The sequence below is a fragment of the Falco rusticolus genome, chromosome 7 (assembly GCF_015220075.1).
Source record: "Falco rusticolus isolate bFalRus1 chromosome 7, bFalRus1.pri, whole genome shotgun sequence".
NCBI lineage: Eukaryota > Metazoa > Chordata > Aves > Falconiformes > Falconidae > Falco > Falco rusticolus.
In genome coordinates this window covers 51518911-52026093 of record NC_051193.1, presented here as the reverse complement: position 1 = coordinate 52026093, position 507183 = coordinate 51518911, and the positions used below count along the sequence as shown (strand labels likewise).

Below are 507183 nucleotides of genomic sequence, written 5' to 3'. Positions count from 1 at the left end.
AGTGTGGATTGTTAAAGATAGCTGTAGTCAGCGTACTTCATTATAGTGTGTGTGCACGTGTATGAGAGAACGTTGAGATGTGGATAAAGCATTTTTGTAGGCATTAGTCCTCTTCTGGAGGAAGAGGAGGGATTTTTGAGTTGGTGGGTGGGAGAATGGCAGCAGTGGTACCCTGAAGTTCTGCCTTCTAGTGTTGGCCTTACAGGGGCAGCAGCCCTCTGCAGTCCCAGTACTTCTCAAGCCTTTGCCCAAGTTACAAGAGAGAGCTTTAGAACTTAATTTAAAAATACAACATGTTTTCTTACAAAGTGCTTTACGAAGCTGCTCTAGTAATCCACTGAGACTTTTAAAAAGATCTTTGGAGCCTGGGCCAGGCTTTGGGTTAGGTGCAGGGAAATGCAAGGTGGGGCTGCTCGTGGTGGGCCTTGGGGAGGTTATTCATTTGGCGTCCGCAGGCCCTGCTGCACTTCTCTGCGCTGTTGCAGAGTTCTGTTCCAAGCTAAGGAATGAGAAGGAGCTTTTGTGCCTTGGGAGTCTGCCCGTTACAGTAGCACTGTCTCAAACAGCCACGCACTCCTGGGAGCTGGCGCCGAGAAGTGGTCAGACTGAGACAGCTAATGGGATTATTACCAGTCAGCTTTAGGGAGCGGGAGCCTTCGTCCTCAGAGGCTGGTAGTTCAGCTGCTGGGTCACGCTACGAGGTGTGGGAGAAGAGAGGTTTAACCTTCAGGGGTAAAGGCAGCATTGACACCGGGGTGTAAGGTTAGTTGCCTTATCTCAAGGAGGTTGATCCTACTTGAATGATTATGGGCATCTTTGTATAGGTGGGGCTTTGCTCCAGCTGGAACCCAGGTGGCTGAAGGCGCCCGGTGATTGAGCAGGGGGGGCGATTTTGGATGCTTCCCTCCCTCAAGCTAAATACGAAGCGCTACCTGCTCTATAAATAGTTCCATATTGTGTGTCAAGCACACGGCTTGCCCTGCGAGCAGCATGGATAGATGTCTGTGTTTTACTTGGGGAGCTGGCTGTTGTGAAAACAAATTTAGAGTTTAAAACAAACTTCCAGGCTTTGCGTTACGGAGGGTTATATTAATTTCTGGCCATAAATGATTGTGTGTTTATTAAATTACTGGTTTATTAAGAGGGTTCTTGGTACAAGCCTGTCTGTTCTTAGTTGAGATGGATTACCTTGGGTTACAGTGCTTACTTTGGTGTTAATGTCTGTGATGTCCTGTCTTCCCTCATACTCCTATTTGTAGCGTGACAATGGCTAGATGGTGTCCTAAACAGGTGGTGTGTTCAGTTCACCGACTTACAAGGCACGTTCGAGGCTCACCTGTTCTCAGAGGTATGGCTTGCTGGACCCCAGCTCGACCTACTAAGGCAGTTGGCATAGCTGTGTTGAGTTTGTGCGGTCTCTGCTGCGTGGAGAGCTGTGGTATGCCGACGCCGCGCTGTGCTCGGGTTTTGGAGAATGGGAGTGACCAGCAGTCCATGCGCTGCTTGGCTGTGACCTGGGTCTTGGTGGCTCCTGCAATGAGAAACCTTCACACCTCGTCTTGGGTCTTTGTTAGAGAAATAACATCAATCTTCAGCAATGTCTTCAGGAGCTGCCTCCAGCATGTGTCGGTGGGACAATTACAGGTAAGTGAAATTAAAAAAGGCAACTGATACGGGCAGTGATTTCCATACGGGCAAAACTGGGGGCAGTCGCTTGGGAGTGTGGCCATAAGCCTCTCCAAAGGGTTGTCACGATTCCTTGGAAGTCTCCCTTGTGGGCCTGCAGGGAGAGGCTTGGTCTGGAACAAGGTCTTTGGGAAGTAACGGTGAGGGTGCAGATAGCTCCGTGGTGATCCCTTTGGCCCAAAATGAGCATCTAGATAAGTCTCACACAGAACTGCTGGAGACCTGCAAGCTGGCTGCTGAAGGTGGAGCTGGGACAGGTTGCGACAGCAGCTGCTGCAGAATCTGTGCGTGGTGGTTTCCTGGTTTCCCACTGTTTCTCCAGGGTCTTGACACTGCTTTCATTTCTTGAGCACAATCTGTGTCCACACCTGCGCAGGTTGCTTTTGCTGCTTCTGAAAAAAAAATAATGCAGGTGAAAATAGGCAGTTCTGAAACCAGGTCATGGAAGGTTTGTGACACAGTTACATTGGTGTTGCTGGGTGATTTAAAACAAAAGGAAGGAACTTTGGAAGTCCTGCTGAAATACTTAAGTCATTTTGTTTCCAGTCATTTATGACTCGGTGCTGAGGAGAGGTTCTGCAAGGCAGGAACCTCTGCAGTGCAAAGCCATGCTCACTGCAGCACAGTGGTGTTGCTTTCAGGACCTGAGGTGCTCTGCACCGTGTTCCAGCCAGGGGTGCAGGCATCACCCAAAATCTCCAAGCAAGCCCCAATGGGCAGCTTTTACCCACCCCAGAGTGGTGCCTGCCTTGTGGTTTCAGTACAAGGCCGCACGGCATCACGTGCGCTCAGTGCTCTGGTGTGCAGGGAAACAGCTGGGCAGCTGGTGGCGGGGCAAGCAGAGGGACTAAACAGGTGCCCGGTGAAGGTTGTTCCTCCAGCTGCTGTAGAGGTGACCTCTGCTCATCGCTCCCCTGCTGCTCCCTGTCCCTGGCTGTAGAGGGGACGCACTTCCCTGTGTCTGCCATGCTGGGGAATGCCATGTTGCCTGCCTCATCGCCGGGTGCTGCACTCCCCGATCCCTCTGCAGGTTTTGCCTTCATTTAAGGCATTTATTGCCTTCAAATAGACCTGAGCCAACCCCTAGTTCTGGTGTGGGGACTCTAGAAACCATACAGAGCTGAAGATACTAAACTAGAGCAAAGTGAATGCCATTACCTTACATGTCTGTGGACGCGGCTCTAGGAGGCTTTAGTGAGATTACCCGCTGCTCCATCCCTTCCTGACCGAGCTCCACGAGCGACAGCACTTTTCAGTCCTTCTGCTTCAAGAAAGTCCTTCTCCCTTGGCAAAATCTTGTCCCCTGCTTGCAGAATATAAAGCCTGGGTCTAAAAGAGCCTTGCAGATAGGGAAGTTGTTATGACAGTTGTGTTGCAGGACTGGGGGAAGGATGTTAACCAGGGGAGGTTTGCTGCAATGTGGCTGAGCTCTAATCCCTTTGCTGAAGGGCGTTGTAATGCTGCAGTAGTGTGTCCATCGCTCCTGTTCATCTGGGAGCTCAGCAGGCTCAGCCTCTCCAGCCCCATTGCTCTGGGAATGTCGCTGGCAGCGGGCAGGAACGTCTGAGCCATTCTCCCTGTTCCTCCTCACTTGCTCTTGCTTGATTGGGAGCTTTGTTTTCCAGGCTGGCAGCCAGGCCAGGAAAGCACCGACAGCAGCTCTGGAGCCCGGCACAGGCATCCCCCGTGGCACGGGAGGAGCGGTGCCTGTAGCAGTGCGGGACTGAGCTATGCCGGCGGCTCCCTGTGGCTCCGCATATCCCCTCTGGCTTCTCCTACACCCTTGGAGCACTCCACCGCCGTGCCAGGGGACAAGGGCCCTTCCTGTAAATCACAGGTGGTGCTTGGGGACCTCTGTGTCGCTGTGGTGGCCTAGCCTTATTGCTGGGGCCCTGGCTAAGAAGCGGGAGGAGGTGGCCTGCAGTACTGCACACGTCCTGTTTTTCCTTAGGCACCTGCAAGACTTCCAGGCACAAGTAAGTGCTGGCCAAGTAGCACATGGGCAAGATCCATAGGAATTAGGGGAAAATGCAGGAGCAAAGCCCACAGCAATTCCTTCTTTCCTTCCATCTCTCCCTTTGGGTTTTTTCCTGCAGATCCCCAGCCTTTCTAAGGAAATGCTTGCTTTCATTGTGTTTGCCTTTTAACTGTTCACTGAATTTTGTCAGAAGATGCAAAAAGGGTCAGGTCAGGCAATTAAGTGGTTATAAAGCATCACTGCCTCGGTGGTGCTGAGGTGGCCCCTGCAAGCTCAGCGCAGCTCAGGGCTTTAAAAACGATTTTTAAAACAATGATGTTGTAACGCTCTCACCCTTTGTCTTTACAGGGCTGTAGTAAGAATGTTTCAGCGACCCCAATAATTAAAAAAATGCCTGCTCGTTGTTAGCTCTTCAAGCGTTCCCACTGGCTCCTGGTAGTTAACGCAGGAAACGCCACAGGAGCCAAGGGAGAGACTGGTTGAGAGAAGCAGAATAAATTAGGATCATTATTCCACCCTGATTCATGCTGGGACATCCAGTTGTTTTACATCAGCACTGGAGCTGGGCTTTTACATTCAGACATGGCCAAAGAGCCGCATCTCGGCTCTAAAGCTGCTGCTGCCTGCGGTGGGACCTGGGAGGTGGGACTGCCGAGGGGCACGGCTGGAGCGGGGAGCAGGATCCCACCCCGGGAGGGAGCAGGGCCCGGGTGGTGCATGGCCGTGCTGCTAGCAGCCCACCATGGTCTGCTGCTGGCCTGGTGGCCACATCATCTACCTCCGTTCAGAGGGGGCTTTGGCCTTGGAGAAGCTGCCCGTTAGGCAGGTGAGCCCCGAGTTTCATCCTTAGGCAGCGTGCCTTTTCCTTCCCTTGACTAATTCCCGGCTCAGTTCTTAAAAGGTAAATTCTAGATATTCTCTAAACGGTCTTCTTTTCCCTCACAGCTCAAACACACTCTGGCAGCTTGCCCACCATGCGAACGCCTTTGCTCCTGCCTGTGCCCCCCCGCTTCACAAAGCCGAGCAGCTTCGCGAAAGGTCCTGCACAGCTCGTGCCACGTGAGGGCAGTGGTTGCATGCCCGGAGCATCCTTGCGCTCTCAGGATGAAAGACCTAAAACAACAAAGTCCCACCGTAGGGTATCGTCGCTTAGATCGTTTTTATTAAGTCAGATACTTCAGAATTCAGAGATACCGTCTAGCACAACAGGCATCACAGGATGCTTAACAAACACGAGGCATTAAAGGAGATACTAAAAAAAAAAGTATACAAGCTTGCAGACTTTGTTGGAGCTCAAAATGAGCTGTGTTGTGGACAACTTTTTTTTTTCTTTTTTCTTTTTTTTTTTTTTTCCTGGAGTCGGTGCTTCATGCTTTCATAATGCAGTTTCATAAATTCACCTGATAAATATGAAATGGCTCACATGCCCCTTTCAGTGGTGGGGAGCTGCTGAGGTCTGGTTTTCAAGTTTGGAGTTGGCACTGTCATCTCTTCTGTGTTTTTACAGATTTTAATGTAACGAGCTCAGCCTAGTGGTTGCCCAAAGGCTGTACTTCAGCAGACGTGCCTGACAGGAGCAGTAGTGACTTGATTTGTGCCAGATTTCACCCTGTTGGCCCACAATCCAAGACATGACCTTGGCATCTGGTGCCCGTTTTTTTGCTCAGGTAAGGTTTTCTCACTGTATGGTTATGTGCTTGGCTAATCAATTTGCTCATTTCTGTGTGATTTTGAGGCAATTTGCCCACATGGTAGGCACTGTGCTGGAGCGGTTGTCAGGGGGCTGAAGAGGGACACCTTCTGCAGGGGCAATCACAACTTGTCATGACTTGTTCCAGCTGTGGCTCCCCCATGCCACTGTTCTGGTTCTATCCATGTTTCTTCAGGTCTGTCATGCAGCCCAGTTAAATGGCATGCCCTCCAATTAAAATCTAGGTCTGGTCTACCCACTCATGGGAAAAAGTTGTGTTTAGGGTGGTGGTTAGCTCTGCTTGGGTCTGAGCTCCCTGCAACAGGGTCAGAAACGAGAACCAATTGAATGGGCTTGTCTTGAGATGCAAACCGCTCACCACCTGGCGTGGAGCAGGCTGGACACAATCTGCCATGTACCACTGGCCAGGGCAGCTGTAGCTTGATGCTGTGGTGATGGTCACACTTCCCTCTCCTCACCCCCATGCTGGGTGCCATCATGTTGCCATGCCAGCTCCATGTTGGCGATGGCTACCTGGCACGTCACGGGGAAGGGGCACATCTGAAGCAGGATGGGGGGAGGGGGGGGTGCGGAGAGGCCTCCCCTGTCTCTGCACAGTGCTGCTGGCTCCCTGCAGCCAGGCTGAAAGCCCTGCCATGATACCAGCAGCCTGCCCCTGAGGCTTCCCACAGCCACTGGCATGTGCTGGAGATGGGCGGCAATGCCAACCACAGTTCACTGCCCAGCTGTATCTGCTGCAGCATCCTGGCACAGCTGGGTGCCTCGCAGCAGGGTGGTTGGGATCCCGCACCCCTGCCTTCCCGGTGGCAGCCGTGCCCTATCCCACATTGCTGGGTGTCTACTGGCTCCCTGCCCCAGCAGCACTACTCTCTTAGTGGTCCTGAGCACAGTCAGGAGTCAAAGTTGTTTTTATTTATTCAAATCCCATTTAGCATCCATCAGGCTTAAAAATCCCATGACTACCCTGCTATACAATTTTGTTTGATAGGAAAATAATTAATTTTGCAATTAAGCTGTACCCAGAACAGATGATGTAAGAGCACTCCGTATGGGCTGAATTAGCCCCTGCTGAGACACAGCGCCAGCATCTGTCTGGTTTACACTGGTGACACTTATTTTAAACAGCCAGAGAAGGGGACAGTGCACCCTCCTGTGATTTTACTGACGGCTTCATCTCAGCTGGAGACCCAGAGAGCACTCAGCACTGTCAGCTGGAGCACAGTCCAGTCGGTCTGCAATGAAAAACAAGCTTACTCTCATGTCTCTTCTCCATGTTAGGGAGGTTGTTTTAAATTTGAGTTTGCTGGCCAGGTGGGCATTGCTTATGCCTCAGGTAGTGTGGGGAGCTCTGGAGAAAGAAGTTGCTGCCAAAAGCATGAGGCATTTCAGCCACTGAGACTAATATTTCTACGAATTCAGTACATTGCCTCTTCCTCCAACTTTATAGAGCGAGTCTTTCCACCAGCACCGTGAAGTGCCAAAGGGCATTGGCAACCGGGAAGGGTCCTGCCCCATCCTTTCAGTGGTGTTACTACTCTAAGGGATTTTAAGTTACTCCAGACAGAGAGCTCTGCTTCTGGAGATGGGTGATTTTTATGGTTAGCCATAGATTTCTGGCCACTGTGATAGCTTCTCCATTTTCCTAAGGAGCCCGTAGCAGCCAGTGCAACATGGTGGTATGCAGGAATGGCTCTGTTTTGCCTTGGTGGGGAGCAGTCTGCAGGTCTGGGGCAGAAACCCCCCTGCTGACAGGTTGAGGGGAGCACTGGAGGCATCCCATGTTCCCCGATACAGAGGATGGCTCCAGTTTTGCTATCCCTGCCCACAGGAAGGGTGTCGACATGGAGCTGCAGCAGGTTCACCTCAACGGTGGATGTTTTTTTGGGGGAACTCCATAGAAGGAAGTGTGTTTGTGTCCGTGATGCTTATTTTCCCTGTGGGAAAGGAGATACTGTTTATTGTCTATTGTAGTCGCTTGTTTACTACGTAATTAGTGGGTCTAGTTAATCTTGACTGTTTCATTTCCTTAGGGGCCAGTTATCAAAGACAGCTTCATAAAAAATTGACAGCTTAAGTTCCTTTGAAACTTTGGTAAAACGCTGGCCAGCAGGACCTTCCTTAAGCCTGTGTCTGGTCTGTATAGCCTTGGCTATTGCTCTCAGTTTCGTGGGAGACATAAGCCTTGTCTGCTGTTCTTCTGACTTTTGCAGGGTGATAACTTCAGAAAATGCTGTGTTTTCTCTGGGTCACATGAGGACCCTCTTTGGCATGAGCTTGGGAGAGCTGATCTGGGCAGCAGAAGGTTCTCTAGTCCCTTGTCCAGGTTATAGCTGTGGATGTCATACCCTTGCGAAGGGCAACCACACCTTGAGCAGAGGCAACTGTGCTTCATTTTTATCAAAGCTTATATTTTGAATAATTGCATTGGGTTGATTATGCTTGAGTTCTAACTCTGTAGCTTTAAACTGCTCCATTAGTGACATAAGCTAGCCCCCCTTCCTACATGATGAACATGAAGATTTAATAAAGGAGATGGTTAGGAAAGTGGGAAGTAAGAAATAAGGTAGTCGGGAATAGCTAAGGATTAATGAAAGAGTCAAAGACCTTTACGCAAAGCCCAGGGGAGAACCAGGAGGTCTATGAGAAGGCAGACTCATCACCCAGTCTTTCCCCTCCTGTTGCTCCCCAAGCTCCCATCTGAAGGGCAGCCAAATTGCCTTCATAAGGGAGAGAAATTCCCATGTCAAGGAGGCATGGAAAATACCACCAGGGTTTAATCTTAGAAATGAGTCCCCAGGTGGCTGTGTGGGAGACTTCTAAAAAGAATGTAAGGGCCAGGCTACATAATGGGGATTAACTCCAAGAAGGTGCTCCTGCAGGCACAGAGCAGCAAGTGCTGCAGAGCCGCTCACCTCGGTGCCTGCATGTGAGGGCTCAGCGGGAGAGCCAGGGGTTCCCTTGCAGTGCCAGAGGACAGCATCTCATGCTCTTCAGTGCCTTAGCAGGTGTTGGTGAGATGCCAGCAAAGCCTAGGTCTTGACACAACTCTGGAGACAGCCCTTGAGCTGCTGAGATAATGCTCCAGCCAGCAACCAAGCAACTTGAGCCACCTGGCAACTTTTATCCTCACCTCCAAATTAATTTTGGTAAATTATCTGTCGACATGCTGTCCCCCATACCCTCCTGTCCCTCAGCTCTGTTCCCTCCCTCTGTCCCTCAACAGCCATCATCCTTCCCAGCACAAGGAAGAAAAATCTCTTTTTTGGAAAACAAAAAGAAAAAATAATTTAAGTGATGCAGTCCAAAACAGAGCTATGTTTGAGCGTGTAGCTGACCTTGTAGGACCAAGCTGACCCTTTGGAGTTAGAGGGCTAATAAGGAGGAAGGCAGTGCTGCCACAGTGGAGCCCATGGCTTTGCCTGGTTCTGGTCTGCTGCTTTGGCAACCCTTGCATCATCGACTACGGTGCCTGGGAGTGACCTTGTCTTTCTGCACTCTTACTCTTGTGGTTACTCGTGGACTTCTCAGGGAAGCTGTAGACTGTGCCTGTTAGAAGGTCAGACTTCTCTCTCCCATAGGCAGTGCAGAGCTCCCCGAGAGGCAGAAATGGCTGCAGCAGCCACACTGCGCTTGTGCATGAGGCTCAAGACCGAGAAAGTCATTGAGGGGATGGCTGAGGTTGCTCTAGATCTTGCCTCCTGCTTTATCTCTGCCTCCTGTGTGGGAAAAGCAGTGGGGAAAGCTCCTGAAGTGATCCAAGCTTAATAAGAGATGAACACAGCACATTCTCGTCACAGAAAGGTTTTCTTTTAAGCTTTGATTCTCGGCAGCCACGGAAAGGCTGGTGTGGAAGCCTGAGCGTGCCAGCCCGAGCGAGCACCCGGAGGAGCATGGGGGACAGCAGGCCTTCACAAGCAGCAGTGCAGCTGAGGTGGGGCACCTGAAACCATGGCCCAGGGGGTGTTTGAAGCCTGGCCGTCCCTGGGTCAGTCCTGGACTACTGGCCAAGGTCCCACATGATCCACAAACAGTCAGTGGAACAATCCTAAATAAATACCGGGGTGTACAGCAGTACTTGGATATGGTCACCTGTTTGTTTAAAGGGCAAGCCCCGTGACCGCTCAGTGATGTGGTTATGCCACTGCTTTTTAGTTTGGATTTGGGGGGGACATTTTTTTCTTACCTCATTTCCTTTTTCTTCAACTTGCACCCATTGCGACGGGACCCTGATTCAGCCTAGAGAGGCAGGACATGCAGAGGTTACGGTGCTGACTTGCCGGGGAAGAGAGCTGGACCTGTTTCCTTGCTGTAGGTCACAGGCAAGCAAGGAAACAGGTCCATTTGCCTCCCGTTGCCTCCTGCCTGAACTGAGACATTGGCCTTTCTGCGTGATGCATGTGGGCCACAAAAAGTTCAAGAGGGCTGTTAGAAAACCTTTGCTTTTTTGTGTAATTTACGCATCTGCCTTCACCTTTTGCAGCTCCGCAGGCCCACGTGTGGCTGAGCTCTGCCCAGAGCAGCACCTCTGGGCTGCTGGATCCCGGTCTGGGGAGCAAACGTATTCCTTGTCCTCCTGGATGTTTTGCTGAATTTCTGGGCTGGTGGAAAACTCATGGGTTTGAGTTCCACTGATGCACTAGGCACTGTTGTCTTTTGTTTATTGGCGTTCCTGTGGTCAGCCCCTGTGCTCAGGCTTGTCCAAGCACCCAGGCAATGGTGGGCCAAACCCAGCAGAGCAATGCTTTTGTCTTGCTTTAGAGTAGGACACAATTATTAGTGGCGCATTTTTATTTCCATTTGTTCATTCTGACAGCAACCAAAGGAAGCCATTTTCTCTACAAGAGGATGTTTCAGCAAGTGTTATGGTAAAGCTAACAGGATCAGTGCAAAAGAGAGTATCACGTTCTCTTAAGGGCAGCAATCGATAATCAGACTGTCACAAGCCAGATCCTTTCAAGAAGCAGGATAGCAAGTCTGCACTCAGATCAGCCTTTAATCTTGGAGGATCACTGAGCTCTTTACAGGCTGATACATTTTCCACTGTCTATCTGCCCCGTAACACAGGTATCCCTGTAAAGACATACAGCAATTCTTCCAGCGCTTTCAGAGATGAAGGAAGTAAGTTGGATAGCGCGCTCCTGCCCTTTTGGGCAACACATTTCTGTACGGATCAGGCTAAAGATGGAAGGTCAGGTCTGAGTTTGACCCTGGATAATGTTTCCCAACCTTCCCTGCTCCGTGAACAGTAGCGTCCCCGAGTACACAACATGCTCTTGGAAACTGCGTGTTCCTCTGGTTCCCTTAGCCTGGAACAGCAGCCTCAGTTTTAACTTTTCTGCAGCCCTTGGCTGCAAGCAACATTGTTCTCAGAGGCAAAATGTCACTGAAGACCTGCTCTTCATGCTGGAAAATAAAGTAATTAAGCAATGTGATGTTTGTTAAAACAACCAAGTATCTTCTAGACGTTTTTTGCACAACACTGGGAAAAAATGGTAAGAGGCATGTATACTGCAGGGTGTTCATTCTTGAGATCTCCAGTATTCCCTCTTCTCCTTATTTTAGTGTCAGTCTTTTGATCTTTGCTGTTTGCCCCAAAGCTGTGGGCATTAGGTGAGCTTCTTAACTTTATTTTGTAACAAAAAATGAAGAAGTTTGTAGCCCTCAGGGATGTGGAGAAAAGTTTGAAAATGAGGTCATAAAGTTCAAGAAACCAGAGTGCAATTAGGAAAAGCTCAAACATTTATAATTTTCTTCAAAAACCAGAACAAAACCCCTTGTCATTTTAAAGCCATGATTCTCTGGAGCCTGACGCATAAATTTTGAGTATGTGGGGTTAGCAGTGCTGGAAAGGATGATTTTTTCTGCCCAGATCATGCTTTTCTACTGGGAATTTTATTGACCAGCTACTTTAACTGTTTCTGCACATCTTTCTTGGCTGGCCTCTCCTGCAGCTGAGGAGCCCTTTCCATCTCTGGGGGCTTGGAAGGACATCTAGAGGTGGCGGTGGCTGGGATTGCCCCCATGGCAGAGGCCAGGCTGCCCAGCATGGGTGCGTCTGGCCACATGCTTCAGACCTGCCAGGCAGCAAAGCTTCTCCAAGGTCTTGGAGCCTGCTGTCCTGGCAGGGAAGGACCTAGGGAGCTCACCAAGGGCAGCAGCACTCCTTGTCCCCTGCTCAGTCGCAGCCGGGGGCTGTGGCTCCTCCTCTACAAACCAACAGCTTTGCTTGGAGGATTATCTCTAGCTTGCAAAGCTTGCTGGAGGGATGTGATCTCCCCTGAGGACTCATGAAGGGAAGGGGCTCTTTCCTTTAGAGGCTTGTTTGCATGGCATGGTGGCGTCTGCAAATGGGGCCCCCAGTGTGACCCTGGGCTTGGCAGGGCACAGAAAGGCATGGTACCTTCCCAAAAATCCCACAGGGATGCAGTGCCAACACTGGTCTCTTCCCTCTGCTTCTCCTGTCCTGAGCCACCCTCCCTCGGACGCTGTTCTTTCATATTTTTAGAAAGCACATTTTATGTTTTTCAGCGCTAGCTTTGCACGTCAGCAGCCACCGCACAATGAACTCTCAGGGGCCCGTTTATTTTGCAGGCAACGGTTGTACCCCGTGACAGTGTTTTCTGCCATGTCGTCAAGGCACCCTGGGTTCTAGCTGCTTCAAAATGGCAGCCTATTTTTCAGTGTCCCAAGCCCTGCCTTTAACCAGGTCCCCCATGAACCCATTTTAATAGCTCCTCTCAGTGATCTGTTTATCCCGCAGTGCTTTCAAGGGAAATGGGAAACGGCTTGTTCCTGATTTAGGGGCTGATGCAGCAACATGCTGCAAGCAGCCCCTTTCTCTGCCTCCCTTCCAGCTTTTTGGGGTAGTCCCAGTTTAATCCGGTATGAGTCCCTTGCAGAACTGAAGGGTTTGGGGGCTGGCCGGGCTCACTACACCAAGTTCTTCGCTGTGTGGGCGCAGCCTAGTGCATCCTGGGCAGAAAGATACCTGCAGTAGGGAAATGATGCTTTGGACTGCTCAATCAAATAGAGTTTTGAATTACAAAAAGTGAAATGTCAGCCCTCTGGATAGAGGAGGAGCAACAACGAGCAGGGCAGGATGACCATGGAGGCTGGGGGAGCCATTATCACTTTTTGCCAGAGAAGATGGAGAGTCCAGTAGAAAAGGCCAGAGGCTACAGCCTGGCTGGGCAAGGCTATGATCTCCCTCACTAGCCAGGATGACCTCCCTCACTGGCTGGGCTTGGAGACTGACAACTATCCTCAGGTATGACTTTGCTCCCCCTCCCACTGGCCCCGCTGTGTACGCCCACATTAACATCGTGTACCCATAATTTCCCACAAAAATAGCTTGTTAGAGCGAGTTGGTTTCTTCACTCCCTCTGTTGGAAACACCTGTGATTCGTGTGGCCACTGTGGAACACTCTTGGCTAACCTGAACCCTATCCAGCTAAGCTTTCAGGGCTTTGAATGTTTTCACATTTTCCTAGCCAGGCTGAGCACCCTTCCAAATCGTCAGCCTGACGCCACCCACAGTGATTTATGTTCCTTGAGAAATGCAATTGCAACTATTTCCATTAAGAGAGGCCTCAAAACCGTAAGTGGCTCCAAAGTTGTGAAGAATGCCCTGGTCTGGGACTGCGGTGCCCTGGGCTCCCTAAAAATTGCCTGTTACATTTTCCTGAATTTGGCTGTATCCAGTGCTTCAGCTAGAATGGTGTTTTTACTTCCAGCACGTGCGTGTGTGCAAGGCGCACTATCTGCTTACCCTGATGTGGTGCCCACACCTTCAGTCTCTACCAGAACTCCTTTCTCCCACTAAGGCTTCTCCCTAAGTAAGCATCTCTTTTCGTTTGCCCTGTTCCTTCCTGTATTTGCTCATCCACTTTGAAAATAAGCTTTCCCGAGCCCAGGATACTGTTGGTGTTTATTTTGGCCTTGTTCAGGGTTTTGCTAGCAAAGATGACACAATTCTGGCATGGTTCTTAGGACAACGCACTTTATTTCAGACACAAGCAAACCCTAGCTCGCACTTAGCATGTGCAAGCTGCTGTGCAGTGCTGCATTCACCTACCAAGGTATATAAGGGCTAATGATAATGTTGCCCAGAAGGCTAACACATCAAAGGCCAAGGAGCAGTTAAAATGTATTACGAGCTGTTGGCAGCAATTGTGAGGATATTCATGTGTTGCTGGTTTGGACAGCCTGAGTAAATGAAAACCCTCTGGATTAATTGGTACACACTAAAGAGATTTGCAGGAAAATGGAAGCTGATGGAAGATGACAAACAAGGGCAAATACAGATAGCTGGATGTGCTGACCTGCGGTGGGGCACTGCTGATTAACTTGTGGCTCCCTACTGTGCCCTGGGCAGCTGAGCAGAGCTGGGGGTGCCCCACCAGCAGCTTGCCTGGTGCTTTGGTGGGAGCGGGCTGAGCCCCACGGGCAGCATCTGCAGCGCTGCTATTCCAGCAAAGTGGAGCGGGTAGTTAGAGGTGAGACTTACCAGGTGTCTTGTGACACCTGGACACCACGGGAGAAGAGTTTAATTATTTTTAATGATGTGGGGGCTGGGAGGAGGGAGAAGAGGCTGTGTGGTGCATGTGGTGCCTGCTGTCACAGAGCAGCTGAAGCTGGGAACTTCAAGATCAATTTGCACAGAGACCACTGGCTGAATGGGATGACAACCAGCATGAGGAATGTTGAGTGATACAATTCCATCTTCTACTAGGACACCCATATTCAAACTACTGCTATGTGTTTTATTAATCATGCTTCAATTATACAAAAAAGGGCATCTAACCTAAGTGTCACAGTGACAGCCATACAAACACCAATCATACCAGCTTATTCACTTGCGAATTGACTAGCTGGAGCAGGACCACCACCTCTCACCGCAGCACAGCCACACCAGCTAAGTCATGCCCTTGCAGACCACCTGACTGGTGATCAGGGCAGGGTCCTGTGCTGATGACAGTGGGCAACTGGTGCTGTTTTTTCACCAGTCTGCATTGGGGCTGCAAGGGCAGAGGGTCCCTGTCTTCTCTCTGATCAGCAACTGGGTTCACCAATGGGTTTCCAAAAGAATTTCCCCAAAGCCAACCTTCCATGACCTGTGCTTGTATCAGTGATCTCTCATCTGGACATCACATGGGTCATCCCATCAGGTACTGCCTCAGTCCTTTTGCCATGATCTTACCTGGTGGTTGCTGAATCTGGTAGATTGCACTTTTCTGTGGTTAGTCTTAACCAGACCCTTCACAGTTTGGTTGGCTTCCTATTCTGTTGCACCGGTTCCCCTGCAGCACAGCAGTTGGCTTCATTCCTGTACCCAACATCTTAACTCCACGCTTCGCGTATTTCTCTCTCGCAGATTTGCAGAATCCTTGTTGTAGGAAGAAAAGCACAGAAGGTGGTGTGCTTTTGGTCACCTGGTGGTTTACAGGCCCTTTCTCCTCATGTTATCTGCCCAGTGCGTGGAAGAGGGGAAGGAAGAGGCTGCTCAAACTGGCAGGTTCTCCCATCCACGTGTCCTTCTGGCAGCTGTGTGGGTGTGGTGGGGATGGAAGGTAAAACAACATGGGATGGGGGCAAATTCCAGAGGGGCCTTTCTCTGTCCTTTTCTTGAATATGCTTAGGAGAAAACTATGTGAGTAAAGAGTTGGCAGAAAGACAGAGTAGGAAAGCCAATGCTGTATGCAGTGGTACCTGTGCAGGTAGGATCCTCATCTCCCTGAAAGCTTGACTCCTGCTGGCCCAAGTCTGACAGGCTCCCATCTTGTCTCCCAGCTCATTGTCACAGATGATTTAAAGCATGGCTCAGCTCTGCAGCCTCCGTCGCCGCCCGTCCCGCTGTCCTGCTGGCAATCTTCTACATTCCATAGGCATGGCAGGAAGGGCTTTTTCTGCTTGTGCCAGGGAGCATTGTAGCAGGGTGGGATAAGTGGCAGCTTCTACACTTTTTTCAAATAGCAAGTGTATAAGAATGAGCACCGCCAATGTATTTCTGACATGTTCCTGAAAAATTCCTTGCCTCTCCCATAAAACTGAGACATAGATAAAGAATCTGTTTTCAGTCTTAAAGCTAAAGACAAGAATCAATTTTTGAAGTCTGTTTTTAAAGCAAATTGCATGGTAATTTATACCTTTAAACTGAAGCTCTCATCCTTGAAAAAAAAGAGACCATTTCATTTTTGGTGACTAATGATGAAGTGTTTTCTAAAGGTGACTAAGCACAGCACAAAGACTCCTAAATATGTTTATTAGCTTATTAAACATAATTAATTGAATCTAGTTGCTAATATTAGCTATGCCTTTGCAAGTGAAAAGCACTTTTGGTTAGCTAGACAGTTTCTTATCAAAGAACAAAAATGCAACATTAAAACATATGCAGCTTACTGAATAATCATGTTATTTGTCAGACAAGCAGAAGAATCATCACTAAAGTGCTCTCAAAGTGCCAAATTGGGTAATATACATAATTAGGCCCCATTTGATTAGATATGTGCCCATGGTAACAGCCACACTCATGATCCACGTATTAGTACAGCCTTGAAATAATCTTCAAGGGGGATGGCAACAGAGCACATCTGAAGCTTCACTGGGGAGACTTTTGGAACATAACCTACATGCCAATTTCCTCTGATCCTGTGGTTATTCTTTATTTTATCTTATTATCTTTTATTTTTAAAACTGCGTGCCTGGTTCTCAAAGGTGATATACTGCTTCCACGAAATGTCACTACACTTTTACCCCTAAAAGGAAGAACTCTTGATCATCTGCATCACATTTTAAAGCCTAAAACCTTCCTATATTTAGGGACACATCCCAGCAATTGGCAAGGCTGCTGCAAGCTGTTCCTAGGAGGTGGGAACAATCATCACCTGGAAGCCAGCCCATCTCAGATCCACTCTCCTCTCACGGCCCAGGACAGCCCGGTGATGGATAAGGCCATCTGGATGTTCTTTATGCTTTTGCACGAGCCTCGTGAACAGACTGCAAGGTCTCAGAAAAAAGATTGATTTTGCACCAGATCCAAGCCTCTGAGAGAGCCTGCAAGCGCTGAGCTACTGCCAGCCCACAGGGAATGAGTCTGGAGGGTACTGTTTGGGTAACAGCGGAACCCAAGAGGGTTTGTTTAGCTGTAGATGCAATATGAATTGTTCCTGCAGTTTATTTTTACGTTTAGAGGGTGAATGAGTTTGGAAGAGTTGGAAAGAATCAGAGAATTAGCAGAATGAATTCTTATTAAGGCTTATTTATACAAAATGAGAGAAATATATCTCCTGGTGCAACAGTGTGTGTCCAGGCTGATGAGAGTTGCTGCTTTTGCAGTAACGCCTACTGGGAAATATTTAAAAGAAGCTTTTTCCCCCCAGTAAGGAAGGGACCAAGATATGGAAAAGTTCTCCCACATGAAGGCACTAGAGAAAGACTGGTCTGTAGCAGGGAAACCTAGGCAACGGGTGCTGAGGGTCTGGCAGGAGAGGAATGTGGGGCCCCAGTCCTGGCCAGTCTGGTCCAGAGAGCTAAAGTGTACATGGCTGGTCTGCTCATGTCACCTATCCCACCAGTGCAATGGAGCCATAGTGTATGCACGCGCAGATACCTCGCCCTGTAGAAACAGGATAGGACCTGGCGTAAAGGGACCCTGATTGGAGATATACAATTGAGAGCAAATCAACACTGAAAGGCTGTGAAAAGTAAATGCACAGGGATGATTTAGGATGCCTTTTAGCTTGTGGGAAGAAGAGGGCTATCCCAAGCATGTGGGAAACACAGAACAGCTAAAAAGCTTTGGCAGGGGAGAGCACAGGGGAAGACTTTATTCCCTGGTTTGGCTGTTACCTGGCACAGAGATGGGGAGCAGTTTCTCCAAGGGGCCAGTAACGCAACCAGCCATGTTTACAGCCTTCAGCTGCAGAGCAAGAGCACTGTAAGTCATGTCTGCACAAAGTCATCGAACTGTTACTAGATGCAGTGTTAGGATTGCGCCTACTGAGGTGAAAACAGACCTGTGGATTCACCTCGGGCATACAGCGCCCGATTAGGAGTGTGTCACCTTTCTCCATATTAGCGTGCTCTTAACTGCGCTGGGGGGGCATGATCCATAATCCTCAGCAATATAAATTAAGATCACTGCTCAAATTATACTGAAGTTGGGAAATTCCTACACCCTTCTGACTTCTCTTTCAGTAAGTGCTGTTTTTATCATTGCTCCCCAAAGCAGGAGATTATTCAAACCAGTTTCTCGCTGTTGACATTGGCACCAAACTGAGGTGTGAAATGGGTCAGAACAAACCCTGTGTCTGCCCTGGCTGAGAGTGGCAGGACTTTAAAGGGAACTGGGTTGTGTGTGAATCCTGCAGTGATGGTAGTGATGGCTGTGCCAGCATTAAATACCCTGGTTTTAAGGTTCCATGTGGACAGCCATCACTTATGTTTGACAGTGCACTTCTACTGTGTATGCTCAGGCACTTGAGACCTCCTGCAGACTGAAGGGCATTCTCTGGTCGTGGAGCTAGAGGTCTGGCAGCTGTATGGGTGGTGAAACCGTCCGGCGAGAGGCCTGGCGGTGCCACTGAAAGGCACAGTGGATGTACTGTGTGTGCGAGTGAGTGCTCACGCACACATGCATGTACAGCCAGTATTGGTCCCTCCTGTGATAAATGGTTCTAAGTAGAGCTATGTGAAATTTTGAATTTCTGCTTCTGTTTTACAGAACAGAACAAACTAGGGCAAAAAAATAGGAAAAAATTGTTTGCTGGAATTAAAATAGTCATGTTCATAAATGTCTCTGTGTTCTGTTTTGACATTTTTTGGATCAAAGTGAAGCATTTTGACGTTTCTGAGGTAGGAATGTTTTGTTTCAATTTGTTGAACTGACATGAAATGTTTCGTTTCAAGTCTGCTTAACATTAAAGTAGGCAGCGCCTTTCCTTGGGTTTGGGTCCCATTCTCTCCTCTGGGCTGTGCTCCCTGGGAGCTCTGCCCAGCTCCCATAAAGCTTGGGCAAGGTCCACGTTGTTCTCAGCAAATGCAGCTGAGCCGCAAGCCCCACACACAGGAAAGAAGAGAGGCCTTTTGGGGAAAGTTTGTTTCAATGCTGAACAAGACTAAAATGAAAAATTTGGGGGCAGCTGAAGCAAAGCACTCCGTTCCGGTTCACCTCCAACAAAACATTTCTTGTCAGCAGCATCCCTGTCTTCCCATAGGCACTTTTTGTGTTGCAGAAGCTGTTTTCTGATCAAAAGAAGATCTCCCAGTGAGTGCCTGCATGGGTATTGATGCGATCTATACCAACAAGCTCCCCAAGGGCTGCAGACTGGTCCCCTGGACTTAGTAGTGAAGCTGTCCTTCAGTGTTGGTCAAGCAAATTTCCCAAAAAGCTGAAGACCCCTGCTCGCCTCCTTTGGGGGCTGGCTGCAGCCAGGGCAGCCTCTCGCTCGACTGTCCCCAAGGGGGCCGAGTGGGCTGCAGTAAGAACAGGAGCTTCTCCTAGGACCTTGGCAGACTCTGCTCTTTTCTGGAAGTGGCTGTATGGTCTTCCTGGGATTTCTGATGAATTTTACCTAAAAGTCGATCCAAAAGTTGCTTTGGTTCATTTCCAATAGCTCTCAACAGGACTAGGCAGGTCCTACTACTTACTGTGGGGGATAACTGAACCCCTCCCCCTCCCCCTTTCCTGGGCAACAGCTTCAAAAGATCTCTGATTTTGCTCACCAATCAAGCAATCTCATTTGCAAAACAACTGCAAGGGCCCTGCAAAAGCAGAAGGAGAGCTCCTTTGTTAAATAGTCCCTTTTGGTGACACAAAGGAACCATAAAGGTGATGGAGTTGCAGCCTGGACAGCCACATTTCCTGGACTGTGCAGGCTGGCCTCTGCCCCTCACCCCCTCCCCCGCTGTAATTTCAGACCCCGAGCCTAAGGATTATGCAGGGCTTGAGCCCAAGGAGAACAAGGTGCATTGCAACTATTCTTAGCTCCAAAAATTATTCCTGGCTTTGCTTTGAAATCTGAACCAGGGTTAATTTCTCTCCCCCTTCCCCCAGTCTGTTTCCTCTCCTCTTTCATGTACCTATTTGCATAGACTGTCATCATAAGAATCTCCATTAAAATTGAAAGCCTCCTTCCTGCATGTCACCTCTCGCAGCCCCCTTCCGCTTGCCCTGCGTGACTTTTGGAGGGCTGGAGAGCAAAGGTCCCGAGCTAGCATCGCCTCCCTGAGCCCTGCATTCCCCCTGCCATCAGTCCTGCTCCTCCGTTGCTATAGGAACGTCTATCAACTTGGGAGTGCCAGAGAAAAAGAACAGAGAATTATCTTAATTATTTAATGATTGATTAATATATGTTTATAGAGCACTTAAAAACTGTGCATCCTTTTGTAAATTGTTTATTAACTAGGCAAGTGGTATGATTTGCTGAACATCCTCCACTTTCATTGGTTTCAGTGGGAGGCAGCTTGCAGATTCTGTGGTAATTATATTCCTAGCAGTACCAGTAGTTCTGCTTCAGGAAAATAATTTAAATATGACTTTTCACTTCAAGTTTTTGTAGGCAGGGCTGCTCCCAACACCTGCCACTGAGATTGCTCAAACACCTCCATTATAAACACCTGTTTTCAGCTGTTCTTTGGCAGATTTTACCCACCTGGGAAGAAGGGTCAGGCTTGCTTCTCCTTGAGGCTGGATAAAGAAAGGAGGCCTGGGAGAGTGCTTGCAGCTGGTAATGCAGCATGGCTGGCTGGTATGGGGAGGCTTTTGGCTCAGCTGCTCATCTCCTGCTGAGTGATAGTGGATTTTTGTCAGGGGGTCATGGAGGCTGTTGCTAAAATTTGTGTGCTCTGTGCCTGTAGTACCAGTTGGAAGGGCTGCACAAGCAGCCTGTGTTGGCTGGGTGAGGAAGTGTGGAAGCAGGAGCATGGTTCTGGTGCTGTGCCTGCTGTCTTGCCCCCACATCCAGTTGAGGATGCCAGCTAGACCTGTGTTTGCTGCCCGTGCTGGCTGTGAATCCTGGTCTCTGCCCAGCCTGACCCACGGGACCTGCTGACCGTGGACTGCCTCTGCTCCCTCCAGCCTCCAGGATCTTCTTCAGGTGCTGTGAACTGTGAGGGCACAGAATCACCTAGTGCTTGTGCTGTGCCCTTTCCTGATGCCTGGCCTCCCTCTGGCTTCCTTCTGCTCATAAGCTGCAGCTATCCCAAAGCGGGGTGCAGGTAAATGCAGACTGATGACCTGAAGAGCTCCGCTTCCAGTAAGCGTAAGAGAGTCTGGGACATGCAACACACTGCCCTGCATGCTTGAGAAATGAACCTTGCAGTCTGAACGGCTTTGGTGTGTGCTGTCGCGTGCATTGGAGATCCATAGGGCTGGTATGACCTTGGTGTCAAGCCTGACTGTCCTTGTAGGTGCAGGGGGTGAGATGGGCTGATGCAATAGGACACAGGCAGCTGCTGAAAGCTCGTGTTCCCTGTCTGACTCGGGCAGGCTTCTTGCCTGAGTTTAGACCTGTAGAACCATGGCTGCTGTGATGAAGGATGATGGGGAGGGAAATAACTATAGCTGGTGCTCTTGGAGGGCCTGCTTTCCCCAGGTACTGCTCTTTGTGAAGCACTAAAGACTTGTGATGCCATGGATGAGCGTCGATCAGGTGTGTGATGTGCACGGCTCCCTAGTTTGTAAGTGGAAGCACATAATGAATAAGATGACTTGCAAAACAAGACAGATTAGCCCTGGAGTCTCCTTTGTGTTAAGGAGGTATTAAAACCTTACTCATGTTAAGGACTCTCAGGTTCTCGGTCCCTGTGAATCTATCTGCTGTAGAGCAGTCATTCTGTAAGGATGCCTACACACGTGGCAGCCACCTTCCTCGTTTGTTTATGGGTTTTAATCACGGATTGCTGCCCAAAAGTCTATAGTCCAGCTGAAGAAAGCAGTAGCAGGATTGGGTTGTTATTCTGTAGTAGTTCAGCACTAGAGGGGGATGTAGCACGTGCTTTCCAGCACATTTCATGTGTGCATGTAACAATATTTTACAGCAGTATTTACGAGGAGGCTGTTTTCTTAATTGCCGACATGAAGATTTTTCTCTTGCAGGGGCAATTTTTTTGCACAGGATAAAAATCAGAGAGGCTGCTATTCTCCTAGTCTTAAAAGACTGTGCTTGTAGCCAATGAATTTTGTATGTTTAATGTGTGTCTTGCATATTGGGGCCTCAGAACTTAAGGCAATTCTCAGGTCTTTTTTGTTAGGTTTTTTTTGGTGTTTTTGTTTTTGTTTTTTTTTTTTCTTTTTTTCTCCATCTGACATGAGCAAACAGCAAATAAAGGCTGCTCTTTAGCTTGGCTGTAGCTCCAGTCCAGGGTGCTGGCTGGAGGGGTCTGAGCTCTGCCCTTCTTGCCATGGGGACACTGTGTGCTGTGCTGGGGGGCTGCAGCCCCATTGTGGTAGTTAGTGCTGTGAGCAGCTGAATGAAGGCATAAAGCCAAATCCGCCCAACTCCACTTGCTCAGCGAGCTACACATTTCTGTTCTCAGCAGAAATGTCTCTGACTTTTCAGACATCCTAGTAATAAAAACCAGTTTTCTACTTCACACAGGGGCAAAACACATTGCAAAAAATGCTGCTGCCTTGTGGAGGTTTTGCAAAAGCTGGTTAAATTCCTGTCCTTTGCTCTTGTTTTCCTCCTCCTTTCCAGTGAGCAGTTCTCATTCCATGTTTTACTCCACAGCTTAGGAGTGTGTCAGTGTGGGGAGGTGACCTGCTAGCCCACTGGCCCAGGGAATTTCTCCTGGTGCATTTGGGTATGGTATCTTGGGATGCAAGCAGTCTGGCTGGCGTATGCCACATATATGCACAAACACAGCTGTAGCAGAAGGTGAGAATGCCACTTGCTGATGAAAACCCAGATTCAGGCCAGCAAGTACAGACTCTCACAGATACGAATTTTGCTGGTTTGCCCTGTCTATGGGAGACCTTTGTGTGCAACTCTGTGCCCTCCTCTCCTCATACCCTGGACATGGCATGGGGCTGTGGTTCCCACCTTGCACTGAGGGCAACATTGGCTAGCCAGAAAAGATGTTCCCATTCACGTTTCCACATAGAAACTTTTCTTCCCCTACTTTTAGTGCCTGTAATTACCTCTTTACTCCAGTGCCAGCAACCTTCCATCAGGCATAGTTATTAACGGAGAGAAAAGAGGAGGGGAGGGAGGGAGAGAGCGAGCGAGCCACAAAACTTAATTTAATCGCAGCACCCCATGCTCAATTTAACAGACACAACAGCTCAGAATGGGGTCCCTGTGCAACGGGAGGGCAGGCAGTGGAGCGTCCCTGGAAAGAATTAATTGTGGATGACAATGTGTAAACAGTGCAGATGAATAGGGCACGCAGGTGTGAGGCACCGGGGCCATCCCGGGGACTTTTTCACACGAATTTCAGCTCCTTCACTGCTGACCTGCTCCCAAAAACGTGATTAGTGTCGGCGTTGGGAAACCATTCAGGGTGTCAGGATTTGGCACATATTAACTAGCCCTAGGGGAGAGGGGAGGGAGCGCATGGGGGCTATGAAAGGAGGAAGTCTGGCGGACAAGGGGATCGTTAAAGGGCCAGAAAATCCTCATTGCTCCGAGGTGCCCTTGCTGCTTGGAGGAAAATGGAAGGGAGCCGAAGCAGAATAGAACTCTGAGGCATCCTAGCTTTAACTGAGCTGTGTGGAAAACAAGGCATTGCATCGTGGAGTATTTTTCTCTGGGTGTCCATCACACATATTGATGTTGTTTACATTACTTACTTTTTCTTGGCTGTGGCTTTCATGGTTCTAGACAGTTCAGCTCAAGAGATAAACAGTCAAAACAAGCAGGAAAATTAATGACACAGCAGCACCAAGAACAGGAAATATCTCCTGGGTAGCATATGGATGTTATTCCAAATTCCCCTTCATCAATACACACTCTATATGTAAGGTGATACAGACAAGGGGGTGCATAACAAGCCCAATTTACTAAGCACCAGGCTAGACACTCTTAAATTATGTTCCCTGTGTCAGCCTGGCCCTCTGCACCCAAATGGAGGATTTAAGTGCAGAGAGCAGATGAAGTTACTGATGGTTTTTTCTCCTCTCAGGAGAACGATGCGAGGGGAAGGACAGAACTTGATGAGGACTACTGTGAATACCAGTGTCTCTACTGGACTCCATTAGGTGCTTTCTTCCTTGCTGGGAAGCCTTTCCCTGCCTGCCTCGTGGCTTGGGCAACATGGCAGCAGTGTCATGCAGATGCCTGCTGAGACTCCCAGCTTTGTACTCCCCAGACCACTGCAACCCAAAGGGTTGGGCATTGTGTAATATATCAATAATAGAAGTTCTAACTGCAATCACACCTGTGGATGTGAAGGTGAGGCTGGGTTCTTGCTGGCCTCGTGAAGAAAAAGGGTATTGCCATCAGTACTGGTTTGGCAGTGCGGACGGTGTTGTGGGAGGCGGGGTGGACTGGTCCCTTGCTAGGCACTGTTGGCTTGGAGAGATGAAGTAGGTGGTGAGGAGGGGGCATGAAATATCAGCACAGAAACCATAAAGGCCAGTATACCCAGTAGAAACCTCACCTTAAATTCAAATTAGTTTAATTTGAACTTAGTTATTTGCTGTTGGAAAATGAGCTGTTTATTTTGCTTAGTAACCTACACATACGACTAGTTCAGCACCCTTTTGAGAAAAGTCTGGTGGTGGCTATTGCTGCCTTCAGGGGTTGTTGTGGGGCTGAGGTCTCACAGGGAGCTACTGCGCTCTGGCAGTGGAAGTTTTGCCTTTGGATCTGATTGTGGCAATTGTAGATGATTTATCTGGTAAATCACAGCAATGGCTATGTGGGAAAGGTACTCCGCAAGTACTAATGTGATCTGGCAATGCTTGTATGCTCGGCTAAATTATTGGCAGAAGAGCAAAACTTGTTTGTTATTAAGTCCAGTGATACCCAGATGCATATGAAGCAAGGAATAATGACATAGGCTTTATCCAGTGTATATCTGGGGCAGTCTATTCCTGCAGCTCTTGAGATGGGACCCTTCCTGCGTAAAAAAACTTCCCAAAAGCTGGATACACGGCTGAAGCCATTCATCTTGATTCTCTCTGGGATTCTAAAGGGGGTAGCACCCAATTTACCCAGGTGCCCTCAGCAGGGACAAACAGTTGTTGCACTGCAACCTGCTTGACTGTTGTTTCCAGAATTGATGATCAGTGATACTATTATTTCTTTTGCCGCTCTGCCCCTTTTCAACTCTTCCTGCCTTCCCCCACCAGGATATCTGTCCTTTTGGAGTGCAGCTACCCTTGGGAAAGCTGATGCTGAAAGGACTTTCTTCCTATGAACTGTAAATGGTAATGCTTTTAAAAACCATCACAAAAAAAGTTAGTTCTGCAATGACTGTTCATGCCAAGGTGAATGTGATGTTTTCCAGAAGAGTGAGTTAGCCTCGTTACCCCTGACAAACTCCAAGACACTCACTTTCTGCAGTTTTGGGGGAAGTGTGTTGCATTTGCTGCAATATGGCTGTTTTCCAGCATCCTGCATTCCATGCAGTGGTGCCTGTGTTTGGCCGACTGCTGCACATGCTTTTAAAGACCTTTTTTTTTTTTGTTTGGGTTTTTGTTTATTTTTTGTTGGTTTGGTTTTCCCCATCATTTACATGGAGTCATTTTTTTGAGAGACATTTGCTCATCTTTCCAATTTTGCTTTTCATTGAGGAAGAGCAATTGCTAGAAATCTCACCAGTTGGACAGCTGGTAATTTACCCACTGGAAGGGGGAGAGCTGCAAGAGGCAAGAAGATCAGCTCCCTAGACACTTGACTCAGGGACTATAGCAGGAGATGAAGGACTCTCTCCAGGCAGGCTCTGTGTATCCTACAGTGTGAGCTAACTGGACCTTAACTGATACACCAACAAAGACTGGTTTCTCAGGAAGGCTTTAATACTTCATCAGCTAGAGGACCCAACAACTGTTCTTCATTTGTACTTACAGTTGGATCACTGGATCTTCACTTGTACTATATTTAAGGTTCTACCTTTTATCCATGCCCCTGCCATAACTCCCCGTGGGAAGCTTTCCTTGGGACCACCCAATCACGACAGTGCTAAAGCCCTAAGGCACTCTGGTTCAGAGCTTCCTGGATAGCAGGACTGTGCTGGTTTGTTCCTGGACCTTGGTCCTAGCTGAGGGACCTGCTCTGCTGACATTTACCTGCTGAGGATTGAGCTAAAATGCTGATTTGTCATGACTTTCTACGTTTTTTTATGCAAGATCTTGCTTTACAGCCACTAGCTGCCATAGAACCAAGGAAGGCTATGTTGAGTTGCTTTAGTTCAAGAGTAAAGGAGATGGGGATAATGGAAGGTTGATAATTTGCAGGTAGTGAGAATGGGACAGCTGAAGAAAGTGAGGATGTGTCTTCCCAACCAGTTGTGTTAAGAGCATAGCTCTGGCTTGAATTTTTGCAGAGTCCTCACACCACTCTGAACTGATATTGCATATGAAATACACTCCTGTGGTGACAAGTTGTCCATTCTTGTAGGGTCTCCAGTGCAGATGTTCTCAGGCTTGCTGAGAAATCAGTACGAGGAGGGACTTTGGGAAGTTCAGAAGTCATACATGGATGTACCTCTTCTCCAGCCAGCTTGACTGATGTCTCTGGTACCTAGCGTGGGATTGGAGCCTGGTCAGAGTGGTGGAGAAGGGGCTGGGCTGCTGGGCACTGTGACCTTTGTGAAGGTGCTGATAAAGTTGTGGTGCAGGTGGGAAGATCTGCTGCCCTCCCAGGTTGCAGAAACCCTTGCATACAAGCTTGTTGTGGCTGTGGATTGAGTGATGGATTGACCTACAAAAATCTGAACGTTTACATCAGAATTCCTGATGGTATTCCTAAATTATTGTGCAGTTCATGTTGCTTTCTTCTCACTACTTTTTCCTGACATCAGCTGCCTTTTTTTTCCAAGCCTATCAGCTTGTTGACAGAGCCTAAACCCAGATGCCTCCTGAGCCATGTCTTCAGATCCATCCCACTGGTTAATGAGGGGAAGAGCTCTGCTCTGGAAGCAGATGTGACTGAAAATGAATTTGTCTGCCTGACATTTGTTTTATGTGAGAAGGAAGCTTGATATGACAAAAGGAGAAAACTACCCTTCCCCCAAACCAAGGCAACAATATTGAAAAACCTCCATAACAGTGGGGGAAAAAAAACCCTGGGGTGGCCAAAAGGGATGTTGCTTACAATTAAATAGAAAGGCAACTGAATAAGTATGGAATTCTTCATGGTGCTTCCCTTTGCCAGCTGTACTAAAGGTCCCTAGCTTTCTCTTGCTTTCTCACAAACATTTCTGCAGTGGCTATTGGTTATCATATCTGATGAATTTGATGATGTACTGAGTTTGGCTTTGCATATGTTTCTGTTCTGCAAGAGAGCATTCAGCAAAATACTTGGCTGCTTTCAGCCCCCTGCCAGTGTCTTGGCAACACTGGAGTTTTCCAAAGTGCTCTTAGATACAGAATCTGAGCAACTTATTTTCCTTGTAGTGAGGCTGCCTTCAGAAGAGGTTACAGCCGAGGGCAAGAAACAGGAGCTCTGGAGTGAGACAGAGCAGTCTGCCCTAGGATAGAAGAGCTGAGGCTTTGGGTGCTGAGGGCTACTGGTTTCCCTACACAAGGTCTAAGCTAGGACAAAGTCTGGATCTGCCAGAGGAAGGAGACCTGGGGAAACGGAGGAAAGGCAGTAAAGGGAAATTCACTGTTCAATATTTAGGCCAAGGAGAGATGTCTCACAGCCTAGTCTCCAGGGGGGTCGTTCATCACCATAGCTTAGCTGGTCTGCTTGCAAGTTGTGCTGGTCTGGCTGCAACACAGAAACGTGGTATGGCAAGAAACAATAGGGAGGAATTATGAAAAGCAAAGTCTCTGTTAGTTAATACATGATTTGAGGGACAGTGAATGAAATGTTGCGGAGCTTAAAGTCAAAATGTGTTTCTTTTAAGTTGGAGATGGGTTGACTAATTCTGGTAAACTAAGACACTATCAAACTTTCAGCCAAAACTCAGATTAAGTAAAATCTAAGTAACTTGCTTTTTTCCTGACATGTTTTTGAAGTCTGTTTTTATAGCTTCAGCTGGAAGTGCTTGCAGAACTGCTAAGTATCATTTCAGAGACAGGCTCATTGCATATTTTGTATTTCCTAATCAGTGCCTGTACTAAGGCAGAGGAGAGGCAATATTGATTTCTCAGTGCAAATTGTTTTCCTGGAAGACACTTTTCTTGGGTGTAGACCATGAGTTTGAAGGTAGACAAGGCACCTTCTTTAGTCTCAAGACTTTGTCTGTATTAACTGAGACCCCCAAATCCCCTAAATCTTACCTGTTACACAGTGGTGGGCAACTGCTAATGCCATCTGACCTGGAACAGGCACCATCGTGGCGATGCTGGGATGCTCAATCTGTCCACCCAGGTATTTACTTGCCAGCAAGTGAAAGCACCTGCCCTGCCCTGCCAGCCCATGTCCTCTGCCTGGGGTGGAAGCAGGTCTCACTCTGCCGCCGTGGCCAGAAACAGAGGGTCTGGTTTATTGTCTGTCTCCAGCTGCGGTGATCAAGCATAGGGCTGCTTGACAAATGCCCTCAGCCATGTCCATTGCATACCATACTGTCAATTCCTGTGTTTCTTGACCTCTCTTTTTGCCACGCCTGCATCTCGCTTTCTCTTCCTCCATCGAGAGAAGACAACCTGCACCTAACTGCTTTTTCTTTATTAGCCCTAGTTTTGCCATATCCATACCTGAATCTCTTATTTCTAATACTGCTAGCCAGGTTATCTTGGCCTTACATGCTATTACGGGTGCGGTTACAAGGCACACTGGCCTGGCAAGGTCCTATTTCCCAGAACGTCTCCAGTGCTCCACTCCAGCTACCTGTGTGGTTTGAGTGTCGCTCGTGCACCCGAGGGATCCAGCCAGCCCTCACATCACTGTGTATAGCTGTTGCCAGCCTCTCACCATATTCCCTCTCACATCCAGCTCTCCGTGAGCCACATCCACTCTCACATCTGTTAGCTTCCACACCCTCTCCAGGTAGCTCAATCTCGGGCCAGGGCCCAGCTGACAGCCTGGTGCTCACAGTGCTATCCCCATCCCCTTCCTTGAGGCCGCAGCATTATTATTCATGTGCAAGTGATCTATAGGAAGGCTATTAATATATTTATTTGTCAGTGTAAATCTAGGCAGTTACTGAAAAGGCTTGCCTTTTTGAGGGTATATGATAAGAAATTGATGGCAGAGGTTGCTTCTGAGCCGTTGTACATTCAGCTTTCCAACTAATGCCAAAATCCATGGTTGCTTAATAACAAAGCAGACTCAAAGAAGGTGGTCGTGAAATGTTTGTGGATGTCCTTGCCTGTTCCTTGGCAAGTCTACGGTATCACCTCTAGTACCCCAAGGGTGGTGAAACGATTCAGCTTGGTTGTTTCTTTCACACCTTCAAGAATGTGTGAGGTGTCATTTTGGATCTGCTAAGCAATGCTGGATGTCTGCCCAAACCAAAATGCTGGCTGTGGGAACAGTTGAAGTCCTTATGAGAGAGACTTGGGAGAGAGGAGGTGAAAGCAGCTGGTGGCATAAGGGGGAGGCCCTCATGAGACGCGCCCTGTGTCCCCTGGCACTCCGGTTTTGCATCTCTACTGAGCCCCAGTGGAACTGGTTCCTTCTGGCCAGGGACATGTCTTTTCCACTCAGGGGTGCTAGTCAAGGTGAAGCCACCTGCAGCTGTGCTGCTTACTCCCAAGAGGGCCATGTTGCTGGCAGGGGAGGGAGCCGTGGCCGGTGTAAAGCTCTGCCCCAGGCTGCTGTGGTTCAGCAGCTGCTGCAGCTCTGCTCTCGCCCTCCTGCCACCCGCCTGCTCAGCTCCAGCTCCCGCTGGCAACAGTGACCGCTGCCTGGCACTGCTCCGCTCCGTGTCCTGGAGGCTGGCTCACAGGCGGAAAGACCCTTTACCAGACTGGCTCTCATGGGTCTTGGGCATTAACACTGCAAAAAAAATGGTAACAAGGCAAAGAACTTGTTGCGAAGCCAGAGGTGTGACAAATGAGTAGGTAACCCACTCCTGAGGGGAAGGGGTCTAGTTCAGGCTACTGTTTTCTACCTTGAGCACTAACTGAGGCTATCCCAGCTGTGAGTGCCCCTTGGATTTGTATCCATGCATAGGCTACAGATGGATCGCAACAGCATCACTGGTTAATCACCACGTTGCAGACCAATCCTCTGCTGGTTTAGGCCTACAGAATATGAGCTCTTTGGGCACAAATCATCTGTTTGTCCTCTGTCTGCATGGCAAGATCTTGGCTTGTGGGTATTTCCCTGATATGTTGGGCTACTGTGTATCCTAAGTAAGAATAATATAACTTATATCACCTACTTTAAAAAGGCTAGAGAAATGGGATTTTTTTTTTTTTCGGAGGCAGATTATAATTAGAGAGAGAGTGAGACACTGAAATATCTGAAAACACCTACTAACAGAAATACACAAACCCCTCTGTTTAACCACACCAAAGAGTCCCATTCTCTCCATATTTTGGGCACTTTAGCATATATGAAAGGTGAAGTATTTGGCTAGTTCCCAACTGAGATTACACACCCAGGACTTTACCCAGCTTCTCCACTCCAGTCGTGCACACACTTTTACCTGCTTTGCCAACACAGGCACTGGTGGGGCGTGCAGCCTTGGCTGGTGCTAATGCTTGGCCTCAAAAATGTGAGTGGTTAATTGCTGGTGGCCACACTCTGGGATGGCTGCAGAAAGTCTGGCTGAAAATGTTTTCTGAAAGATATATGAGGATCAGTCCTCTGACAGTACATACATGCATGCTGTTCTCTTCTGCTCTACCAACTAGCTCAGCTTACTGAAGAATTAACTTTTTCTTTCATGTATGACATGGTGCCTGACAATGTATCTCCATCTTTGGGTCATGTTCAGGAGACATTACTATTGCAGACAATTAAAGATGACATTTTACAGTGGGTCTGCTGGCTTACACAGGTATTCAGGGGCCAGACCAAGAGACCAGTGCCAGCATCTGACTCAGCTGGTGCTGCCAGACCTGAGACAGGCAAGGTACTCCCGCTATTGATGCCCTGTCTGTATTTTGGAGGCCAAAAGGGACTTCTAGGTTCATTCAGCCATCAGAGGGTCACCCCACCATTAGTAAAAAGCAATGTGTTGCATATATAAGTGGGGAATAGCTGTCTCTTGCTGAGCATGGTGGAGGACAGCAAGGAACCACTGTGCCAAGGAGCTAACACATGAACAAACTTTCTGTAGCCTGAAGGTGCAGAGAGGCCCGTGGTTCTAATATAATACCCGACCAAAAGCTTGTTTTAGCAAATGGGGAGTACTTGGGAAGCTTTGTTCCAGGCCTGAAGCAAAAAAGCTTATGCTCTGGGGAGCCCAGAGGCAATGGACGCTCTTCACAGGAGTGAGGCAGGTCCTGTGCTGCCAGTCAGTCCCTGCACCCACATGGCTCTTGTCACCATCACCGACTTGCCCTTTCTACAACAAGCACCTAAGTGGAAGGGAAGCCTCTCTGACTCTGCTGGAGTGGCATGGGAGTGTATTCCCCCTGCAGCCCAGGAGCCATACCGCACACCTTCACAGACTGCGTGGGTCAGGAAAAGGCTGTGTAATGAGCACATTTCAGGAGACCTGCAAGTTCTGAGGAGACCACAGAAATACCCCCAGGAGGTCTTATCTTTAAGTTAAATTGCACGTGCTATGAGGACTCTTGCTTTCTCAGAAGAGGTGGGAGCAGCCTTTGGCAGAGTTGTCATATGCATGGGGCCCTGGCATCCACCTGCAGTGCAGTTAAGGCAGGTCTGTATATTTAGGACACATCTCCACACACACAGGAACGGTGCTTGTATGCATATATATATATATATATATATATACACACACACACATAATGTGGCTGTATTTCTTTGAACTGATCCAGTGTCCCACTGAAGTGAATGGGAGGTGGGTAAAGCCTACAAGCCTGCTCGTGGGAGTACCAGTTTGCATGAGCATGTCCTTGTTTTTGAAGCAGGCTACTGTTCTCAGCAGACTGCAGCCTTTTTCCCATCTCCTTTTGTACTTTTCAGTATGAAAACACTGCATATGCTTTGCCTGTCTGAAGTCTTTCCTTGTGATGCAAAAAACATATCTCTGTTGGTTCTTTATACAGCCTCAGCACCTGAGGAAGCAAATGGCAAGCAGTGAGGACTGATGGTGCTCAGCACTGCGCTGGTAAGTCTTCTGGATCAGTCCTGTAAGCTGTGGTCTCTTTTCCTGCTCTCCGCTTCATCCCCAGTGTGTATTACACTTGCCCCAGCTTTGCAGAGATAATTTGCACTCTCCTAGTTCATTAGCTGCTACCCCCTCCTGTCCGTGGGCAAAAAAAAGCCCTTACTGTTCAAAAGAACACATGCAGCAATCATTAATGCTGACCCTAATTGTGCCAATTCAAACCACTCAATAGCTCTAATTAAAACCTCTCTTGTGCAGGGCACTGAACAGTAACAAAACTGTCACCCCAAACAATCAAATCATGGAGCTAAGATTTTTTTTTCCCCCTGTTGTGTTCAAATGTTGTTGCTGCTGTCGGAAGGGTCATCTGAAGGGATTAAGTATGGGCTTTTGTAGGCTGTAAAGGGTTGGGGGGTGGGAAATATCTAAACCCAACCAGTATCTTTTAGTCACAGTTTGAAATCAGAAGACCCCAACTCTTTTCCAGGTCTCCTTTCATCCACTTTACCCACCCCCATGCAGCAAGCAACACCTGCAAAGTAGACAGGCTCTTGGTTATGAGACACATGGACACCACAAGTCAAGTTAAACATCTGCAAAGGAGGGGGTGAGGGGGGAAACCCAGGCGTTCCTATCCCTACAACCTTGTTTCTCAGGGTCCCTGACTACACTTTCCTGTGCGCCATAAATAACTCTGCAATTAGATTAATTGGTTGCATATTTGTTGACACAGAGGTGGACGAGAGGAGGTTATGATGGGAAGATTTTTGCTTTCAGTGCAATTTTATACTACTTTTTTCAAATGTCCCTTAATCCCCACTCTCCCCTCCCCCCCTTATTTAGGATTCGCCTGTCTTCCAGAATAACTTTATAAGCTGGGGGGTGGGGGGGAGCATTAAAATTCATTTGATGGTACCCATGCACACACATCTGTTCTGCTGTGTTTCTCTAGCAAAGCCTATCAATCAAAAGAAAAAGGTTGATATGTATCACAGTGGGATATTTAAAAAAGCTGGTTGCAGGCAATCGTGTGCTGGAAGGTTTATTTCTGCACCGAGTTTCTGGTCAGGGGTCAGAAGAAGGAAGCATTATGCATGTATACCTATATTTTTTTGTACATTTACCATTTTTTAATAAGGTAGCGGACTTAAAAGAAGAGTAACGTTAAGGACCAAAATTCTAGTCTTGGTATCTTTTCCTCTGTTTAGTGTCAAACATATTCTGAGACCCAAATCTGGATCAAATGTAAGAGCCTGAAAAAGCTGCAAGCACTTTTGTATCTGTGGTTCTAGTTTAGATCATTACAGGCAGAAATGCTAGCTACCATACGTGGCTTTGTGTTCAAACCACCATCTCAGAGTATTTGGTATGGGGTACTTGACTGCGTCTTTCTTTCCAGTGTCTCCTTGGCTTGCTTGCTTTTGCTAGCAGTAATCAGAGTTCCAGGAAGAAAGTTCATGGCATGTTGTGTTTCATCTTCCCTCCTTTCATCTCTCCTGAGCTGCTGTCCCAGCTGAGGACTAGGGAGTAGGATGATACCCGTAGAGCCCTGGCAGTCTGCCTCTTCAAACACCCTGAGTGCTTTCTGTTAGAAACCACCTTCGTTGTTTCTTGTTCCGACTGCTGGGTTGTGCCGTGTGCCGTTACAACATTGCCTTGTCTCAGCAGTGAAGCAGTTTCATTTAGCGATGGGTAAAATAGCCCACATTTAGAGTACAGCTTGACTCAGCCTTCAAGTATTTAGCCTTGGTTAGCAACTAAGCACAAAATCTTGATACATAAACACACATTCTTTATGTATAGAAGCAACGGGACAAAACTTAAGACTTTTTTTAAAATGCTTTGAGGTGAACAGTGTCTTTTTGTACAAACTCGTAGCAAACTCAGCCACCTCAGCAGATATGTTCAGGATAAGGTTGATTTCCACCAATTTGCCTTGGACCCCGTGAATCCTAGCCTAGGGGTCAGCCAGCAGAAGCGCCCTACTCTTTTCTAAAAGTGGGGGTGCTGCACCATGATGTGTGACGGTGCTGACTTGCTCCTGTCTTTGTGTCACCACTGAGTGGTATTGCAACACTCTAGTTTTTGACAGCAATGTGCTTTTAAAATGGGATGAAGAGGAACAGGTGACACTATTATATGGCATTCAAACGAGTGCTTTTCAGAGCAAGGTCCCTTCAGCAGCACCGGAGAGAAGAAATCAGAGCTCTTTGACAGTTGTGCTGTCTGTTGGGGCTTGACACTTGCTCAAAAGGGGTAAATGAGGCACAGAGAGGTTTTTTGACTGGCTCCAGGTCCTTTTAGCAAGCCAACAACCAAGCTGAGAACAAACTCTGGGACCCCAGTATCACCTCTAGCCTTTGGAAAGCACCATCTCCTTTTCTGAGCTGCTTCTTGCCTGTCTTCATATGGGAAGCTCTGCATCTCTGTTGATCTGTGACCTGAGGGTAGGGGATTTCTGTAAAATATGCTCCGGTGTAGATTCCCATCGCTTTCTGTATAGATCTCCCACGGTCTCTGTCTGCCCTTCCGTCCTCATTTCTTGCCCCCATTTTCTAGGCAGCAATGCTGGAGCCTATCCTCTTGACTAAGCTGTTGCACTTTAATTTTCAACAGGCCCCTGTTGCTCTTGCACCTTGTGTGTGGTCTTTGAACGTTATGTGGCTCGGCAGCTGGGAATAGTGAGTGGGTGGGCAATTTAAAACAGAAAAGACTCTGTATCAGCACAGGGCTGAGGTTTGAACTCTGCTCAGCTTTGGATACGTGTAGCTGGTTCTCAGGGCTGTGATTTAAGTGCAGTTTTGCTGGTGTCAGTGTGAAGCCTGAATCAGTGCTAAGAAATTGTTAGTAAAGAAAAAACAAACTTTGCATGTCTGATAATGAATGTTACTCTTGACCCTGATGAAAAATTGGAGGATCAAGGCATCTTAGAATTTGTATCCTGCTGTTCTGTCACCATTTTGCCTCCCCAACTCGGAAGAAAATAACTGTCTAATATGATGCCAGAGCTTCTTTGCTAGAGTATGTTTCTGAGCTGCTTTCGTGTCATTTAGGACACAATCCTGATTCTGAGTTTTCTGAGGATAAGGACTGCTGATGGGGGGAGGCAGATGAGGGGGGTGCCAACCTGTGACACAAAAGACTTCATTAATCTAAGCATCTCTCTGAGACAAGGTAAATGTGCTCAAGCAACAGAAAATGATCCCAATGTCATTACTTGTTGAGCTCACAGGGCCTGATCCTCAGCTGTTTCCTCCTCCTTTTTGCTGTTTGTGCTGGTGGAGGATCACATGGAGGGGAGGTCAAGCAAGAGACCTTCTACGTGCCCTGGCATGATCCCCACCTCTGCCCCCCATTTTTTGCTTTTGATGGTGAGCTCACTCTGCGCCGGCAGAGAATGCTAATGTATGGGAGATTCACCACCTGCGCTCCCTTCCATTTGCAGTCCAGAGTACCCAGTCCTCAAAATTCCGGTATGGAGGTATTTCTTTCCTCACCCACTTTCCATCTATCCCACCCAGGTAGACAGGATGAGCAGAAAGAGTCCTTCCCTTGATAAGATTGATAAATGAGGTTGGAACAGAACTCCTCTCTTCTGGAGTCCATATGGAGTCCAACCCAACTTCAATCTCATAGCTGACTCAAAAAAAAATATTTGGCAAGTATCTATAAAGGTTAAAGATATGGTCGATTGGCATACTTTTTAGAGCCTGGAGTGATATTTTTTCTGGAGTGATTATATTTACTCCACAAAATTAAAAAAGGTGCACAATGAACCTTAGAAATCTGTTAGATTATTGTAACATTAATTTTATTTTTCAGTGCCACATAAATACCCATTGTTCACCCCTACTGCACTGGGCCTCATACTGATTCTCAATGCTATACCCTGGAATTTGCAAAACATAAGAGTAAAAAGGTCAAAAAGGATAATAGCCTTGTTTTCAGGGAGCTGGCAGATTACAGACTAACATCAGCCAGGTCATTGTAGAGGCTCCATCCTTAAAAATAGGTATGTGCTTCAGCACCATGAAAAAACATACTGAAGCTCAGATGAACTTTACTACCTCTTTACTACATCCTGCACTTCTTCACTGCATTCCTTTTTTGGGTTTTGTTTTGTTTTCATAATAATACTAGTGAGTAGCCAACAGCCTCTTCCTGTGGTGGAATAACAAAAGGGCATGAAGGTATGGCTGGGTAGCAGGATCAGGTGGATGGGCATTGGTGAGAGTTGAGGGTTTGGCAGTGATGGGGAACTAACCAGAACTACTAGCAACTATTTGGGAAATTAAAGTGGTGAAGCCAGGACCCATACAATTTAATATACTTTCTAGATAAAAGGTCTGCACAGAATTTCTGTGTGAAGTATGACAAATGAAGTGGTGGACTGTAGATGGATTTAATGGAAAAAAACTTGCAATCCTGTCATATTTTAAAAAAGCTTTTTGTTCAAGTGAACATTCTGCAAAGAGCTTCCAGGATGAAAAGCCCAATAGGACACTTACTATTACTAAGAGGGTTTCTGTTTCATGCAGGCATATATATATTTAGCTTTCATAAGAAGTTGAGACTCCTTTTTGTTGATATAATCCAGCAAGTACACCCCAAGACATGCTAATAGCCATGTGTCTCTACATCTTCACAAGTGTGAATATTTTGCCCACAGCAGCAACTGTGCTGACAGTGGAATGACACTGAAGAATTGCCATGTGCTGCGATATGAATCCTTTCAAACCCAATGACTTTTGATTTCCAGCCTCATAACCACTATGAGTCAAACTTACTCCTCCCCACTACCCCTCTATTCAAACCCATGTCTGGGAAACTGGGGAAATTATATTCTACCTCATTTAAGGGTGACTGCACAGACCCTCTCATCCTGTGGCTGCTATTCCAACCTGTGTAGGGATGTGAGTGTGCTCAGTTGCGGCTTTTCAGTCTTTATTCTGGGCTGCCCTGAACTCACCTTTGGTTGGGGACTTGGGCGTGTCAGTGTAGAAAAGGCTCATCCACTGCTGCAGGTTCTCAGCAATTAAGGCTTGGCAGCAACGGCTAATTCTCTGATTAGAATTACCCAAGTGATTCAATAGGCACGATATTAAAAAAAAAAAAAAAGCTCTGAATTCTTCATCGTTACAACTTGAAAACAGAAAATCCCCCATATTCTTCTTTATTCCTTTTGTGACAAAGTGAACTAAACCTAGACCTGCTGCAGGAGCAATTGTAGCATCCACTGACTTAAAAAAGAACCACTGACACTGGTCCCTAAAAGCAATTAGCGCATATTTGGAGGCAGTAGATTATTCTTTATTGAAAGTGTGAGTAATAATTTCTGCTAAATGTGTGCAAGAGGGGATACGTTACCTGATGCAAACTATGGCAGGCAGATCCCATGATGGTTCTGGTGTGGGTGCCAATACTGTTCAGAAGAGGACAGTATCTTCTGAAACTTGTCTGAGGACAAGACAAGTAGATGCAGAGGCAAATAAAGCAAACAGTTTTCCTTGAATGGTTGTCAAGATCACCAATATATATATCCTGTGCCATGGGATTGCACCAGTGCACATGATATGTATGCACCATAGCAACAAGATAATAATCATCAACACTTACCAACAGGCACACATTGGGTAAGTCTTCAGAGATGCAAGTTGTAGGCTGTATCTGGTACAGACAACAAGACCTAATGGTACCAGTTTCAGTGCTACCTCCAGCAGCATCGCATAGCTGAATTCATTACAGCTGGGCTTACACCTTTCTCGGAAGGATCTGAACATCAGACCTGGCATACGAATGCCTGGACATGAAGAACAACTTCTCTCCTAGTTCCGTGCCCCTCTCTTTGTAGTTTTCAGTTAAACACCCTGGGCAAGTTCTTTGCTGGTGAGACACCACTGACTGAAGTGGCATCGTGCCAACGTAGCGTTTGGCACTGCACCCTCAGTGTGATGGCAGGGATTTGCGAAAGAGCTCAAGTGAGAAGGTTAGGCACCCGATTCCTCTTGTGTTTGGACACTAGCTTCCCCTCGGCTCATCAGCATGCCTGCAATGCCACCGATGCCCAAGGAAGGCACTTCCTGCTTGCCAGCAACCTGGAGCGAAATATCAGACAATTTAGTGCCACAATACTTTCTGTTTCAGCAGTTTGTTTTATTTTCTAGATTCTTCTTTGAAGATTACACACCAGTAAAGTGCACCTATACCAGCTGGAGTAGCAGGCCCAGTACGCGGAAGAGTTAGGCATGCATTTTCAATAGTGAAGGTGAATCACCACTGGAACAAAGACATGTATTCTCTCTCTCGCTGGTGTCTTTAAACTGGAGCTGGATCTCTTCCATCCACCTGGAGAGTGCTTTGCTAAGGTTTATGGGCTCAGAACAGCTCAGTGAAATTTAATGGTTGGGATACATAGGCCAGGCTAAGGACTCTCTTCTGGTCTGGTTGTTACACCAAGGCAGTTATTATCTGCAAAGGAGATATATGTCCCTACAGAGAAACACCTGGCTGTGGGAATACTGGTCAAGGCTGGAAGTACATGCTGCAAGGTTATGAATGGCTTTGACCATAAAGGAGTCAAAGGGCTCAGTTATTGGGAATTTCTGACCCTCTCTGGAACTTTTACTTGGTGTTAAGATGCTGCTGGTGTCAGGGCCTTGTAGGCACTGGAAGGTAAGCTTCCAGTGTAGCTGGTACTCTCTGTCAGGGAATAGGAAAACAATCATTTTTTTCATGCTGGTAATGAGCATTTATATAGCAGAAAGATCCTGGTATCCATGGGTTTGTCAGTGGAAAATACACCAAAGACATTCATGTTTAAAATGCAAGTGATAAAGAACACATGAAGGCATCACACAAAATAGGTCAGATGCAAAAAAACTCCCTATGAAATTGGAGAGGGGAATGTAGGCAAGTGGGATATTGTTATCTGGACTGGAATTTTATCAAGACTTAACTATGAGTTGATGTGGTACTTCAGTGGTGGGATCACTGCCTCAGCAAAACTGTACTAGATTCTGCCTGTCTGTTCACAGATGTCAGGTGTGCACTGGTATAACTTGTCCAACCTCAACAGAGCTGATCCTGATGTACACAAGGACACATATTCAGGTTTCCCAGCTCTCCCTCTCCTCTTCCCCTCAAGGTCTCTCTGCTCATGTCATGTGGAATGGCAGAAGTTCAGGTGTGGATCAGAGAGACTTTGAAATGGAAAATCAGAGGATACCGCAGGCCACATTGAAGAAGATCTGGCAAAGCTTAGGGTGAGGATGGCAGAGTAGTGAGGGTTAGGACTAAGGTACCTCGGTAGGCTTGTATGGGGTGCCGGGTTTGGAGCTCCAGAGAGATCTGCAAGCCAAGAATAATGAATACTGGCAGAGCTCCGCATGAGTAACAAACGGCTTATCCTGTCTAGGCTAATGACAAAATGTTACGTACTGGCATTTTTTAAGTAAATACTTTTCTTAAAAAAAAAAAAAAAGATTAAAGCAACCACTATAGCTAAACACCCTACTTTGCTCTGATAAGATGCCAGAATTATATGACTTCTGCTGTGTAACAAGGTTCTTTGTGTAGGCGTAGCAGCCCCTCCCCATACCTAGTGGATATACTCTAGGGAATTTTTATGCGAGTATTGCCTCTTGTAAGGTCACTGAGTAAAGAAAGTTAAAAATGTGTGAAGAAATTGCATGTCTTGTGTGTTTCCACAAGAGCACCGCCAAACTGTCCCATGAAAAGGTTATCACTATTATGTGCACAGTAATGACCTCCCACGGACATTATTTTGCAAACTGTCTAGTCTCTGCCGTGCCATGCTCTCCATCAAACTCATGCTAGTAATTTAAAAATGAAGGACTTTATGTAAACGCAAGTCAGCCTGGTTCACAAGATACCTCTGTCACTCAACCAGCAGGCAGAGAGAGGCTTGGCATTGCTCTCTGCCTCCAGTGCTCAGGGTCTACAGTTTACTGCCATTGCACTGTCACGGTATTGCTCCCTCTTGAGCTCCTCCACCAGACAGAGATGCCTGCAGAGACTGGGCCCTGCTGGTTGATGCATGTGCATTTTTCCCCTGCTCCTGCTCCACAGCTGCATCCACTTGCCTGTTGTGTGACACAACTCTGCTTTCTACCCAAGCTTCCCATTATCAGCTGCCTGGTTATGCTTGGACATGCTGGGACCCACATGCACCCTAGAAGAGCTTGCTGTCTCAAGAGATGTCAAACTTGACCTGGGGATGGTAGAACTTGTTGTCTTAAAAGATATCAAACTTGATCTTGGGTTGGCTTTCCAGGTGCAAGGTAAGCGTTAAGACCCCAAGCCCATCACCTCCACAACATCTCCAGGCCTTGCTGGACAGTGCAGGGCAATGGGCTGTGAGGCTGTGGTGGGGCTACCTTTGCATTTGGGAAAGCAGGGGAAGATCTTCACGGATGGGTAGCCTCTGTGGTGGTGGGTCAGCCATGCTTTGAGTCCTGGTATGGAGGTGACAAGAGGACCTACGCTCCTGGAGACACGGACTTGCTCCCACAGTGGTCTTGGCCCAAGCCCGCCAAACCAAAGGAAAACGGTACGCAGACCGCGAGAGAATTCCCTGTGCCAAATTTACTTGCTCCTTGGCCCGACCCGACCGCGCGTCTCAGCTGTCACCGCCAGGGCCAGCGGCGGGGCTGGGGCCGAGGCTGCCCCGCCGGGGTTTGGGACGGTCGGCGGAGGCCGGCAGCCCCCCAGCGAGCGGCCTGGCGCCCGCGCACCCCGTCAGCCGCTGAGGGCGCGGCGGCCGCTCCAGGGGCCGCGGCACGGGAAAGGTGCCGGCCCCTCGCCCGGCCGCCGGCAGCACCGCGCCGCCCGGGGCCAACCTGCACCGCCCGCCTCGAGCCCCGGAGCGGCGGCGGGGCGGGGCGGAAGGCCCTGCCTCCCTGCTATTGGCTGCGACCGGCGGCGGCCACTCTGCGATAGGCGAGTTCCGCAGTCAGTGGCGCCCGGCCCCGCCCCGCCGCGGCTTTATAACGGGCATCCCCATGGCTGAGGCGGGTAACCTGCTGCGGCGGGAGGGGGCAGAGCCGGCCCGGGGCACCGCGCACCGCCCGCCGACGGACCCGCCGCCGCCGGGCTGAGGGGCGGCCGCCCGGGAGAGCCGCCTCCGGTGGCCGCAGAGCCCCGCCGTCCCGCCGCCGCCCCCTTCCCCCCGCCGCCCCCCCCCCCGAGGGACGATGGTGCCGCGGGCCTGGCGCGGCGCGGGGGCTCGCCCGTTCCTGCTGGCGCTGCTGCTGGTGCATCTGCCTCAGGGTCGCGGCCACCGAGCCACGGGGCCCCGGGTAAGTGAGCCGCCGCCCCGGCGGCGGGGCAGCCCTTCTCCCGCCCGGCCCGCCGCGGCAGGTTGCCCTGTCCCCGGCCCGCCGCCCCCGCGCCCTGTCAGCGCCGCAGGTGAAGCCCCGGCGGGGGCCGCCGGGCAGCCCCGGCCCCCCCCGCCCCGCGGCGGGCACGCAGCGCCTCCGGGCCCGGCTCCCCGCGGGCGCGGACCCTCGCCGGGGCCTCCCCGCTCGTTAAAAGCCGGGTACCGGCTGAATGCGCCAAGTATATGCATCGGTATTAACTTGTTGGTATTTATTGCAGACAAAAAAGTGGGGCGGGGGGGGAGGTTGGCAGGCTGTAGTTTTATATTGCTCGTCTTGCATTTAATGTAGCTCCTGTTCCCAGCACATAGCTTTAGGACTTTTTCTCTTTTTATGTTCCCAAGTAGGGAATAAATGAATCCCTGCAATAAAGCTAGATGCCTTCAGCCCAGACTTCTCCCTGTAGGAGTCTAGCTCTGTTTTTTTAATCTGACAATGTCTGACTCTTACTGGGGCTGTTAATTTCACTTACCAAACTATTACACTGCTCTGGGGGAGAACCCAACATCTTTTCTAAATATGGTCCTCCCAGTGAGCTAATGTTACCACTGCAGCACCGCTACGGAGTAGCATGAGAGCTTTCAATTATAAAGCTGCAAAACAGTAGCCGTTTTTCAGCCAATGCTGCAATAAAAGCATGGCTCTGGGTAAGTGGAAAAACTTGATCTCTCTGCAGGCGTGTTGGATGCATTGCCCATGTGTGTTCTTGACCCATCAGTCTGCAAGGCTATGAAATGTGGTACCTAATTAACTTATGCCAAGGTTAGGCAAGACCAGGAGTCTTTGGAATCGCTGCTTGGCCAAAGTATAACAATAAGGTGCTTTAGTGCAATGTTCTAGTCTTTTAATAGAAGTGCCGCTTGACCATGATGGCTATTAAATGCTTCTCAGAGCTATGGAAAGTGTACTGGCTGTACTGGTGTCCTTGTGTTGAGCAGTGCTGTGTAGTCTCTTTTATGGCCAGATGTGTAATAGCAGCTGTTAGAATGTGGCAGATCAGAACTAGTGTGTGCCATAAATTCTTGGAGACATGTTTTAAAAGATGGGGAAACATAGGGGTGCTTATGTTTGTATCTGTATTACCTGATATCAAGCGTAAACCTCAAAATTGGAGTGGTGCCAAATGGAGAAGAGCTTTGAGGTGATAAGTAAGAGTCTGACTGGATGACTAGGGCCCTTCTTCAGCACTGGTATCTGAATACTTTAATGAAAAGCAATTGAAACAAAGAACAAAATAAAAAATACTGATTGCAGTGCATAATTGCACAATGACCCTGTCTGTCAAACAGTTTCCATATATGCCATTTTTATGTACTGTACTTTACAAGGCAGTTTAATTGCTCCCTGTGCTGTGTCGTCTTTGGAATGGGAGCTACTTCAGGAGAGTGGAAAACAAAATACAAAGGACTACTGATGTACTTTTTGCTTCAAGTAAGTGAGCTGACTTTGTTTCTCTGACTTTGCTATTTCTCCCTTTGTGACTGGGGCAGAATGTCAGCTGTGCGCACCAATGTCTACTTGTGAGCTCTTAAAGGGAAGGCTGTGAACTTCCAGGATGTTTAACTTCTGAGGCCTGTCTTATTACACTTCTAATTGTCATGCTTAAGTGCATGTGAAGGTAGAGAGTTTAATTTGCTCATTTGCAACCATGTTGACTGATCCAAGTCCCTGAGATTCATCTCTTCTTGTGGTTAGACATTGCCACTAAGGTTGTCACAGTACAAAGGTGCCATACTTTGGATTCCAATGTACACAAGGAAATTTTTTATTAACCATTTTTTGATGATGATTACCATCTTACACCAGCGTGTCTCATGCTGAGTTGTGATCAAGAACATATTCCTGTCAGGAACCCTCTCTGGATGGGGGGATCAGTGTTGCAGTTCTAGGGTCTGATCTTGTAGGTGTTCAGTTGCTAGGTGTGATATTTACCCTTTCCCACTTTTTCTTTTCTGTATGGTAAGCACTAGAATGATAATATTTGCAAGATGAAGTGCTTTTAAAGGTAAACAGCAGTCTTTAATCCTACTCAATGAGTTTAAATGTGCAGCAATAATGCTTGAAACAAGTTCCTGATCTTTCTCCTTGCATTTCCCTCTTACTACTGTAGTATTGCTGCTAAGCTAGGCAGCCAGCACTGTCACTGAATACAAAGGCAGAAGAGTATGGCTTACTATTGCTTGCTGAAAATGATGAAAAACTAAGGGTATTGGAGAGCAATAGGTGTATCTACATCTCTTGTGCCAATAAGGGATTAAACTTCCAAATGAGGGTAGTTAAAGATGATTACTTGAATACCAAAATCAATTACAAGTGCAGCTAGTATCTGCTGGCCTGCTGAGGTACTCCTTGCTCTCAAAAGATGTACAAAGTTTGCTGTTTCCTGTTACAGTGAAAGTATGAGCAGTGACATGAATCCCTTAGACTTGGGAAGTGTTAGTGACCTGTAGGAAACATCTGGCTTTTGTACGTATGCTGTGGCCCACTAACAGTTAATAACAACTGTCCAATTGAAGCTCCATGGTAAGTCTAGTATCTTTGGTGTCCTAGAAATAACTTGGAAATCCAAGGCTTTTGTGTGACTTGTTTCCTCACTTGACAGACTCTAGAAAAGCTTCTGCTGTGTTACATAATTGCATGGTCAATTTTGCTTCTGTAGGTCTGAAGAGCCCTGTGGAAGTGATCAGCTGGCTGTACTTAGAAAATTTCTGTCTGAAGGATGTTGGCTTCTGGAAAAAGATAATCAGGCTTTACTTTCTATTCATATTTTCTTCCTGTGTGCCTCTCTTTCTCTGCTGGTATGAGATCTGGGGTTGTGTGACAAGCCAGGTCTAGCTGTTTCTCCTCCTTGACCCCAAAGTGATAGATGGGGAGTTTGACTGGGCTGGCTCTTGCATCTCCTACTGTGTGGTGCTTTTGAACAGTACTCTTTCATAGCACATTAGATTGTGCCACTCTGTTTTTTTCCCATCTGGACAATAAATGTTGACCTTTGTCTTTCTAGTTTAGAAAGATAGATCTATATAGGTCCCCTGCTTTTTGATTATAATGCCCTGACCGTTAAGAACTTGCTCCATTTATGGCAGGGAGCTGTTGATGGCAGTAATGACAAATACTAGCACAAGAAGATGGTGGGTGCTTGCAGAAGGAGCAGAACGCGACTGCAGCAGTCAAAAGCTGTCCTAGGGATGGGCTTGGATTTATGGAAGGCTGGGGTTCTGTACCTCCCAGTGACTGCAGAGGACTAAAAAATGGGAGGGGAGGGCAGGACAGTCACTATAACTTTCTTTCTAGTTTCATGCATGGAAACATGCCATATCCCTCCTTGAAAGGCATGCTAGCTGGAGATGTGGGGGGCCTTCCAGTTCAGTGCTGTTGTAAAGGGAAGGCAGTAGATAGTAAAATTATGAAGCTACACACAGATTCTAGTGCATAAACAGGAGTGCTATAGAGCAATGGGAATTCCCTGCTGCAGCTGGCTGTTAGCTAGAACCCCAAATAAGAACCTTGATAAAAAATGCTGGAAAGGCTCCTGCAGCTTTGCCATTCTGTCAGGAGGAGCAAGAAGCATCGCAGCTTGTGCCAAGGAGCCTGTGTTCTCACTGGAGCCCCACTGGGAGCGTTCCACAAAGCAGGTATCTTTGCACATGCTCTACTAAAATTAGGGGGACTGTGTTCTTCATGGTGGGAAGAAACTGGAAAAGGGCATACTATAAAAATACAGGGCAGAGGGCTCCATATGAAGGAGATCCAGAACAGAAGAGTGAAACTTAGGGTAGGTTTTCAGTGGCTGAATTTTGTTTTTTGGTTTGAGCTTAATCATCACTCTGCATTGCAAAGGTCTACACTGATAAGTTACAGCTGAAGCACTCTAATGTTTTAGATTTCCTTACTGTTGGAAAGACTCATTTTAATGAAGGAATAAGTATCCAAAGACAAGTCTTCACAAAAGCATCCCCTGACATGACAGACTTGTTGCTCTATGGCAAAGAGCTTTTTGTTACAGGTGCTCTGTTTCGGTTGGCTGAGAGATGTTCTTGCCTAAGTGAAAACTCTAATTGTATGTAGAGCTATACTAATTGTTTCTCCCTCTCCTTGTTCATGCTTAGACCTTTAATGTTAGACAGCTGAATTCCTTGATGTGTACCACAGAAACTGATCTGATTTGCTTTTTATTCATTATGCAACTGTTAAGGAACAGGATTAATTCTTGTGTGGAGAAGTATTAAAACATTATGTTCCCATATATTAGTGTTGGAACAGTGGGCCCTGTTCTAAATGGGGAAACACTGTAGGATCTAGCTTGCTCTGTGTGCTCTTAGAGCTGGGAGTTTAACTGCCTGAGCTTCTGAGTTGGCTATGAGAATATTTCACTCATGTTAATGACCTCTGCTGCTAATGAAAGACTTCTGGCCACCAAAAGACTTGATATAAACGATGAAACTGCTTGTGTATTTCTTCTGGTGGTGACAGCCAGCTCCTGTAGCTGGTAGAACACCTACAATGGTAACCTCTTGGACTAGTTTTCAAGTTTCTAGCACTAGTCATGTGTTAAGGTAATCTTCACTGACATCACTGCAGAGCAGATGCTGTCTTGGCTTCTTTAATTTCCAAATGGCCTGAAGCAATTGGTAAGATGACTGTAAACCTCATTTCAGTGGTAGAGTAGCTCTGAAATATTAACACTGCTGTTTAAGTATCTTAGATGTTCTTATCCTGCCATCTCAAACTAATTGCGACATAACTATGTCAAAAAACCCCAAACAAACAAAACTCCTTTTGTCTCCTACTTGGCTGTTGAATCCCTGCTTCTTCTGGGGCTGGCACATCTGACAGTGTAGTTAAGCATTACACAATAAACTTCATGCTCTTAACAAAACCCAAACACAGAGGCAATACAGGTGAAACTGAAGCTCATCCCTGAAGACTGCTGTGCTGTCACGCTTAGCCTCCTGTTCGACAGTGTGATGGCTTCTTCTCAGAGCGCCCCAGCAGCTGCCACAAGGTCTTTGGTACTGACGCAACACCCAGGGACTTTGTGGCACAGCAGACCTTGAGCCCTAAGCTTGGTGTGCGCTGGTGATAGTTTACTGCTTTGTCATCAAGTGAAATTCTAGCAGAGAAGTGGATGTTAAACTTGTGACTTGAGCTATGAAGCCTACTTTTTTTGTTGTTACAAGCTTAACTACTGTTGTTGCTTTTGTAGGACTCCAAGCTTCCTGTGTTTGTTTGTGAGAAGCTCTTCCATTTGTGAAGTTCTTGCCCCAGCACTGAAAACTATCATTGCTATGGGTGAATCGCTTCAGCACTGGAGCTTTCAGAGTAAGGTGTGAGGTCAGTGTGAGACGTTTGCTTACATAGAGAAACTACCAGGATGTGATGAATGTGGTATGTAACTGTCTCCCTCTTACGACTAGCTCACATGAGCAGTTAAGATTTGTGTTTAGCAGCTTACATGTGAGCCCTGCGAAGCTTTTTGTGGTGGCTTTACTGCCTGTAGGTACGAGGAGGGGGTATTCTGGCACCGAAACCCTTCTGGTGATGACCGAGAATGCTTGCTGCTTTTTTTTTTTTTTTTTATTAGGCATTGTAGCTGTAGGAGAGTAACAAGAAAGTGTAGCTAGTCACACCAGAGTGTAATGCTTGCACTCAGGGCAGTGAAAACAACCACCCACCATACAAAGGAGCTCTTTGTATGTGTACTTACATAGGCTATCGGCGGCTCCTCAGCCTGAGAGCAGACAGCTCCCTCAGGATGAGGCCTTACCTTGAAATCAGGCTCCTGGCTTCCTGACCTGGATGGCTTTTCTCCTTATCACAGTAGCCTCCTGGTGCAACTTAGGCTCCTGTGGGATGCTGCACTAACACTGTAGGTGGTGTTAGTGATATTCATAAGCATTAGAGAAGAATCATCTGCTTGTTTGGTGAGGAAAAGGTAGCCTTGTATAGCGGGCCTGCCCACTCACAAATGCTATTCCTTGCAAAACTGAAGAGACAAATATGGTTGTTATTCACCCCTAGAAGAATTACTTTTGAGGGAAGCCTGTGCTACCTGTGTATGCTGGAGGTGCAGCCCCTACAGTGTGGGGCGGGGGTGATGGAAAAAATGGAAGCTTTGGCTTTTGAAGGGATTAATTCTACTGTGTGACCCTTCCAGGGGAGCCTTAAGACTGGCCTGGGCCTGACAGGATGATGTTAAGGTGCCAGTGACAGCCTGGAGTAACAGCCTTGGTGGAAGGCTATCCTGCCAGATGTTTCTCATACGGGCTTCTCTGGGGCAGTTGTGCTTCTGTCCTCAGAGCAGTAGCCTAGAAGCCCCCATAAGTGTCCAACTGCTTGCACTGTCAAATTCTTCCCTGGTGTCTCCCAGCTGTAGCCTGCCAGGGAGGACATGCATGCATGCATGTTGGATTTGTGCATTTTTGCCCCCCACTGGCTTGTGGCTAAGCTAGCTGTTTTTGAGAGCCCACCGACAGGTGTTCTCATGTGGAGTGGCATGTGGCTGTGCAGTGAGGAAGTGAGTGGTAGGTGTGAAATGAGAGCCAACTTAGGTGCTCCCTTTCAAGGCCTGTGCCCAGAGATGGGGAAATCCAGGAACAGGGGCTGCATCATTAAAGGTTGGAGCAGGGTTTTGTCAAGTAGAGTCCTGCAGCAAAGCTTAGACAAGCTACCCACTGGTGCTGCTGGCAGACTCTTCCATGCAGATGAAGTGGTACAGAAACTGGTGCATGTAGACAGTTAACTTGCTCTGCTATGGGCACCCAGACTCCTCTCCTGGGCTGGAGCTGGAGTTCCTAAGTAGCAGCTACTGCCTCTGGGTGAAGAACACGAATGAATGTGAGCAGGACAGTAAGTAAACGTGCCACGGAGTACCACACTGCTCAGTACTTGAGTACAGACCCGAACCATGTGCTGTGGCTCTGTAAATGGGGTTGCTTTGCCCACTTTGACTTGGGGTGGCTAAGGGGGAAAGAAGCAGACTTTCTGCATGCAACATCTTTCTGTGCAAGGCATAGATTGAATCTATTTGAGACTGGCTTAATAGGCTACACAGCAGTCCTTGTTGGCCTAAAGTTAAATTTGATCCACTGCTGGAAGAGCATGGGCTTAACATTTTTCTCCTGTTCTGAGTCCTATGGCGAAGTGCAAGAATGTACCTTCACCCTTTTCAGAGTGCAAAAAGCCTGCTGTTCTGTGCCACTAAGACATTTGATTAAAGCTGCAGTTGAGGGGGTGGGAAAGGTGAGGGCTTTCTCATGGGCGGGCTTTTCATAGAATTATAGGAAGTGGAAGGGAAGGTGCACTGGAATAAGGAAGATGGAGAAGTAGGACAGATGAAATAACTTGCTTTTCTGAGGTTTTTCTTGGCCACTGGTCCAGTTAATGATAGTTGGAATCATATCCAGAGGGAAGTGCTGATCCTCAAATAGGGAGGAGAGGTTCCAAACACTTAGTGGGCAGATTCTGTTTCAGAGTTTTTTTTGGCTACCACTCTTCTGTTACCATTAGCTGGGTCACAGACCAAAAGGAATGTGAAAGAATGTTCTCCATCCCTGTTCTGTGACTAAGATCAATCACTTAAGTTGCATGGGGAAGCCAGACTCTTACCTTCTGATTAAGTCCACTAGCTTAACTGCTATACTTAGACTTGTGATGCATGGAATAGTGCTTGTTCTACACTCCTGTGGAGTTCCAGAATATTGGGTTAAGAACTTTTTCTTTGGTTATACAAAATCTAAAATATGAGATAATCTGATCCTTCAGTTGTAATTCTAATACTTAAGGTTTTGACACTCCAGCATATTAAAACAATCCAATACAGTCTTAATGTAAAGGTGAAAATATTATGTTCTGTGGCTACCATGAAACTGAGTGGACTCATGGCTGCTCCTTGTGTTGCAGAAGCAGTAGTGTGGCTACCTCTGGTATAGAGGGGGAGTGAACCAGGCATCAAATAGATAAGGAAGCATTCTCAGGTGAAAATACCTGGTAAAAGTAGTGTTACCCTTTAACGTACAACAGGGGCACATGCCTAGGAAAGGTGTCCAGATGTACGCTATCTCTAGATCATGCTTCTGTGTGTACCAGATACACACTAGACAGAAGCAGATAAGATGATAATCTTTTGTTGCAGCATAATGAAGATTAAAGAGCTTACTCTAGCTGGTACATCAAACCATTTCCCTTCCCATTTCTTTGAAGCAGATTTACATGCAGTCTACGCTTAGACTTAAACAGATACTTGGTGGAATGAGGTGCAAGTTAAGAACTAAAACTCAAGAAGCTCTTGTGTGTAATTTCCAGGTGGAGGATATTAAATGAGTTGGAGTTTGTGGATACTGGCCAGATAAAGGGGTTTCCATCTGAGCCAAGTAACTACTTCTGATTTGACTCTAGTTACCATATAGAATGGTGGTAACTCTCGTTGGCTTCTACTTGGAGTTTTGCATTTGGCTTATTCTTCTGCTCTTAAAAGTGAGCAGGCAAGTGTTGCAAAAGTAGATAACCCTTTTGACTTAATACCTCCAATCTACCTCCAGTGCTTTGGAGTTCTGTCAGGCGAGGCATCTGATGTAAGGCACTAATACAGCACTGCTGCTGTATCTTCCTGCTGTTGTAGTAAACCATAGCCAATTGGATTCTCAGTGCTGCTGGTGGTGGTGTTATTTGTCCTCAATTAGATACAATGCATCTGATATCTTGCATAATTTTCAGGCATATGTGGAAATCTGTCCTGCTAGAGCCTTAAAGTAGCTTCTGAAAGTGGTTGCCATGGAATAGGATAAGTGCACTGCACATGTGTACAACTCCATGGATTTACTCCTTGACTGTAAGAGAATTGTGCTTCTGGTTGCTGTACCTGAAGGCCTCGGGTTATTCTAGAGATACTGTCCTGGTAAAATCTGAAGTGGTGGCGAAGTGACTACTGCTTATATGAATAAGTAATACCTAATGGTGGAAGAAGGTATTTCAGTGGTGACTGTGCTACCTAATGAGTAGCTCATGCTTTCCATAAGGGGGTACATATTGAAGGAATTTGCTATGAATTTTTATCAGGGTTGCTACCAGCATTTGTCTGATGTTATCAGTGTCTGAGCTGTCTTTCCTTCTTTATTATTACACAGGTACAGCCAGTATTTTTAGGAGCAGGAATCATGGACTTGAGTGCAGGATTGAAGTCAAAGCTGTGTTCTGTAGGCTTTAGCTTGTTAGGTGTTCTGTGGAACCAGAGATGTTCTACTGCACTGAGGCAGCATGTTTGTTCTCTGTGGCAGTAACTGGTCTTGCACTCACTTTACTCTTCCTAGTTTGAGCCTGAACTGTAGGAGTAGTAGCTGCAACTTCTACAGGTAATTACAAAATGGACATACACTATCACTAGCAAAGTATGTATATATATGATGGTTAAACAGATTATCTGGAAGTATGGGGGATTGTCAGCCCAAACTTTCTTTTTGGATGCTCATCTTCAGGAACTTCCAGGAGGCTGAACATTCTCTTCTCAGTGAACTCTGAAAGTGCTTTATGCTCCAACTTGGTGGTGGTTTTATTTAAGTCGAGGACTCTTACACTGAAGCAGGCCACTTGGCTCCAAAGTAGTCTGGATGTTAGTGGATGTAGCTGTTGAAGACTTGAGTTTTTCCAAGGCTGCTGGGTTTTTTCCTCCCTTCAGTTTCCCTGAAGTAACAAGTGTGTTGGCAAAAAAAAAATATTTGTATTCTGCTGGACTTGAGCTGTCACTTAAGCTACTAACTTAAAAATCAGCAACTCTGCTGAACTTCACAGCTCACCTACCAGTTAGGCATACCCTGAAAATTGTGATTACATTTAAGGTGGCTGATGGAGCTTTAAATATCTAGCCTAGTTCAACTTCTGCCATGTCACTAGTATAGGTACCTCTTGAGGGTGAATAGGGTGGGGAGTGAGAAGCAATCAGTGTGAAACTAGGGCCGCTGATGCTTTTCTTGTTTTCATCCTTAGTTGTCCATGAGACAATCTAAATGTCCAGATTTTTACTGTGAACAATAGGTACCTGAAGGAGTTGCAAACTAGTTGGATTGGGAACAGAAAGAAGTTGATCTATTTTTCACCACAAAAGAAAAAGTGCTTCTTTGCTTGAAGCACTTTGGCAGCGTTATTGGAACTGAAGCTAGCTGTTGCTCATCAACATACTCCAGTGTTATGTCTTGCAGATTTCTGCTCTGGATGTAAAAGCACCCATAGGACAAATCAGCTCAGCTCATCTGCTCTGTTTTGTAAAATCTGTTGGTGTATAAACGGCTATAATGTGTAGCTATGTTAGCTCTTACCCTAGGAGGATGAAGCTATCCTGGTTCATATGCATGGTTCTTGCATGAAAGTAATTAGAGAGTCCCAACTTCCAAATTGAGTTTTGACTGTAGAGTTAACTTCAGAAAAACTCAGTATGTTTTCTAGAACACTAGGGTTTTTTGGTGATGAAATTAGAACTGCGTGGGAGGGAAAAAAATCTGCCATACTTGAGTAAATCTGAGCATTCTTAAAACCTGCCCTTCAGTACCTCTGGAATTGACCCAGTTGTATGACAAGTAAATTTTCAGCCCAAAGATTTGAGGCTCTGATCTAGCTTGAATAGCTAGTGCATGTCAGAAGTAAATGAAGTTTTTTTTAAAGTTCCTGCTGGAACTCTAATAATTTACCTACAAGTCTCCAAGATACGCTTCTAGTTCTGCTGGCATGAAGACAAACTCAAACCAAAAAGTCTCCCACAATTGCTTCACATAACCCAGGGACTTCCCCCCACTGCCCCAGAATAGATGGGAAGAGTTTAGCAGGAAAATCCCGTGCAATTTGCAAAGAGAAGGATTTGATTTTAGTTGAAACTTTAAAAACCACAAGTAACACTTTTACTTCTGAGTAAACAACAGCCCCAAATCAAAAGTCCAACTTCAGCTGTCAGCAGGTTTTTCTCAGTAGCAAAGAATACAGAGTTCCAAAGGAATATCTCTTTTTCTTTATGTTAAAAAACCATAGGTATCTTATCACAGTAACTGTTCTTCCTGTTAAACTTGGTACCTTGTCAGGTGTCCCATGCAACTCTTAGTTCACTGTTCCTTTTCTGTAAGAAAATGTCCACATCTGACCTTAAGTGGGGAGCCTCCACTATAACTACTTCCAAGTTAACCTGCTCACTAATATTGTCACCTTCGGAACAGCTGTAGATTAAAAGCTTCTGACTAGCTTTTTCCTTATGTCTGGATTCCTGTCAAACTCTGCTCCACACCCTCCAAGACTTGTACTCTCTGTGTGTACCTCTTCAGGCAAGGCAAGGAGAGTGGGAGAAAAGTTTGAACTTGGTAGTTCTTGCTGAAGCCTTCTTCCTGGCAAAGGTGAGTCCAACTTCAGAAATTCATGTTTTTCTTTGGAAATCACTGGGGCAAGTAAATAAAGTTAAACAGAATAAATTTTCTACCTGACATGCTTTCCTTCAGTTTGTTCAGCTTTAATAAAGTCTTCTCAGGTTTAGAGATGTAACCAGCCTTTCAGTGCAATGAATAAGTGCAGCGTGTCAGAGCAAAAGCTAAATATGATTTTCACTTTTCTGAAACCATGGAGAATACAAGCATTTACATTCAGGAAGTGCCAGAGGGCTGATGATAGACATGGTGCAGTCACCTCAGATTAAGAGGACAAAATAGGGTGTTATCTTTGGCTTGACTCGGGTTAATATTTACTAGAAAGCAAACCTAGGGATTACCACAAATAACCTAAAACAAGCATGTCTACTCTTCACTGTATGGCAGACTAATGTTCTTGCATATCCATGTGTTTCCTAAGGCAACCAATTAGGATAAAGTGAGAAGAGGTAATCTTGTTAAATCTCATGCCAGCGTTCAGATGAGTAGAACCATACTTACTTAAAATTGCCTTAGTGAGACTTGCTAGTGGCTTTTGTTTCACTAGCAGATGCTGATGTAAAAATACAAGACTCTTGGCATCTGTTGTTGTGAGGCAATTGACACCAGTGCTAGGCATTGTTTACACAAAGCATCTAAATGAAGTCACTAGTGGATTCAACAAGATACTAACTGAAGACAGCATTTATAAATGCTGACATTGATGAAGTTTGCTTAGTTAATGCCCAGTACTAAATTGCAATCAGGATTTGATGGCTCTGAATAGAGTAAACCTCTTAAAATAGGCAGGGGACAGGGTCTGAGGAAGAATTTCTTTCCCGAAGAGTAGAGAGTACTTTCTTCTTCCTCATTCCCCAGCTCTGTCCTTATTGTTGCTGACAAAGCAGTTCCTGGGTTGCAATATCACCTCTAACTGAAACTCTTGTCAAGCTGCTGTTGCGCTGCTTATTCATCTTGAGCACTTGGCTTGGAGCTCCAGATCGCTGAAGTGAAGGGAAAGCACTAGGAAGTTTTCCCCTTGGTTTAGGGAGAGACATGCCTCTGTTTTAGGTATTTTTCTGGGGAGAAAGCTGATGGTACCCAGGGTCATCTTGTTCTCAGCTGATGGCTAGAATGCATAACTCTCTTGGGAATCTTTCTAGATGTATTGTAGGGCAACATCTATATGTTAAATCTAGTGCTGTATGTAGAGGCTGCTCAGCTTGAACTGTTTTAGCTGGACCTACTGCTTTCAGACAGTGAGCTTGACTTTGTAGGAAGCTTCCCTTTAAGTGTGATTTTTTTCCCTTTGGGGGAAGTCTTTGGAAATTGAGTAAGATTATAAAGTCATCCCACTTTAAAACTCAAATGGCAGTGATTCAACAAACACTACAAGCTGCTAAAGCGGTTGAACGAATAACTGGCAAGTGTCTGTCTTAGTTGAAGCTTGGAATCCACTCTGGTAATTGCAATATAAGCTCTTAGGCAAGAAAAGAAAAAAGGCAGATGTTTCTTTATCAGCCTCAAAGGTCAACAGGTCTCCTGTAAAGATGGGCAGGCTCAGAACCTCTGACTTGGTGTCAGTCAATGTGACAAGATTAAACAGAACTGTAATTAATCACTTGAGTTCACTTAATTCTCCATTCTTTCCCTTGGTTGATTTATTTGCTGGTTTCTTCATATGTTCCAGGGAAAGTTTCCTTTCTAGGTTCCAAATTATCCCTGTATTTCTTAGGTCTGACTTATGCAACAGTCGCCTCTAATGACACTAATACCCACAGGACCATATGGCATGGACAGTTCTTAGCTGAAGTGTGAGCATGTTGCCTAGAATCTGCAAACTGGAAATGTTTCTGCTTTTTTCCTGGCTGGTGTGGTTGCTTGACCTTGCCCAGCTTCCAGACCCCTCCTCGCTTCTTACCCTGCTCCAACATGGGTTCGTTCCATGGGCTGCAATCTTCCAGGAAAAAAATCTGCTCCATCATGGGCTTGTGGGCTGCAGCTTCCTTCAGGAAATGTCCAGCTGCTCTGGCTTCTCCTCCCCCCTGCCCCATTGTGTGGCCTTTTGTCTTTTAAGTATGTTTTCAGAGGCACTGTCAGCTTGGCTGATGGGCTCACTTTTGGTCTGCAGTGGCTATGTTGTGGAACCAGCTGTGTCCAGCATGGGGCAGGCCCTGACTGCCTCTCACAGAGGCCACCTCAGCACCATGCTGCTACCGGGACGTTGCAGTGTAAACCCAACACAGCTGGTCAGACCAGGCTGAAGAAGGAATGCTGCTTTGGCCTGGAAAGACTCCAGCAGAGTCAGCAATGGGTGTGCCCGTGCTTCTGGAAGTACCACCAACATGGAGCTCACACCTCAGTCAAACAGTTTGTGCCCTGAAATAAACTGCTTCAGTCCTTTTCAAGGTGGTGTGAGTTTCTTACAGAGGTTGAATATGGTTTTGCTGTGAAAGGTGCCAGTGCACCTAAAATTCAGAGATCTAATCTAACATACATTCTACTCAGTGTTTGGTTTTGTTTTTTTTTTTTAAGATGTAGCCTCAAATTGACTGAGCACTTTCAGGTTCTGTTCCCATGTGAATGTAGTTTCAGTATTGATTGTTCTACTCTTCCCCTTCTTCAAACCTAGGGATTGGCTTTTCATCTTACCCTTCTGGAAGGGGAAGAGAACACAAATTTAATACTTATAAGTGCTATTACTGGTACTGAATAATTCTGCAAGAGGAGTGTCAGATATTGTAACTCCTGACAAACTTCAACCTGGGAAAATTACAGGAGTGTCTCTGTAACATCTGGATCTGGTGTTCTGCATCCTTGGGTGTGGACAAGCCCCCATGCTTCAATTCTCTGATGAAAGTGTGTTTGGCCCTTAACAGCAAAAAGCGTATTTAGAGTTATATTACCATTATCCATTGAGACATAGGATCATGACGAAACTTTACAGCACTTTTAACTTGTAATTTTCTTCTCTTGGAGTCCAAGTTGTAGGTGCTGAAACTTGACATATAACAATGCTAGTGCTCTGTGCTTGATAGTGGAGAGGAATACGAAATACTTGAACAGAAGTAGCATCAGAGAAGCTACTGCCCGAATACTAGGTTATCTACTTAAATATCCTGTATGTCAAAGACCAAAATTTCACTTCTTATCTCTTAACAAGTTTTTTTACTGTTACTTGAAGCTAAAACCTTTTTCTGATAGTTGTCTTTAAATACTCTTTTTTTTTTGCTGGACAGCAAAAGTAGTTTTGTCACAATCAGTCTCCAAACAGGATAGAAATAAACCTTTAAGTTTCCAGAATCTGTCAACTTCTCTAACATTTTAATTAGAGGTTTTAGGCCTTTACCAAATAGTTTCTCAAAGCCTTATGAAGCCTATGCCACTGCAGTAATTCACAAGTACTTACTGACCTTACACTTTAAAGCAGCAATAACTGTACTTCCTTTCTTGCATTGCTTACTGCCTTTTGGCAGGATTTTGTGGAAAGTACTAGCTTTAAGTAATGTAAAGCAATTTATGAAAAAAATAATGGTCTGTCCTAGCTGTAGAAGCACCGCTGCTTAAGATGATTAGCAATTAAGGGCAACAGACAACAAGCTTAGTTGGGTACTCCTGAGCTGTATCAGCTTGTGTTTCCAGTTATTTATGCTGTCTCCATACTGTTGGCTTGTGTCTTCCAAGCTCATGTCTGAGCATGTTTTCTGATTCCCCAGCTATGTGTTGAACTTGCTGCTTTGGCCTGCTGTGAGCTACAGCCAGACAACTCGCTCCTGTGGCAGGACTGATGCTAAAATTTTGCCTCACAGTTATATGGCTGAAGCTGGGTTTAGTCACTTGCCTTGGTGGTCAAGTCTGGATGAAGGACAGTTACTGAAGCCAGTCTAGACAGCTCTAGCCTCCTCGATGAAGCACTAACATATCTTGGAAGTAGAGTAGCTTTTAAACTACAGGAGCCCTTGTGATACTGCAGTTCCTGACAGCCAGCCTGTGCAGGAATGCTTTGCTGGTGTCCTGTGCTAGCAAAGCTTTCTACCTATGCTATACCTAGTGTAGGTATAATTGAACAGCAGAGTTGTCTGGGCTTGCTTTAAACATCCACGTTGGCTATCTACAAGAACTTACCTGCTAAAAGAAAACTATACCTCTCTCCAGCAGAGATCTGATAACTTATAATGCCAAGGTTGGGACATACAATTGATTTTATCCTACCACTTGTCTGGAAGCTTTCCCTGCATAGCTGGTATAGTGATGACGGGTAGATCAAAAGTACATGTAAACAACCTGGAACTCTGCAAGGGTGCCCACCTTTGCCAATGACTGTAGAAAACATGCCTATGGTCTGATAAGAGTAATGCCTGGATTTCATGGGGCTGGATGGATGACCTGGAGATACTTTAAACTGGCACGCTTTGTCATGTTGTACTTCTACTTACTGAACTACATGAGGGCAAGACGCAACCCCTGCAATAATGTGGTTGTATCACACTAGTTATGCTGCTGCTGCTGCGTGATGCCCTGGGCAAGCTGTTTTCACACTGGATGTGGAGCAGCACTTGAGGGGATGATGTGGCTCCTCAGAACCTGGAAGGGTTATCTGTAGTGCACTAGAAACTGAATTTTGAAGAGGTTTTTAGTGGATGGGTTTGGCCCTAAGTATACCCTGAGAAGGGCCTTTGTCTGAATAGGGGAAGGAAACTCTGAGCCCTGAGGTATGGGTGTGATGAACTAAATTTAGCCTAGCTAGGGCACACTACTCTCTTAGGCTTTTAATGGTATACTCTCTTTGCTATTAAGCCCCATGGCCAACCTGTGCAAGGTTCTTGACAGGTGCTTTTTATTCTCCATGGTAAAATATTTTAAGTACTTGCTTGAAATAGAACAGTGAGATGATTCAGCTGAGTGCAGGGCTTCTCTGCTTGTCTGTTGCTTGTTAAAACTGAATGCAGGATTGTCAGTTGCCTTCAGTTCCCTGTGTTTAGGTTTGCAGCACATAAAAGTGAAAATCTGTTATGGGTTTATGTAAACACAGTATGTATGTTAAAGTATTCACCCTGCAACTGTGAACAAGGCATTTGATGGGAATGAGGAAAGTAGGTCTGGAACATGTAACAATGTTGAACTTAGCCTAGAAGAAAAGAAGACTGCTGTTGACAGATGAGGAAGAGAATACTCAGGGATACTTTCTGCCTTCCAAATTACAAAAAATTTTAATGAGAGGGCAAAAACTTGACCAACGTACCTAGTGGTATGCCAGGGTTGGAAGATACAAATTACATCAACCCTTAGCTTGATGAGGTGAATTTGCTGAGATAAGCTAAAGGCTCAAATCTTGCATTAAGACAGTTGTTATAAACATGACACGTCTTTCATGTGGTTCTAGGCATGAATATGCAAGTGGTGATGTGATCCCTGTGAACAGAGGAATTTGAGTAGAGAAAGCCAGTACCAAAGTCTCTGACTCCCCTATAAAGCATAGGGCAAGGCCTGTCTTAGACTGAATCCTATTTTCAGAATAGATTTCAATGCCCTCTAGTGGCTTTAACTGTACAAGGAATGGTTGGCTTATCTAGAACACCAACCTTGGGTGTTTTACTCAGCAGGAAGAGGTAGCTGGAGGTGTGTGTGTTGGGGATGCAGCTATGCTGTGGTTGTGTGAGGAGAAACAATGGAAAACATCTAGGAAATACTTCCTAACTTGAATTATTTAAATATTACTGAATGCCAAGCATTCCAAAAGTGAGATCTGGGGGTACTTTTGCCTTTTTAGGCTAGGAATAAACCTTCTCTGAGAAGCCCACTGCAGAATCATAGAATCATTTAGGTTTAAAAAGACCTTTGAGATTATAAAGTCCAACTGTTAACCCAGAACTGCCAAGTCCATCGCTAAACCATGTCCCTATGCCTTTTTTAAACACCTCCAGGGATGGTGATTCTACCACATCCATGGGCAGCCTGTTCCAATGCTTGATCACCTTTTCAGTGAGGAAATTTTTCCTAATATCCAATCTATGGATATTAGGATCCTAAAATCCATTTTATCCAAATGGCTCAACATGAGGCCATTTCTTCTTGTCCTGTTGCTTGTTATATGGGAGAAGAGACTGACGCCACCTGGCCATAGCCTCCTTTCAGGTAGCTGTAGAGCGCAATAAGTCTGAGTCTCATTTTGCCCTTCTCTGGACACGCTCCAGCACCTCAATGTCCCTCTTGCCGTGAGGGGCCCAAAACTCAACACAGTGTTCAAGGTGCAGCCCCACCAGTGCCCAGTACAAGGGGATGATCACTCCCTTGTCCTGCTGGCCACGCTGCTTTGGACACAAGCCAGGATGCTGTTGGGTTCTTGGCCACCTGGGCACACTGCTGGCCCACGTTCAGCCGGCCGTCAGCCAGCACCCCCAGGCCCTTTTCCCCCAGGCACTTTCCAGCCGCTCTGCCCCCAGCCCGTAGCGCTGTGTGGGGCTGCTGTGACCCACGTGCGGGACCCGGCACTGAGCCTTGTTGAACCTGGTACAACCGGCCTCGGCCCACGGGTCCAGCCTGCCCGGATGCCCCTGCAGAGCCTGCCTGCCCTCCAGCAGCTCAACACTCCCCCCAGCTCGGTGTCGCCTGCAAACTGGCTGAGGGTGCACTCGATCCCCTCGTCCAGATCGTCGATAAAGATACTAAACAGAGCTGGCCCCAGTACTGAGCCCTGGGGAACACCACTTGTGACCGGGCACCAGCTGGGTGTAACTCCATCCACCACCACTCCTTGGGCCCGGCCGTCCAGCAGCTTTTAACCCAGCGCAGGGTGCACCCGTCCAAGCCGTGAGCAGCCAGTGTCTCCAGGGAAAGCTGTGGGAGATGGTGCCAAAGGCTTTCCTAAGGTCCAGGCAGACAACACCCACAGCCTTTCCCTCATCCACTGGGCAGGTCATCTTGTCACAGAAGGAGATCAGGTTTGTTGAGCAGGACCTGCCTTTCCTAAACCCAGAAGAATTTCAGTATTCCCTTCTGTAAGAGTCTGGGTTTTAAGAAAAGAATCGGATACTCTGACACTAAAATGGGGAGCTAGCCAAGTCAGACTTCCAGAATTGCACAGTGCAGAAGTGCATCAGCAGTTTGAGGTAAAACAGGTTTTACCTCATGCCATGTAGATAAAATGCACAACACTTTACCTACAGTGCAAGAACCGTGGAAGACTGTACAGGGTTGAGGACTCAGAAGTTGGAGGTCTGCATGGGCAAATCAGGTACAGGTGTTAGTTAACCTGTTAGGTTAATCTCCTAAAGTAACTGCTTAGCTTTGAACACTGTTGTCTGTGTGCTCTCTAACACTGTTTCTTGTTCTTTTGAGGAGTAAAGCATGGGATGTTCAGTGTTTGTGTGGCTATAGAAGGTAAAAAGGTGTTTGATGGCATAATTGGCTGTCTGCACTTGCTTACTACCAAGAAGGAAAACTGGAATATGCCTTAAGGAGTTTTCAAGATCAAAACTGCTTGCAAGACTCTTGCCTTTAAATCTGATCTTTAAATTTACTGTGGCTTCTAATAATGATGTTAGTAGTTCAACTTTAATTCAGTATGTTGTTGGTGAAAGTTAATTAGATGCTTTAATTCCACTTGAATAGTCTGCCTGACCAATGATATAATTAATTGGCCGTTTGTGCCATTTGGATGCATATGCATTGGTGTGCAGCATACTGATAAGATGTCTCAGAGATGGCTTTCTTGCATGCTTAGTACAAAGTGCTTTGAACTGGAAATTGACCAATTACCTCTGGAAGCAACTAATAAAAGCAGTGGAAGTTGTAGTTAGTAGATTGTACTGAATGAACAAAGATTGGGTTATGCATCTGGCTTTCGAAGACTTTGTCTCATCTGAGTGTGCTTGTGGATTGGAGAACCTCTGTTCTGGTAATTTGTTTAGGTTGTGTTTTAAGTTAGAGAACTCCTAAATAGCTTCAACATGGTAAAAAAATGAGCCTGAAATGCAGTAAGACTTGTCTTTTCTCTTTAGATTGTGTTCTTTGAAGCAGTGCTCCCGCAGTGTGTTAAGTCTCTGTCCCAAGAATTGAAGGATTTCATTTCAGTAGGCTTAGGATCTCGAGTAACTCTTCATTGAAGTAAATCACAGGCTTGTTAAGAACGTTGTTTTAAGAGTATTTTGTACTGTACTACTACGGTGAATATATAGCTGCCAAAATATTTCCTTGATCCTTCTTTATTCTGTTCAGTGGTTTGTTTTCTTCAGTAGGAAGAGAATAAAGTTTCTGAACAAGCTCAGTGTGGTGTCTCTTTTCACCATCATGCCTACTGCAGCCTTCTATTTCCTAGTTCTAAAGTATCTAAAGTCACCTTGCCATGTAGTGCTCCTGCACAGGCATGACTAGATCTCTGGGCGGTTAAGCAGATGCTAACTGCTGCCTCTGCCTGCACAATGTGCACTTCTCCAATGAGAAATGGTTGCAGATGGAAGCTTGTCAGGCTTCTGCTCATGTCCAGAGACAGAATCATTATTTGGCAGGTGAGGAAATCCTTTAAGGCTCTCAACTATTGTTCCAACAGATCTGTACTCCATTGTTTAAGCACTGAATTGGACTCTTCAGCTTCTGGTTTTATCATGGATACTATACTTGATTACAGTTGTGTTGCTGAGTTTATCCAGTCAATCCTGTTTGATACTGAACTTGGTGGGCATTCCTGTGCTGGACAGGCAGGAGCAATACTGAAATGGCAAAACAGTTGCTAAAGCTGGCATGCAACTTCTGTAGCCTCTTTGAGCAGTTAGCTTGGGTGCATCTGCCAAAGCAGATTACAGCTTTTTGTCTGTAAAGAAAGAGTTGTTGCTCTCCCACAAAGGTACGTGCCTTGGATCTGTTATTTTTAACTCTGAGCTTGTCAGCAGCTGAGTGGGTTTTTCTGTGAAAGGAAATGATGTTAACAGCAGTCCTACTTGATCTTCTCATATCATAAGTATTCTAATCTGGATTGTCAGCAGCATGTATATCCTGGAAGTTTTCAGGAAGAATCTATGAGTCACCTTAAGAATTAAATGCCACATCAGATTGACTACTTTTTGTGTCTCCTTTCTTGTCTGCTGCTTGTAAATTAATAATTTGAAGGGGGTCTCTGCTTTTTTGCATGTGCTGCCCCACTGCTTGTTTTAGGATATCTTACCCTTTTCCCATTCTTAGTTAGGTGCATGAGCAATTATTTTTTCTTTTATAAAGGAGCTGCCTTGTGTTTCTAGATTGGCAGCTGAGAGGAAGTGCCAGCACTGGAACAGAAAACAAACTCATCCTTCACTGCCTCTCCCAATGCTTTCTATCCCGCAGGCCAGTTAGGTGACGGGAAGGGACGGTGCCTGGACCTCCTGTGTTGTGCTAACCTCTGAGGGCACAGGGTACTCCTTTGAGATCCTAAATGGTACTTGGCTCTGCTGTAGTTGGGTTGGTGCCATGTTTACACTTAGCTTGCCCCAAAGGTGGGGCAAGGGAAGGGAGGAATGTCAAGTATCTTCAGCTAGCCACAGGATGTGATTAGGTAACTTAAGAGGATTTTCAAGTCTTTCAAACGACAAGTAAACATGTCAAATGTGATGGAAAGCTCCAGAGTCTTATATGGACAATCTAAGTCTCTCTGTCAAACTTGGAGCATCAGGTTAGTGTTGAATTTCTACTCTGTTTTGACCCCTGTCTTTTGAAGGAGAAGGTACCAGCTGTTGCAGGAGGGGAAGCAGGCCTTTGCAGGCCAATAAAGGAATAACTTGCCGCTTCGCTACTGAGAGTTAGTATCCGATGGTTTTGGGTAAGCTACTAACAAAGTTATAACAGAGTTTTATACGAAAAACTGTGGCATGTTACTTCTACAGCTGTATGGGTCTGAGTCTCAAATTCCACTTAACTCTTGGACTTCGATTCGTATACATGTAACTTCCTTAAAAGCCCAAATAGGTTAAGTAACTCCACAAAAGCATGCCATGTGTTCACTCAATGGGACTGACTCTAGCTTTTGTACTGCCTTTTGTGTATTTCTACCTAACCTTTCCTTGACAGGTGAAAAGTCTCAGATAATCCATAGTGGTGTTCTGTCTTGTCCCCGGTGCAATACTCACGCAGCAGTATAAAAAAAACAGTGATGAGTTCTTGCTTAACTCTTCCCTATTCAAGGATGTTCGCTGTACTGGTTAGGTTAAAGCAGTAGCGCTGCTTCGTTCCCTTCTGTTCGATGTTATTCATCAATTTCCTCTGCTTCCAGGCTACACCAGCAAGTACATCCCTGTAGTTCAAACACTGCATGTAAGTTGACTACATACTGCATCTGACTATAGTGATGCATTATTGTACACTTTTTTTTTTTCTTTTTCCTTGAACGTGCTTTTGGTGAGTAACTATGAATGTGGTCGGAGGCGGGGGGAGAATAGCTTTCCAGGCATTAAATGCCTGGAGAATGGTGGTAACTTGTGCTCTCTTTTATCTTTTCTACTGGCTTGTTTTGTGAACTTGAGTGAGTTACCATCTCTAAAGCTTTTCACCTAGAGTGCGATAATGCCTGCCTTACAGGTATATGGAGCCTTTTTCCTAGTAAATATGCTGTAGCTGACAGATAAAAGAAGCCTTAGAAGTGCAAAACCTCTGAAGCTGCACAGCATGCTTATAATATATCCCCATTAAACAGCTGTTTGGCAATGTCTAATGCAATTTCCAGTTAATGAGGGATGTTTTCAGGCCCTGCCAAGAGAACAGGTGATGCTTTAAACTGATATTTTTAATAAGTCATCTTTATTTCAGAAGAGGCAGCCAAGTGTGTATCCTGTTGCATTTGATGAGATCCTGGCCGTTCTTGTTCTTAAACAGGACCCCAAATTATTCCTGTTTGTGTTGTACAGCACCTAAGAGAGTCCTTGCTTTAAAGCTCAAACAAGAGCAAGGAATATCTGGGATACTTTTGTGTCTTTATCAGTTTAGGAACTGCAGAGAAGAAACTCTTCCAATATCATTCCTGCAATATGGTAAAACTTGGAGTAAGATACACTAGAGGGTCTGGTATGTCCTGACTTAAATTTAAGAGCATGAATGTGCTATAATGGAAAAACTGTTCCTCCAAACAGTTCTCCTTGTCACTCATGTGGCAAGTGCTTATCTCGTGCTTTCTAATGTCTGAAAAAAAAATGGGGGGGGGGGGAAGTAGAGGGTTGTCATGCCCATTTGATTTAGGATAAAAAGTGAGCTTGGAGTTTAAGGAACTTGATAAAGATGCTAATGTAAGTACAGTCCTTTGCCTGTAATTCAGGGGACAAATAAGGAGTTTGGACTGGACAGACTGGAAACACATGGTGGTGGGGTGAAGGCCAGTGTCTGGGAGAGTACTATCTAGTGAACCACTGGCCATTAGGAAATGGAGAAAGGATTGAGGGTGGGGAGAATGAGGAGGGGAGCATATCTGGTGCATAAGGCTTTGCCTGCAGACAGTCCCACCCTGGTGCCTCGAGACTGGTTTGCAGCCTCTGAAATAGCAATGCCTTGGGGTAGAAGTGTAGATGTGTTCCTCCCCTTTGCTTTTGGGGTACTGGAGCTGTTACTGGGAACACTGTTTCCATTGCATCAGTGTACAGCAGTGCTTTTTCACTAAGAGGTGCTGATTACTCAAGGGACAAGCTAATATGGTGGAACTTACCCTTCCACTCAACACTATGCTCCTGCAGTCCAGAGCCCCAGTGCAAACAGTAGCTTGCTGTGTGGCAAGAGATTACTCTTGATTGAAGAGATTGCTGTCTTGGGGGCTGGATGCTGCCTGTAGGCTACCAGCTGATAACTTGTCTGGACTCTTCTAGGAATGCCTGAGATGGCAGTAATCTCTCACTGTTTTTTGTAATCCTCAGTTATTTTGGGTTGCTTATTTATAGGCCATAAGTGTCTGAAACAGAATTCATGCTGTTTTGGTTTGCTGCAGAAGCACGTTTGCTGTGTAAGAGTTCTTATGGAGTGGGAGGGAGGTAGGAGGTAGAAGACTGATACTATCTGTGAGCTGCCTTGGCACTAGATATGCTGTCCTCACTACTTCTAAAACATCTCAGAAGGAAAAAGGCTGATTTTTGGCATTGTTTCTTCTTTATTGTAAAGCGCAAGGAGCTAAATATCACAGAAGATTGTGGACAAGAGACTTGGACTGAAAGTGAGATCATTCTTGATAAACTATATTTGGGTTGGCTAGAGATGAGAGTAATTAAAACAACCTTTGTGATGGACGTTGTTTTGAAAACCTCATGCAGTCTTAAGAAAGATCTTCACAGTTAAGTGATCTGTGACTTTTGTACTAGGCTTTCATTTGACCCTCTCCTCTGCCATTCTGCCTGCTGTCCTTTAAAGCTCTGCCAGTATCTTCTCCTGATGCTCAGTTTGGTTTTGCTGCAGGTTTTCTTTGCAGGTATATCACACTCTTTCCTTAAATTCTGAGTTGAATCTTCTTGCTGATGCTTAGCCTCTGAGGCTAGAATACCAAGCTGGTGGCACCTATTATCACCATTTAAGTCAGTCAAAAGCTACAGTATTTCTCTGGTGTTCCCAGTTTATTAACAATATCACTTCATTAAGGCTAAATAACTTGCTTTTCTCGGGCAACGTCGCTCTGCTCTTCTTGAGAAGGAGAACTTAAGCTTGGCAAGCTGAAGAGGCCAGTGGACTTGAGAATCCCAATTCCTGGTGGTTAGGACACATATCTTTCCAGCACTTGAACCCAGTGTAGACAGTTTAACATGCAAGGAGGAAGTCTAGAGGTCAGTGAATGGTTCTGCTAATGTTGACCATACAAAAAAGTCTTCCCACAAGCAAGCTGTTGGAAAAACCTCAAACTGCTTCCCTTGTTAAATTTTCTTATTGCTGTATGCCTTCTTTTGGGTATTGCTTTCCGTGCAGCTACCTACTTTCATTTTTTGGTAGAGTCATAAACCAGTAGTCAGAAAACAGTAACTGCTGTGTTTGGATAAACATCCTGTGCGTACATGGACATTGCGTAAGGGTAATACAAATACATACCTCAGTAGTCAGAACATCCGTGAAGAAAGTTATTGTAGGAGTTTATGATCAATTTCTAATTAGGTGTCCTGAAACAGACCTTTAGTGATACTTCTGCAGCGCAAGTGTGGTATGTATTTTTGTTGGGACAGATTGCTTGTGGCTCTTGTGTTCTGTATTCCAGTTAGGGAAACTGGACTGTCTTGAATAGGAAAAGCAGTGTGTTCAGGATTGTGGTACTGCTGCTTCTGATGGGCTGGTCCTGATCAAGGGGGTGGAGGAATTTCTTATTCTTGGTGCTTAAGGGGGACAAGGATGACTGCTGTAAATCTAAAAGTGGCAAATTTTATCAGAAAATGGTCATGCTGAGGGAATGGTAAGTAGAAAATGGAGTGAGATGGCCAGGGACAAGGTGACAAATAGAAAGTCAACAAGCCGGCTAGAGTGAACCTGTCAGGTGGGACCCTGCTATGCATTGCCTGCATTAATCCATCTTGGTACAATTGCCTTTGGGTAGCTATTACTATGGATGTTGACTCCTTTTTTAAAAGTCCTGGCTAAACAAGTACTGAGATGAAGATAAACAGTTCCAGTATCATCTAGTTGTGAATCTATTGTGTGGTACCACCAGCAGAAGTAGAGCTACTCCAAACCAGTAATGGTCTCTGTCTAAACTATTTAGTACTACATAGGAAGAATTTTATCTGAAAGTAATTTTTGTCATGGGCTTCTGCTGTTAAAGACTATTTCTGCTTAAGTAGGAAAAAAAGAAGAAAAACAGAATCATAGAATGGTTTGGGTTGGAAGGGTGTTTAAAGCTTGTCTAGTTCCAATTCCCCCCCTGCTGTGGGCAGGGACACCTTCCACTAGACCAGGTTGCTCAAAGCCCCGTCCAGCCTGGCCTTGAACACTGCCAGGGATGGGGCATCCACAGCTGCTCTGGGCAACCTGTGCCATGTCTTGCCACCCTCAGAGTAAAAAGTGCTTCCTTACATCTAATCTAAATCTACCTTCTTTTAGTTTAAAGTCACTCCCCCATGCCCTGTCACATGTAAAAGGTCCCTCTCCAGCTTTCTTGTATGCCCTCTTTAGGTACTGGAAGGCTGCTATGGGGTCTTCTCAGAGCCTTCTCTTCTCCAGGCTGAACAACCCCAACTCTCTCAGCCTCTCTTCATAGGAGAGGGCTCCTCTGATCATCTTCATGGCCTTCCTCAGGGCTTGCTCCAACAGGTCTGTGTCTTTTTAATACTGGGAGCCTCAGAGCTGGACGCGGTACTCAAGATGGGGTTTCACAAGAGCTGAGCAGAGAGGGAGAATCCCCTCCCTTGATCTGCTGGTCATGCTCCTTTTGATGGAGCCCAGGATACAGTTGGTCTTCTGGTCTGCAAGCACATGTTGCCAGGTCATGTAGAGCTTCTTGTCTACCCGCACCACCAGGTCTTTCTCATCAGGGCTGCCTTCAACCTGTTCTCTGTCCAACCTGTATTTGTGCTTGGGATTGCCCTGACCCACGTGCAGGACCTTGCACTTGGCCTTGCTGAACTTCACGAGGTTTGCACAGGCCCAACTGTCAAGCCTGTTGAGGTCCCTCTGGATGGCATCCCTTCCTTCCAGCATGTTGACCACACCACACAGCTTTGTATCATTGGCAAACTTGCCGAGGGTGCACTTAATGCCACTGTCCATGTTGCCAATGAAGATGTTAAACAGCTCTGGTCCCAGCACTGACCCCTGAGGGATCTCCACTCATCACCGATCTCCACAACAGGATTAACTAGTCAGTGTTTTGATGGTTTAGGTTTTTTTTTTTTTCTTCTAGATATTATGTACCTAATGAATTTGACCAATGAATTTGAGTTTATTGCTATTTGTTGAACAATATGGTCTAGCCTATAAAATGTTGCAAAGGCTAGGTACTGATTTTTGCATCCTCCTATAAAAGCAGTCTCTTGGTTTTGAGCTAAAAAGGAGTTTTTTAGATTCTTTTCCTTGCAGGCTGCGTTCTGGAGAAGGTACACTATTTCTGCCTCTTTGAGTCGACCTGAGTACTGGACAAGAGCTCATTTCTGCTTAGAAATATTAAAATAGGAGATGCCATCGTTTCACAGAGTGTGAATTTTCCTGGAAAAGCAACAGTAAGACAACCATCTTCTAACAAAAAAATCTCATCTCTGAATTCACACTGTACTGAGTTTCTGTGAGGTTGGTGTGTTTCCATTCCTTGGCTTGATCTCTTCCCAGTTCAAGCTGAGTCTTTTTTGTAAGTACTTAATCACCTGAAGCATTACACACCTTCCGAGCTTGCCAGTTCAGAGAACTCACTTGAATAAAAATGTTTGGGGTAAGTGTGACTAGCACATGGCAACCTGTGATTTGGGGAGACTAGGCACTCCAGCTCAGTTTCCTGCTCTTCAGCAGTTCATTCAGTGATGGGTTTTTAAGGATCCGTACTTACATTTTGGCACTTGTGTAGAAACTTTTTTTCCATGCTAGAGATATAGGCAGGTCCTGCTTCAAGGCTTTTTCATGTAAGTTACCACATAGAAATAGTCCATTTGTTGAGTACAAACCTGGGGTTCTTCTGATTTAGGGCACTTTAAATGACTCCATTTTAAGACCAGTGCTCAGCTGAAGATCTCTGCTCCAAGGCAGTCCTCACTTTCTGTAATAGAATCCACTTCTGGGTATGAACGTGGAGAACGATGAAATAAGCAAAGGATATAAATCTGTGTATCGGAGCCAAATACTGCTGTCAACCTCTTTGCGTGCAAACTTCAGACCTTCCCTCCCTTAAACCTTGCTCACAGGTGTTCAAAAATCTGGCTCTGGTTTTACCTGCTGAAACTTTCCCTCCCTTTTACCTAGGGATTAATGATGACTAAATTACCCTGCAAACTTTTAAAAGAAGTTTGTGTTGGGCTCTGCTTACAAATGAGGAAATTCCAGTGGTGGGGTGAGAGGGAAGAACGAAGCTCCTTGGCAGAGACTTCACAGTCAGACTTGGGAATTGCAGTGAGTCCTAGTCCTGTTTGAGCCCTAACATACCTGTACCCTTAGCAGGCTCTGGGCACCCAGGGGGAAGGTGGCTGGATCTAGAGATGGATTCTCTGCAGGACAGCTTAGTATTGGTTTCAGATGGTTTGCATTTTCTTAAGGATAGTTTGAGTCTGAATTTTTTTTCTTGCTCTTAAGTAATGCTTTCTTGGCACTGTCTTGATACCCAAATGTAACTGTGGTGTGGTGCTTCTAAAAGATCTTTGCAAGAAACTGAACTACTGCTTCACTGCCTGTGGCCAACAGCTATGTGATATCCAGAGGCTTGTTAGCAGTAGGAAACTAGGCTATGTCACGGAAAGAGAAGAGGAATAAAATCAGCTTTTAAGATTTAAAATTTGTCATCTGGCTTGATGGAGCAAAACCAGGGCAACATGGAACTGACTTTTTTCTTTGTAGTCTGGAGTCAGAAGTCCTGTGAAAACAAAGGAATAAGCTGGTACTTGAGCTGTGACCAGTAACAGAGGATTTGGGCTTGAAATAGCATCTGGTGGTAGAGCTGATTACTGAGTATGATTAGGGTTTTTGAGGGTCTGGTTAATAACTCTTTCTTTCTACTTGAATTCTAAATGAGAAATTGGCTTCTAAATGAGAAATTGGTTAACGAAGTTGTATGGGTTTGTAACTGGTACTGGGAAGAGAGAAAAGTTCTAGGTACCTGGGCAAGTTGAGAATGGGAGGGAAGGAGTTGGAATAGTGATGAGGAATGGGAATGAACCAGCAGCCTGGCATGTGAATAAACCTGGAGAGATGGTGCTTGGTGCATGAGCTGGTAACAATATTTGTATGTGTAAGATGTTAATTGCTAAAGGAAAAAAGTCTTTCAAAGTCAGTTACAGGAGTGGCCTTTCTGTGTGCAAGAGCTGACAGACTTCAGCTGGGAGTAGCAGAGATGACTCTTCTTGGCTGTAATGTGTTCTCAAAGGTTTCGGTATTTTCCAAGTAGGTACTGGAAGAGAGCTGATTAAATATGTAGGACCTCTCTGAATCTTGAGAGGATTAGAATTAAAAAGGAGCAAAGACAGAGTGAGCATGTAAATGAGAAACTGGGACTGTAACTGGGGTTACAAGGAGACTTGACTGGAGGAACATGTGGAGCAAACAGTCATGGCAAAATCGGGATTGACAAGGATAAGCAAGCTGATTCAGATAGAATTAGGCTGGAATCTTTACGGGTGGGTATATTTTTAATTTTTAAAGGTCCATGAAATCTTACAGCTAGGCTGGCTACACAGCCATTTCTCATGTACCTGCAAAACCAGTTTTAATGTGATTGTCGGCCCAATTTCTTAAATCAAACCAGGTACTCCCTCTTGGGTCACAGTTGACCTAAACTAACTTAATATTTGCCTGGAGCCCTATAAAACAACATAAAATCTGTTTTTTCTAACCCTTCCCTTCCTATTTGTCAGGCTGAACTTCCCTGGATTTATTAAACTTGATTCCCCTTCCAGTTACCTCTTGCCTGCTGGTATGGACTAAAAAGCTTGTAAGAAGTGGGATGATACATGATTCAGCATGTCAAGGTGTGTGGGTTTTTTTTGTGTGGGGTTTTTTTTTGGTTTGTTTTTTTTTTTTTTAGATGAAACTAGGACTTAGCAATGTTTGCTAAGACAACTAGTGCCTGGGATAACTCTTCAGCTTGAAGAGGTTGCTGAGCTCAGGGGAGGGGAGGGAAGGGTCTTCTGCCTCAGAACAGGCTCCTCTTCATCCAGAAGCCCCCTGAGAGCTGGTTGCCCAGGGTGCTGATGGCACTAGTCCTGCTAATATTTAGATAGCACTGAGCTGCTTTTTGGGGAGTAGATGCCAACCGCCACTGTCTAGGCCTTTATTGTTATTATCTACTTACTTTTAAGCAAACCTCAACTGGGATCTGCAGCATTTCATAGCTATAGTGACTAGAGCTCTCCTGAGGTTTATATTTGAGCAGGGTGAGGGAGTGTGATCTGCTAGTGTCTTCGTGTTTGAGGAGAAATGCATGCTGTAATTCCTACATGGGTGGCTGCAGGTGGATGGGGAGAAGCGATTACTAATACTTCATCTCCCTTGTTGTTCCCTGCCAATGCATTTACTTGCTTGCTATCCCCTCAAGCAGTATAGTATCACATGAGCAGTAGGCAGCCTACCCTTCAGTTGTGCTATTCAGTGATTAAGTCCTATGTCTGTGGGCAATATCCTCCAGTGAAAAGAGGAACCCTGATTATTTGCAACCCCCTTCACATGGGATAAGGCTCAGCCGTCCCTTAGGTTGTAGAAGGTACAAAGAAAGAAAACTACTCAACCTTGTGTGGAAGCTCACTGTAATCTTCCAGATGTGATGATGGTATGAGTACTACTTACTCTTATTCAGTGTGAAGTGGTCACAAAAACCTGTTTGTGGTAGTTGGAATCACAGCCTGCTTTGAGTCTGTCAACTAAAAATGTCAGTTTGGTCATTGTCCACTGTGAGAAGTCTGACCATTGAGCCTGAGTATGTGTTTGTACCGATGCCAGGGCTTAGACCAGATGGAAAGAGATCCAGAAAATCTGAGGAATCCAGATAAAGCCACAGCTGTTTTGCCACAGCTTTCTCAATAACATGCCCCAAAAAGGAAGATGAGAGACTGCAATAATCTTGCCAATTATCTGTGTCAAAAATTTATTGCGCAAAGGTCTTATATTTGCTTATATTAAGACTGATATCTTGCTCCCTTCAGGGAGGCAGACAGCAAAAGTAGACCAATATGGATATTAGCTTTTTTTTAGCTTCCATTAGACAAGCATACAGATTGCAACACAGCTGAGCCCTTCCAGAACCCCAGTGAATACAACTGGAGGAAAGTTAGCCTGGGGAGTGCTTTGTGAATTTGGAGTAGAGGTGGCTACTTGTACAGAAAGCTTGTCAGCCCTGGACCAAACAGCTCATGTATGAAGATACCCCACTGGCTTGGATGGCCTTTAACTGCAAGGGTCTTGGTTGTGTTTGAGGTGAAAAATACTGTGTAACTAGAAATGCTCTAAAACTTATTTCCACAGAAAATAAGGAAAGCATGTCTGCCTCTAGCAACAAGGAATCAGCATGAGTATTCTGCAGCTCCTCACTGAAAGTGTGAAAAATAGTTCATCATAGCTGGAATCACCCTTTCCCCAAGCTGAAAACAAACATACTAAAATAAACAGTTTTATAGTACAAAATGTTGTGGAAAAACTGTCAACTTGAGAGAGTGAACAGCTTGTATGAAGATCAGTCACTGAGGTCTTTCTGCTTGGATGTAGGGATTATGTGTATGTATAACATGGGGGGCAGGGGGAAGGGAAGTGCTTTGAATGGAAAGAAATCTTACGTCTTGCTGCGGGGAAGCAATCATACCAACAACCTGGGACAGAATCAAGATATTTGTAAATGTTTCTTCTTTTGAAGACACCTCTGTCCTTGCTTCCCTTTCTACATATTAAAAACTGTAGACTGTATTAAAAACTTACAGCAGCAACCCTGACAACTTAGTGATGTTTGCCCTCACTACACAAAAGATGTTGAGGTGCTGGAGCATCTTCAGAGAAGAGCAACAAAGCTGCTGAAGGGTCTAGAGAGCAAGTCCTGTGAGGAGTGGCTGAGGGTTGGTTAGCCTGGAGAAAAGGAGTCTCAGGGGAGACCTTATCAGTCTCTACAACTACCTGCAGGGAGGTTGGAGTGAGGTGAGTGTTGGTCTCCTCTGTCAAGTAACAAGCAATAGGATGAGAGGAAACGGCCTCAAGTTGCACCAAGGGAGGTTTAGATTGGATATTAGGAAAAAATGTCTTCACTGGGTTGTCCAGCATTGGAATGGGCTGCCCAGGGGAGTGGTTGAGTCACCGTTCCTGGAGGTATTTAGAAGATGTGTAGATGCAGTGCTTAGTGGTGGTGGACATGGCAGTGCTAGATTAACAGTTGGACTTAGATCTTAAAGGTCTTTTCCAACCTAAATGGTTCTGTGCTTTTGTTCTATGATTCCTTGTAGATCTCAGCAGGAGGAGTTCTGCTGGGAACATCATACAAACAGTGTCTTTCACTTCAGTATGGAAAATATTCCTGACCTGTATAAACAGATTTTCATGCTAGTGTAATAGTAATATTTTTGGGTAGTTCGACAGTAGTGATAAAATGCAACATCTTAACTCCCAAGCTATTGAAGGCATGTGAACTCTACCTGAATAGGCTAGAAAACCTTGCACACTAACAATCTGCCGGTTTGAAGTGGCATTGGCTAGTTGGACTCTGAAGTAAATGGCAGGGCTGTAGCAAATCTTGACCTGTTTTTTATGTTTTTTGTTGGTTTGTGTTTTATTTTTTCAAGTCCAGCAGTCTGAGCCCAGCAGCAGCTGAGTTACTGCTGCAACTTTGAAGAGAGACACAGGTAACTACCGTAAAGGAATCCTGTCTGCAGAAATCAGAAAATGTATTTACTTTTCAGTGTATGCAGTAACATTTTTCTGAACGTTGTCTGTCTCTGGCAGCAGATGATGACATTAAAAGTAACCGTAGTGCAGCTGACAAGGATTCTTCATTCTTGCCTCGCACGAACATTTCGTCTTAGAACAGTCTCTCTGTAGCTCTTCCGGCTCTTCCTGAAGCAACCAGTACATACATCTTGTCTGTTATGGAAAGGTTTTTATCACATATTTATATAGTCATATTAAGTGACTTTTTCTGAGGTGGGAACAGGGAGCAAAGAGTTAGTTTCATACCAGCAGAACTGAAGTTCATATCCTGAACCTTCTGTGCACAGCAGGTTCTTCCATTTGTGATCCAAAAAAACTTTAGTAGTAGAGAAAGCTGCTCTGCTACTGCCTGTGCTGTCCCAGAAAGCTTTGACTGCTTGACAGTCTGAGGAAGCATTGTTCAGCACTTAATTCATACAAAGGGCTAAACTCTGCGGGTGGTTATCCCTACAAAACTGAGGGAAGCATTTGGTTTAAATGTAAGTAGAAAGATGAGAATTATTGTAAACACTGTGAAATACAATGCAAACAGAACTGCAGAACAAAGTAATGAAAGAATGACTCTTTCCTTTAGGGAGTTAGGGGGAAAATTTTATTCTGACTTTTTACAGAAGTTTCAGTTCTGTTTTGTACATAATTTCCTGATTCTTTCCCTCTTGCTCTAAATTCCTGGCTGGCATATTTATTTTCTTGGTTCTGAATTTAAACCTTGCCTTAGACTTAATGTGTCTGTTTGGATTGCTGTAGAATCCACCAAGGTGGGTTTGGCATTTGAAGCAGTGAATGTCAAGCAGTTGCGCTTGGGATCCTTATGGTGACAAAAGCATCCTACTGGAGGGCTGTTCTGAAGAGTATCTTCTGGCCTGCAAGCGTTAAGGTTTCTAAATGGTGTCTTTAAATGTTATCATTTGACTTTATATAAAGTTGAGTCTCTGTGAAACTACCTGTCTGCAGATCAGACACATGCCATCTTAATGTCAAACACATGCATGTATTGGTAGGTGGACATCGCTGCTGCAGCGTTTTATAGGGGGAGCAAAGAGTACCTCCTAGCTATTAACTGAACAGTTAATACTTCAGCTAATGAGAATGTGTCTTTATTGTTGCCTCTTAATCCATAGGCTAAAGTCCACACAACCTCTATGATATTAGAAAAACCCTTTCTTTTTAAGAGCGCTGGAATAATGTTGGCCACAGATGTGAAAAACTTGCTGCTTTCACAACAGTGGCAACATGAGCTACCCTGTATTTAATAGGGGAGTGTGAATGTATGAAATTCCTGTCTTTTTATTCTTCAGTTTCACTGTCTTTGACACTTGAGAGGAGTTATAGTGAATAGGAGTAACCTCCTTTATTACTCTGTATAGCTGATGGGGCCAGAACCCAACTCTGAATGTATCTCTGGAGATGGCACGGTGGGCTTATGGAAGGAGACACAGCAAGCATAGTTATGTCCCCAGACAGAAGCAGTAATAGAGTTTCAGAAGCTTTGACGCTGAAGTGTTGATGATAGTACATGTAAAGTCAAATGAAGTGGGGAGAAGCCCCTGATGCAGCAGTCTTTCCCTGAGAGTTACCTTTGGTTAATCATTCTTTAGATCATTTAGAGGTAAGAATATAGTTAAGAAAACCAAACCCTTTAATGTTCACAGTACCCCACATCGTCTCCTTTTTTTTTTTTAATACCCTTCCTGTGCAATGGAATTTCAGTCTTGGCATTCAGTTAGTATACCTCTACTGATGGGCAGCCAGCCCTTGCTGGGTTTTTGAGCTAATGAGCTCAGCTATTTCTAATATCTACTTCTTGGTTCTGCTGTTGGCAGCAGTAACAACCACCATAATGAAGGCTGGATGCCAGCTTCAATTTGAATGCCTCTTTCAACGTTTTAGAAGAATTGATTTAAGAAGGACTGAAACTTGTAGAGCTATGGAGTTTTAATGGGTGGCATTTTCCATCCTGGAAGATTGACAAGAACGAAACATTTGTGGTCTAAGGAGTGCCTTTGTACAGTTGTATTTCCATTGGAGCTCAACTTTGAAGATACGGTTGCCAAACTGTTTGTAAACTGTTTAATCATCATGTCTCCTCATGGGGTGATCTCCTAGAAGAGCAGTTCCAGAGATGGTAGTGCTCTTCATGCACCTGCCTTGTTTACAGCAATATTGTCTGATACACATGGCTGTGACTGAAGTGAGACGCTGGCTGTGCTGTAGACTAGACAGTGGAAAAGTGGATCTGGCTTGATTGTAAGCTCAGTTGTATCTGTTTTGCTGTGCGTGTGTGTTGTGTGCATGATAGAGGGGATTGACAGACTTGCCTAGGAGACAGTGTTCAAGAGGTTTCAAAACTGTCTTTGGTAAGACTTGATATCTACTGTTTGCAGTGGATAGTCTCAGGCATGTACAGAAGGTTTAGTCTTATTGGAGAGAATGAGTGACAGGAGGAGCAACTGTGGTTTTTACCTTCTTGTCAGTTTGGGATGTTTAGAAAGCTTATCATCTGACTTGGCGACTTCACTTAAAGTAGGTGCCCTGCTCTTCAGCAATAACACTGGTGTAAGGAAAGGGCCAAGTACTTTGAGTTCTTGAGAGAAAGGCAGCATGAGATGGTGCTTAAGAGAAGGGAGTTGGGATGAGTTGATGTCAGGTGATGAAACCAAATTTGAAGGGCTTTGGATTTCAAGGGAAGCCCTTTATAGCTATCAAGCTGCTGATGGAAGCTCCTCAGAGAATTTTTACTTCATCAAATCGATTATTTATTTAAGAATGCTTCAAAACTTGGTTTTAATCAGACATGCTTGCAGTTAGTATGTATCCCCTCATTACATAGCAAAGACTCATGTGATAAGCTTATTTGACATCAAGACTTTCCTGCCCTTTGAAACAAGAAGTGTTAAACTGTTCATTACAGTGTAGTGAAAGGTATTACTGTAATGTTGGCAAACTTGCATTAATAGAAACTTTGAGACAAATTAAAGGGAAGAGTCTTACACTGTTGTTCTTGAGCAGTGATAGGCACCAGAAAGGTTCTAGTGGAATTATTAGGAAGGAACTAAATACAGATGGAGGGGAAGGTCACTGCGGATTACACAGCTGGATCTAATGAGGTAAACTTCCATATTCTAACACTTCAAGAGCTCAGAACTGATGGCCTCACAGCTTTCCCATTCCATCTGCAGTACTTCTCTAAATGGGGAAGAAGCTTTCCTAGGCTGACCGCATAGCTAGTCCTACTGAAGGTAGTACGAAGGGGAAAACAGGCTCAAGGAAGTATTGTTTCATAGCCGCTTTCTTCTGTGGCTAAACTTCCCTTGCAAGTGCACAGAACTCTACAAACCCTAGAACTGACTTTTAGTGGTTAATACGCTGGAGCATAAGAAAGCATGTACTTCAGTCTCCTCTGTGACTAGAGTCGGGGCCCAAGAGAGTTTGCTCAAGGTCATGAAGAACACATGCGATGGCTTAAAGCCTTCAACATGATAGCATTTCTGTAAGGGTAGGGATCACTCTTCCTGGAAATCTTGCTTGAGATACTTTTGTTAAAGTATACAGCTGACATTACTTCAACTCTTCTGCTTTCCATAGAGCTGCTTCTGAGGAGAACATACCCCATTACAATGGAATAGCTGACTTCACATAACTTCTAGTGACAGCACAAAGTTGTAATCCTCCTATATTTGCTAGGGGAGAAGAACGGCCTCAACTATCACTGTGACAAACTGAAGTAGGGGATATGGTTATCAAATGAAACTAACTTGGCATAAATTCTACAGAGGATATTTTGAGTTTGTTTTTGAGTTTATTCAGCATAAACAGAGGACTCCCCAAACCAGAAAGACTGGATGAGGTTATTAAACTATACAATTTACTAAAGACAAGATTCCACCTTTTATGTCAATGGAAGTTTTGCTGTCACTTTCTTTGAGACAAGAAGTTCATTGCCTGACTATGCAAACATCTGGATTTTCTATCTGGTTCAACATGTATAGTAGCAGAGCTAAAGAGAAGAAATAGTCCAAGTTAAACATGCCTTCTCTTGTCAATGTGTTTGACATATTAAATTTAATCTCAAGTTTGTTCTAGGCTTACATGTAATCTTGGCTGCAAGAATGATCTGAGTAGGAGAGTGAGCTTTGACAGAAGCTGAAGTAATGTTATTTCAAAGGAATTAAATCAGTGTCTACCTTAATATTGCCAGACTTACTAGAAAGGTTTAGAAGTTGCATGTTAGAAATGTGAGACTTGAGCTGAAATTTCTATTTTGTGCTTTAGTTTTGGTTTCCTCTTGTTTTTCAGTTGATCAGCACACTGATTTGTGGTACAACTTACGAGATGCTTAGACTTGATGTTTTTAAAATTGAAGTCACCTTTTTATGAAGGTGGTAGAGGAATGTCAAAAATTCTCTGGGAGAAGGGGTTATTTTAATATCTGAAATTAACTTCTTGTCCTTGATGTCTCTGGCATTTTCCTTCCCAGAAGTCAACTGTAGTTATGCACTTGTATAAACTTGCACCTCAAAAGCAAAAAGAGATGATTTTAAGAGTTCACTCCCTAGCTGCTATGGATTTTTCTTTTTCTGTTAAAAACAAAAACACAACAGAAAACCCAGTAGAGCTTCTGTGGGATGTGGCCAGATTCTAAGGGTTTCTCCTGAACCTTAGGTGGAGTTTTCAAATATGCTGTTAGACAACCTTTGGGTCTAGTACCTAATCTCAAAGCAGAGCACAGCTGCTGCATCATGTTTGGGAATCAGTTTGTGAAGAATACTAAAGTATCCCTAGCTACAAGTGTTCTAGCAGATGAAACACAATACTTAAGCTCTCTGCTTCATTGTAGTGTCTTATACAAAATAAAGGTTGAGATGGCATGGTTGGAGGAAGGGAGAATCATTGCAGAAAAGAGGCTTCTAGCCTGTAAGGGCAGAAAACTGTCTTGAATTCAGCTCATAAGAACAAATCTAGAGTTTGCTGGTTTTATTGTGTGATCCATATGTTTGCCTCGCCATCACCATCCTCAAGCACAGGCTGTGTGCTTTGCATTCTTGTTTGCACAGCTGGGGGCCTGGGGTTGAAACAGAAGTGGTACTTTAACTTAGACTAGAGTCTTCATTTTGCAGGGATGAGTCAAGGAATAAAAGTATTACAATATCCTTCTTTTAAGTCCCTTCTGTCTGGGGAAAGTACTGTGCCCTTCTAAAATTTGTTGGGGAAAGCCTGAAGTCTTGGTATAAAACTGTAGGTTGCTAGAAAACACCCACATGAGGACTTTGGGAAACTTGGGTTTAAAAACAACTTCTTAAACCAAAGTCATCCAGATAAAAGTGAAATACAAACTTTGATATTCCTAAAAAGGGAATATCAAAATAAATAAATGCCTTCTTCCCCCCCTGCCCCAAAACATGATACTTCCAAGGAAGCTTGCTTCAAAAGTCTTTTTTCACTAGATATGTTCTGAGGCTGCATGGGCACTTTCAGGACAGATACTGGACACCCTGGTCAGCTGTTGGGAGTTGTAGTGGCTCTGGCCGGTTGCTGCCTTTCTGCATGTGGAAGACTGCAAGCCCTGATCTCTGCCAGAGTTTCTAAGCCTTTCAAATCTTCTCTTTGTATTTTTAGAAGCCAGGCATTTTGAGTCTTTGGTTTAGAGCAGGATCTTTGATACCTTTGAGGCCTGCTAGGCTTCTGGTTCCATGGCAGGAAACTTGGCTGAAGTCCCAAAACTGTGGTTGAAGGTGAAGTCCTTATGCCCTGTAGGCAGTCTGCCATGGGGTTGGGAGTCTAGCTGTGATTAAAACTGAGACTTGGCTCCAGCTCTTCCTCCAGTACGGCTGGTTGCACCAGTTTGGAGCCTGAAACCAAGGCATAAATCTGTGAGGTTAAAACTAGGAAATGTGAAATGATGCTTTCCAACAGCAACAAAAATGTCCAGAAGTTTATAGTCTCCTCTAATGTATAAAAGGGTATGGTTTTCCTGGGGAATTCTCCCCAGGAAGGACTCGCTCATTTGTACTTAGGTCAGGCTAGTCTGAGTGCTTAGACAAATGGGTGGGTGATCTGTGCCATGTGAACATACCTAAATCGATCACTTTTTCCAAAGATGTATTCTAAGAGTATTCAAACTTTAAGTCTGCCAAAACAGGGGTAGGGCATTGCATGTGCAGTTTTCTCAATTTCTCTACTCCTCAGCTTAGTTAGGCAGCAGCCTGCGGTACTCATCAGAACTGAAGCTGCTAAACAGCAGAGGCACCTCTGTTTTGAGCTGTAGTGGACTCTTGTCTTGTGGATGTTTCTTAACAGACTTCTACTTTCTCGTGTTTGTGTCACTTATGTCCCTTGCTCCCTTTCCCCTGAAGCCCTGCTAAAGCATGTTACTCTGGTACAGCAATGCCTTGGCCATTTCTCATTACCTCCATCACAAAGGGCTGTGCTGTTCTGTTGTGCTTATAAGGTACCCAGATGGTAAATAGTATGAGTGACCACCAAGCTCATTTTCACTTGTGGGGTCAGACCTTTCTCTGCTAAATAACACAAGTGTTCCCAGCTGCTGTGCAGCTGCAGGGAGTCTGCTTTCCTTCACAGGCATTAAAACCCCTTTAATCAGTGTTTGTTGTTTGTCAGCAGTGGTGTTGAGGTGTGGAGAAAAAGAACAGATATGCTTTGTTGGCAAAGTTAACTTCATTCTGACCTCTTATCTTTCCTTTTTCTTTTCAAGTCTGAAGAAGCAGAAAGTAGTTTGGGAAGTGGTTTCTGCAAGCACCTGTGTAAATGTATTTGCAAAAGGAGGAGGTTTGTGTCCTTACACAAATACAGCATTTGACAGAAAAAGATGCTGTGAGAGCTTCATTGTACTGGAAGCTCTCTAGGACAGGGACTCAAACTGACTGGTGTAGGAGCTCTGCAGGCTTTCTTAATGTAAGCAAATGCTATGGAAATATGAATACTGTTGTCTAATGCTAGTATTACTTATGCTTGTCTTAGTATGGAGTCTGCATTCAAGGGATCCCATTTGTAACCTAGTCAATTTTAACATTTCCCTGGAAAATAAACTCACAAAAACTAGCAGGAACAATTTTTTTTTTTTGGGTGGAGTTTCATGTCTGCACGTTGAGTTTTGTTTTGTTTAGTTCTGCTTTTAGTTGTTCTCTCATGGAGGAAAAGTGAGGATAGAAAGGAACTGATAAGCCAGTGACACAGTCTTCAGCCCCATCATCCAGTTTTGGATGTAGTCTGAAATAAGTGGGAACACAGAGACCAAAAGGAGTCATTGAGAAATCTCAGAGTTAAGATAATTATTTCCCTCTTCTTTCTAGATGAAGCTTGGACACCTGCCGGTGCTGCACGTGTGTGCAGGGTTACTTTTTCCCTGAGTCCAGATCTGTTTGCACTGTGTGTCTATGTGTACAGCACCAAGCACTGCTCTGTGAGTGTTGATTCTGTTCTTTGCAAAGCCTGTTTGTGTGGGTGTCCTGAAGCTGTTAGGACATCAAGTTTTGATTTGGGCTTCAAAGGTCATGGTAGGATACTTGGTGTTAAAGGCAGAATACTTTATCTTGCTATTCTTTCTGTGAAGGGACCAGAGAATCATGCTGTTGCCTTGGCTGTGTCTGGGGAGGGTTGGTAGCCAGGCATCAGTGCATCCTGTGCGTGTTGCTTACAGCCCTCTGCTTGGCTCAGTGGTATTACCTGCAGTGACCAAAGTGAACTTTTGGAGCAGGGCTGTGCTCCTTGCCTGCTTGCTCGAAGTGGGAATGGACTAGGAGTGAGTAGCTCTTGAATTATAGTCCGAGCTATAGATCAATTAAAACGATCGATTAAAGTGCTCTCTCCATTGGCAGACACACATTTCAGCATTCATCTAGTATTTTGCTTCAAGTGGCTGAGGCTGCTTACAAAGGAGAGCAGTTGTGGTCTCAGACAGGCAAAATGCTAGAAAGAAAACTCTAAGCTGGGTAGGAGGGGATGGACGTTCAAAACAGCTAGTATGTTAAATGTCTGTGGGTGGTCTGTGTTGATCAGTTCTGTAGCATGAATGCTTACCAGCTAGAAACAGGACAAAGAACGACCATTTTTACTATCTGAAAGCTGGCAGGGCTGCTGAGCAAAGACAAGGGCTCCGAGCTACAGTGGCGCAAGTGTCCTGCTGTAAGGGGGTGTTTTTGAAGCCGTTCAGTAATATCTCTGGGAGATCCAGCCTTTCTGGCAGTGCTGTCTGATGACATGAGAAGAACCCTGATCAGACAGGTATGATCCTGGATCCTTCTGGAAATTAATGCAGACTTTTACAATTATAATCTAGCCAAACAAAACAAGCACCATCTTGTGCAAATACGTAAACCATAAACTTTTTGGCAAGGCAGGTGTGGCATCTTCAGTATCTGGAAAGCACCTAACATGCTGTGTGGGCTCCCTACTGTATTCCAAATTATAAATGCTAAAAAAGCTTTGATTTATTTTATTTATTTTTTTTATAATGTGGTTCTTGGCTTAATTTGGGTAGGCAAGAACTTCATAGACTGCATTGGGGTGCTCTGCATGTTTCCTCAGGCCCTCATAATTAATCAATGCTGAGCTGTTCCTCCCTATCCCTCTGGAGGAGGCACTAGAGAAAAGCTGTTCCATAGCTTGTTTGTCAGCTCTGAGAAGGACTGTCTAATCTTCAGAGATACCCTTTCTGGAAGGAGGGGTGTTCCTGGCCCACAAAGCCCTTCTGTACTGTGCTTTGGTACGGGCTGCAGAAGGCTTAGGTGAGATTTCATGATATAAGCTCAGTTTCCAATTAGTTTGTAATATGGTTTGCTGGGAACCAGTATTCAAGCTTTTTTTAGTGTACCTCTGGATAACTGATCTGCGGAACTCTGCTTCTGACACAAGGAATTTTCAAAACATTTCATGCCAGTAGCTCAGGCCCTCAAGCTTGTGATAAATGGCAGATGCATGCGTTCCTTCTAAACCAGAATGGCTTCTGTGTTTAACTGAATGCTTAATTGCTGTATCTGCACCATACTGTGCTATCAGGCAGCTCTGCTTTTCAAGCCTGTTTATACAGACAGCTGAAAAGCTGTGCAAGTCTTTCAGGGTCTCTGACATCACGCGCTGGGAGGAGGCTTCAGCATCTTCAGTCTGATGCTTTTTGCTGTATGTTTACAGTCACTGGTGATCTTTGCACCTCAGGGGCTACAGAAAGACATTACTGTAGCCAGAGCAGTTCCAAGCTCAGTTGTGATAGTCCTAGCCCTGACAAGAACTGGGTAAAAATCTGGTCCAGCTTTACAGTGTTTTTATAGTCTAGTCCAGGTCTCTATAAACCACTTAAATTTGCCTTCAGATTTAAATTTTCCTATTTCCCATTTGGAACAGGTGTTTCCAGGTTATAGAAAGTGTTGCAGAAAGGGAACAAAAACATTTTAAAACCTCTGTGCTGTTACAAATTTTGGCAAGTCTCTGACAGATGAGATTTTTTAAAAGTTTGCCCCACCAAAAGTAAAACAAGTGCAGACCTTGCTTACTTTTCCCCAGCTGTCATGTTTAAATAGGGTATTCAGTAACGTATGAGTCTTCAAAATATCCAGCAGTACAGAGCTAATATGTTTTTATATGAAAATATGTAACTTCTCAATTGTTTTTAATCTTATTTAATTGGGGAAAGAAAAGGGGTAAAGAATTTTATTTTAAATGTCAAAAAACAAATTTCAGAGATGCATGTTCTTGGAGTGGTTAAAAACCAACCCAAACTAGGCTTCAGGCAATGTTTTTTCAACAGCTTTAACCTCAAAGCACAGAGCAGACAGCTTTGTAGGCAACTGTAACAGCAAGGTGATTATGGCAATGACTCACACTTCCCTGTAAGGCATCCAGCTATCAACACACTTGGAGAGCCGTGGCTTTGTGCATGCAGGCAGGGTGTTAGTGCCACTTGCCAGCCAGCTCCGAACTGCCTGAGCTTATAACTGCTTTGACAGCGAGCTGGGATATTGGTGCATTAGAGAGTGGCTCTGGTTCCCCCAGGCTTGTGAGAGGCTGAAGAGATGGGAGCTTGGGAAAGGGAAGTGCAAGGCAGGTTTAACTTCCCATTGCTTTACTTAATCCTCATGGGACTTGTTTCAAGAGCCCTCTGAAATCTTCTGGGTTTGGGTAATTGTTAAAGGTCTGACTGACTACCCACCAAGTGGGGTAGCATGGGAAGTGAAAAGGGCTATCATGTCCTGCTGAAATTATGCCAATGGTTTTGGAATGAGGACTGGTAGCTGGGGTCTTCCTGAGGAGAGACCTGGGTGTCCCTGTAGGCAGCTCAGAGTACAGCTGAAGGTACAACAGTAAACTACTGCCAGATGTTAGGATTGCAGGGAACAAATGGACAGAAAATGGGGACTCATTCATATGCATTGTGGGTTTCCCATATTGAAAAGTTAAGGCAGAAACCAAGCTGTCTTCAGAGATGGGAAGCAGCAGTGATCATGGTACAGAGGAATTCTTCTGAGCGAGGAGTTGGGAATCTGGGGTTGTTCACTTTGAGTGACTGACAAGAAAGGAGTGCCACTTTTATGCACAACAGGCTGCATCCAAACTGAATGCTTGGGAAGAAGAGGTATTCAGAAAGACGTAAAATTCAAACTTCTGAAAGGAAATAGCTTCTCACATAGTGTGCAATTAGATTGTGGGATGTATGTAATGCAGTTGCCAGCTGGGCAAGATGTCATCAGTAAGGAACAAAATGTGGCTTTGGGAGTGTGCAGGTTTGCTATTGCAGGTGGTATCTGCAGATGATGTAATGCTTTAAAAAACCCAAATAACTAGTGATACAAAGCTGGCCACATCCATGGTTCAGCTACCAAGGCCAATCTTGATAGGTTATTTGGGTTCCTCTGTCCTCAATAAGTTTCTTGCACTCTGATTAAAATAGTCTAGTACCAGATACTGTTTGCAGCACGGTGCTGGGCAAGCTGGGCTGTTGTGACTCAGTATTGCCCTTCCCGTGTGGGTTGTGTTTGGCTTTGCCTCACCTCTGAAAACATAAGATGTGCAGAGTGACTAATGTTTCCGTTCTGTTAAAGAAAATGGAATGGCAAAGACCTTAAATTATTATTTTTTTTAAAGATGTACGTGTTTCATTTTAAGTTTCCTTCAGGCAAAATCAGCTTTGGTAAGCAGCTTAAACTGTATTATAGACCATATAGCTATTGTCATAAAACCAAAATACACCATGCTCTGTTTTGGGAAACTGAACAAAACCAATATTTTTTTTTTTCTCCTTCCCTCCTTTTTTTCACTTCCTTCAGTTTTTAATAAGTGACCGTGACAGAGACCCTCAGTGTAACCTGCATTGCTCCAGGTCCCAGTCCAAACCCCTCTGTGCCTCTGACGGCAGAACATATGAGTCAATGTGCGACTACCAGAGAGCCAAATGCCGGGAGTCAAGTCTGAGTGTGACACATCGTGGCCGGTGCAAAGGTAGGTGGATTTCAGATGCCTTTGAGGGGAGGAATGGGAGTCCTACCTCATAAGAAGCTTATGGATTCTTAGACCCTTGAGTTTAGTACCATGCTTTGTAAGTAGTTTGATTGAAATTGTGCATTCCTGTGAGCATGGGTATCAGAGTCTGAGTTTAGGTGGCAAGGGTAAAAACCAACTGAATTATCAGTGAAAGAAGGTAAAGGAGCCAGAGACATCACTGAAAAGGGGCTGAAATATGTGTCTGCAGATCAGGCGCTGGCCTCATGGAAACATAAAATAAAATCCTGGAAGAAGAGATCTTCCTTGCTACCTGTGCTAGTGAGGAACTGAGATACCTTTGAGTAATAGGAATGTGCAGTGAGGAAGAACGTGTGGTGCACATTGGTGTCTAGTGCCTTTTCAGACATACAGTCTTTCTGCGCTGAGCTAATTAAGAAGACAAAGCATGCAAGGCTTTTACATGGCCTCTTTTTTGCCTGTTTGCTGTTACACATCTACTTAAAAGTGAGCATATTGGTTCTGTCTCAATTCAGCTCTTCTTCAGCATAGTCTAAAGATGAGGTTGAAACTTTTTTAAGGAGTATTGGTGTCTTGTCACACAAATGGTTTGCTTTTGTAGTGAAGTGAAAAATCAAGTTGAGTGCATTTGCTGAGAGCACAAGTGACTCAGAGGGCAAATGGCACAGATGTTTTTAGCAATTGGTTAAAGTGACAGGAGAAACTCATTAAAATTGCTGTGGAAGGAGAAATGGGCATATGTTTAAGCCTGGCTTTTGTTTATGAAGGCTTTTTTACTATTATGAATATGTATCTTTGTCAGAATAACTTGTTCTAAAATGGAAATCCCTTTTCAATGTATTGACAGGCTTTATACTTTAGGTGAATTATGAGCATGACCTCTAATATTGCTTTCTTTTAAACAGTCTCTCATTGGGGAAAAAAGCTTACTTGTATGATTGATATTTTTTTTTTTTCTCCTTCTTTTTTGTCTTACCACTGCTGGGTTGCTTTATGGCAACTTTTCTCAACTTTTCTCTCATAGCATAGAAAAAGGCCTTTGAGTCATGCTGATTTCTGAGTACTGGAAACCCAGAAACTTTCTTCCCAGGGCCAAAGAAGCAGTTGGACTGCTCTTGCATGTGATGCATTTTTGAGTATCACAATAAGAAGTGGTAGGGTGGGAGTCCCACTTTTGCTTTCATCACTTGAGCAGAGTGGCTTAGATAAGCAACTCCATGGCTGATGTTGCCATATAAACTGGCACTGTTCGGTTACTTAAAACATGGCATCTGAAATGTGGTACATCTGTATGTGGAAGTGTCTGTTTCTGGAATTGGAGAAAATACTGATCACTAGACTACACAGCCTGCTGTATGTCGTGATTGAAAAGAGTCCAAAGACGTTTTTATCTTAAGCACAGGTGAAGTATACCTTCCTTTCTGCTCTCAGACATAACTGAAACATTTAGCTGAAATTACTTGTGTTCTCCTTTCCTTTTTTCTTTTACCCTGTGGTCCTATATAGCACCTAATAACCTGGGAGAGGCTGACAACTACAAGTCTTGCTTTTAACCCACTAACACTCCCGTGAATCCCTGGGAAGTAGGAATATTCTTTTGACTATCACATTCAAATCTAACCTTGCTGGTAATTTCCATGTGTGCTGCTGTTGAAAGGTATTTTGTTTTTCTAGTGCATTAGAAATACTACCTCTAGTTGTGCATGAAGGCTAGTGTTCTTTGCAAATACAGACAGTTGTGAGACAGGTGTGCCTAACTACAGGTGGTGAGCCAGGTCTGTATCTTGTACTCACACAAACAAAAGTATCACCAGCAGTGTTTGGGTACCTTCTGTTGCGGTAGGGCACCAGTTTACCCTGAATAGCCTCCATTCCCTCTGTGTGACAGAGATCGTCTACAGGGGAACTCCCATAGAACTGGAAGGGATCCTGTGGGCCATTGAGCCCAGTCACATGCAATTGTGGTAAATACTGTATCCAAGAACTTATCCTTATGAAATGGGCAATTTAAACTTGTGTTTCCTTCTCTGAGGGGGAAAAAAACCAGGTAACTGAAATAAGGAAAAAAAGGATATTGTGGACAGCAAGGCATAGTTCTTCCCCCCAAATTACCGTAGGTTTCCAATTTCATATGCTGATATCTTGTACTGTACTGTGCTTTTGCCAAGGCAAGCAGCATGGCTTCCATAGTGAGGACAGAACGTTTTTGATTCAGCTTAGCTCTCTGCTCTCTCTCAAGAAGCTAAGGACCTTTAAAGATGAAATCTTGCTAGCCTTTTGGGAACTATAACTCTTACTCAGCTCTTGTTCCTTGCTAGCTTCCTCACATGCTTTTAAATGAAATTCCTTTGGTGCTAAATTATCTGAACTCTCTCCGAACCCTTGCTCAGACATCACAAAGGGTTAAAAGTCAGGAGTAGCTTAAAATGATGAAACTATGGCATCCATGACAAATGGAGCCTCATTGATGAGATTCCAGGGAATAGTTCCAGATGGCATAGCTGTGCGTAAAACACATAGCTAAGCACTCCTACCTGGATCTTTTGTCAGCAGGCATCTTAAGATCTGATGTCCAACAAGAGTTCTGCCTCAAAACTTTGCAGGGATGAAGGACAAATAATTGTTAAATGACTCTTGGCAAGCTGTCAAGACTATGCAGTGACCGTTAGGGTGGATCGGATATCAGTGGCTTAAAGCCTGTTTAAGTTCTGTGTTAATTGGTTGGTTTCTAGGAACTTGTTTGGCCTATTTAATTAAAAAAAAAAAAGAGTGGGGGGATGGGAGTGCTCTACAAACTTCCCTTTAGGTTTATAATGGTTGGCTTTGAAAATCTACTGGTACAGAGTTTGTTCTTGGATCACAAGTCACCATGTAGAATAAACCTATCTGTAAGATACTGGTGGGAATTGTAACAGGAGTCTTCAGCTCATCTCCTGGGACACCTGGATGAACCCAACTTTTTGCTAATGTGCAGGAAAGGAAGGTCACCTTCTGACTAGTAATAAGTTGTTTGAAGGTAATATTTCTCCTCTACCTACTGTCTGGTTAAAAACAGAGGATGATATTTTGAAATAATTCTTTTTGGCTTTTTTTTAGTCCACTTGCTAGATCAGTTTTGTCTTAACTTTCACGTTCCTAGTCAAGTGAGAATAAAATGGGTCCCTCCTTGGCATCAATTAGTCAGTAAAATCTGAAATGACATTTTCATTCACTTAGAAAATTTAAGCATGTTTTTAGGTATGCTCCAAATAAGTTGGGGAACTCTGGAGTAGAAATGGTACATGGGTATCAGAAGGAGCAAAGCACGTCAGCATGAAAGAGAAGAAGCTGGAGGGTCCATGTGTAGGACTTGTCAAAAATGAAGCGGAAAACAGTGGGGAAAGTGAAGGATGATTGACACCCTGTGGGAGAGATGGGTATGTTTTTGTAGTTTGCTCAGGTTCCATTTTTGCCTGTTTTATGCGAAGACACAGATCATCAGCTGGAGTAAATGTGTATGGATCTGCTGACTTCTCTGTAGCTGGACTGCTTTGTGCCTGGAGGGGACCTGGCCTGTGTGTGAGACAGTTACCTAATGAAACTAGAAATAGCTCAAAAGCTGCTTGGATCAATTTTTGTCCTTTTAGCTTTTGGTAAAAACAAAGTAGAATTAAAATTAAATAGCTAGATTTTTGTGGTTGCATCGTAAAGATTTGCTGCTAGTGTAATATGGATGCCTTAGGTCTTTATACCCTGATGTTGTGTGCCATCAAAACTGCCTCTGCCTATTGAAGAGAGGATGCTGGAATTCTTGGGGCCTATTCAGGAGTGGATTGTGTATATTATGAAGGACATAGTGGTCTCATTTGAATAAGCTGTTCACGGATAAGATCAACTGTGATATTTAGCCAACCTCATTGCAAAATCTGAAATTATGTGCAATACATTCTGCAGATTAGGCCACAGATGTCAAAAACATCATTTGTAGTTCACAATCTCCTAAATGCCAGCTACCAGCCTGAGAACAAATTTTCTTTAAAAGGCAGCTTTTTAAGCTGCAGTAAATCTGTGCTAAGTTTGAAGATGTTTAATAATTTGGCTTTAAATACTTCTGCTTTTAAAAAACTCATTCTGTTCTGGTTTTTCACCTTATGTAAGGGAGGGGAGAAAGTCCTGTTTAGTCTGTCTGGACCATGAAACTGGAATGCATTAATGCCATTCTGTTTTATAAGCTTGGTGCTTGATACTCCAGTGAACATTTTTAAGAGGGAAAGAAAAATGCTGAAGTACTCAGGTAAGCAATCAAAATGCAGAATAGGATATATGAATCTGCATCAAAGCATCAGGCTTTAGTAAAATTCGTAATGCATCTTATTTGGGGTGAGCTATTTGGCAGCTACTTTTTAACACTTGGCACTTAATGTTTTACATTTTCTAATTAAGAAAGCAAAAATAGCAAGGTGAAGTCATTCCACTGAAATGACATGTTGATGCAAACGTTAAAAAAATACCAGCCTGTGGAGTGAGGAAGAGAAGGATTGACGGTCCTTTTAAAAATAGACTGATAAATGTTGATATTAAAGGCACTGTTTTTACTGGAACTGAACGGTGAAATGACAGACAAAAAAGATAGTGGTATACACATATCTCTCCAGCCAGTGTGGTATATAGATGGCTGTTCCAAGTCAAGGCTGTAAAAGGACTGGCATGACCTTTGGAAATCAATGAGGGAAGATGGGAGAAATGATCAGGGCTAAGTGTTCATGAACAGGAGGAAAAATTGTCTGTCTTCTCTGCACTTCAGCAGCAATTTGTGAAGACACACCACTTGAGCCAAGAGTTGAATTGCAAAAGAGGGTGCTGCAACAGCGATGAGCTCTTAAATGCTGCGGTGCATCAGTGTAGTCTACTGGGTGGTAGTAGAGAGTTCAGTCTCTAAAGGCCAGTTAAAATTGTCAGGGACAGTCACCTTAAGAGTAACATGTTTACATTGTCTTCCCCTTATAGTAAGGGCTTGATTGTGTATGTGTTTGGTTGCTTATTAGACAAATTGGACAAAGATCAGAGTTAGTTTCCCTGCTGCCTGGGCTCCTAGTGTATTTGTACTACAGGAGATAACACAAAATGTTTGTTCCTACTGGCTCTGTAGTGAAGCATCTAGTTTTCAGTCATGTATGTGTGCCAGCACCAAAGTAGGTGATACGTGAAAATGCTTTACATGTCTGTTTTATGCTCAGGAGAGGAACCAGATATGCCTGCCTGCAGTCCTGTATCCTCAGGTGGAGAGACTAGAAAACACACTTTCATTTGTGAATCTGTGCTTTGATTGATATGTGAGAAATTCATAGCGCTCCTGTTTTTTATGTTCCTTATACATGCAGATCTGCATAATCTGCTGATTTTTTTTCCTACTTAGTTGCCCCCTGTGAAGCTGAACTTGAAGGTGTTTTTAGTCAAACAGCTAGCTATAAAAGGTGCAGCCACGCCATCTGGTTTTGAAATGTCCTTTGTCATGGCAAGCAAGATTAGACTCAAGTTTGAACAGGAGATCTGCAGGTGATAGATGTTCCAGTTAACAACATTGCCAGTGCTTCCTTTTCAGCTGAAAGAACAAGCATGTGTTGGAAGGGTTAGTACTGCTGGCAGGATCTTCCTCTGTGGGGAGGTGTGCCAACAAAGTCTAATCATCTGGTCACTGTGGCAAGCAGAAGGAAAAGAGGAAATTCCAGCTTAGAGGTTATATCATGGCTAATTAGAAAAACAAATACTGCTTCTCAAAATTCAGTATAAATTTTATTCAAGTCTTTTCATTCTGTAACAGTCTTGTTCTTTATACAAGCTTATAACAGGTCTACCTGAGGTCAAAGCTCCATGTGCTAAAGGTGTGGTGCAAGCAACCCACAAACAAATGAAAGTGTGAAGATGAGTGCCATAGGATCAGAAGGGACACCAGGTCACAGGGAGGTGAGGTGACCAACCTGTAGTCACTCAGTGGGTCAGTGGCAGAGCTGATGTAGGCACTCTTGCTTTGTAACCCCATGCCTAAGCTTAGAGGCACCTGTGCTGAATACTATTGCTATGAATAATGACTTTTTCCAAAGATTTCCATAATTTCAGAAGACTTGTGGAATCCTTCTTGGGGAGTAATGTGGTATGTTTAAAATGTGTTGGCAAGCTGGCAACTTGCTATCTTGAGTCATCAGTTGTGTAAATACTCTGCTTGAAAGCTTTGGTCTGTGCCTTTTTATCATAACTATTCACAGCGTTGTCATTGACTTCTGCATCTATATATGCTTAGATGAAAATGGCTTCTGTCACTGTGCAATGTGAAGTCAGTTGACCTGAGAACCCAGACTGGCTTTCTAATTCAGTGCTGGTATTAGTGATTCTGTTGTTGAAGTTCATGTGACCTGTGAAGCAGATATGGGATCTTTAGTGGAATTTTTTTGTTACCCAGTGTTATTTTTGTGCCTGATATAATGTGGATTCAACCTTGATCACTCTCTACAGTGCTGCTGAAAGATTCTGATGACCAGGTTTTGCAGTTTCTGCACTGAAAATCTTTCCATCAGTGGATTCATGAGGAAAGGAAGAAGGTGCTAGTTCCTGTGTCAGAGTCCCATAGAAACAGATATTTGCCTTTTTTCTTCTAGGCTGAACAGAAGTACTGTTAGACATCATGTTTTTAAATGTAAGCACTGAGTCAACTTGTATCTCTGCAGGGCAGAACTCTCCTCTTAAGCCCAACACTGATGACTGATGGGTTTATCTGGGTCTACACTCTATAATAGTGAGCTGGACCTGGAAAGAGTTAGTCATGAGATCTTAACCCCTTCAAACTCTGCTCTGCTTGCAGAGCAGTGTTTTTTCTTGGCAGCAAAGTTAGTTACTGATATGAGAAAGTATAATGCACACGTGGCTGTGAGCGCTGGGACTAGAGTTAGAAGCTGGTGGGTGTGGGGTGTGGTGGGTTGACCTTGCCTGGATGCTGCGTGCCCACCAAGCCGCTCTATTATTCCCCTTAGCAGAAGGTGGGGGGTGGTGTGGGGAGGGGGTGGTTTGAGAAAAATAAAGATGAAAAAAAACCCACTTGTGGGTCAAAGTAAAGGCAGTTTAATGAAGCAGTAGCAAAAGTCATTTGCACAGAAGCGAAGGGGAAACAAAAGATGTTATTCTCTACTTCCCATCAGCAGGCGATGTTCGGCCGCTTCCTGGGAAGCAGGGCTTCAGTACGTGTAGCAGTTGCTCTGGAAGACAAATGTTGTAAATAACGAGTGCCGCCCCCTTCTTGCTCCTTTCTCTTAGCTTTTATATCTGAGCAGGTGTCATATGTTTATATGACCTGTTGGTCTGTTTGGGTCAGCTGTCCTGGCTCTGTCCCCTCCCAAGACCCTGCCCACCCCCAGCCTGCTGGTGATGGGGGGATGTTGGAGAGCCAGCCTTGGTGCTGTGCGAGCGCTGCTCAGCAGCAGCCAAACGCTGGTGTGTTAGCAGCACCCTTCTGGCTACCAGTACAAGCACAGCACTGGGAGGGCTGCTGTGGGGCTCAGCCAGAGCCAGTACGCTGGGTTTCAGGAACACACAGGCATATCTACCTTATCTGAACCACACAAAGGTGGAAGTTCAGATGGGTCACTGGTTATTTTAGCACCTTATTGGGAGAGTTGCTTAGAGAAGAAGCTTTGCTAGGGCCATCACTTCTTCCACACTGCTTACTTCTAGGCCTGAATTACTTGGGTTATGCTCAGCCATCCAGTTTCAGGCTGTTAATATTAACACAGACACAACTCCCTCTAGAAAGGCCTTTCACTGCATGGGCATTATGCTCCAGCATTTGTTAGAAGAAGCTTCCAGCGCCCATGGATGACCATAAAAAATATCGCCTGGGAAATGAGGCAGCTCTTCATTAACTGGCTCATAGTTTGATTGTCTAGGTGCATTTTTGACTTTGGGATCATGAGTGCTAACTCCATAGCTAATGTTAATGTTGTTTGGGGTTTTTTTCCTGCTGCAGCAGTGTGGTGCATCTGACAGCTTGTGAAGAGGCCAAATGGTGTTTGCAATCTAAGTAGGTTTTGCTTTTCTCCTTATAGATGCTGGCCAAAGTAAGTGTCGATTAGAGAGAACTCAAGCACTGGAACAGGCAAAGAAGCCCCAGGAAGCAGTCTTCATCCCAGAATGCAATGAGGATGGATCATTCACACAGGTAAAACTTCTGTTGTCTTCCTTCAGCCAGGCTGCCAGTGGCTGTGGGAGATTCACTGTTATGGCGTGAACCAAATGATGATAGCAGGATGGGTGCAGTCTCAGCTACTCAGGTGAAGGTCTTGAAAGCTGGGGACTTGTTTTAACCAACTGGAAGCTCTGATTTGATCACCATACCTTAAAAAACAAATACACATGTAATGACATCCACCTCCAGTGCAGCACAGAAACAAATGGCATCAACCTCTAGCACAGCACAGAAACAAAAACAAGTTTCAGGGGAGGTCAGTTTTTCCCTGAAGGTGACCTGCAAAGATAGCTGTGGCTCAGACAGAACAGGGTGGTCTAAGCTTCTTCAGCTGTTACCTGTGCTTCATCTATCCTAGCAAAAAAAGTGGTTTGTTGAGCCGTTTTCCTCTGTAGGGTACTTGTTAGTGACAGGCTTCTCTTTTCTGTTCTATGCCCTGTTGTGGTTTGGGGGGTCTGGCAGAGAGGTGGTGAAAGTGTTTTCCTTGAGGTTTTGATTCTTCACTGTTCCCTTGCTGGAACTAAATGCGTGCTTGTGCTGGTTTCATAATGCTGTTTCTTTTGAGAAGCAGTTCTCAGGCAGGGTAGCGGAGGAGGCTTATGGTTGTGTTGGCCTTTAGTATCTGTGAAAAATGAATAGTCAGGCCTGGTCCCTGAGCATCCTTCAGAAATAGTTGGACTAGGAGAGGTCCAAGAGAATTCCAGAGAAGTTGAAGTAGTTATGGCAAAAACAAAGCCCTCATGAAGGAGATTTTGAGAGGAAGAGTACTTTGCAGAGGCAGGTTAGAAATGAAGAGTGATACTTGGTTCTTTTACCACTAGTATATTGAGTAGTGTTCCAGTGCTAACTGAACTGGGTGTTAAAAATGGCTCATGTGCGGTTCCCTAACAGGTAGGAGGAGTATGCTGTCTGCTTAGTTTGGCTTGCATCTCAAAAGCTAAAATCCTGCAGCCCTGATGACATCTACTTTGTGAATTTAGGTAGATCACACAACTCTTTTTGCCTTAGCTTCCCTATGTCTAGCACTGCTCTAGAGATCTTGTGCCTCAGAGAAATTTTAGGATTCATTAGTTGTTTGCAAAGTCTTTTGAAGGTAATATTTTCCAAAATACAATCAATATTGGGTTCAAAAAGATGAGAAAGACAAAAAAGCCTTGGGGTTGGTTCAAACACTTCGTGATGCCTGGGGGAAGAGGAGAGGAAAGATTTTTTTTTTGTGATAACCCACCAAAAATTTTTATTCCCCGCCCCTCAACCTTACCCTCCCATTATCTGGTGTGTGGGAGTGTTTTTATTTTGTTTTTGTTTTTTAGTGGTGAAGTGGGAAAAGTTTATCCATCCTGCCAACTTTGCATACTTATTTGGAGCAGGCATCATCATATTTGTGTACAGTGTGGACCATCTTGGGAAGATGGTGGGGGTAAGAGAATGGCTGCAGTTTCTTGGAGTCAGACTACACTCTGAATTGTTGAAATTTGATTCTGTGTAGAGCTGCTTAGGTTATGTTGGCAGTAGAGGGAAATAATTACAAAATCTAGCACAGTGGGCCAACTAAGTGCTCCATGTTAAACCTTTATAGTTCAAGAAAAAAAGGGGAAGGAAAGCTGACTTTCCAATGTCTCTGTCATCTGTCCATCAGCCTCTTGGAGAGTGAAGTAGGAGGTGCAGGCAAAATTTTCATCCTAATAAGCTGGACTGAGTGCAGTTGACAAAGCTTTGTTTCAGACAGGTTTATTTGGAAGGTCTGTTCCTTTCCTGTCCTGGAACCCTGGCCACTGTGGGTTGCCAGTGGAGGGGCAACATGAAACTGCTTACAAAAATTGTGTGTTTTCAGCTGGCAGCCAAGTGGTATTTCACATTCTTCCTCTGTTCAGTCCTATCTGTGAACACTAAAATGCTTTTGTTTTACCTGGCATGATGAAGGAAGCTTCTGATCCCTTTGTAGCTGGAATTAAATGAAATTCGTATCATTCCTTGGATCGTAACAGTATCCCACGTTCCACATACCTCAGGAACCAGCTTCATCATTTATACTGCAGCATCTAAGGTCATTGTCCCTGCATAAGATGTGAATGAAAAACAATGTCAGAGGAAGCTAACTGGTTTCAGCCTGCATTTGAGACAAATATTTCCTTAGCTTCTGGCTCAAATCAGTTAAACTTTGGTTTTAGAAGGATGCATAAAAATTAGAATTTTGGTGAACAGTCTAAATAGGTTTTGCTTCCAGCAACTTATGAATAGATCTCATCTGGTGGAGATGGTTTGGATACTGCATCTCTTGTGCAGAGAATTGGCACCCCTAGGTCCTACTCTGTGTGGAAGCTGTGTAGACCAGTTCTTGAAGTCCCTGAGGCCTTGATGAAGTCAGCTCTGAACTGTTGTTAGTTTTTTCCGGTTCAGTGCCCAGACTGTTGCTCCATCGAACCTCCAAAATCTCAGTTGAGGAGTCCAGAACAGAGCAGCATCTCTCAATTTAAGTTTCTAGGAGAAATACCCGCCATGCTCTTCAGCCTTGAAGCCCCGTCCCAACAAGATGCACATGCTTCAGGGTATACCCTGTATGTAGAGTTGGCTAGGGGAATGTTTTTCAACAACTTTCTGCCTTCTGTGCAACTGTTATTGGAGGAATATTTTGAGTAGAAGAAAAATTCTGATCAGAGGGGAAACGAAGATGCATGCATATATTTAGAATGTCAAATGTCTTAATTGTTACAGTACTCACTGAAGATGTGGATGACTTGCTTTCAGGTCTTGAGCCGAGCCTCTTTTTTGTAGATGTGTACACAGTAGGTGTTCAGGCCCACATCATCCTTGCCATCAAACTTCAGAAGATCTAGGTTTTTGTCTAATTAATTGTTGGAAATACTTGAAAGTTTTGCAGGAGTGAAAAACAAACAGCGCAGGTTTGGGAGCTGCATTTGGTGGTAGTAACTTTATGTTCACAAAACCTGTTTAGTCTTAACCGGATTGAACTGTTGCTTTTGTGGTTTATCATCATCCTCTTGATTAGAAACTAAATTGCAATCACTATGGGTAAACACTAACAGTAGCACTAACTGAAGTTGTTCCTCTGAAAGCCACCCAAGTCTGCCCTTTCCAGCTCCTGGAATTACATTCAGTATGAAACTGTGTAGATTTGGGGCTGGATCCACTGCAAATTGGGTGGGCCTGTAGGGTGGTAAAAAGAACATAGCTACTCTGCTGTTTTGTGACTGGCAGTATGTGCTGCATGGGACAGTGGCTGCAGAGGGGAGACCATGCTTGCCTTATCTCCTCCTGCTTCCCTGCAGGGCTGCTGGCTCTGAGATCAGAATGTTAGATGTGGTAACAAGGGTGAAAGGGAGGAGGGCCTGAAGGCAAAGACCTTGATTTGGCTTGCATTTAAACTCCACATTAGAGAGACATCCTGTGTGTCTTAAGCACTTGTATAATATGCCTGTTTTTTCATTGTCTGTAAAATACAGACCAAAAAGAAGTGTGACTACCAATTCTGTTGTCTGGATGGCCAGTTTTCCTAGGCATGACTAGTTATAACGGGTTTTGAGTACTGCATGAAGAGGAGCAGGCACCTGTCAATTCACTGGTTTTCATAACTGTTTCTATGCACTGTGAGTGCTGCTTCCCGTAGTCTGGGAGTTTGTGTATAGCAAAGATCTTATCAAATCCCTTTTAAGCACTGCTTACACATCTAAAAATGTGGTATGGACTTGCAGCATGGAGGAGGTGGTGGTGCTGCAGGCATGATGGGATGACTGTAAATGGGGAAGGACCTGATGAATTACTCTGGAATTGTTATTTCTTTATATTTCAGTTTGTGTGGAATATTACTTCCTATAACAAAAGCTCTCTGCACTTAGCCCACAGTAATGTAAACATGCAGATAAAATTTGAGTTATTCACAACATAAGAATATGTGTTTGGTATGAGTAATTTGATTAATTGTATAAATCTGAGGTCATGTACTGTTGTGCAAAATTAAACATGACTAAAACCAGTTTCTGTTCCCAAGATTTGTGCTCTCCTTTTTTCTGTTATGCTGTATTTTGCATAAATGCCATTCCCTTTCCATGCTGCACTTAACCTGCTGTGATCTGTTCTTCATAAACAACAGGCTCTATTGGGTAATCTGTGCACTTTCTTTTGCTGCCTAGTGCCATTGGGCTTGTTGCCATGGGCTGAGAGACTTGCATTCTTCATAGTTTTCCCCCCAAGTAGCTTTTTAGAAAAGGTTGCTGAGGTTTTAAATGGGATCTGCTTCAGACAGATTAATATGAACATGAATAATGCTAACCCTGCTTTGGGGGTATAGTCTTGCGGGGCTTTTTGTGGTGTGTCTTGCTGTTTGCTGCCACCTTCCACTGTCTAGCTGTGGTTTCTTTTCCTTGTAAGTCTGCATACAAGTGGCTAAGAGCAAGTCTCCTTGGAGAGTTTCTTTTGAGTTTAGGGCTCTCACAACTGCAGCTGTTGGTGCAGTTACGATGCAGTGCTGAGATTTCTCTTAGAGCAAGTGCATCAGTGAAACCTGTTGTCTTATGATGGGATCAGTGAGTGGGCTGACTGTCAGAGCAGTTTGCCATTATCAGATAGCTTCCAGAGCACTCCTACATCTGGTAATACAAGTCTGTTTAGAAAAAGCAATCTGTATTACAGTCCGTAGCAATAGTTTTGTTCTGTGCTATGCTAATGCGTGTACAAAGTACTGCATTCTCCTAAGTCCTACAAACAGACCCCTTTCTAAAGATGTCGAGAACCCTCTCAGCATTCAGTGTGACTTTGTGATCCAAGTCTGTTCCTCTGTGTTGACTAGTGTAGCGTGATGCTGAGCAGAATTACAAACTCATTTCTTAATGCAGCATGGTGTTTGGGGCACTGTGTAGACATATCCCGCATTCCCTGGATGCTGTCTATTATTCCATTATTCAGTGTTTATGCTGTAGCAATACTAAGCTCTCAAGGATTTAACTTCTCCTTTCAGAAGAAAAGAACACAGTCTGTCTTGCTAGATTAAAGGAACTCTTTCTTAATAAAGAATCTGGGCTTTAATTAGTAGATGGTTCTAGCTTTTTCTGGTAAAAGACATTCCTTCTATAAAAGACTGTAGCTGGAGCTCTCTGTGACTATTGCTCTGCAGATTAGTCTGCTACTTATGTGCTTCTTTACTTCCTGCAACTCTTACTGTGTTTCTCATTTGTATATTGAGCTGAAGATACCCATGGATGGGTAAGGAGGTAGCAACTTTGGTTATATATGGCACTTCTTCAAAGAACCACCAGTCAAGAGAGCAAAGGAGCAAGTTCTTAAAGCAAGAGTGGATGTCCTTAAGGAAAGCAGCAATGTAAGGTCACTTTTAACTTTAAAGGATCATGTTCTGTGTCAGAAGCAGTGAGCCTCTCTTGAGGATCCCTCTCCTGAGCTAAAAGTGGTATCTCTGGCAGAGTGTTAGCAATGCCCTTGATGGTGGCTAAGATTTTTTTTTTCCTGCCAGAAATTATTTCTTTCCCTGGTTATATGAATAGTGAAATTCCTGTGGAGCAAGCATTTCTTGAACGGTGCATAGACTCAAGGGGGGTGGTTGCTGCATAAAGCCCTGGTGGGAATATTTGTCTACACAACATCATTTGGGAAGAATTAAATGTGAGCAGGGAGCAGAAAAAGTGACAAAAATGATTTAAGGGTTTGTAGACTCAAAGAAGCTCAAAGTTAAGATGCAGACTGATTCATAGCTTCCTAAAATTGTCTGTAAAGGCAAGGCAGCCTTCTGACTATAGTCTGCTGACTCTTAATCTGGCAGAAAGTATGGCAAGATCCAGGGTCTAAGCAATAGAAGACATTTAAACCAGAACAGAGACATCACTTAAGATAAACAGCCATCAGGCCAGTGTGCCAATTGTGTACCACCAACTTGGGTTCAGAGAACTTTCTAGATGAGTCTCAATGGCTTGAACAAAGGAAAGGCTTGATTGAAAATTGATGTGTGACACTGTGGCTTCTGCTCCGTGGGTCATACCAGATGACCTACTGGCTTGGAACAATTTAGCTGTTTTTAGAGCAAAGGAGCACCTGGGTGCAAACAGAGTTCGGAGCCTTGCCTTGTGCTGTGTGGGCAGTAGTAACTCTGCTGTCTGCCCCCGCCCTCAGCAGTGCTATTCAAAAACTGGATGTCTTTTTTCTTCTTCCCTAGAAGTATTGCTTTGAATGCAGAAGGAATGTTTTTCTTCTATTCTTCTCTCTGCCCTGCATTATGGAAGGAGCCAAGAAATGTTTGTCTGATCTGCGATGGGATAGAAATTGGTTACCAACCTCTTGATCTGGACAGTAGTGAAAGGCTGGTCTGAGTGTTTAATGTTCCTGTGCTTGGCCTAGTGCTTGTCTAAGGCACTCTCAAGCCTCTTTTAGCAAGCTTCTTCCTATAAGTCTGTAAAGACTGGTTTCAGCCATCACAGAATTACTGCTTTGTCCTTGTTCTTTCCCATTTCCAGTTTATCTTTTTGAAACAGCCACTTGATCCTCCTTTGTCAAATGGCTGTAAAGGGATGATACTGCTCGCTTGTTGCGAGAAGGTTTGGTCTACTTGGGAATCTGATTCTGGCATTGCCAGTAAGATAATGAAGAAACCCATACAGCAGCTCCTTTCTCCCTCAAGAAATTAAGATGCAGAGTCATCTGCCAGTGACTATAATGTTTTCATACTTCATTTCATAATGGACTTGATTGAGAGCAGGTGGCCATTCATGTGGCCAGTGGCTAGTATGTTAGCTACTGTTTGATTTCATGCATCACAATGGCAGGGGGGAACAGAGGAGCTACTGCTACAGTCTTTATTTGGGCAGTGGTGGCAGAGCATTTGTTTTTGGGTTTGTCCCTCATGCTTTTCATTCATCAGTTGAGACACGGTTGAGATGGCATATCTCTCACTTATGAAAAATAGGAATGGTGTCCTCCTGCACAATCAGGGATTTGGGTGCTTGCAGCAGTTGGATTTTTTTTTTTTTTAAAGTGTAGATGTTACTGGGGAATCTGTTGGAAGACCTCAAGCGATTTGCAGGTTTTATTTCTCTGGTTTCCTATTATGTAACTTAAAATGTTCTGCTGTTGGGTAGGTGTATATTTGATATGTCAGACTCTGTCATGTGTCTTTCAAGCAGTAATCATACAATTATTTAGACTGAGAAAAAACCTTTTAAAATAACAGAGTCCAATTGTTAATCTAGCACTGTCAAGTTCACCACTAAACCATGTCCCTAAGCACTGCATCTACACGTCTTTTAAATACCTCCAGGAACGGTGACTCAACCACTCCCCTGGGCAGCCTGTTCCAATGCTGGACAACCCAGTGAAGACATTTTTTCCTAATATCCAATCTAAACCTCCCTTGGTGCAACTTGAGGCCGTTTCCTCTCATCCTATTGCTTGTTACTTGACAGAGGAGACCAACACTCACCTCACTCCAACCTCCCTGCAGGTAGTTGTAGAGACTGATAAGGTCTCCCCTGAGACTCCTTTTCTCCAGGCTAACCAACCCTCAGCTGCTCCTCACAGGACTTGCTCTCTAGACCCTTCAGCAGCTTTGCTGCTCTTCTTTGAAGATGCTCCAGCACCTTAATGTCTTTCTTGTAGCGAGGGGCCCAAAACTGACACAGTATTTGAGGTGTGGCCTCACCAGTGCTGAGCATTATGTGTCTGCAGATTGGTTAGCAATCAAGGTTTTTTGTATATAAAATTGGTAATGTATTTTCTCTGACACAATGCTTAGCTTTAGAAGACTGAGCGCCAAAAAAAGGCAAACACACTTTTTCTAACATGTATTTTGGTGGAGCCCAAATTAACTCAGTAACTGAAGATTAGGTCTGTACAGTAAACGAGTGTCACTTTTACAGTTACTCTTCTGATTATAACAGTATTTAAAAATCTTGCTACTGTGGGAGTAGGATTAGAATGAGGTTGAATTTTGGGTAGAAGATTTAAATGAAATTAAGCAACAAAAACTCAAACCTGAGGTAATTGGAAACTCATAGGAAAAATTTAAAGTAAACCCCATGATTTTCAAGATTCTTTACTACAGGTGCTCTAGAATAGTTGACAGAACACAAACTTTACAGAGTTTGTGTTTACATGCGGAGTGTAGGAATAGTACTGGATCAGCTATTGCTTCTACATTTTTTTTTTTCAATGTCGTACCAGTGCTGTGTAAGTGATGAAAAGTATACTGGGGTTTTTTTTCTCAGCCTGGCAAGCTGCGAACTCTAGGCTGTAGACCACTGTTGCTATGACACCTAAATATGCTGAGACCTGGTCACATAAAATGATGAAAGGTAGCATCTCTCAACGCAAAGATGTCCAGGAATGCCAACTGCAGTTGTTTTTGAGGCTTCTGAAGTGTCCATTCTTCTTGGGTAGTTGTCTGGCCTTTAGGATAAGGGCTGAGATTTGATTGCTGCTGTTATGCATAGTAGGAAAGCCCTTTGGTGCTGCAGAACATGCGGGTGTTGTGAAAGTGCTGTCAATCTGAGACTTTATTTTTTTTTGCAGGGGTAAGAAAGGGTCATGGCCTACCAGTCTAAGGAAGACCAGCATTCCTTAGCTTAGTTATTTACAAAATTACTTTGCTTTTAAAGTGCTTGGCTTGCATAAATGAGTGTATGTAATTGGTAGGTCTCAACTGAGATGAGTTGCATAACGTGCTCCTAGTTAATGCATCTATCCTAAATTTATGTCACTGTGTTTTTTGGACTCCTCTGCCTTGTACTTTGTTATTTTCTGAAGGCTTGGCTGAAGGAATATCAAGTCACTAGTACTTGCATTTTCTTAAATGTTGGGTATGCTGGATTTTTTCTCTAATGTAACATGGAATGGTTTTGCCCTATGAATTCAAGACCCTATCCTGCAATTTGTCTCTATCTCTGGGTAGGATTTTTATAATTAATGTTTAGATGTAAAGACAGTTTCTTGTACTGTTGGGAATGCAATAATGTGTGTGTGATCAGCAAGGATAAATGCTAAACACAGAAACCCAAGCAGTTCCATCACACTCATTTTGAATGTGCAATTGATTATATTGAGCAATAAGAAATACTTGCAATTTTATTATTGCTAATTATATTCACAGTGGTTTTGAGTAATTTGCAATTAATTTTGTGATATATTGAGAGAATAAAGATGGAAATGTGCAGATAGCAGCAACAGTGACTTTAGTAACATGAGTACATGAGAGTATTGTTGATTTTGGCTGCTAAAAGTGAATTTGCTCAAGGCAAAATGATTGATTTGCACTTTAGTGAAACCAAAGATAAACACGTGGTACCGCGTTATAATTGCTCTTAGATCATGTTTTATGTGGTACTCAAAGCCTTTTAAAAAGACTGTCGTTAAGTCTCTGAACAAACTCTGCTACCTTAGGGAATCGAAGCCAGCTGTCAGCAAGGGAGAATGGCTGGTTTAGGTCTGAAGGATCCCTAATGAAGGGAATGGTGCAAACATCCCATCATTCTTCTGTGTGGAGAGGACCGGAATGGGAAATTGGCTCCAGTGAACTTCTTTGGAAAAAGAGAGAATGAGCAGAATTCAATCTAGAAGTAAAAGACAGGTTCTGAAGTAATCTCATTTCGTGGCTTGTTTTTCAGAAATTTGAAGGACCCATCTCTAGCATATAGTAACGTATGCATTTCTGTACCATTCCACAGTGGGGGATCGTTCACTTTTTTTCTCAAGGGAAGTCAAAGGCATCCCAAATTCCATCCAAATACTGACCACTCTGTGAAGCTGAGTAACCAGATCTGTTAAGCTGGATGAAACTATAGTGCCACTGAACTAATGTCTGCATAGATGTTACCAAGACCAGTTTGCTAGGTTGAGATTTTTCTGTTCTGCCTTTAGAGGTCTTCATCTGAACTAGTTCATTCTGGTATCCTTCCATGGTGAAGGAATTGGGCACCTCTAGAAGTCCAGGTCAGAAGTAGAGCTTTAAAGTTAAACAAGATGAATCTTACGCTGTGTACCTTTTGGCTCATTAGAGTCTCCATCAAATGTTCTTAAGACCTTGTCAATATATGAAGAGCAAGCATGTTGGATCTCGCTCCTACTGCCTAGGTTGACATAGTAACAGGAGAGAGCTTAAATCTATCTGGAGAAGGTTTGTTAACATAACAAGTCAGTGTTGCATTTTTTCCAGCCTGTTTTAGTGAACAAAATGCTCTTGAAATGCCCACAGATGCTGTTTTCAAGCAGTGGCTGTGGAATTGGGCCAGGGTGGCATTTTCACATCCCAGCTGGGATGAAGTGGGACAGCTATTTAGTGGTAAATAGTAAATGGGATTTAGCAGAGGGTGGAACGAGCTGACACTTAACTGTTGCTTCCCCAAACTAAAGCGTTCTCAGCTGACGACTAGTAATTCTTTTGCCTCCTGAATTGCAGCTAAAGGAGTTGGAGTAGGAGAAATAACCTTTATTTGGGGAGGGAGGTGAGGTGAGAAAGAAAAGATAATGGTATCAGACACTCCTCTGTGTGACATCCTCGCTCTGAAGCATGTGTTTGTGATGCACCTGGACTGGAACTTCCACTAAGATGCTGGATTATAATAAAAGTGGTGGGTGATAGTGAGAAATGAAATGCCTGCTCTTTGTTTTATTAAACAGGTGCAGTGCCATACCTACACTGGATACTGCTGGTGTGTGACACCTGATGGCAAGCCTATTAGCGGCTCTTCTGTACAGAACAAAACTCCTGTATGTTCAGGTACTGTGGGAGTGGCTTTAACAAATACTAATTTAATAACCCAAGAGGGCTGGGAAGAATGTGTCCTGTTGAGAGTGCTTAATCTTTTCAGGTGACTTGGCCCATTTACCTGACTTAACAACTGTAGTTGTGCTTCTGTCTCCCTGTGTTCTTGCTGGCATTTTGGAAGCTGCAAGGGAGCTTGGACTGTGGCATGCCCATCCTGCAGTTAGGGTACAGGCATTCCCTGCAAGGCTCACGGAGAAAAAACAGCTGAGTAACAGCTGTGGTAGCCAAGGCAAGAGTCATAATGTTGCTGTGTACACCAAAGCCAGAGAAACTTGTAACAGATGGGACAACTTTTTTTCCATGGTATTTTAAAGAAGTGGTTCTTGGGCTGTATTTAGTGGGCCATGGAGTCATTTTGCCTTCAGAGTGACTTCAGTTAAAAGTTTGATATGGTGGTTCTGTGAGAAGCTGGTAGTTGTTGACTGCTTGCCTCCAAATCTGGAGTCCTGCTGTTATAAGGAATTTGGGTCTTCTGATCGTGGTGTTCAGTTCTAGGATCCCCGTGTTTATTTCAAGGGGCTGGACAGCACTGGGCTTGCACCACAGCTCACAAGGAGGCCCAGAGCCAGGCTGTTACTCATGCATTTATTAAGTGATGTGCTTCTGTGCACTCAGCCTGATGCTGCTCTGTCGCCTGGTGGTTTACTGGGCCCAAACCCATACTTTTCTGTACTTAAAACAGAGTGATGCTGTTTGTTTTTTGTCCCCACCATTCAATATGGCAGCTCATGGCTCAAATGAGATGAGGGTGGGCTCTAGACTTTCGTACGGCCCTGATCACCTGTGAACAGTTGAGCCTGGTCAGCGGCGGTGAACAGAGCTGCTCTGGCAGCAGCACGCTAAGCCCAGGGAAGAGTGGGAAGCTGTTCCGTGCTGTTCGGGAGAATTCAGGGGAAACATATGAATTGTGCTGCCTCCCATGCTACCCACCATGCCGCCCCTCCCCCCCCCCCCCCCCAAATAATAAGTAAGAAAAGACAGCAAGCATAGGAGTTTGTTTCTGTTTCTGATGTGCTCAGTGATACTATATAGGCACTGCTGCTGTCTCTGGCTTCATGCTCTGCAACCTGCACCCCGTGGCTGTTTAATGTATTTCTTCCTTCACACCTAGCAGTGTTTGCTCTTTAGGTGGGAGCGTGACAGCAGTCAAACCTTTGGGCTTTTTTAATCCTTCTCACCTTATTCAGCGTACTCTTGGCTGTAAGGTTTTTGTAGTAATAACTTGCATGAGGGTTTGAGTTGAGTGGGAGAACTTTCTGAGAAGCAGTGAGTCAGTGTAGCTTGAGGGAATGCTTGGTGTTTCACAGGTACATGTAAAGAAAATGAGACTAATACCCTTTTTTAGTGTAAGATGAAATGCTATGGTAATTTGGCTTAAATCTTAGAATATGGCTTTCTTCCACAGTTCCCAGTATATGATTTTGGTAGGGCTTGGTTTAGAGTTTTGCTGATGTGTTTGTTTAGTCTTGAGCTGTTCATAAAATCATGTTACCAGGAAAGTAAAGTCATGGTGCATTGTAGGACACACAGATGTTAGGCCTATGATGACTAATATTGAGTATGTGCTTCTTACTTGTAATTCAGTAGTAGATCTGTGATGAACTGATCTGTGAGTGAAAGTGTCTGGACGATAGAGTTTGTTTAGGGTTTTCTTCACAAGACTCTTGAGCCTGTTGGAGCTGCCTCCTTTGGAGCTGACTTTTGATCCATGTTTCCTGGAAGGATCAGTAATCACTGGATCTGTTCAGTAATGGTGCACAGAAGAATCAGTTTCTTGTGAATAAAGCTTTTCTGGAAAAAAAAGGTGTCTTGTCATAGATTTTTTTTTTTTTAATATGCACCTTAGTAATGGACTTGTTAAAAAACCCTTTTATTATCAGTTCAAGTTTCAGTGGAAAACTGTGTGATGATGCTCTAAAGTGAACTGCAGAAAGTGTAGAATCATATATATTATGTTAAGATCTAAGTTATATTAAAAAACCCAGGATGTGTTCTATTCAAGTACATGCTGGATCTTGTCAGTGTCCCTTTTCAAACAGCTGGGGATGTTCAGGGGTTGGTTGAAATACATTTTCTGCAAGTTGTCCCACTTAATCCCTTTCCTTTAAAATACTGCCCTTGCATTCCCACCTGTTTTTGATTTGTTCTTCCTGACATTTGCAAACAAAAGTGACTCTTACTGATCTTTCCTTTTTGCCCTTGGATTTATTCCAGGTTTCTTACTAGCACACTGCTCTACTGAGCTCTTTCAAATTGCTAGATCCAGCTACTAAAGATTTCTTGTCTACCCTCATCCTGATTTAACATCTTAACACATAAAACTTCCTTATGCTGGTTGAAGCCACAGCCCCTCTGAATCCTAAACTGAGCTGTTGGGAAGTGAAACAGACACTTTGTGGGTTGAGATATGGCTGTATTAATGTGATGTTATGTGTTCTGTGTGATCATGCAGCATCTAAATAGATGTCTTTTTTTTTTTTTTTTTAATTTATTTTTCCTCCCCTTTAGGTTCTGTAACTGATAAGCCATCAAGCCAGGGTAATTCGGGAAGGAAAGGTGAGTGGAGTCCTGTGCTTCAGCAACGTCTTTTGTAATAGCAGCTGCCCAGCCAAGTCCCTTGAGATAACTCAAACCTGGGTTCTTAACCAGCTTGGTGTGCAGGAGGCTTATGTACCTTTGGACCTCCCCCTGCAGCAGGAGGAATAAGATGACAGTCTGTTCATGTACCACCCTGTGGAGTACAAAATGGTGTGCTCTGTGCTTATCAGCTAAGATGTCATATGTGAAAGCAGAGCTTCCCAGAGGGGCGGCTGGCACAGAATAACCTCTGCTTGTTCACCTTGAAGTTAACTACTGAGTGTTTCTCAGTAAAATCCCTAGAGATTAGGAAGGCTGTCAATATGACTAGTACACTGGATGTCAGGAGTGCCAATGTCGTGGTTGTGACTTTATATGCGTTGAAAGGTGGTATTTTTAACAGAGCATAAAACCCTCTGGCCAGCTGGAGCAGTGCTGGATTAAACCCTAGCCATGCTTGGAAACCTCACTGTTTTGTGCATTTGGTGTATGTCCTCCTTTACACTCCTTTCTTTGGTCCTTGTCTTTCCTGAGCAAGGCACTAGATGTGTTGTTGTTCTTCTCCTGTGTGTATTCCTTACCTGTGTCCTCTGATTTGCATTCATTGAAATAGTCTTGGGAGGGGTGACCGCTGAAGTATACATCGAGGAGTAGTCAAATTTGTCTTCAGACCTTCTCCACACCCTGATTTTCAGTCATGCTCCCCTCTACCCCCACCTCCGGAGTCAACTTTTGAGTTTGACTCCTTACTACAGCACTGAATGCATCCTCAATTCCTGCCGGTGAGGATGAAGGCTGTTTCCTAGGAGAAATTCCTGTTTTGATAATCTGATGCAGGATTTTTACTGCTCTCTAAACCAATTATTCCTGACACTTCAAAATACAGGAAAATGCCTACCTTGACACCAACATTTAATTTGAAGATCATCTTCCATGCTGGGACTGCCAATTCAGTCCTGAAAACACTTAACAGGAATTAGAGATTGCTGCGTTCCAAGCAGTGATGCATTTTGAGTATATCTGCTCTCCAGCCTATCGCTTGTGTACAGTAGCTTAGGAAAACAACGATGCAAAGAAAACTGCTTAGTTAAAACTGAATGCTGAAGCCTACTTCTTATTTTAGACAAGGTTATGTCTCTGTAAACCTGTAATTGTGTTAATGTGTAATCGGCATCTGTATGCATTGTTATCTTTCTCTTAATGCAGTCATCGCTAGTCTAGCCTGAAGTGCAAGCAACTCCAGTTGCTCTTGAAATCTGCATTATTTGTGAGTGGGGGTTGTATGTAGGCTTCCTACCTGACTAGTCCTGGTTTGTTCTAGAATTGGAAACAGCTGACACTGGATTTCATAAGAAACAGGAGCAAAAGGGGTAAACATCTGAACTTGTTTTTCCCACTTCACTCCCTTTATTAACTCTAAGGTTGGAACATGCAAAAAAGGGAACTGTAAATGGGATGAATTAATCTAAAACTTGTAATATAAATTGATTCTCCTTGGAGGCTGCCTGTTTCAAGAACAGCGTACACTTGGTCACATGGCTGCAGAAACATCTATGGAGTACCTGTCAAGAAAAGGGAAATGTTTCCCTTTGGGCCAGCATGCTTTGAACAATCATGTCAGCTTGCTGTCCCCTCCAATTCTGAATGTGTTCATATCTGTTGGAAGCCCCTGCACAAGCCACTTCGACCTTTGTCCATCATGTTAGAAAGATACTTGTGAGCAATTGTTAAAGTCGTCTTTCAAAATCAAGAGGGTTTTTAGAAGCTGAAATAATTTGGTTTAAAATTTGGTGGTTTGGCTAGTGATGAATGCCTAATCTAAAAATGAATTTGTCTTTCTTACCAGTGTTTTTTCTTGACTTAAGTTACCCTGATTCAGAACTCCAGTATCAGCTCTTGTAAGCAAGTTGGAACCAAGAACAGCCTGGCTGCCTTGCAGGAAGGTGGCTGTTGGAGGTCTGGCTTCTCTGAAGACTGGTGGCTAGCCAGTGTGCATGTAACCATCCATTCTAGCTGAGTGTTCAGACTTTTTGCAAAGATTGCCCTTTGCAAGAAGACAAAAAGGGCAGGATGAGGAGGGGTCCAGCAGGAACTGAGTCAGTGTTGACCTTTCTGTTATAGAGGCACAGCTTTGAAACTTCTGACATCACTCTGGGCAGCTGTCACCTGACTTGGGAGCTTTTGGCTTTTTCCCACTGCAAAGCAGAGTCCTCTTTCCATCCCTGAATTAGGGTCTCTGAGTGAAAGAGTATTATCTGGCATGGAATAGGCACTTTCGGGAAGAAAAGGAAAAACTAAGACTCTCAAAAGTGATTTCTTTTCTCCCATTCATACAGGAATGTAAAATATGGAGCTAATAAAAGGCACCAGCATCACACAAAGTTTAAAGTCTTCAGGGCAAAATAGTTTTTTGGATGGAGGCTGCTCTGCCTTAGAAACAGTGCAGATGGGTAGGCTTAAGCTTTTGGGTAATAAATGAAGGCTTTATTAGCACGTTAGCTCTCCTTTAGAAGAGATGAATTAATGCTGGTAAGAGAAGAAGACTGGTTATTGGTAATAACTCTCCTCCAAATGTTTCCATCCTGTTTAGCCCTAATTTCTGGGGGTCAATAGGTACGATGGAGTCACCAGAAGATGTGAGGTAACGTGATTCCACTCACAGGTTCTGTCACTACTGTGGAAAAGAAAATGTAATGGCTTTATGGTCACATGGCTTGGCATGTAGCTCCGTAAGTGGTTCTGTGGAGCTTTATGCAGAGAACAGGCAAGAGTGCTGGCAAGAAATCCTTTTTATTTTTGAATCCCGTGCTCTGGTTGCCCATGTTTACATTGCTGCTATTGCTGTATGATGCAATGCCAGTTACTCATATGATTTGCCCTGTAAGGTAATTTAAATCAAATTAAATTGGCACTAAATGTAGAATTTTGAAATAGCTATAATGATTTGTTCTGTGTCTGAGAAGTGCTCTGTTGCTGGAAGGCCCAGCGAGATGGAGGCGTGTTCATCTGAGGTGGAATGGAAACCCAGGCTGTCCAGGACATACTCAGTGTGTGGACTTTGCAGCTCAGACATTTACCACTGTCCTTTCTATGCCAAATTCATCCTGTAAGTGAAGAGCAAGTTTCCAGGACCTTTGTTAGAGTATGCAGTTACTCTTGGTTGGGATTAGGATATCCAGAACCTGCCAATCTCTGTTGCTGTCTGTTCCTTATTCTGACATGTTCCTTGTACTATCCTTTCTTGTAAGGAGCTTCTTGCCCTAATTTACTGCAGTTGCTGCTTCATTTGAAAGGCCAGAGAGACTTGGAAGATTCATACTGTCCCCTAGAGAGCTGGATCTCCCCCCTCTCTCATACTGTGAGGCTGTTAATGTTTTAAGAAGCAGTGAAAGGCATCCTTGGAGCCAACATGACTGGATTTCTTCCCTGCCTAAAGAATGCAGAATGTTCCTTCCTAGCCAAAGGGAAATTGCGCCACACATTTGAAACAAAACAAGCAAACATGAAACAAAACAAAACCTTATTTTCTTTATCTGAGGAATGCTGGGGCTTAGGAGCTCAAAGCTACAGATTTGGCATATTGCAGCTATGAGTAGTGTCTTTCACAGTCACCAAGCAGGTTTTAAAAAGTGGGCTCACTGGGAGACAGAGGAATGTAAAAAGCAGCCGTGTCACTGCTTATCTCCATAAAGTCACTTGGTCTTCCTTCTTAAAACTAGAAACTGAGTGAATTAGAAGTGGAGAGATTGGGAGAGTGAAGAGGGAAAAAAAATATCTGGGAATAGTGGTTTGTTAGTGGTGGTTAACTATTCTGGGCGTTGTGTGTGTTGTTGATACAATTTTTAAATCATCTGAATAAAGGAAATGGGAAAGGAAGCTTGGCTCTATAATCTGGGATTAAATAATGATGCAAGTATATGGGGTAAATATGGGCTGGATAAACTGTCAGTGTCAGTCATGAAGAGTCTTGAGTGGTATGAACTTTTTCTTTTATAAAGTCTCTTGCACTGCGTAAAGTTCAAGACCTGCTTTGACTTGCCTTTTTCCCCTATTGCAAAAGGTGGCAATAACATCTGCAATTCGCTGAACCTGGGGCGGGTACAGTAATGTTGCTGAAATGAAAGTTTTGATGGCCCCACAGAAGGCAAAGCCTGGGCTGAGTTTGTTTTACACTTACTATGTTACATGTAGACATGACTCTTGTATGGTGTTGCGAAAAGTTTGCCCAATGAGTTTGTAGCCTACAAGAAAACACTGAAGTAATTTGAGGAACCCAAGATGAACAATTTAAAATTCCTGTCAATTAAACATCTAGAATTGGGTTCCTTTTTGTGGGTTTAACTGTGAGAAACAGGCTTAAAGGCAGGCTTCGTTGCAGGGAAGTTCTCTGCTGCAATCATGGGCAACTTGGCCCATTCTGTGGTGCTCTTTCTGCTGTTTCCATGGGTCTTACCTCTAGAAAATGTTAATGCAGCCAGTAGACTAAGCAATTTGAATCAGTAATGAGCCATTAGTCTGAGTCAGTAATTACACTAAGCAGTAAAGGATGAATGTTCTCCTCGGGCAAACCCAAGTGGAGGATGGCTTGTGCTGATATAGATAAATGGAACCGTTTGTACATGGAGACCTGGAAGCTTTGTCTGCTGGTGGTAAGAAGTCAGGTGCAGCTGGCACTAATTCACCTGCTGTCAGCTTGCAGGGAGGGGAGCATGCTGCCTCCACAGGTGTTAGTACATTAGCCTATGTCTCAGAATACAGATAATATCTTGACAAAATCATCAAGTTGAAGTGTGACCAAAACCTGAGACTGGGACTTTGGTTTTTGTCTTCTCTAGTTCTTTCTGGAGTTAACCGGATACTGATCAAATCTGAAACAGAGCTGTACTGTTACACAAACCAAGCCTCAAGTGCCCAGTTTTTCCTGCCTCTCCAGCCTTATAAATACTGAGAAAAAGCTCTGTCATATTCTTAGCAGCTTGTGGAGGGTACAGGAAAGATAGAGAAATATTGTTTGGCCTTTGTCAGTAAGGTGTAAGAAATATAAATTTACTGGGGCAGTATGTCTTCAAGTGATGGTTCTAGCTGGTGAGCATCATTTTATGATGAATTTCTTGCAGAACGTTAGGAGGTACTAAGCCCACAGTGCTACCCAAAAAATTCTTCTGCATCTGTTATGTACTTATTTTAAAATAAGTAATATACTAGTTTATAAGTCTGGATGAGGGAGTATTTCCATGCAAAAATTACTTTCTGAACTGTTTAACTTTGTCACGTAGTATTCCTAGACTAGCGCTGACAACTGTCTGTCAGGTCTTTTCGTGTACATGTGTATATTTTACCCAGAAGTGTGCACATACTCTTTGATGCTTCTGGACAGAGCTGTGTGTATAGTGTTGCTATGTGGAAAGTCAGACTGTGCTATGCATATATAATAAGTCTGCTTCCTGAAAGCAGCAGATTTGCTGTGCTCCAAGTCCTCTGGGTGTGCAAAAGCTTCGTTGTCCCACCACATGCTGATGGTGACAGCTTCGCAGTCTGTCCTGATAAAATTTAACAGGGGGCAGGAAATCATCTCTGGGAGAAACATGATTGTGTGCTGCTTTTCATGAAACGGGGATAAAACCTCAGGTGACTGAGAAGTAACTGGGAGAGATTAATGCAACAAAACCACTGTCCTGCAAAAGCCTGAGTGGTCTGTGAATTAAAAAAAATGCTGTTGATGGGATTTGTAGCACGTAGGATTTTGGTTAGCTCATATTTATATTTCCAAGCAAACTTAGTGGTGGAATTGAAGTTTGCTTCTGTACTATAAAAATATCATTACTTCAAACTGGAGAACCTACTGATTATAGATATTCAGAACTCTGGTTCCTATTGCTAATCCTATACTGTACATAATCTACAAAATTGTTTATTAAATTCCAGTTAAATGTAACTGTAGGAAGAAAGTGATTTTCACAGGTATGGCGGATTGTAGTTTGCCATTATTTACAGATTTTGTAAGACAGAGAGAACCCAGCTTTTAGTCAGGACTTGTGATCATTTTTTGTGAGAACAGAGGAATGTAATTTTACAAAACTGCGTATACCGAGTCACTTTCCAGAGTAGTGCAGTATTGTAAGAAACACTTAGAGATAGTCATAAATCAAACAGATTTTAGAAATATTAAGGTCTAGAAGAAAAATTCAACCCCAAATTTGCTACATAAACAGTACAATTAAGACCAATCCTTTTGGGTCCCCTCATCACTGACTTGTCTGAAATTGTTTAGTTTTCATTAAGACGTTTTTTTTGTGGGCCTCAGAACATATGTATCAAATTTGAGACTGAAGAAAGTTTCATTGGCAAGTTTCAGCAGAAGGCAAATTCTGTTTTAAGGTATATTTTGTTTGATATAATGCAAGAATTCTGCTTTCATCTATAAAGCAACAGTTCTAATCGGTAGGTTAGTCTATATAATATGACTTAATAAAATTGTAGTTTACAAGTGTTATTATAGCAATCTACAGACTACTCATGTCTGTAATGACTTAAGGACAGCTGTAAAGGTTTTTAAATGATTAAGTCATAGTATTGAGCAGCCTGGTGAGTAAATCTAATAAGCAGGCTAACAATTGATTAAGCCACATCTGTTAAGGTATTATTAACTGTTTATGTGCTATACACAGATTTCTGGTGTCTGACCAATTACAGCGTGCAGAGAAATGGAATTGTTCTGGGGGTCTGTAGGTTGTTTTTGTCATTTAAATACTTTGTAGCTATGTGGCCTCAACACCTTTTCTTTTTTAAAGAGTTGTTAAAATTCTTCCCATGCTCTTTCAGTGTCTAGATCAGCATGCCAAGACGTTACACTATTACACTATGTATTTCTTTAGATCTTTAAAAACAGCATCATTATAACTTTGAAATTAATAGTCCTAGTAGACTTCCTGTCTTCTGTAGCTGTTTCTTAAAAATAAACCCGAGGATGAATTGGAGAAATTGCTGGGTTTGCAGTTAAGTGAAGCTAGAAGTTGTTTTCTTGTAGCAGCCTAACATGACCCTATTTTGTTTATTTGCATCCTGCAGAAGAATCTAGGCATCTTAATGTTTTTGTGTCATTTTCTTTCAAATCAGCATAATGCACCAGGAAACATACTTTGTCCTGGGTGCAGGGGTTCAGCTGAGGGATTGGAAGTACTTTCCTTTCAAGTCCTTTGCTCTGTGAGCTCTGCCAGGATTTCTCTGTAAGAGAGAAACTGTAAAATTGTGATGGCAAAGCTTGAACGCATACAGAGCATGTGTGCTGGTAAGTAAGGTAGGGGGGAAGCTGAAGAGGCAACCACGATGTTTGTTTGAGTTCCTGAGACCACACCTATGGGAATCAAAGCTACTTTAGAACAGATCTATCTGGAATAATGGCTTCCCTCCATACAGTCATCTGGGTTTTTGTTTTATGTTGACAGCAAGGGACATGTATTGCAGAATGCTTTGATGAATGCTAGGGACTGGAGAAGTTTTCCTGACAGACTGAATTACTGTGCGCTATGTCTGTCTTTTATTAGATGTCGCTGTGCTCAGATTCTGATGAGACTTTTAGTGCTGCAGCAAAGCAGTTTGCAAGTGTAAGGACTTGACAAGTTTCATCTTGACTATTCAGCTGCTCACAAATATGCCTTTAAATGATGATAGTTCTTAAGATCAATTGTCTTGGGCTCGTTTTGAACAGTCAATCTGTAGATGTCTGGCAGTCTATAAGGCATCTTTGAGGAATGACCTTCCTCCTTTTAAAATAAAAATACTTTTATTTTGAGAATGTGGTGTCACTAGTACATTGTATATAATTTTGAGACGTGCTTTGTTTTATACATACAGATTTCTTTCTGAAGCACATTAGATCCTTTGGAGGTCCTTCCAGCGCTACTCTGTTACCCTGCCTATTCCTTCATGTAGGAAAACTATTCTTCAATTTCATAATCAAATACAAAAAAATCCTTTAGACTAAATCCAGATCCTGGGGTGAACTAGCTGGGGCAATATAGTTAGAGAGCAGAGTTGTGCTCACTCACTAAAGCCCTGAACCTCTACTCTGATTTGGGGGGGGTGGGTGGTGTGGTGGTGGAACCTACAGAAACAAGCAGTGAAAAAAATACAGGTTTTTTTTCCCCTTTCCCTCATTTGCACACATGCACTACAGACGTAGCAGCGAGGTATCCATTCTCTTTGCCTGTGAGGAAATGAAAAGGCGTATTGTAAGCCCAGGACTAGTCTGGTTGTCAGCCAGGAATTAGTCCTCTAAAGGAGAAAGGGAGAGGGGCTGGTGAGAGAAGAGGCTGGGCAGGAGGAGGGGGGAGCTGGAAGGGGAAAGTACACTTTGAGGTAGGTTCAATGCACGTGGCTTGGGGTGGAAGGGGTCTTATGCTTCCTCAGCATGCAGGTGTCGTAAGAAAGGAAGGGAGCTTGTGTTCTTATACATGGCCATGTGTCTGGGGGAGCAGGGTCAAAAATTTAGACTATTTACTTAATCCCTTGGAATGGCTTTTTTCTCTTCTGTTTTCTTTTTGTGTTTAACAGACTGCTTTACAGGGGACACGTGTGGTAATTAACACATGCAGCTGTAGGGCTTCAGCCATATGTCTGAATTTCAAATGGCCATTGATCTGGGAAATTTGCTGCCGTCTCCACCCCCCACTTACAGGCCATACTCCTTGAAGATGTGGGGGAGTTTATAGAGTCTTTACCTTGAAGAGACCAGAGCTGGAAGGAGAGGAGTGAAAGGGAAAGTGTGTGATGTTGCGGAGACAGGGAAGAGAGATGGTGAAATTCCAATCACACCCTTCATGCCCCTTGCCCCAGGCCACCATATATTTCAGGTAGCTTCTAAAACATTCCCAAAGCTAGGGATCTGATCATTACTCATATGAAGCTTGCATAACATAACAATTGCTAATTTTTTTCCTTGTTCAGCAAAGCAGTCTAATATCAGAATCAAATAACCTTGTGGGATTTTTCAGATGTGCTCCCCTTTCTACAGCTGCAAGTATCTGGCCTTTTACACAGCCTAGAAGCAACAAGGTGGAGTTGATTGTGGACTCTGAGCAGCCTTTTGGGAGAGGTAGTCAAGGATGGTGTATGTGTGTTGAGGGGGAAACAGGGAATACTTCACATCAAAGCAGAGGCTTCTGGAAGAAGATGACGTGATATTGTAGGTAGAATCAAATGAGAGAGGCTAAACTAAACAGTCCTACGGTGGTTGTTGCTTTTGCCAGCAGTGATCAGGCAGCTGTTGACAATGCTATAGAACTTCCTGCAAACTTCTCTCCAAGTCTGGGATGATGTCAGGTGCCAAAATCTTGCTATGAGATATGGTGTCTTAAGTGAAATATTTCTTTTGCGGAAACTTTTTTGCTCCCTGTTTTATTTCAAATGTCACTCAAGGCAGTGAGCCAAATGGAAGATGGTTCAAAATTAAGATACTGTGGTTTAAAATCCTGCAGTATCTATCATACTTCTAGTGCTTACAGGGTAAGATAAAAATGTATGTTTCCACCAAGTAGGAAGCTATAAAAAAAATAAGGCTCTCTTCCTCCACTTCTCCTTCGATCTATTTTTAAGCTTTCTCAGTGCTGGCTATTGCCGATTCCTTGATCTCATCACTCCAGAGTCTAAGTAACACTGACACTTTGAAGTTTGTTTCTGCTCTGGAAAAAAACCCCCAACAAACATTCCTAATAATGTGAACCCCAACTCTTGCTGAAGGGGGACTGTGATTTACCCAGCCCTTATAATATTGCTGCTGTGTTTTCCTGTGTTCTGCCTGTCCTCTCCCCTGGCACTAAGCTTCACAGGGGAAGCGTTGTCTGGAGCAGCCACGTACCACACTGCCTCTTCTGACTTGCCTCCCTTTTCTCCCTTTTTTACTATGGGCTCTGCTTCTTCTTGGGACAAGATGGCCTAACATCCCTTCTGTGGATTTGCATGACCTTTTCCAAATAATTTCATTGTAACCAATATTGATATGCACTTTAGATACAACTTTTGTTACACAGATGCAGGGCCTAATTCTTCTTTATTCACTGTTTATTACAGCTGTTTTATTTCCTTTCAATTGCTTATCTCCCTGAAGAATAAGGTTATTCCTATTCTTCCTCTACTTTTCATTACCTTGATTCTTTCCTCTAGAGCAAAAGGGAAGTGCTGGATTTACAGCCATATAGTTGCTGGCTTGCATTTACCACAGCACGGCTTTTCTACACCAGTTGACCTGTGAAGGTATCTGCTGGTCAAAATGAGCCTTGGAGGCTCCGTGTTGAAACTGAGTGCCATGCCCACAGCCAGCTGCCATTGTCCACTAGGAAATATGTCATGATTTTTCAGCAAGCATCAAGTAGTCACAATTTTTGGTAACAGGTAGTTTTTGATGCTATGTGTTATGTCCAATCCCAAAAGTCCCATCCAGAACCCCTTGGTTCCTTTAGCTACCCTCTGTTTCAAATTGAGTATGCGTGTCTGTATCAGTAGGGGGATATTTGACTTTTGAAGGACAACTACGCATGCAGCTGAATGAAAAATATTCTCTACTTCTATAGGGAGCCTCCTTCTGCAACCTATATGAGTTTTTTAGGTTTGAAGGTATTCCAATAGCCTTCCAGTGTATCGTTGTAGCTGAGTTTTTTTATGCCACTGAAATTACTGCTAATACATAAGGAAAATAGCCATGCTCAGTGGTGGTCACAGGTTCTCATCTTTAACTGTGCAGAACATTGCTAGAAGCTGTGAAACATTAGTCTGCTACAATATGCAGGTGGTGATCCTGCCTGAAAACTACCAGATGACCAAAGCAGAGCCTGGAAACTGAGCTGGGGCTCTGAGCTTTGCTTCACTTCTCATTCTTCAACAAGTAGTTCAATGAGTGTTTTGGTTTTTTAACCATGTTTGTGTGGCTGGTGAGGATGGGCTCACAGCTTGTGTGCTGTAAAATACTGTGTTCTGAAATTATCTGCTGTGAAATAAACAGGTTTATGTGTAAATGTATGGCGTTTGTGTAGTGTTTCTAGGCAAGCTGTACAGTGGGGCCAATGGACTTCAGGCCAAAGAGGGATTTTAGTGTTGTCCCTGCTGCTATCTGAACGATACAAAGGAGGATGGACTCTGACACTGTGGAATCTGGAATACGCTCATTTTTCTAGATAAAAGTATTGCATAGTTTATACAGAAATGACTTTTTGATTATTATCTCAGCAGGGTGGCAAGAACAGCAGCAGGATAGAAAGGATGCAGCAATACTAGAGTAATACTACCTTATTCCGAAGAATGATGACACTTTATCTATGGGGGGGGGGAGAAACTCTGTTCAAAGGGAGAAATGGTCAAACCTGGTATAGTGGAAATGGTAGATTAACAAAAATGTGTGACTTGCCATCTTAGAAGCTCCCTCAAGAGTCTTTTAAAGGATGATAAGCAGGTTCTTATAAGCTTTTTCCCTTTTTCTTTCTTTCTTTCTTTCTGTCTGTCTGTCTGTCTGTCTGTCTGTCTGTCTGTCTGTCTGTCTGTCTGTCTGTCTGTCTGTCTGTCTGTCTGTCTGTCTGTCTGTCTGTCTGTCTGTCTGTCTGTCTGTCTGTCTGTCTGTCTGTCTGTCTGTCTGTCTGTCTGTCTGTCTGTCTGTCTGTCTGTCTGTCTGTCTGTCTGTCTGTCTGTCTGTCTGTCTGTCTGTCTGTCTGTCTGTCTGTCTGTCTGTCTGTCTGTCTGTCTGTCTGTCTGTCTGTCTGTCTGTCTGTCTGTCTGTCTGTCTGTCTGTCTGTCTGTCTGTCTGTCTGTCTGTCTGTCTGTCTGTCTGTCTGTCTGTCTGTCTGTCTGTCTGTCTGTCTGTCTGTCTGTCTGTCTGTCTGTCTGTCTGTCTGTCTGTCTGTCTGTCTGTCTGTCTGTCTGTCTGTCTGTCTGTCTGTCTGTCTTTCTGTCTGTCTTTCTGTCTGTCTGTCTTTCTGTCTTTCTTCTCCTGGCAATTTGAGCCACTCTGGGAGTGAATTGAAGGTTTTGACTTAAGACGAATAAAACCATTGTCAAGCTAGTTGCCATTCTCTTTGGGGTAGGGACATAACTAAAGTTAGGTCAGGACTGATGACAACAGCATGTATTTCTAAGTCATACAGCACCGTGTGATTTCTGTCTGGCTTCACGAATGAAACTGCGGTGGGGATTGTTTGGGGAAGGTGGGAATAACAAGCCTCTGAAGATGGGGTGGGGGGGGATGGGGAGCGGACATGACAATGCCCTCAGCTTGAGAGTGATTCCACTTTGATGAAAATAAAGCTTTTTGTGCAACTTTAAACTGCAGATGATCTCAAACTAACCTGACCTTTACTACCTGCTTCTCCTTTTTAGCAAATAAAGTTCAAATCTGGCCTTGGGCATTTATTTTCCTATTACTTCCACATCTTTGAAGAGACCCGTCTTGCCTTTTGGTTAGGAATTTAACTGTGGAGCCTGAAAACTGTAAAACTGCATAAGGCAAACCTATGCGTAGTTACGGGTCTTCTCCATCCAACATCTTCCTTGCAATAGAGATGCTCTATTAACCAAACTGAAATCAAATCATCTGCTTCTGTGCCCATCTCTTATGGAAAAATTGCTTTGATAAAAAAAGATGATCTTTGTGTTGGACTTCAGCCCAAAAATGAACTGAAAAGTCTAGTTGAGTTCAAAACAGCAGAACTGTGTGCAGGTTCCCTGTTTGGAATTACTGCTGTATCCGGGCTACTTGGGAGATACTGCTGTTTCTTGTCCAAAACTCCAAGCCTGCAAAATTGGTTAAGAGTGCAGTTTACTGTTCACAATTTAGAGAGAAACTGGCTGAAAACCAAGAAATGTTATTTCGCAGGTTTCAAGGTTTTGAACCTCTCATTTATTACTTGCTAGAACAAAAGAGAGTTCTCATAAACTTGTGGCTCCCTGCTGCCCTCCCAAATTAGTTGATAGCACTATAGTTGGGAACTTAGCTTAAGAAAGGGGAGAGCAAAGGGTGAGTCTCAAGTTTGAATTAGGCGAGTGCTTTAATTATTTTAAGGTTCTCACTTTGTCTTCTGTTTGGAAACATGCCTGTATACCTGAGGAAAAATACTTGAAATGCTAGATTTCTATGAGTGGGTGAAAGCAACAACTTTTAACAAGTACTCAAGCAAATTTTTCGTCACTGGACAGTTCACAACCAGCTTAGCTTAATTCTCTGAACCTTCGAGCTTCTACTTGTCCCTAGAATAACATCTATGTCTCTGCATTAGCACCAAAATCTGTAAGAGTTTTGCCATCGAGGTGGTAAATCATAATGGTTTAATTTTCAGATGCGTTTTCTTCCATACTGCAGTACTAGGAAGACTTTTTTTTTCTTTTTTTTTTTTTTCTCTTCTTTTTTTTTTCCTCCCACAGAACAGTTTGCATAACTTACAGAAGTGAGTCAGGTATTTAAGCGGTAATTACCATAGGGCTTGGTTCAACCTGCAAAGTTCAAATCTGAATCTGGATCTGAACTTTCCCAGAGGCAGGGGGTGTGTTTGGACATTGTGTGGGTTTGACCTATTATAGTTTGCGCTCTGAAATGCAGGCCCAGATGTGGACTGGGCTTCTGTATCTTCCCAAGTATGAGACATTCAGGGCCACTTGTTTTGTTTAAACTGCCTCTTTTCAAATGATACATAATTGAAATAATATAAAACTGGATCTCATTTTGGGGAAGGTGTCTACAGCATTGTGTCTGAAGGGTAATATCTTGCTGTGCCTTTATTTTTGAAAAGGAGCTGTTTGAAAGCTACGAGGAATGAAAAGTTAGAGGGTAGGTTTGTTTTGGCTAATTGCTGTAGAAGTACCTTGAGAATATAAGCAGTAAATGAGGACTTTGGATTTTAGAGACAGCCTATCTGAAGCTTGGGATTCAACAGTTTTAAACCGCCAAATCCCAGAGACGAGAGCATTGCTATTAATACAGAGTGCTGCTCCAGACCCCTTTTGACACATTTGCTTTTGAAGGACCAAGCCCAGGAAGAGGGAGCTCTTTGTTTTCGGTCAGAATAAACTCATTGTACACCCAGACAATTAACTCTTCAATTGACTTGCCAGCCTCTGTAAGGCACTCCAGTCCCCTCTCTGTCTATCTCCAGTTCTATTCAAACATTTAAGCACACCAATGTTTTTTGTTTATTATTCTGAAAAAGTCCTTCCCAAGAATAGTTGGAGCGGATCAACATTGTCCTCCCAACAGCATTTATCTCCGCCTGGCAGTGAATGTGTCAATCAGGAATCAAAAAGCCAAACAGAGGAGGCTTTGAATTGTGTCACAGGGGTCAGAGTTACTTCCAGCTGTCTATGCGTGGGATAGGCTTTCTTGCAGGGCAAAGAATTGTGCTGCCATACAAATGCGCTGACTACATTGGACCACAAAGTCCTCAGGGCTTGAGTGTTTTTTTTTCATGTTGATGCACCTGCAAGGAGGAAGCAGGGGGATCTAATGCCTTCCAGAAGGCACAGGGGAAGGGTCCTCATCGTATCTGGATGATGCTTGAAATGCAGTGTTGAAGTAAACACTGCCTGCATCTGTATGGCGTACAGAATAGTTGATGTAGGAAGGAAAAAAGTTACTGCAATGACAATATGAGTCAGCCTTTGCAGTTAAGAGCTCCTTAAGCCATACGGAGCCCTTTCATGTTCAGCACTTAGGAACATTTTCACCTTTTTAAGCACAACTTTTCTGTATTTTGGTCCATGTCCAGGTGTTTGTGGGTTGTTATATCCAAAGGGAGCACATTGTTGCTGTTTCTTAAAATGAAGGTTATAAAGAATAAGAACTTGCTTTTGCTGATTTAATTTAAAAAGTTGGTCTTTTTCTTAACAGCTGTGGGATCTCCATGCATAAAGTGTTTGGACTCAATGATCTTAAAGGTCTTTTCCAGCCTAAACAATTCTGTGATTCTACGGAAAGGGGTGTGAAAACTTGGCAGGGAAGTGTATCTGCACTGGTGCATTTCCATTTCAGCTGCTTGGCAAGAAATGATCTTGATTTGGCTAAATTGTAAGAATAGGGTTTTTTTTTTGGCATGAGTGCTAACTTTCTGCATTTATATTGGCGATATATGTCTCTGCATAAAAGTTGCATAGACTGTTAAATTAATTATGACTTGCTGAAACTGTTTCACTTGATACAGGGAAGGATTGTGATTAAGGCAACAATTTGCTCCACCCCTACAATACCAGAAGGGACATGTATTTTTGTGTAAGACACCATGCAGTGCAAATACAAGTTTTGTTGTCATCTTTTAATACTTAAAACACCTCCAAGCGGGGGGGTAATACATAGAAATGTTGAAGTTGTAAAATTATACCTTCAGGATTCAGGAACTGCACAGATACAGGGAGCTTGAGGTGACCTGGCAGGTCTTTGTTGCATCTGACCAGAGTTACTTAAACCACAGAAAGGTGTATGTATGACTTAAGTCCTTCAGGAGTGCGCAAGCCTAGGAAAGCTCTTCTCCCTTCCTGTTGGTTTGACAGACTCACTAAAGGTGGGCTTTGCTGCATCAAACAGGACACACTAAGAATTAGCTTGTCCTTGCTATCTGTGCTCTAAGTTGCCTGTTTAGCTTCGGCTATGCTCTGTAATGGCTCACTCAAAATGAGATGATGGTAAGTGAAGGAACCACTTGACACTGGAAAAAGGCTGCCTCCTCCCGTGGCAGAGCTATGCACTTAAAATTGTCATGCTCTTTTTCTCCCAGGCTGACTCAGAGACTGGGAACCATAACATTCAGGCTGTGGACTTAAAAAAGACCAGATTTTGTACAAGACCTGGATGTTTGACTCCATAAACGCTAGTGCTCTTTAAATGGTAGAAATGTTTACAGAGTGTCTCATGGATTCCAGTGAGAACACAGAAATGATGTACTGAAGGTTGAAGTTGCTTAGGAAGTATATAGATCTTGGTCTGCTAATATGGTGATACAAGTATTCAGTTGGCTTTTGTAGCTTTTCTGGGTAGGAGATGCAATATAGGAAGTTAATTCACCTAACATTTCCCCTTTCTCCAGGTTCCATTAGGTGGCTTGAAGCAAGACAGTGATTCACAGCAGCAGGCAGTTGCTTCACATTTTTCCATAGTAATTTATGCTTTTTCTGTGTCAGGGAGTTTACATTTCTCCTGACATAACTGGAGTTGTTCATGGCCTCAGTGCCTATCATTCAGAGTAAAAAGATCACTTTAACAGTTGTCTTTTGCATGAAGTGAATCTCTTTGTCCCTCAATCCCAGTGTACTCTGCAGTCATTCCAGATGTGGATGCTTGCTAGATATTCTGCAAGGATGAGGCTAAGGGAGGGGAGTCCTAGTGGAAGCATAAAGAGTTCTTGCCCATCACTAGCGGTAGATCTGGGCACGTGAGTAATTATCCATGTTTTGAATTATTGTCAGGCTAACACAACAAAAACTGTTCTTAAGCTTATGAGCTTATGACAGTAGTAGCAAGTGGACTTCTGCCTTATAGCCATGGTACCTTAATGTGAAAATGGCTTAGGGAGATCTGTTTGGATCTGCCTGTTTCATGCATACCAGGGATAAGATAAAAATACCATTTTTAAGTTGACACCAATTGAACCAGAAAAATCAGTTCAACTTCCGCAAGTGTACCGTAGGCAAGTTTTATGGCTTTACAACGGTGTGCCATTGGGAAGTATTCCATTGAGTGATGCTGTATGTATTCACTATGGTCTTGGAAAAAGAAAGTGGGTATTCATCTTGGGTTGTAAACATGGAAGAGAAGCATACCAATGCACTCTTCATCAAAGCTCTGAGAATATTCTGCAACCAAAGGAAATCCTCTTCAGTTCTGCAGAACGTGAGTTCCTGATCTGAATGCATTGCCATCTAGAGGGATTAGGAAGCACTTAACTTGGCCTCTGATCCCTCCTTGTGACATGCTCTACATGAGGAACCATTGCAGTTACATGCCTTCTTTGAAAGTGTGGAATTTAATAGTGTTTTGAAGAGAGGAATAGATTGTACCTGATGAACATACTTCATTACCTTTGGTTCCAAAGTAACAATATTCCGTACATCACAGGAGACTCCAGATCTCTGAAATCGCTTGATTTTTCTGTTCTTTGTTAAAATGCTTCTTTAAGGAATACAAAGTGTTTGTTCAAAATTTTGGGGTATGTAAAATAGAACTTACTCCTTTTTTACCAGGAGCAAACAGGCCAGTGGAACAAATGTTCAGTGTGATGAACAGTGTATTGAGTGAGAGGAAAAATCAAATGAGAGTAGACAAGTATTAGGGTGGTTGTTCTGCCCAAAGGGAATGGAAGTGAAGCTTTTTGCCATAAGCTACATTGAAACACTCAGACCTCCTGAGAATTCTCCAGTTTAAGAAGTAGATTTGGTAGTTTCAGAGCAAGAAGCTGGCATCTGGGAAGTGAGCATGGTGTCTTTTATGTGACTATTTCATGACCTTTAATGAAATAACCAGAAATATCTCTGGCTTTTGATTTTTGAAATATGGTGAATTTAATTACAGGGCTCTTGCCTATTGCATTTTTTTCTTGTATGTGTGATGAAAGAACTAGATTTGCTTGAACAACAGGGGAATAATTACACTTCCCTCTATTTGCAAAACCCTTAATATTGTAGTGGGTGCTGCTACAATGTGGACTTAGTGACAATTTGGCCTTAGTAACCCAGTGAGGAAACGACTGTGTGGATCACAGAGCCATTTTACTGAGATTATCTTAAACAAGCCCCTCAGTTCAAAGGTCACTTTGGTATTTTAGTCCATTTGCCGCATTTATTCTGTCACTGTTTAATAAACTCCAGTAGCCTGATTGCTAACTTCATACAAAAACTGCTACCAAATTATCTTTCTTTAAGAAGAATGTATTTACCAAATTGTAATTGCTGCTCTCTCTGTTCTTCAAACACCACACACACGAGCCTAAGACAAACCCCTTGAACCTGAAATGTCCCGAGTTCTGCCAAAGTTCACATAATGGTTTGGATAAAGTGCTGTGGCTCAGATCCACTTCTAATTTTTGTCCGTTGTTGGCTTCTGGTTTGCTGCTTTAAATCTGAAAAGCAGTCCTGTAGTTACTCGGTGCAGAAGCATTCATGAGAATAATAGGAATAAACTTACTATCATACTGGTATTTTTTTCAATGCTAGATGTCTTCCTGTTTTATATAATTTAAGAATTATTCACTTTTCCAGTTGTTCTACCAGCATCTTCTGCAGTTTTGGGTTGGTTTCCCAATCTGTAAAGCCAGTCATGCTGTTTACATGCTGCTTGCTGCTTTGTTACAGTGTAAATTGTCATTCTAAATAAATAACAAGTCATAATTGTGGTTTCTGGGATCTTGCAGAAGCAGAGCAGCATATTCTGACACAAAGTGAAGATAACCATTTACTTCTATCCAAAGATTTCTTTAAAGGGCAAAATCTTCCTTCTTGTAAATTAAGCAAAGTTCAGGGAATTTTCCCAAGAAATTAGTTGCTCAAGTTTTTAAAGAATAATGCTGCTTATCCATGTTACTGGTAATACCCAATAACAGGAAAACTCACAACAAAAGTTGACTGAGAAATGGTGAGTAATTTTTTCTTCCAAATATTTTTTGCTATGCTTGCGGTTAAGCATAAAACCAAGTACAATGATAAAGAGGGAAAATGACAACAAGGTCTCTCTTGCTTATTTCTGTCAGCCTCCTTTTACTTCAGCGGATCTCTGAGGTTGAAATGGCATTGCCAGCAGATTTTTGCTTTCTGTGAATTAGATTACTTTATGTGGAAATGCATCAAATTAATGATCTGTGGAAGAGGTGTTCAGGATTTTGCTTACTTTATAAAACTGCACATACAGATAGGGGTGGAAAAATAGTTTGCAAGCCTCTGTTTTCCATCTCTGTCCTTCCTTTCCCCTTCCAATGGTCTCTTACTTTTGCAATTGAAACTAATATAAGGGAAAGCTGAGGGCAGTTATTGCTGTCTCTAGGATGGGCTGTCCCATGCACTTTTCTTCCAAATGTTGTCTGCCCTGTGCATCTGGTAATCATGGAGGTGGTGTCAAGCCTGGCTTTTCTGGCCTCCCCTCAATGGGTTTTCACTGTGTAAACTTTACATTTTACATTACTGCCCACTTTGCTGATGCCTAGTGTCATCTTTGCCTATAACACATGCAAAAGATAGTCGTTACATAATGTAGATTTTAAGTCACTGTATTTAAAAAAAAAATGGGGAAAAAAGCAATTCTAGCCTAATCTCATCTTAGTTTACAACCCAGCAATACTCTAATTATGCAATGTAACAAAAGACTTTCGTCTGCGGTTTAGCTTAGCTTGCCCACACTGAGTTTTGCATCACTTAATGCTATGCCACTGTTCTAGTGCTGTGTAAAGATGCACCAAGCTGGGGCTTGAAATGCAGATCCCTCTGAGTGCTGAGGAATTATACGCAGCCTGAATCCAAGCTGGGCCTGCAGGTGTGATGGATAGGCATACCAAGCCAAACAGAGTGTAAACTGAACACTCCCCTCTGCGGTCTGTCTCTAAATATTGAGATTTATATTTCCTGGGGAATCTTTTTTGGTTGAAGCTTTTAATTATGAAAGACTTGCGGTCAGAAGACATGGAGTGTTCTTGCACATGAAAAACCTAATGTAAGAGAAGTTCTTTTCCCACAATTTTGCAATTAGAAGAACGTTGCCACAGTGTTGCAATTAGAGAACACCTTGATGCAGACATTGTAAGAAAAAAGATTTTCTATTGACCATCCCTTTCTAACAGCTCTGCAGCGAATGCTCGTGCCAGGTTCTGCACAGGTAAGTTTCAGAAGAGATTTTATTTTGAACAAAAGGAATAAGGAGAAAGACACAGTGGGACAGCAATCTTCAGACCTCTGCTGTGTCAGGAAGCGACCTATGTGGGATATGTAGCCACCTGAAACTGAAAAGGTGATTGCTTGATCAGTGCAACAAGGGGAGACTACCAGGTGATGCACACCGATGGTTTGTGGAGGGAGAGGGGAGTGAAGGGTGGAGGCTTCTTTCAAGTCTAAGGATAGTGCTTGATGCATGCTTGCTATGTAAAATGTTACTGCTGTTAGCGTAAACTGTTTTTGTTCTGTCTGTCTTCTCTCTTTTCTGGACTTGGCCGGGCCATGTACAAATCCCAATCATTCAACAGTACTGGAGAGTAGATAGTATTTACCTCAATAATGGTAGTTTCTTTTCGATTCTTTTTAACTCTCAATTCAGATGACGGTTCAAAGCCAACGCCTACCATGGAAACCCAGCCTATTTTCGATGGAGAAGGTAAGAGCATCCCTTAAAATAACAACAAAAAAAGATACTTCCCTCTCCCTTTTCCCTAGGATTTATGACTCAAATGCTTGCTTTATCCTGCAAAGCAGAAAAGCCAGTGAATCTCATAAGTTATCCAAATTTCACAGTGCCCTTGGGACCTCAGGCATTTTCTCTAATCCCTTTATATCCTCCCCTCTTCCCTGGAATCCAACAATAACACCAGTTGACCAGATTCCTGGGGTAACCTTGGAGGAAAAGGTGTCATGGCAAGAAAAAATGTGCATTGAGTCAGAAGTGGCAACTGTCCTTACCCCCTCGCTCACTCCACCCTTATTATACCAATGCTGGTAGTTTCATAACCTCTGCAACGTGTTACAGCTTCACGAAAGGGAGGGTAGTGCTAAACCACAGCTTGTGAATGTTGACTTGGAAGAAAATTGCTGGGAGGTTTCTTTATTTAGCAATTATTTTCATTGACGCACATACTATTTAAGCAAATGAAGTCAGTGTCCTGGGCCCACTTAATTCTGGCCCACCAAGGCAGTTTCCTTCTGAAATGGGCTAATCTTGTGACTATTATTTTGGAGAGGGAATATCAGACTTTAGTCTATTGGAAGCTTTGAAACTACAGTAAAATGGCTGTCATCACAGAGTATTCAAGCCTTTCGCACATACAAACAGAAATACCAGTGGGTATAGTGGTCCTCGGATTGTGAATGAGCCTGTTAGCAGCTGCTTGTATCTTACATATTGCTTAGTGGTGCATGTTTTCTACAGATTTAAACCCACAACCATTACAGTCAGACTATGAGCTCAAGTCCGAACCACTCTGTGACCCACCTGAAACTGTGGACCGTAAGGCAGTGAGGGAAAGCCCATGCGTTTTCATGCTGAACTGCTGTACTTGACGCTTTCTTTAAACTGCATCAAAGGCAGAAATGGAGACTGGAGAGCAAGAGTAGGTGGTGCTGTTGATACCTCCTGCCTTCTTGTAAGAACAGTTGATGGGGTGGGGGATTTTTGGTGCTAAAATAAGCTTATTTAATGGCAAGATGCTGTAGTCCTGTTACTTCCATTTAGTGATCCTAGGCTTTTAAGAATCTTCTTGTGAGCTTTAAGAAACAAAGCAAGGCCCTCAGAGCAAAAAGCATTCTCAGATAAACAAAGGAGACTGAAGCCATGCTATCTCTTGTTTATATCAAAAGAAAGTTCCTCCTGGCAGCAAGCTGATGTGGTATTAAATTCCTGTTTGTAATCACAAACTTCTGGCCTTTAAGTTTTCCCCTGAGAAAGGTGCCCACAGATATTCAAAGGAATGAATGCAGTAGTAAAATGCGGGAGTGAGCTGATCTAGTTAATGCAGCCTGTTCAGGAACTCCTTCTAGGAGATGCTTAACATTTTGGTCATTCAGAGAGAACTGGCAAAGTTCTGGAAAAATGGTGTACTGAACAGATCTTTTCTGGTCCTTCTTTTTTTGAGAAGTCCTTCTTTATTTGAAAGGTCCTTCCTTTTTGAAAAAAAATAATCTTATTCTATCTTCTGTGAAAAACATTTTCAATCAAAAATGTTCGCATTGATTTGTATGTGAAATCAAGTCTGATAAATGGGTTTGGACAATGATGAAAGATTGCCTCTCACAAATCTTGCAATATATTGTGCAAGACCTTATCTCCTAGACTCCTAGAGAGAATGACTAATGCAATGACTTCCTGTTGTATTAGCGGTGTTCCTTATGACTTGGGAGAAGAGAATATGACAGGCAGGTTAATCAAGCTATGCATCAATGAATAACCTCTGCTAAGTTTGTCACTCTGTATTTTTGTCATCTCTGTTAGTAAAATCAGACTAACTAGATTTCAGTGGTGTTTGGTAGCAATAAGCAGAAGAAAATCAATTCTGGGTCTGACCAACACTTTGTGTAATCCATTACCTTTGAGCGTACTGTATCCGACAGTGGCTTAAAGTGGGTACCTCAGGAAGAGAATAAGAAGCGTTTGGCCTAGAGAAGAGAAGACTTAAAGGTAACATAATAGATGCATTCCAGTACCTACAGGGAAGTTTATCAAGAAGATGAAACCAGGCTTTTCACAGTAATGCATGATGAGAGACAACAGTCATAAATTGAAACAAAATGTTTGGACTGGGTATAAGGAAAATCTTCATCACCATGAGGGACAATGAGGCTGTGGAACAGATTGCTCAGAGAGGTGGTATTTTGCCTTTCCTTTCTGAGCCAGTTGGATAAAGCCGTGAGCAACCTGGTCTGTTTTTACAGCTGGCCCTGTCTGGAGCACAAGATTGAACTAGATATCTCAGGATGTCATCCTCAACCCCTTGGTTCTATCTGAACAAACATGTCGTGATAATTCATTAGAGTGCTCTCCCAGTGTCTTGGGTAGGTTTTCCTGAGGAATGGCTTGTATTTGGTGTCTGACACCAATGTCAGATGACAGAAAAAAGCAAAACAGTTATCCATTCACCTGTCAATCTGGACTCTTCGTAGATATCCAAAGGAGTTAAAGTCCAAATTCCATTTAATTTCAGTGGGTTTGAGATTTGCTGGGCTCCTGAAAACCTGTGCATTCAAAGTCAGGCAACCAGGGTGGAGCTGATAGCAACATGAATGGACAATAAAAATGTGGAATTTCTTTTCGTGCACTCAACTGCCTCTGAAATGTGTGATACCTCTTGGACCTCAACTTCTCTAAGATGAAGCTTCACCTTTCTCATGTTTTCACCTACATTAGAGGATAATGAAAACTCACATTTCAGGCATAATAACTTCCCTTCCCACTCTCTAACATTCTCCCTGAGGGCATAACAGAATAGTGCCAGAGATAATGTAGATCAGATAACTTAAACTCTCTTGTCCAAGGTTTGAATCATAAAGAAGCCATCTGTTTAGAAATTATTTCACTTCATTACAGTGCAGATCTCAGTGAAGTTTGTAGTGAATATCCTCTTAGGACAAGATTGTCCTCTGCAGAAGAGTATATTATTAATGGTCATTGCTATAGTTTTAAATTTAAAACCGTTTTATTCCCTTCTACACTTCTAGGTTCTGTTTTCTTTGCATTCACCCACTATTTAGTTTCAATGTACAAGTTGTATTAATTTCCAAAAGAATAACTTCTTTAAACATCATCTTCTTATGTCTTACATCTTCATGTCTTAACTCAGTGAGCATCTACTCTTCCCACAGATTTGTTCAGAGGAGTCTGTGTGGCTTACTTGTATTCCAAAAAATGTCCAGGTTAACAGGATGGAAAGTACATTTTTATGGTAGATCCCAAAGGATTAATTTCCTTTTCTTTTCCTTTCTACTGTTTTCGCACATTTTCTTTTCCTGCACCTTTCAACCTCACAAAGATATGCACCCTTGTGTCTCTAAAGGCCCTGACCTCTCCTTCGGCACCTATTGATTTTGGTTGTCCCTCCTTTTTCAGCTGTAGACATACCCAGTCCATACAGTGCAGAGTCAGAGCTAAATTTCATCTCAGATTTATGAGTCTGGATCTAGCACTTTGGTTTATGGATGACTTCTACTTTTTGCTTCTTCTCTTCCTATCTCTCACCCAGCATTTAATTTGAAGGAGTTTGGCCTGAAGTATATAGGTATATATATATTTATAGGAGCACATCATGACTGAGTGATGATAAAACAGTGTAGTAAAACCTGCAGATAAGGCAATCTTTGTAAGCAGACTTTTACTACTGCTGGAATATCAGTGTTCAACCTGTACTTCCGTATGAAAAAATGCTCTGAACCGGATTACAGTAATGCCTACCATCAATGCAGCTGAAAACATTTAGGAAGGAAAAATTCCCTTTCATTTTTCCTTCATGCTCTTATAACTTATGAACAGTATCTCTTCTAGTCAGCCAGCTTCTCTCTTGCTGAGCAGATCCATGTAAATGTCAACAACAGAGCAGGAAAACTCTTGTAAAAATTTCTTAGAGGAACTCAAGATAAATTTCAGGATCTAGTATTTAAGGAATGCTGTTGCGGAAACTGAAAATTTTTCAGAAAATATCAGTTCTGAAAACGTCACTGTTGGAGCTTTAGCCCATGGTATCAAGTACTGCTTTGCTCAGTTCTAACCACATACTGATGTTATGTCATTTCTGTGGCTTAGGGCAGATTCTGCTGTGTTTTGAAATTGAGTATAACACCTCAGAGGAGGTGCTCTAAGCACTTTTTTCCCACAAATTTATGTTTACATGTCTTGGTTGTAGTGCATCAGACTACTTTTCTAATGTGTTTCTTGAACAGACTTCCTTTCCAAGTCTTTCCAGAAAAATCTTCATTTATTTGCCTATTTATTTCAAATTTTGTTGCTGCTTGTTTTAGGGAACTGACTGTGGTCAGCTCTTCTTGGGCCGTTAAAACAATATTTAAAGTCTGGATTGACCTTTTTTTTTATTCTGGATTTTATACATAATTTACTGGAAAACAACATATACTATAGGATACAACATCTTTGAGATGTTTTGAGATCTTTTAATCTTGAGGAGAAAGGCTTTAAACTTGAGAATTTGGGAAGTGGGGGTAGAGGGAGGAAAAAAATGTTTTGCCAGCAGGGAGGTACTCTCTGGAATGGGAAAATAATGAGATAACCTTGTGGAAGATTTACAAATGATGGTTTGTAAGAGGTGGAAGACCTCACCGGTGGATGACCTGATCTCTACAAAGATAGTGGATCAGTTAAGGCATGATTGTAGCCAACGTCTTGTCTCCTGTGTCTCCTTGAAGACAGGCTGAGAGAGGAGAAAATTGGGGTTGTTCAGCCTCGGGAAGAGAAGGCTCCAGGGAGACCTTATAGCAGCCTTCCAGTACCTAAAGAGGGCCTACAAGAAAGGTGGAGAGGGACTTTTTACAAGGGCATGTACTGATAGGACAAGGGGGAATGGCTTTAAACTAAAAAAGCGTAGATTTAGTTTAAAAGTAAGGAAGAAATTCTTTACTGCAAGGGTGGCCAGACACTGGAACAGGCTGCCCAGAGCAGCTGTGGATGCCCCATCCCTGGAAGTGTTCAAGGCCAGGCTGGATGATACTTTGAGCAACCTGGTCTAGTGGAAGGTGCTCCTGCTCATGGCAGGGGGGTTGGAACCCAACCCGTTCTGTGACTGTGTGAGTAACAACTGTATATATTCACTAGTTGCTGTAGTTTAAATTAGTTATTTTTTCTCTTTCAGAAATCACAGCACCCACCCTTTGGATTAAGCACTTGGTCATCAAAGATTCCAAACTGAACAGCTCCAGTATAAGGAATTCAGGTAATGTTCCATCTAAGAAACCAAAAAGGTTTCTTTTAACTGGGCTGCAGTCCCTCACTGTCTGTTCTTGTTTCATTCTTTATTTGTTGTACCTATCCTGCTCCTTTTCAGTGTTGATGGACTTGAAGTGCAGGCTATAAAATAATTTCAGATAACATTCTTTTTTGTGTCCAAAAGGCCACAGTCGATGTGTGATGAGGGATGTTGCTGTTTTCCCAAACCATAACTGCACAACCTCTAATTTCTTCATCTGTTAATTCATCCCTGCCAGCTACCATCTTTATTCTGTTTGCTGTTCAGCAGTCTTTCACAGATGTACAAACTGATGCATTTGGCTCTGAGATCTGGGCTGTAGGTTTGGTCTAAGTAGTTGAGAAAATACAGAAAAGGGCTTCTTTTCTAGCAACTTCAAGATCCTATTCTGCAGGGGATATTTTTGATAGACAAATGATTGGTTTATATTACAACTGAAAGTTGGTTACCTATGTCTGGGCCTAAGTAAACATTGAGATTGTTTTTGTGGATAGTAGAGTGGATGAGGGAAGACACCAGTGTAAAAAAACAGCAAGGAAAAGATCATAAACATGAGTGGGAAAAGGAGGAGCAGGAAGATCTGAAGTTAGGTTGTAGAACTTGAGATTGGAGATGAGGGTGAAACTGCATGTAGTCACTGAAATCACAAGAAACTGGAAGAATCTGAAGAGGAAAGTTGGGAATTTTCAGTAAGAATAGTTTCTGTCAGATCTATTTGAACTGAAGTGGGAGAAGGGAATGAAGTAAAGGGAATATCAAAAGAGGAAAATTGCCTTAAGAACCCTTAAGAAGGTTTTCTTTAAGGTTTAAATAGGAACTGCTACGCTGCTACTATTGCATGTGTTTTATGAAACTATATATGCCTAGAAAAGCTGTTGGGTATAACTCCAGTCCCCAAAACAGATGAACTGTGATAGCTTGAAGTACCTCATCACCTGGTATTTCTGGATTAGCCAGGGAGCATTCATGCACTCAGCAGTTCCCTCAACCTTCCTGTGCCACTTACCAACTACAGGGTGAAATCAATGCTAGATTAGGTGAGATTGCCTTACTGCAGAGTGGAGAAGAACTTAGCAGGAGGACATGCCCAGACCCCAGTTTTAGCAACAGTCTCCTGTGCTTCAGCTCCTGACTGTTTTTGTGGCAGGGTGATCTGTGTAGGAACTGCCAGTGGGAATCATCCAGAAGCTTCAGATAATGTAGGAGGGTATCAGCATTCTTTAAGGGTGTCTTTCATGGGAGGGCAAATGCAGCTTGTGTTTTGTGAACTGCTGGAACAACCAGCAGCTCACAGTGCAGTTGAAGGTGACAGTTCAATATTAAAATCCTCTGCAATGGGCCCTACCTATCTTGGAGACCAATAATGCAGCAAATCTGGTAGCTGCAATGGAAATAAGAGTCCTAGACCTAGGTTCTGGGAGGCTACAAAGGGACTTGGGAGCAGGAGGATCTTGTACTTGAGACCCTGTCTCCCACCCTTTCTTAGCCTGACAGAGCCGAAGTAGGCTTTCATGTTGTAAAGGCTATGGGTTCGTTCAGTTGTTTAGTCAGGAAGCTGCCTGATGTAAACCAGAGTGTTGTTCATGGAATAATTCCTTTTGTGAATTTACTTTTGTAAAAAACCCTTTTTTTTTTCCCCAGTTGGTTCTGATATAATTTCTGTTGTTCAAACAAGATTATTGTGGGTGCATGCTACAAATAGAAAATAAAAGATCTGGAAAATTCAAGACTTCTGTAGGAGGTGGTTTCTATAGCAAGCTAAAAGGAGATGTGTGGTTCATCTGGCTCAGCTTTACTGATTGCCCTGACAGACCCTCGTTTGCTGTAGGATCTCATTAAGTGACTGGGTTGCCAATTTTTAGGCCCAGATTTCCTCATTAGGCGTTATAAATATACAGCCATTTCTGTTTCTTACACTGAATTATTGATACCAAGAAATGCTGCCTCTTCAAAACAGGGCTATGGTTTAGCTAATATTAGGTGAGGGCTACTTTAGTCTGTTTCTTTCAGCCAGTGAAGCCTAGTCCCCTGGTTTGGTACCTTTCATCCCTTGTCATACATGTTAAAAGGCAATGTAGGGCAGGTGGGATTGAACAACAGAGCTGGAGTGTATAAGTATCAGTTAAAATCAGATTCTCCAAATGTCCAAAACTCTGCCTTGGCTGAAGATTATGAAATAGCTGTCATGAGATAGGCATGCAGAATTAGGGGATTTTTTAATTGCTTTTGGCTCTTGTCACCTTAAAATATTAATGCTCAGCACATTTGTGATTTTTCATTTATTTCTAAAGGGTTAAGGTAAGTTTTACTAGTGCAAGATTGGATTTTTCATTTTGGTGTTTGCCTAGTTTTCTCTCTGAGCTTGCACTTACTGTCTTGAAACAGATACAGCCTGGTATCCTCTTGCAGCAATTTAATGGGATCACTGAAATCAGAGGTGAGAACAGATCTAGTAGGTCATCTAATCTATGGCCCTAGGGCTAGTGAATGTGTGAAAAGCAGCATTTTTCTAGTGTAGCATAAATGCCTTAGGCAATAAAGATTTCGTTTCTTCCCACAGGTACCTGCTCTGCTGTCTGAACTCAGTCTTAGGATTTTACTTTTTGTGATACTCAGCCTAACTCTTCTTTTATTTCTGTTCTTCTTCATTGGTCTTGAGTTCTTGAAAGCCTGCCCTACTCCTTGGGGTACTGAAACACTTAACCCTGATAACTCTTCTCCCTGTGGTGGTTATGTAGCCCTGTCCTTGGCAGTGAAGTCCAGTAGATACTATTGTCTGAGGGCATGTGCTGCTCTCTAATCAGCACTGACGTTGGACACCTTGGACAGCTAGCACCATTGCTATATCAACCATGAGGAGAATTTAAGAATCGCTATATGGAGACATATTTGCTGTCATTGTCTCTGGTCAATACTAGACTTCAGAATGAACCGACCACCAGGTAGCTGAGCATTGCAGAGCTGGTGAACACCCTGTGTTGCAGCCTGTATCTAATAAGGCTGCATGTGAAATCTGAGTGTTCCACCTTCCATTTAGGGCTGACAAACAGGAGAGGTCCTCCTGAAACAGTCCTCTCTTTTGGAGCATTTACATTTTGCTTGGCATATGTAAATACTAAGAAAGCTAAGGATCAGAGAAAGCAGAGTGACTCTAGCCTGGTGATTAGAGCACTTGACCCAGGCATTTTGCCAGTGAATTTTTCTAGGCTAAGTAAAACAGCATTTCTATGAGGGTTTGCTAGCGCTGTTACCCTAGCCTGCCTTAAAGAATTAAATGATGACAAAATCTGTTTCTCAGTAGGGTGAGATGAAGGTTCAAATCTTCTTGGCCAGAGGCAGGAACCAAAGTATGAACATGCTCTAACATCTGGACTGTAGAGTAGCAGAGAAGTTACTGTTTTCTACACTTACAAACTAAGTCCTCTGCCTTTATGAATCTTAAAAGCCCAAAAGTAATTTTCTCTTTCTGGGGCGATTGAAAGGTCTAGATCAACACAGTATTTTATTTGTTATGGCAAGATGACAAAAACATTTTTGATGTTTGTTTTGAATTGATTTTCACCTTACCCAAAGATGCACACCCACGGGTGCACACAGATGGCTACCCCAAACTATTTAGCACTGCCTTCTGTGACATGTCATTTATTTTTAACACACAGAGCAGGAGGTGATACAGATGAGACCTTTGCAATGGCTATTCTCTAATCAGCATGGGTGGGAAACATCTTTTCATTCTACTTCTACTGTTTTAGCCTCCTACTTTCCTACCTTCTCCCCCCGGCCTCTTCCAGCCTGCAACAGTCCAAATGATTATTTTTTTACAGTTCTTAATCTAGAGAAACACTTGATAATGTGTTCCACTTCCAAGAAAATAGATCTGATGGCTGCCTGTTTGGGAGCACCCCATCTCCACTGAGGAATCCATGGTTGTTCCTCATTTCCAGAGCTGGGTTATCTCCAGCTCCAGTTGTGCTAGTTAGTGATTTGGTTTTAGTTAGCAAGAGATTCCAGCCTGTATCCATCTTACCCTGACAACTTTTAAGAAAACCACAGAGTGATGTAATGAGCTCATGCATGGAAAAATAAACAGCTCTAGAGAAACCAGCAGTAGCAGCCTCAAGTAAATATTCTGCAGTCACTGGGGTTTTGAACATGACGTTATTTGAAAGGAAGAATGAGTAATATATTAAGGTTAGCAGCTGAAGACAGGTTTGTGTGTGCATAGTTTAAAAAAAAAAAAAACCAACCATTTTGTTTATTTCAAAATTTTGCTTGTTGAATGGGGGCCAACTCCATGTGACCTATACTGTTCAGCTCTGGCGCCCAAGTATCATGCCAGCATCTCATATGACAGTTTTCCAGTGATAGAGCTTTCTGCTGTCAGGAGATCTTAGTGGACAGAGTATAACTGTAAATGAGTTTTGAATACAAGAATGGTGGTGGTCACAGTTCTTTTTGTTAATTGAAATCACTTGGGGCCCAAACTTTAGGGCTTCTCAAAGGGAGAAGGAGCTTGAAAGGTACATGTCTGTATATACTTTTGCAAGAAGCAGAAACACATCCTGTCGTCCACCCCAAAGGGAGTCTGTGTACTCTTGGGTGCAGTTTGACTCCAGAGATCTGAACAGTGGGGTGGGATGTGATTATATCAGATGTACTACCAGGACATGCATTCTCTGATTTGTCTGTGTTCCTTCTTTAACTTTTTTCCCGCTTGCAGAAAAAAAAAAAAAAAGGCAATAAAACCCACATGACACCCCAAAATAGCTTCTCCTTTCTAGTACTTTGCCTAGGCAGTGATACCATTTTGCTGCATGCCTTTCTTAAGGATCAGGGAATAGTGATTGCTCCTAGGGGGAATGTACTCATGACATGTTGCCTTAGCCATGTGGAGTCTTTCTAGGATCCTATACATTAACAAGGAGCATGCTTTTAAGCCACCTATATTGAGAATCAGTGTAGTTCCTCTTGAGTCAGATTGTAAGGGCAGGGCCTGCTGCTTTGCCCTTAAAAAGGATTATGGCAGTTTTGGTGGGATACACCAAAAATAGCTAAGGCTAGACAAAAGTTTGATTTGTTATTAGGATGTTCCTTTTTAGCAGTGAGGACTAACCCCCAAGGAGCTTGAACACCTGTATTATTTTCCAGAGTGAGGAGACAGTGCACTTATTTGCATTGAATATGTAGTTATTTGGAGTTGGAACAAATTTCTTTATGCCTTGGAGATGTGGAACGCTGCAGAGACTAGGGAGCTACAGGTACATTTAGATGAGGCTTTTGAAAAGCAAAGCACTTTTTTGAATGGGGACAGTTTCTCACCTGTCTTAATCCTGTCTTCTCAGCCTTATTCATCAGCTGTCTTGTCCTACCCTCAGCACACAGCGTTCCCTCCCTTGTTATTTAAAGATATGTGAAGCCATGGGCTTCTGCTACTTTTCTCCTGCTTTCTGTTACTACTAAACTAGTTGTGCTCGTTCCAAACTGACTGGCTGCCTCTCCATGCCAGTTGTGTTAATGTTCTGTCTAAATGTCTGTTACAGGCTGTTCTCCAAAATCTGTGGCTGGTTAGTGGTAGTCAGGACACCAAGTAGAGGAGATGGGTGGAAGCAAAAGTTGGTCTCACTTCAGCAGGAAAGCAGGTTGAGAAGGAAGGAGTGTCAGCCAGGTGCAATTGTGCTTTAGTGGCATCTAAATAAGATGTGATGGTGGCATTGGAATTGGAGAATTTTGGTGCCTGGGAATGACATCCTAATGCTGACTGCATCCTCTTTGGTGGACATTTTGATGCTTCCATCTCTTCTGGGCATAATACTTGGGAGTAGTGGTTTTTGAACTTCCCCGTAGCTGAAGCAGAAAAAAGAAGAGTCAGTGATGATGTCAGGAATAACAGTTCATGGGAGGGAACCAATGAGTCAGAAAGCTTTTGCCTTTCCTACTATCTTCTATTATTCTGTTCTTCTTGGCTCTTGTCCTACATCTTGAGTCAGTGCCTCCCAACACGGTGCTCCTCTGATCTGTCAAAACCATTGGGCTAAAGTATGTCACTTTATTGTCCCATCTGCCAGAAATATTTACCTTCAGACCTTTGTATTAGTCCTCCCACCTCTTCTTTTTTGTGAGGATTTGTTTTGGTTTGGTTTTGAGTTCATTTTAATTTAGGTTCTGTCTTGATATCAAATGAAGCAATCTCAGGAGAAGTGCCTGATGAGTATGATATGAAAACTTACTAATTACATTGCATTTTCACAGCAGATCTCTAGATTCTTGCCTGCTAAGTTCCTGCTTCCTTGCAAGCCAAAATGTGATGTTTCACCCTTATTTTCTCTCCCTTCTTTCCCTCTGGCTCTATGTGGTTCACTCACACGTTCCTCTCTTGGCTGCTGTTTAGGAGGCCTCTGTCTCTTTCTCCTCCTGAAGGTTTGGGGAAGGTACAATATATGTGATGCTCAAGTGTGATTCTCCCACAGTCTCAGTGTGTGTGACAGGTGTGGTGAAGAAGGGAGTACGTAGGGGAGAGCAGAAGCAGGGAGGATGGAAGAATCTAGGACCAGGACCCTTCCCAGACAGCCAGCAAACAAAGTAATAAATAACATGCCACTGGGGACTAGTTAATCTGCTCTATGAAAAGGTGCAAAGTATACAAGTGGGAAAAATAACATTGTATAATAATCGGCATGCAACCATAGGTGTTAAACCGTATGCAGCTAGGCAAATAAATGAAGCTCCCCCTGAGTGCTGTGTGATAAATCATTCCCAAAGAATTCAGTCACTCCCCCCTCCTTATGCCGCAAAGAAAGAAAACAAATTACTCCAGACATGGAGTCATAACTCTTACTCTACAGTTGCCAGTTAAGGTGAGTGGACAGGGGGCGGGAGGAGAGGGGCAAAGATATAAGAAGCTGGGGTAAAAGGGGAAGAAAAACAACCCTAAATTTAAAATGACTGAGGATTTGGAGGGGAAAGGAAATAAGCTCCAGCAACAGACATTACCTGGATATATAGGGACAAATGGAGAGTGGAGAGGTCAACTTGATGCAGTTTGTTTTGCTTCTTAGCAGAAGCTGGTTCATATTGGAGAGGTTGCATTGATTAGCTGAAGTAATTCCTTAGCAGCAAAGTGCTCCCTTGCTGTATGCAACAGCAGCCTTCAGCACAGGCTTGTATGTGGATCTGCACTTCAGACGTCCATCTGAACGTATGTTGATGCTTGCAGATAGACTACATGTATTGACTCACCTTCTCGCCTCTCTTAAAATTTCACAAGAAAGATTATAACAGTTCTAAGGTGCCATAAATAAGGAAGGGCTGTTTCAAAGTAATGGCTTGACCTGTGCTCCCAGATTCCCCCTGGAAAATGTTTAGACTTCAGCTTCTCCTGAAACCAAAAGCCCTGCTGGAGTTTGCAAGTGATTCTCAAGGAGACAACTGATGAAAAAAAGGGTTCAGTGGTACACAGGTCAGTGTTATCCCTAAGAGTGTTTGCTGCCCCCAGCATTGTCCAAGGACACAAGGCTGTGAGGCAGCAGAGTTACATTCTGCAGCTGCTGGAAAACCCTACTCCTTCCATGGAGGCTTGCTGCTTCTGATGCCAGGCTTAGGGTGAGGAGGTTCTCTGCTTTGGTGGGTCTTGGAGATGGAGTAGATGATAAGAAGGGAAATGTGTAGGGCCCTACACGAATGTACAGTTTGTGGAGCAGCAGCATGGGACATTTGAGGAAAATGTCATAGAATCATTTAGTTGGAAAAGACCCTTAAGATCATTGACTCCAATCATTAGCCTAACACTGCCAAGTCCACCACTAAACTATGTCCCTAAGCATGATGTCTACACATCTTTTAAATGCCTCCAGGAATGGTGACTCAACACTTCCCTGGGCAACCTGTTCCAATGCTTGACCACCCTTTCAGTGAAGATATCTTTCCTAATATCCAGTCTAAACTTTGCCTGGTGCAACTTGAGGCTATTTCCTCTCATCCTATCACTTGTTACTTGAAAGAAGAGACTGACATTCACCTTGCTACAACCTGCTTGTGTGTCAGCTGTGTCCTCTTTACTTTCAAACTGATGTCAACAGTGTTGTGAAAGTCCTGTGTATATTTTGGAGTCGTGGGGGCACGAGTAAAAGCTACCATCCTCATGTTCCGTTTCTCTTCATGGGCATCTCATTTTTTGTATTTTGCCAGACCACTGAAATAAGAAAGTGGTCAATGGGAACCAGTGAGTACATTTTGTGGTGCGGTTCAGGGGTGGCTTAACTGTGTGCTTTTCAGGCTGTTGAAATGGTTTGTAAGTAGCTGGAAAGACTTCTTGGTAGAAGGTCCCAAGGGTTGCCTCTGAATAGTCAGGAAAGAAGGCTGAACCCAGCCTCAGATCCCAACAGATGGGAGTATGTTTAAAAAAGCAAGGCAGCGTTCATTCTCCTGGAACGTGTTAGGGAGGTAGATGTGTTAAACTGGCTACTCTCACTCTGGGTGAGTGCACGGCATTTTTCTGGTTTCACCACTTCATAATGCAGGGAGGTCTGTGATTCTGCTGGTGCCATCAGTCTCCCACCTCATCTTAGGCTTATTGAACAGCCTCTGATAGCACAAAGCTATCATTCTGTCTGGAAATGGTACCCTCAGAATGCATGGGGTGCTATAGCTGGAGGGCCTGTTGCCTATGTAAGTTCTCTGCAATTCAGAGAAATTCTACTGGGAAGAACAGTAACCTCATCTATAGTGTCACTCTGGAGTCCTTCCTTTGCCTTTCAGCCCAGTTTGTGGAAGGAGGGCTACCTCCATCTCGTGACACTGATGGAACAGAATCAGTTTCTCTGTCCTGTGACTGATGTCTGAATTCCATATGTTACATCGTTGAACTTCCAAAGCCTGAACATTCTGCACAGACAGCTGGCTCAAGCTAAATGTCCAAGAGTGAGTGCTAGCACTCCTGTCAGAGGCAATTCCCTCTGCCTCCTCATAAAGTGCTAAATATTACAGGAAAAAGCTGATCTGCCATAAGATTCATCACACTATAAACCTGTTCCTCTTCCTCCCTTTTACTCACTAGCAATAGCATAAAAAAAGAATGTTACTGTAGTTAGGAAGACCAGTTTGAAATACTTTTTACCTCCCTGTGACAGTTTTCAAAAGCTTTCTGTTTGGTGTCTGTAACTATACACTTACAATCCTGTAAAAATAGTGTGCTCGTATATTCCAGCCAGCAGAGGTAGGCAAGTCCTCCAACAATTGCTATGCTACTTGTTCCAAGCACATTAAAAACAGGTGTGGAAGTGAAAATAGTTTCCCAATAATTTTAAGGCTCCAGTGGAAACACCTATGGCTTCTCATTTTATTGAATAGCATTCCTCAGTGTGGAAAGAGTGCAGTGAGAAAGGAGTACAGGGAAAATGAATGAATGTGTTCAGAGACAGGTGGCTTATCTCAGAGCTAGATATGCCACGAGCTAGCAGTGCTTAGAAACTATGTGAAATGGAAAAGAGGAGTTGGAGAAGAAAAAATGCAGACTCTGTGAAAGTTCCACTCAAAATCACAAAGATAGCATCTAATGTTGAAAGCTGTTCTACTGCTGAGGAGCTGTCCTGATGTGAAGAACTGATGTAAAGAGGGCTACGTTTTGGTGCCAAACTTTCTCTGCTCAGATTGTGCAAACTGTCATTGTAATGGTACTGCACAGCTACAGCTGTCATATAGAATATGGAAGCCTTAGGAAAATCAGACCTCAAAATCTGGAAACTTAAACGAGATGAAATATCTTCAGGATTTTAGACTGTGTTTGCAAAGAGGTTGCCTTAGTCATCTAGGATCTGCTGGAGCTTCTCAGTCTGTGTGAGGCGAGTGGAAAAGACCTGAAGAGATCACATAGGGGTTTTTTCCTCCCCAACTTAACTCAGGGTCATATCCAGTTTACAGCAGCTCTGATGCATGTAACCTGTTATAAATGCAGCGACAGGGATCCCACTGCCTCTTCCAATGAATGAACAGTTAATCACCAGGAGTTTTTTGTATCAAACCTAAATCTCCTTTCTCCAAGTAAACTGACTGCTACTTGAACTACCCATGGTGAAGAAAAAAAAAAGATGTATGACCATCCTTTTTTTTTTTTGTATAACAGCTTTTATGTCTCAGAAGACTGAATGTCATCCCTAGACTAAACAAATGGAATTTTTTCAGCCTTTTCTCATAGATCAAGTTTCCTAGACCTCTGCCTGTTCCCTTTGCGCTCTCCTGCACTTTTGCCAAATGGTCCACCTCTCCGTCAAAGTGTGGTGCCTAGAGCTGGACACAGGGCTCATTTAAAGGCTCACCAGCCCTTAGTGTGTGTTTCTTGTGTGAGGCCCCTGTCACTATGTCCCACAGCTAGATTTACCTGTTTTGATTTTTTTTGTTGAATGTCATGAAGTTGCAGACTTTTCGTGGTCTACCTAAGCTCCTGACCATTTTTTTCCAAGTCTTGCTGTCTCGCCAGTAATTTCCTCTCCATGCACTGGATTTCTCCTTGCTGGTTGTTATGGTTTGTACTTGTAAGTTGTGATCATGCTGATTTAAAACCATTTGTCAAGATGACTTTGAATTCTTTCCTGAATTTCAGTCTGTAAATTGCATGCTATGTTCCACTAGCCAAACTGGTCATTTAATTTGGTACAAGACACAAGTCTTACGATCACTTTCAATACTGAAGATCTGTTTCACAGAGAACTTTTGAGACATCTCCTCTTGGAGCGTGTTTTTCTTAACCTGCAGTGTTAGGCAACTATCTCATACTGTACGTAGTCTATATTTTCCTCATTTTCTTATAAAAATGACATGACTTATACTCTAATGAACCAGAATTTAATCAGAGCTCTGTTAATGTGTTGTGTACAAGCAGGGAAATATTTGCATTTTTTTCTTCAGAATGACGTACTGTAGCCATAAAAGAAGTATTGTTCTCTTTCTGCTATCCTTATAGCTAGTCTGGCTACAGCTCTAGGAGGGCTGGGACTGTGTGACTGACTCCTTGAGAGATGTGGTGGTAGAAAGAGTCCAAAAGCTGCCTGAAGGGCAGCTGTGTTAGAATTGCAGGTACAGGTAACTTTCAACTGGTGGGTTTCAAGATGCCCAGGCATGGAGCTTTATTCCTCTGTGGTTTGGAAACCCTGTGGAGCAGACTTCTTTCCTTGCTGGGTAGCACCCAATGTCTACAGGTTCTGCAAAGTGAGCACAAGTTGTCCATCAAAAAGGCCTTTGGCAAGTTCACTGTAATCCCTGGGACAGTGCTTCCTTCAGCCATTCCTCCTTATTCCAAGCTAGAGGGTGGATACTGAATAGGCTTCTTAGCACGTAACACCGGTGGGAGTACAGTGCAGCTCTATTGCTTTGAGCAGAAGGAAAATGGCAGGGGAAGGATGAGTTCCTGGATAGCTGAAGTTTAATGAGCCACTTGGAACAATGCATTTTTTAAAATTGTAAGCCACCTGTTAAATCTTTGCATTGTACTTGTTCAGCACTGGAACGTGTAGTAACCTCTGCTTCCTTTGTAGCCTATGCCTTGAGAAATGAAATTGAGTGAGTACCAAGGTAAAGCAAGGACTGCTCAACTGGTACAGTGTGGGAGCACCTGCAAGGTTTGTTTTTCTCTTTACCTTTACATTAGCCAGAATACCATGGAAAGACCACGGTCCCAGACACAACAGGGTGGAGCGGGTAGCAGCACTGATGACTAACAGAGGTGCGGAGAGATTTATGCTATCCCCATGAGCCGTATTTGCTCAGCTGTTATTGTGCTCCTAGTAAACACAGAAGGGGTTGTTTCCCTCATTCCACCCACATCTCTGCTCGGGGGATAGGCAGTTAGTGCCTATTCACCACATTGCTTTGCTAGTCCTGCCAGCCCTTGTGCATGTGCGTACCCAAGGCTTTTCAAATTCTTTTTCCACTCTGAGGTGGAAGGGATGCAGATTTGGGCTGCTAATAGACCTGTGCTGAACTTTCTCTGTGGAATGAGGTTGCACTTTCTGCCCACAGCTTTTGTAAGCTCCATACTGGGGTGAGACACCTGTTCTCCCAGAGTAGACCTGAGTCCTGTTCACATTAGAGCTCCCTTGTGCAACATAAAAGCAACTCTAAACCAGTGTACATGCTATGATAAAATAACCAGTTCAAGGCTCCTCTTCTCTGCCAGAGCAGTGTAGAGACAGGCTAAATAAAAATGAGAAATCAACCCTGTTCTTGAATTAAGCTTCCTTGGGAGACAAGCAAATAGTTTCACTGAGAGGAAGACTGAGGCACAAAGACACAGCCCTCACTTTTGGGTTGGCACAGGATGTCTGTAGGAACTTGGCACTAAATGTCCATACTGTTGCCTTTCATTTGGTGCTGCGTTGGTTCCTTACAGAGGGGAAAGCTGGGAGTTGAACAAAAAAAAAAATTGGGAGAGGCATGTGTTTGGTTTTTTTGAAATGGTATTTTGAAGTCAGGTCCCTGTTGCAGCACTAACAATAGGGATTGGTCAAGAATTCTTCAGTAAAAGACTTTTTCCTACCCTTCTGATGAATGTTTGTTCATTAAAACTGAAGCTTTTTGTGGGAACTCCAAGGGAAAAGTTTCCCCAGTCCAGATAGAATTTCTGGTCAAAAGAAATGAGAGCAGAAAAGAGAAGAAAATCTGGCCTGTCTTGCATAGCCTGTAGCTCTGGAGTTAGGCTATTCACATAGGTTCATTGGGGCTGGCAGAAGCAGAGGGAGGTCTCTCCGGGGTGTAGAGATCTTTCCAAGGTGGTTGGTTTTGGTCACAGTCTCTCCCTTCCTTTAATAAGAAAAAAATTGGATGCAGAAGAGCAATACTAAAAAAAACCCTATCTAATGTGGTTGGATGGCAGATCTTCTTAAGTCCCACCCTAATCATCTACAGCATCCTTGCAGCCCTGGTGATTGATGCTTGGTCCTTCGGCTCAAGTTAGCAGTAAGAGTTGTTACGTGTCAGGAGGCAGCTGGGGGAGGCTGCCTTGTCCCCAGAGCAGCACGCTGGCTGCATCTAGCTCTGCAAGCTGAGCATGAGAACGGTTAAGCACAAGCCTTTGGTTAGATGCTGCTAGATACCCTCTCTTCTCAGCTTTGTAAGGTAAACAAACACCCCATCTCTTTAATAACCATCTAATTTATTAGACAGTTGGATGAGTACCTTACCTCATCCATCACTTTTATTTTTATTGTGCAAGCACTAGATGTATGTTTGAATGTGTGTACATAAGGGACCAGGGATGAGAGACCTTTTTATGAATCTGACCATGTATTTCTCCGAAGGCCATTACTAGGGGAAAATTGCTGCGTAAATAATGTACAACTGCAGATGTCCAAGCCTTGTTTTCCTGCAATAGCTCATGGCTTCAGAGACACTACTTCTAAAAATGTTTTAAGGAGTGGTAGAAGCAGTCAAGAGTAAGAAAGAACGAACAGCATTTTAGAGCTGAGCAGTTAAGGTAAAATGGATATTTCTGCCAGTGATTCCCTCCTTTGTGTGTGTATGCATTCCCTGTCGTTTTTTTTTTTTTTTTTTCCTGTCATTGGATTTGCTGTAATCTAGATTTGCTGTCTCCCGAAGGTTTCACTCCCCAGCAACAGTGAATTAACAAGTTTTACTCAGCTTCTTTGCTGATGGTTGTCTTAAGTCAAAACAGAGATGGCAGAAAACAGGGGAATGTGACAGTGCCTTTAAGAGAGGAAAAAAGGGTGTAATATTATGGTTGGTCCTAGGAGGGCTGTTTGTGTCCCACTGACTTGGTGCCTTAAATGTTCTTCTCTCTCTAAATGTTTAATACAGGGAAAGAAGGAAGATTTTTTTCTTTATCTTTCTGTGCCTGCAACCCCCATTAACTCAAACAGGGAATATGCTTTTAAGTACCTTGCACATATAATAAATATATGCTTCTTTCTTAGATGACAGCTTAATTTCATAGCTGGCATTAAACCTTCTAGCTTGGCTATAGGATTTCACTATCCTCCATAAACCTGGCCTTGGCAACAACAGCAAAGTTTCCAGTAAGCAGTCTGACTGGAACAGGCTGACTTCAGTGTCCTGGAGCTGGGATAGCATTTGATGGTCCCTTCATTACCCATGAGACCATCTTTCAGGGTGACAGTGTATGCAGTTCATGCCAAGTCCGGTACTAGGGGAGCCGATGGTATGAATTTCCCAGCTGATTTTTCTGGCTGTTGAAATACACCCCAACTGTTAACATTCACATTTATTTTTTTAAGGGAATTAAGTGCTGTTAGAGTGGTAGCCTGGAGGGGAGAGCCTTTCTGGGGGCTAGTGCTAGTCAATATGCTCTGCTTAGTAGCCAGATGTTGCTGAAGGAACTTTCCACAAGGCAGGTGTGAGAGCCTCCCCTTAGTTTCAATGTGTTTGCTGTTCTGATCCCCTCTAGCTCAGGGAAGGTATGTATGGTGGATCCAGAAAGGGTTCAGAGAAAGAACTGGGGCAGGTGAGACTCTTCAGCATGTAGGAGAGACAAAGCAGGAGTCTGTAAAGCTGTGAGAGGCAGGGAGGGAGATGGCTAACTGTTCACTGTTTCATCCTCCAGAACAACTAGGGTCAGCAAACAAAACTAGTTGGAGCCAGGTTTAGATTAAACCAAAAGATGTGCTTTGTTCCACATGCAACACGTAGTCAAGCCACAGAAGTAGCTGCAGGATGTTGTAATCAATAAAAGTTTATGAGGGGAGACATGGCAAACTGATGGAAGAGAAAAAACATTGCTACTCGCTAAATGCAGACTTCATGTTTGTGTCCACAAATTTCTGATCCGCAACTGGTTGAGACATGAAATACATGGGGGAAAGAAGTACATGCTTCTCGTTCCTCTGTTCTCTAAGCTGCTGCTTCTGGCCACAGCTGGAGGTGACCCAGACAAGTTGGGCCTTTGGTTTGCCCCAGTATGTCTGTTTTATGTTCTTCAGGATGTAATGGGATAGATGAGACTTTCATAGTGGCTACTTCTAGATGTATGCTAGAAATGAGAAAAATCTGATCTCCCTGCTCTTTCAGTTGTACTGCTGTCGTTGCTAATGGTGGGCCACTAAATACCGGTGTCAATAGCAGATTTTGCATCATTGCATCTGTTTGATATCAACGGAACAAAACCTGTAAGATTGGTTTCACTCAGCCATTAAACACCCTTCAAACAGGAGTGACTACCAATTAGTTCTGTATTCTGGTAGTAAATGCTGTAACTATTCGAGTCTCACAAATTTCTGTTAATATGTGCAAAGTATGTTTTGCCATTTTTTATAGCACAGTACAAATGTGTAAGTATGTACGTTTATTCTGTGTAATTGCATACCTAACTGCAGATGTATGTAAAATAAGATATTAAGTCATTGAAATACGTTTATTCTTTTTCTCCTTCTTGATTTCAATAAAGTCACATATTTTTTTGTTCTGACACACAAAAAAAATACCACTTCATTTTTTTCAGAGTAATTTTTAGTGCTAGTTTTGCAAGACTCAAAGGACTTGAGAGATCTTGGCACTCAGGAAGCTTTGGGGGTTTAGATAGAAAAATTCCTGGAATGTAGTTGTCTTCAGCAGAAGGGGTTTTTTCTTTTGCTTATTATATACAATGATGGTAGGGAATTCTGCCCCTGTTCTTGCTTCCCCAAGCTGCATGAAGGATCCTCCTCACCTGAGGGCCAAGGTGTGAATTGCTGTCAGCAGATGGCGGTTAACTGGGGGCCCCTCATGATGTAAGTGGTTTGTTAAGGAGCCTGCAGGCCCCTGGCTCAATGACTTCTCTGTCCACATACAGCTTGGGAACGGTCACAGGGCCGTTTTTTTAAATGTGAAATCTGTCAGCAAAGTGAAGTCAGCTTAAATATCAGCTGAGGCTTGAGCTCCCTTTCAGTTTTTGTTGACTTTATCCCCTCCTGCTCCTTCCTGATCAAGTTTCTCCCTGCTTGAGTCAGACTTGCCGACACTTAAAAGTTTTTATTCTGTGTGTTGGCTGTGTGGGTTTGTGTGTGGCAAATTCAGGTGCCATTCATATTCCCAACCTCAACAGCAATCTGAAATGCTGAAGAGAGACAGACCATTATGGGGCTATGGGGCTCTTTAGCTGCTACAGTTCAATTAGAAACCAGTAAAAGTGCTTCTGGTACCCAAAGCATGCTGTACTTGGGTGACACTGTGCAGACCTACTGGAGTTTTTTTTGTGCTGTACCTGCTGCTACCAAGCTGAGGAATTCTAGCTGTCAATCAGCACCCCTTCTGTTCCCCAAACACGGAACAAAAATTACTCTCTGTAGCAGAATTTATCACCAAAATGTAAGATGTAACTGATGGGGTACAGGCAGGCAGGCAGGCAAAATACACAGAAACAGTGAGCGTGTGTTAGTTGTGTGCTGAGCCTGTCCTGAGGGCAGGATGCTGTGGTCATGCTGTGTCTGCTGGCTGACTGTGCAAACATCTGCAGGTTTGGGATGAACCTGTGGTGTCATTGCCTGTCAGTGCTAAAGCATTTTATGTATTGAAAGCTTGAGGGGATTCTTGGCCATGGCAAGGAATTTCAGATGTTGTGGCTTATTTATAAAAAGAAAAGAAAAACCACAGTAAACTGCAAAGGAAAGGAAACCTAGGCAAGGAGAGAACAACTGTTTCTGCTTCTGTTTTTTGTCACTCTCCCAAGGATAAAATTTAGGAGTTATATTGCTGTCTTTTTTTACCCTACACTTAGACATGTTTTAAGTCCTGTGCTGAGCTGCCTTGACTGCTTTCTGTCCTACATGCACAGGTTTGGTTTTTTTCTATGTAATACCTTCAGTAGTTTCCAAAATTGAAATAATTTTCCTACTCCTCAAAGGGTCAGAATGTTTGGAGACTTGTAATAGAGAACTGTTGAGCCAAATACATCTTAATGTCCTGTGGGTACTCTGTGCATCTCTTCCCCCTTTAATGGCTGGTCCATGTAAGAGGCAGCGGGTCAGCACCCATCTGCAGGCAGTGGTTGAAGAGGCAGTGTTAGGGCCAAAGGTGCCAGGCTGGCTGCAGAAGCCACTTCTGGGCTTCTTTCTGTTCTTTGGTGTGTGCCACCTGTGTACACTGTTCTCTGGTTGATGACATCTTGAGAAATAACCTTTTCTGTGTAATAAGCTATTAAGGGACAGGGTCCTACCTACCCTGCAGTGGGGAGCACTGTTGGGTGCCCTCTGTTTTCCAGGTGAGGACAACAGAGTGTGCTAGAGAAGTGAAGGCAGTGAGGGTAGAATGGGATATCTCATTCTGTTGCCTGCAGGTGTGTGCAAGGTGCTGTCTGCACTGCATAAGGGTGTTAAAACATAACCTTCTGCTCCTCTTGTGATCGTGTCAGAGAGATGCTATTGAGAGGGAGGAGTGCGTTGCTGTCTGGAGAAAGAGACGGTGGGACAGGGCAGGGTGTTTGCCTCCTTTGTTTAACTGGAAAATACAAGTCATAATTTAGGGTCTCTCAGTATGGGAAAACATGATCTGGGAAATGCTTACCCCATGGCTGCAGTAATAGTGAATTATTGTTATCTGATAGTTCTGTTCCAAAACCCAGATGAATGGGAACAGTTTTTCCTGCTGCTCCTGGCTTGCTGGGCACTTGGCAGTCAATGTCTATAATCCATTGTAGGAGGAAGCTCTCAACCTGGAAGTCCCTGAGTCCCTAGGGATGTAGACGTGCTGGTGTTTGCTGAAAAGGAAACAGACACAAAGTTCTCCTCATGTGAAGGATACCCATATCCTGCTGAGCTGAGGAAGGTGATCTTGATTTGACTTCTTTTTCTCCACCCTTTCCAACCTCCTTCCCATCTTCCAGAGAAAGTTCACTCCTGTGACCAGGAAAGGCAGAGCGCCCTGGAGGAGGCCAGGCAGAACCCCCGTGAAGGCATCGTCATCCCCGAGTGCGCTCCTGGAGGGCTCTACAAACCAGTGCAATGCCACCAATCGACTGGGTACTGCTGGTGTGTCCTGGTGGACACAGGACGCCCCCTGCCTGGTACTTCCACTCGGTAAGAGCTGTAGGCCTGGTGAGATACCTGCCTGGAGAAGATGAGATATAAAAAAATTCTGTTGCTGTATCAGATAAGTTCTTACTTCTAGAGCAGTCAGCTCTGTACTGCCTTCCTTTGAGCTAGCAATGCCTTATGTGATGTTCCCTATTGTATGTTACTACGCAGGTCCCTCTATGTAGGGGTTGATGCCTAGTGACTACTGCCCTTACTTTCCCCTGTGTTAAGTATTCATGCAAAATAACCTGGTTTTTCTCTGGCTTGCAGCTTTTGGGTGGCAGCAGGAACCAGGGCTTTGTTTCAGGAATACAGATCAGGGGCATAAGCAGTGAAAAGACAAGTAGCTTTGTTGCATTATCCTCTGCTTTATACTACCATGCTGTAGCCACTTGGATCCTGACCAGTATGGACATAGAAGACTGTTTGGATGTGTGGTGTTAGATTTTAAGCCAGTGATAGATTTTTCTTTAAGTTCCTCTGTAACTTAAAACTACCTGGGGAATCTTTTCTCACTTGGGGTTTGGAAACAAATTGTAGGTTCTAAAAACAGGCCAGTAGGAGTTGGGACCTAAACTCTGCTAGATACAGTGGTTCTGCAGAGCATGGACAGCTTTGAAAAAATGCTCAGCATGTGCCCACAAGAGCTGGAAGAGAGCCTTGTGCTGTTTGTGGGTTTGGGCTGGTAGCTAGTACTAGACTTCAGAGTACGCTCTTCTATCTCCCTCCACTTCTGTTGCTGACTGTCCATAAGCAGATAGATGCTTGAGAATAATATTTCCTCTGCAGGTTTATTGGTTTCCCCTGCAGTAAGCAGATAAGACATGACCCTTTAGCAACCACCTGATGACACTAAAGCTGTATCACATAGTTTAGCATCTGCTGTTCTCCTTTTTCAGCTATGAGACCCCAGTGTGTGAAAGCGATGCCAGATCGAAGAGCACAGAGATTGATGATCCATTCAAGGACAGAGAACTTCCAGGTCAGAGAGGAACAAGATCCTGTCTCTGCCTTCTTCCCTTGTCTCAACTTGGGACTCTTAAGAGGCCGAGAATATTGTTGAGGAGATGGGGGATTTCCCTCACCGTGCATGTTTTATCGTGGGTTTTATTCTGTGTTATTTTGGATCACCTCCAGTTTCAGCAGTGAACTGGAAAAGGCTGGGAGTGTCCTGGGGGCCAGTTTATTGCCTGTTTGCCCTTTGGAAACATGTCTGGGATCAGAATTTTCAGGAAAGAAACCTGGATGCCTGTAGGTTCCCTGGGGGAAGAATGGGCTCAGCGTTAAAAGTTCTTCAAAGCCTGGCCAGGACAGGATCCTTTCCATTTAGTAGGGCTTTTGAGCAGCTTGGTGCTCCCCGAGCAGTGAAAGAAGACACAGCTGTAATTGTCAAGTGCATCAGATGGCTCCTTGACACTGCATGGACCAGGCAGAGTGGCGTTCCTGATGAACTAAGGTCCCTTAACTAATGCTGGCTCCTCAGCTGGACTTTATCCCTCATTTTCTGCCTGGGACCTGCTTTATCTCCCATTGCTGCTTGGTTTATATTCTGCTTTCCCTTCTTAACAGAGTGAAAAGCCATAATTTACTGTTTGCCTACTTTGCTTCTGCCAGGAAGATATGCTGGGCATAGGTGTCTGTGCAGCTGTTAAAAATGCTATCCTACCTGCCTGGGAGCTGTTTTTTCCTTCCCGCTGCCTTTCTAAAGAGCAGAGTGAGGGGCCTTCACTTTAGAGGTCAACCATTGCTCTCCTGGGTAGGGGCTGACTGCTGGAAAACAGAAGCTACAGTGGGTCCGTCTCTACCTTGAGGGAGTGGTAGAGATGGAGAAGTCTGTAGAAAGAGCTGGTAGCTCTGGATCTACTCCATTTTCTCCTGGCCCTTTCTAGGGCTAGCATAAAGTGAATTGTCCCTGAGCAGGTTAGCAAAATAAATGAGATTTGTTCCAGGTTTGCCTTCTGCGTCTCATAACTCTCCTCCTGCCAGCTTCTGATGTTGGGCCCCGTAGCTTTCTGCTTAGCAACTCTGCCCTCAGCAGAGCTCTACTCTGCGTAGCTCCTTATTTTCACAAGTCACATAGAAATTTCCTATCTGCCTCCCTTTCACATTTGAATGAAATTGGCCAATTGGTTCAAGTATTACTTTGGGGGGTAGAGGGAGGGAAACCAGCTAAATGATTGCATTAAGGCTCATTTCTGTAGGAAATCACGCTAAAATAGAATAATCTTACTTCCTTTCTTTCCATCCCCTTCTCCTCTTCCTTTACTGCCTCTCCCTGTACTTCATGCCTGCCTCTGCAGAACTCCTCTGTGAAAACCCTTTGCTCTTGGGTTTTTTCTTTGAGACTCTCTTTCTGATCTCAGGATGATAGAATGGTTTTGTTTCCCTTCTCCTTTCCCTTCTGCACTGCAGCTGGACAAGGGGATGAGAACTGCTTGATGCAGAATAGGACACATGATGCTCTGTAGCATAGTGGCCTGCTCCTAGCATCATAATCCAGGAGAGTTCCCCTCTCAGCTCAAGCCACATTTGTGTGCCTGAGTAAACTTTCATCTCTGTGCTTGGCTGCATTGGCTAGCATAATGGTTCCTGTCACTGAAGATATCCTTGTCTATGGAGAGACTTTATCCTGGTTTACCTGCCATGGTAGGTGCTGTGCTGCATGATCTTTTGGTGCAGACTTGAGGTTAGTCTGATTAGCTACTCTTGTATGCAGAAGTTCACTGGTGAGCCAGAACTGCAGGGGGTGAGAGAGGATTTTATTTTTTCTGCTCTTCTTAGCACAACTGAATTTTAAGAAAAAAACCCTGCTTTAACTTGAGACTGATCATTTGCACTCAGTTCTGTAAGGGGGACCCCATATGTTATTCCTCTTCTAGAGGTTTGCCCATTCTGTGCTGAAGGCAGTATGCTTCTTGGCTGGTGTGAAGAGACCCTGGCAGAGGCTGAGGTGGGGGAGACATAAGTCCAGATCCTTGCACACCTACACATACCCTCTTCACAAACTGTGTCATGGCTGTGGCCAGAAGAAAGAAAGAAGGAAGGAAAGTGTTGCTTGCACATAGCAAATGGCAAGCTGCTAATTCCTGCAGACGGTGAGATGCTGAGGCCCCAGGGACATGACTTCTAGCAAATGGTTTTTCAACCTTCTCATTACTGCAACAAAAAGCTCCTTTAAGTGAGTGGTCTACTCTGGCTGCCATAGCAGCTTACCCGTTACAATGCTGACATTTTCTGGACCATGTGCCAAACGAGTGCTGAGGGGTGTGCGTGTGTGTAATGCACATAATATGGAGACAGGCAAGGGACTCTTGGTTAGCTATTGCAGAGAACAGAGCCTGTAGTACTCCAAAGGAGGGAGTTTTGTCAGATCAATTTGCAAGCTTCTTTCAGCCATCAAGGGATTACAGTAAGTTTCTGGTGCTCTGTTTGGGCTACACGTGCTTCCCTGGTTGTCTGAGAAAAGCAGGAAGTGTTGACACTGCTATATGCTCCTGGGGGAGGCTTTCTGATGTCTGCTGCCTTAATCAGCTGATTAATTGGTTGTACATGGTGGTTTGGGGCAAGAGAAGACGTGAGGGATGTAGTGATGGCTTCTCTATCACGTCAAGAGAAGACAATAGGATGTGAGATGATGGGTTGAAGTTAAGTATGCTCATTCTGTGGTACGCTAGAGCCTACAGGATTAATATGGTAGTAAATGAAGCATGATTTTTCTCCTTTAAGAAGCAAGGAAACAGCATAGATTACCTCATAATGGTGAGGAGATGGAGAATTTCGTCTCAGCTGTGTCATAACAGGCTGGCACCGTTAAGGACAGGAGGCTCTGTCAGTCTGTGGTTATGATGGTGGCAAACTAGACAGCCTCAGCACTAAGTAATGGAAATGGTTACCAAGCTCATCCTCAGCCCGCTTTGGCCTGCTTAAGGCAGCAGTGACTGAGGGTGATTACCACGGGTTGACTTAGACTGACGTATTTCCCGTGCAGTGTGATCATGCAAAGAACTGAATTATTGTGGTAGCTGCTGGCAGGCAATGCTCTCCGTGCCTGAAGAGGAGAGTGCAAGCAGCAGTCCTCGCTTTGACCCATGCTTTGGGAAGCTTTAAACTGTCAGTTAGGACCTCAGAATAGCCACATTTGCAGAGGAAGATGACCCAGGAGGTAATGAGCTGTTTTGTAAACTTCTCTGCAAGTGTCACCATGGGAACTCCTGTCTACAGGGCACTTCCAGCACATCCCTGTGGTTATGCTGATGGAGAACTGGGAGAGGTCATAAAGCTAACCACACGGTATTCCTGCCAGATATTGTTGGTGATCCTGTTTGTGCCTGGACAAAAGCTGCAGGACAAACTGCCACACAGAGAAGCCTACTGAGGGATTCTTCTGCCTTTCCTTAGGGACTGTGATGATGGCTGCCATGTAACAAACAAAGGAGGTTCTGGCTGATCCTTGCTGAACTGGGGTGGCAGACCAATCCTATGTGTACTTGCACTAAACCTGGTCTTTTCTTTCTGCAGGCTGCCCAGAAGGGAAGAAAGCTGAATTTATTACCAGCTTACTTGATGCTCTGACTACAGACATGGTACAGGCTATTAACTCAGCAGCACCTACTGGGGCTGGGAGGTGAGTCCAGAAAGCACTCAGGCTGAATGCTGCCAAGGTGGCTGCAGAGCTGGAGTGCTCCTGAGGTGGGGCAGCAGGGAAAAGCGTTGCTCTGGGCTGATTTGGGTTCCTCTGGGTTGCTGGAAGAGGAGCTGAAGCTGCATCTTCAGAAGCTGCTCTGTCCTGTCATCCTAGCCTTGCCTCCCTCCTGCCCCTCCTCCCTGGCAGCTGCTGCGCCATAAAGGTTAGTATAGCCCATTTGAAGTGTGAAATGAGAGCTCACTGGGAGGAAGTGGCTTGTTCTTTTGTCCCCTGGTGCATTAAAAGACCTAATAAAATGCAAATGGATTGAAGGAGACCGTGTGGCCTAGTGGCTACCACAGGGAGTGAAGAATGCAAACCCGAATTCTTGGCAGTACTAGCGCTGTGGTTTTGCTGTGGGGCTGCAGCCAGCCTGCCGAGGAGGAGAGGAGCAGTTTTTCACGGCCCTCCCCTCTGACCAGCTGCCTGTTCATCCCTCTTGGAAAGAGCAGCAGGTCAGGACTGTTGGAAGAGGTGGGCAGAAGTTTGTGTTTCTGGGGGACTGGAGCAAAGCTGAGGTCTTGTCTCCCCCTTCTGCTTGATAACAGCAAATCCCCTTTAGCACTGCAGCTGCAATGCTGGACAGGCAGGACAGGCCATTGAGAACAGACTGTGATGGGTTTAGAAGAAGCGCTGTATTGCCTTTGCTAGTCGAGGCTTCTATGGTTCTGGATTCCCCCGACTATAAAAGGAGTCAGTGCTAGTTTAGCACACAGGGGTGCCACAATGACTAATGTGCTCATGTTCATAGAGGTGCAGAGATGAAGGAGGTGCCTCTGTGCATGTGTTACTTCCATAGGTATTGCTCCAATATGAGAGTAATGCTGATCTCCTGCTTTCCTCTTTCAAAACGTAGAAGAAAGCAGTGCCATCTTTAACTACTCATGGCAAAAAACTTTCTGGGTGGCACCTCTGTGCCCCTTGGTTTCAGTATGGATTGCTTGTGAACCCATATGGTTTTAACTTTACATTTGGATCTGACAAATCAGGCCAGCGGCTGAGTGCCTGCACGCTGAATATTCTGTAACCCATCAAATTAGCAGTATATGCCTAGCATGTCTGTATTCATATAAACAGGATGAAAAACGCCCCAAGGATGGGAAATACATCGTTCTCTCCCAGCCATAAGCATTCCAATGTCAATTCTATCTAATTTGCATGGTTCGAATGCAATAGGTAGGGGTGGCAGGAAGCCCTGAAGAGTATTTGATATTTATTTGGCATCTTTGGCACTGGGACTGAAACCCAGCCAATGTAATCATCACTCTTAAAATAAAGCTTAATATAAACCAATGTTGTAGAGACCAGAGATGTATGCCCCCACTGCACTTCTATAAACCAGCAGGCTTGCTTCCTAATGTTCCCCAAGCTTTGTGTATTTCTCAGCTTTCAATAGATGCCTTTCTAGTAGAAGTTTTCACTGGCCAGCTCTTCACACAGTCGTCATGATGATTTATTTTCAGCTCCAGTGTCGGCAGCCCAGTTGCAAGGGGAAAAAGAAATCTTTTAGCAGGCTGTCCTTTGTAAGGTGAAAGACTGCTACCACCCAAATACTCTGTCTGCCCAGAGCCACGATTAAATTCAGGAAACTGCTCTGGCATAAACTTCCATGTGCATCAGCTAGACTAAGCACATACCCCCAAAACCAGGCATCAAGCTTTTCCATCCCACCATGCCATGATGGGACCATTTATTTTTTTGGGGGAAAAAAAAGAAGGCATTTTAAGGAGTTTCTGGTACTTACATAAAAATGTAATCAGTACAGCTTTCATTTCGTAAGAGTTTGCAGGGCAGCTGTCTCTGCAATGAGTCCTGCTTTCCAAGTTTCTCAAGGGGAGGAATGTCCTCAGTCCTCTCTTCAGGAATATCTGAAACTGTCTGGGTGACCTAACTTGACTTTGGCACTGAAAATGAAAGCTCTTTTCCAAGACAAAGGAATATTTTACCTACAGGGTTAATCATAGGGCTAATTGATTTCCAACCTCAACAACTAACAAAATACTGGATTTATGACAGTGCTTATCCTTGTATCTCCCTGGCCCAGGTTTGCTGAGAAGGTCAGATTGAATAGGAAAGCTAGAGATCTGGCTATCTGATTTTTCTTAATGTCAGTCATGTCAGTTTTAATGTCTTAATGTCAGTTTTCTTATTTGGGAGACAAGCTTCACTTACTGCAGGCTCTTCTCCATCTTTGCCATAACGATGGCAGAAGGGATTCTCTATTTAAATACGCAATGGTTCCCTCTGTAGCCTCTTCCTGTTCTTTACAGTGTTCAGTATTTCATCCTCCCTGGCCTTTTTTAGAATTTAAACAAATGCATCCAACGATCCAAGGTAAATCGTTAACATACCACCAGCAAAGCTTATGCCTGTTGCAGGGGGCAGGCCAGGCAAACAGCAAGCCATGTCACTTGGCCCCGTATATTGTCTCATGTATTTTAATCGACAGGAGAAGCAGCAAGCAGGAGTTCTAGGGAAGGGGGGGGATGTATGCTTGTTTCTCCATGGCAGCAGAGAGATGGTACTGGCATACAATGTCCTTTATTATAAATATTAAAATACAGGACCAAACACAGAGAAGAGCCTTTCTAAGGTGCCGAGGACTGAAAAAGCCTAACAATGGGAGTCTTAAGGAGCTCAGCCTTCCTTACGGTATTAAAAGAACCAAAAAAAAAAAGGTTGAAAGATGATTTTGTCTAATCTGAGTATCTCCACAGGGACAAAAGCTCTGCAGGCTCTTTAGTGTAGCAGGGAAGAACATGATTAGCTGAATATAAACAAACTAGTGATCAAAATTTCTTTAAAGCAAGGGTAATTCTAAGGCAGAATGAAGTCATGAGGGAGGTGGCAGATTCCCTCCCTCTAAGGCTTTCATCTTAGGCCTGATGCCTTTCAGAAAGGCTTGCTTTAGTCAAACCTGAGTTACGGTCCTAAGAGTAATTTGATTCACATTCTGTCAGTATGGTATATAGGAAATCAGATTAGATTACCCTGCTGCCTTCAGTCTGAATCTGGATATGCAAGTGAAAACTTTTTGCATTTGCTGTGTGTCTTCATTTTCAAGATTTTACCTATTTATGCTGCAAAACTATCTGTGGCTTTGCAATTGATGTCAAGATTAGCTTTTTTTTTTTTTTTTTTTTTTTTTTTGCGTGGGGGGGAAGGAGCATGAGGAGAAATGACAAAGATCTGCATTTAAAATACTACATAGAGCTATGCTAAATTGCACACTTTATACTTGGCACACACAGAAACAATCTAGTAGCAGCAAAGTGAGGCTGTACAACTTGGATTGCTGCAGGCCATGTAAGTAAAACCTGATAAGACTTTTCTTTTTTTATTGGGCATGCTTAAAACAACCTTGTAATCCCTTATAGGTCTTGTCTCGTTTAAGCAAGTTCAAAGCTATTGACTTTAATTGAGTTACTCTTGCTTTACAATAATGTAAATGAGATGAGAACTTCCCTTCCTCGTGGCCCTGGTTTATATTACAGCAAAATAACCAAGTAGACTTCATTTAGACTTTTGAAACAGAAAATCTCTGGTAAAATTCATTCTTAATTTTAAGTTTATGTAATAACTCCAAGGCACATCTTGTTACTGTATGTTTTCAAAGTAATTAAGAGAGAGCTTGTAGGAAATTGCTTTATTAAACCAGTGTTTGGTATCCTTTTTGAAAAAAGTTGAGAATGTTCATGTATAAATCCTGTATAATAGGAGCAGCACTTTTTAAATTTTAGACTTCACTTTAGTGCTTTTTAGTCCACTTTCTAATTTGGACATATTCATATCACACAGGGCCTAAACCAAAATAGACCAAAGGGGATCCTGGCCTGTGTTTCCCTGATCCAAGAAAATCTCTTTGGTCCCTGCCAATTCCAAAATGAATTTTAGTTTCCAAAATGTGTGCACTATGGCTTGTAATGTTATCGGCAAAAGTATTACTGCCCGATGGAATTTAGGGTTAAAAGGGCAGCTTACAACAGCCACCCTTATCATGTAACACAGCAGCTGTGTCCTTCATTTTAAGTTGCCAATTATTCCCCATGTAATAGCCCTAAAAAGTACTTCAGAAGATTGCCCCCGAGGTTCCCTTTCATGCTCTAGTTGAGCAGTTTGAAGCAGGCAAGCACAGCTCAGCACATCTCCAGGGTGTTCTGAAGCCAAGCCATGTTTTAATAAAGATTGACACTTCCAAACAGTTCAGGGAAGTTTATGCCCAACTCCTGTTGCATTTCAATTGAAGTTGGATACCAACTTCTCTTTGTGCTCCTATGGAAATTCTAGCCTAATTAACCATACGGGAGAGTTCATGTAAGAGGAGGATTTTTGAACAGTCAATGAGGAGTGAAGTGAGGTGATTTTTAAACCTTCTAAATTATTTATCCCACAATCTTCAGAAAAGTTGTGTTCAGAATACTGTTTCATATGCAACTTATCCAGAGGAGAAGAAGAAACTGGATCTGTAATGGGAACCTAAGTTTCAACTGTAGAGGAATTATGCATTCCCTGTAATGAATTTGGAGTCTGTAGTACCCTTTGGTTTAGTCTGAGCACAGCTTAGGTTTTCTGCTGACTTCTTGATTCTTTGGCTGCAGGAAAGGGAGAATAATAAAACAAATACAGGATCCTTTTGCAATTCCGTTAGATTAATCCTCTTTGATTCAAGCCATGTTCCACCATTACAGCCTTTAAAATAGACAACTGCAAATAACAGCGAAAGGAAAGTAAGAAGTGGAAGCAGAGCAAGAACAATTGTGAATTTTACCTCAGTTTGTTAAACTCGTCGCTTTCCACCACTCCCTGTAGCCACCTTGGTGGACATCATCAATGCTGTCATGGGTGTTGACTGTCACAGGGCCAGTCCTGTCATTTCTTCAGCTTTGCTCTCATCCATTCATTCGTCAACAGCACCAAGCAAGGTATATACATCGTTGCAAAATATTTTTCAAGTCATAGAAACTTACAACTTTAACTCCTGTAGACATCCTGACCACAAACATACCTTGTGTGTTAGAGGTGGAAGCTGGACTCATTTTTTTTTTTTCTACACTGTTGCTTCTGCTAGCAGCTTCTTGTCCATCGGTGTGCTTTTATCCTGGAATAGCTCCCTCTGCTTTATAGTCTCTGTTTGCAGTCCAGTTAGGTGATGTTAGGCTGGTCTTGCTCCCATGCTTCTGCCTTAGCTGCTATTGTTACTGCATAATGTTTGTATTACAAAAGAATGAGTTTTCCACAGGTCTTCAAACAGGTGGTCACCTGCTGGGTACTTCAGAGATTGCAGTCTTGCTTTCTGTCAAAGCAGTATTTTGTATTAGGATTTTCTGTCACTGGAACAGTACTGTGGGTCCATGCAGCCTGTGCAGTGGAATGCAACTGTTCAGGGAGCAAAGGATCAGCTTTGGTAGGAAGGGACTTCAGTTCACTTAGTAAAATTTAGTGAGGCATATTACACTTTGACAGCAGAGTTCTATGGACCGTAATGTGATTGCACACTGTACATGGTTCTGTATGTGAGTAATGTCTGACATTTTGCTGCTTTTGTATACTTTACCCTATATACCTCCCCTTCTTCCCTGCTTCTTCCCACTGAGTTAACGCCTCCTTTCTTGCAAGGGGCCTCAAGGGCTGGAGAGCATTACAGACTGCATGCAGAGTGCATATTCAAGCTTTCTATTGATATTTTGGCATATTTTTCTCTCTGTGCTCCAGAATTCAGTGCAGCTGCAAAAGTGCATTTCTATGATTTTTCATAGCCTATTTGCTTTCTGCTTGTACCCCAGTTGCACCAGATGATGTGAAGGTGTTCTGTGGAAGTGCATCTTGACTGGAAAATAGTATTGTTGAAAGTAACAGTACCTTAACCCACATATCTCCAAGCAGAAGCCACCTAAAAATAATTCTTTTCCTCTTGTGAGGGAGCTGATGCACATTATATAGGAGGAGGAGCAAAAGCCTACTTAGAGAAGACTATATACTTGATGCCAACAAATTCATAAGGAAGCTGAGAAAGCAGGTTCCCTGTCCCAGGCTGTTAATGACAGACCATGCTTCTCTTCAGTGTTGGACTGTGGGTGGGTTTATGCTGCATAATGGTGCTGAACTTGCTGGTTTATATATGGAAGCAATCCAGCATAGCAGGTTAGATTTGGAAAATCAGCTTGCACAGAGCTCTTTGCTTCCCCAGCAATCATTCTTTAGGACTGATTGTTTTGCCATAGAGTGCTGAAGAGGAACAATTAGGAAGAAAAGTAAGTACAGCTGTAATGTAGTCAACACCAGAAGACTGAGCAGGCTGTCTGCATTTTGGTAATGTCTGTCTTTACTCAGCCTTACAAAACTGCTATAGCACTTCAGTGAGAGAATGGAATTCAGTGGATTTTTGTGTGACTGGTGTTAGAGCAAAATGTAGAGGGCAGCTTTGTTCTCCTTTGTTTTTTCCGATTCCTTTATAGTCTGAATGAGTACAGAGGCAGCCCAACAAATGACGTTTGCATCTGAGGGCTGATTTGTTTCTCTTGCAACAGCAATGGAGAGGTAATAGAGGGAAATACCTCTGCAAAGTCTGTGCTTGCAGGACAGTTAGGGCCCCCAGATTTATTGCAGCTGACGCAGCAGGTATGGTTGCTGTCATGGCACATCGTCAAAGCTAGGTGGCTTAGCAGTGCTGTGAAGTTGCATCAGTTCATGTTTCATGGACAGTGCATAAGTGTCTTGCATGGGCAGCCGTCAGAGTCAAGGTAGTTGGATACAGTATGGTAACCTCAGCCTTCTTCTCTGCATCATGTAATTTTATGAGTCAGGGAGAGATGGCTGCACTGAGATGATGTGGATCCTTCCTGCACTGGGATGCTTGATGATCATCAGAAAGGGCAGGCAGCTAACTCAGAAACTGCAATCCTGCTAAGCCAGCCACCAGGAAGTGGTAGAAACTAAGGAATGGCTGTATCTTCACTCCTCCGACAATCACAGCAGTTAACCTAATTCCCTTTAGCTCCATTAGCATGCTGCAGTTCTCAGCATGAGCTCTCAGCATGTTTGGAATGGCAAAGATTGATGTATCACCACCTCATGAGTCAATGTATTTGTATTAGCCTGTGGATTTCCCTGATTTTCTTTATGGAATTGCTGGAAAGAGCTATATTGCCTCTCTTGGTAACTCATGAGAGCTCCTTCTCGGTGTGCCTCTGTAAAATGGCACTTTTAACTCCTGCTTTCTGAGTGCCTCTTCAGCAGGTAGAGAGAAGCTTGTTTTCCTGTTGTCTTTCTGCTGTTGGTTCTGAGATGCTCTGCTATTTTCTCCGTTTCTGCCTCTCCAGTTGTGGGCCTTTAGGAAACAAAGGGCAGGCCAAGGTGTGGACAAGGGGAATCTCACATGCAAAAGCTCAGGTTTTATTGCTTTATCTCAGCAAAAGCAGAATATTGTCCCTTCTAATACAGAACTTCCCTGTGGCTCTTGGAAACATGCTACTCTTCCAATTACAGCCAGATCATTTCCGAAAGGGAGAGAGGCCAATGGCTGTGTTCGTAAATGCCATAAAAACAAGCCACAGGATGTGTTTTTATTCTCTCATGTCATCCTGGTCTTTGCATAATTTCAAGGCTGTAAAAAGTCTGGGCACTCCTTTAGCTTCCTGCAATTTCTGCTTGTCCATAGGTGGCTCCAGGGGCTTGCCTTGTGTTTTGGCTCCCAAAACTAAGCCAGACTTACTCCTAACCTCTTCTTTCTCCCCAACAACGTTTATCCCACTGTACATTGACCAGATGCTGTGACTGAACACCAGGCTGCTTCCCAACTAAGAACTAAATGATGGAGCTAGTTTCAAGTAAGACCTTGGGAAAAATGTTGTGCAGTTTATTTGCATCTCCCTACCATGTGTGTTTACTTGCTGTGAGGATCCAGATGCCTCTGGATAGGAACTACCTTTCTAAATTGTATCCTTTGTATACATTGTGTGTTAAAGCTATGAGAGAAGGTTAATGGGGATCTCTGTTCTCCACCTAAGCTCCAGTGCTTGCTTTCGGCATGTTTCAGACTCCTTCACTAGTAATGTAAATTACCATGGCGATAGGGTGGGGGCTTTATTTTTCAGGCTCTGTAGCTTCATTTTAGAGGCAAAACTGGTTCTATCAGAAGGTCAAAAGAATTTTCTGTAGTTCCCAACAAAGAAATTTTCAGTGACGATTTAACTATATATCCTACAAGTTTCTGAAACAAGGTTGGTGAGTCTTAAAGTGCATTTTATAAGGTACCTGGGCTTATATTTCCTCATCAGCTAGAATGCCCCAAACTCACACCAGAATTGGGCTGCTTGCAGCATGCAACTGTCTCTCTCTCCTTGCTGGGGAAGAAATGTAGGCAGCTGGAGATGTCTGCTGGAATAAGTCAGAGCAGCCAGTGCCAGTGTAGCATGTCTGACTACCTATCCACTAATCTCCATGCACTGAAACGCTTTATTCTTGGGAGGAAAAAGGCTCAAGTCTCAGCCTCATTTCAGCATCATTTCAGCTTTCTCTGTTGGCACACTCATCACATGAAGAAAAGACGAACTAACTAAGTGCAATTTTTAAACAATTCTTCTTTAGAAGGAATTTCCTCCTTGGTTCTCAGTATTGCTGAGGAATAACCCCTTTACCGCTGCTGCAGAGCACCAGACACCGTTTAAATGGTGTGACATAACAGTGCCTGTTCAGTGATGACTTGGCATTTGAATGGCAGCATTCTCTGTTCATGGATCTTCAGCTGTTGCTTTTCCTCCTCCTCCTCTTCTCCTCCTCTCTGATACTGTTTGTTGTTGTCCACAGAAAGAATATGTGAGCCAAATATCGTCAAAGTTCAAATATCACAATGAGTAAGAAATGGAACAAACTGAAGTTGCCAGTTCTGTAGTATTGCTTTTAATGGAATTGCAGTGCTTGTCTGCTGTGGAATTCTTGTGTGTATATCATCCCTGTGAAAAAGCATTAAATATGATGAAAATACAGCACAGGAGTTCAGATCGTAAAAATAGATACAGCAAGAACGTTGCATCTTGCCAAGGACATTTTCAAATAACAAATGTGTCTTGCATTAAATGAATTTGTTCCCTTTCTGAAGTCTAGATGTTGCTATCAGAAGTTACCATGGCAGCTGACACTCACAGCTCTCCTGCTAGTAACTTGAATGGGAGTCCAAGGGTCAAAAGGACCATGGAGATTGCCTCTTGCCCTCTGAAGGGGATCCTTCTGGGACTGGGCAGAGTTTCAGCAACTGGTGTGAGGAGAACCAGAGCTACTGAGGGTATCAGTCCCCAGCAATCTCTTGGCACCACTTGTTAATGGTAAAGGACATTTTTAGAAGAAGTTCATCTCTCTCAAAAGAGACTAGCTAAAAGGAAGAGATTGTTAGACCTGTGTATTTTACCTGCTTTAAATATGGCATGGCATGGTTTTGACTCGGTCAGGAGCTCTGGCTTCTCAGAAAGTTCCTGACAGTGTTGATGAGAGCACCCACTTGTTGGGGGCCTGTGCTTCCTCTGTTCCAGGTTCTCTGAGCCAGACCCCAGCCACACACTGGAGGAGCGAGTGGTACACTGGTACTTCAGCCAGCTGGACAACAACAGCAGCAATGACATTAACAAGCGGGAGCTGAAGCCTTTCAAGCGTTACGTAAAGAAGAAAGCCAAGCCCAAGAAATGTGCCCGACGTTTCACTGACTACTGTGACCTCAACAAGGACAAGTCGATCTCGCTTCAGGAGCTGAAAGGGTGCTTGGGAGTCAGCAAGGAAGGAGGTGAGTACCTTTCCTTCCCTGATGCATGAGAATAAAAGACTGACAGGGAGTTTAGTTACAGCAAACTCGGGAATCTGTTTCTCCCAGGTGATTCAAAAGGGCCACAGTTTGTCTGAGAAAATGAGTGGGATTAATACTCTGCCATGCAAATGTAGTTTGTTATGGCGCTGTCTTACATCCCCTATCATGGACCTTTGTGCTAAGCACTATACAGAAACAGAGCAAAAAGATGAGCCTTGCCCAGAACTCTGCTTGTACTGTAGAAGTTCTTGGAAACTGTAGTTCAGGTCCCTTCTGAGTAATACACTGCGAACAATATTCTGTTGTCTCAGTCATGTAGGCTGGATGATATATGAGCCAGCACAAACCCAGTCCTTCTCTAGAGACCCTGTTGACTAACAGAAATAATATTTATTTTCATTGCTATATCCAGCGTGAAGGAAAGTGGATGATGCAGAAGGCACAACTCAGAAAGACAGTGCAGGGCTGTACTGTTGCCCTTCTTCAGAGTTAAATTACACTTTAAAACTGGGGGAGAAGTAGGGCATATGAAGAATGTATTTTGCTTTGTTTAGTGCCTGAGCAACCAACCCACCTTCCTTCTTTTTCTTCCTCTTTCATCTTCACCTCATCTTCTGTTGGGACCTCAACCAAACTGATATTTTTGGAAATTTTATGAATTGAAACTGTTCAACCCAAATTCAATAATTATCAGTCATTCTTGACTGTGGGCAGACTTGCTTGGCAGGAGAAGGCAAAGAGGGACATTCCAGGGGGCTAATTTCCTGTGCAGGTGTTTTGGCTGTGCGGGCAGCTCTTGTTATAACCATCATGCCAGTTGGGAAGGGTGAGTAGCTTTCTTTCTCCAGGCTTAACCTTTCCTTAGTTCTTTCCTCAAGTTTAGCATGAAGAGGAAAGGGGTCAGTACATTTGACTGTTGGGAAGTTGCCTTTTCTTGGTGCTTTACAAACATCTCAGTTATCATAACAAGCCTGTTGCATTACTCGTTCAGCTGTGAGAAGCATTCAGCTTCCCTTGCTCAATGGAAGTTTTTTTCTTAGTCATCAGAACCTTACTGAGGAATGACTTACCAAAATAGCAACCCTGTTCCTTAATTTTATTACCTTCCCAATAAGATGAACATGCCAAATGAGTTTTATTGCTATTTGGCCTGGAATAAGACTCTCCAGAATCTGCTGCCTTGGCCAACTGACTATTCAAAACATAGTTTATGGAAGAGGGGGGGAAAAAAGGAGAGAAGGAAGAAAACGTGAATCTTTGAGCCTGTGTGAAGGAGAAAGAAAGCAGTGAGACATTCTTGTGAGTGCCTGATTGGGCAACGATCTACTGAGAACACAGCCTTGACCTTTTACAGTTTCTTCCATGGACAAGATTGTGAGCAAAAAGGGGCTTTGACCTTGTTTCATCATACAGCTCTACATACCTACCAAAGGCCTGATAGGCCTTGAGGATCAAAGATAAATGGATAAGTTATGTGGAAGGAGGACCAAGGGGGGCTAAAGGATGGTAAGGGCTAAAAAGCAGCAGAAGGGGCAGCGCAGGGAGCAGGTACTAACTGTAGGAAAGAACTGAGGGAGAATACTCTAGAGGTGCAGTAAGCAAGTTTGTGGTGGATCTTTTTTAAGAAGTCATGAATTTGTGATGTGGTAGATTACGTTTGCTCTGCTTTCTACTCACAAGAACTTCTAAATTAAGAAATAAGCGGTAGCTTACCCCTCCTCCAACTTTCCCTTATCCTGATCATAGGTACATGCAGTCAATGAACTAGTCCATGCGTCGCTCTCTGTTTCTTTGTCTGTACCATGGCTTCCAAACATCTGCTAGGGTTGAGGTCACTGTGGGTCCAAGCCAAGAGCTAGTTGGGAACCTTTTTGATGATGTAGTTTCAGTTGTAAACTGCCAGTCAGATGAAACCAAAACTTTTCAATGGAAATGTTTCTGTTTCAACAAAAGCTTTGTTGGAAAGGTTTTTCTGGTCTGGATTGATGAGGAAGGGTTGGACTTCATTACAAATGAACTTGTCTCAGATGTTCCAAATCCTGCTTGGGTATCCATCAGCATAAGGACTAAAAGGAAGTGGGTTATCATTCCAGGGGAGTGTGCCTTCTGTTAGGCAAACTGAACACCTGTCATTATTTTGAAAATAAAACCTAATACAAATCCTATAGAGTTTGGGATGCTGAGGGAAACAAATGCTAAGGCTTCTGCATTTTTGTCATTGTTTTGCTTTTGGGTTGGTTTTTTATTATTTTTGTGTGTTTGTGTGTGGCTGGTTCTATCCAAACATAGAAATAGTGTTGCTTGAAGGAAGCACAGGGCACAGATAAATCAGCAGTGTTATATGCCTCTTGGGCACTAGATAGTCTAAATAAATAAGATTTATGTGGGAGGATTCAGCTGGGATATTCATAAGGACAAACCTGAATCTGAGTTCTTTCCAGCTTAGGATCAAATCTGTCTGAGATGCATAGTTCTGTCTGTCTTTCCCTCCTCAACAGGCTTGCGATGCCTGTGATAACCTAATATGCGGTGCTGCCAGCCAGTGGTTCTTCGGTGAGGAAAATAGCTGTCCAGTCTGCCAGCAACCCTTCCACTTTTCCCTCCATATGATGACCCAGAAAGTTGCTGGGAAATCTGCTAGGTCTGGTGGCCACTTTGCACAACTCTTGCCCCTCTGCTTAAACCAGATGTGTTTCTGTCAGGGGCAGCTTGAATGGAAAAATGCTATTCCTGGATCTCAAGGTGGAGCAGCCACATAGAGCCAGCCTCTGAGGGCTTGCAGGAGCTTGCAAATGGTTTCTTAAACTGGGACAGAACAGGCAGGAAGGGCCTGTAGTTTGGAGTATGCCAGAAACAGTCTTTGCCATCATTTGGTCTAGGATTGTGTGTTTGAGGAATTGTGGAAGGAAAACAGGCTGATTTACAGCCTGTTAAAAGTTAGCATTCGTCAGTGCAGTCTGCACAGCCTGAGTTAAGGGGGGAACCATCTGTGATCGAAGAACTAATTTAGCGCTCTGCATTAGTCAGAAGGCAGGGTCCTTGAGAGGAGATAGACATGCATAGTGAAGCTTTGCTGGAAAGTTACTGGACCGAAGATTAATTGGGGTACAGAGAAGAGAACTGCAGAGCTGAGCGAGGCTTATACTAGTTGTTCTGGCTGCAAAATGCTGGAGTTGAGTTTTACCTCTATATTCTTCCAAATTCAGAAGACGAAGTCAGCATTTTGTGCCTGCCCAGAGAGGAGCTAAGGGATTAAGCAGAGAAGAAATGTCCCTTTGCCAGCTTACGGGAAGTTTCCTTCTGTCTGTTCAGATCCCGTGATTGCTTTGCCATCCAAGAGCTTGCCAGATGGTAGGTGTTGGGCGTGCTTCACAGGCCATGAGCGCTTCTGGGGTGGAACCCAGCCACTGTCTGTGCCAACAGCCAGCTACCGAGAGGACAGTCCGAGAAACAGGATCAAAATGTCTTAATTAAAAAGTGTGTGTGTGTAATTAAACAGCATGTCACTTTCTACTGGAGCTGAGCAAATATATCAGAAAGAAGGGAAAATAATGGACAAACTAAACAGCCGATTCAATTCTGTGATGTTTGGGACCCTTATTGGTATCACAGAAGTAACTGATTCTCTGCGTGCTTGGGAGGCTTCTGGGAATGAGGATGCTTTATATCAATGCTGTGCAAGCAGCTGTGTGGGAGCAGGTATCAAGGAGCAGTCATCTGGGAAAGGCCTCTGGACTGATGAGGGTAGGAAGCTGACAACAGTCTGAGAGGCTATGTGAAAACTGTAACCATGTAACAACTGAAGAAAAACGAAATTCAGAGTACATCTAGTTACAATTGGATTAGAATGTAAACGAGTACTGCTGGCGCAGTGCTTGTTTTTCTTTGCCTTGTTCAGATATTCCCCTTTGGAGCTCAGTAGAGGAGCTGTAGTTTGACAGCTTTAATCTTGAGGAAAGTTACTGATGGTTAGTATGAATCAGGACATCTGTATTGTGTTGAGAACACAAGATAAGGTTTGTGGTAGCATGTTCCTCCCCTGTCAAAGGTGAGAACTTTGCCACATAAGTCTGAAAGATCATTTTTGCCTATAAAAAGCTGCTGGGGTTTCCTTGGGGCTTTTCCTTTTGAAAGACACCTGGCCTAATCCAGTGTGGCTAGACTTGTTACCCAAAACAGCGTACTTGTAAGGCTGAGCAAATACTCTGCATTATGAAACTTACTGAATAATGGGATATTACCCTATAATACCCAGGTATATGTTAGTAACTCACTGTCACCATCTGCCATATTTCTTCCTCTCTTTCATGTCAACTTTGTGCTCAGTGAAGTGTTGTTTTGGCAGGGGTTTGTCTTCTGTAGGTATATGTGGCTGGCCTGTGTTTATACTAAAGGCAGCCAGCTGAAGGTAATACTCTCTACCTTTGGGGTGACAGGTGGTGAGCTTCAAGGTAGTTTCCCAGCATGGATGTATGGGAAGCACAGAGCCCTGCCAGGCTGCTGGAAAGGCATGCCCTGCCCAGCCTAGAGCATCCCTGCCATTTCAGAGGTGCTCTCTGCCTTTTGTATCACCTTACCTGGAGCTCCCTGCCTCTTTCCAAAGACAGACAGGTCTCATTCCCAGCAATGCACTGTAGGCTTCACTGCACTGGGTGCAAGAGGGGTTTTTTTCAGCTGCCTTCTGGCTTATCCCGGCTGTGCGCTCAGCTTCCATGGCTCCAGCTGGCCAGAGGATGCCGTGGCTCGTAAAGGCCCCGGCTTTTTATTGCCACCCCCCAGGAGAGTGCCAATTAGCTGTGGAGGAATCTGCCTCTTGGCAACGGAGCTCTGCTTTTTATACACGGGTGTAGAAATAACTGAACAACGGTTCCTCTGATCTTGCCAGGGCAGATGGCCGATACGAGGCTGGCGTTTGGGAGCCTTGAAATAACTTACCATGTTTATACCGTTTCTCTTATTAATGATCTCTAAAGCCACCGGGTTGTGCTTTGTGACCCATTTCAAACTCACCACTACCACCTTTCTTCCCCCTTCTATTTTCCTGCCCATGGGTTCTGCTTCTGTCCTGCAGCCCAGCCTTCTGTCCTCCGGGGCTTCCCCAGTCTCACCCCTGCTCTCTGAGCTCATCTTGCTCCTGCACAGAGCAAAGCGTGCTTTAGCTGCAGGTGTGCAAAGTACTTGAAGCACAAAGCAAGCTGTGCAATTGGGTCAGATGCATGCACAAATCAAAGATAAGTCGTAGGCTGGGCTGGAATGGAGGCTGTGGCAACGGGTTTACTGCTTCTGGCTGGGAGCAGGAGTTCCCATTTCCAGCTAATCCCTCATCTGAAATCAGACCAAGCAGCTAGCAGGAAATGTGACATACTTTCGAGGGCTTCTGTAATCCCTGAGCTGTCTGGATCCAGTGCATGGTAGGAACAGGTTTATTGTTGAGGTGAGAGCCCTTGTCATGAGCTCCATCTGGTGTAGGGTGCGTGTGCCTGTGTCTAATGATGCAGTCACAGCTCCGCAATCTGTCCCTGCCCTTCTGCCAGGTAAAAATTCAGGTCTTTGATTTTAGGTACCCGTTTGATTGGTCCAAGCTAAAGATTTAGTAAACTTGAGCTACCTGTATTGCCTACATCTTCACTCTTTCCTGGCTGCCCCCTTTCTACATGACATTATTTCACTTGCTGTTAGCAGAAAATGTTTTGGGAAACCTTGTGGCATGACTTGCATCCTTCCTGTCTTCTTCCTTCTTCCACAGTTTAGTTTAACCTTGTAATTGTTGCTTCTTCCCACACCAAACCTCTGGATTTCATGACGTTCCGCTACTACAGCACCAGGTATTTAACATCTTTCATCTCAAGCACATTAATCTGACTCTCGTGTGTGAATCTTAAGGAGTGCTGGCAGGACTTGCTGTGTGCATGCTCAGAGGAGCTCCTTTGAACCTGCCTCCTGGCAGCAGACAGTGGTGAGGCTCCTTTGTCGTGCCACGGCACTTACTGCATTTAACGTGGTTCTTGGATTTTACAGGTAGCCTGAGCAGTTTCCCCAGTGGAAAAAGACAAGGCCTTAACCCTTTCAGTGAGTATTTTGTCAAAATGTTTCCTTTTTTTCTGTGATAGCCATATGTCCCAAAATTCGTTCTCCCCTGCTCTCCTATGTTCACAAATAGCAATATAGAAACACCTGGAAACCAAAGTTGTTCATAAGAGGTTTGAATATAATAACATGCAGCTCTGCTGCATCATCTCAACATCCAGCACTGTGTCTTTAGCTGGGGCAGACATTACATTGTTAAGGAATTAGAATAGGATACATCAGCTATAGGAGGAACACCCTCCTATGCTATTCTCCCTGCTTCTAGCAAGCAATAATATAGGTAATTTGTTACGTTTACATTACATTACTCAATAGACAAGTTCCCGTGAAGACTCTTCTCTGTGGAGGTCTGCTCTCCTCTGTATTTTATGGCAGTGAATCACACCCTTTCATCAGGCATGAAGGACAACTTTTATTTGTTTTGCTTTTAGACCTGCTGCCTCATGGTTTCATTGGGTGCTTCTCATTTTAGACTCTGAGAAACTGAGCAGTTCTCCCCTGTCTATCTTCCTCTTGCCACTCATTGTTCTATAGACCTCCAACATATGTCTGGGTGGACTCCTTTCCATGTTGAAAAGACCTGGGTTATGTATTTGCTTAATGACAGAAGTCTTCCCACACTTCTTGCTATTCTTACCTTTCTGGGTACCTTATCTGGTCCTGATGAGATGGGCTGAACAGAGGACGGAAGATAAAGATCACTAAGCCTTATACCTTGATGTAGTGATGTTTCCTGATGTGTCCTCAGTTCTGACCATGTCTTTGATTTTTGTCTGCTTCTAAAAGCCGAATGGAGGCATTCAAATAATCGTGTACTGTGGCTTCAACCTCTTTTCCTAGTCACTCAGAGTGCTCAGTGTAGGACAGGTCATCCCCGCTCCCCACTTAGGCACTGCATTGCATGTATAGACATTTAAGTCAATCTGCTGTTCTGTGAGCGCCTCTTGCAGAGCTGTACGGTCACTTTCAAATATGACTGTCTGGAATGATTTTGCACTTGACACTATTCACCCCCTGTGGCAGGGCACAACGATTAGCAACAGTCCGAGTGAGGCCTGTCTGGTAACCTTTCTCCTTTCTGAAAACCAAATCCATATTTCTGCCTTCTCTTCCGTATGTTTTCACCTGTAATTAGCCCACAGAGCTGTCGCTCTGATCCCCTAAGGACTTTGATTCTTTAAGAACCTTTGATGAAGGACTTAACAAAAGCTCTCTGAAGAAACAAGCGTGGGTGTGTATCTATCTGAAACACCAGCAGTACCCTTGCACCATCCACTGGGACACTGTTAGCTCAGCAGGGTCCTGGGACCCGCAGCTCCAAGTGTGCTGTGTCTCTGCTGCAGATTCGGTAGCTTTGCAGTGCCTGGTGCAGGCAGGGCTCTAAGGTCTGCTGGGCAGGGAGACGGCTGGATTACGCTGTTGCAGAGGTGGCTTGCCCTTGCCCTGCACGCCTGCCTCCATCGAGGGCTGCTTGCCTTGATGCAAGGGGGGGAAGGCAGTGGCTCATGGGGGAGATGGTGGCAGGGCAGCCTGGCGGCAACGGACTTCTGCATCAGCTGTGGCAGGCGGAAGAGCAGAGGGAGACATGTCAGACCAGTTGTTTCCCCAGACTGCATGCCCATTTCCAAGGAGGAGGGGGGAGAGGAAAGTGGTGGTTTATGTTTAAAAATACGTCAATCCCTAGGGCTCTGTGTGACTCATGCAACGCTTTTTTCAGCAAGGCTGTCTCATTAGCCCCTGGTTGTTTTCAGCCTCACAGCTTACTCTAGGATCTCAGCCTTCTGGGCCCAAAGCTGCAGCAGAGGCTGTACTGTATCTTTATCAGTTAGGTGCCCTTTGGTTTTTAATTTGCCTGTTTTCCTCACTTTTCCTGCTTCTGTTTTGTTTTTTTTTTTTCTTCCTTGCCCACTCCACCCTTTCAGTAGGTCGCCTGGTGTAGCAGTAGAAGTCAGGAAGGAAAGGCAGGAGCCGACCCAAAGGAAAGAAAGATCCAGCGACAGACGGACAGACATCTTGCTGCTTGTGAGCAGTCCTGCAGCATCAGCAACATCCAACACAGCAGAAGTGGCACCCAGAATGTTTGCACTTTTAAATAATTGGGTTTGGGTTTGTTTTTAATTGCTTTTCAATGCCATTACCTAATACTTTGGAGAGTGGGTGGAAGCAAGACCGTGACTTTTTAAAATTGGAACAGCTACTGATGAACGTAAAATTGAGTTCACTGGGACTCAAAGAAAGAGAATTTTATATACTGTATATAAATATATATGTAAATTGTACAGTTGTCTTGTACAGGGGTTGGAGTCACTGTTCTGTTCCTTCCTTTGCTTTTGAAGGCTGTTAGGGTTAGAGGGACACTTTGCTTTTAATGGATTACAGTAATGCATTCATTTCTGCCACCAAACCATTCAGCTGCAAACCTTAACACCCCCCATGCAAAAAAGAAGTATATCAGCATGACTTTACCTGCAGATGTGTACAGAGTGCCCCAGATGCCAGCTGCTCCTTGAAAGCAGTTGTGCCCCTTCTTTTCTTACTGTAAAGCCCTGTGCAACTCACAGGCAGTTGGGCTTTTGAGAGAGCACAGATTTCACCAAAGTATTGGTACACTGCAAAGCTGCTTAAAGCGGGGATAGAAAAGGGTTGGATTAAGGACATATGAGAGTAGTTTCTGCACCTGTTGCAGGTTGGTCAGAAATGAATTGCAAATGCATTACTATTCAGGCTCAGAAGACGTGCTTAGCAAAAATGTGCCATGCCTTGGGAATCTAATGCTATAGGAAGGACATGGGAGCTGTAGGCCTAGTAGAGTCAGCAGAGTAAAGTCTTGCATCTTCCTCTCTGACAAAGTGTCCATCTAATATGTTGTACAACAATAAAAATAGAGAAGCCTGCTAAAAGCAGCATTAGCCTGCCTGTTGCTTTGCTGAGGAGCAAAGAACATATTTGTCAGTGCAGAAAGACACAATCATGCTGCTGGTCCCTAAGAGTCTGGTTTACTTATGTTTCAACACCACGGCTTGGGCTATGCTCACTGGTGAAGGTCTGTCTGCAGTGACTGTTCTTGTCTTTGGTGGCTGCTCTCCTGCACAGTGGTGTGCTGCCTAGCTTAGGGTATCCACCTCACTGTTGTCGGTACCTCCTCTGTTAATCACACTCCAGTGATACAGCGACGGTGAAGGCTTGGACTGGGGCGCCTGGTGTTCTTGGAAGCCACAGTAGCTGTTTCAACCACCAGCAGTTTTTCTGAAGTTGGTTTTTACTTAATCTCAGACACAATTGTAAAGTCAGCAGTAGGGCAGGGACACCCATACCAGCAATCCTAGATTTGGGTGGAGTGTGATGGGACACACACACTGTCTTGCTTTGGGCATTTCCAACCACTGACAGCACTTGCCTGTTCGCAGGAAATGCTCGGAGCAGCGTTCCAGCTCAGACCTGGCGATCCTTGTGCCACTTGTCTCCAGACCAAGAACCCGTAGTCAGAGATGATGACATGCCATGCTAATGTGACACCACACTTGCAATTGCTTGTAACAGCATTGCGTTACAGTAGAGACTGGGCTTGTCCCTTGAGGCTTTGTTGCTTTGGTAAGAGATGCTGCAACACAGCTCCTTCAATCTGTGGCATGTCATCATGACAACAGCCCAAGATACATCACAGCAGGAGTGACCTGATGCAGTCAGTCAGTGCCTTGTTGACAAAATGGGAAGTTTAAAAAAAAAAGAAAAACAAAAATTCCTTCTGTAAATAACTGTTCTAAGAGTAGTAATAACTCTTCCTCTGGGAAGTGGTTTGGAGCCAAATAAAGCATTTGGCATGGTTGAAAACACCTCTGGTAATCTCTGAAGTATACATCACACCACCATAATATAAAGAAATCATTTCTTTAGCAAGAGCAGATCCTACTGCTGCATCTTCCTGGTTTCCCACATACACTGTATGTGCTTTTTTGGCCTGCAAGCTGCCATCTTGATTGCATCTTCTCTTTTTAAATGCCCAGGGCACATCTTTTGTGTGTTGAAATGATTTGGGTTAGAATATAGTTAGAAATGTCCTGGTCACTCATTAATCCTATTGTAGGAATAAAGAATGAATCCAACTGTATAAAAAAAACCCCAACACCTTCTCTTTTTTTAATATGCTAGTTTTAGGAATTAAAAGCTCTGGCTGCTGAGTTGATGTTTGGTTTGGGGTTTTTGTTTTGTTTAAATGTATGGCTGCATCCAGCAAAAACAGCCAGTTGGATGCCTATAGGAGTTCTGTCAGCCAGCCACTGGAGCTAGGCAATGCCCAAGATTGTGGGGGTAGTGCAGAACTGCTAAAGTCACAGCATCTTTTCTTCTGGAAAGGTCAGTAAACCAGCCAGCCAACACTCCTGCCTGTCACATAAATCCTTCTGCAGACCTCCTTTTTCTCATCCTTGTGTCCTTCCCCTCCAAAAGGCCTGCATTCACACGTAGTTTGCAATTAAAATTGCATCAGTTCTTCAAGGAAGCCAAACAAAGGGTGGCTGTTGATGTTAACTTTGGTATTGGTTGGTGTTCACCTTCAGTGCTAGAGCTGACTATGGATGGATTGGGGTCTAAGCATTATATTGCTTTCTCCTTTACTTCCACAAGACAAGTCCAAATCCCCTTATCCTGATTTGCTGGGTTTGCACAGGCCTCTGAGCAGCTTGTGGCAACAGTTGTACATCAGCATGCACGACCCAACCAGCACAATCGTGTAACGGCTGGATAGGGGTTAGGTTAATTGTTCTGGGTTTGTGTGTTGGAGAATCATGCAGCTAGTACTGGTCCCGATTCATATAACCCATTCTATGAGCTGTCCAAACAGTCTACTCATCAGAAGAGAGCCGTGCTTCAGCTCCCCTCTTCCCTTGTTGCTTTTATTGCTAGATAACTGGCTAGTCCACCTGGCTGCTAGGCCAAATGTCCTTATCTGGTGGTGGTAAGCATTCTTCTGCTCTGCCTTGCATCAGTAGCATCCTACTGAAGCTGGGGCATGGGGAGTGTCAGCATTGTGCCTGGAAGCAGACCCTGGGCATGCCTCTCCTCATTCTTCAAATCCTCCTGGGCCACTCCAGCTCTACTTTGAATGACAGCTGAAAACAGCTGGGACAGAGAAGAGAGCCAGGGCTCCACAGTGCAAGTTATCTGCTCTTCCTGCCAGAAGCAAAAATCTTTCCTTTTTTGCTGATCCTCCAAGGGCATAGTGTGTTGAAGGGAACTGCGTTATGGTGGGATTCATCTGTGTGAAAGCACTGCTTTCCATGGCCTGAGTTAATGCTGAACTTACCCTGCCTCAGCACATTTCTGCCTGTGGCATTGTTCGTTAGACTGAAAGGCATCTGTTTGATTTTGGTTTTGTAATAAAATAGTTAACTTTTGCTCCAGTGTCTTGTGGTGTTTTTTTGTTGAATGTTGATTTCCAGAACTTACTCTCTTCCACATAGTATTCTGTTAGCTATGCAGCGCCGTAGGAGAGGGAAGGGGACTCTCCTGCTTGCAGAGTCACACGTCAGTCTCCAGTTGGGATCGGCAGTCCCTGGATGTTTCTTTCCTGTGTGTAATCCTACAGGCTGAATTAAAATATGCCCCAGAGTGCTTCTCTGTGGTTTTATGACAGCTGCCCGAATCTGCCCAGGCTGCTCAGAAAGGCTGTGTAACTTAGCAGGGGAGTAGAGGCGACTACAGAAGGTGGGACCCACAGCCAAGTGGGATCTCATAGCAGTCTCCCTAAACCAGGGATAGAAGACAGGCACTGCACCTCACACCCCCTCACCCCCTTTCACATGGCAGCCTTCATACTTCTGCAAGTCAGGCCTTGCTACATGGGAGCCTGAAATAATATCTTCTAGCTATCGTCCAAACCCTTTTAATCCTCAGAGATGACAAGTAACAAGCTATGCTGGGAAGCTGCTGCTATTGCAAAACATGCTTTCTCCTAGGCTACAGGGAGGTGGTGCTCATCAGAGGCCACACACCGTTCCAGTCAAGCAGATATGACCAGTTCTCTCATCACTATGTCATTTCACTCAATCACATGTAAATCTCTTGCAATTAATAAGGAGCCAGCTCATTTATTGTACAACAAAGGGGAGGCAATTGCAGTCCCAAAGGGAGGTTTTCTGCTTCTATAGTAGTCACAGGCTGGATTGTTTGTAGATGGGCAGAGCGGTCTGCTAAGGCTGTTGTCTTTAGATGCAAGCTCAGTGATGAAAGGAGAAAACGCAGGGACAAGTGACAGCCAATGTGGATTTGTCAAGAGTAAACTGGCAAACTGAGCTAATTTCCTTGTATTACCAAGGTAACCAGTTTTGGGGCTGAGGGAGAAGCAGTAGCTGTCATCTCTGGAGTTCTGCAAGACTTAATTAAAAATAGGAGAATAATATTTTTTTACAAAATTAGCAATTCTTTGGCCAAGCTTCCTGTTTCTGGGGTCAACATGAGGTACTGTGGGAGGCCTTCACCCTTCCCTGGCAGGGCAGTCATTCTGTAAGCAAGTCAGAAGAACTACAAAGAGCTTGCTTCTGCCTCTGCTTCCAACAGTGATCAGTGATACTGCCAGAAGACTTGTCCTCCTCCCCCACCTTCTTCCCTTTATCTTTGACATAACTAACAAAATCCCCATGCAGAATGCCAGCCTTCTGACTTCCCAGCAGCCAGCCTTTACAAGCCATTTCAGGCAAAATAAGTTGGCAGCCCTCCAGAAGCTGATGTTAAATTGGACAGCGGGATCTGCAGAAGCAGTGCTCCTTAGGTTGGGAAACACCTTAAAAACAAAGTGGGTTAAAAAACCACCAGTTCAGGAACTAGGAGTATAACGACAAGTTTTTTGTACAGAGTGTTTACCAGAAAATCTGGGGCTGGCTGCTTTGGGAAGCAAGGATGTTTACCACCACCCTGTATTCGAGGGCCTGCTTACTGATTTTCATGGTTCTGTTTTTCAAAGGTGCCTTGCCTGTGCACACCAGGAGGTGTCTAGCTGTCATTCAGGAGGCACCACCAGCTCTGTGCTATGTGTTTTAGCACAAACCTATATTCTCCACCTCCTGCAAAAGCATAAATGAACATTTATTCCACATTATGTTTTCTTTCAGCATGTTGGGACTGGGCTAAGGGTCTTCTGGCTCTCAGCCCAGGCAGAGGAGCCCTGACCCCACTGTGTACTGAGCCAGGCAGCATCCCCTTGCAGGCCAGGCACTGGCGTGGGTGGCTCTGCTCCCCAGCACGCTGCAGGCAGAGGGGTGCATGGGGTGGACATTGGGTGGTGAGGGAGGCAGCTGGCTGTAGCTCCTGCAGAGGCTGAGGTTTCCACACCTTGCCTCCTCTCTGATGCTAGCAGGAATAGCAGGCCCAGGTCTCCTGCATGCAATTCACAACTAGGTGGCCCTGGCTTGGAGCTCAGGGTAGCTCCTCGGTGCAAGAGCTGGGAGTCTGGAGTACGCAATTCAGCTCACCTTGCTAGCATAGAAAAATTCATTCCCAGTACAAAACTGATCCTTAACTCAATGCTTTTTGGTATGCGAATGAAGGACTCATTTTGGTGAAATGAGTTCTTCTGTAGCATCTCTGTGCTGTGCTTCAAGCAATTAGAACTGCAGCATTTGACTGTCCCATTATACAGTACAGCACCAAGTACCACTGCTATCTCCCTCAGTCATGATCTCGGCTGGGACTGGTGAATGAATCCCTGCTGACTTCCATGTCAGGAAAAGAGTTGACACAGCATTTGGCTGAAGAGATGAAGCTATTTCTGAAGTGACTTGGATGTTCTCGCTATGAGCTGGCAGGTTGTAGCAGGCAAAGCTGTATGAAGGTGGCTGAAGTTGGATCTGTTCACCTCAGCCCAACGTGAATGTGGGTTTGCATCTCTTGAGCTGTTACGATTTCAAGTGTTCAGATGTCTGCTGCAAACTTTTTTTCCTCAAAATGCAGTTGAATACCTTTATAAAATGAGTTAATCAAAAGTACTTAGATGTCAAAAAATAGAATACCCCTGAATTCATAAAACTGGTGGGCAGGATTTGTGAAAAGATGTCCTAAAGGATAAAACAGATCTGAGAACTGATAAGAGAGTTGGGTCAAAGTCCCAATAAGAAACTATCCTGCTCCAAAGAAAATGAAACAAGCATTAGTAGAGACCAAGAAAGGGCATCAGGAGCTCTTCAACATCCTGAAGCACAAAAAGGAAAAATATGAAACATGGGACGGGTGTTGGAGCGTTGTAGAGCATGTGAGCTTCCAAGGGGACTTAAGGACAACATGACCTAACTAGAGACGAGGAAAAATCTAGGGAATTATAGAACTGATGTGCTAATAGTTCTATGTGAAAGAGCGAGCTACTGACTGGTTATTCTCTAATCCCCTGGACAGATTTATAAATCTGTAAAAAGATGGCTGGAATGGGTTTGTTGATGTTTTGCTGAGGACAAATCGTATCAAACTAATTTGATTCCATTCTTTGACAGGGTAACTAGCTTCATGGCTAGGGGGGGTCAGCACTAGATGTGATATGTCTTGACTTTGGTAAGGCTTCTGGCACTGTCCCAGAAGACATTCTTGTAAGTGAGCTGAGGAAATGCAACCTATTTAGACTCACAATACACCGAGTTCCATGTCAAAGTCAGAGAACTTTCTGGGGAAATCTTTCTAGTGGCCATCCAGGGTCCAGGTCTATTCAGCATTTTCATCAGCAGCTTTAGGAAACTGCTTTACTACAAAATTTCCTGATCACAGGGAAGGGCTGGGCTGTGAGCACCTGTGAAGGGTAGGACTGGAATGCTTGACAGATTGAAGAAATGGTCCAAACCAACAGGATGAGTTTCAGCAGAGAAGCATGTGGTGACTGGCCATGAGGCAGCTGGGTGAATGTACAAACACAAAGCAAGACCCAGCAGAAAAGACTTCTTGGAAGGTGGAACAGGAGAAAGTGGAGAAGGGCTGAACGACATACAAAATGCTCTTACAACAAGGATAGTAATCAGTTGGTTTCCATGCCTTTGTAAATAAAAGAAAAAAATTGGCAGGGCCAAAAAAATCCCCACATTTGGGTTTACTGTTAGTTTCTACCCGAGATGCTCCTGAAGACGACGAGGTAATCTGACCTCTTTTGATAGCTTTTTCAACAGCTTATTGGACAACTATGTCCTTGACAGAGGCACAGAGACACCGTACAGTATGCCTTGGTGCCAAAGGTGTGCCTGGCAGACTTTGAGAGCATTGTTGTAGCTTTTGTGTTCAGATATTTCCCCCCCCCTGTAGCTTTCCAGTGCACCCAAGTTCTACACAATTCTCACAAAATGGGACCAATGTTTCTGTAATGCAAGCTTAATTTCTTAGCCAGCAGAAACATCTTTGGGGAGGTATTTATAACTTCACCCCCCCAAAAACACATAAAAATCTTTGAGTGGTTTATTTCTCTAAGTCACCTAGATTTCATACCAGTTTCAAAGTACTTACTAGACCTGTTATTTTTTATTGCATTCTTCAGACTGGGTCAATTTCTGAGTGCACACCCAGCAATGAGTAGTAGGCAAGTCACGATTTTTCCTTTAGCCATAGCTCCCACTCAACTTGCCACACACATGGCAATAGCAGTGGTACTGCCTGGGACACTGGTGAGTGCCGCATGTGCAGTAGGAGCATCTGATGAGCTCATCAGCCTCACATCATGGCTACAGGCTCCATGTCTAAGCTCAGATTGCCACCCAAGGTCAAGTGCGGGGAAGGGCCGGGTTTCCCACTGCAACGTGGAGAGGGGGCCAAGGGTTTCTGCTGCTGGCAGGGTGGGCAAGCATGAATGACCACCCAGCCACCTGCCAGGATGCCCTGTGGGCCTGGAGGTGGAGGGCTGGAGTGTGTGTAAATCTGCTCATGGTCTTAATTATCTACATATTCACAATATTTCATTTAAATGCCGGGAGATCCTTAATCCCCTCCCACTACAGAGGCAAGTTGGGAACACTGTCTTCTCTGCTGGGCAGTAAAGCAGCACTGACGGACACGGCTCTGTTATTAACAAGCTGGCTGCCAGTGGCACATGTACATGGATGACAACAGTCATTAAAAACATTTTTCCCCCCATGTAATACTCAAAAGGTTATTCTTGGTGACAAGTGCTTTCCAGCTTGTGGCCAGGGCTGAGCAACTGCTGCTCCCATTTGTGTAGGCTGGCTCCTGCACCAAGGTCAGGGCTGCAACCACTTCCTGGCAGAATTAACCCCAAAAAGCTTTTGTCTGTTTTTTTACCCCAGAAAAAAAAAAACACAACCCAAACACAATTCGAGGCAAATTGTATTAGGAATGACGTGCCACCACTTCACACCAAAGTGCAACTGAGAATGGGTTGAAATTTCATGGCTTTGAATGGTGACATGCTCAAGCATGACCAGACGTCCTGCATGCCTTTTTGTCTATCTATATCTGTCCTGTTAGGCTATTGAGAGGTGGATGATTGTCATTCCTCAAAGGTCTTCTTATCTACAGTTTATTTCACCAGTGTCCAGGTACGACAGTACTGGGTGCCCTCTAAAATGCTTTCCTGAAGTGCTGTGCTGCTGGAGACGTGCAGGTAAGGATCATCCCACCACAGCAGCAGGCCAGGGAAGCTGAAGCCCAAAGTGGCACGAGCAGCTGGTGCTCTCTACCTTCTCCTTGTAGATGGTGCTGTGAGGTGAGGTCATGTTGCTACTTGGAGGGTAGCTGTGGGGGCCTTCCATAACAGGGACAAGTGTCTTACAAACCCATGCAGCAGCCCAGCCACGGATTCAAATGTGCATAATAAGTATTTCTGTGTTTAAGCTGTGCTTGCCCAGAAGAGCCCTTATCACACCGACACCACAGTCACTGTCAAAAAGCTGACAGAGTCCAGTCCAAGAGCTGCAATTGCCTCCTTCCTAGCTTAAAACCTTTGCTCAACAAACACTTCGTTCCCAGCATACCACAACCTATTCCTCATACCTGCACACTCCTCTCAGCCTAGCTCACTCTGGGATGATGCCCTTCAGTCCTGGACCTAAGCCTCAGCTCACGCGGGGACCAGAATGTTTTTGTGCAGTGGGACAGTGTCACAGCACAAACAAACTAGCAAGCTACAACAAAGCCTTACCTGAGTCATATTCTACTGTCCATGATGTTTCTCCATCCTCCAGAGGCCAGGCAACACTGCTCCATGTCTCTGCTGTGTTGGCATTTTCCTCCTCTATGCTCTTCCCCCACCCAACCTCCTTCTCCCACCCTCCTCGGTGCTATTTAAGCACTTAGCAGGAACGAGCTACAGCAGCACATCGTCCATGTCAATCAACCCACTGCCTTCGAGGCGAGGCCACAGCTGCATGTTATCAATGTTAATCAACCCACTGCCTCCATTCCTCTGCCTTCATTCCTCTACAGGGCAGCGAGCCAGCCCCAAAGGGTTGCAACCCACTATGCGTGCACGCGCACACACACACACACACACACCCACCCACACCCCAGCCCGTTCACTGAAGTCAAAATAAATGGGTTATTTCCTAGAGCCAGAGCTGGAGCTCGTGTGCTTCCCCCCAGGCTGGGAGCAGGCACGCTTATCAGAGGTGCTGCTGGCTCACAGAGGGCATGGGGTGGGAAATGACCCCCGCAGGTCTGCAGGGAGCTGGGAGCATGCTGGACCCACTGGGGCAGTGCCCTTTCTGTGGCTTTGCCGAGTGCTGGCTGCCCTAAGGAGCGACGTGCAGCACAGCCTCCCCACGGCTGCCCTGCCAGGGCCACGTGCCCTGCAGCACAGGTGCCCACCCAGGGCTCCTTCCACCGCACCTGAGCATGCTGCGTTGCACCGCGAGGCGTCCAAGCCCCGCTCCCCCCAGCACCCCATAAGTAAGCCCTGTGCTGGCAGGCAAAGGTGGGAGCGCTGGGTGACAAACTGTACCAGCCACCCCTTTCTGGAGAAAGGCACGTGGGGACGGTGTATGTAATGGGGGGTTCAGGGGCTGTATTTGGGTCAAGTGGAAAAAAGCAGCCGGTGGCGATGTGAGGGGAGAAGGTGGCATGGTACCAGCCAAACCGCAGACACTTCCCAGCCAGTTTCAGGGGCACAGGCAAGTGACTCCTCTTTGCAAAACTCTCCTTTACCCAGTGCTGATTCGGCAAAACCCAAGGGGTGCCAGGGGTGCCCCATGGCAGCAGCAGTGGGAAGGCAGCCAAAGCTACCACTGCCCCCCCGTCACACATACCGTGCCTGTGTCACGACAGGTCCCAGGGACAAAGCAGCTCCTTTGATCACCTTGGCTTTTCCCTCCTGCTGTCGAGATGCATTATTTAACCTCAACAACAGGAGCAACGGGGCCTCCACGAGGAGCAAGGATGGAGGAGAGGAGGAGGCAGCAAGGTAAGTGTGTGCTACCCGAAGTATGAGAGCTGCCCAGCGTGGCCAGCAGCTGCTGTCGCAGGTTGCCACTGGAAGGTGACAGAGAACCAACGGGGAAGGAGCAGCGACAACAAGAACAGCAGCAAAATCTCCTTCCCGCCAGCCAGCCGGGGGCAGGCACTGCTGGGTTCCCCCCCCAGTGCTGAACCTCAGGGCTGGGGTGGAGGGGGCAGCAAACCAGCCAGAGCCCGTGTGACCAAGTCCAGGCACCTGCCCAAAGGAAAACAGGAGCAAGCAGATCACTAGACCCAAAACAAATAAAAGCCTCAGGAAAAAAAAAAAAATCCCCAAAGGCACTAAACCTGCTTTTTTTTAGCTTGCATATTTTTTAATGAAGTAAAAAATAAAAGAAAGAAACACTTCACAGATGTTGGCCTGGCACAGATTGCCCTTGTGCATGGAGGGCACCAGGGTCCCCATGCAGCTGGCACTGATGGCAGCCAGCCCTCCCCCGTGCCCCCTCCCCACAGTCAGCTGAAGGAAGCAGATGAGAAGCACATGGTGGGCACAGCACGAGCAACAGGACAGCACGGCAGCCCCCCAGGCCGGGCTCTACCCAGAGCTGGGGGCGCTGGCATGGGCAAAATAAAAGCTGGAGAGACTCTGTATGTCCAAACTAAACCCAGCAATGATAACCTCCCCTTGAGAGCTGCACTTTAAGCCCCCACAGAGAGCATCCGGGGGCTTTTGAATTTTTCTTTCCGTATCACACACGTGAGCGCTGGGTCCCCAGATGGCGGGCAGTGGTGGCGGTGGCCGGCAGCGGCAGCAGCTGCTCTTGGTGGCCGTTGGCACAGCCGGAGGCCAGAGGGACTGGCGAGCTTGGCAGAAGCCTGGCCTCAGGGTTTCTTGCCTGTCTTTTTCAGGCCTTTCCCCGAAGGCATGGTGAAGGGAGGGCAGGGAGGCAGGAGGTCAGATGCTTGTTGGCTTCAAACCGAACGGCTTTTGGGCTCCCCTGGCAAAGCTCCTGCTGCTCCTCTGAGAGGGATCCTTCTTCTCTGCCTTACATGTATACACACTTATGCAGAGATATAGATATCTGATAAACATTTTGTATGAAAATAAACACTTCATCTATGTGTTAAGGACCATAGTCACTCTCACCTAGTCACCTGCTCTAATGTTTACATCTCTCTTGTCCATGATAACCTTGCTCCCATCGCTTTTCTCCTACCCCGCGGACACCTCCTCCCTGCCTCCTGGGGCAGCAGAAAGTGCCATACCTTTCGGCAGCCCCTCGCTGACCTGCTGCCTCCCCAGGTTTGGCTTATTATAGGGAACTTTACAAAGAAAATGTTTCCTGTTACAGCACCTGTTTCTCAGTAGAAGAAATTATCTTCACCTTGAAAACACTTCACAAAGAGTAAGGTTTTAACATCTTCTTCCAGGGCTCCCAATTAAGAAATATGTTTCTAGATAGCACTGTTTATATAGATATAGGTATAGTTTTTATTTATTGTTATTACCAACCCAACATTTCAATTTGCAGCCATCGATGTAATTCTTGACATACTCTCGTGGTGGTTTGTTTTTGTGGTTTTTTTTTTTTTTTTTTCCTTAAAAAGAAATGCACTTCAAATGAAAAGGATGCATTTTTGTCTGTCTGGTTTTCCTAAAAGGTACTCAAGATGACACAGGAGTCCTGACGTGGGTGGCAGCTTTCAAACCCGTACCTTTCAATGGCCCAAAGACCACCAGCGAGATGGGGGTGCTGTGAAAACCAGGGTAGCAAACAAGTGAAAGGGCAGCCACGCCATGCCACGCCACAGCTTGGGGTGGGATGGCGCTGGGAACATGCGGGCATACTATCTGTGTTTTCCCGAATCCATTTCCACCCCCGAGCAGGAGTACCACACAGCAAACCCATCACCACCACCACCACCACGGAGCCGGTGCCGCTTTCCCTGGCCCCCTCGCTCCCCCCCCCCAGGGCAGGCTGCTCCTGGGTAGCCATTTATTTCTTTATCGGTTGTAAATTAACATAATTTTCTCTCCCGCAGTACCACAAGCTCGAAGTTAATTATACAAAGAGAAATGCCATAGTCAAAATATACATGATACGTATTATATTAGAGGGTAGGGGTTTTTTTTCCTTCTTTTCTTAGCCCAGGCGGGTGATTGAAATGCTACATGCTCCAGCCTTTGTCACTAAATGTGTGTGTCTGTGTGTGTCTGTGTTGCATTAAAAATATATCAGTCTTGTGATGTTCTTAAAAAAGAAAGAAATGGAAGGTGGCAGGGGAGGGAACAGGTAATAGTGAAAAAGTTCTTTGACTGTGTTACAGTCTTTTGTGGCTTCAGAAAATACACATGTTCAATTCCAGCACTGACGGCAGCTTGAAGCTTTAGAGTTTAGATTTTTAACATATTGTTTAAGTAGTAAAAAAAGAGAAAAAAAATAATCAAGCAACGTGCTCCCCCAAAACAAAAAAGCAACAAGCAAACAAAAAAAAAAGAAAGGAAACCCCACAAATTCCTGATCAGAGTTCTGCAATTCCCAACCAGTAAAAATAAGAAAATGGCTCCTTACAGTGGAGGGGTGCTTGGGAGGAGACAAGCCCCTGTGGGAGATGGCTGAAACTTCATAATCTCATTGAATGGGGTCAGCGGCTGGGTTTATTGTGTTTTGCTTGATTTCAACGCTTGCCATTGATGCTTTCTTTTCTTTTGTATCATTTTTGGGTGGGTTTTGTCTGTTCGTTTTTTTCACTCTGTGATGGTTATGCCCTTCTTGGTGCCCAGCCATCTGGCTGTCTGGGCAGTTGGCAGCTCCTGACAGCCAGCCATCCCCTCTGGTGAAACCGTGCTTCCAGAAGAGGTGTCCCGTGAGGTAACAGAGGAGGGAGTCCCTCCCCCCGGTGGCACCGTCTCTTCACCACCTAAAACCCCTTGATGTAGCAATAGGCCTCCAGGGTGGCAAAGAGGATGTACAGCAGCCAGAGGCTGACGAAGAGCAATGTCGTGGCCAGTTTGCAGCCCCGGGGGCCGCCCAGCTCACCCCCGAGGTGGGGCCGCCGGCGGTAGAGCAGGACGCTGATGCAGATGAAGGCGAAGATGGTGAAGAGGGTGACGGAGAAGGCCAGGGTGCCTGCCGACACCTGGAACTCCTGCCCCTGTGACGCCCAGTAGATCGCTGCCACCGACCACGCCAGCCCAATGCCCAGGAAGACGTTGACGGCGTTGCTGCCCGTGACATTGCTGATGGAGGCATCGGCATACACGTCCTGGATGGCCGCGGCTTTGCTGGCGAAGGTGTCTGGGGTTGGGAGTGGAGAGAAGGAGAAATCACCAGGGGTCTAATGGGAGAAATGGGCAACTCTTCATGTCTGGGGGACAAGGGAGGCTCAGGTGTGGCACTGACCAGGCTGGGACATGGAGCTCTCCTGGTGTATAACCCCCATCCCGGGTCCAGGTACCCCATGTTGCCACCATGTGGGGTGCAGACCTTGCCTGGGGACAGGGCTTTGTGGAGCCCCTTCCAGCCTGAGCTGTTCCCCTGGGGGCAAAAGAACCACCGGAGAACTTTTCTCCCACCCCATCCCCTCGCCACGGCCACCCTACCTGGTACAGAAGTGCCGAAGGCGACAAAGACGACAGCAGTCACGGAGTCCTTGAGGCCAATGGTGCAGCCAAAGTGGGAGGCAAGGTCACCAATGATGGCTGTGAGCATGCCGATGATGAGGATGGAGACGACGAAGCAGGCCCAGCCATTGCAGTACTCGGTGGGGGGCACGCAGGCAAAGAGCACCTTCCAGAAGACAGTCAGGAAGTGCATCACGTAGTCAAAGCAGGATGGCAAACGCTCTTCGCCAGACTCGTCCTCATCCTCATCACCCGCTGCAAATAATGTGGAAGGAGAAGTCCAGCACTCGTGATGGGGCAGGTCAAGATCACGGGGGTGGGCTGCAGCCTGTGCTTGGCTCCCCCCCAACCCCTGAGCTCCAGGGATGCTGCTCTCCTGGGACAAGGTGGCATGGTGCCGGCCACGACAGTGGGCTCAGGGTACACCAGGTCCCTCAGTGATGGGTGAGGCTTGGCAAGAGGGTGCCTCCCAGGACACCCCAGAGCCTGCCGGGCTGGGGAATGGCAAAGTGGTGTGTTGTACCCACAGAGGGGCAGCACTGTCCCCATCCACAGGCAGTCATGTAGGATGTAGTCAACCTGTAAAGATCACTGCTGAGGGGCACCATGAAGTTACACAAGCAAGCGACGTTTTGGGGCAAAACCCAGCAGAAAGTGATAGAATTGGGAAACTGAAGAGACCTCTCCATCCTCCTGCTCCACAGCACGGGATGGTCACCAGCAGTGCCCCAACAAGAAATTTCTCATCTGTATGAGGGTACCACCAGCAGCAGCACTGCAGGCCCTTTGAGGGATCCCCTCCTTTGCCTGGTGGGCCAGGCCACCCCTGAGGCTGGAAGCACTGCTGGTCTTTGTGTAAATAAACGACAATGGAAATACACTGGAGGAAAAGAAAGCAGGTAGGGAAAACAGGGCAGATGGAAAGGAAAGTAGAAAGACATAGGAAGAGAGAAGCAGGTCTGGGAAAAAACATTGCTTCAAGGATGGAGGTACTGTTTCCACAGAAGCAGTTTTTCCTAATTGCTAGAAAGAAGAAAACTGAACACCCCACAGCTCTTCCTTCATGTCAGAAGCAGCTCTTGTGGCCACTGGTGACAGCTCCCACCCAGCTGCCTGCCTGCCTGCACCACAGCTGGGTGGAGAACAGCCCTTTGGGGAAGATGCCAAACCACCAAGGAAAGGTTCAGAAAGGTGCCAGAGTGTCATTAACTCACGGACGTGTCTAAAATGTGTGCTCCACAGCTGCCCAGCTCTGGAAGTGGTGAGCTCTCTCAGGCTACCCGGGCAACAGCTGGTAGGTCTCTGGGCCTTTCCCTCCACCAGCTGCTGCCTTCTGGGGCAACATCTCCTGGCATGTGGTAACCCTCCCGAATCCCAAAGACTCTACTGGACATGGCATTTTCCAGCAGCAGGGGCTACCTGAACAGGACGGTACTGGGCACACCAGGAGCCAGCAGCCCAGCCAGGATGGGATTTTGCTGCCTGTATTCTGCTCATCAGACCACTAAAGCAGCAGAAGCACCGTCAGCAGACATGTCTTTGAAAACTGGCCTCCTGGATGGCTCTGCACCAAAAGATGGATCTCCTGGGCTCCTGGATAACGCATCTGCAAATGCCCAATATATTAGGAGCAGAAGCACTCTTTAGACTGGCTTTGCTGATGGCTACCATGCACGCAGCAGCTGAGCACCACTGCCCAGGCAGATGCCGTCTCCTGAGCCCAGACAGATCTCATCCCAAGGCTGCATGACTCCTGTGGGTGCTGGTGCGGGTTTTCTGATGTCCCCCTCACCTGCACTGACGGTAATGGCCTCCATGAACTGGTCCCTCCAGGAATGTGTCCCTACAACCAAAGCCAGGTTTGTCTTCTTAATCAGCTTGTCCACGGTGCTCTGTTGTGGGAATAAAGATGCACAGCAATTAAACTGGCTGCTAGCAGGCAAGGCTGATGTTGCAGTGCACTGTGGTCTCACAGACCCTTCCCAAACTGTGGAAGTGCCACAAGCATTCTCCTACCAGCCAGATGAGGCCATGACTGGAGTTGGGACCACCTTCTCCCTGGACAGGCTGACCCAAACCTCACCAGAACCAGCTTGTTTGCCACCCCTTAATCCTGATGAGGCTCCTTCCCTCACCCCTGCCTCAACAGAGACAGCTTTCCTCCTGCCCTCTCCTGCACACTGGCTTCCTCTGCTTCCAGCAAGGCTCCCTTGTCTTCCTCCCTCCACCTCCTCCTACCAGCAGCTACTTCCCCTGGCATTTCTTGTAGGCTGCCCCTACCCTTTACTGCACTGCATTCTCCTTTTCCTCTTCCACCAGCCCTTTCCCTGCACAGGCAGCCACCCCCTGCCTCCTCAGTCCTGCTCTCCATGGCTGCTTTTCAGTGTCACATGGCTTTTCCCTCCTGGAGGACCCCTAAGAAAACCGCTGACCTTGAACTCATAGGACTCCTCAATGATGACTTCCAGTTTGGGATGCTCGCCGAGTATTGGTTTGCCCATCTCTGCAATCCTCTTGGCTTCCTCCTCTTCAACTGTCAACTTCCTCTCAGGCACCTCTGTGAAAGCAAGGCCAACACCGAGCTGTAGGCAGCAGCCCTGGAACACCGAGGCACTGCAAGGGCTCGTCTGCATGGCCTGAGCACAGGCTTCTGCAGCCCCTTCACAGCTTGCTAATCTCACGCAACAAGGTGGGGGGCAGTGATGGGGTGCTGGACCACAGAAACAAAGGACCAAGATTTTTGAATATGTCAGTCATCAAGAACATACACAACACAGTTTTAATTTATCAAAAAATACCCAAACAACTCTTTCTTCAGCCTGCATTGGCATTCTTGGATGACATATGCCCTCCCATCATCCTTGCAGCAGCCACATCTTTGGGGAGACCAGGGTACCGACTACTTCTTCCGTTTGGCACAAGCATCCTTTAAGATGGCTTTAATGCCGTGGTGTGTTTCCCAGTTTGAATGAACAGGAGACACGATCTTTTCATTCCCCTTCAATCAGCAAATCACTGTTGGCACCATGTGCCACTCCCTGTTTGGTCTAATGCTCAGACAGACACACAGAGTCACAATGCACACATGAACATGTTCCTAGCAGCTGCAGAAACGACCAGGAAGGAGCAAGTCAGGAAGCAAATGTGTTTTTTTCTTTCATATTACTGGACATTTAGTTTCTGCTGGAGGAAACTAACCCAGGACCCCAGGTCAGCAGCATGCTGGGATGACCGTGTTGGGCTCATTTTGCTGATGCCCTAGCAAACCCAGTGAGATGTCTGGGGATGTTCTGTTTGCCTGGATGGGAAGGAGCACCCCAACCAGCAGGAGGGGTACCCTGGCAATGTCCCCAGCCCTGACCTAGGCCTCGTCCCCTCTCCCAACCACGCAAGTACAGGCATGTGCTGATGGGCTCTCTGAAAAGCCTTGACAGCTCAAGCAAGAAGCTGGTTTTCACCTGGCTTTCCTGTGCCTGACCAGTCGGGTCATACAAGCTGCATCACAGGGCCCAGCCAAGAGCATGGGGGTGGGAGCTCTGCAGAACCTGGCGGGGTATCACAAAGGCAGAGCATCTTGTTCTGGCTAAGCAGTGGGTCAGACATTACCCAAGGTTTCCTGAAAAGGTTACAAACACCCTATGTAATGCCTCAAATGTGATTAATCCCATGTGAGCTCCAGCAGATCTCATACTATGCACCAAAAATCACACAGAAATTACAAAGTCCCGGTGAAACCTAGTCATAAACTCTCTGCCTTTTCTTCATCAACCCAACTAGATTGATGGCAAAGACTGTAAGCCTTGCAAGACCTGCAGAGTTTATAAAATATATAGTAGCTCCTGTGGCAGGTGACATTATTAAAACCCATCACAGAAGCAGAAACGGTTGCGTCCATCATTTGAAATCAATGGTATACGTCAAACCCATCACTGCTTAGCTCAAAGAGAGCGTATTCTGGGTTTGGAAATCCCCAGAAGTTTAAAAAAAAAAGACAGACACATGGGAGCACAGCACCCGGAGAAGATGGGCAATGCAGGATGCCAGGGGACAGGGGGGCAACTGCAGCCAAAGACCAAGTGAGCACAGAGCAGAGGAGACAGCTGAGCTGGAGAAGTACAGAAACAGGGGTGAACCTGCATGATACGTACTGCTTGACACTACACTTGGAGGCATGAACTGATGAATATCAGGAACCAGATTCAAGTTACTTGTATTTACTTAAGCAGGGAATTAGATGATTAGATGAAATCTACATCTCTTTTTCTAAGACAGAGATCAAGAGAGCCCAGTCTCTGCCTCTGCCTGGAAGTGTATGAAGATGACAAGCTGCATCCATCACTGAAAACGCAGGTGCTTACACATCAGTTGCCGCACCATGTTTGTGGATCACTTCTGTCTGAGCTTCCCCATAACCTGAAGCTCAGGGGAGGAGGCACCTCCAGCTCTGCAAGGCCCAGCCTGGCAGCTGAGCTGAGCGCCTGCTGACGTGTGCTGACAGTACGGAGCTGAGCAAAAGCACAGCAGCCATCCCAGCAGGGTTGCAAAGCCCGGACTTGGTGACAGTCCAGCTCACTACAACCTTTGTGGGGAAGCAACTACATCAGAAAAGCTGCAGTTGCAGTTGGCGGCATGGTCCCTTGGGCTCCCGCCCACTGGCTGCAGTTGCACAGCACCAAAAGTAAATGTCTGGAATCAGAGGAGCTGCCCTGAAAATGGGGAGTAATGGGCAGAATTTCCTCAGCCTAACAACTCCAGGAGAAATGATGCAATGAAACCTCAGTCCCCACTTTAACCGACTTGACAAAAGCCTTTGGCATGGTACAACGGGAACCCCATGCAAATATTAACTACCTAGGCGAGGCTGGGCTGCAGGCAGTTCTGTAAGCAGACGCAGTGCAGAAAGATTCCCCTTTCCTGTAGGGAGTGGTATCCAAAACAGCTTTATCCCAGAATCTGGCGTCTTCCTCATGCTGGTTTATGTACCCGTGCCAGGCAGTGCAGTGCAAGACCCAAAGCCCTCCTCTGAGGAGGAAGATCTTCTGTGTCTCTTCTCACTGTGTACCAGGTCCCAGGCTGTTGGGCAGGCTGCATGGGAATGCCCGTGTCCATGCTCAGAGGCAGGACCTTTGGCTGCTAGCAGATGGCTTTGCTGTCTCTGCAAGAAACTTGCAGATCACCTACTGATTTGATGAGCACGACAATCACTTGCCAGGCAGCTCTTGGAGTAAATCAAGCGACACAACCATGTCCAAGAGCGGACAGCTTGCTCTGGCAGCCTGGGGGCTGGATGCAGCACAAGCATGGGAGCAGGCACTCCACCAAAGTGAAGGTGCTGGCACTCACCACAGCACTGAAGGGCTCTGGGACTCATGCTATTTCAGAGGGCACCTTGCCTTCAGAAGAAGTGCCACCAGAGGCACCTTCAAGTCCTAGGTAGGTCAGTCGTGGTGAAGGCACAAGCTGACCAGCGATGGAGACCTGATGACAGCATGTCCACTGAGACATGAATAATGGAGACCCTGCTGTCACCATGCAGCTCCTCTGCAGTGAATATGGTGAACTAGGGCACAGGGAAGAAACATGGCCACCCAAAGATGTCCTGTGGAGACACTGCCAGGCTGAGTCTTTCAATGTCAGCTGCAAGCAAAGCGCAGGAGAACAGGCATAGGCAGTATGTCCAAATGGTTACCTTGCAGACATGTCAATAGAGGAAGCTTGCAGATAAGGGAAAAAGGACGTAATTCCTTCGCACCTCATCAAAAAGCAGTCACATTTGTGAATGTGCAACAGGAAAGCAAAGCACAGAAACTGAACAAACTTCAAAGGTGTGTCTTAAAACATTTAACCTGCCCTTGTATTTTCGCTGAGCCTCTACCCTAATGTAAGAGACAAACATAGATTAAGAGTCACGGATCAGTACTGTCCTGGATCCCGCTCAATGCATTTGTGCAAGTGACCCATAGGTGCCAAGTAACAGGCTCCCGACTGTCCTCTGAAATCAAGGCAGTGCCATTTGTGGCAGGAAGGACAAGCTTAGAAGCCCAGTGGACATGTCTCTTGCCCCAGCCTATACTTGCCATACAGTTAAGGGGGAGAGCTAAGCACCTCCAAAGAGAGCTAAGCACCTCCAAAGCACCTACATGAATCCGCCACTTCTCCCCAACTACTGTTTAGGACACCTGAGCAAGCAATAGCAGGAATCAGTGCCAACCTCTGCAGAACACCAGACCCTGCTCCAGGCCTGCTGGGTCTACTTGTGCTGGTGGGATGCTGAGACTGTGTGTACAGACCCAGCAGCTGGGAGGGAATAAACTCTTGCAATGTCCTAGTGGCAGAGCACACTCCTGATGCTCCTGCCTTTCAGGGAAGCACTTCAGGCAGGAGCAGGGTGCACCAGCCTGCCTCCAGAGCTGCAAGAGGCCACTGTCTCTGCAGCAAGTGTGGGGCATGCTCCCACGTGGTCTATGGTAGCCACAGGCCCCCAGCTCCTGAGGGACCAGGTACAGAGCTGCGGTCTTGGAGGGCTCCTCCAGGAGGCAAGGGCAGGGCGTCAGTGAGGGGTGTCACACATCACCCCAGTGTGGTAGCCTGCAAAGAAGACTACCAAGGGCTGCGATGAATAAAACACAAGGGGGGGGAGGGGGCGGGTGAGACAGATTTTTAGTTTGAAAGGTCAAGTCTGTCAAGGTGAATGCTGCCAAGCTGCAGCTTAATTATTAACTAGCCTGATTTCTGTTTGTATCAGCATCAGTACCTGCTTTTCAATGCAATTGCACCCTGGACTCCCTGCTGTCAACCCCAATTAAGCCTGATAAGGTCTGGCTATGCCCAGCAAGAACATGAGCTTGCCAGGACCTCTTGGGCTGCCTCCACCTCCTCCCCAGGAAGGGGAAGGTGGCGAGAGAGGGGTCCCCTAAATCCTGCCTGCGCTGGAACACAGGTGTGTGTTACCATCAAGTGCTAGCAGCCTGTCTGGGCTGCAGGAGCATGGTAAGGTTAGGCAAGCTGGTTCTTTCTCTTCTTCTCTGCTTCATTCAGGGTCAGTTCAGACCCTTAAGGGCAGGACAGATGAGGGGGGCCAGCAGCTCCTAGTTAAGGTCATGCCACTGCTGGGCTCTGCAGTGCTTGGACACATCCCTGCCATGCTCACTCCTCAGCTCTCACCCGCATGAGAACCACTTACGTCCCACTTACACCCACAGGGCCATCCTGAGACCTCATCTGCAGCTATTTGCAAAGTTCCTTCAGACCTACATGATAGGCATTTTCCTGGGCTCAAAATACTATAAGCAGATCCTGTCCTCTTATTTCTTCCCGGAGAAAGGGGAGCACTAGAGCAGCATTCCCACATCGTGCATTGCTTCTGGGGGTACTACGCAGGTGCTTGCCTGCTCAACCTCCTTCAGACTCGGGGGACCAAATAGGAACTGGACATTGCCTGTGGCCTCCTGAACATATCATAAATCAAAGCTAGATAAAGCCCATTTCCACGGGGTAATCCAGCCGCCACACCTTTTGAGCTGAAACAGGCAACAGGAATGCCCGGTAGCACCACCAGAGAGGTAGATACCCATCACCTAGGCAATGCTGCAAGACTACCAAACAGACACGGGCCAACTTGTATTCCCTGTCACTTGCTGAATAAATTGGATTAAAACCAGCAATGTATTCATTAAAGATTGCTATGAAGGCCATTTCACACCCCTCAAGCTATCTCATCTCCATCCATTTCTAGAGCAGGCACGTATCTGCATGAAGGTCACCCCTTCTGGGGACTCCGCTGCTCGGAAGAAATTAAAATGACAATTAAAATGGGATTTTTTTTTGTTGTGGCTCAATAAATTATAATCCTGGCTAAACAAAGTAAACAGTGAGCACGAATGATTTCCTCTCTCCGGAGCGCTGTCAAGCCATCAGTCACAACCGGGGAAGACTGCTGGCTAAATGACACTCCGGCTTTTGAGGTTAGCATATGGGTATGCCCTTTACTGAAACACATGCACACGCTCAAGCACCGGCAGCCTGGTCTGCCTTCTAAAAAGGGAGGAATCTGCTTACTGAGCCCTGAAAGCTATTTTTGAGGCGTGATACGTCCCATATACATGCCCCAGCGTCCTTAACGCTAACTGGGAAACGCCGCACATTCATGAGATGGAGGCTAAAGCACAGGGCTGGGAACTGCGCATTGCTCCACTGCTGGCTCTGCCTTGAGATTGCTGCTGACATGACCGTCCCTGACAGGCCAGTCAACTGGTGACTCTGGTCCCCAGTCTTTCCCACTGCAAAGTGAACCCAGGAGTTTTAATGCATAAATAAACATACACATTTAGAAATATTTTCTTTGATCCGGTTGAGTATGTGGAAATGAAGGTAGAGAAGTATCTACCATTTAGATAACTCCCCATCCTTTTAAAGAACTGGACCTCCTGAGCCCAAGAACTTGCAACCAAAGGCTCTGTGCAGGTTTTCAGTGACTTTTTCAAAGGCTGGGAAGACCAGCCAAGCAGCTTGTCCACTGCTGGCAATGGCAGGAACAACTGGAGTTGGTATTGACCATTTCCCTGTATAAAGAGTATAAAGAGAGACTGTTGCCAGTGCCAGAACAAAAGGTTATGCATGAGAGAAGTTAAAAAATAAGCAGGTTTGACTCTCAAGTCACTGCACAGCCACCCCATACTACTGTGCTCTTCTGCAGCCCAAACAGCTGGCACTGGACACCTGGCCAGGCAAGGCTTTCAAAAGGTTTGCACAGCCTTGCAAGTCTGGCTCGGAGAGCCCATTAGGAGGAAACAAATGCTGAGCTGAACCTGTGCCAAAGGCTCTCCCCGGCCCAGTTACTTTGCCTTGTGTAAAATTCACAGCCCTGCTTTCCTGGGGAGGGCTCTGCAAGGCCAGGGGGATAAAGCCAGGACCTCCCATTTACCCCCAGGTAAGGGCTGCTGGGACAAGAGAGGCATTTTCACTTGGGTTTATCCATCAGGGCACCCCAGCGCTTCTGCAAAGAGATGGGGCCACTGCAGTGAGCAGGGGCTGTGATGCTGCTGGCCTTGCCAGGGCTGCTGAAGAAGTGCCACTGGAGGGCAAATGCCCCAGGGCTGCAGAGGAGAGCCAGGGCACCCAGCCATCCCAGGGACACAGCCCTGAGAAAAGAGGCACTGCCCAGGAAAGGCTGTGCGAGCTGCTCCGGGAGGGAGGGGACAAGGAGCGGGACCGACAGATTCCACTGAAACACTCAATAATGCAGTTTTTCACAAAGATTCCTGCACATCTGTGTAATCTAAATCTAACATGACACGGACTAAACGAGGACGTCACTTCTCTCCCTGCTGATTAGCCATGATTGCTGCTGAGTGACACTGCAGCACGTGCCTCTGCGCTTGCTGGCCGGCCGCTGCCTTGAAGCACGCACAGAGGCCGAGCACCGGGAGCTCAAACTGCGGGCCAAGCGCATGCCGCATGCATGGAGGGCACCTGGGGGCAGCCTACCAAGGGGGGCACCCGAGGGACCCTCCCCCTCCCAGACAGAGAGGAGGCTTTTCTTTATTAACTGGAAAGCAACTTTCCATAGCTGGTGACCAAGTTCTCCAATAATGGCTGCCAAAAGCAATCAGGCTGGATCACAACAGAGGGAGGAAAGTTATGTTATTTTAATACGAATTATTTGGTTCCCAGGGTTCTGATCAAATTAGACAGCTACTGAATTAAAGCAATGAAATTACTGGGAAGAAGGCTGTGCTCAACTGATTTCCAGTCCTCCCGGACCTGAAGAAGTAACAAAGGAAAATGTCCAAACCGCTCTAAGGAGTCTTCCGTAAACACCCTAAGCTGTTATTTGGGGAGCTGGGGATTTCTGCCTGCCACTAGCAATTTCCTAATTATCCCAATATCCAATGGGCACAGGCCATCCCCTGCGCAGCAGATTTGGCATCCTTCGAAAAGGAGCAGACTGAAGCTTGCATGGCAGATGCTGCTCCTTTGATTTGCAGCACAGCTCAGGCATGATGAATTTGGTTTTCAGCTCTGCTTGCAAACCTGTCAGACTCAAGCTCCTCTCTGCACCCTGCATGCCTGCCCTTATCTTTTGACAAATGTTTCTTTAGTCCAAATTCAACAGTAATCATATCTGGAATTGAAGGAATAAGAAAAACACAGGAGGGGTACACCACACCACAGTGGGATCAAGAGCGACTGGTGTAACAGGGATTTTGGGCAAGGAAGGCAGGGTTCAGTATCAATACACATAAAATCCCTCCACGGGGAGGGGGGATGAAGAGTGCAGAGCCAGAGCTGAGGGTGAGAAGGGAAACAGAGCTGGTGCTTACCATGCCCTGGTAGCACTGCCCTGGCACTGGTCTCACCCTTGGGATGCCCCACGACGGGAGGTGGAGAGCACCCTGGTGCATGCACTGAGGGGTGAAGCATGGCCTGATCCTCCATGGGAAGGGGACAGCTGCGCAGTCCTGCACCCTTGCCCACCCCAGGCGACAACATCCCACACCTCAGGAGCACCACCCCCTTGCAGAAAAGCCCCATGCTCCCTGGTGCATCAGCACAACCCAAGCCCAGAGCTGCCCCAAGAGAGGGGACTGAGTCATGGACCAGCCAGGGCTGCAAGTTCAGCTTTGCAACCCTGGCTGGCTCATTTCCCAAAACCACAGTGAAAAATCTGGAATATGGGGAATACTCTTAGATGTCAATCAATCACTGTCATGTTCTTAATGCATTGCTCTTAACTAGTTCCTGCTGGACACACCATGAGACAGGGTTGTCTACAACACAGCAATCACAAACACGGCAGAGACTGACCAAAGGGGACGAAAACAGAGCCAGAGCAGGAGAAAAAGGAGCCAGAAAGGCGAAAAAGCACTTACCTTGGGTGAGCAGTAGGGCTGTGGGGAGAGAAGAACATAAGAAAGACAGGGAAAGAGAAGAAAAGAGGGGAAAAAGTTAATATCCAAGGGGCAAAAGCTGTTTTGCAGATGATGGTTGTCAGTGAGCAATGGACGTGGTACGAGGCGGTACGTGAGCTCGCCAGGGCTGCGTGTCGGGCACAGGCTGGGGAGCAGGCACCAGGGCAGCGGGATGGAAAGGAGGCTGGCGAGCACCAGGGTGCTGGCTCCCCAAAGCCACCCCCCTCCCCAAGCAAAGGCAGAGGTATGGGATGCAGGTGGGGAGTAGCAAGGAGGGGAAGGGAAAAGTGGAGCCGGGGGGAGAGTTACGCTTGCCATCAGGGCCTGCCATGACCCAAACTGACCTGAAGTCATGGGAGGTGCCCCTGCTTCAGCCAGGAGTGTGTGGTTGTGGCAGGGCTCGGCACAACCAAGGCAGTGGCCAGGGGCGATAGGCAGCTCACTGAGAAGAGCATCATCAGAGGGAGGTGTTGATAGAATGGGTGCTGGCCTCCAGTGTGAAATGGGGCAGGGGGTAATGCAACCATGCGTCATCCCCTGGGATGCCCTGGCTTGCCTATGGCTATCCGAAGCTCTACAGGTACCGCTCCCAGAGGGTCAGGGTGCCGAGAGGGGCACAGGCACACATAACGCATCACCAGTTTGAGTCCTCCTGGCTCTCTTTGCTCCCCATTGCTGGTCTGCCTGACAGTCCTGTACAGGCACATGCTGTGCAATGCATTGCAGTGGGATGCAACTGCCTCCCAGGAAATGCGACTGCGTGGTCCTGTGAGATTAGAGGTGGGAGGAAGGCAGGAGAAGAGGGTGAAGGTCCTTGGAAGGGACAACCTTATCCTGACTTTCCATACAGGCACGGGCCAGTCCTCTTGCTGCCTTGGGGAGTGACCTCCTGGCCCTCCCCTGCCTTAATTTCCCCATTCTCCAGAGCTGTCTCAAAGGATCACCTTGCTGGATCCCTCCTAGGTGTTACCTGTCGAAAGCCACAGCCTGCATCTAAGTTTTCAACTAACTACAGGGAAGTCCGTATAGCAAAAAAATACCAAACCCTCTTTGAGTGGGGCCAAGCACCAGCTCTGTGCCTTAACTTTGTCAGAATTCTGACTTCTACCTATCCTTCAAACAGCAAACAGGTCCCTGAAGACATGGTTGCATCCGATGACAGTATTGTAATTACTAATAGTTATTATTATGCACTTTTAGCATCAGAAGCTTAAAACTTCAGTACAAAGACTGAGTCAGTATTAACAGCCCCATTTGACAGATGGTGAAGCAAGCACAGAGAGGCTAAAGGGAACATTTTGCAAACTCAGAAGTGGGCTGAAGTCCAAAAGCGCTAATTTACCCGGACCCGCCTGGGTGCTCCCTGATTCCCATCCATAAGCTGATTTGCTGACTGGAGACCCAAGGAGTGATCAGCAAGACTCTCTCACCCTTTAACAGTCCCATATGGCCAGTGTGAAAGTCTGACGGAGGGTGGAGGTTAACAGCAGCCTATCGCGCCCTGAATGAACTCACATCGCCACTTGGCTGCCATTAACTCCACTTCATACCGAAGTTCTAGCACGGCCGCACTCGGTGGCGGCATGCTGGGGACTTACTCGGTTCAGGCCTCTGAAAAGCAGGCACTTACACAGGTGCACCTAATTGAAAGTGATTTCCTAAGTAATTTGTCAAAGGTCGCAAAGCACATCAGTGGCAGACTCAGGGAAAGTAGTCCTGAGTCCTGGCTCTCAGTCACTTCCCTATTCCATCAGGCAGCACCCATGGGCACAGCTTTCCCGACAGCTTGTGGAGAGGCATTGGCCCAGTCAAGATCTTCATCCACCTATCCATCTCCCCCGCTGGAAACACCATGGGCACTCCAGGAGGTCTCCCTTGTCTGTGGGGGCAGGTAGATGTGCAGAGAACAGGGAAAGGTCAATGAAGAGGCTCCTTGCTGAGCATCCCTTGTGTTTCAGGGTCAATTCCTTTTGAGAGTCAAAAACCTTTGGGGGAAGCATTCATGAATATGTTTGGCAGCATGTACAATGCCCCAGAGCCACGAGAAGCAATGGGATGTTTGCTCTGCTCAAAGCACCTCCCATCCTCTGCAGAGCTCTGCCTGGAGGTCTCCAACAGGCTTGTCACTGCCCCTTGTAGTCTTGAGTCTCCTTGTAGCTCTGTCCTGCTGCAGCTCCATGCTACCCTGTGGCGTCCTTACTATTCCATGGTCTTCTGGTTCTCCAGACAATGTGGGGAAATTTAATTTGCCTTTTGCAATTACAAGCATTAGTACAATGGGTTGATTCAGTGTTCCTTTTTAATATAATGAAAAATTACTGGGCCCCTAAGCTACTGTGGTTATTAAAAAAAAAAAAATCATTGGTTCCTCATGTTTTTTAAAACTGTTATTCTAGTGCTCTGGGATTTGAGTTTATTTTTTTCCCCATTTTCTTCTGAGCAAAAGAACTATTTTTCTCCCTTTCACTTATGGTATGACACATGAATATTTGAAGAAGCCTATAAAGCTATGAATGAAACATCAAGAATACAGCATGCAGAAAGCCAAGGGATTATTTTATCTTTATATTTCCGAGTGAATGCTGTGCATGCAAGCAAGAAAGTGATTTCACGGACTAAAGCTTCCTTCCTGCACACGCATCTGCTGATGTGCCCTTAGACCTGACCTGTAATGTTTCCTGACAGTCCGTCTGGGGATGCTGTACCTGTACCAGCCTTGTTGATGGCCCCTGTACTGTTCCCATCCCACAAGCCTCCCTCTGCTTTCCCGCCTGGGCTGCATCCCTCCATCCCTCCCTAGGGCACCTCTCCCTGTCCTGCACTCTCCTGCTCTGCCTGTCATGCTCCTTGTGGGGCCAAGCCAGGCCACCTCATTGCTGTTGGCATCTCAGGTAGTCTTACAGGCCTGACACGTGTATTCTTACCGGGAGCTGCTAAAATTAGCTCCACGGTCAAATCCAAAATAGCAGTCCCAAGTATCCCTTACCTAACGCTTGCATGGCATGAATGCAGACAAGCACGCATGCCCACAGACAAGGTAGGTGACCCTGACTGTCTCAGAAGATCCAAGGCCTTCAGCTCTGGATCCCAGCTCCTACTTTACTGGGATTTCTCTGCCTTGCAGGCTTGGTTTTTACTGGCAAAGTCAAAGCTGTGTGCATGAACTCACTTCCCCTGCCACTGGACAACTCGGACCTGAATTTAGCTGCTAAAAATTGTGCTGTGACATACATGTTCTTGTGGGTTACAATCAGGAATTGAATTCCTTCTTGCTTTAACTGTACCGAAGCCAAAGAAGGTTAAGGAGGAACCAGGCTCAGGATGGGAGCAGACCTGCAATCGAGCAGTCCTGCAGCTTACAGCAACCTGATGTGCTAGACGTGTGTCCCAGTCTTTTTCTAAATGGTGCAATACCTTTTTCTGCTGTCTGCCTCACAGAGAGATCTGACCACGCTGCATGCTTTATTCTGGACTCATTCTTCATTAACACAGATCTTTCCTAATCAATATCCCTAAAGGCTCCAGGAAGTCACTGCGCAGGTGAAAGAACCCTTGTTAAGGGCCTGGGACTTAGAGGGTGAGCTGAAATGAGGGAGAGAAGGCTGGATTTTGAGGAGACCCTCAGTCACACAGCAGGGCAGCCACAGGCAGCCAAAGCAAGAGAACACATTGCCTGCACCCCATGCGCACCCGAAGGAGCTCAGTGACCAGGCAAACCACAGGCTCCGCTCTCAAAAGAGGTAAGGATTCCCCATCTTCCAGATGTAACTGTCCACAGGCTCTGTCTCCAAATTTACTCACCGAGGTAAGCAAACTGCTTCCCTAATGGACTGTGAAGAGCTATAAACATGATTTTTTTATAGGCTAAAGAAGGCAGAGATTTTGAAGCATTAACCTGAATGCTGTTATTATTGAAGTCAATAGCAAAGCTCTTGCAGACTCCAGGAGATTCCTCTCCATCAGGAGAACCAGCAGTGTTCAGCTTAATCACAGAGCTGCAAGCAAATTATTACACCTTTGTGGAAGAAGGTAACAGCAATCTAACATTTCTTTCCTATTCCCATCCGTAGCTGATGGAAGGAGGAGTTTCTTAGCATCTGCCCACACTTCAGAAAACCCCAGCACGTGTGGGGTGCACATTGATGCAGCTTATCTTATACAGGCACAGACCTCTGTATCAAGTCACATCATTTCGTCAATATTTTGACACAGATAACTTGCTGGATCAATCGAAGCTAGGAATCCTCCTTCACTCACAGTTTAATCCTTACTCTGCAACTCCCAGCCACATCCTCCCTCTGAGGCACGAAGCTTTCCTGGCAGGGGTGCTGACACTTGATTAAAAGATGTGGTATGAGATTTGTCCACACCAGTTGACTCTGTGCTGGAAGGGCTGAGAGGACTTCAGACCAAATCTTCCCAAGCCAGGTCATGACAGCAAGCTGCTTAGTAGTGCTCACCAGCCATCTGTGCTCCCATTTCCAGTGAAGCCATATCTTGTGAGAGACATGCTTTCTGAAGCAAAATTTTGCATGAAGGATATCAATCCCTTTTACAAAATGTAACCCTCAAGACATAGCCTTGATGTACCAGCCCTGAGGTTGAATCTTCCACTGCTGTGCCATGAGCTTAATTCACACAAGCAGACTCCCAATTACCCTCAAGAAACATAATTTCCAAAATGCTATTTTTATTATTATCTGCAATCAACAAATCTTTCAAAGCAGCCTCGCTTGTCATTCGGGCTCCATCAACACTAGGGTTAACCACCATTTAAGCAGAAGACTGACTTTATCCAGGGAAAGCAAAGCAAGTTTTTCCCCTGTAAGCCAGAACTGCGGAAAAAGTGTGAAAGCTGATGTGTGAAGAAAGTATTTCTCAAAAATCCTGCTGGGCTGACAGCAGCAAAATCCTTGTTTCAGTTGTGAGCTGACAGGACACCCGAGCTGCCATGAGAGCAAGAGTCAAACCAACAGACAGCATCTTGTCGTAAAGGAAAATACTTGTTTCACTGCAGGAACACTTTAAAAAAGTGCTGAAAAAAGGATGGCCAGAAAGGTGGCTCAGGGTGCTGGGAAGTTTCAAAGCCCTCCAGCGCTCAGTAGACAGGGATTCAGTTTATGTGAGTGCACATATGGAGGAAAGGTGAGACAAGAAAGATTCAGAGACTAATTTTTTAGAGATGGAGAAGATAAAAAAAAATTAGGAAACCTGGGAGATGCCCGGGAGGATAGAGAAAAGCAACATTTACTGCCTTTGCCAAGCAAAGAATTTATCTCTCTTTGATTCCTTTTTACTCACTTTGATAAAAGAAGCTTGCAGCAAGCACCATCTTTGCCAGAGCTCTTTGCATCTGATATCCACTACTAAGTCAGTACTGGTCTTCACCACAGACTGGGCTGGCAAGATACCCATCTCAGATCTATTCTCATCTATTTGAATTATTGGGGCACATCAACAAAAAGAGCTGCTGAAGTAAAACTACTTGATGTAATTTGTTTGGATCATCAGAAAAGCTTTGAAAAACTCCAGCTGCAGAAAGCAATTGGTGAAAAAGAATAAATGAGCTGCAAGACAAAGTCTGGTATTGTAGATGTAGCATTTATATTACCAGGAGTAAGTGGTCAGCTCTCCTTATGGTGAGGGTTAACAACTAAGCACCCCAAGGCTCAAAGCAGCGTGGTACTGATATAATTGGGGGTGAACAGTGAGGAGCATCATCTGCAGATGATGCAAAATGTTTCAGTCAAAAGACTGTATCTGTGGCTGTTATGCATTATGCAAGCCCTAAGCAACCTGAAGACAGGAATTTGTATTTGGACTACCACAGGTACCTCTGAGTAGAGATGGGTTTTTTTCCCCCAGTAAGGTGCTAGCAAGCGCAAGCAGCAAAAGCGATAGCATATATTTCCTGCTCAGCTCTGACCCTCACAGAGAAGATACAACCCCCTACCCCACAGCTCTGATCAGGGCCAAGGAGATGTTCCCTTGAGTGGAGGTAACTGCTTTGTATTGGCACGTACAGGACAGCACAGCCAGTAATGCAAATCGACCGTACAGTAGCAAATGCTGCTCCCGCCTGCTATCCTCCTCCACCCTCCACCAGAAATCACTGCCACCGCATCCAGCAGCAGTGTGGGTACCCCCAGGGACAGCACAGTGGACGTGAATAGCACCAAGTTCTGCACACCAAAACAAACAGTCCAAGCTCTGCCCCAAGCTGGTTTGAGAAGCACACATCTACTCATCCCTGATCCCTGCCACCAGCTCTGCCTTCCCTTCAGGGCACCACACATCATCACTGATTTCATCACTGCTACCTAGCTTGTACCCTTAAAGCAAGCTAGCAGCTACCCTCTGTGTGGGGAGGCCCTGCGGCGAGCGCCGGCCCTTGGCACGGAGCTTATGGTAGTGCCGGCACGACTGCCATGGACTGGCTGTCTCTGTGCAACCCAGACCGCTGATAACTTCCAAACACGACTGCCAGTCAGCTGAGGCGCCCAACACTGCCCTGCTCCCAGTGGGGCCAGAAGAGATGCTTTGAAGACACCACCCACTACCAAGAGCTGTCTGAGAACACCTTGAGAATACTCCTACAGCTCCCTAGGCACAGGCTCAGTGTGACACAGCTAAGTGGGGAGTAACAACAAAACAAGGACACATCGCCAAGAAAATTACATCTTTTGCAGTGCTGGAAACAAACGCGTGGGCAGCCGAAGCCCAGAGAGACTCTTCATCAAAAGCAACCCGTCCTGAACCTCCCAGGAGAGGCAGGAGCTGTGCTTTGCCCTCGCTGTATGAGTCGCATGGGGGCCCATTCGTCACCGCAGCACAACCAAGGTAGAGTCCCAGCTAGGGGGCTGTGCTTTGGGATTTGCTGGGGGGGGGGGGGGGGGGGGGCGATGGCAGCATCCGTGCAGCGCTGCGGGGGCCGTCTGCACCAAGGTGGCTGCAATGACATTGCAGCCTGTGGGGCTCTATCAGTCATGCATGTGCTTTGCAATAAATAAGCTATCCAAACTCTGCCCCTGAGACAGTGTGATGATGGCAGGAACACGTGTGGGAGTCACTGTGAGCATCCCTTCCCGACACTGTGTTTTGTGCCTCCTGAGCACATGCGAGCCCATGCGTGTCCTGGGACACCTCCTCCACCAAGAGCCAGCTCTTGTGTGTGCCCCGTGAAGCTGCTGGTGACAGCATCTGCTGTCAATCATTCCTGACGCCCTGCATGGGAAAGGTTTGCATAGCTCCTTATTCTTCATCGCAGGCACAAGGTACACTCGATGGAGATGTCAGCGTGCAGCACTATGGAGCTGGGGATCTTTCCAGATGCCCTGGAATTAGTGTAGCAACTGTGCCACCTTGTGCCAGCAACATTTACAAATGTATTTTATTCTCCAGTCTCTTAGACTTTGAAACTATGGTGTTCTCACTCTGACTTTTCTCTAACGAGGCCAACCAGGGCTCCCTGTCTCCTCTTTGGCATGGTCCTTTACTTCCTCCAGGTAAACAGAGTCTGTCCGAGGGTGTGCCCTCACCTCTGGTGAGGGAAGTGGCTGGTCTGCAGGCTCTGTGCTGCAGATCATTTAGCCTGGCTTTTATCTCCTCTCTGCCTGTTGCAAATCAGACAGTCCCACTGACTCCAACTGATGCTGGAGTAAATGAGACACGCACAGTACAGCAAACTGGCATCGCAGCCCTAACGATAATGAGGACATTTTACAACTGAACCACCTTAGGGCCTATTTGGATTTTTTTCAAATATGTGTTTTTACTCAGCCAGATGCAACATGGCCTATACAGGAAAAAGAAATGCAGAACTTAACAAAAACCAGCTCAATCCTGACTCTGTATCTCACTGAAGGTCACTGGTTTAGAAAAGGATGCAGGGCTCACAGAGAGCAGACAACTGAGCAGAAACTGCAGTGTGATGCTCCAAGTTGCCAAGTCCTAAGCAGGACAGAGCCAGAGACAGGTGATTTTCCTCCTGTACCTGCTGAGATGGAGGTGGGAGCCCCATGAGTAGGAGGGGAGACCCTACGGTGATGCTAGGGCTGAAGACTTTGAACTAGGGCTGAACGCTTTGCTGACACAAAGGGCTTAATCTCCTTAAACTCCCAAGAAGAAATCTGAGTGTACTATGGGTATATGAGCAGGTACCCACACAGAAGCTGTGGCACGCTATATAGTCCTTTCATCTGATAGAGAACAGTAGGAAAACAACTGGTGGCTACAAGCTGAGGCCAGGTGACTTCTACCTAGAAGCCATGCTCATGCCTTTACCCTGGAGGGCAATTAACTGCTGAGACATACCCCCACGGGATAGGGCAGGTTGGTCACTGCTTCCACTCAAGGGCAGTTGGACCTGGTGAAACCCAAGGGCCTGTGCTCAACACACAGAAATCTAATGTCCCTCACTGCCTATGGGCTGCTGGAGGTGGTCTAGCAACCTGAAACTACAAATCTGTTTTGGGTTTACGTTTTACAAATCCACGGATGCTATATGACATCGTCATACTATGCAAGCTGTGTCTATACCAAATGCCCTGCTGAGCTGTGCATGGGGAGCTCAAACTGGCCAGAAGGCAGCTGCTCCGCTGGCAAAATAAGAGATGGGAGGCGTTTTCAGCAAGGGAAAGCTGTGCAATGCACAGGCAACTGCCAGGTGTTCCCATCACCTGTAGCAGCACATGGGAGCAGAAAAAAGCCAATGGGCACACACATCTTTTTCTACTCCATCTCAGACACTCGGAAGCCGGATTTGAATTCCCTTGTGTAAAGTGCTTCTGTTTAAAGCTTGGCTCTCCTGGGCCACCTCAAAGCTGGTGAAGCCAATGGCAAGACTGGCTCAGTGAGAAAGAGGTCTAACAGGTATAGGACAAGGACAATGATACTTGTAGGCAAGGCACAACTGTAAGTCAAGGTTTATTCCCACTATAATCCTGCTCTGCTGCGAGATTCTGGGTCTCACTGCTGATGAAGTAGGACCTTAGCAGAGCTCCACACCCTCTGCATGACAGACTTTAATTGATTGTGACACACTAAGGAGGTTTTCAGATGACAGACAGGGAGAACCATTTTTTTACAAAACAAAGCAAAATGAGAAACCTCGCACTTTCCTTCTTCTCCCATGGGCTTTTCATCACACCTCACAGGCACCCAAGAGCACTAAGGCAATGCCACTGGCAGACAACAACAGAGGGAAAGATGAGGGGGGAGGGGCGCATATGGGGAGATCCAAGGGGGCAGCCATGCATTATGCCCTTCTCTTGCCTTTCACATTCCCTAAGGTCCTGGCAAAGGAGCAGGAGAGGGGAGAATAGCAAAGGTGTGCTCAGAACAAAAAATAGATCAAGACAAGGAAACCCATTCAAAATAATACAGCCTCTGAGGCTCAAGCATTGCACAAAAGGAGGATCAGAAGTAAGCTGAGCTCTAAAAGGCAGAGATGACACCGAAACGGGGTGAGAGCGAGGAGGGCAGAGAGTAAAAGTCGATCCATCTACAGGAGGAGGAGAAAAGGAGGGAGGGGAAGGAGGAGAAAGAGGGTTATATTTTCTGGATTTGGGGTTTGGAGACTTGATTCTGATTTTTTTTCTTTTTTTTTTTTTCATGTTTTTCATAAAGGATCTCACACCTGATATTCCTCGTTCCATCCATTTCGGTTCACCAAGGGCAATGAAGAAATTCTCCTGCCTTTCGTATTCCTCCTCATCTACTATCTTAACCCTTACGGTCTTCCTGTAGGGACAACAAAAGAGACAACTGTGTACAGCAGGTCAGCTGGCTGGAGGCGAGGCGGCAGCAGCAGCGGCAGCGGTGGCATGGGCTCCTGGCACACAGCCCCTTCCCCGGTGGGGTGGTGCACGTCGGCCTGCCTGTTCAACACGGGACATCCATCACAGCTGCTCCTTGGGGAGCGGGAGGGTGTTAAGAGGAGAGGGGGCTGGCAAGGGGGTGAGGAGGGAGGGAAAGAGGGAGGAGGACCTTGCTGATGATTAGTGGAAGGCAACTTCTGCAGCGCATTTTTTTCAGTGTCAGATGGTAATGGAAAGGGTATCGGCTGCCTGGAAATCAGCAGGGACTACCCTGGGGTACCCACTGTGTTTTAGCTGGAAGATCAATTGTTTCTGCTACCTTCACAATTAATAATAAATCTGCAGGGGCTCTGGGCTGGGAGCCTCAGGAGAAAACAGAGAGAGGGGTGCTCACAGACACACTCCCCAGTGGGGTGAGATGGGTCTCTGACAGCGGGCTACAGCTCTGTCAGCTCACCCGACTCCCTCCAGCATCCCTGCAATGCACACAGCTGCTGGGAGCCTTCAGGTGAACCAAAGTGGGGCCTCAGCTCCTCCCTGCCCTCATCTCCTGCTCCCAGAGCTGCTCCGCAGCAACTGGACTGGGGGCTGCAGAGCCTTTGCCGAGTCCTTCTCAGGGGTTATCAGAACTGCTTCTCTGACAGGCATTGATTCCTGTCTTTTTCTAACACAGGTTTGACTGGGACAACCCATAGTACCGGGGCTGGGTGATGATCTCCTGAGACGCTGGATGTGTTTCTAGCCAGCATCTTCCTGCTGACAATAGAAAATTTGCTTGGACCCTCCAGTGTCAATGGCAGAAGGTCCCTCTCAAGCCACCACAGAAATACGGACAAGTAGGACTGCCCTCCATCCTACTCTCTCTGCCCCCCTCACCACTTCGCTTCTCCCCGGCCCCAGCGTCACTCCCCATGCCACCCCATGGGTACCATGTGACACGGTGTGTGCGCACAGCAGTGTTTAGGGCATAGCAGTTGGAGACAGAAAGACATCAGAGGAAGAGGAGGAGAAGAGGAGGAAGGAGTTGGAAGAGAAGAGGAAAGAAGAACGTTAATGTTAGTCTGCAGGGCTAGTACTACACCTTTCTGTAAACTCATATCCACCATGCGGGGGCTCATCAGCTCAATGAAGAAATTCTTGTTTTTTTCATACTCCTCATCATCAATTACCTTGATGTGAACTGTTTTGCTGTGGACGGAAAAATAATAAGGGTCATAAAGGGGAGAAGGGAACAGAGAAGCAAAAGTGGAGGAAGGAAAGAGCTGAATGGGTACATTAGAGAGTCAAAGTTTTCTCACCCACTGAACGAGCTCAACGTGGCCCTTTCAAGAAAGGCTAATGCCCCACTCCTGCAAATGACACTGGCCAGTTTTCTGTTTAACCCAAGGCATGATGGCAGGCCATGCTGTGCAAAGCAAAGTTTGACAAAAAGAGCTCTGATCCCCCCACAAACTGGCAAGGGGCTCAGGAGCTGCCAGCCCAGTGGCTCGTGGCTCAGTGTGTGGGCAGTAAGGTCTGATGGCCAGCGGAGAAGCAGGTTTCCCTCACCCTGCTACCCAGGGCACACACACACACACACACACGCACACGTGCAGAAGCAGACGCACAAGCACAGACACCCCACAGGCATCACGCTGCTGCCTCCCTGCTGGCAACGGTCGCCTGCCAGGCAGACAGCCACCAGCTGCGTGGGCTGTGGGGAAACCCACAGCCTGCAGCTCTAAAATAATTCACACCAGAGGAAACCCTAGGTGATGCAGCTTCACGAGCCTGCTCTGAGAGGTGCTGGCTGCTGGAGCAGCTGGGCAGCACGTCCTACATCTCTCCTTCAGCAAATTTCTTACGAGTTCTTGAAGCATCCTGTAGGAAAAGGAGAGCAGAGCTCACTACGCTATGGTTCCTTTTACAGCAAATACATGCCTTATGCAGAGGTCACCGTCCCTTGGCTTTCATGCACAAAGAGAACAAGGGAAATGAGTCGCAGGCTCTGCCAACCTGCCGCCTCCTTCCAGCCTCCTTCAGCTGTTGTGAGCTGAAAATGCCCTGGCGCTCCCCTCACTTTGCTGGTGGCTGAAAGGCTTCGTGCAGTCTCATCCCTTGCCTGTGATGGAAGGGATTAGTGCTTTTATTCCAGGTTGATCTCACACCCTCTTAAATGTAACGTTGTCTGCACGTGCACTGATGAGAACATATAATCACCTGCTTGTATAAATGCAACCACTCTAAATCACGGAATAGTGAGGGTCAGAAGGGACCTCTGGAGATCATCTAGTCCAACCTCCCTACTAAAGCAGGTTCACCTAGAGCAGGTTGCACAGGATTGTGTCCAGGCGGGTTCTGAATGTCTCCAGAGCAGGAGACCACACAGCCTCTCTGGGCAGCCTGTCCCAGTGCTCTGTCACCCTCAAAGTAAAGAATTTCTTCCTCATATTGAGGAGGAACTTCTGTGTTGCGATTTGTGCCTGTTGCCCCTTGTCCTGTTGCTGGGCACCACTGGAAAGAGCCTGGCCCCATCCTCTTGGCACTCATCCTTAAGCTATTTGTAGCAACTGATAAGATCCTCTCTGTTTTCTCTTCTCCAGGCCACACAGGCCCAGCTCCCTCAGCCTTCCCTCATCAGGGAGATGCTTCACTCCCCTCATCGTCTTCATAGCCCTCCGCTGGACCCTCCCCAGCAGTTCCCTGTCTCTCTTGAACTGGGAGCCCAGCACTGGGCCCAGCACTCCAGATGTGGCCTCCCCAGAGCAGAGCAGCGGGGCAGGATCACCTCCCTCAGCCTGCTGGCCACGCTGCCCCTAATGCCCCCCAGGGTCCCACTGGCCATCTTGGCCACAGGGCACACTGCTGGCTCGTGGGCAACTTGCTGCCCACCCGAACTCCCAGGTCCTTCTCCGCAGAGCTGCCTCCCAGCAGGTCACCCCCAGCCTGTACTGGTGTGGGGGGTTGTTCCTCCCCAGGTGCAGGACCCTGCACTGGCCTTCGCTGAACTTGGTGAGGTCCCTCTCTGCCCAGCTCTCCAGCCTGCCCAGCTCTGGCTGGCTGGCAGCGCAGCCTGCTGGGGTATCGGCCGCTCCTCCCGGGTTGGTGCCATCAGCAAACTGGCTGAGGGTAGACTCCGTGCCTTCACATGCCCAGTCACTGATGAGTGAGTTGAACAGGACTGGACCCAGCACTGACCCCACGGGAACACCACTAGCTACAGGCCTCCAGCTAGAGTCTGTGCCATGGACGACAACCTTCTGAGCTCTGCCATCCGGCCAGTTCTCAATCCACCTCACTGACCACTCACCTAACCCACGATTCCTGAGCTTGCCTAAGAGGATGTTATGGGAGCAGCGTCAAAAGCCTAAATGGGCATGTGCTTGCCCTCTCGGCGCTCCTGGACTTCCAGTTGGCCCCAACCCCAAGCTGGAAGTGCATTTTTTAAACAAAATGTCAGTTTCATATACAAAGCATTTCCCTTACCCTAAAGCAACTGCCCCCTGAGAGCCACCAGGCCTGCTGCTCCTCCTGCCGCTGAATGACGCCCTGCTTCCCACAGCTCTGTACCCACACGTGGCCCTGTGGCTATGACCTCCCCACGCTCCCTACCCATCCTCAACATTCAGATCAGCCCCTGGTGCATTTTGTGCACAGCCAGCCTTGGCTGGGGATGGAAAGGAGGAGGAAAGCAGGACTGGCAATCATAAGAGTCTGGAAAACTAACCCTAAACTTCAAATCCCTATGTGCCTCAGCTGGTAGCCCTTGGCATTAAATATACCCGGTATCTTTGATCCTACAGCACTTCAGAGAATGAGCAATCCAGCCCTGCGTGCTGGGCATGCCGTCACTACCATTAGCCCCCTGAAAATCACCATTTCACAACAGAGAATAGAAGAGTTGATCAATTGTCAGTGCTGCAGCTTGCATTCCTGCTGGTATCATTAACAACCACAAAATTATTCAGCTATCTATAATTTGACCCTCAAGTCATAACTGCACCTGCACTCTGACTGTGGAAATCCCATTCCTTGTGCTGGCTCTTGTTTTGGTCTCAGTCCCAAACCTCATCTTTCAAATGAAGGCGTGCAGGATAGAGGAAAGAGTTTGGACAACCTCTGCTATATCCATCAGTGCAGGAATATGCAAGAAAAATCACCTCTAATTCTTCTTTCTAAGATAAATCAGCTTTATTTTTGCCAGTGCTTGCCCTACCCATACCCTGCACTAATGCCAGCAAGCCTCCTTTCCCTCCACTAGACCCTTTCTACCTCTGCTAATCCAGCCTGAAGGATGTAGAATTTTAAATGATACCTCTCTGGTGTAAATGTTGGTGCTCTGCTAAGAATTCATCTTCATCACGATGATTTTATGTTTTCATTGGAGAGGTTGACCGAATCTGGCTTTTGAATCAGATGTTGTTTGGGCCCTTGACACTTCACAAAGCTTGTTCAATTTGCTGAGTTAAACCTACAGCTGATTCATAGCTGTGATCTTTCCCTTGCTCATATACAACAAAACAGAAGATGGGATTCTCAAAAGAAGCCAATACTTCCTGAACACGGGTTGCTTTTTAAAATCCCTTTCATAATTACCATTGCTTATGGTTTTTCCATTGTAGGAGCTCCAAATTACTCAATATTGCTTGTCTGAAAGAATTTGGAAATAAAAACACAGACCCTGTTTCCCAGGGGCCAGCTTAGGTACCATGACAATAGCTATTCTAAGACTTTATGCAATGAATATTATGCATGCACACCATTTGAGTTTGCTTTCATACAGCAACTTGTTTTTCTTTTCTTTCTTTCTTTCTTTCTTTCCTTCTTGTGGCTCTCCCATCCCCACGAGTGGTACGGGCACATACCAGAGTGGCGGAGAAATGCTCATTCAGTGAGGACGCGTACCCAGCAGATGAGCTCCCTGGCAGTGTGCTGTGTGTGGGGAAAGCCTGATTTCAGGCGAGCCCCTGGTCAGTGCGATGAATACTCAACACACTGGACTGAAGGAATAATGACTCACTGCATGCGCTTTTTGCTAAGTACAGAGAGTTCTATATGGCCTACTAAGTAGTCCAACAGTAGTGGGATTTCCTTAGAGTAGTCTTTTTTTAATGTATTTAAAAAATAAGTCAACCAAGACAAAGAAAATGCAGTGAGGAATCATAGAGGGCCACACAGTAAGATGCTGGCTTTGCAAAAGCAAGTCCCTTTGGGTGAGGACACTGAGAGAGCAAACCTGCTGGGCTCCTACACCAGCTCAGCTCTGTTGCAGATTGGACCCTCACCACACACTCAAGCCTCAGGTGGCTTTTCAAAAAAGAGTGTCTGAATCTGGCAACCAATCTGGTAAATTCATGTTTTCCTCCTTCACTCTGAGCCACAGGGAGAAAAGGGCCTTTTACCCAGCTCTGAAACAACAGGTGAGGGGCAGAACTTCCACAGACCCGAGCTGCAGGTGCCCCACACGGACACAGGCAGGGCCCTGCACCCCTCACCCAATGTGACCGAATCCCAGAGGAGGAGGGGGTGCCAGACCGCACCTCCCCAGCTTTGCCGAGAGGCAGTGAGTGCTCGGAGGCTCCACCGCACCGTGAAAGCTCTGGGGACCCCGCGCAGGAGCCCGGCGGTGTGGGCTGTGTGGCAGGGGGACCCTCGCACCACCCGTGGGGTGGTGGGACAGAGGCTCCAGCCAAACCACAGCCACCACCTACTCTTGCTCCAGAGCCAGCATGTTGCCAGACCTCCTCATGCAAGGGCAGAAGGAGCACGGCAGAAGTTTGTAGGGAATGTGCAGTGGGACGGGGAAGTGGGTGAGGGTCCGCAGTCCCGGCACCACATCACCGAAGCAGTTAACCTTCTGCTGGGATTTTGTGGCAGAGGGAAGAGCAGCATCCCTGCTCCCGGGTCACTCTGCAGCCTGCGAGGATGAGGACGTGTGGCTGGGCTTGTTCCCCTGAGGGGAAGTGCCCTTCACCCAACCGGCTGGCTGCTCCACTAGCTGTCACCATGGAAAGGTCAGTGCTGATGGAGGGCAGTTGCAGTGGACCACCAGGCCACCCCTCCCTGCCCACTGTGGCTGTGGGGGCTGCCCCTTCCCGGGCTCTGCAGCTCCCCAGCCACTGTGAGCACCTCACTCCTCTCCAGTGCTATGAAAGCAACTGTAGCTACAGCTGCATCCTGAGCTGTCATAAATCATCTGGAGGCCAAAAACACAGATTGCTCCCATGTGATCTCATCTCTCACCTGTAGCCGCATTGAGAGCTACCTCCTTGGAGGCATGGAGAAAGGAGGAGATGGATGGGGAGAAGGGCTGGAGCATAACACTGCCCGGGGAAGACATCACATTAATGCGAGAGATGTGACAGGAGGACACCAAGAAGCAGAAAGTGCGCGAGAGCAAGAGGCTTGGGAACATTTTGCTGCAAGAACATCCTGACAGCTTCTTGAAATTAATGGAGGCAGGGCAGCGTAGCTGCCCTAATGGGCATGCTCACCGTCATGGGAAGCAAGGGATCTGAAGCCCACCTTGCTCAGCTGAGCAGCTTTCACTCCCCAGCCTCTGGTCACTCCGTACAGGGAAAGGAGGACACTTTTCAGCCTTCCCCTTTCTCTCTGACAGCTTGGCTGTGGCCAAGACGTACTTCAGACAGCTCAAAAGTAGAGAACAACAGAAACCATCCAAAAGCCTTTCCTAGCAGTAAGGAGCCACTGTGCAAACCACAAGCCCCACCACCAGCACAAAGTCACAGCATAGTCCAATCTCATTCCCTGCAGGTGTACATGGGTGGGAAGAGTTCTTTAATTCAGGCCTCAGTGGTGTTTTCAGCAGACTGAACGATGCTTTCGGTTTGGGCTGTGACACAGCAGGGCAAGCTGAAAGGCAGCATTCCTGGGGAGCACCTGGCCATACAGAAGTCAGGATAGCTGCCCACTCACTCTTTTTTCTCGGTGTCATGGCAAGCTGCCACCAACAGCCCTCAGATGATGGTGGTCTGGGCTTTCCTTTCAACATGCACTTAGAAACAATCTCTGGTTTTAAAAGCTAGGGATGGGAAAGCTCCTCTGGGGAACAACATTAAGTATGAGATTTCCTTGAGTAAGCAAAAGAAGATGAAATGAATAGACATTGATCTTCTCCTAAAGGACTTTGTGCACATGATGTTGCTAAATTCCCCATCTGGGTAGTACAGAAGATAATCTATAAAATCATTTCATTTGACAACACGTCCACTTCCAACACACAAGGCAACAACTGGATGGTTATTTGATTAATGTGCTAGAAAATATTGAGTATCTCTCTGTGTGCAGACTCTCATTTGCAGGAATTATTGCCGAGAAGGTTAAGAGGATGTGTCTGCGTGACTTTGGAATGTAAAATAAGGCTCAGCTCTAAAAACAGCGTAAGTCAGAACATATCACATAGTGTATACCATTGAAACAGGCAGGGCTGCACAAGGGCAGGATTTACAGTCCCTGGTGGGATGCTGTTAGCCAGGATGGAAAGCAGCCAGGACTGGAAGGTAAACATCTCTGGGACAGTAAGAAGTACCAGGAGATCTTTAGTAACTCATTGATGGGAATCATTAGCGCATATACCTTGGGTAAAGTCACAGCATTCTTGACACATCTTGATATACCCCAATCCTCATCTGATTTGCTATGGGTGCACATCCATGCATCCCATGGTCACATGGGGTTGTGCATCAAGTAACCCAGAGTGGGACAACCTGAGCCATTTTGAAGCAAAGGATTATGCTGTCACATAGCACAGACAATGAGAGGTGTTCAAGGGGGAGAATCGTTAGATCCCAAATCAGATCCACTAAACTCACCAAGGAGATGCTGAGTGATCTTAATTTCAACAGGAAACCCTGGTACTTTAGGAACCTAGCCAGAATATGACCAAGATAGACAGGTTACACATTGGGTTTAAGATCATGCCCATGAAAGAAGATTTTTTTTTACTCCCATGGGGATTACAGAGCAGGGGGAAACAAGTTTTGAAGTATCCAGCTGCAGCCACTGCTGATGGTCACAGTTTGTTCTGGCAGCCAGGTAAGAATTGAAGGTGCCTCTAAGGTCAGAGCAGACATTGGTACCAATTACCTAAGCAGATGCCAACAGAATAGACAAACTGTCAGGATAGAGTTTGAAGCAGATCATTGATGTGCAACTTGCTGATGTACGAGTTACAGAAGAACTGGTGCTAGTACAGAAGCTGGAGACAAGCCATTATGGGCCAGTTTCCAGGAACTGGCTCTGTCATTCATGAAGACCTTGGAAGAGCAGCTGTGCAAGAGCCACCCGACTTTGTGTAGCAAGCACATGGGGAACAGCCCAAACAGCTTCACTACCAGACTAGTCAGTTGTAAAGCATCCTAGACAGAAGTCTGCCCATCCCCAAACTGGTTTTTTTCTCTTCTGTCTTCAAGCTGGCCTATGGGATAACCAGTTATCATTTTATCATTAAAATAGGGTTCTCTGCAGTGCTAATCGCTATATGGCCTATATATTTTCTCCAGGCAGGCCTGAAGGCATCCACGCATGTCACTTGATACTTTTGTGCTTCAGTTTCTACATGCACGCTGTGGCTGTGATGCTTCTTTCTCGCAGTGATTTGATAGGGGACAGTCCCTACTTGCTTTGAACTCCTAATGTGGAAGATGTTACAGTGACACAGCCATAAGGAGGGTGATGGAAGAGAGCAGAGAGTGCTTGAACTAGTGGTGGAAGCATCACTTATTTATGTATCAACGTACTCTGCTTCATCTGATTTAGTTCTCATTTGCAGGGAGCTGTGCATTTCTCCAAGGCACCTCCTCTTCCTTGCTAAAGTTCCTTTATGCCATTAGGGAACCAAAAGACCTCAGAAAATCAGGCTGAAAAAGCAGCTGTTAGCAGTCAGCTATCACTCTGCCTCAGCAGAGCCACTCTCACCAAGCCATTCCTGACAGGTAGGTGTTTGCACAACTAGTTTGTAAAAGCTTCGCAGTAGAGATGTTTTTTTGGACCATCTTTCCCCATGGAAGTCCTTTGTAATGTCCACCCAGACTTCCAAGGTATAACGTGCTTGGGAAGGGAGGGGAAAGAAGCCTGCGGCACTGCCTGCTGGCTCACCTAGCAAGGAGGGCTCCCTATGCCCCGGCTGCCCCCCTCCACATAGGCAGGGGCTGGGACCTGCCCAGGCCACCTGGAGCCCTTCTGCAAGCCCCTATCCCTGCCCTGCGTACAGCACACAGGGAACCTCTGCTCCATTGCTGTGAGGGATGGGGCCAGAAACATCCACCTCTGCTACAGCAAGCCACAGGGAGGGAGAAGAAGATCCGCTGAGGAAGACACCATGCAAAAAGTGGCTGTACTCCAAGGCAGAGACAAGGACCCCAGTCAAAAACCCTGCGTGCCACTCCATGCCCACCTCTGCGGGACTGCGTGGGACTCTGCTCAGGACAGCCAGGAGCGTAGGGGCTCTGCCTGGCTGCTGGTGGTGCAGTTTGTTCACGTCACACCAGGTCTTTGTAAAGGATAAAGGAGGAAATATTGACACAGAAAGGCATTTTCCCTTTGTGTATTCCCCATGTAGTCTTGGCTAATTAGTAAATTGGCTCATGTTTCAATTAGAACTATTGAAAATGCTTTAGTAGCTGGCACATGCTAACTAAAGGGACATAGCCAAGACTAAAGCCGTATTTTTAGAAGTCTTTACTTGTATTAGAAATTTTTAAAGTGTTACCAGTAGAAGATTTATAGTGATATCTGGTAAAAATAAATCAATTTTCTTAAAAAAAATATATATTCACCTAAGCCTTATCCTTCCTCCATATTGGATGGCAAAACTAAAGGGGTCACTTTGAGTTTCTGGTCGTCTTCACTCTTCAGTTTGTGCTTGCTTCCAGCACAGCAGCTCAGACCTCAAGTCTCACTGCCACCCAACCCTGCAAAGGGACATGAAATGCTGCCAACTTCACAGGACAGTGTTTCACACCTACTTTGTACTAGTGCAAATAACCGTACTGGCAGTGAGATACCACAGCTGCTAAGTTGCAAGCAGGTGAACCCATTAAGCATTGTCACCCCTTGCAAAAAAAAATCCTTAAGTACCTGGTATGTTATTCAGGGCAACACAAGAGATACGTATATCCATATGTGTCAGCCATGGGGATCAGCACCAGAGCTGATAAGTGGCAAATGCCTTACACAACTCAGAAGCCCTGAAGAGCTGGGAAAGCCACGGTAAGGAAGCACCAAAAAATGCTCTGGGAGCTTCCTGAACGCAGTCACCCTGCCAGACAAGCAGATTTCCAAAGCAATCTGTATTTCACTTTGCTCAAGCATGATCAAATGCTCCAATATGCAGGGTTCTTCAAGGAAAGATGCCACAATTTGCTTTTAAGAATTTCTGCAAAGAGGGGAAAACCACAGTTTGTTAAACCCCCCTTCTCCCCTTCTCTCAGCTGGGTCTATGCTGCTGGTATTTACATTGGGTTGTACAAACATAATAGCCCAGCTCCACAGGTTTTTTTTCTTTATTCAGTTTAATAAAGGGTGGTTTTTTTTTCCTGTTAAATATCTTCATCTATACTCTTTTTTTAAGTTCCTCTTAAAAAAAAAAAAAAAAATCTAGGCTGATCTGTGCGTCACCTTGCAGACTGTTGGCTCCAAACACTGAAGCTGTGTGTACAGACACAAGCAGGTCAGCTTTTTCTTGCTGACCCTACAAAACTTGATGCTTCAGGGCCACGGGAAAGCAAAGTCTTGACAGACTGCGGAGCTACTTGTTGAGGTCTGTACAATAAACCCTTGTCTTGTACAAGTAATAATTCAACTTGGCAGCCCATAAAACCAGACAGTTCTGGTGGTTATCAGCCTGGCGTAGGTGCAAAGCAGTGCCAGGGCCCTGGGCATGGACATTCCTCTCCTCCCTACCTTGTGTAGGCTCCCAGGGGAACAGCTTCACTGAGAAGATGCTATGCCCTTTTACTCTCAGAAAGGATTTTTTAAAAGGCGCAAAAACCTCTGCCACAACTTCACTGTGGTCACAGTAGAAAATATCAGAAAAAGTAGAAGGCGGAGAAAGAAGGAAGATAATTTATTCCTTACTAAAGGTCTCAGAATTTTTCTGCTTCCAGCTTAGTCTAACGCACCACAACAAAAGCCTATGATGTCAAAACCCATCATGGATATTGATGGCCAAATGAAGTACTGGAGATGCTTTTGTTTGCTCTAGAGAATGGCTCCAAAACCTGACAGGGTGCAGGCATGGGAGTGTCCTGGACAGGAGAGAGTAGTCTGGTCTACCTCAAAGCCCCTTGAGATGTCCTGAGCAAACATGAAACTGGCATTCAGCTAGAAGTGACCCCCGTCCCACCACAGTGCTTCCAAATCCCACCTGCAAGACATTCGTCCCTGGCTGGTATTAGCAGACCAGTGCTTCAAGCTGTCGCCCCTGGTTTTAGACTTTTCGCTGAAGGCATGGAGATTTGGAAGCTATATTTAGATGTCTTCTCTATTCTTCAGCAACAGGGTTGCCATGGAGATGCTGGCGAGGACAAGAAGGTGGGGACTGAGGGGGGGGGGGGATGAAGTTGAGGAATGAGAAGTGCCAGATTCAAAACAACCCTCACCAGCCCAGGGAGGCTTTAAATTCCTCCCAGGGCAGTAATTGCTGAAGCTTGTTAGCTGAAATGAGCCCCCAGTGCTGCCCAGTGGCGTGGCCCTGCCACGCATTGCTCAGTGCTTTGTCACGCAGGTCTGAAGGGACCCAAACGGCTGGCACTGCTCCTTCGGGAGAACATACCCCATCAACCTGAGCTTGCTGCCCCAGGGCGTGTGCTGAGAACCGATCCCTGCCTCAGCTCATCACTCCTGTTAGTGCTGATAACCACCCGCACCCTCTGGTCATCCACACCCCCGACATCCAGAGGACAACCACCCACGTGATCTTCTCTGGGTGCAGCTCTGGAAGCCTGCATGCCAGCCACTGCTGGCTGTAGCTCAGCTGAGCTCTACACAGCTTCTTTCATCTGACTTCAAAATTCAGTTCTCTGAACTCCCAATGAATTTGCAAAAACCTTCTGATGTGGGATGCCCAAAGTCAAGTCTGCAGTGTTGCATGGCATCCCAGCAGAGATATGCTAGCCTTTGCTGCCCGAGTGCCAAAAGCAGCCCTCTGGGAGCTCCACTCCAGTTCTACTGCCATGCTGCTTCACAAGCTCATACTGACTCCGTACCCAGCTGGCTCCTGGCATAATTGGGGTGGCTTTCTCTCTGGCACTGACAGTGAAGGCAGAAAGGGGGCCACAGCTGGGGACAGAGTGACCCAAGGCTCCCCAGCAGTGCAGGGAGGGGCATGCTGGCACACTGGGGCCGGGCCACCCAGCACAGGAGGGGAGGCTGATGGCCACAGAGACCACAGCTTGCTGATCCTACTGCCACTGAAGCCAGGCTGTGGCTTTTGTGTGGGAGAGGAGGTGTATTACTGGTCCTTGATCTCCCCCATGCATATCCCTCTGGGCTGGCATCAGCCGCAGGCACAGCCCAGATGTGCAACTGCAATCAGAGATTCACACCTACTGCCCAAGCACTGCTCTTGCCAGCACAGACAACAAAGGGGGAGACCAAGGGCTCCTCTTAACACGGCTTCTCCCAAGACTCACTGTCCTACACTTACTACACTGGCAACGAAATTTGGCTTTCCAAGAAAGGTCAGAATAGTCTGCCCAATTCTCAGCATGGGAGCTGGCACACCTCAATCCCCCCAGCCTGCCTAGACCTCATTCCTGGCTCCTGTGCATGACAGCATCCTCAGACTGCAGCGCTCAAAGCACAGCAAAGATGGTAGGGAGTGAAGCAAACTTCCCCATTGCAAATCTCTCTGGACATCAGCCTTGCAAGTCCCTCTTTCCCCTCCCTGATCTGTTCTTCCCCCATCCTGGTGCAGACGGCACTTTCAGCTCAGCAGGGCAGTGCTCAGCCCAGCCACTGGAGTTGTGCTACATTCACCGGAATGGCAAGGCAGCAATCTGCAGGAAATTAATGAGCTGCAAACAGCGCTGCGCAGCTGCCAGCCTGAAACAAGCCCGCTCTGCATGCTGCAGATACAATTGTTATATATGAACAAAAGGAGCTGGAGCCAGAGCTGGGGTCCTTTGGCTCCAGTCACAGGCTTCTTGTGACCAAGATAAGGGACAGCACGTGGAATTGCCACAGCAACATCAAAGTTGTGTATCCAACCATTTACACAGAGCCATTGCCTCTTTATCCAAGGTCCTGTACATTTGACCAGGCTCACCATTTTCTTCTCTTCTGTAGCACTGAAAATAGGGTAGAGGACACTCAGTTACACCATTTCATCTCACTCTTTGGGGCTTTTTAAATTATATTTCTTACCAAATAAAAACACACTGGAAAAAAAAATATCAAACAGGGCCATTCGCTAGCTTCCAGAAGTTAATGCCTTGGGAGGAGCTGCAGGTTCCCAGAAGGAAGCCAGCCCCTGCTGGGCTCGTACTTCCAGAATCCAGAGCTTTGGACGGTAAAAAGGCCACCTCCTTATTTATAAACTGAACAAAAGTCATGCCATCAGCCAGTTTTGCAGTGAAGAAGGGTGTTTCAGAGGGGTTAAATCTAGGAGCAGGGCAACCTTCAAGCCTCGCCGAATTCTGCCAGTGACCAGGCTTCAACTCCCAAGGAGCCGGGACTCCCAAAGAGCCGAGCTGCCAGACATCCCCCTGCCTTTCCACAGCCAGTCCCCTCACGGGACAGCCCAGCTCAGCCAGAAACAGGGACAAGTGCCACATGCTGGCATGACCCCATCAGACAGACCAAACACACCACAGTCTGCACAGCCCCCAACCACCCAGGCGGGTCCTCTACCATCTTACTGCTATAATTTCCAACACTTTGGCCTTCACACGTGGACCCCACTTTGTGGGAAGTGCTTTTAGCAAAGCTTGCTGACCGATCCACATCGGAGACAGCTTGAACTCCTCCTGGGGTCCCTGGCTGACAGACAGGAGTCTCCCCCTGCCCTCTCTACCTCATGGCAAAAATCAGCACCAAGCCTCTTCACCCATGCTAAAAGTTTGCCCTACCCTCATCCCAACATGTTCTTTGACTCTTGTTCCCCTTCTCGCTGTCTAAGCCGTCCTATTACAACTCCCTCAACACCTCAGACCTTAATAAATGATGCTGTCCTCTCCCAAGTTCTGATAGCACCACCAAACAATTGTTTGCCTTGACCTGTTCTGACAAAGCCCAGCCACACTCCTGATGCACTTTAACATATATCCTATCAAACTCCCACTGAATGTTGGGTTTGCAGGCTGGTCTCACACACTTCTCTCCATCTAGTTAGAACCATAACAAAAAATAACCATTCTTGCAGCCCTGGTCTTCCACCCAGCTTGGTGGTGGGTGCAGTACTCTTCAACCCAGCATCAGTAAATACATCTTTGGGAGTTCAGTAACATGACGCAACTGCTCTGAAGGCTAAAACCTCATGCAAACCTCTAAAACAAATCTCTCATGGTTTCAGAGGAGGCACTGTGTTTAATTAGCTCACCCTTTACCCTCCTAGCCCTCTCACCTAAAAAAAAATATTAACTCCCTGACTCCATCAAGAGTCTTTCCCTTTATGGATCTGGGAGACTTTCTAGGACTTGAAACCCCAGATGAAGAGCTTCTGAAGAATAAGGAAAAGGTGCACTTGATTTTTTTCAAGCTGATTTTGACTTTTTCTGAAAGGAGGTCCCATCCCAGCTCTCTGCCCAGCTGGAATGTAATTGGGTGCAATGCATTGCTCCTCCCTGCTCCAGCCTCTGCTTCCTTCCAGCTCACTTCACATGTGCCCTGCAGTGAGTGTCAGCACTCTTACAAGGAAACTGCTATATGCTGGGAAGACTGTCAGGAGCGGGAGCCTTCTGCTCTGTCTGTCTGTTTACCACCATGTCTGTCTGTGTTTATCAGTGGCTCATTCTATTTTTCAGATGCTGTCCTTAGCTCTGCTCCCTGCCATCATACTCCCCACCCCCGGCTTCCTTAGCCACCTCAGAAAGGCACTGGAGTAAGATGTATGCTGAGAAACTTCTCTAAATGCTAAAAGCCCCCCAATCTGATGCTGAATACCCACAAACAGGATCTGAAAACATGCCTCGTTGGTCTAAGATTCTCCCTAGCTTCGTATCTGTGGGTAGGCTGCGCTTATCTCTGCTTTACAGAAGCTAAACTAAAGCAGAGCCGATATCAAAGACTTGCTTGACTTCACAAGCAGCAATCAGCTGGAGCAGCTGGGAATGAAACACACCAATGAGAGACACCCGCCCCGTGCTCCCCGGGCACCCACACAGCCTCCCTGCTGCCCGGGAGGCACCCCTCGCACTTGGGGCTGCTGCCGGAGCAGTGCGGTGCTGGCTCCACGCTGCAGCACAGCAGCCCATTTCTGTTGCGTGACCCATCTGCAGCAGCATGGCCGGTGCATAGAGGCTGCACCAGCACAAAAAGTGCCCTAGGCCTTCCAGGTCCCAACCCACATGCTCCCTCCTGGGTCGGCAGGTGCCACCAAGCAGGAGCTCACCAGCTTGTGTCTTTGATCCAGAGCCAGGACCTGAGCAGGAGTCAGAAGATGGCATTTAGGGCTTTCTGAAGTAGTCTGAAAAGCCCATCTTCCTTCCACTTAAGCCATGCAAGACTCATAATCGTGACACTGGATGAGGAGCAATGAGGCTGCCTGGGCAAAGCATCACTTGCCGTACTCTCATAGCAAGACTGAAGATGAGTTGCAGGTCCTACAGCTGTAGAGGAGAGCCCCTGCAAACCACAGGCATTGGTCCTCGTGTTGAGAAGGGTCTGCAGAGCCAGTCTTGAAGCTAGAAATAACCCATGGAGGACTTGGAGATGGTCTACAGCAGGGATAGCCTGCAGCTGCAAAAGTTGGCTCTGTCAGGCACACTCACCTACAGAGATCCAGGTCACATCCCACTTCCAGAAAATTAGACATAATCTTGGGTTGTTGGTTTTGTGTTTGTTTTTGTTTTTGTTTTTTTAATGTTTATTTACCAGTTGGTGCCTCCTACAGAGACAGACATTTGGAGATCGGTGACTGTGGAAAAAGGAGAAAAAACCCCTGCTTCTAATGATATTGCCATCTCTTTAAAAAGCCATGATAGTAACAGTCCTTACTAGCCCTTGCAGCTTCACATAGGACTCCGCTTTGACGGAGGGTGACTGTACAGGATGGCAGCATTGGGCTCTATTTAATTTTAGCCCAACTGCTCCACATCAAATTTTCACAGCCTCCAAAGAAAGAGATGACTTTTATTAAAGACAAGAATCATTAGTTTACAGTCAACCTGGACTCTTTCCTCCTCATGCCTCAGCACAAATAATAACAGTTTTGCAGGCTAGACGAGGCTTTCCTGGCCATCTGTGAGACCCACTGAAGACTGAAAGATTGCCCATGTGTAATTCAGGATAAAAATCTGGGTTTTGGAGCATTTAGCACTGCTGGGATTCAGTGCTGAGAGAGAAGAGGGCCCAGCGCCATGTTTTAAGCCAAGAAATCCTGACAGTGCTGAGACACACTAAAACCTCCTCTTTTTTCATCTTCCACCGCCAGCAAATCTGATTTGAAATGACCAAGAGCGAACATGTGTGGTGTTTTTTAGGTTGGTTGTTTTTGTTTTGTTTTTTTTTAATAGTAAGTGCAGATTTCAGATTCTTCAGTGCCTTGTGTTCCTCAAACAGGGAGATAGGCTCAAATCCAGTCCTTCCAAAAATTAATTTAGGCAAGACTGCACCCAAGACTGGATTCACCCTGAGCATCTATAACACCATCTAGCTCCATTTCCTTCTTTTGGGGGCTATGTGCTTATATGTGGCATCACTTCCCCAAAAATATTCATGGCTCAGAGCACAGCAATGTTCTTCAGCTGCGCTCAGATGAGCTTCTTCCTACCCCTCCAGGTGTTAAGATCTTGCTCAAGTCAAGAGAGATTTGTTATGTTCAGTCTAACCTAAAGAGACCCCAGTTCTTTGGACCCCCTGGCACTGCACAGAACTATGCCACCACCCAAAAGCTTGCTTGGCCATTAAGACCTGCTTTGCATCTTGCATCTTCCCCCCTGCTCTGCTCTAGCAGCACCAGGGGCTGCCAAGGGCTGCCTGGCCCACGAGAGCTTTCCTGAGCAGGACATGTCTTTTGGCCAGTGGTAGTTCCTGGCTGGCCTCCATCAAGGCGAGATGTAAGGCACATCCCAGTCCCATTCCCACCCCGCCTTTACGCAACCACTGCCGGCTAAAAATACAGCCGCAGCCCCAGCCAGGCGAGATGCAGATTTAATGAGGCTTCCATGGCAACGGGCTTCACTTCGGCAGGGACCCGGGATGCAGGGGACAGGGATGCTTGGGGGGAGAGGTGCTCCTCAGGCAGGGGAGAGCTGCATGGTTAAAAGCTTGCGGCAATCGGGTTTGAGGTTGTTTTCCTCACTGGTATTAATAAAATTGCCAAGCATTTGGTTCAGTTAGCTGAAGCCAAAGAGGCAAGCTGTGTAGCATTTTTAACAGACAAACCTGGACCTATTTCTGTCATGAGAATAAATATTTACTAGTCAGCCTTAATTAAACTCAATCACCCACAGGAAGAAATGTTAAAATAGGGATAAATCAAGGAGCCTGTTTCAGTCTACCAATACTATAAACAACCTTTTTCAGTAAAAACAGGCTTCTGCCAGAGTTTACAAAATACAGTGGTAGAACTGGCAGATACAGAGCCAGGAGACCTGAGGACAGCTAAGGTCATGGAGGAAGTGGCATTGGTTTATGTTTCATGGATAACGTCCTCTGTGCCAGTGCAGGGGGTTGGTGGAAACACACAGAAAAAACCCACTGTTGATGAAAAATCTGGGATAAAAAAAATATTGTAAGCCTGAGTCTCAAAGAATAAAAACCCAAAGACTATTGCCTCCTATCCTCCATACTGATCCTGCACTGTGTGGAAGAGTAAGGATACATGCAGGCCAAAATCCTACTTTGGTGTACATAGCTCTAGGTATTAGATCAGCAGGGGCTGTCCTGTGGCTTGTGGCTTTTTAGGGATTCATGGATTATTTCTGTGAAATGCGGAAAGTATCTTGGAAAAGCTAGCCTATTGCTAGTCAGTTAAATTTGCTATTCAGAGGGTGGTACCTGTGCTGGAAAATGCTTATGGGCTCACAGATCAAATCTCTGTTTCCATTATAAATGTACAGTATTTTTCCAGAATGCAGACTTTTTCAGGAATTTCTTCTTATTTCCTTCACAGAGTAATACACCACCTTGTACCGGGACATACTTCCTATCAAAGGACCCAAAATAATAAAAGTAACTCAAAAAATAAAGCTCACTATTAACATTTTCATTTCAGTCATGAGAAACTGAGGCATGGAAATGTATCACAGGGTAAGGGAATGCCCAGCATCCACCCAAATCTACATATTTGGTACTGGGAACAAATAAATCAAGGCCCTCTGAAATGCAGCTTGTTATTGAAAATTCTGGCAAAAATCTGGTGCCTCTGAAATAAAGCACCCCAGCCAGGTGCCCAAACCTGATCAAACCCCATGTATTTGAATGTTAAAACAAATAAATCACTGTTTTCTGTTTCTTTTGGTTCAGGTCTTTGTATTCAGGTCTCCTTCTACCCACAGCAATCTGCCCAGTACCCTTCTCTCCAGAACGAGCCATTCCCGTTGATCTGAAGAGTCATCACTTGGAGGCACTGAACCCTTACATAAGCTGATTTTGTACACATTACCTCCCATCAGCTACATCTCTCCTGCTAAACCAGGTTCATGTCCTGTTACAAGCCTACTGAAACACAACACGAAGCATTTCACGAACTATAATAGCAGATCATCTCCCCACCCCGCAGTACAGTCCTGCTGCTAGGATGAAGTGTCACAAGTGTTAAAACTATACACAGCACCAAAGCTGGTACCACAAATTAAGATACCAAAGCAACCAGGGAAGTTTAGGGATCTGTGCAGAAAACTGGCCACTGCCACCTCGCTAATGCAGTGATGTCTCCAGCATTGCAGTAGCCCTGGTCCTGACCATCTGTGGTCATCAAGCTGGGAAGAAAATGCTGCCTGTTTGTGTATCCCACTTCCTTTCTTCCCGCTTCTCGTGTCACAAGGCTGCTTGGCTATAGCCTCCCCATCAATCTCCCCCAGGCTGCACACAGAGGGGTCAATGGCAACTCCCTGCCTCTACGGCACTGGGGCTCATACTGATGCACTAAAGCCAGTCTCTGGAGCTCGCTCTGGTCTGTGTGCCGTCTCCTCTTTGGAAGGGTGATGGATGTACAGCTTATCCCATACAGACCTGCTTTCTCAGAAAACTGCAGTCTCAACCACAGTGGTCACATGTCCTCCAGATTTTTCTCCTTTTCCCCTCAAGAGCTCTATTAAAAATAACTTTTGACATGAAATAGGCCTGGGCGGTCATTTTGCATTGTACAGTGATGCAATTCAAAACTCAAATCGTTACCCCACTGAGTTCTGAAATAAGTGAGCAGACATCAAAGTTTTGTATGCACTCCTCCGGGATAATGGATGACAGTGCAAGGGAAGAGCTAGTGCAGCACATCCTCGATCAAAGGAGGCGCCTGGACTGTGGTAGCTCAGCACTGGTGGGGAACGGAGCAGTTGGCCACGTCCACACCTTCACTTAGATGAAGGCCAAATTCGGTTTAAAATTACAGCACAACTCAATACCATTCCCCGTAACATGGAGTTAAATTATGAATGTCACATAGTGACAGCACAGGCCTCTTCCATTTCAAGCTCCTTAGGTTAACGTACATTTCCTAATCAGAGGAACTGCCGTAACAGAGATGTCATCACATGGGCCTTGCTCTGCCAGCGTCCTCCTTTGCAGCTCCAAGAAAGTTCACTTCTGTCCCTGCTTGTAAAAGGGGAACAAGTGCTCCTTTGCCTCTGAAGCACAGCGTAAGCATGAATGCGTTAATATTTCATGACACTTTGAAATTATGGGGGAGAGAACGTTTGAAATGCATAAATAAATAGAAGCAAGGTTTTTAAGGAGAAGTAATATGCTTTACTACCTCAACTAGTATTGCTGTATGAGCTTCTGAGAATAAGGGATTTGTGCCCAAAACTTACTCAGTTTCAAACTTGGGATTTCTGTTTAAGTCTGTAAAAAGGTTTGCATTGCCTCAAATTGCCTTTTCCTGGGAACTCATACAAATCAGCTAGGCTCATACTTCCTCTCCCTAGAGACTCTGCTGCTCTCATACCCTTAGGCCATCATAGTTTACAACAATATAAATAGCTAACTAACTTTTCATTTAAAAGAAACCAACCCAGCCAGCATCCTCATCAGCTTCTGGAAACACTTCAGCTCTCCACCACAGCTCTGCCTTCAGATAGCCTAAGATGCAACCTAAAATATTTGCTGCAACAATATATTCCACCATAATTGTAGCTCTAGTCATAGGGAAGGCAGTAGAGAGATAATTTGTCCTATAATCACCTGCCTTGCTACAGAAGGTCATACAACCTGGTGAAACAAACACTAACTTATAGGAAATGGCAAGATGTAGAACTTAATATTAATAGGCCAAACCCTTAAGACTGTTCTTGAACATCTGTTCAGTCCTCGCCAGGACCAAGGAGAGCCTGCCTGAGAAAAGCTCCTGTAAAAACTGACCTCAGTTTCACAGCGAAGGGTAGGTGATAGCTTCTAAGAAACATGAAGGTGCTCCTGGTCTTTTTAAAAGAGCAAGAGCCCAGGCAAGCCAACCAGGAACATCAGAAAAGCACAGTATGTTTGGAGACAAGCAGTCACGCTGCAGGAACTGGGACCATGTAAGCCATCAGACTCACCTGCAGAACCCAGGGCCCTGCCCTGGAGAATGGGAGCAGAGAAGATGCCATCAGAGGGGACATCCCAAAGCACCACACCCCTCCTGCCTGCCCCGCTCCAGCCAGGCTGCTGAGCGCTGTCATTCCCAAACTCAAAATCTCGCTTTACTATATATACAAAATAAGGCAATGGCTTTTTGGCCCCAAAGCAACTCTGACAGGCCCTGCACAGGGGTTGTTTTCACACCTCACAGTGAGGTGGAGAACTGTGGCACGTTTCTGCCTCAGGCAGCTCAGCCACCTGGCCTCAGACATCCTCCATGGTTTTTTGTGTTCTGTCCCTTTTCAGGATTTCTCCTTAAGGATGTTTAGCAGGGCATTCTTCCAGGACGTTGGTCCCATCTTCCTCCTCTTCCCACCTTTCCTGGCTCCACTCCCAGCAGCTCCTGTGTGAGATTCTGGATCCCCAGGAGGACAAATGTGGGACCAGCCAACAGTGCAGAGGCAGGCAGAGCTGCCTGTAAGGGGGATGAAGCTGTCAAGAGGGGACAAGCTTAGCTTCCACGGACCTTCTCTGTCTGCTGGCAGGAGGGTGTCCAGCAGCATGACACCAAGGCAGGGACATGTGGCACGTAACCCAAATGAAGACTGGGGTCAGCTCAGCTCCTTACTCCATTCAGGAGCCCTGCTGTGTCCCCAGCTCTCACAAACCAAAAAGTCAGCAGATCTGTCAAGAATGATAAAACCTAGCCATGGGCCCTTAGACCTCTACTTGTTATCAGTTATGAGGCTTGCTGGCAGAGCTTACAGGCTTGCTGTGAACAGGAAGGCCACAGCCATTTCTAGCAATCTGGCCTCTTACAGGACCCTTAACGTCCTAATGTCTCAGACACTTCCACGTGTTTACCCTTGCAGCTTGCCAATGAGAGGGGAACCAAAGGAAGAACAAAGGCAGGAGCTGTGGCTTTCATCCGCAGTGCCCAGCGGGCACCAAAGAGCTCCTTGCCACCAGCTCCTATGCAGGGAGAAGACCCTCCCTTAGACAAGGGTTGCTGTAGATGGCAGCTAGGGATGGAAAAGGATGCCTGAACACTGCCAGGATCCGATGCCTTCAACTAGAGTGTCCAGAGAAACATAAGCAGCTGAAGCTCCAGCCACATAAAGCAGACGTGTGCATAGCTCCCCATGGCTGCACCAGGCCAGCTGGAATGAAACCCTCTGAGGGGGGGCCACATCGGCTCCTGGACAGAAACCCAGCGTAGCCAGGACTACCACAGCTGGAGCTGTACTTATTGCACGGGCATGTCTTTAAACGTACCAGCTAAGAACTAGGCAGCTTGCTTCTTGTCTGGAGCACTTAAAGCTGGGCCCAAGGCTTGGATAACGTATTATGATTTCAAACCACTTGCAAATGTATCTCTACTACTTTACTGCTCTTCAAACACTAATAACACATGGAAAAGGAGGAGTCAAGCTTTGCCTTGTATTTGGCTTGATTTTTGAGAGCCAAGATTTTGAAGACAAGAGTACACCCAAAGAAGTCTTTTGTTTGTTATTTTTTCTTATGAATAGGCAGACAATCTGGTGTGCTGGCTGCAAAGTGAAGTCTGTAGTAGATTACACCCTCCTTGCAGGCTGCTGTTGCATTTAAATCAGACAACAGGAGAGGAAAGAGCGATAATAAGATCGCTGCTCCATTATTTTTTTTTTTGCCCCCTCCCCATACCCTGGATTTTAGAGAACAAGCTAGAGATGAAGGCTGTGTTAAAGCACACATAACAAGCAACTCTGGTCTGCACCTCATGTGTAAGTGATTCTCTCATCTGAGTCCTGACCATCTCTGGAGAACAACCTGCCAGATGTACCAAAGGTGACAGATTTGTAGTGCATGTCTTGGATAAAACCCCATCTTCTGCATAAGGTAGCTAAGAGATGATGCCTAGGCTGAGCCTTAGTACCCTACATGAAGACATTTATAGGCAGAAGAGCCCTGTTACCTATTGTTTTGTGAAAGGGAAAGAAAAATAACCTCTGTGGTGGAAGAGGAGGAAGTATCAGACAAAGACTAAAGCAGCAACAGCAGAAAACCTACAGGCTGGGTGAGAAACAGGATTTGGTCTGTGCAAGTATCTGGCTCTCACCATGTTCTCTTACCTCAGCCAGGCCAATCCTGGGGCTAGGGACTGAGGAGGGGAAGGTGTGCTTTTGTCCTTTCGGGTTTTGTTTTTCAACCTAACTGCTCAGGTTAAAAGGGGCACCATACATCTAAATTGTTAAAAGGAAAATTATTGAAGCCCTAAAGACGACACTCCCAAGTACTCACACCAGATCCCACATTACTGCTAGTATGCCATGCTCACTTCCCCCCCCCCCGCCCCCACATTAGAAATGTAGCCCCATTTTCTGAAGAAGCTGAGCACAAAATCATCAAAGAGACCCTGTCTGTTAAGCTCAATGGGAAGAAAAAAAACCCTTACATAAATGCAGTGAAGTTGTGTCCACTCCTACATACACCCAAGGAGCCTGCCATGCTCCCTAAGAATAACTTCTGTTTGTCGCAAGGTGGATCTGCAGTCTCTTTTCTCCCAAGCCCCAACAAGACAGGTGCAAGGCTGAGTTTATTGCTCTGTCTGGTATCTTCTCATTTGGCTCTAATCCCCTCCAATATATATGCAATATTTCAAATGCTCTTGCAGAGATGGGGCTCTTGTGAAGACCTGACATTTTTATAGCCCTGGCAAGCCATCCATTTCTATTTAATTTAGTTCTTGACACAAATAAATATATGCACCAAGATTTACATATGGGTAGACTGGCCAATATTTTCAGACTTGCATGCTGAGGGCTGCATCTGTACTGCAATCACTGCCATAACTATAGGTGGTGTCAGGCTACTCATGTTTGCTATCACCAGCTAAATTGGAGGCTGCTAAGCAACATAGCCACAGCAGTGAGGAACTCCTCACAAGCTAAAAGCTACCTACAAATCTGAGGAAAAATGAATTGACTGCATTGCTCTCCAAGCTACCACAACTGTTTTAAAACTCTTGGGTCTCCTTCTACAAGCTGCACTCACAGCACAGACATATCCAGAATTAGAAGCCTAAAACACAGGCTTCATCCTCTTCTGCACCCCAACCACACCCCAAGACACTGCAGAGACACACAGCTCCTGCTTCCTCTTCACATTTACAGTCTTCTTACCTCTGACAGTTTTGGCTGTAGCTCCTCCAGACTGCTTGCTAGAGTACACAGAATCTCTACCAGCCCTGGATGGAGGATCTCCTTAATGTCAGGAGATAGCTGGTGCCTATGCTATCACAGCTGCCTCTGTTATCACTGCAGCAGGGGAAGGGAGGGCTGGTGCAGGCAGCACTTGATCTCTCCCCAGCTGGTACCAATTAGGGCAGCCCCCACCTGGGCTATCAGGTGAAAATCAGCCTTCAGAGAAGTGGTAGGAGTGTTTATGCAACCTATCCTCACCCCAAAGAGCTGTGCTTGAACTCTTAGTGGGTGCTCTGTGGGTTGGTATTTTCATTTCCTATCTAGATATAAGATTGTTTCTTCACAGAGCTGTGTTGTGGTCCCAACTGCAGAGCTCCAGGGCTACAGGCTGGAGTTGACTTCCCTTGTTAGCAGCACTGAAACGGAAAGGGACAAAAGCAAAAAGAGAGAGCAGGTTCAGGAGGCTCATAGCTACAGGGAAGATGGGTACCTAAGTGGTTTCCGAGGAAAAGCGCCATACCGGCTTTGAGAAAACCAAGGAAATAGAGCTCAAAGCTGTGAAAGCAGAAGTTTGATCAACACACTGCCTCCTTCACCTGCCCTGTGCCCCCATCTGCTAAGCCTAGGACTCTGGATGTAATTCCAAAGCCATGCCAGCGTGATTCAGAGCCGCCCTCCTCCCACAGCTCCTGGGCAGCAGCCTTGCCTGGGATGCTGGGCACTGGCATGCCTGACTATTAGCAACTGTTTCTTTGCTTTGTGACCTTTACTGAGCACAACAGTGTGGTGGAGGGTGGCCACCTGACAGATACTTATTTGTTACAGAATGTTTTTACCCTGGCGTAGATGAATGTAGTGAATGAGACTGAAACTGTACCTGGGAAGGAACAACCGCAGGCACCAGTACATGCTGGGGGCTGCCTGGCTGGAAAGCAGCTTGCCAGAAGGAGACCTGGTGGTCCTGGTGGTCCCAAAGTTGACCACAACCCAGCAATGTGCCCTTGTGGCAAAAAAGGCCAACGGTATCCTGGACCGTATTAGGAGGCATATTGCCAGCAGGTCAGAGGAGGTGATCCTTCCCTTCTCCTCAGCACTGCTGAGGCCACACCTAGAGTACTGCATCCAGTTCTGGGCTCCCCAGCACAAGAAAGATACAGACGTAGAATCATAGAATATCTCAAGTTGGAAGGGACTCATAAGGATCATCAAGTACAACTCCCTGCTCCTTGCAGGACATACTGGAAAGAATCCAACAAAGGGCCACAAGGATGATTATGGGACTGAAACATCAATCCTATGTGGAAAGGTTGAGAGAGCTGAGACTGTTCAGCCTGGAGAAGAGAAGATGCAGGGAGATCAATGTATATAAATACCTGAAGGGAGGGTGCAAAGAGGACAGAGCCAAGCTCTTTTCAGTGATGCCCAGTGACAGCAGCAGAGGGAACGGGCACACACTGAAACACAGGAGGTTCCCTCTGAACATCAGGAAACAATTTTTTACTATGAGGGTGACCAAGCACTGGCAAGGTTGCCTGGAGAGGTTGTAGAACCTCCATCCTTGGAGACAGTTAAAAGCCATCTGGACAACTGTCTGGGTAACTGGCTCTAGATGGCCTTACTTGAGCAGGGGGCTTGGACCAAATGACCTCCAGAGGTCCCTTCCAGCCTCAGCCACTCTGTGATTCTGTGATTCCATGAATAAGCAGGATGCTAAAATGTTAAATGTTCTAGTAATAAGCAGTGTGAGACTCCTCCCTCCAATGGAATAACCATTCCCCAAAGAGCACAACAAACCAGAAATGACCCAGCAATGGTAGCATATGCTGGGAATACCGTGAGAAAACTATTACAAGCAGAGTACGTGCAAGCTGATGCTGTGTCTGGAACTCATGCAATGGCCTGTAAGACTCAAGCTGATGAAAGCAGTAACGTCTCTGGGCTGTGAGCTTGGTTGCACTGGCCCGCATGTGTTTGTTTAATCAACACATTAGTACCTATCTCCTTCAGTCCTAAAAATGCCTGCTATCCTACTGGATAAACACAGGGAATGGCCTCCCTCCTGCTCACTTGATTCAATGACGTGTCCACAGGGGAAAAAGGATTGGTGACCCCTGTTCTGAGACCGATTAAACTACTGGCTAGAATTCCATGAGCAGGTTAAAGGAAATTACAGCCTATCCCTCTCTTCTGAAAGGAAAAAATACACCCTGCTTGTTATGAAGGCTGAAAATTGTTCGAGAGAAAAGTCAAACCTTGCACTCCTGGGACCTTGAACTAGAACGGCCAATGCAGAGTGGTAAAAGGATGCTAAATATTTCAGTGACTGAAAGAACACGAAGGCCAAGTTATTAAAAATCCATATGGCAGACAGTGGCTCTTAGACCACGGTCTGTGGGGCACTGGTGGCCTGCAGAGCATCCCTACGTGGTTGCCAGACTGGCTGCTGTCACAATGGCAAAGCATCTGTCACTTTTTAAACAGTGACCTGTCCTGCTCTTTCTACTCCTGTCTAAGATTCACAGAGTTTCCCAAGACTATTTTTGACCAGCTGGGCTAAAAGAGAGCCTGAGCCTGCCTGTCTGCACCAGGCTCTCCTGCGGCTCCTTTTGATGGCTGATTTGAAATGTGGAAAGGGAGCAACAAAAAATGCCAGGCAGAGGACTACAGAACATACAAGGAGCATTGCAACTCATCTGTCAAATGGTCTGTAAAGAACGTGAGCCAGCAGTATAAGCGTCGTGTTGGGCAGGGTGCTCTAACCAGGCAGCTGTGCCCACTGTTCAGAGAAGATTTTCACCTCATACTCTTCCTATGACGTTTGCTAGTATTTCCTTCCTGGATAATTAGCCCTGGCATTGTATTTACCTCAGGGAAAGAACAGGGTCAAGAACTGAGAGACTGGAAGAGGAAAGGAAGATGATGGGGAAGCTAAAAATGTCAAGAACATCAGCTCAAGGAAATTCCCAGTTGCCATCTTGGTGGATGATTTTCAAAAGCAAAAGAGGAATTCCCCAACCCCCTTCATTTTCAGCTCACTTTGAAGAGCTCCCTTACACAGTTATCTTGAATAGATGCATCTCCGATAGAAAAACCTGACCTGAAATCTTGTAAGAACAAGGTCTCTTATGTTTCTTTAACTTCAGGGCCAGAAAATCCACATGAGCAGCCTTCATCTATTCAGGGCCTGCGAGTGCCTTCTAGCCCTTCATTAAGCAACGTGACTAACGCTTGCCACGTGTGCTCTGTTATCACTCCCGTCCTCCCTCTGGGCTCTGGATGCAGCACAGAGTTTTGTCTTGGTAGGGTTCAGTGGTTTTCTTTTTCCAAGGCGCTTGCTGCTGTGTGGTCCTGTCAGCCGCAGCAAGCCGCAGGAAGGCACCCTGCACTTAGAGAGGAAGGGGGCCGTGTCCGGGGAGGTCCCCTGCTCCAGGGTGAAGTCACTCCACCGCCTGGCACAGGCTGCGCCTGGAAGAGCTGATGTCACAGCACCCTGGCATTTACAGCTCAAGCCTGGGGAGAAATAACTGCAAGCACCGTAACATGTTATTGATCCCGAGCATGGGATTAGTGGGATGTGCCTCTTGCTGGAAGAGAGGACACCTATGCCTGACGAACCAGATGATGTTCCAGGACACTGTGCCAAACGCCCCATGTGCCCAAGCACAACCGGCAATGGGTTAATCTCACCTGGCACATCGGAACAGTCCAGCTTAAAGCTAATTAATTCTTGAATCTCCTTTCTGATGCATGTAGTTTTAAATCAGGCACCTAAATGAAGTCAGGGCTGTTAAGAAGGGGATCTATCTGCAGGTAGCATGTAAAGGGGTTTGTTTCTTTCTTCTCCGCATGGGCAAACAACATTATGAAAACCCCAGCTACTCTGATTCGGTGACCGGAGGCACTAGGTGACCTTATCTCTCAACCAATCTTTGCAGTGGCTCTGTCTCCCTCCCACTCTGTGCTAGGGATGGCAGAGCAGTGCCGCTGGCACGCACAGTGAGTCAGCAGACCCGCAACTCCCCTATCGTGGAAATGCTCCTGCTCCCATGGCCTCACTGCTTACAGTTTTGCAACTAAGATGGGGCACCCCAGATTTGACAAAAAAATGGCCTCACAAGGAGGCAGGTCCTCTAATGCAGCCAACATGCCAGTCGAATCTGCACTGGCTGGGCCAGGGTGTGCGTAGAGAGTTGGTCCCGACTGCAGGCAGCCTGCGGGAGCATCACTGCGGGCGCCCCTCTGCAGCCTCCAGAGAGATGAAGGTGGGATGGTCACGCAGCATTTCTGGGAAGCTGAAATTGGTCAGTGAATGAATGGTGGCTTTTGCGTTTCTCAGCCCGTGCTCCTGGGAGTAAAATGTTATTATAGCAAGGAAAAAAACGCCACTCTCTGAACTTCTGTTGCTAGCATCTGAACTGAACCCTACTCCTGAGATTTCAAAGGAGCTTCTTGAGCTTTTTAACTTTTCACTGCTCTTTGCATTTCCACGCCTGGACAGTGAAAAGGCTAAGCAGACTAACACTGTTTTCACAGTGTGCAGATTGTGATCGGCATCATCCCAGCAATGCCAGGCCTCTTGAACTTCCAGCCTCAGCCTCTCTGAAGAGGCCTGAACTCGTTTAAACACTCCAATTCTGGCTACTTTTAATCAAAACCTTTGAGATCACCTTTAAGGCTCGCTGCCTTTGTTCCACAGCCAGGAGCAGGTCCCACGCCTTTATGCCTCTCTGACTTCAGCCATAAGCAGCGGCTCTTTTCAGACTGAGCAGCACTACCCAGGAAGGACCAAACCCAAGGCCTCGGTATGTGCTTTGTAAGGTACCAGCTAGTCCTGCAATAATGAGGCCTCCACTGCATTTCCATCACAGCTCACCCACTGTGCATCACTGGTCCTCTAATGAGGATGTTTCTGAGAGAAGGTGGGCTGAACTCTGCCCTGTCACTGATGGTGGTGGTGTGGCTCTTTGCCTACATCTCTTGACATCCCCTATGAGGTCTGGATGCCCCTCAATGGAGTTAACTCCCCTGATGGACTTCTGTCATTTCACCTCCTCTCCACGCTGGCAACCAGTGTTCTTTACTGGCCACTTACCTTCTCACCAACAAAGACGTCACCAGGGAAGCACACTCCTTTGTATCTTGCATAGGAGGTGCCGAGAGTCTCATAACACCAATTCACGGAAATATTCACCACAGAATTACATTTACTACTTCCAAGTAGTTTGTACTTGTTCTTAATGACTTTGCCCACGCAAGGAAATGTAGTGGTTTAATTAAAATGGGGTTAAAGTCCAATAGGCTTAAACTGGTGCGAACCACAGTAGAGACACAAAGTAGAACCCCAGCCTACATATATGTTTAAAGAAAGAACATAATCAGTTAAAAATTTGTTCCTTGGTGTACAAACAAGCTACACGGCTAATCTAGTATTAACATCCAGATTGCAAAAAGCGATAACCTGCGTAAGGGCTACCTGTGCTACATCTGACTGTGGATCACCCTCTTAAATTTGAACAGCATATTATGATCACTGTTAGTGGAAATGGCTCCATAAAACATAAAAATATTAAAATAGTGCCATCAGTCTTTAAAGATCCTGATTATACTTTTGAAATTCATATTGGTCTCAGAATTTGACCCTACATATCCATCCCCTGCTGTAAATTCACTCCTGAAATCAAATCTGTCAGTGGCATGGACTTTAATTTGATCTTGTGACTCCAGTATTTGCTACTATGCTAACACATTACATTCTGGACAACATATTAAGCCGTGATATAACATTAGGGTCACACAGACATGAGTAAGAAGTAATGTGAGAGTCAATGATTGCCCCGATCCTTTGCTGCTGCCTGTGATTTGAGTTATTCATGTTCTGCAAGGGCAGAAAGATGATACGGATTTCTGCTTAGAAGCCTGAACCGTGGTGTGATAATCAGATGCCAAAGGTTAGTTTTAGTCCAACACAGAGGTGACTCCTGAGAAATCACCCAGAAAACCCCAGTCCAGAGGGTTAGGGTGGAAAAGAGAGAGAGATGCAGCTGGTGTTCAAGTACAAGCACCCCAGCAAGTTGCACGTACGAACCTCTGGCAGCTCATAAAAAGCAGTCATCTGCACATACGCCTACTCATCCCTGTGGTACAGACTTCCACATAAGAGGTAGTGCTTCTTTATAGTACAAATGATAGGTGTGGAGATACACACAGCAACGCATGCTAACAGAGTGTACCAACATTGATACCTACATGCTTAAACATCATCCTCACCAGGAGACACAGGATCTCCTGCCTGCCCACACTGTTTCCTCCAGGAGAGGATGTGTCAGCATGCCAGCCTGCAGTGCCTCTGGTGGCAGTATCACCCACTGATAGGTGAAAGATGGGACCAGCCTGGGTCGGGGGTGGGTGGGGTTAACATTAGGCAGAATATCTTCTTTCCTCCTTGTTGATGCCCAGGAGGCCAGGATGAAGAGGAAAGGAAGGGAGGAAGAGGCAGGAAGTAGAAGGACCCTGGATCCATCATACCAGGTGGCCTCTGCAGACTTGGCCTTGGACAAGATGGTGGGAAACTTGTGTATTCAGGAAACCATCCATTTGACCTAAGGTCTGAGGATTGAAACCAACAGCAGGGGAGAAAAATGGAGTCTGTGAGGTCTTTATGGTATAGACCCATCCATGCTGCAGTTACACTCAGATGGAAGGGCTGAAAGACAACAGCTTGGTACCACTGTACTGATGGTAAACTGTCTTTATCTCAACCTACAAGTTTCCTCACTTCTGCCCTTCCGATTCTGTCCCCCATCCCACCTGGGGGAGTGAGTGAGCAGCTGAGTGGGGCTTAGCTGGCTGGGGTTAAACCACAACAACCTCACAAGGGGAACAGCATTTGATTCCCACAAACAAAAAAAAAAAGATAGCTAAGAGGAAGCCTTGTCCCCAGCATCTACACCAGACAAGTTTGGGCAAAGCTGGGTTATTAATAATTCCAAGAAAAGGCTTTCAGAGGGCTCCTTCCATAAACTTTCATCTGGGATACCTGCCCAGGAACAGACAGCACTCATGCATATTCTTCCCCCATCACCATTTATTTTGGACTCCTCTTTGAACAACCTATCCTCAGTCACCCAGACAGCAGAGCACTCACAGAGATAACCATGGTGATTTTTCCAGATGCAGAGCCAAACCTACTAGAAACTCAAAGAGACTGCAGATCTCATGCTTTGATTCCTTATTTCAGAGCAAGGGTGCTCAGATCTGGATCTAGAGTGGACAGAAATGCAGGGCTGTTGATCTGTGGGTTGCTCTTGTTGGGTCAGCATGTGACTACATCGGGTCACTGCAGAGTGAAGCAACCCTGGCTTGCATGGCACTGGACACAGTGACTGCTGGAGATCTGGGCCAGGCACTGAGGGACAAACCTGAGAGCATTCTCTGGAGCATTTGGCATCTGGAAAACTGAAAAAAAAAAATCTCTTAACAAGCTTCTTGCTAGCTGCTCCCTCCCAGACATTTTTGGCTCTCATAAATGTGAAATAAGACTTTTCTATAAAGATGCAGAAGATGCAGCTGGCAAAATCCTTCCTTGAACATGGTCAGGGAAAACTAAGGAAAGGGAAAGAAAAGCCATTCCATGGGATGCTCTGGTCCTCGTTGCATCACCTACCACACAGGTCCTGGAGAAAGCTGCCCCACCTCCCTGTGCTCCAGACTGGCTGGCCAGTGAGACCTGCTGTGAAGGAGCAAGCTAGAAGCAGCCTCAGCAGAGCCTCCCAAAACCAGCTTCAGCGGGAGCCTTCATCGGGGAGCTGCTTTTCAGCTGAGACTCTTGGCCCCAGCCTCTGCCTGAGCTACACCGCAGGCATGTGCATATCACGGCTGTGCCTGGCTGCACACACCCCACCAATGCAGCCTGGACCTTGATCTGCTCACTACCCACCCCCATCCCTGTCTCACCACCATGGACCTCTCTCTCCTCCTGCACAACACAGATTTTCCATTGCCAGGCTGTGCTCAACCTGAGCAGCTGATGTTCACCACTGACATTACACACCACCAAGCCCTCTGAGTCCAGGCACATGCAGGCAGCTTGCTCTGCCTTCTGGGCATCAGAAAGCAGGACACTAAAACGTATATGGACACATGTGCTTTCTGCTGCATCCTCCTCCCACACGCCCTGAACAGATGACCACCCACAGCGCTGAGCCAGTCCTCGCAGCTTCAGTTTGATATTATTCGTCCTGGTTTCCAAAGGTGATGTCCCATCTGGGAGCAGGCAAGTCTAACAGGTCAGTAAGGCATCCCATGGTGCCTTCAGGAAAGTAGAACATTCATAAAACTAACTGTGGAATATTGGCTGTACTGCACATCATCGCTCTAACTGCTGCTTGCTCACACCCAGGTAAACAAAGAAGCCAAGAGTGCGCAGCCATTTCATTTTATTAATTAAAGTGACTGGCATTTATACAGCACCCAAGCACTTTGCAAATCTTAATTAAGCTTCACAGCAGCCCTGAGAGGTGAAACGTGTTCCCGTTTACAAACAGTAAAAATGAGACACAGCGAAGTAAGTGACCTGCCAGTGCACTCAGGAGCTCAGCGGAAAAAATGGCAAAGGATCCAAGATCTTGATGCCTTCCCACCCCTCTCCCTAGCTGCTGCTCTACATGCCAAGTGCTACCCCACAGCTCTAACCCTCACCGGACACCACAGGGACCTCTAGCTCAAGCAGACAAATGCGAGTGGAAGTAACACCAGCACAAAAACCTGAAATATTCTCCCATGCCTAAGAGATGCCTCAGGGATCTATAAAAATTTTATTATTTTTCATATATTGAAACATGTGGAGAATCTACAGCCAAGGCTTCAGTACGCCTCCAAAGTTCATTTCACACTGCCCAGGGCCACTGATTTTTATTGTGCTAACGCTGGAGAAGAGTAATACTGGGTGTCTGGGCACAGAGTTATTCCTGCTGAGAAATGTCCCCAGCAGCCAGGGGAGAAAAAGGGAGACCCTGTCCTCACCAGCTTGCCTGCCCTGTCCCCGGGGAAAGCCCCCCCCCCGTGCTCCCCACAGTCACACCAGTGCTGGGGCAGCACCAGACCTGGGGGCTGCCTGCAGTGGCCTTCCCCGGGCACCACAGCCACCGGCGCTGAGGAACAGATGGCAAGAGGGTGGCTGAGGTGTGGAGGGATGCAGAGGAAAGGGGGAAGGCCACCACCCAGCATTGGTGGGGAGAGTATCTTTGGTCTGGGAGGAGGACGAATGGACAGCCTGACACTCCACGGCTGTGGCAGGGATCTGTTCCCATCTCTCTTTGGGTGGGACCTCACGCTGCAAGAGCAGCGCTTTGGCAGAGAACGCCTGCCTGAGGGAAACAAGCCTGACAGATATTTTGCACAAATAATTGAATTATTTTTAGATGCTCAACACATCCATTCGCAAGACAGCTAGCCACGCAGAGATGAACAGATTTTGCAGCCCCCTACTAATCCACTGAAACAGCTAATCTCCTTAACCCTTGTAGCTCATGAATAACGGCAGACACATGAAAAGGCATTGCACCTCGTTACTTCTGCCCCAGACACTGTCCCCAAAGGAAGGACAGGACTTGCAGCAGGGCTTTTTTTGTCTGTATTATTATTACTATTACTAAAGAGAAAGGCAGGTTCAGATAGGATGCCAGCAGAAAGGGACCAGGACCAACCAAGCAAGGAAGTGCTCCTACAACAGAGAGACCTTTCCTTACTTCCCTCCTTTGCTGTTTCTTGCAGCTCGACATATGCACAGGCATGATTCATCCCTGCTAAAGCAAAAAAGGGTCATCAGCAGCCATCCCAAAAGCATGATAGCTGGGTCGAGGGAGGAGAGGTTATTGTCCAAGTGTCTCTAAAAGCCCCAAGCTTAAAGGCCAAAGGCTTGGTTTGATTGAGCATGGAAAAGAAACCCCTGCAGTCACCTTCTGTTTTAATTTGACTTTTCATTACTTTCGCTAGAACAATCTGAAGCATCTTATTTTGAAAGACAGCTCTGTCTCAGCGCTCTGCGTACACTGTTTACGCTCAGTTCTGCCCTCAGTCCTCACAAGAGTGAGGCTAGGATCCTTCACAAGAGCAAAGGTAGGGTCTGATTCCCAAAGGCTGCATCATCATGGTTTTGTCTACAATGCATGCTTTAAACAACAGGTCTCTAAAATCTTATCAGTTGCAGCAAAACCTGTGAGATAAACAGCATACAGAGAAAAGATCCCTAAATACATGCATAAACACACCCAAACAAAGCTCAGGGGAGACAGAGGCTGTGTCTTGGGCTTTCTACTCTCCACATAGCCAGGACACAAAGTAATATCCTGGTATTTCAGTGCTGCTGAGGAAATAACCCAGCAAATATGTTTGGTTGTATTTCAACTAGGTCTATCAGCAAATCTGCAAAATTCCTGGAACTGTGACAAAAAGGATCACACAACACACTCACAGTGGCAAACAGACATTGCTGCATCCAGAAGAGATGCAGGAATTGCCCATCCACAGGTGTTAGTATGGCTGTATCAGTTCTTGCTGCTAAATGCTTTGGAAAAACCTCTCAACTGCTGCGAAACAGAGGGACCTGTGCTTTTCTAAAGCTGTCACTGCATACTTCCACATAATTACATATACCTGGGTGAATTTCTAGCACAGTTAAGGTGCAGAGGCACAAGGGGCAGAAATATTTCTACATCTCATGAAATTCACATAAAGGATCCACAAAAGGTTATGATTTATTTTATCAGCATTCCCTAACCTGAGCATACCCACGCTCTGCTGCTGGGAGAACCTGTGCTAAGTTTGGCCAACGCAGCCCCACAGCGGACCAGCAAAACTAGTAACGAGCCCTGTCAGTGCACACGAGTGTACAGCAGTGCACACCAGTGCAGAGGAGAAGGCCCGGCCCTTCCCAATATCTGGCCACAGCACTACAATCCTGCATTATCAAGAAATATGCACCAAAAAGTCTCAAAGTTATCCCAATCCAAGCTCAGGCCAAGGTGCACTGAAGGAAATGCCAAAGTTAGCTCTGACTTCTGCAGAGACAGCATAAGTCCCATAGCTGGCAGTGGGTCTGCAGCAACAAATCTAATTTATAGATTACTTTTCCAAATTCAGCAATATTTTCAACATAATTACAGCAGTACAAGGCTGAGTGTTCATGTCTTGGAAGATCCTTAGGGATCCTAGTATCTGTGTATGTCTACTGTTATCCCTGCTGCTATGGAAAGTGTTCTTTATGGAGAGCCTGTTTGCCAACAAGTGATTTTACCTGCTCTGGAAACCTGAACTTGAAGAAAATTCTCTGAGATTCTCTACCGACAAATTTAACTGTTCCTTCTGAAATGTCTACAGCTTTTTTCTTAACCTGGAGAAAAAGAAAAACCAAAAAGCCAGCGCTACAAGACAGTGGTGGTGGATTTTTTTCAGAAGTTTTTCCATACTATTCAGAGAATCATCAAAATGGGCCAACAAATGAACTACAGATTTTCCACCACTCTGTAGAAGTGCACAGCAAAGCATCCGCTCTGTCCTTCCCACCTCAGTTCTGTGAGACTAAAGCATCTAAGATTTCAACTTGTTAGGAATGTCACAGTAGTACCTCTCACCAGCAACAAAGTCAAAATTAATGTTAAATTAGCATTAATATTTAAAATAAGTTATTCTATTCCATGCTGCTTTGTTTGTGAGGAGATCGGGGTAGTCTCTGAGGCTTTCCAGTTGGCTTCCCTGCCAGGGCATCTGCTAGCTGAAAACTGATACATTCCAGCATTTTAACTTGTTCAATACTACAGCATCTGAAACATGGTCGAGATGGATGGTTTCTTCAAAGCAGTTCTTGCTTGGGACTTCTGAGTGGGGAGCCCAGTTGGATTATAGTTAAAATTTACAGATTTTGGAGTACGGAAAGGTCCTTTTTCCTGTTTGCCCTTTCCATCAGCCTGCTCTGTCTGGGGGTGTCCTGATGTCAGTCCTGCTCCCCCATCTGACTGCACGTCCTGGCTCCCCATTTCTCCCCATCCTGCTCTGCCCAAGCTGAAACAACACGAGCAAAGACCCCCTCCCCACTGCCCTGCTCCCTGCACAGGGCTGTTCACCAGGAGCCTGGGCTTCTCCCCACACCTCCCACTAACCAGGGCACCACTAACACCTTCTCACCTTGCCTGCAGCCAAAGGAAGCTGAAATGTAGAAGCTGTGACTCACGGGGAGAGCAAAATGCAATGCTGCTTGCAGCTCACTGCTTCTCCAGCCTTGACGCATGGATGGAATCACTGGGGACTATCTAGACAGTTCCCTGCCAGACCTTGCCTCTTTTATAATCAGGTGTCCCTGCTGTGAGACTGCAGTGTTTCCCCACTGGGAACATTTCCCCCCACAGCGAGGGGGAATAATGCCAGTGCACACCAGCCACTCTAGAAAAGACTCTGGGAATGGTCTGGCAAAGGGAGAAATAGTCCTAGGCAAAATCAACGTTTGGCTGAAGCCATGCAAACACCTGTTCAAACACTGCTCAGCAGCATCCCTAAAAGCAAACCTCCCCTACATGCTGAGTCCCCTCAGATGGTGCCCCAGAGACAATCCCACATCTCCCCTACCCAATCGTGTTAGCACGCTATCTCTGGAGGCACGGGGTGCTTGGCCACTTCCCAGGAAGGACCCTCTCGCCAGTGCCAACAGAAGACCCTCTGCCCAGGACAGCTGGACCCCCACATCTCCAGGCACAGCCCCAGCCCTGTCCTGTCCCCAGGCCCAGCAGCCCGCTGGGGTGTCTGGCACACAGTGATTGCTCTGCAATAATCAGCTTGTAGTCAGAAATTAAGCAATAGCTTTTGACCGGAGGCACTGTGGGCCAGCTGCTCGAGCTGTGCGAGCGTACTGCTGCACACTGACCCTCTTCCCTGGTCCGGCGGCTGTGTCCTCCGAGTGCCCAGCTCCACACAGGTGAGGCTTGCAGAGACACCAGACCAGGAGGGGAAGGAGACAGGCTTGCATAGAGGATGCAGCAGGTACACAGCCACAAGTGGTGGCAGAATGTCCCCTCCCGCTGGTCTGGGCACCAGCATCTGATGGCTACTGCTGCTGCACTGGAGACAGCTAAGGAGGAGGCATGCATCTGCTGACAGACACCATGGCACATTGCAACAATCACCATCCCAAATGGCACCGGGAGCAGGACACAAGCCTCTCGCAGCACCTGGTGTGCCAGGGAGAGACAGCTCTCCAGAGGCCTCCTCCCACTCACACCCTTTCTCTCAAGCCAACGTATGAGCTCAGGTGTCCGGAGAGGAAGGTGCAAGGCCCAGGGTATCACCACACATTGCAGCGGTATTAATGAAATCCTTCTCACATTGTACTGGAAATGCAAAGCCTCCTTCCCCAGAAGCCAGCACTTCCAGCAAGATGCCTGCTGTCTTCACATCCCAGGTGTTCCCCATGAAAAACCCCACCACATCATCAAGGTTAAGCAGCACTAGACCACCAAAGGGTTAAAGCCAGAGAGGCAATTTGAGATATGACTGAGCTGAGCCTCAATACATTGGAGGGTAAAAACCTCAGGGAGGCTTTTGCTGAGAATCTTAACAGGATCAGCCTATGGGATTCATTTTCATCCAGAGGTCAGTGCCCACGTATCAGCGAGCAAAGGGGCCAGGTGCCCTCCTTGCACCAGGTTGGCTACAAGGAGATGCCCCCTACAGCCCTGGGGAGCCCACAGCTTCACCCCTCCGCAACCTGCTCTTGCTCAGCAGGACCTAGGTCGCTGCTCCCAGGCTCCTGGCTTTCCCTGCTCCGCAGGCTGGCTGGAGGCCCAGATCTCACCTTCACACTGCCCAGTGTACTAGCTGGCCCTCATACAGGGCACAGGTGAAATTTCAATAATTGCAATGGCTGTTAAACAAGATCCAACAAAGCCACTGTCCTTGCACTTCTTTGACTCCCTTCTCACATCTAGCCTTATTTTCTTCCATGGAAATGAGCCTGCAGGGATCACTTCATTTATGCTGCTCAGCACTACCAACTCCAGTAACCTGATTCCTCATTTGCATCACCAAGGGTGTAAATTTGCCCCGAAGAACCATGATCCACCCACAAAATTCTCCCCTGAGCCAGACAGAGGAGGAGCAGAGGGAAAAAGATAATGGCTGGGACAATCTAGAGTAACGGAAAAATCCAGGAGAAGAACCGTAAAGAAAGGGAACAGGAGTAATCTGCAATGCTACCTTATGGATTCTTCAAGTAAAGCTGAAAAATGCCACATTTCAAAAATTCCCCCTGACTTGGGCACACCTCTAGCCACTGCATTTTGCCCCTGGATGCCTGCTGCATTCACAGTGAAACGTGAAGAAAAGCACGGAGAAATGGCCTGTGGAGCTGGGATGCTGGAGTGTCACAACTCATCACAGGGTGGAGAAAAAAACACCCCAGAGCTCTGACAGCTCAGCCCTGCATGTCACATCAGTGTCCATTGAGGAAAGCAGGCACAGGAGCTGTCTTGGTACAAAAAACACTCTGCACAAAAACAGCTGTGTCTGTGGGAGGAGGATGGAGCTCAAGGGGCCAGTGGAGGTATCTCAGAGAGAAATGAAACATTCAGTTTCAAGCTAGCTAGAAGACTAAAGTTTAAAAGACCATGTCTAGCTGTACAGCTTCCTAACAAAGACCTAAACTCCTTTTCCACCACATTTTCCATAGTGTTGATAGCAAAGTATCACATATGATATTTGTGTTGTGGTTAACACTCTTGCAGGAGGTGGGGAAGCACTCAGGTTTGGAGCAGCAGGTCAATGCATACATCTGAACAGTGACACCAAATTTTTTGTGACTCAAGCCTACTTTCCCAAGGGAGAAAAGGGCATTCCATGGGCTCAGGTTCACACAGAGCTTGCTCCTGGCTAGGAACCACTAATATGGTGAGCGGTATCAGCATCCTTCTTTTGCACAAAACAGATGAAAGGCAACGGACCCAAAATCCAGCTTGCAGGGCCTGATGAGGGAATGAAAGGAGAAAACCTGGGACTATTCCTCACCACTTGCAATTTGGGGAGCACGTAGTTACAGACCCCTGACAGCATCTTCCCCTCCTGCCTGCAGCTTCTGGTCTGACTGGTGCCATCACAACCACTATACAACGTTATTTCCTTTGAATTTCAGGCATTCACCATGTAAGAGCTCACCATGAGAACTGAGACAAGGTGAATGTTTTCAGAATGGTTTCCAGGGCCTGGGTAATTCAGTTTCATCCTGAAGTTACTGGTTCCCACACAGCCTCACTAGGAAGGCAGACTGATAGCTAATGGCCAACTTGGGGTCCATCTTACATATGATAAATGACTATGACATCCCAGAAAAAAAGAGCAAACGCCAAAGAAGCAATAGTCATGCTGAGCATGGCAAAGATATGTAGTTAAAAATAACTAATGCTAGAAACGCTGTGTAAAGCAAACATTACACCAATCTCCCAAGAGTGACATTTTAGAAGATACTCATGGAAGCAGTCCTGTGTATAGCCAGAGTGAAGTTTTGTGCACTTCACTATGTCTCAGAGGGGCAGAAACAATTTTGAGATCTCTGCCTGATATTTGCTGTTGAGTTTACGTCTCCTAGAAGTGCCTCCTGTGAACTTAAAAAAGGCAGAGTAAAGGAATCCCAGGCAACCACTTTTCCAGCAGGAAAAGCCACCTGGTATTCCTTAGTTCCCAGAAGGTGCTAGACAGGCCCTGTCCTTACCCTGCCTCCCACAACAAAATAGCAGATGCCTGCCACACTGAGCAGGTGACCGGTTCAATCCCCCTCGGCATCCTGGCAGTGCCCAACTCCAGCTGGTTTGGGCATGGTGCCTGCAGCACATCACCTGTGTTAGAGGTCTCTAAACAGGGCTGGCATTCAGCTCCTATCTTGAAGCTTGAGGACTCCTTTCATCCCAATTTGTACAACAAGTGATGCTATTCTTATTCAGAGAAATGTCTCATTCATAGAAATGTTCTTCACAGATGGGAACAAAAAGCCTTGTGCACTGGAGAAGCTCTTAGCAAATACTGGGTGGCAGCAGAGCTCACCCTCCTTTCCTGCTGCAGCCCCATCTGTATGGCTTTGCTACCCTAATGCCATTATCTGACAGACCATACTCACCTATTCCCTCTTCCCCACCCTTTTTCACTAGCCTCTTTCCTCGGTCTGTCTCCAGTCCCCGGGCAGATCCACAGACCGATCTAACCCACTTGGTTTGAGAAAGAAAATCTCTTTGCCCCAACTCCTCTCTCAAAAACCCCAATGCACTCTCCAGTCTCTTCCCAACTATCTCAGTGTCTCTTCAACTGTCTGATTATTAATGCTGCATAATACTGAACTCAGATGTGGCACTAAAAACCTCCTCCAGGAAATACCCAGCCCCACCACCTCACTCAGGTGACCCCAGGAAAAAAACAGAAATTCATGCTCCTTTCCTTGTGGGATCTCTGGGGAATTGTATACACATCCCTTGCTCACCCAGTAGTGACTCTTGGCAGCTCAGAGGATTTTTGGAACAGATTAGTCATACCCAATGCCTCAGGTACTCTGCCTGCACCCAGCTTTTTGGGAATGGAGGACGTGGTTAAGGGACGGCATCCCCACTTGAGTTCTCAGAAGACAGCCTGGAATTAGCTGTGTAGGTGTCAGTAGCACAGCTAAACCAGAGGCAGCATTTCAGCCACCTTCTCCAAGCTACTTCTAAAACTTTCAAGGACACAGACGAGCAAGGGTGAGACAGACAGTGAGAGGAAAAATAGGAGAAGGGAATAAGGAGGGGTGAGATGCTTGAGAATGTAGAGATTTGCCTCGTGCTGTTCCCTGAAGGAAGCACCACACTCATCCAGGCTTATGTTACACTGGGAGGCAAGACAGAGAAAAAGAAAATAGGCGATGCTGGCCTGGTGACACAGGCACTCACCTTCATGGAGTACCACTGGTATGGGGACAAACTCCTTTGATTGCATGAGCTGCTGACTCAGGCATAAGCCCATCTTATACAGATGGATGAGATCCCACAGCAAGGGGAGGCATGAGGAGGGGGGACACTCTGCCAACCCCTGTAAGCGTGGCTGCGTAAGGTACCAGCATCACCGCTACACAGGGAGCCACCAACAGCTCTGCAGACAGGGCACCACAGCGCCTCCCATCCCTGCTGCTTGCCGCTGGGGAGAAGCACATGGTGAAGGTGCAAATCCCACCCCAAGGTCTCCTGGGTCTGTAAGTGGACCATTGCCAAGACAGCGCATGTGACAGCAGTGGAGGGCATGTCCTGTTTGATAATCTCCCTCTTGTCCTCCATCCAAGGAGCAGCATACCTCTCTCCTTCCTCCATCTTCAAACCAAGGCTCAGTAGGAATACAAAGTCACCTCAGACACACCAGGAGGTTTCCTAATTAGTCAAACAATCTTCCAAAAATATGATTAAGATGTCTGCTCCAGACCAGTAGTATATTTCAGAATATTATCTGGGTATGAAAAAGGGTATTTTTAGCATGCTACAGATTTCACAGTTCTTCAATAAATTTAGAGAGCTCAACAGGCATTAGGGAAGTCCTTCATCCTGCAGCCACAGGGGTTACAAAGACAACTCAGATGTAACAGGAAGGTGTGCCGGCTTTGGCTGCGATACAGTTAATTTACTTCATAGTAGTTCGTATGGGCTATGTTTTGGGTTTGTGCTGAAAACAGTGTTGATAGTACAGGGATGTTTTAGTTACTGCTGAGCAGTGCTTACGCAGAGCCAAGGCCTTTTCTGCTCCTCTCCTCACCCCACCAGCGAGTGGGCTTGGGGGGCACAAGGACCTGGGAGGGGGTACAGCCGGGACAGCTGGCCCCAGCTGACCAGAGGGATATTCCATACCATATGGCGTCATGCCCAGCATATAAGGATGGGGGAAGAAGAAGATGACATTCAGAGTGATGATGTTTGTCTTCCCAAGTAGACATTACGCATGATGGAGCCCGGCTTTCCTGGAAGTGGCTGAACACCTGCCTGCCCATGGGAAGTGGTGAATTAATTCCTTGTTTTGCTTTGCTTGTGTGTGCAGCTTTTGCTTTACCTGTTACACTGTCTTTACCTCAACCTACAAGTTTTCTCACTTCTCCCTTCTGATTCTCTCCCCTGCCCTGCCAGGGGGGAGTGAGCGAGCAGCTGTGTGGGGCTTAGTTGCCAGCTGGGGTTAAACCACAACAGTCCGTTTTGACGCCCGACAGGGGGCTCAAGGGTTTGAGATAATGACAGATTTGATTGGATTGTGCTAGATCAGATTTATAGCTGTTATTGATGTTTAGCTATTAATTGGCAGGCTTCTGTGCTTGCCATGGGGTTTGCTTTCTTTACTGTAAATTAGAGTCTAGTGCTCATTAGTGGCTGCTTTTTGCTTTCGCCGCTTGCTGTACTGCTTGTCATCTTACTGTGCTGTGCCCGGGAACATTCTGCTAACAGCAATGGTGATGCGCCGGGGCTGGCAGATGGCCAGGGCATGGCTGCCATTTCTGTGCTGCTGTACTGGACAGGCTGGGACTCCAGTGTGAACTCAAGTCAAAGGGACTGTGACCTGCGGTTAAGTCACACGGGAGCAGGACACACTGAAGTGTATGTGGCCATGGATAAGCCCGTGCCAGAACAGGTACATCTCAAAGCGTCTGTGGCTGTGGTTATGTCTGTGCCGCAGCAGGTATGCCTCTGAAGGAATTGTGGCCCAAGGGTAAATCCATGCTGGAGAAGGTACACCTCAAAGCACTGCGGCTATGGATAAGACCACGCTGCAACAGGCACAGCTTGAAGCATCAGTGGCTGTGCATAAGGTCATGCTGGAGCACCTCAAAGCATGTGGCCATGGATACGATACAGCAGGTATATCATGGAGGGACTGCAACCATGGGTAAGGCCATGCTGGAGCAGGTTTCCTTCTGAAGGGACTGTGGCTGTGGGTAAGGCTATGCTAGAGCATGTATATCTCAAAGGCATTGTGGTTCATGGAGAAGGACTGTTGATGGTAAACTACAACAGCACAGCAGTAACATTCTCCTCTATAAATACCAAAGCCAACAGAGGGTAAGTAACAAGGCAATTTGAGAGGGGGCTAATTGGAAGAAGAAAAAGCCCTTTGCCTACCTGGCTTGACCTCAAAAAGCCAGAGCACTACCCTGCATGCACAGAGATGCTGCCAGTCTGCTGCTGTCGAGACATTGGGCCCCACTATTCAGGTGAGACAGACTATGAATTAAGTATGTGAGAGCCGGTTTCACAGAGCTGAACTCCACGTCCATTTTTGTAGCATCACCAGTTTTAGAACATCATTAAGAAACTGACATTTTTTACATTTCCCCCCATTTCTTTTCATTTTCTCTTGCCAACAAACTGCCAGATCCCAGCCAGAAATGCAGACAGTGTGCTGAAACCTAATTTGAAAAGATAGTCTTGCTTCTAGCTGAATTACTACAAGTATCCAAATTTCACAAGAGACAGGAATGTCCCTTCTAGGTGTGGAGCCTCCATAAAGGTTTTATAGTCCAGCATTTACCTATAGAGGAGAAGAAATGAGAGCAGCATCGGGAGGGAATTTTTGGTCTCTCCTGTCCAAGGACAGGGGTGTCAGACTGCAACAATGCTTCGTTATGGGTGCAGAACTACATTCTGGAGGGTTTCTTAATATGGCAACAATGGCATATTAAAGCCAGAGGATGAGATACATGCCACATCAATACCTTTCACAAGTTATAAAAGCTGGGCTTTCTAGCTTGAGTAATAGAGAGTCCCTTTGCTAGAGTTACATTTTGCCTCTACTGCTCATTTGAACAACACCAGAGAAAGAAGTGACTGTCATTGCTAGAGGGGCTCCAACCACTTCTGTCATCACACTGAGCTGGGATTCATGATGCCTTTAAAAGAGAGCAGGGAAGAGCTCACGGAGGCAGAGAGATGGAGATTCTCATCTAACCTGCTGGACTTACAGGAGTGGGATGGGTGGGAAATTACATTCATTGAAAAATCCAAGAAAGGGATCTCTTATAGGCAGACCTCTCTATTATCGGTCTGACCTGGACTGCAGGCTAGAGGTTTTATGATCTACTAGCAACATAGGGTAAGGCTCAAGTGCTGTCCTAACAGCAGGATGTTGCTAGCTAGTAAGGATCCCTGGACTTCACCCGTTTGACACAGTTCTGATGGGTTATGGCAAAAATAAGAGAGATTAGATGTTGCCATTCTTCCCAGCCTGGAAGAATCCAGGTGACACACATCCCCTATCATGTTCTTACTGAGGACTCTGAGAAAGCATCTCTGAAGGAAAATCAGTGGAGGATACAGTTATGTATACATGTGGTACACGTTACACTGCAGCCTCATGTTTAAATGTGACAGAGTGAGAAGATCTGCATATAGAACCTCGGTAGATTTACTGCCCAATAACTTTTTTTTGAGAAAAGGTATTAACAAGTATTTCAAATATTATTTACAATGTTTTGGTGGGTATTAAAATACTTCTGTACTACAGAGTCATACAGTGTGCTCTCTCTGAAGGCTGCTGGGAAGGACTGTTAACACCTGCACTCAGAGCAGACATCCATGTGATGACCCTGAGGTCTGACTGCATTAATGCTCTCTGAAAAGATATCCAGGGCCCGTGCTCCAGCTGCGGTGCAGGAGGAGAGGCAAGGTGCAGCACTGTGCCTAACACCCAGCTGCCCAGGCTGGACCCTGCAATGCTCTCAGAGCCACAGCGCCATCCTTCCAGGACACACGACCTGGATGATGGCCACCTGATGCTGCCGACTTTGCTCCAGCTGTGATAGTCCTCCACCAAGCTGCAGGAAGCACTGGTGCCAAAGAGCAGGAATCTCACCGAGGAAGTTTGGGAGAGCCCCTCGACAGCACTGGCAGCCGCCTCCTCCAGGCAACATGAATTTTACCTGTGCCACTCCTTGATACACAGCCATTTAATCTTTTTCTTTCTTTCTTTTTTTTTTTTTTTTTTTTTTTTTTTAATCCTCCAGAGACTGCACAAGCCCCACAGGCTATCTACTCTGGAGTTTGAACATCCCAACAGAAGCAGAGGAAGAACAGGGTTTTCATTGTTATCACAGCGCTGCCACCACCTCTAATTAGACACCACCATGTGCTGTGGCACTGGGGGCTGCCAGAGCCAGCCCCGCTAGGCTGCAGGGAAATGTGCTACACACCAGCTCCAGTGATTACATACACTGCTTTTGAGAAACAGAGAAGAGGTTTTTAACAGGAAAAAAATCGTAAGCCTAAAACCAAAGATAGTTTGGGCTTGGGGGCTGTAGACTTAAAAAAAAAAATAAAAGTGGCTACAATGACACAGCTAGCTGGTAACCCCCTGGAAGCCAGGCAGCCGATCATCACATCAGTGCCAGCCAGGACATTTCAGGGTAGGTTTTTCTTTTGGCAGATTTGTATCACTCCCAGATGGCTGAAGATCTGCAAAGACACACTGACCCGAGCCCTGGAGAAGCAAATGACCCGTCTCACTCGGCTGCACCAAGGCTGTAAGCCCAGCTCAGTCTTGAAGCTGAACCCTGTCTGCTGGTGGGTCTGTAGAGTAGCAGTGATCCCCCAGGGACCGGGCTGGATCCCCACAGGGGGCTCTGTGCTCTGCTGATGCCAGCCCACCTCCTGCTTCAGATTTACTGCTACTTCTGGCAGTCAATAAAAGCCTGCAATGCACTAGGCAGGAAACCTCCCCTCTCCATCCCTCCCATCCTTCCAGCTAGAGAGATCTGGGAAGATATATTACAGCAATAAAAACAAAAGAGATGGAAAGATCTGGGGGAGTTTCCAAGGTAGGCAGTGCTTCAATAAAGCCCAAGCAGGCTCTTGGGGGGGGTGCTGATCTCTGGGAGAGACCGCACCAAACAGCGGCAAGTAATTCATCTGCTGGAAGGGGAAACATCAACCCATGCTCATGTGATACCTCAGTGGGAAGGCAGGAGAGATAATTCAAACAGCAGGCAGTATCGGGCTCTGGGTTTTTAAAGCCCCTGAGTGGAAAAGCAGCCAGATGGGAAGGGAGATCTTCAAGCAGGAGAGCCAAGAAGCAGCCACACAAGAGCACTTCCACCCCCCTACTCCTATCACTACATCTCGGGCCCAGACCACAGTGATAACCATTGCTCTAGTCCCAAAACTTCAACCCACTCCTGCCAAGGCACTTCACCCACAGCACAGCTCTGCCCACCCTCCTGAGGCAGGGTGGCTCTGCGGGGCTGAACGGTCCCTAGATCACCATGTGCCTTACACTGCTGCAGGCAGAGCTAACATGGAAACTGTATGGGAGCCTTTTGATCACCTCTGCTCCTACTTGGCAGCAGGGACAGTCAATAAAACCGAATTCCAGTCCCTCTTTCTTAGCCCCCAGGGTCCTTTACTGAGGCCCTCAGGTAGATGGGACATGAGATCACATCTCCCTGGCTCAGTGCAGGCACTGTGCAGGGCTTGCTTGCAGCTCCTTGCCTCCCTTCACAAAGCCCCTGCTCCCAGACTAGGACCTACCCACAGGCAGGCTGGAATTCCCTGGGGAATGCACTCTCCACACAGATCTCCATCACCCTCAGCACCCAGACTGGCTCCTCATGGCCAGGCTAGCACCCAACCTTCTCCCTGGACAGATACCATGTGTGGTGTAACACCACAGCAAAGGCTGTGCTTTTGCATCTAAGGAGAAGGGAGAGAAACATTTAAGCCTAAGAAAGGAAGAAGGAAAGAGAAAACGTGTTCCTTCAGAAGGAAGAAAGAGGGAGGGTTTTGTAGCAGAGGAAAGCCCTGGTGACCCTGGAGGCTTCAGTCCCGTTCTTCCCCTCCACAGTTTCATGGTTTAATCTCACAAAACTGCCTCTTTGTCTTAGCTTCATCTGCAAAACAGGGTGTTAGATCTGTAAGGGATGCTAGAAGGTGCCACTGAAGAGCAAGTTGCTGCCCTTATGTCAGCTGTAAGGCAGGTGCCCTCGCTGCCTGCAGTAGGGTCCCTGCCCTGCTGCCTCCCAACCCAAAGCGGGCATCACACTGGAACACTTTAAGAGTCCTGCTACTGCTTGGGATTTTCATGCCCACAAAAACAGATGTTCCCTGAGGTTAGTCACCAGTTACCCAGAAATTACTTTCAACTCAAGCCTGGATTTCCACACAGTAAGGCAACACACAAATCTCCATTAAAACCTATTCTGTACCCCGTATCTTGCCCCGGATACGGATGTACATTCACATCTGTATTTTCTGACAACACAGAAACATGTAACCAACTTGTGCCTCCTGAGTGGCTCTAAATGAAGCAAGTCTAAGGGTCTACACTGGGGTTGTGTTGACCAGCCCACTGCCCTACCTCAAAGATCTCAAGATAGAACAGCAACTTCACTCTAGGACCATTGCACTTCAGGAGCACAGGAGGGAACAGACAGCACAGCACACTAAAATACAGCAACCCCTTCCAACACTGATCTACTTGGTACTGTTGACCAGAAAAAAAAAAAATCAACTACCAAAAATCAGGTAGAGAATAAATGAGAAAGTGATTTTCAGCCCTCATTTTCAATAAGTAAATGTATCTCTGCTCAGATCTTACTGTGCTCTTAAATAATTGGTTAATTCTTTCCCCCATGCAAAGCTCTTCAGTTCACCTTTAAAAGAAAGAGATGGATGATTAGAGTTCAGCATCCCAAAAGCAAATCTCTGCTCCCCACGCAAGAGGCAATAATTCAGCAGAGCTACACTGCCATCAGTCATGCTTCTCATCTTCCCAGTGCACCTTTCCTGTCACTACCTGGCAGGGGGAAATGGATGGTAGATGCTCCCGGCTATGTCAGTTTTGGGGATGGAAAAGATAGGAAAGGGGTGACCTTGCAAACACTGCCAGCAAGTCACATGTGTCTAGCTCTGAGATGGCTGGTGGTCTCTTTGTGTCTGCCTGGCTTTGCTAATTAGATGCTTTAAATGGTAGAGGGGAAATAGACTTAGTTCCCCAGAGTGTGGTTAGTATTACTGTGACTGTTGTCTTTTGGGTTTTTTTAGCGGTTGCTGGGTTCTTTGGTTTGGGGATTTTTCCCCTGCAACAGTTCCCATATGAAATAGGCTCAGTTTTCAAGTAAGAAGATTACTATTCTTATTTATTTATTTTTAACTGCCACTTCTGCAAGTCCAGCCTAGGTCTGACAGTCAGACAAGGTCTTGTCTGCTTTCCCCAGTAACAAAGGCCTTGTATTTACACAGGAAAGCCTGCTGCTGACAGACAAGCCAGGAGGTATCCCCATCCATTTTTCTATAGCTATCCTGTTTGTGGAAGACTGAGAACAGCTTACCCGTGCTGCCTGCACGAACAGAAGTGATTCACACAGAGAGATCAGCTCTTGGATAACATTAAAGCTGAGCAGCTGGTGGAGAAGGGAATGGACAATTATTTTTTTAAGACCTGCACTCATCCCGTCCCCCGTGTCTCTCTGTACAGCACAGCTAGGGAAGCACACAATGCCAGGTAGCCAACATCGTGTTGACAGCTCTCCCACAGCCATCAAGCCCCCCTCTAATGGAAGAAGCCCACCGCCACAATGCAAAAGCCAGCCACCAAGCCTGGAGGGGCCAGGGCACCATTCCCCACTGCTCCTCCAGTGCTGGTCCCTCACTGGGAAGCGGCAGATCTCAGGGGCTGTGCACTCTCCCGCAGGCTGGAACAGAACCCCTCTCTACTGGGGGAGAATTCATAGCAAACCCTACAGGGATCTTCACAAGGCTTCAAGTTGCCATGTTACTGTACAGCTGTCTATTTTAAACCAAGCACAAAAGTGGTCCATCATCAAAGAAATGTTCCTATTGATCAAGCCTCCATCTGAAGAAAAGACTATTCTTCTCCCCTTACCTCTTCAAACAAGCCCATTAACTTTACCCCAGTTATCAAGGGACATCTCACAGCTGTGGACACATCTAAGCTAGGCAGTATCTACGCCAGGGGAGTGGGGAAAGTACACATCCTCACAGTAGCTCTGACCTCATGCACACAATGAGAATTAACTCAGATTTCAAAATTTATCCCTTTTAATTACACAGTGAGATTTGTAACATTGGTAGGAACATTTAGATAGTTGTTCAAACACTTCTTTAGGAAATACAGTAGCGAGATTGCAAAGCTGGCAATATCCTGAATTTTAAAAGATCTTTCTTTCCATTTGAAAGAAAATGTTCTTCTACGCTTAACATATAAATAAATACATTAGACCCAGGGGTGTAATGCAGCAGGTGATTTGACTCCATTCAGCCCAGTGCCAAGTGATAGTTTTCTGCATTACTACTGAAAGATGCTAAATTGTGAGGTAACATATAGTTCAATGAATGTACTTGAAAAACCTATTTGGCCCCCAGAAGGAAGTGATGCTCAGTCACTGAAGATGCCCTGCCTTACATGGGCTTTGCATTCTCATTCCCCTGATCTCAGCCCATGCCATTGGATACATGTAAGGGCCTGATCCTACACAAAGCTCTGCTGAAGCCAATGCCCTGCCATACTGACACCCAATGCAGGACAGATACCTTCAGCTTCATCCCTACCTGCAGCTGGGCAGGCTGCTACGGCAGCTGCCCCTTCTAACTTGGTTCCAGTCTTCCTCAAAAATCACTGACCCCTGAAACTACACGTCCCCTGTTAGTGTAGGGATGCTCAGTCCTGGGCCTCCCTGGAGCAGAATGGTGCAAGAAGCAATGAACAAGAACAAGACCCAGGGCAAGACACCTTCCATGATTATTTCCATGAGCATTAGGGAAGGTAATGGCTGCTACATCACCCCCATTTTGCATGTGAAGGCACAGAGCTGTGATGGAGTTTCCCCACAGCTGCACAGCAAACCAGAGGCAGGTCCAGGAGAAGCCAGCTTCCCTCATCCTAGTACTACAAAGGAAGAGCTGGAAAAAGGAACCAGCCAGGCAGGTCTACAGTGGCCACAGACATTTTAGCAACATGTTGAAACAGATTTTCCTGCTTGCAGCTGCCTCAGCTGCCCTGTGAGTGCTTCCAGCTCACCAAGTCTGGCCAGTCAAACCGCCATTGCACAGCCTTCATGATAATCCAGGAACCTTAGTCGTGGGCTGGACTAGGTGTCCCCTCACCCATCCTTTCACCACTGTTTTGCTACAAGGACTGCTAGTAACCAAGTAGAGACAGTTCTTAAATCATTCCCCTTAGAGCTGCATTGTACAAGGCTGTTAAGGATGGCCAAGATGGGAAAAGATGCTCAACTGTATCACCACTGGGAAAAAATCCCAACAGAAGTTCTATCTAACCTAATCCTAGCCAACTCAGTTAGGGCAAATGGAGCTGTAATAAAGGTGCAATTTCTCTTTTTGCCAGTAAAGGTAGATTTTGCCCCAGCAGCTGCTGGGAGCGCAGCACACCAGACCTGCGTTAGGATGAAATCCAAGCTGTGCCTGTACTGGGTGCTCCACAGCTGGCCCTGCCAAGGAGCGACACTGTTGCCAGAGCTTGGGGGTGCTCCTGGGTGCCCTGTTACGATGATATAGTCCCAGACAGCAGTTCCAAGTGACCTTTGCCAGTTTCTTTCAGGACTGTAGACTTACCACAGCCTGTCTGCTCCCCCCATTTTCTAGGTTTAGCAGGAGGAAGGACACATGCTTCAGACACCACGTAAGAAAATGGCAATCCAGCAACACTGGGAAGGATTCATCTGCCTGGGGATGCTCCAGAAAATTAAGCTGGATTAATTAGGAGTGGGAAGTTAAGGCATGAGAAAACCCTGCGTGGACACTCATGCTCTGAAGTAACTTGACCTCAGTTCAGTTTAGCTTAAATCTCCCTGTAAAGGCAATTAGGCTAGAGTAAGGTCCTGGGAATGAGCTCATCCGCACAAGGATTTAACAGACTTTAACTAACATCTGCAGACAAACCCTCAGTCAATAAAACTAAAACTGGTCCAGGCTGGTTTTGAGAGACTTGAGTCCGATTGCACTCTGTGCATGGCCATCAACCTAGACACCAGCAGCACTGTGCTCCAGTTTTGCACCTTTTCCAAGTTTTCCACAGTTCCTGAACGTACCTTCATCTCTACACTGAGAACCAGATATTGTAACAACTACCAGAAACTTAATATCCATCATCACAGCAGAAGCCAGACCCACCACAAGCTTCCAGGAGAGCAGCATGGCCATAACTTGGACTCAACCACTCCAAACATACAGTTGCTACCGATACAGCTACAGGGTGCTTAAACCGCTAGTAGCCACTGCGGTCATGTTCTACCCCACCAGCTCTGGTCAGCACAGAACATTTCTAGATGTCAGCCTATCACTGTCATTTGGATGTTATTTTATCTTTTTGTTGTGCTAAGATAAGTGCCTGTTTCTTGGTTAACTAGTAAATCAAGGGAAAGATGTCTGCACTCAGCCATTAAAAAAAAATAAGAAGATCCACCCCAAAAAAGCATTATTTGATTTTGCTACAGAAAGGGATGCTTGAGACTGTGGTCTTAGCTCAGCAGTGTTCTGGCACATGTACTACATCAACAACCTATCAAGGCAATATCAAGGAAAACACTAGGATGGCAAAATTAATTTTGCCCCATGGCATAACAGAGATGCCTCCCCAAATCCCAAATGTAATTATTTCTCTTCACACATGGTGCAGACATCAACAACATAACCACATCTCTTTATTTAAATACCACAAAGCCATATTATATTGGTAAGTGCAATACCTCTCGGTACAGCAAATCTCTATGTATTACAGACAAAATTTCTCAGTCATTCACGAGAAAATAGTTTAGTACACTGCTCTTACACAACATACTAGAAATTAAATATAACGGCACATAAGAGCAAATTGCTGCAGGCATATTTAGGCCACCTAAGTTTTGCAGCTAAAATAACTCCGAAGTTAACTATTTCACCCTCCAAAGCAGAGTGCTAATGGACAGTGAACGGCATAATACACAGCCATTGACTTGGAAGGGAATTTTTGCCTAAAAGGCTTAAAGCAGTGGCTTTCAGCCTGCCATTTTGATGGCAGACTGCAGGCTGCTCCTGAGGGATTCACAAAAGGTTACTGCAAAAAACAAGATCACTATACACTATAAAACACCGTCAGATGTTTCTAAAGGGGCTCACATATTCCCCTAGAATATTCTGAAGGTGTGAAAAATTGAGAAGAGCTGCTAACCTCTGTATGAGGGGCAAACCTCTTATTTTTGGCCTGGTTTACACCAGTGTAACTCTCCCAATGTGAAGGGAGCATCTTCTGATGTATACCAGTGGCTTGCCAAAAATTAAGAAAGAATTAGGCATAGGTCAATTCAGCTGCACATGGCAGGATCAGGATAATTAAACTGGTGAGTGTACAGCAGACTGCACATATCTGATGAGATGTTTCACATATGAAGCTCTGCATGTAGAAGACACAGAGTACATTTGATTATCAGATAAACAGTTTGTAATAGTGTAATTCAATATTTTATCACTATATGCACTGGGGGCAGAATTAATGTTCTGCTTGGCATTATTAACTTCTAGGACTTAATCATGCAAATGGAACATTCTCTTAATGCATTTTTTTAAAATAGCCTCTCTTGGGTTTAAATGGAGAATGCAAGTGAGGAAAGGTGGCTCTTCATCCCAGGCAAGGATTTCACACAAAAACACCCATCGTTGGACATGCCACATGCTGTGCTCAGGAGGCTGTGGGACAGAGGAGCACCCCTGCAGACCCCCTTGGTGAGCACCCTGCCCCAGCTCCCACTTCAGGCAGCCTGCTCAGCCATGGGCTACCGGGGCACGGCATAAGCAAGCTCAGCTCCACGCTGTTTACTACAGAACAAAAGTCATCCTAACAGTGGAAAGGAAGGCTAAGGAGAAGCAAAGCAGGAACAATTGCAACACACGGTGTTTGTGAACATCTATAACAGAAACTTAGCTGTGTCCAAAGTCTGTGTTTCACATGGTCCCCTATGGATGAACACAGTTCAGCAATCACTAGTGCAGAACAAAGCTACATTCCCTACCTGATGCCAAAAATGCCATCAAATGTCTGTCCTGCTTACACATACTGAACATTAAACACCATTTAGCCAGGCCTAGCAATGTCCCGGATTGCCACTAATGTGTTCCTGTGTCAGGGTGCAGCGCTCCTGCTCTGCACGGCTAACTAGCGACGGCAGGATGAAGCTTGGCCCTCTGCAGTATCAAGCCTAATTCAGGAACAAGCAGAAGGGAATGCAAGGGTCTCCCCTCTTCGTTCTGGCTCCTAGTTACCAGGAACTTAGGGACCATCTGCACCCCAGTCTGTATCGACTGCATTGTGCTGAACACAAGGAGGGGGTTGTGCGAGCCTATCTAATCTCAAAACTCACTGGAGGTGACACCAGCATTATGTATGATGTTCCTCAGCTTTTCTCATATTTGCATTACTTGCCAATCCTGGCTCCTTTCTCCAAGGACTTTTAAAGCATATGAAGCAGAGGTGCACTTGGAAGCGAAAACACAAGTGAACTGAGAAATGGAGAGCTAGAGAAGGAGAGGAGATAAAAGATGCATATAGGAATATAAACAGAGAAAAAAAAATACAAAACTCCACCTGGTTTCTTTCAAGAAAAATGGAGGCTCGGTCCCATTCCCAGCTGCACAGGTCCCTATTGTTTAATGTAGAATCAGTATTCAAACAGTGAGCACAGCCAGCCCCACTGTACAATACCCAGTTGTTCTCCATCCTCCCAGGGCATGTTTGATGAATTCTGTCAATGCTGCTAACCTTCGGCTGGAGTGTGGGTGGCTCTGTCACCGGATGGCACAGCTTACACAGGGCCACTGCCAAAAGCACCAATTTCAAGACTGATCTCTTATAGCACTGATCTGATAGCACAACACGCTGCCATGCCGGTACCCAGCACCCAGAGCATCCCCTCTGGGATGTGCAGGCTGCAATTAGCAGGTGAATGTGCCACCTTCCCTGGGGCTGATGAAAGCACCTCAGCCCCTATCGACTGACAATCAATAGCCACTTCCCATCTCTCCCTCTCAGTTTCTGCAGTAGCAAGTGTTAGTAATCAAATAAGAGTGGCAGGTTGATAAGATCCTGTTATCAGTCCACCAGCAAAATGGGATTCTAGATCTAATCTCCTATGTCACATTTCTAACCCTGATCACTGAGATTTAACCCCTCCGATGACTGAAGTACGTAGCCACATTTGCTTGAGAGAAACAACCTCCATCCAGTCCAAGACAGCCAAAGAAGAGCCAAATTCTTGCTCCCAGTGAAACACAGGGAGAGCAGGAACGATTGCAGGAAAGGCCCCAAGTGGTAGAGATTACTGTTTGCTGCATCTTCTCATTGCTTCCTATTGCACTTCCAAGTCACAGCAAGAAACAAAAATGCCATGCAGCCAAAAGGGTCTGAACTGCCCTTTTATTCCATTTTTCACAAAAAAACTACCAAAAAAAAAAGAGGTTCTCAAAGAGTATTTCACAGACTCTCCTTCTGGGCCTGTGAAATCTCCACAGCCCCTTAGCTAGGAAAAGAAAATCCTTCTAGTCCATAGGGGACTTAAATATTTTAGTGCTTACTTGCACTCCAGACCTGGCAGACCTTAGTTAAAATCTCATGTAAATAGCCCAATTTCATGGCTATTTACTGACATGTCCTCATGGCACATGGCCATCTACAGACACCTGGACTGCCTGAGAAGGGAAGCTTTAAATAAACTGTCAAAACTGCATGGCTTCTGCTCTCCCAACCGATCGGGTCCAAGTGACATGGAAGTAACTTTGCCAACAGAACAGCAAATACCAGCAGAGAGATGGTTAACGCAGCTCCCTCCACCCACTCTAACTGCTGGAGTCTTTCTATCACATGTAAGAGGCTTCAGCTCAGGCTCTCAGAGGACTACTCTATTTAAAATTGAATGTTAACCGAAAAAAGAAGAAATTCAGAGTCAGGGCTGAAAGACAGCCAGACTGGCTGTTGTGTTACTCCACAGGAAATACATGATATCTGAGTTCTCAAGAAGGTGGTGCTTCCCCCCTCCTTATCATTAGCACTTTTAAAACTGTAACTTCTGGACCCTTTCTCCTTCTTTTTCTCCCTTTCTGCCAAATGTGCTACAACACCGGTGTCTGGAAGAGAAACCTGCTCTTGGGTCACCACTGCTGGGCCCCAGCTAGTTTCACACAACAGCATAGCCTGGGGGTGCTTGCTTTTGCCCTCGCAACCTCAGGGTGAGCTGAACTCTTAAAATTTAGAAATACTACCTGAAGGTCAAAGCAATAGATCATCAGGACAGTATGCTACTGCATGTCTTCAGCCATTTTCAACAGCCAACAACATCTGTGTACAGCTGTGCAGATGGAAAACCAACAACAGGTGGTGAGTACATATCACATGCAGCCATCATGCTAAGAGACATCCTCTAACGCTGCCCAGAGGGGGTTCAGCAAGCAGAACACTGGCCAGACTGGGATATAAGCTGCTACCACAGGGCTGCACACTCTTCCCAGGAGCTCTGCTATATGGCCTGTGACCAACACCTCAGCTGGTAAGCATCTACAAGCACACACCTATTTCAGATGGGAAAGCCATAAAAACAGACATTGAGTGGGAAATTCTAGCTCACCAGCTTTGCCTGGACATTCCCTGGCACAGCAGAGAAGGTGGGCAGCCCAAGGAGACCCTCCCTTGATATCCCAGTGAGGGCCAGAGCCGCTTCCACCTTTTACAGGGAATAAACCTCTGCAACTACCTGCAAAAATCCCAAGTCAGTAGCAGTGACTTACTGGGCTAACAGCTAATATTTAAGACATGCTATGATGCTGACTCATGTCCACAGGGACCTCCAGGTCCACGGGGTCTCACAGGGCCCATCCTGGGCAGCAACAGCTATTGAGACAGGAACACCATGGGGACATATAACTGTGTGCATCAGCATAACTTCTGGGGATCAGTTACAGAAGGGCGCTTAGAACTTTAGTTGAACATCAGCATTGGATAGGTGTCCAGCGCTGTGGTTTCTCCACTGTGTTGCTGATATTGATCCTCCTTATATAGTTCACTGATTACCAATTAATTATACACCGCTGATAAATCAATGCACTGCTTCAATCTTGATTTGGTTTAAGCTGCACAAACTGAACAGTTTTGCCCCACAGCACAGCTCCTTCCCCACAGAGCTGCTCCCAACCAGCTGGTCCGCAGCCTGCACCAGGGCATCAGCTGACCCCATCCCAGGCACCGGACCTGCATTTCTCTTGCCCAGCTTCCCAAGACCCCTCTTGGCCCGTTTCCACTGCTCACCAAGGCCCCTCCAGCCAGCAACCCACACTCCAGCATACCAATCTTCCTCTTGGACCATGGTCCCCATGGGCTCACCAGGGCAGGCCTGCACATCTCCTCATCATCCCTGGTGTGGATGAAGATGCTGAACTATTCAGGCCTTATGTTGACTCCTGAAGGTTGTGACTAGGAACTGGCTACCTGTTAAGTCTCAAAGCACCAACCACTACCTTTTCAGCTGGACAGACCATACAGCTTTTTCATCCATCTTGTAGTCCCCTATCAAGGCCGCATCTCCCCAGTCTGGCTATAAAGATGCTCTGGGAGAAGACATCAAAAACCGAAAGCCAAGGTAAATGACACGCACTGCTCTCTTCATGGCCACCAACTCAGGTGTCTCATCACAGAAAGCAATCAGGTTAGTCAGGCATGATCTGCTATGGTAAATTCATGCTGACTGTTCCCAGTAATTTCCTGCACCTAGAAATAGCACAATCTAACATATATCCCCTCCAAGTTGGTTGACCTTCACTGTAAAAAAGCCTCTTCTCGTAGGTTCTCAGGCTAGTCAAGGCTAAAAGCAATTTAAAGTTGCTACCCTAATAGCCTCTGGAGAGGTTTGGGTGAGTAAGGACTTATTGCACAAGTTGAGATGGGCACATACCCATGACACACGCCCTGACACCAGCTAACGAGCAGAGTAGGTTGTGAGCAAGACCCTGTCACCTTTATGGATGGGTCTTCAGTCTCCACAATTCACAGAGGTACTCAGCAGGGTCTGGGAGCAGGTCCTTATTGGGGGCAGTACAGGCAGCATGAGTGGAGGAGACAGTGGCACCACCTTCTGCCCACAACACATGTGGTGTGCATGTGACAGAGAGAGTGGATGGTGTGCTCCGTTGTTGCAAAGAGGTAAAAACAGATCAGGACTTCCACAGCTGCCAAGGGGTTAGCAAGAGGTTGATGCTTTAAATGGCAGGGCACTGGTGAGACACCACATCCCTGCAGGAGCCTTGCAGCAATAGCTGACATTCAGATCCAAGCAGGCTCCTCAGGGAGGGCTGAAGGAGCCCGGGGTGGCAAGAGCAGCAGTGCCACAGCATGACACAAAGCCCACCAACCTACCTCTATTCCCAAAGAGAACTGAGATGCCCCATCTGGGCACAGTAACTGAAGCATCTCAGAGGCAACCTTGGACAGGCCATCCCAGGGAGGCTCTGTTGTTAGCACCTGGTGCTGCTCGGCGGCCGTGCGGGAAGGCAGGCTGTGATTTCTGCAGCAGCTGTGCTCTTGCTGAAGAAAAGCATCCATTTCGAGTTGCTGCATCCCAACCATACCAGCCACGCTGCTCTCCGGAGCCTGTGTTTTCAACCGAACACCATGCAAACTCTCTGATCACCCTTCCAGCACTTACAGCTCACTGCCCCGTCACTCATACCTCGCTCACTGCACGTTCCCCAGGAGCAGCACAACCCTCCTCATGGAACAGGCACACTGCTGCCAACCACAGCAGCCCCAAACCTGCCCCAGATGGGCATCCCCTCACCCTGATCCCCTCTGCCCTATGGCATATCACAGGACTATAGGCTGCCAAACACAGTGTGCCTATAGGCCCTTGCTTTTGTTTGGTAGATAAAATGATCCTCCTGCTCCATTTGTTGAGCAATTTGGGATCCCTTCATATGAAAGGATAAATATAAATGCAAAATACCTTTAGTTGCTATGAGAAACTGCCTGAGGTATCCAAATCATATTACCCCAATATTCCTCAGGCACTCTCCGTGCTCTGCCTACACCCTTGTTACAGAAAAACCTTGTAACTAAGCCAAGTGAAGAACAAGCCAGCTGGTAAAAGGGGCTTCCCTAGGAACAGAAGACCAAGGTGTTACTCCACAATTTCTGTGCAAATGCAGGTGAGCAGTGAGAGTTACTTCAGAGCTGTGGTGAAACCACAACCCTAATGCAGCCAGGGAAGAGCTTGCCACAACTGTGTGCTTAAGTCTCTCTCCTGTTCTGGACAAGGATGTGGTGCTCAAGAGCCACCAGGTTTTACACAATGGTTCAACTTTTTTTTTTTTCCCCCATGCCAAATCTCTTGCTTTGCTGCAATGTTTGGAGCTGGAGATTGTCATTACAGATACTTAGATGCCAAGCAGCAAGAAGACACACACAGGGAAGAACGCTGCTTCTCTCCTCACTCCAAGCCATACTCTGTTAAAAGCAGTGCTGCCTGAAAAAGATCAGATGGCTTCCCAGCGTGACCTGAGGCATTCACTGGCAACAGGTATTGGGAGGAGGCAGGTTCCAAGGTGCCACATTTCTTTGTTTTTTTGGGGTGAGGGGAAGAGTAGAGACAGCAGCAGGGAAAAAGCACGAAGCAGAAAACAACTCCTCCTTCCCATGGCTTGTCTCAACAAGGTTGAAAGTTTCTTTTCCTAGGAGTTACTGGAGGAGGAACTAGGAGATAAGTTTCAATCTACCTCCAAGACATCCCCACTGACTGAGAAGTCCCGGTTGAAGTACTGGCCCTACAGCAAGAAACCAAACCCCAGCTCCTCATTAGGCAAGACCACCAAGGCCCTGTGGTTCTCAGCAAGTCACTCTCATCCATTTCTTTTTCTCATGCCAACCATGTTGCTTTCTATCTGCCTTTCTCCAGATTACTTAGCAATTCACAGCTAAGCTCCTTCAAGCCCTGGGCATATCCCCACCAGGGCTGGGCTGGCCAGTGATTCCCAGTGTAATTGTCCCCAAGGAGATACCAACACCACCTAAATACACCTCTGCTGCACCTTTGGTGATTCAGCTCCCAAAATGCCAGTCAAGGACACTCACTGGGATTCAGAACCCTTGCCTTCAAGGTCAGCACAACGTTCTCCTGCCTCCTGATGCGAGCAAACCTTGCTTATCCACTGCCTCCATCAGCTCTCAAAGGTCCCTTCCCTGCCCTTTTCCCTGCTTCCATCTCCTATTCCAAAGTTGCCCAGCTCACTCAGAGCTCTAAAATTTGAGGGCACAAAAGCACTTTGGGGCTGACAGCCAGCAATGTCAACAGCACTCACAGCAACTACAATCCTGTGACAGGGTTTATTCACATGGGAGGACAAACTTTCTGGGAGAGCCCTCTGAAGCTGCTGAACTGCAGCAGGGTTGGGGACAGTATGGTCTCAGCAGTGCATTGTCAGACCTGTATGCAGCAGGAGTATCCTTTGACCACAAGGGAGCTAATACTGTTTTCCAGTGGACTTCTACTGTGGGCAAGAAAATTCCTCCACACAATTCTTTTTGGTACTCAAAATCACTCCAAGCCCTCACCCCACTTTCCCTCTTTTTTTGATTTAAGCTGGTGCCTCTGCTAAAAGTTAATTGGAATTACAGTATCCCATGGACACTCCCTACATGGCGGTCAAGTGTGGTGTTCCTTACTTCTAGCCTTAAATGGTTTCAGGTGCTGAGATACTACGGTTCACACTGGCGGCAGCTGCATTTCAACTGGCACTACAATTATTTGTCTCCCCAAAACATTGGAACTTGTATCAAAATTTTACAGGGTATCAGCAGGAAGGTAGGACACTGCCTATAATGGAGCTCTGCCCCTTCAGCACACTCTGTATCACAGCCTATTACTACCCATCAAGGGGCAAAAGACAAGTTTAAAGGGTTAAAGAAACTTCCCATCCATCAAAATTCTTGGGAAGCTTCAGAGAGGATGGTGAGAGTGGAGGTGAGCAGCCCTGGCTGGAGTTGTCTGAGGGCTGGGAAGAGGGATGCAGGGGCAGCAATGCTCACGTGCTGCTAACTGGTTTATTGCACTGGCAGGGATTCCCTTCAGAAGCATTTGGGTAAGTGCTGTACACCGCCGAGTTCAATCTGTGCTAAGCAGATTAGTTCCTTACCGGTGAAAGGTTCTGGGCAGCAGCAGAGAGTTGCTCGCCATGTGATACAAGGGGGCTGTCATTACGTTTCATAGATATGATATAATTATATGCTCCCTGGAGGGTACTTCTAATTGAATTACAGGGTGTCTCACAAGTATTCTGGGCAGCAGTTCGAGGAAGCTCTCAACACCCAGAACAAGATAGAGATACCCTTTAATTCCATTAGATGTACCTTCCAGGGAGCGGGCTGTTACTCCATGCAGCAACTGACTTAAAAAAAAACAAACCACAAAACATCTTCCCCCAAAACTGGAAGGGAGGTGCCTTTAGTGGGAGTTTGTTCTTGCTGCATGCTTCTTCCTTGGGCCTCTTCTCTACAAGTTTGCAGCCCCACAAAACTCCCTCACCTGCCACCTGGGACAGCCCTTCACTGCAAGGGAGAAATCTTTCCGAGAGCAGTTGTCCTCCCCTGCCTGGGTGGCTGCTGGGCTCCATTCCCAGCATGGAGCCAGGAGATACGGCACTGCATGAAGCATCACATGCCAGGCCAGATGTACAAGGGAGTCTCAGCCCTCTTAGAAAAGACCCTGAGAAGCGGTCCCCAAAGGCAGGACATTAATAGTCCCAGGCCAGGCCAAACAGGGGCTCCAGTCATTACAGCACACACTGGCAGGGTCCCCCCTCACCCATTTGTCTTGCCTTCAAACACCCCAGAGCTGCAAACCCTGGTCTCCCAGAGACAGCCAGGCAACCCTGGGACAAGGCAGCTTGCTCCCAGGCTAGCCACGCTTCCATGGCTTGGGTGTCCAAAGCTATGCTCCCAGGGGTCTATTTCAACCCTTAGATTTTGCTCTCCATTTTAGTACGGACTCATTCAGTTTTTCCTCATGAACTAGCTCTTCCTAGGGGAGTTGCAGCACCAGGTTTGCAAACTCAGCACAGCCTGCCTGTTAGCAGCGTGCTGGGGACCGGTGTGCCCAAACCGCTCTGCACCATGGCACCTCACCTCCTCAGGCTCACGGCTAGCCAGAAGCACTGCACAGAAACACATGTGGACCTACTGCTCCCCACAGAGCTCAGGGAAGAAAAAAACCTAGCTGTCCACTTACTGATGCTCTCAGCACCAAAGGCAACAGCTCCTTGCTCTTTACCCTCTCCTCTGGGGGCTGTGCACCAGGAAAACCACCTTGTGCTTGTCTCCTGCTTCACCACTGCCATCTACAACTTACTGTCAAGACAGGGGAGATGTCACATCTGTTATGCCTTTTTTTGCTGCTCTGTATTGTACAAAGGATGGGATAATCAGGCCCCTGAGCTTATTTTTTTCCTTTCTTTAAGTCACCTCAAGGGAAAGCTAGCACCAGCTGCCCACCACAGACTCTAATGACCTACTGAAGCTGTCATCAGCTCCAACTCCCACAGACCACATCTGGCACTGCTCCACTTGTCAGGCCACAAAAAGAGCAAGACAGACAGTTATGCCAAGCAATCGCTAATTACAGAAAATAAAGATCTTCCAACACAGAAGAAGCGCATACAGCTCCTCATGCTTCCGCGGCGCTACAGCCTCAGACACCAGCAGCAGCCAGGCATCTGGTATGCTCCAACCTGCTACAGCTTTCAGGTACTGTTCTGCAGGACACAGTCGATGAAACCCTAGCAGCCCAACTGCTAGGCAAGCAGTTACTGCTCACACACAGTCCATTCACTGCACTTCTGCATTATTCACAGCTCTGCCCACCTCTGGTGGTGTCAGCTAACAGGACACATCTGGGAAAAACTGCGAATTCACACGTTCTCTCCCCCCAGCTCTGCTACAGAAAAAGAAGACTACTGTGAGCTATCAAAGCTAACCACAAACCACCCCAAAACGAAGAAGCATTTCTGATGTCTTAGAAAACAGGGCACTTGTCGCGACGGAGGGAAGACGCAGTCGCTCAATATGAGTGATCAGCAGACTTCGTTTATTGTCCCTTACAGTCACCTTTTATGCCTTGTTATAATTAGCTCATACATATTACAAAAGTTAAACTCATTATTGGTTAGTTGCCTAAATACCAAGCCCGCCCCTTGTTTCTCTTCTGTAGTTTTCTGTTCCCACCTGCAACATTCTTTTCCCACCAAAATCTTCCTGTTACTGTGTAACAAGGACAGCCAAAGACAGTGTATTTTGCTTTACTTCAGATAAGCTGAGAGCAATGTGCATTTTTGTCCAGCCAGCTGGACTATGTCTATGTGACCCTTTTCAGCTAGTCAGTTATCCACAGGCACTCTGTGCTTATTTGGACTCACACAGCAAATACATCGGTCCTGGCACACCCTTTCTAAACAGCATCATGGTCCAGTTGTCTTAACTAAGGGAGGCAGAGATAGCAGTATTAAGCCAAAACTTAAAGCAATTGCTATTAAAGCAGAGACCAACCCAGGAGGGAAGACAGGTAAAGCAGAGATAAGCAAAGCAGAATTTCTGCATTAAATATGGATAACTTTATCACACTTTTGTTCTCTAAAGAAGAAAAGCAGAGCAGCATTGTGCTCAGGTGGGCATTTTTATGATGGTAGGACCCATTCGGCTTGCTTATCTCATGGAAAGAAAAACAGAGGCACAAAAGGTAACTCCTAGCCCATTTCACTTTAACAACATACTTTTACAGAGAGCACCAGAGGCGCAGCAGCAAGTAAACCTTCAACGACACACTCAGCACAACAGCTGTAGCAGGCAGGAGCAACTGCTCCTGGACACTGTTTGGAGAGGCAAACAGGGGAGAGGGAAAAGGCCTCTTTCCTTCCCAGCACCTAAAAACACCAAAGAACACTTTCCACCATCTAACAGACCAGAGCCATGGCTTTTTCTCACCAGGGGTAGAGCATTAAGTCCTGGACTCTTCTTAATACCCACAGAGGCTCCACACCAGCACTGGGAAGAAGAGCAGCAGGACACAGCAGAGGCTGTCGGGGATCCGAGGTCCATGGGAGGGTTTCCAGGAGCTGCAGCCCAGCCCTGGGGCTGCAGCCATGCTCCACACCAGGCTGCCCAGGCTTTGAGGCAGCTCGGCAGGTGTCTCCATCAGCCTCCTAAGGACAGGTCCTGCAAGCCCTGGCAGGAAGAACTGCTTCTACCTGACATTCAGGCTTCCACCCCACTGCCCCTCCAGCACAACCCACCCAAAGGGCCTGACCCACCGAGCAGCCAGGGCCCGCTCAGCACCAGGACTGGCTTCAACTAAAATGTTTGCAACAGTACGTGCTGGCACCCAGGCAGAGACTTGAGGGGCCTCATCTGTCAACAGCCCATCTGCTAAGGCAGCTGTAAATACGTACCAGTCCACATTCCTCCCAGCTTTAAATCTGCTGTTTTCACTGAAGCTAAATGGAGGATGAACATGGTCCCTGGTGTGTCTATCAGCTAGTACAGCAAATTCTCTTACCACCTCTTATCCTGACATGAGGTAAGTAAGAAACAACTGGCTTGTTTCCACACTGGTACCAACAGGTAAATCATCTCTTACTTGAAAGAGCTGCCACCTTCTACCAGGATCAGCTGCTTTATTTAGCCACAATGAAAACTTGCTGGAGGACCTATGGCTGGGGAGATATTAGACTCTGCTGTTCTCCTCATCTCATTTAGAAAAAGGAGAAACCCATATTTAACTCAGAAACTTTGTTACCACTAATCTGTTAGAAATCAAATACACATTATAGTGATTCTGTAAGTAACATTCCCACTGTGGGTTAAAAAAACCTCCCAGCACACACCTGGAGTGATATATGGTCTATCAAGCCTTGCCACCAGCATCTCTTCTTATTCCCTGAAGCTGCGTCAATCAGACTGTGTTTTCTCCTCCTTCTTATAGGTTGGAAACAAATGACTAGTACCTCTGCAAACCTGTGTATAAAGGGTATGATGTCCAAGCCACTCATTTGCAAAGGTGCTCCACACAATAATGCGTGAGCCAGTATGAGTAAAGGAGGCAAAACTCACCCAAGCCACAGTAGACTTGTTTTATCTTTAATCAGCTCTGGTCTGCTGTTTGTTTTTAAACCCAAAACTTGATTTTGTCATCTGGCAGGGTGCATTTCCCTGTGTTGGTTCAAAGCTAGGAATATCACTGCCCTCTCATACATCCCAGAAGATCCCTTCCAAGGGCCTCCTACTTGAGGAACCCATGAGCTTTCCAGGGGCTTCTCTGCCAGATCAGAGCATGCACCAGCTCCAAGGAGCCAATTTCTACCACATGCCTCCCTTTTGAGCTGGGGTCCCAGGCCTCCCCTGTTTAATGCTGTCACAAACTCATACAACACCTCATCTGGTGGGCAAGAAGTCACAGTCTGAGACAGGATGTAATTTGTCATTCTTCACGGACAGAGGGCAAAGTGTGTCCCCTCAACACCTACCAACAGGACTATCTGGGAAGGTGAAGGTCAGCTCAGGGTTTCTCTTCTTCCCAAGACGGTGCCATGGTCTCACATTTCTGCAGGCTGATTTCACATATGCTCCAGAAACAGTCCCCTGACACCTTACACTAATCCCCTGCAGGTCACATCACCTAGACCTCACAGTGGGAGTACAGCAGAAACCCAGAGCATGTGTGTGCATGTGTAAAGGACTAAAGTTAAATTAGAAGCTGCCACAGTTAAGAACACTGATATAAGAATTTCACATCAAGAAGCAAATACAACAGCCTTTCACCACTGGCAACAGAGTGGAGAAAAGTTTTTTTTTTAACTGGAAGACAGCTACTACTATTTTCCCTTAATCTGAATTAAAATGGGAATCAAGAACTTCTAATTTATGTGAAGATGTAGGAAGAGAAAGCCAGAAAGAGCTTACCCACTGATGGAAACAAACTGGAGAAGCATCTGGAGAATTTAGTCTCAAGTTCCATCTCAAGAAGGCTCTAATGGGAAGGAGTGTGTCCCGAGAGAAGGAAACCATCAGCCTCAAATAACAAATTCTCATTGCTTGGAGTCCCACTAAGGTGTGAGAGAATTGTGAGATACTACAGCTACTGCCTGCACCAACCTGATCTGCAATAACTGGGGAGAGGTCAGTGAATCTACATAAATTCACCGTGGTCCTGAGCTACAGGAAGTTACAAGCTTGATGTACACAGACCTTCTTCTGGATAGTGCACGGGCCAGTACTTCAGGGAGATCAGCTTTATTCCTGCCTTTGCTTCTGATCTGCCGGGTAATCCAGAGGGAAGAGAAGCTGCTTTCTCCATATTTTTTCCCCTATCTGTAAAATGTGAACAGCGTCCCTTGATCTCCTTTGCAAAGTGTTGAGTTCTACTGGTGAAACACTTAGCAAAAGAGCTAAGTATCATTAAAAGCATTCCCCTCAAAATGCCACAACCATGACTGCACAGGTGATCAAATTAAAAAAGTTGACAGTTTCCTCAAGCACTGAATGGCAAAAAGGAATGACAATTACACCAAACCTCAGTATGACATCCTTGCAAACTAGAAAACTGCCATTCACCTTTCTCCATTATCACCTTCACCAGATCTGCTGGGGGAAGCTAACAGCCACCACAGCAGAACCACGAGCAAAGGGTTGGGGCCCAGGTATCCCTGCACCCAAGCATGGGTAGACAGGAGAGGAAAAGGAGGAGGAAGGGATACTGACCTTTCCACCAAGGAGGGCAGCAGCACTGCGGTGGCTGCCTGGGGCAGCTGTTAACCACCAGCCTTGGGGCACAGCACCAACCGGAGCTCTGGCCCTCAGATGCATACGTACACACACTCTCCATGAGCCCACCTGCCAGCAAATGCCTGAAGCCCCCAACAGAAAGAAATGCATGTGGTTTTCTACTGCTTAGTGTAATGGCAGCACTCTGGAGCACCAGCGCCACCAAACTTAAGCACACACTCCAGAGACAGCCCAAGGCTCACAGTGACTCCACGGAGCAGCCACAGTCATGCACACAGCAGCCTGGGGGTTTCTCTGGGGACAAGCAGACAAGGAGAAACAACGTGCAATTTGCACACAATGTCCTGCCCAAATCCTAAAGGAAAGAAAAAGAAAAACGCCTGCCTCGATAGGCAGCAAGATTAATATGTTTGTCTCCAGCAGTCTCTGTAAGAATGGAGGAGACAGCCCTTCTGTTACTGAGAGCTCTGCTTAACACACACATAGATTAGTGATGGTAGGTTTCCACATGTTACCAAAGTTCAGCCACGCTGACTTTGCAAAGAGGCTTTGCAGGCCATTTAATACCAGTTTAACACCACAGCATCTCTCAACACCCAGCTCTCTCCTGAGCCACAGACAATACTCTTGAGAACTATAGACTCGGGGGAGATGACTACACCTCTAGCAGCCTTCAGGTCCTGCAAGTCATTGAGTGACCAGCAACAAAGGCAAGTAACAAAGTAGATCTCTTGGCATAAACCTTAGCTCCGTGTAGCTGCTGCAATGGCATGGCCACAGCAGAACTTACCGCTTTATTTCCTAGCTAGCATAACAATTAGCTACTGGTAACTTATGGATCTTCCTAAACTTTCTAAAGCAAGACCTAGACTAATTTCCCTATGAATTTAAGCAGAGGAAACAATTTAAACAGAGAAAATTTAAATTAAATTTAATGACTTGCTGGGAGTTCTCTTTATTATGCAAAAGAAAATCCTTTAAAACCCAATTCACTTTTTGCTGCTGGCTCTTAATGATTTCTTTATTGCTTGGACATGATAAAGCAGCTGGGTCAATCATTCTTCTACATTATCATACCTCCAAGAACCTGACATTTATTTCCACACAAAATCATTTAACAGAAAAGCGTTCGGTCATCTTGCAAAAAAAAAAAAAAAAACACCACCACAAAACAACAACAACCAGAAAAACAACTAAGGTGGTGGGTTTTTTTTTTCCTTTTAGTCAACAAGAGAGCTAGGATTCTGCTTCAGCTGCTTAGGTCATATCTGACCCTCACTGGAGTAGGAGTTCAGAAATAATAGACATATTGAAAAAGACACAGCATAATCAAATATTTGAGAGCTGATCAATTCCCTTTTCAACAGATGTAAGCATTCAAGATTATATAGCTTGATTTATAGCTATCCAACACCCATACACATCCATACGCACACACACACACTGCATGGGACCATATTTCAGTAACAACGGCATTCCTCATCTCATCCTGCTTCCTCTTGTGCTCCCACCCAAACGTGAGTAAGGAAACTTTGACCATGTTAGTCTAGAAAGAATCACAGAGGCAATAAGCAAGACCCGGTGGCAGGATCCATTTCCCTCTCATTCTGTAACATTTGCATCAACCCATCTTTTTTTTTTTTTTTTTTAGTCCCACATATTTTAGGGAAAGCCTCTTAAAAAGAGCCCTAAGATAGTTTATCTTGTTATACTTAAGTGCAAACCCATTCTCCATTTGGCTTTCAGGGAAAGTGCTTATCCTTGGCCCTGGGGATTTGGTAGATGGCAGCACCTCTCCTACAGTTTAATCTCAAAGATGCTGTGTAATCCACTGCCCCCCAGATTAATCTTGCCATCACTACAGTTAAGGAGGCCAACCTACAAACTCCTTACAGATCACCTGCCGCTACAGAATGAGAACTGAAGTTTCTTAATTCGTGTGTCAGAGAATGAGCTAAGAGCACGAACTGAGGCTTCTACTCTCCTCCAGTTTACACTGATCAGTGCTTCTTTGTGGCTGCAGTTCTGCAGACCCTTAGCACACATGCACAGCCACAGCAAAGCTTAGCACTGTCTTATGTGTTTGCAAGGTGCTGTTAATTCATTTCTTGACTCCATGAGTCAAAAGTCTTTTTGACGTGACTCCATGAGGAGAACGCTAAGGTTAAAGCGGTGAGGTAGGCAGGACTCCATCCACAAGCAGCTCCTACATCAGCTTGGAAACCAGAGCTCAAGTTTCACCTTTCTTAGAGGAGGGACTCATTAGCAGGCTGAAGTGGGGAGCATGTAACTTCTCACTACTTTCTGACCCTCAGTCCTTAGCATAGATTACTGACCACCTTAGCCCTCCTGCTTTCCTCTCTGTTCTGCACCAGGCCTCATAGACCCTCGGTCCCCCCGTCGGTGTGCAGGGCATGTCAGTACCTCGTGGTGGATCCCCTCCGTGGCAAGTCGTTTAAGAAGTACGGCTTCAAATATTCAGCCAGGCAACCCCCTGGCCATCTGGTGACCCAGTGTCTTCATACAGCCTTGTACCATGACCCTACACTGCTCTCTGGGTGAGAAAAACTGTCCCAAATGCCCAATCCAGCCATCTTCCCAAACTGGGCTCACCAAAACCAGACAATGTATGTTGGAACAGTAGCATTACGGGTCTGAACTCCAAATTCAGACTGAATCACCTCAGATTTGTTTAAAGTCTAAATAAATACTTGCTCAAAATTATTTTTCTGCATTCGGAATTAGAAAGCAAAAATGGAAGAAGAAATTAAATCTACCCGTTCCACTACAGGTTTTTATGGCTGCTTCCACCTGCACCTCAGAGAAGAGCTGGAAAAGTATAGCAGCTGGCCTGTGTTCACTGAATTTAAAGGCCAAGGGCTGATTACTGAAAACTGCCTTCACATGTTTCCAGCCCAAAACTCCATTCCCAGAAGATCTGGAGATTTAAAATGAATCCCCAGAATGAATAAAGGCAGCCTGCTGGCTGACATGATCTCCCTCCTTGTTAGTTTGATTAAGTGCTATGTTGACACAGCTACACTAATTCAAGCTTCAAAACAAATTCATCTCTGCTAGCCACATGTCTCCATGGCCACTGTGGCTAGCAGGCTTTGTTCCCAGCGGTCTTCTGATGCAGAAGTGAAAGTCACATCAATGCATTAGGTGTGGGACAGTTTTAAGTACACCACAAATATCTCATCTGTGCTCTAGGGCACCTTCTCTGGGTCACAAACCACAGTGTTAAGCAACCTACACACCCTTGTTTTCTGGCTGGCCTTCATTGCCACTAGAGTCTGTCCCACAAGGATACACATGGTCCTGCTGAACGTGATTTGTTTTAACCTAAGTGAAGCAACTATGCGGCTATGCTCTGACCTGTCACAGTTTTCAAAGACAAGAAGAAGTCTTCCATCAGCCAGAGGATGAATGAAAAAGAGAACAGTCTGGAGTAAGATGGCTCATGGGCTTATTCTCTGGTACCCCAGATTTGCTGGCCTTTCACTAATGGGCCTTCCTCAAGCACGAAAAGCCTCCTTCCTTCAAGACCTAGCCGAACCAAGGTAGTACCCATTATATTTTAGGTAGTCTATTCATACGAGACTGTAACTACAGCTCCATCTGACATTCTTCTTCACTTTCTTTAGAGAAATCAGCTTGCAGCTCAATTAAGGAGACTAACCTGCATGGCCCACCTCCCTGCAAAGGCCAGATGAGGACAGCTGATCCTCTTCCAGCTCTGATAGTGGCTAAAGCCAGCCACCCAGCAGCTTCTCTTCCTTTAATAGGAAGAACATGTACTTATAATCAAGCATCAGGACTGTGGATATTAGCTGGATTAAATGGTTTAGTGGGCTAAGGCAGAAGGTGCTGTTGAATTAGGGCATCCCTACTCCATAGCATTCAATATACTAACATCCTTTTGGATACTGTATTGGGAGGCTTGGTACAAAGATTTCCTTTCTCTGATGCTGGTTCCAAGTCTGCACAATCCTTCCTTTGATAGCTCAAGTGATTAGGTGTTAACTAGAGGAACCTAGGCACTTAACACCAGGGAATTTTAGCACCAGGCTCACACGCCTCTCCCTACTTAGCTAAGGGATTTTTCTCACTCCTCACCAATGTTAACAGCAGGTACTTAAAGCAATTAGACCTCTCTGGTCTTTATTACTTCCTAGCTTGGTATCAGCTACTTCGTACCAATAAAAGAGCTGAATTAACAGGACCAGTGCAGCCCATTCTGCTTCCCTTCTTTATTCTGTATGAAAACACTGGGTCATGGAGCCACATGGACAGGCTGTGAGCTGCAGCGCTTTAGACCATTACTGCCAATTGCCATGGTATTTTACAAGGGGAAAACCACAGGTAGTAAAAGAACAAGAGGTACGGAGATCTAGGGAAGGTGATGTGGGGAATATGGGTAGACCATAGGGACATAAAGGCTGGAAGGATTTCACGAGTCCAGCAGAATAGCTTGCAGCTGTGCCTATGCTATGAAATAGCTGCCACACAGACCTGCAAGTTGCACAGACAGCCTAGGGACACAGGTACAATGTGCTGCTCCTGTGAAAATAAAGTCCCATGTCTACTGAGCAGCTCTTGCTTGCCGGGGAGTAACTGTTGCAAACTTTTCATCTAGGGATTGCAATAAACTCCTGTGTACTCTATGAATGGTGTTCAAAAAGAGGCTTTCCAGTATTTGCCCAGCTCGGTAGAAGCTCGCCCTTTTTTTCCTCTCTCTACCTTAACTCTCCATTAACCCTTAGCTTTAGTACAGGACCTCAGAGAATGATGTATCCCCACCCCCAAATATTTCTAAGCTTCACTTTGAAATTCCCAAGAGGGAATGGACAAGAGCTTTGAGCTCTTAAATCCTGCTGTCGGTTCTTGCCTGAAAGAGGTAAGTAGGAAAACTGATGGAAAGCTGAAGAAAGGAGCCTGTCCCTTGTCAGCATTCACCTGTAATGGATGCAAAATGTGGGGTTAAACACCAAAACTACTCCCAGGAACAGAAACGAATGGGGTACTTACACAGTTTCATCATTCTTGAACTCCAGCTCCCCGTAAGTGTCTTCGAAGTCTTCTCCACCTCCTTTTGCTGTTCCTTCTACTGTCCTAAATGGCACTATGACTGTACCCCGAGCACCTGATGTCCTTAGGACTTTGACTTCCATCACACCAATGCTCTCACTGACATGTATAACATCACACTCAAATGTGAAGATGCCAGCATGGTCATCATCCAGTATAGTCACTGTGGCCACACAAGGAGAAGCCAATATGGCCTTTGGGTATGGGGAGTTACTGAGCTCTGGAGGTTCCTCACTCTCCACCACACGGACATTACTGAGCCGCACAAAGAAATGCTCATCTTCCTCAAAGATGTCATCATCAATAATTCCCACTGAGAACTCCTTCTGAGTCTCTCCTGATTTCAAGACAACAGTCCCCTCTGTAAACTCATAGTCAGCACCAGCATTGGCAGAGCCATCCTCTGTTTTATAGTCCACATAGATGGTCTTGGACATGTCCCCTCCTTTCCGCACCACTGTCAGGAGAACGGCACCACAGTTCTCAAGACACTGGTAGGAGCAGGGGTCAAAATAAATTTTGGAGATGAATTCCTCAGGTTCATCTGGTCGCACTTCATGCAAGCTGGTGGTCTTCTTGGCTTGCTCAGCTGCATGCTTCTTCAGAATATTGCCAGCTCCCGTCATCATTCTGGTAGCTTGAATCCGATAAAAGGCTCTGCTTTTTTGCTGATGAGACAAGGCATAGTAGTTAGCCATCTCTACCAGCTGGTCCAAGTCCTTTTCTGGGTGCTTTTGCTTCAGGTCCTTAAGGATCCGGATCATCTCTTTGCGAGATTCATCTACCTCCTTCCCCTCCACAGTCACTAAGTTTCCATCTAGAAAGTGGGAGTTCATCATCTTGCCATCCATCTCGATTCCTTTCGGGTGATCACCTTCTGATTCTATGATAATGCCCCTGTGCTTGTCAGTACGGTACTTTTTGTGCATATACTTATAGAAAAGCAGACGTCTATCTGCTATCCAAGCCAGAAGGACGCAAAGTGGAAAGAAGAAAAGCGTGAGCAGACCTTCCCAGACCTGAACCACACCTGGAGAGAAGACAGCAAGGATCATGTACAACCAGATGTAAGCAAAGATGCTCCACGCAGCTGTGACAAAGAAAACCCTCAGGTGTTTTATCTTTCTGGTTTCCCCATCAGGGATCACATAGACACAGATGGCAATGATGATAAACATATTGAAAGCAGCACTGCCAACAATTGTAGATGGCCCCAGGTCTCCAGCTATGAATCCATGCCCACATACTTCTATCAGAGACAGAAGGATCTCAGGAGCAGAGGAGCCCAGAGCCATGAGGGTCAAGTTGGAAACAGTTTCATTCCAAATCCGAATGGTGGTCGTTGTGGTCTCTCCATTGGGTTTCTTAATCGTGATTTCTTTCTCTTGTGATGTAATGACCTCTATAGATGCCATGAAACGATCTGCAATGATGGAGACTCCAAGGAACATGTAGATCAGTGCTACAAAGTATACGATAACACGGGCAATTTTGTCCCCAAGGGATGGGTTTTCTGGGTACCATATTGGCAGGATAACACCTTCCTTGCAGTCAAAAGATCCTGAACACGAGCTGTTTTGTACTGAACTGGTTGAGTCTCCCGTCAGGCCAGCATCCACCTGCAAACCATGCAAAAACAGCACAAAAGTAACCAGCCCAAAATGGAGGAAGGCCGAGGTGACAGGCTGCAAGCTTAACCACGCCATACACAAGATGCAACTTCCACTGTGTAGATCCAAAAAGGCCGAGAACCTGCAACAAACAAAACAGAGAGGGGGGAGGGAAGCATGAGAGAAAAAGAAGATGCAACATTTACCCAAATGCACTCCAGTATCTCACCACTGAAGAGTACCGGTAGAGATGCATGAGTTGTCTCTCTGTCACTTTGGAGAAGGTATTTAGCAGGGACCCTAACAAACTGCAGCATTTACATGCCCTGCAGATGAATATCAATTGCTAGAAGAGTAACTCGGAGGAAAAGTGTATGTATGTATGAAATAGCCCACTCTAGACCTACAAAATGTGCACAGCAGGAGTACTGAGTGCTCAGCTGCCACTGACCTAATGGTGCCATGGTGCTCCCCAGCACACAGCACTTCAACTCAGCACAAGAAACCAAATCTAAAGGCTCCCTGTCTCACCACACAGGGGATAAGACAAGTCAAGGAATCACTCGCAACACAAGAAGCACCATTTAAGGCCAGTGAGCGACATCCAAATGAAGTCCTTTTGTAGGACATAATTCAGTTATGAATTATGAAGTACTTTAGTGGCCAAACCATCCCCACAGCCAGCCCCGCCTAACAGGCTGCAGAGTCTCCAGAAGGGTCCTAGGGCTCTCCTAAGCTTCTGAGGCACAGAGTCTCCAATTCAGGAGGTAAAAATGTCAGCCCAGAAACAGGGCAGAGCATTTGTGCTCAGCAAAGCACCAAAAGCCATTTTCAATAGCCTTTCCACCATGATCTGGACAATCACACTTTACACCAACAATCCCGCTTTTAAATGGTCACAGAAACCACCACAGTTAGAAAAAGCTGCACTCATGAACCCAGAAGACAGAGTAAAAGGACATATCCACCAACACTCCCTCTGTATCCCTAAGATATAGGTATTTTCAAACACCCTCTTAAAGCGAAAATAACCTCTAACCTAAAATACCATGCAAAACCAAAGGAGCTGATTGATGTATCGCACAGATTTGGCATATCACTGATCAATAATGCCTTCTATACTTATGGACTACATCGCTGTAGGGCTTGCACCACCTAAAATTGGATTCGGAACCCATCACATTGTCATGGATCACACTATTCTCCTTCCTTTATAACAGGCCTCAGGAAGCATTTGGTCTCAGCTTTAGCTGACAAATCACGTTTGTGAGTTCAGACACAGCCACGCATCTCACAGGAAACATCAAAGTTAATAGCAACATTATCTACAGCACTTGGAAGGTTCAAGAGCCTTAACTCCCACTAACTTTCATTGAGGCTTGTACTGCCAAATCAGTAGGGCTGGGATTAATTTCCCCTGCTGTAACTACTTAAATCTTGGGCAGTAAGTCAAATGAAGTCACTGAGGCTCCATTTGCAGCCACAGGAAAGAAATGGTCGCTTCCAGGGCACAACTCTTCCTGTCCCACCCTGCTCTGACCCAAAAGATGTATTTAAGACACACATCTCCAGAAGGGGTTTTGTCCCTTCCTACCTCTCCCCTTAGTCTCAAGAGGGTACCCTGCCAGCAAGTTTAGAGCAGATGCTTAACCTTGAGGTGGCAGCGGTTCAAAGAGATGAACTGGCCCCCAAACACTTGAGGAGATCCCTTGTCTCTCTCTTGCACTGTAAATATTCCAGGCAACATTTTAATGTTATCAGCATTAACAAATGCATCTCGAATGGCTATTTTATCATCATGTTGTGTCGCTTGCCTCTTTCCAAAAGCGGGTGCACTCTTCCCGATATCAACAAAAACGTTTTCAACTTTCAGATAAAAATCTATAAAGACAAGCAAAGCAGGAAGGAAAGCGTGAACAAGGACTGCAAATGAACAAAACCGCTCCTGACAAAGCACAGCAGAGGGGAGAGAATTGATTATGCAGTATCAGGATCACAAGTCCATATCTGACATCCTTGATATGAAAAAACAATACACTTCTTCACGCTACCTGGACTAATTCAGAAGAGTGAGATTCTCCCACGTTAGCCTGCTTACCTTCTCTCTCCAACACCTACTTACCTGCCTGTCTATCCTATTCCCCGGGGTTCAGAGGGACGTCAGCCCCAGTGAGGGCTGTTAGACAGCCCCAGCCCTAGCCACAGTCTTGAAGTCTCGTTAAAACACCTCGCTGCCAGCATAGCTCAGGGTCACGGGTCAGACTGAGCTACCCAGCACGTGCAACTTGGGTTCAGTCTGACACTCCCATTCTGCCTTCCCTCCCGCTCCGCATGGTATTGTACCAGATTTCTGGCTGCAGGATGTTGGGAAATACCTGAAAAAGGGACAGCGAATGTGCAGAGTAACTGTGAGCAGCGAGCACAAGACCTCTAGGCTGCAAGGCAGGTGTGTGCAGGTGCACAGTTGAGATGACATTCCAGCTACCTCTGACTCAAGGTGCACATGGAGACCAACCACACAAGCACAGCAGCTCCAAAACCACCCCAGGTACATCAGATCATCCTTTTCCATACTGCAGTTGCTGACAGTTGTATCCACCAACCAGTATCGAGAGGTATCCAACAACCTCTTACTTCCAGCTCCCAGCTCCTACTTAACTGTACAGCAGCCAGTGGGTGCTGTGTCTTCCAAGATCAGTCATGTAGAATCAGCTGACAGAAAGACAGGAGTAATTTCAAAAACATCTATGTGACTCAAGCACCTAAATTTGGTTTCAAAAATGACTTAAGAGTCTAAGTATCACTTAAATTCAGAGCCTTGTCTAGGAATAGTGCAATGACTAAACTGCCCTCTGAAATAAATCACCGCTACCACCAACTCCCTCTCTGTGGGACAACCACCTTCTGCAATTAACACTATCTGTCTACCTTCTGTAATGCCATGATGGTTTCTATTGCTAGCCATTCCTCAACACACTCCAGGACCTCGCCGATCCTTAAATTGTTAATTTGATTTTAAGTAGAAGGTAATTTTACTATTTTTCTGCCAACTAATCACATATTATTTCAAAAACAAACAAAAACCTCTACCAGAGTAATCCAAACTCGGGCTATGGGTTGTAGACTAAAGTCTCAGATTTCAGGAATACTTTTCTTCACTGGTTTTCACTTGCTTTGACAAACATTTTAATATTGTGGAGGTCACAATGATTTTCTAAAATGATATAGTAATGACCTGATACTGCAATTCTTTGACACAGAAAAACTCCCCAGTGAGATCAACAGGAACTGTCACACACACACTGTCTAATAAGATCTTAATATGTGTTCATTAACATGAAAAACATTAACCTAACGAATCTGAAAAACACAGTGAAGCATTCTTACTGTCATCCCCCACCTTGGGAACTGATGCAAAAGTGCTTTACAACATAGAATAAAACTATTAAATTTTAAAACAGCTTTGAATAAAACATTGAGGTAACACTTTTAACATTCAGATGACAGAGGATAGAAAAGTTAAAACTCACTCTGTAGCTCTAGGTCAGCCAGGTTGCTTACACAAGGCTCAAGGTTTCCCTCAAGTGTATCTATTAAACTCAGTCCAGAAATGACCAGAGGGGATCTACGTAGTTCTGGCTCTGCCAAGACTGAAGTAGACTCGTCCCCTTACCCTTAATCAATGCAAAAGAGAGACAAAACGCAGCAAACATCACTGCACCAGAATGAGCTAGTGTTCAAAACAAGGCTCTGAAAAGATTTATTTTAGCAGGGGGAATTCCTTCTACAAGAGTTGACAATGGCCATGTGATCCATAAATCCATACGTAGAACCCATAAATAAAAAGACCAGTTCCTGAAATACTTCTGGAGACAATGCAGGAAGTAGCATGGACCATGCTTGTCACAATTAAGCCTACAATAGACAATTACTTTTAGACAACTATCAAGCTCCTTACCGAGTTTCAGAAGACTGATGGTTTGTCTGCTGTGGACCTATAGTGAGGTAGAAAGCTGGGAAGGCTATACCAATCCCTTATAATTTAGCTTTTTGCATACAGCTGTTCACATGACTCTAAAGACAAAAGTATTTTCAATAGGAAGCATTCACAGCAAGAAATCAAATCAAGAGGCAACATAGCACAGTGATGGCTGCTAACACATAACCTCCACATGCCAAATTCCCCAGATCACTGCTCAATAAATACAAAACCAAAGACAAACCGCTAAGTCCCTATCAGTTTCTTATTTAGACAAAATTCCCCTTAAACCATCATAAACCCCTTTGAATTTGACCTGCAAATAAGATTAGGTTGTCTGGGCACCTCCCTTCCCTTCTCCCTCCCACCCTCAGATAAATCAGACGCATGGGTACATCTGTGGCCATATATCCTCTCTCCCTCGACTCCAGACGAGCCAGGAAAGGCTGCCGATTAGATGTGAGCACGGGGTGAGCCCCGTTCAGGCGTGGGCGCTGCACAAGGGCCAGACAGAGACATCTCAAGATCAAGGGTTCTGTCTGCTTGACAAGCATCTGTCCCTGAGCAGAGCGGATACAGCGCTGCTATTGGTGACATCCCATACTCCCCACTCCGAAGCTGGAGGAGACAGAAATAAGGTTCAGCTTAATAACAGGGCCTCGCATTCCTCAGCTCCAAAGCACATAAAAGCTTTTTGATTGAGGACACATTTCTTTTTTATAACCATCAGCAAAACCTGAAATTATAACCTTTCTGCCAAAGAAAACAAATAACTGAGTTTTCACGGAAGAGGTATTATACCAAATTCACACTCCTCCTTCCCCCAAAATAAAAGCATAACAAAATATTTAATACAAAACAAAGCCGATTTTTCAATCATCTCCATTCAAATGCTATCGAGCCCTTTGCTCATCGCTACATGAGTAGTACTCAGAGTGTAAATTAAGATTTACCTGCAAACCAAAAAAGCCAGAGCAGTGTAATTAGATTAATTTTGTCACACAAATGCAAATTTCTGAACACAGGCTAGGCCTTAAACCATCCTACTTATGGCACACAGCTACCTGATACGAGCACAACCAAGGACCTGACTTTACACCAGTTATTGCACAGCGATAGGTAGCTTAGCTCCCTGCTACCGTACCAGCTAGGCTTCACGGGGAAAAAAGCACCATAACTCATGCTTAGGCCATGACAGATCCCCACAGTTCGGTTCTGTGGAAAAGTTATGGCAGGGAGCTGTAGGTGCTTGCTGCTTTGCACTTCACCATAAACATGCCAAACCCCGGAATTAGCTGCCTACAGAATAACCCCCTCAGTACATGCCAAAAGCAGCCTTTTTTTTTCCTCTCAAGATCATGCAAAAAAGCTACCATAAAAAAACCTAGCTCTCATAGCTAGTCTTTTAATATTTACAGGCTGGTGTCTCTACTAATTTGAGCAATTCCTACCACTGTAGCGTGGTAAATGGGTGTTAATTGACATAATGACTCAAGTCTACTAATTCCTAACAGAAATGCTGCAGTGAAGGGATCCAGTTAGATTCAGTGAACCCGGTGGCTGATCCAAATGGAGCACAAGTCTGTGTATGGCTACAAGCAACCTCCAAACACTCAACTTATCCCGGGGAACTGGTCCGTGATGGTTTTTCTGTGTTTTAGTATCCATGATGCTCCTGGAGAAGCAGCCCCATAAATAGCTAACCCATAAAGATGCCCATATTTAATTGTCCCCTTCCACTACCACACCGGCTGCACCCGACGAGCTGGACGTTTTATGTCCTTGCTTTCACCCCAGATGAAAAATACCTGTATAGGACAGATGGATACAGATGGATATATATGGATATAGGAGCTGCGGTTTACACTCTGTGCACAGCCATGTAAAGGAGGAGGTGGCAGACACTGCAGGAAGCCCTCCGGCGGGCGGCCACAGCCACGCTCTCAGCCAGCCTTATTTACGGTGTGGGCTCGCACAGTCTCCTCGGGAGCCGCAGTGCTGCTTGCTCTTCCGTTCCCCATACATGTCCATATGTCCGAGATTCCTCAACCTAAGGGACACTGAGCGTTACCCTTTTGGGTTTTTTTTCCCCCAGAACTGTAGCCTTTTTTACATTCAGAAAATAAAACCTGGTATTTAGGCTGACATGCAGATTAGTAGTGGCCATCCTCTTACTTAAAAAGCAGTATTATCTGCTCTGATGTAGATGAAGGTTTTTTTTCTTTTCATGAATATAACACTGTTGTTTTTCCAGGAATTTCAAGTGGCCAGTTCACACAGGAGCTAGCAGGGACCTCTGGAGGTCAGCCTGTCCAACCGTCCCCTGCTCCAGCACGGCCACCTAGAGCCAGCAGCCCAGGACCACATCCAGTTGGCTTCTGAATACCCAGAGGATATTCAAGGATGAAGGATGGAGTCTCCACAGCCTCTCAGGGTAATGTGCACCAGTGCTCAGCCAGCCTCACACTAAAAAAGTGAAAAAGCACAGATACAAGTGCAGGCGTGCCGGTGACAAGCACACCCAGTGCTGGCCCATGGGCGGCCAGAACAAACTCACCCTGTGCACGCACCGCACTGGGGGATCACTGCAGCGCCTCAGTGGCAACCACACGTGAGTCTGGCAAAAAGTCACTGTCCTGACCTTTTGGAAGTCACTGGGAAGCCTCCATTGCACGTTTAGAGGCAGCTCCTCAAACATCAGTCTTTTTATTGCATTTAGGGGTATTTCTAAACAGAATTAAAGCCTCCAGTGTTTGAATACCAGTGCACATCTGGACACACCATTCTACGCCGTCTGAACAGCGACAAATTGAGAGGGCAGGTACTTAGCAGTGCCTGTGATGTGAAAGGCCCAGTGAAGAGGCTGAAGGTCCTTCCTTTGAGGTTTAGGAGGCTGAGGGAAATCAAGAAGTGGAGTTACTGGGTCACCTGCTCAGTGGCTCCCCTGCCTCCTCCATGGGCTGGAGACAATCCGGAGCAGCCACCCGACCACACGTGGGGTTGCAACAGGCAGTGACTCCTCCGTGGCAGCCTTCAAGGCAGTGGTTTTCATCACTCTCCTTCTTGCTGGTTTATAAAGAGCAGCAAAGACCATTTGGGGAACAGGGGGGAAGGGAAAAGAAATTATTCCAGCGGTGTGAGGAAAACTTCTTGTCAGTAAAAGACATTTTATGTACTGCCCGTGGCAGCACACTGGGTGTGTTATTTACTGCTCCTGCTTCACAGACATATTATACTGCTGGTTCAGGTGCCACCATCAGAGTGCAACTTACCACCTAGTGACTCACGGCATCCTAGAGGAAAGATGACAGCAGCAGCTCGTGACATTTCTTTGGCACTTTCATGACAGATCTGCAACATCTACAATTAAAGACCCTAGGATTTGTTGTCAACAGTATGTTCGTGCTGCAGAGCCGGTAGTTACTTGTATTCAAAGGCAGGCTAAGCGGTAAATAAGAGGGGGAAAGGTGCTGTAGTCATCTCTCGCCCTCTTTAGATCCAGAGTTCGTTAAGAAAACACAAGCTTTCTGATGGAAAACACTCATTTGAGGCAAACAAAACAAACCATGAGATGTGCTGAATTTGATGCAACAAGTAGCCAAGCAGGGAGCCCTTCCCTGGCTGGCTGATGGGCTACTGGGTCAGCCACCAGCCAGCCACGCTGGGTGCTAACCCCAGCAGCTGGGGCACACGCTGCTCCAATCCTCCAGAATGGGCCTGTTTATTCGTAACTTCTCCTCAAAGGAAAAACATGAAGAAAATGTCTGAATTTTTTTTTTTGTCCAAATATAGCAAAAACTTATTTTTACAAAAAATGCCATGTCACACACAACAGAAATTATAAGCCTTCCACAAGTCTATTCAGAAGGGCTCATTCCTGGCTCGGTACGAAAGGAAATATTAAAATATTTAATGGAGGCAGAAGCAGCACAAACGAGGCAGTGGAAGACTGGGCAGAAAACTGGGAGGGGAGAGGAGGAGGAGAAGGCTACACCTCAGAAATCACCTTTACCACTGCAATGAAGAAGCAGCAGTTGTCATTTGTCACGTTAGACTGAAGACTTCTACACTCCGTGTGACAGGCACAGTAAATGGGGCAGATAGGAAAGGCTCTCGCTTAGCCCAGTTAGCACAGGTTTCACTAATTTCAGAATTATACCACAGCCAGAAGAGTTGTCTGGTCCACGCCTCAGGGGCCACAGTTGCCTTGTTCCCCTTGTGAAAATTATTTCCTAGTACTTTGTCCAGCCCAGTTTTAAATTACCCAAGTGATGGCATTTCCACAACCTCCCATAGAGACTCTGCCATGATGTAATTTATCTTGGAGGTTTTAGCCGTCTTCCTTATATTTAGGATGAAATTAAGAAAATTTATGCTGCTAGTTCTCATTATCCTGTCCTTGGAGCACTCTCAACCATTCTCCTCCCTGCCTGAGATTTACATGCTTCAGATAACTTGTAAATAGCTGTTCTCCTCCACAGTTATTCTTTGGCCAAAGCACACAAATTTATTTTAATCTTTATAAATTAGCCCAACCTGCCCTTTAATAATTTATCTTCATCTCCTCTTGGTTCTCCATCTTTGCAGCGGTCAGGAGCAGACGGGTGTCTGGGAGAGCCGTACCTCAGCACCTGCTCCCACTGAACCCAGCAGCAGATCTGCTCTTGTTGGAGCAGGAGAGCTGAGCCTGGGCAGCGGAGTCTCACCCCTCAGCTCCGCCGTACAGCAGGCTTTCCTGAGGTACCGCACTGTTACAAAGATTAAATCGAGATTGATTTGCAGAAGCTCACTGTGTTTCTCATATCCAAAGGTCTCTCCGCCTGTTTGCTGTGTCCCCAGCGTGGTGGGGCTTGTGTGAGGAGCGCTGCGCTGGCTGGCGTGTGTGGAACAAAACAGAGATTTCCAGAGTTTCAACCAAGAAGTCAGGGTCTCCAGCTGAGAGGAGGGAAATATGCTGTGATGCGCTCACTGCTGCTGCTGCAGATCTGAGCACAGCGGGAGGCATGAAAAATGCACTGAGCTATGGGTTATCCTCAAAATACCTCCCACTTCACTTCGAAGGTGCCAAAACCTGTAAATTCTCCCATTTGAATACAGTTATCAAGTAAGATTTCACACAGCATGCTCACCCTTTGCCGACACATATCCCCACGTACCTCTTATTGACAATTTAGGCATCTTAATCCTTTGGTGTTTTTTTCAGCTGCTAATTCTGCAAATGCTTTAAAAAAATAAACACTCACATCTACCATGATTAATTCATTCTTCGTAAGTCCAGGCTGTTTATTGCTCTTTGTTCATTTATGCACTAGCTGTTTACAGATTCTCTCTTAATATTAGCTCTGTTATTTGCTAGAGACTCAAGTTATATTTACCATATGGTAATTGCAAAGATGACATGGACAACAAACAGTGGAAGCTGAGCTGCTACGACAATTACAGTAAGTGGCAGCAGTCTCCAGGCTATCTGCTGCCCCACCTTCATTTCTTCATCCCCCACCCTCTGATGGCTTCATTGTGGGCTGCATAAAGCCATACGCCTCTGATCTCTACAGCAAAGACAGGCAGAGATTTGTTCTTCACTATGGCATTACCAGACCGGATTATTCGCCTTTTTTCTTTCAGTCTGTGTTTCAGCTGCAGGTCTGCCCTCCCTGGCTGGCTGCCCCACTCTGTCCTGTCATGAGTAGGTAATCTGAAATACCATCTGGAGCTAGTCACCCTCAGTACCCACATTTTCTCTCTCACTGTTACAACAGCAGCACTAAATTCCCCCACCATCCCATCCATGGTCTCAGTGTGTCTCAGATATTTCACCGAAGGAGTCACAAAGGACCAGATTTCACAGGGTAGTTACAAGCTTAACGGAGCAGCTCTTTCACCCACTTGGACACCTTGACCCCACTGAAATCATGGATTTTCCACTGGACACCTAAACATGATTTAAAACTGCTGCAGAAAACCGAACAGATGACTCTAGGAGAGGCCGCTGCTGCCTTCTCCAAAGAAAGACAGGAGAGCAACCATTTCTTGGTTCTTGCCAAGAGCACTGGGCAGACTCCACACCCCAAAAAGCACAGTGCTAAGCCAGGTAAATACATGAGTTGATTCTTCAAGAAGGTTCAAAAAATCAAGATTACTTACACATGTGTACCAACTCAGGAGCAGCACATACAACAAAGCACCTTGTCTGAAAAGGAGGAGGCTCCTCCTTTGCCATTTCTAACATGCCTGCAACTATGCTCTCCCAATTCCCAGCAGTCAGCAAGTCTTAACTTAGATACCAGTGAGGAACGTTTGAAAACTGGATGCAGAGCACCACGTGTCAGAAGAATTTCCCAGCAAAGTACATAATAATCATGCTGTTGATTATCTCCAAAGTGGAAGAAAGAGCATTTTCACAGTATTCAGAGCACTACTTATACCAGCTGCTCTCCCTTGACCCTCCCCTCCAAAAGCCACCTTTTGCACAAAGTCATCTTGAAAATGAGGACTATCTTTCCAGCCCAGACAACTTGTATACCACCAACAGACAGCTGGCAAGAGAGAAGAGAAAGAGGGTCCTTAGGACCAGATTTTCTCTGGCGTTTTATGCATAGGTCAATGAGCCCAAGTCAGCAAAGCCATCTTATTCTACTGGAAGAGCTACCTGAGGAGCTTTGGCAACATTTCACATAACATTAAACCTCCAAAAAGAAAGCTTCATCTATCTCCTTTTTGCAATTCATGTCACACGCATCAGCTGGGAGCATCTTCCTGCTTCCTCCATACCAACTGTATTCCTGTACATCCCGCCATGGTTCCTCCCTCCTCCCAGTGCTCCATGCTGGCCCTGGATTTGCTACAACTAGTCCTGCCAACAGGAACAGCTGAGTCATGGGAGATGACCACATCAGCCAAATGCACTGAAACAAGACAAGGGAAGGAGAAAATCCTCCTTCCCCCCACAGGTCCAGACCCTAGCAAACAAGGCCTGGAGTCTCTCTTCTCCACCACATGCCCAGCATCACCTCAGAACAGCATCCTGAAATGCCTCATTCTGGAGTTACAATGACAGGAGTCACTAGCTTAATGCAGGTACTTGGATAACATGTTTATCCCACGCACCCACCCACTGTATGGTCTATTTAAGCCATCGAGGCAAAGAGAGAGGACAGCCTCTATCCTGTCACTGAAGGACACAGACTCCATTATGGATGCTAGTAGTCCCACATCTCCATCAGTTTTACAGAGAAGCTCAAGTACCCTCCAGGAAGTGCAGAAATTATCTTTCCACCCACTTCTGCAAAGAGAAGATTTAAACTGAGATGTACTCTACTGGCTTTGAAGTCCAAATCTCCCCTAAGACAAGGCTAGGATGAGAAAATTCCAGGGTCCCTCTCTTGCTGGGAGTTTCAGTGGAGGACCGATTTGAGCAACAGCTAAGGCAGGAATGAACAGCCTGTTTTCACACCCTTACTCCACAGCCAGCCCCCGTGCCCAGCTCCCTCAGCCCAGAAAGCCTCTCCTGTCCCGCCGTACTTCTGTGGTGGTGCCCTGAACCCAGCTCTTCTTGCCATCGCTGCTGACAGAAACTCCTGTCATCTGGGAAGCCTGTCACAGGTGACAAAAAACACTCTGCCCAGACCAGGAACAACAGTCCCCAAACACCAGCATGTGAGGAGCAGTGGGACAGGGAGAGCGCTACCTCGAGCACAGCCACCATTACCATTTCATTGAGGCCAGTGACACAAACAGGTAAACGAACAAGCACAAGCTGTCTTTGGCAAAAGGATGGTTTCTTCTAAAGACAAGCAAAGCCTCAAAATTAATCCATTTTGCTGTGGGAGCTCAATGAGAAGAAAAATGAATAAAAATTTGTTTTCAATTAATTTGAGCCCTGTAACCCTGTAACCCAACAACCCTCCACTCCACAGTAATCCTTCCTCTTGCTCCCTGCCCACCATTCCCCCTGCAGACTTGCACACAAACATTTCCGCACCCCTTCCCCTAATTCTTCTTCCCACAGCAAACTTATGGTCCTTCCCATACCCAGCTACCAGCCAAGCAAGAGGCAGTACACACTGCTGCCCTTTCTGAGCCCCCTGTGCTGGCCAGCCGGTCAGCAAGCCACCAGCACCACCGGTGCACCTTCCACGAAGTGTGTAAGAATGTGCCATCGGAGAGATTACCACCCTTTTGGCCGAGGTGACTGCAGCCAACGTCCTGTGTCTCCCAGCTGTTGGCTCCCCATACAGATACTTGCAGATTACAACCGTGCCACCTCTTCATGCCCTCTTTGCAATGGTAAGTAGATGAAGCTTCTGGAATCCTGCACAACCAAACACTCCCCAATCCCCTTTCACAACTCAAACACGCCCTCCCTGAGCCTTCACCGGGAAATCAGCTGCGGTCAGAGGGACAGAGGTGGTCAACCAGGCCAAAAGAAGTTCAAGGCAAACACCAACAGAAAGCTCCCAGACTCACGGTATTTGATCTGGCAAGCACTGGAAACCTTTTAAATTCTATGCTGTGCATTTGTGCAATCTGTGGAACTCAATACCGTAATAAATAAGTACTGGAAGACTCAAAGGAAAACTAGATGTGCATGGAAACTCAGAATATCCAGATTCACCGGCCAGGATGCATCCCTCCTTTTGCTCCGGAGCGTACTTCAACCTTAGCAGTTTTTGTGAAACTTGCTAATGTGCGTGTACAGTGAGATCTGGAAAGACCCTTCTTAACTGAGCATCTGCTTCCCGAGTGAGCCAACCTCTTGCTTTGCCCCAGCAGCCAAGCCCACACGGACCTGAGAGAACAGGCAAAGAACCACAGAGGATAAATGGGGGGCTGAACATGTGACAGGTGCTGTTAGAAGACTGGGAAGTTGGAAGGCACAGAGTTGTTGAGGTAAGTGGGGAGCTGGGGCCGTTATGGCAAAACCATGAAGAAATCTATATATTTAAGATGGAAAAGCAGAGGAGTGAAAAGGCCAGAGCTGGGGGAAGGAGAGGTGCTTGTGACTCACTGGGATGCATGAAGCAGCAAGCAGATGGATGTAAGCAGGCAACAGGCAAGCCAGCAGTTTTTTGGGAGTGACATAGGTGCAGCATGTGCCGCTGAGCATCTTCTCACCTTCAGCATCCCAGTGCGATTCCCCAGAGGGCAGGCAGCTCCGTCATGCTCTGAAGGTTAAGCTGCGCCTTCTGCCTGGCAGAAGAGCACAGTGCTGCCGATGGGTAAAACTGCCTACCTACTTAAAAGCAAACCCCAACACTGCCAGGAGGGACAGGCTTTATTTTTAGCTGGGACACCAGCAGGGTCACTGCTGGTGCTGCATTTCCCCACAGAAGCCAGGGTTTCATGAAGTGTGCTGTGCTGTCAGGTCAGCTTTGGGGAGATGGATTATTTAAGTTAGAGAAAAGGAAACATTTACTAGAAGAAGTGAACCTGAAACCACTCTGGAAGGTTAAAACAGAAGGAAAAAATGATGCTTAAAGAGCCAGAGCAGGTGGTAATTTATGTGAGGGCAACATCTAGTGCACCCGTCTCCACGATGCTCAGACAGGAGAACACCCCATCACATCTGGCTCCAGCAGCATCCCTTCTGCCTGCCTCCTATAACCCAAACTTTGAAAGGCTTGTCAGGGGGCTGCCAAAACAAAAGCAGCAGCATGTCATCATCCCTCACCGGGATCTTTCGCAAAGGAAAAGCACACACAGAGACACCTGCCTTGCCTTGCTAATTGAAGACAACAACACTGAGACCTCCATCTCACTCTGGGCCTCAGGTCCTCACACCAGGGTGCCCAGTTAGTCCTGAGACAGGCAGCCCCCCCAGGACTCGCATACTGGCTAAGCGCAGCACCCTCAGCAAGCACAGGGCAGCAGCACAAACCTTGCCCGCTGCAGCCTCCTGATGACAAGGAGTCAGGTCCTTCCCCGCTAGTGGATTTCATGGGTGCAAACCTAATAAAACAGTTGGCACCACTCCCACTTGCACTGCCAGGGAATGCAGTCTGGAGGTTTCAACATGGAGAGTTCGTTGCTGATGAAGTACCGAGTGCTAGTGTGAAGCTTTCAAGGGACTTGAAAGAACAGAGAGCAGAGGGGGAAGTTTTCATTTTATTCCCTTCCTGCAGGACCCGAGTCCATTTGGTACGTTGCACCTGAGAAGGAGCTTGGCCTAGACTCTCAGTTTGATTTTTGTTTTTAATCAGGATCAAGCCTTGTGCATGTTCCTGGGAAGATTTTATATTAAAAACTATTTTGTCTTTTTTCCCCTGCTGATTCTTGTGCTTCTTAATAGCTTAAGAAGCGCTTTGCAGACCCCATCACTCTTAGGTTCTTTGCAACTAATTTGCATTCAGGACTATCCGTCTCATCAAGAGCAGACTTCAAGGCTGAACCAACTCCAAGCCTTAACTGCTGCAGGCAATTCAGGCAGCAGCTTTACAGGTGGAAGCAGGGCTTCTTAAACCAACCTGAACATTTTCCACCTCCGGTCATTTGTTCCCACTCTGTACTAGCTTTCCCTTTTTTGTTGGTGTAGCTGTTGGCATGGCTATGCCATGAATGAGACCAGGAACCAACCTGGCTGAAAAGCAAGCTGAACCCACTACCTGGCCACATGTGCCACAATGCCAGTACCCTGCAGGGGATAGGACAGGAGCAGGAACAAGCAGACAAGGTGGGAAGGCTGTAGAAACCAAGGCACAAATGACAAGCACAGCAGGGGCATTAGCTGCATGGGCAGGGGCAGGTTTGCCTCTTGCCGTGGTGAACCCTGCAACACCTCCTGAAACATTTAACAGCCTCATCTTGCTATGCAAAGGCAGAGATGTATCCCCACCTCCATTTTTCCCAGCCAACATGCCTGTTCAAGGGTTAAGTAGTAATCCCAACCAAAACCATGGAACAGGATGAAGGTGCTTATTAAGGTGAACTTTAAGTTCAACATCAAGATATGACTTTCCACCAAGGAAGATCCTCAAGGTGGTAAACCAAGATATCCAGGCCTTAATGCCCCAAAACAAATTTTCCTGACATCAAACAGCATGGAGGGCAAAAGCATGGCTTCTTTACACAGGGCATTATTCTGAGTCTCCATCTGTCACTGGCTGGGGTGGGCCAGCAGTGTGTGGCAGAGGCAGCGGTGCCTTCCCCAGTGGGGATGGCAGTGGGAGACTCACAGCCTGCCTGGACCCTGGTGACACTCTCTCCTACTGCTACTCGCATTGAGGGGAGCTAGGCCACATCCAGAGCAAGCTGCAGCTCAACCACAAAGCAAGGTGCAGACCTGCTCTAGCTCCCCCCGCTCTGGCCCAGAGAAAGAAACCAGCTCTCACCAGCACACGGACACCCTGACAGGGCACCTTGCACTGTCAGCACCGGAGGCCCCCGTTCACTCCTGGACATGTTACCTTCAACACAACCTCAGCAGTCAGATCTAAGTGCCCTCTCATCGGTACATCTCTGCATCACTACATTTCTTTTGATTAAAACCGTACTCTGCGTTGCTGCTGATGAGTGCTGCTGTTTGCTTTGAGACAGCCTCCAAGTACCAGCCTAGGAGAAGGTGACGATGAAAGCAGTAGCAATGCAGCCTCGTATGTCTATACTTTCTAAAACTCTCCGACAACTCCCTGGTTGCAAAACATGTCCAGCAGCACAGGATATTTAGTATTTCTGATTGCTCTTGACCTGGCTGTCTCTGCTGCTGTCCTGAGTTAGGAGGCTTAGGTTAAAAGACAGCAGAGCAGAGGAAGGTAGCAAACAGAGCAAGCCCAATTTTGCAGCCTTGAAATAATCTGCTAGTGAATGGAAATGCTGAATGGAAACAGAATCTTCTCCTAAATCTGAGTGCTCTGGAAAAGCTCGCTGTTTTATTATGATGGAAAGTCCTCATCGGAGTGTTTTGTTAGAAAACAAGCTATCATAAAAAAAAATAAAATGTTAAGAGCTCTAAGCTCCCCTCTCTCCCATGATGTCAGCTGTCAGAGACATCAACGGCAGCTCAGCTGTGTGATCAAAGGCTCCAGCAAGGGGATTTAAAGACAGAATTACCAGCAAATTGAGAGTTGAAGGAGCATGGGGACATCACCTGTTTATAAATGTGTCTTATGGGGTGAACCAATTACTTTACGATACTGTACTACAGGAACAACAGCACCTAGGTCTTCCCATTGCAACCATGGCAAGATGGGGTGGTGGTGGTACCTTCGGAATGGCATGACACACCCCTGCCGCCTGACGCCTTGCTACTCCTGCAAAACCCTGTGACAAAAATGCCTAGAGGGGAGACTGGGAGGTCATCGTGCTGAACTTTGTGCACACACATCTGGCCCTCAACCAGAGCTTGCAGTTTAAAGCATTAATGCAGAGAGAGCAGAGGGGAAGGAGGGAAGCCAACTACTTATACCACACATTAGTTCCCAAGTGGTCCGGCAACCCACTGAAGCGGCAGGAGACTCAAGGTGGTTTCCAGATTTCATTCTGGAGGTAGCAGGGACAGCAACCTTGTCTTCAGCCCCAGACCTCACAGCCCTACATCGACAAAATCAGCAAATGCAGGACCACAAGCTTAGCAGCACAGAAGGCATTTTAAAGGTGCCCCAAGAACAGCTTGGTGTATGGTCTCATGTAATCTCTCAGTGCATCAAACTCTGCAGGGCAAAGACTGAAATTTATTAGACATTTGTATGGCACTTCGAAACATGGGCCCCCAACCAGGCTGATGCTTTTAGGAGTTACTGTTATCTAAACAGTAAATCAACAATAGCATCAATCTATGCCACAATACCTAAAAACAATGGGTGATGGTAGATGGAGCATCACAACTACCAACTTACAGGCTTCAGAGATTTTTTTTCCCCCTATTAAGAAGATGGCTTTATCTGTGTAATTTAATTTCCTTCACTTTTTTTTTTTATAAATACAGAATTAGATATTACTGTCTGATTTAAAAAAAAAAAAAGAAATTTGGCTGGCAATCAAAGCTATCTTTTTAACTGTTGAAGCACATGAAAGACATCTGAAACATGACAGCAACAAAGAACAAGGAACTATTTGTCACCGCCACTTGGTCATTGGGGAGGCTTAGGGGAGGAGACTGATGCTGTTTGTTTAAAACAAGCAAACAAAAACCTGACAGGCAGACCATTTGTCTGTACAGTGCTTCACTTGAAAATATTGGCAGAGGGAATACTTGGTTTCTAATAAAAAGTGCTGACACACTCCATTACGGCACTTCCCTGCCTTGGGGCTGTAGGATGGGATGCAGGATGTATTGCAGGAAGGATCCCCTGAGAACGAGGGATACATGTGGGATCAGGCACAACATGGCAGCAGGTCAGCCCAGGCCCTTAGCAATGACTCTACCTGTCCAACCAGCAATACCATAGCATCCACCATACACAGACCAGCCTCACCTGGCTTCACCTCACCAGCTCCAGAGGAAGGCAGAGGCAGCAGGAAGGCTGGATTCATCCCTGGGTACCTCCTCCCTTCCTACAAGACAGCCAAGCTGAGAAGTAGCACCCCAAGTGCCCTGCAACTATCATGCAGAACAACTGCCCGTGATCCCAGCAACAAAGTCTGCTCTGGTCGGACACGGCAGCTCCCACGCTCACACTGGCCAAGTGAGAGCCCATGGAGCACAGCACGGTGCATGAACCCAGACCATGCTCAGTATCCAGCTCCACGTGCGCTCTCCTGTTCTGGGTGCTGGTGCTCAAGACAGCACAGAGCTGCCCAGGGCGATGGAAAGGACTATCCCACTTGGTAATGGCACCTGCCATCCCAGGTGCCATCGCATCAGGTGGCAGCTTTGCAGAGGCAGAGGGCAATCTCTCTGCAAGGGAGAAGTGCTATGCAGAGTGCCATTAGGATGGCTACGCACTCGCCTTCCCTCTCGCACACTGTCACCCACTAGTTATTGCAACCGTGTCTTCACCAAATCCCTACACAGGTAGAAAAATACCATTAATGATACAAATGAGACCCAGGCAGATGAAACTATGTGCCCAGCAGCATGCTGGAGGCGTGCCAGAGATCCGGAGCCTACCTGCATTTCCACTGCCCTCACACAGGACCTCAGCAGCAGGGTTACCACAATCTGTCGTACCTCAGGCATTTGGGAAATGCTTGAACCACCCACTTACTAGAGCAGAACTCATTTTTGGCTTGGGAAAAAAAACCCCAAAAAACCACCACCACAACAAACAGACTGCTGTACTGCACCTTTTCCCCAGGGCTCTCTGTTCTCATGCAGTCCTCTCCCTCCCCGCCCTGGTTGGTGTTCACCCTTTTATTTATAACGGGGGCTAACTGATCTGACTGCCATCACGTTGCACCATCACCCTCACGGCAAGAGCTGAGGGCTCCTGGGCTGCTCTCGCTCCTCCCCAGCCAGCCCTCGGCAGTAGCTGGACGTGCTCCTCTCCGACACCGCTACTTCTGCTCGGGAAACAAGCCTTGTTCCAGTTCACCACAGAAGCCTGAACACAGGCACCGAACACGACTCACTTTCTTAGCTAAACCATGATCAGGGTAAACAAACGCCTGCAAAGCAGCGGATGGAGCAGGATAAGGGACTCCCTAGAAATGCTGGTGCCACAGGGGAGCAATGTCTCTCCCCGCTGCACCAAACCTACCCAGCACCTGTCTCCAAGGCCTCCGTGCCCCGCAGCCCCGAAGGCAGCTCTGCTCCCCCCGGCCTCCCACCAGCTCCCGGAGAGCACGGGACGAGCGCTCTTGAATGGGAAGATGCCGCTGATTGTTACCTAAGTCTTCCAGCCCAGTCCTCTCCAGAAATAAAAAACAGCTCAACAAAAATCACCCTTTTGCTCCACAAAGAGATGCAAGGAATTAAAGGAACACGCATATAAGCACGAGGAGGTGTGGGGGTGTGGGTGCACAAGGCACCCCTTCTCACCCTCACTGCTCCTTCAGCATCTCACCTTAACTGCAAAATAGATTTTTAGGGTGATATCCCGAGAACAAGCCCAGGAACAAACCAAGGAGCCAGGAACCCAACCATTACACTACAGCTCCACTTGGGGGGGCAGAGGGGGAGATGGCCATAGCCTCACGTTTTAGAATAACAGTAAAAAAAAAAACCAAAAACCAAAAAACCCACACACCACCAAAGCCCCAAAGCACTTGCAACGGTTTCACCTCCCACCCAGAGCAATCGATACTTTAGACACAGGTGAAAAAAATAAAGCCCTGAAGCAAGGCTGGGAGGAAGGATGAGCACAAAATTACCCAACATTTAGGTCAGCTCGTATGCGTGCGTGTGGTACCGGCTCTCTCCCCGGCAGTGGGGGCCGGGGCCCGCCGGCGGCCCCGTGCCCTATTTAGGGCAGAGCCTGGCGCAGCAGCTATATTTGACACCCGGGGTAAACAAGCCGGCCCCGCCGGACGGAGCGCGACAGCTGCCCGGGACGGTGGCCCCGGCTGGCCCGGCCTCCACCGACGGGGGGTGGGGGGAAAGATTAAAAAAAAAAAAAAAAGGAACGTTAAAAAAAAAAAGGGGGAGAAATTTATAGCACTGCATGAGAGTGGCCCTCCCCGCCCGGCAGCCCCAGGCAGGGCCGCCCCCCCGAGCTCCCCGGCATCCCTGCGGGCCGCACCGAGCCGAGCCGGGGCACCCCCGCCCGGCGGCGGGAGGGATCCCGGGGCCGCCGCCACGGGGCCGCGGGCCGGGGCTGCTCCCTGCCGCGCACGCCCCGCCGCGCTCGGCGGCTGCCGGCGCTTCCCTCGCCCGCTCCCTCCGCCAGGCCCCGGCCCCGCAGCGCCCGGCCCGGCGCCCCCTCCCCGCCGCGCATCCCTCCCGCAGCGCCCGCTCCGCGCCGTATGCAAAGCCCAGCCCCCGCAGCGCGCACACACGCGCACCCACACATGCATGCACACGCACACACACACACGCACACACAGCTCCGGCAAAGCAGCGCGGATGAAGCGAGCTGCCAGCACCTGGGCAACGTTAAATCCCCTTCCCCCGCCCGGCAGAAGCCCCCCGCCCCAGGCATGGAGCCCTGCTTGCGAGCAGGAAACTTAACCGCCAGCCCTGCGCCTCGGCAGAGCAGGGGGTAGCACCCTCATACTTACCCCTTCTGGCTGCTTTCCTGACTTTTTTTTTTCTTTTTTTTTTTCTTTTTTTTTTTTTGGAGGGGCGGGCGGGGGTGGGGGGGCTCCGCTCGCTCCCCGGTACAAATCCTTCCGGTTCCTAAAGGTTGCTCATCGCATCTCCCGGTGATTCACCGACGGTGTGTGCAGGTACGGGGGGGTTCGCCTTTGCATGTCAGTCCAAGTTGCCTCGCTCGCTACAAAACCTGTGCTCTCTTTTGCAGCTGTCAGGGTGAGCGGGGAGGTGCATCTGGAAAAGGGGGTGGGGGTGGAGGTAAAATGTTGATAAATCCACCAGCCTTGATCTTCAGCTCCGTGCGGCGGAGTTTGGGGAGGGAAGGGAGGGCTGGCGAAGGGGGAGGAGGACGGAGATGAATGAGGGTCGAGGGAGGGGGGAAGAGAAAATGGATTGTACCCCAGATTGCCACTGAATCTGCCGGGCTTCCCCCGCTCCCGCGCTCACGCCGGCGGGGCTCGGTCCGGGCTCCCCAGCATTACGGCGAAGCGCGGAGCCTGCTCGCTGCGAGCAGCGGGGTTTGCACAACTGCAGCAAGAAGCCAAATCAAAAAGCCAATCTGCGAGGCTCCGGACCGCACGTCACCCTATCAGCTGGGAGCCAGAGCTGCAACAGAATTACAAGCCATGCATATTTATTCTCCTGAATCCAGGGGGGGGGGATTTTCAGATCGGTTAAAGCAAAGCACAGCGAAACCAGAGCAAACCCTTTCCAAAATAAATAAAGGCAGAGCATGTCTTGCATATAGCATGCACACACTTACACACAGCCCCCCGCCCCCCCGTGAGACCTCCGTGGGTATATACAGATAAGAGAGACACACTCACTGAGTGGGGAGCACTCCTGTACCCTCCAAGTATATCGACTTGACTTTGTGTATTTCAAGCAAGGGAGGGGAAGAACACAGTAGTTGAGCCTCAGAGCAGAAGATATTGATTGCATATCTGAAATTTAAAGCATCTGCCAAACATTTCTGAGAGATTTAATGTACGCAATGTAATTACACAGGCAGAGTTGGTCCTGGTATCCTTTTAAAGCCACATGCTTTGGTTTCTGCAAGCAGAAACCACCCAGTCTTTTGGGTTTTTTAAACCAAAGTCAAATAACAAGTTGCGAGACAGCGAGTCATTTTAAGGCAAAAATTAGACGTTGCCTCCAAAGTTGCTATTTGACTTCGGCAGATGACTGGGGGCTGGTTTCCAGGGCCCTGGAATAGGACAGTAGCTTTATGCCTTGCCCCAGACACATCATGATGTGTGCACACAGGTTTGTCTCTCCCTGTGATCCCCTCTGTTTTCATAACAGCAGTTACAAGCAGACATGTGTCTCCAGGAGATTTACCTTCTGGCATGGCTTTTCACTTCTTCAAAGAACCAGTAAGCCCATGTACTACAAGGCAATCATCCTTGACACACGGCTACTATGCCAAAGGATGGGCTGTTTCATACTCCAGAGAGAAGCTGTCCCCACTCCATTGCTGTGGGTGACTCCCCCTTACCCCATGAGGGGATGAGGGAGCAGAAGCTTCCTAGTGAGACCTGAGCAGGTGTGGAGTGCAAACTGTCCCCATCAAAAGCAGCTGCATAAACTGCCCTGAGAAACCCGAGCCCAAGTCTTATGCTGGGCAACAGCTTTTACCTTGGCCAGGCATAGGCAGGAGATGTACAAAGAGGGAAACTGAAAGGGCAGCAAAACAGTTACTGGGAGGTCGACGTGTGAAATAGTTGCACGTACTTCATGCTGCCAAAAACGGGTAAGGGAAGCTGCAAATGGGCTGCAGTCCCCCACAAGAAAGCATAGACCACCAAGTCCCTGAAAGTCAGCTCATACATTCTAGTTACGTATGCTCCAGGCAGCCCCTGGTCCCACACGTCAGCACAGAAGGGATGTGGAGACCTGCAACAGCAGTTAACTGTTCTGGTCTGGCTACTTACTGTTATTAGAGCAGGGCATGGAAACCCAGAAACAGAGGGGCAGCTGGAGGAGGATACAAGGGGACATGGTTGCTGCCAGGTGGGGTGAATAAGTAGGAGATGGCAGCACAACAAAGTGAAGAATATCCTGTGGCTCCCCAAATGCCACCTACACACTCCTGCTGTCCCCATATAACCCAAGCAAGGCAGCGTACCAGGTGGAAACGTGGTACGGGATTCACACCGGCCAGAGGACAAGGCAAGATCTAACATGTACCAAGGTGCCTGAGCTTGGGCCAGCCCCACACAGGCCTGTGTGTCTGGATGATGCTCCTGCGTAACCTCAGGGAGCAGAAGGGCTTCCCAGTGCCTGGGGGCACACACGCACACGCGCACCTGTGGCCCAAGGCATTGAAGTGCCCAGCAGTCTCAACGAAGCTCTGGAAGAGCCCTTACTGACATTGACATATAAAATCAACAGCACAGCATCAATGGCTGAAACCCCAGACCAGGTGGGTGCAGGGACCCTGGTGCTGGCCAGTGTCCAATCTCTGGGTGGCCACCTCCAAACCTCACACCCCTGCCAGAAGGGACCAAGGGTGGCAGGTCTCCAGCTTCCTCCAACGCTGAGCAAAGAGATCTGTCCCAGCCGGCACGGGGAAACTCTCCCAACCCATGGCGCGTCACCAGGCAGTCCCAAATAACCACTTGTGTTTCAGCCTTGGCGAGAGCAGGTCTGGAGTCGAGGAACAACGGTACAAACTGCTGTCAGCAGGAACAAGCCCTAGGGGTGACACAAATTTACAGTTGACAATAACTTAAGACAGACAGAGCTCTTTATTGTACACAGATGTTTCATTTCACCTCATCTCCTCAACTCAGTACATAAAATCATGCCTAATACGTTTAAGAAATGCTCCCAGGCATTTCCCTCTTTCCTTCCCTTCCATATGGGCCTGGTCTTACATTGCTCAGCTCAGGCAGAAATTGTTCATCACAAGAGGGAATATATGAAATTTTTTATCTCCTTAGTCTTAAAGGTGTGCTTGCAAGGAACTAACCTGGGATGAAAGCATCCAAACTCTTTATATAATAATACAATAAAAAATAAATCAACCTTCTTGTTTATGTTAGCCTTAGCAAATAAAATACAGGGATTAAAAACTCCTGGGCTGCTTAGCACAATCAAGCCTGGATGTCAGTTTTTAATGAATACCGAGATCACTTGATATTTCAAGCGTTTCATCACCTAAACTAAAGATTATCAAATACTAGTATGATAGAGGAACAGGCACTATTTCTTTCATAAAAGCTTCTCTCAGTCTCTGTGAATGACAAGCATAATTAATAATTACATCATGCAGCAGCAACAACAAAATTTGTAAAGCAAAACCCATTCCCCTCCAGACTCCTCCATGATCACCTGAAATCAAAACCAAAGGTAGGCAATGTTGCTCATGAACAAGAAAGGTGTCAGTGAGGTACTTTTCCCATGAGCAATCAGAACCTTAATCCCACTCTCAAACCTGCATCCAAGCTCTTGAGATTTGGAGCAGAACAAGAAATGCGGGCTTTGGTCTGCCTTTCCTTGTCCACCTAAGACCGTAGAAGATTTTTCTAACTTAATCCATGGTTTCAACATCCCATGGCTTCAGCCTTCTGCTGGCAACCATGCTGATAATAAAGATGCTGATAGCAGAACATCAGCGCTGTCGATAAAGGCAACATGTATAGCAGGTGTCAACTTGCTCTTCCAGGCCAACATCATCTATTGACATAAAAACCTGCCAGCGTCCTACAGGTTCTGGAAGAAACTCTGGGAGTGTGTTAGCTGAGTCAGAAAGGACCTGTTCCTTCCCCTTGATCCACCAGCTATGCACTTAGCACATACGGGTAAGAATTTCACGTAGTTGCCATCCAAAATTTCAGGCAGATATGGCCATATTACTGCTATATTATGGCCGGCATCACAAGCTGTGGGTTTAGCTTCTCCTTAGAAAATCTTTAGCTGAACAAGGCCATAGGAATTGTTCCCACCATCTTGCTGTCCTCCTCTGATCTTTCAGCCCTTGGCCTAATGACCCAAGAACGGCCACAAACACCGTCTGCGTTTGCCCTTGTTGCTTGAATGCCAGCAGCCTTACTGCTCCTGACCCAAAGTTCGTACCCAAGGGCCTGGCACAGCCCTCTTCTCTCATTTAAGATGTGGCCTTGGTGAACCTGCGTTATGCGTCAGGCTGGTTTTTCATAGCTTTGCTTTTCCTCCCTCATCAGCTTTCATCAGCCGAGATGCCTGCTCACATTTGTGTCAGAAGAGATGGGATAATGTGACATTTATTAGTATGATGCATCTGCAGAGCCTTGAAATCAAGTTCCAAATCTGAGAAAAAATTACTTTCTAGGGGAAAGAGGAAAGGAGCCATCATGTAGGAGGCAGCTTCAAGGCTCTCCATGATTACAGAGCAAATGAACCCAGTTTAAGTGTAAAGTTCAGTGCTTTATTTTTTCGTCCATAAAAGCCTGCTTTGCAAACATGACTAGAGCTCTGAGAGCCAAGCCAGGCTTTACACACACATCCTTGACAGTGCACGTGTTCCCGTGGGACAAGCTGCGGGACACCTGGCACGGTCCATGCTCTCCTCATGGCACTTCCTCTGGCCAGTGGACAGTTCCTCCACAGGTCCTAGCAGGTGGGTTTCTGCCACAGATGCACAGCAGGGATGAAGCATTGCGCATTCTTTGTGTATACTCTGTGCAGTGATCAGGAAGGAGTGAAATACGGGTTTAATATCACTCATCCACAGAAGAGGCTGTGACAGGTGTAGGTTGTGATAAGATCCTCTAGTCTCATTGCAGAGCTTCCTAGGAGGATTAGTCTGGGGTCAGAGGCCACGTTCCTCAGGTCTGACTCAGAAGAAAGGGCAGTTCTTTGTGTGATCATCCTCACCGTCACAGCTGAGTGCAGAGCAACGTAGAGCCAAACCCACATGTGACTGATGGACAAAACACGTCCTGGTCTGGGTTTGCCAATGGTATTTTCTGTAGGTGAATGCGGACCTAAAGGAACTTAATGCAGCATTCAGCCACCATGTACAACCCCCCCCAGATTAATAATAATAGTGCAAAAACCTAACTAAAGATAACAGCTAGTCATTGGGAGTCCAGGGCAACTCAAACCCTTGAAAACTTACGATGAGATGCATCATCTTCCAAAGAATCCACCTGACAATGGAGAGTGAGGGCACACCTCACAACCAGTTTTTGATCATGGTGGGATCCAGGACACATGCTAGTTCCAAAGTTTTCCATTTTAGCATTGGCTTCAGAAACTGTTGATCCAGATTGACCACTGCAGGGTGCAGAGGAAGTGGTCATCTGTGGTGGAGCATACCCGCCCAGGACAAACACCCTGGGCAAGGCCTGGCAAGCCAGCGCGTCCTGGGGCAGGAAACAGGCACGCACCCCAGGGGGATTGTTCCAGCATTTTAAATGCTAACCACAGATGATGTTCAGGGGAACCTTCTCAGGATGAGGAGCTCTGAGACTTTCCTTCTTTTTGGTGTCTTAAAGCAACACCTTAATAGCAACTCTAAATACAAACTGGGTTATATATTTTTTGAGGGGGTTTATAACAAGTTGTTTTTTTCCAGGAGGGACCAACGGGACTCTATTGCTTACCGCACTGGGGTATGTACCAGGACAAAGGGCATATCCAGAAGGTCCCTTTCAACTGCAGTGACTAGTAATTAGCAACCAGCACCAACACTGCTGGCAATACACCCATTTTTTCAGCTGCAGGACAAGCACATGAGGATTACAGCAGTGGTTTGGACGGATCTGCTCTTCTCCCCACTCCCACTGAGGACCATGGAACCTGGCCTCAGAAGAGGAGGTTTGATGTGATGGACAGCAACAGATATTAGCATGGTAAGAAGCCCGCGAACACATCAGCACCTTCTGATGGGTTCTCATACATGTCTTACAAAGCCCTAGAAGAGGATTTGGCTTCCAAAGTTGTCAATTTATTTAACAGCTTCCCAAAATAAATCTGAATTCCATAAAAATCAGTTGGAAAAGCTCACATTTTGTTGATTTTGAAACCAAAACAACGACAAAAGTCAAATGTACATCCACCACTCTTGTTTCCCTGTTAAACACTGGCACCAAGACTTATTTTTTTCTGCTTCCTGCACCACATGCTGGCTAATATAAAAAAAAAAAAATATTCCACATTTCTAAAACTAAGCCAGCGCTTCATGGAGAGGATTCACAACAATTCTAGAGCAGCAGCTGGTGCTTCGGCCACATGCCACACACAGGCTGGCTTTCTTATACCTCTCTCAACTCTTCCCCCTTCATCCTGTGCCTGTACCTTCAAATTCTGGGTAAGCTACTCCCTGGCTAGTGGGCTTGCTAACAGGCTAAATTATGCTGCTATTGGTAATGAAAAAATGGTTAAGGTTATGTTGCAGATAGCATATAGGTAGCAGGACCGTGTTGTCCCCATATTGGCTTCCAGTTCCTAAGGGTTTTCCACAGCATCAGTGACTCACTCTCCCACCCATTTTGCAGCCCTGGTGGCCCGTGGACCCACAGCCACCCTTCAGCCACTTGCCTACTCTAGCAGCACCCAGCACAGGGTGGTGGGTGCTCAGCTCGTGGAAGGAAAATGCTGTTGTGGGTGACCCTGCCCTTAACCTCGTGGCAGTTTCTGTGGGAGCTGCGAACAAGGTTTCACACTATGGTTTGTCTCCGCTTTGAGTACGCAAGATGGCAGAGCTGAAGGCCCCCAACCTTGGGGGATGTTACCAGCTACAGACCTTGATAGCACAGTCCAATGGGGATAACAATAAATGCTGGATAAAGATAGAACAAGATTTTACTATTCCCCTAAGGTCAATGTAATCATTTTCTTAGCAAAACAGCTGAGACCTACTGAAAAAAACCCATAAAATCTCCTATGCAATAGTCTTTCTTCCTTTAAAAATCTGGGACAAAGCGAAGAGTGCCAGATTGTCTCTTCCCCCTGAGCAGTTAGAAGAAAGCCGTGCTTCCCTCCAGGAGACTCTGATCCTGTTTTATAAAAATCAGGGGAAAAAAAAGGAACTGTAAAGTAAATTAACATTAGCTGTTAATGAAAGTTAACAGTTTAATTAAAGGAGTGAGTGGCTTGCGCATGGAGAGATTGGAGAGATGCATCCATCTCTAGGATACGCACAGCTTCTGTCCAGGTCAGGCAGGACCCAGGAAACACGTATGGGACAAGTGCTCCTGGTGCAGGGTCTCACCCCAGACTGCTCTGGTGATGATGGTAAAGCACAGACAGCCTCCCTAGGAAAAGGCTGCCCATCAGGACTCCACGCAAGGTCTGCCACCACCCTCAGCACTGAAGCCTTGACGTTAAATCTCTAGTTATGTCACTGAACTGTCCTTCTGATGTGTGTTATGGTTTTTGATTAAGTGGGTGATAAAATATTGGTTATCCACTAAAGTATTAATTTATTCAGGTTCTCCTAAAAGTTAAGTTTACTAGAGTGTAATCCCTTGTTTCAACGTATAAAAAACCCGCACAACCACAAAAGGACATAGGTGCATGCAGCATATACCTATATAGGCTTAGATCCTGCTGAACACCACCTGCTTGTCCTAGCCATGTCATCACAGCCCAAAGCAGTCCCACCGTACTGCTCTGACACAGGGTAGTCAAAAGGATTCAGATGGAGGGAAGTTCATTTGTGCAGGAGAAAGGCACACCCAGCCATGTGCTCAAAAGGCAGGGCAGTCACCAATAGCCTGGCTTTTCTTTCTAAAGGAAAATAATTTTTCTAAATAAAAAAAAATGTGTTTTGTCCTGTACTTTGTACACAGTCCTACATTCAGCCCCTGCCCCTCTCTGTACACCGTCTCCCACCCACTCACGCCTCTCACCACACCCCCTCTTTAAGCCCCACTTTATGTTGTTGCTGTGGGGACAGGGGTTTAGTTGTTACTCTTTTTCAACACATCACGTAAACTGTGAACTTGGAGTAGCTCTTACTTTCTCTTTGTGATAACTAGTTTGCATCCCATAATGTGCAGAAGGAGGGGGTTTTTTTCTGGAGATAATAGGTGGAATAGACCAGAATGGCAGAAGCACTTCAGCCTGGAGAATCTCGGGCTGCCCATCTCGGGGATGACAGGGAGGCCATGGCCATTTTGCACAGCCTTTGGTCTCTGTTCTTCCTACATTCGTTTCTGCACTGCTGACCACGCTCCAGCTACAGAGCAGTATCTCCCACATCCAGGAATCCCAGTCACACCAGGCTGCTCACAGCGTTGTTTACTAAATACACCAAACCTTACCCCAAGGGCCATGAGCAGAAACACCAGGTAGAAAAAAAATGCCTCATCTCCACATGCCAGTAGATTTGCCAAGGTTGACAGCTGCACCAGCCACCTGAACCACATTTGACAGGAGTGACCCAACATCACTCAGCCCAGCTGGGCAGGCAAGACCCAGCTGGCAACACTCAGTCTCTCTTACAGCGGAGCCCTAACGTACTGGGTGCTTCCCTCAGCCGGGGCATCCAGATCGTCTCCTTCCCTACCCCACTGGCCTAATGTTAGAACATGGGTTGGGTTGGAAGGGACCTTAAAGATCATCTAGTTCCAACCCTTCTACCATGGGCAGGGACACCTTCCACAGGTTGCTCAAAGCTACATCCAACCTGGCCTTGAACACTGCCAGGGATGGGGCACCCACAGCTTCTCTGGGCAGCCTGTTCCAGCATCTCATCATCCTCACAGTAAAGGTTATCTTCCCAATATCTAATGTAAATCTACCCTCTTTTTATTTAAAACCATTACCCCTTGTCCTATTGCTACAGGCCCTACTGAAAAGTCTGTCCACATCTTTCTTACAAGCTGACTTTAAGTCTTGAAAGGCTGCAGTCAGGTCTCCCTGAAGAAAAGGCTCTTCTCCAGGCTTAACAACCCCAGTCCTCTCAGCCTTTCCTCACAGGAGAAGTGCTCCAGCCCTCTGATCATCCTTGTGGCCCTTTCTCATAAATGGGAAATTAAGATTTTGGGAATTGCCACCCAGCTACCGAACTTCCCTGCAGTAGGCTAGTAGGTCCCAGAGCTACAAGAGTGACCACCAGATGAGCACAGGTAGGTACCTGCTGGCCAAGGAAGGCCACACAGCCTCCTGGCCTCAGGAGCCAGCCCAAAAGTCACAACAGAGCTCTCGGCTGGTATCAAACATGCAGATGAAGAGCCAACCCCACAAGCCCTCTACGAAGGCTAAACCATGAGAAAGTGCCATGTACCTTAACGGGAAGAGCAGCAGAACCTCATGCAGACACCAGAGCTCAGAGAAAACCAAGCCCCAAAGGCTGGCAGCACACAGGAGCTGGGAGCAGAGCCACGCTCCCTGCAGTGCTGGCAGGAGCCGATGAAGCAGCTTCGTGGTGCTGAGGGAGGCTCAGCTCACCTGCACGGGGAGCCTGGGCCAGCTCGGAGCATGCTGGGGACAGCGGCAGGCGGGGTCCAGCCCCCTGCCCCAGGGACTGTGCTGCCTCACCAGTGCTGCTGCCCCTGTGGAGGGCAATGGGTGATGCTAGGGAGCAGGTCCTGGTTCAGATACCTGCCTTTGCCATGCCCTAGGAGTGACCTGCTGGAGTCCTTCTGGGGTGGCAGAGCCCTCACCCCTGTCCTGCCACCAGCCCCGCTACTCCTGGGAGCACTAAGTTCACAGGAGCCCCTGTGAACCCGTATGAGCTTCCCAGTCACTGCCTCCACGTGCTGCTCCCTGCCCCAGCCTGCACTCAGCCCACATGTGCTGCATCCAAGGTCCTCAGAAGGGCCTGGATTTACTCCTGAACTGGAAGTCAAAGGTACTGATAATGCCAGAAGCAATTCCCAGGTACACCTCCCAGACATCACCCATGCAGCAGAACAGGTTCCCGAGTCCCAGCGGCATGCAGACCAACTCACTTAACAGGGAGCCAGGAGACCCGCAGCTCACAGCCTTGCCCTAACTTAAGTAGTTTCAGCAGCACCAGGCAGGTCCTCAAATGCACTGGAGCATTCATTACTCATCTCCCCAGGCTGCTGCAAGGGCTAATTCCTTGACACTTGGTTGCAATGCCCTCCAGAGAATGAAGGTGTGGTTCAGCACACTCATTACGTGGCTTATTACAGAAGTTAGTATTTACTAGACCAGTGAAACTGCATCCCAGGAACAGCAGCACAACACAGCCTCCTTCCCTAGCACCATGTGGTTTTGCTCACGCTGCAAGCACAGCAGGGCCTGTGGTGCTTGGATTCCCTTTCAGCTGGTTCTGCTACAAACCACTGTGCTTCCCCTTCAGCTGCTGTCCCAACTGCCATCATCTCACTAGTTCCAGCTGCATCTAGGAACAGACTAAGTCCTTACTTGGTATGGTTACATTCCTATGGTATTCCACTTAACATCTTTCTAGTGCCTCTTCAAGTACTTCCTTCTTACTGAGAAGGAGAGTGGAGGGATGGCTCCATGTCCCACACAGGGCACAGGCAGTGTGCTGTGACTGCTGCCAGGTGGCTAGGGATAGCCAAGTCATCAGCTGTCACAGCCATCCCTGGGGAAAAAAAACAAGGCTCCCCTCTTCTCCACTGGCTGGTGGAGCATTATCCCCTCTGCATCTCCCCTCTGCCCAATGCTATCCTGTGCATCAGCACGCCTCCAGGCATCCAGGCTGCTGCCTGTCACTAACTGGACTCAGAAGCCTAGCAGGTCCCTGGCTCGTTACTGCCAGACCCACAGCGGGCTCCCAGGGGAGGTGAAGAGCATAGCTCCCCCCGTCACATGCTGCAAGGGTTTTAATCCCATCCCTGTAAGGGTGTGCAGGGACCAGAGCATGCACCAGAGCCATGAATGAAGCTCATTTCATCATGCCTTCGGAAAGACAGAAATCAGGGAATGACCTTTATCTAGCCTCTGCATAGACACGTATTCATCCTCAATTCTTTATTGGTGGTTTCATGGTTCACTGCTTTCATGAGACACAGAGCTGCTGGTACAGGGTCAGGGGACTGGCTGCAAGAGCAGCTCCCTTGTTGGACTTGTTTGGTGAGTGCATTGAGATTTTAAGTCCTTTGCCAGCTTCCAGGAACAATGAACGCACATTCAGAAAAATAAAAAAAAAAAAAAAAAAAGGAAGAAATACATTATTAGAAGGAGCAAAGCCTCAATGAATCCCATCGCTTCCCCCAACTGCTGCTGCGTCTAATCATTTTCATAGTGTATCAGGAAGTGTGAAATCACCAATTAATTTTATGACAGAGATTGTCATCACAGAAGGTGGAGACATGAAACCTTCCTCTCCTGAATGCAGTTGCAGCTGCAGGTTCACTCTCAACTACAAAGTCTCCCACCTTACCCAGAGTACCACTGGAGAAAAGCAATGAGACAGAACACTCCAAACGAGGTCACCTCTTTTCTTTGATGGAAACACACAGACAAGCGCCAGTCCTCGCTACGGAAACCTCCCAGGCTGCTGAGATGCTGAGCAGGGGAAGTTCCCTTCATAGATTTCTCACCAGCACACAGTAAATAAGACACGTGCACACTTCCTCCAGGGCTCTGCTGCCTGGAAAAGGCTCTTGCACCTCTCAGCAGCAGTGAAGGCAGAGCTCTGAGCCTGGTCACCCCAGATGTGAAACATCAAGCATCCGGACTCAGCCTCCAGGCACTGTCTTAACTCTCCAAGCATTGCACTGCTCTTGGCCAGGTCAAGGGTCTTCCCATCTTGTAGGACCAATTCAGAAAATGCAAACTCTTGAACTTTGGACAGCTTTCCCTCTGCTGTTGGTGGACCTGAGGACAATCCATCCTCACCCACATCCACAGCTGCCAACGCAGGACCTCTCCCTCACCAGATGCATTTACAGAGGCAAGTGCAACAAGGCCTTGACCAGCCCAATGTTACTGCAGTGCACAGAGGGAGATGCAGAGAGCTTCCAGTCTCTCCAGCAGAGTACAGATTATGAGATCAAGCCAAACCCTGATCTATGGAAATTAGCTGGAGCTTTGTCACTGTGAGCAGTGTAGCCCACACTACACCACAGGAGCCGCTGAAGGGCCTGGAGAAGCAGCACAGAGCAGCGGAGGGCAGGAAGCGAAGTGTGCTGCATCCAACAACTTCCAAGGGGAATTCACAGAAGCAAAATGAAATTTGGAATCTGTCCAGAACATCGCAGCCACCAGCCCCATTGCAGAGCATAACAGACCTTTAATGACAGCTGCTGAGTTGACATCTGCTATCAAAAGGCAAGATCGCAAACAGGTCATTGGTCTGCTCCTGACCTTGAACTGGACTGGAAGCTATTGCAGTCCCACTGACACTGTCTCAGCCCCTCAAAGAGAGGAGTGCAACACACATGGAGACCTCCTAACACAGCCTGCACCCCCCTTGCATGCTGCAGGACTTCTTCCTTCACTTGCCAGCCCAGCACAAGGTCACTGGCCACCCTTACATTACAGTCTCACTGTTTATTGAAGCAGGTGGGGAAGGGGCTTACCTGGGGTTGCAACAATTCTCCTACTTCCCAGGCATTGGACGGTGTCAGTCAGCACGGGTGAAGTGCCAGTCCCACAAGGCACCTGCCTCACCCCTGTCCAGAAGGGAGGGCTGGCGTACCCAGGTTGGCACCCACGGGGGCAAGGTACCGCTTGGTTTCCATCAGTGTCTGAACTGGACTGAGCAGATCAGAGCACAGGGACAGAAAGAAACCCTTGAGTCGGGATACAAAACTAAATCAAAGTTTTATGGGCCAGGATGAAAGGGGAAGTACTTCAAAGTCTGCAAAGCATAAATTTTCCTTTCTGCTGTGGTTTTTCCTTCCCCCTTGTTTTAATATGATGGATCACCTGATAATGACAGGCAGTCGCTCTGACTGATGTGTACACCCAGGATAAAGGAGAGCAGGAAATTGGATCTGAGGCTCTATAGTGTATTTCAGTGAGTTCTGGAGCCACCAGAAAGAGACACTTGGTCGGGTTGCTAACACCTTCGTACTCCCCACAGCTGCAAACATGCAGTCCTGTGTTCAATTTCCTGCCATCACTCCCTGTGTCTAGTGCGCAGCCAAAAACAGGAGTATGAAGCGTATCTGATTTAGAGATGCTCACAAATGAGGCACAGGCTCTGGCTACAGTAGGAAATTGAACTGTTGATGAAAATGGTTTTCACCAGGGAGCCTCCTTCTCTCCGTACCTCCCCCATTCTGCCTTGTCTGGGGCTTAAGGTCACAACTATTGCCTCTTTCACCAAGACATCAATGAACTGGGTTTAGTACTTGCTTTTCTAGACCCAGTTTTTCTGGTGACTGTGAGGAAAGCTCTCTCAAAGTGCACTGAGCCCCTTCCCCCCATCCCAGCTGCTCTGGGCCATGGCAGAGGTAACACGCTGAGCACACCACCTTGGTTACCCTCACTCTGCTGCCTTCTGCATCCTACAGGAAAAGCTGGTTTGCCTGCTGAAGGGGGTGGAGAAGGGAGGGGGACCACAACAGGGCAGGAGTAGGTTTTTCTAATACATGATGAAATGCCCTTTGGGTTCAGATCTGGCCTTGCAGGAGCTGTCAGGACATTAAGAATCTGTTCCTGTTGCAGGCTTTGCTGGGTCCTCAAAGCCAAATCCCATCACATGCTTCCTCAGCTGTTAGGCAGGCAGAGGGCACTCTTCCAGAAGGACCACGAGACTGGTGGATGCAAAGCCAGCCCTGATGTGGCACTGGGGCACTAAGTTCTGGATCCTACCCTGCTGATATTTAGAAGGAGGTTAAGCCTGTGAATCTCGGCCTGGAGAAAGGCAATGCTACTGGTGCTTCTCTCTTAACTGGACTCAAATGGCTTCATATCCCAGAGGTTTTGGAGTCCAGACCCTGGTTCTCAGCCCTCACTCCTCTTGCGCTACAGACAGCTAATTCGTACTTCTAGATTGCAGCCTAGATCAGACACAGATGCAGTGGAATACTCAGGCAAGGTTTTTGCTCAAGTACAGCCAGCCTGTCCTAAGCAAAATACCCTAGATATTTCATCAAACCAGTGTATTTTTATTTTAAAACTATGGGCTGGACAAACATCTGAACACACATGAGTTTAAATTGCTTCCCAGCTTTGGGGGGTCTACACTACATCCCCCTAGAAAGCTGTTTTAGTTACCACACCACCTGGAAAACCACCCAACGGTAATAATATTCTTTGCCTTGCTGGCCCATCAGGCTGGACTGTAACAGACAAGATATTGATGCAGCAACCTGATGTAATCAAGAGCTATAAAAGGCAAAGCAGTAAATCATTTGGATGCAACAGTCTGTCTGTGCACTTAGCTGTTCTTTATGTTTTCCAAAACATCCAATAAACAAAATTGCATTTAACTATTAACAGTCACACAAGGATTCTCTTTGCAAAACATGCACTCTCACAGACAACAGGTGGTTGTGGGGAAGAAACACGGCTGAGAAGTAGGTCAAGAAGTCTCCAGAAGCAAGAATTATTTTCCTTTTTTTTTTTTTTTCCTCCTTCCCTGTAGGTGGGTCATCTGAAACTTATTTCACTCTTGTGAGCTATTGGAAAAGGTGGCTCTCACTACTCCTAAGGTTAAAGGGTCAACCATATTATTTACAGAGCTTTCCCTCAGTGCTCTTAGGACCCGCTTACAAAACCTAAAATGAGAGCTGCAATTCTAAGGGAAGTTTGTGCGACACTAGTTGGAAATGAAGAGTTAGGTCTGTCTCCTACCCTTCAGGTAGGACCATCAAGACCTGCCCTAGAGGGCAGAAGCTGCCTGGGCGGAGGCAGAAATCTGGCTGCAGCTTTCCTCCTGAGCAGGAACAGCGGTTCTGCAGAGCTGCGAGCTCAGGTAAGCTGGAGAGATGCACACAAGGGGGGTAGCAAAAGAGGCTTTCACTAGAGGACCAGGAGGGCAGCATCCTCTCCACAGCACAGAAGTGGGTCATGGCCTCTCCCTGCCAGGGACTTAGTATTTCAGCACAACCCATGGAAACACGAAGCCGCCTTATAGATTTCAGATACACTAAAGTGCATTTTTGTTCCAGCCCATGACACAAGCTTTGCTTTTCCTCTGTGTCTCAAGACTCTAGTTTCCAAACAAAGAATCAGAGGGTAAATGAGATCAATAATTCCTATCAGCTTTTAAAGTGATGAAAGAGCTAAAGAGCTGGAAAGAACCACAGGTTAAGCAGAAACTGAGGCACTTCCATTTTACCAGAATTCCTGAGAAGCGGGGGAGGACAAAGCCTCTTTCTTTATCTACCTGGCCCCAGGAATAAGACAAACCCTGAGCCCTCAGGAGAGGAAACAGCACCAGTACCTCAAGCTTTCCTTAAAAACCATGGGCCACCTCATCAGCCTCACCCCAGCAAACTCATTACAGGTGAGTGCTATTGAACCACCCAGGTCTGGAGGTGGGTGGTAGCCAAGTGTCCCTGACAGCTGCAGAGCTACTTTAACTTATCCCAGCTGAAAATTTTCCCCACTGGCTGACATTTAACTGCCCTGGTTTTTCCAGGATTTATCAAGAAGTCAAGCACTGGAGGTGACTCATCGCCAGCGAAGCCGGAGCCAGCAAGAGCTGTCACAGCACACAGAACTCTGGCCGCCCAGGGGGGCCATCAGCAGTGCAGAGTGACCGCATCCTCCCTTGCTTTATTAACTTGGGCATCAGTGGTGTGTTGCAGGGCATCAGCCAGGACGGATAAACCCCTCCTGTGTGCTAGAGGTATGGATGAGGAGGAGCCTCTCCCTCTGGATTGTAATGGGGTTCATACTAATGGTTAGTTCATACTAACGCCACAGCAAAATTCCGTTACACCAGGGACTGTTCTGTAAGTTCCGTTACAGAAGAGTCCAAGTGGCTTGTGTGCAGCCACACCAGGATAAATAGGAAGAAAATATCTAATTATAGTCCCCTGTCAAGTACATTGAACCTTTCCCCACTCAACTCCACTGCCTTTATAGCCTGACTCTCTCCCTGTCAGCTAGCTCTTGATTTTCAGTGGGTTTGCAGTATATTTAGACTAAGGATAAAGCTGACACGAGCTGGTGAATTGGAGGCAGCAGAGCAGTACCCCACAAAGCCTGGAGGAGGAGGTGCCACGTGCTCCTAGAGGAGCTGGGCACTGCGGTCAGCAGCAAGTCCTTTGTCACCAGGTTCTGATAATGGACCCATGCTGGCATACAACATATTGTACCCCATGGGCCCCCTTCCTTCTCCTGGTCCCAAACGCCAGGCTTGGAACCTGGGCATTTCTCACTAGAGGGCTAGTAGGATGCATTTAGAGATGGACACAGAAGAGCCAGCAAGGCCAGAAGTCCAGCCGTCTGGATCCCCGAGAACAATAAATAGGACAATACACGGGCCACAGTTTGGATGGTGCCATGGCCCAGACATGGGACCGGGAAGGAGCTGGCCCAGCAAAGCCCTGGCCAAGTGGGCAAAGGGAGGGTTTTGCTTGCAGAGTTATGCCAAGGGGCACCTGGCAGCACTACCTGACATGAGTATGTTTGGCACAGCATTAAAAAGAGAAGCAAATGGGATAGGAGGACAAAGCAGCAGCAGCCTTAATGTAAGACACGGAAGGAGACATCTGCTATCAGAAGATCAGAGATGAGGAGGCACTTCTGTAAAAAAACCCAAATGACTACAGCAGAGGGTTCAGCTGCTGAACAAACACATGATGGGCAGGAATTTGGAAAGGGCTGCTTCTCTCAGACATACACACAGACATAAACCGGCCTTTCCCTGGCTCATTCCAGAGAGAGGAGTTATGCAGGAAGGAGATGTGGGATGAAGCTCTGTTCAAACAACAGAGCTGCTTTATAAAAGCTGCGGAAAACTGAACTGAGTGCACAGGATGAACTGACCAATAGCACTGAAGCAACACAAAGTTTATCACTGGGACCTCTGGGGTGAAAAAAAAAAAAAATAGTGGAAATTACTCAGTGTGGACAGGCAATCCTCTGTTTGAATAGTAGAAACAGCATTTTTAGGTTTACTGTAAAAGCCAGATTAGTCCAAGGGTAGCACATAAGCTCGAGGGCCAGGGATCTTCCATTTTAGTGCAGACTGGAGTGAGCACCTGTGCCAAAGTAGTCTTTTCAGATAAGTGATTTGGTTCTTAAATACCAGACATACTTTAGGTGACAATTAAATTATTATCTAAGCCAGTTCGCAATTAACTAGAGAGAAAATAAACCATGAACAACACATTGCTGCAGAAAGCAAGGGTATATACCAGCCATAAGAGTTGATCTTCTCCCAAGGATCAATGAAAATCTTTGTAAACTACACAAACTACCCAGAGTGACTCCATCCACCATGGAAATGAAAGGGTCTGGAGGAGCACAGCAGAGTTTTCAATAGCTGTAACCATGCCACCCACTTAGGATGGGAGCTGAAGAAGGTGACATCCAAATAGCACTGGGGGATATGTTTCTGCAGATAAAGGGAAGCCGCCATCACTGGACTTGGCTAGGAAAAGGCTCTTAGGGCACTGTGGGATTTTAGACCTGGAAGTACCTGCATAGACAAGTGACGTTTGGCAGGACCCGAGAACTGGATAGAGTCAGGCCCCAAATGTTGAGCTGTGGGAGCAATCAGCCACCAGTACAACACATTCTAGAACACAGCTAGCTTTCAGTAACTTAAGATTTTAATGTTAACATTTAATATTTTTAACTGATGTGCTCTATTTCAAGCAGAAGTTTTGGGCCCGAGGCAGGGATTACTCAATGCATTTAGATGGCATGGCTTGTGTAAGACGACAGCCTGGAGGAGGTACAGCTCTCTTCCAAGATTTTGTGTGGTGCCAACGTCAAAAAGAGAGGACTCTTGAATGACCTCTGCTATTTGTTTGCACAGCACGTGTACAAGACGCCATCTCTTACAGCTCTGCTCTGGTAGTTGCATGTCCCTGCAATGCGGCAGCAGCAGCGCGTCCATGCAGTAGTTCTGGCCTACCACCACATCCCACCTGCAGTAACACCTTGCCGAGTCCAAAGGGGAGATGGTGGTGCAAGAGGCACCGCAAAGGATCAGGCAGACCTCCTCTGAGCTTTGGCAAATCTGCCCTGAAAAGGCAGCACAAGTCATTAGAAGAAAAGGATAAACTGCCTCCAAACCCGACTCTTGTATTTAAAAAAACCCAAATGAACACCACACGAACTCCAATTGGCTTTTAGCTCCTTACCCTGCATTCCCCATCTTCACAAATATGGGTCATGTGGATATAATGAGAAGGATGAGAGGGGTGACAAGGAAGGACAGTGGCAGGCATCCCCATTGTGCTAGTTACACAGCATTCCTTTCCTTCGGAGTCAATACCTCTTTCCTCTGGCTGCTCTTATGCTGTAGCCAAAGCTTGACAAAAATCACATGGGGACTAGGGGACCTCTCCCTCTGAAAAGCACTGTCTGGGAGCCACCAGCACCTAGGAGCTGAGGGACATGGGGTATCGCCTGTGGCCGTTACCAGTTCAGAACCGTTCCTGCTCAGGAGCTCCCTGCCGGCCGCAGCCTGGATGTCTAAGCAAAATGATCTTCCTGACCCCACCCTGCAGATGGGTGTCTCCAGTGGCAGGCTGTGGTGACAGGGGCCAGTCAGCCCCCTTTGTTCGTAGCCTTCAATACTAGTTTAACCATAAGGGAGGGGGGCAGCTTGCATTGCCCCAGTGCTGTCCCCCGGGACACTGATAGCAATTTAAAGAAACCACTGGCAAGGGGAGGCACATGAGGGCTTCGATCTGCAAAGCTGAGCTTGCTAAACACCAAGCAGTCCTTGGCCGAGCAGCAATTCTGGGACACAGCCCTGCCAGTGGCTAGGTTGAGGACAACCATGGCTGGTTCCCTCCCAACCCACATACAGAGGAAAAGATCCCTTGGAAAAAAGGCTTGGAATTGAAGGACAGCCAGGATTTGGCCCTGTGCAACATTTAAATAAGCTTCTCCGGCTGTATTTGGACCTCTGAAACGCTCCCATGTTTTGAGATGGCTTCCCAGAGCAATGAGGTATTCCTGTGGGTCTGTACGCTCTGTCTCCCCTCCGGTGTCTGCTGCCCTCTGAGTCCAACAGCTGGAAAAATTACCCAGGCAGAACAAGACAAGAGAACAAGTAATTTGGCTGTGTTGTTAGCGAAATGGAAGCAGGACAGCAAGGCACAGCCCTACAAATGGCTATCTTTGAGTACATAATTCTTAATTACATACTTAAGCGAAGCCTAGAGTAATTTAGTAAGTTAAGCATGTAATTCCACTTTAACTAATGGGTAAGTCCCTAAGGCAAATGCTTATGTGTTTGCAGGGCTGCTCCCTAACTCAGCCAAGACTTGCTGGGGAGCTGGAGAGGCCTCGCCTGTGTGGCACTGGGGATGCTTTAGCAAGGGACCGTACTGGCGTGCACACAAATGGATGACAAAGCCATGCCCTAAATTTGTACAGTCCCAAGTCACCAAGAGCACAACTCTGGATGAGAGGAGAAGAACTAGAAGGATAGATGGGGGGGCAGATGCAGGCTGAGGAGGGCTGCCCAGCCCCATCCACACATTGCAGCAGGCAGCCCAAGAGCCTCCCCAGCAGCCCTGCACCTCCCCATCTGCCAGCACGGCTCCAGCAGCCAGCCAGCTCACCTCTTCTCACCCCAGCACAGCTGTGCTGCAAGGCGTTGGTTGCACAAACCTGTCTACTTCCTAGTCCCACTGTCCATAAAATTGTTAAAAATAGATATCCACCTTATATCTGGAGATCCTTAAGTGAGTGCTGTGCAAACAGAAATCGTCGTCATTAACAACCAGGTAAGATGAAAAAGGAAGCAAGGGGGGAGATCTACGCTGAGCCTTTTCACGGGTCTGTTGCCAGGGGCGGGGGTAAAATTCTATTATGGACACATTCACTCTTTGAAAATTTCCTCATCTCTGATCAGGCAAAAAAACCCCAACCAAACCACACAAAAAAACCCCACCAAAAAAACCTCCGGCAAGGAGTACCAGGCAGGCAGGCAGCCTGCCTGTGGCTGCCTCTGAACCCACATGCTGAAAGAGCATCACCTTGCCCTGGGAGACAGGGGCAGAGCACAGGTCTTCTCTCAGGAGCTCCAGGGGCAGCACAGTGGTTGCAGGACCAGGCTGCCTTCCAGCCTGGCTCAGCTCCCTCCACTGGTGTTTGCTTGCCGCTCCCACACCTTTAGCATGAAGTTTTCCATTTCTGCCTTAAGTCATGAAGCTGTGTATCAAGTAAAAATACACAAGAAAGAGGAGAAAGCTAGCACCGTGGCTTAATTAATCTTATGGGTGGCTGTCATGCAGCAGGAGGTAGTGTAAATAGAAGACCGAAGTCTTGGCACATTGAAGAAACATCACACTTCTGCCGGTGCCAGTACAACGGAGAATGGATTTGATACAATGTTCAAGGGAAGACAAGGAGGGAGGAAGGGGGAAGAGGTGAGGGCTGCCTGCCACCCTTGGGCACATAAAGGAGGCTCTGGGACAGCAGGACCTCTTTAAATGATTACAGCACCAATTGTGCATCCACCTTGTTCAGCAAGGAAGGTCACCTGAGCCACAGGTGGCACCTTCACCAAGGCACAGAGGGCTGCAGCAAATGGCCTGCCATGTGGCAGTCAACCCTTTCCAAGCAGTTGTATCCCTCCTGCTTCTTTACCTTGCAGGGGTGGAAAGATCCTACTTAGCAATGAATAATGTGCAGAAACGCCAGTGTAAACTACTCCTCCAATTCTGACACCTGGTGCCTACACACCCCTGCCAGAGCTGAGCCAGGGGCACACAGTGAACAGCTACAAGTGACCTCTAACAGCCCAAGCTGCAATCTAACAGCGCCAAGGAATTCATCCACTGCAGAGGATTACTGTTACGGGTACTGTGTAAATGCAGAGAAACTAGTTTCTGCCTTCTTACCAGCTTATGAATGCTAGGCAAAGGGTGGGAACAAGGGGGAATTATCCCCTTTTAGCTGGATGTAGCAGAGCAATGACGTGACATTGACGTGAAATAAGGGACAATTTCTTTCAAGAGCAGCATCAGCAATTTCTCCAAGGCCAATAGTCAGTTCAAACTAGACAGCACAAATGCTCATTGGCATTTCAGAGGTGAACAGCAAATAAACATTCATTGCTGAAGAGATGCCCTCCTCTCTTCCTTGTATTAGATTGGCTTTCTTAGGAAGAAAGATAAAAGAGAAAGGCATTGCTAAGTAGTTTCCATCAAGATATGCAATGTCACCTTGCCAGGGCTGCCTACCCTCTGGGTGAACATTCCAAAGCATCTTGCATGTGCTGGGTTTTATTCCAGCTGGATGTAGTTTAGAGGGTAGAATTACCTGGGAAGAGATGTGTGAGGAAACAACCAGCAGAGATGCATGAAGGAGGAAGCCAAATAAAACTGAGGAGCCGAGAGAGGGAGGAAGTGCGCAGCAGGGAGGAGATGGGGCTGCCCTGGCCAGCGCTAGTATCACTCAGTGAATGTGTGACTCAGTCAATCCACTCTGAGCATGACATTTCTCTTGGTAGAACATGTCCTCTCCCACTTCTCCGCTCTAATGCGCTAATGCTTTCCTTTCAAAAGGTGACATGATTACTAGGGATGCTAAAAATACCCATGGGCTTTGGTTCCACTCCCCCATCTCTGATGGAACAGAATTTCCAGCTTTCCTGTTAGCCAACAAACAGTGATTTCATCTGAAAGGTGTTTGGGGGCACAAGACCGTTTCTTTCTTTCATTAGCTCCTTCCTTTAACAACCAAGGCTCAAACTTAGAGCCCAGTCTGGTTCTTTAGATGACCACCAGTTAGCACTCCCCCAGCTCAGCCACAGGGAAGAGAGCCTTTCTTCTGCCCACCCTTCAATCTGCCAGCCCTTCAGCATGATTAAAGGTCTAGCCCAGCAGCGGCCATATTTCCCATGCTGTCAGCCACCTACTCTCCAAGGTCCTCACAACCCCTTCCTTGGCATAAGACTGAGTATATAGCAGACACACATAGCTGGGGTTCATCACATGTGCAGCAGCCAGATGCTCCCCCAAAACACAAGCCTCCAAGCAGATAGGTGCCAAAAGCCCTGCCAACTGCCTGCTGCTCCTGGGGACCACTGTCCAGGCTGGGTAAGTTGTCCTTCCAGGGATTACAGCTCATGGATGCATAGATCAGGTGCTCCAACACTCATTCCAGGCCAGAGATGAAAGTCGAATCAGTCTCTATTGCACAAAGTCAACTGAGCATTTAAAAACAAAAAGCTTGAGATAACAAAGAGTTAATTATACAAATCTTAAAATTTTCTTGCTCCAAATGCTCAATGTACTTGCAATTCTGCTAAAACAAATCTATAATCAGCCTATGGATGATGTCAGACAGACTTTATGCAGGGGAGTTCTTCAAACTGTTGGGAAAGTATTTAATAAAATTACAGTTTATTCAGATAATACTAGGTCACTATAAACTTTCTCAAGCTTTAAATACTTTTATGTCACATCTGAAACATTTTCTTTTTCTGCTATGGTTTGAAAGCCATATCCAAATACTAAGTTGCAGTAATTCCTGCTTATGTGTTAGGTATTCAAAATAGAAGCCATAATTGCAAGTTGCAAATGCTATAAATGGCAGGCAATAAATCTCAACAACAGAGGATCAAAAGGGAAGACAAACCCAGTAACATGGTTGTTTTTATCCAAAACATGGACACACTAGTCTGGTACAAGACCTCTGTTATTAGAGGGAAAAGTTTACCTCAAGTGACAGCTTCTGTGAAACACTTTGCATTAGGAAGACTAAGAAAATACAAACGTTTCTACTCAGGATCATTGTCAGTATCCCAAAACTCAAGGACTGACTGGCTTTTCATTGTCCTTTCAGAAGAAAATGCCCTTATGCCTCCGATTTGTATACAGAAAAGCGTGTGACTATTGAAAGATACTTCTTTTAGTAAGCACTTCAAAATTTCATAGAAGAAATGGATGACAAAGCATTTTAACCACATCTTTTGGGGTCCCCAGATTTCTGATTTGCTTAAAATCATCTTACACATCTGAAAACTCTTAAGGCGGATGTTCTGTAGCAGCCTGCAAGCTCCATATAACAACTTCAAAGTGAGGTTAGATGAAGAGGACATCTTTATGTACAAAAGCAGCACTCTCACTTTACATTATGGTTACTGATCAAGAGATTGTTTAAGTATAAAATTTGTATTAAGGGCTAATTAATTATTCCTTTGGGAGCATGGTAGCAAGTTCCTTAGTAAACTCAGAAACATGAGTTACCTCTCCGTAAAATTTGAGCAGAGGGAAGACAACCTTCTGTTTTGATTACAGGATATAAGAATTTATTACTTTTTAAGAGATTAATTTGAAGACACTATCACATGTGCTCAGGCAAACTGAAACAGGTTTTCAGCTCCTCTGAAACAGTCAAAAGTGAACTGAATATAATATATATATATATATATGTTTGTGTTTATATATATATAAATAAATGCTAAGAGTTTCAAAAGCTCACGTTCCAGAGCTGCTGCCCCAAGGACAGCGCAGCTTGTGCCCTCTCCACCCCTCAGCAGCCTGCCTGTCAATTGTGAGGGAGTCCTGCCAGGACAGAGGCACCCATGAGAGAATGGTAGCAATGCCACCAGGCCGTCACATTCCATTTTCTGCAGAAACTTGAAGAAAACAGACGTTTTCCTTCCACGGAGCACTCGGGCTCACTGCGCCACGCACCCATCACCCCCCAGCCCGCCTGCAGCTCCACAGCACAAGGCAGCGGCTGCCCAGCTCTGCGCCGCTTCCCGACACGGAGGCACCCACCGACCACAACATCAGGAGGAGCAAGAGGCTGGCAAACGCGGCCAGCAGCTAGCATGACACTTCTCTAGTTCAGCTTCTAATGGGATAACAAAGTGTGATTTCAGGTAGTAACAGCTTGTTAGGCATCACCAGCCTGAGGCCACACACTCAGGGAGAAAGAGTCTGTCCTCCGTAAACAGATTGCACTTGGACGGAACATTTCCAGCATTCATTCACTGATGAGTTTCAGGAAAGCTGCTTCAGTGGCTTCCCTGCCATTACCGATTCAAATACTTTTGCTAATCATTTGGAACACAGTTGAGATTTGCCCAGCTGCTGCAGTTATCCAGGATTTACCAAAGAGTCACCAACTGGTAAACGCAGTTCTTCTGTCAGAGCACTTACGCGGGAGCAAGGCTCACTGCCATGTATGGAAGCCAGGGCTTTGCTGTGCCCCAAGGAGAGCCCAAACGCTCCCAGGTCTCTTCAAAGCTCTTCAAAGAGACACAGAGATAGACAGAGACTGCCTTCAAAGCAATTGTGGTTTGTTATTTATTTCTACCTTTTCCTTTTTTTAGTAACAAAACAATCATAATTATTGATCGTGACTGTTTTGAATGAATCTAATTGCAGCGTTCCCTAAAGCACAGCAACACTCCCTTCACGCCCAGCCAACTGAAAGAGAAAAATCACATCCCAAAAATAGCAGCAAGAGACAGTGAACAAAACCTGGCCTCCCACAACTTGTGTCATTACACCAGACAGATCTTCGAGACAAAATCATCTGGAAGACTTAGCCTCTGGAAGGCGTTGTTGCCTTCCCACAAAAGCCAGCCAGAGGTTTCCCACAGCAGAAGTCTCCTACGTCCTTCCTTACGCCAAGGGATGTACACCTGGCTGATGCTGCCCCAAAAGTGGTTTTGTAGGGTACTTGGCCAGCCCTCCTCAGGTGGAAGGCAAACTCACAACATCCTCCATGTACCTCCCCTACAAAGGGTTGCTGCAGAGACAAGGGTGGAGTTTTTAAGTGATCTCTGCAAACACAAAGACTGGAGGATACCCTGTAGTTACTGGGTTTGATGCAGGAATGCTGGAGTGAAATTCCTTTCACGCAAGGTTCTGCTATATCATTTTATGGTCTCTACCAGAGACAACATATACAATTCCATCTTCCACAAGTGACTTAGGCAAAAAAAAAACCAATCCAACCAACAACCTCCCCATGCACCATGTAATTACACCGATGCAGCTGTTTCATACAATCCCTGAGGTAGGTCCACTATGGAAAGCAACCCAGGGACTGCTCTGAAAAGACTTTGCCAGAAAAACATGCACAGATCTCTGGCCAAAATCTGCTGGTGGAGAGCTCCTCACTTGGAGGTTAGACTGCTGCAGTTGCACAAGGATGAAAAACAAACTGGGAAGGGATGTGCCACCTGCATTGTATCGCAGGCTCAGACAGAGGCACCCATCTCTTGTCACCGCAGTTAGAATAGGTCACAGCTCAGGAAGGCAAGGCATAGAAAAACCCAGTGTCCTAACAAAATCCCAAATAAAATAGCATCTAAAAGTTTTTATCTGGGACATCAGCATCTTTCTCCCCATTCTGACTGTCCAACAAACTCTTTTTCATTGCAAATTAATAGATCTGTGTATAAAAGCCAGGATTAGGTAAGGTCTTCAGGTACCAAGTCTGGCTGGCAGTTACAGCGTCCCTTATGGTTACATAGCTTTAGAGTTAGGAAGTTTACAACTACCAAAACTAGATAAGCATGGACATACTATCACAGTATTTCAAGGCATTCCTGTGTAAAAGATGTTTGTTGCCTGATCCCAGAACTCCACTGATGCATGGGTGCAAAGCTCTCAGAGGACTTACCTGTACTGTCTTCTTCCAAAATTTTTGGTTTATATTTCCTCTGAGCATTAAAGTAATTAAAAAAAAAAAAAAGAAATAATCTCCTGTTACAAATAGATGTTTTTTGTTGGCCTTACATAGAAGAGACCCAAACCCTCAAGCTATACTACAGTTTCTCCCACTCTAGATAGCAGCAGCCCACCTGCCTTTTGAAACAAAAGCAATTTGGGCCAATGCATCTCAGCTGTACTTGCCAGGCATGTTAAAGGAGACTTGACTTCTAAAAGCTGTCAGGTCTCTTAAAGAGCAAGAATGATAATAGTTACAGATGGAAAAGAGCTAGGAGGTCACTGAGCCCAGCCTGCTGCCAGGGCAGGATAGAGTCCCCAAAGAGGGGACATGCCAAGGCTTCAATTGATACTACAGCTGATCTTAGCCAAAAGGCCAAGAGGCAATAATGGAAGGGGACTGAGGATAAAAGCGACTGGCAGCTGCCTCTGTGTGCTCTGCAGAGGAGATTCAGGCAAACCTCTCTGGAATAATACTTTTAGGCAGATGGTATTTGACTTGCTGCTCTTAATACATAATCCTGCAAGGTCTGTGCCAGTTCTCTACTGTAATAATAATGCTGTTTTGCATGTTGCAAGAAACCTGAAGCAGCATCAATAAAGTAGTCTCACAGGGCCAGTTTGCTGGCACGCTGTTCATGCCCTTGCTATACATAAGGTTATCTTTAACGGCAGAAAATATCTTTTTGTTGCTCCCTGCTGACTTGGAGGAGACTATGGATCCTCTGACCTTATTGCCTATATAACATGAGCTCTGGCTGAAGGATGGTCTAAGCAAAACTTTGCTTTTGAAGTAAGAAAGTTGTATTCCCCTAGTTTACTTCATCCAGAACACAGGACTGCGTTTACTCCTGCCCAAGAAAGCCCACAGCATGACTTCCCCCTGTCTGTGCCATGATTTTCCTTGTCAGAAAGGCAGCTTAGATACATCACCTCAGCAGTAGGCAAGGGTGGGACTGCAATTTCTACCTAAAAACCAGTGCGACAGAGTAAAATAGATATTGCTGATCTTTTTAGTAATAATTTACCGAGATAATCTTTAATTAAGCTGCTGTGAAACTCAGCAGCTTTTCAAGAGAAATAAGAAATAATAATTTAAAAACTATGGCAATATCAGAACTGCTCTATTTTCAAACTCATTCAGAGATCCATATCCCTGTCCCAGAGGATTCAGGGAGATAAGCTCAAGAGCACTAGTAGAGGAACACAGGCCCTCATTATTTTTGCAAGCACCCATCCAAAGGTTTTGTCTTAACTTCCATGAAAGCTAAAACTGGGGTTCTCCCCCTAAATAAGGAGACTTCTTGGGATCCAGCTCACCCAAAGCTAGCCTTATTAAGGCAAAGTGATCAAACTCCATCATCTAAGTACCTTCCAAGATCAGTGGAGCACAAGAAGCAGTGGAGCAAAATCCATCACCTACCTTGGTAGACATCTACCTTTGAATGTGGTGATCACTGTCTGTATGTGCCTTGATGTTAATGTTTGCCTAGACACTTGACTTCTATGGAGCTACCATGTATGCCAGTATGAAAATTCATTTCCTTCTGTGTAACCTGGGCAGGCAATCGCCGCACAGAGCCAGCTCCTGCTGAGGCAACCATCCTTATCGCTCAGAGGTGATCCCTGCAAGTCACCACTGTGGCAGGACAGTGACTACAAAGGGATGCCATGCTCCAGCTCTCCATCATGTGTGTGCAGAAAAGGGAGTGCAGTCTTTGGGGCTGTCTAAATATGCATCTATCTATCTATCTATCTATCTTTGTTATATAATACAAACACTCTCAAAAACAGCTTTAAGAGTCATATGGCAACACACAAGATACCTTTAGGTACTATGTATTTTCCAAATTTCAAATCTTCCGCGACACCTCTTCAAAGAAAGCAGTGGTGAATCTTCCATGGGCAAAAGAAACTTCTCAAAGGACTAAAGAGCAAGGCACAGGAATACCTTGGTCAAGTGCTGCAGCAGTTCCTAGATCACAGTACCTCCAGGCAGAGAACACAGAAGAGAACTAACACCTGCTCTCCTGCTAGTTTCTTGGCATAACCTGAACACACAGAAAGGGAAATGCAGAAAGACTGTATAGACTATGTGGCAGTTAAAGTGGATAGCATTTGCCAGGAGCAGAACTTAAATATTTTTTTTTAAAAGAAAATATCCTTTTTGGGAGAAGAAATATTGATGTTTTTGACCTTAGGGAGCTGTAGAAAATCCTGTGCATCCTTCTATTGCTAGCAAAGATGATGTGGGGAAAAAACCCAGACTCCTCAGGAATAAAAAACTAGGAGACTTGTGTATGATACAATACAAGCAGAGGATAGTATCAAGTTAGTGATGTTAATCTAAAGTAGTAATGTGCAAATCTGGCTTTGCCAGGGAATTATATTCGCACTTTTAAGATCATGTGCAGGATGTGTTAGAAAAATGGACCTGTCAGATAACATTGCACAACCCTGTGGAGCTTCAAGGGACAAAGACCACTCAATTTTTAATTTCTGATGTGAATAATTCATTACAGGGGTAAGAAATCTTCTTGCATAGATGGAAGGTAAGAGATAAAAGTTTCTTCCTCCTATTCGTATTCAAAACCTCTGACCGGCCAACTCAGTCTGTCCATAGAAAGCACAGGTTCCCATATACAGCTTTTTCTTGCAAAGTCTGAATAACCTGTATTAGTCAGAAACCTCAGTCCACTCCAGAAAAAAGACATGTTTCTATCCTGGTCATGGAAGATACACTAAAACAGACATTGGAACAAGCAATTAAGACATTTAAGTTTCTGATTATTTAAAATACAGGTGTTTTTAGCTAAACTGAAACATACCGTGAATATCCCCAGCTGTTCCCTTGCAATGACTTTTCTAAGGCAAGTTGCAAAACAGTGTCTGTCCAACTCACTTTTAAACCTTCCAAAAAAACCCTGTATCAGGGCTAGGGTGAATGTTTAAAAATTTGATCAAACTGCATTCAAGTTCATCTTGATTTAAAGGATGATAAAAATAAAACATACAATTTTGCTATCTATTATTCCAGCACAGCTGATAAGGATGTTTGCACTTCACAGGGAGCACACAGCCCAAAAGACCCATTACAAGAAATGTGCAATCTCAAGACTTTTGGACTGAAAATATGTGTTTAACTTTAATCACAACTACAGCCCAGTCAGGATGTTTGCAAGGCAAAAAAAAGCACCTGCAGTGGGGTGGATGGCCAAAGAATGGTAAGACATGACTCCAAAATCAGATGGACTATGGTAACTTCAAATATATATGAATGTGAGTAGCACTGGAGTCTGCCTTTGCCAATTTGTTGCTAGGCAGGTAACTTAAAATAATGGAAACCCTAGACCTAGCACTTAAACAGGGGTGATGCCTTTTTCTAGACTAGGAAAAATGTTGCATTTCTTCTTACTGGATTATGAGATATGAGCATGCTGTTTAAATATTTAATGAAAAAATTACATTATTTAAGATGAACTAAACATAAGTAAATTTAGGTTGTAGTATTAGCGAAAGCAAGGAGGAAGGGGAACTAGTTTTTAGAAGCAACTTCATCAGTTCATGTAAGGGTTACAATGTCATTACCTGGGATAGCATAATATTGGATGCAGCAAGGGGTAGGTCTTTTCTTACCAGTTAGTGAGTAGCAAAATCCTCTGTTAAATTGCAAGCATGCAAATTTCCAAATGCAGGGGTGCATATCTGCTGGGGAGAACATTGGTGCATGCAGCCACAGAGGTGTCCAGTAGCACACTCGTCAGCAAGCAGGATCAGCATTCACCAATTAACAAAAGAACTGACTGGTACAGCTGATAAAAGATCTTTTACAATTATTTTTTTATTTTATCTGGTTGATTGACATTTTGCAACCTGTTCATTGAGAGGGATCTATTTTGATAGATCATTACTCTTATTGAGAACACTTTTTGTGAAAAGTGTTGGAAACTGTTGAAACATTTTGTGCTGACAATCTTTTAAGTGGAAAACGTGCTTTTAAGATCAGTGGTGGCTTTTCATTTCCAGAGCTAAGCTACCTGAGGATAAAGAATCAAGAATGGGAAAACATGAAAAGCAAAATAAAGCATTGCAGTTCATCCAAGTAAAAGTATTTCTAAAACCACTAGCTTGCAAAATATTATACTTTTCATTCTGACTTGAATATTTTTTGAGCTCAAGTTTTTCCTGAGACAGAAACAATTTTCCCTCCTACTCTATCCAGAGGGATCAGTCAGAAAGAACACTGTTTTCTATTACTATTTTTGTCCCTAAGCTTTTTTCCTTTTCTCATTTCTTCTTTTCTCTTATTTCCCCTTTTTCACTTTCATTTTCCTCCCTTTTCTTTCTTAAAATGCTCTATCTATTGCAAAACAGAATAAACTTGAGCCTGGAACCCAAGATTCTTTGCTCTTGCTTTCTTTTCGTCTCTTTATTCAGGAGTATGAAAAGAGCTATATTAAGCTGAAATTTTATTCTGCTGTCCTCTGTTCAACAGAAGTCCACTAAAGCCACTAAATCACAGATAACACTTCTCTAGGCAACATTATTAGGAACTGACAGCTGGTGATGGATGAAGATCTCATCTTTTAAAGAAAAAAGTACATTTAATTTCCTTTGTACATCAAATAGAGAGCACAGCATTGTGTATCTAAAGATAAAAAGAGAACCAGTGTATGCTGGGTGCCATACTTAATGGGATATAATAAATACTGGGTCTGTGTTTCTGAGCTTACATTTTACAGGGTATCTTCAAATTAATTTAGAAACCACTATTCTTCGATTCTTGGTAGACAATGAAGTTCTTTTTCTAAAAAAAACACAAACAAACAAAAAAAAAAAAAAAAAAAAAAAAAGAGGGTTACATTTTACAGCCAGCTCCATTAGAAAAGAGCAGCTCAGAGACTGAGCTGTTACTTTTTAGGAGGAACACTGTAAGACCGGACAGAAAGAGGAGGGAGAATGGATTTGTAGGGCAGAGAGATGGTTTATCCCTGATCCTGCCAGGGGTTAAGCCATACTCCTGGGAGCCACTGGGCCTCCTTCAGGTTGCTACCATAACAGATTTGGTACTGAACATGCACACTGGAGTTGGTACTGAGGTACTGAACATCAAGGATTTCATCAACTCCCTTGAAACAGACATGCTAAATAAGTATGGTCATTTTTTCCATCAACTGAAGGTATCAAGCCAGACTCCAAGTATGCTGGGTGAAAGTGCGTAAATTTCTTCTACGGAGACAGTGGCAATACACAGTACTCCCTTATTTCTGGGTTTTGGGTATTTTTTTTTTCCTTTCTCAAATGACCTGTGACTATGACACATATACTACTTTTCACATTTGCAATGTATAACCATATTTTACATGTCTTTTCTGCAGCATTACCAGCTGCTGCTTTTGTTGAATTTAATTTTAACACATCTCCCAAGCAGCATGGAGATGATGAGGGTGAAACTTTAATTGCCTGCCTGTGTTAAGCAAGACAGTTAAACATGCAGTTAAAGCACATGTTCAATAAGAAAATATGGTTGGTCTGGTTCCAATGGTATGAAAGACTGCTTTGGGCTTCTGGAGTGAGGACAAGTTTAAGAAAAACATCTGCATGGATTTTTTTGTTTCTAAGTCTAGAGACTATTTGTGTGTTGGCTGAGTCTGGCAGCAAGTCTTTGTAGGAGAAGGCGGCCCAACAGTGAGCAATTATCTTCCTTTGATTAAAACTTTCTAGCTGGCTAGTCTAAAATAAGAGTGGAAATTTTTTTGTGAACCTTACTCCACTGAAGAATGAAAGGTTTTCTACTGAAAACACTGACAAAAAGCAGCCTTTCTAACTGTAAAAGTTTATGGAAAATTCTTTGACCATCTTCATGTAAAAATAGTCATTCTGCTTTCCCTAAGACTTCAGATCATTCCCTTCTTTTCTGTTTCTTTATTCTTGTTTTTTTCCAGTGGACTTCAAGTAGTTGGTAGCAAAGGATAATATTAGGCTTTTCCACTTTTTGCAGAAGGAAAAAAAGCCCCTGGAAAATACAAGATATAAAAAGCAAAACCTGCCCTGGACTTGTGCTGGAAATTCAAACTTAGCCACTCAGAGCAAATGCAAGATCATCAAGAAGTATAAGGGTCTATCTAGTTACTTCAGAAGATGAAACCTACTGTTTTAAGTTTTACCTATACACATGCACATACAGTTAAAGAAAAAGTGCCCATGTAAAACACCCAAGGAATAGTGATCTTTAAATCACTCCAGGTTGCTGCTTCTCTATGAAGAAATGGGTTTCTCCCTCTGCTTTCTGGGACTGGTCCACAGTTGATAATGGGGTACGTTTAAGTTATTTTTCAGAAGTTTCTGCATTACATATTCAGGCCAAAACCTCCCATCACTCACCTCTTATTATGCCATAACCTCCCTCTTTTGGGTAGCTGGAGCCATCTTCAAGACACTGGAAGATTGCTATTGGCAAGATTGTTCTCTGCATCTTGACTCTAAACATTTTTAACATCCAGCTGCTCATCCAGATGCATTTGGGAGCTTTGAAATGCAACTGCTATGCTATTGAGCAGGTTTTGAAACTTTTTTGGATCACAGTAGCTCCAGTTTTCACTAAGCCTCTCCATCTGTGTTACAGCTTAACTAAGATATGGAGCATTTTCTCTTTTGAGTCACCCATGAGTCTGCACATTCAAAGTGGTACAAGAGAAACACACACAGTAGGCAGCATCCACAGGGCTGATCTCATACAAAGATCCGGTCAGCATTTGGGGCTGCAGACAGTTGCCACTGGGAACTGGCTGGACACCCACTGGTGCTACAATGAGCTCTCCCTGTTCCTGGAGACAGGTGCCCCAGAGTCCCTCCACTTCTCTTGTTATGGATGATCCCAGAGACCAACCATGCCACAGATTCTCTCAAAGATAAACACTTCCTCCTTTATATTCAAAATGTGGATTTTGAAACTTATTTTTCAGTCCACAGACACAGACACCTGGCCATACTTCCTTCTTGTATTTCTAATTTCAGCAACACTGACTACAAGATCTGGCTTCTTCAGTCCTCTCTTTTACCCCTTTACAACATCACACCTCTCACTAAAGCCTTGTTTTCATTCCCCTCAGACCAGTATATGCCAGTTACCAAAGAAGATGCAAAAATGTCAATCAGTACCTCAGACTGACAATTACATTTAATTACTTCTGATCATCCCAGCCCCAGCCCCCACACACCCTGCCAGCCACAGATCTTTAGAAGAGCAATTCAGGAATTCAACAAGGTTGTCTCCAGGTACCTTAGAGATAACCAGAAGTGTGAAACATGGCTTTCAGGATAGCTGCAAATAAGCAGCAAAACTAAATGTGAGTCCTGAACCAACTGAAGTTTGCCTCTCTTGCTAATGAACTATAATTCTTGGTATTTCTGGAGTGCCTTCTACATTAGGTTGCATGACAACTTAGGAGATAATTTAATTGACTCTCAACATACTTTTCGTAAGTATTATTCCCAATTCACAGGCTAAGAAAAGCATAGCATAAAACATGCAGCCATTGTCCAAGTGCCTGGCAATAAACAGAAATTGCTGAAATAGCTCTCCCCATTTTATGAAAAGTACAGCTTCTGTACCTGCCAAAAGTTATTGTTGGTTTGTTGGGTTTTTTAATTCATAAATGAGTCAACAGCATTAAAAAAACAGTGGGAATTTTTTTTAGTGGACTATCAATAGATATGGGCTGTCTCTTAAAAGGGAAGTTGAAGAGAAGGGGAAGCTGGCAAGTTTTCCAATGCACGTCAGTGTTTCTCAGGGATGCTAAGATAAACCTATCACTCTTCAGAGATGCCACTTCAAAGGTAGTTACAAATATGCCCTCAGAAAACAGAGGAAATCTAGTGCCTATGAAATAGGGAGGAGGAGACGACCCTACAACCAGCAAGCAACCAACTAAAACCAGGTCCTCAGTTACAACGTAAGAAGTGTTCTCCATAGAAGTAATCACTTACCGCTACATTCCAGACCTGCTGAAGTAAGATGACCACTCCCAAAATAGTCTTTGTGGAATATCAAATTACTGAAAATACACAGGATGTTTCGGCGAGTGTTTTGTTCCTCAAGAAATCTTGTAAGCTTAAGGGATTCATGAAAGAGAAATATTTCCGCTTCTTCCCCTGGGGTAAGGGGTAGCTTTTCCCACACGTGTTGTTCCTAGAAAGCCATGCGTTTATCTCAGGAGTAGCGTTGGTCCATATTGTGAGCCAATATAGCAAGACCGGGAGTTGATCATGCCTCTGCATATGCAGAGCAATGGCAACTTCCCCTGTCTTTCATCAAAGCTGGGAAAAGGAAGATGAGAAGACACAGTGAATTTGCAGGGTCCACACAAGACAGGCCTATACGTGGCAATGTGAAGAAACATTACCAGTGGTCCAGCCAGTACTGTAACAGCAGCAGTGATGCTGCAGGAGCCCTAACCCAGAGCACACTCTGTCAGCGTAGTCGATGCACTGATGTCCTCTGAGCAATCATTCTTGCTGTTGTCAGTGCAACTGCACCAGAATTTGAATTTAGAATTTGAAAAAAATGCTTAACAAGGTACACAGTTGTAACTACACCTTATTTGTCCTGTTTTATATTTTATTTGCCTAAGAATGTTCGTTTATCTTTTAGGTAAATCTAATGACAAAAAAATTAAACCAATTTTCTTCTTGTCTGGGTCTAGTGCAGCTTAATGCCTCCATATTCTAGTTTTTCAGTTGTTTTCCTATAGCATTTATGATTACCTCTTGACTGCTCTTCTTGGTCATCTCCTGGTTGGTTTAACTTGTTCATACATTTATTTAGAGTCAAAGTATATATGATACTAAACATGGAAACACACAAATACACACAGCTCTAACCTTGTTCCAGATAACATGCAACACTTTCTGACAGTTTTTGCAACTCTATCAGAACATGCACAAAACACGGCTAAGATATTTCATGTAATGCTTTATAAATTACTTTACAGCCCTCTAAAAATCAATGTCAATTCCCCTTCCTGTGAGAAAGATTGGACCTCATCAGTGAGAGACTGAAGAAAATTAAGTGTTATGGGAAGATGTGCATGAGAACAAGGAGGCTACCCTAAAAAAGTCAACGAAGTCCAAAAGGACACTTAGATTGCATTTGACACATCTTGCAGAGAGGATGAAGACCACACCTCTTCAAAAGACAGTTCCAAATGGATTTATAGGGGTCACTGAATGCTTTGAAACTAGAATCTACTGTTAATCTCTGCTCTACTACTCCATTCCTCTGAAAAGGAATTTTACTAGTCTGTTGTAACACCTTATCAAAAGCTTCATTTCTCTTGAAAAATTGACTAGATGCTTCTTCATTGAATTGTCTCAGCTGAAGGGTCCTTAATCTTAGCATGGTCTTCTCTAACAGCAAATGTTCAGCACACAAAGACAAATATGGAAAGACACACATTTCAAAATTAATTCATCAAAAGATGAAAAAATTCTGTGCATATGCACAAATATACATGTAGTAATACATACAAGATAAGCTTTGCCACTATATAGTGGTTCAAGAAGAGAGAAACGGCACATTTCTTAGTGAGGAAGAATCTTTCCAACTTAAACTGAGAAGTTCCAGTGCAAACGTCCTGCCTGCATGAAGTTATCAATAAACTAATCACAAAAATCTAACTGCAGCTAAGCAAGTGTTATTTGACCAATTCCCAGCTGACACTCTTGTGCATGCCTCTGTACAGTCACGTTTCTAGAAATGAAACACAAGAATATTATTTAGCCAAAAATGGACTCACTGTTCCAAATTGTTCATATGCCTGTGGAGCCCCTTCCAAGCCTAAGAGTCTGAAGTCATGCAGGGGCTCCCTGAAGGAGCATTTATCTGGTCACACACATCCAGATGACAGCACTGTTGTTCTCATTAGGATGACAACTTGTGGTACTGACAAGTGACTCCTGACATGTTATTCTTTGCTGAAGCATCTCAGTTTTGAATCACAGGGATTGAAAAACAATGAATATTCTCAGTAGAATAATCAGCTGGTTTTTTAATGGAGATTTCATATATACAGCCTGTGGAACTCTGCAAAAGGATGCAAAGAGCTTCACATAATACAGTGCCTTTTGGATTGATCTTAAAGTTACTTATATATACACTGGCATAAATTGCCCAGCGCAATCTCCCTCTCCCATGTCTGTTCCTGACACTGGATCAAAAAATAAATTAAGACAGTCCAGCCTGAGCCTTTTTTTTTTCCCCAGAGGCACCAAAGCAGGCTTGCTCAGTCACTCTGTCTTGAGACGGGCAGCCTCCCGCCGTTGCTTCTGAACAGCCCTGGAATCTTCCCACAGACGGGGTCCTCTGATGTTCTCCCAGTTATCCAAGTCAGACTTCTCCAGCTTCTGCACACAAACAGCAAAAATATCAGTGTCACTTTGACAGCTCCATGATTTAAAGTATGTATTATTCTGAATTTTTTTTCTTTTTGCACAGGAAACTCAGTATCACTATTGGGTTGAAGAACTTTCACATATCCTGCAAAAGAAGTTCAACATCAAGGAAAAAAAAATATAACAGGAGTTATCCATATAGCTACATAAATTACTAGGGTGGGCATTACTGCATCTGCTTATGAACAGATAAATAACATGTAAGGACAGGAAGCATTACAGCATCTGAACGAGACCAAAGATATCTTGTATTCACTTCTTTCTTCTCTCACCTTGTTTTCCAGATCTGTTCTTCAACTGCAAGTCTGCCAAATACTGAAGTGGTAGGAGTGATAAGCATTGGTAAAGTTCAAACAGAAGATCAGTAATTAGCATCCTGTCAGTACAAATAAAAAGCATACCAGAAAAGATGAATTATCCACCACAAAGAGAGACAGTAACAGTGCAATCCCCTTCAGTCCATGTGGTTTTAACTTGAGACAAGGTGTGCGATGATTTCTGCTGCCTAGTTTCCTATGGCACCCACTCACTGATTCATGCATGAGATATGCTAAATGACCAAACTGTCAGATACTTAAAAACTATCTAGATTTTAATTAACTCCTTGCCTATTCCTATCATCTCCACTCAGAAGTACCAACAATTGCAGTATTTATCTAGCCTTAGAAGTGTACAAAAATGAGGAACAGGCACCTTGCTGACCTCACCTACCAAGTGCTGCTGTTGAAGAACACAAACATAGGCCGCATCTTCATAGTACTACTAGCAGAAACATACAGGTCTCTTCCCAGCAGACACAGACCTCAAGACTCAAGTATCAGCCTGTGGAACAGTACATCGAACACACTGGGGCTCTGCCAACAGAAGACTGAGGAGGGGGTCTGCACCACTACCATAACCAGGGCTGCTCTACGTGGTACTAAACAGGGTGATACCACATACTGTTAATGATATGTACTGCAGTGGGATCTAAACCTCTGATTTATGATCAGGGCCTCATCTCAGCAAATGCTGTAAAAATACGTCAGAAAATAATTAATCCTGCCCTCAGCCTGTGGTCTAATTTGCCTACTATCAATCATCCAAATAAATGGCAAACACCAAGGGACTTGAGTAATAGTCGCAGAATGATTCAACAGCTTAACAAAATAGACCTTCTGCTATTAGTTCATGTTATGTACAAGTTTTCTGCCACTTCTACAGTTGAGGAAATTGCCTCGAGGTTAGTCAGGTATCAAAAGAAACTAGGCAACATTCAACAGAAGATATAGGAGAACACATGCACAAACACAACAGACTTTCACAAAGTAGAGGCAAATGATTTTTTTTTTATGCAGTAGAGTTGGCATGGGTCTCTGAAGAACTGTCTTCACTACTTCATACATCTTATGATTAGCTGGCACTTCATTTTAACTGGAAGGGATCTGAGATGACATAGAAAGAGGGAGAAGGAGAGAAGGTAACCATCATCCTATGCAGCAGTGACTATCTACTCTGGTTGCAAATTAAGAATATAACATCCGATTCTAGTAGAAACTTCAAGGAAACTACACTGAAAATAACCTTGTGCTTTAACAGAAGGGAAGCATGCTGATTTTATTAAACACAAAGGTATCACACAGCTGTGAGGATCTAAACTACTTCCAAAGGTGCTCAGCTCCCAAATTCTGAAAAAGAACCAACTTCTGAAATTTATACAACAAAACCTGTAGTAACTAAAGATAGGCTATATAAAGAAGTATATCAAAAGACACAGGCATACTAGAGATCTTCACCAAAAGTTCCTATTAATCTGCCTCTGGAACTTCACAAAGGCTTTTCAGAGAGGAGGCTTGTCCAAAACAGGAAATATTTTAAAACTATACCATCTAAACAAACCAGTACAAGAAACTATTTTGACAGTTTCTAACAGAAATCATAAAGGTACCTGGAAAACACACTGTGATTTACTGACAGAATAAAACAACTAAGGGCTATGTACAATGAATGGCATCGCCTCAAACTGCAGAACAGATGAGATGTATTGAGTTAATTTTTGTCAATTAAAATATAAAGAGTTAAAGATTCTAATGAATACACAGAGACACTGTATTTTTATTTTGCAATTCTCATTATATTTATAGAGATCATTAATATTTTGTGTCACATATAAAGATAGTGTTTGATGCCTTGCTGCAATTCTGGAAGATAGCACCTTCCCTACTGGCACATGACAGTATTTGCTAAAATTAGTAGTTTACAGGACAGGTATCTTTTCAGTCATCACAAGGCAGCATGATTACACCATACAGTTTTCTAAACTGATGTTAGCAAGTTTTGAAAGAACAGAGTACTCCTATTGCACGTGGATAAGGAACATCACCAGTGAAAGGGGACCCAAAAATCTGTTCTTCAATGCTCTCCTACTGCTTAGCTATTTTTATATGTATCTACCTGTGCTGATACAGTTAATTTTCTTCATAGTAGTTCGTATGGGCTATGTTTTAGGTTTGTGCTGAAAACAGTGTTGATAGTACAGGGATGTTTTAGCTACTGCTGAGCAGTGCTTACGCAGAGCCAAGGCCTTTTCTGCTCCTCTCCTCACCCCACCAGTGAGTGGGCTTGGGGGGCACAAGGACCTGGGAGGGGGTACAGCCGGGACAGCTGGCCCCAGCTGACCAGAGGGATATTCCATACCATATGGTGTCATGCCCAGCATATAAGGATGGGGGAAGAAGAATGAAGACAGGAATGACATTCAGAGTGACGGTGTTTGTCTTCTCAAGTAGACATTACGCATGATGGAGCCCGGCTTTCCTGGAAGTGGCTGAACACCTGCCTGCCCATGGGAAGCGGTGAACTAATTCCTTGTTTTGCTTTGCTTGCGTGTGCAGCTTTTGCTTTACCTGTTACACTGTCTTTATCTCAACCTACAAGTTTTCTCGCTTCTGCCCTTCTGATTGTGTCCCCCATCCCACCCGGGGGAGTGAGTGAGCAGCTGTGTGGGGCCTAGTTGCCAGCTGGGGTTAAACCACAACAGCCTCACATACAACTATACAAAACTTAACCTTTTTGCTTGGTCACTGACATGAAAATTCTTACAACAGGATCACCTCAGAAAAAATGGCTACATTAAATGTAGGCCAAAGACGCACACGTAGCTACATTTTAAAGTAACCTTACTGTTGAGAATAAGACCAAACTTACAGTCCTATCAATTAGAACCGCACAAGCTGCAAAGTCACAAAGCTCCTTCACACTGCCTGAACTGTGCAGTGAGAATCAGGCAAGCAGATAGTTCTGATCTCAGATGAAGTCAACCTCTTTCATTCTGTCTGGCTGGGTCTTTTTTAATTTCTTATTCCTTTTTTCATTTTAGCTACCTGGATCCTGCCCACCTAACTTCACGAGAAGATCACATACAGACGGTAAACTACTTCCAGTTTATAGTAAATTGAAATCCGTATGAACTGGCTGTCTATAAACCCAAAATCTTTTTCTCCCAATTCAAATGTACTAAATAGTCAATCATCGGAGACTACAATGAAATGTAATCAGATCAGACCAACACTACTTTTCCTGCTTGTCTCAAATAGCCCAAAGGATATTGAAAATTAGCTGTTTAAAGTAAGATCAGTGTAGTCCATTAAATCTACCGATTCACTTCCTAAATCAGCTAAACTGTCTCTTAAAAGTACAGGACTGACAGAAGTTGTAAATTCAAGAAAAAAAATTCAGCTATGCAGACAGGGACAGTGAACAATAAAAAAAAAGTTCCAACTGTTTGCCATACACTTGACTTTTAAGATTTTTGTTAAACAGCTTGCCTAGTGCAAAGGTACTAATAAGGATGTAAAGAGATCTCCACTTCTTAATTGCTGGCTCAGATGCCTGGTTCGATATAAAAATAAAAGCCATAATACTCTGTCAGCCTTAAAATAACATACAATTTAAAAGAGTTTGAATTCTACTGTTGCAGAACAGTCTTCATGCCACAATAAACAAACTGAAATCTGCAAATTCATTTAAAGCTACCGGTTCTCAGGCTGAGTTAATTCAAGGTGGTCACTTGCAAAAAATGTGTGGCTTTAGTCTCTATTTTCCACATGTGAAAGGAGGGATAAGAAAATCCTGTTTACTTTACAGCTTGACGCAATATATTCTTGATGAGCACCACTGAAAGATATTGCTGAAATTCAGAGAGACAATTATTTCCCACCATTATAGAAAGAAAACCCATTTGCAGATAAAAGATGAGCCAGGGAAGAATATCCTCACAGCTGAAAGATGCAGTCAAGGAAATGCGTTAAACCAGTCTGGTTTTGTAAGGATGTCAAAACAGCCTGAAGACTATAAAAGATACATTGAGGAACTCTGTGATGATGTATAGAAGCAGAGGTACCAAATTAAGGCTAACACTGAATCTGATGTCTTGTGCATGACTGAAAATTGTAACTTTACTATTGCATTAATATGGCCTTACAGGTTTTTTTCAAAAACTCTTTCCCAGAGCCACCTTTTTGACATCTCATTTCCTTAATATAAACTTTTTGCTACTCATTTTGTTTAGGATGTGACATAATTTAATAGTTGAGATTAGTAATTTAATGATCTGTGATTTAATAGCCCGCAATTAGTGATTTAATCCTCAGATTAAAAAGTATTTTTTACAATTACAGAATGTTTAGTTTTATGTTATTAGTATATAAGCAAGTCAGCAAGCAGCATGCTATGTCTAGAATAAGGGGGGTTTGTTAATTAAGGGAAGAAATGGGGTTTAGTGGTGGGGTTTTTTTGCTTATAAGCATCCAGAGAGCTGCTTCTCTTTTTGGCTTTGCCGAGGACTGGAAAAAAACGCAGTGATGAAACCAACAGAGGTTTTGTTGCTTACTTCAGTGGGATCAAATACCATTCATCTGTGGAGAACTGGTTTAAGACACTTTTCCCATAGTTTATTTTCCCTTTAATTATGCCAATTTAACACTATGTGGGGCTGTGCCCCAATCAGAAAAATGAAACAGATTAGGAAAACAAATAGATGCTGTTTACAAATGAATGCTATTTAAGCATAAGACTATGGAAACACTTGAACTGGCACAGCTGAAGGAATCATTGGGTGGAGAGAACAGAAACATCTTCAAGTGGCTATGTTGTAAACGATGTGTATCAAGGAACTGCACCACCAATTTGTCTGTACATCATTTTCCCAATTTGAAGAATGAGAACAGGACTTGCTTCCATCTCAGAGGTGTCATAGAGTTTAACTGACGTTCGTGGAGTGCTCTCATAGTTTTGTGTGAAGACACTATAGTGATAAAAATTACTCAGTAGACCACACAATTACAGCACCCAGTTAAAACTACATGGTTCTACAGCTTCAAATTTTTAAAATAACAGAAAATAACATTAGGCAGATAGACTGCCATCTAGGAATCAGGGTTTGCCATGATTTCCTCCCAACTGACAAGCAGTTCCCCTTCTTAAAATGAAGAATGTCTTAAAAAACACATTAAAACTAAGATGATAAGCCAGTGCCATTTATGCATTACACGTGCAGATCATCCAAGATGGACTTCTCGTTCCAAAGGATTCACAAGCACTATGGGTAAAGTCAAGAAAACTCATGCATGGGCCATTTACTTTCAGCTTATCTTCTTTTCTTGAGCAAAAACAAAACTCTGAAAGATCTAAGATAAAGAATAGCATGAGTACAAGAACACACCAACATCAAACACCCAAAATTCAGCAACTGCCACTTTTAATTAAGCAATGAAGTATATTTAGGATAGTTTTCATTTCCCTTGTATAAGGAAGTTTTATGAAGCTATAGTTAAAGTGTCCCAGAAAGAGGAATGCTGCTTATTAAGGTTTATCTCTGAATTTACAGCTTGAGAGACCTAGCCAAGTTAATATGACCAAGGAGTTTCCCAACTTTGAGAGCTCCATCTTGCCAACTTCGTATCCTAACAAACTGTATAACAGTATGTCCTACTTACTGCAACAGAACCCTCTAGAAGAAGCGCAGTCAGGGACAGACTGTTGAGATGTTTGCAGGACCTTTTTCAACTACATAAAGGTAAGCTTGGCTTAAGGGAATATGTGATCTTTTACAGTGCAGGAGTGCTGTAAGAGCAAAAAAGACAGTTCTGCGGCTGGTAAGAGCAGCACATGGATTTCCACAGCATGTCCCTGTCTGGAGCCCACAAAAACCTCCTGACACCACAGAGAAGGTTTATTTCAAACATCTTGCTAGGACGGTGACTTCCTGGAAATGTTGACAATTTTTTTTTACTTTGCGCATATAAAATCTGGCACAGTATGTCCTTCTAGTAATGATAAAAAGATACTATAATAAGAAAAGAAAGAGGTGAACAAGGACCAAAATATATTAGACCCATGAGTCACACATGGTGTTTTTCCTTCTGAAGAGATCTGAAAAATAAGCTTTTACAGCATTCTTATATGAGAGGAAAAAGCTGTGATGAATATCACAGTGAAGGGCTAAGAGATTACCAGAACAAGAAATGATCAGTTGCCACTATAAAACTACAAACAGAAGTGTGTGGGCATAAGAAAAGAAAAAAACCTAGAGAATGTTTATCACAATAATGTCAAATCAAAATTAAATCCAGGCCATTAAATAAATACCTTAAAGTAACCACTCTCCTTCAAATCATCAGTCAACCTTATTAAGTAGTCGACCCTTTTGAACTGGTGAGTTAAACCTTCTGCCTCTCACATGCTGCTCCTCTATCCTGGCCTCAGTTAGTTCAGGTAACATTCACAGAGTTAGCGTAGTTTAGGACTTTTGTTTCTGATCTACACTTTCCTGATGATTTTCCACTCATCTCTCTTCCAGAACTTGCTTGTCAATTTATATGCTGAAACAGAATGCTTTTCCCTGTGTAGAAACTATGGTTTTGGCTGAAGGTTAACCGAGCAATGTCAATCCTTTCAGCCATTAATAGTTTTTTCAGTGACATCAATGGCTACTGTTTGATTTGTGCTGTTGCACAGATTTCTCATAGAAAAAAAAATCCTCCTGTTTCTTCTCTGGAGCTAACAACCCCTGTCTATTTGATGAGGACAATAATATGAGAGTTAGTCCCCCACTATATTGCCAGCGACAGTAAAGCAATACTGCTGAATGCAAAGTACCCAAATAACTTGCAAATAAATCTACTTTCATTCTGTCAGAACCAATAGGTCTTTGAAATCAAATCAGAAAGACTTCTATTTGAGAAGGACCAAGACATCTATCTAAATTTTACAAGAACAAAAAGGAAGTTTTAGAAGGTAAGGTCTGGGGTCTTTCTCTGGTTGGAGGGGGAGGGTATTTTAGTTTTGAAGTGCATCATGCTTAAAGACTTTCTTTAGGGTCTAAAAAAAAAAAAAAAAGACTTTTAGAAAATCACTGATTTTCACATTAGAGCTGTAAGATGGCAGAGCAGGACACTGGCTTTCCAATGACTTGCTGGGAAGATGCTATGAACAAGATGAAGTATTACACACTGAATTGCCAACATATTTCCCTCAGCTTCTGAACTTCTCAGTGATATCTCCAAGCTATACTCAGGCAAAACTCAAGTTGTACCAGATATGCGATTAAGTCAGGGGTTGAAACAGGAGTTTTCCTATAAAATTTTTTAAAGTTTTATTATTTAGTTAAAAGTGTGCAAACTCCACAGTGAGCATCCATCATCATCCTGCACCTCATTTTTCCTTTTCATCAGGAAGCTTCTTAGGGCAGTGACCCACTCTCTGACAGTAACTTGCTACTGCAGAGTACATTTGTACACAACAGTTTGAGCATTAAATAAAGAGGAGCAACAATAATTTGAAAAGCAAAGAACATGCGAGAATCGTGTAACAAACTTTTAAAGTATTTCAAACAGCCTGCATGTCCATGTGGGCATCACCTATAAGTACACTGGCAGTCACAGAATGTTCCAGATAGTGTTTATAAAATTGGCCAAAAAAAAAAAAAAAAAAAAAAGAAAAAAGCTAGGCAAAACAAATGGAGGATATTCTTGCCAAAAAGCAGCCACTTTGCCTGGTTGCTGAGACAAGAGCTTCCTTTAAAACTATCTGGTTTGCTGTATCCTCTTCAGAGGCAGTCAATGAGAGGAATGTATACAGCCTCAGCTGTGCAGCTAAATTCCCATACATTATCCTGAAGTTACCTCAGAGGTATTTCATACCAAAGATCTAGCAATTCCCCACTGGGGGCCCATTAATATGACACAAGTGCTTAACATTTCCACTAGTCAGCTGCATAAGAAAATGTTCCCAATACCGCCTGGTAGAAGCTAGCAGCATCTCTTAGGACAATAAATGAAAGAATTCAGCCACGCTGTATGGATGCCACTTCCCTGCTGAAACTTTTTTTCTGTGACTGAGACGACACACAGTGTTGGCCCTAACACGGTAGGAGTTGGTTGGTTCCTCTCAGATTATAAAAAATTCATACAGGGAGAGCAAGCAGGTACAAAGGATTCTATTTTGGAGAGAGGACAAAGGGCGAAGAGATTGTTTGTAACAGGCATTTGTATGTCCTGACCACGTTTGCTGTTAGACTGCACTGTTCACTGCCTCACTTTGTTTTACATCTACGAGAAATCAGTATCTTCTTATGGGATAAGAAAAGTTCAAATGCCACACACATGAAACAAACAGCTCGCAGTTAAGAAAAATCCTGTGCAAACAGGTATGTTATAAACATGACCAAGGAAGAATTTACTCTCAAGACCATTTTACATGTGAATAAACTGAAATGCAAAAAAGTTCACTCATTCCAGACACAACCTGGAGGACAGTTGGAATTTAATGGCTAGGGTGGACAACACACTGACAAACAGGAGAGCACAGAGGGGATAGAGTCATTAAATGGGGAAAGAACAATATCTCAACCTCGTTTAGTGTCACAACAGTCACCAAGGAGGGATTTTTTTCCCCAACATCTTTGTCATCTCTTAAACAGCTCAAGTTATTTAGCCACTAGTATCTTCACAGACAGTGAAATAAATAAATTCAATACACTAATCTGTTAGTTCTTAAACAACAAAATTGGTAATCCTCTGGTACTGATAGTGGCAGCAACAAGATACTTGCAGATTTCAACTAATAGCATTCAGGAATTACCTTCCTTCTAGAGCAGTCCTCATGTCCACACACTTTGATCCATCTATTTAATACTATAAATTACTATGTTACTATACTGTCCCTTCCTGAAAAAAATGTTTTGTCCATTCTGCTGGCGCTAAAATCCCCAAAGTTAAGTCAAATGAGCGTTAAAGTGCCTTGAATCTTTTTTTAGGATAGCTTATTCAAACCTTCTTTTACTTTTAAGACAGTAAATATACAGGTTATACTCCCAAGCAACCCTCCTCTTTACCTTCTTTTATTTTTTTAACTGACCTCAATAAACATTTTAATACTGTAATTACAATAGTTTTGCTGTAACTCTCAGGACAGACAGTTGCACAACTTTTGTCCACAGCTAATGTTGACCTATGATTCATCAAATGACAAGAAATAAAAACTGCTCAATATTCATACACTTTAAGTCAAGAAAGCAGCATTCTCCAGACTACTCACTGACAAGTATATTCCCTCACTTATGCCATTCTGAGTCCAACAGCTTGCAACCAGCTGAAGGAAAGCTTTAAAAACCTTTATAGTTGATGTTCTGAAAGACAGAGGACCCATTTGTCTTGTTGTTGTGTTCAAATGATGTTCCCATGTACTAATAATGGAACTTACTTCTAATTTTTGTATCTTTGCTGCAATAAAAAAAGTCTTAAATTGCTAGCACTTTCTTCTTATGAAGGTATTTATATACAACTAAGATTCTTTTTGGTACCTTTAAAAAGATCTAAATCTTTACATTTCTTTTAAAGCATTTTCTTGAGACCAAAGTTAATGTATTCAGCCTCTTCTGCAACCTACCCCATTTCTAAAGCCCTGTTCAAAATGTAGACAACAGCATTAGATCCAGTATTTCAGAACTAGCCTCATCAGTGCTACACTCAGACGTAAATTCACCTGTTCCTACCATCTAACATTCCTGTTTATACCCAAAAAGACTGAATGAGCTCTTTGTGCCACCGCATCACAGTAGGAGATCAATCTGAATTATTTATTCACTGTCTCCTCAATCTTTTCCAGAGTTGCTGCTTTCCACAATGCAATCCACTCTGGCCTGCATTTCCAGTTTTTTTAAAAAATATCTTGGGTTACTTTAAAAGGTATTTGCTCATTTAATGGGCCCAGCTTACCAAGTAACACAAACAGCGCTCTGCCCCTGCCTTGCTATACTTTTACTATTTCAATACTTTCACATCACTTACACATCAGTAATAATTACACAATTTCTTCCATACCCCTGAAAAAAAGTACTTGATATTGCCCAGATATATCCCAAATCTCACAGAACACTTAAAAATACCACCTTCCTGCCCAGTGATGATGTCCAGAGAACCCTCATTCCCAGACTGAGATTTTCAGCAGCCACAGAAGTCTTCCAAGCATTTTCCTGGAATTCAGATATAAACCACCAGAGCCTAACAGATATTAAATAACATCTTGTTTGGTTATTAAGAAGTTTGGAAGTACATCCCTTGTCTCTTCTGATTTGAATACAAAGGACTGTTTTCTCTGAAAATAAAAATATATTTTTTGAATGGTGCTACTTTGCAAATGTAGCAAATGCAAACTCATGATCTTACATCCTCATTATTTTATTCTTAGTTTGGTGCAACACCATCCTCTTACCCAGATCCTTGTCAGCTTACTTATCAGCCAACTCTCTGATGTCCTTACTGTCTTTTATCAATCTTCTCTGCTTTGTAACTTCTCATTTACTGTTTCCATAGCAATCCTTCACATTTCTTATCTATTGTGATATTTTTTTCCTGTGCCTTCAATTGCCATCGGTTCCCATTGGATATCACACATTTGATTCAAACTTAACTGATTTTTCCACTGTAAAATTTTTAATAAATTCTTCTTAAAGATGTTTTTAATTGCTTGAAAAACCCTAAAGAACAAGGCTTTATTTGGGGGTCTGATGTTACTAAGGCTGGATTTTTTTAGTGTGTACTAGACCATTAATTTCACAGAAGTACAGAAAGGAAATGCTAGAATAAGGAATGTTATTTTGAGATTGCATTTAAACCCATGAAAAGGAATGTACTGTGATTGTTAAACATCCACGAGAATGTCTTTCACTCATCAATCCATTATTTTATTCCCCTCTTTCAAACAATATTTTTGTGCTTTCTCATAAAATACTCTAGGCTTTTGGCACAGGTCAAACACTTGACATTTTTTACAGTGTGCTCTACAAGGCCCAGTTCAGCAGAAGAACTACATTCACATTAGTACCAGTGTCACTAGTGGACAGAGCCATGATTTATTAGGCAAAGGGGAGCAGCAAGGACTAATTGGCCATATGAGGACACCTAAGTGTGTGAGAGGAATGCAAAAGAGAAAATGCATGCAAAGGTAGCTTGCTCCTCTGGCATGTCCCAAGGCACAAGATAAATGGCATTATTAACAGATTTGAGATATAAGAAATGCAGTATAAATTACACATGTGAGTTCTTTCTTCCTCAAAATAGTATCCTGGCCTGTCATACTCCTATATGAACTCAAGTAAATTTTGCATAGTTTGAGAAGATATAACTTAGTAGATCAGAAGACAAAAAAATGTCTTTATGTTAATTTCCTCACAGCAAATAGATTATATCTGTGATTACAACTTTTTTCATCACCACCACAACAATGGGGACAAAATGCAGACTTAACATACCTGATATCTCAGAAATGCCTTTTTGTTTTGGAACATGCCTATAAAAGGTTTATGTTTATAGCTATAGCATAGTGTATAGCAGAAACGATGACATTCTAGAAGAATTCAGTATGTATTCTATGTACACTTCAGTAATGACAATAAGGTATTTTTAAAAGTCTTAGGGAGGGCCAATGGACATTTGCATGCATCAGGCAACCATGCTTCAAAAGAGCTGGCTTGGTATCCTCAGTAACAGCTGCAGATATAATGCTAATAACATTGTAAAATAAGGCTTTACATATCAAAACAGCAACCTTTTTTTAACTGCCCTTGATCTCTTATGATACCATATTTAGTAACAGCCACCAGTGTAATCCTCCAATGTGACCTATATATAGAATGAGAAGATGGTCTTAAGAGCTGTATTTTAGACAAGTGGAAAAAAAAAAAGGGGGGGGGGGGGGAACCCCACCTCAAACCTCCTAGCCTGGAACACATGGGGTCCACAGAAAACTTCTCTCCTAAAAGTCAGCTGTAACTCAGAGATTGCTTAGATTTTGTTCACCAGAATACAGAGGTAACACTGACTAAAATTGTCACAAACTCAGTGTGGAGCCTGTACAGTACCTGCATGACTGCTGGTAGTTCCACAAGTTTCACTGAAGCAAGAAATTAATATGCCTAATGCTTGCAAGTTGGTGCCCATAGCAAAGAACACATTGAGATTAGAGTTCAAAACAATAATCTGAATTATTTTAATTATGTGGAAATGCAAATCCATTTGTTTTGTTGGAGTGGTCTGCCATCTGTAACACCCAAACACACAAAACCCACCACTTTGGAATAATTTTGGCCTGGGAACTCTCTGCAGTTTAGCTTAAGAAAAAAAAAATAAGATTGCTTCTGTCATTTCTGTCCATCAGGAAGGAACCTCATTATCCAAGTAGGCTTGTAATATGTTCTTATGCCAGTTGTATTTTATTACCATTGATTTATCCATAAAGCTAATGCAATTATGGCCATCTAAATATTATCCTTCAACTATTTACTTATTTTCTGGAGTGAAAGCAAGGCATATCTGAATACAGATCAGTTGATTTTGAGGTTAGTGAGTTAAGCAGAGAGATGTGGGTCATTTTACTGCTTGTGGTTCTTTCACATAAATCAGAACAGCCTTACAGTATATTCTACGGAAAGTGAGACACAATAATCCCAGAGACAATCAGAACTTAATGGATTCATACGTTTTGAGTTTCCACTGAGGCCTTCCATACGTACTCTGGGATCAAATCTTTTTATTCCCAACAGCACAAACCACAGTCCTTTGTAGAAGGAGGACAGCCCAAAACTGTCTGCAGTAATTGCAAAAGACTATCAAACTTGGCAGGTAGGCAGATGTGAGAAATTAGGCATATGAAAATACAAAAGGTAGGTTGTTGGGGCCTTTTTTCAGACAAATCACCAAAGAGTAATATAATAGAAAGGTTTTATTAGCAAGACCATGTACTGCCATTTGGATACCTAAGTATGAGAGCTATAGGTGCAATCAAGCTCTTCAAAGCCTTGTGACAGAAATGTGATACGGGAACAAAAAGAAAACCTGTGTTAAACATAAAGACCACAAAGATAGATAAAGTGTTAGCTAGACATTTGATCCAAATTTTAAATTTTAAATCCAAATTTAATTTTAAAACATTAAAAATTATCTTAAATAGCTTTATTCTTTGTTTCTGGATACAGGGAAGCTTTGTCCAGTTTTCCTAACATGGGTTTTTACAGGCCTGAAGATTTATGAAACTCTGGATATTGAACTGGCTAAACCAGCCATTTTGGAGCTCAGTAATGTTTGAAGAAAATGGATTGTTGAGGAAAGAGTGAAATATTTCTCTATAAAATTTTCTGAAATAGTGAAAAGGAATGGCAGTTGTTTAAAAGGTACACTCAAGTTGCAGAAGTAAGAAATAACAGAAAGCACATCAAGCACACTGTTCTGTAATTTGGTCTAAAGGTCATAAAACCTCATGCAATAGAGGTGCAGACATATGTATACATATTCTGTCTAAGGCCAACATCAGCTCTATATTTATAGACTAGGTTAACCACAGAAACAGCAGAACTTATTTGTACCACTGTACTTGGCACCTGGACATCAAAGTAAAGCTGTGTTCAGAAAGAAGCACTGCATGTTCAAAACCTTTCTTTACATAAAACCTTGTTTTTATTGGACATCAGTGAGTCAAAGGCAGATGGCTGATCTAATTTTAGTTAGGGACAGATACAACCCACCAGCGGCCAGGGTAATCAAGGGTAGCCAAGGTTATGAGCCCCAAGCAACGAATTTATTTTACCTCATATTCAGATTCCAGTGTCACAGTGTTCTGTTTTAATTTTTCTTTCAAAGTTGGATCAACCTGCAAGACAAAAAAATATACAGGAAAAATGTTTACTTTTAAGAATTTATTCTTTTTTAAGAAATCTTAACCTCAAATAGACTAAATATTGGTACATATAAATTTTCCTCTCCTCTAAATAAGTTTATGTGCTGTTTGTTCAGATACCAGGATGATGAACACAGTACAAGAATTGGGCAGAAAAGAGACAGTCAATAGCCAAACTTTTAGAATAAAAAAGGAAGTACATTTGTAACTAGCCCTGCACTTGCATTACCTTAGATACCTGTATCTGTAACCGTTCAGTTTGAAACTGTTGAACTAAATGAAGCCTTAAACAAATGAAACAAGACCAACCAAGAAAGAGAAAACTGTGATCACATTACATATTTCACTCCTGAATGTGTTCAGTGAATGGGTATACAATATGTTTTCCAAAGTCTTAAGCATGAGTCAAACTTCCAATTTGCTGGTGAACACACAACTCTTTCCTAAATTTGATTCTGTACCGACAATGCCAGTGATTCCTGCCACCTTTCAGAGAAGTTTGTTCAAAGTACAAATCTAAGAACAGACGTGTCAGTGAACCACAGCAATGTGTTCCATGTTTTAACTTCTGAGCCCAGAAAAAGTTACATTATCCCTCCTCTTTGCTAAGTTAACATCTGTCTCCCACAGGCCTAAGAGTAGAAGCAAAGGAGAAAAAGATAATTAGCATTCTTCATGCTTAAGAGAAAGCATTTTATTTCTCCTCAAACAGACAGCCACGTAAGCAGTATTCAGACATAGCCTTTAGGCTAATCAAAATATTAAATAAATCTACCACGAGGAAACATTCTCATTTCAGACCTTAAATACAAGTGTTAAAGAAACCAGATTTTTAAGGAGACTGGTGATGTGTTTAACTCCACATCCCTGGTACACTAGTCCAATTATCACTAGTTCAGTGAAGAAAAGTTGTTAATTCTTAATTTGCTTCTTCTTGACCTGAATGAAAAAGGCTCACTTATCCTCATCACAACCAAGCTCAAATGTCTATGAACAGTCTAGAACAGAAAAATGAGGGAAGACATAGAGCATGCCTGGTTGATGAAAAGATCCACCTTCAGATTCTGCCCCAATGCAAGCTCCTGATCCTCAGAGGTACTTAAAATACACACCTACTATCTGTATTGATGGGAATTGCTTGAAGAATGTCCCCAGGCCATAATGTTCCTCTTGATTACAGATACTGCCTGCTAGTTAGTATGCAGCCTCAGTTCCTAAGGATGCTCAGACAGGCAAGTCTAATACCATCTGTGCATGGCCAGAGGTTTGATTTCCGTATCTGATCAGAGATCTGGCCATAGAAATACAGGCATTTGCAATCTCCAGACTCATTACACTTGGAAACTAAGCCAAAACATCTAAAATGGTTAAAATTTGTATAGGATACAGCTCCCACCTTCTCTGTAATAAAAAAAAAACCAAACCCTTGTAAAACAAGGCACCGTCTGCACTGGCCCTCTACATCAAATTAAAAAATGAAATGCTACATCTCTCTGCCTTGGAATTCAAGGCTTCCATAGAACTGCCCCTCATTAAAGATGGATTACCTCTCTTATGTGACCAAGACCTCCACCAACAGCCATGCTTCATTAGAACAATGAACCCATCCATCACATGTGCAGAAATGCAAACTCTTTGGGCAGCCAGACAGGCTTTGGAGCTTGTTTTCACAGAGATAAGAGTGATCGTGGACCTCGCTGTATCCAGAACTAAATGCAAACAGTATTTGTTACGCTTGGTGTTCTCGCAATACACATATGGACAAGGGGAAATAAATGTTCCAGCAAGTAAAGAATCAAGAGTTTTATTTCCTCCTATGTTTTCCCTGCATTTAATAATAAGGCACCCAAGATAACACGGCTGGAGCAGCATTTTTACTTAATTAACCACAGCTAGAATTTACCTTAAAAAGACAGCTCAATAGTCCATTATCAAGTTTTATTTCTGCATTTTTTAGTGTGTTTATTTAATGTGTGGTATTTGCATGACCACATTTGTATAAGGTAAAGGGAAACAGGCAGTGAAGTTACTGCTGCTTCTCCCCTCTTCCAGGGCCTTCTGCCCGCACATTTCCTCATATCTTCATTCCTCCCTGCCTGCACAAAGGGAGAAAACTAGCCAACACAGAGACACAGAATCCCTGTACTCATAACTGTTTGATGCTGTAGCTTTGATATTGACAAAAATGCAGAAATGAAGGAGGCTAGTTGAAATTTCTCAGGAAAAAGTTATCCTGTAAATAAGAAAGAAAGGGAAATTGCTTCTTCTTTAGAAGCAGGAATTTCAGTCTGCAAATTAACTTACCAAGAAAGAGTAGTTAAACCCTGTTTCGAGGGTTTAACACATCTTAGTAAGCTCTTAATATTTAACATACAGGCACGTGAAAGACTTAGGTCCACTCTGCAAAACACATTATTTTGCCTGAAGTTCCACAAAAAAAAAAAAAGGGGGGGGGGGGAGGGGGGAAGTATATATTCCCTCTTATCTTTTTTGCTCCCTACATACTTGCCCACATAAAATAATTTAAGCATACTTGACTGCACAGAAATCAAGTCATCTGCACATTCTAAAGCCTTGATTACAAACTCCTGCTTTTCAGTTGCCAAATGGACACAGGCAGGTTACAAATTGTTTTCAGAACCAATATGGCAGTTTAGAAAAAAAGAGTATTATAAAGTTCTGTTTCCACAGCGTTGATACGATGCTGCGCTATCTTTGCAATATCACAAGAACAAGGAAAGGAAAACAGAACAGTGCTATTTTCATTCTGAAAAGGCAGATAAACATCAATAGGAGCCATGATCACAGATCATAACCAAGGAACACTTAAAATGGGGCAGAGACAGGAAAATGCCCGTGCTGAAGTGGTAGCTCCTTTGTATTACATATCTGCCACGAGATCCAAATACAAACACATACATTTTGCTTCCATGATGACTGCTATGCCAACACAAATACAGCCAAATGAGCTAAAAGTATTCAGCTATGTACTGGAAATGAATAATCAGCTAAATTATGAATACAAATCTCTCTTAGTAAGTATGATGGAGGCAGCAGACAAAGCCCAAATGCTGCAACAGCCTGGCAGTGTCCTCTGTACCATTATTTAGGAGACAGGAAGAAACAGAAAACAGTATCTCATTACACTAGAGGATTCCTTCTCAGGTAAATTCTCAGACGCTCCTTTAAGATCCATTTAAAGTCAAGCTTAGTCTCTAAAGACGGAATTTAAAGATGAGTGAACTTACAATTTCAGCATAACTCCACATTAAATTCTTACTCCAAAACTACTGAAACACTTGATGCGAATATCCAGACAGTTTTCATGAGATGCCATTTGCAAGGCTTTGAAACCAATACTGTAAATAATATTTTTCAAGGGTTTACTATTTTTTTTCTGGGTGCGAGGTGTTGGGTTGGTGGTTTTTTTCCCCTGTGTGGCACTTGCAGCAAAAATGAAACATTCTCAGAGTATTTTGCACTATGTAGGCTTATTTCATATTAACAGCAATCGGAAGTGCAAAGGCAGGTACATAGGCAAATCTCAAAAAAAGGTTTGAGAACGAAGTTTTCAAATTAGAATTTTGTCACATTTCACATTCCACTGTTCCTGCAGATATACCCTTATTTAACTTCAAAAGGTTCCCAAAGATACAGACTTAAAAAAAAAAAAAATTCTTAAGATGGCTAAAAGTAATAGGAGTTAAGCACAAAAATATTCTTATAAATCTTAGTAGCCAGCTACTTGAGGCTCCAAGTACCTAAAAACCTTTTAAAATGTGGCTGCCGCTCTCATCGGAAGGCTGACATTTCGTTTTTTCAATTAGCACCCGGAAAGAATTTCTAGGTGGGAAAAAAGGTGCACCTCGGGATGCAGACAAGGGGCATCCATCACTTCAGAAGCAAACGGGAATACCTGGTGCTCGCAGCCCCTACCAAACCAGCAATTCCTGCAGTGCACTGTGATAGATTGTTGGCCTCTCTATACCCGCATCAGTAAAGGGAAATTTTTCCTTGTGACACAAATATTTCTGGTACAGTTATAAACCTAACTGTGCTGCTACTAAAAAAAAATCTCTAGCTAACAATTTTGCATTGATCCTCAGTGACCACAGTTCATTTCAGTTCAGAAGCAAATAATACAGACAGAGAGCGACTGTGAAATTTGTGAATGTCACTACCTCCAGGATATGCAAAGGATAGTACTTCTACAAAGGAACCCAAAGAACACCATCACCATCCCCTTTTGATGGTCAGAGGAATGCAACAGCTCTCTTGTGAGGAAAGGCTGAGAGAGTTGTGGTTGTCAAGCCTGGAGAAGAGAAGGCTCCAGGGAGACTTGACCACAAACTTTCAATACTTAAAGGCAGCTTGTAAGGAAAATGGAGACAAACTTCTCAGTAGGGCCTGCTGTGATAAGACAAGAGGTAATGGTTTTAAACTAAAAGAAGGTAGATTTAGACTAGATAAAAGGAATGTTTTACAATGAAGGTGGTGAAACACTGGAACAAGTTGCCTAAAGAAGTTGTGGATGCGCCATCCCTGGAAACATTCAAGGTCAGGTTGGATGGGGCTCTGAGCAACCTGGTCTAGTTGAAAATGTCCCTGGCTGTTGCAGGGGGATTGGACTAATGACCTTTAAACGTTCCTTCCAACCTGAACTGTTGTATGGTTCTATGAAACACAGGAATACAAAGCAGATTAACAGTGTCACTCCTGTTCAGCATTCAGACAGGAGCAAGTTGATTCCTCTTCAGATTCTCAGGGTAGCATCTCAGCAGTCCACAACATATGTATGCCCAGATCTGCAATTCAAATAGCCCACACAAGCCGTCTCTCAGCTATAACCACTATTATTTATTCGTCCACTTACTATTTGTGGCCATGGGTTTTAGTGCAAACCAAGTGTAAAATATATTACATCTTTTCAAACTAAGGGTTCAATTACTACACAAGGAAACTGTCAGGAGATAACCATGTCATGAGAAGAGAGCTGTGCTTTTAACAGTCTCCTCTCACATAAGTCAGTGCAGTAAGTTGTATACTTGTGTCCAGAGACTGGCACATACTGGCCAAATATTTGTATGCCAAAGTCTAACAAAACTTTCCCTCTAGCAAGCATTTCCAGAAGGTGGCAGAAGGTGTTTCTACTCTGAAACTAGGTAGTTATTTTTACTAAAACATGAGTATCCTTTCCAGCCCTATCCTCCCACTGAGAATGATTTCAGCTTTTACTTCGGAAATGAGGAAGGACAATGGCTTGAATGTCATGAACTTGAATTAAGCTTTTCTTTTTTTTGGTTGTTTTTTTTTTTGTTTTTCATCTGCTCATACCAGCATAAATAGATAGGACAATTCTCCTACAGTATCCACAACACAGAGTCCACAAAATGACTGTTTATATGAAATCTGTCATTTTGTTCACCCCACCCATTTTTTAAATTTAGAGTAAACCAGAACCCCCAGTTCTGGCTCTCCCAATAGAGTATCTTTTTTGAAAACATTTATCATATCCCTAACTCCTCTAAATGGAAAATCAGCGATCTTGCGTGGATCAGTCCATTTTAATCTTCTTGAGAAGACTCCCATAAATTGTTACAAAAGCCTGTGTCATAAATATTCCAAATTGTGGTTTATGAGCACAGTGATAAGCTGCGGACAAGAGAGGATAAATCCCAGGACTCAGGAAGTGCAGTGTAAACTACAGCCAAGCTGACTGCCATTCTACTTAAGGAATTAACAGAACAAAGCTTGTAAAGGTTGTAAAGTACAACAAAGCTTGTAATTATGCCAAACTCTTTGGCATACAGTCTTTGGTAACAGAGAAAGGCAAGGCAAAACATATCAATTCATGCAACTTCATTCACAACATCCTTTAACTACATTATAAATAATATTTAATACATGAAAAAACACTTAGGTAAGGCTACTTTCTTCACTGCAAGTGTGGTGAGACACTGGAACAGGCTGCCCAGAGAAGCTGTGGGTGCCCCATCCCTGGAAGTGTTCAAGGCCAGGCTGGATGTGGTTTTGGGCAACCTGGTCTAGTGAAAAGTGTCCCTGCCCATGGCAGAGGGGCTGGAACTAGATGAGTTCCAAGGTTCCTTCCAACCCAAACCATTCTATGATTCTGTACTGCATACATGTGGATAGGAATACTTCTGAACACTGGGGAGACATCTGAGACTAGATGCAAAACCTGGCTTTGTGTCCTTTGACTCTTGCCTAAGATGTGCATAGAATACTAAGTTAAAAAAAAAAAAAAAAAATTCATCCATCCTCTGACAGAAATCAATGCAGAAATTTCCAAAGGAGCAATATAAAATCTTATTACAGCAGCAGTTCTCAGACTTACAGTACATGGTGCACCAGTGATATCTTGAAATCCAAAGCTTCTACTTGCTTCCAGATGGATCAAAAAACCACCTAAAATCCCAAACTCTGGACTGTACATTTTTACATGATAATGCCATGGGAAATGCAATTAAGTTAAAGGCTAACATGATGACCAAACTATCCCATTCAGCAAGCACTTAAGCACATCTAGATTTCTCATATATAAGATCATCATAGCTTTCAGTTCTGAGTAGTACTCAGGCATTTACTCAATGAATTGGATGCTTTTGCATCCAGCTGGATCTGCAGGTTCATATTTATTTATTTGATCTATAAAACATAAATTAGTGCTTTAAACCTTGGCTCTGAGTACACTAGCATAAATTTCATTTCACAGGAAAATTCAGTGCAAGAACTGTTGCTTCTAGTATAAAATAAAATATTCCAATAGAGGAAAGAACCCATAAGGCCAGAACTAACAGCAAGATCCTTGGTGGTTTTGAAAGGTCCCCCAAGGAAAAGCAAATTTTGCTGCATACATAAAGATGAACCAGTTCGAAGTATAGATCCAACCATAGCTCTCACCTTACAGTCAGGATGGTAAAGCTCTCCAACAAAGATCTCAAAGCTGACATTTCTGAGCTTTGCTACGTCTTGGTTTCCCTTGCAACCCAACAGTACAAAAGGAGGAACTTGCTAAGTATTCTGTGCAGTTTTTCCCAAATTTCCTTTTTACTTTCTTCCAAACAAGAAAAAAAAAAAGTGTAAGCTCTCCAGGTAAAACAGATAGAACATGCTGAAGATCCATGGTATAAATAACGCAAGAGAGGCAAGAGTGGTTCAGACCAATTTACTATCAGAGGATATAGTGCATTTATTTATCATCACAGAAGAGAGTGAAAAGTAAGGCTATAGCACATTCTTTCCCGTGAGCCAAAATGTGGATCACTGGTCACAAAAGTAAGATTCTTAGCCTTGGAACAAGAGTTGCAGTACTTGCCAAGACAGTCATCACAAAACATTGACAGAGAAAACAGCAAGAGGAGGAAGTCGCCTATTTTAGAAACATTAAAAGACAATTTCTCAAGGTGCCTTTGTAAAGTCTCTTTAGTATGCTATACCTGTCCTGCTACAGCCACTTAAACTTCCTGAAGTACAAGACAAACTAAACACCCTTAAGGTATCAGTTCAGAAAAAGGAAATGTTATATAAAGCCATACTTTACAAATGCCTTTTATTCTCCTTAACAGGTGGGTATAGTTTAAGAAAAATTAATGAAATTTACTAAAATATTTTAAGTTCTTAAATATCAGTTTCATCACACCTTAAAACATTGGAAAGAGCTCACGTGTAAGTTAACAAACCTCTCAAAATTCCTGATAATGGGTCTGCTGTTAATATATATATTTGACATTTACATTTTCAAATGCATTTTCTGTAGATTTCAGTTAACCCATCACCATGTTATGTAGTCACTATTAGTACAGCATTAAACCAATGTATGCCAAAGGGAAGTCCGGTACTAATATGAAAAATATTTCCTTAATTTAAAAAACTCCTTCATTCAGAATCATGTAATCTTTATTGGCAAAAGCAAAAGCTTTTACTTTGACTAAAAGGTGCACAAATACAAAAGGAACTTCAATAAAATATCTTGAATATTTACTAAAGATTTATTTGACCCAGATTACAGGGTTAATTGGTTCCATCTACTCCAACTTTCTGAGACTAATAGACATATTACTGAAAGCACACCTAATGTGTATGTAAGGACTCACACAATGTGAGGCTGTGATGCCAGTATTTAGGAAAAAAACCCCACCTTTTTGCCTCTAAATGGAAGATACTTGATAGCCAGAAATAATAAAGACAAAATATTTTTTGATGCAACTCCTACAGAATCAACATTTTTTATCATATTTTAAAAAGATTCCTTTTTAATGGCTATGTACCTACTATGCAAGTTAAAGCTGGAAAACCAGTGCAAATATAGTTTAAGCTTTTCCTTATTGCTCCCTTAGCCATATCCTAACTCTGGACAGAATCAACCTCTTTGTGCTAATTCTGAAAAACAGAAAGGTTACTTAAGTTTCTGTTAAAAGCAAGTAACTTCAAGAGAGAAATCATGAATTTGCAGTTGAAGCCCGCGTGCAAGCAGTCTGTGTTCCTCTCACCTTAATTTTCCATTGCTGTATTAGCAGACAGAATAGGTAGGGTTGGAGAGGGTGCCTAACGAGGAGTTCTGTACTTAGCAGAAATACCTGTGTTCAGGTGTTCACTGACTGTCCAATTAGGTTCCTTCTGGTAAACTAGTCTTGGTAGCAGCTTGCTTTAACAGTATAGCAAAACCAAAGGCACCATACAATATTTAAACTGCTATCTTTCACTTGGTGTATCAGTTCAGAAACACAAAGGAATCCATTTCAAGGGAAAAGTCTATCTCATAGGAGACCAAACCTTAAAGCTTCAATAAAACAACAAAAAAACACCTCATCCAAAAAACCCAACCAACCAACCTTCTCGTGTAGGAACGGAGAGAGTCTGATTCTTCAAATGTCACATAAACACCTAATACAGTTAAAAGAATGCACAAGCACACTTACAGATTAGGAATGCTTTCCTTAATCAACACCTATAAATATATATGCATTTTTTTCTTTTCTAAATGTGTAAATTTGTGACTAAGATCTGTCCTGAGCCATGTGAAAATATACTTGCTACCCTCACAAACAAGTCCTGTTTTCACAAACAACCAGCAAGAAAATAAACATTAAAATTTTTGCTGACTCAAAATAATCAACAATATAAAACAAAAAGTCTGCTGTTTTAACCCTAAAAATTGATTTCATTTATGTTTTAAAATGTCATTCTGATTTACAATACAAATCTCAAAATCTTCTGTAAGTACTCAAATTTTGACTTTATGTATATTTGAACAGAAACAATTTTCAGAATTGAGTGTGATCTTACAAAAATTGCCTTCATTGTTCTGAAACTGCCTTTCTACAAATAAATTATGTATTGAGAAACCCCCAAATTACAAAATTCTAATAACTGTCATCCTAAATCTGCATGTGTTAAAGGAATTAACACTTCTCATTCTACAGGTCACATAGCATTTAAGTAAAAATATTTTCCACACTGACATCTAGTGAAGTTTTACAGTAAGCAAAAGCCTATTCTAATTCTTTGCACTTACAGAAAGCTATTCATCTTCCAAATTACCTTTAGTTTAGATTACTAGAATTTGCAACACATTTGTATATCATGTACTATCTTCTTTGGAAAGATGTTTTGCCCCTATTTTTAATAAATAACAAATTTACCTGTCAAAGGCTCAGACATTCTGATGGGTACATTAGAGAAAGTTATAACGATAAGGCCTGATGTAATCAAATTTAAAACATGAGTAGCAGAGTTACTGTTTTCCTATTATGCCAGATACAAGGCCTACACATCCAACATTATCAATTCTACTAAATTCAGTGGGAATTATGAATGCAAAAGATTTTAATTCATAGATTTTAGATATTAATAAGACAAGTCATGTCTCTTCTCCATGCAGTACCCTGAAAGCTTGTATTCCTACATTCTCTCTGTCACCAATGAACGTTCCCAGAGGTTCCTCTGGGAATACCTAAATTAGTCTCCTGTTCTGAATCATCCCACAGCTTATGCTTGGTAGGCTTTATGAAAAGCACACGCAGTCTTTGAGGGTGCAGAATTGGAGGGACTGTCAGGGAAAGCTTATGAATTTCTTGACCCCACAGCTGCCCATCTACTTGTGCAGGGAGAACGTACAACCTCAGGCATCTTCTTACCCTCCTTGACCTGTGCTCCAGGGAGGCAAGACATGATGTTGCACCAGCTACAATGTTAATTTCAACACTCATTAAGGTTCTGAGGGCAAAGTCTCACTTCTATGCCTCATCAAAAAAAGGTAGTTAAGCAGCGCCTGACAGAAGATACAGGAAGTTCAGTGCTGACTCTGGGGAAAATGTATCACCTATTGAATCACAAGCAAACCTATAAATGCTTTCTGGGGTGGCAGATATTTGAAGACAGACAGATTATGCATTTTCCCCTCTCATTAGCAGTTTGGGCTCTACTTTTTCAGACTGATGCATAGCTGTAGTTTGCAACAGAACCAATTGACTTCAGCCTTCCTAGCCTCAAAACACAAAGGGGAAGAAAGGGAAGGTCCATTTAGACAGAGATCACACTTAAAATGGAAACAATCCATGGCAGAGGGTTTTCAACACTTTCTTGGTAAAAACTGCAGTGATCTACAAGTCTAGCAGTACAGAAAATCCTGATCTAGGGGACTGGGACTCCAGTACTTCTGTTTGAGCTTCAATCTGCTGACACCATGGCTATTGGCTTCCCAAGATGAGTCTGGAAAGCTAGATGTTTTCTGGTGCTTGAGGGAGATGAGGGGAAAAACAGCTGGATATTAAATTATGTTTTGGCTAAAAGCTGCCTGAAGCTAAATTACACACTTGTAATCACTTCAATTGCAAGGCAAAAATACCAGTAATTAATTGTGGCAATGTGACAGGATTTAAAGCAACTGAACAGAATTCTCAGTAGTATATAAAATGTAAAAATCTGAAAGCTATCAACATTTTACGTACTGAAATTAGTTCCACTTGCAATGGCATCAGAATGAGTTTCTTCAGTTAATAACCTTCTCTTCATCTGAATCTAATCTTGACAACAGAATTATGAAATAGAAAAATGTCTTCTGTTTAAAACAAGAAACTCTTAATACTTGTACTCTATTTTGCGTTTCATCACTGAGAAGCTCAATAATCTGAGGTAAAGCTGCCAGATGTCCAGGTTCCTCCAGACACAGCCCTGTTTTTCCACACAGAAATTCTGTCCTAGCAAAAAAAGACAAATTTGGCCATTTGCCTGGAATTTCCAGATGCTGGGCAGCATAGTCAGGTGGTACCTCTAATATAGCTGCTTGATCCATGGAAATCCTGGACAATATATATCCACCAGAACTTTTGTACATCTGAAAAAAGAGTTGCCTTGTGTGCAGAATGTACCTAGCATGCTTCCTTTACTGAGTACTTCCAAGAAAGACATGCCAGATAGGATCCAAATTCTCTTCTGAATTTCATGGACAAAAATACTCTAAGGCAATCTTCTAAGTGCATCCACAACTTGCATACACATATGAGAAAGTCAGAAGCATGCGTAGGGTCACCAAGGTATTTACTAGCTCAAGATAGGTAAACAGCAATGTGCACATATTTGTTGGTATACACATGTGAAGATTCATAACTAAATTTACAGGGACCTAGCACTTGGTTGCATAGCAAAATCTACAGCCTGAACTAGATTTCTGGAATAAAAAAAAATAAAAAAAAGAAAAAAACCCCAAAACTAAGAGATGATTCAGATGCTTAAGAAAGGGATACGTACTGGGTAGCAATTAGAGCAGCAGTAACTACAGACAGGTAAGATGAAAGGCTGCAGAAGAGTTTATAAGTACTAGACAAGTTTTCCTAAGATTTAAGAAGATACCTCACTCCAGTTAGGATTCATAGTCATTATCCATCTCAGGGTGAGGCTGACCAGGTTCTGTTTGTCTGCTTGTTTTAAATTAAAAGAACAAATCCCTCATTTCAAAGAAAGAGCATTGCCCTGACAAAGGGGGCCCAGCTTCAAGACGTTTAGTATCAAATACTCATTTGATAAAAACACAGAAATTCTAAATGTCATAGAAATTAAAACCCAGGTTTCCCCTACTTCACATATATAATCTAAATACTAAGTCACAATCACATTTTCTTCCTCGTTCTTAACTATTCCATGCAGAGATGAGTTTTAAAAAGGAAAGCTGATAATGCCTGCAGTTCCAGGCAATCTACAAATTTACAGTTACTGCATGTTTCCCAGAGAAAGGAGATGTGCCTTGAAACTCTCATCCACATCCTGGGTACCTGCCCTCTGGCTGAACCAGCAGGTCACAGGAGGCATCCCTACTTTTACAGCCGCTTTGTGTGAAGCCTCACAAGTTGTACTCAACAACTCACGTAACAGCACGCACATCTTCAGCTAGCACAGACTGAGGAACACCTATTTAATAGAGCCTGAAAGATTTGCTACGTATCTAGCAGACGCCAAGCTTTGCAGCACCATGAATAATACAGTACTAGAGCGCCTGGCCAAAAGCAGAATTTAGGTATGTGAAGGACCTTCAGTCCAAAAGCAATATACATCCAGGCAGCCACAAAATGGAAGTTTCAAGAATCAAACCTCTACATCTGGACAGATATTAAGCCCCTGAAATTTTAAGCACATTTTCCCAATCTTTATAAAAGGCACAAGACCTTTCTGCCATTCAGATAAACATAATTTAATCAAAATTGGCATATTAATGTATCCTTACACACAGGATATAGCATGACATCTTAGCATGCATGGCAGAAGCTCCCTGCAATTTCTACAGTAATAGTAACCACTGCATACATGGAAACTGATAGGTAAGGCTTTTCTTAATTTAAAAAAACTTACTTAAAAAGCTTGACAAGGATTCAGTGAAACACTTTACCATGCAAATACTCAATATTATTATTTAGGGTCTCTGGCCAAACTCAGTATCATTAACAATATATTTGAATATTCATTGCCAAAAAATAGTGCTGGCACATTATAAGATTGAAACTAAAGATTCACTAAAACTCCAGATATTTCAAAGTGAAAAATCAAAGCTGCACTAATTTTTAAATCAGTGAACACACATATTATCAAAATCTCTGTATTGTTGTTACTATCATCATCACATCCAGATTTAATGCGACTGTCTCAATTTTCAACAACCATATTGTAATTCTGAGAGCCCATACCTGTTTCAGGTTATTAATAGAAGTCTTCTGGTCTTGACAGGTCTCTTGGTTTCATCAGAATAGTCTAGATGGCCTTGGTCTCATTTTTTTCAACCTCATACAAGATGGTAGGAAAGGGCAGGTATGGGCAAAATCTTATCTCCAGGTTGTCCTACACTGCTTTAAGCTGTTTGTGGTGACAATAAGCAGTGGGTCTAGGTGTATCCAATCAATAGAAACCATTTAAAAGCATATACACAGTGTCAGCCTCAGAATGGGGCAACAAAGTCTTACTGAATCTCTGACTGACTCCATCTCTGCCTTTTACAGACAAAAAGGTGGTTAATATACTAAACTGAAAGGATGCCTGAAAAATTAAAACATACACCTCTGGCTGGTATCATAACAAATTCAGTAATCAGCTGTTTAGAGACAATGTGTTTAGAGACAAAGACTGACACCAGTGCAAAATCATGAATCTAACACTAGCAGCTGAACCTCAAAAATCTTCAAGAATATCATGGACAAAGAGCTCATTTCCATACAATCCCTCTGGACTGATCCAAGACAAGAAAGAAAACTGATGTCTGAACATCTGGTGCTACCACAATACAGAGTATGAAAAGCTCTGCTACCCTTTCATTTCTGTGCCACATTGCAGGACTGAAATTACTGCCTTGAATGATTCTGAACCGTGGTCAAAAGATGTAACAAGTGCCAAATTCCCCCTGCCAACAGAAAAAAAAAGACACTATAAGGGCACCTGCTTAGCCATCAATCAGAAGCCAGGCTGCCTCAATTCCATCTAATTCTAAAACCCTCCACTAAGCAGGCTGTGCTTGAAAGCAAGGTCTGCTTTAATTTAGTAAAATGTGCTTCATTACATAAAGATAAATGATTGACAAAGATCTTCTTTTTTCCTCCTATAAGCAATCATAAATGTATGCCTCTCACATTCTCTAAAGCACCAGACAACATTTCAGTGTATTATTTTCTTAATTTTTGGAGGACCTATGGCCAAGTTCATTAATGAATTTAGTCTTTGAAAATCCACTAAACCTACTTAAGGAAATTAGCTGAAGTTTGTCTTCATTAGACTTGAGACTGAAGCCAACCTGACCTGCTTAAGGAAAAAAAGGACGCAAACAATAATCACCAACATCAATCCCTTGCCACACTGTGCTTGAGTAATTAGCTTACTGAAACCAATTAAATGCATGAAGATGCATTTATAAATAAATGCTAAAATGCTAGATGAGAAGACTTAATTATTCTTCCAAGTTCAGTGACAGACACTAAAATGATTCCATGTTCCCTTGCTGACAAGTTTAGAAAGGATACCTTTCCTATCCAGAAAATGCCACCAGACATCAATTAAAGACACTCTGATTTCATTCACACTCAAATCAAACACAATGTTTTAAATACAACCTCCTATGAAATCATGGAGGAAACTCTCCAGAATCACAGAACAGACATAAACAACAGATTAAACAAGACTTTCTCTACCTTCAAGCCAACTGTTAGTTTGCCAATGAAGCTCCAGGGAAAGAATATTTAGGGCAGGCTTCATCTCACCTAATTTTATCCAACTAAACTTTTGACTTGAAGCATGAAGTTTCTGTTTAGGCTCCTCCTACAGTCAGCTGAATATAGAGACGGGCATTTCTAAAGAAAATAAATCTCACTTTAAGATATGTGTCTAAAACCCTAACTTGTCTGTAACTGAAGTTAGGCAGAGGTTTATTTCACTTACCATTTATTGGTCAAATTAACAATAAATATATTCTTACACTAAGGATGGTATCATTACAAAATTTCAGTGAGATGAATAAAGTGTTGAGCTCAATCTCTCTACTTTTCCATCAGTCAAAAGAGAACAACATAGCTCTCAAGCATCTATTTTAAAATTGAATGAAGCATATTATGGAGGCGTTTCTCTCTCAAACCATCTATATGGGCTGCCTGGATATCTACCTCAAACGAGGCATTTCGTTTAAGACAATGGAAACACAAACAAGATGAATCCCTGACTTAGTGCACAGCACCACAAACATACATTTAGATTTAGATGAGCAGATAGTGAGTATTTAATTTTCACTTCCTAACTCTAATAATAAAGATAACCCACTTAAGAGTATTTTAAGTATTAACCGTTAATCTAAATTGACCTTAGCATTGCTACGGGGTGTTGGCACACCAGGAAATCTAGAGGATGAGTCTAAATCCATTTTGAACAAAATCAAGCACAAAGCCTGCAGAATACAGAAGAAAACTAGTGCATGGAATGACCTGGGCTGGCATCAATAGTGTTAAATCCATCAGTTGTCATTAATACAAACTACACCAGCACAGGCTTTACCAGTCCAGTCCAATCACAATGACCCGGCCTATCCGTTTTACGCCTTGAAATAGTCAAGTAAGTCAAGTTTTGGTCAGACTTATGGTCTTTGGGAACCCCAAGGTACAATACAGTTTCAAGCATGGATGCTTATCCATTAAGAACTGCAACAAGAACACCTTGCAATTTTCAGTCAATTGAACAATTTGGGGGAAGAAAGTGAAAGCCATACCTTTACATCCTGCTGCAATACTGTTTGCTATCTCAGTTAAATTCTTGTTATCTCTGATAGCTTTGCCAAAGAGCAAATACCGTTTTCTAACACAGATGCAGGTCCTCAAATAAGATAAGACAGCTTGCAGTAAAGCAACTCTGTCTAACACTACTAGCTCACAATATGTTTAATGATGGGGACAATCTGCTGATATTCCACAACTGTAAGTCAAAAATAGCATTACTTGTGTAATTTTAAATGCTACAGACATACTCAGAAGTTTAGGTGATTTTGATTCAAAGTCTTCACCTCATATGAAATACATTATTTTAAGGAAGAAAATTATGTGACATATAGAAACACGACAGATTGTTCAGAAACCATACTAACTTTACAATAACCTTTCAAATTACATTTAATTCTGTAATGCTTCTTTCTTTGAAAAAAAAAAAAACAAAACAAAACAACAAAACAAAACAAACTTCTGGAACACAGAAATCCTATCCAAGTGCAGTTTATAGGCAGGTAAAATAGAAGCGATAACCAACAGACAATTTTAGTTGTATACCTCAGGGCATGCCTCTATGTGCAACTCCTGTAGTTATACGTGAGCTAGTTCACATAATGACAGCAATATGGGTGTTCCAGTCTTGTCCAGTCACTTGCAGATTTTTTGCCCTTCTTGGGTGGATGTTGCAACCTCATTTAAACACTGTGCTGTTGCAGTTGTCACCATCTCAGCTCAGTGGTTTAAACAAACTGCAGTATGTCTGTGAACCAGACAACACAAAAGCATAACTGGCAGATACCACTTAAGTCTCAACTACCCGCTTATAATAATCAGAAAACGATGGACTGATTTCCTGGACCTTCCTAAGGAAATGTCAGTTATGTTCTCCCCTGATATAAAGGCTTCATGGAAACTGGTCTTCTCTCTGCTCCTGTTCCCTCCTAAACTATTTCACCCCGACTCAAAAGATGTGAATTAATGGATCTCACCTGAGGAAATACTTTTTAAAATACTCGTATGAATTTAAATAATTCTTTCTATTTGAATTAATTAACTTTCCTGTTCCCTACATAAAATAGAGCAGCATTAATTATCTCCCTTCTACAGACTGAGAAAGTGAGACTCACTAAAATTCAATGACTTGCTCGTAGGCAGAGGGGAGCTCTGTGGTAGAGGAGGGAACTGAAGCAAGAACCTGAAGAAGATGGATGTATGATTTCCAATGAGATCACTGGAAGTTATTTAAATTGCACGCTGCTATGGGTCCCCTGACAGCCATTTGTGAGCTTCAGAATACAATGTTAAAGGACAGCACGAGGGACCCACCAACAATATTCTAAAACTGTAAAACTGAGTACAACCAACCAGACAGTCAACACACTGAAATCACTATCAAGCCCAATTAAAAGAACAGCTATAAACCAGTAAAATGTCAGTGTTGTGCTTGTATTAGCCTCTTCCACTCCTCATCATTTTCTTTTTCAAAGGACAATAAGGCTTTCAGGATAATCTTCTATGTACCGTATGTGATCTTCTTCCCAACTCCAAGGTCTAGGATTATAAAATGAAAGCTGAGATCCTCACAGTTATATCATTTCATGAGTTAGGACTTCAAGACACCAAGTAAACGTAATAAATGAGAATTGACAATGGTAACACTAACTCCTTGTAGATGTCTATAAGCAGTGTCTCATGGGTAATTACATGCCAGTCAATTGGTCAAAAAAATTATCCAAGGACCTCAAAACACTGCCATTCCCTTAACAGAAATTTTAAAGGCAAATTCTCAGTCTGCAGAAAGAAAGCTTGATGCACCTAGCATGCTTACTAATGAGTATGCTTCACACCACCACCATCACTCCTTTTATAGTCTTTCTGGGTTTACAGTTTTATGCTTGTAGAGGATGGCGTTCTGAAAGAACAGGTCAAGTGTTTTCATTTTCAATTGCATTTTAAATCCTGAAGTGCCACACAATGGTTATACATATATATTTTAAAACCCAACAGCAGATTAAGGAGTGAAACTCACATAGGAGAAAAGGCTGAACTTCTGTCATTTTGACTCTTCACTGCCTCTACTTTCTGCATTAGTAAGACAGAAAATGTTATTAATCTCATTTTTTAGCGTTCTGGTTTTGGGGTGCACTCACTTTGCATAGGACAAAGGAAAAGTGAATAGGATCTACATAGTTTGTAAACACTAAAGGGGTCGGTATAGTAACACTGTTATAAATAATTCACAGAAGAATTTGGAGACTTCAAAGGCTAACTGATGTTTTGTTTCCTGACAGAATGACCTAGACATCTAGCTTTTCTAGAAGTGCTTCTGCTGCATGTTACTCTGGAGGAACATGCTCAGTCCTATCCCTCCCCATACTCTGAGAACCTGCCTCGCAATAATACTGTTTCAACAACGCAGTTTTGGAGCTTAAAAACTCTATTTTATTAGTCTAAACAGTCTGCTGATGGGCTGAAAGCCTAGATTTTCCCAGGCAGTTAGTATGTTGCTTCTCTTCAACCCTCTACAGTAACTATCAGCCAATAGTACACGCCATTCCACATGTCCAAGATTCTTATATCCAAAATTAGACCTGAATCAGCAAGTCTCTACCACGCCTTGAATGACAACAATGGGCACACAGTTAACTTATTTATTATTATATAGTTGAAATGAAACATTTTCAGTATATTTAACAGGAGTCACGTTTTCCAGAGAAAAAAACCTCCTTAAATAAGCATCTCTATTCAATTACATACACAGTGAGAAGATAGACAAAGAAAGGCCCTAGTTTTGCGTTTGAGAATAAAGGTGTTTGGAACAATGCCTATACAAACATACTCATTTCTTCTCCATTAATTCCACAATTTTCCCGTAAGCATACCTGCTTTTCTATAACCAATAATGATTTGCATAAATTCTTCCCAGAAAAGAACAGTTACCTAACCTAATGATTTCTCCATTAATGGACATTTTGGCAACAATAGATAATGGAGAAATCCTTGATTAGTTTCAGAATCCTGACTAGTGTAAATAGGCATTTACATCAGTAAGAGTCTCAGTGTAAGTTCACTTTAAATGCAGAACATATAGTGTGCTGAGGCAGTATGACTGACCTGGGTATCTTGAGTAAATGAAGGTGTACCCAAAACGGGGGTTTTTTTGCTTTTGCTAGAGATGGGCATATACAAAGCCCTGCTATCCAATGTTGCTATACTAAATGGATAAAATATCCATTTTTGAGATGCTAATAGTCCCTCTTCAGCTGCAGCTCTAGGCTCTGACTCTCCATCCTACACACCGGCTGACCCTCAGCCCAAGATCCCTAGCCATAGACCAAATGCCCAAGAAGACAGAATTCCTTTTGCAGCCCCTTCCCCACCCCATTCCAGCTCCAGCTCTAGGCTCTGTCTCCCTCCCAGCCCTAATCCTAGCCCCTGCCTTATGCATCACCACAAACCTTCAAAAGTCCAAACCACCATTTTCTCTTAAATTTTAATTCCTTTATCAAGGAATGTTCTTCAAAAGCCAGTTTGACATTAATAACATAGACATTATGACTAATGAACCTTTTGCTCATTAAGCCACAAGAATACAAAGAGAAAGTGGCAGTTAACCCCTTAGTCACCAAAACACAAATACCAGTTCTACTATAATGCTTCCTTCCAAAGATCGTCAGCTGAGAGCTTGCCTGCTAATGTGGTTTCCCTCTCAGCACAATGAGAATGGTAAGACTGAAAAGGGAAAAAAACAAATACTTTTGAAGGGAAGGGATCATAGTTTAGCATTCAAAATGTAGTAGAGATATACCACAAAAGGATTGTCTAAATTCTGTCTAGCAGTTGAATTAGCAAGAAAACAAGTTTAGAGTCATGCTTACAAAGGATGCATACTATAGGCACATATAAGGCACATCCTTAAGACATAAAAAAGACAGGCACTCAGGTATTACAAATCCTAGCCTACGTTTGGATGGGTTGTTTAACTTCCTTCAGCCTTCAATTTTTCAGCAATAAAATGGAAATAATAATCCTGCCTCTTTTGACAGTAAGACTATAAAACTTAATTCATTTAAATTCTGTGAAAGTCTTTTGAGCTCCTTGTATGAAAAGTGTTATTTAATTAAACATTATTATTTTTAGAAAGGAGCAACTGAAACAAAATAATCCTATTTATTTTATTGCCTATTGCAATTTGCATATAACTGCCCACCCCACCAAAAGGAGCACTTCTCCCTGATCTGATAAGGACTTATGCTAGTCGAAGTGTCGTATAAGAAAAGGGTATTCTACTCCAACACAAAAACATTTTAATCAGTGACAAATTAAGCAGATGTTATGACTATCAGGATTTTTAATAGCCTTTTAAAATTACTTAGATTTGTGTTCATTTCCTGAGTTTCACGTACCTTTTAAACTAGGTTTGTTTCTCTTTATCAGTTAAAATACATTCTAATCTTTTTTGCTGTCTTATTGAATGCATTAGAATGGTTCTTAACTCTTGTTTCTATGGACATAAACCCAGAAATTAACAGAACACATTGCTTTGATTTGTCTGTCTATACTCTAGCCCAAAGTTGGTGTTGCTAGTTCTCAGCCAATACTGCATTGTTATTTAAATTTCATCTATTCCTAAATAAAGTAGTAATGAAAAGAAAAACAGAACACAGAAGAGATGCTGCAGCCTTAAGTAATACCAGTTAGAGCAGAATCCAGATGTCCTCTTTTAGCTCTTCAGAGCTTAAGAACTCCAGGGTGTAGTAGCTTCCCCTCAGAGCTTTCATGTACTACTGTCTAATTCAATGATGCTCCCCTTGATTATAAATGCTGGGACAAAGCGCCTCATAGATCTGAATGAGTGCAACTATTACCTGTTTTTTTTCCTGGGCTGCAGTCACAGTGCAGATCATGGAGGTCAAATGTAATTCACCACCTATGAATTTGACCAAAAAAATGACAGAAACACAACAGGCAAATTCTTGCCCCTGTTGTGATTCCCATCTGGTTGGAGAAAAACTTAAAAGGCTCCAACTGGTCCTAAAAGCCCAGGACTCATAGAAAATAGCTACCCAGAAGACAGCACTGGAGAAAAGATTTCTAAGATTATTCTCCCCTGTCCCCATGGGACTGACCAGGAGTGGGCCACATGTTGCTTCAAAAGGCCACAACTACGTATGCAACACACGGAACAATGAGAAATGATTGAAGTAATTTAGATGGCCCATAACAGGAGTCTAAGACAAAACGAGTGAGTCTCCAAACCCTCAGCAGCTCAGATCTCAAAGATTTGACCGCAACAGAAAGCCACAGCGTCCAGAGTTATAAACAATTTTTTTTTTTTACTATAAAGTGCCATATAGTCTTTAAAAGCACTTCATGTGACCTGCAAGTCAGCACTGAGACCAGAAAGCCTCTCTGCACTGCAACGGCAGACCTGCATATCACAAAGTTAGACAATATTACATTCTGCGGAACTGACTATGCTCCTTTCAAATAATTTCATATACGACTTGGAACTACTGTTACACCTGGAGGCGTAAGTAGCACTAGTGAGCAAGCTATTTCCCTCGTTCAGAAAGCTTCCCGTTCATTTAAAGAAAGGCTTCTTCCATATAATTCATTCTGAAATACCGAGTAAAGACTAGCTCCTGTTTCTTATGCAGAGCTTAAACAAGATGCAGCACAATGTTAAAGGTATCTGCTTATCTCAGCCAACAAAAAGACAAGCCCTGAAAACCATCTAATATTATATACTAAATGCCAAGTATTGCTTGAAATCAGAGCATTTTAAAATACCAGTTTTCTTCATCTAAATCAGACACCATACCTTTGTAATAAACTCCTTCTAGATGTGCTACACTTCTTGGGATTCAGAATTGCCACTTATTTTCAACAAAAGAAACTATTTTTTTCTATTATTTATGTTGATCTGTTTCACGGACAGTAAAAGGATTCATCATCATGTCAATCCCTTTATTGTTACCTGCACTACTCACTGCCTAAGAGCCTCAGCTGTAGCCTGGGCCCAGCAGTGAAAGGCAAATCCCCAATAGCAAGCCTGCTAGTCTTAACAATCCTTTAGAAGACAATACATATACAAAATTAAATGAAAAGTAAAGAAAACCATTTCAACTACCTTGCCATGTAGTCTGTGGACATCGTATCTTATTTGAGCAAATTCACGGAGTCCAAAAGATCCTCCAATAAGATACAGCTGAAAAACAACAAAATGAAAACAAGACATGTCAGGACTATTACAAAAAAGAACACTGCATGTTGACCCAATTCATTTACCAGGGACCCTACTATTCTTCCAACAGAAACACCAGGAACTGAATAAAATAATCAATTAGAAGATACGTATAGGACAAGAGGGAGTATATGTAAAGTCAGAGCCTTCTTGCATCCTCTGGACCTGGATTTCACAGATTTCCTCCATACAAAGACAGCTGCTTCATGATGCACATTTCCTAGGGACTTCCTCTGCTCTTACCCCTTCTTTTCCCTCCCCATATGGCTTCCTGACAAAACTGCAAAGGAACCTTTACCTCAACACCACAGGATTTATTCTCATCATTTTCAAACTCTATGGGGAAGTAACAATGCCACATTGACCTACTCTGATGTCTGTGGGTAAGAAATCTAATTAAGCTTCTGAACAGACCAGCTGACCGGAGCTGTGATTCAATGATACATTATCATATAGGCTAAGAAATCATATCCAGCACACCTGCACTTTTATTATTGCCTCCTTAGTTGTATTGCAATTCTGTCCACACCTGTGAAGCTTATGAATAAGAATAATAAAGGCAGAAACAGGGAGGGGGTGGGGGTTGGGGTGTAACCTTCATACCCACATAAAGGAATTGTTAAATAATTCTTTCTTATGAGAGGGATATCATAAGACTGTCTATGTATTCTTACCATTAAAAACAGACAAACCAACCAAAAGATCAAGTATTGTTAACAAACACCATTAAGGACTTGAAAATTAGCTCACGACCATGTGAGCTCAGTTTTCAACCATGTGAGCTCAGCCCCATGCGTGCTCAGGTGCTGGTAAGTTACAGAGTGCTACCCAGGAACTAATGTACTATGTTCACAGAACAGGGAACCTTTCACCAATAAGCAGGAGTTGAAGGCTCCAGTCTCTTTCTGGTCTAGCCCTTTCAATAAGCTGATAATTAGGAACAAATACATCAAAAATTTTGTGGTATGAACATCTAGCTGCTAAGCCACAGAACCGATTTCAGAAAGCCAATCAGAAAATAACCATGTCACTTTCAGTGACTAGAAATCTGACCTCCCAAAAACTGGACAGCACCATACCTATATCATAACTGTTCAATGAATTAATGATGCTCTTGCAAATACTGAATCATCAAAACACACAATAGAAAAAAAAGTATTTGTATAAAGGGGGGGGGGGGGGAGTCTTCCTCATGTGTCAGTATTTTGGTAAGAAAGAACAACAAGAAACAGAAAAGAAAGTATTCAAAATTGTTAAAAAGAACCTGAACATTATTCAAGGTTTATTTAATCAAAGCAGATATGTCAGCTGAAGATACAGTAACACATAATGCTGAAAGTCTCAAGGATCAAACTATAATTGAATTTTAATATGGTTGACACCTCAGCATAAAATTTCATTAGCTGATCTTATTCAACTCCTAACAAGTATTATGTTAATTAACAGCCAATGAGTTAACTTAAACTTCAGGTCCTAATGAATAGAAATCAGAAGTGCTATAGACAAGTTTATGGCTCTTACAGACCATAGCTTACTGCCTTTGTGTATATTAGTATGTTGTCAAAGAGTGGCTACGGCAGGGCAAAAGCAACTGCATGAGAAATGGTTCAGTACACAGTTGTTAAACTAGGCAGAAAGTAGCAGTTACTTGCAACATCAATTAAAAATTAGTTTGCCTAACAACAAACTTGCATAAAGTATGTGCCATTATGAGATGCAACATGAACAAGTGGAAGACCTTCAACTGGCCTGCTCCTCATAACCCAGATATTACTTATCACAATGAAAAGGTATGCTGTGGCTTACAGAGCCAGGCTCCAAGCTAAAAAAGAAACATTACATTCCTTAGCTTTGATCACTTAAAACTGTGTAATGTACACTGTAACTAAGGGAAATCAAGTAGAAGGTTGTTGCAAAATAAGTCGTTTTGTCTCATCACATCCTATCACTTGTTTGACAGCAACCATCTATTACATAGGGCATTTTCCTTTTGCAGCTATACACATGATAAAGAAGCTGATACACACACATCTCAGTTCCTTTAGACAGGTTTTGGCCTGACACTGTAATTTTACTTCCATCACTGTTATACTCCTGAAGGGGAAAAAAGCACTTAGTTTCTGATGTACTTTTGCTCTTCATACAGCATAAGCAGCATAACTAGCCTGGCAAGCTGGCACACTTCACTTATCGGGCATTACCAGTACACTGCCTTTACACTTCCAGTACTGCAATGGTTGATTTATCTTACAGTGAAACATCAGTTAGGCTGCATGAGAGTCAAAGCACACTGATGGTATAAGAAATTAAAAACGCCACTGAAATATTACACAGTGTAATGCTGGAAGGCTAGGCTGAAGATCAACAATTTTCAAAAACACAGAATACACACATATGTTTACAAGTTTACTTGACCAATGTTCTAATAAACCAAACACGATGTCTAAGACTTCACTGCAAAACCTGACCAGAATCAGTCATATTCAGCACTTATTTAATCAACCAATAGCACGTCAATGCAGTTAGCTGACAGCCCTGAGCATGAATTGCCTTGATCTACACAAGCCAGAGCAGCAATAGTCAGCTCTTCAGTCAATCAGATTTTTGAAAATTGTGGTAAAAAGCCAATAAAAGAAAGTATAAATTAATTTATGCAGCTATAATGGTATTAAAGGTAGTAAAGGACTCTGTGACTGACTATGCACCAAGTGGAAACGTTAGTCTTGGTTTAAGTGTTTCCCTTTTCTTTTTTGCATGAGGGAAGATGTCCTCACTACCTTCACTTAAGTTAACTGTATTTAAAGGGAAGAATGCATACAAACACTGAAGCATCAAGAGTCACCAGTCAAAATAATTACAAGTGGAATGAGACTCAAGTTAAAAATTCCAGCAATATCATCAGCTTGTTGGCTTTGCACATTCTGTACATCTTGAACACATTTCTAGTCTACATTCATGAACACATACCTGAAGGGTCTAGAGAACAACTCTTATGAGAAGCAGATGAGGGACGTGGGGTTATTTAACCTGGAGAAAAGCAGCCTCAGAGAAGAACTTACGGCTCTCTACAGGTTGTAGCAAGGTGGGTGTCAGCGTCTTCTCCCAAGTAACAAGTGATAGGATGAGAGGAAATGGCCTCAAGTTGTGCCAGGAGAAGTTTGGGTTGAATATTAGAAAAAATTTCTTCACTGAAAGTGTGGTCAAGCATAGGAACAGACTGCCCAGGGGAGTGGCTGAGTCACCATCCCTGGAGGTATTTAAAAGACGTGTAGATGTGGCACTTAAGGACATGGCTTAGTGGTAGACTTGGCAGTGCTAGGCTAGTGGTTGGACTCAATGACCTTCAAGGTCTTTTCCAACCTAAACAATTCTATGATTCTATGATTCTTTGCAAAACACTCTTCAGTTAAAAAAGCACCACAATGGGCAAATTTGCTCAATGTAAGCCAAGGGCAACAGCAAAGTCCAGTATGTTCCATCCACTAGTCCAGACACAAAAGAGACAGGAGAAACCATTCAGGACACCATACAAATAAAACAGTTAGGTTGCCCACATTCTAATGAAGTCAGACTCATGCTTCCTCTCCAGTTAACTGAGAGAGGAAAAGTAATGCCACATATAATGAAAATTAAGATACATTTTTTCTTCATTCCGATTTTAGAATCGTACAGATAGTTAACTGACATCATAAAACGTTAAGGCATTGGCATGTGAACAACAGTACTCAAGCTGGAAAGTTCAAACACCTGCATTCTTTCATTGTAAAGGAACTATTCAGTTTATATGCTCCAGAACCTGCAGCAAAAAACACTATGTAGCAAACAATCTGTCTAGATACTTGAATGCATTCAGCAGATGGATGAAATGGTAACAACTTCTCACTTTCTCCTTTACACCTGAAATTTACCTTAAGAAGGCAACAACCATAAAACACACTAATTAGCCCGCACATAACACCAAAGCAAACAGCTTAACAGCACTGCTAGCACAACCTCCCCTTAAAGATCTCACAATGGTTTATTCCTTTATGTTCCAGTGAGTATACAAAAAACTCCAACCCTACAATGTTGTAATGCAATTATGCATGCATGGATGACTTGCATGTTCCAAAACAAAATGAAAGATAGGATGTGACATAAGAGCACCATCTGTCACATACATTCAGCAACCTCAGTAAATGTTTTATGTAAAAAATAAATAAATAAATAAATTAAAAAAAATATAAAATTCTCTTTAACAACATTCTTCTAAAAATTCTATTTGTTCACTTCTCCATTAGGAAGTATATTATGCAATCCATTATGGACAGCATCAGAGTGATCCCTTGACCTGCATCTTAGGATGGGAAATATTTGCATTTGTCACCAACCACAGTGAGATGGTCACTGAGGACTCAACCGCAGAAGAACTTGGGACTTACAGCAGATCCCCACTTTTTAGTTTCCCGCATAATCTAAAGCGGTCACCTTCAGTTCCTTAGGTCAACAACATAACAAGAAACTATTTCACTGGCAGCACCAGCAATCTCCCATATTACAGGCATCCCTGTTGTGACAGAAAGCCACTCCTGCTATAGCACCAATTCTGAAAGCCAGATTACAAAATTAAATTTGTCATAAATCCCTAAATTAACCAAATCACAATACTTACTGCTGGAAGCAGATTATGCAGTGGGGAAATCATTACGATACATATCACTGGAGAAGGAACATGATCATTTTCTAACCTCTTCCAGACTGCTGCTGCAAAACCCTCCAGCTATTCATCAGGAACTTCAAAACTAAACAGTCACGTGAATTATTTTATTTTAGTTTGCAGTGATTGCAGTGAACACAGTAAAAAGGGGTTTGGGGTTTCCTCTTTAAAGAACTGTCATATGTGCAGTGCAAGACCGGCGAAAGACAGCAATTTGTCAGCCCAGAAGACTGAAGTCTCTTTTTTGTTCTCTAAACAAAGTAGCAGGGCAAACTGCCAGTCCCAGAAAAGACCCAGGCAAGTCACCTTAACCTGAAGCGCCCCCCTCTGCCAGCTCTAACTCTCAAGAGTATTTCCCACAGCCATTCGTAACACTGAAACTGCTGAGAGAAAACCAGTGCAACCTTTTCAGAAACTTACTAAATCCTCTCCCCACCCTCGATGGGAGCAGAAGAGGATCTACCTTTTCTTCTTATCTGCAACAAATGGAAATAATTTTTAATTCAGATCATATGGCCTCCTTGGGGGAAAACAGAAATAAAAGCTATACGTCCCTTAGTAGTTACTTCACTCAAAAGCACAACAGAGAACGCACTGACTCAATGCATATATTGGAATTCACAAATTGTAGAAAGACTGAACTGCATTACAGTCAAAAATGGATGAAATATGCCAGGAGATGACCACATGGATACCATGCTGGCAACCCAGGACAGCAGATGGTATAAACTGGAGACAATTGTAACTCACTGGTAAAGCAGAAGAGTATAGTTTGCACAGCATGGGGAACTATGTGCAAAACATTAAACTTGACCTAAGGTATCAGGTTAATTGACTGAGTATAGAGTATATCAAAGCAATGATTTTCAAGATTGCAAATATGAATGGCTACAGGCCAGAGTACAACAAAAACTGTCTGTATCCTTTCAATTCTGTCATTCAGCGTCTTAGGAAGAAAACAAAACCTTTGTTTATTAAAATGTCCACTTCATAGCAGGTTGGAAAACACAGAAAATGCATTTAATAGAAACAACCTAAGAACACTGCAGAAAAGACAGAAACCCATATGTTCCTTGGTATAAGCATTAACAACAAAGGTCATTTTCAGCCACAGCATTGTCATTTTGCATTACACACATTGATTGGGCTGGTCAGATGACAAAGGAATTTAACTCAGCAGCTGCAGCTGTTTGAAAACCAAGTCTGCGGTGGTGGTCAAGCTGCCACCTTCTCTTTCTCCGTAAGCTTCTAAAAGCCAAAATGTTGATTCTTTATTAAAATCATCATTCCCATTAGTCACAGGTTCAAATCTAGCCAAGGCGCTACAATGAGAAACTGTTCACTTGTCACCGCAACCTGGTGTTCTTGTGATGTGTTAGGCCCAGCTCAAAACAGCAATAAACTGAAACCTGCACTAAAGAACATAAAAAGAAATCACTACTTGTCAAGTAATACTTCCCTATGGACAACGCTGCACAGGGGATGAAGATGAAATGCACTATGAAGTAAATATTAACCTTAATATCTTTACCTTCACCACCCCTTGAAGAAGGTGGAGACTTAGACCAGAACTAAACACAGGAAATGAAAACTGGCAAAACTGTACTTACGTTCCAGTTCTGAGGCTTAACACAATCCCGAGTGCCAGATTAATCCATTCTAACAGCATTCAACAATGCAATTACACTCTTCATGTTTTCAAATGAAACAGAGGGGGGGAATTCAGAGTACCTACAGAGTGACTATTTGTCTAACACTTATCTGGAAAGTAGTACTCAAAGAGCAAGAATCAAAAGTTTGAGGCATTGATTCAAAAGATGAACTCAGTAATTTTAGACCCTGACAGTCAACAGAAAGATGGAAGTCAGCTAATTCAGACTGCACAAACTGGAGTCCACAGAAGCCCATTCAGCTTGAACACACTGGCTTCCACTCCAGCACAAACAGCTCCAGGGGGCTGTTTTGTCTGGAATAGCTCCACACTCCACTGTAGATTCAAACACACACAGATGAACACAAGATGCAAAGCAGAAGTTGAAGACATATCTCATCATAAGCTTAGAGACCCAATATTTATAATATAAGTCATTGAAAAATAAAAGCAGCACTCTTGTGATTTTATTGATTGGGAGCGACCATTTTAAAATTCTAGAAAAAGTTTCATATTTATTGATCTTTTAAGGCTACAAATGTAATACTTGTAACTTTTACAGGCAATCACAATTTATCTACAAATACTAAAAGTCAGAATTCTCTTCTCATGAGTAAATGTTAACTTCCATTCATCTCTCAAAAGCATATTAACATTTAAATCAAACGTTCTGCGTATGTTAAATTTTATTGTACAGTTACATAAGTAATAGATATTAATAAAAGTCCTGCCATTCAAATGAATTTTTAAGGTGATAATTTGAATGATGTTAACAATAATACTGACATACCTAAAGTGAAAAATGCCAATTGTAGTAATTGTTTTTCAAACAATATCAGAAGATATATGTAACAACAGTTTCTATACATAGATGCTGATGGCAACAACAGCTCTCAGAAACGTGACTACCCCCAAGAAGAATTTTCTATATTTCTTAGTGTTCATACAATCTTTTACAGGCAGATCCTCCAGAACTAGCGGGAAAAAGCGCACCTTGTATTCAGCAGATCCCAGGACTCGGAATTCAGCAGCTTCTTATGAAATGAATTAGGAATGTTGTTTTTAAATAAGTCTTTGGAAACTTGTTATTTAAATACATTTAAATTATAAAAACACAGTTTTCCTACCCATTAACTCCATAAAACTTTCACTTTCAGTGACTTACAGCACAATAAAATACCATTTCACAGTATTTGCAAAATATTACTGAGCATCAGTCATGGCTTCCAGATGACTCTGACTTTACCACTGAACAAAACCAATCCACAGACATATACTTTCACATGCTGCGTTCTGGGAAAGGTGTTTTGTTTGTCACAAACATTGACATTAAATTGGGCCTGAGATGATTACATTAAATTGTTTCATTAAAAAGGGCCTGAGATGCCACTGACCTTCTCTAATGGTGCCTGGAAGCACCAACCACATTGCTGCAGCATTGTTAGGGTCTCTTTCTAATCTGACCTTTTTTCTTGTCCTGTACACAACATGCATTCTTGGCATGTCTTGACTAAGCGTTTATCAAAGTAAACTTGCACTGTTCAAGGCAGCAACATAGATGGCATTGTAGTACAGTCTGTGTGTATAAACACTGATGGAAATAGATTTTAGAAACATATTTATTCACAGAAAAATCTTTTAACTGTTCCAAGCTACTCCCATCTTCTCTTTTGGCAATACTAGACACAGCACATAACAAGATCCAGAAGGAGAAGCAAAGTACTTGTAAAAGTACAGTCATTAGAGGATGAGAAAAAAAAAATATCCAGAAAAATGAAGTCAAAATCTACAGCTATAGGTACAGAGAATGCCGCTACAACACTCACAGATTTGAAACTTGCTGCACTACATATATAGTGCAATACTTATTTCAGGTGTACAATGAAAATCACCAAATGAGCCAAAGACTATATATTCTATCTGCTGCAATGCCACTTTAGATCCTCAGAATTTTTTTTCCCCTTGTAGCGTGTTGACAGCGGAACTGGAACTGCATCTATACATCCTTTTTGCAACTTAGAGAGTATGAAAGATCCTTGCCTAGAATGAGACAGAACCACAAACACACCTTTTGTAAAGTGGTGCGAGTGTATGAAGTGGGGTTTTTTAACGTGTTTTAGAGCTGTTACTGCTTTGCAATTTTGAAATCCAAATGTGTTTCCTCAGAGATCTAGAACCACCATTTATACTTATCTGAAAAAAAAGTAACTTCCAGCAACCTTCAAACATTCTAACTGCACTAGAAAAGTAACCTTACATGTTTAGTGCCTCATAAGAAAAGCATGCCACTGGATCCACTAGCTGTAATACCAAAGAGCTGCCTTCTCTCAAGATCTTACAGAAGCATCACAGCAGCAATAGGACATTGAAAGGCACATCCCTTTTCATCAGGTGGAGGTGACTGCGGAATATAAAGCAGCAGAGACTGAAGCTCTTCTTCTATAACAGAACCAGGTATCCTGAAGACTTGTAAGTTAAGCTTCATGTGCTAAGAGTTTCTATAATAGGAAATGGAGATGTCAATATAGCTGACAAAGACTTAAGTTACCACAGAGGTGGCACAGCCCTCCATCACAACAGCAAATTTTACAGATACATCTGTAAGGTTACTAGAGTCCATCCCAACATCTACACAGATGTTACCATCTTTACCAGCCCTTTAGGACTACTCACCCTGTAGCACTCAAGCTGTTAAGATTTTCCATGCCATGTTACATCACACTCTCCTGAATGCTTACTGTTTTATGCCATGCAGAGATATCTCATCTGTGAAGTTTACAGAGTTAAAGGAAACATTCACACATCAAGGTTTCCTGCAGGTTTAATTCCTACCCCCTACAGTGTTGTTGGTGCTCACAAAGAAACACTCTTATCTTCTGAGAAAGTATGACTGAAAACTGTGATTTACACATCTTACTCTGAAAGCTGTTGTCAGTTTGAGGTTTAAAGATCAACCAAGAAAATTCCTTTTGCAGTGAAATATTCTAACAGCCCCTGACCCAAAAGAACAAAGAAAAAAGGATCAAGAGAATTTACACTAAAATGCAAGAAAAAAATTTTATATATATATGTGTGTGTGTACAATGAGACGCTCATCTGTCTTTGAATTATGATCTCTTTAACCTTGGAGCCTTTAGAAAAAGTGGCACAGGGATTTTTCACTCAAATACACAGTATAAGAAGGGAAGATATGAAAGCCGTTTGATTTTTTTTTAAAAAAAAAAGCAGATACGGTACTGATGAAAAGTCCAGCAGTACTGAAGAACACAGTACCTGTCTAGTGAAAAAAAATTATTTACAGGATGCAAGAATCTATACAGAAACCTTTGGTTCAGTGTTATCACAAATTCAGCAGAATTAAAGGGTTACAAAAGCATGCTCCTTGTGATTGTGTGCATGGATTCACTGTCTTTTTTGCTGTAATTGATCTTTTAGCACAATTCTGTTCAGCTTCAGAGATGCTTTCAGAGTTCAATAGACAGCTGGGGAACTGACAAGAATTGCATGAATTTTCCTTTTTCTTGCTCCATGGGAAGCCTTTGAGCAGCCCCACAGAAATGTTCTGAAGTACTCACAGGGGAGAATAACTTTAAGACAGGGAGACATGAAACCCTGAAAAGAAATATAATAGAATATTTCTCTATAGAATATTGTCTCTGGAGGAGAGAGCTCTGTGGTAACAGAAACGGAATGAAATTAGGCAGCACAAAGTCAAAGAAAACACAGTCTCAAAAATTTCTGCTACGAGCTATGACAAATCATGCAAAAACACTAGAAGGGCCACAAGAAAAAAAAAAAAAAACAAAAACGGGTCTACCTTGGCCTGGGAAACAGAAGTGATAGCTCCAGCACTGAAGCAGAACTGAGAAAATCTAGTCCACTGCTGCCAAATGGTTGTTCAACTTCTTAAAAACCTTAAGTGTATCTCACAAGGGCTCCTTCCTAACAAAGAGTAGTATTTTCCTAACATCTAATCTAAAGCTCATTTATTGTGATAGTTATTTCACAAGCTATAAAAAGCAATCACCACTCTCAATATATGATGTACAGAACTTCTCAGACTTCTCTAAAATCAACTAAAACAATTCCTTCAAGCATTCCTTCAAGGTGGAATGTCTGCTGTATCTTTTATGTTGCCCTCCTCTAGACTTAACAGTTTGTCTTCATCAAGTCTACCATGAGACCATAAAGCTAGAAAATTAATCCAGCTGAGGACTTTGAATAGAGGAAGAGTCCTGTTCCATGTTTTACTGTACTTTTAAAAAGTTTCTGTGTCTTACAATGACATTTCTGGTTTTTCACAATATTACAGCCCACATTATTTCTGCAGGACCCACCCCACCTAAGACACCATTCTGCTTAGAAGGCACCTGATAACTACATTTTATATTTCTTCAATCCTTTGAGAACACAAATGATGAAGCGTATCTTTGCCATACTTTCCTCTTAAGTGAATTCTCACATGGAAGGTAATACAGAAAGCAAGTCAAGATCTTGTGTACCAGTTGCATCTCCTCGCCTACTATACCAGTTGACGTATCAAACATCAAATCTGATATATTTATTATTGAAAAGCAATGGTGACATTTTTCTCCACCAGGTCTGTATCACTAAGTATCTGTATATAATTTAATCGTGTTAGTATTTTCCAAAAAACTTTTTCGGAGTTAAAATTGAGCTGGTGAGTACTAAACTGCCTGGTTTCCCCTCATTTTGAAAGAGGAGTAGCAAACCTCAAATAATTACATAAACAACAGGACTGTGACCTAAAATTATATTCAGCCTTAAACATCTAAGAAAGGTGTTTTTAAACTAAAGAATTATATCAGAACACTCAAAACATTACATGAAAAATTAGAAAGCAAAATGAATTCAGTCTAAGCATGAAAGCAGTAACGTTCTGGACAGCCCTTTAGATATACATGCACACAGCAGGATAACTAAACAGCTGTAATGCTATGCTTGATCACCTTACAAAAGTTATGATATGAAGAAGTTGTCTGCAATATCAGCGAGTGGAGTTGTTGATACAAATTATTCATACAGTTGTGGAATTATGACACTGGTTTGTTGGTTTGTGTGTGAGGTTTTAAATATTTTTATTTCTTACAAGTATCTTCATCAATATTTTGAGAAAAGATACTCCAGCGCATTCAACTGCATGAATATTTCCACTTGAACTCCTTGCCCTAGAACCTCTGTAGTATCACATTAAAATAAATAGCCTTAAACTTTTTTAACTCTAACTAAAGTGCCACTGTCCTTCTTTGGACCACTCCATTTCTCTGAGGCATGCTTCTGAACATTTGAAGAGGATGACACTAATTTTTCTAGTAGTAGTATAAAAACATTGGAATTATCCATTGCCCTATTCTTTATCCACATTGGAATTTGCTTACTTTTTCTAAATTAATTGTATACAGAGGAAATGAGGCACAAATTGCATAAACGGAAACCAGTGTCCTGGCTACTGCTTTTGACTTCCTGAGTTTTTACCTGTTAAGTGCATCCAAGCTGTTGAATTTTTCCTCTACTGCACACAGGTACCCAGGCCAGGCCAGTGCAGTCTGTTACACTGCCCACCTGACAGTTTTGGTTTATTCCTTTGACCTTATTGATCTTTTCCATCTTCAACTATTCTAAATAGCTAGGTGTCGCCTATTGCTTTCAGCACAACTGTAACTATAACCTATCACCTCATTTAACTCAAATTCTACCTTTTTTAGATGCACAAATTATCAGACCAACACTGCTGCCACACTTTAAAATCCACTGAAAAGCTGAAGAAAGTTTGAGAAACACACAAGGAGTGTTTTAAAGAGAAAAGACCAATACGCATTTTCCTCAGCAAACGGCCCCCCTTCGCCTCCCCGGTCACACTCCGCTTCCCTGCGGGTCCGGGAAGCCGCGGGACACAGAGACACTAACTGACTTGACTGACTGACTGACTGACTGACTGACTGACACACTCTGCTAGCATAAAGTCATCCACCGTTGTCCCTGGAGGGGACAGCACCAGGCCTCTCCGCGGCGTGCCGGCCCCGCAGCGCACGGCCCCCGCAGGCGCAGAGGCCCCGGGCCTTCCCCTCAGGGGACCCGGCCCCCGTCCCTCAGGCGGTGGCACCGCGGCATCCCGCAGCCTGCTCGCCCCCGCAGGGTGCCGCCGCGGCGGGGCCTGGCCCCGCACCGGCCCGCCCCCAGGCCGCGCCTCCCCGCCGGTGCCGGTGCCCGCCCCCCCGCGGCGCTCACCAACAGAGGGACCCCGAAGGTCATGGTGCGGCCCCTGCACAGCTTCCGCAGCCTCTCCATAGGCCCCGGGGGCGCCCTCCCGCCTCCGGCCCGGCCGCAGCGCTTCCGGCGGGACGCGGGTCCCATCGCCACAGCGGCCCCCTCCGCCGCGGCAACGCGCCCGGGGAAACTGGGTTCCGCTGTGGTGCGCGCGTCCGCCGCTGCCCGCCGGGCGTTGCGCTGAAGGGGTTGGCTGTGGCGACGCGGAGCACGGCACTCAGCCAGCCGCCGCCTGCGCTGCGGGGCCGGCCCTGGGGAGCTCTCAGCCCCGCGTCTCCAGAGGCAGCTGCTGCCTTGCTGAAATAACCCCGTGAGCTGGCGCGGCCGGGGCGCTCCGCCGTTACGGGCGTGTGTCAAAAGCCCTTTGAAGTAACGGGCGTTTCCTGAACACACAGAGCGGGGCGGCGGGCACCGGGCTGGCCGGCGGATGGCCTCGCCTGGGAGGGCGCGCTGGGGCCGCGCCGGCGGTGGCCGCGCTGCTGGGGGTTGCGTGGCTTCCGCGGTGTGCGGGGTGAAAGGGCCGGGGCTGCAGCCGTGCTGCCACCTGCACCTGCGTGCGGCCGGGCCTGAAGGCCGAGGGTGCCGGTAACAGCGTGTCTGTGCTGAGAGGGGAAAGGGGGCTTACAGTGGTCTGGCGCCGCGGCTGCCAAACCTGGGCTGGCCCGAGCCCCTTGGAGATTTCGGGCCCGGTGTTTTTCATCTGCCATCTATGGCACGTGGAAGGAGAGCTTCCCACCCATCATTCCAGCTGGAAGCTTTTTTATGCAACGCACTACTTCTGTTAGGTGTTTGTACAGCACCTGGCACGGGGACATTCTCATTTTTGGATTAGGGCTGCTGCACATTATGCTTTTGTTCTTGCTGTTGATTACATTAGAGATCAGAGGACATACTCTCCAGGCACAGGCTGCGATGTGTTCACATATCACTGTAGCCAAAGGCTCTGCCATGTTCTGGTAGCCAGTGGCAATAGCAGAGCGGAGCTGGGAGAATGAAAGCTCGTCTTTTAAATACCTCCTGAGTCATGGCACAGCCTTTCCACAGCCCAAATCATTGCCTGATGGAGAGAGCACAGTGGTGACAAAGTGGAACAGGGCATCTGCTGCCTCCACTCACAGCGCAATTTAAAACTATTTGAAAACAAAATATTGATGATTACTTCCTTTGGTCTTCTCCATTAATCACATCAAGGAATTGGTGGAGGTACTTAAGTTTTCTGAACGTGTCAATAAGCCACCATATACATACAAACTCAAATCAGAAGAAAATCGAACATGAATAAATAAGACGAAACTAACATTATTGCCATCCAGTGGCCACTAACTTGTTCTGAGAGCCTCTCCAGCCTAGAGGCAAATAAACAGGGCAGAATAGCAAAAAAAAAAAATGTAGCAGGGAACATGATGCTTCTTGAGTAACTCAGTAACATGAAGGCAACATCGGTCTGAATTCCAGAAATGCAAACTCTCAGCTGGGAGCAATGAGAGAGAGATCAGGTCTGTGGCTATCCCTGCACTGTGCCGAGACTGGGATGAACTCATCACAGAGCACAGACTCTCACCCAGGGCCTTTGAAAGCACAACTGTCCCTTTTAAAACTTCATTAAGAGTTGGAGAGATACGGGGCTCAAATCACAAGCTCGGGAAAAAGAAGCCAACTGACAAAAAAAAAAAAAATCAGTAAGAATAATCTCTTGAAATTATGAGAGTTGCTATTACAGATACAGACAGATGTGCTGAGAAGAGAGGTTATTACTTACCTCTTTCCTCTCACCCTAACTTCCCCTAGGAACATTTGTATTGTAACTAATATTCCAGCATTACGCTAACCTTATTTTCAGTCTTACTGACCCACCTGAGTACTATGAGGTCTCTGCTAGAGACATGACCCACAGGTGCCCATGTGCAGTTGGTTCCCTCTCATTTCAGCTTTTAAAAGGGCACCAAAAGTCCTGGCAGCAAGAACAAGGGTTAAGAGTTTGTGCTTGTGTCATGGGGTGCTCTTGTTGAGATTCATAAGCTGCTCTTTTGTTTTCATTGATAACTATCGGTATCTAAAATTTTCCTGTGGTATTATGCTTTGAAACAGCAAGAGAAAGGAAATGTGTAACCAAATACATACATGATGTAATTGCATAACAACAACAATAATTTTGTAATAATTGGAAGGATAAGAAGTGCCTAAAACAAACATGCTTTGCCAGAGATTAACAGTAAATTAGGCTTTTAAAATGTCTTCATGTTTAATATTTGAAAATGCTGTTAAATTACAGAGGTAAAGCTATCAACAATATATATTTTATTTCCACAGTGTCCCTTTGTTCTTCTTGTTGGTTGGTCACCTTAACAGAGGGGGGTGGGGAGAAAAGATTTTGAAGATTTAAATAAATTCCAGTTTTGATTTACAACAGAGGTTTGATGCCTCCTTGATGTGACCCCTACTGTCATAAACAGATGGACAAACATAAAAGTAGATAAACAAACATCTGGGTTTTGTGACATTGACATCTTGCCCCAAGTGTTGTTCCCAATACTTCAAGCACATGTGCATGTCCCTAAGGAGGCCGAATGTAGCTTTCTTGTCCAGGTTACCATACAGCCAGTTTAGCATTTTTTACTTTGTCAAATACTGAGAGAGGGTTTTCCACGTGAAACGTGCCTCTGGAGCCCTAGTTCTCTTCTAGATGTATACATGGTGTATCTGGAGCTCAGGTGCAGAACAGAAACACAAGGGTGATGGCTGGCTGGCTTTTGTCACATTAGGAACTAGGTGTTTCCAACTGCAGTTTCCCCGGCCTTGACAAAAGCTCTGGGAAAGCCTCTTCTCACTTTCCTCCAGAGAAGGACCTAAAAAGAGATTTTAAATTCTGTGCACATAATGTGCTGCTGGCTATTGGCAGGCACCCTGGGCACTTCAGACAAATGAAGTTTTGCACTGCTGGTTTGGGCTGCAATGACCATGACTGCAGGGGAATAGAGTGCAACAGTACATTGTGTAACATGGTTTGTGGGCAATGGGATGGAGAATAGGATGGAAATCTTATTAAACATCCCTGAACAAGCCAGGGTAATCAAGATCGGTGCTGGACAGGATACCAGGAGAGCTGCAGAATTGCTCACAATGCAGTATTGACTCTAAGTAGCCAAGGTTGATAAGGAACATCAGTTCAGTGCAGAACCTGCAGCAATTTGTTCAGAGGATGAAAATGAGAGGCATGTTATAAAGGTTTTGTTGCCCAAACATGCATCACTTCAGGAGGCGGTGGAGTGAGGCTATTCTGTGAGTTATATTTCCATCCAGTAGATCTCTCCAAAGCCTCCTGCTCCACTAGGAGCATGCACATGTAACAAATCATTAAGTGCTGTCTGCGCAGACATGATGTACATCATAGTCAAGACCTTCAGCCCTGAAAGCACACACTTCTGTATACCTGAGCTAAAGAAACAGCTGGTTGGACTTAGCATGCTATTGCGACCAATAAAAGGAAACAACCACCCATCTTAAGGGCTTGTAGTTCTTTCTGGTTGGAGGGTGGAAGTCCTGACTTGGTAGTAGCTGTTGAGAACAGCATTTCTAAAATTGCAAACCCCTCTCAACACTGTGTCTGTTCCTTTTTCATCCTCCCTTGTGTAGCCAAGAGGAGTTGCAAGAGAGATAGGGGGCCTGGATTTTCCCTTTGATTCTCTCCTACATCTTCTGACTAGAACTCCTAGTGAGGTAATAAGAGTGGAAGAGTTGGTTTACTTTTCCTTTCCTCCTCCTCTGTTTTCTCATTAGCTGTCAGCATGAGCATAAATACATGCAAGGACCACATTTTTGTCAAGAGCCAGCTTGGAGAGGCCAGCGAGCCAGTTGTGCCCATTTTTTGTGCCACTGAAACAGTGCACACAATGGAAGGCACCATGGTGGCCCATGCATTGGAAGGGTCATCCATGCTTTCCAGATGTGGCCCTAAGTTTCCCCCTCCACCTCCAAAAAGGGAGGAGAAGGAAACAGGTTGACATTCTTTGGATTCACCACTGATTTTTCACCTTCTCGGCTCGAAAATAGGCTGGGGAAGAATGGCTCTGGAGCCACATTTTAGGTCTGTGAGTGCAGGAGGAAAATCTGAAGGAAATCCCGACCTTCCCAACAGATTCTCTCTCCTACTTCTTGTGCTCAGGAGGGCCATTCCCCCAAAGACAGCCAGCAAATGTCAGCTCGGAGAGAGATTCCCCAGGGAATCTGGGGGAAAAAAGCAAACCAGGAACATTGCCTAGAAGTAGGGGAACTGAGAGGGGTCTGTGCCAAAAAGCACCAATATGGTCAACAGTCATCTCTGCACCTACTTAGTAGCTGCCTCTAAGCACTAGCCCCATCCTCTTTTTGACCCCAAAGAAAAGCCACGGTAACACATTCATTTTCTATGTTCTTTGTTACTGTTTTCAAGAGCAGGACAGTAATTCGAGCTCTTAAATTTGAGTACTGAAAACTAGTGGTTGTAGAACAGCAGCACCTTTCATTCATCCTTCACTTGAGTTCAAAATGTGATAGTTACAAAAGGGATGGGGCTGAGTAGAGCTTGTTGCTGGTCTAAGAGATGAGAAGGTTGAGTTCTGGCTCTGCTTCCTTCACTGGGTGTGGACAGGAGATTTGTCATAGGGGAGTGACAAACCCAGTCAAAATAGAGAGGAGGCTGCTGGGCTCACATGGGTGGGGGAAGAGATAAAAAGATAAAACAGTTCCAGAGAAGGAACATCACAGTATGGTGCCCCCCTGCCTGTACACATGCTCTCAAGCCTGAGAGAGTCAGCATTTCTCCATGGGTCAAGGAGCATGGGGGCCCTGGGAGGAGAGTCCAGTTCAGTCACTATACTCCTCAGTTCAGCGTTGGGGTTCACAGTCATTTTGCCAAGCAACTGTAGTGGCAGCCCTCAGAAAAGGGACTGAAGCTTCACCTCCTTAGTAGAAAGGGTCTTCCCTCCCCTGTGCTGTCCATTGAGGAAGAGAGAAACCAAGGTGTGTGAAAGGGTGAGAGAAAGAAATAGTACAAGAGAGAGGGGTATGTTATTTGAGGGCATACTGGGCACAGTTTAGACCCGAGTATGTCTACAGGTTCGTGATGTGCCTGAGGCTGAAGGGGCTGTGGAGGTGGAGGGGGACTCCTCATCTGTTGTGTCCCCCTGCTCCTCCTTGTGGAGGCCGAGGCTGATGTGGCTCTGCAGGGCTGCTGGGGTCAGCCACTCCTTGGGGAGGCAGCTCTGGAGGAAGGGGATGCATGAGCTGAAGTAGGCCAGGCGGTTCACCCAGCGTGGGATCTCTTTCCCACATAGTATCTGTGGAGCAAACCAAAAAGGAGCATGGTTAATAGTACAAAAAAAAACACAGGCATAGCGGCAATGTCATCCCCATCCGCATCATCACCTCAGCAGAGTGAGTTCCCTGTTGCTCAGAAGAGAGCTGTTTGAAATGTAGCAAGCATCTTCTGCAGTCAGAAATAGCTATAAATGCAAATGACTACACAACTGTTTGACATGCACAGAAAGCCCTGCCAGCCATAGCCCTTGTGAGCATCATAACAGAGACCAAGGCATCGTGGTCCTCAACAGCTCTGGCCACTGTTCTCCAGGCAGTCCATGAGTAAAAGGACAGGCCTGCTGGTGCTTCTAACCAAGACAATGACACTCATTTTCCAAGTAACTCAAAAATTTTGGAAAAATATTTAGGCTGTTGCTGTCTGGACCTTGAGGAGCCCAGAAACTGAGCCTGCCTAGGTGGATGGAGATGCCTGAGAAGCTATTCTTGCTGCTTACTTTTCTTCCTCGGCTGGATCAGTCAAGCTATAGTATCTGGGGGTCCTTTTCCTATCCTAGCACATCACCCTGTAATTTATCCTCATATGGTATTTTCTAAATGTGGGAAAGAAAGCAACAAACAGAAAAATACTAGCTTCTCACTAGGCCTGTGTTTTATCATAGATGCTCCTGGCACTGATTTGAGTTACACTCTGGCTAGCACAGGTGCTGTTTTCCAAGGTCATACCACATTCAGCATAATGAAACAACTTGCTGCATACAGCTGACCTTCTCTTCTGTAGCATTTGACCACACATACATACAGGTGCCAGATTTTAGTAGCTGTGTCTGGCTTTGACCACGTAAGGGAAATTTCCCTTTATGTTTTACCATTCCCCTTACCAGACACAGAAGAGGCAGGTGGAACTGATCGGGTGGGGTGCCTCAAGAGCCTGCCTTTTGTAAATATACTGCCTCTGCGGCCCTGCACCAGGATACTAGAGCCTGAAGCCTGTGGCAGGTACAGTAGTCATAACAGCCGAATTCTCCTTGCCTCCCAGAGATGTCTCCCATGGAGCAAGACAGGCGGGGGGGAAACTGCACCCCACAGTCACACGATTCGTGTGGATCAGTGGTTCCAGGGTTGTCCGTGCTGTACCTTCTGCCAATGCTAAATCCCTCTGCTCTCCTCCAACACTCTTCCCAGCTAAAACTACACTTAATTTAATACTACTTACTCCAAAAATTAAGAGGGTGTTTGTAATCCACTAAGGACGTTATTTGGCGAGATGTATGTCATCGACAAGGGAAATGCAGTGCTTAGAGGTTTCAAGAGATTTTCAGGGAGCACGAATGGAGCAGTTGCTAGAGGATGGGCTGTGCTGCATTCTAGTTGTTATGGCTGATGAACAAGCAGGTCCTCCATGTGTACAGCCCAGGCAGGACGATCTAAGCCCCCCTCCAACAGTCACCTTGAGGATAAGGGGACTGACTTGCTCCAACAGCATGGAGTTTCCAGTGAGGTGTGGAGAAGGTGGCAAACCTGTGACTGTACTAATTTGACCATGGAACTCACTTTATTTTGATATGCATTGTTTAAAAATCAACGTGTGAAACTGAAGACATTATCATTGGGTATCAGAATGAACACAGCCATTTAGCTGTTAAAATTATTTGCAATAATTTTATAATAAATAATATATATATAATAAATAAATAAAATAATTTGCAAAAAAAATATAGACTGTTCTTTACCTAATACACCCCCCAAGAACTTTTATTTCAGTTCTTACTGATGCTGCATTCTACCTAACTTCAGATACGGCTATATGAATCTGTATTTTTGAAAATTTTAATCTGGGGACAGTTACTTTATTAGCAATTATTCATCTCCACCCAGATCCCTAGTTTCCATTGCTACAGCTATCGCCTGATCCTGTGAGCAGATGACCTCTCCACCTATGTTTAAGACTCATTCACAGAAAATTTGCTGATCTATTTGATTTTCGCACCAGACATATCTGACCATTTTCACAAGAATACTGCTGAATTTTTAAAATTGTATTCAATATGTCCTACTCGAACATTGAACCTGAGCCAAAGCCCAAAACTTCAGCACAATTGCTTCTAGATTTTTTAGCACTTGTCTTTTTTTCTCTCTGGGAACTTAGGCAACATATTGCCAGTGTAGAAGGTAACTCAGTTTAGGGTCCTTGCTATGTATGCATGCATGTCAGTTTAGTTCTTAAGCGGTCGTAAGTATTAATAAGGACTTCCCCAAGATATTAATAGGAAAACAAAAAAAAATAGGAAAAAAAAAAAAGGGTGTGATTCTTTGGGAAAATCAGCTGAAACAACAGAGAAGCACAAGGTAAGACTGGCTGAGATGGAAATACTGGTTTTTTTCTTTTCTAAGCAGGTCCCCTAGCAACTGAAATAGCAGTTCCCAATGTGGAAGCAATGCTGAGATGTTTGCCTTTTGTTTATGGAAGCTTCTCACCCAGAATGAATCAGTAAGTCAAGGAAGAACCAGAAAAAGAACAGAGATATGTGGGCATCAGGCCATCAATCATCAAAGGGCAGTTTTTGGAGCTTAAGGAAAATGTTGAAGTCAAAGTGGTTTTCCTTTCCTCAGTTACACTTGTCCTCACCTCTTGTCAGTGAAGCCTTGTTACTATTCCACACCAAAACACAACTTTCAACAGGAGCAAAAAGGCAACAGCAGGGAATGCCACTAACACTACAGCCTTCTCTGTGTTTTTCACTCCTTTCCATAAAACATATTGTGCTGGAGCATCCAGTAGTGCTTAACTAATGGTGAAACATCAAATAAACCTGACTGCAATGGGATTAAGACACCCGAGTTTAAATAAAACAGCACAAGCAAGATAAAGTGGGTGTTTTCCAATTGTGTATGAAGCCACAGAAAAATCCACCTACTGCAGCTCTTCAGGGCAATTCTCAACTGAAAACCACACACTGGAAAAATAAACTCACAGAAGCCTATTACCATCCGTTGTTTCCACCAGCAGAATTATTTTTTAGATGTTTTTAGAGTTTAGGATTTTACAGAGGTTTTTTTTCTTCCTTGCCAAGCGAGTGGGGTTTTCTCTTTTGAAGGGGGTAAACATCTCTGTGATGGGTCACGTACCTGTCCGGTCAGAGTTGGTAAATAAATAATAAACTGTTACGGGTCAGAAATTGCTAGTTCTCACCACCATACAAAATTTTCCTGCTACCATCCCTTCAGGAAAGGTAACATACCTGTAGTGGAGCCTGAGCTTGGCACTGGACAAGAAAGCAGCTGAGCCTTTTTATATGTAGCTGACCGGAGAAGGAACTTCAAACAGTCACAGGAGGGCTAAGCCTATGTGAGATACAAGCCTGAGATGTAAGCTCAGGGGCCAGTTATAGCTTGTCTGAGGTAGGAAAGTGTGATGGGAAACCCTGTGGAGTACATGACAGGCTGGACTACTGGCAGCAATGCCTGGAACACCTCAGCCCCTGTGGGACCTCCCTAAGTTTTGCAAAGCTCCTGTGAACAGTGTCTGGCTATCATTGCCAAGCGTGGTGCTTCCTTGTCTTCTTCTCACTGTCAGGTCCTTGAAGGTGCGAGTTACTCTCAGCCCGCAGAGGCAGCCAATCCCAGTCCCAGGCGGAAATCCAGTGCTTGGGATAGCACGCAGCTTCTGACTGCCCACCGAGGGACCAGTCCCCCATTTCAGGCAGCCTTCGGTGAAGGCTGCGTGTACTTGCAGCTTCCACTGAGTGGCACCTGGTGATAGAAAGCCAAGTCTCCCACAGCTGCCGCTTCTTCTGGGGGCTCTATGTAAGAACTGCAGATGACCCAGATGGCATCTGCAGAGTCAAGTGGAAACAGCGGTTCAGACATCCGTGGCTGAAGCCAAATGGGTGGGAGAAATTGGACCTGACAGTTTGGGTGCTATTTCTGGGAAACTGTCAAATCCACACCAGGATTTCAACTCATCAAGAAACAACTAATTTGGGATACAAAAGGATCCTTAGAGCACCTTAAGCTGTGTCATTTTGTACTAAACAGTCACTGATTAAAATGTATAGACTGCCCTGGGAGTAAGGACTGCACCCCATTACTCTTCCCTGCCCTAAGAACTAGGTGCCACGGCTCAGCAAGGCCTTAACACTTCCCTCTAAAGCTTTACTGTGGGCAGGGGAACAGCCTAGCAGATGGGAAGCACCCGTTTAGATGCCAGCCAGCAGTGGAAGAAGCTAAGTCTCCTGCCTTCTAGAGGACAATGCCATCAATGTGCTGCATTTTCTGAGGGCTTTGGGTCTATGGGCGTATGCTAGACATTATTTGAGATAGTCTAACAGGCTGAACCCCTTTCAAAACAAAGTGAAGGGCTGATTAGTTGTAGATCCTAAGAGAAAGCTCTCAAATGCAATAGGTTCTGCTGGGTGATGCAATTGGAGCAATTCAGGCCACGTACAGAAGTGTAACTCCAGGCACTTGGGAATATTTTTGAAGTGAGCCCTCCCAAAGGCACCGAGTAGTGCTCTGATCCATGAAAATCAAGATAAGCAGAGGCAACATTACAGTCCTCAAACAATACAGGCTAATTACTTCAATTCTTGTCTTCAAACTGCGGCTTGGGGAGTTCAGCACTGAACATCTGCTGAACCACCCACTGCCACTTCCATTTAGCAGCCTTGCTAAAAATGAAGTGGCGTCCACATGGGGCACGTATCCATCTGAGCTACTGTACAGTATTCCCCTTGGTGTGTCTTAGAGAATGCAAAGGGCTTTTATTGGCACCTGAAGAGTCTAACACACCCCAGAGCACTTTAAGAGCAAAGGCTTTAGAGCCCAAGGGGAATCTTTACAGTGCTTGCACAAGCTGGCTCCTACAAGGCCTAGACAATATAGCACAGATGATGCTTATCAGTATTTCAGAATAAGGCCATTAGATACAAACCAGCACACCTGCCCAGGCAAACCTTGCAGGCTGTGCTAGGGCAGCCAAAAACCATACAGAAAAAGGAAGCATGGCCATGTGATGAACCTAGTACTTAAACACATCTGGAATAAACCACTAACTCAACGCGCAGGGACATCTTTTTTGCCACCTTGCAAAAACTAAACTGGTAGTATAACTGTCCAGTCCTGGCAGAACGAAGGGAGTTTGAGTGCATCAATGAGGAATATACCTCTAGCTCTGCACTCCTAATCAGCTGCTCTACATGGTGTATATCCTGAAAACAACATTCCTCAAAGACAATGGACATACAGCCTTTGCAACATACCTGAAAGCACAGTCTCACTTTGGCAGAGTTGGCATGCTAGGATCAATTGCTTGAAACACATTTATTATATAGTTACTCTGTAAAAATGACAATTTCTACTCTAGGGAATGTAACTAGCCTGTGGGGATCAACAGAATAGATGAGGTGGCACTGGGCTGTGAAGCTGCATGAAGCCCACATTCAGCAGAAGCTGGCATGGCCTGCGTCTTGCAGAGGAAAGCGTACAGCTAAGAAACTGTAGATGAGTATGAATGAGCTCAGCAATGACGCTGTGTTCTGGGAGGTAGCAACCTGAATCAAAGGGAGGAAGGGAAAAGCCTTTTAAATGAATTTAAGCCACTGTCTAAAATGCCCCCCATTCTCCTATGCTATCTCTTTTTGATCCACATCAGGCAGGACGTTGACACTCCTATGCCCTCTCCAGGAGTGCAGGTGTTTCTCCCATGTAAAGCAGAAGCATCTGCACCATCTGCCTGAGACTAGGCAGGAGTGAGGAAAAAGGAAAGCACTGAAAGGAGGGACTAATACCCACAGTCTTGCGCCCCTTATGATGCTAGTTAGGACATGTCAGTCACCTCTGTGGTGCTGTGGTGGAAGGACAGAGTTGACTCTATGCACGTCTGCATGCAGAGAGATGCCAAAAGCAGAGACAATGGAGTAGATAGCTCTGGGTCAAACAAGACAGCTGGCTTACAGCACCTCAGCACTGTTTCAGCCACACTGGCCAGGCTACCAGTGGAGAGGCACGGTGGCTGCAAATGTGACATCTTGATGAACCGCGTTCAGGGCTGAATTCTGAGCAGCATCGCTGATTAGTTATGTACCAACACTGGAGCATAGCAGTATCCTCTTTGAGCATGAAGGTCCTTGTAACCAGCGCTTATAAGTACAGCCAGCAGCTGCAGGGTGACGATGTAGGCAGCAAGTGGCGTCATAACAAATGACCATTTCGGGAATGCAGAGTATAATTAAGTCTGGGCTTGCTGGTGGCATTTAAAACAATGAATCTCCCACCAAATGAATGAACAACTGTAATTCATTCATATTACCATGATGATGTGAAGAACTGCCTTCTCCTCGCAGGTGCCATTTCAAGACCAGTGGCTGAGAACAGCTGTTGCCTAACACAGTCATTCTTTCAAGTGTTATGGACAGGCTGAACATGACCAGGCCAACCCATATACATAGAGGGGTGGACATCAAGAGCATCTATTTTTTACTGAATAGCTAACCAAGAAAATCCTCCGTTTCAGTCTCAAGCCTAGTGAGCAGCAGGTTATTGTGGATAGAGATAAAATGAGAAGAGAGAATACAAGAACTCATAGGAACAGGGAAAGCCCTTCTGTCTGGCAGTGTTGGCAGGACTCCTAAGCAAAAGGTTCTGGTCTTAAAATCCTATCAACACACTTATTTCATTTACACTCCTGACACTTCTCATTTATCAACAGGCAGTGGTGAAAAGGACAGGGATTTTCTTTGCCGTGTTCATTTGTGAAAAGGAGGCATCTGTTCTCAGGCATTTGCACACACAAAGACTCAAGGGCTCCATGACGGTGTGACTAGAGATGAAGTCCCCAGATAATATGAACTAACTTAACTCCAAGGTATTATGCTTATTTATAACAGATAAGGAAAACAGGTTTGGTAAGACAGATGCAAAAAGCATATAAAATAAAATAGATGGTTTAAAACACCCACACTTACACCAGCCCCAGACATCTTAAGATATTTTTTTTTTCGAATTTACTCTTGATAATATCATCACATTTAATCTTTTACTTGGCATCTCATACTATTCCTCCGCAAAATAGATAGATAAGGAAAAGAAGATGGACTGAGACCTGAAAGGTGCATGTAAGAGTTACCCACTAATCCTTTTTGTTGGACTACAGGACTCATGCAGGATAGCAAGGCTAGAAGGGTTAACAACAGAAAAAAAAGTTTATACTTTTATAGCAGCTTTCATTCTATTGACTTCGCAAATACTTTATAAATTTAAACAACTACACAATCTACACCTAGAAATCTCATTTTACCACTGCAGAGAAGCCACATCTGCAATGCAATATTTATTAACTGCATGCAGTCAAAATTGTGCATACATTTGGGCAGAAACAAAAGAAAAAAAAGCATTCATCTGAAACCATAAGGATAAATTTATGGGTGCAGGACATCTTTACTAATAAACTTCTTCTAAACATACATGGTTGGTTAGAAATGAGAAAACAAACACAGCCTGTTCTCCATAGAGCTAAACGTTCAAAGGCTGCTGCAGTGAAGCAAGTCTTTCCACAGTCTTCAGTGAGGGCTAGCTCAGGTGCCAGAAAATAAAGCTTTCCTAATGTTCTTTCATGTCCCGTGGTTGTTGGGGATTTTTTGTTTGTTTGTTTGTTTGTTCGTTTCCTTCTCTCTTTTCTGTCTGTTGGGAGCATTGTGTCCCCTGCCATTATCAGAATCACAGGTAGGCTTTTACACAACGAAACGGCGATCTCGTCCTCTACAACAGAGGCAACTGAAAAGCAACCGTTGACTAAGGCAAACCTGAGTTTTACTTGTCTACTTAGGATCTGCTGAAGACTGGTTTATAAAAGCTTCTGCCGCTTCTGACTGCGACTCAAATGCCACCTGAAGCTCCCTTCTCTGGTGTTTAATCCTTTCTCTCCGATAGCTTTCAGGCTAAGGAAAGCTTCCTATTTTTTAATAACGTCATAGTGAGAACTCATATGTGGCTGGGGATGGACCTGAAAAGCTTCAAGCTTGAATTATTCACTGGTGCTTAAAAAACTGCTCTCATTTGGTCCATGATTCAGCAAATCTGCCTTTTTCAAAGAATTTGCTAAAAGTCAAGCTCCTCTAAGAAAAGCAGGGTTCTGATGCAAGTTTCTTATATGCTGTCAGCTTTGCCTTGGCTGAAAAAGGACAGCTGAACAGACAGAGATAAAAGAATATGCACTATTATCTCCTGTCACTTCAGCACAGCTCCACACCCTGTACCATTAAAGTAAGATGCCTCTGTTCTACCAAAGCTCCAGCCACATTGGCAAAGGACAACCAAGACAGCCACGCCATCAGGGAAGTATACATCAGACAAAGCTCCAAAGCCAGTCACAGAAATATCTTACACCGTACTTCAGTCAGGAGAGATGGGTATTTCCTGCTAGTCACACTGTTATGCAATGACAAAGCCTCCCCCTGCTACTATCAGTGGGACGGATCTTTAGCAATATTACGAAGGAAAGGGACGAGAAGCCCTAGCATCCCACCTAGATGTAATCCACAGGCAAGCAAGCCTAACTGCACCAAGATCATCCCCTGCCTCCCAGGGAGATTCAGGCTATGTGGCTTCACCAAGCATTTCCATTCCATCTAGCATGCAGGTTTAGTAATATCACGGTGGTGTCAGCATCAATGCCTACTGCAGTCCTCTGAAACCATCAGGTTGCAGGATTCACTGTGCAGACTCCATCTGTTAATCTTCAAGGTATTTCCTATTGGAGACCATCCTTTTAGGCTGACTTGAGAGAGTCTTCCTGACTTCAGGAGACTGGGAGCTATTTACCTCCCAGGTTGAGCACTGCAGCTCTGCAGCTGTAAGACTGACTACACAGCATTCAGTTGTGACAGAGTCCATTACCTCTGCTTTGTAGGAGCCAGCCTCATCTAGGATGCTAAAGAATTTTGCAAGGCTGACCTAAGCCACCTCAGATGCTTAGGAGACTCTCTTCTCCTCCCATGTCAACAAACAATAGGCCAAGCTCACCTCATTAACCTCAGGTGTATTTTCCAAGGCCCCTTCAGCCCAAGAACAAGACCCCCAGCTCCCCAAAATAATTTTCTCTCTCTGGAAACTTCTGCAAATTTTACAACTTCAAAATGAGCTTTTGAAACCACAAGCACACAAATTCTCTCTTCGGCTGAATTGTGTTATCTCCCTGTTTATGTAAATATTTAAAGTAGGACTGTTTCCACAGGAGAGGATGAGGGAGTCCCTGCCTAAGAATGTCTTGTGGCTGATCTTCAGGAGAATTTTTGCTAAATATAGCAGAAAAGGTAAATAAATCTTTAGTCCAGCTTGCTCTCCCACACTTCAGCAAGCTTCTCTTTATCCAGGATGTTCTCAGTTACTTGCAGATGAGTATGTCTCACCAGCCAGAGGTTCTGTTTGAACCCACAAAATATCCTAGCAGAAGTTTTAATAAAACTATCAGATCCCTCTAAAAGGCTCTGCTTTTGATGACATGTTTTACTCCGAAAATCCTAGGTCAACTAGGAAAATCCTAGTTCAACTCCAATAATTAGTTCAAATTTTAGCCATTTACTCAGATGGCATCCCTGAGCACTGTCCCCTGGATCCAATCCTTTGCAACAAGAAATGCTGAGCAATAAGGAAACAGATTCCTTAATATTTAAAGGAATATAAAGAGGCAAAAAGGATCAATGGGTACAAAAAGAAGCTGGATAAAGGGATACCAGTCTGTTTCCCTGAAGCTTTTTTAATTCCTTAGATCCAAATGACCCTGGAAGAGCTTTCTGAAGAATGATCACGTGTGGATGTGAACCATGCACACTGAATTCACGGTTGATTCTAGTCTTTTTTAATAGATTTCTCTGGGTATAAGGGAAAGACGTGATAATTTGGGCAAACAGGGATGTTTAACTGTGCTTCATCATCCCTCAGTCATGTGGCTAAATTCTGCTTTCCTTGACTCCGGGGGAATTCGTAACAGACCATTCAGGTGTTTCTAAGCCAGATTTGTCCCAGGAACTACTGCTGATTCTCGGACCATACTCTTAAAGATACAAATAGGTCCTGCTAACACACACTCAGCCTTCTCCTGCATCCTTCTTTTTAACAAAACAAAACAAAACAAAACAAAAAAAACAACCAACAAAAAAAACACCCTAGGGTAGTTTTACAGCAAGACAGATAAATAACTCCAGGCTGAGAAACTGCTATGAAATATAGAGGGGTTTGATCTTTTCTGGCATTAAATTACACATACAAATCAGAAAGAAATCATTTCCCTTTCAAGAGGAGGGAGGAAATACATGATAAAAAAATAAAATCTTCTGTCACAGCTGTCCTCAGGTAAAGTTCCAACATCAACAATTTTTAAGGTTAATCAGATCAATGCTTCTCAATTAATTTCCTAATTATGATGAGCATCAACTTCATATCTTAACAAAAGGGCCCGTAAGACCCACTAACTTTACTGCGATTCCACCACTGGTAAGGCTACTGGGGAATAAAAGATCTTCCCTGGTGCTCAGAAGCCACACCTCTTTGATAATTATGTGTCATATGCCCTATAGCAAGGTGCTGAAGAGTTTCCTTAAATAGGGATCATTCCAGTTGCTTGGCAGTAATCACATTAACGAAAGGAGAAGGAATGATTCCCTTGAGTCATTCCACTTATCTTCCATTTCTGGTGCTGATTCAAAGGTGTTTTTCTCTCTTCCCATGCTGGTTTGCCCTTTCCTGAGACATACTGTAGCAACTGTCATCACTCTGGTAAGAACAGAGCTCCATAGCTTATCTTAGACAGGAAACTTCAGAAGCATGGAAAATTGCTGGTGGGAAGTGGAGTGAGTCATCTTCTGTTTGTGAATGGGCTAAGCAGCAAAAGCTTTTTCAGTGTCTTTAAGCTGCAGCGACATAGTTTGGTCCTTACACTCAACACAGGAATATCACCAGATTGGAGAAGAACCTTGAAGCAGAAAACCTTTATTCTCCTTCTGATCCTCTAGCTATCGCTATCTTCTCTAAAGAAGCTGTCCTCAGATGCTGTACACTCACCATACACCTCACCATCCGTAGGGCTCATATTCTTATATGCCTGTACTTGAAGCCCTGGCAGTCAATATTTCACCTTCATGTGTATTTAGGGGTACAAGCTGTGCCAAGTATGCTTTTGCCTTGCCTATTATCTGCCTTCCACAAGTCCAAATTGTATTGCAGACTTGCAGGGCAACCATGAGCTATGCTCTTGCATTGAAAAAAGCCCTGTGACAGCAGTTTCACAATTCCCTGTATCTACATTCAGCTACCTTTATCTATGTCCAAAGAACAGTCCTGGCAGTGAAGCATGTAACTGCATGTCTTTCTTGGCGTCTCATGGCACATTTCCTTGTGGCCTGCTGCTGCAGTGACGAGTGCTCCTGCAAAGCAGTGGCATCATTGGGACCTCAAACCTGCGGGTCCTTGTAGGAGAACTTGGAGCCCAGGAATGACTTTAAGTTTGGCTTTTTCCTGGAACCAGAAATGTATTGCTCTTCCTTTGTGTCTGCTTTACAGCAGTTTGTAACTTTTGTCCTTTTGCTATTTCACTTCTCATTGTTCTGAAAAACCAGGAAATTCGATAAATGGCATTATGGAAAGGATTAATTATTTTAGCTTTTCTTTTTGTTTTAAAAGGTTTTTCTAATATTCAAAAGCCAGTATTTTTTCCATCTGGCAGAGTTTAAACAGCCTCTTTTATCAGCCAGGACAACTCATAAAGAACATAAATATTTTGCAATTCCTTGAAGGGCCATTTGAACGTATTGCTGTACATGGGGGATTGTTAGGAACATAGTGACTTAACAACAGATGATCAAACAGAAGGGCTTTACCCAATATTGACATGGTCCTAACTGAATTCCCCATGCATGCATAATCTCATTGGAATGCTAGAATCCCTGCTGTTTGCCAGCAGCATTACCCACCTGGAGTACCGACACACAGAAAGGCACATAAGCTCAGAACAGGATGGGAAGTTTGGGATCTGCTGCTGATGGCCTGACTGATTTTTCTTTGCAGAAATTGCAGGCATAAGTCCCCCAAAAGGATTGCACATCCTCCTGGACAGTTTATTCAGAGAGCATGGTCCTGATACTCCTTGATTTGGGGGACTGTCAACAAAAGCAACATGAAAGGAATAAGCTTCTGGTAGGCAAATTGCTAATCCCAGTTTGATGAACTTCTTCATTTTAACCCAGAAAAAATTTGCTTAAGTGGTTTGTAAATGCAGATGTTGTGGGACCACGTTGCAGGATTCAGAGTTGCTGAGGCAACCCTAACTAGATTTTCACTGCTTAGAGCAAGCTCCCTCACCTTCCCACACCAACATAGATGGTGAGGGTAAAGGCAAAGGGGTATTAAGAAGTGGTGTGTGTACCAGCAACCTTAAATTGAAGCTGGGCACATGCACAGGGAGTGCATCTGATTTCTTTGTCATGACTCTCCACTAGGAAATTCTGCCCAGCTTCACATCAGAACTTCCTTCAAAACTAATTAAGATGGTATGCGGCACTTATTAGGCAGAGACTTTTGCTCTCTGGTAGTTCTTCACTTCTTAAATAACCCAAAGTTCCCTGCTGAAGAAGAATTTCTCAGGAAATCCACAGGAAGAGACTCCTGATCATGCAGCATGTTCACTGAATCACTTACTGAGAAGGCTGCCATGAAATGGCATTGGAGAAGATAAAGTCTGAACCGCTGCTGCTGAAACCGGGGCATTATCTGTTTTCTTTCCACAGGAGCTGCTTTGTGAGTAGACACAGCCATGCCTCTTTGATCCAGTAGCTGCTCATTAGAAGTCCAGAGGGAACTAGCAAAGCGGGGAGAGATCTAAGTCTCGAGCAAGTATGAATATGCTTGGCAGTCTGCAGTGTGGAGTAAGGAAAATTGAGATCTAAGTGCCAATGAGGGAGTAACAAAGCCCCTTGCAGCTTGCAAGTGAATGTGGACAGGAAGATCACAAGGCTCAGAAGAGATGCATGGCATTGTAGGGAGAGGGTCAATGCCACAGCAGCAAGCAATTAGGCTGCAATCACACTGCAAAGTGAGTTTTTCTAGAGGTAGATAGATTGTTAAGTAGATAGGTGGTTAAGTAGAACTTATCTGCCTGTACCGGACTTGCTACAGTCTAAAGATTTTTCAAGATGCATGGCCAAATAGCAGAGTCATGAACGTAGGGGCTGGGTGTGCCCCTAACCATTAGCAGCCAGCCTGCATAGAACTGTTAAAGGTAAGTTACCATTTACCATGGTGGGACCTGAGGCATCATAGTATTAAACAGGAATCTGACAGAAAAATCATTCGTAAACGGATGTAGACAGAAGATTTCAGAATGGACGTTCTATTTGCTGAGAAAACACTAGTAAAGGGCAAGAAAACAAAAATTTGAAGATACAGCCCGACTCCTGTGGCTTCAGCAGAACTTCTGTGGATGGGAAACGTGGCTTACAGGTCCTAGCAATGGACATGCAGCCGTCATCTCACAGTGTGATCCTGAGAAAGCTGACCTGGGAGGGAGAACCAGCCATTGTACCTCCTTCCCATTCCCTCTGCAGAATCACGACCTCAGCCAGCAGGACACGTGGCTGCATCTGCCCTCAGTCTGTATGACCAGATGGTATCCTCCCAACCCATGGCCCAGCCACCAGGGCAACATCTGTATGGATACTAATTAGCAAGCCCACAGCCAGATGAAGAAATTAAGGCAGTCAAATGCAGCTACACATGGCTGTACAGCCAGATTTCAAGGCCTGCCAGACAGACTTGTGTAGACACATTAACTTGTACATTGCCACAGAGCTATAGAGCTCTAGCTTGCTGATACAGAAACAATACAAGACATAAATCAGCTAATTAGCCTTGGCAGATAAAAAAGCTGTCACTATAAGATTTCAGAACCCTTTTTGAAGGAAGCAAATAACTCGGCACACAAAAGCGGATACTTAGGCACAGAGCTTGCCTGGCTCTACCCAGGAGGCTCAGAACAACCATCTCCTGAACTCACCACAACTGCTTATGCCCATAAGCAGAAAGGTCTAAAGGGCTGTAGGGAGCAAAGCTGGGCATTCCATCTTTCATGCTAAAAATTACGCTCCACCCTGATGCCCCTCTGCGGTGAAAAGGCATTGTGGTACTGATAGCATCACCTTTCAGCTGGGCTACAGCAACAGAGATGGAGAATTTATACTCACTCAAAATCCTTGGCTGCTTTTTGCGTGGCTGGAGTTAAATCCCAGTTCCAGTAAGCAGTTTCATTCTGTTAAAGAAAATGTCTACATCTTTTCTTCTAATTCTTTGAATACTTTATCCAGTTTCCTGACTTTAACTGCCAAATAACACAGCTATGCATAAATAGATGTTAATTATTATTATTGCTGCTTCACAGATGAAGAGTCTGAAGGAAAGGGCAATACAAACACTAAACTGACTCATCTCAGAATTGGGTTTAGGGCACAAATATCAGTTCTGTTTTCTGCCCTTTACGGTGAGCCATACCTACACAGTCTTGAGAGCCACTCATCACGTAGCCCACACGTTCTGCAACTATAAGGCTGCATCTTATAGCTCTATATGGTAAGGCCTGGAGCTTCCTAATGTGGTGATGTTTGGTTTGTCTTGTTTTAATGGGAACTACAGCAGGAAAGGAAAAACAAAACCCACTAAGGCTGTAAAGTTAAGCAAGCATTCAGATGTTCGGAAATGAGAATAGAACCTTTCATTGCTTTCAGTTCAAGCAGGTTTTGTCTCAGCAGATTTCAATTAGTCTTTCCTCCAAGAGGTTAGAAGTGTCCCAAGATAAACTGTGCTACTTCTCACCCAGCTCTGAAACACAGTGATTGCCAAATTACTCTGTTTACCTGAAAGGATGGAGAAATCTGTCATAAGGCAGCCACGTGCATTTCTTATGTTGCTGACTGAGGTATGTTGAATCGCTAGGACTTTTGCTTAGTGTCATCAGCTATTTCTGTATGAATTTCAGCTCCCATTTGCTGTAACTTGATGCTAGAGACCATCCAGGGCCTTCTGCTCCTTGGGCTGAAGCACCACATCCTCTGGTGATGCATTTGTAATAATTTAGAGAGGGGTGATAAACCCAGGCACGTGTGAAGAGCTGCTTGCCTACGAAGGATTTACTTAGACTGACCTAAATCCTGCATAAATTCTGCTCCTGGGAGCAGAAGTGTCAGAACTAGCCATTTAGGCTTTTGTTTTATTATCAGGACAGGTTATGGGGCAGTGAATGAGCACACAGAATCCACCAAGAAAGTTCTTGCTGGAAAACTTAAACCTAAATTCCACTCTGGTAAAGATGTTCACTGAAGGCATGTTGAACGCAAAATTTAAAATGATCTAGTTTATTAAGATCTCTTATTTGACTTGTGTTTGGCAGGTTGGACAAGGAAGGGGCAGTGAGAGGTTCACTAATGTGTAGCAGCAGAATCAAGGAAGGATGGCTTTGAGCTTGTCTTGGACATGAGACAAATTTTACATATCAAAGTACATAATAAATAAGCAATGGCCTTATTTCACTGCTGCAGGTAAAGGGGGTTTGGGTTTTTTTAGCTTTTGCTAATGATCACACAGCTTTCTCCTTGGTTTCCTTCATAACTTTTAAAGTTCCCGTTTTCTGTTGTAGTAGTTTGATTATTTGACTCCAGAACAGTAGTATGGCTAACATTGATTTGATCACTGTACTGTTTGAAACTTCATTCTCTGTTTGTACCAATACAATTCCTTTCCTTGTTTGCCAACATTTACAGAAAGAACTCAGTCATTTTCTCTTTCTATAATTAGCAAGGATAAAACCAAGAGAGAACTGGTTTTGCTAAGAGCCTAAGCAGGTCCCTTGTAAATGAATTGCTGGATCTTGGATTCACTGGGGATTTTCTTACAAAATCATACAGTATTTTTTCTGCAGAATCTCATCTCACTCGGGATCTGTGATGGGCCTTTTGGGGGATAAATGGATACTTGTGGTAAAAAAGGTTATTGGCATAGGACTCTTGCCCCACGTGAAGAAGAAAGGTGAGAGATGTGTAATGAATGAGGATGAGGACTCCAGAAAGAGAAAGTCTAATGTTAAAGCAGTTGAACTCTATTGTGAAGAATTATATTGTCTCCTCATGTTTGCCATAAAACACCTACGGAAAGCACAGAAACTTTTTATCGGTCACTTCCATTTTGTGCTTTTCTTGTCTTTTTCTGGCACTGGGTCAAGATCAGATTTACAGAATTCAGATTTACACAGGGGCTGAATAATCCCACCTTAACCAAAACACACTTTAAACATCTTGTCTGAGGAGTGAGGAGGCAGGAAGCTTCCCCCAGAAATAATCAGGTATTCAGGAATCAAAAATCAAATATCCCAAATTAGCAGATAGTTGGAATAAATGTGTGCACTTCTCTGTGCTTCAGTTCCTTCTGAAGATAAATAACAGCTCTGTTACAATTCACAGTGGGTTTGTGAACATGAAAATTAATAAGAACCAAATATATCTATGAGAAAATCAATACTTTTTTTTAATGGGTTTTGGATGGTGCACATTAAATAAGGAAAAGGGGCACCCACTTCACAAATACTGCAAATTTTTGTTTGCAAAACACTGGTAAGCCATTTTTATTCCTTTGCAGATCATGTGAGGTTATTTGTGTTTGTTATTTTTAAAATGATGCACATTTGCATGCTAGCCAGGTCTGTCCTTCCAATTCCTGCTCAGTGCCTATTCAGTGAACCAAAATGCAGGCACTCCTAATTTCCCACACAGTTTAGACCAAATGTGCGATAAACCTGCTGCATCTCCACCTCCTGATCCCATCCCTTTCAACGGCAAAGGGCTTCCAAAAACAGCAAGGGCAGAGACAGGAGATTTGACTATGGGCTTTGGACAGGCAGGCTGTGCTGACCCCAGTTCCCTTTCTGTGAGTGCTACTACAGATTAGAAGCAGAAGAAAAATTAAAAAATAAAAAGGTAGCTGTGCCCACCTCAGCCAGAGCAGCAGAGAAGTGATTACAATTCTTGTGCATCAGGTGGTACGCATTTCCTTTGTACTCCTTGCCCAGTTCTTCCATAATCTTATCCACGTCCTCTTCCGTGAAGTCTGTGGTGCCCAAGGCAATGGATTCTCTAGTTAAAAGCAAAACACAGAACAGGAAACATGGAAAGATACAGTGAAGAGAGTGATACATACCCAGGGAGAAGGAAATGATCAGACATTGGCAAGAAGGACACTTAAAATATGGACATGCATATCTGGGGCTATCAGAAACTCTCCTAACAAAATGACACCGTAATATCTCCAGAGCTTATCCACAAAGCATGTTACAGCACTGGCAACAGCCCCAAGAGCTTCCTGCTCACCACCAGGGAATTCTCTGCTCTCACTCAGCCCATCATCCCATGACAGAAATTTCCAGTAGGACAGAGATTTTTTTTTTTCATGATTGAGAGGGTTTCCATGGTGTGGGCCAGGAAGGAGCAGACAGAAAACTTTATGCAGAAGCCTATTACTTCTCCCAGTCTTAACTCAGCAGCACTCATTCTTCTAAAGGTCTCCAACAACCTTCAACATAAACTGGCAGCCTGGGGAGGTCGAGCCCCACCTGCCATGGGCAGTTCCTTGACCCACAGCCCCACAGTCTAAGCACCTTGAACACCACATTAATGCAGCATCCGCTCAGACTCCTTTAACGGCTGGTCTGTGCCCTGTGGCAGCGTAGCGATAAACACAGGAGACTACTTCTGGTACCCTGTGCAGTATTCACAAGTAGGTGATACTCATCAGAAGACTTGGTTTTATTTTTCCCTCTGTGCAACACACAGTTACTCCCATTCTTGCTGACAGGTGGAACTAGGAGCACAGAAAACAAAGAGGATGGGAAAAGAGAACTGCACTCATTTGTAAGCATGCTTTTAAGCCCTGCCAAACACAGTTCAGCACTGTTCCCTGTTAGGTATACACGCTGTTTTACCCAGCTCTAAAATCCCTGCAGGGCTGCCTTTGAACTGGGATCATCTAAAGGCTGCAGGGCAGGTTCTTATGAGGAGAGGGAAAGGGGGACCAGGGGACTTTTGTTTCCTTGCTCCCCCTGCACCGATGGCCACCTGGGGCAGAGGGGAACATATAGAAAAGTGCCCTTACTTGAATTTAAAGGTCTCTCCAAGTTCTACCGCACTGCCAGGTGTGATCTCGAAAATCCCACTGAAAGGGTAGGGATGCCCTCCATAGGCAAACTCTGACAAGGAAAGAAACAGACTGTGAGTAATCGAATGAATGCAATGTCAGGAAGAACTCCATGGCAGCTGTCTGCATGGCTCAGCATCAGCACCAGGGGCTGGGCTATTGCCAAAATCCGTTTCAGCCAGATGCTGAAAGCTGTTTTCTCTGTCCAGTTACCTATCAGCCTGAGGATGCCCTCGCAATTTCCCTCCATGCTAACACTACTGCTTTCCCACAGCACCAGGAAAACTCTTGAGTCTGTCTCTGTGCCCATCCAGGTGGCTTCCTCTCAGTGGAAAATTCTGTGGTGGAGGCATCTAGATAAATTATGAGAGGCTGTCAGTGGTGGTACTGAGCTGGAAAAAGTCCTTTCTAGAGTAGGGAGAAATCAAATCTTCTTCCAGAGGGATTTACAGGCAGCGAATGGGAATTCTTTGCAGAGAGCTGAGCTGATTGAACTCCGCTGCCTCAGCTCGCAGGTCCAGCCAGGAGGTCCCTCCATGTCACACAGCCCATGGACCTCACAGTGACATAGAGGCCATCTCGCACAGCCTGTGAAAGCTTCTGTGCTCAAGGTGGAACATGGCACCTCAGGTGTTTTGTACTGCATGGCACTGGCTAAAAATACCATGAGTGAATAGCTTGAGTCATTCCCATTTAATGCTGAAGAAGGAAATGGGAAGTCTGTGATGCTAGTCTGTCCTTCACTGTGCTACAGCTGTTGTTCCTAGATCCCTTGACTGCAACTTTTGCAATGGGTGCTCTAATCAGCTTGAACCCCATTCAGACCATTTCAGAAGTCTTACATGACATTTTCTTTTCCTTGTAACTCTGCTGTTTCAAAAGAACAGTTTCCAAGATCTGGAAATCCAGATTTGAAGACTTCCAGAGCATAGACATTTTACTGCAAAACAGATTTACCCTGACAGGGAATTAGCAGGTGCATATGCAGGTCTCAAAACAACCACTGATCTGCCTCTCTTCCCCCTCTGCCATTTCTCCCATGTTCTCCCCCCCTTCTTCACTGCAGAATGGCTTTCCAGCATCGCTTGGTCCCTCCTGTGTGCCATTCCTGCCACACACATGCACAAGCTATAGAGCCTGCAGTTACAGGCTGAAAATACATGATTCATGACAGAACTGCACAAGCTCCTGATGGACTCCACAATGGACTATGGAAAAAGAACTGGATGAGTTTTTCATTCCTCAAAATATTCTTTGCCAAAAGCTGTAAGTATAAGGTGCTTTTCTGTGTCAAACTAGCCATACAGTTGTCCTCATGTTCTGCAGGTAGTGAAAAGGAAATACTTCATACCTCTGCCGTAGATCTCGATGCCAGAGTGGAAGACACCAATCCCCAAGGTGGAGGTGTATTCATTTATCCAATACTACAGTAAGAGAAAAGCCACAGTTGGAAGCATTAGTGGAAAAGAAATACACGATCTTGGTCTGGGGTATATCCCCCATCTTCCATTCTCAGGGCAACTTCTCTTAAAGAGAAGAGTGATTTTGAAATTATTTTGAAACAAACAAATCAAGACTCCTTACAGATCAACAGAAGTGGGCACTGTGTTTATTATGGCTGGCTGGGATTAAGTCTCCAAAAAATTCTCATCTGATCCTTTCCACGTAAGGCATTAAAACGTGTATAAAGACGTAACTGGACCTGAACCTGCATAAACCCAGCTGCTACAGGATGTGTGATTATCTATCCTTTCACTTAAATAGCTGACACTGAGCCAGTTTTACCAATTCACTTGTCTTATCTGATCTTCAAAATCTTGAGTTAGAGAATCCCCAAACATTTTCCACACACCTTTTTACATCACCTCCCATCTACCTTTTATTAAGCTGGTTTTAGGCAATGAGATCATAGACACAGAGGTCCGTTCCCTCTGTAGGTCAGACAAGCATGATTGGTAATTATCTGTACGACACTGGTAACTGCTTTATAGGGAAAAAAACAAAAGAAACACAGTGCATGCAAGTCAATATTTTTCTCAGAGGCATCATATACTATAAAGCACTGTTCTCAGAAGAGACAAGGGCTTGCTGCTCCAAAATCAGGTCCAAGGCGATCACAACTTCACCAAAGTCAAAACCAAATTTTCAAGAAGAGCTATTAAGTGACTTCATTGCTCTGGAGTCCAGCACTTCCCCAATTACATTAAGAGCAGAGTAATACTGCAGTCTGGTGCATGCATGCAATGTTCCTCCACCAAGCGCTGCTCAGGGCCTGTTTCCACCATACCGTGAAGGGCAGTGCAGACACCCAAACAAGCCTCAGCTAAGCTAATTCTGGAGCGGGAAGCCGTACAGCCATGCTAGGGCAGCACTGCACTGGAGATAATTAGCCCTGCTCAGCACCAGTATTTATTAGGTTAGCTGCGGAGCTGTGCTGCTACAGAAATGATGCTTTCAGGCACTGAGTGGAAACTGCCCATGCCTGGTATATTTACAGTTTGCCTACAGCTACTGTGCAGTAAAGATGCAGCTCTAATAACTCAGAGCAACTAAACTCGCATTTTAATCAAGCACTGCAAGGAAACCGAGCATTGTTCCCTTGCCCCTGAACAAGGACATGGTAGCTTCATTCAGCTAAATTTCTCTTTTTGGTCTGGTAGCTGGTTCTGGCGGAGCCAGAATAAGCTGCACCTTCCCTGGTGTCTGGCATCGCTGTGCTGCCATGGTGTAAGAACGGCTCTGCTGTCAGGTAACCAGAGGTCTGGCATAATCCATCTACTTTCCTCGCACTGCTTGCTTATGTATTTTTGATGACTGCAGTAGCTCTGTAAATTACCTGGAAATGCTTTCCGTAAGACCAGTGCTACTGTGGAAAAACACAATAGCTTTGATACAAAAAGTGCAGTCCCGATCCTGACTTAATGTATGGCCAGTCTTAATACCTCAAACCATATCCCCAAAAATGCTCGCCTCTGGCAGTACAGCAGTTCCCTTTCCCTCCAGAAAATGCTGCGATGCTTCTTGTTCTTTGTGAGGTTTGTTATCACAAACAATGTATTACTGCAGGAGGGCAGCAAACCACTTGACCTCAGCTGGACCCCTGCCCACTGCTCTCTTCAGACCTTGTATAACCCTCCATTTAACTCTTCACTTGAATTATGCAAACTCTTGTTTTTAGGATACGTCAGAGCACTGAACTGGAGCTAGGTCAGGTAGCTCTGAACCTCTGCCAGCTGAGACAGCACATTAGCAGTGAACCCTCTGCTGAACACCATGCCTGGTATTTAGGGACACAATGTGCCTTTGCCTTCTGCTGCCCCTCTCCACAGTTCTCTGTTGCCCTGTCCTCTGCGGCAGGAACATCCCTGCTCTGACTGGGGAAGAGGATACAGAGGTGGAGGCTGCATACAGAAGCCCATATGACACCAGTCACATCTGCTAAGGAGAATGAAGCCTGTCTCCCATAGACACACAGCCCTCAGTTCAGTTCTTGATCTCCCAGATCTCATGGGTTAACTCCTCAGCCTCAGTAAGCTTCACAGAAACGCTGGTTTGCAGAGACCCATTGTAACAACTCCCAGAGGACATGGTAAGTAGGTTGTCTTCTTCCCTTAGGCTGAGCTATTGTCTCACAGCAACAATACAAGCACAAGATGCCCAGGTCATGCCAGCTGCTTTGCTTGGAGGAGTAACTAGCAGATAGAGAAGGGAGACTTTTTAAATTAGAAATGCTCTTTCCAGTTATCAAAGTTAGGGCTATCTGCAGAGACGGGTCTGCATCAGGCTTTGTATTTCAAACATGACAGTAAACTGAAAGCTGCTTGCAGCTATGGCTTTTTCTTCCATTTTAAAGTTTATGTTGGATCCAGACAACAAATAAACAAACAAGCAGGAAAAACCAAAACCTTCTCCTTGATTAACACGTTAAAAGTAAGGCACTGAGACCTGATCACCTCATATATGCAGAGCACTGTCAGTTCACGAGCCTTCCCTGTCCACCAACCACTCTTGTTCCCAGCACGGAGCCACAGCCCCCAAAACCCACCCTGCTCAACGCCAGGAGCCAGGCTGCAGGACAGCTCTGAAAACACAGGTGATGAGGAGACTCCACCAAAGAGAAAGGAGAGAGAAGCAAAGGTGTTTCTCTGGCTGATACCACGTGTTGTAGGATTATGACCATCACGTGGAGATTTCTGTATTTAAATGGTGTATTTTTCAGTATGGATTCCTTTAGTGAACTATTATGGACTAAGCTGCAACAACCTCAGCCATACCTGAATTTGAAATGAACAGCAGCTGTACTGGTTTAGTACTTTCTTTCAGATAACTTCAATAACACAAGGGTGTTATCTGCATCTTGGTTCTACTGATACGATGTTGATATGATGTATTATCAAGACCAAAAAGCAAAGCAGCTCTGAATCATGGCTGCTACTGTCCTCATCTCACCCCTGTCTCCAGGGTGCTGCAGAATCTGCCTCGGGTATGTGACTGAACATGCAGTGAACGCCTCACGGCACTTTGGCACAGCCCATGGCTTGTCTCAGGAGGCAGCTATGCTAAAGTGAACATGTCAGTCACTCGCTAAGTTGGAAGAGAGAATCCAAGCCAGATTTGAAACCAGGTTTGTACACACATGCACAAACTGGCCTTGTTTTCCAAGGAGGTTGCAATTCTGAACAGCAGAAACAGTCAGCAAATACCCATCTCTAGAGTAAATTGGATATTGCTTAGATTGAAAACAAAAATCTGCAGCCTGTTCTGAGTGAGATGAAAAAGCCAGGGAATAGAATACAGCAGTATCTTAAAGGGAGTTGTGATTCATGCTTACATTACATGCTGCGTGCAAAATCGTGCTGTAAACCCTACACAGAAGGACTTGGAGCATTCTGTCTCATTTCCATCTTCAACACAGACAGAATAACTCAGAAGTGAAGAGAGGCAGGGAGGAAAGCTAGCCAGACTGTAGCTGCTTCGCAAAAGCAGCAGGTAGCCCAGGACTCAAGATTCAAACCCAGAGAAGAATCTCTTTGCTTTTACAGTTTGTAGTGTACCAGTTAAGAGCTTTTAATGAAGGTCCCTGATGAAGTAGGATTTGAAATTTTCCAGGTTTTGTTCAAGTCTTCCCTGATTTTCTGGTTGTTTTGGCTCAGAGAGAGAATATCTGGCAAGATAGTTTAGATTCTGGGAGATACTCTTGAGTCAGTTGTGTTAATCAGCAGAAGTGAAAGTTGTACTGGGACAGTGAAAAATGCTCCAACATCCCAGAAAGGAAAGAAACTAAAAAGCTTCATTACATTGATAGGCTTTCGGTAGGTCCAGAATGGAGAAGCAGATGGCATGATACTAGCAAATTATATCATCCTGGGACTTTGAGAACTCCTACCAGAAACATGGGTTTCCAGACAGAAGAGGCCCATCTGTGTAACCACTAACTTCTACCATCAATTAATATCATACTATAACACAGACATTTCTGTCACTTTCTTTTTACCTCCCTACTTCAGACCATTATTTTCCATGGCATGTCACAAAAACCTTTCCTGCATCGCTGTGCTGAGCAGCTTAACTAACCAGCTCCCTAGAGGCTGGAGACAAGACCACCTCTGTGAGTATCTCAGATACTGCCTTCTCTGAGCAGCCAACACATTAAGCAATATTCCATTTATCAGCCCAGTACAGACTGGATATTCCACTCCACAAGATCCATCCACTACTGAACAGACACTACTCCATCCTTCCTTATGATCTATGTGAACATACAGAAAAGAAGTCCACCAGGAGTTGCTAAATAAATCTGGTTTCAGCAAAGAGTTGCAAACTCTGAGTACTCAGTGTCATAGAACCTTGCCATGCTCTCCTACTCTTCACTAGGTATCATACAAAATTGTCATCTGAGCCAGGATACCAGGCTAGACAGAGCTTTGCTCTGACCTAGCGTGGTTGCTCGGGTGTCCATGTATGAAGACACACTACTTAAACAAGACACCTTTACCAAGAATTGGTGCAGATGATAAACCAGTAACTAACTTAACCATATCTCCTCTCAAAGCACATCTGCTTATAATCCAGTAAGATTACTTCCTTTTCCCTGTGAATCCACTGGCAAAGCTTTGATTCTAGGATGAAGGAAAAAAAAAAGTAAAGGAGGATGAGAGTTACAGGTGATACTCTGACACTGCTGGTGAGCAAGGAACACCTTAAGGGACTGAAGGAAATGGCCAAATCACCTCACCCTCTGCTTGTCTTCATGGAACTCTGCTGCCAACACAAGTCAAATAACAGACTGTCTGCCCTACCACTTGGGCTTGGGCTTGGTTTTAATCCTTTCCTCTTTGAGGGCCAAGCCACACACTGTAACAGCAAGCTCTCCTTTGCGGAGAATTCTCCTCTCTGTAGGATGGAGGAGCTGGTTTACTGCAGAAGAGACCCTTGGCTCAACAAATCCAAGTGGATTTGAGGACCCAGGGCTCCAGCTGCTAACTAGTGTGCTTCATGAAAGCAGTCAGACTGGCAAGGAGCATTTATTCACACCTCTGACTTTACAGACTATGTAAAGTCTTTCCCAGAGGCTTTGTCCTGGGCTTAGCAGTGCTTGGCCCCTGTGGGTCAACTTACTTAGGCAGCCTCATGAAAACATGCAGAAGAGTGTGCGTACTAATAAATGCACTGATAGGTCATATTTCAAACACCAGGACAATCCTCTGCAAAGTTAAAGTTCAACACAAAAGGCAACATCAGATTGATGCAGAAGACCAGCCAGGGAACATCAAAGTAATAGCTCAGCATTTTCGGAGATGTGTTGATCCAGATGTGAAATATGAGAGCACAAAAGACAAAACTAGAGGGGAAAGCTAGAAAACATCACTTTAGGAAACCAGCGAGTAAAATCCCAGCGCTATACAGTCAGCAACTTCAGAGGAGTTTCAGTTCCACCCAGTACATTTTTCTAAATGGCGATTCAGACTCTTGGGGTGACAGAGGTGGAGAGATACAGCTCAAAACAGATCACAGACTTTATTCCCCGAGTAATACTTGCAGGAGTGAAGGAAGCCTTACCTCAACTACAGACATGCGGGACAGGGGGCTTCCCGTGTCAGTCATGCTGCAGCAGCGCTCACTTACGCTCCACAGCCCGAGGTACACACACAGTCCTGCCAACATGTCTCAGTCCTTATGCTGTTCACCCCTTCTGGCCTGGAGCTCTAGTAATAAAAACTCACTATCATGTGGGATGACATGAAATTATACAGCACAGCTGCTATTAGCAAGTTTTCTTTAGCAACTGGGTGAGACCCAAGCTCATTTAGATGTGACCTGTCTCTTGCACTCAGTTCTCCAGAGGTCCAAGGCTTGTATATTCACCAAGCCTAAAATGCTATTTTCCTAATATACGGTGAATACAGATTAAGCAGGAAAGGATTTAAATGCACGTGGGCAGACCCGCAACTAAAAAAGCAGCTTAAGTGTATTGAGGAGTGATAACACAGACCTGTCTTTGGTACTTCATGCCTGGGAAAAGCTATCTGGGTAGGTCCTTACTCCAGCACATGGGGAATGTGACTCTTCCTGGCTGGAGTAACATCTCCTATGTCAGGTCTTCTTCACTGTTGGCAAAAGCTATCGATCTGCAAGTACTGGACCAGGGTGTGAAAGCCCATCAAGTCACTCCAAATCCAATTAGCATACCTGACTAAAGCAGGGGCTTTTGGCTAACTTTCACTTAAATTGCCAGATAGTGTTAAGGAAACAAAATACTGCAGTAGTAGTCTCTGTTTACAAACAGGCTCAGCCTCCAGTTCCAATAGGCAATAACTTGCAACTTTCAAGAAAAACAGTTCCCAGAGTGTGGGCGTTGGCCTATTTGCAAACCACCCAACTGGCAGAACTGATCAAAGCTTGAGGAACTGCAGGTTTTCTTCCAGGAGAGCATCCAAGTACTGAGAAACCTGCAGCTTGCCTCAGTGCAGCCAGAAGGCTTGACGTAGCTCTAACAAATCAGGGATACAGGGCCTACAAGGACCCCAATTCAGAACCAGACTAGGACACTTCAGATTTGAACTGGGACAGGACAACTGGCTCAAAGAACAAGCATCTTGAGAAGCAGTCACATTCCAGAAAAAAAGAAAGAGACAATGACCTCTTGGCATACAACTGACTCTGCTCTGGGGCGTTTTGAATGGAAGGAGCTTCTACAGAGGACAGTTCCTCACCCTTCAGGTTAATATACTCTAATAGACCAGGAATTTCCTGGAAAATGACCACCTGAAATTTACAATTCATACTGCTAAACATATTTCCTCATTCCCTCATGCAAACCCACAAATGCTAAGAGAAGAGACACATGGCAAGATGATCAACTGCGTCCTTCAGAGGAACAGCAGGCCAAGCCCCTGTAGGACAGCAACCACCAACTCTGTCTCAGCAGCTCTTACATTTCAGCCAGGTTCTGCTCTGCAAAGAATATTCTCCTCTCAGGTTGTGCTAAATACATTCCTTAGCTGTCTCTTCAGGATAAATTCCTTTGGAGGTTGTCATGGCTTTTCAGACATTATAATATGCTTCTAAATTGCCTGATGCATAAGCCAACACTAAAATCTTTGCAATCATGAAGCATAAAGAGCTTATTTCAGTGGCTTCTAAAATGCTGTGTGTGAATTAAAAACTGATGATGATGCTGAGGGAGAGTTTGAAATCTACTTATGCTTCAATGTTGTGACGCAATGTGATTTTAATGGAAGAATAGCAGGCCAGAAAAAATACTAATCATACTGCAGAAAGGAAACTATGCGTTTCAGCAGTTAACTTTTGGGTGTATTCAGGATATTCTTAATTAAAAATCATAAACAAGTTTAGCTGCGAGAATGGGATACTTTCAGTGTTTCCACTTACAGCTTCATCCTACAAGTCCTGGCTCAATGTACTGGTATTACTTGAACACTCTTATAATTTTCTGCTTTCTCCATTACTGTTCTATTTTCTACCCGGTTGCACTGATGACAGGCACTGCCCTGAGCAGAGCTTCCTTCCTGCAGCCACATCTGGGAGGAAGTTTACCACTATGTTATCTTTTGCCCCAAGCCATACACATTTGTAGACTGCTATCTACAGCTGGTCCAGCACGCTCTGCATTAAATACAATTGACTCTTCCGGGGACAGTGAATCTCATCCGACCTGTGGTTCAGAGCTTGAGTGGGAATATGCCTTACCAATGGAAAGACAGGGCAACTAGCTGCCTAAATTGAACAACTACTTTCTGTCCCTGCAGAATGAACATCCCTTTCTCTTATACTTGCAAGTTCACACAGAAGCCAGCAGAAGTTAATCCACCAGCCCAAGGGTCTGTCACACCAGTCATGACACTAAGGGCCCAGCTTGGGTGCCTGTGTACACAACATGGTGTTTGTAGTAGATTGTGTGTGCCATATGAGAAGCAATATGCCATTTTTCCAGCTTCCACCTGCTTCCCTTAATCTCCGTCCTGACCATGCCTGAAGGAGTCAGCTGAAGGGGCCAGGGTGGGACTAGGGACACCAAACAGAAATCACTGAGGGGGAGTTGCTGGAGGTGGGTGCAGCACGTGCCAGCACCACAAGCCTGTCCCAGACAATGGTCCCATAAGCAGCCCTGCAGAAGGACTATCTGTGCTGTTACATACCACTTCTCATGCTGTATCTCCTTAGTTTTGACAACTGTCATGCACAATCTTAATCTCAAGTACATGAAGCCAGAAAAAAAAGCATCCCTTTGCAGGATTACACTGAAGTGTATTTTCTCAGGGACGTGCCTGAGAAACTTGGGTGTGTTATGAACTCAGTAAAGCGATAACGCCTTTGCCTTAGATGCATTCATAATGACAAATTGAGAGATATTCAAAAAGAACAGCAGCAAAATGATCAGGGAAATGGCGAGACTGACTTTGAATTAATTCAGAAGAGTTAATAGCTTGGCAAAGCAATGACTAAAGATGACAAATTTGCAAACATTTGAAGGGCTGACATGAATTATGGGAGAATTTTTAAGAACGATACAAAAGGATTGAAGGAAGAGTAACATACTCCGCTTAAAAAAAAAAAGGGAGACTTTGGCTAAGTGTTTAGAACTTCCCTGGCAGTAAGAAAGCACAAGAAAACATTTGTGTTACTGAAAGCCAAATATCAAGAAGGCCTTAGTGTGCCTGTGTAGGACAAATGTTCAATGGTCCAAAATGTTTTCCTCATGTCTAGGAGGCTGTTAACATCCTCAGTGGAGCACATTTCAGTCCCTGCACACCCACCTGCATTGTGAGCCCTCAGCCCAGTCTTCAGGGCATGTCAGGAAGCAGGCTTCCTGCCAAAAAGGATTCAGGTGACTTGAAAAAAAAATGCAGGGAGATAAATACCTCCTGGTGAACTGGTGTGTAAGGTATCTGAAGCAGATAGCAGATGCTTTGGCTCTGGAACTAGCTTGGCCCAGACATGCCTGGCAGGGTCAACAATATGGCCTCAGGGATCTCTGTCCTTCATCTTGCAGGAAAGATGTAACTTAGAACTGTAATGGTAAATAGGGCTGTTAAATGATTTCTCAGATGTGGAGCAATGCTGTGGCTAGGCCCTGCTCAGACCAAGAAACATTAACAGCTCCTTCTCCTTGGTAAGGATCCTTGTCGTCTACTGTGGGACTCTACAGGTCTTTTTCTCCAAAGAAGAGACCAGCCCTATCCCAACGTCCAGCATTGCAGAGGGAAAACAGACACTTAGCGCATCCTTTGAAAATGCACTCCAGTCTGCAAATCAGTCTTGCCCAGGCCAAAGCAACTGCCTTAGTTCAGAAAACCAGGCTGCAGACAACAGGCACCCCAAGCCCTCACAGAATGGCTCATTGCCCAACAGCTGTAGCATGCCCCAGAGTGCTGAAAAGCACAGTTCGTCTCTCTGCTTTGGCAGATTGGTAGCAGGGATCTGAACTTCAGCCTTTCAAATCTAAGATGGACACCCTAATTGCCAAGTGTATCTTCTCCATTAAAGTGATGTATGGACAACCAAACAGCTTCAGCAGAAGAGACTGGGAGATCCATGCCATCAGATACATTGGCAGTTAAGACTTTTCTACCAAGAGCTCATCTAGATCCTTGCTCAGGTTCCTGAATTTCTCTCCCATAGTAGCAAAATGCTAATATGACACTGATTCTTCCTTATTGGCTTGCTCTCTCTTGGAGTGTTTCTGCCTGGCCAAACACCAATACAGACTTTTTTGGCTAGGTCAGATGGACCAACACTCAATGCCCGACCACTAAGGCAGATTTCTTGGGAACTCTTCTTGGGTTTCTAATGAAAACATCCAAAACACTAATGTCTTTCAAGCTATAGCATAGCTCAAAACACAGTAGTGTGAAACACCCTCCACTATGCTATCTCCATTCGTAAGTAATTGAGGAACAAAGTATTGCTCAGCAGGATCCAGTTCATAGGCACAGCTGTCAAGGCCTTTGGGAGAGAAAAATAATATTTATGACAAAAAGACAAAAAGTCTGTGCTCATCCTGTTAACAGGGGGTGGAGTGTCTGCTCTTCTCCCTGAACAGTGTTTCTCTCAGTTATCCTCTGACAGTTACTCAGACCTTCCAGGTGATCCACAAGGCTTGCTTATCTGCCAAGGTCAGTCTGTCTTTTCTCCAAACCACATCTAGTCAGTGGTCCTAGTTTTGGCCGGGATACAGTTAATTTTCTTCTCAGTAGCTGGTACAATGCTGCGTTTTAGGTTTAGTATGAGAATAATGTTGACAGCACACTGATGTTTCCAGTTGTTGCTGAGTGATGTTTATACAAGTCAAGGTCTTTCCAATTGTTTAGACCCTGCCAATGAGAGGGCTGGAGGGGCACAAGAAATTGGGAGGGGACGCCACCAGGACAGCTCACCCAGATGAGGCAAAAGGATATTCTATGCCATAGAACATCATGCTGAGTATATAAACTAGGAGGGGTTGGCCAGGGTGGGCAGATTGCTGCTCAGGACTGGGCGTTGGTCAGCGGATGGTGAGCAATTGTATTGTGCATCACTCAGGGTTTTTTCCCTTTGGATTTTATTCCTCTCTGCCTCTCTCTCCTTTTCATTACATTTGTTATTAGTATCATTATTATTTTATTTTATTTCAATTACTAAATGTTTTTTTATCTCAACCCATGAGTTCTACCCTTTTTCCTGGTTCTCCTCCCCATCCCACTACGGGGGTAGGGGGAGTAAGTGAGCAGCAGCTATGTGGTTGCTGGCTGGGGTTAAACCACAACATTGGGCAAGGGAGAATCACCTCCAAAATGCCAGGCTGTGACCATCCCGAGGAATGGGATGTAATAGACTAACAATAAAGCCCCTATTGTCAGGCACATGACCTTGAAAATTTTGATTGGCTGCATGCAGGCTGCTTTCATCTTTTTTTTGGCTGGAACATTCATAAGTGATGCCACCTGAAGGCATACTGTGCTGAGGTAGAACAGGAATGGGGAGAAAAATTCAGAGATGGTTACCAAGTGGAAGGAATTAGGAATCAAGCTTGACTCAAAGCTAGAAATTTCTGTAAAGATGAAAGGATTAAAAAAATAACCAACAAAACAACAAAAAGAAATAAAGCAAGGGGAGAGAGAGAGAGCAGGTTCATCAGCAGCATCACCTGGCTCTTTGCCTGTCCCTGGAAAAGTAAACCTCAGGAATTGCTACCCTAGAAATCATGAGGCTGATGATTGTTCCTGTGCATGGCAGAAGAGGCAACTATTGAGGTATATACCTTCTATAAATTTAAAGATATACTGAAAGGTTGTTTGGATTTGGTTTTTTTATGGTCTTGGGTCAGGTGATTCTGATACTCTGCTCCACTTTGCAGTTTTCCTAGGATTTCAAAATACTTTACAAGCATTAAATTGCTAAGCCTCAAAACATTTGTGTTAAGCAGGAAGACATTCTTCATTTCAAATGTAGGGAAAGAAACTACCAGCATGTAGCTTGTGCTATGTCTATGAAGACACGGGAAGCAGAGGTGAGCTCAACATCCTGACTCAAAGGTCAACAATCCAACAACACTTCCATATTGCCCACCAAAAAGAAGTGACCTATAGGACTATCATGAGGTTTGTTGAAGTGGGAAGTAGTGAGGCTGATCCATCACAGCTCCTTTTCTGAAAGTGGATATCACAGTGGCTTACTTTGCCAAAGACACTACAACCTACTGAAAAACTAGCATCCTGTTTGACAAACACAATTAGAGAAGAAAAATATGGAGGAGGTTTTTCAAAATTTCAGCTGTGAGTTTTTTCAGCTTGAACTGTTCCTGAGGAGTTCTATCCATAAAAGTCAAACCACTTATTGGCAACGCTGTACTCATATTTGCATTGTAACCCAATTCATTAATGTTTTCACCAAGGACAACAGCCTGCTAGATACACAAGGCAGGGACATCTACTCTCTTTATACCAACAAAATATAAGAAACTAGTTAAAACAACTTTTGACTTCTGCCTGGTTCCTACATGGATAACTACTTGGAGAAGACTGAGGTAACAACAAAGTCATTGTAATTACAGCCATCACAAAGAGGTAAGAAGACCCTTTATGATATCACACAAAGACCAAGAACACCACAGGCAATACAATAAATAGTTCCTTTTGTTCCATCCCATTAATGCAGAGCACAATAACATATTGTTTTCAACCTGTTGTGCAGAGACCCAAGGGAGACACCAAACTACTTCAAAGTAATCTGCAGGCTAGTAGGCTCACATTTGTCAGACAAAAGCTGACATCTTCAGTAGGGGAAAAAAAAACACCCCAAAAAATGAGAAGCACACAGATCTTAAAGAAAATTACTGCCCAAAAGAAAGCAGAGAAAAAATCTTAGGTTTAAACAGGAGGTGGAAGCATATTCAAACATCCATAGACAAACGAATGAAGGATAGTCCCATAGCTAGGATGTCAAACAAGGACTTGAGAGGTTCCCATTTCCTGCTCTGCTATGGACATACTACAGTTTTACTTCAGACCAGGTCAAAACTAAAGTTTCAACAGCATGATACTACATTCAAACTCAAAACTGTGGTTCTCCAAATTCTTCTTCAAATTCCTGTTTCTGCTGAAGTGTTTAACACCATCAACATCAGTAAGCTAAAAGGAAGACCTTCGCACCCCACTATAGCTAAAACAGGTGGGCTCCATGCTTGGATAGTGACAGTCCCCAGCAGAGATGGGGACGCCTGCTCTCCTTTCCAACACTTGATTGTTTGCTGCTAGAAGTCTACAGACATAGACCTCACCCTGGGGTTCCCAATGGCAGCAATAGCACCTCATAACCAGGAGTTACACCTCCCCACAAGCAAATCCCCACAGGAAACAAAAAAAGAAAGTAACACTCCCCGGATCTCCTCTCTGTGCAAGTGCTACGTAAGGCCAAAATCCAGTCCAGCGCTGACACATCATACAGGCATGTAAATTCTCACACCATTTCATTCCCACTCACTTGCCAAAAACAGTTGTGCTGGTCCTGTGAGCCAACAACAGCAGCATCAGAAAAGAGCAGAGTGGGGGCTGTTTGCACCTAAGGAATCTATATTTCATGCTGGCTTTGGTGGCACATGTTCAAAAATACCTCATGGTACCCGTGACAGTTGACTGTGTGCCATTAACATTAGTTTGCTATTGAAAAAAGAAAAAACAAATTAAAAATCAATATTTATCTCTACGCTTCTGAGAAGGGAATCTCTTCACCAGCATGGATGGGGAAAACCCTTTCACAATGTGAGCTGAGATTTTTATTTTTTTTTTTGCCTGGAGAGGTCCCAGGGGTCATGCCTGACTGGCAGTGTGCCTAACCAGCTTAGCTTAGAAAAATACTGGGAAATATGGATTCCTACAGCTAGTGACTTGTCCTGTTTCCCTAGAGTGCTTTGTCTTGTCTTGAACAAAACTCTTCAAATACAGTGCCAATTTCATACAGCGTCTCATCTCTCTGCATTATTTTTTCCTACAAGAAAAAGGATATAGGTGCCTTTTTGCCATAGTCATACACTCTGTCTCTGCTGTTCCAGCACAATTACCAAAGAATCGCATTGCAGTGATGTCTCCCGATTAGAATTTAAGGGATTAAAAAGAAAGCAAGGAACCTGAACATAACAATGATAAAATGCTGTTGTACCAATGAGATTCAAATACACATTACCCCCAAAACCCTGTTTCTGCTGGTCTGAAGGGAAAAAAAATGAAGAAAAAAAAATTAGTAGAGCAAGGAATATTTCCTTGAGAAGGGAACTAGGGAACTGTGTACAACCTAGCCCAATGCCAAACAGGGTTGCTGGATAATTATCTTCTACAAAGCACAAAACTGATATACAACCAGTGACTAGGGAAGCTCAGATAGAAATTTGTTTATAACTCATGGCCCAAGGGCTTCTATGCTGAGTGATTTTAGCACTGTTTAAAGTGACCAAAGACACTAACCACTCAGTTTTGGAAATGAGTAATCATTTCTGATTGCTGGCATTTAGCTAGTGGATGCTGACAAACTGCTTTAAGGGTACTTTTGCCCCCCCATATGAAGATATAACAGAATGATTAATATGTACAGCATGCCATGACGGCTGGGAAAAAAAATAAAAAGCTGTAGGAGTATCCTAATGACTCTGATGTCATGTGCTCTGTTCTGGATTTTCGGGGGGTTACAGGAGATTATTTTTCTCCTCCCCACCCCCGCAAGGATTCCCACTGCCTTTATTTAATGAGCAGCATTGGACATGCAGCTCAGCAACACCATTTAATAGCCATTCCTTGCTGAAAGACAGAGATGACGGTTAGCAGCAGTGCCTGGCAACAAATCATCAGCATTCAGTACTATGAAGATACTGTTTTGGGTGAAAAACATTTCAGATTAAAATGTGGGTGTTTGTTCCTTCAAAGGGACAGCCTCCGTGCTTGCTTCTCTCAAGAGTCACACACCCCCTTGCACAGGGAGAGGCACAGACATGCCAGTACAGCTTCTTTGGAAAACACTTAAGTTATTCTTTCTTTCTTCTCCCTGCCTCCACCTCCTAAACAGCACAGCATGTGTCGGACTAGCATTCGGGCTGCCCTAAATATTTCCCTTCTGCTGAGCACAGTAATAATTTTACACCTGTGCTAAAGCAAATCTTCTGTGCTAGTCCACTGTGTGTTGCATACATCTAGAGACAGACCTGAAATGACCCTAGTGATTCAGCCAACTGGTTTCTTCATGGACATGCATCTTAATGGTATCTCCACATCTGAAACATACCCAGTGAGATCAGGGATTGAAGGGGAAGAGGGAAGATAAGGAAATACTTCAGTAAGATCAAGGAGGAGAATTTGCCTTATGTAGCAGGTTTCACTGGCAATATTCCTTCGCCTTCATCCCCACCATTTGTATTTATTTGTATAAAAACATAATCTGTTAGATACTGCAACTATATCCTGGCTCCTATTTATTTTAGTGGAAAGATAAATGGTTGTATATTTGTACCATGGCATGCAAATGGTATTGTCTGCCAGATCCCTCAGAGACCCGCCAAAAAAATCTCCTGCACACAGAATAGACATCTAACCTGAACTGTGGCCAGGTGAATGTAGGAGAAAGTAGTAAGCACTGTAAATATCTCACCTGGCTCACAACATCCTCTAATATCAAAGACATCTGCTCTCAGATTAAACTATCCTCCTAGTCTGGCCCTTGCAAGAACGTTCTAGGTACGCAGATAGCTATTGTAGGAAACCAAGGCCTCATTCAGCCCTAGCTGGCAATGGCCCACCACCTTTCTCAAAAGCAGGTTGTAACTTGTTTCTAGTGCTGAAGAAGAACACTCCAACCACACCCTCATTTTGATTAGTACCAAAAATAAGAGCCTGTACTCTTAATGGGACACTACACAGATAAGTCATATTCCATATTCACCCAAAAATGCATCCCAGAGAAAGTGACCACATTCTTTCCAGGCTGATCTGTAGGGAAGGAGAACAAAACCAGAACTCCATACAATTGGGCTCAGCTTAGATACAGACACAACTCCCACAACACATGAAAGGTGTTGTACAACAGATGTGGATCTCAGTTTTCCTGAGCTGTGTATCTTTAAGTTCATTCATGCAAACTAGGGAATACAAATGGTCATAAACCTATAAATTAAGCTAATTATCCTGCAGACCAAGATAAAAGACAGATTTCTGTCCCTATATAACAGGAAAGTATCTCAACACTCCACCAATGAAAGTCATGCAAGTGATGAATGCAGAGGTCTGAGACCATTCAGCTCCCACTCGATATATCTGCCTTCTCCCAAGTTAGATGGATGCATGCAAGAGGTAAACAGATTAATCGAACAGCTAAGATCAGCAGCCCAGCTTGATATATTTCATCTTAATGTGAAACTTTTGTTTGCTCTATGAAGTACAAGTTCAGTAGCATTTATATAATTCATTGTACTGTGCTTCCCTTTAACACCTCAAAAATCTCGCTCAGACTCTCTTACTGGAAAACAACAGAAAGGGATTAAAAAAAATTAGTCAGTATAAAAATTCATAGAGGGAACAAATTTGTATTTGACTGGGCATTTTGACTAAAGGAATGTCTCATCAGTGGGAGATTTCATCTTGGAAGGGGTTAGGTTTGCCAGATGGAGTTAATAAACCAACCGCTGTGTGCATGCATCTTATCAGATCCAGATGAAAAGTAACTCGTCATCTCTGTGGAGCCAGGACTCTCTCTCTTGTTGCCATTTATACCGTGTCTTCATGAAATATGGTGGAATCCCAGTTCACAGCTGAGGCTCATAGTTGGTACCACAAATAATTCATTAACAGCAGAACAAGGCAAACACCAGCATGCTGTAAGCAGGAAAGCATTACCTCATTCCACAGAACATAGATAAAACTTCCACAAGCAAATAGGATATATTTGCTCATGCGCCACATGTGCAAACATAAATACAGTCTGTATGTATACAATGAAGTCTTAGAGAACAGCAGCATTTTAACATTCTGGTTTACATGAGGTGTGCTGCTAGCAATGAGCAAATGTACCCAAGAGTGTGTACGAAGCCAGCCATGGATAGACTGACCATCAGTCACCTTTCACATATGCCATTTTAGTAATCGAGCCCAGAAGCAAGCCCAGTATTGCACCAAAGGTTCAGCACTATAGATACATCCTTAGCAAGTCTCCTTATGGGAACAATTTTCTCTAACCATCCTTTTCCAGAACATTGCCACTTGCAAAGGGATGCTACTGAATCCCTAGAAATGCCTATGCTTTCTGTGACAATAGTTAGCCTGTTCAGAGGACAGCCTCCTTCAGAAAGTAAATTACAGAAGATGCCAACTTTTTAACTCTCTCCCAGCTTACTTTATTCTCCAAGGGGCATTTGTACACTGTGAACAATGACAGTAAATACACAACTTGGTTTGATACCCTTCAGCAGCAGCACCTTCCAGGTAACCAAACATGAAACCAGTGTTGGATAAGTACTAGCCACCAATGCATCTTTTTCCTTTCTCCATTAAAACCCCCACACACTGTGACATGAGCTTTGCTTCTATTTTGTGTAATGATGTAGCCATGGTTTCTACCTCACTTGAACACTAATACCAATGGGGTTTGTGCATCCATGCTCATAAATACCTTCTTTGCTTTCCCTTCCAACTCAGTCCTAGCAAGGCACAGGCTCTTTTTCATCTGTTTGATCAGATGGCAATACACAATGGATGTGAGCAAGACCAGCTTGATGCTGAATCGTTGTGTTGATGCCAGTTCTAAAGAAAAACACTCCCTCCAAGAGAAGGAATACCAACTACGTTCAGCGGAAAGACGGGATGGAGAATAACATGCTTCGTGTCACAAGTAAGCCTTTGGAAGATGGTAGAAGTAAACAGGAATCAGTCTTGGGTTGTAAAGCCTTAAGAACACCCAGGCTTTTGGAAGCACCCAGACGCTCTGTTTTCTTCAGAGTGTAGAACTGTTTGGCGTTGTAGCACTCTAGCCTTAGTTCAAGCAAAGTCGCATAAAAGATTTAGACAACACGAACCCACCAATTAGGGGTGGGAAGACCCCAAGGTATCCAGAAGAGAGCACTGTTACTAATCATTCCTCACCTAAATTGTCTCAGGACCCTGTGCTTTCAAAACCGGATGAAAACACTGTTACTTTTAGCTTCTAGATAGACCTAAAAAAAATGATAGCCTTTCCAGTAATGTTTAGCTATTTCTTCAATCCTTCCTCCAACATGTCAGAAAAGAAAAGTCTGTAGGGCCAAGTGATAGCAAAGCTGTTTCAGAGAAAATAAATTAAATCTTTGCATCAGAGCTTTCCTGTTTCCACCAAAAGAAAACTGGCGAGATTCCCCTGCCTGAACTTCCCACTTTTATTTTTGTAGAAGGAGTAGGAAGAATGAGGAAATCAGAAGAGGCTCCATTTGAAGTTGACGTGGATGACTGTAGGATACAGACAGACAGAATTGGCCCTGGAGGATCCCAGGGGCAGAACAACACTTACCCAAGAGTAACAGAGGAATCACAGGGACAGAATAGCTAAATTACTAATAATCTTGGGCAGGCCTCTCACGTAAAAAGTCTCTGGGACCTGAGCGCCAGAAGGTAGCAACTGTGATGCTGATCTCCAAACTGAGGTCCACACGTGGGCCAAGGAATTACAAGTCTTCAAGCCTGGCATCTAGACTAGGTTAATCAGGAGAAGCAATAACAAAACATAGCATTAACGGACAATAAATATGATCTTTTGGGCAAGGGTCAACATGACTTCTGTGAGGTCCTGTGACACCCATTTCTTGGTATTCTTTGGAGAAATTGGTGATCTCATTGGCATAGTTAACATTCAAAAAATGTTTTTGATTACATACTTCAGAAAATGTCTTTAAAGATGCAACTAGTCACAAAACAAAGAGATATGGTGGGGTTCTTCAGGTGGTATGAGAAGAGTAGGTAGGAATTGACTATTGGTGCTTAGGGACATGGTTTAGTGGTGCACTTGGCAGTCCTGGGTAAACGGTTGGACTTGATGATCTTAAAGGTCTTTTCCAACCTAAATGATTCTATGATTCTATTCTGTCCGATAGAAAACCTATACAAAAATAAAAAAAAGGAGAGGAAAAAAACCCCTTGGCTTTTCACCACTAGGTAGTAGACCTGCAAACTCCCTGGCAAGGGATGTTGATACAAAAGGTTACATTGGTTTAGAACTGAATAAAAGAATGGGCCATTGAGGATTAGCAAAGAGAGGTCAAGCCCAGAGAAGCTCCAGAGCTGAAACTGTTTGGAAGCTGTGGAAGTGTTAGAGGGAAGTGTCATACATGTTCATGGTGCTCCGTCTCCCATAGTGGCCACAAACAGGCATTGAGAAAAGAATAATAATATGGGATGAGATATTGGACTGTTGGACTTGGACCCTTGGTCTGAGCCAGTTTGGCCATTCTTATGTTTGTGTGTTCTTCTGTGTGAAGAATGAAAACATTGAAAGGAAGCCTTGGAAATTAGTTCTCCCATTATAGCACAGTGATTTGAAAAAAAAGTAATAATAAAGTAACAGAGGTTTTATTTCCCAGAAAAGGCAGCAAAATAAAAAGGGAAGCTATTTCAAACACCCACTTGAAAGATGCTGGGCAAGCCTTTCAAACCACTGGAAGAGAATCTGCTTCACGCTTTGATAGTCAGGATACAGTTTAAGCAAAGGTTTTGAGATTCCATTGTAATTACCCAATTAGCTCTTGCGTGCAAAAGGGATTCTCTTGCATTTATCCATATCCAGCAGGGCAGAAATCTGAAGCTTTCTGCCTGCTGTGGATTTACTCTTCCAATTCATTAGGATTAATTTCTTTACCACCCACACAATTCTCTTCCTCCCCTCCTGCCCTACTACCACCTGTCAAAGTTATAAAGATGATTGGTGCTTCTTAAAAGCAGCACAGAGCATCTTTATCCATCTATTTACTGACAGATGCTTCCCCCCCTCCTTTGCTAGACTAGTTCTTTCCAAAAGCCTGCAGTCTGTCAAGCTGTCCCCAGAGCACATATGTGCATGCTGTGTTTAACCACATCACCTCCTGTAACCCTAGTGTGTAACGTAACGGTGTTCCTATCCCCCCAAAATCTTAGGTAGCACTTTATTTTGACAAGTCCCAAGTAAAACACAAGAAGATTTTCAAATCTACTGGCCATCAAATTAAACCAGAACCTAAGTAAACTAGCTAGAATAAAGCTTTCAGGCTAGTCCAGAGCAATAATTTTAATTTCTAAAGCAGAGGATAAATTCTGGTAGATTAACATACATGCAATCCTGTCGTCAAGTCACTGAGCAGAACTAGGACTGTTTCTCCTTACCTCTTCCCACCTCAGTCCAAGGCTCGTACTAGGTCATGGGAAACATGAGGGGTATTAATCTTCCATGCTCTAGGTCATCTACCCCTGTTTACTAAGTGACATCTTTGCAGAAAGCCTTTTGAATTATATTACCAAAGCTGCTCTGTAAATTAATTGGTTTGGGAAGAACCATCTCTGATCCTGTTGGCGCCACAATATGACAAGAAATCCTAGGAGCTTTCTTTCAAATTGGAAATCGTGATAGCAACAGAAAGCCTGCACCTGGACTTTAAAAAGACCGAGCACTGAAAGAGTTCTTCTGACCCACAGTTCCCTCCAGTGCTGGAAGCTATATGAACTCCATCAAAGGGGAGCACAGGTAAATTGGGAAGCCTCAATAAAACTCTTTGCTTTGAAAAAGATACCACAGTCCTTAAAAAGAAATCAGAGCATTTTCAGCAGCCACAGCTGGAGAAGAGGAATAACAAACATAACTCCACATCAAAACCTAAGAGACAGCACAGCAACAAGGCACCTAGTCATAGAATATCTCAATATCAGTATTTGGAAGGGACCTATAAGGATCATCAAGCCCAACTGCCTGCTGCTCACAGGACTACCTAAAATTAAACCATAATGACTAAGAGCATTGTTCAGACACTCGAACTCCGACAGGCCATGACCACTTCCCTGGGGAGCCTGTTCCAGTGACCAACCACCCTCTCAGTGAAGAACTTTTTCCTAATGTCCAATCTGAACTTCCCCTGACACAGCTTCATTACATTCCCTTGTGTCCTAGAATCAGATGAGCCAGCCTCTCTGCATGCCAGCATGCAGCCTCAGCTGCACAGTGGGAACAACAGCCTTTTCCTTCTCCAGAGAAATCCTAGTGAAGGCTGAGAAAGGATCATGCGCTGGAGTGGAAAAGGCTAAGCAGACCTTTTGGGCATCCTCCTGTTCCAGCACCTGCCATGGCAGCACAACATTGAGATAGTCACCTCTGCATTAAACTGGCAAGTACCATCAGCCGGCTCCAGAGCACAGAACTGCTTGGTGGAAGCTAACGTAGCCTGGCAAGAAGCACAGCACACAGCCCCCTCGTGCCGCGTTGTTTTCTTACCCACTGTTTCTGCATCCTCAATCCCTTGAACAATATCCACCACGCTGCAACATGCATGTCTGCAATTTGCACGCCGTCATCTCGAGTTGCTTGGGCCTTCCTGACAGAATTAAATGAATAGCAAATTGAGTGCTGTTTTCCCCTCCCCCTTTCTTCACTCTCCCCTTGCTTTTGTACATGCTGCAGTAAAAGCTTCCTCTGAATCAGATTTCAGCTGTCACAAAGCCAGCAGTTTTCTCCTAGGAAGTCTGGGTGCTAGTGACAGAAATAGCAGCTGCTTTAAATACTTCATCTGCTACATGCGGTCAAAGGGCAGCAAAAGCCGAGGCCAGGAGCAGGTGTGGGGGCTGTTTGCAGAACCATCGCACCCTCCCCAGGCAGGCTCTGGTGGAGAAAGGAGGGGGTCCACCACCTCCTGACTGACAGGAAAGCCAGGGACAGCTGAGGCAGAAGGGGTGAGGCTGCAATGGGACATGTGCTCACCCCGGGCACAGGTCAGGCAGGTGCTGCCAGCAGGACACCCCTCAGCCCAGCGCCCAGAAACCCTGCTGCTGCCTCAAATGCCTATGGGAGTCACATCAACCCAGGCAGTTACACCTCAGATGCCAAAAAGCGGTTAGGGTTTTAACCTCCCAAGCATCCCACAAACATCTCCTCCCACCCCAACAAGAACACTCTTTCCCTTCTTACAGGGGGGACAGCCCAAGGCAAAGAGATTTACATGAATTGCTAGAAGTGCACTTGGGATGGCAACTAGGACTAAAGCTTTGGTATTTGTCTTTCTCAACATCCAGTGCTTTACTCAAAATGAAGGTTTGGTTGTTCTCGGCTAGGGTCCAAGGACATGCTTTGTTGGCAGCATTACACAATCTGTTTAGAGCTTTTTGATTCCCACATGTTCAAAGCACTTGTACTTTTCACAAAACATTGTGGTATCATTGAACACGATGTTATGTTTGAGCTGAAAGGAAGAAAAAACCCCATCTCCCGTCTATTATTACATGTAAATAAGAGTTGGTCTCAATCATGCTATCTTAGTAGAGAATGAAATAAGAGCGAGCTTGACCCTAGCTGTGCTAATTAGTGACAATCTATCATCAATTTGCTGACACAAAAAAGCATCCTGTGAGACCCACCAGCATTTCTTTCACTCTGCATGAATGCATGAAGGCATCCTGGGATAGGAGGAAGGGTAGATGAGAACACAGAAGTACCTGAGGGCCTAACTATGTCACAGGGACCCTAGAGAACACAGTTTAAGCCATGTGTATGATCCTGTTTTAATGGGTTCACTTACCTGCATCACCTAAGGCTTCCAGTAGTAGTATTTTAAACAGCGGCAGGAAAGCGTAATACTGCCTCCAGTTGTCAGATTCAACAACTTATTAGCAACATGCTCCCACTGAAGAGAGCCTTTGGAGTACTCCAGAAAACTTTTGCAAAGGGCACAGAGGCTGGCAGTGTTTAGTGAGAGCTACCACTGTGACAAGTGCCAGCTGTAGGCTTTGTGAGATTGTTCAGCGAGGGGATCTTGTGCCACATTACTAAGAGAGACTTCAGGACCTCTCTTTTTATTTGGGTGATCCTAAGATTATGACATTATTTAAAATGCTTCTTCTGCAGATAGAAGAAAAATTTATTCCTTGTGAAAACTGCCCTACAGTTGAATGGAAAGTAGCCAGGATTTTGGTTTAGCTTCATATCTGCTTCAATGTACGTTATCAAAAATAAGCCAGAAATAAAGTGTCAGTGCCATTCCATTTCCACTAGACTAGTCCCAGCTAGAAGGAGCCGGGGGTCAGGTTCTCATGCCTGAATACTCCCAAAAGAAAGTTGTGCCTTGATACAAGCAGAGTGATTTTCTTCTTTCATTCCTAGTCTCTGGTCTGTCTCTGCTCAGTCTCGCTCTTTTGGAGTAGCATACAAGTTGAATACAGAGAGCAGGCAAGCCCTAGAGCCCCACAGAGACTCATGTGTATGTCTGTTTCTAGAGTAATGGTTAGCAGCAGCATCCCAAAGAGGCAAAACAGCTAGCCAGCCAACAGTCACAGAAAATTTATTATGCCCTCCGGGATTTAAGAGCCCCCCCAGGTGGCTTTCAAGGGAGCTAAATACTTAGGTGTTTTTCCTAGTAGGTGTTCATTATGGCAATATACCTATATTGCAGTAGCATTATGCTTCTAAACATATCCAATGGTACAGCACCAGTTCTGTTGCAGGATCCATGATACAAGCTTAACTTTCTCTTCTGGTTTCCCAGTCCACATTCTTATTGCCCCTGCTAGCACCAGCTCATCTGGTGTGGGGCTCAGATGAAGTAACTATCACTTCTGGATGCTTAAGGTCTTTGACAGAACAACAACTTTACAAATAATGAGTGGCAGGGCACTAAAAGCTTTCTGACTCTAGTGATAGAGCAGTTCTCCATGCTTCACGGGCAGTTCAGATGCTTGACATAAGGGATATTGTGATGATTAATAATTAACTGGCTGGAAACACTGAGAGCCCAAGGACAGATGCCTCCCATCTGCAAGCTCTGGGAGCTGAGGCTGCATTTTGCAGGACAGAAGGAGGGGAGCTGGTAAGGGTGAGAAGGTGACAAGGTTGGTGTGCCCCTGGAAGACAGCAGCCTTTTCAAGACAGTTTGCCTTTTGTCTCCCAGCACAGAAGGTATCATCCTGCACTTCTCCAGGTGGCTTTCACCATATTAACCACCAGGGGACCAGAGCAGCAGCAATCCCTGCCAATTCCTGGTGACAACTCACCTAAATGAGAGGCATCATTAGAAGGTATGTTCATGTATTCAATAGGCTTTAACATCAGCTTTAATGAGACACCTCTGAGACCTCAGGAGAGGTAACAGACAGCTGGAAAAATGCTTCAAAGTCCTGTGGGTATGCAAAGTAGAATTCAAGTTCAGAGGTACCAAGTACAGGATTTTTAAGCACCTGATGTTAGACTATTAAATTGTTCTTTATGCTAACTTTAAAATCTCCATCTGCATAAATTCATTTGATCCAGCAACAGCTTTAACTGTATCAAAATTATCCAAAACAGCAGCTGCAATAGGCGCTGAACTGTGTCTCTCAGAGTAATTACACATTACAAAGGGAATCCTTGAAGCATTTCAATAACATGCCATATTACAAACAGTGCCTAAAAAGCCACAGATGGACGTGTGAGCCTCCTAGCATAACTTTACTGCAGAGGTGGATTTGAAAGATAGAATGACATTTTTACTCCAGCGTGCTGCCCAATTCCTTGCCTTTCTCTGAGAAGTAGAGGGTGTTTTAAAGAGTGTTGAAGAAGTTCAAGTTCTGGTTGATCCTGTGGGGCTGAAGACTGTGAGAGAAGTACAAGGAGTCTCTCCCTCCCCATCCCCCTTTTTCTCTTGCCCCTGATCCAGCTCTCAGATGAAGTGTTCCCTCCCAATAGCTCTGCCAGAATACAAGGGTCAGAAGAGTAGCTCAGCAGTCAGGGGGATGTATGACCAATCCAATTAACGGGGTGCTGGGATGAACACCTTTCTGTCCTCCCTTACCCCCCAGGGCGTCCTGCCTGCTTGCCTGGCTTTGGCAAGGCCTCTGGCTACCATGCTGCAATGTCCCCTGCCAGCAGCACTCTGCCCATGGGAGCAGATAGAATTTGATCTAGACAATAAAAACAACTGAAATTTTCATGGATCCGTGTGGTTTGCATTTGTTTATCCTTCAGGAGGCTTCTGCTCCGCAGAAGTCACAGCTTTTTTGCTTATATTATGAGACCCATAAGGGAAAAAAAGGGATTTGTAATACTTCCTTTCTTCTGGTCCCAAGAATACGTGAGCTTGAAACAAACCCATTTAGCTTGTCCCTGTTTCTTATTGGCTTATGCTGGAATTAATCTGTTCTGTTTCATTTCAGTACAACCTATTCCTCAATGCACTGGCCCCCAATATCCTTGCAGCAGCAAGCACACAAGGCACAGTGCTCCAGCAGCAGAAAATATGTCTATTCCACATCCCAAGGAACTGCCAAAGAGAAGATAGTCAGTTGTCTTGGGTAATGAGCAGCTATAAAAATTAAGAGTGAACAAGGGCATGGCAAAAGGCACTGCAATCAGGAACAGTGAATGTTAGAACTGGAGACAGATGGTGGGTGGATTTCAGCTCAGGACATGCATCATTAGCTCTGGCCTCCACAGATTTGGAAACCTCCAGCACTGCCTTCCCACCTTACCACAATGCCTCCATCACAGTGGTACTCTATAGATGTACTAGCCTGTGTATGCTTAGTGCTGGGACAGAAAAAAGGCTGCACAAGTAATTGACTGTCCAGGTTAGGTAGCCAGTTAATGAGGAAAGGGCAGAAGAGATCCTGTCAGGGCAGCAAAGCCCGACATCTGGCTAAAAATACCATGAACGGAAGCAAAGCAACAAGAGGAGTGAAGAGCAAGGTTGGCCTCTGCTTACCAGGAGGAGCAAGTGCTTTCTGTTCAGACATTTGTCCAGGTGGGTACAGACCAACTTTCTAACCACCTCATCCTCCAGATAGGATTTAGCCCTCCAGCTGCCTCACAGGGAAGCAGCCTGGTCACTCAGGCCATCTCAGTCCTTCATGATGAAGCGGTTTTCTTTCATATAAAGTAAAGAAAAGATTCCTTTCATGTAACATACATGTCCTCTGGCCCACTGAACATGTGTGAGTAACGGTATAGCCTGGCTCCAGCCTGAACACCCTCCTGGAACAGCTAGGATCCACTGGAAACATCCACTCTTCTGATTAGTATTTCAAATAAAACCTAAATGTTTTGACACAAGAGACCCAGAACAACCAAATCCAGAGTTGCCTGCTGTCTGCTTCTATGGTAGACCTGCATGAAGGGGCAGTTCTGTTCAAGTCCCTCAGGGATTTTGACCAGGTCTCTGTCACTCCAGATGCATCAGCACACTAGACAGTGGAAGTCAAATGCAAAACTACTACTGATCCTCCCCCAGCACAAAAGTAGCACTTAAGTCAGAACCTCTGGGCATGTCATGCCATCTGAAATGCCCTAAAATATTCAAGACATCTTTACAAAGTTGATAGCTATGAAAGAGGATCCATGAGGGAAGAGACCTGGGACCTTTCCCGAGAGGAAGCCAGAGGTCAGACAGATATCCTAAAATGGCCCCCCATGTCTGTGCTTAGGCAGCTGAATGAAGCCTTCCATTATCTAAATAAGTGATTTGCTGAGAAAGCCCCTCAGCCCTGCCTGGAAATACCCACGACCTGGGCTGCCTCTCATGCAACTCGTGGAAGCCTGCTGAGGCTCTTGCCCCAGGAGTGCAGGTTAATGACAGAGGCAGTGATTTATCAGATTAGTCCCATGCTTAATATCTCGGTCCTCTCTTTCTGTCACTTCTCACATTCACCAGGAGAATCCAGAACTGGGGGACATGACAAATACAGGGCAATTATAAAATCTCCTGCTCCAAGTAGTCCCAAACAGAGCAAGACACACAGATAATCCAAGAACAGATGTGTGGAAGAACATCACGTATTTAGGGGAAGCTAACCTATGGCAAAGCCTATAATTCACTCTAGAAGGCAACATGAGGCTCTTCATGCACTCTAAACCCCAAGGCAGCAATCAGCATCCAGGAAAGTTTTTTCTTGCATCAGTATCCAGTATAAATCAATCACTGGCAGAAGATACTGAAGAGAGCAGCAAGAGGGTTGACAGTGCCTTGTGGGTTTAATTAAGACTACATGGGAAGCACAGTAATAGATCCATGGTTGAAGGTTCAGCAAACCATGTTATCAACAGAGCTTACGCTGTGCCAGGTTCTTCACCTCCCAGAGATGTGGATCCATCAGTAGTCTCACAGCATTAAACCCATTTGTTGACCCACATGATGAAGGTACTTACTGAACAGGCTGAAATGCCTTCAGCATTTCTAGCATCTGACACTTGCTTCTGTAGATAAGCATTCCTAACTATCAGAGATGATTTGTAACCCACAGCATTTCTTCTTCCTGTATCATTGCTTTTCTGGACACCTCGAGATTCATTGCTGAAAAACTAAGTTACCAATTAAAACAATTCCTCACTCTTAGGACGTAGCCTTGTATTTTGCTCCAAGATAAGAGGTCTCACAGATTCATGTGCCGATTAGATAAAGCTCTGATGTAAGGAGGTATCTACTTTCACTCCTGTAGATCCTTCATACTCAAGAACATCCAATGTTTACCAGGAATAGTATGAAATATTTTGTTTACTAACAGTTTAAGTCCATTTGCTAGAGAAAGAATCATCAGACTTGTGAGTTTTGCTTCTTTTCTGCCCAGCAGAAATATAGATTTTATTTATTGATTGGTCTCTGCCTCCCTCCCCAGCTTCAGCTACGTCACCTTGGCATAATGACAGGAACAAGAGAGACTGGAACAGAGAATTAGAATAAGGGCAACCCAGGTCATTAACATAGTTTTCGGCCCTAGGACACCCATTTAGATTCAGTTCATTGCACTAATGTACAACTATATACCTGCCCATCACCACACTTAGAAATGGATCTGACAGCTGTTCCAACTTAGCAGCTCTGTTCCTATCACTAATGCTCAGCTCCCCCCAGCAGACACGCCAACCGCACATGTAACTGGTCCCTGTGGGCTGCCTCAGCAGGAAGATGGGTGACCAGCTGAGCCACCACACCAGAGCAGCTCAACCTATAAAGCAGGGATGAGGCACAAAAGGCAGAAGGGTCTGCTTTGTTACTGCCAATATAAATTTATTTGGTAGGTGAGCGACAGTCTCCAGTATTGTCAACACATCAGCTTTCATCAGCACTAAGGATTTTGTTTGTTTTGGGGGTTGGTTTGTTTGTTTTAAAGAACAGCCAAGTGACATTAGGAACCTTGACAACCTAATGAGCCAGAGGATAAATCTTGCTGACAGAAGTGTCATGTTCTAAAAGGCTGTTTGGGGAAATCCCAAAAAGCAACAGAGAAAATTCACTGGAAACCAGCTTCCATATGCTTTCAAGAGGAAACAATCATTTCTCAGACTTGCTCAGAGACAGGCCAGGGGATTGTGGCTTTGCCTGTGTATGGGGTTAAAGGACAACTTCCAGTAGCAGCAAAAGTTTTCTGTATCTCTAGGTTACAGCAGACCTTACCTTAAACCCCTGGGTTTACACCTCAAATCCTGCCCATAAGACTCCTGACGCTGCAAGAGTTCAGGCTGCCTTGAAATGAGTACTTTAGAGACACTAGAGTCAGATTGTCACCTGCAGGTCCAGCTCAAGAGCACTGATATGGGAACTGAGCTAACGACAGGACTTGTGAAACTTTGCTCCAGAAGCAGAATTCACACTTTTTTTTTATGCTGTGCTAGCTTTTGTAGATTCTCCTCGCTCATACAGGTTTTTTATATTCGCCAATATAAAGGAGTGCGTGTTGTGGAGCAGCTTTCCTAGACCATGCAGGACCAGCAGAAGTGACAACTCCCACATTGCCCTGGATGAGTCAGTTCAAGTCAGTCCACTGGGCAACAGACCACCGGTTCAATGAGCTTGCTGATGGGGTGGACACTGTAGCTGAAGACAGCAGTGCTCTATGTACCATCAAGAGATAGCTCCTAAAACATCTCATGCATAAGCATACAGTAGTCTGCTAAAGAACTGCAGTGCTAGAGAAGATCAGCAGTAGCATGGACAGGTAGCCAGCTTGTCACCCTGACAACATCAAAACAAACCGTTCCCCTGATGGATAACATATCTCCAAGCTGTTGCTAAGACAACAAAAATCTATTTATTATGCATAAATGGGCACACTTCATCACTGGACTTATTAACCCAGGCCATGTCACTTACTCTTCAGCTTCTTAGATCAGATGGCATATTTGGATTCCTTCTTCTTGAAGGAATAGACTCAGCTGCAGCTTAGTGTATTAGGGTTTTTGCCTTTTTTTCCTCCAATTGATTTCCTTTCTCTAAAGATGCAACTAAACATCACTTGTCTCTTGCATTTCCTCGTTTTCTCACAGGCTTGAACCAGGAACTGACTACCACAGTGCTCTGCATCACCAGACTGCTTTCCTTTTCCCTCTGCTCCCGAGTTCAAGCAGGGCAAGGCAGCAATCCCACTCTATGCCTGGCCTGCTTGAGGTCAGCCTGTTGTCACTCAAATTAAATTGATGCAGTCTAGGAGGAAAAGAGAAGCAGAAACGAAGCCTAATTTTCCTTACCTGCACATGCTGCCAGGCTGCTCAGCCCGATTTAATTGAAAACTCTAATGTACTCCCATCAAATTTGCCACAACACTTTTTTTTTTTCCCCTCCAGAGTCCAGAGCATTTGCACTGGAAAATGTTACATCCAAGAAAAGTTAAGCAGTCTAGATAGCCCTTTCGTATCTTGGGCTCAACATTTTGCTGACATCCAGCAAAAGCAGCTTTCTCTGCCTCCTTTCTCATCACAGCAGTGGTCTCTCTGGCCTCTAACCAAGAGTCTTCCCAGCAATTTTTTGGGCCCATTTAACTTGTATCATATTATGACATTACTGTTGCAGATTTTGCAGTAGGACCATTACTTTACTTGAGTGATTATGAACCCCAGACCTATTATGCAGCACAAGCATACTTTAACAGTCTAAATTCAGTCTACCAACACCCTCCCCTCCAAAAAAAAAAAAAAACAACCCACAAAACAAAACAAAAACAAAAGCAGTACAGAAGGCCAACTAAAAGCTCTAGGAAGGCACAGAAAACAAGCATCTGAGCTCCGTCTGATCTCTCACACTACCACCTGTGACTAGCATTATGTTCAACTACACTTCGACAGTCTAGCATTTATGTAGGACATGTTATAGCGCTGTGGGGAACCCTTTACTAGACACCAGGCACCTGCTATCTCACCATTCTGTTTTGTTATCCAGTACACTGTACTTGATATGGTTTGAAGACAGCAGAATGAATAAACTTCTGGATAAATGATAAAGTAAAATTCTAAGGCCAAATTTTTCCCCTTTCCTTCAGGAATTTAAGGATTTACCTTTGACCTTACCCCCACAACAAGTCTGTGAAGAAGATAAAACAGAGAAGGTCCTCCTTAGCCATGGCTTATTCATTGAAGAGGGAATCCTTATGAGCTCTGAGAGTGGCCACAGAATAAATAAGAACATGATACATCTATCAAGCCCTTCCAACAACATGGCAAATTTGAGTGAATAGCATGTTTTGGAGAACTGAAATGGTTCAGATTTGACAAATAGTTTTGGCCAGAGATGATTGGCAAATATTTTAAGGAAGAGTCAAAACATTTCATTTAATTAGTTTTAAGAAGTGATGGGTTTGTTTCAGAACAACATATATATACATATATATATATATAAGGAGTTGCCAGAATTTAATTAAAATCTCCCAAAGGCAGTATTTCGCATTTTGTTCTCCATTTATTAAATACATTCAGTTTGGCTAACATATGAAGGAGGAAAAAGAAATAAGAGATCCTAGTGACTCTATATGCTTAACCTTTCAAGACCATAAGTTGCTCTATCGACTTAGAGCATCTCTTCAGCTCACCACAGCAAGAAACTCCACAGCTATCAACCTACTTGACAAAAAAAGTCCCCTTGCTCTCCTTGTGGCTTCCTGGAATACCGAAGAGTCAGGTGATGCTGCACTTCTCCACACACAGCAACACAAAACCAACTAATGAGTAGTGCAGAGATGGGGCCACAACCTGCAATAGGATTTCTCACTCTTCCAAGTTTGCCGAGAGCATCTGAGACCTCTACTAACAGTAATCATCAACATGTTGACATTTTTCTGAGTAACTAGACTTATTCTTTCCTCCAGAGAGATAATAAAACATTCTGTGATTTAGTCAGTGCTTAAAATAATCACTTCATAGAATGAAGTGCTCTGCTTGCAATCCTGTTGCTGCTACTAAAATAGACTCAAAGGCTCCTTATGTGCTGAAGTTAGAGGTACAAAGCACCTCTACTCCTTCAGTCCCAAAGCATTTAATTATAGTAGCCAAGTCTCACTCTCTCTTTTCCACTTGCACAGGAAGCCAAAAAGGGATGCTAGAAGGGTCTGTGTTGGTTTTCCATGGTTACACACAGGTCATCTCCTCCAAATCACATGTGAGCAAAAGACGTTAAAACAAAATACTAAATATAACAAAGCTGAAAAGTACAAAAAAATACTCCATAATACTACTTTGCATCAGAGAACTTGGCTTAAAGCACTAAAATGTTATGTAATTATTCTGTGGCCATACAGACCCTCTAGCTTTATGCCTTTTCTCACAGATAGCTGGTGTGTCCTTTTCATACAGGGACTCTCTCACAATCCTTTTCTCAGAGTACATAAAGAAAACCCAACTTTCACCCTATGCCAGGTTTCTGATGCAAGAGTCCCACATACAGGTTCCCACACCACAACTGCTTGTCCAAAAATCTCACCTACATCTCTCCTGAGACTGACAGAAAATCCAGACTACCTCTTGCAAGTTCTCCTTCTTAACCCAGCAGCCTCCCACCATTCCCTCAGTCCCTGAGCCCCAATCCATGTAAAAGCAATTGTAAGATGACAGACACATATAGAGCCAGATGGAAACAAACTCTTCATCAGAGTTCTTCTCCCCACCTGAGCCACTCACTGGCTGTAATCATCCTCTGATCAGCCTCCACTGGGAGACCACAAGGTGATTTGCCACACAGACCATGGTCAGTGTTTCTTGGTGGTACAACTGAAACTGCTTCTCTCCCATGGAGGAAGATAAATTCATCACAAGCCCTTATGGTTTGTAACACCTTCTTCCTCCTTCTCCCCCTCTCTAGAAATGTTGCCCTCTGTGCAGATGCAGCCTCACAGGATGCTCTGTTCCACCACACCAATAACAATCAGGAGTGAGATTCATGTTACTGGAACTCTTAGAAGCTGCATGCATGACTATAAGCTTTTACACCCTCAGCCCAAAATGCCACCCCTTCTTCAATACAGGCTTCTTGCTGTAATATCACAAAGGCAAAACAGGGGCTTTTATCACTGCCATGGAGACAAGAATGTTATTGTATTTGGTTTTCTGTCAGGGCCACTTGGATGATCCATTCCATGTGATGGAGAAATCCGTCCAATCCAATGACACCATCACCCACCGATCAGTGAAGCAAGAGAGACCTCACTCAGTCACCTGCCAGGCCACCCTTTGCTTTCAGCCATTTAGGCGGCAAATTATAGAAAAAACTGAAAGAATATGGGAGAACCATTATAAATAATAACATTTGGGCTACCTCTCTGAAGTTGGAAGTCACAGGGAAAAAACTCAGAGCTAGTGTGTCTACAGTGACCTGAATCTTATTTCCCTGTCATTCACTCCAGAGAGGGTGACAAGTAATGTCATTGGCATCAATGGAATAACAGTGGGACACGGCTAAGAGGCTCACCCTTCTCATCCAAACAGACCCTACACCATTGCTCCTTGGCTCCCTGCTGACCAGAGCTCTGCATTCTTGTCTGCAGCATATCGTAGGGGCTCATTTTCCCCAGCATAAACAGTAAGCAAACCCACCAGTAGATTAAAATGACAGTTTTGTATGTTATCAGCTGCAAAGACAGTGGAAACTCAGGACAACCATATCTGTAATAAAAGAGGGACATCAGTGATATGAATATCTTTGCTTTTAATTTGATAGCATAAATGTGCTATGCAATAAGCTGAAAATACTATGAGGGCTCCCAACTTGAATCTCCTCCAAGTGAAGTATTTTTAGTGGAATGTGTTTAGCTTGCTTGTTAAAGATTTAAACCTAAGCAATAATTGCAGTTACTCTTCTGTCTGATTTAAGTAGGCAACATTTATTAATGTACAGTGATTAAGTCAACTATTCCAAAGCAAGCCACAAAGACTTAAAGCCATGAGGAAAAAGGATGATATCCCAGCTGAAGTAACCCTGTGATCTGATCCATGATAAACAGCTTATTAAGGTGGAGTGGAGGAAAGAGAGCTGCAGGTTATGGAGGGGAATTTGATTTATCCCTCTAAAGGCAAAGTGATAACTGACTGATCAGAGCAAATTCTTGTCATAGATTTTATAGGCTCAGTTATGTCATGCAGGTCTCTGAACAGCTTAGAGTAAGTCCACGATAGCTGGATTCAGATTGGGAAAGAGATTCATCCATGATCAAACCCTTGATCCATATTGTTATGCTGTGTTCACACTTAAATCAGAGTTTAATATCCTGCATATTCATTCTTTAAAATATCCTGGTTGAGCAGCAAAGTTTTCCTGCCCTATCTGTTTTGCAAGTCTACAAGTGTGTAAAAGCTCTTTAGTAACAGATAAACCAGGATATAATCACCCTGCGTGCCAAGGGTGAGAGAAGTTGCTTTTGATGATGATATTCTGAACACTTGAATACCCAGTGATTTTTGCTCAATTCTTTTACGCTGAATAAAATAAGTCTACAAATAGACATACCTGCTTCAGCTGTTTGTGCAAAACACTTCATTAAATAGAAGCACTTTTTTTCCAGAAGAAGCCTGGTACGTATCTAATGGGTAAAAGGATAAATAGCTATAATCTTTAAATACACAAGACTACACAGAGTGGGTGTTTCATAGCTGCACAAAGCCCATAATTGGACTTCGGCCCTAGGGGTAAGTTTTCCTGCAGTGTAAGTGCTTCCAGATGCCATACAGGGGTCATGTGCCTTCTCAGGAAAGCAGAACTTTACATTCAGTTAATTGTTATCCCCAGCTGTTGGTTTGTTGTTTTTTTTTTCACTGAGGCTAGTTTTCCAACAGTCATTCAAGCAAATGTGCTCATTTCCCAGTTCCCCCGCAATTCCCCACCACAGTGTAACAAAGTGCAAATTCTGCATGGCTACATTCCAAACTCCATGGTGTTAAAACCATAGCAGCAATGGAAAAGCATGTAGCCTCAATAATCACAACGTAGGACCTGAACTAGAGGTGACTCAGTGGTAGTCGAACAGATGCTATATGAAAATAGAACGGTTTCTATGCACGGAGTGGTTAACCCATGGAGTTAGTACTCACACATGGAAGTTTTCATGGCTTCCTAAGCAGCAAAAATTACTCAGTCTGAATTACATGGATGACCTCAATTCAGTTCACTGTGTCTGGGTGTCCATCTCAGAACACAGTGACTATGAACAACAAGTCCCTTCTCCTGTAAGTCCTTTAGACTTCATCTTTGGTGCAAATCACATGAAAAAAAGGCAAAGGCCATGTCCATCCAGTATTTGGATCTCTTCAGCTCAGTAGCAAAATATTCACTGATTTGGGACAGCTCAACAGTGGCTAATGACAGAGAGGAAAGTTCAGACCACAGCAAGCTGCAAAACAAACTAAAAGAGTTGCAAGGAAGACAGCTGACATAATAAAAGGGCAACATAAAGGGGTTCCTTTATCTTCCTCGAAGTATTAACAAGAAACTCTTGTGTATGCATTTGCAATGCCAGTCCCTTGTTACCAAGCACTAGCTACCACTTGCTTGGGTTACAAGACCTGTTGGAAGAAGAACAGCATGGGGGAGTTCACAGTTTGAGCTGCAACACAACTGACCATTAAACACTCAAGAACAAAGTTTAGGGGAAGGATTTTACACCAACTTACTCAATTTTACCAATAATAGCTCTGGAAGAGGCAGCTTCAAGCCACTGTAATTGTGCTTTTCAGACTGTCCTTCAATACAGATACCTACCAAAATAGTCCTTACCACTCCCTCTTCTCTCAGAAAACAACCCAGCTTTTTAAGTCAAAAGAAGATCACTTAATCTTTGTAATAAGAAGAGGTTTTGCATTTACAGCAACCCACTCCTAATCTCTTTGGTGTCTATTCTCTGGATTCCCCCAACAGGGAAACCAACATTATTCTGTAGGCTTCCAGTTGAAATTTGTCACTCCCTGATGACAAAACACAAATTTATGCCATAATCTTAAAAGTCTGGAGCTAGATATTTAGAGCTCAGTCAGTGCCTGGGCCTCATAAAGTTGTATTTTCCCCAGAAAAGTTCACTAAATTCTTGGAAGATTGGAAAACTACTTTTGGGGGGTGTTTTTGGTTTTGGTTTTTTTTAACATTAGTTCATAAACAAAAACCAGAGGGGAAGTACATCATCATCAAAGTATTCCTTGTCTGATCATGCCTCTCCTAAGCTCTTTTCAGACCAGAAAGCAAACAGTTTGTGCCAAGCCTTCTACTCTTTGTGAGCTTGTGCCAAGGCTAGGACTTGGATCTTCTGATTTGTTAGCACAGGTAATTCCCACCCACATCCCCCCTTGCAAGAGGAGGGCAAGGAAACCAGTTGCTACACTGAACTTTCAGGAAACATTGCCAAGAAGCACATCCCTGTGCTCCACCCTGTGCTGAAACTTCACCAGTTCAGACAATTTCTTACTCCTGTTGTTGCAATTAATCTTCAGAGGTTACATACATACAATCTTATGCATATGAGGGACTGATCCAAATTATTAGCCTAGAAACTCTGTCCTTGCTGCAATTCTACAGTTGTTCCTCCTCCCTGGATGAAATCCTGACCCCTTCCCCACAGCATGGCAGTGCTTGCTCACTCAAAATTAAAGGACAATTATCTCTAACAAAGAGAGAAGTGATCACATCTCCTTCCTTAACTGGGACACTGGAAATTAAAAAGTCCTCCCCTCACCCAGTGCTGCTCCTGAAAGATCCTGCAGAAAATCGGCCACAGTTTTACCTGTAACCAAAAAGCCAAACGTTTCAAAGGAAAAAGCCAGGGTCAGCATCATCTCTGCCAGCTAGAACATGATGAGGAGTTTGGGGGGGCAGGTGGGGATCAGCCTCTCTGGGGATCTGTGCTTGGCTTCTCTTCATGCAATGCCTGCCTCCAAGCACAAACTCCCACCCAGCCCCACTGTCGCTCCCCGCCCCCCGCCCCCCCCCCCAAATCAGTACTGTTTCATACTCACCATGTCATAAACGTTCAGAATCACCGGTTCATTTGCCATTGTTGATTGCAGTAGAGGCTGGATTAAAACCTTTCAGTCCCTGCCAGATGTGTGTCGCTGCCCCCAGGGTATGCCTTTACCCTGAGCCAGATAGAAGGAAATGCCTCATCCTACAGTCTCCGAAGGAAGGAGCGTGGAGGGAGGAGGAAAGCAGGGAATTCTTGTGGTTGTGGGGGTGGGTGGGGGTGGCGGTGGGGGGTGTAAAGTTGGTTGCAGGGAGGCAGGAAGGCTTGGGCTGGGTTTGCTGGTTGTATCGGGTTTACGTTACCCCTCCACAGTGCGCCAGATCCGAGATTTCTTTCTAACTCCGTAGCGCACCTCGGGGTCCGCAGGCTCACACGGCGCTGTACCCCGGCACCGTCCTGGCTGGTAAGCCCCGATCCACGGAAGACGGACAGACCGCGAGCCCAAAGCCGAGCCCTCTCCTGGCACCGGGCGAGAGGCGGCTGGGGGGGCGTGTGGAACCCCTTGGAGCCCTGCTCGGCGGAGCGGCGTGCCGGCGGAGGGCTGCCAGCAGCCGGGGCACAGAGGCCCGGAGCCGGCCCGGAGCCGCGCACCGGCGCCCTCTCGGCGGGCAGAGCCGCCGGCCCCGCGCCCTGGCGCGGCGGGAGCTGCCCCGGGCGGCCGGCAGCTGTCCGCGGTGCTGATCGGCCGGCTCAGGCGCGCCGCGGCGGGCTCCCCGCCCCGGGCAGCACATGGCGAAGGGGCTGTGCCAGAGGGGCTCCGGCGCGGGGCTCGGCGGCGGCGGCAGGAAGAGGAAAGGGCTGGCTGCCCCCGACGCGGAGGGGGGGTGCCGCGACCCCCATCTTGCCCACAGCCGTGCAGGCAGAGCTGGCGTCGGCGCCGAAGTTGGCGGGCAGCTCTCCGAGGGAGGTAACGCGGGATGACCCGGCGCCGGGGCTGGAGTTCGGAGGGTGCCGAGCGGGCGATGGTCCCTCGCAGGCGCGGTGCGGGGCCGGCTACCCCCGGCGATGCTGCTCTGCTGTCCGCAGGGCTCAGTCCTTACTGCGGGGTGCTCTCGGCCCGCGCCGGGCAGCCCCTACTGCCTGACAGCCGGGGGGCCCTACCCCGTCCCCTGCCGGCTGGATGCATCCCTGCACGGCACGCCGCGGGAGGGCGGGGAAGGGACAGGGCGCCTGGGCAGGGCGAGTAGTTTCACTTCTAGCAGCGGCGGGGTCTGGAGTTTCTGTCGTCCTGGAGCTACTTTATACTCGTGTTAGGCCCGGACGGCTCTGCCATGCCTCGCCAGCAAACAGTGCCCCCTGACCTGGACGCGAGAGTCAATTACAAAATCCACTGCGGTAAATTCCTCTTCCTTTTGCTCCTCCTCTCGCTTTGCTTTAAAGGGAGCGCAGGGTCTGCGATGGTGCTGGGAAAGGGTGCAGCTGGAGGGGGAGGAGGGGGCTCCTGCCCCCCGAGATTTGCAGCGGTGGGGCAATTGTCACGCTGACCCTTAAACGTTCAGACACCGCAGACTCTTCTGAAGCAGCACCCCCCATAAAAAAAAAAAAAAAAAAAGCAGGGAAGCAGGGATGACCTCATCTGAGATGGAGGCGTATCTGAGGCTCTCTGCCAGCTCACAGCCAACCAGATCTGAATGAAAATTGCAGGCAGCCCGTTACATCAGCAAAGCCCAGCATGCCCCAGCCCTTCCCTATACGGTCTTCAGCTGGATGGGAATCATCCCGTCCTGGAAAAGGCTCACCTCCCTTTGTCAGGAGCAGAAGGAAAAGATCGTAGAGCTGCAGCCTTGTAAATTACTTGTTACATTGTGCAGGAGGATCTGTGGTGAAGACAGGCAGCACGAAGAAAAGTGAGTCCACATCCTGCACAGCTAAGTGTCAGCCCAGCGGAGTCAAACGTTAAACTTTCCCTCCAGCCACCGCTGAAGGAGACCCAGAACTGCTTTGCCCTAGTGATATGCATTGGCATTTTGAGAGAGCAAAGCCATGCCTCAGGCCTGGACAGACTCCAGCACATTAATTTCATCCAGGCTAGTCATTCCATGGGTGGACTAGGCAATTCCGCACACATGGCACAGGGGCTGGGCCAGCACCTCAAGAGCACCCCTGGCCCTCTGACCCACCAACTCCAACTTCCCTGTTAGATGCCATTAACCATCTGGCTCAGCAGCCTGGACCTGCAGGAGCAGTTTCTACAGGTAGGGGAAGGTACCCCCTCCTGCTCCCCACCATCTCAGAGTCCAGATACTGCCCAGAGGACAGACTATACCCCCATCATCATTTTAAAGACTACGAAGCAACGAAAACCTCCCTCTGCAAGGGGGACCATCAGCATGCCCTAACTTGTAAAATAAATCTCCTACCAAATCCCCCAGGGCTCTGGCTAAACTGTCAAAGATACTCTGAGGTTGTCACTTTTGAGTATGTGTCCTGCTCTGGCGATGGTGATGTTTTAAGGAGACTTAAAAGGAGAGGGAATAGCTGATGTTAAACTGACTGATGTAATTGGAAAAGAAAAGCAGCACTCAAGCTCTTCCCACACTTGTCCACATGCTTACTTGCTAAAATAATTACAGTGTCTGCTGTGCCCAGAGTTTGTAGAGGAATGAAGCTGGGTTAATCAGCATTGATAATACACAACTGTGGGCTGGCTTCAGGGGCGGGTTGGCTGATGTAGATAAGGTGCAGGTGTGGCTGGGCAGCCAAGGAAGAGAGAGGAGGAAGAAGCAGAGAGAAGAGGGAAAGCGTGTGCCCTGGGTGAGGTGAGACTAGGAGAAGGCAGCAGAGGGACTGGCATGAAGAGTGTGTTGGTATGAGATGGTAAAAGACCTTGTTGCAGCTGGCTAGTTTGGAGAGTGCTGCGACAAGAGTTCACTAAATAAATTAAGAGACTTAATCCAGATCCATATTCCAGAGGCAGATATCTATAAATAACTAGGATCTGGGAAAGGTGACAGGCAGGCAGAAGCTTAGATGTTTTGTCCTGTAAACATTTCTAAAATAATCACAGGGTGATGGGGTGGTGGGTTATAAATTAAGACCAGAATTTCACTTCTAAATTTTAGAAACAGAAGAGGGGAAAAAAAATTAAAACCAAACATTTGTCTTTAAACTCATTTTCTTGCTTTAAGAGATCAAAGCCAGTCTACATGTGTATTTGTTATTTAAAGGACTTTTGCTGTAGGGGAGACAGTAAATGCCACTTGCACATTAAGACCTGGGTTTGCTTCCCCTAACTCGAAATGTAACTGCCAGAGCTACGTTAAGAATGTTGCTGCTCCAGGCTCCCTTTTCTTCCCCTTCACAGAAAGAAGTTGTTCCGAATGATGACAGCCTCATCAGTGTTTCAGATATCCTTTGAAAGTTCCCTTTTCTACCCCATGCTATTCTAAGTGACTTATTCCAACTCCAGATAGAAGGCATCAGTCTGAATACAAATGTCCTAACATTAATATAAGCTGTTTAAGAGTCACATAAACTCTTCACAAGGGTTGATTTGCTTTGGGCTGCGTTGAAGTGTTTCATCAACAGCTCAGGCTGATACCAGTCAAGAAACTGAACTGTTCTGTTTCAGGTGCAAGAGTACAATTCTGCAGATACACTCTGGTGCCTGTTGGCAGTAGGGCTAAGTCTTGCCCTGTAAAAACATTAAGTTTTAAATTAATTGCAAATACAGAGGAAAAGGAAGATTCTTCTTACTACTGGTTAGAATAACTGGAGCTTTGGAATCTGTTTTGAATTCTTCTTTTAACCATTTATGCTACTTTTAGGACAGAGCAGAAACACACATTTTTTCCCATACATATGCCTAAAGCTAGACAACACCTTCATTCACAGTTAAGCAGCCTGTTGCAAGGCCTGATTTTCTCAAATTCTTCACATCCCTAGTGCTCCCTTCAAAGATATTCATGTATTTGAGTTTAACTGTGGTCATCCTCACAGACTATTCATGACATAAGTAAGTATGCATCTTCAAGGATCACTGTCTAAAGCAGACAATGTGGTCTTACACGTGTTCTTAGATTAAGAAAGAGGTGAGAAGGATTAAAAGGAAAATACCACCATCTAGCATGGAATAGAAAATAAAGAACCAGGTACAACCTTCAGTAATTACGAGGTACATTAACCAAGGCAGCAACTAAGAACTTCCACCACCTCCCCCAGGTCCCAGACACAAAAGTGACTTGCCACTGTAAACCCTGCTGTGAGATTCCACTGGGGACAAGAACAAAAGAACTGCAGCACAAGAGAGAACTAACAGATGTATTAGAGGTGATGGTCATATCTGAGGGTTTGTCTACTTGTACTGCTATTCAGGAATTTTAATTTAAATTATTTCCTTATTTTCCCCTCATGCACTTTCAAAGGCTCCTTAGCAACCCAGTACACAATGGGGCTTTCAAGCATGTTTCACAGCAGGGCTGCCCAGCTGAAACTTTAAGAAATTTAATGTTCTTGTCATCACGTCAGGTACACCACCCCTGGCTGTCCGTTATACTTTTTGACAACTTGTCATTTTGGATTGTATATAGTGCTTTTGCCCATATCAACTTGTCATTATTATCCCGTTCTGAGCATATTAGCCAAGACTATCCTTTTTGAAGTAAGTATAAAATGGCCTTTTACAAACTAGAGAGAGTATTTTTTCAGGTCGCTGAGAATTGTGAAGGGTATTCAAGAATGTAAAGAGAGTCACGTTGCCCTTCCTCCACCTACAACAATAAATCACCTCCTGGGTAGGTGCTGGAGCTTTGTAGCCTTATTCCAGGAGTGTCAGAGGAGGTATTTTGGTTGAAAGAGGTTTATCTCATTTCTACCCAATACATTTGCATATACCAAGCAGCTGACTGATTCTGGTCTGACTTGAGTGTGGGATATGGGAAAAAATGGGGAGACAAAATCAGCACATGATGCTAGCAATGGCAGAGGGCTTGTGCTTTGCCCTATGTAAGGAAATATATGAAATATTTAATTGCAGGTGGCTCCACAAAGGGAAAGAACAAGAGTTAAATTGGATGATTCCAACCATTTAAAAGATTTTATCCAAGATTGTGGAAATCTGTAGCTGAAAGCTGGTTGCATGTTAGTAGCTGGGGAAAACAAAGTTATTTTCATTCAGTGCCTCATTGAGTCACTCCTGGGTTTGCATTTTGTCTCCCTTCTCATTGCAGCTACACTTCCCAGCTTCTTCATATTAAGTTGTTTGTCAGGGGGGAAAGAAGGCTGTCAGCTCCTAAAGGGAAAGGCACCTGAGTGCAGCAACAGGGCTGGCAGGGCAGGGATGTCACTACCCAGGGCCCTATCCCACAACCCATGAGTGAGGTGCACAGGGCAGGCCTGGAGATGGCCACCACATTCAGCCAAGAGCCCAGATCATCAGGCAAGTTCATAAAGAGAAGGCAGGTCTAAAGTCAAGCTGAAACATCAGCCCCTGGGTCAGGCCAAGAAGGGCAGAGCTGGAGACCAGCATCCTACCTATGCCACTGGGGCAGGCACTGCTGGGGCACAGACTTATGGCCCCAGGCTGGGCTTAAATGGTGCTCCTGGGCCATGGGCAGGCCCCAGAGGACTACAGGACTCTTATCATCTCTGCTTACATAAAGCAACACTGTCAACTGATAGCCAAGCAATGTACATAGAGACTTTCAACCTGGAAACTGGGGTGAAAATGCTGAGCATTCATGTTCATTCTGATGCTGAGGATTAGGCAAGTAGTTGTTATTATGATTAGAAATTCACAGCACAAACAATAATGGTTCAAGAGCAGCCAATGCATGCAGTTAAAAGGGACAGTACAAAGTAACAGTAATTTTTGTTGTGTATCTGAGGAGCTAAACAGGTTTCATGAAATGGGTTCTTCCATCAACAACATCTTCAGATTATTTATTTGCATTATGTTACAATAATGTTTAGAGGCTGCATTATGTTATAATAATGTTTAGAAGCTGGAGGGGGGAGCAGGTCCTCTTATTGGGCACTGTATGAACACACACAAGGCAACTGCACCTACTCAATGAAAGGTGGTAATTTAGAGCGATGGTATAGGTGAACGGCAAGAAAGAAGGTACATCATCAATGCTGTGTTACAGAGGTATAGGGGAAGGAACGTGACCAGCCTTCAGCCAAACAGCAAATCTGCTCAAGTCGGGATCAAAGAGAACTGAAGCGAGGTGCAATGCCACACTTGCAAAGAAGAAGACAGGTACTCACATAAGCTGTAATCCAAAAAGCCAGATGCTGCTTAACTCTGTGTGTGTCTAAGCTGTCTCCCTCTTGGACCAGAACAATCTTTGTTACCCTGCCGAGCATTACCAGAACTACTCCAATGAAGGCACTGTGGTTCCTTACTGCTGTTGCAGTCTGACAGACACCCAGAAAATCAGCATGGTGGTATGTAACACCCCCAGATAACTTGGTCTGCCTGATGTGCTCTGATCCCCCCATCACACGTTGGCAGTGGAACACAGAATCCTGAAGAAGAGGCCAATCTCCTTCAAAAAACACACTGCTGAGACCACTGACTGCTTTTTGCATAGTCACCTGTTAGTTAGATTACAGGGAACTGGAAACCTGGGCTCTCTTAGTCCTGCAGTTTTACAGCTCACCCCATCAAGGAAAGCACCCAAACCTTCAGATTACAGAGTAGGTGTAGGCACCTTACATCCTTCTTGCTCACCACACAGCACAGCATGCAAGAGCCCTGGGCTCCATTCCCAAAGCAATTTATGCATTTAACGTTGAGTGAAGACAATCCGCAGAAAAGGAGATGGGAGCTCTGGCACCTCCTCCTAGACATGTTCCCTAGCTACTAAGCTACACTGTGCCAGCACCCTCAAGCTGCCTATTGATTCGTGTCCAGGCATTAGATGCCCAGGTATTATGTCTCTTTTTCAGTCAAGCTGAGTATCGTATACTGCAGATGCATCATAGCTGCATTCCACCCATTGCAGAAAAGCTACCAAAGCCAGTGGTACAGGGCATTGATTAAAGAGATGCTTATGTGCATCACAACGTATTCACAGAATTCAGGTATTCTTTATTCTATACCTAAGCTTCTCTTTGCAGTGCTTTCATAGAACCTGAACATAAAGGAAATGAAGAAATCACAAAAATATTGAAAGGTGTCTCAAAACTGGTCCTAATTTTTAACTTTTCCATTGATTTTTTTAATTGTATGTGCAAAGTAGGGTAAAATGCAACTTGTAAGCTATTCTTACAGCTTATTAACCAGTGGTTAGTAATTACAAGTGCTCCACTCTCTTTACTTGGATTGTATTAATTTCTTCACAAATCACTGTGGTTGGTTGTTGGTTTGTTTTTGTTTCAGAATACTAAAGCTTAACTCCCTTTTCTTGTTTTACTTGCTATTCATGTTGGGTGATTAGCCAGCAGATACAATAGCATGCTGTGATTCTCCGGAGCTATGATAGCATCCAGACAACACAAGGAACCTTTTAGCTTCTAGAGTGACACATCAAATACCACATCTGATGGCAGGTTCATCCACAAGTGCCTTCTGATAGGTTCAAGACTGCTATGCTCTACAGACCAGCACCACAGGTACCACCATGCCAGCTTTAGTTAGTTCATTTTGTTACTAGTTTTAATACCTGTCACTTAAAAACTTCTGTTAATAAACCTCTGTTAATTTTAAAGAGTGAGATTTTGATCTATGCCTAAGCAAAGATGGCAGCTTACTAACTCCCCAGGAGCACCTCATCTCTTGCTTGGTTAGGTAGAGTGGGCAGCTCAGTCGATTCATTAGATCTCTGAATGTGGATAGCATTTCACAGCTTTACAAGGCTTAGTGATGGGTTTTGTTTAACCTAATATATTCCATAAGACATACCCGGAGGGCTCTAACAGGCCCTTACATGTAATCTGTAAGAGCAAACAGGCTGTTAGACACGTGTATACTACTCAGATGATTCCTTATTTAGACAAGCCAAAACCCACTGCAGTGCCTTCTCAAACAACATTCTTCATATATAAAAAGATCATCAAACAGTGAAAGAATGCCTGCTGTTAAAGAAGAAAATCTCGAAGGAATGGGAGACGGAATTCAATAGATATTTTTTCCCCCCTCGTTCCTCCCACCCCCAAATTTTCATAAGCCTGCTGGGGTACACATGGCATAATCTGGCTACCAATGTTTATGAATACAGCTATAACATAAGCTGAAATCCATACCAAAGGAAACCAGTAATGGTGTCCCATCCCATCCACATTTGTTGAGCTTAATTTGAGGTCTTGGCAATGGCATACTAACTGAAAGAGCCCACTGCACAAAGGCAGCCTGTGGCAGTGCACATGTTCCATTGTCTGCCTATTTTTGTCGACACCATGAAAGCAGCTCCAGGTTTTGTCACTCTTTGCAGTCTTCTGCGAAGGACTGATGTGCTAAACTTTGTCAAGTCTAAATGCAGGGAGATTCTGGTTAACGCTGCCTAAGCAAAAAGCTGTGTGTTTGTTTCTACAGAGCTACCAAACCCCAAAGCTTCAGATTAAATACATTTGTTAATTAGGAAGGCAGAAGCTATCACACATGTCTTGGAAATATACTGGTCAGAAATGGATTATTTGAATTTATTTTCCCCATCACTTACTAACAACCCTGTAACACAGAAATCAGATCATCACCTGAAGAGCAAGCAAAAAATGTGAACCCAGCCACCCAAAGGGTAAGGAAAAAACATTCTGTTTTGCAACAGTGATGGAGAAGGTTCAACTGGCAGGTAGGGTAGAGACACAGGTGGTGGAGTTCATGGATATAAGGATGTGTTTCTTACCCTTCACTAACCTCCTGCGTCCAACCTGATTTTGGGATGCTGTTGCATCCTTGCTAATGCCTCAGTCTCTTCCTCCAATTTCAGGACCACGGCTCCCCATGAAACACAGCCAAACAGCTATTCTGTGGTAGCTACTCTCCAAACCCAAGTACGTCAAATTCCTCTCACCCAATAAAGAATCAGGGAAGAAAGAGGAATGGGAAAGCAGCAGGCCTGGCTCCCCAAGGTATGCATGGGCAGGGTAGGCAGCAGAGCCTTGGTTCCCCTTTCCCAGGGCTGTTTTTCCCCCTCAGCAGTCTGCCCGGGGACCCAGCCATGAATGCAAGCCAATTCTGCATGACTTCTTCAGGTAGCCGAAATGCTAATATCAGCATCTCAGCAGAACTCCATTTGCTGCCTTCATTTCTCTGCACACTTTTAACTCAGGAACGCTATGAAATGCCACGAAGTACTAGTGGTATGTCACTAACCCCTCCAACTTCACCACAGACATGGCAACTATTGAGAGGACTACTATCAATAGTCTCTGAATCACTTTGATATGAATCAGACTGTTAAAATATTTAATAGTCATGCACCAGCTTGGCTGCTTCCTTACCAAGCTCAGACCTTACAAATTATGAGTAATACTTGCATTGAACAAGGAACTAACATTTTGAAGAGAAATAATCCCTATTTCTCCCACTTTCCCCCCCACTGGCTAACACCAGGGCAACTATTTTCAAACTGCTGATGAAAATCTTCTGATGAGATCGAATTATTTTATCTTTAAAGAAAGGGGGAAAAAGATCATTACATTAATGTTTTCCAAGTAGTTTTTATCCTTCTAAATACTCACGCCATTATTTCCTGCTTTCCAAAGGATGAGGAGGCTAGGTGGCACTGCAGGCTAATGGACTAGCTTATTATTATAGGAATTAAGTGAATTTAGTGATCTTAAGATCCACAGCTAACATAGACTCCTTCAACCCTCAGTCACTGAAAAACTGAAGGCAACAGGCCTAGGTATGCGATTTTTCAAGATCAATACTGGAATGAATAGCCAGTAGGCACCCACTTTTCCTGAAGTACTGCTCATCCTCATAACTTTGTCTGAAGTAATGGAATGAGTATGTAAAAAATGTCAATACTGCTTCAGACATACATCAGTTTGCCTGTTTTGCCAGTTCCTCACTGCAGGTGTCATGAACACTAAAGTACTCGCATTCCCACCTACAGCCATAACCTAGCCTAACAGAGACAGTGGTATCTGCTTCCTTCTGGTTAAAGCCCTGAAATAAAATTAAAAATAAAATAATGAAACAAAATAAAATAGTGTAATTCTTCCTGTGTTGCCTACTCTGTCTAAGCAGTATGTCAGTATCAGAGGCCTATCTATGTTCCTATTAGGAAAAAATGATGATATTAGTCAAGGTGTGATGCAGGTAGTCCTGCTGGCTCACAAAAATATACACAAGGTTCTATTTCCACCAACAAAGCAAAACCCCATAGCAGGACTGCTCCTCCCAGTGAACTCTGTGCCTTGCTCCTTCAGCATCATTCCTGACACCTTCATTTTCACTCATAGCCCTCCACATACACGCACACATGCATCTTTGGTTCTCTTTTCAAACATTCCCAGATCACATGCTTTAAGCCTTGCTCAGACCCCATCTTACAGTCTAGTGCCTATTGATCACTCTTCCTGTCTCTGCTTATTTTATTCCACTAAGAGATTTCATTTATCATTCTGTGTGTCTTGAAAAAACACATAGTTCCTGCCTTGCCCTTCTTGCATCTTTGCACAGCAGTAATCACAGTCACCCTCTATAACAACAATAATTCTCATGGATAAAATAACTGCAAGGAAGGAACTCCAGCTCTGAATTAGGGTGAAGATGTTAGTTTGAAGGATAGGTGTGCCTAGAATAAAAGTTCCTGCATGATTATTACTTAGCAAATGACTCCTTATTGAAAAGCAAAATACACCCTTAGCAGTATTCTAACAGAGGCAGGGTAAGCACAAGACACAGCACACAGGACAACAATAGACTGAGACAGCAAAATCCTCCAGCTTCTCAGATTTGACACTCCTGCTCGTATAGTGTAATTTTTCTTCCATGCTTTATGACTTAGATTTTGATTGTCACATGCTAAATCTAAGATTAGTACATGCCTTACAACGATGTGAGGATTGTACCTTGCAGTCTCCAATAGATCTTGTCTAAAGAACCTGGGGGCTTCAATTACATCATCTGCTCTTTCATCTGCTCCAATAGGATAATCCTTATCCTTAAAGGATCCTTAAAGCATGCCACACCTGCTACCTTCATTTCACATGCACTTTTGCTGCAGTGACATGAGCACTCCAGAATATATAGCAAAACCTTAGCATTGTTACACTTAACTCAGGAGACAAAGTGGCTGTCCCTGTGATAAGGCTCCAAAGATACCAGTTATACCTGGAACGCACTTGTGTACTTCATACGGCTGAGGATTTACTGGAGCAGAAGGGTCTTAACCCCTACTCAGCCCTCTCCCTTTCTCCTGTGAGGGGGCTGTGAATCCCCAGACCAGCACCTGTCTTCCTTTCTAACTCCTAATCTCACTCACCAGATGTGGGGAATGACAGGAAAAAGTGACAGTGTCATGGCAGGAGAAAAGGAGAGGAGTAAAACGCTCTCCCTGGGCAGGATTTGCTGAGCAGGAGACAGGCTGGTGTGGCTCCCACAGGGTCTGTAACAGAGTCTGTGATAAGAAGTGTGCAAGAAGAAATAGCCTCTATGTATCACCTCTACCCCAAAACCAGCACCACTGCCCTTTCTCACCAACAGGACGAGGCCAAGGCAGTATCTTTCTTCCCAGTTTCCTCTTGCCATAGAAGTTGGCTTTGAGCTCAAGCGGAAATCCTGGCCAGGGAGCTCATGTTGACATGGGACAGATCTCAACAGCCCCTCTGCTTCTATAACCCTGGAACAGCCTGAAAAGGGAGATGATTTACAGAAAAGCTGACGGGAAAAGGGGAAGGGAAGGGAAAAGGGAGGAGGCAGGAGCTGAAAACTGACCCTTTTTAAACCCACCCTATGGCAGTCTTGGCGCACTTGTGCCTCAGATTTTCAGAGGTGAGGAGACACCAGGCTTAGCTTTTGTCTCTTGTTCTGTTCCCAACCTCTCTCTTGACTTCCACTAAGAAATCCAGTTAGATCTTGTTATCTATTGTTTGATAAAGGGCAGGGAATGGATCTGGCTACTGATAGAATTTCTTTTTATTTTTAGATGTGATAAAAAAATGGTGGGAAAATAAATCAATTGCGTTGCAAATCAATTGAGTTGAATGGGTGGTCCTTGCTGATCTAGAAACCAAAACATATCAAAGTAGCCATAGAAATAGCAACTGCTTCTGGTACATTTCAACAGCTAAAAAGCTCAGTTAAAGCACAGCAGCAACACCTGCATTTTTCATGAAAATAAAGCCTTAGGGGATACATAGACCCAAATGGTGTGTCCTATATAATTTCCTGCTCATCACTAAATAAGACAGATGAAAACAGCTGTCAGGCAGTAACAGCCCAGCACAAACCCTGTGTTGGCTAAGATGTGCCAAAGTATCAGATGAGAACTATGCCACCTTAGCACTACCATCAAAGAGCCCTGGCTTGCAGACACACCAGCCTGCTAGTGCCCGGGATGCAACTCTTGAAGTGGGAACCAACAAAGACGCAATTAATGTATCAAGGTGAAATGTTGCTATCTGGGTGAAAAAGCAGAGAGTTCCCTCAGTGCCAAAGCAGCAGAGCTAAGCCATGCAAGGCTCCACTGTAACACAAGGGCATGCTCCTGACATGGAGAGCACTATGGAGTGACTAAGCCAAGGGTACAGCCTAAACAGACAGAAAAGAGAAGAGAGAAAAGAGAAAAATAGAAGAGAGAAAAAAAATTTAAAAGATACAACAGGAAGATCTGTCGTGTTGAACTGGGTAGGTGGAGGGTAATAGAGAAGAGGTGCATGATGTCAATTCATCAGGCCTCCCCATCCCACTCTGGAATGACCACGTGTAATGCTCTGGAGACCCCTCTGGGATGCCAGTGGCTGTACCAATCTTATCACATGAGGATGCAGAGGCTATAGATCCAACACATCAGAGAACAAGGGAGAGGGGGGCTATACAATGAACAGGTTTGATCCAACATAGAGACTGAAGCCAACTGAAGGGTGAAGTCACAGGTGCAGATTTTGACCAGCCCCAAAGGAACCTGGATTATTAGAATTGAAAAGTAAAGTCTGATGATCTGATGAAACTGAAAATATTGGCATGGAGATTTTTTCCACAAAGGCGTTCACGGTTTCATTATATATGCACATGGGTGTATATTCACATGTACACATAGATTCACATACATATAAAACCCTCAACTTCTGACAAGAGTTCAGTGCATTATTATTCTCACTTTGCTAAAATCCCTTTACCTGCTCCCCAGAGTCTCTCCACGGACAATGGAGAAGAAAGAAATTTGCTTCCTTTGGTAAATCCCACTGAGACCGAGTGGGAAAACGATGTTTCCTGATAAAAAAACCTAGCCTTTTGGACAAAAAAGGCCAGTTTTTACTAAAAACACATTGCAGCAGAACAATCCTTGTCATTATAGAGAAAAGAACCACTTGCAAAATGGAATCCCAGCAGGCATTCAACCTTTCTCCTTCCCCAGCTTAAAAGCATTCCAGCCTCATCAAGCACCAAGGCCTCAACGAATTCATCCTTAGAAATTTAAGCAGTACAACTCCACCTTTTGCTACCAAGTCACACACATACACGTCCTCTCTCACTCAGGAACTGTCATGCTAATGAAGGCAAGGGGGTTAGTGGTATTTTGTATTCTGGGCATACTCCAAAGGGGCTCTTGAGATCTCACTAAGCTGAGGGAATTCAGCTTGGCCTCATTTGCAGCTGTTACTGAGATCCCAAATGGAATCAGATACAGGTCAGGTGTTTTTCATTATACTGAACTGCATTGCTTTTGAAACCCCTTTGCTAATCACATCTCTTCTGCATGGTATGAGAAGAGAGATTCAGATGCCAGATTCCAGAAAATGTTGGCTTAAAGAAATTTTTTTAAAATCTGCTTAGTGGCATCTCCTGTCCCTGCCACTTAGTTAAACACATCCAACCAGGGAATGTATCCTGACCTCAGCAGCTGAGGGACAGTCAACAATATCCTTTGCACCAGTTCAGCTATGTTTCTGCCACGCTTGTAACGACTCAGAACACCTGAATTTTCCATCTCTGACTCTCACTGCTAGCAGTAAGAAGACTTTCACATATGAGGTCTTTTTAGATATGCACAGGGTGTGTAACAGCACAGGAATAGCCCTGCCTTCTATTCCAACAAGGTCTTCATCAGGGCTACATCCCCATCTCCTTTGTACTACTCCACTACTCATCACTGACCAAAGATGAGCTTACCTCCCCTGGGACTACAATGCAAGAGGGGATCAACCATTTGTACAGGAACTAAAGAATCCACAGCAGAATATAATCTGAATAGTTCCCTACAAACTGCCCTGTGTTGCCTTATCACAGCTGTAGGAATCTGTGAGGGAGGCAGCATCCAGAAAGAAGGAAGTAGGATAGCTCAAAACCACCATCCAGCAGAGTACCCAAGGTTAGAGAAATAGGCTCAGGAGCACAACTTTTTATGGTACACAGTAGCAAACCAGTGGCCATCAATGGCTTTAAGGAGAGCAGACAGACAAGAGGCAAGGATCTAGGAGAAAGACATAATACAGAGCTTACAGGAATCAAAGTGCAGCCACCAGAGGCATGTTTCATGTGTGCCCAATGGCACCTCCATCCTCTTGGGACTACTAGGGAAACACCTTTGTACAGATGCTTGCCACATGTTAAAGCTCCACTTTTCCTTGATGTGTGTTCTACTGAAACAGTTACACAGTCAGCATGCTTTGGTAATCTCATCTTTAGATGGACTTGACAAGGGTCATACCCTACCCAATGTCTGACTTGCTGAGGCCAAGCTACGAAGAAACCAGTACCTTCACTCTCATTCATACCAATCTTGTCCTTCCCTTGTGCCTGGCCCTAAGCATATTTTGTTCTTTCATACAGTCAGTAGACCACCACCAATATGCAGGTCTTAGAGGTACTATGGTCCGTGTACCTGGGGTCTCCCAATCTCATTAAGTTACACTAGTTTCTCAGGTGAAGGGAGAAAATGCATAGGCTTAGCAGGAAACATTCTGTGCTGTGTTTCTGGTGGATACAGCTCCACTAATAGTGCTGCAAGCATGATGCTGTTTTCCATCGTCTTCCCATTTCCCCTCCGACCAGCTCGCATTCACGCAGACACTGCCCAAAAAGAGCAGCGCTCAGCTTTGAGCAAAGCTTGCAGACTGCAACTGTCACCGCCCAAAAGTTGGGGGTAGGGTGCGGGGCAGGCACTTCTCTCTCCTCTCTTAGAAGTCAGCACCAGGGCTGTTGGATTTATCCCCAGAATAAGCTGCATTGATAGCAGTGAGAAGCTAAAAGAGACCAGGAGATGTGAAAACTCTCCAGGGAACCACTTCAAAGCCAGGTCCTCTAGGAAAGCTTTCACCCCTCTCGAAGAAGCCCTGGAAGGTCAGGAGATAAAAGCTTTGCATCAGATGTCCTTTGCTCAGCTGGAATGTCTGAAGCCTCTTCTATTTGCTGGAAAAAGGCCAGGCCAGAGCTCTGAGCACTGACAGGCGAAACCTGCTCCCACTCAGGTAGGAAGTCAAAGTCAGCAAGAGCAGAGGACATGGCCACAAATGTTTTGCCTTCTGACAACTCAGTTCTAACCCAGCTCACGCTGTGCCTCCAAACCGCACAGGTGACAGATGTGTTCTGCTTATTGCTTACTAGAAGACAGCCAAAGAGAAAGGATTCACTGACCATACCCTCTTCCTTCTCCACTACCAAGGACAATGCTATTTACCTAAATGAGGAGGAGGTATTCAGCCACACAAGACAGCTACCAGATGGGTGTTTAAGGAACCGATACACTCAATTGAGCAGTGCAGAGTATGTGTGTATAAAACAGAAACCTATTTCCTGAATAAGCCATACCTGCCAAGCAAAATACCTTGCTCTAACACATGGTGTCTTTGACATTTACCTTCAGTCGTGAGGAGACTTACAATTCACAAGTGCCATAATCATGTATGATTCGTCAGCTGTCTCCACAACACTGAAAAATAAATCAGATTGAAACCACAACCTGTTTTATAGAGGCTTATTAACAAGTTATTTAATGTGCCGAGTTTGTTTTGCTTTGAGTAGTTGAAAGATTTTTTCAGCATTTTTGCTTATTTTATATACAGCTCAAAAGCACTTTCCCACAAAATTAATTACACCTGAAAAGTGCTTTCCTGCTCAGAATTCATGTTGTTTGCTTTGCTTTTTATAACAATTTCCCTCTCCTAATATATTGAAACTATGGACAGAAGCCCCACTGAATTCAGCATCAAAAGCAGACCCAAAAGACACAGAGAGCAGAACAGATTTTAGTGCTAAGAAACAGCAGCAATTTCACAGGTCTGAGAATCAATGGCATGGGGGAAAGAGGAAGCGTCCTACCACACTTGGAGAGCAATGCAAGATGTAGGGAAAGAAGGAAGAGCCCATGTGCCTGTCTAACATGGGTGATGAGGAGCAGTCTAATTCTGCAAGGTGCTGAGAGCCTCCGGTCACTGAAGCCTAAGTAACGCTGTTAAAAAGGATGTGCAAATGATTACCCCCAAACAAGGAGAAAGAATGCCCCTGTTCTCCGAATGCCCCTGTTCTCCCTGCTGCTGGGCTTTCTTGCAGTTTTCAGCATGTGCCCACTGGCTGATGCCCACTTAGCCTAGCTGAACTCACCATGCTGTTTATAGACAGTAGCAAAGGCTGGATGTGGCCATGATTCTGGTTGGCAGGACAGAATAGGCCCTGGGCAGCAGGGTACAACGCATACTGCATCACCGTGCACACACTGCTACATAGAGGTGATCCCTGTAAGTGCCTCTACTGATCCCCAAAGTGCAAACGTGTTTCCCATGAGGCTTTGACTCACAGGCCGTTAAGTCAGCAGCACTACACTTTTTAGATGAGCTCATAAAGATCGTAATTCTTTTTCATGTCCTGAAAATCCGGAGTGCAGTGACAGCTCGCTCTGAGCACTGCAGAAACTCCATTCAGTAAAATTTCACTGGCATGCAGGTCCAGACAGCCCCAGCCTCCACCTCCTCTGCCCTTCCAACCCCAGAGTGTTGTAAAGGCTCTGATTCTTCCTGCTCTGCTTCTAGATGGCTGGGTACCAAAACCCAGGGGCACTAGGTGTCATCCGCAGGACTGGCGTTGCATGGCCACTCCATCACAGGGGACGAGTAAGAGATCCCAGGAGCAAAAGCTAACAGGGGCAAAGTAAAGCCTTTAGCATCTCAATGCAGGCAGCAGCAGCATTCTGGGAAGCCTAGCACTAAAAATAGTTGTGTCTGTAGAAAAGCAGTTTTACTGACACATGCCACTATATAACTTGACACAAGCTGAGCTCACCTTACCCACTACTGCTTACGACAGTTGTGTTTATAGCTGCATCCTGGGAGGAATACTGGGATTAAATCCAAAGTCTGCCACCAAACACAGACATGGGCACACACTCTCCTATCTTGCACACCTAAACATTGACTTTTGAATAGTTCTCGAATGGATTTTGTAGGCAGGCCACATAAATATATGGACTTCTGCATGCCTGTACTGTAAGCTGTACCTTTGTAGGGGACACTTATAAACATAAAGCTGAGTGCATGAAAACGGAGATGAAGTAGCTGTCAGCCAGAAGCGACAGCCTTCAAATTTTATCATTCTTGTTTTAATTTTCATTAAAAATGACAGGATAAAATGGCTCTCACACAACTGTGGTGCTATGAAAAGGAACCAGCTCCAGTGCAGGTATCTCCTACTAGACAGCAATATTCTAAAGACGAACTCAGATTATCAAACTCATGTAGCTCTATTCTATTTAATTAAAACATTACTAGTGATTAGGCAATCCCACTGGCTTCCTTCCTCCCTCCCTCCTGATCCTCCCTATCCTTGAAATTCACAGTTGCACCACCCTGAAGCACAGAGCATTTTTCAGCTCTGGATTCATTTTAGAGCAGTAGGCAGATAAAAGCAAGCAACAGAGTTTGGATTGAAACTCCAATCAAAACTTCTTTAAAGTTCAGGAGAGTAGGACTGAGATCTGAAATCTGGAGTACTCACCTCCATTCACACATAACTAAGGACATATTCAGCCTTTCAATCACATCAAGAATGAATCTGTTCCATTAAACCTGGTATACTGCACAATTTAAATCTGGGGCCAAATAAAGGTAACAGTTACCAAACATTTTCACCTTATTGACATAATCGATTGTAAAATATCTTTTTTTATCCTATGACTGGGAACAGTATGAGCTAAGGAAACTCTCCGCAGACAAAAAAAAATAATGGATTGAAGCATAACATAGATATGTCAGAAAAACAGTCTGCAGAGCGAGGGTCCAACAAAAGACACCAAGAGCAGGAGGGATTAGATACAAGTATATTGGAAATCAAACCCTGGAACACTAGCGTCTGACTCCATAGCTGTCAAAACTAGGTTTTTTCCTCTCCTCTCATTTGCGGAAAACTTGCTAGGCTAAAAGAAGGACATTGCATTAAAGCCAGATAAGAGAGGCAACCACAATGTCCCTCTTTTTTTTTCTTCTTGAAGTAATCCAGAATCAGCAACCTTTCAGTTCTAGTTTTGCAATCCAGATATTTTACCTTTTTTTTTTCCCCTGGAAAATAAATAAATTAATAAATAAGGAAAGCTATTTTAAAACCTTAGATCACATTTTCTGCATTTGTATGCATCACGTTGTTCAGCTCTGGTAGAAGGTTTAGCATGAGCAATATCTCACCTCATTAAATCCAGCTACCCTGCGAGCTCAAAACGCACTCTGTGCCACTGTCAGCAGTGCTACTGTGATTCTGCCACTGTGCTGCTGAATTCAGGAGAGACCTCAGCCTATGTTTCTGCCCGTTAGGAAGACTGCCAGCTGCTTATTTGCCTCCAACCTTCCTGTTGCCGTAACTGTTGATGTCTGAAAGAGGGAAAGATAAAGACAAGGGAAGGAGAGGGCATTTTGTAGATAGAAGACCCTTATCTGCTAATAATCTTGAGTGATCTCCAATTCTGAACAAGATAGAAGAGTGGAAATAGAAAGAAGCTGTTAGAACACCAGTAATTACTTGGTTGTCCACAGAAATAAGGTAACTACCTCTAAGGGATGCATGTATTACTCCCCCAACACTACAGGGTCGTTACAGTTTTATTAAATTGTCCCAGAAGACAAAGCACTATTGGGAGCTCTTCCACTTACTTCACTGCAGTGTTATTAGATCACTCCTTCCCAAATCTTTCTGGGTACTGCCATCTATAAACGGTTGGCTTTGATTGCTATAAAATTTCAGAGCTTGTGGGAGTCACAAAAACCCTGTCAGTGACTTTTTGGTGAGCTGAGCACTGACAGCTGCCCAAAAAAAGCCCTTAAAAAGAAACACAGTTCTTTCCAGAGGCAGTCTTTCAGCTTGGCATTCTTCTGACCTGCAAACATCAGCAAAAACATTAGAGAGTCAGAGCAGCTTTCCTTTGGCATCTCAACCAAAATCACACTATCTCTTTAAGATCAGCTTCTGTTCTGGAGGACAGGAGTGCAGAAAACATGGTCTGATGTTCCAAAAGGCACTGGGAGGAATCTGGAGAACTGTAGGCAGAAAGAGTCTTACTTTTTCTCCTGGTAGATTTGAGCAACGAGAGAAGAGGAAAAAATGAAGTTCATGGAGAAGTCTCTACCTAGAGCTCACCTGCAAGAGGATGGACCAGAGCTGTCTCTTTGAAACAACCTTTGCATTCAATGTCACATTGCCAGCCACATCAGCATCCTGAAGCATATCTCCCCATGTGGAAGTTTAGCTGACTTGAAGCTTGATAATGAAGGTAAGAACCTATCATAATCAAGATAATACATACTGAAATTAGTAGAAAAACTAGGACTTACTATTTAGGATGTTATCAGAAAGAGTTTAGCAGCCTCCACTCCAAAATGCATACATCACTGCTCAAAACAAAGGCGTTTCTGGGGCTGTCCAGAGACTATAAAACAAAGGGGGTAAAGTGTACATTGCTTTTGATAGAGAGCTGCACTTACACATTTGTAGGAGAGCGAAACAAAAGTCAGGAGAAACACCACAGGAACCAGCATAGAGTAGGAGAAGAAAGCAAAATACCTGACAGACAAGCAGAACACGGCTTGGAGGACAAGTCAGAAAGAGAGTTTTGGGGTGAGATCTGGGTATCTCCTTGCAAGAGACAAGGAGAGGGCACAGGTACTACCTGCTGTAGTAAATGAGAAAAGAACCTTGAATATTTTTGTAAATTGGAAAGTAACATCAAAGACTCCTAATTCTACCATCATTTTCTTTAGTATAAATAACCCAAAGGGATTTGGACTCTAAGCAGCAGAAGGTGAGGCCTAGATGTTCAACTTTCAAGTGACTAGATACACAGTAAAAGCATGTAGCCTTATTAAGACCAGCATCTCTTCCAGACAACTGGAAAACAAGTTTGGTTTACCTGTTTTAAAACGCTCAGACAGTAATCTGGGCAAGTTAGACCTTGCTTGCCTTCTTCACAAATCAGCTGAATAGCTCCTAGAAAGCATAATCCTAAAAAATACCCCCGCAGGATTAGGGGCGGGAGGGAAGCACCCTCTATTGTAATTCTTTGATTGTATCAATAAAACATCAGGAGAGAAGCAGTGACCAGCTGCTATTTTTGGAAGGCACCTAGCAAAGCTTGTCATGGTGCAGTGATGAATAATTATTGAGCCGCAAGAAATACAATTTGATCATTCTGATCTAAGATTGAGGGCAGAAAAATGGGAACAATTTTCCTCAATGACAGAAGGTCAACAGCAGGATCCATCAACTTTCAACAACTTGGATGTATTTTGTATAAAATACATGCTAGTGAACTGGAAGAGAAGACAAGCAATACAATCACAGTATTTCAAGTGATACCATTACACAGAAAAGCAAATTTTATACAGGGAGATGATACCTTTTATTTGACTAATGGATACAGGTGGTAGAAAACAGCAAGCACCTAGGCACATGCTAACTCTCCTCTGACCTGCCTGTCTGTTTCCAATTCTGCTAGCTGATCAAATAAAAGGATAACAACAATAACACCTCCTCATGAAACTTGCCATAGTTGCATCTGTAGATGATGTTTATAACAGTACTACCAGCAACAGTAGTTACGAGGATAATTTTCAGAGGGACTTTGACCTTGATGTTTCCAAATATAAAGTAATGACTAATTACAGAGATTTATAAAAAAAACCATCCCCTCACAACGCTTCCATTGCATATGCCACTGAAACAGCCAACGCTGGTCCTAAACAGAGACTGGAACTAGAATCAGGCTCAAACTGGAAAGATCTATGAACTGTTCCAGAGCAGCAGTCCTTCTATCCCTATTACTTTCATGATACACACTACTTATACCATCACTGACTTCTTCTAACACAGGCTTTTTTAATATCACCTTACAAAAAGATGATTTTATCCACATGCCTCCACTACTACATTTTTTATTAAAATTGTATATAAATATTTAAAAAAATACAAATTTACTCCTCTACAGTCAGAAAAGCAGTTTCATGAAAGTGGTACTAAGATAGAGTTTGTCTTGTCTTGTAGACAAGAATTCAGCTTCAGCAGACATCAAAAGCTCTAGATCTTCATGGTGTGTTTTTATAGCTTGTGCTACCAACAGACAAAAGAGCACCTGAATATACTTCATATTGATGACACTTCCATTAATTCAGTTTTCTAGGGGTACAATTGTAGCAGGATTTGAGGCCAAATGCACATGCTATGGGACACAGGCAAATCACTTTGCCCTTGAAAGCAGATCTTCAATGCTGCAAGGCAGCTGTGCCTTTCCCTGAGTTTCTGTAAACATCTGAGGCACCTTTTGCAACAGCTGAGCAGAGGCAAAGTTATCTGTGTGAATGTCCCTTCCATTCAGAGACAGGGCAGAACTTCAATAGAAGCACTGCAAATTAAAAACCAGCAGGGATCTGGATAAAGACCAGAGTCCTAGAATACAGTTGGTGTCTTTTGCTTTGAGAGCTTGGCACTGTCCACTTAGATAAGCTCCACGCTGAACAAACACTTGGTCCAGCTATGTGTATTTGAATTTGTATGACATTTGGACCCAGTTCCCTAGTTTGGAGTTGTCTGTCCTATGGTAAAGTTCATTATTATCATCCTGAAATAAGCACAATCAATGCAGCCTCTTCTGAAAGGGGGGAACTGCAGTTTAGATAGTGAAAGAAGTGAAAAGCAAGAATGCTTCCTCTCTTCAACACGGGTAACTCCACTGATGGGCGGATTTTCCTCCTGGTGCGTATAACTAGAGAATTCTAACATGCCACGTGTCCTGGTTTGCAAAGCTGAAGATGTGCTGGGTAAAATATTAAAGCTCTCCATTCTTCTGCCCTCTTCCTGCTCTTTTAAGGTTATTTCAATAATCAACACATATCCTCTTAGCTAAGGGAAAACAATATAGCTAGTCACTGATTCTGGCATAGATCATCTTGCTGGAGACCCTCTCCATGCAGCCATGTGTGCAAGCAGCTGTGAACAAGTGGCTATAAGCATCAGCTCTTGAACAGTCTGTGTTGTTAAAGCCTGGGGATAAACACACAGGCCTCCAAATGATAAGCTTAAACTGTACTAACAACTGTTTGAGAAAGAGTTCATTCATCAATAACAACTATTAGCACATCCAAGTCTGACACATCTCTTTCACCATCTGTGACAACGTGTTATTTGCATTAATCCCTCATTTTCCTTGCTCCACATTCTTCTTAGCATTCATACTTCCCAACTTGCAGGAACATTTGTCTGACCCTTCCTCATAAAACAACAACCATCAACACATCTATGTAGATGAGACACCGACCATAATGAAGAACACCGCACTGATTTGATACTGCCACCTTGGGAACCAATGAACTGAGAATTGATAATGAATCACTAATGCTCAGTGATTGTATCTTGAACAGGCAGTGATTGTACAGATGGGTCATTTCTGTGTATACACAGTATTACTTTTTTTTTTTTTTTAATCCCTACTCTATTATACACTTAAAAATATGTTCAGATAGAGAAAGTATATCAGGTGCCTTCATGAAAAATATAGGGGTTAAACCACACAAATACTATGCATCAGAAAGAATTTACCAGGACAATTGTTAAATGATAAGAAACATGCCATTACCAGTGGTTTCACAAAACAAGCATCCTATTTTCAACACTTTAGATTTAATTCATACAGAAGATGTATAGAATACCTTTAAAAGGCAAATCAAACAATTTGAATTTATCTCTGAATCAGAATCTCCAGAAGACAGCTTTGGGGTACACTAGGATTTCCCTCCTGCTAATCCATCCCTGCTCCACAAGTTATAATCACCCCTCTGCCTTTTAGTAAAGGCAAACAGATCTCTTCTCTGCAGGAAAAAAACACTTTCTCTCTCAAGTTGTCCAAGCAACACAATAAAGTTAAACTCGGAGAAAATGCATCAGCCTGTATTTAGTTTCAACTTCATGGTTTCTATTTCAGGCTTGAAAAAGTTCTTGTGTCCCTCCAGTGCATGGAGGAGCTGGTAACAGGTAGAAAACTTCCAGAATTAGGCTGAGAAAGGTCACGTATGTTTTCTGGCAGCCCAGAAAATAAGCAATATATTTCAGGCATTGAAAAAAACCACTAGAAGCAAAGTTCTAGAGAACAATTTCCAGTTTGGTGCTCCTAAAATAGATCAGCATTTGACAAGCATGAGAGACAACTCTCTTGCCATCCTCCTCCTCCTTCCACCTGCCCTGGCTGCCAGGAGAAGTGTGGCAGGAACATCAGCCTGACATTGCTTTTCTTTCCTCAGTGCAAGACATTCATCCTCTCTACCCCCTGTTGTTAAAGCCCTGAATCAGAAATCGTTGCCCCTATTAAAGGGCAGCCTACAATCTCACCTCTAAAATGTTAAATATCACAACTGTCAGAACCCATTTCAGTCAGCTGAAGCTGTTAAGAGCAAATCCCTTTAACCACTTCAAAATCAAGGGCATGTTGGCTTTATGCAAAAAGTAAATCTGCATTTTGGGAAAGTAGGTCCTGCTTCTCAAAGAATCTGCACAGATAGGGGACATTGACCAAGACACATGCCAACAGTGCCACAAGATGGCCCAAACCTCGTCCTTTAGCAACAACTGTTGAGTCCTCGGGGTTATCCAAACCTTTCTCCCTCTCCAGCCAATCAACCTTTTATATCAGTGCCTTTCACACCCAGCACACATCTCCATACTACTGTGTTCGCTTTGTACAACACCACCCATGTTGTGATGCCAGCATTCAAAACAGCACTTAAGAGATGGCAGTAGCAGGGTAAAATAGTTTCCTTGAAGCAGCGTTTTGACTACACTTTTTTTTTTTTTTAACCACAGCCACTGAGGTCCATGTGCTTGTGCTGGATTGTTTGATTTTATTTTACAGCTTCACACCACAGCTTCAGAACCTCATGTTCTCATTCAGCTGATCAGTGCTCTTACATCTTCCGTTCAGGATTTTTGTAAATATTTAAACACTATAAACAAATTCAGTAGCCAAAATGGAACATACTGGAAGTTCAAGGAAAGATTAATTAAAACTTGCCAAGCAGGGAGAACTTGAATACAGAGCGAAGGCTTTTCCCTCCCCATCCCAGCACATCTAAATGTTCACACAAGAACATCTGAAGTCCTGTTTCAACATCTGAGCAAAATGCAGTGGAGCCCATTAACCACTGTGCTGTGTAATTTCAGTACAGATTCAAACACTCCCTTTTAATTACCACAGAAGAAAGTTAACAGTGTGATCAGATTCCTTGACAATGTCCACCCAACACTTCCTTTGTGGTTTATAGTTAACTGGCAAAGCTGATACCACTGCTAGGGAAAAAATTCAAGCAATTTAAGAAAAGGACTCAGGACTGAAATGTCTTTGCAGAACTACAATCTGCAAGTGCTGGGCTGCCTGACAAACTGGCTTTTTGTGGCACTCTTGCTGCAACTCAGCCACGTGGCGAGTGACAGCTCAGCTGGGACTCAGAAGCCCCACACTGTTGCAGGGACTTGGACAAAGGGGCCAAGGAGCTTGGTTTATGCAGGGAAGCTTCCCAGCAAAGAGGGCTACTCTGCCAGGCAGACTGCATCTCTGCCACATGTCCCACTGATACCCACTCTACTCCTGCAAGACCTCTGCACCTTTTCTGGCCTTACTTCCTACCTGATTTCTGCTCCCTTCCCATGTGACCCCCGCACGGCAAAGCCAAGAACACGTGAATACTTCCCTTGTATAAGAGCACTTTACAGACAAAGGTATTATCTTCGTCATGAGAGCGTGTCACCAGCATGCCTTTTTGTGCATCAGCTGACAACAGTCTGTGGAGGAGCATAAACATAGCTGCATAAAGTCTTTAAATTCTCTAGAAACACTTCTGAAGAGTATTATTTACACAATGCAAGACAAAAATAATAATGGATTACTACTTACCTTCTAAAATTAAATTCCTGAATTATATTCCCAAACTTTGTACCACATTTGCTACATTTAGAAAGAAGTGAAAGAAGCCCTAAATATCACAATTCTTTTATCCCCTTTCCTTCCATGTTCTATTGTTTCACTGATTTAGAAGTTTACTAAAACATGCTGAGGAGCAACGAATGCAGAAGACCATTGGGGTAACTGTGAACCCACCATTTCATGTGTTGCATTTGCTCTCCCATACAGCCTATGTACTTAAGTGAGACAGCAAATATTTCACCAGTTAAGCAAGTAATTTCTTTCATACAGTCTCCAGGTCCACCCAGGAACCCCCATGCTAACAACTTCTAACATCACATTGCCAGTATCTCAATCATTCTAGGCTTAAAAAAACACCTTTAAGAACCCAAGCATTTTCATGCACTAATGAATGTTAAATAACCACAGAACTATCTAATTTAGCCTATTTCCCATTTAACAGCTTGATGTCCTTCAATTAACGTCAGCAATCTACATTGGAAACGATCTATGAACTCTGAATTTTAAGTGATCCAGGGAAACAGAGCTTCTAGTCTATCTGCATGAATGTTACTAACATCCAGAGTAGCTCTAATGGTTCATCAAGTGCTTATTACTAGTTAGACTGAAGTAGTTGAAGCAGGTGGCTGGGTCAAAGATGAAAAAACAGCATAGCTTGTACCTCACACCACTACTTCATTCCCAGAAAACACCGTGTTTAGATCAGCCAGTCCCAGCTGCGTTCCCTGACTTACCCCCTCATCCCCCCATCAGTCCTACTGAACCAGGTTCAGCTGTCATTTCTCTTAAATCTCATTTCATTTTCTTTAGGAGCACACTTCCTTCACACACTCACTATGAATGAGAACAGGTTTATTTCAGCTTTTCTCTTCTCATCCACTCTAAGTCTCCCCAAAAATACTTTTCCCAGAGATGTTGTAGCCATGGATATATAGACAACCCTGCTCTCAAGCACAAGCAGAGCTGTCTCTCCAAAACTCTGCTTGCCTTTGCTAAACTTTCTCTCTCTCTGGAAATACTCTGTCCCAGCAACAGAATGACATGCTTAGCATAAACTGCACTTCTGCTGCGTTTTCCCAAGTAGTGGATACACAGTCATCTGGCTGGTGGGCCCTAAGATCTGCCTACCCTGCCCATCCAACCCACAGCAGGAGCTCAGGTACAGGTCTAAAGTGGACTGCCACCCTCCAACAACTAGAAACATCTTTTCTCCCAGCACCGCCACAATCAGGAACTTAGGAAGGTGAGACAGACAGACCTAGCGAGACATCATAAAGGGCAAAAAGGACAGGTCTGGAGCTGGGGGTTGTCCTGACATCAATATAGGTCTTCAGGGGTATTCCCAAAACTGGAATCCAGCCCCTACTGCTGTAGAGACTAGACCACTCTGCTTAAAATGTTGATACCTCAGCAAGAGTCTCTAGCGTCCATGTAATCCTAGAGTGAAGCTGTTAGGGCTGCTTTGGGCTCAGTTCAGAGCTGATCACAGCCTCTTACTCTTGTAACTGCACAACCTCCACTACCTCAGAGAAGAGCACACTCCTGCTTAGTGTTCTGGGTATCTGTCCTCCAACACCTGACAAACCAGCCAGAACAAGGGCAGTCACAGAACTAAGTGCCAACACTCATTTCCAAAAGGAAGAGAAAAGAAGTAACACCAAGTCCAATAGCTAGTTCAGAGCAACTAAGGGGATACAGTTGAATTAACAAACATCAGTACCTGCTGACACAGGGCAAAAGCAGCAATTTTTCTATGACAATTGCTTTTGTGTCAGGGCAAAAAATGCAAGCCAGGCACAAATGCTAGGCTGCTGAGAGGGGGTGAAGAGGGATGAGAGGGAAGAGAATTTTACCAAAGGGACACATGGCTGGAAGACTTGGACACAAACACAAGCATGAAAGCTTGGTGAACAACCTCCAGTCATTCACATGCCACTTTGAAGAACTGCATACTTAGCACAGTTATTCTTCTTTACCAAGAGTGCCAGCCTAGGAAAGTTGGTTTGGGCAGTCAGGTAGGAGATACAGAGCTTGCTCTACAGCAAAGATCACCTGTGATCAGTTACAGCTGCAGCAAGGACAAAACCTTTCAAACTTGACTGGAAAAGCCATTTCGAGTTTGCACATTGCTTGTCATTTAAACCAGTGTACGTTCTCATTGTACATGGATCCTTCTTCAAGGGTGCTTTGAAAGGCCTGTAGTCCCTTCTCAGCTGCACATGGGGAGAGACAGAGCAGAGCTCCAGAGAGGACACATACTGAGCACAGCAGCATGAGTCTACCTAAGGCTAGCCCCAAGGAAAACCCTGAGGACAAGGGAATAGTTAAGGCTCTCCTTCAGACTTCTGCATGTAACCCTTCCCACGGGCCCCCAGCCTGTGGGACACCATCCCATTAGTAAGTTACCTACTCTTTTCTTCAACCTGAGTAGAGGAAAACAACTTCCACAGGTAAACTCCACATCAACAAATTAGGAAAGAGAATGGCTCATAAAGCTCACCTGACCTGATTATTACCCTTGTATCAATCAGCCTCTGCCAGAAAGTGAACAGATGAAGTTACTGACCACTCAGATGTAACCTGCTTAGTACTATGCCACAGGCCGATACATGTATTTTTTTAAAAAAATCAATTATATACTCTATCAAAATGCATCCATTAAAGAGACAAAGAATCTAATTATCAGGAGATACCAACAGTTACTGAAAAATCATAACACAGGGAGAAGCTGCCTCTGTACCAAATTCCATTCAGTATTCTCACCAATGATTTAGCAGAAGACAAAACCAGTACCACTAAAGATAGCGGACTGGTAAATAATACCACAGACAAGGCAGAGAGTGAGTGATCTGGGCCTGTCAGAGTGCACAGCCGTCCCAAACAGGAGGTGCAGTCATTCAACAAAATGGAAAGGCAGATACCTTCACTCACACCATGCAGGTCACATCAGGTGTGGACAAGGACTTAGAAGTCAGAATATACAGGCACTTAACACTCGTTTCTAGTGTCACTCTAGGACCAAAAGGGATTGCTCTTTTGATCTACAAACTGGCATCAAGAAGATTTACCTCTCATGAGGCAATGGTGTTTATTGTGGTTTACAGACTCCTTAGGGCACTTGAGAAAGCAAATGAAGAAAGGGAAAGCTGTATACCACTTCTAAGAGATTTGTAAAAGTTATTTAAGAAAAGCCAGCTCTTAGGAGTTGGCTTAAATTTCCTTTGCACCTGTCTGTACCTTCACCAAAAAAATTTTAAGGGTTTGCAGATAAAAAAATTTATGGAAAACTCCGAACATATGGCATTGGCATGCTCAATAGCGAGACTCCGCACGTGGTTGAGGTGTCTGGATTTTACAAAGCAATACAGCAACACTGGAAAGGTACAGAAAGCCACAAAAACTACTCCCAAGAGAAAAAGTATCTTACACTATGAATCTCAAAGGGCTCAGCTGGCTTCATTTCTTAAAAATAATGTGAGGGGTAAGACAATTACAACACACAAATCCCCTCACAGGGAGGAACTACTGGTTATGAGAGGCCTCTTTAATCTAGCACAGAAAACCTAACAAACCAGTTGTTGGAACCTAAAGGCAAACTGAAAGCAAGGCACCTTTCCCTCCCACACACTCCTTTCTAGTTTGTTTTTAATTAAAAAGCACCAGCAGTAGTGGATCTTCCTATCTTCAGATCAAGTCTGGCTGCTCTTTCTTACTGTTGCACCTAAGTTAATTGTGTATTATTAGTACATACAACTTGAGACTCTCTCAAATGCCTAGAATATACAGGAAATCAAACTAGATGGATTTGTCTTTATATTAAGGATATGAAACTCCAGGCTTCATCAGGTCACCAAGTTCACAAGAAGGCTGAGGGAACACATGAGAATGGGGGAGAAACATGGGGATTCAGGAGTTTCAGCTGCCCTCAGAATTAATGGCAAATGAATTTTAAAAAAAAACCAAAAACAAAACTTACAAATTACAGTTAGGATGCTTTTTACATTTCTTGTCAAGATTTCAACTTTTTTTTTTTTCAGAACATAAGAGACTGAAGTTGTAACAAAAGTTAAACTCTCTCTGATCACTTGGATTTACAAACTGTCCTCATTAGATATATTTTTTTTAGTTCACTTCTTCCACAATGACAGAATATGTATATACAGCATTCAGTGTAAAAATGAAACTCGGGGTTAGAGAAACCACAGAGTGGAAAAGACTTTGGAAAACACACACAGTTTAGGTGAGACAGTCTAGCTGCTGCAAGTAATATGAGACACAGCTCACAGGAGAGTTTGGGGTTGGGGTATTATTTTCTATGAGGATTTTGTCAATAAATGGGACAAGAGATGGCTGGGGATTGGAAAAGGGATTGTTTGGTACTCCTCAGGCACTGGTTTGAAGGAGGCAGACACGGGAAGATGTTCCTAAGGGTTAGGACATTAAATTGGACAGTTTAAATTCTGAGTAAAAACTACTATTCAGACTTCTGAAAAAGCCACTGAGTTAATCCTGTGGTATTAAAATTATTCAGTGATTGTGAAAAGAAATCCAAAGGAACACTATGCACCAGAAGAGCCTTTTCTTTCTCAGTAAGCTACATTATCTGGGCACTGGATATAACCCTGCCCCCATAACAAACTGCCTGAGACACAGATGGTAATCATGTCTGGGCAGTATCAAAATCCCAAAGCTGAAAAACAAAAACCAAAACCCCAAAGGCTTTGCTTTCTCTGCTTACTTCAATAGGAAATGAGTAAAACAAACCACTCCCTTGTGCAAATCCTCATCCTCCTAGCCTGTTACACATACCTGCTCTCACAGACACTCAACTCGGGCAAAGGCTAACAAGAGGTTTGTCCCAGACAAGCCTTTTTCTTACAATTTGCATCTTTATTCTAATTGCTGTGATACAACAGCATCAACTTCTAATCATCTGCCTTAATACATGCACGTGCTTCATGTGGACACCACAGCCAAAATTCAGAGCAGGTCACAGACATGTAAAGCTTGTTCATGCTGCATATGTGAAGATCTGTCTGAACAGCTGTTCTGTTATCCGCCATAACTGGTTTGCAGGTCAAGGCAAGTCACTGCATGCATCGGCCCAGGCCATCCAACACCAATATATGTTCACCAAACCTCAAGTCTGTTCTCAAAGTCCCCTACGAACACTGAGCGGAATTCCTCCTGTTTCCTCTTCCCATTATATTAGCACAGTTTTTAGGCCAAAGCAAGATTTAATGTGGTCTAAGTGATCTGACACTCCATGGTAGTGTAGGAATGTCAGGGATAACAGCATACCATTTCTGCCTCCAGCAGACAGTAGTACAACCCTGAGGGAACACACAACAACTTTAAACACATCAGCAACTTCATGCCAGAGTAATAAAGACTGAAGTAAAGCACCAAGACACTGGTTTTTCTTTGTCTGAATACATATATTGCATAGGTGATTTTTTTTTTTTGGCACCATACAGACCAGACCATGCATTTTGCTTTTCCTTTACAGAAACAACAAAACACGTTGATTTCTTGGAGACAAGAGAAACAGGTCTTACTCCAAAGAGCTCATGTCAGATGGGGCATTTAAAACCATTCAAATCACAGTGAGATGAGACTCTGCAGGTAAATTCAGCAATATGCTTTCCAGAGCAAGGGTCTCTCCCTTTGGTTTTACTTGCTAAGCCTTATCCCGGCTTACATCTGCCAGTCTACCTCCTGAACATCACATTAGTCTTCACAAACAAGCAATATAGCCAGGACAACCCCAGCTTACTCTCGGTTTCTCCCTTTCAATCATCGTAAGATTTTCTGACTGCAGAGAGCAAGTTAACTGCTACAGAAAACTTTAAATAAATTCCCCACAAAACAAAACAAAAAAACCCCAAAAAACCAAAACAAAACCAGACCTTTAACCTGAGAGATGCAGACTTCAATCTGTTTGCTGGATGGTGGGCCTATTGCTTCATTGCTAATTTAAAGACTCTTCTGCAGCTTCAGCATGTCCAAATCTCTTGCCACTGCTTATCCTTGTGATTCAATTCTCTGACTGACTGTCTCCAGTACCCTAGCATTTTGTGGAAAGCTTTCTCTTACAACTCTGACCCAAGAATGAGCAGTCATGAGCAGTCACTCAGGCAATCAGTCTTTTTCTAGCTGCAGGCTATCTTCTATCTTTCCAGAGCTGGTAGAATACCTCACCAATACCGCATATTACTGTTAAATCATCAGCTATACCGATGGTTTTACCTGTGAAATCACAGGTTAGATTTTATACCATTTTCTTAAGGCATTTATGTAGCAACAACCAACAAAAATTCTATGAAAAAATAATATACCCTCCGCATTACTTCTCTTTATTCATGGTTCAGACAGGGATCATTAGTTTCAAGAAAAAAATCAGTGGAAACAAGGCAAAGCCTCTAGTAAATGTTTTGATGTAAAACCACCCCAATCCCCACTCCCTATAACCAAAAGCCGCATCTTAAAACATGGAATAGATGAATGTGTTTGAAAGTTCATGGTGCAAAACAGAGGGGGATGGCAAAACCTCCTCAGATTAGTCAAAAATACAGCCATCCCACTCTACGTGTGAACACAGTCATCTCCCTTCCCCTTTTCCTCTCTGCTTCCATCCATTCTGCAACAAAATCAATATATAAAGAACAGCAGCAGCAGCTTTATGATAGGCAATCATCCTTTTTGACATCAGTTTGTGATAAGATCGTTGATTCTCCATCTTTAAATTACATCATAGCTGTGTAAAATATGCAGTGATATCCAAAATGTGAAATCTTCACATCCGCTGTCGATACCTCAGCAAGATCCAGACTGCTGCCACAGCAAGCGCCAGGCCTGGCACAAGAATGGTGGCTAGAGGAAGCCCACCTGATTCTCCATCGCCTTGATGACCCACAGGGCCATTTTGTGGCTGCAACTACAAGAAAAAAAGAAGTATTTGTGTCAGAGCCTATCACAGGAAAGCCCCCAGTTCTCTGTCAGGTTCAAGGGATTTGTAAAAGATGTGCGAGACAGTTTCTCCAGGTACCTGTACACTCCACAGAACAGAAAGGACAGTTAGAACGGCTTTGGATGGACTCAGCTTTACCGCAGAGTACCCAGTTGCTACCAGGCACCCTCATGTTTCTCTGTCACTTTGTAAACCAGGACTCTTAACAGCAGAAGCAATGACACACACATCAGTCATCCCTTGACGCACTTCCCACCACACCATTTCCTAGTGTCTTTACCAGGAAAAGGGCATCACTAATTATCTCCAATTTTCTTACCTGCCCTGTACACTGGTCCAGATTTACTCCTTTACTAAGGGAGTATAAAAGGGGCCTCAAACCCACCTCTCCTCACCAGCATGCTTCAGGCTGATCAGTATTTCCTTTGTCAACTTCAATGCTATCCCGGGATGTTCAAATTACAATGGATTATGGATTCCTCTCTTTCTATATCCAAAATGGTCCAGTATATTTAAGCTATAGCAGACAACATGTCACAGAATCATACAACAATTTAGGTTGGAAAAGACCTTTAAGATCATACAGTCCAATCATTAGCCCAGCACTGCCAAGTTCACCACTAAACCATGCCCTTAAGTGCCACACCGACACATCTTTTAAATGCCTCCAGGGATGGTGACTCAACCACTCCCCTGGGCAGCCTGTTTCAGTGTTTGACAACCCCTTCTGTGTAGAAATTTTTCCTAATACCTAATCTAAAGCTCCTCTGGTGCATCTTAAGGCCATCCTATTGCCTGTTACTTGGGAGAAGAGACTGATCCCCACCTTGCTACAGCCTCCTTTCAGGTAGTTGTAGAGAGCAGTACAGTCGCCCCTCAGCCTTCTTTTCTCCAGGCTAAACAACCCCAGTTCCCTCAGCTGCTGCTCATATGACTTCTGCTCCAGACCCTTCACCAGCTTTATTGTTCTTCTTGGGACACACTCCAGCACCTCAATGTCTTTCTTGTAGTGGTGGGTTGCACACACATCTCAACACTAACACGAGTGATGACCTCTGAAGCAACAGGGGAGTTTTGTCTCGAGTAAGATTCTAGCCTCTGAAACAAAATTGGAGAACCTGAGATTCTGTCTTCACAAACAAACCTTTGCCTCACAAGGGAGATCTGTGAGAAAACACAATACACTCCAACAAAACAAAGACCTAGGGACTTCTTCAAACTCACCCCTTCTCTGATACTGTTACAAACAGTTAATGCATGGATGATTACACCTGTGGTCAACTAGACAAGGCCATAGTTCAAACAAAACCTTTATCTATTATTCACAACGAACACCTGGACATGGTATTTTTCTGCCTCATGAAACAGAGAATTATCAATCATAAAAACCAGTCTAAACTGAGACAGAAATAATCCTAAGAAACAGGTAAAACATACCCTGCGCTGAATTTTCAGAGACACGTCACAGCCTGCATTCTTGAACAGTTCCACAGCATCCTTGTGCCGCAAATTCTTCAAGTCTCTGCCGTTGACCTAGTAAAAAAGGAAAAGGAGAATCAGTTGCTGAAGGGCAAAAAGCAGATTTTTTGATGATGCAAGCTAACATAGGAAGGAGATAAGAAACTTCCTCTTTCACAAAATTCTGCATTTGGGGCATGATACTAAAATCAGCAAGATCCATATTCATCCATTCATATTATAGATGTATTTTTATATGTTGAGAGATAGCATGAGAAACTCCAAGCCAAAACACAGAGGTACTGAAAAAAACTACCTAGAAGCAAAACCAGAATATAAGACGACAGTTGCGTCATTAGCAATTTCTTATGTTGTTGCTTTACTGGAAACAAATCAAAGGTATAATTCTCACAGCTAATGAAATTGAAAGAGCAGCCACAGCAAAATTATTATTATGAGTTTCTTTCCCACACTGTTCCCTCTACTGGTCTATCTTTGAAACCTTTCTGTTTGAAAGATTGGTGTAAACATACATTTAAAAGCATACTGATGTAACAAAATAAAGACTTACATATATATATATAGGCATCTACTTTGAAAGTGTTAGGATTTTTTGTAATTTAATATCTTAGGATAGAAGGTTTTATAACCTACTTGATTTCATTCACTAACTGATGATATTCATCCTAATTTTTCTTTTTCAACCCCATTACCCCTGATTGTATGCCCTGAGATCACATCCAATGCCTCCCTTCTCTTGATATTTAGACTCCCCAAACAGAAGTATGTAACTATTAAACTGCCAAGAAAAGATCGGATAATGTTCTCCATTTAACTTGGTATCGTTTTCTGGATCAATAATAGGCTCCAACTACTGCAAGGCACTTTATAGAGGCTAAAAAGATTACATGTGTAACATAATAAGCAAGTATAAAATAAAATTAAAAGATCATGTATCACACTAGGAGACATAACTTCACTCACGAATTTGTAAAGCATATTGTCTTTTATGATTGCCAACTGTCTAAAGAATCAGTGGGACTGAACCTCAATCACTTTAAAAATTCTTTCTAAAAGGAGAAGCAGCCTCTATTATTCCCAGTATGCTGAAATGAAGAGTTTTATGACCTTCAGAAGTTTTAGAGCCTAAAAATCCCCCTGAGCAAAAGAATCAGCAGTAATCACAGCCTATCAGTCAAAAAATGGAAACTTAGAGGTAGAAAACCTGGAAGTTTATTTCCACATGTGTAAATGATGATTCACTGTGAGCAAGAGAAGAAACAGTGGATTCTAAAACCTGGAAGTTTATTTCCATGTGTGTAAATGACGATCCGTTGTGAGCAAGAGAGGGACCAACGGATTCTAAAACCTTAGGCAGGAAAGTCGCAGAGGAAATACAGACACATCACCAAGGAGTGCTTCTGAGACAGATCAAGAAGGCAGAAGAGATGGGTCCACGTGTAGAGGCACTCATCTCCTTAGTGCTCAAAGCTCTCCCCAAAGCACCAAATTAGCTCCTTCATGGAATTTGCTCAGCATCATCTAACTGCATGCATCACATGCCTCCTCTCTGTGCACTGCAATGGCAAACCCGCATCACATCACTGATCACAGCGTTTCAAGAACACATAGGGTGACAGAAGAAAAGGCTTACCGCTAAAATTTTATCTCCTTCTTGTAACCGGCCATCAAGGTAAGCTGCCCCATCCTTTTTGATCCAGCTGACATAGATGCTGCTGTCATTGGAAATGTACGGCTTATCTGTCCCACCAACAATGTTGAAGCCCAGGCCTAAGGTAAGCCAAAGAGAAAGCTGATGAGAAAAAGCTCAAAGCTTCACACTTCCTTGCTGTTGTTGGGGACTGTACCTTCCCACATTGTCTTATTTTCTCTACGATACTAAAACTCCCAGCACACAAATCTGCATCATCCTTTCCAGCCATCACTGTCTAGCAAAGTTATTCTCATGAAACTGGTCTTGAAAGCAGAGAAGAGACACTGAATGCCTGAGGGCCCACATGCTTTATTCCATAAAGCATCCATGAGCCATTTTCAGGTGGGCGTTGGGAAATGCATTTCTAAGACGACAACTGAGCCCTCAGCAGGAATGGAATATGTCTCTTCAGCACAGCATGAAAGCAAAGCATTCTCCATTTCACAGGAGGCTACAGTAAATCATTACCTTTGAGCAACAAGAAATCATGCCCAACAAGCATTTCATGATCTGGGAAACAGAGTTAGGAAAGGCAAGGAGCATTAGACCCTGTCTACAGATGAGGAGACGGGCAAGCAGAGCTGTGCTACCAGCTCGAGGGCACCTAGAACTCAGAAGGCTCCCCTTCCACATCTCAGGAGTTGAAACTGGCACCTCAAAAGAATAAGGTTAGCTTAGATGCAACTACTTCAAATTGTATGTAATCACTTTGTCCTGTTTCAGGAATTTAAAACACGTCAGGAAATAAAGACAAAGTTCTCAGATTTAAAGCAAAACAAAATGGAACACACATACATTAAACAAAACTGATGTTCACTTTGTATTTTTGTTATGTTTCCTATTGTTCTTTAAAGTAAGCTTTGATTACAGATCTCTAGCTGGAACCAGCTGCTGGATGAAAGTGCAGTTAAAGATTAAGACTTCTTGTTTCACAGAAATCCCGAAGAACAAACTGAATTCAAAATCTGAAAAACGACAGGTTACAAAAGCACATTGCCCATGCACATGCAGCTAAGTTTCTCTGTAAATAATAAGTGACAAGGGTTGAGAAAGATTCCCTAAGAAGAGGCTTGCAATGAAAAAAGAGAAGTTGAGGGGGAAAAAAAATATATACAACCAAAGTAAATGGAAGAAGAAAAAACTTCTTTTTTTCCTGACATAAATTAGTCAGCCAAGACCTATTGTCAAGATCAGCTGAAGGCAAATTCTCCCCACATTCAGCCAGGCTGATTTATTTATTTTCTCTTTCTTTTCTACTTCCTCTCAAAGTTAGGATTAGAAAGTTTGAGAAGCAGAGTTGCAAATGAAAATAAAATCGCCTTGTGCCTGCTGGGAAGCAGCATTTTAAATCAGTCATAGGAGATCAAAGGATGTATCAGATGAGTCACGCTATTTTAAGTGTGCATCTACAGCTGTGAAGTAAGGAAATATTAACGGCAAACTTGCTACACCTTTTTTCTTTTTTCTCCCCTTCCTGGCAGCTTCAGAGAAACAAGGAAGAAAACGGAAGCAGCAGCAGACTGAAGAAACACTGACATTTCAGCTATTCTATATCTATCCCAAGAAGGGACAGTTGTGCACAATAACACACCATTCAATAGGAATTAAAAAAAATAAATCCACAATCCTAAAAATTATTTGTCATGAAGCTAATGACCTGAGAACATGGAGAATGAATACTACAGAAAGTACAAGGTTTAATCACTTTTAAAAAGCCAGAAAGAAGGAATCAGGAGTTTCAGAACACACTGATTCTCTACATATAAAGAAAAAAACCCAAATATATATGAAAGAAGTATACATTTTACAAGTTTTCATTCATGATTGGAAAAATGATTAAGTGTCTCAGTTTTCATCAGCAGAGGCAATATTAGATAGGAGCAGATATTTGTGACAAAAAGAGGCAGCAGTTCATGCCCGACCAATTTAAGTATTCACAGGGCTTCTTCACTCTGTCTTTCCTTTCCAGCACTTAAAACTTTCACTCTGACTAAAAATATCTTCCCTATCTTTCCTTGAGCTCTCTGCTATTCTCCTCTTTCCAGTTCATGCAGCCATAGAGACACAGCATAACCGCGAGAAAAGGAGCAAGGGGAAGAAGACGGCACATGGCGCTGCATCTCTTGTCTACAAGGGACCAGAAGTGGAACTGCAAAGCTTTAAAAGCAGGTGCTGGGCTAAACTTCTGACCTTCCCTGAGGCTGCAGACCTCCCTATGCCTCATCTACCCCCCTCCCCGAAACTTCAAAAAGTTCCTCCAAAAGACATTTTTAAAAAAAAAAATGATTGGCAGGATTAGGAAAAGAGAAAATTAATAATGTTACAAATTGAACCAATGAAGTTACTTAGTTTTCCATAAAACCACATTTTTCTGCCTAATTTCAGCCTAGTATCTCAGAAGGAAATTTGAGAGACATACACACAGTTTTGTCACTGTAAATGCATTCCCCCCGTTGGCAAACTTTTGCCAGAGATGTTTAGCAGACGACCCGTTTTAAGAAGTTGCAGTCAGAACTCCAATTACAGAGATTACGGGATCACACTGTGATTTACAGAAAACAGTGCTTTTTTCCTTCCACAGAAATAAATAATTGTTCACATGGCAGGACCTTCAAATCAAGTGACGTAGTTAGAAACCTAACTCTAAAAGTACACAGCCCACCTTAACGATGGGACAAATGCTGCTTATGGTAACAAGATTTAAACTGCCTTGGCTGCATTCAAGACCTGTCAACACTGCCCTTTCAACATCCGCTTCTACCTCCCTCACAATTTTAGGTTCCCAAAAGTATAGAAACAGCTTTCCCATAAAAACTGGCTTTCTTTAGCAAATACTTTTCACTGACAAGCATGGCTTCATTAGCTCGAGCTTGTGGTTGTGCAGGCAGGGCTAAGCAGCTTTCAGACCAGTGGCCGCTTTTAGGCAAGGGTGGCAGAGGGCTGCCTGCTGGGCTCACCCTTTCGGTTGTGATCGCTGGCACAAGGGCCAGGACAGACCCCAGCCCTGCACAGGAACTACCATCACCCCGGAGAAAGAAAAACGGTACACACACCAACAGTGTGGGTGCTGCGGGTTCCTGCAGGGCCCATGGAGCCAAGGGTTCCTGGGGGGCCCGTGGACCCAAGGCCGACTGGCAGCCGCACCCGGCAGCTGTACAGGCAGAAGGGCTGCCACGTTTTCTTTCGTGCTTGTTTTAATTAAAGAGAAGGCCTCGTGCACCAAAGTTCAGCTCCAGCTCCAAAACCTCGCTGGAGCCTGCGGTTCTTTGGAGCCAGGATTTTCCTCCAGAGCTGTAGATTTGGTGCTAACTTGCTGCGCTTCTGAAAGCGTGATTGGAATGGCATCAGAAATTCTGTAAGAATACAAGGGTGGACAGGTGTCTGCAGACTTCCACGAGCGCACATGCTGCTGTGACCGGGAAAGCGAAGCCAAAATAACACCACAGGGGCTGCCCTGCTCCCTCTCCCTCCCAGCCTGCACTCCCGCCACCCCGAAGCCCCTGACGCTGCCCCCAACAACTAGCACGAAGCTGACGGTACAGGGCACGGTCACTTTGAACCAATATCTTTCAAAACGCTCCCTAACGCTGGGTAACCCACACGGCTGAGGGCTGAGCACCTGCCACCTCACTGGAAAGCAGGAGATGGCAGCTCCGGGAAAGCCAAGAGCGAGCCGGCCCACCCCAGACACCGGCCGCTGCCGCTGCTCGTACCGGGGACAAAGCCGGGCCCAGCCGGCTCCCCTCACGCGGGACACGGGCTTTCCCCGCCACGGGCCACCGCCAAGGGCACGCCGTGGCCGGGAACCCCAGGGTTACCGCACCAGTGCCTGGGAGCGGGCACGGCCAGGACCGTCACGCCGCTGCCCAAGCGCCGCCGAGCCCCCCGGCCAGCCCCCACCATCGGGGCCGCGCAGGCCTCGGCGCGGCGGCCCCGGCCCGGAAGGGGCCAAGGGCCCGGCGCCGGGCGGCCGCCCCCGGCCTACCTGAGGGTCGGCGAGTGAGGCTGATGACCTGCTCGGAAAAGCCGCCGCCCGCCACGCTGCCGTTCATGCTGCGGCCTGAAGGTGAAGTCGGCTCCTGGGGCAGCCGCTGTCGTTTCCCCGGCTGCCACCGCCGCAGGGCCGTGCCGCGGAGCGCTGGGAGTTGTAGTCCGCGCCCGGCCGCGCCGCCCGGGGAGCGGGCCCGTCTGCCAGCGCGCGGCCCGGCTCGCCGCGAGCACCCGGGACGGGGGGGGGCGGCTGACGAGCGCTGGGGCCCAGCACCGGCCCCTGACCCCGGGGCTCGGCCCTAGCAGTCGGCCGGGATCCCCCAGCGGCCCTGCCCTCCGAAGCGGTGCCCGGACGCGTCCGGAGCGCGATACATACCCCGGGAGGAGGGCCCGGGAGCCGCAGGGGCCGACGGAGCCGGGCTGCTCCCTCGGACCCCTGAGGCCCTCAGCGATGGGCTCTCACCGCAGCGACGACTGCGGGCCGGGCCTCGGGGGACCGTCCTCGCCTGCCGGGGCGAACAGCACAACGCCTCGCGCAACGCACCGTCCCCGGCTCCGGCACCGCACCGCTCCCCAGACTCGAGCCGGGTTCCTCCTGAAAGGTTAAGAAGCGGATAAAAGTACGCTAGAGTGGGTGTAAAAGAGCCTGCAGAGCCTTAGGTTCCGAACCACAATTAGCACATCGAACCGCTGTGCTGACCAGTGCCGCCGGGATCAGTAGATACATGACTATGTCCTGTAGAAGGTGTTCAGTCTGAGGATTCAGGACATTCCCTCAAAACTCTACAGAATAGATCATTACCTAGCAATAAATGAGGCAAAGTAGTTCAACGTTCCATCTAACAGAGAAGCCACTTGAACCTGGGACTCCTGCACCTCGGGGAGTTCTTGAACCAACAGATTATTGGGAACAATACCGCAAGGCAAAATCTATCCCTATTTATTTCCTTGTTAAAGTCTATCCTTATCTATTTCAGCACATGCTACAAGTGCGGCAGGAGAGGCAACAGGAAACAATGAACAAGGCCCAGTGCAACTGAATCCCCTAGCTGCCTGGCGCTGTTAGGACAGCCACATCTACACGCTGCAGAAATTCCTCTGATGAAAATGAGGACCAGGTGCTCTGGTCTTCAGTGTTACACTACCTTTTTATTCATTCAGTGTTGCAGTACAGATAATCTTCCAATTAATGCAGTCAAAAATACGTTATCTGCACTTCAGGATTCCTGAATTTTACAGGGAGGGAGAAACACAGCCTGTGTGCTGGATCTCTGGACTAGAGGAAGAGCACGCCACGTGCCTTCATGCTACAACATTAACACTTAACTGCTAAACTGAATGTTAGGACACCTGCCTCAGAGGTGGAAGACAGGCATTCAAGGCCCAATTACACCTGCAATGATGAGCAAAACCATGACTTGTCTAGCACAGGAACTATTAAGAAAGAAACAACAGACAACTTGTTCTTGTGAGATGTCAGGTTTGGTGTCACTACACTCCTGACGTACATCTGACGGTTCAGATCTCTAATGCTTACTGGCATGATCCAGCTGATTCTTCTCCTCCCTCTCGCAACCTGAAGACCCTGTTCCCTACAATCTACCTCCCTCTTGAAGGGCTACTCCCTGGAAACAGTTGGAAGGGCTTATGCCACAGACACCTGCAGCATCTCACTGCAATACCTGCTTCTTGCTAATACCTTTGCATGCCACAGATGGGAAATAAATGGAGGCTGCAAGAGCAATTTTCTTCTCTTTTTGTTTATTAAGGAACGACAGAAGCAGGATGCTCACAAACACCTCTCCCCCTGAATGAGAGAAAACATTAGGTGGAGTACATTGGAAGAAATAATTCATTTACACCTGTTTTAAGAAGTTTACATTTGTAAACTGTTGATATGAAGCATAGAAGCTATACCTAACAGATTACCTACTGCTTCAGTTTAAAGAGCTCAAGGTGCAAAGAAGAGCATGCCTTACTGCCTGCGTTTCTTAACTTAAAATACTCAAAGATATCATTAAATGCAGAGTAAATGTTATCACATCAGATTAGAGCAATTCAGAACGTGCTGCGTTATTTTGATGAGTTATCAGCTGGCTCTGCTCAAAGAAGGTTTCTCCAGGAGCACCTGAAGCTACTGCTTGTTGGTCTTCAGCAAGCGCTTTGTGATGGATTTTGACTCGCCGGCTGGCATTCTCCTTCAGGGACTGCTGGCTTTTCCAGTATTTTAAACAACTGTCTTCTTCTGTGGGCCTATCTCCTCCTGAGCCATCCCACTCTTTCCCATTTATAACATATTGTAAGGGTTAGTCCAAAGATACAGAGGGAAAGAAGAGCAAGTATTGTGATTCCTGTTTTCACTCTCTGGGAAATCCTCCTGGCTGGAGGGGGTCCACTGTCAATGCTGCCTCCAAACCCTTCTTGTTCACAATATGGAGGAGCCCAGCCATACCTGCAGTGACAGTTCTTATGATTGTTACACACTCCTCTGTTATGACACCTTGTCACGTTACAGTCGTAGTTCAGCACTGCTATGCTGGTACATGTCCTGTTGATACAAAGCATGTCACTACCACATGGTGTGCCAGCTTCCACAGCTCCTACATCAGCCGTTGGCATCCCTACGTGATAGTCGAGACCCCAACACTTTTTATGTCCAACAGGGGTTTGGACTAGCGTTACATGGTTCTGCAAGAAAGGTAATGTCCCTATGTTTTCACACTGGACCCTACCACATAAGATATTCTTAATACTGCATTTTGTAAAGTGGATATTGTCACGAATACCACAGTTCCCAAACCGGTCGCCTACAGTATTCACTGCTTTGAAGCAATCTAAAGGGGCTGCCCTGGCTTGTTTGCCAAAGAGACGCTGGCACTGTTTACTGTGGGAGGGACATTTTCCTCGATAGCAGTAAGCACCATCTGTGCAAGGGGTTCCATCTTGTATGTACGTGTCCAGTGGGCACTGCGGGGAAGTCCCATTGCAATACTCTGGCAGGTCACAGTCACCAGTACTTGCTCTGCAGAGCGTTCCTGCTGGAAGGACCTGACAGCTCTTGCAGCATTTTCCAGAAGCACAGACTGAACCTGCAGTAAATGTACAGTTCGGGTGGCAACAAGGATCCTTTCTACAGTCTGCTTCTGAACCACAGTCACATTGCTCTCCGCTTTCTACTATCTTATTCCCGCAGTATTCACGCTTCATGGTGTAGAGAGTACCGGGTGCTGGTGGTTGACGAATGCAGGCAGCGCCACGCCCAAGCAAGTCAAAGTAGTCTTTATAACTGCAGTCACTGAACGCATCGGTGTCGGCGTTGTTTTCATACATAATGCATTTCTTCCGTCTGCATTTACAGCCCTGTTTGTCATGGCGCATCCCAAGAGTATGGCCCAGCTCGTGGACAAACGTGGTAACAAGTGAGGACAACTTCCTATCAGTGAAGGACACAACTGCTGACGACCACTGGTTGTCACATATGGACCCTACAAATGCCAATCCCAGGCTCCCTCCAAAGTTCTGAAATGCAAATAAGTGAGCGGTATCATGGCGCATCCGTGGAGACAGGTCTGACTTTCGCCATTTGTTGAAGCCACCCAGTGTCTTTTTGATAGAGTTAGTAACGTTTATAAGGTTGCTTTTGCTCCAGATCTCCAATCCAACAAGAAACAGCCGGACAGAAAGCTGTTTATAAAGAGCATCCCCAATATTGATGACTTCTATGACTTGCTTCAAGACTTCGGTTTCGTTCCTGCCCGACTTCACAAACCGCATGTTGTCCACGACCACTACCAGCTTCACATACCTGGCGTGCGTCCACCAGTCCTTCGGCATCTCCCCCTCTTCTGCCTGGGGGACCCTGAACCAGGGCAGCAAAGTGTTTTGGTGCTGCAGCTCCTCCAGGGTCAGCCCACAGGTAGGGCGCCAGGGGTCGTTGGCCGCCTCCATGCGGTAGAGGATGTGCCGGAAGGCTGGATCATGGGGGATGGGCTCGATCTCATAGGTGCCATCCTCCATCCAGAGCACACCGCGGAGGCCGCTGCCACAGTTGGCGAGGGCCACCAGGGAGCCAGGACTCCCCTGCACCTCGCCCTGGTAGAAGCAGTTGTCGTGCACAAAGGGGTGCTCCTCCCAGGGGGCCCCGTCCTTGCCGTAGGTGACCAAGGTGAAGGGCTGGGAGACCAGGCCCCGCCTGGGCCGCACGCGCAGTACCTGTGGCCGCCCCGCCACCTCCAGCCAGTAGGCCACGGCCAGGGGGTCGGTGCCGGCGCGGGGGCTCATCTGCCTCGGCACCGTCATCCACATGGCCGTGACACGCAGCTCCCCGGACAGGTCCCCTGGCATGGCCAGGCACCCCGCCAGGCCCAGGAACACCAGCAGCACCTGCAGCGCTGCCATTGCTGCTGCCCGGTGGTGGCGCATTGTGAGGGGATGGGGCCTGGAAGGGCCCCGCCCCCATGGAACCACCTGAGGTCACAAACCGCCTGTTGACCTTTCAGGGGCCTGAAAGGTTGCCTAGAAACATCCACCCCCTCCTCTTTGAGCACCTACAGAACCTCTAGCGGGGAGGAACAAAAAAACTGGCTCACCACAAGCATTTTCAAATTAATGTGTGTTTCTCCTGAGCAGATATGGCGAGGAAGGCCCCAGCTCAGCTTCACACTCCATGTCACGGATGTTTGCATTGAGGAAAGGGATCATTTCGTTAGAGCACAAAGGAGAAAACTGTTTTAGTAGCTCAAAGGCTGGCTTTTGCTTTGCTCACTTTTCTTATTAACAGGTAATTTTAGGAAAAGACTATTCCAGCTCAAAAGAGTATTCAGAAAAGCTTGGGGTCTGAAATGAAAAAGCACAGAAATACTAGTCTCCCAGCTGGTTACCAGGACACACCATTCCTTGGCGCCCTTTCTTGGCATGCACCTTACTATAGCTACTACAGCTATACACATGCACACCTACACAAAAAAAAAAAAAAAAAAAAAAGTAGAATCAGGGAGGAATTCACTTCCACTACCTTCAGTAATTAAAGCCAAACTAAGAGTACCTCGTATAAAAGCATAAAGCCTACCTGCGCCACAGCTGCTACATACCTACAAGGTGCCTTTATTACATCACTGACTTAAACGGCCTTTTTCCCGCAACACGACCCTTCTAAAGTGTGAGAAACAAACAAACAGAGATTGGCTTTTCGCTAAGTGCTGTGCTAGACAGGTAACAAGCTGCCCTGCTCGGGTCCAAAGTTCACCACGAGGAAGATAGCTGACTTCATCCCTGCACGACCACCAGAGGAACCCCAACGACTGAAAAGCACAAGCGCAGTGGGGGTGGAGTTCTTTAAATCATTTCAAGGAATATGTATATGGCTGGTGCAACCTCAATGGTAGAAGTAGATCATATTTGAACCTGTTTGGCGCGCCTCTGACTACGCGCCCAGTGCTGCGGTTTTTGCTCTTTGACCTTGCCTCACAAGAAAAGATTTCCGAACCTACCTTTGGCGGGTCAGGTATTTATAACAAAAGGTTTGTGCTTGCCAGAGCACTAGGAACAGAGAGCTTACAGGTACACCTACCGCTTGGCTGCCACCCCTGATTTAGGGAACAGCTCCATCAAGACACAGCTATATGACAGCGATCTGGATTGCTGCGGTAAGACAGGATCTCCTGTGTGGCACAGCTACGTGCACTGGGGTTTTGGCACGTAGCGCTGGGATTTGACATAGCCACAGCTGTTGTCTTTTGGGAACTGTTCACAACTTTCTTTTCAGCAGTGAAAGCACGTCTGGGATGAAGTCCAACCTGCCACGTGGCCCTTATCCCTCTCAGCTGCAGGAAGTGCATGCTCTCACCAGCCCGTCTGCATCTCAGGGATCCTGCCCTTTGGCACCAATGCCTGGGTGCTGACCATCACCCTGGCACGGGCAGGAACACTTCACATTTCAAGCTGCCCAAGACAGGCACTGCCCCTTGGGAGGCTGAGCAGTAAGAGAAGCTGGCATAATGCTCAGAGCCTCCCGCTGCTGCCTCATGCCCCAGGGCTAGTGGGCTAGTACCCTGAGCCAGGCACATGGCAAGCCTAAGCTACAGCTGTGGAGGTTACCATGAGCTGTCCGAAGGGGCTTCAGATTCTGTGAATTGGCACCTTGTTTATTCATCGCAAGCATGGCCAGCATTAGTAGTGTACATCTTGTAACACAGTACCTCAGATTAAAAGAATGAAAACAGGAGGTCACCTGCTTCTGTTAGGATCCATCTAGAAAGACTTTTCTAGATACTCATGAATGTATATTGTTTGAAAATTACTGCTTTACCTAAAAGTGAACAAACTCATGACCTGTTAGCCTTAGATCTATTTTCTTATTAGTTTTTAATTTTAAAATTACAGAAACTATTTTCCATGAAGTATTTTATGTGCCATTAATTGTTGACTAATTGTCCACTACTCTTCAAGTATCAGTTTTGCATTCCATGGCTGTGAACTACGTCAGATTATGTCTTTTGAAATAAATATCTCAGATCACAGTAACTATGACAGAAAAATCCTATTACATAATCTTTGTGTGCAGTGTCTACAGTGCTATTTTTAAATGTGCGCTTCTGCTGTGTGATCACTCCTTAAGTTACAGAAAAGGCCCTGCTAAATCAGTCTGTCAACTTGCTAGAGAGACAGGTCTTACTTGCTCCCAGAAGTTGCCTACTCATTACTTTATATTAAGATAAACATAAGTATATAGTTAGGACTAGAAAGTTCTCTGGTTCCATTATTGAACTCAGGGCAGATTTTTCTTGGGCAGAAGTGTCAACATAAGTTTGCAACACTGCACTGAGCACCTAAGCAAGCCCTTCAGCATCAAGGTTACATAAAAAGAGATGACACTTTTGTGTTCAGGTTACCAGAGCCTTGCACTTCTGTACTCTGATCAGGTAAGGATCAAAGTGGAGGGAGGGAAGAATTTTCGTTATATGACAAAGAACAGGCTGGAAGAAAAAATGACTGACCTTACAGTAGAGCAGGGGAAAAAAAAATACTGCAGAAATCCATAGCTACTTCAATGGCAGAAACATTTGTCTGGCAGCTGTAACTGGCTTTCTCATGACTCATCAGTGTTTTTCAAATTTTTTTCAATCTTGTAGCCCCCTAAAATTTCCAGTGAAGGTGTATGCACCTATGGAATTGAATTCTACCAGCAAGAAGTTTACTTTTCTCACTGTTTCTCACTATTGAGTCTTCAGGAACAGGACACAAAACCCCAGCAGCCTTGTGGATCACAGGTTGAATTCCACTGTCCTAGCAGAAAGAAATGAAGCCTTCTAATTGTTGAGAGATCAATAATGCATCATAACTCACTCCACTGGGAAAATTTCTCCTCACGACCCATCCATCTATGATCCACATTAGGCTATGAAGGACATTTTTTCACATAGTGACTATTTGTTCTCTGCATGATTACAGGACCAAAGCAACACTTCATCAAAAATACACGTTCCACTCCAAGAAAAAACTGTCTTGAACCTTGAATGCCTAGCTGTCATTATGTGGTTTGCCATTGCAAAAAATAACAAAGAAAATACTGAAAAAGCATATCACATCAGCTTTTGTTCAGAAGCCAGCTGTTGGTTCAGTGAAGCCACAGGCTATTTGCATAACCTATGTTCACCATTTTTCTCACTGGGAACTTCCACGTCTCAAAATAAAGCTAATCTCTCCCCTTTGCCTTGTCCCTCTTACTGCCCATACCCTTCTAACCTTGCTCTAAGTACAGCTCGCTTTGGCAAACAACACATACCGACTGCCCAAACGGCATCTAACCTTCTTTGCCAAGAAAAGGTTACCAAAATACAGAGTATTGGGGGCAGAGCGACAAAGAATAATGGGCAAGAACAACACATAGCCTGGTCAGACCTTACTTTAGTGAAGAGTTGAAAAAGTATTTCTGCTGCATCTGAGACACCATTAGTATTACACAGTGAACTGAGGTAGCTAGAGTCCGGCTAGATTTTTGCATGTATGTGTGTATATGTGCACATGTATATATACATTTACACATACCTATCTGTTCATGTGTATACACACATTTATATATGCTTTCAGGCTCTCAGGAGAATGTTTCTAGTAGAGTTTTAGGTCATTTTTAGCTCCTGCTACCCTGTGATTTAGGCCAATAAAAGCCCTTTTGAAGTCTGAATGGTTATTATCTAAGAGCAAAAAGTAGAGATAGTTCTGTACAACCAAATCGCTCCTTTATGCAAAATAAAGTGACACACAGGGCAAATTTCAGAACCGCTTGCTTATTTCCCTTTCATCTTAAGCTTTACAAATACTGAAGGTCCTTTGAAGGACTCTGGACTTCAGTGCTCAGGCTCCAAACCAAGAGGCTGTGTATAAACACTATAGACAAAAAGGCTTCACACACTGGAAAACACTGACTAGAATGTAGCTGCTTAACAGCTTTTGGAGTTTAACAGCAATATCTGAATGTCACTTCAGTAGGTTAGTATCAAAGCTCACTTAACTGACAACATTATTTTTGAACATCTTATCAGCAAGTTACAAGATCAGAAGATATTTCAATCCCTCATTTCCTCATATGGCAAACCTTCAGCACTGAAGGACAGCTATTAAGAAATTCATACGCTCATTGGTAACATCCCTTACTGCTTTAGAATGCAATTCCCTCAGGACAAGATCATTCCCCTGGACGAGACCTTGCATATTCAAATGCATTGTTTCACACATGGAAGCCATCTTCTATCCTCTTAATAGCTTAGACGCTGGCACTTTAACTCAGATGGGATCAGTCCAGAAGCCCATCTTTCTTAATGCCCTCTGACACCAGCCAGTACCAGATATTTCTGCAGAAATCAAAAGGCTCTTAAAAGATGCAGACATGAGGACAGTCTGTCCCTTCAGGTTCCACCCTCATCTCTGAATGAGCTCAAATTCTGAGCGTGGAGCATAACGATTCAGTCTAAATGTAACTCCAATTCAGCTTCATTAACTTGTCCCCCTATTCTTGTACTACAAGACAGAACAAGAGTTCTACTTTCCGACTTGCTTCACAGTATTATTTTTCTTGAAGACTCAAACTAAAGTCTTGGTCCTCCCAGTGGCTTCATAGCAGAAACTTTCTCCTACTCATTTTATTGCCCTTCTTCAAACCCCTCTACTTTAGGGGAATTCTTACTCATGAGCTGTACAACACACTTATTTCAGGTGAAGTCTACTGACTGACAGAATACTTTGCTCATGCTATGTGTTCTGGTATCCATTTTTGACCACAGTTGTATGTGCCTTCAGCAATAAGCAAGACATCTTTCTTCTGCTAGTAATGTTGAATCTTTCCTTGGTGTATAAGTAATTAACTTTTGTCCCTCAACCAATAAAAAACCTCAACAAAACCAGAACACCCTAGATCTTCATTACAGTGCAGCCTAGTTGTCCGTCTTGTTTAATTTTTTCCAAATGACATATAGGTTACTAGTAATATGACTAACTACAGAGAAATTGAGCTCCTTTAATGGCCATTTCCAAGGACTTTATACTGAACATCAAAAATCCAGCAAGGGTTCCTGAGGTTCCTCACCACTCATGCCTCGTTTCTGGAGATCCCCCCTTCCATCATGGGGGTGGGCGAGAGGATAGTTTTTGTGCTTCTTGAACTCCTTGCTTTCAGAGGAATTTCTTTAATACAAGAAAGAGTCAACACTTTTTTGTTCTAAGTGTATTCACACTACCTTGTAATTAATCAATGCTGAATAATTACCTCTGCCTTGTTTTGAGCAACCCAGAATAACCAATTTGTGTATCTTCACTTGATTTAAGAGTTCACACTAGCTTATTATCTACTTCTTATCAACATTTGGAGAAAACAGCTGTTCAAATTTCACCCACACAGTATGAAACAAAGCTAATACACACTTAAGTACAGTGACATATGAATTTAAGATCTGTATATGCATCAACGGCAAACAGCTATTGGCTTATCTACATCTTTAATGTTACAGCTTTGGGTTACAGGACAAAAATTACATGGGTCTTTCCATCATTCAATAGCTACTCAGCTACAGCTGTTTTAAGTTACTGAAACAGAAAAAGCCTCTTATAACCTCAAAATGAATTTGAAACACTTATCTAAGCATATCTTAGTCTTCCTTCCTGTCCACATTGTTTGCTATGTACAGACCTTTTCCTGCTTACTACAGCTTACTACAAGAGAGCAGGTAACAGTTGTGAAAAGAAAGCAAGCTCTTTCAAGGATTGCTTCATACTTCAATTAAAAAAAACAAACCAAACCGACAGCCATTACTTTGTAAAGGATACCTCTAACTTTTGAGAGGGGGAGAAAAAAGGTTCTTATAAGCGACATGTTTAAATAGCAAAGGATACAGATGTCAGTGATGTTTCTCTTCCACTGACTAAAAGGCAGATGACTAATCAAGGTGATCAGATGCAGCAAGAAAATGCTGGAAGCACACAGGAAGAAATTTAGTTGGTATATTTGAGTTAGTGAAAAAAGGAGAATTACAAACAGTTTCACTGAGTGTGCAACAGCAAGACATTTTAGCCTGTTTTATGTCATCATAAATCTCTCCCATAAACCACTAGTTTTATAATAAAAGACCAGCTTAGCCATTAAGTAAAATGAGTGCCCAAGAACATTTAGAGACCGAGAGCAATATGACATCTCATTACACGGAGCTGAGCCTCTGGTTATCAAATATTTTATCTGTATCCCAAGCATACTAAAGGCACAACATTTATAGCAGGCAGCCTAAATCCTTTAGCTGAACTTTCCTTCCTCAAAATAGCACATAATATATTCCGATATCCAAGCAGAAAAATGCTGGCAACATATGGCATATTTGCTACTAACTAAGCAAGCACTGAAGAAAGGCATTCCAGCAGCCAGAAGTTTTATTTGCCAGGAACTCAGTTTTGGGGTTTTTTTAGAGAAGTTTTTTTTCTTTTTACATAGGAGACACAAGGGATGCAAGAGTTTGTAAAGACTTCAGGAGGCTGCAAAGTACGTCCATGTAAAAACCATGCTCAGAAGCCAACATTCAAAACAAGGTGAAGACTGAAAACACCTTCTTTGAGGCAGCTCACATCCTGACAACATTTGCACAACAGGTTTCTACAGAAAAAGCTGTTAAAGGGACTTCAGTCCCTGAATCGTCAGTCTTAGTGGAAGAGTTTAAATATAAACAAAAGGGAGCAAAAATCTCCTGTTTTCCAGGCACTGACTAGTCCAGGTGTGCAAAAACTTCTCCCTTCACTGGAGTCTCATCCGTTTTTCAGGTGGTCCTTTAGTGCCAGCACTCTGCTGAGCATTCTTTACAGTCTCTTTCTCCTCTGGCTTGACAGCTTCAGGGGCCGGTTCTGGTTCCTTCTTGATCTGATCCACTTAAGAAGTAACAGTAAAAGACAGTTAAACCTCCAACATTTATTCCTAAAATACTGTTAAAAGTACTTAGAAAATATTGTTGATGTCAAAGGGGCAAAATTAATTTCAAAGGTATAAGAATAACTAAGGACTAAATTCATACCTATATGGGAAAAAAAAACAGGAATAGATTGAAGAGATATAGTTTATGCTTTTCCTGTTTTGAAGTTGCTTACAATCAACTCAAAGCCTTCACGCACTTCATTGAGCTTGTAGCACCATGCAAAAATCACCAAGATGCTGAACTGACTACACTGCTCCCCCCTTCACCCTTTTCACCTTCCTCCTGCTTTCAAAGACCATTTCCTGCAATACCATTTTACAGACAGAAAGGGCATGAGTAATATACACAGTTTTTCAATTTCACTCTGGCTGCCACAGAGAGCTCTTATCTAGTACTTTGCATAATTAGACAATGCTAGAATTCCTAACCACCTCAGTAGCAACAGCAAGGAGCTTATATGGCAACTGGAAGACACTGCTATATAGAACCTATTTTTTAATTCCTGTGAGAATATTAGAGTTTTACCTGGGATAGGCTTTTCTCCAGGCTTTTGCTGTGGGGAAGGAAGAAAAAAAAAAAAAATGTAACACCACATGAGTGGAATCGAAGTCGTAATTCTTAACCCATCCTTCTATTCATTTAGGAATACAAACCAAGCAACACACTCTTACACATAAAGCAGTTGAGGGTAGAAGGAATCACTAAATACACTTTAAGCAAAATCCAGTTATCATTTTATAACATCCAGGTTTTCCTCTGACAACTGAAAAGCACTAAAGCAAAAAATACAGTTAGCCAGTCTTTCCCACATCTGAGGAACGAACAGTTTTGTGAGATGCTGTAAACATCATTTCCTTTGCTCCCAACCAGAAGACCTGGTAGAACAAATGGCTACTACACATGATCACAGGTAATCACAACAATTTCACAGAATGCCAGGAATTTCCACACTAATTAATGAGCCCCAAAACAACAGAGTAACTAAAACAAAATAGCTGTGGTGGCTTGATGGTAGCTCACAAAGCTTTGTGGTAGCTCACAAAGAAGGAAACTGGAAGCAGCAAGGAAGATCTGATAGCCGACAAGAACAGATTATGATTAGGTAAGTAACCTGTATAATAAAATCTGCCCTCAAAGTTTTGCCAAAGTCTTGACAACTCCTGCAATTACAAAGGGGAATCCTACACTCCAATCAGAGACTTCCATTTCAAATTTATTATCTAATTTACGTTACCATTGTGGGAAGTACACAAAATTCCCATTCAGTTTCAGCTGTACCAGTACTTATGACAGCCTTCAGTTCTAAGTTACAGTAATACTATGGCTTATAAGTGTCATACCTGAACAAATCTGGGTGGAAACTTCTGTCTTAGGTCTAAAAGCAAAGCATCTACCCGTTGCCTTTGGAAAATAGAACTTGGTTCTTCCTTCTTCTTGGCTTTTGGTTTAGCTTTCTCTGGAAGTCACAGAAATGTACAAGAAAACTGTATTAAAAGTTCTTTTATCAGCTCTTTGTTGTACGGCAAGTCAGTATCTGTCTCTCCTCTAAACTTCACCAACACTTTCCCTTTGACATGAGCTATTTTTCTGTGTTCAAGACACATTAAAGACAATTGTTACCTCCTGACAAATTGGTTTTGCTTCTGAAAACGTACTTTGGTCTCCAATGAGCTGAAGAGCTGCCCACTACGTTGACACAGAGCTGACCATTTTCATCTCCCACCTATGCCTCGATGTTCATCCCTACCAGCACAGAAAAGCAAGATTCCTTCCACCTGATACAGAACACTAACTTATAATAACACTATCCTTCAGACAGACACTTAACCTCATCTCTACACCATCCCTGTGCACTGCCTCAAGCTTTTCCCCATGTGATCTTCCCCCGCCAAAGTACACAGGCGCAACTAGGAATCATACCTCGTTCTTCTTGATCTTTGAAATGCCACCAGTAGCCCTTGGATGGGTGATAGCGACAGTAGGACATAGCTTCTTCAAAAGCAGACTGAATTCCGTGCACTGCAGTGAGCTTTCAGAACAAGAACATAAGGCAGTGTTCAGAAATTAAGAAGAAAATGGAGTATAAATTTTTGAAAGCATGGATTTTAAAATTAGTATTCTATATACATTTTTGTTCTGGGAAGGGAACTTGGGACATCTAGTTTTGGATCAAGACTGTCAACTCTTTAACAGGTTCTTACAAGGCCTCTTCTAGAGTGCTTTTCTAAACTGACTGAGAAAAACGTACAAAAGCAGTAGTTTGCCAGAACAGAAGAAATCAAAACAAAACCGAGGATCCAATTTAAAAATATCACATCAACAATAAGCCTCATTTAAAGAGAAATATTACACTACCTTAATATTCCAAAGCAACCTTTACTGAACATGTATTTAATTACTATTTCATATATTCTTGTCATGTAATTTTTCTTTTGATTATTCAAACCTCATGCTGTTCCATCAATTGTGTACCTTCAGTTACTCTGATCCTTCATTCTTAAATAATGTATCCTACTTTTTGAACCATACTGCATTCTCTCAGGATCTTTCATTTCCATATGGGATGCACACCATGTTAACCACTGGGGTTTGTTTTAAGTTACTGTACACTAAACAAGATCTTTCCTCAGAACAATGAAGGAGGGATTTAAACAGCTTGGGGAACAACAAAAAGTAAAAGCAGATGTATACCATTTTAGATCAAATGCACAGAACACTTACAACTCTGGAGTTAATGACAGACCCTAAGTCAGGTGCCTGATAAATCACTCCAGCAATAATATAGTAGTCGGCCAATGGAATAACTGTGAGGAGAGAGAAAAAAAAAAAAAAAAAGACAGGATCAATTTAAAGCTCTGGCTGAAGACTGTGTATTTGTTGCTGAATTTCAGTAGTAACATCAGAAATTGCTACACTGATCTCACCACCACATTTTCTCTTTTTAAACTTTTCCTTCAATGTACTTTATTTACACTTTAGCCACAAACCAGTAAGGGATAAAAAACAACAAGGTCTGCTTCACAGACAGAAAAGCATCAACTTTAACCCCTGCAAACAAATAACTGACCTTACAAGAGTTGGTGTTTTTGGAGCTACACAACAGGAGTCAAGTGAACTGCAGTGAAGTAGTTCTGTTTGCCTTTGCTACCAGCAGAAACCCACAAAAGATCTTCTGGCCTCAGCTTCCTCCAACTTGTACTGTCCTCCTAGTTAGACTTCCCAGAACCAACGGCAGCTAAGAACACACCGAGCATGCCTTTCTAAATTAATGAGGTTTTGCCAGAAGAACAGATTACCTTCCAAAGGCGTTTGCTAAACCAGATTTGGAACCTCTACTGACCGATCAAAAGTTCTTGTTCATGAAAGGCGCATTGCAGAGGAACATCACAATTACCTCCATAATACTCTGCCAAATATTCTTCAACCGAGAATGCTATCAGCTTCATGTTCCTCAGGATCTTACCTGTGCACACATTTGTTCCAGTTCTTCCATCTGTATTAACACATTCTGTCTGAACGTTTTTACTGACAGGACCCAATTCATCCAGTACTTGCATTTTATGAAGCTTGGACAGCTGCCTAAATTAACAGACCAACACAGCTCTGTGCATATTACAGCCAGCACCCGCTCCTCCTCCAGAGAAAGAGGATTCTCAGGATTTCCTTAGAAGTGGAATAAGACACAGAAGAGCAGCTATACTGTCTCACTGCTCTGTACCAAAGCAGTCTACTTCCCTAGACAGGTAACTCTCTCTGATCACTGGATCTCAAGGTTTTTCCAAATTAACTTCAAACAAGCAAAAACTCGGCTTAAAGAATTTAAAATATACACTTAAAAAACCCTGACACATAAGTCATACCACAGGCCTGCACCAGCTCTATCTGAGGACTCAACACTAGCTGTGAACTCATTAAATTTTAGTTTTCCATCCCCAAATACACTAATATTTGTACCATGATAAAATGAAACACATGGGTAACATCTGTGCTAGGGAACTATGCGACTCAGTCAAGGTACCTAGAATAAACTGTACAGTCACAACAGGAAAAATGTTACCAAACAAGTCCCAGTAAAGTTCCACCAAACATACATGCACATTACAGCAGAAGTCTGAACACCCATATTGTAAAGTCCCAACTCTACTTTTCATCTAAAATTGTCAAAACAGGAAACTAAGGGCTGCACAATATTTCCATACTCACCTTTAGAAAGCTAGAATCAAAACCTTTAATAAAAAAACTTGAAAAATTTGTTGAAGAAGGAAATACTTCTTTTTCAGTATGGAACTGCAATATAAAGAGGCCATTATCTGATATAAGCAAATAAGAAGCATTGCTAGACAATGGCAAAGTCCTGCACAAGACCAAAATGTATATGCAGAGCCTAAATCACCAAAACCCAAAAAAGTTAAGAAATATCTACCATTAATCCTGCCTTTCTTTTCTATAAAGCTTACTCTGAAATAACCTGTTATTTTACATATACGTACAATAAACAGGGAAGACAGTCCAGTAACTATTGAAATGTGGCCTTTTAATTAATCACACGCGCAAACACAAATTTAAGAATAAAAAGTACTGAAGCTAGTTGCATGCAAATGAAAAAAAAAAAGCCAAGAAATTTCATTTAAAACTTGGAAAGGTCATCAGTGACACTGTAAGGAGTGATGCTGTTGTCACAAGATTCACTCACAATTCCAAAATACTCTGTTCTCAGAGGAATAACCAAAACAACAAGCACTTGCACTATCTCATGGTCACCTTTCACATGGGTCGTCTTCTACTGACAAGACCCTACTCAGCAGCATAACCAATCCACAGCTGAAGGTGAAAATAGTGCAGAATAACTGAGCGAACTGTAGTCAAATAAGCAGTCAAAGAGAGCAGAAGTGTGAATGATCCCTCTCCCTAATGGAAATCATGGTTCTCCAAAATAAATAAAACACATACTAGCCACTTAAGCTTAATATGAGCTAATCATCTGATCAACCCCAAGCAAGGACGTTGTTAGCCTTATATTCAAATAATTAAAACCCTTGCACAGCCTAAAAGATAAATATAGCATGGCATGAATTATTTTATCAGTTTCCCATGGCAAAATAGCTCACACGGTAGCACTTTCTCACTGCACTCTTCATATTTCACCACAAGATGGCAATCCCTCCTACCAGCACGCCAGAGGTCACTGCCAGGCAAAGCATCTTCACCCCACCACAAAGCCTCATACCCTTCAATTTAGATCTAAAATAAAGACAGAAAAGGGGAACCAGAAGTGCCTAAACACAAATTAGGAACAAATAAAAGCAATTAACTGATCGGCCTTCTCAACAGTGACAAGAACTGAGCAACCTTACCTTGTGTTGGTGATTGTCTTTGCTGCTTTCGGATAATGAAGAGAATGGGCTCTTGAGCATGAAGAAGGATGTACTCCACTCCAACCATCTGGCTGAAAAAGAAGCAGGTGGAATAAGTATTTTCTTTGAAGTAAAATCTATAGGATGCAAATAGCTACCAAAGGGCTTGGCAGCGAAGGGATGAAGTTCTGATGCTTTGGAAGCTCTTCTATGTAACGTGCAGTAAATGAAGGCACAGGATTTCCTGAGCTAGCTATCATATACAGAGTTAGAACAACCTGACACAACATCTAAGCAGAACGTGTTAGCAAACAAATAAAGAGCAAGAAAGATAATCTATCATCACAGACAAAGGTCACAAAGATGTGCCCATCTGTGTGTCTGATGTTAAAGCCTCTCTGCAACCACATCTGAGCACAAGTGACTTTACCAATGAACTTTTAAGTCAGCCTGCACACTCACTATCATATTGTGAAATCTTTAAATAGTTCTCAAACATCTCATTTGTGCTTGGTGTAGCAGATGGGGAACTGCAAAGAAAGTTAACTTGCACATGCTGCGATCTCATTACACAACCATCTGCGACTGCTTTATTTACAACACGCACTACTTTTATTATCCATGCTAAAAAGCCAGTTCTTTGGAGGAATTACATACTAATTATGGCACATAGCCAGCGAGATATGGAAACACAAACTATTTATGAACTCACAGTATCCCCTAACTAAACCCTATTCACCACAGAAAAACATTTAACTACATTACCATTATTCAGGTTCTGTTGAGCTAGGAGGATGAGCGAAGACAGCTTTTCTAATTCAGAGAAATATCTAAAAGGTAATTTATGAAACCTCAGAATATACATAGAATCCTTTATGCTTAACATTTCCCTGAAACGGCATAAGAGGAAGCAGAAGACATCCAAATACAAAAAAAGCTGGGCTCCTCGGCAAGTGGTAGAACTAAAAATCATGGAACAGAAGTTTTCTAGCATACTTCCATTCAACCATCAAAGCTTCTGGATGGAGGGACAAAGAACACTGCACAGGAAACAGTTCCAAACTACAACTTACTTCAAATGGTCCAAGGTCATCCGCTGCATTTTGACAACTTCATTGTTACATGTTCGGTCATAGAAAGGGTTACTTCGCTCTGAGAAGTAGTCCAACACACTCCCATTGTTTAATATTGGGATCCAGGAGCTGTCAACCCAGGAAATTCCCAAGAGATTATCTAGGAAGAGAAATCTACACTGAGTACCAAAGCAGCCAGAAACACTACAAATACCTCCAAGAGTAAATAGCCACCAGTTAATGATTATAGCAGGGGAAGGAGGTAGAACACAGCCTTACACAAACGAGTTCTAAGTAAAAATAGGTTTCATAGAGTTCAAATAACAATTGATATCTTTTAACCTTCTGCAGTTCTGTTGTAGGTACACAACAGGAATAGTCTTTTTATTATTGCACTTTCCTTTCCTTGACTACTAGCTGCTGGTAGACATTTTTGTCCCAAGAATGTGAGCAGGGTCTGTGTGCACGTGTGTGTGCTGTGTTGGCAAGAGTTAATTAGCTCTGATACTGTATATAATATTAGCATAATACATCTACTCAGTATATTATATACACTTTATTTTATGAACCATAGCATTAGCTGAGTAGAAAGACAATCCAAAGCATGGTTCCTTTTGAAAGTTAGGTCTCTGGTAAGTAAGTTGAATTTACAAAACAAAGTTAGAATCCATTAGAGTGGGGGGATTAAAAAAAAAAAAAAGTGATGCACCCCACACTAAATCTGAGCCTGGTCATGTTTAAAACAGTTTATTTCTTACAAAAATATTTTCAAAGCGTAAGCTACGATGCTGCAGAACAGGTAAAACACTATAAAGATCTATTAATTAAACCAAGAGTTTTCTTTTGCTAAGCCAATGAGTAAACTACCAAGTAAAACAAAATAGTGCCATTGGTAACTTTTCTAAGATGTTCTTTTATTAAAATACCTATCACTATGACATCACAGCAGCTGATACTGTTATGTTTAAAAGATTATTAATTTTTGATACGGATGAAATTATAATAAACAAAAACCCCAAAACAGCAGACGGAAAGATGCTATCTTTGGGCAGATGTTTCCCAATAGACTTCAGCAACAGCTTCTATTCCTGACTCTACAGTTCATCTGCCAAATTGCTTGCAGCAAATCACTTGTTCCATAACTCAGCGGGTATCACAGAAATCTAACATTAACAATTACATAAAAAAGCAAGCTTTATAAATTAAACACACTGTATAACCTGCAAATCATTATATGTCAGTTAAGTTCCTACAGATTTGAGGACATTTGAATTAAAATCCCTGGATTTTGTTATCATACTGCAGCAAAATAGAATTTCTCCAGCAAACCAGAGAGATCAGTGTCAACAATCAATTCTAGTCAACAAATCTGATGTTGAAGATTCATGATCTTGAAAACCATCCTGAAATTCATCCATTTTAAGTTGCAGCAGCAGCACACAGAATTTCCAAGACACAAGAAAGCAGGAAACAAAGGCATGCAACTGTTTAGAACTAAAAAACACAAGTGATGAGAACTCACTGAAAACTTAATGAAGAACTGAAACTTCCTTCTCATGGGAACCATTCCCTTACGTTCATGCACTATGTACATACCCAGAACTCCCACTTATCATTCCACTGTAAATATTTTACTTTTGTGACAACTCAGTGTGCTCAAGGATGGCTAGCTCAGTTCCAAAAATGTCAGCTCATATACTATATTAGCAGCTCCTCTGAGGAGCAGTTAATAAAGTAACACTAGCTGCCCAGCAAATCAGGAAAAATGCAGCATAAGTAGTCATGTGTAATTCATTCTGCCTCGTTAATCTCAGAATTGCCAGCCTAACTTTTGTAGAACGGGGCAGGGGGGAAGCCTAGAGACACACATGCTGTTTCACATACACTATTCTCTCTCTTCACTATAAAAAAAAAAAAAGGGGGGGGGGGGGGGAAATCTCAAACACAGCACTAAGATCCATTATTAAGCACTTAAGTTGTGTTAGCACCGATTATCCTAAAAGCCTTTCAAAACCAAGAGACAAGCTCTCCTCACCACCACCACCAAAATCTTAAGTGCTTGCATTCCTGCCATAACAAATTCTCATATTACACTTCAAATACAAACTTTTCTTGCTTGTATGATTAGTGATAACTATATTTCTTAACAGCTGTATCAGCCAAGCTTCATATATATAGATATATATAGCTATAATTCTGCATCATAAAATGGAATCTGAAGTTGGACTCTAAGGCTCAATTATCCACAGCTGCTTAGTGCCAGTATTTATAATTGCCTTTATAACTAGCAAGATTGTTCTCTTAAACTATTACTGGAAAAAAGGGGAGGAAGAACAAGACCAACCACGAACATGACACGCCTGTTGTTCTGACTAAGAGCAGCATATTTCTGTTTATTTTGGGTAAAGAAAGGATGGGGTCCCTGCTTCCCTGTTCCTTTTAAAAAGAGGACATCTTGTTCAAAACATTTTTTGCAGAATTTGCATCACAGATGCAAAAGTAAAGTGCTTGTGACAATCCTGCCAATCTGCCATGAACATCAAGACAATCTGGGAGACAAGCCAACAAACCATGGCAAAAAATAAGAGGATAACAATTCACACAATGTGCTGCACCTGGCCTTGCCAGCTCGATAGTCTAACACTGAGCTTTGACAAACTGAGGAACAGTAAAATAATTTGACACTTCAAAAATAAAAGTAGGCCTCAACATCTACTTAATATACTGAACCATGTCAGATAAAATACTTTAACAGAGCTTAAATGATTTGGATTAAAACAGGAGGTTCTCACAACAGCTAATCACTTAATACAGCACTCTCATTAACTGTCCACGTAGCTCCTTGCTGCAATCTGCAACAAAGCAGTCAGAAAAGCAAGCAGGACTGTAAACAGAGTTAGACTCTGGATAAAAAGGAGAAAACCTCTGTGGCATTATCAAAATTAATCCCTCAAGAGCTTTCCGCAACTATCTGCTCTTGGTCATTCTCTGAGACACTGTCACACAGGTTTTCGGTGTGATTCCACTCGACACCCTTACGCAGAAAAATTATTTCCTTTCTCATACTCTCTCAAAGTTCAAAATCTTCACAGCCATTTAAACTGTACTTTGTCTACAATGTAAACCTTTAATACTTCATTCAAGTATCACCCCGTCTTCTTCATAACCTTCTCTCTTTCTATCCATATCCCTGAATTCTCACCAAAACCTTTCTCTTTCTCAGCTACCTCACCTTTCTTCCCAGCTTTTCTAACACCTGCCCTGCCTCAGCCACCCGAGGCACTGTTAAGATGTCCAGCCTAACTCACTGCTTTGGTCCCACGCCTGCCCGTGATTCTCAGAGCTCAAACTCTTTTTTGGCTGTTCCTTTACGTTACTGTCTCACCCCGGGACCATCCTAGCCTGCCTCATGTCCAAGAAAATTGCTTTTTGGCCAGCTTTTCCTCCCAGTTCCTTCTCATGGCATAGGTGACTGAACTCTCCTGTGCAGAGTTTTCAAAGACACACAAACGAACTCGGTAGCTCCCGTGCCCCTACCGAACGCTGATAAAAGAAGCAGCTGTACCCCCCCCGCACCTTTGGCCACACCTCATCGTCCAGTAACTCGGCCGCTCCTCGGAGCAAATGCCATTGGCACCGCCACCTGCAGCCAGCCAGGGCGGCGGCCGTCCTCCCTCCGCCCCAGCCAGGCCGCCGCGCACTGCCCCGCGGGGGGAGCTCGCCCCTTCGCGCTCCCCGCCCGCCGGCGGAGCCCGGCCCAGGGCGGCGGGCAGGGCCCGTAGCTCGACACGGAGACGGTCCCCCCCGGGCCCGGAGCCGCGGGAAGCGCGCCGCGCCCGCCAGCGCCGCTAGCGGGGAGCCCCGAGCGCCCGCGCACCCCCCGGCCGTACCTCGGATGTCCACCGCCGCCATGGCCGCGCCGCGCACTTCCGCCCGGCGCCTGGCGGGGGAGGCGGCGAGGACAGGAAACGGCGTAGAGCGGCGCCAGCGACGGAGACGGGAGCCGAAAGCGGCGCCGGGCCGGGCGGGGCGGGGCGGGAGGCGGGCCCTCCGGCGACGGGGCGGGGCGGGGCGCGGCGGGGCGCTGGGCGAGGGTGGTGGCGGGTCCCCGCTCGGCGGGCGGCCGCTGTGCCGGGAAGCGCAGGGGCGATGGGAGGGTCACGCTGCCCCAGCCTCCCGCCGCCACCGCAGCGCCACCTGCTCCTCACCCGCGAGTGTC

At 44.7% G+C, this 507183-nt stretch overlaps 7 protein-coding genes and 3 long non-coding RNA genes across 21 annotated transcripts; 3 read left to right on the top strand and 7 right to left on the bottom strand.

Annotated features, from left to right (window-relative positions):
- The first annotated feature begins 3225 nt into the window (after nucleotides 1–3225).
- On the top strand, nucleotides 3226–18136 carry LOC119151239. Its single transcript, XR_005105345.1, has 5 exons — nucleotides 3226–3662; nucleotides 4013–4490; nucleotides 4610–4803; nucleotides 5172–5331; nucleotides 16194–18136. It is a non-coding gene; the product is annotated as an uncharacterized LOC119151239 (long non-coding RNA).
- Nucleotides 18137–40736: 22600 nt separating this feature from the next.
- On the top strand, nucleotides 40737–175577 carry SMOC1 (SPARC related modular calcium binding 1). 5 transcript variants are annotated; one of them, XM_037395273.1, is made up of 13 exons: nucleotides 40737–40999; nucleotides 84237–84408; nucleotides 92502–92614; nucleotides 103274–103373; nucleotides 105930–105977; nucleotides 126220–126309; nucleotides 131498–131578; nucleotides 149430–149622; nucleotides 150519–150601; nucleotides 154138–154243; nucleotides 163828–164075; nucleotides 170115–170165; nucleotides 172109–175577. In XM_037395273.1, exons 1-13 carry the CDS (start codon nucleotides 40895–40897, stop codon nucleotides 172120–172122), a joined length of 1404 nt encoding a protein of 467 aa, XP_037251170.1. In that variant the 5' UTR covers nucleotides 40737–40894; the 3' UTR covers nucleotides 172123–175577. The 5 variants fall into 5 exon arrangements, with proteins under 5 accessions (XP_037251170.1, XP_037251169.1, XP_037251173.1 ...); XM_037395272.1 differs by having other exon boundaries at nucleotides 40738–40999; nucleotides 172106–175577; XM_037395274.1 differs by having other exon boundaries at nucleotides 40739–40999; nucleotides 126253–126309; nucleotides 172106–175577.
- An 8458-nt stretch (nucleotides 175578–184035) lies between these two features.
- SLC8A3 (solute carrier family 8 member A3) lies at nucleotides 184036–299609 on the bottom strand. 3 transcript variants are annotated; one of them, XM_037395740.1, is made up of 8 exons: nucleotides 299572–299609; nucleotides 277831–279642; nucleotides 207987–208093; nucleotides 197049–197066; nucleotides 188610–188734; nucleotides 187970–188069; nucleotides 186157–186432; nucleotides 184036–185851 (listed from the first exon to the last, which is right to left on the bottom strand). In XM_037395740.1, the coding sequence occupies exons 2-8, from the start codon at nucleotides 279594–279596 to the stop codon at nucleotides 185475–185477; spliced, it is 2769 nt and encodes a 922-aa protein (XP_037251637.1). In that variant the 5' UTR covers nucleotides 279597–279642; nucleotides 299572–299609; the 3' UTR covers nucleotides 184036–185474. The 3 variants fall into 3 exon arrangements, with proteins under 3 accessions (XP_037251637.1, XP_037251639.1, XP_037251640.1); XM_037395742.1 differs by lacking the exon at nucleotides 207987–208093 and adding an exon at nucleotides 206725–206828; XM_037395743.1 differs by lacking the exons at nucleotides 197049–197066; nucleotides 207987–208093 and adding an exon at nucleotides 206725–206828.
- Nucleotides 299610–299629: 20 nt separating this feature from the next.
- LOC119151625 lies at nucleotides 299630–305155 on the bottom strand. Its single transcript, XR_005105484.1, has 2 exons — nucleotides 300005–305155; nucleotides 299630–299839 (listed from the first exon to the last, which is right to left on the bottom strand). It is a non-coding gene; the product is annotated as an uncharacterized LOC119151625 (long non-coding RNA).
- Nucleotides 305156–335288: 30133 nt separating this feature from the next.
- LOC119151268 (cytochrome c oxidase assembly protein COX16 homolog, mitochondrial) lies at nucleotides 335289–384926 on the bottom strand. 2 transcript variants are annotated; one of them, XM_037395022.1, is made up of 5 exons: nucleotides 384513–384926; nucleotides 371803–371880; nucleotides 349840–349902; nucleotides 335991–336033; nucleotides 335564–335670 (listed from the first exon to the last, which is right to left on the bottom strand). In XM_037395022.1, the coding sequence occupies exons 1-5, from the start codon at nucleotides 384636–384638 to the stop codon at nucleotides 335654–335656; spliced, it is 327 nt and encodes a 108-aa protein (XP_037250919.1). In that variant the 5' UTR covers nucleotides 384639–384926; the 3' UTR covers nucleotides 335564–335653. The 2 variants fall into 2 exon arrangements, with proteins under 2 accessions (XP_037250918.1, XP_037250919.1); XM_037395021.1 differs by lacking the exon at nucleotides 335991–336033 and having other exon boundaries at nucleotides 335289–335670; nucleotides 384513–384741.
- Nucleotides 384927–388946: 4020 nt separating this feature from the next.
- LOC119151266 (deubiquitinase DESI2-like) lies at nucleotides 388947–446998 on the bottom strand. 3 transcript variants are annotated; one of them, XM_037395017.1, is made up of 6 exons: nucleotides 445461–446998; nucleotides 430524–430623; nucleotides 409420–409492; nucleotides 408027–408120; nucleotides 406870–407011; nucleotides 388947–389866 (listed from the first exon to the last, which is right to left on the bottom strand). In XM_037395017.1, exons 1-6 carry the CDS (start codon nucleotides 445466–445468, stop codon nucleotides 389624–389626), a joined length of 660 nt encoding a protein of 219 aa, XP_037250914.1. In that variant the 5' UTR covers nucleotides 445469–446998; the 3' UTR covers nucleotides 388947–389623. The 3 variants fall into 3 exon arrangements, with proteins under 3 accessions (XP_037250914.1, XP_037250915.1, XP_037250916.1); XM_037395018.1 differs by lacking the exon at nucleotides 445461–446998 and adding an exon at nucleotides 431214–431270; XM_037395019.1 differs by lacking the exon at nucleotides 430524–430623 and having other exon boundaries at nucleotides 445461–446996.
- On the top strand, nucleotides 433037–439912 carry LOC119151270. 3 transcript variants are annotated; one of them, XR_005105360.1, is made up of 2 exons: nucleotides 433037–435012; nucleotides 439517–439912. It is a non-coding gene; the product is annotated as an uncharacterized LOC119151270 (long non-coding RNA). The 3 variants fall into 3 exon arrangements; XR_005105362.1 differs by lacking the exon at nucleotides 439517–439912 and adding an exon at nucleotides 438528–439204; XR_005105361.1 differs by lacking the exon at nucleotides 439517–439912 and adding an exon at nucleotides 435919–439204.
- A 29998-nt stretch (nucleotides 446999–476996) lies between the features above and the next one.
- On the bottom strand, nucleotides 476997–485211 carry LOC119151267 (synaptojanin-2-binding protein-like). The gene is made up of 4 exons (XM_037395020.1): nucleotides 485089–485211; nucleotides 481044–481180; nucleotides 479369–479464; nucleotides 476997–477898 (listed from the first exon to the last, which is right to left on the bottom strand). The coding sequence occupies exons 1-4, from the start codon at nucleotides 485153–485155 to the stop codon at nucleotides 477758–477760; spliced, it is 441 nt and encodes a 146-aa protein (XP_037250917.1). The 5' UTR covers nucleotides 485156–485211; the 3' UTR covers nucleotides 476997–477757.
- A 379-nt stretch (nucleotides 485212–485590) lies between these two features.
- Nucleotides 485591–494951, bottom strand: LOC119151264 (disintegrin and metalloproteinase domain-containing protein 20-like). Its single transcript, XM_037395015.1, has one exon. It carries the CDS (start codon nucleotides 489513–489515, stop codon nucleotides 487347–487349), a length of 2169 nt encoding a protein of 722 aa, XP_037250912.1. The 5' UTR covers nucleotides 489516–494951; the 3' UTR covers nucleotides 485591–487346.
- Nucleotides 494952–495425: 474 nt separating this feature from the next.
- On the bottom strand, nucleotides 495426–506980 carry MED6 (mediator complex subunit 6). The gene is made up of 8 exons (XM_037395016.1): nucleotides 506855–506980; nucleotides 502965–503124; nucleotides 501892–501983; nucleotides 499259–499341; nucleotides 498458–498566; nucleotides 497878–497993; nucleotides 497063–497090; nucleotides 495426–496493 (listed from the first exon to the last, which is right to left on the bottom strand). Exons 1-8 carry the CDS (start codon nucleotides 506874–506876, stop codon nucleotides 496363–496365), a joined length of 741 nt encoding a protein of 246 aa, XP_037250913.1. The 5' UTR covers nucleotides 506877–506980; the 3' UTR covers nucleotides 495426–496362.
- Between the last annotated feature and the right edge of the window lie 203 nt (nucleotides 506981–507183).

Excerpts from the sequence above, each read along its gene's own strand:
- LOC119151267 (XM_037395020.1), bottom strand. The coding sequence starts at position 485,155 with ATGAACGGCAGCGTGGCGGGCGGCGGCTTTTCCGAGCAGGTCATCAGC. Across the intron at positions 481,181-485,088 it reads CCTCACTCGCCGACCCTCAG|GCCTGGGCTTCAACATTGTT; the intron begins GTAGGCCGGGGG and ends GGCTTACCTTAG. Across the intron at positions 479,465-481,043 it reads AAGGAGATAAAATTTTAGCG|GTCAACGGCAGAGACTTGAA; the intron begins GTAAGCCTTTTC and ends CTTTTTTACTAG.
- SLC8A3 (XM_037395740.1), bottom strand. The coding sequence starts at position 279,596 with ATGGCGTGGTTAAGCTTGCAGCCTGTCACCTCGGCCTTCCTCCATTTT. Across the intron at positions 186,433-187,969 it reads GGCCATTACCGTCAGTGCAG|CGGGTGATGAGGATGAGGAC; the intron begins GTGAGGGGGACA and ends CATTATTTGCAG. Across the intron at positions 185,852-186,156 it reads CTTCGGCACTTCTGTACCAG|ACACCTTCGCCAGCAAAGCC; the intron begins GTAGGGTGGCCG and ends TCCCAACCCCAG.
- MED6 (XM_037395016.1), bottom strand. The coding sequence starts at position 506,876 with ATGGCGGCGGTGGACATCCGAG. Across the intron at positions 501,984-502,964 it reads ATGACCTTGGACCATTTGAA|CCAGATGGTTGGAGTGGAGT; the intron begins GTAAGTTGTAGT and ends CTTCTTTTTCAG. Across the intron at positions 497,091-497,877 it reads TTCCACCCAGATTTGTTCAG|CAAAAGCCTGGAGAAAAGCC; the intron begins GTATGACACTTA and ends CCTTCCCCACAG.
- LOC119151268 (XM_037395021.1), bottom strand. The coding sequence starts at position 384,638 with ATGGGACCCGCGTCCCGCCGGAAGCGCTGCGGCCGGGCCGGAGGCGGG. Across the intron at positions 349,903-371,802 it reads TCCACAGACTACATGGCAAG|GTTGATCCAACTTTGAAAGA; the intron begins GTAGTTGAAATG and ends TTTGTCTTGCAG. Across the intron at positions 335,671-349,839 it reads CACTGGAATCTGAATATGAG|AAGCTGGAGAAGTCTGACTT; the intron begins GTAAAATAAATT and ends GTTTGTGTGCAG.
- LOC119151264 (XM_037395015.1), bottom strand. The coding sequence starts at position 489,515 with ATGCGCCACCACCGGGCAGCAGCAATGGCAGCGCTGCAGGTGCTGCTG.
- SMOC1 (XM_037395272.1), top strand. The coding sequence starts at position 40,895 with ATGGTGCCGCGGGCCTGGCGCGGCGCGGGGGCTCGCCCGTTCCTGCTG. Across the intron at positions 41,000-84,236 it reads ACCGAGCCACGGGGCCCCGG|TTTTTAATAAGTGACCGTGA; the intron begins GTAAGTGAGCCG and ends CACTTCCTTCAG. Across the intron at positions 103,374-105,929 it reads CAAAACTCCTGTATGTTCAG|GTTCTGTAACTGATAAGCCA; the intron begins GTACTGTGGGAG and ends CCTCCCCTTTAG.
- LOC119151266 (XM_037395017.1), bottom strand. Across the intron at positions 409,493-430,523 it reads TGAGGATGCAGAAACAGTGG|TATTGGATAAATGAATACAC; the intron begins GTAAGAAAACAA and ends CTCTTACTGTAG. Across the intron at positions 407,012-408,026 it reads GGAGAGACCTTTAAATTCAA|AGAATCCATTGCCTTGGGCA; the intron begins GTAAGGGCACTT and ends GCTTTTAACTAG.